Consider the following 533714-nt stretch of genomic DNA (forward strand, 5'->3'; position numbering starts at 1 on the left):
GAATGTAAATTGGTGCAGCCACTGTGGAAGACTGTATGGAGCTTCCTCAAAAAACTAAAAATAGAGCTACCATGTGACCCAGCAATTCCACTCCTGGGTGTATACCTGAAAAAAACAAAAACACTAATTTGAAAAGATACATGCACCCCAATGTTCATCGTAGCATTATTTACAATAGCCAAGGTATGGAAACAAGCCAAGTGTCCATCAGCAGATAAATGGATAAAGAAGACATGGTATATATATACAATGGTACACTACTCAGCCATAAGAAAGAATGAAATTTTGTCATTTGCAACAACATGGATGGACGTGGAGCGCCTTATGCTAAGTGAAATAAGTCAGAGAAAGACAAATACTGTATGATATCCACTTATATGTGGAATTTAAAAATTACAATAAACTAGTGAATAAAACAAAAAAGAAGGAGACTCACAGATATATCAATAGAAAACAAACTACTGGTGACCAGTGGGGAGACTGAAGTGGGGAGGGGCAATATAGGGGTAGGGAAAAAAAAGGAGTTATTATGGGATTGTATGAAATCATGTGTGTGAAACATTTGGAAACTGTAAAGCACTATAGAATTTAAACAATCTTTCATTCAATAAAAATTTTTAATAATAAATTTAAAAAAATTTTAAATGCCCTTCCAAGTCAGAATGAAGGAATATTTGTCAAGATCAAAAAACAAAACAAATTTTATTTAACAGTTTCTTAGCTTGGTTTATAACTTTTAAATAATTTAGACATATGGTATGTGGGCCTCCATTTGTACTCTGGCTCAAAGCCCCACCATATTAAAGGCAGGCCTACTTCCATGTGCTTAATTATAAACTTAATTAATTAAAAAAAATTTTAAAGCCTATCTCTCTCTCTCTCAGATGTGTATGTGCACATTCATAGGAAACAGTCTAGAAGAATATGCAGAAAAATGTTAATATGGTTATCTAGTATGGGGGTGGGATTTTGGGTGATTTAGTGTTTTTCTTCTAGCTTGTTAACTTTTTGACAATGAACGTGGAAGGAACACGTGTGTAATTTATTAAAGTAGGAAGGTGAACATTAATCAGGGCATGCCTACCCACCCCCTCAAAATAAATAACCTTGTTTCCTACTGGTTACGATCAAGGGCACCAACTGCGCATATGAAGCACACTCTAGCTCTGCTACTGCTACATATTTTTTTTGTGAAAAAGAACTGTTGGGGCATAAACAGGTTTTCTGGCCAGACGGCTGTAAAAATACCAAGACAGCTTTTATCAACCCTGGCACCAGACATCTTATAGGCCAAACTGATTTCAGTAAGTAGAGTGATAAAGGGCACACAGAAGGCTGGAAACAATTCTGCAGCATTGTTTCTCAAGCTCCAGGGTCATGACCCCACAGGGATTACAGAAATTGGAGCCAAGATGCTGGATGCCCCCATCCAGGGACTCCACCAGTCCCTGGGACCCAAAAGGCCATCCACAATGCCCCTTTCTCTTGATGATAACAAGAACTAATTGTGCTCAGTTGCTCACAAAACACTTTGCACACATCATCTGATATGACCCCTATAGCAATTCTGTCTGGTCTGTAGGCTATTTGCATTTTATAGTTGAGAAAATTGAGACCCAAAGAGGTTCAGATGCTCAGGTGTGGTCACAGCTAGGAAGTGGTGAAGCTGGGACTTAAATCTAGGTCTTCTAACCCTGAGTTTATCCTAGGCAGTCAATTCCCCATTTCACCATTTGTTCTGCCTACTCTCCCTCATCACTATCACTCTTTCCTTTTCCTAGCACCAACCCAAGAAATCCTGATGATAGGAACTTGGTTTTGTTTCTCCTTGACTTTATAAAAATCTATCACAGTCTTTCCTTCTTCCCTTCCCCTATCCGCACTTGTAGCCCAGAAACGTGGAAAGTTTGCAATAGAATGAAAATGCTGAGAATCACGACACTTTGGCATCATGGTCCAGCAGCACTAAATGTCATTAAGCTCCCAATGGAGAACAGAAAAGGTTGTATCAATGCTTATTACCAAGTGGTTTCTAAGACACTCTTATTTGTATTTCTATTAAACTTTTTTACTTTCAAAGCACTTCTACATGCATCTTCCCAATTGATCTTGTGACAACATCTCTGTCATATGGATCACTGACAGTTTACAGAGAGGCTAAGGACTTCCTCAAGTCCCATGGTAATAGAGTCTTCAAGAAGCATTTCTCTGTCTGTGAGCAGCTTTGTGTAATAATATCTGTGTGCCTATAGATGCTCATGTTCATTTGAGCCCTCAGTCTGGAAAAAGTTAGCAATGCATGGGTCAGCTCCTTAACAACATTAACATGATTTACCTCCCCCCACCCCTTTCTGGCAACACCACAAAAGATTCAAAAATGGCTGATACTTACCGTTCAGAGGACCACTTTCATAATAGCAGCTTTCTGCCTCACAGTACTTGGCGGGAGTCCCTCTTCATAAATCACAATGTTGGCACACGGCCAAGAGATGGTATGGTTGACTCACAGGTCACTGTGTTTATAAAAAGTCAGAATAATAAAAAGGAAGGCAGATCTGACATCACTGGCAAGAGAAAAATTTTAGTGTTGTGCAAAGTGAACTAATTACAGCTAGCTCTGAACAGTGTGGGAGGAGTGAAGACCTTGTTGGACAAATCCAATCCCAAAAAGGTCCACATAGAAAGTCCAATCACTCTACTAAGAGTTTTCAAATCTCCTCAAAATTGACATTAACTTGTTATTTATCCTAAAGTCAAAGGGAAAGACAGAATCTGCTCAAGCGAACTCTTTATTAACCACTTTATTAACCACGGTGAAAGAGAAGGCACTTTATAATAAAGTAATGAGAACACACACACAAATGCACACAAAACTGGTTTCTCAATTGGCTTTGCTGTGAGCTGCATATCCTGAGTAAAAAGCACCTCTTTGTCCACTAAGCTACTGCAATTTTAAAAAAAAAGAAAAAATTTCAAGATAAGCTCAGCTTTTATAGTCCACTTGGTGAAAACCTAATGCAGCTACAATTATTATTAGGCCTTGGTCTGTGAAAGACTCTCTAAGAGTTAAAAGCAAGCCAGCACTACCTTTAGCCCATAAAGGATTACTCTTTTATTAGTATAGTCTTGGGATTAGTGGAAATGTCTATCTAATGAATGCAGCTACTATATTTGAGCACATGCCTGAATAAGCTGCTTGTTGATTGAAACCTATCTATTTATAAGCACTTCTGCACGTTGTGAAAAATCCATCTGTATCACCACAGCATGGCACCCACCATTTGAATAAAGGCTCTTTGCCATTTCACTATAGAGCCTGCTGAATGAACGGGCAGAAAGGAAGTGTGTTGCACCCACTTAACAGGTTTTATTCCTCACTCTTGGCAAATAGAGTTACCTTATCTAAACGCCAACTTAGACGAATGTGAATGTTATACAAACAGAAAAAGGAAAAAAGAATACTTTTCATCAGACTCACCTAGGGTTTTAACCTAGTAGACTTACCATAATTTGGATAAATGGTCACAAATAGCCCAAACTTGGCCATACCTCTGCTTATGTCACAATCTTTGAATGTAGTCTGGAAAGTAGGTGAATTTACTACACATACTTGATACCATTTCTTCACATTTCTGCTTATGAAAGCACACTAATAGATGTCCAACAGAAACAAGTACAGCATGAAGAGAATAGCCTTGATACAACATTAAATAAGTCGGGGACTTCCCTCATGGTCCAGTGGTTAAGATTCTGCCTTCCAATGCAGGGAGTGCAGGTTCGATCCCTGGTCGGGGAGCTAAGATCCCACATGCCTCGGGGCCAAAAAACCAAAACATAAAACAGAAGCAATACTGTAACAAATTCAATAAAGACTTTAAAAATGATCCACAACACAAAAAGAAATCTAAAAATAAACACACCAAAATTAAATAAGTCAGTGCTTTCAATGTTTGGGGTTCTCATTACTGTACTGAGGCTCCATCTGAGGTAAGGCCAAGCTGTCCACCCCTACATGGGAACCTCAAAGTCCACTCTGGGATTCTGCAGTTCTGAACCTCACCACTCTACTCACGACCCCTCAATACACCCCCCATGGCGCTGCTTCCCAGACTCAGTATCAACTCTCCAAGCTTCCTGAGTTTTGGGTTTGGGTGTAGGGAAGTGATTTCTTATTCCATTTGGGTTTATTTTAACTCCTTTGCAGTTAGGGTCCCCATTTACTATGTTGCTTCTTTGGAAAAAGGCCAACAAAGAATTTATTAAAATAAAGATCAAATAATCCTAAATAATCTTAACAGACCACAGGCAATTGTTAACTGAGATCTCACAGAATTTCTCTCCTTGAAAAACTTTATAAACAATGAAAGGCAATCTTTCCAGGTATCCCATTGTTGGAAAGAGAAGACTGAAATCAGCTGACCATTGGAAGTTCTTTCTAGCCCCAACATAGCAAGTACAAAGAATGCAGGTTTCAGCAGTCTTCGAATTCCGGCTATTTCTCTTTCTTTAGTTTACTGGTGATGTCGCAAACCTACCTAGTACATAGTGAGTACTCAGTAAGTATTATTATTTATGCTGTGGGAACTAAATAAAGATTAAAGGATAACATCTTTATATTTTTCTAGTTGATAAGACAAAAAAGTAATTCTGAAAACCAATGTATTAATACTAAAAAACCAAAGTTGAAATCTATAAAAGATAAGGCATTTGGAAATAGCAAGTATATAAATCATAACATAGCAATACAAAGCATCAAAGACCCTATTGGAAATGATATACAGCTGTTTAAACAGATACTCTGTTACTGACTCTGCAGCTGGGTGAAAGTGCTATAAGAGATATTAAGAACTTGATAGGAGGTACTATTATCACAACACTCTCTACAGATGAAAAAATCAAGTACCAGAGCGTTAAGTATTAAGTGTTAGGAGGTGGTAGAGATGAGGTTTTGCTAAAACCCAAGTTTTTCCTACTTTACCATAGTACCTACCCCCGACATTTTCTTCAATTATGTTAAACATTCACTTAACATTCACTCTCCTAGTAAGACTATTAAACATAACTAACAGGTCTATATCTTTAAAAGAAGATATCTAATAGCTCTTTTGTGAGATCATCCCAAGAAAAAAGAGGTGTAGGGCAGCTTCCTGGAGACTTTGGTCCACTATAGCATTTGAAAATAGGACTGGAAGGTAATAATCCTTTTAGGACTTGGTTTGCGGCAGTTCACACTCACCAGTGCCTTTCTACTTTGAACCCAAAGGAAAACAAACTGAGAACTAAAAACTTCTAAAACCTGGAAATTCTTCTTCAATCTTCTACTCAATTCCTGAAATCTTTACCCTTTTCAGTATTTATCTGTTTTCTCTTGGGGTTCACAGCTAGGTACCGATAAAGAGGTTTTAATCTTAAAACCTCGTTCCCTCCATCCAACCATCCACCCACCCACCTATTCCCCAATGGCTTCCATAAAAGATTCAAGTGGACATTTAATGTTAATTCATGCTACTACATCATTTTACTGGTCTTTCTCATAGTTACTGCATCTCCTGTAAGAGAAACTGCTTTGAGACATACATCAGCTTTTTTTTTTTTAGGCTAGTATGATACTAGAAAAGAGAAGCAGGTGGTTAAGTAAAAGAAGCACTGCTAAGCATTCATAACCAAAATTCATAGATGAAAGTTTTTAAAAAGTTTTTTTTTAATGGTCAGAATACTTACATTTGTGGACTACATATTTTTAAATTTCCAAAGGCAGTAGAAACTCACAAAGCAGCAAGGGATAGAAATTATTCACATTTTATAAATAAGAACATGGAAAACAGCAAGGGTCAAATGACTTATGCATGGGACCCAATATTCAGCAACCCAAGCCAGGACTTCAAATTCCTTACTATGACTTTTGTAGTAAGATTATTAAGCTCAGCTGCTGCCTTCAATATTTGTTTCCATAGACATTACTAAGAAAACATTTTACTTTGGCATTTTTGTAATATGGCACCATTTATAGCTGTCTTCACTCATAATAACCTTATTAAATAACCATCTTTAGGGCTGGCAGTATACACAATGAGGGTCAGCCTGGTTACTAGTGGCTAATGGCTGAGTCAAAATTTGAGTTATGTCATTTTTTTCTTGCATTTTCCCTGATTTAGAAGTTAAACCATACCCACATTTCTAACTTAGCCAAGCCCGTATCTTTTGGACCCAAATACAAAATCTCAAGAAGCGTAAAGGTTTCCATCACCAAAAGTACTCTTTTATCACTTTTGGATAATACATCAGCCAATCTAATGATTCCACAAACTTGTAGCGTGTGATTTCTTTGTTTCCTGTTTAGACTTTTTCCAAAGAATGATCTAATTCATTTTAGGCTGTGACAGAATAAACCCTATGCTAAAAAGAAAGCAACATTTTTTTTGCTCTTTGTGCTGAAATACCTGAAGGATAATAAAAATAGTGAATTCAACTGTAATTAAGCCTAAAGAAAGAAGGAAGGAACATTTTATTTAATGTATTTCAGAAAGTTCAAACATTTGGAAAGATTACAAAAGCAAGAATGTTACCCATACAAGAGAAATTTATTAAAAAAATTAGTATCTTGTGGTTTAGATACACAGGTATAAGAGAAATTCCAGAAGGTGAAGCACCTTTTCCAGAAGCTGTTCCGAGGATGGTCAATACTGATTTCGAAATTGGTTGCTTAGGTCTTGAAGCTCTGTTACTAAGGTGTCCATTGCTGCTGTTTCATCAGCTAACTCCCTGGAAATTTCTCCACTTACCACATCTGTAAAAAGTTGCTGCAACATAAAGAACAAGGCAGAACTATCAAAACAATGAAAATCTCTTTAAAATAATATAGATAGAGTACAGAATTAAAATTCCCTTTGCTTAATAATACATTATAGTAGCAACAGTATTTGTTCTATTCGCCATCCTGAAATATACAAGCTGCAACAATTAAAGGATGAATCAAACAATATGCCTGAACTTGTAAATTCAAATCAGCTCTGCTCTTCAAAATGGTTGCCTTGAATATTGATTACACTATTCATTTCAATGTCATAAGATGGTTTTTGGATAAAGAGACATCATTCATCCAAACAAAAGAAATCTATTCTTTGTGTATACAAGCAGAACAAATGTATTTTATATTCAAGTTCATATAAATCATACTTTTATGCTAATTATTTGAAAATTAATATGTCTTAGGACTCAGAGGCCACAAAAATCATCAAAATTTGGTGACAGCAAAAAAGCCCAGCAAAATAAAAGTGCCCTCCTTCGGTAAAAGGAATTGCCTTGGGAGGCATATTGCAACATACTCCAATAATGCCACCATGGCTGAAACATTCTGGAATGCCTCTCTAGGGGCTGCCTGCTGAGCCGGTATAGGCACCCAAGAAAATCAGCTTCAGGATTTTATGACTGTGTGTGTGTGTGTGTGTGTGTGTGTGTGTGTGTGTGTGTGTGTTTTAATCAGAAATGTAATTTACTCAGCTTACCATAAATCTTTTTCATCACAACTGACTAGATGATTTGTTTACAAAAATCAAATTTACCATTACAATATAACTATTTACTACCACCACAGATGATAGCAATTGTTCTGACAGCTATTTTAAAAAGGGAATCCTGAAGATGTTCTGAGCGACGGCATCATCACTACAGTAAGCTTAGAGTTTCTCATAGTGATTTATGGAGCAAAGAACATTCACTTGAATGCAGAACTTCAAAAATGCTTTGCAAAGCTTTGCCACATTACTGTGTAGTCACACCTTGTACAGCATTTCACAACAGATTGACATACCAACCACTGCGATGTGATCAGTAGAGAAAACACCTTTGAGGAAAGTAACTTGGACTCACATAGCATGTTTGTTTTTACTAAGAATTACAGTACTTGCAAATCATCATATATCTGCACCACTGGGACTTCCCTGGTGGCGCAGTGGTTAAGAATCCACCTGACAATGCAGGGGACACAGGTTCGATCCCTGGTCTGGGAAGATCCCACATGCCGCGGAGCACTTAAGCCCATGAGCCACAACTACTGAGCCTGTGCTCTAGGGCCCGCAAGCCACAACTACTGAAGCCCGCGTGCCTAGAGCCCGTGTTCCACAATGAGAAGCCCGTGCACCACAACGAAGACTAGCCCCTGCTCGCCGCAACTAGAGAAAGCCCACACACAGCAACAAAGACCCAATGCAGCCAAAAATAAATTAATTAATTAAAAAATAGTGTGCATCACTTCCCTATAAAGTAAGGAGAAAGCAGAAAGAAACTGAGGCTTAGAAAGAATGAATAATTTGCTGAGGATCCCATGGAGTGTAAGTGGTAAATCTGTTCTGTCTCCAGGCTCTCCAGCGTTTTCACCAACTGCCCTCATGACCCCCTGCAGCAAATCTGTACAAGGACAGGGTGCTGAGGGCCGAGGAGTTACTGTGTCCTGGCCAAGCATGAACTTCATGAATTTAGGTGAATCTCTAGGTTCTACCTAGGAGTTTAATTCCATGAAGTCCCAGGCCTGGCAAGAAAAGACCAGAGATTCATGCAAACCAAGCCTGCTATTTAACACAGTTATCGTCATTCATTTTCACTTTTTTTAAAAAATTTATTTATTTATTTATTATTTTTGGCTGTGTTGGGTCTTCGTTTCCGTGCGAGGGCTTTCTCCAGTTGCGGTGAGCGGGGGCCACTCTTCATCGCGGTGCGCAGGCCTCTCACTGTCGCGGCCTCTCTTGTTGCGGAGCACAAGCTCCAGACGCGCAGGCTCAGTAGCTGTGGCTCACGGGCCTAGCTGCTCCGTGGCATGTGGGATCCTCCCAGACCAGGGCTCGAACCCATGTCCCCTGCATTGGCAGGCAGATTCTCAACCACTGAGCCACCAGGGAAGCCCCATTTTCACTTTTTAAAGTGTTCTGCAAAAGTGTTCTTTTGGAAGGCAATTCTGCTTAGCAAACCCAATTTGTTGAAAAAGTAGAAAAGGCATATGATTTACTACAAAATCAGAGACTCCCAAATATTATATGCAAAAAGGTGCTTTCAAAGGAGATGTTGGGAAGCAATTTTTCCCATTTTCGGATAATCCGGTTGCGATCTAATGAGAACAAAATCTAAATACAGATGATGTTCTGAGGTCTCATTTTCAATGTTTGGAGTTCCACAATATGAATGGATGGGTAGTACAGACAAGACTATTTAAGTCATACAAGTATAGGTTTATGTAAAATTAATACATTATAAGAAAAAGCTTTGCACAGAATACGGAAATCTGTAGAGTACATCCTGAAGAAATAAACAATCATGGGTAGGTTAGTGATCTCACCAAAACTAGGAAAATTAGCTCCCAATTTGGGAAGGAGAGTCACAGAAAAAGTCTGCTACCTTGACTTTCTTTGAGAGAGCTCTTGCAGTTTTCTGAGAGACTCATAATCGGAAGTTGTTTGAAGTTTCCTGTTGGGAGGAAATATAGTTTCCCCAGGTAGATTACAGAAACCTGGTTCCAGCATGCAGACTAATAAGGACAGAAAAGTGAGTTAATAATCTAAAGAGGCAAAAATGATGCTCTGATCTGAAAAGATCATCAATTAATAAAAAGCATAGTCTGGAAAGGTTATTACACGTGTCCAGAAGTGACCTTCACTTGCCATGGACTTACTCTCAGAAGTGAAGTAAAATTAGTTTGCAACCCAGGATTAAATAGTGAAGGCAAGGAAAGATTAGAAAAAAAAGTGCTAAAGTGTGTTAGAAGTTATATTCCTTTAAATTTTGTTCCTGAGGTGTACTCCAAACCTGGCTGCATGTTAGAATTACCTGGGAAATTTAACACAAATTTCCCAGGCTCTGTCCCAGACCCAATCTGTCACAGGTAGAGATGTGGAGTCCAATCTTCAAAAAACCTCCCTCCATAATTCTCGGGTGTCCCCATCCTAGCACTGGTTCATAGGTTGGTATTTGTAATCTGATAGCGTATGTTTTAGTTGTCAGGCTTGAGTCAACCTATCTACCTTAATATTTGTGTCAAATCCCTATATCACCTACTTAATATTCATCTCTAAATCAATTTTTTATTTAAATAAAAGTATTTTAAAGGAAACATTAGAACACTACTGTAAATAGAAAATAAGCAATACTATTCATGAAACTGTAGGTTTGATATGCTAGTTATACTTTTTCTAACATGCACTGAAATAAATACATATTAAAATAAAGTGTTTACCCAAGTGCTACTAGTAGTATATATGCCACACTTCGGGAAAAAGTGATAGTAAGTAGTAGAGCAGTGTTTTAATTTGACTTAAAGAAAGCATCAAGAGCTGGATTATAAATATTAATTTCAAAGACTCCTAAGTTACCCATGTGTAGGGTGATTTAGCCACTGGGTCAATGATCTCCTCACCAGTACAACTAATCACCTGGGGGCTGATGTCTAAAATATAACATGGGCCTAAAATTATCCTTCATGTAAAAGAAGACTTAAGAGCAGCTGGCTGATACCAAAGACCTTTTATTTTCTATGATAATTCTAATTAATTCATATTTCACTCTCACCTTTGCTTTAGATAACAAGCCCCGTAAATTGAGTCGAACTGAAGAAAGCACTTGTATAGCCTCCTGGGGACTGGATTTGCTTCTACTGCATTTTATAGCCACTGGAAGATAAATATGGGGAAAACATCCATTAAAAATTGATAATGATAATTTGTAAGTACAAAAACCAATTAGTTAATTAGGATTTTATAGTAACAGACTTCAGAAATATTTCTACGTGACAAGTTTTATTTTGGTGAAAGGAAAATAAGTTATATGCATAAATTTTCCTTTTATCCCTTAAGAAGGATAGCTTATTGCTAAAAGGAAAATTTTGAGGAAAATGAGGGATATTTGGTGAGTTACAGACTGTTGGGAATGGACCGTGAAAACACACACGCACGTGCACACACACAAGCACAGAGTAATGAAATTAGGCAGAGACAAGGTCTAATTGAACACAAGGTACCCACAGAGAACAAAAACATATGCAGCTCATCTTAATGTGGCTTCTCACGGTACTGAGTCCCTAATGGGGAATCACAATTGCGGATGACACCAGCCCAAAGAAGTGACATGCCAGATATTTACAGCTCAATTCTTACTGCATTTTCGTATTCAGAGTTTACATCACCATTCTGGAAGAAGTGACGCCAACAACCTAGGTGCCTGCATTTAGGGAATGTGACCACGACCAGGCTCTGGGGTCACTAAGCCATGCTTGGTATCCATTAGCAAGAAGTGGGGGAGAGGACAGTCACTCATTCCCGACACCTCTACCTCCAGCATTCTGGAGAGCCTATTTTCCTAAAACTTGAAATTATCAAGAGCGTGTAACCCTTCCTAGCACAGGGCCTGCCTATTAATGCTTTTTAAGAACAAGTGGTTAAAGCACAGTGGTTAAGAATCCACCTGCCAATGCAGGGGACACAGGTTCGAGCCCTGGTCCGGGAGGATACCACATGCCGCAGAGCAACTAAGCCTGTGCGCCACAACTACTGAGCCTGTGCTCTAGAGCCCACGTGCCACAACTACTGAAGCCTGCATGCCTAGAGCCCATGCTCTGCAGCAAGAGAAGCCACTGCAATGAGAAGCCTGCGCACCACAATGAAGTGTAGCTCCCGCTCAACACAACTAGAGAAAGCCCCTGCGCAGCAACGAAGACACAACACAGCCAAATAAATTAATTAAAAAAAAAAGAACAAGTGAAGAGCTTTGTAAAAATATAATGCCTCTATACCCTGAGAAAACCATAATTCATAAAGAGTCATGTATCACAATGCTCACTGCAGCTCTATTTACAATAGCCAGGACATGGAAGCAACCTAAGTGTCCATCGACAGATGAATGGATAAAGAAGATGTGGCACATATATACAATGGAATATTACTCAGCCATAAAAAGAAATGAAATTGAGTTATTTGTAGTGAGGTAGATGGACCTACAGTCTGTCATACAGAGTGAAGTCAGAAACAGAAAAACAAATACCATAGGCTAACACACATATATGGAATGTAAAAAAAGATGGTTCTGATGAACCTAGGAGCAGGACAGGAATAAAGATGCAGATGTAGAGAATGGATTTGAGGACACAGGGTGGGGAGGGGAAGCTGGGACGAGGTGAGAGAGTAGCATTGACATATACACACTACCAAATATAAAATAGATAGCTAGTGGGAAGCAGCCACATGGCACAGGGAGATCAGCTCGGTGCTTTGTGACCATTTAAAGGGGTGGGATAGTGAGAATGGGAAGGAGGCTCAAAAGGGAGGGGATATGAGGATATATGTATAGCTGATTCATTTTGTTATACAGGAGATACTAACACACCATTGTAAAGCGATTATACTCCAATAAAGATGTTAAAAAAATTTTTTTAAGTACACACACACACACACATATATATATATGAATGTGTATATATAAAAAAAGAAAAAAAAAGACAGTAAATGCCTAATGAGCAGAGGGGCAAAATAAAATGTTGCTGAATTAAGAAAGAAAAAAATAATAAAACATGCACAAAACGAGAAATTCTAAAAGAATAAAACTAACTTGGAATAAATAATATTTAATGTCTTGCTAATATATATATATATATATATAATGCCTCGTATTTCTCCACTGATTTGTTCTTGTTCCTCTAAATTATGCTCACTACAAACAGATCAATAAGCAGATCCTATTTTAAAACTACACTAAACAGTGCAACAACTGAGGTTTACTTAGTACCCTGTATCTCAGAACAGGGATGGAAAACAGATTTCTTTCTGTATGCAAACTCTCACCAATTGGTGGAGGCTGCTTGTGCCTGGCAAAATAGTTTTGCCATTCATTAACACCTTCCATGGCTGGTGAGAACTATGCTTGACATTCCTATTCTAAAATAATAATCAGACTTTGAAAGGATGCATGGTAATCAACAACGTTACACTCATTTTCAAAGGGTACAGTTAACATGGAGATAGTGAGGATTATGATGTCTGTGTCCCATAATAGAGGAAGGTTGTAACTGCTATTACTGAGGTACTTGGGCTATTTAGTACCTAGTAACATATCAAAAACAGCTGTGATTCTGTTTTCAATCCTTCATTGTCATTTTGAGAAAAACAAAAAAGCAAAAAGACAAACAGTGCTCCATTAGTCCCCTTCCTCAATCCCATTTCCAAAAGGCGTTAGAGATGGGGAGACAGGGCGGGGGGGGGGGGGGGGGGAGACAGACAGAGAGAGACACAGAGAGACACAGAGAGAGAGACAGAGAGAGAAAGAAATAACCTGCTGTTTCAAATCATTGGGAAATCCAAGACAGCTGTGCTTCCTGCAGGCAGACTGTAGTTAAAATGCGTAACTATTATTTTAGAAGTTCCTGGATGGCAAAGAAGGAACGAACTTTTGTCCACTCTTTCCCAGAAGACAGAACAGCAGAGACTGTAAATGAATACCCTCCAGACAGAACAATGGGTACACGATGACAACACTATTATAGAAGGGTCTCCAACACTACGTGGAGACCACAATGTCTTACACCAAGCTTTCTGAAGCACATGGCTACTCTTAAAAATAGCAACCCAGAAGGGAATAAATCATATGGAGATTTTTCTAAATGTTATATTTCCTTTTCCAGAATCGGGTGAGGTGGAGAACAGGGATGGGGAGAAAGATGAAAAAGAGAACAGAAATAACAGAGAAATTCAGCTCATTCTTCCATGAAGCACTGGTATACAAAAGCAACATAGAAAAGGTTAAGATTTATCTCCATAAATCTAAAATATCACGAGAAAAGAAAGCTGAGCATCCACTCAAGTATGCTTAAAATGTTGTAGGAGCACGAACACATAATTCACTAAGTCAAAGGGAAACTTAAAAGAACAGACACTTGTTTTTCTCTAAGTATTGCCTGGATGAAAAAACAAAAAAAAGGTACCAAAAATAGTTTGCAATCAACTTTAAGATGCAAAATGAAGATTTTTCCTAGAGTACTTCTTTAACCTGCATATTTATATTTGACAGGTTTAACACTATCACTTAGTGATTACAGAAAATATCTTGGCTTTGACTGTTATAGAGCCTGCTGTTCACCGAAATGTTTAGGGTTGGCAAGCTGAAGTAGCTCAGATAAATTCAGAGAAAATTGCACCGTTATAACTGCTTAGCATGGGTTTACCGAAATACAGTACCATATCCACAAAGGCCAAAGGGATAAAGAATGAGCTTCATCTAAGCCCACCCACCAGGAGGCCAGCACAAGCTACATAAATTCTAGCCACCCTAGACCATCCCTCCACTGGTCTATCGGCAATTATCTCAACCTTTTGGATATTTATATCCTTTTGTCAAAGATAAGTAGAATTATTAACTACTAAGCCCATTTCTAAATTGTTTGTTCTATGACTTCTTTCAAGGCAAAGTTAAACTTTATTCTTGTTCGTTTTTTTCTTTTTAGTTTTGAGTCCCTTATCATACAGCTCAGATCCTCTACCATAGAAGGAACAGGGTGGGGGTAAGGAGGTAAGGGATTAACATTTAAACCATGTGTAAGATACCGGTAAGTGTTTAAATATGTTTTTACTTATTTTTCATAACAACCATAGGTAGATATTATCCCCATTTTCCCCATGAGGGAGCTAAGAGTCAGAGAAGCTAAGTAATGGTGACCCCAAGTCACCTAGTTAGTATGTGGTAGAGCTGGTCCTGGAACTTGGGCCTCCCTGAGTCCAAAGTTCTGCCCTTTTTATTGTCCCTTGTTGGCTACCTATTTGCTGCAACTATTAGTTGCAGAAGTTAGAGCAGGACTTTAGGATAGGTTCACAGTCCTTGTGATTCAGTTCTTGACAGTGTGGCTTCATTATTTTATTTGAATTGCATTCCCAGGGCACCACATGCCTATATTCAAACATAAATATAAAAGTGCATTATTACCTTTAACTAGTATATTTTTCATTAATGCAAATAATTAAAGGTGGCATTTATCTGGAGTATCTTTCCCCAACTGGCCTACAATTTTATATGTAAGGTTTTCCCTCCCCTCAAATATCACCCACTAAATTTCCCAAAGTTATGGATTAGATTATATTTTTAATTTCCTTTGTATATGCCATAGCTCTTATGTATATTGCTATGCACTCCAGAAATCTATGTATTTTTATGAATATTTTCATTTATAAAAGAAGAACATGAGTCAGGAAAAGTTAATATTTTCTTACTACTACATCATCAATGCAGGAGAAGGTTACTTCTGTGTGAAGTGAAGATTAAATACAGTTGTAAAAGTATTTCCTATCTCTAAAGTTTCTATCATCTGTCACTTATTCAAACACTATTTAAGCCTCTAGCCTATTTCTTCTTATTGCTCCAGGGTGCCTACTACATAATAGTTGGTCTGTAAATATTTGCTGAATTAACTACAACAATTTTAATATAATGAAATAACCTGAAATTATTTGTAATGGAACTTTGCTTTTGACTAATACTTCTTCTTATCAGTAAAAATACATTAAAATATGCCATGGATATCAAACATCACATCAAATACCATGTGCGAGTCCTAAGGCTCTCTGAACCACTTCCTTAAATGATGTAATATCTTTCTCCCAACAACTGGACTGTGTGTCACACTTGTATGCCTTAGAGAGATACTGGAACGCCTGAGGAAAGAAAAAGAACAACTTTCAGAATAACAAGTAGAATTCACATTTCAAACTCAGCTTCCTGGAAGTCACATGGAACTAATTCCAACCGAAAAACCAGTCTCTCTTGTTATGTAGCACAGTTTCTATGATTCTCATCAAAGAAGGGGCATAGATGCACATCCAACAACAATGAGCAATTAAAAGAAATCAACAGGATGTGTCTGGATAGAGACACTTCCCTCCAAACAGAAAAATAAAAACGCTTGGTTTGGAAATCTATAAGAAGTATACACATTTCCCTAGCATTTGTAGCCATCAGCTTGAGAGACCAGTTTAGAGAATGAGGTGTGAACTTGGTGAAAACTACTGAATTACTGGTAGGTGTGTAAACTCACAGATGTTTAAAACACTCTCTTTCACAACCCCACCCTTGTGGATTCTTGAGGGAGAAGTCACAGATCAGAGAATTCAGAGTACCCTTAATTCTGCACATAAAGAGGGGACATAATTCAAGACAAAATGGAAGGACGGAAAGCAGGAGTGTGTGCATGCCTGCGTGTGAGTATGTGTTCTCTGGGCTGACAGGGCTTTGGTGGAAGCCAGCTGGGTGGACTGAGGGAGGAGAGAACGGCTAAGAATCCCACAGATTAGCTGTACTGTGGCGAATTCCAAACTTACACAAGAAGTACACTTGATTTGTTGTGGATGTTTTGAAAAGAGCACAAAATATTTAGTATTCCAACCTTGGAAACCTGGAGGTGCATCTACATTCTAAGATAAGAAGCTAAAGGCATACCTTGAATCTATCTGGTGTTCTACTGCACTTGTGAGAAAGGGGCAGGGTAACCTTTGTAAAATATTTTATGTTTAGACTTTACAAGCTCCTCTCTGATATTCTTATCTAGCCCCTTTTTCTTTCTCCTTTTCATAGTCTCCATCTCGGATTTAAACACTCCTTTGTCCTTGTACCGTCTACCTTAGTCTTCAGCAAGGAGCCTGCAGAAAGGGGTGCGGAGTAAATAACAAGAGCCAGCTGTTCGTTGCAGCTCTGGAGGGAGAGCAGGTTAAGACAGACCCTTTTGCAGGAAACAGAGAACAATTATTTAAGAAAAATTCATGGAAAGAAAAAAGATGAATACTTACAAATCTTAACGTGTCCACAATTCAGGGTGCTTACGTTAAGAACTCTGAATCACACCTGAAAACTTGAGTGTATTCATCTTACCTTTCAAATTATCACAGTCTTCCTCCAACCATCAAAAAAGCAGATCCACTACACCTATGTTCAAACAGAAGGCAAGAGCCCCGGAGGACTGAGGCAGGACTCACCTTTTCATTTTCATCAGGCTTGTCACTCTGCCCATTTCCACACACTTGGGCATACAGCCTCCAGATTTCTCCGTCGTTCGTCACTCTTGAAGTTACTCTGCCAAACAGCTCCTGCAGCTTTCCTCTGAGGCCAGATGCAACATCTCCACTACGATCAGCCGTCCCATCCATCACTGCCCTGACCAGAATTGTAAGGACCTTAAAAGATGAACAGGAGAAACTGGGAAGCTAGAAACAACCAAACAATAACTAAAAACAAAGAGCTACCCTCACCATCAACGATGATGACAGTGAAAAACCTTGTCAGGCCTGTAAGAATATCACCCGTCACTTTTGAAAAATAAAATACAAGACGAGCCATCCCGAACCACGGTCTGGAATCGCAGGCCGACTACCTCTCCCAGTGTCCCTTTTCAGGCTCCTTGGAGGGCTCTGCTTCCACAGGGCCCTAGGCTCTGTGCACCTTTCTTCACGCTCTGAGGGCTCTCTCTGAATGATCTGCTCCACACCTGTAGCTGCAAATACACTATGACCAAGCCTACCCGATACTGTCAGCGCAGCTCCAGCCCGACTCCTCTCTGGAGCCCCAGGGTTGTGCACCTCCGTATCTACCAGCCATGTCCCATCAACATCTCATGCTCCATCGATCCCAGAGGGAAACCTAGATCCCAGATCCCTCTTCCTCCTGCAGTCTCAGAGCCAGTGACCTGAGCACCAACCTAGAGTCTCTTCTCTCCTGGCTGGGCCACATGTAACCAATTTGATTCAACATTCCTAATGAGTCCTAAATCCAGCTTCTCCTCCTTTAGGTTGGGCCTCACTATTCCCACCTGGACTGCAGTGATAACACTCTAATTCTGCTAAAAGAGGTCCTGGCCCTTCCTAATTGTTGCATAATAAACTGCTAGTGCATTTGCCTTAGGTATGCAGGGCACCCACAAAGTAACTCTTGACCTTCCAACTACCCCAGGTCCGCTCAACCATTTGCAATTTCATGGCCATCTCATTTTCATTAGTCAGATGCCTTGAATGCTGATAGATGAATTAAGGTGAGCCCCACCGTGGGTTACACTGTTATGACAAGCTACATCTGTCACATCTATATTAGGCTATGTATCTCAAGGCTTCCTGGAAGCATAGAAAGTGCATCCTCCATCATCCACTCTTGTGACAGAAGACCAGCAAAGACACATGGATCCACCTAAAGAACCAGCTCGAGGAGACTGCCCTCAGACCTTGCTGCTACTCAGTGCAGCCCCTGGACTGACAGCATTGGCGTCACCCAGGAGCTTGCTGTAAATGAGGAATCCTGGATGGAGATGCCGCTCCATCTTAACCGAGATTTTGTATTTCTAACGAGCTCCCAGGTGATGCTGATGTTGATGGTCCACAGATCACACTCTGAGTGGCAAGGTTCCAAGAGACAAGGTGCCACATCTTTATTCTTCCTCTGAACTTCAGGGAGAGGACCACATTTCATCACCTTGTGTCCCCAGTATCTAACATCAAGCCTGGCACACAGCTCTGATGCAAGGAGTACTTATGCCTGAAAGAAAGACTGAATGAACACACCTCTTTCAGAAAGCTTTGCTAAGAGAAATGCAACCAGTGTGACACCTTGCTCTGTCTCCCCATAGAGCATTCTGATCTAGGCATGAGATGCATCCAAGGAATCAAGGCTCCTCTGGCCCATGAACACTGTTAGGAATGTGAACTCAGACTTATGGTCCTAATTATATACAGGGACAAAAGTGGACAGGAGAACACTCAATTGTGCTTCCTTCTTTTTTGATGGACAAGGTAAATTATCTCTGCCTATAAATTCACATTACAATCCAACATGTACAGTTTTAAATCTGAAAGTAATGAAATAGATATTACAATTCCACTCATGGTTTTAAATATGAAAGTCACAATGCAGGAGAAATGGTATGAATGTGCACTACCTGTTTCGAGTAATCATTCTGTAAACGTTTCAAGGATTAACATACTTCGAAAGAGATGGTCTATTGAAATAGTTACTAACATGGACAAATGAAGCATACTAAATTAGTAAAATTCTTTGTTTTTTTCTGGGATATCACAGTTGGCCCAACACCCTATCCCCTCATTTTAGCCACAATGAGTAGCCAAAGGGGAAGAAAAATCTTTTGGCCTTCTTGCCAGTAAAAATGGAGAGCTGCAGTACTGGTGTTTGAGAGGGGGAAAGTTGGTGAAGCGGGGTGTGTGTGTGTATTTGTGAGTGCATAGAGGGAACTGCAAAAGGGTAAGGAGGTAGATAGAGTGCCTCTGTGTTGGGGTTAGGGGGCAGATACCAAACACCTCTACCCAGTTCATATGCAGATACCATAAGTAGAGAGACCCTGAATATAAGGGGAGGCAATAACAAATTTGTTTTTATACTCTCTATTTGATGTACAATGGTTAAATAGCTGGATCTGGGCCTTAGAAGAGAGTTCTATATGGAAGAATACATAATAGAAGTCATTCATGGCCATGGCAGACATTGCCTAGAGAGACTGTGTTGGGTAAGCATCAGACCAAGGATAGAGTCTTAGGGAACACAACATTTAAAAGGAGGGTAGATGAACAGAGGTCTATGCACAAAGGAAGGGTGGCAGAAAGCGATGTCATGGAAACCAGGGAAGGAGAAAGTAACAAGGAGAGTACATCTACAGAAGATCAGGACTGGAAGATTCTGCTGGATTTGGCAGGTACACGGTTAGTGACTGTATGCAGAGCTAAAGCCAGAAAAAGGAGGGCGTGAGAGATCATGATTTTAGACAAGAGGCTCACAAAGAGAATCACATGAAAACCAAGACAAGTATTAACATCATAAAAAACGAAAAGCAAAAAATACCCCCCAATCATAGTATCCTGTAATACCTATTTTGAATATAATTTGCATAGGCATATAATATTAATAGAAAATATTCATGTAACCAAAATTTTTAATATAAATATATTGGGAAAATAAGAAAGGGAAGCAGTGGAAATGCTAATATAAAAGAATTAAGTCCTTATTTACTATAATAGGAAGTCAACTGATAATACCTAAAATTTGGTTAATAAAAAATAGGAGTGGGGAGCGGTGGAGCAGGAAATTGCTGTATTTTGTTATAAGCCTTATACTACGACTTAACTTGTAAAAACTATATGTTATGTGTTATTTTAATAACACAAAAATTTAATTTAAAAATAGAGAAAAAGAATAACTACAAAGATTGGCAAAGAGGAAACAAAAAACGACAGCACGCATGAATATTCATTTACAAACTTTAAAATTATGTCTTTGGTGTGTGTGGGCGGAGGGGGGAGGGGCAAAGACTATAAGGGGACCGTGAGGACTTTGGGATGCTGGTGATGTTGTGACTCACACTCGGCAGGGCGTGGGGCGGCGGGGTGGTTTACACAGGTGCGTGCCCTTCGTGAAAATTCATGTTTACTTATGACCTGTGTACTTTTCTATATTTTCACTCTATTTTAATAAAAGTTAATTAAAAAGGTATTTCCTGCAATTAAGAAAGCCCCATTAACTGAAGGAAAAAAATAAGAGTTATTAAAAATACATTAACAAGTGGAGCTAATATGTAATCTTCAAAAGTGGGTTTAGAGTGATAAAATTTTTTAAAAAACTATTAATGTTATAATTTACTGGTAAATATCACCATTTCCTTCCCTCTAACTGGTGAGAAAAATCACACTCTTGTTATCCAGACTGACTACCAAAATAGTAACTTTCAACATATATTTAACCCTTCTTTAGTAAACAGATATTTTTAACTTAAAAAAAGCAAAGGGTGTTGTAGTAGGATTTCTTTGATAAAATGAATCACCAAGGATTATGATTTTCTCCTGGGCAGTCTACAAAGTTTACCTGCATTATAGTCCTTTGCACCATCAAAGGTGAAAAAGATTTTTTTTTAACAGGTAAATGTTTTTATCTACTGTAAACTGGGTAAAAATATGATTATTGAACCCATCAGTAACTAGTTAAAACTATAAATTATTAAGTATATAATAAGAGGCTGAAGGGTAGAGTACTAAAGTTTAAGAATTTAGAGGTAAACGATTCTTGGGGAAACAGGATCCAAGATATGGCCACTTGGATGGGTTGCTCCTATGAAATAAGATGAGAGCAAAGAAGTTTAAGTCCAAAGTACTGGACGTGCCATCTACCTAAAACCAAGTGTTCAAGAACAGTAGATCTAGAGTGGAGAGGAAGATATACAGTCGGTTGCTGAAGTCCACCATGAATATGGGGGAATGGCTAGGAAGTTGGTAAACAGCGGTAACGAGGACAGGTCTTCTGTCTGCAACATCACAGAACTGTTGTATCAAGGAGTCAATATACAGGTAAAGAGCTTCAAAAACTGTAAAGCAATATAAACCTATAAACTACCACAATCATCACTGACCCTCAACTTCCTTACTCTGTCAAAAGGGGACAGCAAAGCCCTCATCGTCGCCCACTCATTATGTGCCCCTATACTTACTTGGATTAAAATGGAGCTAAAGAAGAACAAACTCTACCACCATGGTATCAGCCCTCAATACCTCCCACTACCCCTGCTCTGAGCACTCACAATGTGCTAAGCCCCATTCTAAGTATGCGACCAACATGATTTCATTTAGTTCTCACTGTAACCCTAGGAAGCAGGGACTTTATTATCTCCACTTTACAAAGAAATTGAAGCATGAGAGGCAAAATGAACTTCTCAAGGGCACAGAGCAAGTGAATGGTGGAGCTGGGTCTTGAACACAAGTGATCCTGGCCTCCTGAGTTTTGATGAGGATGAAGAGAAGACGATGATGATAGCAGGTAATATTCGTACATATACACCTTCCTATGAGCCGGAGGCTCTATGAACACAATCTTCCTAACAACCCTAGGGGAAAGGTGCTCTTGTTATTTGCATTCTGCAGATGAAGAAACTGGAGCACAGAGAAGGTAAGTAACTTGTCCAAGGTCACACACCTAGGGAAGGCAGAGGTGGATTTGAACCTGCAGCTCGCATCCTGGCTCTTGCTCTCAAGCATTTGCTGTATTAAATGATAAAGCACAGCTCCTTACTCCTCTGTTGTTCCTTCCTTTCTAATAATAAGTTCTTTTCATTGGAAAGATTTGCTCTTTTATGAAATATGTATGCCAATAACTTTGATTAGTTCACTATCATTTTTTTGCCAAATCTTGAATCAACCCAAACCAGACAGGTTTTTGTTGTTTTTTCTTTTTTAACTTAAAAATTTCCCCAAGACATTGGAGCTAATAAAAAATAAAAAGAGAAAATAAAATTTGCAAACACAAGCACTACTGTCATTAATTTCTAATTTCTTTACTGTATGTAAATTTTTAAATATAATACTATGTAAACTGTTTTATCTTCCTTTTTCACTGAACATTATGTCATAGAATTTTTTGATGTTTTCATATATTTTTTAGATAGATCACTTTAATAGATTCAAAGCCTCCCACTGGGTTGACAGAGCACAGTCTATTTAACAATTCCCCTGCAGTTAGATAGTTAGGCTGTTTCCATGTACTGCCATTGTCCTTATCATTATAAAGAACACTTCACTGCATATTTTTGTGCCTAAAGATTTTTTTCATACTGAAGCTTCTTTAGGTTAGAATTCCAGGAACAGAACTATGGAATCAAGGGAATGAACATTTTAAGACTCTAGAGATAAGCTGGATACTTTCAAAAAGGGCTAAATCAAATTAGATGTCCATCTGTAGTATATGAAAATGTGTCATTTCACTGCATATTACCAGCACTGGGCGCACGCGCGCGTGTGTGTGTGTGTAGGTGTTTTAATCTTTGATATTTTGTTCCACTAAAAGTATACGCAGCTATTATTCTGCATTTTACTTTATTATTAGTGAATTTAAATCTCTTTCCAAATTTTTGTTAAGTATATTTCCTTTTTAAGATATTTAAATTTTTTCTTAATTTGTACGGAACTCATTATTTTCCAATGTGAAAATGGTCTTATTGTTCATCTTCATATGGAGATTACATAGCCTACAAGCTGATGTACTAACACGTTGCTAGCCTCTTTTTCTGAATCCCAATTCTGTACACTGCTTAAAAAAAAGAGAAAGTTGATGAATCTGAGAAAGTAACAGCAAACACATGGGAAACCCTGGAGAGACAGAGACTGGCTGGGTCCTGGTTTGGTGGAGAAGAGCAGCCCAGGATGGAAACGTACAAGGGACCAAGGTTCACAGATGGGCTGAGAAAAGCTGTTTAGTTGTGCTTTTTTTTTCTTCCACACACTACTCTATATACCACTTGCCATCAACGTGGAGAGACTGAAACACAGCAGTGCCAGCCCAGTGCAAGCCAGGGACCAGGCAGGTACCGCCTGGGGGCAGAGGGCCTGGCCAGCCCCCCACCTGCTGAGGTTGGATGACTACTCAGGAAGATGGGACTGGAAGAAAGCAGTGCCTGGCAGAGATAAGAAAGGTTTCCTGAGGAGCCAGGCCACTTGGCGGTGGTGGCGGTGGTGGTGGTGGGAGGAGGCAGTGGCAAGGTGTTTCCAAAAGGTGAGCTCCCCTCGTGACCCAAACTCACCAGGAGGGGCACAGTTGGTCCTGGGCTTGCTTTAGACCCTCTCACCAAGTACGCATTACCAGTCAAGCAGCCAATACCCCCGGGGGAGTTGAGCCAATAGGGACAAAATTAAGACATCTGAAAAGTGCAACCGTAATGAAAGAAACAAATTGAACAGCCTATGTGAAAAAGAATTAAAGGGACATGTGGAGGAAAACTTGATTTCATAATACATATCCTCAGGAAGATGAGCGGGAAAAACCAAGGGAATGGTGAGATCCCCAGGGTAGCAGTATAAGCGGGGAAGAAAAATAGCGTGAGGACTGAGCCTGGAATTGCTCTCCCAGGGAAGGAAAGGCGAGAATGATTCTGCAGAGGAGATGAGGAAGCTGCATCTGGTAGCCTAAGAGTTGTGAAATTCTGGAAGCCAGCCGAAGAAAGCATTTGAAGAAGGAAGAGAGATCAACTGCGTTAAGTGTAACAGATAGGCTGAGAAACCTGAGGGCTGACAGCTGTCCCCTGGATGTGGCAATATAGACCCTGACAACAGCACGCTCAGTAGGCTGGCGGAGATGAGCCTAGAGGGTGTGGGTTCCAAAGAGGACAGGAAGAGGGGAAGTGGAGACTGTGCAGCAAGATGCTTCTCCCAAAGAGTCAGCCCTGAAGAGCAGCAGAGGAATGGGGTGGGGACTGGGCTGGGGGCGGGGGGAGTGCACATAAATTATTTGTGCACAGTTTGTAAAGCTTGAGAACTTTCAAAAAACAAGAGCAACGATAAATGCATTTGTAATATAACACAGCTATACAGGTAAACTTTAACCCATGGTGATTATAAGGGAAGGTCCACTTGCCTTTTTATTGGAAAACTAGTCCTAATACTCTACTCCAAAGATATTCTTTATTTCGTCTGTGGTTTTTTTCTTGGGGTTCTGGACGCCCTTGGGGATCTAATTGAGAGTTTTGAACCCTCTACCCAGAACAGGTACATAGCCACATACACAAATTTGTTTCATGATATTTCAGGTAATCTCACAATCTTCTGAAGCCTAAAAATAGATCCTTCTTAGAAATTCTAATTTGTCCACCATGGCATGGGATTCCGGTCTTCTCTCTCAATACTGCATACGACTAAGTAAGTGTATCTCTTTGAAAAGCTTTATTAGTTTTCTATCAACTCCTTCCCTATTCTTATTATCCCTTCTGTCCCTTCCAGATGTTCAAATCTCTGGTATTGTTTTAGGCAAGACCTTCATGTGATCAGTTGAGGTCTCTCTGGCCTTCTCTCGGGGGCACCTCTGTGCATGTCGCCTCTCCTTCTACCAAAGCTACCAATGAGGTGTGTGTTGGACACACTCCCTTACCTTTACCAACCTCACTCTTCTCAAAGCCACTGCTTTCTCCCTGAAAAGGAGCATGAAAGTTGTGGTGGGATGAATAGTGTCCCCCCCACAAATACATGTTGAAACAGAACCTCAGAATGTGATCTCGTTTGGAAATAGGGTCTTTGTAGAAATAATTAGTTAGGCTGAAGTCATATTAGATTAGTGTGGGCCCTAAATCCAATGACTAACGTTCTTCTAAGAAAAGGAGCCGACAAACAGAGGCATGAGGGAAGGAGGTGAAGTAGGTGAAGAGGGAGGCACAGGTTAGAATTATGCAGCCACAAGCCAAGGAATGCCAGGAACCAGAAGCTGGAAGAGGCAAGGAAAGATTCTTCACTGAGCCTTTAGAGGGAGCATGGCCCCACCAACACCTTGATTTCAGACTCCTAGCCTTCATTACTGAAGAGAATCAATTTCTGTTGTTTGAAGACACCAAGCATGTAGTAATTTGGTAGAATAGCCCCGGGTAACGAATCCAGCAGTCTTATGTAGAAAGACTAAGGCAACGTGGAGAAGAGTACGACGAACGCTTCCCAGGGCACTTAACTGGCTTCTACTAACCCTCTTCCAGTTTCAGTTCAGGAAGCACTAAATGACGCTGTCATGTCTCAGCCTGTCCCTCCTCAGGACAGTGGCGTCCAGCCCTCTGGTCAGAAGTCATCCTTTCCTCATGTGTAGAAGTTTTCAATTCAAATCTCTCCATCTTTTCTTTAGCAGAGTGTGGCTTTTGTGTCATGATTTAAAATGTTTTCTCCACCCCCAAGCTTATAAAAATATTTACCATACTTTCTTTCAAGTGCTTTTATGGTTTTACTTTTTCAATAATAGCGACAATACGATCACGATGCTGACGGCAGCTATACTCACAGCACTCATATGTGCCAGGCACTATTCTCTGCCCTTTACATATATTAACTTACTCTTCACAACAATCTTGTGAGGTACTAATATCATCCCTGTTTTACGAAACTGAGGAACAAAAGTGGTCAGTAATTTGCTCAGGTCATATAGCTAGTGACTGGCAGAGGTAGTAAGCAAAGACTGTCTAACCCCAGAATCTATGCTCTTACCTACAACATGATCCTGCTTCTCAAGCAATTTCAATTTAAATATTTATCCAGGGACCTCCCTGGCAGTCCAGTGGTTAAGACTCTGTGCTTCCACTGCAGGGGGCACAGGTTCAATCCCTGGTCGGGGAAGTAAAGATTCCACACGCCAGGTGGCACGGCCAAAAAAAAAAGTAATAATAAATGAATAAATAAATATCTTATCCATTTGAATTTATTTTGGTTTAAGGAGTGAAGCAGAGCCTTCATTTTGGGTCCCAAATGCTTGGCCAACTGTTTCAATACATATTGAATATTTTATTTTATCCCACAGATTTAAAATGCCATCCTTAACATGAACTAAATTCTCATACTTGAGTCTGTTTCTGAATCCTCTCTCCTGTCCCATTTCATTCCTGTAGCAGATGTTAACTCTTAATATAATAAGGATATTATTAGCTTTTTATCTTTTCTATTTGTTACAAATATTTCATCACATATTTTTTCCATGAAGTCATAAAAATTCCTCCACGTTTTTTTTTTTCTTGCTTCAAAGTTCAGGAAATATGGTAAATACCTACTTGTACTGCTAATTTTTCTAGGAGATGAAAATATACTTAGCATATATTTAGCCCATTTGGAATTCATTTGGTGTATCATAAAATAATCTAAGTATATTTTTTGAGCCTGCATGTTTAGAGGGATTTCATTTTAATCAGTATAAACAGCCCTGCAGTCCCTCACCTCCTAACTAAACCAATGCCACACCACCAACTTCATGTAATGACGTCTAAATCTCTAACCCACATCTCTAATCACTTCAGTGATAGAGCACAGAGCACTTTTGTTTCATTCTCTTTCCTCAGCCTATTTCTCACTTCCATCATGGTCCATGGACTGCATCAAGCAGAGTGTGACTGTGGGGGACCACCACTAGCCCCTGAAGAGAGCTGACTTTTTCTCACACGGAGGTGCAGTGATTCTAATCACCACAAAGAGAAAAGTATAACTATCCTCTTCCCCAACACTAACCTTGAGGTCCTTGGCCAAGTCTCCCCAAAATCTTGGCTGAAAGCACAAGGCGTTGGCCCTTTGAATCCTGGAGGTCTTCAAAGCAGGAAGGAATAGGATTGCCTCAGGTCCAGTTACAAACACTTCCAGGAGGGCTGGAGGCCAGGAATGAGGCCATTTCCCGCCTCCCCGGCTTGGCCAAGTCCCCCCTCCACTTGGAGCTCTCTAAAGAACCTGCTCTGTTTCCTGGTCTGATAACCCTGACCCTTGGCTTCCCCACACCTCAGTTATCAGAGAGACGTAGGCAGTTTAACATTGTCTTTTTCACTCCTTCACCAAAAAAAGAAAAAATTTCTTCACGTGTGGAAAAGGCATGCACAGGTTTTAGGTTAAATAGGTCAGACTTCAAGTCTTGGCTTGACTGCTCGTTAGCTGTGAAAGATCAACTTTATTAGTTCATCTTGCTGAGCCTCAGATACTTCAGCAGTAAAATGGAGATAGTATCTACTTCACAGAGACAGAATTTGTATACAATATATCCATTCCCTCTGCTCTTCTCTCTCAGGTAAGCCCAGCCACCACTTGCTCCAGGACTTCAATCTGGTTGGCAACCTGCCCCACTGCCCGTCAACACCACCTCCCTCCTTCCCCAAATAGAAACCCACACAAAGAACAACATCCATAGGAAAGAATACATATTGTATGACATTCAAGAGAAAGCGAAGCTGAACTGTGGTGACAGAAATCAGATAGTAGTTGCCTGGGTGAGGGGAAAGGGTGGTGGTTCAGTTGACTGGAAAGGGGTATAATAGAACTTTCTCTGGTGATGAAAATGTTCCATATCTTTTTTGGGAAGTAGTTACATAAGAATACTTAATGGTCAAAACACATCAAACTTACACTTAAGATCTGTGCATTTTATTATAAGTAAATTATACCCCAATTTGAAGAAAAAAAAACTTTGTTAGATATAGTTCAAATGCACATTAATATGATGGGGAAGTGTGCTTTTTAATATAAATCTTCCCATAGACTTCAAGGCTTGGTTCACCAAAAAACAGACATGCCTAAATGTGAATCTTATCTCTGGTTCCTACTAGATATATGACTGGTCAAGTTATATAACCTCTCTGGGTCTCATATTCATACACTGTAAAATGAGGACTATTTAGTACCCACCTCAAATACTGTATGCCCTATAAAAGATAATCCATGTTAAGTTCCAAGAACATAGTAAGCACTGGATATATGTTAATCCCCTTTCCTTCCTCTTCCATTTATAAACAGCAAATGGGGTGCAATAATGCAATACTTAAATTTTTCCCAAAATGACTGAAAGTTATCAAAGAAGAAGGGAGAAGAGGAGGAAGGGGAGGAGGAGGGGGGATGGGGGAAGAGCAGAAAAAGAAAAGGAAAGAAAAAAATGAACACATCAACATTAGAAATTATCCCAAGGAAAGAAGCATGAATATACACAAGGATCTGTCTACAAGGATATTCATGGCACTATTAACAATAGTAGAAAACTGGAAAATCAAACAGGGACTAATTACACAGAAACATGAAAATTAGTTTTATGATAGATTAATAAAAGTGTGTACAATCCAGACATGAATATAAATATCTATTATAGAACAGTGTTCTTGAGTTATACTAATCTATGCATTAGTCAAAATTAGGACATAGAGAGAAAAGGCAGTAAATGATAAAGGCAGTATATCCACCCATTCTCCTATTACAAATAGTGAGAAAAACAATTTGTAGTTAATTTATCATGTGTCTGTATTAAAATGAATATGAATTTACACACACACACAATAAAAAAATTAAAATGGCAGTAATCACATCTATAAAGAAGTAGAAAAAGAACAGATAAAAAGAGAATTTTAAAGCAAACTGAAATAGAATGAGGTCAGGTAGTGTGAAACATAAGAATATCAGAGTTTTTTTGAAAGGCACCTGTTGCCAAACTTGCAGAGTCAAATTCAGTAAAATTATTTTAGCCAAGATAAAAATATTCCAGACAATCTATCAACTGTCTCAGTCCACGCTGACTAGCAGTGAGAAAACATGATGGCAGACACAAATATGCCACGAAGCTAAATATGACTGAGACCATGCTAGCCATCAAGACCTTCTTCCTTCAGTGATGATTTAACCACTCTGGAGTGATTCTACCCACACCTGCCAGAGAGCAAACACCTCCATCAGTATTCTGTGACACTTCTGGAGAAAGCTATTAACAGGGCCTAGCATAAACTGACAAATTATCTCACTGTGGCTATTTCTCCATCTGAATACCCGAAAGTTCTCTATTATAAGGTGCTAAAGATGATCATTTGACCCGAGCAAGTCACTGGTTATCTAGTTCTTACGTTCTGAGTAATATTTCCCCAAATCCAAATATAAAAGTTAAGCTAACAGCCATACCATCTGACATCTTTATAGCACCTTATGTTTTTCTAGGTGCTCTGTTTATAAGCAGTATTTTGTCTAACAGGAATGATTCTTGGTGTTCCTGTGTGTGGCAGGGGTGCTGAGGGAAGAAGTCTTAAGAATACAGATGCCACCCTTGATTGTTTCTAAAAATACTCAACTTTTTTAAAAACTAATTTCAAACTCATCAAAATATTAGCGCTCAGATGAAGTACTATTGTATGAAAGGAGGTTTGGTTCATATTCTGAATTTGAGGAACAAAAGAATTACAGGAAAAAAGAAATCAAAATATTAGCTGGCCATGAATTTAAACTAAATCCTAATAATTTTCTCTAGGTAGGAAACGACTCAATTTTCACTTAAGTTAAAAATGACATAAGTTAAATACTCTGCTAGAACAGGTAGAGGATTAGAAAATTTTCAATGGGAATTAGAACACAGTTTTGCTACGGGTGAAAATTCTTATGATTAGATTTGCCGGAAGGAGTTTAAAACTGTGAATATGATCACTAAAATATGTTTGGAAACTCTATTTAAGATAAAAATTAAATGATAGCATCTTAATTTATGCTGGGAGAAGTTTTGGGGTGTTTTTAAAACTTTTTTTCCTTTTCTCAAAATACATCTCTATGCATTCAGAACAAGCTTTGTGAAAGGAAAAAAAAAAAGAATTTATTTCAAGTGTAAAATGGAATATACTACCAATGCAAATTATTTACATTCTCCCTGAGATTTTAGAACAGGCTTCACAAGGCTTTCTTAGTAAAGAAAGGTCTTTTAAAAAATTACAGTTGAGATAAACAAGAGACAAGCACTTTGCAATCTCTGCACCATCCTCAGTAGTTCAGCAACACACCGAGAACTGTTCAGAGCCTCATCAGTGCCCTTTGCCAAGGCGCTAAGTGCGGAAGAGAAAGAGCCATCACAATGGTGAACAGGACAAGTACTAGATGACCAGAGGACTGTGCAAACAGATTGGCTAGGGTTCCTATCCTCTCTAGGATGTAAAACTCTGCTATGCTTCCATGCACGTTTTAAGTGATCTTCACTCTATAAAATTCAAGTCCCTTCTTTCTATAATGGATGGTTAATGTACAACAATGCTCCTGTAAGTAGGCATATGGTTCTACTTGAAGCCACAGATCTTTAAGTGAACTGCCCAGAACCTGAGCTTTAAAGCAATTTAGTGAATTATATAGCTGGATTTGCAAGAACATGCAAACAGGTTGAGGGCTGGGGCTACGAAACCAGAAACCAGACAAGTAAATTTTGGAACAGCTGGAGTACATCTATAATAAGCCATAAGAGTAGTGAGGTATTATCATATATTACATGTTATTTGTTTTTTCATAATTCCAAATTCACCACTTTAAATAATATATATGTTGATTATTGCAAATAAAGTATTAAATTTTCAAGCCCCTGGACTTTGTAACCTACAAGCTCCTATACACCCTATCTTTAAACATTCTCTTCACCCACAATAAAACCCACAAGATCTTTTATATTTAATACTATTGGATGTCAAACATAGGGGCTTCAAGTCTCCCATAGTTTCTGAAAGGATATAGTATTTTTTGTACTGTTAAGAATCAACCAGTCCTGACTTCATCCCAGATGAAGACCATCTCATTAAACAGTGCAAAGAAAATGTTAGTCTTCATTTCTATATTGTTCAAACAATCTGAAAGTATGCAGTGAATGATTGTTCAATGAGTGGATAAATGAGTATGGGAGTTAATCCAGCTATTGCACTGAGATAACCAAAGTTATAAATAACACGAGCATCACTCTATTAGGTTTCTGCAAGCTGACTATACATATGTAAACCACATATCAGATTTTCATAACTGAGTCACAGTAATATTCAGTCTATGATTACACAAACATATTTGACATTGGAATGCCAGAATTAATATGTAACTAAGAATATTCAACTATACAAAAAAGCCCTCTTTTATATATTACTGTGTTTAACAAAATTTTCCTATGTAGAGTCAAGGAAACAATTTACATTATATAATGAAGTATTAATACCAAACACAAACTGAAATAACAAAATATGAATATCCTACCTGAGTATCTTTGTATTTGTCTCTTAAGTCCAAGAGCCGATGATAAGCATTAATGGCTTCTGAAAATTCCCCAATGTCAGTGCTAGTGAGAATATAGTTTTCCCAGATCTGCCAATGTTCATAGTTGCATTTGAGGGCTTCTTGTAAAGTTCTAAAAGCTTTCACTCTATTGAAGGTCAAGTTAAAAAAACAAAAACCAAAAAAACAATCATGAATAACCATAGCTAAATAAACTATAGCTACATGTATAAAATACTAATGTGGACTTTCTGTCAGTCCTTAATCATTCAAGTTAATAAACAGAATTAGAGGTTCAAACAACCTGAAACCACCTCAAATTTCCCTAACAGGAAATGACAAACAAAAACAAGTAGAAATGAAACAAGAATAGGGAGACATATATAAGGACGAAGTAGAAATTTTGAAATTGCAAGAGACATTAAAACAAACAAACCAGGCTTCCCTGGTGATGCAGTGGTTGAGAGTCTGCCTGCTGATGCAGGGGACGCAGGTTCGTGCCCCGGTCCGGGAAGATCCCACATGCCGCAGAGCGGCTAGGCCCGTGAGCCGTGGCCGCTGAGCCTGCACGTCCGGAGCCTGTGAGCCACAATGGGAGAGGCCACAACAGTGAGAGGCCCGTACCGCAAAAAACAAAACAAAACAAAAACAAACAAACAAAGCAAAAAACCTCAACATGTGACAAAAACTAGATTACACACAGTCAAAAAGAGTACTGATGAATTGAAAGATAACAGTGAGGAATTCAGATTAAAAAATAAAAGAGTAATAAAGAGGAAAGAATGAGAGGTAAGATTTAAGCACATATTCGATAGACATTCCAGAGTAAATAAATGCAGAAAATGGCAAGACACTACATTTGACAAGATAATAGCTGAGCATTTTCCAGAACTGAACAAAGATCTAAATTCTATGATCAAAAGTATACTTTGTGTACTGAGCATTATATTGGGTTGGCCAATAAATAAAGGTAAACCAACACCTAGACACTTTGTGTGAAACTGCAGAACATGAAGATAATCCTAAAACCTATAAAAGAATGACAGTTAGAGGACAGCAGATATTTCATTAGCAGCAGAAGATGGTAGAAGGCAATAAAATACTTTAAAGTGCAAAGTAAAAATAACTGTCAGCCTAAAATTTTATAATCAACTAAACTTACCACTCAAGAATAAATGCAAAGTAAAAAATTTTACATGTACAAAGACTAAGGAAGCTTACCACCTACTGACCCTAACTTAAAAGAACTATTAAAGGCATCTCCTCTTGCAAAAATAAAAGGGACTTCAAAGAGAAGAAAAGGGATACAAGAAATGATCAATGGTGAGAAGAGAAAATGAAGTATGTCAGTAAATTTAAATAATTATTGAGACCAAAAACAATTATGAGTTGTGTTTAAAAAAAAAAGTAAACTACAAGTATATAGACCATATTCTCTGCAACTAAATAAGAAATCGACAGTTAAAAAAATATATGCCTGCAAACTTAAAAATGCACTCCTAAAAAAAAAGGAACCTACAGTGGGGCGGGGGGGGGGGGCGTGGAGAGATTCATATTAGAAAGTACAAAATATTTAGAATTTAATGAAAGTATTATATACCACCATCTGCAAGATATATGTAAAGCAGTATTTAGAGAGAAATTTATATTTTTATATGTATTGATTATAATTATGAAAGATGGGAAATAAATGAGCTAAAACATCCAACTTAATTTTGTAAAAGAACACCAAATAATTCTAAGAAAGAAGAAAAGAAATTCTAAGAAAGAAGAAAATATGAAATAAAATATAAAGAATATAAATGATCAACAAAACCAAAAGCTGGCTTTTTGAAAAAGACTAATTAGACAAATGTCTAACTAAATTCCATTTAGAATTTAGAAAAATGGTATATATAAAATTAGTAATTTTTTAAAAAATCATAAGAGAACATTATGAACAAATTATGCAAAATGAGCTAAAAAATAGAAAGCCAAATAAATCAATAAAAATTAAAACCAGGCTAGGTGGTTTTACAGATAAGGTTTATCAAACCATCACAGAATCCTTGCCTTATCCAAGCTACTTCAAAAAATAGAAAAACACTATTAAAAACTTGATACTGACAAGGAAATCAACAGAACTTCATGTCACCTATTCTAAAAGTTAAACATCTCAGCTCTCAAAAAGATTCTTAATACTTTACTCTACTGGCTGAACAACACTATAGCTCCCTTATAGATCATAAATGCTTTACTGGACAACTATAGTAACCTCTTTCAAAGGTATGGTATCAAATCTCCCTCTCCCAGAGCCATTTTGAATTTGCTAACTTAAGACTACAAGGTCCACCTCCCTTTCCCTGCTGAGCCTCACAGGGTTTCATCAAGACCCCTCCTCTTTGCTGACTTCACAAGGCAAATTTTAGAGAGGATGGTGGGGGGTCTTCTGGCTGACTCAGGCCCTTGTTCTGAGAGTCACCCCCTAAAGCACTTAAAAAGAAGTGTAAATTCTTTTTAGTAACCTTCCCTGCTAGTCACTGAACACACAAATCATTTACTCATTCTCTAATATACCTATTGTACTAATCAAAATTTCTTTACAATTAAGTCCTTTTAGTCTTTTCATAACCACAATTCACTACAATTTAGTTTCTTATACCCTCTATTAAACAATTTACTGAAAGTTGTCATGGCACTGATTCATTTATCCCTTGACCCACCCTCCTTTACAGTTAAAAATGTAAGTGCCCTTGCTCTAATACTTCTTCAAATTCAGCCATAAATTGTTTCTATGTGATTTTTTTTTCCTTCTCTACTCTACTCCCTATGCCCACCTCATATGTGATAGCAACTGCCTTCAAAGGCAGTGGACTGAGATTCTGCAGGTCTCCCATCTACATAGCGGGTGGGGGTGAAGTTGTCCTACTGGAAAAGCACTCAACAAGCAGCAGTCCACACCAGGAGGATTATCCTTTTTGTATGTCCTCCTATCCTCTAATCACAACTTTTTGGCCTCAAAATTTTTGCAATGAAATCCTTTTTTTGGAAGTATGACTTCCTTCTAAGGAGCTTCAATTCCGGATTCATTTATCAAACCCACGATGGTAGTGATACTGCACTATGACAGTTATATAGGAAGATGGAAAAATTTCCCACGGGACTGGTAGGGACATGATGCCTAGGGGAATCAGATGAAACGGGGGAAAGAGCACTTTAGTGAAGAACCTGGTGACAGCAGAGGGAGAGATGAGATAGTTTAAAGGGTCACTTTAAGGCAGAGGTAGGATTCTTTTGAGAGGAGCATTAATAATTTGCCCCTGAAGTAACAATCTCCTGAGTCAAAACTGAGCTCTCTCTGGAGCAGCAGCAGCAAAGTAAGCAAAGAGTAAAGAGGCAAGAATAAAGGAGTGATTTACCTCTGACCTTACAACCCCACTTTGACACAAAAACCTATTCATGGAGCTGCAGGAAGACAAAAAAGTGTCAAAAAGAAGCTGAGGAACAATGTGCAAGAGCCACTAAGAGAGAAAGCAATTAGAATTCTTAGGATTAATGGGCTGGAGGACAACATAGAGTATCAAGAGCCTCACTACATACAAAATTATCAGTATTACTAGAAAAACCCACTGAGATCATTCTACAACTATGACACAGATTTCCCCTGCCCCTGCTTTAACTAAACCAAAAGGGTCTCTAGTGAGTTTTAACACAATCAGTTGCAATCAAGAACATAATATTATTTTCCAAAGAAAGCAGTAGAACAAACAGTTACTTTATTTATGTAGATTGTCATCCAAGAGCAGCGGAAGCATTTCATGATCTCGACGTAATGTGGATTTAATGATATCTTCAGAAATACTCGTGAATCCACAAAGAAAAATTAAATTTGAAAATAAGGCGAAATAAAGATGGAAATATATCTACCCTTTAATTCATTTATTTAAAACTGGGGCAACAGCCATCCTTGCCTCTTCCCTTTCCTTCGCTTTCTATAGCCAGTCAGTAAGCCCAGTTGGTTGTTCTCTTTATAAACTGGCATCTGCCCCTTCTTTTTCCAGTCTAGTTATCGCCTGCCTGGACTGTTACCACAGCTGTCTCCTAACTGGTTTCCCTGTCCCCAGTTCCCTCTCTATTCTGTCTCACACACTGTCACCAGATAAATCTTCCTAAAAAACTTCTTTCTTCATGAAATTACCCCACTGAAATCTCTGGCTTCCTACTGCCAACAGGATAGTCTCAACTAGTCAGTCAGATAATCAGAACACGCTGCCATTTGACCCCAAGTGACCTTTCCAACCTCATCTCCCACTACAGATCTCACTGGTCTCGAGCTGGACTATTTTACTTCCTGTATCCTAAAGTGTGGTGTTCATGCCCGTCACTCTGCATTTGGTCACACGGATTCAGAACGCTACACAAATTAATGACCATTTATTTCCAAATCCTGAAAGGCTTCCCTGTCTCCCCTCTACCAATTCTTCAAATTTTAGCTTGAATCCAACATTCTCTCAGAAGCATTTCTGAACCAGCATCACACACCTTCTCTCCTCTGAGATCCTCACAGGACTACATGAGTGGCAGAGAATATAACTGTTCTACAAATATCACCTACCATTATTATAGCCCTCTTTGTACTTCTCACATGAGATTTACCACATACTACTTATATTATTAATCAATTTTTAAAATAATATGGCATAATATTTTATTTTTTAAACCCACACTCCCTGAAGACATTGGTTCATACTTATATGTCTCAATAATGTCCAGTACACAGCAAGTAATCATTAAGAATCTATCAGTTGAGCTGACTGACTAAAGGCATGCTTGCTTTTACCATGCAATGAAATTTAGGATACAAAACTTCAGTATCAAATAAAGAGGTCAAAAAATATTTCTTAAAAAAAAAATATATATATATTTCTTATTTTATTACATACTAAATGTTTTCAAGAAATAAACTACACCTGGAATGCAAATGGCGATATTAAGTCATTCTAACTCAAAGATATGGGTAGGCAAGGGGAAAAAGACAAAGAGTAAGGCACAATGTTTCAGTGTTCAGTTGAAGAAAATCATTCATTTATTTTGGAAGCAAAGTTCTTCATCTTTTTCTGATGCACTTACTTTTGTTTTAATCGGATATAAGAAGTTGATAAATTGTTCCAAGCTTCAGCATTCTGAAATGATAGACAACAGTTACAGACTATTCTCATTTAGGTATAATTGCTGCAACCAAAAATATAACGTATTTTCCTAGCTCAAGATGTACTCTTTACAATGTTAATTTTCAATAAGGTATGTTTAAAAATGTATAGGAAAATTAAATAAATTAAACTTAACACTTATAATTTAGAACAAAAATAGTCAACAAGGGCTTACCTGGTAGCACAGTGGTTAGGAATCTGCCTACCAATGCAGGGGACATGGGTTCAAGCCCTGGTCTGGGAAGATCCCACATGCTGCAGAGCAACTAAGCCCATATGCCACAAACTGAGCTTGTGCTCTAGAGCCCGCGAGCCACAACTACTGAGCCCACGTGCCACGGCTACTGAAGCCCAAGCGTCTAGAGCCCGTGCTCCGCAATAAGAGAAGCCACCACAATGAGAAGTGCGTGCACCGCAATGAAGAGTAGCCCCCGCTCGCCACAATTAGAGAAAGCCCACGTGCAGCAACGAAGACCCAACGCAGCCATAAATAAATAAATAAATAATTTTTAAGTCACCAAAATGGTGTAACTATTATAGCACTAATTTGGAAGTTTGCTAAGATTTTATTTCCAAATTTATATTTACAAAATAGTTGGACAATTTACAACATAATTTACACAATATATAGATTAACTACAAATCTAAAGTAATGCAAAATATTGTTTTTCCTATCATAAAAGGCTTTGCTATTTTACCATCATCCTTCATCAGATGGAAGAGTAAAGGAGTATGTGTTCTCCAGTGTTAAGCCTAAGTATTTCATCAATCAAACATATTTCTCTACCTATTCCTCTATGCAATGACAAAAATAAATTAAAGCCTCTATATAAATGTTGATTCTAACAAGAATGATATAAATTATGCTTGTTCCTCTTTGTTCCACGTTTTATAAAACATAAAGTATATAGTTCTCAAGTTCCATACCTATGATATAAAAATTAATTGGCAATGGACCTCTCCTTACAGACAGAGCACTGTTAGTACCAGACTAGCCTTATCACCATAAAAAGTTACAAACTGGACGAAATTTAGGAAACAACTGTTTTTGAGAAGTTGGACAAAGGGTTACACAGGACTATGATCCCTGAGAGAAGGACAGTTGAGTTGTCTCAACAATCAACCTACACTTCTATCTAGAGGCACTTTGAGGGCTGCAGCACGGAAAGGTAGAAACCAAACAAAGCACAGCAAGTCTTAGTAAGAGCGGGAAAAGAGTTCAGAGTTCAGGGCTGAAAAGGCGGCTGAATTTGCAAGACAAAATAACACGGAAGAGAGATCTGTGCAGACAATAAGCTCCAGAAATCTCAATAAGCATCTCCTTGAGTCCTTGGCTGAATACTAAGCTATACGTGTGCAGGGCAAAACTTCTTAAGGCCAGGCAGGGAACAACTACCAGACAGCTGTGAGCTGAATGGAGATTCTAGAGGTCACACAGTTCTGGGAGTTATTCAAGTTCCAACCAACCAGAGAGGAGGATTCTTACTGATCACCTGTGGGATTAAGTTCAGCCCCCAAACGGTTATACCTCAAAAGAAGGTTGACAGCAACTCTGGAATACGGACAACTCCAGACCCACCTTAAGCTTAAAATCAAGCTGATTCACAGGTAAATTAACCAAATGCCAAAATAAAATTCTACCTTCCTCAAGGGGAAGACAACAAAACCCAGAAACTCAACAACATAGCATCCACAAGTGTAGGATATAATTTTTAAAAATTGGTAGACAGGCAAACAAGCAGGAAAATTCATCCATAACCAAATAAAAAATCAGTAAATAGAAACAGACACAGAAATTAAAGAGATGTTGGAATAAGCATACAAAAATTTCAAAGCAGTTGTTATAAATATAAAAAAAGATTTGAAGAGAACACGATAAGGTAACAACTGGGGAATCTCAGTAGAAACATGAAAACTATAGAAGAACCAAATAAAAATTCTTGAACTAAAAAAAAAAATACATTGTCTGAAATGATGTTTAGTTTTTATTTTAATTGAGATGTAACTGATATATAGCATTGTATTACTTTTAGGTGTACTACATAATGATTTGATATATGTGTATATATCGGTGGGATATATTGATTACCACAATAAGTTTAGTGAATATCCACCACCACACATAGTATAACAAGTTTAATGAATATGTTTAACAGCAGATTTGACATAAACATAAGAGCTAAACCAATAAAACTCTTAGAAGAAAAGATAAGGTAATCTTCATGATCTTAGATTTGGCAACAGATTCTTAAATATGACACCAAAAGCACAAGCAACAACAGAAGAAACAGACAGGCTGGACCTCATCAAAATTAAAAACTTTTGTACCTCAAAAGACACTATCAAGAAAGTGAAAAACAACTTGCAGAATAGGAGAAAATATTTGCAAATCATATATCTGATATCGGATTTGTATCTAGGATATATAAAGAATTCTTACAACTCAACAGTAAAAAGACCAATAACCCAAATAGGTAAAGGATATCAATAAACATTTCTCCAAAGATGATACACAAATGGCCAAAAAGCACATAAAAAGATGCTCAACATCATCAGCCATCAAGGAAATGCAAACTGAAACCACAACAAGATACCACCTACTAGGATGACTATAACCAAAAAGACAGACAATAATCAAAGACAAGTGCTGCCAAAGATGTTGAGAAATTAGAGCCCTCACACGTTGCCGGTGGGAATGTAAAACGGTGCTTTAGAAAACAGTCTGGCAGTTTCTCAAATTTTTGAATAGAGAACGGATGAATTGTGAAAACATTAATCTAAGTGAAGAAAGGCAGTCAAAAAGACCATGCATTGTATGATTCCACTGATATGAAATATTCAGAACAGACAAATCTACAGAGACAGAATGTCCATTAGTGGCTGCCTAGGGGTGGGGATGGGGGGTAGACGTGGAAGGTGTTTGGGAGAAATGAGGAGTGACTGCTAACAGGTACAAGGGATTTCTTTTCATGGTAATAAAAATGTTCTAAAATTGACTGTGGGGATGGCTGCACAATTCTGAATATAATTTTAAAAATCATTATATTGTAAACTTTAAATGGATGAACTAGATGGCATGCGAATTATTTACCATCTCAGTAAAGCTGTTAAATATTTATAGACTAAAAGAACTTTCTAATAGTGCAATCAACATAGGCAGCACATGCTGGTGAGCGACAAAATATATGACACTTTGCTGTATACTCAGCAAAGTATATTTTTAACTAAAAAACTGTTTTATCAAAACTATTTTCTAAACAAAACAATGAATAACTTAGCTATTACGAGAAGAAACTTATTTCTAGATTTATAACTAATATAACTTAGGGTGTGACCTTCTGCCAAAGGGATGCCTTCCTCCAACACAAAAGGAATTGGTGTTCTTCTTTTTTTTTTGACATAAAATAATACAAAGTTTGAATCTTTTTGCCGCCTTCTCTCTCTCTCACTCTCTTTTTTTTACTGTCATAAGAACACTTAACATGAGATCACCCTTTTTAAAAATTTTAGGTGTACCCATCTTGCATAACTGAAACTACAGACCCCTAGGAATTGCTGTTCTGAACTACAGTACAATTCAAATAGCTTAAAGAGTACCAAAGAGCTGTAATAAGGAAAGAAGACCAAACAAACTTACGTCGGGTTCTAGAGTCACACAGCGCTGAAATGCCCTTGCTGAACCTCCATAGTCTTCCAAGGCCAGATAGGCACAGCCCAGAGAAAACCACACCCCGAGCTGCAAAGACCAAAAGACAAAGTCATTCAAACACATAGACATATATAGAATTAACCTGAAAATCATTTAAGATATTATCAACAAACACACTACACTACTATAAAGAATGCAGAGCTATAATTTGGCTTACATTTTATATTAGTTTAAATGTAGGAAACTTAGCAATGGAGATGGCACTTTTCCATATAATTTTCAAAGCTAATACAACACTGAAAGCATTGCAATATCACTGCACGTCTTTTACCAAGAAAGACCATTCTTTGTGTTAACCAACTCCATGAAAGCAATGGAGAGCTGTGTTGACAAGCCCTGATATTATAACTGTGGGATTAATCTAACATTTTTACTGAGCATCTATGTAACTGTGTAAAAAGTATACAGAGCATCAGCAGGTTCACAACTGATGAATGTATTACAAACTTGAGAGGAAACATTTTTGCTTCCATCTTCAAGTTAGACCACAAGTACTTCTGCAGTTTAACCAAGAGCCAAATTGCCCTAGCATGTATCTGTTTAGGCATGCCCAAAATAATTTAGAAAAAGCAGGCTGAGAATCTGGATTACCAAAGAGTCATTCAAAGAGGAAAGCCTGACTTAAGTCAGTATGATTTGTAAACTTAGAGATGTAGAAAACAGGTAAATTAGGAAGTAGCTATTGAAATCACAAAAGAATTCTTTACATCACAGGGTTTCCTTAAAATTCAATAGCCTCTGTCAAAAGGAAGATAAGACTGATAAAAATTCAATGAAATTAGTCAGAAATGCAGCTATTACAACTTTGCTTTCCTTTTGGATATAGTTAGTAAGGCCAGCAGCAGAATGCAGCTTACTTTCTTACTTTTCTTTGACTTCCAGTACAAAGGCAGTAAGCCAGCAGACAGACTTGGTTGAACACTTTAGGGTGGGAAAGGAAATGAGGTGCTCTGTTATCTGTCCATAGCCTTCCACAGAGGCGAGTAGGAAGCTGTCCCTACATCCCTCCTCCCGCTGCCATTCCTACAAAACTTGTTCCATATGGCTAGTTGAGGCCTGAAATTTCTTTAAGCAGATATAGATTTTTAGCGGATATTAGAGATAAGGCTTAGAAAGCAAACATCCTTGGGCAATTTAACACTTTGCCTTGAATTCACAAGAGGCTATAAATAACTGCTACAAGGAGCCTTTAAGAGAAGAGATCTTTTTAGAGGTATAGGTAATGGCTAGAAACGGGGTGGCTGTGTGTTTGGGGGGGTGGGGGGGATACAGAGGTACTAGGTGGAAATAAAGTTAGAAGTTCACTTTTCTCAATCAAGGGACTCTAGCAACTTAAAAATTAGGTCATTACACTTTGCTTTTGTCTGGTTATTTACAGAATTAACTGCAAAGAGTTCCATACTCACTAAACGTGACTCATTTTGGGAGGGTCCGATGCTAACGTATAAAACAACATATAAAACAAGCTCTCTTACTTTTAATCTAGTTGAAAGTTTCAAAATCTGTGTATTATATTTCATCATTTATAAGGTGCACTTTTTTTTCCATTTAACGTCTCTACAATAGATGCATCTTAATAACCCATAGCTGATCAGTTTTATTGGCAGCATTCAATTTTCTATACAAGGTGGCACTTACATGTGCCTCTTACAATTGACAGCATCTTATACCCCAATAAATCATGGCAGCAAGTTTACTTGGAATGAGGTATACCTCATTCTGGGACTAAATCAAGAAAAATGAGAATTGCCCTCAAAGTTCTCAAAATGCATGTGCCCTGCTTGCTTCCTGCATCAGCAAAGGACAAACTCCCCACAAAACTATTTCACATGTGTTATAAAAAACATCAAGTGTAAATTTAAGATGTAAATAAAGAACTTTATTTTTCAATCCACCTGAAAAAACAAAGGTTACAAACATCTGAAATTAGCAATTATCTCACAGCTCTAACACAAGCTGGTGATGAGATTACTGTTGATCTTTAGGTTTTTAAAGCAAGTCAATATTTTGTAACCAATGTCCTAAAACAAAAATAAATTTGATAAAAACCAGGCAGATGACAATTTAATATATAGTATTATGATTCTCTTTTCGCTCTTGGTAATTTGTGTAATTGCTTTTTAATTTGCATCTGAAAGAAAATTCTAGAATCATTAACTGCTAGTAGGTTTTCATCTACTGATAACATATAATTATGATGGGAGATGACTTCTGTACACATCCTATTCTTTGAAATCATGAAATGGCTTTAAAAAAAAAAACAACTCTAGGGTCTTCTAACTGCTCTGGCTGACCCACTAAACCATCAAAACTGCATTCATACCCTGCATCTCAATTGAGGTCTTCGGAATTTGGCAGACTAAGGAGAATATTCAGTGCCTCTTACTCTTTTCATTTTAAACTATTACTTAATCTATATTATCCTCACTGGCATCTTGATTTAGGATGGTCATGCTCTGAAGAACAGAACATCATAAAAGAAAAAAAAATCAAAAGAAGCTTCAAAAAAAAAAGAAAACTCACATGATTCCCCAAATTAAAGTTGTATATGGTTGAGTACCAAAGGTCTCTATCTTCTAGTCCAATGCTATCAGATAGAAATATAATGCTAGCCTCATTACATTTGCTAGTAGCTATTTTAAAAAGTAAAAAGAAATGGGTGAAATAAATGTTAATAACATATTTTATTTAACTCTACATATCCAAAATAGTATCATTTCAACATGTTATCAATATACAAAATTATCGAGATATTTTATGTTCATTTTTTTCGTATGACATCTTTGAAACATGATGTGTGTCCTACACTTACAGCATATCAATTTGGACCAGCCACACTTCAAGTGCTCAACCGCCACATGTGGCTAGTGGCTACCGTACTGGGCAGCACACTTCTACACTATTTCTCCAAAACACTGAGACAGACCCTGGCATACCCGCATCCCTCCCTTTTTTCTCCATTGAAAAAACTAGCTCCTCTGGCTGACACCCTCCCTTAGGCTCCAACTCTTCATATACTATAGTCACTGCTGTCCTCTCCATACAACAGCAACCAGAATAATTAGCACTTAATGAGCACCTACAATGTTTGCCAAGCACTGATACTGCGAGCTTTCCACACATTAACCTCATCTATTCCTCACAACAGCCTTGTGAGGCAGTAAATATCACCCTCATTAAAGAGGTGACCATGGACCAGAGGCAGTCAGCAAAAGAGGAGATTCGAGGCCCAGTCAGTGTGACTCCAGAGCCCACATCATCTCCATGTTACCATGCCGCCCCCCGCTACACCGTCTGCCCAACACACAGCCATGATTTACGGCAGTGCCATCCTTGTCACCAGTAGAGAGGGCGGGGTGTTGGGGGGAAGGAAAGAGTCCAATTAACATGTGCTGGGAAAACCCAGGAGACCAAATTTTTAAGAACCAGGGCATCATCTAATTCCCCCCTCCAAAAGCTCTCTGGATTAGGCAAGTGGACAAAGATGAAGCAGAAGAATCGATGGCTGTTTGGTTGGAGGAAAGAGCTGAAAGGCAAATCTCTTACCAAGGGACTGGGCAAGGATGGAGAAAGATAATCATCTGACAGGGAAGCTCTGGTGGAGATTTCTGTGGAGCTTATTTCCAAGGCAAATTGTGAAGGCAGGCAATCTGTAGGCAGGGCAGTGATCTTTAGAAGCTGACAGTCTAGCTTTTTCCTCTGAGGGAGCCAGTACAGAAACACAAAAGCAGACCAACTATTTATCTTTAATATGATGATATATGCACTTGAAGAATGGTTTTAAATTATTTTAAAGATAATTATCAAAAAGCAGGAATGGTTGAAAACATGATCTCTCTTTGAATTTCCCTCAAAAGCCCCCTACAGAAACAGTGCAATAGAGGGAAAGATAAATGACTGGGATTCAAGAGGTTCTAAGGTACTGTATGACCTTGGCCATGTCACTTAACCTCTGAGTCTTAGTTCCCCAGTTGTTAAATAGGGGGGTGGGGGGGGTGGATTAAGCAAAAATTCCAAGGCTCCTTCAGACCTCAGATTCTGAAAACCTGGAGGTGACAGGGTTCAAAGGTACATTAATGCCATCTAGTGGCAGAACAAGTACACTGATGATGCAAATAGAATACTTAGAATCAGCAGGGTTGACAAACTAGGAGGAAATCAGTTCAATTACAGGCTTAGAAATCAATGAAAAGAGGCGGTGAGGAAAATGAGGCCTAGAAAAGAGATGATTTGCCTAAAGCCACACAATGGTTCCTGGTTTCTGGTGTGCAATACATGTGATGAAGAGAGTAACTCCAATACTTACTAAACCTTAATAATTAAAATAGAAATTGAACACTAAGTACCACCGGACAGTGGGCATGGATTACTTTTAAAAGTTAATTTTTACAAGGGTATTTAAAGCACATCTGCAATAGGTGTCATTTACTTATGTATTACAATTTTCTTTCTTAAATTATGAGCCTACTATTCAAATTTCCTTCCTCCTCAAGGCTTCTGCAGAATGAATGAATAATCAGTAGCTTCACTTTTTTTTTACTAATTTTCCTTACAGGATTGTTACCATATAATAAAGTGTAACACATTATAATTGAATCCTGAAGCCAAGCTACATTCTCCATTCTCTCCTTTCTATACCCCTGACTCATTCCCATGACCCCAAACACAGATAAGTTGTTGAATGCGGCTTCATTAAACAGGAAATGACCCAAGCCAAATCCAAGAGAGCTATCAATGTTGTCTGGTAATATCTTTTCCTAAAATGATGCTTGCTGCTCATAGTTTTTAAAAATGTGCACCACCAACTCTTTCGTAACCAAATTTCTCACTTACTATTAAATACTATGTTCTCCTCCCTGAGGAAACACAAGTCTTAACCTGCCAGCTTCTCCCTCTCTCTCAAAAGTTTCCTCTATGTCAGTGTCTTCTTTTAAACTACAAGAGCAACTGATTTTATACACACTTTTTTTCTTTTACTAGAAAGGGTATTGTTTAGTGTCCTCCTCTTATTCCCGTCCTAGACTTGGTTACCACTGGTTCTTCTATTTGCCTACTCTTTCCAGAGAATTCACATGTGAGGTAACATGGGTGTTTACACATCACCTGCATGAAACTCCCCTGTTAGATATACCTCCCTGTCTTTAGGCTACAGATAATGGGGTAACAATGATTTTCTACCACACTGCAATGGGCAGGACAGAAAACTCCACGACAACTGAGAACTTACTATGGGCCAGGAAATATGCTAGATACTTTATACATATTGGCTCTAATTTTCCCAACAGCAAATTGAGATAGGGATTATATCTCCACTTTACAAATGAGGAAACTGAAGCTCAGAAAGATGAAGTGATTTACCTTGGGATTACTAGGATTCAGAGTCAGGTCTATGGCCGCAGAGCTCTGCCCTCCCCTCTACCCCTTAGTCCCAGCTACAGCCCAGATGTTATCACAGTGCTCCTATTTCTTGGCAGTTATGCAAGTTAGACCTTAAGAGTTTCATTTTTTATTGCTTACCAATATGAGAAAGGAAGAACAAAAGAGAAAGAATCTCTTTTTTCTCTACATATTATTCGCATATGGTTATTCTCTTCTCCACTGGAATGTAAGCTCCAATCTCCTCGAACCTCCCCACCACAGTAACACAAGTGCACAATAGAAACTCTAACTCCATTTCAAATAAAAACATTTCTTCTTTCAAAAACTGAAATGAAAGAGAAAAAGTTGACCCCTACAAATCAAAGAAGAACAAAAGTTCTCAGGTTAATTAACAATTCTATCAGAGTACTACATCGTGGAAGTCTAGTCTTACAAATAGCACGGGCAGGGAAAGGTTGCCTTGATTCCTCTAAAACTCCCTGGTCTCGCAGAGAGTCACCCGCTGTCATGTGCTGGACTGTACCATTACATCAAAGTTACAACTTCACTTTGCTCCTGACAAAAGCCCCAATGGTTATGTATTAAAGAAAAACATTCAAACCCGACAGTCTTGTATTCAAGGCTTTCCATAACGTCTAACTTGACCTCAGCCAAATCTGCCATTCCTTCCTAAATAAGACAACATCCTCTAGAGGCAAAACAATGAACCGGTTAAGAGTAAGTGCTCTGAAATCAGAAAGCCCCACCCCGATCCCAGCGCCACGCCTCATAAGCTGTGGGATCTCGTGTAAATTAATTAACCCTCTATTTCCTCACCTGTGAAATGAGGGGATTAACAGTAAGTACCTTGGGGATTGGGCTGAGGATTAAAACTGTATGCAAAATGCTTAGAATAGTACCTGGCACCTAGTAAATACTCAGCGTTGGCTGCTAGAATTATTATTACAACTGAATTTAAGAATAAATAGTCAGGGCTTCCCTGGTGGCGCAGTGGTTGGGAGTCCGCCTGCCGATGCAGGGGACACGGGTTCGTGACCCGGTTCGGGAAGATCCCACATGCCGCGGAGCGGCTGGGCCCGTGAGCCATGGCTGCTGAGCCTGCGAGTCCGGAGCCTGTGCTCTGCAACGGGAGAGGCCACAACAGTGAGAGGCCCGCGTACCGCAGAACAAAAAAAAAAAGAATAAATAGTCAAAACCTACAGCTACCAAGAAACCTTTGCTTGCTACATGCTTGAATTTTGCATCTGCTAGTCTCCTTTCCCGAAACTATTTTCCTAATTTTTGCCTCCTATCTAAATCCCAACCACTCCTCTTAGTTCATGACATCTCCACCAGGCCTTACCTCCTTCTCATCACGCCATCACTAGGCACCCAAAGCATGGCGTCTATTTACTCTACCCCTTGGTCACAGGAAAAGTTACTTCTGCCTCTTCTCTCCATTTAGCCCATATAAACCACAGGAGAGCAAGAGGCCACATCTCAACACAATTCTTTCGTAACCCCTCCCCCAATACCTCACAGTGATTTTATAAAGAGTTCATTTACACTTATATTCTAGCTTACACTATAGAAGATGCTTAATAAACAGAAACTGCTATTATAATATTAATGCTCTCATCTTCTTTCCTCTTTCGTTGGAAACATTATTCTGTTTCCAGAGCTAATGCCTTCGTCTCTTCTCATTTCACTCTTTCCTAGAATGACATTCCCTAGGTTAGCAACCCATCTCTCTCTATAACATTCAATCTCTCCTTCACTCACTGGATTCAACCTCATAAAGGTCTCCAGTATCTTGAACAGTGTTACTTGACTCTTCTGCCCCTTGGTACAACACTCTACATTTTGACTCTCATTTCCTTGACATGCTCCTAAAAAGAACAGTCTATGGATGTTATGTCCATTTCCTCAGCGGCCACACACTCTTTTGCCTCCTGAAGCTGGTTTTAAAGGTCATTAGTGAGCTCCAAATCCAATAAACTCTTCTTAGCTCTCTTTAGACTTTATCACTACACGTGACATTTCTTACTGATACTTGTTCTTCCTTTAGTTTCCATGACTCCCTTCTTTGGGGTCCTTCTATCCCTCTGACCAAGACTCTGGTATATTTTGTTTGAATCATATTTCACTGGTGCTACTTCTTCTACCTTCCTCCAACCCCTGGAGATGCCCGAAGTTCAAGATTTTGCCTCGTGTTCTCTTCCAACACAGTTTTCTGTCAAGAGTTCATTCACTTGCATGGATTCACCTTACTTCCACAGAAAAGTCCCAATCTGCAAGCTCAGTTCTTGGCCTCACTCCTAGGCTTCAGGCTTGGACTGACTTTCAGTGGACTGTGAGCCCTCTCTACTCTGACACGGCAACATCTCTTCATATTCAACACTCAAAACACATCATCTTCCCCTACCAAAGATACTTTCCCTTCCTCCTGAATTCTCTGTATCTATCAATAGGGACATTTCCTTTTTAACCAAACAATTGAGAAAACTGGCATGTTCTCAGATCCCGAACTCTCCCTCAATGCTGCCAATCCAGTGAATAAGGCCCAGAAAATTTTCCTTTATAATGAGCTTCAACCTGTTCTATCTTTCCATCCTCACTGCTAAAGCCACTGATCACTCATCCATGACATTCATCCCTTATTTAAACTTCCTAGAATATCACTTTTGTCATATCACTCTTTTATTCAAAACCACAACAGACTTCCATATCTGTAGGGTTACTAATCCTGAAGAAAGGCACTTAAGGCCCTTCACAAACTAGTTCTGTCCATATCATTTCCCAGTGGAAACTCTCTGCTCTCTGCTGATAGGCTGACACAGCCCAGTTCATTCCCACATCCGTGTCTGGTTCACAGCAGGATCTTGATAATGCTTAGTGAGGCAACCACATAATGTACTGTTCAAACTGCAACATTTTTAAAAATGAAACAAGACATTAAAAAACCATTAAAATTATAGGACCTTAAAAAGACCTTATTTATTGACCAACAAACTACTGATTGTCAAATTGGTTTTACTACTAATATAACAGGGGACCTAAAGACAGTTCTATTCGAAAACCATTTTCAAAAGTAAAATTATTTATTGAATAAAATATATTAAAAATTTGTAAATTCTGATTATCTGAAATTTAAAAATAACAAAAGGAACATTAAGCAAGCTATATATTTGTGACATCTGCATATTTCTCTAATATATTACAGAATTAAAATCAATTTTTCTTAGCAGATATTCATATCCTCTAATCAGTTCCTTAGTCATATCTAATTCTAATACCATGTCATTGATATTTTCTGATAATTTTTTCAGTATCTTAGGACTTTTAATTTTTTCATAAAAGTGCCTACTGTCTACTTCAAAGTTGTTCTTTATTGTTAATTGTCAAATTTATTGTTAATACATTTAAAATTGTTAAAACTTTTGATTGACTCTTTGTAGGTCATAATAATTTTAGCTGAGAAAATATTCTTTCTAAATGTACTGAGGAAAAATTAAAAATAGAACCACCGTATGATCCAGCAATCTCACTGCTGAGTATATAGCTGAAGGAAATGAAATCACTCCTCGAAGAGATATCTGCACCCTCATGTTCACTGTAGCATTATTCACAATAGCTGAGACATGTAAACAAACTGTCAATAGATGAATGTATAAAGAAATTGTGTGAGTGTGTGCACACGCAGGGTGAAATATTATTCAGCCATGAAAAAGAAGGAAATCTTGCCTTTGGCAACAACATGGATGAACTTTGAGGGCATTTTGCTAAGTGAAATAAGTTAGACAGAGAAAGACAAATACCATATGCTCTCACGTGTATGTGGAATCTAAAAAAGCCAAACTCATAGAAATAGAAGAATGGTTTTTGCCAGGAGTTGGGGGTAGGGGAAAGTGGGAAGATGTTGGTCAAAGCATACAAACTTCCAGTTATAAGATAAATAAGTTCTGGGGATCTAACATACAGCCAGGTGACTATAGTTAACAATACTGTATTATATACTTGAAAATTGCTAAAAGAGTAGATCTTAAATATTATCATCACACACACACAAAGGTGACAGAGGTGAGGTGACAGAGGTGTTAACTAATGCTCCTGTGGTAATCATTTCACAATATATACATGTATCAAATCTTATCACGTTGTATACCTTACCCAATATGTCAATTATACAATATGTCGATTATATCTCAATAAAGCTGGGAAAAATTTTTTTTAATGTACTGAGATAACTAGGAAGCTCAGAGCAACCGCTGCTAAACAAAGGATATTCTGAATTCTAGTTTTGTTAATACTGAAGCTTATAAATATTTTTCTTTGGTCCTGTCTTTTGGCCTCCATTTAGAGTACCTTTCTTCAACAAATATTTTTAACAGGACAAAATTCATCAAATAATTCATCAAATTTATGATTCTTTGTACGTTTCATCAAACTTACAAATTTATAAATTATACGCCTTCTCAATTACATTCTATTCTAGAATAGAATATAAATTTATTCAGTTAAAATCAAAAGCTTTGGCAAATTATTATTGATATCTTAAGAACAATGGTACTTGGTTATTTTTTTAAGTCCTTATGTTTTTAGAGATACATACTAAAACATTTAAAAATGAAATTGGGTTTGTTTCAAAATAATATGGGATGGAGTGGGGAAATATAGATGAAACAGGCCCAGTCATGAGTTAGTAACTGTTGAAGCTGGTTCATAGGCACATGGGAGGGGACTCTTTATTCTGGTCTCTGCTAGTATATATTTTGTATAATTGAAAGTTTCATAACAAAAGGTTACAAAGAAAAGATTCCTCCTAGGTAGATGTTACAGGCTGAACTGTATCCCTCTCAAAATTCATATGTTGGGGATTCCCTGGTGGCACAGTGGTTGAGAGTCCGCCTGCCAATGCGGGGGGCACGGGTTCATGCCCCAGTCCGGGAGGATCCCACATGTTGCGGAGCAGCTGGGCCCGTGAGCCATGGCCGCTGAGCCTGCGCGTCCGGAGCCTGTGCTCCGCAACGGGAGAGGCCACAACAGTGAGAGGCCCGCGTACTGCAGAGAGGAAAAAAAAAAAAAAAAAAAATTCATATGTTGAAGCTCAACCCGCAGTGTGACTGTATTTGGAGATAGGGCCTTTAAGGAGATAATTAAGGTTAAATGAGGTCATAATGGTGAGGCCCTAATCCAACAGGACTGGTATCATTTGAAGAAGAAGAAAAGACACTGGAGCTCTCTCTACACATGAACAGAGAAAAGGCCATGTGAGGAGACAGTGAAAAGGTAGCCATCTAAAAGCAAGGAAAAGACCTCACCAGAAACCAACCCTGAAGGCACCTTGATCTTGGACTTCTAGCTTCCAGAACTGTGAAAAAATTAATTTCCACAGTGGTTTAAACCACCCAGTCTGTAGTATAATTAAACCACAGTGGTTTAAACCATCCAGTCTCTAGTATCAGTCAGCCCTTAGCAGACTAACACAGTAGGGATATTCAAAAGTACAATTATACATTATTAAATTAAATCCTGTACACGATTTAAACTCTAATTGTTCCTCTTCAAGATAAATTTCAATGTCTTCCTGTTTGAAAGTTTGCTTTCAATAATTACAATCTGGTAAAAGTTGTAAAAGCTGAAATTTTTTTGAACTCCGTTAATTGAATACATAAAAGATTTCCAATTGATTTTGAACACAATGCAGCCCAAACGAAAGACTCCTTAAAAAAAAAAAGTTCCTATCATTATAGGACACTTAAATTGATTTATTAAAAAATTCTTCAAAAAACTCAAACAGGGCTTCCCTAGTGGCACAGTGGTTAAGAATCTGCCTGCCAATGCAAGGGACACAGGTTCGAGCCCTGGCCCAGGAAGATCCCACATGCCACGGAGCAGCTGGGCCCGTGCGCCACAACTACTGAGCCTGAGCTCTAGAGCCTGAAGGCCACAACTACTGAGCCCACATGCCACAACTACTGAAGGCTGTACAACTAGAGCCCGTGCTCCGCAACAAGAAAAGCCATGACAATGAGAAGCCCGCGCACCGCAATGTAGAGTAGCCCCTGCTCACTGCAACTAGGGAAAGCCCGTGCACAGCAACAAAGACCCAACACAGCCATAAATAAATAAACAAATAAATAAATAAATTTATTTTAAAAAAAACTCAAACATTTTTATAGCGCATTAGGTGATGGGCAGCAACAAGAGAAAGTATATACTGCCACGCTAATTTTATTTTAATTCAACATCAGACATCACATCAGACATCACAAGAATTTTGTAATTTAATTACCCAAACAGTGTATATTAAAGTATGTGTAAATGACGACCGCTAGTTTTTATTTCCATTGGTAGAAGCTTGTTTGGACCATATTATGTCCACCACTACAACCCATTCCAAGTACATTTCTGTTCCACTGGTTTTCTTAATTCAAAAAGAGAATTACTTTTACCATGTTGTCACGCTCCATGAAAATTTGTATCCTTATTATCACCACTAAAAGAAATACTTTTATCTTTGATGTTTAACAATAGCATTCAGAATAATGTCATATGTTTCAACTTTAATAGAGTGAATTTCCAAAAATTTTATTTTGAATCCAATAATTAGGTGAAAACAATTAAAACCATTGTGAGAACCAAATTAATGAGTTTTCCATTTGAAGCATCTGATGCCACTGATATAAAACTGGCAGATTCAACTGTTAATGAACCACTTCTGCTAAGAGCTAGCACATTAACAGTTATGCTCTCACTTTTCACACACACACGAAAAACTCTGGTATCAACTAATTTTCTAAACTAATTTTGTACATTTTCATTTGCTCTAGATAAAAGTCCAGTCTCACAGAATGACATGAAAATACACCTCCTACAGCTGCATATTAAATTGTCATCTTTGGACATGCTTCCTATTAAAACAACAACAACAACAACTACTAACTTTTGACATAAACACTAATGTTTCTTCAGAAATCTTGGGTCTTTTGGTTTTCATGTGATTAGTGACATGATTACGGCCCCTGAGGTGGAATTTAATTATATCAGCTAAATCTTGGACAAGTTATATTAATACATTTATTTACTCTCTTGACAAGTGAAAATTAAGTTCTTAATTATTCCCTAAAAACACATTTTAAAAATTTGTTTGCTTTTTGGAGATGATTGCTGCCAAAAGGGTTTACTATAAACTATATAAAAAGTTACCAAGCAATATAATATAGAAATAGTGGTACATTTAGAACATACAGTAAGTGACCAAACCCCTGCGGCAAGGGAATTCAGCCTATTCTCCATGTGCTTTTATTTCTGGCAGGACTGCTTTGCCTCTACTCCCCATACATCTATCTAGCCTACAATTCCCCATATTTCCCACTAATTCTGCCAACTGGTAACCAGGCAACATCATGCATCTCACAGGCTGCAGCTTGGCACAAGTGTCTGATATATACCAAGGGGCTTATAGAGACATTGGCTCAAACATTTCTCCTACCACCACCCAAAACCTGAAGGAGGTGGCTGCCCTCAGCCACTCAGAGCAAACACAGTTGATGTTATCAGCAAGCATCCTACACACTGTCCTCTAAAGGGCAATGTTAGTTACGTTGCATCTGGAAAGCATTGGGGAAAAAAGACACAGGCTCCTACTGGCCACCTTTCAGATTTTATAGCACGTCGTAAAGTGGGAGATCCATCCACCACATGCATTAAACACAACACTAGATGAGGCTATGGCTGAAGACAGAAGTACAAAATGAATGTCTATGAAAACCCATTCCAACTTCTTTTAATGTAACTATTAATAATAGCACTTCATTTAAAAAGTAAAAATCTGGGGACTTCCCTAGTGGTCCAGTGGTTAAGACTCTGAGCTTCTAATGCAGGGGGCGTGGGTTCAATCCCTGGTCAGGGAAATAAGATCCCGCATGCCGTACAGTGTGGCCAAAAATTAAAAAAAAAAAAAAAAAGTAAAAATCTGGGACATACAATAAACTGGATGTGTTATCAGGATATTAGGCACAAATTAGGATAGCCACTTAGTAAACTCTCAAATCTTCACCTTTCTTCATGCTTTTCTCCTACCTGTGAAGCCAGTTCCCCTCCTGCACATCTACTCACTTTGCATGAATCAGTGAACATCTAAGCTAACTTCTGTCCCATCTCTGGGTCCATCAGTCCACAGCGACCCCTCACCTCCTCTCAACTCCTATAGCCCTTCTGCCTATACATGTATCTTTCCATATATATACTGCCAGTAATATCTTATAACCTTACAAAGATGACCAGTTAATTGAGGAGGAAAGTCAAGGAAAATTTTAAATTTTGAATGGGGGTAAGGGGGGAAATAGACAAAATAAAAGGAATAAAGTATCTGCACTGAGGGAGGGGTAAAAAATGATAGGAAGTGACATGTTCCTTTTTCAGGGCTACACATACTAGCTTGATATCTGAACAATTTCTTTGTTTTTATTTTTTGCATAAAAGTAGGGGACAATGAGAATAACTACCTAAGAGTAGACCTAAGGATTTATGTTTTAATTCTGGTCCTGAGTCTACAAAATCCTGCTTGGGAGGTTTGGTGACCACTTCCCCGACTTCAGCTTTTTTTTTTTTTAACCTCTTTATTGGAGTATCATTGCTTTACAATGGTGTGTCAGTTTCTGCTTTATAACAAAGTGAATCAGCTATACAAACACATATATCCCCATATCCCCTCCCTCTTGCATCTCCTCCCTCCCACCCTCCCTATCCCACCCCTCTAGGTGGTCACAAAGCACCGAGCTGATATCCCTGTGCAATGCGGCTGCTTCCCACTAGCTATCCGTTTTACATTTGGTAGTGTATATATATCCATGACACTTTCACACTTTGTCCCAGCTTACCCTTCTCCCTCCCGCCCCGTGTCCTCAAGTCCATTCTCTAGTAAGTCTGCGTCTTTATTCCTATCCTGCCCCTAGGTCCTTCATGACCTTTTTTTTTTTAATGGATTCCATATATATGTGTTAGCATATGGTATTTGATGTTCTCTTTCTGACTTCACTGTGTATGACAGACTCTAGGTCCATCCACCTCACTTCAAATAACTCAAATTTGGGCTTCCCTGGTGGCACAGTGGTTGAGGGTCCGCCTGCCGATGCAGGGGACGCGGGTTTGTGCCCCAGTCCGGGAAGATCCCACGTGCCGTGGAGCAGCTGGGCCCGTGAGCCATGGCCGCTGGGCCGGCGCGTCGGGAGCCTGTGCTCTGCAATAGGAGAGGCCACAACAGTGAGAGGCCTGCGTATCGCAAAAAAAGAAAAATAAAACAAAAAATAACTCAAATTCGTTTCTTTTTATGGCTGAGGAATATTCCATTGTATATATATGCCACATCTTCTTTATCCATTCATCTGTTGATGGACACTTAGGTCGCTTCCATGTCCTGGCTACTGTAAAGAGAGCTGCAATGAACATTGTGGTACATGACTCTTTTTGAATTATGGTTTTCTCAAGGGATATGCCCAGTAGTGGGATTGCTGGGTCGTATGGTAGTTCTATTTTTACTTTTTTAAGGAACCTCCACACTGTTCTCCATAGTGGCTGTATCAATTTACATTCCCACCAACAGTGCAAGAGGGTTCCCTTTTCTCCACACCCTCTCCAGCATTTATTGTTTGTAGATTTTTTGATGATGGCCATTCTGACTAGTGTGAGATGATATCTCATTGGAGTTTTTTTTTGTTTTTTTTTTTTTTGCGGTACGCAGGCCTCTCACTGTTGTGGCCTCTCCCGTTGCAGAGCACAGGCTCCGGACGTGCAGGCTCAGCGGCCATGGCTCACGGGCCCAGCCGCTCCGCGGCATGTGGGATCTTCCCGAACCGGGGCACGAACCTGTGTCCCCTGCATCGGCAGGTGGACTCTCAACCACTGTGCCACCAGGGAAGCCCTCATTATAGTTTTGATTTGCATTTCTCAATTGATTAATGAAGCTGAGCATTCTTTCATGTGTTTGTTGGCAATCTGTATATCTGCTTTGGAGAAATGTCAATTTAGGTCTTCTGCCCATTTTTGGATTGGGCTGTTTTTTTGATATTGAGCTGCATGAGCTGCTTGTAAATTTTGGAGATTAATCCTTTGTCAGTTGCTTCATTTGCAAATATTTTCTCCCATTCTGAGGGTTGTCTTTTCATCTTGTTTATGGTTTCCTTTGCTGTGCAAACCCTTTTAAGTTTCATTAGGTCCCATTTGTTTATTTTTGTTTTTATTTCCATTTCTCTAGAAGGTGGGTCATAAAGGATCTTGCTGTGATTTATGTTATAGAGTGTTCTGCCTGTATTTTCCTCTAAGAGTTTGATAGTGTCTGGCCTTCCATTTAGGTCTTTAATCCATTTTGAATTTATTTTTGTGTACGGTGTTAGGGAGTGTTCTAATTTCATTCTTTTACATGTAGCTGTCCAGTTTACACAGCACCAATTATTGAGGAGGCTGTTTTTTCTCCATTGTATATTGTTGCCTCCTTTATCAAAAACAAGGTGACCATGTGTGCGTGGGTCTAACTCTGGGCTTTCTATCCTGTTCCATTGATCTATACTTCTGTTTTTGTGCCAGTACCATACTGTCACGATTACTGTACCTTTGTAGTGTAGTCTGAAGTCCGGGAGCCTGATTCCTCCAGCTCCGTTTTTCTTTCTCAAGATTGCTTTGGCTATTCGGGGTCTTTTGTGTTTCCATATAAATTGTGAAATTTTTTGTTCTAGTTCTGTGAAAAAAGCCAGTGAGAGTTTGTAGGGATTGCAGTGAATCTGTAGATTGCTTTGGGTAGTAGAGTCATTTTCACAATGTTGATTCTTCCAATCCAAGAACATGGTATATCTCCATCTATTTGTATCATCTTTCTTTCATCCGTGTCTTATAGTTTTCTGCATACAGGTCTTTTGTCTCCTTAGGCAGGTTTATTCCTAGGTATTTTATTGTTTTTGTTGCAGTGGTAAATGGGAGTGTTTCCTTAATTTTTCTCTCAGATTTTTCATCATTAGTGTATAGGAATGCAAGAGATTTCTGTGCATTAATTTTATATCCTGCTACTTTATCAAATTCATTGATTAGCTCTAGTAGTTTTCTGGTAGCACCTTCAGGATTCTACCAGTATAGTATCATGTCATTGGCAAACAGTGACAGCTTTACTTCTTCTTTTCCGATTTGGATGCCTTTTATTTCTTTTTCTTCTCTGACTGCTGTGGCTAAAACTTCCAAAACTATGTTGAATAATAGTGGTGAGAGTGGACAACCTTGTCTTTTTCCTGATCTTAGAGGAAATGGTTTCAGTCTTTCACCATTGAGAACAATGTTGGCTGTGGATTCATCATATATGACCTTTATTATGTTGAGGTAAGTTCCCTCTATGCCTACTTTCTGGAGGTTTTTTTTTATCATAAATGTGTGTTGTATTTTGTCAAGTGTTTTCTGCATCTATTGAGATGACCATATGGTTTTTATTCTTCAATTTGTTAATATGGTGTATCACACTGATTGATTTGCATGTATTGAAGAATCCTTGCATTCCTGGGATAAACCCCACTTGATTATGGTGTATGATCCTTTTAATGTGCTGTTGGATTCTGGTTGCTAGTATTTGGTTGAGGATTTTTGCATCTATGTTCATCAGTGATATTGGCCTGTAGTTTTCTTTTTTTGTGACATCTTTGTCCGGTTTTGGTATCAGGGTGATGGGGGCCTTGTAGAATGAGTTTGGGAGTTTTCCTCCCTCTACTATATTTTGTAAGAGTTTGAGAAGGATAGGTGTTAGCTCTTCTCTAAATGTTTGATAGAATTCGCCTGTGAAGCCATCTGGTCCTGGGTTTTTGTTTGTTGGAAGATTTTTAATCACAGTCTCAATTTCAGTACTTGTGATAGGTCTGTTTGTATTTTCTATTTCTTCCTGGTTCAGTCTCAGAAGGTTGTGCTTTTCTAAGAATTTGTCCATTTCTTCCACGTTGTCCATTTTATTGGCATAGAGTTGCTTGTAGTAATCTCTCATGATCCTTTGTATTCCTGCAGTGTCAGTTGTTACGTCTCCGTTTTCATTTTTAATTCTGTTCATTTGTGTCTTCTCCCTTTTCTTCGTGATCATTCTGGCTAATGGTTTATCAATTTTGTTTATCTTCTCAAAGAACAAACCAAAAAAAAAAAAAAAAAAAAAAGAACAAACCAGCTTTTAGTTTTATTGATCTTTGCTATTGTTTCCTTCATTTGTTTTTCATTTATTTCTGATCTGATCTTTATGATTTCTTTCCTTCTGCTAACTTTTGGGGGCTTTTTTGTTCTTCTTTCTCTAATTGCTTTAGGTGTAAGCTTAGGTTATTTATTTGAGATGTTTCTTGTTTCTTGAGGGAGGCTTGCATTGCTATAAACTTCCCTCTTAGAACTGCTTTTGCTGTATCCCATAGGTTTTGGGTCGTTGTTTTCACTGTCATTTGTTTCTAGGTGTTTTGTGATTTCCTCTTTGATTTCTTCAGTGATCTCTTGGTTATTTAGTAGTGTATTGTTTAGCCTCCACGTGTTTGTGTGTTTTACAGATTTTTTCCTGTAACTGATATCTAGTCTCATAGCGTTGTCGTTGGAAAAGATACTTGATACATTTCAATTTTCTTAAATTTACCAAGGCTTGATTTGTGACCCAAGATATGATCTACCCTGGAGAATGTTCTATGAGCACTTGAGAAGAAAGTGTATGCTGTTGTTTTTGGATGGAATGTCCTATAAATATCAATGAAGTCCATCTTGTTTAATGTATCACTTAAAGCTTGTGTTTCCTTATTTACTGTCATTTTGGATGATCTGTCCATTGGTGAAAATGGGGTGTTAAAGTCCCCTACTATAACTGTGTTACTGTTGATTTCTCCTTTCATGGCTGTTAGCATTTGCTTATGTACTGAGTGCTCCTATGTTGGGTGCATCAATATTTACAATTGTTATATCTTCTTCTTGGATTGATCCCTTGATCATTATGTAGTGTCCTTCTTTGTCTCTTGTAATAGCCTTTGTTTTAAAGTCTATTTTGTCTGATATGAGAATTGCTACTCCAGCTTTCTTTTGATTTCCATTTGCATGGAATATCTTTTTCCATCCCCTCAGTTTGTCTGTATGTGTCCCTAGTTCTGCAGTGTGTCTCTTGTAGACAGCATATATAGGGATCTTGTTTTTGTATCCATTCAGCCGGTCTATGTCTTTTGGTTGGAGCATTTAATCTTTTTACGTTTAAGGTAATTATCAATATGTATGTTCCTATTACCATTCACTTCAGCTTCTAACAGCCCACAATCCCCAGAAGTCTACGGTTGATTTTGAATTTTAGTAGTTTCAAAAGTTACTTGGGAAAATGAAACAGGTAGGGGTAAACGAATGGTAGCTAGCAATCTCAACACAAATGCAAATGGTACACACATCTTCTGGTTCTCTAACAAATGCACCATAGATAAATGCATTTAGTTTTGTAGACTATCCCTGACATAAAACCAAACATTCCTATTTTTATAACAATTTGATTTCAGGAAGCCATTACAATGCACAAAAGCCATTCAAATATCTCTCTCATTTGCCTGAGTTTTGTTATTAAACCTAATTGTTTGGATATGTCGGAAAAGCAGGGATAGAAGTTTTAAAATTCTCTTTTTCTATTTTCCTTTCATTCCAGGACTTAGAGGAGACGATAGCATGTAGGAGCTCTCCTTCTTCAGAGACAATTCAAACTTGCATCAAGAGTTATAGTAAGTCTACAGCATTCAAGTTTGCATCCTGTAGTAGTTCTGTACAACTGGAGCATCATACGCCTGCATATTTTGGCACGGCTTACAGCCTGCCTGAATTCGATCCATATGACAAACCGCAAAATATCCTCACATAATAACTGTTTGCTCTGTGACGCTGCTTGGAGCAATTGTCATTTCTTTGTCTTGCTAAGTAATTAATTTGAAATCATATAATGAGACCATTGGGCCCTGTCAAGTCCTCCCTTGCGAATTCCCTTACTCCACCCCTTCTTTCCTATTGCCCCTCCCCCACAGACAACTGTCCTGCTAGACCACTGCTATAGTTCCTAAGCCTGCCTACATCTAGTGTCTCCCATGGCCACAGAGTTGCCAAAACAATATTCTTAAATCACCTCCATGCACACCACATTCCTTCAATTCAACAAAGCCAAACACAAATCAACCCTTTAATAGCCTCCTACCTGCCAAATAAAAAAAACAAAGGCCTCACCTTCAAGACCTTCCATAATCTGGCTCCAGTCTAGCTTTCCCACTGGGACTGTCCTATTCCCTTTCACTCTAAAAAACTAGCCTATTCACTAACACTCTGTACACACACACACACACACACACACACACACACACACACCCCTTCTCTTTGTGTTTCCAGGGCTGGGCTCAAACTGTTCACCTGCCTGGAATGCCCTCACCACTGCCTTTCCATTGGCCTGTTCAAGTATTATGTGTCCTTCAAAGCCCAATTCACCATCCTCTCTTCATCACTGTCTACAAAAGGCAGAAATAGTCTCTTTGGCCTCTATAAAACTAGTGTCTTAAAAATTACTCTCTGGGTTTTTCTTTGAGGCCTCATACTGTTGGCTAGCTTTGTCTATGTCCACTTCACTAGACTGTAGCAGAGGGTACAAACCAGGCTATCTGGTGATCTGCTGCTACTGCTTCCTCCTCTGGTTCCGTGCCATGTGTACAGCAGACAATTAATATGTATTTGATTGAATAACTGGTTGAAGATATTATTTGTTCACTCATTCAACAATTATTTATTAAAGACCCAATATGTGCTAGGCACTGTTACAAGCACTAGGAAAATGTGAATGAACCATACAGATAAAAATTTCTACCTTCATAGAACTTACACTGTAGTGGAGGAGAAAAAGATTTTTTTTTTTTAAGTAAGCTATATATAATATTAGAAGGTGCTAAGTACTATGGAGAAAAATAAAGTAGGGAAGGAAAATAAGGAATGTAAGGTAAGGGTGGAAAGTGGGGGTGTGATTTTAAATAGAATGATTATGGAAGGTCTCTCTGAGAAAGTGACATTTGATCCCAGAAGTGAATGAGGTCATGGAGCAAGGTATGCAGATATCTATCCAGAAGAAGAACATTCCAGGCAGAGGAACAGCAAGTGATAAAACCCAGAGACAGAAATGTGCCTGGAATGTTCAGGGAAGAACAAAGAGGCTAATGTGGGGTGAGCGAGGGGGAGAATGGAAGGAGGAAGGTAAAGAAGCAACAGAGGCTAGGCTTGGAAAAGCCTTGAGCCAGTCAGAGACCTGGCTATTATCACAGGTGATGGAGCAGAGGAATGACACATATGACTTGCATTTGGAAGGATCAACTTGGATGTTCATTGAGTATAGGCAGATTGTAACAAGACAGAGGCAGGAAGACCAGTAAGGAGGTAATATATTAAGTAGGTGAGAGGTGATGGGTATTTGACCAGAATGGTTGCAGGTAGCAAGCAGTTGTCCAATTCTGGATATATTTCAAAGGCAGATCTCCTAGGATTTACTGATAAATTAGATGTGGGATATGAGGGAAATAGAAATCAAGGATGACTCTAAGACCAAACAGGCTGCCACTTATAGGGATGGGGATGATCTTGGGGGCAAAAGCTTTTAGGAGGGGGAGAACAGTATTTCGGATATTAGAAATGTTTAGTCAGAGTAACGAATGGGGAGACTGAGAATGCAGTGAGATACGGAAGTCTACAATTAAGGGGAGAAGACAGGACTGAAAATAAACTTTTGGGAGTTGTCAGCATACAGATGGTATTTAAGCTATGGGACTAGATTAAATCAAGGGAGTGAGTGTAGACAGAGATATACAGCCCAACGACTAAGCCCTAGGAACCAGCAAAGAAGACTGAGAAGGAGTAGCCAGTGAGGCAGGAGGACAATGTTAAGGCTGGACGTTGAGACTGTGTGCTTGAGAAAACAATCCATGTGCGTGATTTAACTTAGACAATGGAGGCTAAGGGAGGGAATTTATTTTCCCCACTCCTTATGGCAGCTGTGGTTGGGTAAACTTTAAACAGATAAGCAAGGATATGATACAGTTTTCCATAAAAGTAAAATTTTAGTAACACAATACTGAGTTCTATTTTCTACCAAAAAAAAATGTCCAGTGATAATCAAGTTAGTGCAGGGTTTCTCAACCTTGGCACTACTGACATTTTAGCTGGGATAATTCTTTACTGTGGAGGGCTGTGCTGAGCATTATGGGATGTTTGGCAGCATCCCTGGTCTCTACCCACTAGATGTCAGTAGTGCACCCCTTCACCTCCCCACCATTGCCAAAGGACCCGGAGACAAAATCGTCCCCAGTTGAGAACTCTGAGGTAGAGCAAGTTGTCAACAACAACCAACTCTATGGTAAGCATTCTTGCTGCGAAATGCAACTGTCAGTTTCTGCTGATATTCTGTACTCCCACCTGCCCTACTCTCTTCTCCAGGCTTCTCACCAGCCCACAGATGAGAAAGATTCTCATTGTATTCACTACCCAGAGCGAGGAAAGTAAGCAATTAGCTCAACCTGTCATTAAAAAAAAAATGTGTTCTGATTTTTTTTCATTGTAAAAGATATGCCCCAAGTCTACCCAGTTCAAAAGTGACCCTTTCTGCACACCCTCATTCATTGCAGCACTACACAACAGACAAGAGGTAGGAGCAACCCAGTGTCCATCGACAGATGAATGGATAAAATAACTGGTATGTACATACAGTGAAATATCATTCAGTCTTAAAAGAAAGAAAATTCTGACACATGATACAACATGGATGAACCTTGAGGGCGTTATGCTAAGTGAAATACGCCAGTCACAAAAGGACAAATCCTGTATGATCCCACTCATATGAGGTACTTAGAGTAGCCAAATTCATAAGAGACAGAAAGTACAGTGGTTTTTAGGGACTAGGGTCATGGGGGGAGAACCGGGAGCTACTGTTTACTAGGTGCAGAGTTTCAGTTCTGCAGGATGAAAAGAGTTGTAGGGATGGGTGGTGGCAATGGCTACACAACAAAGTGAATGTACTTCACACTACTGGACTGTACACTTAGAAATGGTTAACATGGTAAATTTTATGTTACAGGCTTTTTATCACAATTTAAAAAAGAACAGACTGCTGGCTCTGGAGTGAGACTGTCTGGGTTCAAATACTGGCAAAGTGCCCAAAGAGGTACCTGGCTCATAGTAAGTACTCAGTAAATATTAGTGGGTGATATTAAATTAGTATTATAAGTAAAATTATACTAAGTCGGTGTGCATGTTTGTCAGGAGCATGGTTGACAGATATGTGTGACTTTGGTGATTGGGAAAGCAGTCATAAAGAAAGTTTGGTTAAAAAAAAATAACCATTTCTAGGAATAAAACCATTTAACTAACTGAATATCATTAAATACAAAATAGGTTGATCTCTTTCCCCTCAAAATTAGGTCCTGTCCTGTGGATTTATCTTGCACTTACTTATTTTAAAGATCCAGGTTCCTTTTGCATTATTTTTTCAAATCTTAAAAATTTTTTTAAACATTTAAAAATGCTTCTGTGCATGTAAATACAGACATTTTTTTTCCTAAAATGATCAACTACCCATTCTATATGTTACCCTTTATATATAAAGGTTTTTTTTTCATTATTGACATCAACAATTACTTGCAGAGTCCTTCACTGCCTGTAATTTTGACTCTCATTCACTTCCTTCCTAGTATATCTACTCAAAATGGAGCCTAACTTTAATAGCTGTATTTGTGTTAAGGACAGTTAACAGAGAGAAATAACAAAACGAAACAGAAAAGTGAATAAAAGAAGCACAAAAGGGCTTCCCTGGTGGCGCAGTGGTTGGGAGTCCGCCTGCTGATGTAGGGGACACAGGTTCGTACCCTGGTCCGGGAAGATCCCACGTGCTGCGGAGTGGCTGGACCCGTGAGCCATGGCCGCTGAGCCTGCGCATCCGGAGCCTGTGCTCCGCAACGGGAGAGGCCACGACAGTGAGAGGCCCGCATACCGCAAAAAAAAAAAAAGAAAGCGAGTAAGAGAAAAGCAACCTGTCCACTCTTAGTGACAAGCAAGAAGTATTCTAAAGGCTAGGTTCTTAGCTCACAGATGAGCTCCCCAGTCTTTATGAAAGAAAATGGGTATTCATTCAGTAAGTCAAAATCAAAGAAAGACAAGAACAGATGAGGCTTTATGAACTGTCTAACCTGCATGGGATTAATCTTCACCGAGCGTTCAAAGCACTCCACGCATTCTTTAAACTCTTTGCTTCGAAGATGGAGGAGGCCTTTGGAGCGCTGGGCGCGAGCACTGCGGTGCTGAGACAACTCCCAGGCCTGGTCGTAGTAAGAGTGCTCTCGAAGGACATCTCCAAGCAAGCAGTATAGACTTGGTGTTTCTTTTTTCTCCAGCTCTTGCCTGAGGATTTCTTCTGCCTAGAAATAACAACAGAAATAACTAAATTGCTGAATAGTGACAAATGCCTACTTTTTAGCACATATACAATCTTTTATGTCACATGATCCAAAATTTTATTTTCAAAGTTTGAGATGACCTGCTTATTTCATGCATCTAGCACACAGGCTGAAAAAGAGAGGAACAGTAGAAGATCAATATGGTACAAGTAACAGAGGAACAAGAAGTAAGAGGTGAACACGCTTTGCTGGCCTCTGGAATCCTCAAGGAAAGGCCCCGAGGAGAGGCTGACTTCATGATACTGGGGGGGATTCATTTAGCTCCCCTTTTCCCTGCTCCCTGTTCCAGTTGTCACCACTGTGACCGTTTGTTAGAGCAGAGCCTTCAATTCACCTCCACCCAATAGCAATGAAAAGTATGTTTTCCCTTTTTAAAAATGGTATGCTTCAGGAGCCTGGGATCGCTGAAAAATTTATAAAAGAAGGGAGAGGGTAAAATTTAATAGGCACTGCTAAGCACCTACCTCTTAACCGAACTACATCACACCTCACAGATAAAACCTGCTGGAATTCCCTGGTGGTCCAGTAGTTAGGACTCCGTGCTTCCACTGCAGAGGGCACGGTTCGATCCCCAGTTCGGGAACTAGGATCCTGCATGCCGTGCAGCGTGGCCAAAAAAACAAACAAACAAAAAAACCTTGCCAACATGAGACCTGCTTCCAGACAGTCCATTCACTGTAGAAATTAAAGACCATCCTCAGTACATGGCTTGGGTATTATTCTCATGTGTCCACAATTCGGATTCACCTTGTCACCCAAGCTAACTCTGTACTTGTGACATATACTATCTCACTTCCCCCACCCATGTCTGTTACCCACCCCCACCCCCATTTCTGATTAATTTCAACAGAGGGCAAGAAGCATGGTAGCAGCTCTACTTTCCATCCTCACATACAAATACTTCCACATAAACAGAAGTGGGGTCACCAAATATGCCAACACAGCCTTGGCCAAAGTGGATGTAGATATTCAGGAAGCCATCCTTTGGTAGCTAAAATGGTAGTTTAGACCCCCTAACTTGCATGGCTGGCAATCTTAAAGTCTGTATATCTTATTTTCTTTAGGTTCAACATATCTATAATTTAAGTCTTAAGCAGTCTAATTTTTGTGAAATCTTTTAAAAGATGGCTGTGCTTCTAAAAGTGTCTTTGGATGCTATGGCCTCTTTTGCATTTCTGATACAGTATGGGTTATGTAGGTCTTTTAGGCTAGTCTGAAAATGAAACCAGAATTTATAAAACAGGTTCTAAGAGAAAACAATTCCAAGTCCTAAACGGCCAAAATAAACATGAAATTTTCAAATATAATCCATGTAATTCCTTTATTCACGGATAATACAGCAGTTATTAATGTATCTAACTATAATTCCATATTCGATATATTTTCAGTAGGTACATTTCAATATACTTTGTATTTAATATATTTATTTTTATGTATATGCGTGTATGTATTCAACCAAATTGTGTATAACAAATTGTAGCCACAGCAGGATTTTTGCTGAAATGACCTTACAGTGTAGTTGAGGCATTTCTCTTGACATCATGTCACTAAAACTCGATACCCACACTCTCCCACTTCTGCTTTAAACGGCTAGAGTGGATTCTGTGGTCTGCAGTTAAACAATGACCATTACAGTAACTGGGTACAGAAGTTACTGCTGTCAATACACTCCTGAAAAAAGTGAAACTTTAGCTTTATAAGGAACCTCCATACTGTTCTCCATAGTGGCTGTATCAATTTACATTCCCACCAACAGTGCAAGAGGGTTCCCTTTTCTCCACACCCTCTCCAGCATTTATTGTTTGTAGATTTTTTGATGATGGCCATTCTGACCAGTGTGAGATGATATCTCATTGTAGTTTTGATTTGCATTTCTCTAATGATTAATGATGTTGAGCATCCTTTCATGTGTTTGTTGGCAATCTGTATATCTTCTTTGGAGAAATGTCTATTTAGGTCTTCTGCCCATTTTTGGATTGGGTTGTTTGTTTTTTTGATACTGATACCATATGACCCAGCAATCCCACTACTGGGCATATTCCCTGAGAAATCCATAATTCAAAAAGAGTCATGTACCACAATGTTCACTGCAGCTCTATTTACAATAGCCAGGACATGAAAGCAACCTAAGTGTCCATCGACAGATGAATGGATAAAGAAGATGTGGCACATAGATACAATGGAATATTACTCAGCCATAAAAAGAAACGAAATTGAGTTATTTGTAGTGAGGTGGATGGACCTAGAGTCTGTCATACAGAGTGAAGTAAGTCAGAAAGAGAAAAACAAATACCGTATGCTAACACATATATATGGAATCTAAAAAAAAAGGTCATGAAGAACCCAGGGGCAGGACGGGAATAAAGATGCAGACCTACTAGAGAATGGACTTGAGGACACGGGGAGGGAGGGGGAAGGGTAAGCTGGGACAAAGTGACAGAGTGGCATGGATATATATACACTACCAAACGTAAAATAGATAGCTAGTGGGAAGCAGCCCCATAGCACAGGGAGATCAGCTTGGTGCTTTGTGACCACCTAGAGGGGTGGGATAGGGAGGGTGGGAGGGAGGGAGACGCAAGAGGGAAGAGATATGGGGACATATGTATATGTATAACTGATTCACCTTGTTATAAAGCAGAAACTAACACACCATTGTAAAGCAATTATACTCCAATAAAGATGTTAAAAAAAAAAAAACGTGAAACTTTGTGATTGGTTATCTGACCTGGTTGGAGTTGAAGACAATGAGGATCCAGTGATCATGACAGGGTTTAACGTCACTAGTCCATGACATCCAGTGATGAAAGGATTACTTAAATTATCACCTGTGGTAACTTAGAATGAAGCACCGATCTAATGCAAGGCTTTTGCAGTTTGAGTGACAGGACTTTGTGAGAGAGCGCAAGACTGTGAGGTAGGTCAGCTGCTCCTAAGTTCACCGGACAGCTCAAAAAGAGAAAATGACACTCAGTGTTTTAAATCCTCAAGGCCAGAGAACCAGGGTATTTCTATAATTTCCTAAAAGAATTTGTTTTCCTTGTAGCTGCCAAGCTGGTACAGGCAAAAATCAGATGCAGGCATTGCTCTTGTAGGACTGCTGAATTACAATATAGGATGAATTTGGTTTCACTAGTTCTATGTGAAAGTTAGGGCATTTGATTGGGTTAATCAAATATGCTTTACTGATTCATTTTATTTCCTCTATTGCCTCTTAGCTACACATCATTTTATTAAATTTTCATGATTGCTCTAGGGCTACTCATGTGCATCTTCAATTGATCTAAGTTCATTTAGAGTTAATACTGTATCACCTCACCTTTCTCATGTCACAAGTGGCCTTCCTAAATTTCTGTTCCCCAGAAACAATGAAATAAACGACTGCTATTGTTTTAAGCCACTATGTTTTGATGTGGTTTGTTATATACCAATAATAACTGCAACAGTTGTTTAAAGCGAGAGGGTTACTCTAGTGCCAGTTACTTCATCGTGGCCAGGAGAAGAGGGCACTGATTATAAAAGAGCAAGACCCAAGAATTTAAATGGGGACATTTGGGACGATTCAGATAACAGAAAACCCCCAGATTCTATGGAGTTTCCTAAGCCAGCAGAGGCAACCCTCCCCTAACTGATAAGACTAGTGCTACCTTGCTTAAGGACACTGTAACAACTACACCTCAAGGAGTTACCTTGCAAGAGAATGCCAATTCTCTCCTATTACCTAACCCCTTCCACCCCTCATTGCCTCCAGACATGTAAATGGGTTTATACACAAAAAGAACTGCAAGATTTTGTTACTTTCTAGAGAGAAAACCTTGGGACCATGTGGAAAAAGATTCTAAGGGAGCTAGACCATAGACAAAGAGGATCATAATTTTAAATCAGCTTAATGTAGACACTCATCAGAAAATTTTGATTCACAGTTCTAACTCAAGCAGCTGGGGATGGTTCCAACTATTTGCTCAACTGCTTGACTAAAACCTAGACTCAAACATGGCCAAAACGAAGGCTGAGATGCCAAAAATTCCTTGGTGTAATACGGAAGAAAGAATCCAACTCAGAAGAAAAGGCTGTTGTTAATTTAGCATTTGCAACCTGTTACCCACCCTACCTGTGTCCCCCATTAAGGCCAAGGGGATACTCCTTTCACCTTGACTTTGAGAAATACATTGTACCTGGGAGTATCAGCATTGTGAAAAGTGCTATAGTAGATATCCTATGTAAGCTGGGGGTAAAGCCGAGAGGTCCTTCTGTTAAATGGGCTTTCTGATTTCAGTGGGGATGATCAGAAGCCAAGGTAGTAGAGACTTGCTGATAGCCCCTGGAAGCAAGACGAACATAGTTCTTTGTAACAGGCACATCCAGAGTGATAAGTAGAATGGTGTGACTAGCATGGATCATAGGTGATGGCCAACTGATCATAAAGATTTTTAACCAAATTAGATAAACAGCCAACTAAGTACAACTTGATCTACGTAAGACTTAAAAAAAAAAAATCTAGATTTGGAGACTAGATGTCTGACCTGAATCACCATGCTGACACACTGTCTCTCACCCAATTCCTATCCCTAAGTCATTTCACAGACTCAGAGCCTCTTATAAGCAAACAAATACATAAGCAAGCAACTCAGTACTGGTGAGAAAGGACCCTGTGATAACATAACAAGTGTATACCACAATTCTTCTTCCCTAAATAAGTAATTATAACCATTTACCAGGTAATTTTATCCTGGGGAAAAAGAAATACCTCCTCTTTTCAGGGTTGATTAGCTCTTAGTTACTGCTAATCCCTGGGGACCCAGAATAACACCATGTTGAGTTAGCGGGTTTATGGGAGATACTAAGCCTACCATGGGATGGACTAAGTCCCGAACCCACCCAGTGGTTACTTCCCTAGTTGAATACAGAGGTGAATTACATACATCCAGCAACAAGCAGAGTCCACAGTGAGTGCTACTGTGGGCCAATAAAGGGCCAAGTGAAAGCCTCTGAAGCTGCTTCTCCTCATTAAAAGAGAAAACCCAAAGCAACACCGCAATATCTATGTAAACCACAGACATGTGTGTCACTATCAAAAACTTGAGAGACACTGCAAAGTGTGTGTGTTTGTACGTGTGTGCATGGGCCGTTTAACCTACCCATTTAAATTGAGAACACAGACGGGTCCTGGAAAATGTCATAGATTATTATAAACTTAATGTAATGGTGCTCTAATTATAGCTACTGTTCCAGACATGATCTCTTTACTGCAGCAAATAATCACAGCCCCTGACATATGCTAAGCAGGTACTGATACAGCAAATACATTTTTCTCTACCCAATAACCAGGCAACATCAAATGCAGTGGGCTTTAACTAGCACAGAGAGAAGTAGACTTTCCCTGCCTTTCCTCAGAATTACATAGACTTATGGCATAATTCAGTCTGCAAGGACCCTGATTGTCTCACTATCCCATTAGACCTTACCAGTCTTGATGACATCATGCTAATAAAAAAGGTCAAGAAACTAAAATAAAAAATTATATGCCAATGTCAACCAAAACCCAATGGGAAATTACATACTCTTGTCACTGTAACTTGTTATTAGGAAAATTTTCATTTATAAAAATTCATTTTATACGTTCCTTAGAAGGAACTCATCTATTAAATAAAGCAAGATATGTAAAATAAATGTTTATGTGTTATTTTTGTTATTATTTCTAGTTATTTTTGTTCTTATATGCCCTAAGAATGCTTCAATATCTAAACCTCTTTTGAAGAAACTGTACGTTTCCCCCAAATCAGAAATTCTTCTTTACATATACAACACAATCTATAAAATACTCTGTGTCTGGGAATTCCCTGGTAGTCCAGTGGGTTTGATCCCTGGTCAGGAAACTAAGATCCAAAAAACTGGCCAAAAAAAGAAAAATTAACTAATTAATTGTATTAAAAAATACAATACTCTGGGCCTATTAGTAGTTTGTCACTTTCCAAATAAGTAAACTCCCAAGTAAAAGGACTAAACCACTGCATAGTCATATGTACCAGATCATGCTAGGTACTTGCTTAAGCTGGGAACTACGTTTCCTAAAATCCCTTTCCCTTCTGATTTCGTGTTAGAGTTGGTCAGAAGGGAAACTTGCTAAGGATTTGAAAGGCAGAAGTAAAGCAACAAACATTCTTTACTCTTGGAAGGTTGTCATGGTTAAATATGACATCAAACAAGAGGCAGAGATGTCCTGAAGATCCCAGCTTGACCATGCTCTATGTGTCCATCTTGTCTTTCCACTTGCTGGCCCTGCCAACCAATAGCAACCCCGGGCCCACCATAAGACACTTCACTTTGGACCCACAGAGCTTGTAGCTACAGAGATCCAACAGCTTTCCACAGACCTCTCCACAAGTTCCTTCTTCATCCTCCCATTGCAATGGCTGGAAGTACGTGGCTTCTCAGATTCCCCTGTAAGTTCTGACTGATGCACTTGTGCCAATGCTTCAAGTGGATCGTTAAATGGTTCTTTCCCTGATCCTCTTACTCGCTCTTTCACTCCTTCATTTTCCTTCCCACATGTGTGTAATATCTAATTCTTTTAGCGAACCTCTATTCCCCAAAATACTCAAAGTGGCTCTGCTTTCATAAACAAAACCTGAATGATAAAATCGTTTTTTTCATTTTTCCTTTTAAATGCCTTACGTGTCCTTCCATCTGACAGTATTTACAGATTAGTTTTTATTCAGCACATTATTAAATGCATTATCTCACTTAACCTCTGTAATAATTCTGAGAGGTAGATACTAATATGCCCATTTTTAAGACAAATACAAGTTTAGATTCCTTGATCAACTGGTAAGCCCAAAACCAAAAACTACTAAGTTGAAAAACAGGACCTTGATTTCAGGTTCAATACTTTTCCTATTTTCACATCAGCAAAAATGGTGGTATAAGGACCTCTAAAATTTCCCTGCACCACAAAAGCAACAAAGAAAACTGGAAAAAAGTGTTAGAATCAACTATTTCAGAACTCTGGAAATTAATCAAAGATTTGAAATAACCCAGGGAGTGTTTATTCAAGAAAATGATAAAACTCTTGGTAAGAACAGCAAGCTTTGTGTCATTTTAACATGTACCATTCCTATTCCCTCTTCTCCAGCTCTGCACTAGCCTTGAAAACCAACAGCATATTATCATGGGAAAATTATAAGCCCAGCAGCCACCAGAGGGAACAAAATGGGTTTGGAGCTCCTCTGAAGTTTCATTCCCAGAAAATTGTCTGGTGGTTCCCTGGAAGAGCCCACTTGCAAAGCTGTCTTTACTTAACCTAACTCTGAACTTGTCCAGTGACTACCCTTTGTCAAAAACAATTAGAGACAATTAATTAATTCTGCAGCTGCCTGAGGTAGTAACAGCTGGGGCAAACAACAGGCTATACAAAACACTTAAAGGAAAATAAGGGAATGAGATATACATAAGGGCTTTGAAAAACTCCACCATATTGGTGGGAATCTAAGTCCATGCATGTGTAGGGCTGTGCACATGTTCAGGAAAGACCTGAGAAGGCCCTATGCTCTCACCTCAGGCTGACCCTGAGGCTTTGCACAAGCAGTTAGTGAATGCTAAGGCAGAGTTGTCAACTGCCTGGCTAAGTGCTGAAAGCATACCCCAACACACACACACCTACAGCCCACCATCAAAGACTGGGAGGCTTCTTAATTTAGGCATTTAAGGAATTTTCTGTCCAATCATTAGCTGACCATTAAGCTAACCAATCTGAAACTACACAAAGAAACAAGAAAGTATGGCCCTTACATGGGAAAAAAAAGTAGAAACCATCCCTGAGGATGTCCATATGATGGACTTAAAAGGCACTTAAAATCTGCTATTTTAAATAATGCCTAGTACAAGGACTAAGAAACTCAAAAAGAAAAAAAAGTAAAAGAAATGACAACGGAATTAAAATGGTATACTAGAAGTAGAAAACATCCATTTAGCCAAAAAGAAGGCAGTAATGGGGAAATAAAAAAGACATATAGAAAACAAAATGACCGACATACATCCTACACTATCAGTAATTAAATTAAATGTAAAGGGATTAAATACTCCAATCAAAGGCAAGATTGGCAGAAAGGATTTTAAAATTATGATTCAACTAAATGCTGTCTACAAGGGACACACTTTAGATTCAGACACAAACAGATTGAAAATTTTTAAAAAATAAAAAGGAAGATAACACATCGTGGAAACAGTAACCAAAAGAAAGCTGGAGTAGCTACACTAATATAAGAAAAAATACACCTTAAGACAAAAATTGTTACTAGAAGAAAGGCATATTTTAATGATAAATATTCACTCCATCAAGAAGACAGAATAGTTACGAGTATATACTCACCTAACAACAGAGTCCCAAATTACATGAAGCAAAAACTGACAGATATGAAGGGAGAAATACAAATTCAACAATAATATTTGGAGACTTCAATATCCAACTTTTAATAATGAATAGAACAACTATACAGAAGACAGAAATAGAAGACTTGAACAATGCTATAAACCAACTAGACCCAACAGACACTTAAAGGACACTCTGTCCAACAACAGTGGAATACACATTCTTCTCAAGTGCACACAGAACATTCTCCAGAAGATATACAATATGTTAGGTCATAAAATGTCTCAATAAATCTGAAAGCGTAGAAGTCACACAAAGTATATTCTCCAACTACAACGGGATGAAATTAGAAATCAGTAACAAAGAAATTTGAGAAATTCACAAATATGTGGAAATTAAACAACACACTGTTAAATAAACAGTAAGTCAAAAAAGAAATCACAGGGAAATTGAAAACACTTTGAGATAAATGGAAACAAATATATAATATGCCAGAACTTATGGGATGCAGTGAAAGCAGTGCTTAGAGGAAAATTTACAGTTATAAATGCCTATATATCAAAAATAAATAATATCAATTCTGGAAGATGGGTCTGGAGGGCCAGAGTGGGGCAGCTTCCAGAAGAAGGTGAGAAACACTAGAGCAGTGACTCTGCTTAGTCTAAATTGGCCTCTTTTCTCCTCAAATTCCTATCCCACGTTTCTTTAGATAAGTCAATTCTTTCTCCTTGAGCACTTACACCTCTTCATCCTGCCGACAGACTTATCTCCCCCAAGGGCGATGCTTGCAGGCAATATATTTGCTCTCTTCAATTAGTCACACCCTCAGTCTTCCTCACTCTCTTCCAAATTGTTCTATTTTCTCTTCCCTCCTCCACTTATCCGCTCAATTTATATAATTTATTACCAAATAAAGAACTACAAAAGATGTGCCCAGTGAACATAAATAAAGCACAAGGGCTTGTAATATCACTTCTGCAGTGTCAAAATGTGGGTGGTCAGAAATCTTTACAGAATGTGAAAAGCTTTGGTATTTCCGTCTTCCCTACTGGAAAACACAGATGTATGTTCTTACACAATACAAGAAATTTGTCATCTTAACATCTATGAAGTAGGATAAAAATACATTCCCAAACATGCAAAGGCATACTTCAAGTGGCAAATGGCTGCAATGAACCTGGGGTGCCTACAGGAACCTGCAAACCCCAAAGACCATTCCCTTACCCACACATATATACATATCTTATTTTGTAATTCCACACAACTAATTACTATTCTTAATACAACATTACAGCAATGACTAGGCACAGTGAATCTCAGCATAAAATTAAGTCAGCCAAGACTTACACAGAACCTTATGAATTATGGCTGGAATAACACTCTCCTTACTCTACCAGGAAAACCTGCAGTGCTTAGAGCAAGGGTCACTCACTCAAATGCCCAGAGATTCTTGCCAATTATTGAGAATGAATAAAGTAGGCTGGCAATTGAACATACAAAGGAAGGAGCCACTCCTCAACTCCAGCCAGTTAGCACAATAATATGGGAATTTGCCCCAATGTTTCCACATCATTTGATTCTTTAAGACAAGAAATCTAGATTTTTAGATGAAATTGCCTGAAAATGCTTACTCTAATTTTTTTTCAAAACACTATGTAAGCCAAACAATATACCTCTTGCAACTTCAGATTTAGAAAATTAAACTCCCACCCTACAGTGGACATCAACTGCTCTTTTTCCTGCTCAGCATCTATTCTCTGATCTTCTGATTCCCCTTCCCTGAGGGGAAACCATTCCATGTGGTACAGGTAGGGCCTATCAGAGGCAAGGGCACATGCCTCAGGCAGTTCAGAACTTTTCTGTTACAGCCATGGAATTGACTGTATTTTTCCACTGGGATTACTAACCTTGAGCTTCCAGGGGCCATCTTGTCTGGCTCTTTGAGAGATAACATCATCTCAGCCCCTGGATACGGCTATCATGATGGGTCTAATAGAATTTTCAGTTGTGTGAACCTATAAATTCCTTTTTTTGCCTAAGCTAGTATATGTTGGTTCTCTTAAAACCAAAAGGGCCCTAACATGTCCCGAGAAAACTGTGTTGCATAATTCATTCTATAGACTTCGAACAATAAGAAGATCTGTGAGGGACTTCCCTGGTGGTGCAGTGGTTAAGAACCCACCTGCCAGTGCAAGGGACACGGGTTCCAGCACTGGTCTGGGAAGATCCCACATGCCGCGGCGCAACTAAGCCCGTGTGCCACGACTGTTGAGCCTGTGCTCTAGAGCCCGCAAGCCACAACTACTGAGCCTGCACACCACAACTACTGAAGCCCGCATGCCTAGAGCCTGTGCTCCGCAACAAGAGATGCCACCGCAATGAGAAGCCCGCGCACCGCAATGAAGAGTAGCCCCCGCTCGCTGCAACTAGAGAAAGCCCGCGCACAGCAATGAAGACCCAACTCAGCCAAATAAATAAATAAATAACAAATTTATATCCAAAAATTAAGATGAAGAATTAGATGTGAAATGTATCTAGCATTTTGTCAGGCACACAGTAAGCCCTAAACTAATGTTTGTGTTTTTTCTCAATCCCTCCACTGGTGCTTGAGGCTTCACTACTAGGAAGAAGGAAAGAAACTTGACACAGCTTCTAGAAACATTAAAATTTTCTATAAATAATCATATTAGTCCCTGTGTACAGTTTCTCCAAAGATAGAAGAATTGCTGTTGTCAACTGTTAAACAGGTGTTTATGTAACCCAGGTGTTCATGTAACAGGACTGGAGGAAGTAAGGACAAAGGGGAAAAGTACTGATGCTACAAGGTTAAAGCTGAATTTTTCCACTCAAGGCTGATTTCAACCAAACATCAGTTTTTTATGAAAATGTGTAGAGTCACAGGAGGAGGCCCTGTAGATCTCAGAGAAAGAATCTGTACAAGATACAAACTGAGTAGAATGTTGCTTTATAGAAGGATAGCAGTGGGAGAAATATTTCGCTGGCCAAACAGAACTCGGAATCTACACACTTCCATCTTAGCATCTGTCACACTACTAAAGCATTCTGCTCACAAATACCTGCACTATCAGACTATAAGCTCCTTGGAGGTAGCTTCTGTCCTCATTCGCATCTTTGGAATACCACTGCCCAGCGCACAGCAGGTACTCTATAAATGTTGGATGAATTCAACTGAAACTAACACTGAAATCACAAAGGGCTTCAGATTCTAAATAGAGACATAAAAGATTCTTCCTATTGAGAACAAAGGGAGAACATTTGGGGGACATGCTCTGGCTGACATCAACACTGAGCATGACTAAATTAGGAATGATCTAACAACAAGTTAGTCCTAGCAAACAGAGAGGTCATACAGCAGAATCTGAATTTCACAGGCCCTTCTCACGCAAGTGATCACACCTAAGAAGTGACTCTCCTTAGGACTAAAAATACCGAGGAGCAAAACTGACAGCCTGAGCTCCGTACCCTGGTGATGTACCTTTTGATCAAACAGTCCAGTGTTGAGAGGTAACTGAGAATTTTAGATATATGCAAGAAAAAAGTTAATACAGTGAAAACTATGCCATATTGGGACTCACTTACATTTATGAAGGTATATTTTTCTACAAGCTGTTATATGGGATATTCGGGTTTGAAGCAGGGACCCTACCCTAAGCACACTAGGATTCCAGGAAGCACCCTGTCAGAGACAAGGCCCTGCATTTGGGGTAAAGAATATGGGTGAAAGTTCAGTTCAGTATCTAATAAAAAGAAAAATAAAACATTTCAAGAAAATTATTCCTACTTGAGTCAGAAGGAATTATCAAAACAAACTGCCCTTCTTGGCTGCAATTTGGGCCTTGATTTTGTGAATGAGAGGAAGGAATTAAAAATTCTAATGTGCGATAAGAGTGGCCCTCATCTGACACTGCATCTGGTCAGTATGTAGGTAGGGGAATTGGTAGACCAACAACCACAGGAAGCTCTCCTGGCAAAAAAATGAAGGTGGGGAAATGAGCTCTAGACCCAGAGACGGTACTAATTATAACGAGTGCATTTGAGGACTACAGAAATGACAGAATTAGGCTTAACAAGTAGAGGTTTGCTCCAAGGGGACCAATAAATGGCAGGCTAAGAATTTAAAGTCATATTATGAATTAGATTTGGCCATCTGACAATAGCTTCAGGTTTTTAAAAGTGTGTGTGTGTGTGTGTGTGTGTGTGTGTGTGTGTGTGTGTGTGTGTTGTGCATACAGCTCAAACAACTTTGGGCATAGTCTAACTCAGTCTTTTCCTCTGAAGCACAGAGGAAAATGGATTCTAATTTTTACTACTGCAGAGACTGGTTCTCAAAAACAGGGAGCTGGACCACTGGAAAGGTGCTCTACTGCCCTTGACACAGTGAATGGGACGAGAGGGCAGAACTAAGAGAGCACCAAAGAACCTTGTACTCTTATGACTGTCACAGACAATCCTTCTAGCAGAAAGGCAGTTTATCCCTAGCCTACATTCTTGTTCTGTGAGAGGCAACTGAGAGGTGAAAAGTACAAAACACTTCATCTCACCCCAGTCGCTCACTCCCCTTTTCCGTGGGGTGATGCCTAGTCTTATTCACTCTCTGACTGAGCCAACTATTCACTAATTGCTCTTTACATTTATGTGTGTAACTGCACCACGCTCTGGCTCGATTTTTCAAAGGGTACCTGCCAACATAAATATTCCAGGTCCAAGATAAAACAGAATAATTAAAAACAGCCCTTGTTATCCAATTAGCTGATCATCTCCTATTTGTACACCAAGTTATATTTTCAGTTGTTTTGCCTATCTTCCTCATTCAAGTGAACACAACAGGTTTTAACTTACAAACTGACCATCAAATTTTAAGGGATTAACAACAACAAGGATGGGGGGCAGATGCTGGGGAAGCAGTGTGGGCTTTAGAGGAAAGGAAGGTCTGAGCTTGGATTCCAAAATCTGCCACTTACTAAGGCTAATCAGTAGAGTGGCAAAAACAATTCATACTTTGTAGGCTGTTACAAATATTAAATGACAGTGACAAAATAATTCTATAAAGAATGTAGTACATAAAAGGCTCTCAAAATTGCATTACATAATAACAGCATGCTCACAGTATCTTAGCATCTGCAGAGCAAAAATAAAAGTTCTCGAAGGCTCCTATTTCTATTCCTAAAATTAAAAGGTTGAAATGAGAGGGGTGAGATGTTATAATTTGTTTTTGGAGAGAAAATATATAGCAGGGGTTGGAGAGGTATCTTTCACCACATGTAAAGTCCATAAGGAGTGTCTACTTGGAGATTTGCTTCAATGCAGTCACTATTCTACGAACACCTACTAGTCATTCATTCAGCAAATATATTTAAGTTCTCCCTAGGCTCCAGGCCTGTGGTAAGTGTTGGCGAGACAGCTATAAATAATATAGACACAAGTCTGGCTTTTAAACAGCTTACAGCTTAGCAGGTGAGCTAAGCCAGCACATGAAGGATAAAAGCACTGTTGGGTGTTATAGGAGCACACAGGAAAATATCACCAAATCTTCAAGGGAGATTTCAGGGAAAGTTCACTGTAGGAAGCAATCACCAAAGAGACATCTGAAGAATAAGGAGTGAGCTGAAGGAGGACAAGTTCTAGACAGACAATAGCATGTGCAAAGGTTCTGAGGTCAAACAATGCTGAAAATTCAAGAATTACAAGTAGTTTAGTCCTACCAGAACTTTGGGCACAACCTGGATGAGTAAGTACAAAGGGGGACAAAGCAGAGATAAAAGAATAGGTAGTGACTTCCCTGGTGGTCCAGGGGTTAAGACTCGGTGCTCCCAATGCAGGAAGCCCAGGTTTGATCCCTGGTCAGGGAACTAGATCCCCCATGCCGCAACTAAGATCCCATGTGTGGCGACAAAGACCCCGCATGCCACAACTAAGAGCCGGCGCTGCCAAAATAAATAAATAAATATTAAAAAAAAAAAAAAGTAGGTAGACAATGCAGTTAGCAAGGTAAGCAGGAGTCAGATCATGAAGTAAAGACCATTCACACTAAAGAGCTCTGAGTTAATCCTGGAGACACAGGGAAGTTCCTGAAGAGTCAGAACAACATGATCAGATTTGCCTTTTAGGAAGCTTACTCCACTGCAGTGTGAGAAAAGAACATGTGGGAACTCTCTTAAATCATATAAAGAAACTACCTTAGAAGAAAAAACCCCAAAACCCCAACCAAATGTTAAAAAGAATCTCAGCTGTTTTAGAAATAAAAGATTTACTTGGCAATTTAAAGGAAAAAAATGTTAAAGCCCAAAGGCTACGATGATCTGCAACTGTAGCATAATGAAAGATAAGGCTCTGCATCTCAGGTAAGCCTTGTTTCCTAGAAACAAGAGAAAATAAGAGAGGTCCCAACCTGAATCTCTCCACTTCCTTCCCCCCTGCCCTCTCCAGGCAGCTTACGCCTGCTCAGTCTTTTGTCTTTTCACTTATGGACCCAATTTGAGCAACAAAATAAAACTTTTGTTATAGAAAAGCCTTGGGGAAACTGCAGTGTGCCAAATAGCTTTAAAAAATTAAATGCTAGCAGATGAGAACCAGTTCTGACCCCAAGGTCAAGCAAAACTAATCTTGGCTATTTTGCCAGTGGTCATTAAATAACGAGAATTTCTGTAGGTAGTTTCTAAATTAGAAAGTCTGAGATCTTACTAGTGGGGTGCAAACATGAGCACCAGAGCATAATAATTAGACTGAGATACTTTTCCGAATTTGCCCTTTAAAAATGAATTATGCCATTAAGCACTAAATGCAAGGATTAAAATTTCACAAACTTCTACTTAAATCAAAATGTGGTGACAACTACTGGCACACAACCAAACACTAAAAGAATCTTAGCTGTTTTAGAAATAAAACATTTGCTTCCAACTTGATGCAAACATTTTTAGGGTCTATGATTAAGCTGATCTGTAAATACAGCATAAGAAAAACAGGTAAGGGAAGTCTTTTATGTGGCAAATAAAAAGCTAATATCAAGATTTTGAAGGATGTTTGGCTGTAACTCACAAAAGACTTGAGACAAAGTAAATGACTATACATTCCTAAAAATTAAAATATGCACATTGTATAGAGTGATTAAAAACATAGGAATTTATCATTACTATAAGACATTTCTTACAAGGTTATGTGCAAATTTAAAAAATAATAATACCACAACTACTTTAGGAAACATAGTCAAATCCATTCCATAGTCCGTCCATCCAAAGGAATGGACTCATTATATATATATTTTTTAACAATAAGAGAAGGTCTCTACTTTCCATACTTTCTAAAAATAATTAAATAAATTCAATATTTCAAAATGTGCTTTGGGTATTTGTGATTCACCAACTTGCTTAATTATTTCAAAAATCACTATTTCAAAAACTTCCATATTTTTATATACAGTTATTATTTGTTCACTGACCGATGTGAAGAATGATGCAATGGGAACTACATCAATGGTATCCTGGGAGTCAAGATACCATTCATTCATCCATTCATTTCTTTGTTAAACAAATATCTGAGTACTACCTGTGTGCCAGACAATGGGCACTAAAAAAAAAAAAAAACTTAAGTCCCTGAAGAAACATAATACTATATTTCATCAAATGTGAGATGCCATCAATAGTAAGACTAACTCTTAACTAATAAAGAAAAACTGTGGGCTTCCCTGGTGGCGCACTGGTTGAGAGTCCGCCTGCCGATGCAGGGGACACGGGTTCGTGCCCCGGTCCGGGAAGATCCCACATGCCGCAGAGCGGCTGGGCCCGTGAGCCATGGCCGCTGAGCCTGCGCGTCCAGAGCCTGTGCTCCGCAATGGGAGAGGCCACAACAGTGAGAGGCCTGCGTACCGTAAAAAAAAAAAAAAGAAAAAACGCTTTCAATTAAATTATGACGCAATACCGTGGATGAATCACATCAGCCTCTCAGTGCTTTGATATTTTTTAAATCTATTCAGAAAAATTTGGCAATTTTTCCTGCCTTCAATACACTGCTTGACATTTTAAATGGCAACCATTTTTTCACAGATCTCAGTACAAAACACAGCTTCATTTACTTTGGGATGTCTTCCTTTCTTGGCTGCCATAAAGCATTCAGTGTTACTAAAGAAAAGAAAATGGAACTGTGATGATTTTGCCAATGGCACATGTTTACTTCACTAATGCTAAATTCGCATCTCTTGACCTTGTTTTGGTCCTTTACTGTGTGTTCAATAACTTTGTGTTTCAACGCCATATCATAATGGAATCTTTTTGAAGATATCTTAAATGGCAATTAAACCCAACATATGTAGAGCTGACACTGTGTACATAACTCAATTGAAATGATGATACTAAACATAGCTACAACTAAACTTGTACAAGCACAAGCAATTACAGCCTGGCCAAATGGCCACCTGACTGACAGCGACTGACAGATGCCATCAACTGACAGATATATTCCAAATTCAAAGACGTTAAAATGTGAAAAACATTATGTCTTAGAATCAGTAATAGCAGCAAACACTCACACAGCACTATGAGGAAAGCACCATTCTATGTAGTTTACATACATTATGCCACGAAAACTTGTAAGGTAGATAGATTATGTGCCTCTAGATGAGGAAACTGAGGCTTGGGGGCTAGGGGGTGTTTGAGTAACGTGCCCCAATATCACAAAGCTAGCACGTGCCAAGGTTAGCTTTTGAATCCAGGCAGTCTGGGCTATGCTTTTAACCATTACGTCATGTGGTCTCTTAAGTTATTAATCAATAACTAGCTTTGTGACCTAACCCGAATCGTTAGAGACTCCTTTCCTTACCTGGAAAAGGAGAAAAATGGAATGGATGATTATGGAGCCCTTTCCCAGGATGAAAATATTATAATTCTATAATCTTCTATAGTAAAATGTTATCACCATGGTAGTCTCTCCTTAACCCAATACAATTCAAAGACCTTCACTGACATTAGTGATTAGTGAAAGGAATGTAACTTTTACTATTAGTCTAAAATACACACACTTAGAAAGGTATTAAGAAACAGACACACATGTACCACCATTTCTCTTTTTCAGGTTGACGGCAAAAGGCTGACTGTAGACACAAATGATCCAATTTGTGGGTTTTACTCTGCCTGTGTACTACATTTATGATAGAAATTTAGCCATTTAAAATTTTAATCCAAAATTAACAAATGATTTCAATGTGTCCATTGAACATACATACACTGCATAGTCCTTTATTCTTTCTTTAAAAATTCTTTCCATTTATGAGGGAAAAAAACAATAGATTAATAACAGATGCAAATATGGCAACATTTTCTCTCTTGACCCAATTTAAGGGTGGAATTAAATGTGCATTACACACTTGACAACTCTTCTGCCCCAAGGCGGGGTGGGTTGTCACACTCTTTGGATTTTCTACAGGCCAAGCCAGCTGCCCTCCCTCCTAGGTAACCTTCCTTCAGACCCACAGCCTCTGATCATAAGGCAACACAATGGTGCTTAAAATAATTCCTAATAGTTCATTTTGAAGTTGTCTACAGAAGGAGAGTTAATAAAGGAAAGAGATCGCAAGGTGCAATGTGTTTAAAGCTTTCATTATTTATTCACAAACATCAAATACTGTATCAGTTTTGGGCCTTGCTTTTCTCTTTTATATACACATACACATGCAGACAAAATAATCTGCCCCAACGGAAATGAGAGAAAACATTAAAAAGATTTCTGGGGAAAAAAGTGAAAAAAGGAATATAAGTGAACTGTTGGCAAAAGTAGGCTTAAAAAACAAGTGAGAAGATGCTCAAAGATGAAAGGCCCTAGCCAGTACACAGAATTTTACTATTACATACCTTCCCATGCTGCCCAGCTCTTTCATAACAAATGACAACATCTTCCCACATTTCTAGCTTCTCAAATATCTGAAGGGCTGAACTGGTACATCCCAACTCGAAGAGTAAACTTGCAAGCTGGCGCTGGAAAATCAAGTTAAAATAATGAACAATCCTTTACACAAAGACAGATTCCTATTCCACTTGTAGGTATATCCAATCTGCCATTTTAAGCATCTGCTTACCGTATGAAATGCCTAATTTCTACAATTCAACCTCTACTAATTAGAAATCTGCAATCATTCAATACTCACCTTTACTTTAGCAAGCCTCTTTAGAGGGGGTAAGGAATTAAAAAACAATATAGGAACTGTTCAAAACACTCACTATATCAATTTTTTCCCAAGAATTCAGAACTTAAAAGGCAAAATCTGTATTTCTTCATTACCTAGAGATTCTATATAGGACAATCTCTGTTGTAAAGCTGATATCCAATAAATCAATTTTTAAAACTCTAGTTAGAATGGCCATTATCAGAAAGACAAGAGATAAGTGTTGCTGAGGGCATGGAGAAAAGGGAACTCTTGTGCACTGTTGGTGGGAATGTAAACTGGTGCAGCCACTACAGAAAACTGTATGGAGGTTCCTCAGGAAGCTGAAAATAGAACTACCATATGATCCAGTAATTCCACTTCTGGGCATATAGCTGAGGAAAATGAAAACACTAATTTATTTTAAGCACATCCTAAAAAACTTAGCTACTAATTTCCCAGTCCTTGGCAGATAAAAGGGTGCAAATTATGGTAAGGTGAGTGAAGGTTAAATATATTCAAAAATAAACATACTGTATAAGTGATCCAACCTGCAGGAATAGAAAAACAATATTAAAAAGGTTTAAAAAGTAGGTGAGACTCTTGAAGGTCTGGTTTCAAAATTCAATACATATTTAAGAGTTAAGAGGCTAATGGACATGGAACATGCAGGACTAACAAACTTAGAAAGTAAAATGAAATATGCCTGAAAATTATAAGCTAACATATTATCGAAATAAATAAAAGGGATGGTCCAATTCTTCTGTATCCTATGAAATACAAGAGAATTTGGCTATTTTAGAATATATGGTTGGACATTTTCAAAACCTAGCAAACATAGCATGTGGGAGCTGGAATAAATCTTAATGCTCATGTAGTAAGTAGTTTAATCTTTTCATTTAATAGATGAAGAAAGTTATGACATCTAAGCTGATATGATCTTTAGCTAGCAGTAAAGATGAATTCTCTTTTTATAATAAACTATGCTGTTACTTCTTGACCTTTAAAAATAATACATAAAGATATGGTTACTCCCTATTATGAAAGAAAAATGATTTAATTTCTTAATGAAAGAGGATGTTTATCTAACTGCCCAAATATCCTAAAATCCACAGCTTCCTAAGCAGATAAAATAAACACTTAGCCTACATCCTAAATTTATTTGAACAGTATTTAATTTTCCTAATGCTTCTGTTCAGAAACAGAGTAACAGCTACACCCTCAACAGACATGTTTTGTCATAATAACAGTCTGAGAGGTTTATACACCACAAATCACACAGTACAAAGCACTTAAATTTCACAGATCAGGGTCAAAAACATGCCAAAAAGTTCCAATTTTTAACACCTTCCTGATGAAGAAGCTACTCCTTTTGAGGTGATATAACAAAGCTTTTTTTGTGCCTATGTTTTATTGAGATGCCTTCAATAGATAAAATGAATCCCAATATGTAATAAACCCCCTCATTTACTCTGTGCTTAAGAATATAACCCACTCTCTAAGAAATCTTATGATGGAGATTCTGAGTCATTGAATTGTGGGTTGGCATTTATAGTTCTAAATCACTACCTATGTGCCTAATCCACAAGAGAGGACAGAAAGCTGGTTAAAATGACAATAGTTACTAAATCATCTAGAAATTTCTGGCTAGCATCATTTAACTCCACTTAGCCACTCTGCACCATAGCTTTCACATCTGTAAAATGGGGCTATTTCACAAAATTGTTGCAATAAAATAATGTGTGTGAAAGGCAGAACAAAATGTGTACCTCATAATAAATGTGCAGTAAAAGCTGGCTGCTATTATTTGTAATAATTACAACCCAATGGAGATACAGGAAAGGAGGTAAACTAGACTAAAAGTTGGGAAACTAGAGATGTAGTTCATGAGCAGCTATATGATCAACATTGGAAAAGTGTAGTTAATTGCACTGGGCCTCAATTTTCTTTTCTGTAGAATTAAGAAACTGGACCACATATCTTAAGTGGCCTTCAGTGCTTAAAATTTTACAAACTAGAGAACCGACGCCTCTTACACAGGAGAACCATGGTGTGGGAGCTAAACTAGGTATTCTCATATCATTAGAAAGAGGAGAGTAGTTAAGGGTATCTCACAATATCAAGTATTGAATAAATGCTTTCCTTTACCTTTTGTACACAACTTGCTTAAAAGGTTCATTCTTTAGCAGAAGGTCCTTAAAGGGCTTTTAAACATTGAAAATGAAGACTTCTGTGGTTCTAGTTAATCTAGTTTAAAATTTTTTTTAATGTTATAAAAGTCTAATATCACTTTACTCAAATAGCAGTTTGAAGTAACTGGCAATCCTCAGCTAGATACTTTTATTCTTTTCACTGAAATATTTGAAAACTCAAACATAAACATCTAATGCGTTTATCTTTCAAATGCGAAGTATTTTCCATACCCAATGACAACAACAAAAATACCTGAATGGCCCAATGAGGTGGCACTTGACAGCAATAGAAAATCTTCAGACGTTCCAATACAGACGTAGTCTTATCTTCAAATTGGTCTGCAAGAGCCTTAAAAGCACGTATCATAATCAGAATCTATATGTGCAATAACTTTTTAATATAAACAAGATTCTTATTGCAAGTTATACAAACAGACATATAAACAATAAAGAACACAAGTTACTTTGATAAGGTGATGGGACGTGTGAGTTTTTTCTTGAATTTCATTTTTTTTTTTTTTTTGGCTGCATTGGGTCTTCGTTGCTGCGCACGGGCTTTTCTCTAGTTGCGGTGAGCAGGGGCTACTCTTTGTTGCAGTGCACGGGCTTCTCATTGCGGTGGCTTCTCTAGTTGCAGAGCACGGGCTCTAGGAGTGAGGGCTTCAGTAGTTGCAGCATGCAAGCTCAGTAGTTGCGGCACTCGTGCCCTAGAGCATGTGGGCTTCAGTAGTTGTGGCACATGGACTCAGTAGTTGTGGCAAGCGGGCTTAGTTGCTCCACGGCATGTGGGATCTTCCCAAACCAGGGATCGAACCCTTGTCCTCTGCATTGGCAGGTAGATTCTTAACCACGGCGCCACCAGGGAAGTCCTTGAATTTCGTTAAATGTTTAAAAAAAACTTTAAATTAATCAACATCTATGTAAATTTGTACATTTAAAACTTACCAGGAAAATAGTTTATTTTTATTTATTTATTTTTTTTGGCGGTACGCAGGCTTCTCACTGTTGTGGCCTCTCCCGTTGTGGAGAACAGGCTCCGGACGCGCAAGCTCAGCGGCCATGGCTCATGGGCTCAGACACTCCGCGGCATGTGGGATCTTCCCGGACCGGGGTATGAACCCCTGTCCCCTGCATCGGCAGGCGGACTCTCAACCACTGCGCCACCAGGGAAGCCCAGGAAAATAGTTTTTTAAATTGAGGTTTCCTATAATAGTTCTTTCAAAGAACTAGCCTTATTAATCAACCTTTTTACTTTTTCTAAGAAAAACTGTTCTTCAGCATATCTACTTCACAGCCATACTGTCACTGTGACAACGGCACTTTCTAACATAAATCAGAGAAAAATTACATGAAGAACTTCATTTAGGAATTTTCTAACGAATAAAGTGAAATCAAAGCGTGTGTCTATTTGATCACAGAGGGTGAGTTCTCTTACTCTTCAGCAAGAGAGACATAGGGCAGGACATTCATTCATGTGAGACCACCCTTAAGCTGCAGTGGATAGCTTCAAGCTGCATGCACTGAGGAATCCCTCTGCTGGTCTGAAATACCTGCACTTTGTACTAAGTAACTGAACTCGAAGAGGCTATGTCAAGAAGCAGACCAACAAGACCAAGATGGCTGACTCTGAGAAAAGGTACCAGGGCCAAATGCAAAGCCAAAGGCTGGCACTAACTGGTAGTCACGTGATGAGTCATCATAAGACCCCACATATTCAGCATCAAAGTGAATGCAGACGCTCGGGAGTCCTAGGCAAATACACAGACAGTAGTTCCATTACCGTGATCACCTTCACCTGCCTCCTCATTCGCTATACAGTAAGCATATATGTTTTTTCTGTTTTATACGGAGACCTCTCAACTGTGAATTATCATGACCTTTTTTGCATAATGCAGTGCTCAAATTTTCTTTTTTTGGCAATTGACTAGTTTCCACAGGCCTATCTTATAAGGATTAGATGGCAACAATACGTCAACGTTAATTTTCTGATGTTAATGCACATATTGTAGTTATGTAGGAGAGCGTCCATGTATTTGAGGATGATGAAGCTCTATGTTTGCAACTTACTTTCCAAAACTTCAGGATACAAAAGACAGCTGGTCCTGTACTTAAAACTTTTCTGTAAGTTTGAAATTTTTTCAAGTTTTTATGAAATTAAAATTGAAAATTTCAAAAACAACAAAAAAAAGTAAGAGGTAGCAAGTTCAAACTTCCTCAGGAGAAAGAAAAGGACAAGAATCTAACAAATCCCACTATAAGTAAGAGGAGACCAGTTTCTGAGCAGGGGAACTGCTCCTCAACTGGGGGAGAAGGGAAGTTCTCTATATTATAATAGGTGGGAGATATATTTGTTAGTCTAAGAATACCCTGCAGAATGAGAAAACACTCATTACATCACTTCTTTGACAATCCAAGATGTTATTCAATCAAATCAGTCAGAACAAACTGAGTCATAACCAGACTCCTAAACCATCTTGATCAAAATATTTTTAAAGCTTTCTGGCCTTACTTCAGAGAAACTTAATAGCAAAAAGGTTGCATGCCCAAAGCTATTTAGTTGTAGGAGAGAGAGAAGAGAAGAAAAACCTCTGGCTGAATACATATGCTTACAATACATAAATAGAAGGTTCACTGAATTACTTCATTAAGGAGGGCAACTTTTCCCTTTTATCAAATTCTTTTTATTCCTTTGGAAAGAAAAAATAAATAACGCTTATTTAATAATTAAAAGCCAAAAGCAACATCCCAACATTTACTTTTAAAGTCTTAATTACATGCAAGAAGTCTTAATTACATGCAAGACATCTGATTTTCAAACAAAACTCACGCAGTTTGCTGCACTTACTGCATCTAGCTAAAACGTATTAATCAGTGCTCAGTAAATACTTCCTAATTTATTAATAAACAGATTTATTATGTATTTCAGATACTCTCAGATACTTTTAGATGATCTCAGAGTGTCTCTGGTACTCTCAGATACTCTCCAAAATGTCAGAGACCACCGGAGAGAGCAGAGAATGAACATTTATTTGAATCTGATACCATAAATAAGCCCCTGTACAAGTACAGCCATGCTTTATAGAACTCGAATAGGCCATGTGTATGATAAAGATTAAAAACAGAATTCTAACCTATTTTCACTCCTGCACAGAATATACTTCTTCCTACCTTAAATATGACATTCACCTACCAATAAAACCAAGAACATCAAATTAATTTGTCTATTTCCTCTACTGAATTCAAAGTACTCTCTTATTTGCTAACTCACTCCAAATACAGGAACTTATTTACAATGCATCTCTAGGTTTTTCAGAGCAGGATTATTTCTAGTGACTCATTCTGGAATAATCCCATTATAGTCAAATGAACTGAAGTCCTTTACAAGAAAAAGAGTACTGATAGGTGAAGTGGCCTGCCTGCTGTTCTAGGTCAACCTCCAACAAGCAAGTCATTTAAACACAAAGGCACTCATCTACGAAATGATTTTCTAAATGATCTTTTGCACTCCAAACACTCTGAGAATATGGCTTTATCAAAAGAGTATTTTGTTTAATTTCAAGCATCTGAGGAGGTTGCTAGTTTCAGGTACCATTAGCCGAACACAAGCATCAGGTTCATTCCTCAGGGGCAAACTGTACCAAAGCGGTCTGGAAGACAACGGCAGGACATTAAGTCCTAGGAGAATGGGACTGAATGAACAGCAAGCCCGAGCTCCTGCCGTGTATACGTGTGTGTGTGAACGTGGGCAGAAACAGTAGCTCAGAGACAAACTGGCACTTTGTAAGCTTTCACACACCCCCAGAAATTGAGGTAAATGACCTCTAAAGCAGTGTCCTACCCTTTCACTTGCCATTGTCTCTCTCCAGTTTCTAAATTTCATGTATTTCACACCTGAAAGTCATGGGCACTTGGTCATAAGTTAAAACTGGTATGAGAAGTTGCCTTTAAGGGAAAATGGTAACATCAGAAATGGAGAGAGAGAGAGAGAGAGAGAGAGAGAGAAATGAATATACCCTAGACCAATCATTAAGAGTTGAAAGCAAGCAGAGTGTACATAGGAGGGTGACAGAAGAAATGTGGATAAACGGGAAAGACGATGAGTAAAGAGTAAGGAAGAGTCTAGAGTTCAGTCAGGAGGTGGGGGGACAGCCAAGTCACAGAAAATCCAGGTATGATAACTGCTGGGAGACATCAAAGATGACCTCATGATGTATAAACTACCGTGATATGAAACTGTTTTCAAGTTTTAAGACTCCCTTTTAATGTCTTTTTCTCCCCAAACTCCATCGCAAAGCATTTATACTTTGAGTGTCCTTTGAGACAACGTGCTTGTGCATATAGATTCTCTAACCCCAAACAATAACGACTCTCCAGCCTTCCAGGAGCCACTGTACCAGAGGTCAGGAGATAACCTCTAAGGAATGGGGAATAAAAGATACCTCTAAGGAATGGGGAATAAAACCCTGGAAAACAATGATGGGTCCTCTCTTTTCAATGCTCTGTTTTCAGTAGCGAAAGAACTTCCCCTCCAAAAAACTAGGGAAGATCAAGACTACATTTTAAAATTAGCACATGGAGAATGACTTAGTATAGAAGGACAATTCTGAACAAGGCCTGGTATGATTTAGACTTTATTTATGTGCTCGTATCTAAAAGTATGGCACACATATCTTCAAAAGAACAGAGCTAGTCCCTAAGGACCTACACTTTCACTGAAGGCTATTCTTTCTTGCTTGCATGACATCGAAGTGTTTATCCACTTTCTGAAGAGCCAAGTAGAAATTAGCTGATAATCTAAAAGGTATGATTGATCATATGCCAAATTACCTTGCTTTTTTGTGCAATGTGAGTGTGTGTGTGTGTAGGAGGGTGGGATTTATTATAAAAATACGTACTTAATCAAATATATCCAACAGTTGGGTTGAACTGCTCTCTTTGACAGGAGTCTGCAGTCATTCCGCCATGATTCAGAGTGGTGAAGCTAACTGCCATCTCAAACTCCCAAGCCCAAGAAAACTTCTAATAGGAACAAGGGGAATGAGAATCAAAACCTATCAACAACCTACTAAGTATCAACACCACCATTAAACCTATTGTTAATTCAGTTTTACCTTGTGTATAGGGAATTGCAGGGAATCAGAGAGATTAAAAAAATGGCTTGCCCAGGCTTCCCTGGTGGCGCAGTGGTTAAGAATCCACCTGCCAATGCAGGGGACACGGGTTTGAGACCTTGTCCAGGAAGATCCCACATGCCACGGAGCAACAAAGCCCATGCACCACAACTACTGAGCCTGCACTCTAGAGCCCGTGAGCCACAACTACTGAAGCCCGTGCACCTAGAGCCCATGAGCCACAACTACTGAAGCCCGTGCACCTAGAGCCCGTGCTCCGCATCAAGAGAAGCCACCACAATGAGAAGCCCGCGCACTGCAACGAAGAGGAGCCCCTGCTCACCACAACTAGAAAAAGCCCGCACACAGCAGCAAAGACCCAACTCAGCCATTCATTCATTCATTCATTTATTTTTTTAAAAATGGCTTGCCCAAAGTTTAAAGCTATGAAATAGGTGAGCCTGTCTGATTCCAAACACTAAGTTGACAGCTTCATTAAAACCTTACCTCCTAAGTGGAAATTATCAGAGCTGTGAAAATAAAAAGCAGCTTCTCACTGGAAAAATACTGAGAACTCTAATTAACTGGGTTTTTCCCCACCTAATCACATAATATGGGAGTCAGCATGTGGCCTGGCCAAGAAGATCTTTAATCACTACTTCCTGTTCCAAAGACTTTTATGTGTTGCCTGGTAGGAGCTGGGTCTACTAAAGGGGGCTGGGAGAGCCTAGATGTCTTTTTTATGATTCCAGACAGAAGAGATGAACATAAAGAGGGAGGCTTCAAGGAAGCCCACACAAGGATCTTGGAACATTCCCCTTAGTCACACCTTAGCAGTTCTTAAACCATTTCGTTTCAGGACCTCTTTATATTTATTTTTTTAATTAATTTTTATTGGAGTATAGTTGCCTTACAATGTTGTAGGACCTCTTTAAACTCTTATAAATTATTGAGGGACTCCAAAGAGCTTTTGTTTGTGTGGGCTATCATCTATCAATATTTATCATATTAGAAATTAAAACTGAATAAAATTTAAATATCCATTCTAAAAGAAAATAATGAATCTATTACATTAACATACATAATATGTTTCATGAAAAATAACTATATCTCCCCCCCCCCCAAAAAAAAAAAGTCTTAAAAAGATTGACAATGTCTTGGGAATTCCCTGGCCGTCCAGTGGTTAGGACTCCGAGCTTCCACGGCTGGGAGCCCGCGTTCATTTCCTGGTCAGGGAATTAAGATCCTGCAAGCTGAGTGGCACAAAGAAAAAAGTAAAAAAAAAAAAAAAAACTGTCAATGTGTTACATTTTTGCAACTGTCTTTAATGTCTGGCTTAATAGATGACAGCTATTCTGTCATCTATTCTCATACCATCTTCTGTAGTCAATCTGTTTCAATATGATGTCTGGGTTGAAATTTATGAAGAAAATTTGGCCTCATACAGATAGGTAGTTGGAGAAGGGAGAAGTATGTTAACAGCTTTTTCAGTTAATTGTGCATATTATTCTTTGATACTACATCAAAATTCAAAATGTGGCGGCTTCTTAGAGTTACCTGCAATGTGGAATTTGAAATCCTATCAATGAATGTTTCCCCGTTACATTAAATACCCTGTTACAGTAAAATCCACTGGTCTAAAAAAAAACCAAAAAACTACTCACTGATGTATCTTGAACTTTGAATGGATCTTTTACCCATGCTTGATTTTTCACATCATGCATTAGTCATTTGGAAAATGTGCAGATTTACAAATGTTGACATATTTCATATAATATTAAAAATTGTATGCATTAATATCACCAATAATCTCACAAGAAAACTCTCAGCCCAGTACTTGAAGTATTGGAAAGCTGTCAAATTCATAACTGCATATAAAAGATTTCCAAAAGTCTCATTTTTTTTCTTAAAAGCTCAAAATTTCATCACTGGTAAGAAATACTGTCAATTATTTTCCTAGAAGTGATGAGCTCACTTCATTCATTTTTAAGAAAATTTCTGCCAAATACCCAAGTATGAATACGCATAGTCTGTCAATAGTTCTTCTTAGTAAAAACAGTGTTTCCTAGGAAAAGCAACTCGCTTAGCTTTTCTTGAGACAACCACTGTACTTCAGCACGCAGCACAAGTGTTTCGCAAGTACTTCCCAGTTCATCACGTAAAATATTAAAAAGCACTCTGTCAAGGGTGAAGACTTAATAAAATAATATTTACTGCTTTATCAAAGACATTCATAAACAAAACTGTCTTGGGACTTCCCTGGTGGTTCAGTGGTTAAGAATCCGCCTTCCAATGTAGGGAAACATGGGTCAATCCCTGGTTGGGGTACTGAGATCCCACATGCCATGGGGCAACTAAGCCCGCATGCCGCAACTATTGAACCCACGCACTCTAGAGCCAGCGTGCGACAACTAGAGAGCCCGCATGCCACAACTACTGAGCCCATGCACTCTGGAGCCGTGCACCACAGCTAGAGAGAAGCCCGCGTACCACAACAAAAGATCCTGAGTGCCACAACAAAGATACCACACGTTGCAACTAAGAGACCCAACACAACCAAAAAATAAATAAATTAAAAAAAAACAAAACTGTCTTTTCTTTTTTTTAAGCTACAAACTCGTGGTGGTGAAGCACAGGATGACTACCAGCACAGTATGGTGTCCTGACCTTGATTCCGGTTAAGGGGCCAACAGTGTGACCCCCCATTGCTTCTAGTGATTCAGTATCAACACAGTGACAAGATAAATAGTATCTCAATATTGTTGTGAAGACAGTTGTGACCTTGGACACTCTGAAAGGGCTGAAGAGCCTCGGGGCTCCACAATCACCCCCTGAGAACTGCTGCCTGAGAACTGGGAGATGCACAATCTCTTGTGCCTTCCCCAGACGCCGCCCACCTCCAACCTTCTCCCACAACTTCTCCAGGGGACCCTGCTTAGTATTTAAGGCAATACTTAGAAGTTCTCCTTTATTATCTTGTCTTAAAAGATTAGGAAATGAGAAAAGTCAGTCTGTTTACAGTCTGCAAGTATCATAAGAGTGCAAAGAATATTTATTAAAACTTAAATGAATGCTTTAAATTCCCAGTATTATCCTTCCTAAAAAAGTTAAAATAGTTAAGTCTAATAATAATTACACCTACTTTCCTGAGCACCCTCAGTCAGATGCAAAGCATCTGTTCCTCAGCCAGCTCAATTCCACCTGGCCCTCGTCTGCAGCCCTCAGTAACACTCACCTCTAAGGTTCCTTCTGGCACCCAGTCCCCTGCTAAATCACAACGCTGGCCTCCAGGCCTTGGTAAATGCCCTTTTAGTCTCTGTTCTGTTTGTACTTGGATGTAAGACAGGAAAGTATCTGGAGCTACAAAAGATTAACAACCTGCCTCTGTCAGGGGCAGTCTCTTCCAAACGCACCCATAATCACCACCCTCACCAGACCTTGAATTTCTGCAGGATGGGCTTAAGAGCCATATATATATATATATATATATATATATTTTTTTTTACGTTTGTCTGCGTTGGGTCTTTGTTGCTGCGTGCAGGCTTCCTCTAGTTGCGGCAAGCAGGAGCCACTCTTGGTTGCGGTGCACGGGCTTCTCATTGTGGTGGCTTCTCTTGTTGTGGAGCATGCGCTCTAAGCGTGCGGGCTTCAGTAGTTGTGGCTCATGGGCTCTAGAGCACAGGCTCAGTAGTTGTGGCACACGGGCTTACTTGCTCCACGGCATGTGGGATCTTCCCGGACCAGGGCTCGAACCCGTGTCCCCTGCATTGGCAGGTAGATTCTTAACCACTGCGCCACCGGGGAAGCCCCATGAAGAGCTATATTTTAACAAGCACCTTGGAAGTGGTTCATATGTTCAGGCAAGTTTGAGAAATGTTGTATAAGGCTCATAAGATGTACACAGGGTGCTGTCCCAGGAAACACCAATGTGTCAGTTCAATCAACACAATCTGACTCTGTCAAAGACCTTCAGTGTGCCCCTACTGGAATCTGACTGAAGTTAGCATTTAGTGCCTTTAGAAGTGTGCTTTAAGTGGGTGTACTTTATTCCATTCCACTAGTAAGTTTCTCTGCTGTTACTGAGTTTTCACTGTTCTGTAACTTTCTAGGTTTTCAAAATATTTTTTTAACTATTAACAATATTTTATGTTGTTTATCGCTTCTCCCTTCTCTTATCTCACTTGTTTATGAACTAATTGTTGCCTATATTGTTACTAATCTATTATCACGAAACTCACATCCTGGTTCAGCCCATCAGCCTCTGTCCAGGCATCCCCCTTTCTTGGCCTTAGAAGAAGCCAGTTTCACTCACCCAGGTGCACGTTCTTTTCCCACACGGGACTGCATCCTGATATTGTGTACAATCCATTTCCTCTCCTTTCACCTAAATTGTAGGCATTCAGATGCTGAGTTCTGCAACCAAACCTTCCTCACAAAAGCCTCTATTCATTTCTTCCTGCCTATGCTGGTTCAACCCCTTTCCCCCAGATGATGCCAAGTCTTCCACTGATATCTTCTTTCTCAGAGCTTCCTGAGAATAAAGCATGGTGAATAAAAGCATGGACTTCGGGGGCTTCCCTGCTGGTTCAGTGGTTAAGAATCTGCCCGCCAATGCAGGGGACACGGGTTCGAGCCCTGATCCAGGAAGATTCCACGTGCTATGGAACAACTAAGCCCATGCGCCACAACTACTAAGCATGCACTCTAGAGCCCACGAGCCACAACTACTGAGCCCAGGCACCACAACTATTGAAGCCCGCGTGCGTAGAGCCCGTGCACTGGAACAAGAGAAGCCACCGCAACGAGAAGCCCGTGCACCGCAACGAAAAGTAGCCCCCGCTCGCCACAATTAGAGAAAGCCCGCGCACAGCAACAAAGACCCAACTCAGTCCAAAATAAATAAAATAAATAAATTAAAAAAAAAAAAGCATGGATTTCGAAATCCAAGACAGACCTGGTGTGAATTCAATTAGACCTTGGGTAAGTCACTTATATTTTCTGTGCTTCAGTTTCTTCACCAGTAAAAATATAAATAGTGCCTACTTCCTAGGATTATTTAGAACCTGGCACATAAGTATCCAGTAAACGGTAGTAACTGTACACGGTTCTGAATAAACAGTAGTAACTATAATGACTCCAAAAAAAAAGCATAGCTACAGTCACAGGAGCAAGTTCTAGTATACTTTTCAATAACTTTCAAGCGCTACATGTGGTTATTAACGCAAGTGAAGTACAAAGCCAGAACAGAAGACATGATTTCATATCTCAGATATTTGAAAAACTCAATGGCAGGACTCAGCACACTAAACGTGAAGCATTGTAATTATCCCAATGTTTTTAGATTTTCTAAATCTAAAGCATTCTATTCTAGGTAGTAATGATTGCTTTCAGTGAGTTATGAAGGATTGGGCAGTTTTCTTTTCCTGTACCTCCTTTAAAGTCAGGATAATAGAAACAGTCAACATTTACTGAGGGTTTACTATGTGCCAGGTGCTATTTGGAGTGTTTCACAAATATTAAGTCATTTAACCCCTCAGTATCTGAATGAGGTGGGCATTACCACTCTCTCCATTCTCCAGATAAGGGAAGTGAAGCATAAGAGGTTAGGGTGCTTAGCCTTGGCCACAGTACGTGACATCTCTTCCTCTTGGATTGTGAGGTCTATGGACAATAAAATCTGGTGCTTTTCTGACAACAGACATTCTGACACTGAAGCAGGCAGAGAAAAGCAGAGATGAGAAAAGAGAGAAAGACCTGATGATCTCTTCGAGCCTTGAATCCAGCTAACTATGGGATCGGAATACCCCTAGACTTCCCAGTTACTATAACAGTCAACCAATTTCCTTTTTTACAGGCAGTTTGAATTGGGTTTCTGTCCCTTACAACTAAAAGTTTCCTACTGAGACCTGTCCTTGAATTGTACTAAAGTAGAAGTATAAAAAGTCTCAAAAAGCTCTAAACTTCAATCTGTCCATTACAAGCACCTTATATTTAGAAAAGGATATTTAAAGTATAAAAATCAAATGCAACTTCTCAAATTTTGAAGCCATACCCCCTCGTGGTGTAAGCCAAATATGGCCAAGGTCAGCTTGAATTACTACATCACGTGCTCCCCTCCACCTCCTGTAATCCATAATAACAGCCATATATTCCACTCACGCAAATAGCTGCACATCAAGGTCAATGCCAAGCCTGCCAAATATAATTCATGTGGATGTACTTTCATGAAGAAGATATGTGAAAATGTAATAGAGCAGGTGCATATTATGAGACACCAAAACTTCAGAGAGCAGTCTGCAATGCAGAACAAATGACCAGTTTGTAATACAGAGGAAAAGCTCTGTTTTATGGTATGTTGAGAAATACAGTGAACATATTTCGAGATAATTAAGTAGCTAATTCATGAACTCCGGTCTCTTATCATTTCTTTCTTTTTTTTAATATCTTTTTTTTGGGGGGGGCACATGGGCCTCTCACTGTTGTGGCCTCTCCCGTTGCAGAGCACAGGCTCCGGATGCACAGCCTCAGCGGTCATGGCTCACGGGCCTAGCCGCTCCGCAGCACATGGGGGTCTTCCTGGACCGGGGCATGAACCAGTGTCTCCTGCATCAGCAGGCGGACTCTCAACCACTGCGCCACCAGGAAAGCCCAATATCTTTATTGGAGTATACTCGCTTTACAATTCTTATCACTTCTTCTAATGACCTCAAAGGGTAGCGATTTATGCATGCAGTTTATCATTTTTTAGGAAACCCTAAAAGAAAAAACTGAAATTCCTTTACCTCTTCCCCCTTAAAAAAAATACAACCAACCAAACTGTGAATTACTACCCGCTGAGACCTCTACGTTACCCTCAGTGTGATCACAGTGATTGCTCTGTTCCTGTTAGCTTTGGCACTCGACTGAAGATTTGGACTGCAGGATATTACAAAGGCTGGTCTCTACTGCTCTCAGATTGCTAAATTGCCAGATGAAAATATAATCTTTAATTCAGCTAACTCTCAATTATTCCTGCTAATAAGTAGGTAATTAAAAATTAAACATAGAGAAGAAAAGGACTTACAAAAACAAACCCAAAACGTTTAAGAAAATGGTAATATGAACACAAATTTTGATAGCTACCTTAAAAGTGAATGGATTAAATGCTCCAACCAAAAGACACATGCTTGCTGAATGGATACAAAAATAAGACCCATATATATGCTGTCTACAAGAGACCCACTTCAGACCTAAGGACACATACAGACTGAAAGTGAGGGGATGGAAAAAGATATTCCATGCAAACGGAAATCAAAAGAAAGCTGGAGTGGCAATACTTATATCAGATAAAACAGACTTTAAAATAATGTTACAAGAGACAAGGAAGGACACTACATAATGATCAAGGGATCCATTCAAGAAGATATAACAATTATAAATATATATGCACCTAACAAAGCAGCACCTCAATACATAAGGAAACTGCTAACAGCAATAAAACAGGAAATGGACAGTGACACAATAACAGTGGGGGACTTTAACACCTCACTTACACCAATGCACAGATGACCCAAACAGAAAATTAAAACGGAAACAGAAGCTTTAAATGACACAATAGACCAGATAGATTTAATTGATATTTATAGGACATTCCATCCAAAAACAACAGATTACACTTTCTTCTCAAGTGCGCACGGAACATTCTCCAGGAGAGATCACATCTTGGGTCACAAATCAAGCCTCAGTACATTGAAGAAAACTGAAATCATATCAACCATCTTTTCTGAACACAACACTATGAGATTAGAAAACAATTACAGGGAAAGAAACGAAAAAAACACAAACACATGGAGGCTAAACAATATGTTACTGAATAACCAAGTGATCACTGAAGAAATCAAAGAGGAAATCAAAAATACCTAGAAACAAATGACAATGAAAACACGATCACCCAAAACCTATGGGATGCAGCAAAAGCAGTTCTAAAAGGGAAGTTTATAGCTATACAAGTCTACCTCAAGAAACAAGAAAAATCTCAAAAAAACAATCTAACGTTACACCTAAAGGAACTAGAGAAAGAAGAACAAACAAAACCCAAAGTTAGCAGAAGAAAAGAAATTATAAAGATCAGAGAAGAAGTAAATGAAATAGAATCAAGAAAACAATAGCAAAGATCAATAAAACTAAAAGCTGGTTCTTTGAGAAGACAAACAAAATTGATAAACCATTAGCCAGACTCATCAAGAGAAAGAGGGAGAGGACTCAAATCAATAAAATTACAAATGAAAAGGAGAAGTTACAACAGACACTGCAGAAATACAAAGCATCCTAAGAGATTACTACAAGCAACTCTATGCCAATAAAATGGACAACCTGGAAGAAATGGACAAATTCTTAGAAAGGTATAACCTCCCAAGACTGAACCAGGAAGAAATAGAAAATATGAACAGACCAATCACAAGTAATGAAATTGAAACTGTGATTAAAGATCTTCCAACAAATAAAAGTACAGGACCAGATGGCATCACAGGTGAATTCTATGAAACATTTACAGAAGAGCTAAGACCTATCCTTCTCAAACTCTTCCAAAAAATTGCAGAGGAAGGAACATTCCCAAACTCATTCTATGAGGCCACCATCACCCTGATACCAAAACCAGGCAAAGATACTACAAAAAAAATTACAGACTAATATTACTGATGATTATAAATCCAAAAATCCTCAACAAAATACTAGCAAACACTACATTAAAAGGATCATACAATATGATCAAGTGGGGTTTATCTCAAGGATGTAAGGATTCTTCAATATATGCAACTCAATGTGATACACCATATGAACATATTGAAGAATAAAAACTATATGATCATCTCAATAGATGCATAAAAAGCTTTTGACAAATTTCAACACCTATTTATGGTAAAAACCCTCCAGAAAATAGGCCTAGAGGGAACCAACCTCAACATAATAAAGGCCATATACAACAAACCCACAGCCAACATCATTCTCAATGGTGAAAGACTGAAAGCATTTCCTCTAAGATCAGGAAAAAGACAAGGATGTCCACTCTCGCCACTACTATTCAAGATAGTTTTGGAAGTCCTAGCCACAGCAATCAGAGAAGAAAAGGAAATAAAAGTAATACAAATTGTAAAAGAAGAAATAAAACTGTCACTGTCTGCAGATGCCATGATACTATACATAGAGAATCCTAAAGATGCCACCAGAAAACTACTAGAGCTAATCAATGAATATGATAAACTTGCAGAATACAAAATTAATGCACAGAAATCTCTTGCATTCCTATACACTAATGATTAAAAATCTGAAAGAGAAATTAAGGAAACTCTCCCATTTACCAATGCAACAAAAAGAATAAAATACCTAGGAATAAGGCTTCCCTGGTGGTGCAGTGGTTGAGAGTCCGCCTGCCGATGCAGGGGACACGGGTTCATGGCCCCGTCCAGGAAGATCCCACATGCTGCGGAGCGACTGGGCCCGTAAGCCATGGCCGCTGAGCCTGTGCATCTGGAGCCTGTGCTCCGCAACGGGAGAGGCCACAACAGTGAGAGGCCTGCGTACTGCAAAAACAAAAACAAAAACAAAAAACCTAGGAATAAACCTACCTAGGGAGACAAAACACCTGTGTGCAGAAAACTATAAGACACTGATAAAATACATTAAAGATGATACCAACAGATGGAGAGATATACCATGTTCTTGGACTGGAAGAATCAATATTGTGAAAATGAGTATACTACCCAAAGCAATCTACAGATTCAATGCAATCCCTATCAAATTACCAATGGCATTTTTTACAGAACGAGAACAAAAAATCTTAAAATTTGTATGGAGACACAAAAGACCCTGAATAGCCAAAGCAGTCTTGACGGAAAAAAACAGAGCAGGAGGAATCAGACTCCCTGACTACAGACTATATTACAAGGCTACAGTAATCAAGACAATATGGTACTGGCACAAAAAAAGAAACATAGATCAATGGAACAAGATAGAAAGCCCAGAGATAAACCCACACAAGTATGGTCAACTAATCTATGACAAAAGAGGCAAGAATACACAATGGAGAAAAGACAGCCTCTTCAATAAGCGGTGCTGGGAAAACTGGACAGCTACATGTAAAAGAATGCAATTAGAACACTCCCTAACACCTTACACAAAAATAAACTCAAAATGGATTAGAGACCTAAATGTAAGACTAGACACCATAAAACTCTCAGAGGAAAACATAGGAACAACACTCTTTGACATAAATCACAGCAAGATCTTTTTTAATCCACCTCCTACAGTAACGGAAATTTAAAAAAAATAAACAATGGGACCTAATGCAAATACAAAGCTTTTGCACATCAAAGGAAACGATAAACAGGACGAAAAGACAACCCTCAGAATGGGAGAAAATATTTGCAAACGAATCTACGGACAAAGGATTAATCTCCAAAATATATAAACAGCTCATGAAGCTCAATAATAAAGAAACAACAACCCAATCCAAAAATGGGCAGAAGACCTAAATAGACATTTCTCCAAAGAAGACATACAGATGGTCAAGAAGCACATGAAAAGCTTCTCAACATCACTAATTATTAGAGAAATGCAAATCAAAACTACAATGAGGTACCACCTCACACCAGTTGGAATGGGCATCATCAAAAAATCTAGAAACAACAAATGCTGGAGAGGGTGTGGAGAAAAGGAAACCCTCTTGCACTGTAGGTGGGAATATAAATTGATACAGCCACTATGGAGAACAGTATGGAGGTTCCTTAAAAAACTAAAAATAGAACTACCATATGAGCCAGCAATCCCACTACTGGGCGTATACCCTGAGAAAGCCATAATTCAAATAAGTCATGTACCACAATGTTCACTGCAGCTCTATTTACAATAGCCAGAACATGGAAGCAACCTAAGTGTCCATCAACAAATGAATGGATAAAGAAGATGTGGCACATATATACAATGGAATATTACTCAGCCATAAAAAGAAACAAAATTGAGTTATCTGTAGTGAGGTGGATGGACCTAGAGTCTGTCATACAGGGTGAAGTAAGTCAGAAAGAGAAAAACAAATACCATATGCTAACACATATATATGGAATCTAAAAAAAAAAATGGTTATGAAGAACCTAGGGGCAGGACAGGAATAAAGACGCTGACGAAGAGAATGGACTTGAGGACACGGGGAGGGGGAAAGGGTGCGCTGGGACAAAGTGAGAGAGTGTCATGGACTTATATATACTACCAAATGTAAAATAGATAGCTAGTGGGAAGCAGCTACATAGCACAGGGAGATCACCTCACTGTTTTGTGACTGCCTAAAGGGGTGGGATAGGGAGAGTGGGAAGGAGATGCAAGAGGGAAGAGATATGGGGATATATGTATATGTATAGCTGATTCACTTTGTTACAAAGCAGAAACTAACACACCATTGTAAAGCAATTATACTCCAATAAAGATGTTAAAAAAGAAAAAAAAACTGTTCTAAAAATACTCATTTAAAAATTGTGAAATGTCAATTAGCTCCCACAGTTAAGAAAGTCAAATGGCAGTATGAACAGTTTCCAGTGACAGAAAACTGCTGCAATCTCAAATTCCCAATTCAATGCAATGTCCTCCCAGAAATTCAAGGGTGAAGGAAAAGACTCTTGCCATACAAACATCTTCAGAGGCAAAACTAGCTCGACAGGGACAGATCTTCACAATTTAAATTAAAAGATTTAAAACATAACTGGGTAATTAAAATTCATCAGCAAAATTACTTAATAATGAACATAAAGTAACCTAACATTAACCCTCAATGACTGAACTGAGTTTATCTAACACTAATATGAACGTTATTAGACGATGACATTTGGTTTGCCCAAGTTTCTTTGGATTGAACATAAGTAAGACGGTTCCCTTGAATGTATGTGGTTTCAATTAATTTCCTTCAAATTTGGATATGTATAATACATTGCTTTCATCATACTAAAGGAAAGAAGAAAAAGATGTGATCTTATGATACAGAAGATATCGATTATTTGGACTTGGATCAGACATGGCATGGTGGGGTGGGGTAGAAGCAGAATCATGATAGATAGATAGGTATTTTGTACCCCACGGGTAAAAAGCAGGGTATAAATAAATACTGGAGAATATAATATTTTAATTCAAGCTACTTCTGAATTCTAAAATAACCAGTATTTCCATAAACATTATTTTGTTCATCATTACCACCATCATCATAGTCCTGAAGATACAATAATTAAAGAACTCTAGCCTAGAATAATTTCCATTAGATAGGGTGCTTTTTTTTTTTTTCTTTTTTCTTGCGGTACGTGGGCCTCTCACTGTTGTGGCCTCTCCCGTTGCAGAGCACAGGCTCCGGACTCGCAGGCTCAGTGGCCATGGCTCACGGGCCCAGCTGCTCCGCGGCATGTGGGATCTTCCCGGACGGGGGCACAAACTCGTGTTCCCTGCATCGGCAGGCGGACTCTCAACCACTGCGCTACCAGGGAAGCCCAGATACGGTGCTTTTAATGAACTGTCCTCAACTTGGAGTTCCTTCTTCCTCTGTGGATCTTATAATACTGATTTATTTACCATTAGGTGTGACACAACAGTCCCTTCTAAGTTTGGCACATCTCACTTAGACATCTCTTCCAAATCCGCCACCTTTAGGACCTGCCATTACATCCTTTTTTTTTTTTTTAACATCTTTACTGGAGTATAATTGCTTCACAATGGTGCTTTAGTTTCTGCTCTATAACAAACTGAATCAGCTATACACATACATATAACCCCATATCTCCTCCCTCTTGCATCTCCCTCCCAACCTCCCTATCCCACCCCTCTAGGTGGTCACAAAGCACTGAGCTGATCTCCCTGTGCTATGCAGCTGCTTCCCACTAGCTAGCTATCTTACATTCAGTAGTATATAAAAGTCCATGCCACTCACCCACTTTGTCCCAGCTCACCCTTCCCCCTCCCCGTGTCCTCAAGTCCATTCTCTAGTAAGTCTGCAACTTTATTCCTGTCCTGCCCCTTGGTTCTTCATAACCTTTTCTTTTTTTCATTTAGATTCCATTTATATGTGTTAGCATACGGTATTTGTTTTCTTCTTTCTGACTTACTTCACTCTGTATGACAGACTCTAGGTCCATCCACCAAACTCCAAATAACTCAATTTCCTTCCTTTTTGTGGCTGAGTAACATTCCATTGCATATATGTGCCACATCTTCTTTATCCATTCACCTGTTGATGGACACTTAGGCTGCTTCCATGTCCTGGCTACCATAAATACAGCTACAATGAACACTGTGGTACATGACACTTTTTGAATTATGGTTTTCTCAGGGTATATGCCCAGTAGTGGGATTGCTGGGTTGTACGGTAGTTCTATTTTTAGTTTTTTAAGAAATCTCCACACTGTTCTCCATATTAGCTGTATTTATTTACATACCCACCAACAGTGCAAGAGGGTTCCCTTTTCTCCACACCCTCTTCAGCATTGACTGTTTGTAAATTTTTTGATGATAGCCATTCTGACCAGTGTGAGATTATATCTCATTGTAGTTTTGATTTGCATTTCTCTAACGATTAGTGATGTTGAGCATTCTCCTTCATGTGTTTGTTGGCAATCTGTTTATATTCTTTGGAGAAATGTCTACGTACGTCTTCTGCCCATTTTTCAATTGGGTTGTTTGTTTTATTGATACTGACCTGCATGAGCAGCTTGTAAATTATAGAGATTAATCCTTTGTCAGTTGATTCGTTTGCAAATATTTTCTCCCATTCTGAGGGTTGTCTTTTCCTCTTGTTTATGGTTTCCTTTGCTGTGCAAAAGCTTTTAAGTTTAAGTCCCATTTGTTTATATTTCCATTTCTCTAAGAGGTGGGGTCAAAAAAGGATCTTGCTGTGATTTATATCATAGAGGGTTCTGCCTATGTTTTCCTCTAAGAGTTTTATAGTGTCTGCCCTTACATTTAGCTCTTTGATCCATTTGGAGTTTATTTTTGTGTATAGTGTTAAGGAGTGTCAAATTTCATTCTTTTACAGGTAGCTGTCCAGTGTTCCCAGCATCACTTATTGAAGAGGCTGTCTTTTCTCCATTGTATATTCTTGCCTGCTTTATCAAAAATAAGGCGGCCATATGTGCATGGGTTTATCTCTGGGATTTATATCCTGTTCAATTGATGTATACTTCTGTTTTTGTGCCAGTACCATACTGTCTTGATTACTGTAGCTTTGTAGTATAGTCTGAAGTCAGGGAGCCTGATTCCTCCAGCTCCATTTTTCTTTCTCAAGACTGCTTTGGCTATTCGGGGTCTTTTGTGTTTCCATACAAACTGTGCAATTTTTTTTCTAGTTCTGTGAAAAAAGCCAGTGGTATTTTTTGATAGGGATTGCACTGAATCTGTAGATTGCTTTGGGTAGTAGAGTCATTTTCATAATGTTGATTCTTCCAATCCAAGAACATGGTATACGTCTCCATCTGTTGGTATCATCTTTAATTTCTTTCATCCATGTCATACAGTTTTCTGCATGCAGGTCATTTGTCTCCTTGGGTAGGTTTATTCCTAGGTATTTTATTATTTTTGTTGCAATGGTAAATGGGAGTGTTTTCTTAATTTCTCTTTCAGATTTTTCATCATTAGTGTATAGGAATGCAAGAGACTTCTGTGCTTTAATTTTTTATCCTGCTACTTAACAAAATTCATTGATTAGCTCTAGTAGTTTTCTGGTAGTATCTTTAGGATTCTCTATGTATAGTATCACATCATAGGCAAACGGTGATAGCTTTACTTCTTCTTTTCCGACTTGGATTCCTTTTATTTCTTTTTCTTCTCTGATTGCTGTGGCTAAAACTTCCAACACTATGTTGAACAACAGTGGTGAGAGTGGGCACCCTAGTCTCTTCCTGATCTTAATAGAAATGGTTTCAGTTTTGCACCATTGAGGACGATGTTGGCTGTGGGTTTGTCATATATGGCCTTTATTGTGTTAAGTTCCCTCTAGGTCTACTTTCTGGAGGGTTTTTTATCATAAATGGGTGTTGAATTTTGTCGAAAGCTTTTTCTCCATCTATTGAGATGATCATATGGTTTTTATTCTTCAATTTGTTAGTATGATGTATCACATTGGTTGATTTGCATATACTGAAGAATCCTTGCGTTCCTGGGATAAACCCCAGTTGATCATGGTGTATGATCCTTTTAATGTGCTGTTGGATTCTGTTTGCTAGTATTTTGTTGAGGGTTTTTGCATCTATATTCATCAGCGATACTGGCCTGCAGTTTTCTTTCTTTGTGACATCTTTGTCCGGTTTTGGTATCAGGGTGATGGTGGCCTCATAGAATGACTTTGGGAGTGTTCCTCCCTCTGCTATATTTTGGAAGTGTTTGAGAACGATAGGTGTTAGATCTTCTCTAAATGTTTGACAGAATTCGCCTGTGAAGCCATCTGGTCCTGGGCTTTTGTTTGTTGGAAGATTTTTAATCACAGTCTCAATTTCAGTGCTTTTGATTGGTCCGTTTGTATTTTCTATTTCTTACTGGTTCTGTCTCAGAAGGTTGTGCTCTTCTAAGAATTTGTCCATTTCTTCCACGTTGTCCATGTTATTGGCATAGAGTTACTTGTAGTAATCTCTCATGATCCTTTGTATTTCTGCAGTATCAGTTGTTATGTCTCTGTTTTCATTTCTAATTCTGTTCATTTGTGTCTTCTCCCTTTGTTTCCTGATCATTCTGGCTAATGGTTTATCAATTTTTTTATCTTCTCAAAGAACCAACCAGCTTTTAGTTTTACTGATCTTTGCTATTGTTTCCTTCATTTCTTTTTCATTTATTTCTGATCTGATCTTTATAATTTCTTTCCTTCTGCTAACTTTGGGGTTTTTTTGTTCTTCCTTCTCTAATTGCTTTAAGTGTAAGCTTAAGTTGTTTATTTGAGATGTTTCTGGAGGTAGGCTTGCATTGCTACAAACTTCCCTCTTACAACTGCTTTTGCTGCATCCCATAGGTTTTTGTGGCATTGTGCTTTCATTGTCATTTGTTTCTAGGTATTTTTTGATTTCCCCTTTGTTTTCTTCAGTTTTCTCTTGGTTATTAAGTAGTGTATTGTGTACCCTCCATGTTCTTGTATTTTTTACAGACTTCTTCGTGTAATTGATATGTAGTCTCATAGCATTGTGGTCAAAAAAGATACCTGATACAATTTCAATTTTCTTAAATTTACCAGGGCTTGATTTGTGACCGAAGATATGATCTATCCTGGAGAATGTTCGATGACCACTTGAGAAGAAAGTGTATTCCTTTGTTTTTGGATGGAATGTGCTATAAATATCAATTAAGTCCATCTTGTTTAATGTATCATTTAAAGCTTGTGTTTCAGGGACTTCCCTGGTGGTCCAGTGGTTAAAACTCTGCTTCCAATGCAGGGGGTGCAGGTTTGATCTCTGACTAGGGAACTAAGATCCAACATGTACACAGCATGGCCAAAAAAATAAAAATTATAAAAAAATTAAAAATTTAAAAAATAAAGCTTGTGTTTCCTTATTTATTGTCATTTTGGATGAACTGTCCATTGGTGAAAGTGGGCTGTTAAAGTCCCCTACTATGATTGTGTTACTGTCGATTCCCCTTTTATGGCTGTTAGCATTTGCCTTACGTATTGAGGTGTTCCTCTGTTGGGTGCATAAATATTTACAATTCTTATATCTTCTTCTTGGATTGATCCCCTGATCATTATGTAGTGTCCTTCTTTGTGTCTTGTAGTAGTCTTTGTTTTAAAGTCTACTTTGTGTGATATGTGAATTGCAACTCCAGCTTTCTTTTGATTTCCATTGCATGGAATATCTCTTTCCATCCCCTCACTTTCAGTCTGTATGTGTCTGTAGGTCTGAGGTGGGTCTTTTGTAGACAGCATATATACAGGTCTTGTTGGGTTTTGGTTTTGTTTGTTTGTTTGTTTTGCGGTACACGGGCATCTCACTGTTGTGGCCTTTCCTGTTGCGGAGCACAGGCTCCAGACACGCAGGCTCAGCAGCCATGGCTCATGGGCTAGCCGCTCCACGGCATGTGGGATCTTCCCAAACTGGGGCACGAACCCGTATCTCCTGCATCGGCAGGCGGACCCTCAACCACTGCGCCACCAGGGAAGCCCCAGGTCTTGTTTTTGTATCCATTCTGCCAGTCTGTTTTTTGGTTGGAGCATTTAATCCATTTACATTTAAGGTAATTATCAATATGTATGTTCCTATTAACCATTTTCTTAATTGTTTTGGGTTTGTTATTGCAGGTCTTTTCCTTCTCTTGTGATTCCTGCCTAGAGAAGTTCCTTTAGCATTTGCTGTAAAGCTGGTTTGGTGGTGCTAATATCTCTTAGCTTTTGCTTGTCCGTAAATGTTTTAATTTCTCTGTCAAATCTCAATGAGATCCTTGCTGGGTAGAGTAATCTTGGTTGTAGGTTTTTCCCTTTCATCACTTTAAATATGTCTGGCCACTGCCTTCTGGCTTGCAGAGTTTCTGCTGAAAGACCTGCTGTTAACCTTATGGGGATTCCCTTGTATGTTATTTGTTGGTTTTCCCTTGCTGCTTTTAATATTTTTTGTTTGTATTTAATTTTTGATAGTTTGATTAATATGTGTCTTGGCGTGTTTCTCCTTGGATTTATCCTGTATGGGACTCTCTGCGCTTCCTGGACTTGATCAACTATTTTCTTTCCCATATTAGGAAAGCTTTCAACTATAATCTCTTCAAATATTTCCTCAGTCCCTTTCTTTTTCTCTTCTTCTGGGACCCCGATAATTTGAATGTTGGTATGTTTAATGTAGTCCCAGAGGTCTCTGAGACCATCCTCAATTCTTTTCATTCCTTTTTCTTTATTCTGCTCTATGGTAGTTATTTCCACTATTTATCCTCCAGGTCACATATCCATTCTTCTGCCTCTGTCATTCTGCTATTGATTCCTTCTAGAGAATTTTAAATTTCATTTATTGTGTTGTTCATCATTGTTTGTTTGTGCTTTAGTTCTTATTGTTCCGTGTTAAATGTTTCTTGTATTTTCTTCATTCTATTTCCAAGATTTTGAATCATCTTTACTATCATTGTTCTGAATTCTTTGTCAGGCAGACTGCCTATTTCCTCTTCATTTGTTTGGTCTGGTGGGTTTTTAACTTGCTCCTTCAACTGCTATGTGTTTCTCTGTCTTCTCATTTTGCTTAACTTACTGTGTTTGGGGTCTCCTTTTCGCAGGCTGCATGTTCGTAGTTCCCGTTGTTTTTGGTGTCTGCCCTCAGTGGCTAAGGTTGGTTCAGTGGGTTGTGTAGGCTTCCTGGTGGAGGGGACTTGTGCCTGTGTTCTGGTGGTTGAGGCTGGATCTTGTCTTTCTGGTGGGCAGGACTGTGTCAGGTGGTTTGTTTTGGGGTGTCTGTGACTTTATTATGATTTTAGGCAGCCTTTCTGCTAATGGGAGGGGCTGTGTTCCTGTCTTGCTAGTTGTTTGGTGTAGGGTGTCCAGCACTCTAGGTTGCTGGTCGTTGAGCTGAGTTGGGTCTTAGCGTTGAGATGGAGATATCTGGGAGAGCTTTCGCCGTTTGACATTACGTGGAGCCGGGAGGTCTCTGGTGGACCAATTTTCTGAACTCAGCTCTCCTACCTCAGAGGCACAGGCCTGACACTCGGCTGGAGCGCCATGACCCTGTCAGCCACATGGCTGCTAGTGTTGAAGGGTCTCCTGCAGAGGTGGTGGGTGGCTGTGGTTTACTTGCGGGGACAAGGACACTGACAGCAGAAGTACTGGGAAGTACTCCTTGGAGTGAGCCCTCCCGGAGTCTGCCATTAGCCCCACCAAAAAGCTGGTCTGCATTCTTCAATGTAACTGCCTGCTACTGTGTAAGTTAAAGTCCAGACCCTGTCATTAACTCGCCAGACAAACTGGGGCAAGTCACCTGACCTCATCATACCTGCATTTCTTCAACTTATCATGTGACAAGATTAAGCTTTTCCCTGAGAGTTCCTTCTAGCTTATTTTTCTTTCTGCTTTAACACTTTATCATTTTACCACTTTGTACAGCTGAGCAAGGGAACAGATTTCCACAGAAACTAAAAGAGAATTTTTTTAAAACATTGTTTTATGTATACATGTATTTTTAAAATCATTTTCATCTTATTCTTCAGGGATGCAATAACTTCAAGAATTAGTAATATCAAACTCTGAATCAGAGGAATTGGCAAAAGTTCAGATTATGAAGTAAATGGCTCAACAAGTGACAGAAAATTAGACAAATTTTGTCTAATTCATCTTGTTCCATGATCTGACTAATTTCCAAATTTTCTGGGTTGGGGAGTGAAAAGACTTTCTCTGATTTTTCCCACAGAGGCAGGAATAACAACTCCCTCATTCTGCTGTATAGGTAGAAAGGTATACCACTCTCTTCATCACACAGCATTTGCATGGCAAGATGAAGAGACCCCAGATATAGTAAGGCCAAGACGGGGCAAAGGGCCAAAGCATGGTGATTTGGCTCTTTCTTCAAATCCATTTTCCCCAAGCAAAGCACATCCTGTTTATTTGATATCTAAAAGCATCATCTGCACAATTCAGAGAGTCATGCAGGTTTCAAACTGGAAAGCTGGGAAAGGTACAGAACCTAAGGAATAACTTGGTACTATATTTCCAGCAGCATCAATAGAGTGCTCTAAGCCTAGTGAGGTGTCTATCAGAAATATTTTTAAACAAAGAAATTAATAAAGTATTCTTCAGTAGTTTAAAAAAAAAACACTTTGGAATAGAGACTATTCATTCCAGTTCACCAGTGAATATTTTTGCATTAGGCTGAATTTTGTTTCCTCATACAATCTATGTCTGTGAAACTGCATACCTTTTCCACTAACTCTTGTATTATCTCTTTACCACTCACCACAAACCTATGCTATAAGTACAATTATTACTACCCTATTATATAGGTAATGAAACTTAGGGATGTGATGCTGTGATATAATAAGAAATATATAAGCTCTGGTTCCCAGCACAGAGCTTCTAAAACTCTTGTAACTTCCTGAGTTGTAGGGTTAGAAGAGTGTCTTTTTTATCCATAGTAAGTCCCTTTCACCACACCTGAGCTTATGGCAATGAGGTGACTCTTGGAGGATGGGGGCCGGTTGTCAGAGGAACCAACCATGTGACTAGGGGGTTGAAACTTCCAGCCCCACCCCAAGGTCCGGGGAGGGAAAAAGGGCTGGGGATTGAGGTAATCACCAATGGTCACTGATTTAATCAATCATGCCCACATAATAGATACTCCATAAAACCCCCCAAAACAAATGGGTTCAGAGAGCACCCACGTTGGAAAACGCACCGACGTTCTGGGAGGGGGAGTGCACCCCAAACTCCACAAAGACAGAGAAGCTCCTTTGCTCAGGATCCTTGCCCTATATACCTCTTCATCTGGCCATTCATTTGAATCCTTTATAACATCCTTTATAATAAACCAGTAAATGTAATTAAGTGTTTCCCCTAGTTCTGTGAGCCAGTTCTAGCAAATTATCAAACCTGAGGTGAGGAGGAGGCATGAGGACCCCTGATTTATAGCCAGTCAGTCAGAAGTAGAAGACTTGAGATTGGAATCTGAAGTGGGAGGCAGTCTTTTGGAACTTAGCCCTTAACATATGGGGTCTGCACTAATTCCAGGGAGGGTCAGAATTGAATTAAATTGTAGGACACCCAGTTGATGTCCACAGGGAAATGATGAAATGCTTGGTGTGAAAGACCCACAAACTTGGCGTCAGAAATGTTGAGTAGCGGAACAGCTTTCCTTTAGAAAGGTTAAATACTACAGTCACAGAGCTAAGTGACAGAGTTGGGCTTTGGAGCCAAGCAAACTCTAAAACAACACTCTTCAATAATAAAATGTGTTAGAGGAAAATGATTTTATACTCACAACAAACATGTACGGTTATTGATAATAATAAAGAGCTGGAAGAATAACAAAAACTGCCACATTAATTCTTACCTGTGTCTGCCTCATTGCCCGTTCCACTCGGCGTGTGCTTCCTCTCTCAAGTTTTGTCCGGAGGATCAAAGCTGATGTCTGAATGGCCCAGAACTTGGGTTGTGAAAGCAAACACTGAGGGGAAGAAAGAAAGGAAAAAAAAGACCACAGAAGGAATGGATAAGCTGGATAATTCCACTCTGAATATAACAAAATGAATATATCAGGTACTGCTGAGTGCAGATGTGAAAATCACCTCAGCGAAAAATAATAAAAGACAACATGTGCTTTATATTTTTTATGAAGAATATTTTTTATGAAGAATGTGTTCATCTGAGCAGAGTCATTACTTAACCTAGTTGACCTGTTCTACTGAATAAATTCCTTAAGGAATGAATCAGAGTATTTCCATATAATCAAAAAGGTAAGCAGAATGTATCATACCATAAATTAATAAATCTTTTTATCTCACGAGTTATTTAAAAATGTGAGAAAATAAACTACATAAAATAAATGCCATCTTTCTCAAATTTGAAATAAATTTTTAAAAATCATCCAAACTCACAAACAAAAACAAATAATTAGAAATCTGGTAACTTTCACTTAAATATCCTAATCCACTGATGCAAATGCAAATCAAACTTTAAGAAAACCACTCTAAAATTTTTGAGAATGGTTTCTAGTCTTGGTTAGGGTAGGGAGTCTCTAATGTTAGTTAAAATGCTATCCTAGAGAGGGCATCTTAAGAAAGACTGGCTCATAAGAGAACTCTGAATATGCACACACTGAATCCTAGCCCCGGAGAAAGCTGTGACCGACCATTAGTTCCCAGAGTGCAGCAGAAACCACTGAATATGACCACAAATGTAGTGGGAAAAGTGAAAGTTTTGGGTGCGTGAAAACAGGAGCAAAATGTATTATGAGACAATAGGGACTGATTGGTATAATGAACACAACTTAAGCTCTTTGCTGATGACATGGAAACCAATGCTGTCCCTGAGTGATCATTCACAACAATAACTTTCAGTGAAGATTGCTTCGAAGAAAGGCAAAAGGTTTATTTGTCTGAAAGCTGACTACATCCTTGATTATCTGCTTATTTCTAAAAGTCAGGTATAAAAAACAGCCTAGTTAATTAGCGTCCAATTAATCATTCAAAACCTAGCTGTGCACTAGAAGGAGAAGCTTTTGGTATTTTAAAAGTAAATCAGATCTCTGAGAGCAGGATCTGGGCATCGGTGTTTTTTAAAACACTCCCCAGGTAATTTTAAGGCATAGCCAAATTTAAGAACTAGTAACCTAAGCTAATACAAGTATTTGTTTTTGGTCAAATTCCCTTGTAACTCCAAATTCTCATTAAAAGTTAGCAAGAAGTCCTTCAATGGAGTATATATAAACTATATCACCATCCCTGACCTGCAACGCCTTACTGTACCATGCCCAGCTCACTTCCATCATTTCTATTACCTGCCTGGCCCCTATAGGTATGTGAATTTTCAACTCCAAATCTTTGCCAACTTTCTTACAATAAAAAGGAGACTGAAGCACCAACAGGTTAGATCACTTGCTCAATGTCACACCTTCATTAGGAGCAAAAGCTGATTCTAATACTTGGTCTTGATCCCCAAAACAACATTTTTTTTTTTTTTGGAAATTGCACTGGGATGCATGAGCTTCAACCATTTTCATTTTGTAACTGAAATATAGTTGACATATAATATTATGTCAGTTTCAAGAGTACTACAGGGCTTCCCTGGTGGCGCAGTGGTTAAGAATCTGCCTGCCAATGCAGGGGACACGGGTTCGAGCCCTGGTCTGGGAAGACCCCACATGCCATGGAGCAACTAAGCCCGTGCGCCACAACTACTGAGCCTGCGCTCTAGAGCCTGCAAGCCACAACTACTGAGCCCACGCGCCTAGAGCCCGTGCTCCATAACAAGAGAAGCCACTGCAATGAGAAGCTCATGCACTGCAAGGAAGAGTAGCCCCTGCTCCCCGCATCTAGAGAAAGCCCATGCACAGCAGTGAAGACCCAATGCAGCCAAAAATTAAAAAATTATTTAAAAAAAGAGTACTACATAATGATTTGATATTTGCATACATTATAAAGTGATCACCACAATAAGTCCAGTAACCATCTTTTCCCATACAAAGTTATTACAATATTAGTGACCATATTCCTCATGTTGTATATTATCAATATATCCCCATGATTTATTTTATTCTATAACTGGATGTTTGTAACTCTTAATCCCCTTTACCTATTGCGCCCACCCCACCTCACTTTCTGGCAACCACCTGTTTCTTCTCTGAATCTGTGAGTCTGTTTTCATCTTGTTTTGTTTATTTGCTTGTTTTGTTTTTTAGATTCACCATATAAGTAAGATCATGCAATCTTTTTCTGACTTATTTCACTTAGCATAATACCCTCTAGATCCATCCATGTTGTCGCAAATGGCAAGATTTCACTTTTTTACAGCCGCAGAACACATTTACATTGTTTTCTTAACACTTTCTCCAAGGAAGTGGATGACAGTACCCAGGAAACACTGGTAGAGTAATGTAAGAAGAGGACTCAGTAAAGAACTTTAGGAAACTGCTCCATTAAAGGGAAGTGGAAGAAGAGGAGTAAACAAAGAATATGCAAATAAGGCCGAAGGGGAATCAGAAGAATAAATTCTTACTGAAATGTGTTCATTCATTAATTCACTAGAGCGCCTACCCTGTACAAGGCAGTGTGCACAAGGCCCCAGGGACAAAGTAGTGAGCAAGACAGACAAGGTCCCTGCCCTCAGAGAACTTACATTCTAATGCAATGACTATTAAGTAACCTAATTCTTCTATAACTAAGTTTGCAAATTAAAATATTTTTATCTCCTTGGAATACAGTTATATGGCACTATAAATATATACATGATGAAACAGAAGACATGAAATAAGTAAATCTGCACACTGATTCTACTACCTACAGTGGGTCGCCTGTTTTCTCTTCGTTTTATTAAAGGGACTGTCTCGGTAATCTCATGACAGGATGGAAGAGCACTGAGGAAATGGCTCTGTAGAACAGTGGGGATAATCTCCAAGTCAGCCAGAGCTTGATCAGAATCCCAGCTCCACCAAGTCAGGTGATTAGCTGGGTGACCTTGGGAAGCCACCTGACCTCTTAGGATCTCATTTTCCTCCTCTCTAAAATAGGAGTAGTAACTCCCATCTCTCACAAACTTGTGAGGATTAAATAAGCATGAACAGGTTAACACTTAACTAGCCTCTGAGAGTACCTGCTAAAAAGCACATGTGGTCCCCTCCGGGATTTCTCCTCCTGTAATGCTTTCTCTCACCCTCAGCAGGAATGCAGCATCCAGAGTGGGCACAGGTGATGGCCCTAACCATCAGGTACCCCCAAAATATGGCACCTGGGCATACTGAGCATTTTAAGCTGAAGGAACCTGAGAAAACAGCTGAAGCAGGAAGATCACTCCGACCTTCCCACTGCCCTTTTCTCCTGAAACAGGTCATAAAACTCTATGAGAGGTGCCTTCCCTATACCCAGAGGAAAGGTGCATCCTTATCTCTGAAGAAAAAGGGACCCTGAGAAGAATCCCAACAAGCAGGCCTTACTAAATTTCTCCCAGTTTACTACCCTTACCTTTGAACTATCATACTCCTCCACGACTGCCCGCACTTCATCAAACCTCGCACAAAAATACTCAGGTTGAACTGTTTCATCAGGTCTTCATTTCCTTATGAAGGCTCCTCTGTCACACAAAATCTCTATTAAGTAAATGTGTGCCCCTTTTTCCTGTTAATCTGTCTTTGTCAGTTTAATTTTCAGACCCAGTCTGGAACCCTAAGAGCGTGGAGGAAAACTCTTTCCTCCCCCACAGTCCCCAGCCACACGGTCACTTTACACCAATAACATCATGGCACATGGGCCAGCACAGGCCGTGGGCTTGTCAGTTAAAGCCTAGCTTTAAAAGGTTTGCATACCAAAGCGGGGAGATATTTTCCTCGGAAAACTATCAACTCAGACTGTTTTCTATGCTGGCATGAGAACAAGAGTTTGAGACTTTTATGTGAAGCTCAAGCAAAACATTCTCACTAAACGCTGAAAGTAAAACGCAATCTGAAAAACAGACATTTGAAAAGCTTTAAAGAAGGAACTGACTGGATAATGATATCACTGAAGAATGCATTTATCTTATATTTGTTTGGCTGGGAGATATACTGACTTGGGAAAGTCTTTCTAAAAGGAGGTAACTGCAGATAGGCTGTGTCTAATATATCTTACAAAACACTGCTGCCCACAAGGTAAAAATCAGTCAGAATATGAGACATTAGGTAAAGAAAAAGAAAATTAAACAGGATATATATGCTTTAATGCTCTATATAGTTGAAGAATGTTCATTTTATTGCTGAATAATATTTCACTGCAATATACAATTTATTTAACCATTATCCTGCTAATGGGCATTTAGGTAGTTTCCAATCTGGGGCTATTACAAATCTGCTATGAACATTCTAGATGTGCTATCAGAATGTGCCATCAGTTTAGGTGAACATGTACAAGTATTTCTGTTGGACATATACTTACGAGTGAAATTGCTAGGTCAGAGTATTTAGCTTTCAGGAATACACCCAATCTTCTAAAAGGTTTTCCACTTTACACTCTTATTAGAAACATTAGAGTCCTTGTTACTTCACAACCCTGCAACACTCAATATTGTCTATTTTTTACATTTTAACTATTCTGGTGGGTATTTAGTAGTATTCCGTTATGGTTAATTTTCACTTCTCTAACAAATTTGCATTTCTCTACTGGTTAATAAAGTTGTGCACCTTTTAATATGTTAATGACCATTTTAATGCCTCTCTTTTAAGTCCCTATTGAAGTCCTTTGCCTGCTGTTTTCTACTGGGTTGTCAAAATTTTTCTTGGGCTTCCCTGGTGGCACAGTGGTTAAGAATCCACTTGCCAATGCAGGGGACACGAGTTTGAGCCCTGGTCTGGGAAGATCCCACATGCCATGGAGCAACTAAGCCTTGTGCCACAACTACTGAGCCTGCGCTCTAGAGCCCGCGAGCCACAACTACTGAAAGCCAGGTACCACAACTACTGAAGCCCGCGCACCTAGAGCCCATGCTCCGCATCAAGAGAAGCTACCGCAATGAGAAGCCCGTGCACGGCAATGAAGAGTAGCCCCTGCTCACCGCAACTAGAAAAAGCCCACACGCAGCAACGAAGACCCAATGCTGCCAAAAATAAATAAATTAAATAAATAAATTAAAAACATTTTTTCTTGATAATGTAATATTCTTTATATTTTCTGAACACAAGCCCCCCTGTCTTTTTGTTGGAAGAGGGTAACATATTCTTCTTCTTATTTGACAAAAACACAACACATACTTGTTCTGGCAAGGCACTGGTCTAACTGCTTTACAAATATTAACAGTATCTTTTGAAATTTAAAGTGTTTAATATTACTAGTCATCCAGTTTATCGTTTTTGTTTTATGGTTAGAGCTTTATTGTCCTTTTTGATCGTCCTAAGGTCTCAAAGATGTTCTCCTGTATTTTTCCTCTAAAAACTTTACAGTTTTGCTTTCTACTTCGGCATATTCAATTTGGAATTGATTTTTTGTATATCTAGTATGATATAGGGGCTAAGGTAGCTTTTTTCCATATGGATATAAATCATCTACTAGCATGTATCGAAAAGCCTACCCTTTCCCCACTGCACTGCAACGCCAGATTTGACATAAGTCAGATGAATTGTGTATGTATGGCTCTGTTTTTGGACTCTCTATCTGTTCCACTAGTTAGTCTGTATTTCCTCATGTCAAAATGTCTTAATTCAGTGTTTCTCAAACTTTCAAGTGCATAAGAATAATCTAGAGAGATTGTTAAAACACAGACTCCTTGGCCCCAACCCCAGAGATTCTGATTGAACAGGGTGTGAAATGGAGCCGGAGAAATTCCATTTCTAACAAGCTCCCAGGTGATGCTGATGCTGCCAGTCCAAGAACCACAATAGGCTAAGCTCTGCCTTAATTGATATAGTTTTATAATAAGTCTTGGTATCTGCCAGTGGAAGTACTCCAATTCTGTTCTTCATGACTGACTTTGCTATTCTTAGCCTTTCATATTTCCATATGAATTTTAAAGTCAGCTTGAGTTCCACAAAACCAGAAAAAACAACAGCAACAGCAACAACAAAAATCAAGCGCTGGGATTTTCTTACAGATTGCATTGAAAATGTAGGTTAATTTGAGGAGACTTGAAATTTTAAAATATTGAGCCCCCCATGCACATAGCATATTCCTCTATTTAGGTCTTCATTAATTTCTCTTAATAATGTTTTGTAGATTTTAGCACAGAGGGCTTGTAAATCCTTTGATAGATTCACTCCTAGGAATTTGATGTTTTTTAACATTATTGCAGGTGCTATCTTTTTTCCCCTCTTTTTAATTTTTTTTAATTATGGTAAGATACATATAACATAAAATGTACCCTCTTGACCACTTTTAACTGTACAGTTTACTTATGCAACCAATCTATAGAATTCTTCTTATCCTGCAACTGAAACTCTGTACCCATTAAACAAAAATACCCCACTCCACCCCAAGGCAACAACCACCATGCTCCTTTCTGGTTTGTTTGCTTGCTTTTTGTTTTGGGGTTGTTTTTTTTTTTGCCAGGGTGGGGGGAGCGTGTTTTTTTGGGCATGTCGTGTAGAATTTTAGTTCCCCGACCAGGGATCGAATCCATGCCCACTGCAGTGGAAGTGCAGAGTCTTAACCATTGGACTACCAGGGAAGTCCCCACCATGCTTTTTCTTTCTATGAATTTGATTACTCTAGGTACCTCATATAAATAAGTGGAAACAGGCAGTTGCAAATGCTATCTTTTTTAAAGTTCATTTATTTGTACCTGGAGTCTATTAACTAAAGCAATTTGATGAAATGTTGGCTCACTAAACTGAGTACTGGCTAAAAATCCAGTAAAAACAGACACTTAAGAAAGAAATTTGGGAGAGTTTCAAGATGGCAGAAGAGTAAGACATGGAGATCACCTTCCTCCCCACAAATACATCAGAAATACATCTACATGTGGAACAACTCCTACAGAACACCTACTGAATGCTGGCAGACGAACTCAGACCTCCCAAAAGGCAAGAAACTCCCCACATACCTGGGTAGGGCAAAAGAAAAAAGAAAAAACAGAGACAAAAGAATAGGGGCCGGACCTGCACCAGTGGGAGGGAGCTGTGAAGGAGGAAAGGTTTCCACACACTAGGAAGGCCCTTCACTGGCGGAGACGGAGACGGGGGTGGTGGAGGGTAAAGATTCGGAGCCACAGAGGAGACCACAGCAACAGGGGTGCGGAAGGCAAAGCGTAGAGATTCCCGCACAAAGGATCGGTGCCAACCAGCACTCACCAGCCCCAGAGGCTTGTCTGCTCACCTGCTGGGGCGGGTGGGGGATGGGAGCTGAGGCTCCGGCTTCAGAGGTTGGATCCCAGGGAGAGGACTGGGGTTGGCTGCGTGATCACAGCCTGAAGGGGGCTAATGAGCCACAGCTAGCTGGAAGGAAGTCCGGGAAAAAGTCTGAAGCTGCCGAAGAGGCAAGAGACCATTGTTTTGGGGTGCATGAGAAGAAGGGATTCAGAGCACCACCTGAACGAGCTCCAGAGACGGGTGCGAGCTGTGGCTATCAGAGCAGACCCCAGAGACAGGCATGAAATGCTAAGGCTGCTACTGCGGGCACCAAGAAGCCTGTGCGCAAGCACAGGTCACTATCCACACCTCCCTTCCGGGGAGCCTGTGCAGCCCGCCACTGCCAGAGTCCCGTGATCCAGGGACAACTTCCCCGGGAGAACACACGGCGCGCCTCACGCTGTTGCAACGTCACTCTGGCCTCTGCCGCCGCAGGCTCGCCCGGCATTCCATACCCTCACTCCACCCAGCCTGAGTGAGCCAGAGCCCCCTAATCAGCTGATATGTTAACCCTGCCCTGTCTGAGCTGGGGAACACACGCCCCCAGGCGACCTACACGCAGAGGCGGGTCCAAATCCAAAGCTGAGCCCCGGGAGCTGTGCGAACAAAGAAGAGAAAGGGAAATCTCTCCCAGCAGCCACAGGAGCAGCAGATTAAATCTCAACAATCAACTTGATGTACCCTGCATCTGTGGAATACCGGAATAGACAACGAATCATCCCAAATTGAGGCAGTGGACTTTGGGAACAACGATATATAAATATTTTTCCTTTTTCTCTTTTTGTGCGTGTGTATGTGTATGCTATTGTGTGTGATTTTGTCTGTATAGCTTTGCTTTTACCATTTGTCCTGGGGTTCTGTCTGTCCGTTTTCTCTTAATTTTTTTTAGTATAGTTTTTAGTACTTGTTATCATTGGTGGCTTTGCTTTTTGGTTTGGTTGCTCTTTCTTTCTTTCTTTCTTTTTAAATTACCTTGTAAATTTTTTTAATTTTTATTATTTTTTATTTTAATGACCTTATTTTATTTATTTTTCATTCTTTCCTTCTTTCTTTTCTTCCTTTTATTTTGAGCCTTGTGGATGACAGGGTCCTGGTGCTCTGGTCGGGCATCAGGCCTGTGCCTCTGAGGTGGGAGAGCCAAGCTCAGGACACTGGTCCACCAGAGACCTCCCAGCTCCACATAATATCAAAGAGCAAAAATCTCCCAGAGATCTCCATCTCAACGCCAACACCCAGCTCCACTCAACGACCAGCAAGCTACAGTGCTGGACACCCTATGCCAAACAACTAGCAAGACAGGAACACAACCCCACCCACTAGCAGAAAGGCTGCCTAAAATCATAATAAAGTCACAGACACCCCAAAACACACCACCAGACGTGGTCCTGCCCTTCAGAAAGACAAGATCCAGCCTCAACCACCAGAACATAGGCACTAGTCCCCTCCACCAGGAAGCCTACACAACCCACTGAACCAACTTTAGCCACTGGCAGCAGACACCAAAAACAATGGGAACTACAACCTGCAGCCTGCAAAAACAACACCCCAAACACAGTAAGTTAAGCAAAATGAGAAGACAGAGAAACACATAGCAGATGAAGGAGCAAGGTAAAAACCCACCAGAGCAAACAAATGAAGAGGAAATAGGCAGTCTACCTGAAAAAGAATTCAGAAAATGATAGTAAAGATGATCCAAAATCTTGGAAATAGAATGGAGAAAATTCAAGAAACATTTAAAAAGGGCCTATAAGAATTAAAGCGCAAACAATGATGAACACCACAATAAATGAAATGAAAAATCTCTACAAGGAATCAATAGCAGAAAAACTGAGGCAGAAGAACAGATAAGTGACCTGGAAGATAAAATAGTGGAAATAACTACTGCAGAGCAGAATAAAGAAAAAAGAATGAAAAGAATTGAGGACAGGCTCAGAGAACTCTGAGATGACACTGAACACACCAATGTTCAAATTATAGGGGTCCAAGAAGAAGAAGAGAAAAAGAAAGGGACTGAGAAAATATCTGAAGAGATTATAGTTGAAAACTTCCCTAATATGGGAAAGGAAATAGTTGATCAAGTCCAGGAAGCGCAGAGAGTCCCATACAGGATAAATCCAAGGAGAAACATCCAAGGGACAAAATTAAACACACCAACATTCGAATTAAAGAGGTCGCAGAAGAAGAGGAGAAGAAAAAAGGGTCTGAGGAAATATTTGAAGAGATTATAGTCGAAAACTTCCCTAACATGGGAAAGGAAATAGTTAATCAAGTCCACGAAGTGCAGAGAGTCCCATACAGGATAAACCCAAAGAGGAACATGCCGAAACAAATATTAATCAAACTATCAAAAATTAAATACAAACAAAAAATATTAAAAGCAGCAAGGGAAAACCAACAAATAACATACAAGGGAATCCCCATAAGGTTAACAGCCGATCTTTCAGCAGAATCTCTGCAAGCCAGAAGGCAGTGGCAGGACATATTTAAAGTGATGAAAGGGAAAAACCTACAACCAAGATTACTCTACTCAGCAAGGATCTCATTCAGATTTGACGGAGAAATTAAAACCTTTACAGACAGGCAAAAACTAAGAGAATTCAGCACCACCAAACCAGCTTCACAACAAATGCTAAAGGAACTTCTCTAGGCAGAAAACACAAGAGAAGGAAAAGACCTACAATAACAAACCAAAAACAATTAAGAAAATGGTAATAGGAATATACATATCAAAAATTACCTTAAATGTAAATGGATTAAATGCTCCAACCAAAAGACATAGACCAGCTGAATGGATACAAAAACAAGACCCGTATATATGCTGTCTACAAGAGACCCACTTCAGACCTACGGACACATACAGATTGAAAGTGAGGGGATGGAAAAAGATATTCCATGCAAAGGGAAATCAAAAGAAAGCTGGAGTAGCAATTCTCATATAAGACAAAAAGACTTTAAAACAAAGACTATTACAGGAGACAAAGAAGGACGCTACATAATGATCAAGGGATCAATCCAAGATATAACAATTGTAAATATTTATGCACCCAACAGAGGAACACCTCAATACATAAGGCAAATGCTAACAGTCATAAAAGGGGAAATCGACAGTAACACAATCATAGTACAGTACTTTAACACTCCACTTTCATCAATGGACAGATCATGCAAAATGAAAATAAATAAGGAAACACAAGCTTTAAATGATACATGAAACAAGATGGACTTCACTGATATTTATAGGGCATTCCATCCAGAAAGAACAGAATACACTTTCTTCTCAAGTGCTCATGGAACGTTCTCCATGATAGATGATATCCTGGGTCACAAATCAATCCTTGGTAAATTTAAGAAAACTGAAATTGTATGAAGTATCTTTTCCGACCACAGCACTATGAGACTAGATATCCATTACAGGAAAAAATCTGTAAAAAATACAAACACATGGAGGCTAAACAATACACTACTTAATAACCAAGAGAACACTGAAGAAATCAAAGAGGAAATCAAAAAATACCTAGAAACAAATGACAATAAAAATACGATCACCCAAAACCTATGGAATGCAACAAAAGCAGTTCTAAGAGGGAAGTTTATAGCTATACAAGCCAACCTCAAGAAACAAGAAACATCTCAAATAAACAACCTAACCTCATACCTAAATCAATTAGAGAAAGAAAAACAAAAAAAAAAAACCCAAAGTTAACAGAAGGAAAGAAATCATAAAGATCAGATCAGAAATAAATTTAGAAGAAATGAAGGAAACAATAGCAAAGATCAATAAAACTAAAAGCTGGTTCTTTGAGAAGATAAACAAAATTGATAAACCATTAGCCAGACACATCAAGACAAAAAGGGAGAAGCCTCTCATCAATAGAATAAGAAATGAAAAAGGAGAAGTAATAACTGACACTGTAGAAATACAAAGGATCATGAGAGATTACTACAAGCAACTCTATGCCAATAAAATGGACAACCTGGAAGAAATGGACAAATGCTTAGAAAAGCACAACCTTCTGAGACCGAACCGAGAAGAAATAGAAAGTATAAACAGATCAATCACAAGCACTGAAATTGAGACTGTGATTAAAAACCTTCCAACAAACAAAAGCCCAGGACCAGATGGCTTCACAGGCAAATTTTATGAAACTTCTCAAACTCTTCCAAAATATAGCAGAGGGAGGATCACTCCCAAACCCATTCTACGAGGCCACCATCCCCCTGATACCAAAACCAAACAAAGATGTCACAAGAAACGAAAACTACAGGCCAATATCACTGATGAACACAGGTGCAAAAATCCTCAACAAAATACTAGCAAACAGAATCCAACAGCACATTAAAAGGATCATACACCATGATCAAGTGGGGTTTATCCCAGGAATACAAGGATTCTTCAATACATGCAAATCAATGAATGTGATATACCATATTAACAAATTGAAGAATAAAAACTATATGATCGTCTCAATAGATGCAGAAAAACCTTTAGACAAAATTCAACACCATTTATGATAAAAACCCTCCAGAAAATGGGCCTAGAGGGAACTTAACTCAACATAATAAAGGCCATATATGACAAACCCACATCCAACATCGTCCTCAATGGTGAAATCTGATACCATTTCCACTAACATCAGGAACAACACAAGGTTGCCCACTCTCACCGCTATTATTCAACATAGTGTTGGAACTTTTAACCACAGCAATCGCAGAAGAAAAAGAAATAAAAAGAATCCAAACCGGAAAAGAAGATGTAAAGCTGTCACTGCTTGCAGATGACATGATACTATACATAGAGAATCCTAAAGATGCTACCAGAAAACTACCAGAGCTAAGCAATGAATTTGGTAAAGCAGTGGGATACAAAATTAATGCACAGAAGTCTCTTGCATTCCTATACATTAAAGATGAAAAATCTGAAAGAGAAATTAAGGAAACACTCCCATTTACCATTGCAACAAAAATAATAAAATACCTAGGAATAAACCTACCTAGAGAGACAGAAGACCTGCATGCAGAAAACTGTAAGACATGAAAGAAAGAAATTAAAGATGATACCACCAGATGGAGAGATATACCATGTTCTTGGATTGGAAGAATCAACATTGTGAAAATGATTATACTACCCAAAGCAATCTACAGATTCAATGCAATCTCTATTAAAAAATACCAGTGGCATTTTTCACAGAACTAGAACAAAAAATTTCACAATTTGTATGGAAACACAAAAGACCCTGAATAGCCAAAGCAATCTTCTGAAAGAAAAACGGAGCTGGAGGAATCAGGCTCCCTGACTTCAGACTCTAGTACAAAGCTACAGTAATCAAGACAGTATGGTACTGGCACAAAAACAGTAATATAGATCAATGGAACAGGATACAAAGCCCACAGATAAACCCACGCACATATGGTCACCTTATTTTTGATAAAGGAGGGAAGAATATATAATGGAGAAAAGACAGCCTCTTCAATAAGTGGTGATGGGAAAACTGGACAGCTACATGTAAAAGAATGAAATTAGAACACTCCCTAACACCATACACAAAAGTAATCTCAAACTGGATTAAAGACCTAAGAGTAAGGCCAGACACTATCAAACTCTTAAAGGAAAACATAGGCAGAACACTCTATGACACAAATCACAGCAAGATCCTTTTTGACCCACCTCCTAGAGAAATGGGAATAAAAACAAAAATTAAAAAATGGGACCTAATGAAACTCCAAAGCTTTGGCACAGCAAAGGAAACCATAAAGAAGATGAAAAGACAACCCTCAGAATGGGAGAAAATATTTGCAAACGAATCAACTGACAAAGGATTAATCTCCAAAATTTACAAGCAGCTCATGCAGGTCAATATGAAACAACGAACAACCCAATCGAAAAATGGGCAGAAGACCTAAATAGACATTTCTCCAAAGAAGATATACAGATTGCCAACAAACACGTGACAGGATGCTCAACATCACTAATCATTAGAGAAATGCAAATCAAAACTATAATGCAGTATCACCTAACACCGGTCAGAATGGCCATCATCAAAATATCTACAAACAATAAATGCTGGAGAGGGTGTGGAGAAAAGGGAACCCTCTTGCACTGTTGGTGGGAATGTAAATTGATACAGCCACTATGGAGAACAGTATGGAGGTTCCTTAAAAAACTAAAAATAGAACTACCATATGACCCAGCAATCCCACTACTGGGCATGTACCCTGAGAAAACCATAATTCAAAAAGAATCATGTATCACAACGTTCACTGCAGCTCTATTAACAACATCAGGACATGGAAGCAATTTAAGTGTCCATCGACAGATGAACTGATAAAGAAGATGCGGCATATAGATACAATGGAATATTACTCAGCCATAAAAAGAAACGAAATTGAGTTATTTGTAGCGAGGTGGATGGACCTAGAGTCTGTCATACAGAGTGAAGTCAGAAAGAGAAAAATAAATACCGTATGCTAACACATATATATGGAATCTTAAAAAAAAAAAAAAGGTCACGAAGAACCTAGGGGCAGGATGGGAATAAAGATGCATACCTACTAGAGAATGGACTTGAGGACATGGGGAGGGAGGGGGAAGGGTAAGCTGGGACAAAGTGAGAGATTGGCATGGACATATATACAATACCAAACGTGAAATAGATAGCTAGTGGGAAGCAGCCGCATAGCACAGGGAGATCAGCTCAGTGCTTTGTGTCCACCTAGAGGGATGGGATAGGGAGGATGGGAGGGAGACACAAGAGGAAGGCGATATGGGGATGTATGTACATGTATAGGTGATTCACTTTGTTATAAAGCAGAAACTAACACACCACTGTAAAGCAATTATAGTCCAATAAAGATGTTAAAAAAAAAGAGAAAGAAAAAAATTTGGTGTGTTCAATTAGCAGCAATTTGAGAATTAGGACAATTGCTACAGAACACTGTGCCTATTGCAACCATATACTTGTATGTGAAATGGAATTTCCACCATTTTCACATACCAGGGCAGAGGCCAGAAACCCCCTAAAAGTAAGTGGTAACATTTGTGTGTCTCTTTTTAAGAAAAGTTCTCTCATATCTCAAATCTCATTAACCAGAACTGCTGAAAGGTTACTCACTGAGTCAGTAGGTTTCTACAAGTGTATAATTTTTCATACACACTTTAACATTTCTGTTGTTGTGAAAGTAGAAATGAACTCTTTTATTTATAGTTAGAATATTTTATAAGTTAAAGAATCAATCCCCTTCAGCAATTGTTGATAAGGAGTGTAACAAGATACCCTGAGAGCAAAAGGGAGACAGCTCTGCACGCCTCAGTAGGAGCTTCTCACTAAACTATATGCCACCTGAGCTGATGCTTGGGCTCAGGCCAGAAAGGGAGCTGTAATCTTCTGTTGATGACATCTGAGGAAATGCCAGTAACTACTTGAAAAAGTCAGTGAATACCACTTTAACTTCCATTAAAAAGTAAATTTTAATATTATGACACACTATACAGAAGGCATGATTTTACTTAGCTAACAACTTCCCACCATATGCAACATTGCCCTCATTTCCAGATAAGTAGCCAAGAAAATTATGTACCACCATCAAAGAGGATCTGGAGTGTTGTTTCTATTAAAAACAAATTTCCTTTCATTCTTATCATTATACATTTCAAATACTCTTCTTCCAGAGGTCACTAGGACCCTTTACATGACAGACAGCCAGTCTGCTCCTTTAAATATGAAGGAACTTTCACATAGTTGCTTCTTCTACACATAAATCAAGGCAACTCAGAGCTCTCCTGTGGATGCATAGTTGTTTGGCTACACTAAAGGCAAATCAAACAACGCCAACCCAGGTCAGGCTGACCTTATAAAAGTAAGGAACAAAGAAATATTATTAAAAAAACAAAACTATTCCCCCTTCTTAACGAACTGTTTAAAAGAGCATTCGTTGTTAAAATCAGTACCAAATAACTTTAAATTCCAAATGTAGTCTATAAATCATTCCCAGTAGAACAGCAGTCCAAATGCCCTGTCCTTGCTCTCTAGACCATTTAAAATCTGTCTCAAAGCTATTTTTCCCCAAGTCTTACTACTGCCTTAAACAAACCTTCCAACACAGCCAAATGAACCCAGTGCAGCTCACACATGGCCATCTCCTTGCCTTTGCTGGTGTTATCACTCCATCTAGATCCCATCTGTCTTTCAAGGCCCCTCTAATCCTCCCTTAGTGAACAAAGCCTTCTTTGACTGCTCTGTTCTAAATATTTTCTTCTTTTCTAAGCAGTTAGGGGATTTATTTATCTGTGCTATCAATTTGTAGTTTAAATTGCCTGGTACTGCTAATTACATTTTCATAAGTTTATCTGATCTTGGCTAAATTAAAAATTCCATGAAGGCAAGTCTTATGTTTTATACCTTTATTTCTTCCACAGTATCTAGCAGCATGCTTGGCAAATCCTGAGATTCTGGGTCTCCTGCTATTACAACGCGCTCAAAGTTCTTTTCTCCAGTCTGCAAATTTTCACATAGAAAGCAGACACCAGAAAGATCAAGCTGATGGTCATTTGGTTGCCTCAAGAAAGAAAGATCTCCTGCATTCTGGAGATGCCAGTTCATCAGTACCAGATGCACCTTTCACATGGTCATGAAAAGCAGACCTATTTAAAGCATACAAATTATTTTTGAACTGGATTTTTCATCCTTTAACACCACGTGAATTCATAATGTCAAAAGGCCTAACACCTGTAGCTTCAATGATGGCCAAAAGCCGAAGCACAAAGCCATGAGTCTGAGTAAGACTCCTCAATATCAAATGTATCAACATCTTAGCTATAAGCCCCATATATTTCTCCTATCTGGGGACTGGAAGCTCCACTAAGGAGCTTTTCTTTCTTAAGGTTTTTTCCTTCACCTTACATTAATGCTCTCCATTATCACCAGTCTAATAAACAGCAAGATTCACTTTAAAAGTAAAATATACACAATGATGTCAGTGTCGTTTATTCCTTAAAATCGTTTATCTAATAACATTTAAATGATTTTGCTCTTGCCCAAAATGCTTTTCAGATTTTTTTATTATTTGATATACAAAGAAGATTAAAAGTAACTAAAGTGCAAGTTATAAAGTATAATATAAGCACCTGTGAATCTGGGACTGGTTTTTTTGTTGTTGTTTTCACCATACCTTGCGGCACGTGGGAATCTTACTTCTCCAACAAGGGATCGAACCCGTGTCCCCTGCATTGGAAGTGTGGAGTCTCAACCACTGGACTGCCAGGGAAGTCCCTGGAACTGGTTTTTTAACCTATCATTACCTTTATAAAACTCATCCATGTTGTTACTTATAGCTATAGTTCATTTATTTTCACTTCACTGTCGTATAATATTTCATACTTGTGATATAAGACATCACAGTTTATTTATCCCTTCTCCTGTCAACAAACATTTAGGCTGTTTACAGTTTGTTTGCCATTACAAACACTGCTATTGTTAAACATTCTTATACACATCCACTGATGCACGTGCATGAGTTTCTTAGGTGTACTTCTAAGACTGGAATTTCTAGAACACCTGTTATACACAACTTCTTGGTGTTTTTGGACATCTCTCTGATGTGGATAAACATGGATTACATTATTTTTTAATTCTGCTTTTTAATTTCAAGTTATTTCTAGAAGTTACATTTTCTCTCCCAAATCATGAACATCTAATAACTAACATAAGTTGCTAGGTGATTATACCCTATATTTCTGTAAACGTTTCACACATAGCTGTTATACATTATGAATGAGAAAACTGCAATTCATCCTTTAATCTGTTGTTTGTTGACTCTCAACCACAGTGGCTTGCCTTCTCTTCTGTTCATTGATCTTTAATTATGAGCTCACCGCTCAATTTTTAATTTGGGTTTAGGAGATGTTTTCCTCTAGACAGACTGGTTTCTGCTGCCACAGCCAAGCAGCACCATGCATTCACGATCACTTCAGATTTGCTTGCTTCAGTCTTAGCTCAGTGGAAAGTTCTGAAAGTGCTATTACTTCAGGTAACTCCATCCCTCACGGCTGCCTGCCGAGGCCTTGGCTCCCTGCCTCTCATTGCTGGCCCTGACCCCAGCTGCTGACATCTCTGAGTGTCTATGCACATATGTACGTGTTTAAATCAGGTCTGAAGACTCCTTAGACACCTTTTCTACCTCTTGTGAGATTAGCAGTGTCTTAACACTGTGAAAGCCTCTGCTCTCTGGTCCAGGAGTCCCCCTTCTTCCTTTTATTTTAAGCCACGTCTTTAAATTTTGTAGCTCCTCCCTATTTCCTTTGCTGCTAAAGACAATATGGGGCAAGACAAGGTTGAAACCCAGTAAGAGACACAGGGAGACCGACCGAAGTTTAAAGGTAGCCTGAGTATGCTCCAGAGAGCCTGTGTATATCTTCAACCCCAAATAAGGATGGTTATCTAGCAATGAGGCAATAATGCACTTTGCTCATTTTCCATATAGTTTTGTGCCAGAGGTCTTTCAACTTTTTATTTTCAAATTTATTTTCTTCTTCAGAAAAGTTTTGAGAATAATACAAAGAATTCCCATACACCCTTCACCCAAGTGTTAACATTTTGCCACACAACCAATAGTCTGATCTGCAGGCCCAATACCGATTGTACTAAAGATGGCATTTACAGATTTAAAATAATTAAATTCTACTAATTAACTACTTTTATGTCCATTAACACAAGAAGTTACCTGAAAACATATATTAGTACCTCACTTTATTTTATTGTATACACAAGTTTCCTGCCCTGGGCACTCCTAAGCATTACATTCATCCTAACTATCTTTCTATTTGCTGTTTCTGTTGACTCTCAATCATGAGAGGGATAAAATTCAATTCAATAAACATTTTAATATCGACAACCTGTGTTGGATGCTAAGAGTCAAAGGGACCCCCAACTGGAGATCTATACAGTATATCCATCCACTCAATTTTAGGGTTTCTTTTGAACACAAGTTTCCAAAAATATTTGGGTAAAACTAGCTTGATTTTGCCTTGAAAAAGAAGTAAGCTTCATACTGAATGTGAACACTGAGCAATTTCCCATTGGGAATTTGTTCTTCTCCTTCTACATTCTTCCCATTTAACACTTTAGGTAGGTTGAGTATTTCTGGTGTACTTCATAAATTGATGATAAGGACTAATCTACATGGAAACCGAAATCTACTTTGACAAACTAATCCATCTTAAATATTACAGCTCTAAATAACATACATGCATTTTCCCTTTTAGTTATTCTTAGTGACTTTAATGAAGTATATGATAGGTACAATAAAATAAACCCATATTTAGTATAGTGTTTGATCTGTGTCGACAAATGTATACACCACAAACATCAAGATATACAAAATTTCTATCAGCCACAAAAATTCCCTGGTTTCCTTGCACCTCTTTGCAATCAACCTGTGATCTATTTTCTGTGATTATGATTTAGTTTTGCCTATTCTAGAACTCTAATGAAATGGAATCATACAATCTGGCTTCTTTAACTCAAAATCATATTTTTCAGATTTCATCCACATTGTTGCATGTATCAATACTTCCTTTTATTGCTGAGTATTATTTCTTTAGATGGATATACTGCAATTTATCATTTCCTTGTTGATGGACATTTGCACTGTTTCCAGTTTTAAGCTATTATGCGTTAAACAACTATGAACATTTGTGTAAGTCTTTGTGGAGCCACATACTTTCATTTCACATAGACAAATACCTAGAGGTGGGATTGATAATTAACTGTATGAGAAAATGCCAAACTGCGTTCCAAAGTGGTTGTGCCATTTTATGTCACATTACATTTACAATGTATGAGAATTCCAACTACTCTGTATGGTAATATACCTTTTAAGTGGTGTATAGTGGTATATTGTTGCGGTTTTAATTTGCATTTTCCCAATGACTAGTGATATTAACAATCTTTCATTCTCTTAATGGTCATTCATATAACCTAATGTCATCAGGTAGTTTATTTTGTTTGTTTTTTTGTATTTTGCCCATAGTTTGTAATTTTTATCTGCAGACAGATGGGTCCAAAGAGCTTACTTGGCCATCACAGAAGCAAAAGTATTCCAAATAAATTTTAGAATCATCTTGTCAATTTCTGCAAAAATAGAAAAGAGAAGGGGGTTCTCCTGGATCCCAGTTGCTACTGGATTTAAAGTATAGCTCAATTTTGGGAGAACTGTCAGCTCAATATTAAGCCTTCCAATCCATGAACATGGTAAGTCTCTCCATTTATTCAGATCTTCAATTTCTTAAAGCAATATTTGTCATTTTCAGTGTACGGGTCTTACACTTCAGTCAAATTCATCACTAAACATTTGCTGTTTTTATGCTATTGTAAGTAGTTTTAAAATTACTTTCCCAATTATTCACTGCTAGTATATATAAACATAACTGACTTTTTTATATTGACCTTGTATTCTCAGACCTTGCTTATTAGTTCCAGTAGCTTTCATGTCTATTCTTTATAGAGTTTCCCTATGTAACGAATTGTGCTATCTATGCAAAACGATAATCTTATATCTTCCTTTCCAATCTGCACTCCCTTTGTATCTTCTTAATGTTTTATTGCACTAGCTGGGATTTCTAGTTCAATGAAGAATAGAAGTGCCACTTTCCTGATCTTAGAGGAAAAACTAGTTTTTCATCAATAATGATTTTAACTCTGATTTTTCATAGATGCCCTTTATCAGGTTGATATTCTCTTCTATTCATAGTTTACTAAGTTTTTACAATGAAAGAGTGTTGAATTTTTTCAAATGCTAACATAAATAAATATAATGAGATAATCATTCAGCTTTTCTCCTTTACTACATTATAAGATGAATTGCAATGACTGTTTAATGTTAAACCAATTTTGCATTCCTGAGATAAACACTTATTTGGTCATAACTTACTATCCTTTTTATATACTGCTGTTTCATATATTTATTTTGCCCCAGATTTGTGGTTGTTTACAATGAGAGTTCAAATGCAGTACCAGTTACTCAAACATGGCTAGAAATAGACCCACAAATAAGCATTAACCTTAAGCCATGGTTAACTGTGAAGAAAGAAATCTAGCAGTTACCAAAGTAGATGATGGTAAGAAAAGAGCCATGTAAGATCCCACAAATCCTATTACTCATTATTCTTTCTCTGTCTATTCTTGAAGTAAGATATATACAAGTAACCTAGTTCAACTCCAATCAAAAAAAAATATTTTAAGCCTCTGTTTAATAACAGTTAACCCACAAACTGAAACAAAACATGCCCATCTCCTGCTCCTTTAAAAGTTACCAAGTTATGACCCAGATATAGCTGCAAGGCTCATGATCCGAATGCCTGTTAAATTAAAATGCATGAGTAACATCTGGGGAGACAAGTATTCAAACCAGAAAGAAAATCAAAATCCTGGGTTATCCTGCTTAATATAGACATGTCAACATGTAATGCAAAGTATCATGACTATCTCACAGTTATATTGCCTATCTTAAAAAATTAAAATTAAGAAATAAGTATGCCCTAGAAGAAAAAAAGGTATAATTTTTCTCTTCAAAAATGGTTAGCAAACTATTTTAATTCCATAGTTAAGTATTTATTAAGTAGCCTTAAAATTAACAGCAGAAAGAGAAAATACATACAATATAATGTGTAACTTTCAAAGGTCTTTTTCCATTTTTCATTTGCAGAGACCTTGGGGCTTCAGGCAGACAGTGAGAAGGCAGGCTGCCAGTACCAATTCACACTTAAGCAGAACTTTTGCCAATGAAAACTGAAACACCTGTATGAATTAACTAAATTGTTCCCATTTTCAACAATGAAAGGAAATTAAAGGCATTACTGAATGTCACTGACTTGGCTCATCTGAAAGGAAATAACGTAGACAACACAGCTAATTTTAAATTATCAAGCCGACACAACATAAATGACTCTCTAGAACAATGTGGGTTATTTTTACTATGACTCATTCAGTTTTCCTGAAATGTGAGGAAAGAATATCTCAGGAAGAGCATTACATAATAACAATATTAAAAAGGTAAAGTATTCTTCTTGGGAAAATCTTCTGCCATTGCTGAATTAAAACTTTTTCCCAACATATCTCACATATATTTCAACATGCTACACCAACCTGGAAACAGTGGCAAAAATTCTTCCAAAAAAGAGATTTCACCATTATTTTAGTAAACTTTAGGATAGCACATGAAAACTGAACAAAATTCAGGACCAATAAGCCATTCATTTGTTCAGTAAGTATAAATCAAATGTTCAATAACTGTCATTCCTGTCCCTCCAAGTGCTCACAATACTCTGGTAGGGGACTGAGATTTCTACAGGACTTGCTCTTCTATCAACAGAGGAAGACACCTCACAGCCTCAAGAGTTCACAACTCCAGACCCTGGCCACCACGCCACAGCCAGAGCATGGAAACGTATGCTCAGGAAGGAAGAGGATGCTGCTTCTTTCCTCTCTACTCCCTTCTCTTCCACATCTACAGCCAATTCCAAACCGGCCTTATCCACTTAGGAAGTCCTATTCCTTGAAAACAGTAGCACACTCCTACAAACCAGCAACCAGATAAGCTGACTCATTCCTGAATGCTATGGGGGCACCAGGCTCTATCTACCCACTCTGAAGTATTTTCACATACATTCTGTAATTTGATCCTCAAAACAAGTTTTCAGTGCCGAGGGAGGGACACATCACTCCTTCCCTCATTTCACTGAAGAGGAAGATGAAATAAGTGGTTATCCTAAGGATACACTAGGTAGTAGGCTGGGTGGTAGTACTACCTATATTATGGAACTAAGTGGAGCAATGCAGCACCTTGCTGCAGGACAGAAATAAATCCTGTTTCTGGTTCTAGTGTACTTCATTCATTCCTGCATTTTGCATACTTTTCTTGAGCAACAACTGTGAGTAAAGCATTGAAGCACTGCAGTAGGCCTTGTAGAAGACCCAGAGAAGAACAGAGACCAGTGCCTAAAACTGGAAGTTTATAGCCTTATGGGGAAGATAAGACGTACACATAAATAATTACAATACTGTAAGCCCAAATATGATCCTTGTTAAAAGAGAGTTCAGAAGCAGGGTAGCACTTAAAAGTGGTCCCTCTTGTCTCAAACACTCCTCTGGAGTTATATAGGATATAAATAAAGGATATTTATGTCCAGGACATACAGTTATATAGGATACAAATTTTAGTGAAATTCTTCATTGAAACCAGGGGCCACTTCTAATTCACCTTATTACCCACTTCAGAATCATGCACAAAGAAGGGATAAGAGGAAGGACTGAATGACAAAAGGAAGAGCTGATCTGGGTTTTTCTGGTGTATTCCGTATGCTTCCTTTGGGATAAGAAATGGAATGGGTGGTGCACAGCCCAAAGCACGCTTGGGGCTCCTCAAAGCCCTCCTCACTATAAGTTCCTTGCCTTACTTCTTACCAATTAAACATTTACTTGGCATTAACAAACTCATCTCTTTAGAAGAGTTAGGCCTGGCACTATAAAGCACTGTCACTGAACAGCTTTCCTCGAAAAAGAGATCAGTCCTCAGGTCAGTGCTCACTTGGAAGAGAGCTGGAGGAGGAGAGCAGAAAACTTATGTATTATAAAGCCCTGGGGGGAAAGTATGAAACCTGAGTTTACGACCTTCATTGCAAGTTAGGAGGGATGAGTCACCTACCATCACAGGTTACCAGAGTTAATTACTTCAGAAGTACCTCACTGTGTAGAGGAACAAGAACAGGAAAAGAAGAAAGAAAGAAAGAGAGAAAGAGAAAAGAATCAGAAAAGAAATAAGAAAAGGTTAAAGAAAAGAATACACCCCACCCACAAAAAACACTAAAAAAAAAGTTAACTGCTTGAATGTAAATAGAGAGTTTTAATGTCATTTCAGGATAACTGTGGATAATCTACATTCCACAATAATCTGTTTATGAAGCCAATCCCAAGAAGGCGTTACTGCTGACCACTGTCCCCATGAGAGGACAGCAGGAACACTTCCTATCATATGCTGCATCCTGTTTAGCTCAGTCATCAGAAGAAACACAAGCATCCTGGTCATCATTTATCATCTAGATACTAGGTGACTGTCCCCATCCAGCTCTGTACTTCCCTACACTGACTCAAGCTCCCCATCATTCCAGACCCTCCGTGTCCTTTCCTGTGCTTCACATCAGGAAGATCCATGTTCAACATCACCTTCCCATTGAGATCTTCCCCCACCTTCTTGTCTAAAACAGCCATCCCCGGGCTTCCCTGGTGGCGCAGTGGTTGAGAGTCCGCCTGCCGATGCAGGGGACACGGGTTCGTGCCCAGGTCCGGGAAGATCCCACAGGCTCTGCGCGTCCGGAGCCTGTGCTCCGCAACGGGAGAGGCCACAGCAGTGAGAGGCCCACGTACCACAAAAAAACAAATAAATAAATAAAATAAAACAGCCATCCCCAACCCATTCTTATTCCCTTATACTGTTTTATATTTACACTGAGCACTTCTATTAAATATCTATTTCTTTTTTTGTCTACTGTGTTATTTCCCTCACAAGAGTGTAAACTGATGTAAACTCCAAGAGGGAAAAGACTGTTTACTGCTGTATCTCCAATAACCAGCACAATGCCTGGTAGATATTAAGTATTCAATCGATATTAGCTGAATGAATAAATGGGAGGTACGTAACAATTTTTAAAATATATCTTTTAAAAACTGTTTAACACTTTACTTGTCAAATTCCCTATAGCATATGTAATGACTAATTAGGGACATTCTACATAGTTACCTAAACACTCATATGCTATAATGAAAAACAGCAGATTTCTAAGAATACTTAAGTGAGAAAATAAAACAGGCACCCAGAGGACTCAGAAGATTAACATCCAACCAGTTCCAAAACTGTATGTAGAAAATAGTAACTTGCAAAATTTATTTTACAGTACAAAGTAAGCTAGCTTTCCTTTCTACCAGATAAAAGTGCTTTATTTTTGCCTTATCTGAAAAATAACAAAGGAAGAAAACACCAGAATTCTAACTTGATCCCTAACTATGATAATAAAAATGTCTTTGAAAAAATGATGCATCTTAAGCAACTTGTGTTCATTAAAGACGTGTGTATCTTCTTCTTATCCATAAAGCTAAAAATATACTGACTGACCTCTTGCTCTCTGACTTTCCTCTTCTAGAAAAGCCTTCTTTGATCATGAATCCTCAAACATCGATTACTCTATCTTCCCTTTTCACTGACATTCTTCTCTAACTGTGGTCTTCATCTATCAACTTTATTTTCTTACACCCCATTCCCTCCTTAATTCTCTGTAGTGAGGTGACTACCCAGCTATTCCACTGAAACTGTCATAGAGATAAGCAACGCAAAACATCAAAGCCTCAGCCTTTCCTTCAGACTGCTCTCCACTGCTGAACGCTGACAAGTACCCCTGGCTCTTGACACTGCCTCCTGCCTCAGCCTCCAAAACCCATTCCCTCTGCTGGTTCTCCTCCTCGCTCGCTGAAGTCCTCTTTCTCATCACATCCGTGTCGCATCACCTTCAATCTGAGACGAAAGAGTTGCACACTATACTGGCTTTGGAGTAAAGGTTCAAACTCTTGCTCTGTCACTTCATTTATTCATTCAACAAGTATTTATTGAGCACCTATTATGTGTGAGATAATGGACTAGGCCCTGGGATCAAACAAAGAGCAAGAAATAATTGGTCACCGCCCCCAAATCTAAGCAAGTGCAAAGAAAAATGCTTATGTCTAAATCAGCAGCAAGATATATGCAGCTTGAAAACTAAAATGATGAGCTTTTTACCCCTCAATTTCCTTAGGTGGCAGTGTTTCATCATGAGCAATCTGAGGCAAGAATATACCAGAGGCAAAATAATTTACAAGGAAAAAAAGAAAGAAAAAAAGAAATGGAGAGGAAAGAGACATTACTCACGGATGTAAATGCCAGCAGCTCCTCTTCAGTTAACTTATGCACTGGGTTATTCTTTTGGAGATTTGTGCTTTATATTGAAAAAAAAGCAAATTAATTCCAGAATGCATGTCATAATGAATGAAATATAATTTTTAAAAGGCAAGTAAACTATATTTACATATTTGAAAGCACATATTTTAATATTACTGCATTGTATAGAAATGTAGAGATGAGTGTGCCAAAGATAAGTACAAAAAGTAATAAAATGCTGAGAAATGAAATGTGGTTGGTGTACAAAATATCAACACAATTTATTTTATAAGAAAAAAATGAAATCCAATCTGTGTCATTCCACAAAGAAAATGAAAAGAATATAGCAACAACTCCTATTTATCAAACTCATACAAAAAAAATTTAGTATCACCATGAGACAGGCAAAAATTAAGAAGTTGTCAAAGAGGCAGATGATTTGATTGGATAATTTTGGAAAACAATTTAGCATTATCTTGTAAAGTGAACATTCATATATCCTAATCTCAGTAATTCCAGCCTAGGTATAGAGCTGAGAGAAATTCTTCAACAGGTGTACCAGGAATCATACACACGAATATCCATAGTAATATTGTGTGTAATAGGAAAAATCTGTTAACAATCCAGATGTCCAAAAAAGAAACCAATAAACTGTAAAATATTCACCCAATGGAATGTTATACAGCAAAGTAAATTTCAGCTATGTATAACAACATGGATGAGTCACAGAAAGACACTAGTGAGAGAAAAAAGCAAATCACAGAAGACTACATATAGTAAGATAGCGCTTTTATAAAGCGTGAAAACAAACAAAATGAAGCAACTGAGTTAGAGGTATAAAAGATGTGAATAAATATATTTTTTGAAAAGGCAAGAAAAAGACAAAATTCAGGACAGTGATTACCTTTTAAAGAGAGGCAGGAAGATGAGATGGGAAAGAAGCACACAGACTGAGCAAGTGGTATTTGCAATCTTCTAGTTTTTAAATTGGGTGGTGGTTTCAGTTTACTATTATATTATATAACTTATATTTATATATTACATAAGTTATTTTGTATGCAAATATTACTTGTATTAAGAATGAAAAGAAAATACCACCTCACAAAATAGTACCACTTCCTCATAATTTTCCATACTGTTGGAGGATTTTATAATGAGCATAAAATGTTTACATAATAATTGTTAAATGAACATATTGTTGGTCAAAAAAAATAAATGAATGGAAGGAAGGAATTATAAAATCATTTTATGTTGTACACCTGAAATTAATACAATGTTATTTCTCAAATTTACCTCATCTGAAAACATACACACACACAATACACACATACATACTTAGACATTTCTAGTTTGACTGCACAAAGGAATTATGTATCAGTTGGCAAGATGATCCAAATAACCCCTAAGGTCCTTTTGGTTCTGATACTATGACTCTGATAAGTGAACAAAAACAAAAGTCATTCCAAAATAAGAACCTCAACCAAAATGGATGAAAATTCATCCCTCACATACAAAATTCCAATCTTAACTTCACTGCATAAAGTATATAGATAAAGTTGAAATGCTACAGGCTCATTACAAGTAATTATGATACAGTAACTGAATCAGGCCACCACTCTTCACTGTAACTTACTAACTTAGGCTTAGAATATATTACTCTGCATATCTGAAAATCAGACTATTAATTCAAAAGGAATTACCCTTCTCACTCCAGTTGTCTGAATTACTGAAGGATTGCTGTATTTTAAGGAATTTCTCCCACAGTTACTTTACATAAAAGCAATCAGGTACATTGATGTATGAGACACATGGCCTCCAGGTAAAATCAAATTCAAGCAGGAGGCCAGTGAAGCAACGGAGTTGAAGAAAAGGAGCATGAAGCTGGCCCCACAGTTTGGTCAATCCACCATCTATATGAATTCCCCCTATGTCTCCTTTCCAAAGAACCCAGTCCACCACAATGTCCAAATCACCTCTTCACAGGGGTTAGTGGCCACGGAGGTCACGCAGATATCAGATAGTATAATAAAATCACGACCCCCACATGCAAATCATCAATTCACGGATGTTCCAACCCACGGATTTATAAAGTGCATCAGATGCCCCAAGATTCAGAATATAATCAAGTAGCTTCTACCAAACAATGAAGATTTAAATTGCCCATGGAATCCATTCAGCGCTTTTAATTGTTCTATATATTGAGATTCTACCAAGATCATATTTGGGGGAAAAAAAGTATTTGAAGACAAGCATTTTCTTGGTTTTTCAGTCCTCTCTCAACTGTGAAGTCAAAGTCAATAAAGCTAAAGCACAACTGAGAGAAGCCTGGAATATATATATTGGGTTTGATTTAGTTTCCTGTTGAGTTGACAATTATGTTTGCCAAAATAATCTTTTAAGAAATAGCATAAAGGAAAACTCAGAATTTGGGTCCGTAAAACCTGGATTCAAGCCCTAAATGCTGTACTGTAATTCTGATTGAGTCATCTTGCCATTTGAACCCTGATTTCCCATCTGAAAAATGGAGAAAAACAACAACCTCTAGGACTGTTAGAACATTAATGAGGGATAGTGTGAAAGTACATGGTATAATTCTAGCACATAACATTGCTTGTAAATGATTGCTGTTTATATTATTTATATACTAAGTATCATGAATTGAATACATAATTCTTTGGCAGTAAGCATAAATTCTGTCACTGGAATGAATTAATGTGATAAGACAACTGATTTGGATTAGAAATAGAACTCTGCATGAGTGATTCTTTTTAATCAAACAAAAGGGGACTGTAGAACTGAATTTAACTTTTGTATAAATGAAAACCTACTGTTAGTGTAAAGGAGATAAAATGCTATGAGGTGAACACAGAAAGATAAGTTCTACTGAGCTAAAACACAAACTTTTTTATAAATGCTCCCTTTATTAAATTGCCTATTACTAATTTAACCAGTCTCAATATTATAACTTTGTGAAATATCCTATTTTGAACATTACTAAATCTCCAGATGAGAAACGGGATATTTATATACTCTAAAAGACCATGTTAATAGCAAAAGTTAAAAAAGAATAACTTTACATTGGAGAAGCCTGGCAGACCCCACTTTAATCATGTGATCAAACTTAACATGGCCAGTAGAGGAACAAATCAAAATTGTTTTCTACCTGCTGGATGCAGTAAGAACCACAAAACCTCCATTTTCTGATACCCCTGATAATGATACAAAATGTGAAACTAATCCTTTTTTTTTTAAATCAGACAAATTCAAACTGAGAGTAAGCCTACAGAATAACTGGCTTATAAATTTCAGGTGTCAAGATCATGAAAGTCAAGCAAAAATGAAGAACTATTCCAGATTGATAGAAACTAAAGGGACATGACAACTAAATGTAACACATATGTTCTAGACTGGATCCTGTGCTATAAAGGAGATTATTGGGACAACTAGCAAAACTTGAATGGGGTCTGAGTAGGAAGTAACAGTAAAGTATGAATGTTAAATTTCCTGATTTTGATAGCTGTATTAGGGCTATGCACAAAAGCTCCCTTGTTTGTTGAAAACACACTAAAGTATTCAGGGGTGATAGAATATCATGTCGGAAAATTATTCTCAAAAAAGTTATTTCCAATGCCTTGTCCTTGCAACTTTTTTCCATATTTGAAATTATTTCAAAATAGAAAAATAAAATAAAATGAAAAACTATTTCTACCACACATAAGGTTCTCTTGTATTAAAAAAAAATTCTAGGGACTTCCCTAGAGGTCTAGTGGTTAAGACTTCACCTTCCAATGCAGGGGGTGCGGGTTTGATCTCTGGTCGGGAAGCAAAGATCCCACATGCCTCAGGGCCAAAAAGACAAAACATAAAACAGAAGCAATATTGTAACAAATTTGATAAAGATTTTAAAAATGGTCCACATCAAAAAATCTTTAAAAAATAAAATAAAATAAAAAATAATTCCATACTCTGAACGTAAATATCCTCAAAGGTCAAAACAGTCACCTATCCTAAATACTTCATTAAGAGTCTATTCCTAGCCAAGGTTAACCAAAGAAATTTTGTTTATGAAGAAAAGAGAAGGATAAGTATACCAACTTACAGGAGATTCCTGAGATTCCTCATCTCTAACCCTTTAATTGGTTGCCCAACTATTCTTCATCTTCATAAGCCATGACAAGATTCTCTATTCATCCACAACTCTGGGGACCTGCTCGAACAAAGATTTCCCCAACACAAGAGAACCAATATGCTAGAAGTTCAAGGTAGCCAAGTACGTCATTAACTCACCAGATTCCAAGGATAACAGCAAGCTCTTCAGCACACAGGTCAGGCATCTGAGACTGTTCACAATCTGCTAACTTTATCTCATTTAGAACAGTATCATCATTGAGCTCAATATTCTGGTGGAATACAAAAGAAACTACTTAGAACAAAAAATTAATTCTGATTCATTCAACAGACTATACACAACAGATTGCTGGTGGGATAACATCTTTTTGTTCAAGATTTTACAATGTCTATATATGGTCAATAGGCTGCTTCTTGTGAAACACATATTTGGGGACAATTTACTGTGCAGAAATGGAGGACACGCATCTATACCTCAGGATGCACTGACAACATCAATAACAGGGAATGACTGCTATTGTTGATTCAGCCTAGTAGGCAAAAGCCCCTCTAACACATCAGGATTCAAAACCAGATCTTTCTACTCTGATTCTAAATTATAATCTAAAACATCAACTGCCAACTCTGTTTCTCAATAGGATTTAGAATAGGCAAAACAATTTGAGAAAGGAATAAAACCTGAAGACTTAGAGAACTTGGTAGAGTACTTGATTTCAGAATCACTACAAAGCCAAGACAGTGTTGTACTAGCATGAAGACAGACATATAGATGAAAGGAATAGAAAAAAGTCCAAAATTTTAGACCCATGTTGTATGGTCAATTGATTTTCAAAGGTGTCTAGGTGAGTCAAACAAAGGAAAGGTTTTTCAATAAATGATGTTAGAACAACTGTATATCCATTTGGGAAAAAATGACCCTCCGTCCTGATCTCACACCATACACAAAAATTAAATCAAAATTAATCAGAGACCTTACTGTAGAAGCTAACACTAAAAAACTTCTAGGAAAAAAAATCATAGGAGAAAAGCTTTGCCACTTTGGGGTAGGGAGACAGTCCTTAATTAGGACACAAAATACTCAAACCATCAAAGAAAAGCTTAATAAACTGGACTTCAGCAAATTAAAACTTCTGCTCTTTGAAAACATTGTTAAGAAAATGAAAAGCCAAGTTACAGGCTCAGAGAACATATTCATAAAAAAAATATCTGAAAAAAGGCTTGTATTCAGAATATGGAATTACAACTTAAGAAGAAGATAAACAACCCAACATAAAAATGGACAAAAGATTTGTACAGACACTTCACAAAAGAATGGGCAGTAAGCACATAAAAAGATCCTCAACAACAGTAGTCAAAAGGGAAATACCAATTAAAATCAGAATGAACTACTAGTACACACACATCAGAATAGATAACATTTAAAAGACTGACAATACTAATTGTTGACAAGGATCTGGAACAATTAGAACTTTCATACATTGCTGGTAGAAATGTAAAATGGTACAACCATAGAAAACAGTTTGCTAGTTTCTTATAATAAACATATTTACCATATGAGCTATCAGTTCCACTCCTATGTAGTTACCTATGAGAAACAAAAACATATGTCCACCCAAAAACATGTGTGTGTGTGTGTGTGTGTATATATATATATATATATATATGTATATAAATAAAAAAGTGTTCATAGCAGTTTTATCTGTAATAACCCTAAACTGGAAACAACCCAAATGTCTGTCAACAGGTAAACAGATTAAAAAGAAAAATTATGCTATATGCATTTAATGAAATTCTAATCAGAAATAAAAAGTACTGACACATGCAACTACATAGATATATCTCAACTGCTGAGCAAAAGAGGCCAGATACAAAAGAGTACATACTGTAGGATTCCAGTCACATGAAATTCTAGAAAAGGCAAACTACCTGTAGCCACAGAAAGCAGATCAATGACTGTTTAGGGCCAGAGAGGATGGGGAATTAACTGCAAAGGGGCAGGATGGAACTTTCTAGGGTAATGAAATGTATCTTGACTGTAATGGTTGTGTGTATATATTTTTCAAATCTCAGCAAACTGTACAATTAAAAATTTTCTGTGTATAAGTTATATCTCAATAAAATGGATTTTTTTTAAAATTAATCATCAAAAAATAGTAAAATCACGACGAGAAACCACTACACACAACTCACCAGAATAGCAAAAAAATTTTACCAAACACTGGCAAGGATGCAGAGCAGCTGGTGCTCTCATATACTGATGGTGGGAATGTGAAATAGTACAACCACTTTGGAAAACACTTTGGCAGTTTCTCAAGTTGAAAATACACTTACCACACAACCTAGCCCTTCCATTCCTCGGCGTTTACCCCTGAGAATTAAAAGCATACATTCACACAAAGACTTACACATGAATGTTCCAAGCAGCTTTATTCATAACAGCCAAAAACTAAAAATTGCTCAATTGTTTACCAAGAGGTGAATGGATAAACACACTGTGGCTTATCCATACAATGAAATAACTCAGCAATAAACAGGAGCTAACTATTGGTATCAAAATATAGATGAATCTCAAAACATTATGCTAAGTGAAAGAAACCAGACACAGAAGAGTCATACTATATGATTCCATTTGTTTGAGATTCTAGGAAAAAACAGCTCTAATCTATGACAGAAAGCAGACCAGTGGGAGGGAAAGTGATTGACTGCAAAGGAGTATGGATGGACTTCTTGGCCTAATGGAAATGGTTCTGTATTTTGATTACAGTGGTGATTACATGGGTCTACCTATTTGTCAAAACTCATCAAACTGGACACTTAAAATAAGTGCATTTTATTTTATGTAAATTATTCCTCAATAAACCTGATTTAAATTTTTTTCTAATTCAATAGAAGTAGTAGCTAAAACTAGGAAGACTTTAAACTGTAGGCCTAGCTCTATCTATAAGGTTTCGAGAAAAGAGAAAAGAGTACAACAACCTCCAACAACTGCTGACAGGAGAAACACACAACTTTAGGTGGCTACTCAGGCTCCACTGAAAAAATGTCTCCTCCTCCCTGACCCGCACAACCTCAAAAGGCAGAGCTGGCAGGTGCACAGCGCACCCTGGTGGCCAACCGTTTTCAATACAAGCCTTTCATATTTCTTTTTAGGAAGCTACTTATGTAATTCTAAATTTTCTAACAGCTACACTTTAAAAAGTAAAAAAAATAATAATAATAAGTGATTTAACCTAATACATCAAAAATATTATCCTTGTAACATGTATCAACAGAAAATAATTAATTAGATACTATACACTCTTTCATACAGAGCTTATGAAATCTAGTACATCTTTTACACTTACACTTCAGCACATCAAAGTTTGGACCAACCAATTTTCAAGTGATTAATAACCATATGTGGCTACCATATTGGACAGTGCAGCTCCAGAGTATCCAAATCTCTCACCTTTTCACATCCAGATAGGGTTGTATCAACCTGCTTTTAATATCCAATGTTTGTGGAGCACCTTTATAGATCTAATCTGATCCCTTAAAAAAAGTGTGATGTGGGGACTTCCCTGGTGGTCCAGTGGTTAAGAATCTGCCGTCCAATGCAGGGTTCAATCTCTGTCCGGGGAACTAAGATCCCACATGCCGCGGGGCAACTAAGCCCGCGTGCCACAACAAGAGAGAAGCCCGCGCACTGCAACCAAGAGCCCCCGTGCCGCAACTAAGACCCATCGCAGCCGAATAAATAAATAAATTTTTTTTTTTAAAAAGTGTGATGTGGGGAAAAACAAATGAGGAGGCTAAAAATACAATAACTTTCCCAGGTTCTCACCTCGGCTAGACAATAAAGATGTGACAGGGACCCCATTCTCCACCTCCCAGCGAGGACTCCTTCCCCTCCAGCCCCCACAGAAGACCTGAGACAGGTCAGCCTTAACAACACGGCATTATTTATTACTCTTCAGCTACAAACAGATGATCAAAATAGTTTCAATCTTCATTCAAGATACTCTGCGTTCCTATTCAGCTCTTTTCGAAATTAAAACTGGTTGGTTGCACTACCTACTTGCCTATGTGTTCTACAAGCCACAAATTTAAAATACTGTTCTGCTTTAGTCCCACTCCAACCTCATAACGTTCTACTGAATCAGAAATTTAGCTAGTCTTTCAGACCTCCTAGTCAAGTGATGTTTATGATACTGTTATTGCTCACCCATCATAAATTTGTTTCTTCTTTTAATGCTGTCCTTGCTGTGTAATAAACGTTATATCTAGATAATCAAACTAAAGCCTGAAACTGCAAGAGTGTGGACTTTTGGACAGACTTTGTTTTTGCACATAACCTTGCCCAATCCTGCAACAGAGGCCAGTCACATAAGGCACAGATCTGGATTGTCCTGTATTATCGCATTTTTCTTGTTCTGAATATCCTTGACATTACAGCTGACAAAAATGAAAACTGATATTGCAGATCTGTTTTCTGAAACCTTTAAAGCTAAAATCACATGCAAGAACGGACTTTGCAACTACTCATATTGACACCCTTTCAAACTGTATGAACGCTTTGGGTTGTGTAGAAGCAGCAAATCAATGGGTGCCATTTTATCTTTAGTTGAACACCATCCTGGTGTATTCATTTACACCATCTTATATGTGACACACTGCTGTTCAATGTGTAATTCTGTGATCTTTATTTCCCTTTGTATTCATTTTAAGCATCTTTATAAATTGCTGTATTGTGCTTAATGTAAAAAAAAAGAGAAAAAGAAATTAGCACGTAATTTATCTCCAATTCATGGGACACACCATATTCAGCATTTAATGTATATTTCTTTTCAATGATGCTGATCATGTATGTGTTTGTGTTTTCTGTGAATATACAATTTTAATTTATTCTCCCTCCTCACACCGTGCCCCCATGATTGAATAATAAAGAACAGAGACTGCGCCTTTGATTTGCACATTGGGGTTGCTCATAACTGTTGGCTTATTAAAGCCTGAAGTCCAATAGCTTCAGGCTATGTAATTCCCCATTAATAACAGATTAAAAGTCTAGCAAGGTCCAAAGGGAAACACTATGTTCCTCACTGGCAATAAAATTACTGTATTTCCTCAATTCTAAGATATACATCTTCACATTGTAACATTTCTAATCACGATGTATTTTATAATCACTATAATTGGTATAATAGTGTTCCTTTTTTCCTGAAGAGTTTGGTTATTAAACAGATGGTGTATTTTATAATCTAATGGTATCTGAATAAGAAAATATCATACGTAACTAATTAAACAAGCAAGTCTATCGTCTATCCATGAGTAAAAAGCTGTTTCTATCTAATCCATACCTACATCACATAATTTGTACTTTCCACCTTTAAGTGGTAATTAAGATCATAAAATTATCAGAATGTATTTTATTTCAAGTATGAAAGAATAAATTCTGTATTAAATTGTACATCATTTTTATACATTCCTCATAAGAGTCATCACATCCTATTTATAATCATAGGAGACAATTTTCAATACGAGAACTCCACACTAATAAACAAACAAACAACAATGGATTACTGAATTAAATGCTTAGATTGCGGAATTAAATCTCTTTTCATTGATGCTGTGCTATGGCCAAAAAAGCGGCTTATGATACTTAATCTAAGACTCACGGAGGGACTTGGGTTACATCAAATAGCTGAAGGAGGAGGGTCTGGTATATACAAGGAGGAAATGGAGGATGGAAGCAGGTTATCAACACAGTTCCCTGACCAGCATCAACACAGCAGTACAAATACTTGTTCAACTGTGGCTCTACCCACACCAGGAGATATAGGCTGTCCCCTGTGCAGTCTCATCCCTGAGTTTCTCCATCTTTCCCTTCCTTCCTTCCTTCCTTCTCCTCTTAGATCAGTAACTGTCCCCACCCTGAAGTTACCACAAAAGCAAACAGAGAAGCTGGAGCAAGCCCAGGAGGGACGTAAGATCGCATCAAAGGCCTTCCTCAGGACTCCTTACTGCTGCCACTCTTCCCCATCTCCCTAGTCCCTACCCTTGGCATTATTTTCAGTACACAACAGAATTTTCGTGTTCAATGCACCAAGTAAATTTGTTTGCAGGCTCTGGAATGAAAAGTAGCAAAACATGGGCTTCAGGGGCAGTAACATCAACCAAAGAACAAGCAAAAGTGTTGGTTTGGGGTCTCTGGGATAAGAAAATGTAAATGCTAATGGCCTCCATGGAAGCAGATGGAGAGGCCTATTGAGCAGGTAAACTGACTAAAAGCTACAAATTTAAGCTACAAGAGAATGTATTAGCCAAGTCAAGAAAACATACTAAGGCAGCAACCAGCCCAGTAATGACATAGTAACTAAGGACAGATCAGAAAACTGGTAAAAAGGAACTCTGATCATCTGTTTACATATTTAGAAGAAACCCAAGAAATTTCAAGGCTCTTAATATTTGAAAATATCAACAGAAGGCAAAAAATATGGTAGCCACTGGAAAAATTAGTCTCTACTCAGTCTGCCTTTTGGACTTTTTTCAAGGGCAGTAATACATAACTAACTGCACTACTAATTCATACTTACTGAAGTCTAGGAAAAAAACAACAATTTTATCTCTATTTAAGGGTAAAAATGGCTTTAAAAAATGGGTCCTGTTTTGTTTTGTTTTTTTTAAAACATCCAGCCACCTTGTAAAAGCTCAAGAAGGGTCAAAAGAAGCCTCTTCCCACCCCATCCAGTGTTTCTACAAAACTCACCTATGGAAACTGTTAGACTTGGATGCTAATTTAAATAACTTACAATCCTACTTACCTTGGTTAAATATTCCTGAGGAGTGGGTGCTGGAGTGAATTCATAATTTGAAAACACAGCTCCTTCCCTTCTTACATCTAGAATAAGTTGGGCCACATAATTTTCCTGGAACTGTGTCCTTTTTCCCAAAGCACCTGAAAAAATATATATTAAATTATATGTATCAACTTGTCAATCAGACATACAGTACAATCTTAAAGAGTAGTACTTTCAGAGCGCTTTAGAGCTTATGAGGTATTTTCTCCATTTCAAATAAAAGAAACCTGAGGCTCAAAGATGACTTTAAAATGACTTTTTATAAAATTATAAAGCCAGTAAGTTATAAGGCCAGAACTCAAACCCAGGATTTCTGCCACTAGTTTCCACATACTTACTTTTTCACTAAACTACCTCCCTTCTCAAAAAAGATAACTCACTAGGTGTCATAGGGAGAAGAAACACTATCCTCTCCATACAACAGATGAAAAAAGGGAAGTTCTGAAGTGCAGTCATTTGCTCAAGATCACAGGGTTTTCAGTATCAGACCCAGGGCTTAAAGCCAGGGTCTTCAGGTTCTAAATCCCGCAGTCTTTCTATTACACTATCTGGCTCCACGTAAGACCAATTTTTTTTCCATTTTGTATCTGAAATAACTTGCTGCAAAACAGCTTTAAGAGAAGCAAAAGCTCTGACATCTATTCTCTGGCAAGAGTCAGATTACAAAGACCCTTGATTACAAAGACCAGTCTAAGAAGTCTGGATTTTATCCTGTGATGAGTCTGGCTTTACTTTATACAACAACCATTTAAACATGTTATACTAAAAATAGCTATTGAGATGGTCTAACACAGCTTACTTTTTTATAGTAAGGCTAGAGCTGAAAAGAAAAAAGTAATAATCTGATTCTCATTTTATATTTGTGAGCACATTTGTATTTTTAAGTTCTTCAGCCTTAACTTGGAAAAAAATATGAAGAACTAGTTAGTAAATACACCAACAGCTAAAGCTGACTATACTGGGTACCATGATACTAGTTTTTTAAATAATCCAAAAAAAGAAGTCTCCTAGGACCGAAATATTTAAAAACAAAATCTCTGAAACTAACCTCACAACTTATATTACATATATCTCAAATACAAGACTAATCTAGACCAAGCCTACGCAGGACAAGCAGTTTCAATCATTTCAACATTCACAGATTGTTGTTTCAACATTCACAGAGCCCAGGTTCAACAGGTATAAATGGTGTGACCCACTGATGATGTCTGATTTTCATGAATGTCTTCAATATAGAATGCCAATTACATTGTGAGACTAGGGACAGGGCAATACATTAAGAGAAAATAATGTTTCTTATTTGGTATTCAGAAAAGAACACAGAGATCTTGGGAAAAATTCTGCAATTTATTTGTTCTTCCAACAAATGTTTATTGAGTGCCTACTGTATGCCAGACAGTGTTCTAAGGCCATGAAGAAACATCTAAACAAAACAGTCAAAAATTTCTGTTCTTAAGAAATACAAGAAAGGCAGGATGGAAGCCGCAGGTGGGTATTTACCAGAAAGGGCAAACTAAATTTGGGAATCAGGAGGGGCCTTGGGAAGCCCACATGCACAACCAAATACACAAAGTTCATTTGTGTACTGCCCAGCTGCCACATACTACTGACATGTCTAACTAGACATGGGCATCTGCAGGAATAAAGTATATGATTTCAACTTTGTTCTAAAACTATGAATTTTTTAAATAAAATCTATTTTTGTAAAGCAAACAAGAGGACACAGATAATAAAATACAACCATACAATACAGCCAAACTGCCAATTATATATTAGTTTATCATAAAAATAAATCAATTATCCACAAAACGTAAAAAAAAATCTTACCTGTCAAATCAATTTGTAATCTGCAGATTTCTTTAGCAATATTGAACTGATCTTTTGCTTTTTTATATTCATAATAATATAAAAATATATATGCACATTCCAGATGGAACTGAACAGCCAAATACCGACCTGAATCATCTACAAACAGATCCTCTAGTTTCATCACTGTAAGACAAAAGATGAAACATTAAAAAGTATGATGAAAATTAAAATATATTAATAAGTAAAACACTGAGTCCATAATATATGAAATATATATATTACACAGTTCCTGCTCTTAAAGAATTTCAAATCTGGAAGATGAGGGACACATTATAATAACAGTTTACAGTAAGCATTCTCTGAGCACTTACACGTTCCAAGCTTGAAGCTAAGGATATTATATACATTATCTCCTTTATTCCACACAATCCTAGGAGATATGATTCATAACCCTACTCTTTCTTATTTTAGAGTACTTGTCTTAATCGTACAATAAAAAAATATGACAACACAAGGTGATGACACAATATACCAAGTGAATCTGCAAAGTTAAACAATATGAAAATCTAATGAACAGATCAGCTTACAGACAGTTTTCCACATAAAGAATGCAGAATTTCTCCCTTAAAAGAAGAAACAGATATATATCCATATAGAGCTAAGACAATACGAGTATCAAATAGAAAATGAATAAGTATTGGCTTAGCAGTCATATTCTACTTTATTTCTCTTAAACACATGAGATGAAAAGATGGGAGAATAATAGCCTAATAACATGGTATCTGAAATAAGATGATTTTCAAAATTAATTATATATAATAAAGTGGCTAGTTGGCATACACCAAGGGAGTTTCCAACAGGTCACCTCATCCATCCCTCTACAATATCCCTGAAAAACTATCCTTCACAAATGTACCCGGAACAGGATCAGCATTGCACAAAACAGTTTACATGAATGAAAGTATAATGAATGAATAGAAAACACACTTAGAATGTCCAAAAATTGAGAATCAGTTTTCTATAATTCAAGCTGAGAGGGAAGTGATATTGATCGATGGCTACTCTGCTCAGCACTATGTATTTTACATGTTGTGTTAATTCTCACAATGATGTCTTTAGGGTTGACATTAACCCCACTGAACTCATTAGAAAACTGAGCTTACATCACTTACTGACTAGTCACCTCACCTGTTAAATGACAAAGCCAGAATTTGAATCCAAACTTGTTGGGAAAATGGGAGGAGGGAGTTGGCAGAGGAAGGACAAAGGTGTAGAGATGATGTTACAAAACCTAATCTACTTTCTCACCAAGTAATCTGACAGAAACCTACAGCTAAGAAGCAGACATCCTTTGTCTTACCATGAACTGAAAATAAAATGAGTCTGAAAAAGAAAGTGTTTTTCTATGTACTGTCAATCCTTTAAAGAGATTTTTAACTCAAATAAAGAGACTAAATCAAGATGTACATGTCTTAGGACTTCCTTGGTGGCACAGTGGTTAAGAATCCACCTACCAATGTAGGGGACACGGGTTCAAGCCCTGGTCTGGGAAGATCCCACATGCCGTGAAGCAACGAAGCCCATGTGCCACAACTACTGAGCCTGCGTTCTAGAGCCCGTGAGCCACAACTACTGAGCCCACATGCCACAACTACTGAAGCCCACGTGCCTAGAGCCCATGCTCTGCAACAAGAGAAGCCACCACAATGAGAAGCCCGCGCACTGCAACGAAGAGTAGCCCCCGCTCGCCACAACTAGAGAAAGCCTGCATGCAGCAACCAAGACCTAATGCAGCCATAAATAAATTAATTAATTTCTGTTTTTAAAAGATGTACATGTCTTACTTCAAAAGGCAGACAGGCATACAAACACGAACTCCTCACTGTGAAAATCCTTCAACAGATTTCCTCCATGCAAACCAAACTCAAGAAAAGGTGGATCTGATGATACTCCATGCTGTTAGTGCGTGCTTTTTCTTTTTAAACTTTCTCTTCTTTTGTCTGTCCATTATTCCTGAGTGTCTAGCCACTACTCTCAGAAATATAACCTTCTATGAGCTTAGCACAATTCACAAATGACACAATTTCGCCTAATTGTCAATGACAGTAATCTTCTCTAAAGGTTCTGGATGCAAACTGTATTAAGGAATGTTACCTAAGGTTTTTCAAAATCCTCTCTCAAATATCACAAAACGGCCATTTCTGCACTTAAGTAGGCTTGTTATGCTGTGATCACTCACAAAGGTCTAGGGAGGACCATCAAATTTAAACTGTCCTAATAACACATAGTCACATAAATGCCCAAAGCAAGATGTGTATATCTATCGTCCCTCCTACCTACCCACTTACCTACTTGTAGAAATATATGTGTGTGTGTGTATGTGTGTGTATACACACAAACACATATTAGTACAATTGGTTCTGATCTTGTACTTCTGCGCTTTTTCTGCATTTCTTACGTGTTCAGGGGTCAAAGACTGTTCAAAAAGTAGGATAGATACTAATTTTTTTAAGAATTAGTTTAATCTTTAATTCCACCAGCATGACCAATTACTCTCCCAATAAAATACCTTTAAGAAACTGGATTTAAAATTTTTAATATATTTTTGTGTTAATGATTGTGTTGGGAACAAAATGACTGCTGAGAACAAAATAAGGAATCATCAAAAGACAAAAACTAAATGAAAACTGCAACCTTAGGAATTAAGCACACAGTCTGCCATATTCTGCCCGGAAGCTACCTACCAAACCTTTAGGGACCTTAGGATTCCACTCTGATGGCTGCAAGGAGCACCAAAGACAAAAGATCAGGCCTGAACCTACCCAAAGTAGGCAATCTAGCCAGAGAGCTCCATTTAAAACTGAGCCCCAAAGAACTGTGTCTTCAAAGGAAGTTAAAAAGGACTAGGTCTGCCGCACAGAAGAGGTCAAAAAGGAAAATGGCAGTGGGCAAAGGGGAAAATATTTATCCCAAGAATTCATCACCATAAGCCAGCTTTCACACAGATTCGTAGACAATATTCAGTCAAAAAAAAAAAAAAAAACCCACAAAAACAAATAGGGCTTCCCTGGTGGCGCAGTGGTTGAGAGTCCACCTGCCGATGCAGGGGACAACAGGTTCGTGCCCCGGCCCGGGAAGATCCCAAATGCCGCGGAGCGGCTGGGCCCGTGAGCCATGGCCGCTGAGCCTGCGCGTCCGGAGCCTGTGCTCCACAATGGGAAAGACCACAACAGTGAGAGGCCCGCGTACCGCAAAAACAAAAACAAAAAAACCTTACCCCTCAAGCCAAGAATTTAGGTCCCCAGAGAAGGAGCACAAACAAAGAAAAATCCTCTTTTGCAGGAATGCAACTTCAACCAGGATTCAATGAATTCCCACAAATAAATTTCCAAGGAACACGAGCTCACAGAAAACAACAACAACCACCAAAAATCAGAACATTAGCAGAAACAGCAAAAGGCAGAAACACACCTTCAAAGCCTTCAGAGGCTGAAATTGTGAGATACCCATACATGAAATATTCAATAGGTTTCAAAAAATAAAAGGCTAGAAAATATGAACAAGGAAAAAGAAACTATAGAAATGTACCAGGCAAATCAGAAAAGAAACCAAAAATAGTTTAGAAAAAACACTTTAATTAAAATTAAAAATTAAATGGACAGACCAGAGAACTAGAAGATAGATCCAAATAAAATTATTCAGGAGGCAACATAGGGCAACAAAGAGACAGAAAATAAAAGAATTAAAGAACATTGAGGATGCAGATGAGAAGTTCTAATGTGTCTGAAGATCTAGAAGGAGAAAATAGATAATGAAGAAGAGATGATATTTGAAGAGACAATGGCTAAGCATTTCCAGAGATGTGGAAAGAAACTAAATCTCAGAATCAGGAAGCCCACTAAATCCCTAACAAGATAAAGAGAAATCCACACCTAGTCCTGTAACAGTCAAACTAAAGAATGCCAAATACAAAGACAAGATCTTAAGAACAGCAAAAGGAAAAATGCACACAAACGAAGAATAGTTGGACCAACGCCTGATTTCTCAATGCCAACAGTGGAATCAGAAGAAAACAGATTAATATCTTCATGGTACTGAGAGAAAATAACTATGAACCTAGAATCCTTTAGCCGACAATTCAAGGAGAGTGAAATAATGATATTTCCAAGTAAAAAGCAGCAGAGTTTATCACCAAGATATGTTTGCTAAAACTGAACTGCTAAATTACTTTAAATAACTTTTAGTATACAAAAACATAACTTTTTAAAATAAATTTATTTATTTTTGGCTGTGTTGGGTCTTCGTTGCTGCGCATGGGTTTTCTCTAGTTGCAGCAAGTGGGGGCTACTCTTCATTGCAGTGCACGGGCTTCTCATTGGGGTGGCTTCTCTTGTTGTGGAGCACGGGCTCTAGGTGCACGGGCTTCAGTAGTTGTGGCATGCGGGCTCAGTAGTTGTGGCTAATGGGCTCTAGAACGCAGGCTCAGTAATTGTGGTACACAGGCTTAGTTGCTCCGCGGCATGTGGGATCTTCCTGGACCAGGGCTTGAACCCATGTCCCCTGCATTGGCAGGTGGATTCTTAACCACTGCACCACTAGCGAAGTCCCCCAAAACATAACTTTTATTACCTCCATACCTCCCCTAGGTAGAGAAAAATGAGAAAACATTGTCCAAAGACAGACAGGAAAAAGCCAAGGGCCATAACCCAACACTGCAGTTTCAGACTTCAAAAAACAGTACATCTTTGGAGTGTGGAAAGGAAGAAGGCCAAGTCTCTTTATGAACAAGTGTGAAGGAGCGTTGAGAATTTTATCTATATTTAAAGCTTCTGATTTAGAGTAAAAGTTGAAAGCTGCTGGAAGTACTGTATCTGCTTCAGCAGAGATACTTTCCAATGTTAATTAAGCTACTGATGAAGACATAAAACTTAGAAGAGTAAAGAGCAATGAAAAGGTAGAGAATTGGTGTTTCCCCAAAAGCAACCCCATCATCCTAGTGACAACGTTCTCATGAGAAGCTGAATCTCATGGATATTAACTAGACAAGCACGTACAGGATTATTTAATTGCTTAAATATACAGCATAACCATCAACAAAACTGATCAAATATGCCCTAGCTAAAGCCATTTAACTGATTTCCATTGCTCTTAGGATAAAAACAAAATTCCTAAACATGCCCTATCATATCCTATACAGTCCTGGACCTCCACCTCCCACACTGTCCTCTCTCTGCTTCAACCACAATGACCTTAGACCATCTCGCTCATGCCACAGAGCCTTTACGGTTCACATAAGCCCTTCTTTCTGGCATCAAAGTTTGCCAAGTCAGACATTTATCGACTACCCTGTCATCCATTTATAAGATACTGCTTATCTTAGCCTATTATACATCTAAAATCCCTTATCTGCAATGATGAAATTTTTTAAAATCCCTGCAAACCTAAAGTGTTTTTGCAATTTGTTTTGGGGGAAAAGATCTGAACTGACCTCATTTGGCAGCAAAATTGGACATGAATGGACAGGTAGAACTAGTCCTCCAGAATATAACAAAGGGTAGGGAAAAGTAAGAGCGCAAATTATAATACATGAGGAATAGAAGCTTTTGCCACTTAGGGGAACCTGGAGCTCCTGTTTGCCTCAGCTAATTTTTAAAGTCTACCTTCGAGGATCCAAACACAGCAGAAGATTGGACATAGTCCAGAGGTCTCACATCTGTCAAAAGAAGACAGGTGAATAAACTATGAAACACCAACATACTAGAATATTAGACAGCTGTTAAAAGGAATGATCTTCAAAATACATTAAGGAGGGGCTTCCCTGGTGGCACAGTGGTTGAGAATCTGCCTGCTAATGCAGGGGACACGGGTTCGAGCCCTGGTCTGGGAGGATCCCACATGCCGCGGAGCAACTAGGCCCGTGAGCCACAACTACTGAGCCTGCGCATCTGGAGCTTGTGATCCACAACAAGAAAGGCCGTGACAGTGAGAGGCCCGCGCACCGCGATGAAGAGTGGCCCCCACTTGCCACAACTAGAGAAAGCCCTCACATAGAAACGAAGACCCAACACAGCAAAAATAAATTAATTAATTAATAACCTCCTACCCCCAACATCTAAAAAAAAAGATTAAAAGAACAGGATTTGGTTTTCAGCTTTAAAAAAAAAAAAAAATTAAGGAAATAAAGTCCCAAACAGCAATGTGTGTGTGTATACGTGTGTATATACATAAAATGTTTTATATATATATATATAAAATATTTTGTGTAACATGAAGGAAGGGAGAATACCAAAGAGCAAAAAGAAAACTAGAAGAATAAACCAAAAATTAATAAAACTAATAAAGGGAAAAAGAGAGAATAGGGTAGAAGGAAAACAGAGATAGATGAGAAACTTCTCTGAAGAGACCTTAACTTGACCTTGACTCTTCTCTGAAGAGTTCTGATTCTGGAATCATGTAATTATTTTATATATTCAAAAAAATCAAAAATAAAAACATCAATCCCTAAAAATTGAAAACAAATGGAAAAATATAACTCTAACTATATAACAAGTTGGTGACAAGGGAAAGAATTATTGCAAATGTCTTTAAAATGTTTTGCCTTAGAGCATAGTATACATCCTTAAGGTAACATATTCTAGGGGAAAGAGAGTTGCAAAGAAATCTTGAGCCTTATTCAGTGGTCTTATTGTTAGTAGGAATGCTGGCATTGTTTTGAAACTTTTTATATATACAACAAAGCAAGTAAGTAATTATGTTTATGATGTTAGGAACAAGATTTTCAGTTTAAGAGAAAAAGGATATAAATATGAAATCAAAGATATTGATACACTGCAAGGTTAAATTTTTTTATATCATATTATTTCTTTACTACTGTCATACTGTTGAAATTACTATAGTTTTAGAGTAACTTTTATATCTAAGGGAAAGTCTGCATCATTATTTTTCTCTTTAAAAATCCTCTTGACTATTCTTACATACTTTTTCTTCCAAATCAATTTGCATATTCTCTCTTCAAAATGTAATTGCACTTACTGTAATTGCACAATTAGCATCTTTACAATATTGATCATCCTATTCAAGAAAATAGTATATCTTTAACATTTTTAGTAAAGTTATACAATTGACTTCATTTTGCTTTTGAACATTTTAAGTAATTCCTAGGTTAAATCTTTTTTTCACCTTTTTATTGAAATATAATTGACATATAACATGATATTAATTTCAGGTATAAAACATAATGATTCAATATATGTATATACTGCAAAATGATCACCACAGTAAGTCTAGTTAACATCCATCACCACATACAGTTACAAGTTTTTTTTCTTGTGATAAGAACTTTTAAGACCTACTCTCTCAGCAACTTTCGATACAGAATTATTAACTATAGTCACTATGCTGTACATGCAAGGTTAAATTTTTCAACAGCTTTATTTAGATAATTCACATACGTACAGCCCAACAACCTGAAGTGTGAAACTCAATGGCTTTTAGTATATATTCCAAGAAATCTGCAACCATCACAACAGTCAACTCTAAAACATTTTTATCACCTCAAAAATAAATCCTGAACCCTTTAGCTATCACTCTCCTCCGCCCACCCCTCCCATAGCCCTAAATACAACGAATCTACTTTCTGACTCTAAATCTGCCTATTCTGGACATTTCATATAAATGAAATCATATACTATGTAGTCTTTCATAACTGGCTTCTATAACTTAGTATGATGTTTTCAAGGCTCACTTGTGTTGCAGTATGTATCAGCACTTCATTTCTGTTTATGGCTAAATAATACTACAATGGAATCCATTGTATGGATATACAGTATTTTGTTTATCCATATATCACTTGATGGACACTTCCATCTTTTAGTTATTACAAATAATGCTGCTATAAACATTCATATACAAGGTTTTGTATGGACCTAACGTTTTCATTTCTCGTGGGTATATACCTAGGAGTTGAACTGCTGGATCAGATGGTGATTCTGTACTTAACTGTTTAAGAAACTGCCAAACTGTCTTCCAAAATGGCTATATCCCATTTTACATTTCCACCAGCAGTGTTCCAATTTTTCCACGTCCTCAACAATACTTGTTATTATCTCACTTTTTTTATTATAGCCAGTCGTAGGAGTGTGAACTTACATCTCACCATGGTCTTGATTCTCACTGCCCTAATGGCTAATGATATCGAACTTTTTTTTTTTTTTTTTTCCTGCGGTACGCGGGCCTCTCACTGTTGTGGCCTCTCTCGTTGTGGAGCACAGGCTCCGGACACACAGGCTCAGCGGCCATGGCTCACGGGCCCAGCCGCTCCGCGGCACATGGGATCTTCCTGGCCCGGGGCACAAACCTGTGTCCCCTGCATCGGCAGGCAGACTCTCAACCACTGCGCCACCAGGGAAGCCCGATATCGAACATTCTTTCATGTACTTATGTCTTCTCTAGATAAACATCTGCTTAGATCCTTTGCCCATTTTTAATTGGGTCTTTTTTTTTTATAATTGGGTTGTCAGAGTTCTTTATATATTCCAGATACAAGTCCCTTATAATATATATGATTTGCAAATATATTCTCCATTCTATGGCTTGTCTTTTCACTTTCTTGATAGTGTCCTTTGAAACCCAAAAGTTTTTTAAATTTTGATGAAGTCCAACGTATCTATTTTTTCTTTTGTTGTTCATGCTTTTCGTGTCATATTTAAGAATCTGTTGCCAAATCTAAGGTCATAAAGATTTACCCCTATATTTTCTCCTAAGAGTCTTATAGTTTTAGCCCTTTCATTTAGGTCTCTAATCCACTTAAATTTAACTTTTGTAGACAGCATAAGGTAAGGGTCCAATTTCATTCTTTTGCATGTGGTTACCCACTTGTCCCAGTTGAAAAGACTACTTTTTCCCCATTGAAACATTTTATATGTAAAGTAAAACAAGTAATTACATTAATATTGTTAGAAACAAGATCTCCAGTTTAAGAAAAAGATATAAATACCATTATAAACACTTTGTAAGGTTAAATTTTAATTGGAGCTCTTTGGTCAGGGTCAGGGACTTAACAGGCATGTTTTCTGGGGCCTGGTCTGAATGGGGATTCAACCAGCGTGTTTGCCAAGAACAAAGTCTCAACAAGGGCCTCAGCTGGGTGCTTGCCCTAAGTTTGAGACATGACTTATGTGTTCCTAAAACCAGGACTGGTGACTTGACCAAAGACTCAGCCAGCATGTTTGCAAGGTCCAGGGCTCACCCGGAGAGTCTGCTGGGGCTGGGGATCAGTCAGAGACTAGAGCAATATGTTTGTGGGGCTGGGGTCTCAACTGGTGTGCTCAACAGGGCCAGGGACTTAACCAACATTCAACAGAGCCAGGTCAAGGATTAAGCTGTGTGTTCCCCAAGGTCAGAGCCAAGGGAGCAGCCTGCACAGTACAGGTATGGCTGGGAAGACTGTACAAGTACTCATATTGAGGTTAAAGGGAGCCTGGTTTTTCACTATCAAAGAAAAGAGTTAGAAATTTGGAAGAGAGAAGACTAAAATAAGCCCTGTGATATTGGATTGGAATTGGAGATTATGTAAATTCGTGGTTTTTAATACAAAGATAAATATAGAAATAGATACAGATGTGTACATGTACTTATATATACATATACACATACTTTCCAGCTATGTCTGTTGAAAGGCTTTAAAAGGAATCAGAGCTCCTTGGAGAAATTACTGATTCCAGGGCCAGAGCAAATAAGGCTAAAGCATCTTCTTATGTCAGAAAATAAAGAAGTGCCCAAAGATATGTTGAAAGGGCACAGAAGCCAATTTCAACAAGCTCCAACTGGCCAAATCTGGGACAATTTGAGCATCAAAACAATTATAGTAACAATTATAATCTACTGAATAAATTAGGAATCTGTGACCACATACCAGTATCAATATATAAATGCATAAATTCAAAGTTTAGTGAGGAATAGGAGACTTACATGGTCTCTAAGAACATCACCATAAAACAGCAATTAATTATAAAGAGTAACAGCCAAAAACTGGAAGCAATCCAAATTTCCATCAACAGATGAAAGGATAAGCAAACTGCGGTATTCCCATACAATGGAACACTACTCAAAAATTAAAACAAAATGACCTACCGGATGAATCAAAATAATTATGCTGAGTCAAAGAAGCCAGGCCACAAAAAAAAAAAAATAAGAGTACAGACTGTATGAATCAACTTTTATAAAATTCAACAAAATGCAAACTAATATATAGCTATAGAAAGCAGATCAGTGGTGGCCTGAAGAGGCTGAAGGAGAGATCAGGAAGGGTGAGAGGACAGGGCTCCCGAGAAGCACAAGGAAGCTTTTGGGAGCAAAGTATATGTTCATTATCTCAATTGTGGTGATGGTTTCATGGGTGTAAACATATGTCCAAACTTTACAAATTATACATTTTAAGTATGACAGGTGTACTGCATGTCAATTTTATCTCAATAAAGCTGTTTCAAAAATTAAAAATTATAAAGAGAAAATGGATAATTCTGTAGTGAAGAAGACTGACAAATACCACCTTAGTCGAGTGACCAAAGTTAGTATCACCAGTAATGGAACCAACTGAAATTGTGCACCATCTGATAGGATGCAATGACAGTAACACAGCATGATTTCTGTGACAGACCTAGACTGAAAGAGACTAAAGGGATATGACAACTAAATGTAACACTTGATTCTGGACTGGGTCATTGTGCTTTTTAGGACGTTTTAGGGACAACTGGCAAATCCTGAATGGCAGTAATTAAATATTTGTATTGTATCGATGATAATTTCCTAATACTGATTGTTGTATTGTGGTTGTATAGGAAAATTCCTTCATAGAAAAACACCCTAAACTATGGAGGAGTGATAGGCCATCAATTCAGCAACTTATTCTTAAATGGTTTCAGAGGGGAAAAAAAAGTTCTTTGTACTATACTTGCAACTTTTCTAGAGGTTTATGTTTCAAGAAAATTTTTTTAAGTCCAAAATATTAGCAACTAATAAAGAAAAATAATTAAGAACATATCTGGCCTTTCCTACATAAACCAAATTTTAAGGTTTTCACAGAGCCCTGGTTGATGAGGATGAGTTCTTTACAAAAGAATTCTAGATATGTACTTAAGATTAATAGAGACAGATTGCACTTTCAGAGCCAAATGTAGCCTGGGTTGCCTCAGTAACATGCCAACCAAATGGAAACTTCATAAGATCCTCAATAGTTGGATGGAGGGTATCCATCCTAAGTCATGAAAACCAGGGAGGCACACAGCCATAGGAAAGTGACAGCTAATTTCAATTCATTTCTTAAAAAAAACAAACAAAAATCCTCTTCTCCCTAACTTCCATACTTTCCAAGCTTGTTTCCTACATTGCCCTCTCTGATTCTTCTTCCATCCCACAATTCTAATCAATATCTACTGAAATATTATATATGCTTACAATTGTGCTATATCCTACAGCACAGTTTAAGCCCTACTCTCCGCAAAAAAGAAGATGGGGGAAGAAGCACTAGGAAGAGAAGACACATAATCATTATTCAGCACACAGTTAATTTGATTTGAAATTGGGCGGTACTGACCATAAATACCAAAGGGGGGCGGAATTCATAAAGCTGGGATAGTTGAACAAACCTTGTCAGAAGGGCTGGGCCTTAAAAGATGGGTAGAATTTGGCTATAACTCCACCTCTAGACTGTAAGGGTCACAGCAGTGTCTTGTTCACTGCTGTTTAAGTCTAGCACTTGTCATAGTTGGTGTTTAATAAATATCCTAGGAGTGAACAAATATTTTAAAACCCTTTGACGGCTGTCACCAACAAGATAGAAATCCAATTTCCTATCCATCTAGCTCCTGTCAACCTGTTTCAACCTCATAACCTGACACACAACTCCTAACATCGCTCCAACCATTCCAAACTACCGGAATCCCCAAATGCACAGAGATGTTTCAAGTCTATGTGCCTCTCTTTGTACATATTATATGTCATTTCCAACTTCACCTAATAAATTCTTACTCATTCTTCAAGAATCAGTTCAAGCATTTAGCCACTTTGTAAAGCCTTCTCTGGTCTCTCAAGTTTAGACTAATCATATCTTTTCATTCATTCCTTCCTCTTTCTTTTTTAATTGAAATATAGTTGATGTACAATATTTTGTCATTTTCAAGTGTACTACATAGGGATTTCACATTTGTATACATTATGAAATGATCACCACCGTAAGTCTAATAACCATCTGTCCCCATACAAAGTTATTACTGACCCATTTCTTATGCTGTATATTAAGTCTCCAAGGCTTATTTATTTTATAAATAGAGGTTTGTACCTCTTAATCCCCTTTACCTACTTTGCCCCTCCCACCTTTCTCCCCTCTGGCAACCACTGTATCTATGAGTTGGTTTTCATTGTTGTGTTTCTTTGTTTTGTGTTTTGGATCCCACATATAAGTAAGATCACACAATTTTTGTCTTTCTCTGACTTAACTTCACTTAGCATGATACCCTCAAGGTCCATCCATGTTGTCACAAATAGCAAGGTTTCTTTCTTTCTTTTTTTTTTTTTAATGGCTGCCATCCCCTCCTCTTTTCTTCTACTTGTGAAACAGGAGGGAAGGGGGCAGGGCACAACCACTGAAAGAATGAGGGCATAACATGAACTGATTAGAACCAAGGAGACCTTCAAGATGGAGGAAGGGTAAGACGTGGAGATCACCTTCCTCCACACAAATACATCAGAAATACATCTACATGTGGAACAGCTCCTACAGAACACCTACTGAATGCTGGCAGAAGACCTCAGACTTCCCAAAAGGCAAGAAACTCCCCACGTCCCTGGGTAGGGCAAAAGAAAAAAGAATAAACACAGACAAAAGGATAGGGATGGGACCTGCACCAGTGGGAGGGAGCTGTGAAGGAGGAACAGTTTCCACACACTAGGAAGCCCCTTTGCGGGCGGAGACTGTGGGTGGCGGAGTGGGGAAGCTTCGGAGCCACAGAGGAGAGCGCAGCAACAGGGGTGCACAGGGCAAAGCTGAGAGATTCCCGCACAGAGGATCGATGCCGACCAGCACTCACCAGCCCGAGAGGCTTGTCTGCTCACCCGCCAGGGCGGGCGGGGCTAGGAGCTGAGTCTCGGGCTTCAGAAGTCAGATCCCAGGGAGAGGACTGGGGTTGGCAGCATGAACACAGCCTGAAGGGTGCTAGTGCGCTAAAGCTAGCCAGAAGGGAGTCCGGAGAAAAGTCTGGACCTGCCTAAGAGGCAAGAGACTTTTTCCTGCCTCTTTGTTTCCTGGTGCGCGAGGAGAGGGGATTCAGGGCACCGCCTAAACAAGCTCCAGAGACAGGCGCGAGCTGCGTCTATCAACGCAGACCCCAGAGATGTGCATGAAACACAAAGGCTGCTGCTGCTGCCACCAAGAAGCCTGTGTGCGAGCACAGGTCACTATCCACACCTCCCCTCCCGGGAACCAGTGCAGCCCGCCACTGCCGGGGTCCCATGATCCAGGGACAACTTCCCCAGGAGAATGCACAGCACGCCTCGGTCTGTTGCAACATCATGCTGCCTCTGCTGTTGCAGGCTCAACCCGCATTCTGTACCCTGCCTCCCCCCGGCCTGAGTGAGCCAGAGCCCCCGAATCAGCTGCTCCTTTAACCCCGTCCTGCCTGAGCGGGGAACGGGTGCCTAAACATGACCTACAGGCAGAGGAAGGGCCAAATCTAAAGCTGAACCCCAGGAGCTGTGCGAAAAAATCAGAGAAACAGGTATCTATCCCAGCACCCTCAGGAGCAGTGGATTAAATCTCAACAATCAACTTGATGTACCCTGCATCTGTGGAATACCTGAATAGACAACAAACCATCCCAAATTGAGGCGGTGGACTTTGGGAACAACGATATATATATATTTTTCCTTTTTCTCTTTTTGTGAGTGTGTATGTGTACACTTCTGTGTGTGACTTTTTCTGTATAGCTTTGCTTTTACCATTTGCCCAGGGTTCTCTCTGTCTGTTTTGGTTTATTTTAGTATAGCTTTTAGCACTTGTTATCATTGGTTGATTTTTTTTTGGTTTGGTTGCTCTCTTCTTTCTTTTATTACTTTTTAATATTTTAATTTTTAATAATTATTTTTTATTTTAATAACTTTACTGTATTTATTTTTTTTCTTTCTTTTTTTCTCCCTTTTATTCTGAGCCATGTGGATGACAGGGTCTTAGTGCTCCGACCGGGTGTCAGGTCCATGCCTCTGAGGTGGGAGAGCCGAGTTCAGGACACTGGTCCACAAGAGACCTCCCAGCTCCATGTAATATCAAACGGCAAAAATCTCCCGGAGATTTCCATGTCAATGCCAACACCCAGCTCCACTCAACAACCAGCAAGCTACAGTGCTGGACACCCTATGCCAAACAACTAGCAACACAGAAACACAAGCCCAACCACTAGCAGAGAGGCTGCCTAAAATCATAATAAGGGCACAGACAACCCAAAACACACCAACGGACATGGTCCTGCCCACCAAAAAGACAAGATCCAGCCTCATCCACCAGAACACAGGCACAAGTCCCCTCCACCAGGAAGCCCTACACAACCCACTGAACCAATCTTAGCCACTGGGGACAAACACCAAAAACAACGGGAACTACAAACCCGCATCTTGTGAAAAGGACACCCCAAACGCAGTAAGTTAAGCAAAATGAGAAGACAGGGAAACACACAACAGATAAAGGAGCAAGGTAAAAACCCACCAGACCAAATAAATGAAGAGGAAATAGGCAGTCTACCTGAAAAAGAATTCAGAGTAATGATAGTAAAGATCATCTAAAATCTTGGAAACAGAATGAAGAAAATACAGAAACGTTTAACAATGACCTAGAAGAACTAAAGCGCAAACAAACAATGATGAACAGCACAATCAATGAAATTAAAAATTCTCTAGAAGGAATCAACAGCAGAATAACTGAGGCAGAAAAACGGGTAAGTGACCTGGAAGATAAAATAGTGGAAATAACAACTGCAGAGCAGAATAAAGAAAAAAAGAATGAAAAGAATTGAGGACAGTCTCAGAGACCTCTGGGACAACATTAAACACACCAACATTCGAATTATAGGGGTCCCAGAAGAAGAAGAGAAAAAGAAGGGACTGAGAAAATATTTGAAGAGATTATAGTTGAAAACTTCCCTAATATGGGAAAGGAAATAGTTGATCAACTCCAGGAAGCACAGAGAGTCCCATACAGGATTAATCCAAGGAGAAACACGCCAAGACACATATTAATCAAACTATCAAAAATTAAATAAAAACAAAAAATATTAAAAAGCAGCAAGGGAAAAACAGCACAAGGGAATCCCCATAAGGTTAATAGCTGATCTTTCAGCAGAAACTCTGCAAGCCAGAAGGGAGTGCCAGGACATATTTAAAGTGATGAAAGGGAAGAAACTACAACCAAGATTACTCTACCCAGCAAGGATCTCATTCAGATTCGACGGACAAAACTGAAACCTTTACAGACAAGCAAAAGCTAAGAGAATTCAGCACCACCAAACCAGCTTTACAACAAATGCTAAAGGAACTTCTCTAGGCAGGACACACAAGAGAAGGAAAAGACCTACGATAACAAACCCCAAACAATTAAGAATACAGTAATAGGAACATACATATCGAAAATTACCTTAAATGTAAATGGATTAAATGCACCAACCAAAAGGCACAGACTGGCTGAATGGATACAAAAACAAGACCGCATATATGCTGTCTACAAGAGACCAACATCAGACCTAGGGACACATACAGACTGAAAGTGAGGGGATGGAAAAAGATATTCCATGCAAATGGAAATCAAAAGAAAGCTGGAGTAGCAATTCTCATATCAGACAAAATACACTTTAAAATAAAGATTATTACAAGAGACAAAGAAGGACACCACATAATGATCAAGAGATCAATCCAAGAAGAAAATATAACAATTGTAAATATTTATGCACCCAACAGAGGAGACCCGCAACACATAAGGCAAATGCTAACAGCCATAAAAGGGGAAACTGACAGTAACACAATCATAGTAGGGGACTTTAACACCCCACTTTCACCAATGGACATATCATCCAAAATGAAAATAAATAAGGAAACACAAGCTTTCAATGATACATTAAACAAGATGGACTTCACTGATATTTATAAGACGTTCCAATCAAAAACAACAAAATACACTTTCTTCTCAAGTGCGCGTGGAACATTCTCCAGGGCAGATCATATCTTGGATCACAAATCAAGCCTTGGTATATTTAAGAAAACTGAAATCATATCAAGTATCTTTTCCGACCACAATACTATGAGACTAGATATGAATTACAGGAAAAAATCTGTAGAAACTACAAACACATGGAGGCTAAACAATACACTACTTAACAACCAAGAGATCACTGAAGAAATCAAAGAGGAAATCAAAAAATACCTAGAAACAATTTACAATGAAAACACAATGACCCAAAACCTATGGGATGCAGCAAAAGCAGTTCTAAGAGGCAAGTTTATAGCACTACAGTCCCACCTCAAGAAACAAGAAACACCTCAAATAAACAATCTAAGCTTACACCTACAGCAATTAGAGAAATAAGAACAAAAAACCCCAGAGTTAGCAGAAGGAATGAAATCAAAAGATCAGACCAGAAATAAATGAAAAAGAAATGAAGGAAACAATAGCAAAGATCAAAAAAATTAAAAGTTGCTTCTTTGAGAAGATAAACAAAATTGATAAAGCACTGGCCAGACTCATCAAGAAAAAAAGGGAGAAGACTCAAATAAGAAGAATTAGAAATGAAAAAGGAGAAGTAACAACTGACACTGCAGAAATACAAAGGATCATGAGAGATTGCTACAAGCAATTATATGCCAATAAAATGGACAACCTGGAAGAAATGGACAGGGCCTTAGAAAAGCACAACCTTCTGAGACTGAACAAGGAAGAAATAGAAAATATAAACAGACCAATCACAAGCACTGAAATTGAGACTGTGATTAAAAATCTTCCAACAAACATAAGCCCAGGACCAGATGGCTTCAAAGGTGAATTCTATCAAACATTTAGAGAAGAGCTAACACCTATCCTTCTCAAACTCTTCCAAAATATAGCAGAGGGAGGAACACTCCCAAACTCATTCTACGAGACCACCATCCCCCTGATGCCAAAACCAGACAAAGATGTCACAAAGAAAGAAAACTACAGGCCAATATCACTGATGACCACAGATGAAAAAATCCTTAACAAAATACTAGCAAACAGGGCTTCCACAGTGGCGCAGTGGTTCAGAGTCTGCCTACTGATGCAGGGGACACAGGTTCGTACCCTGGTAAGGAAGGATCCCACATGCCGCAGAGCGGCTGGGCCTGAGCCATGGCCACTGAGTCTGTGCATCTGGAGCCTGTGCTCCGCGGCGGGAGAGGCCGCAGCAGTGGGAGGCCCGCATACTGCAAAAAAATAATAATAATAATGATACTAGCAAACAGAATCCAGCAGCACATTAAAAGGATCATACAACATGATCAAGTGGGGCTTATCCCACGAATGCAAGGATTCTTCAATATATGCAAATCAATCAATGTGATACACCATATTAACAAACTGAAGGATAAAACCATATGATCATCTCAATAGACGCAGAAAAAGCTTTTGACAAAATTCAACACCCATTTATGATAAAAACTCTCCAGAAAGTACGCCTAGAGGGAACTTAACTCAACATAATAAAGGCCATTTATGACAAGCCCACAGCCAACATCATCCTCAACTGTGAAAAACTGAAACCATTTCCACTCAGATCAGGAACAAGACAAGGTTGCCCACTCTCACCACTATTATTCAACATTGTTTTGGAAGTTTTAGCCACAGCAATCAGAGAAGAAAAAGAAATAAAGTGAATCCAAATCGGAAAACAAGTAAAGCTGCCACTGTCTGCAGACAACATGATACTATACATAGAGAATCCTAAAGATGCTACCAGAAAACTACTAGAGCTAATCAATGAATTTGGTAAGTAGAGGGATACAAAATTAATGCACAGAAATCTCTTGCATTCCTATACACTAATGATGAAAAATCTGAAAGAGAAATTAAGGAAACACTCCCATTTACCACTGTAACAAGAAGAATAAAACACCTAGGAATAAACCTACCTAAGGAGACAAAAGACCTGTATGCAGAAAACTTTAACACAATGATGAAAGAAATTAAAGATGACACAAACAGATGGAGAGAAGTACCATGTTCTTGGATTGGAAGAATCAACATTGTGAAAATGAGTATACTACCCAAAGCAATTTAGATTCAATGCAATTCCTATCAAACTACCACTGGCATTTTCCACAGAACTAGAACAAAAAATTGCACAATTTTTATGGAAACACAAAAGACCCCGAATAGCCAAAGCAATCTCCTGAAAGAAAAAAGGAGCTGGAGGCATCAGGCTCCCTGACTTCAGACTACAGTACAAAGCTATGGTAATCAAGACAGTATGGTACTGGCACAAAAACAGAAATAAAGATCAATGCAACAGGATAGAAAGCCCAGAGATAAACCCATGTACATATGGCCACCTTATTTTTGATAAAGGAGGCAAGAATACACAATGGAGAAAAGACACCCTCTTCAATAAGTGGTGCTGGGAAAACTGGACAGCTACATGTAAAAGAATGAAATTAGAACACTCCCTAACACCACACACAAAAATAAACTCAAGATGGATTAAAGACCTAAATGTAAGGGCAGACACTATCAAACTCTTAAAGGCAAACATAGGCAGAACACTCTATGACATAAATCACAGCAAGATCCTTTTTGACCCACCTCCTAGAGAAATGGAAATAAAAACAAAAATAGACATATTGAAACTTAAAAGGTTTTGCACAGCAAAGGAAACTATAAACAAGACAAAAAGACAACCCTCAGAATGGGAGAAAATATTTGCAAATGAAGCAACTGACAAAGGATTAATCTCCAAAATTTACAAGCAGCTCATGCAGCTCAATATCAAAAGACAAACAACCCAATCGAAAAATGGGCAGAAGACCTACATAGACATTTCTCCAAAGAAGATATACAGATTGCCAACAAACCCGTGAAAGAATGCTCAACATCACTAATTATTAGAGAAATGCAAATCAAAACTACAATGAGATATCACCTCACACCAGTCAGAATGGCCACCATCAAAATACCTACAAACACTAAATGCTGGAGAAGGTGTGGAGAAAAGGGAACCCTTTGCACTGTTGGTGGGAATGTAAATTGATACAGCCACTATGGAGAACAGTGTGGAGGTTCCTTAAAAAACTACAAATAGAACTACCATATGACCCAGCAATCCCACTACTGGGCATATACCCTGAGAAAACCATAATTCAAAAAGAGTCATGTACCACAATATTCATTGCAGCTCTATTTACAATAGCCAGGACATGGAAGCAACCTAAGTGTCCATCAACAGATGAATGGATAAAGAAGATGTGGCACATATATACAATGGAATATTACTCAGCCATAAAAAGAAAGGAAATTGAGTTATATGTAGTGAGGTAGATGGACCTAGAGTCTGTCATACAGAGTGAAGTAAGTCAGAAAGAGAAAAACAAATACCGTTTGCTAACACATATATATGGAATCTAAAAAAAACAAAAAATGGTTATGAAGAGCCTAGGGGAAGGACGAGAATAAAGACACAGTCCTACTAGGGAATGGACTTGAGGACACAGGGAAGGAGGGGGAAGGGTAAGCTGAGAGAAAGTGAGAGAGTGGCATGGATATATGTACACTACCAAACGTAAGGTAGATAGCTAGTGGGAAGCAGCCGCATAGCACAGGGAGATCAGCTCTGTGCTTTGTGACCACCTAGAGGGGTGGGATAGGGAGGGTGGGAGGGAGGGAGACGCAAGAGGGAAGAGATATGGGGATATATGTATAGCTGATTCACTTTGTTATAAAGCAGAAACTAACACACCATTGTAAAGCAATTATACTCCAATAAAGATGTTAAAAAAAAAAACTGATTAGAACCAAATGGGCCCAAGATGGCGTACAAGTCAACTTCCACCAGACCTTGAGCCTCAGTATATGCTAACTGTAACACATCAGCAAGCTAAATGACACACCCACAGGCGCCATGACAGTTCCAAGACAGACCATAAGGATCAAAAAGTAGGCAGTGGCCCAATTCCTGGAAATCCCCACCCCTTCCCAAAATAGCTGGAATACTCCTTCCACTCTTTAGCCTATGAAATTACCCACCCCTATAAAAACTCACAACCCCATACCCTGGTACCACTCTCGCCTTCTGAGATGGCCCACACCCTGTCTGTGGAGTGTGTTTCCCTCTAAATAAATCCACTTCTTACCTATCACTTTGTCTCTCACTGAATTCTTTCTGCAATGAGACATCAAGAACCTGAGCTTCATTAAGTCCTGAAACCAAGTGTGTGATCTCAGTTGGAGGTATCACCTGTCCGTTTTGTCCCGGTTCGAGTGCCAGCCACCTGGGTTCGAGTTCCCAATCAGGGTTTTGGCTGGGTTCAATTCCCGGCTGCGTGGGTTCAAGTCCCAATCTGAGGTGCACGGTTTCACTTGCATTTTATTCCCTAACCCACTGAGTTCACTGATATCCCTAGCAACTACCACAGTGACTGGAACTCAGCAATCATTCCAAAAAATTTTTTTAATTAAATATCAAGTTGGGCAGGAAATAGAAAGTCAAAAATAAAACTGGGAATGATTAAAGATTTTCCTAATTTAAAAATGACATGATGAAATTGGTATTTTAAAAAAAAATCCAGCACTACTGTACAGGCAGAAGAAAGGAAGGCCAAGAAAGAGCCTACAAGTCAGGTGCAACCCTTCAGACACAAAGTGATGGTGATAACAGCCTTAAGGAACTGCAAGGCTGGTCACACAGAAAGAAGGATAGACCTACCCTGAAATTCTGTTGCTCAATAGGAGCACCGTCCAATGAAAGTTTCTGTAACGATGTAAATACTCCACAGCTGCACTGTCCAAAATGGTAGCCATTTACCACAGGTGGCTTCTGAGCACTTGAAATGGGGCTAGAGAAACCGAATTCTTTATTTCATTTCTTTTATTTTAATTAGCCACATGCGGCTAGTGCCTACTGTATTGGACAGCACGGCTCTAGGTAGCTAGCAAGTGAAAGACTAGCAGGTTTTTTTATTTACTAAAAGGAAGCACTTTGTAGCAATTACAGTTCCCAACAATGGAATGAGCTCCTTCTCAAGGTCATCTCAGAAAGCCCAATGAAAAAGGAGATAACATTTTTTTTTTTTTTTTTTTTTTGCAGTACGCAGGCCTCTCACTGTTGCGGCCTCTCCCATTGCAGAGCACAGGCTCTGGACGTGCAGGCTCAGCAGCCATGACTCACGGGCCCAGCTGCTCCGCGGCATGTGGGATCTTCCCGGACCGGGGCACGAACCCGTGTCCCCTGCATCGGCAGGAGGACTCTCAACCACTGTGCCACCAGGGAAGCCTGGAAATAACATTTTTGGACACAATCTTCCAACAGATCCCAGCATTAGGATGGGTGGGAAGCTGGCCTACAAAGAATCACATTATTTTACACCTAGTAAGGACTTAAAGACCATTTTTACGCAGAAGAAAACTCTTGGTTTGGAAGTCAGACGAGCTCCCTGAAGCACACAGCATGTCAGTGACAGAACAGAAACTGAAAGTCAGATCTTAAAACTCTAGGTTCTGTTAATTATCTTGATTGTGATAATTTCACAAGTATATACATATGTAAAATGTCACCAACTGTACACCTTAAATATGAGTCTTACTGCAGGTTAATTATACTTCAAAAACATTGCAAAAACAAAAGCACACAAATCCACTGCTACACCTTCCTATATCAAGTCTTCAGTTCTATCTCATAGAGTTGTTGCAAGGAATAAGGTAGTTAACATATTTAAAGACTTAGAACAGTACTTGGTGTGGAGTAAGAACTACTGAAATGTAAACTGCATTATTATTATTAGATGTTAGAATTCTGCCCTACTGACCAGTTTGGAGAAAAGTAATGGAAAGAAGAGTAAACAGATTTGGAGTCAGAAACTCCAGATCATAGTTCTGGTTCTTGGAGAACCTGAGTCTCAATTCTTTGTAAAATGAGTTAGCTGGACAAGATAATCTCTAAAGGGCCTTTCCAAACTAAAGATTTCAGACATGGACTAGGATAACAGTTGTAGGAATGGAAAAGAAGGATGGATATGGAACTCTTAGAGATGAACTGATAAGATTTAAGAACTGGCTAGATACGAGGAATGATGGAAAACAATGAGTCAACCGTGAACACAAAGTTTTAAGCTTTGGATAACTCAAGTTTAAATAGAAAGAGGAGCATATTGACCCAACAGACATATATTTACTATTTTAATAAATCAGTAGGTTCTCCATGGAAATGAATATTCATGACCTTCTGGATCAAAATGTCAACCAGCATACATTTAATATATTTAGCATATATTTAAAATGTATGCTAAAACCAAAATCTCTTCTCATGAGATTATTGAAAGCTATGTTAAAATGAAATCCCTATGGATTCATATGGATAATTATAACTGGATAATTATACTTAGTATATTTAAAGACATCCATCCCAAAGTATCAAATTTATCTTTAAAAATCGATACATTCATCAGTCATCAAGAAACTAATCTCTTGACGAACTCTTTCTATGTGGAAACAATCTAAGCCTTGAGTCACAGAGCTGCCTGTAAATGTTACAGTGGAATCTCGGACAAAGCATTTTAGCCTGTTTTCTCTTAGACATAAGCTCATCTTCAAATACCTAAACCTCAATATTACATCTCATGCACTATACGGAACACGTTTTCAGTATCAGATCCCACAATAAATGATTGTGTGCCCTTAAGCAGCCTTCAGAGAATCACGGTTTCATCAGTATGACATCCAAAAGAGGATCTCAGAGTGTGCTGAGGATCAGACTTTTCAAGATTCTAACTCACTCCTTTCAGAGATGTGATCAGTCCAGCAAAGTTATGCTGACATTCTGATGGGTTATATTCCACTACATTGTACTGATGCGACATTCCTGGACAAAAATATAAAGATCTCAGTTGCTTATGTTTCATAGACTGAAGCAAAAAAAAAAATCTTGCCAACTTTTTGATGATCCTTCAAGGGCAACATTTCAAATATAATATTCTTCTCTGGACACTGAACAATATTTCAGTTATAACTGACTGTTGGGTCAACATTTGGGTTAAATCCCAGAACATTTTTTTAAATAAAATTGTTTATGAAATGTTGCAGTTTAAGACTATGTGCACACTTAGACATAGCCAAAATGGACCAATTTACGAGAAGATAAAAAATGTCGTTGATTAGCCTAGAACAGCAACATAAAAAATTCTTAGTTGCAAGGCAAAGCAAATGATATGCTAAAATATACTGCAGGAAAGAACTGAGACCACTTGGGGAATGAGTCACTTAGAGTCATATCTTCCAGATATCTTAGTTAACCCTTTCTGTTGAGGACCTAGTTTTACGTCTTAGAATTCTCTCTAAGAAGAGAATGGTTCCTATCATTCATATGGTTCCTACCTTTGAAAATGGTACATAAAAAAGGTATTTTTTTTCTTTTCTTAATAATTAAGGGTCATCATTAAGAACATTAGTCACTGAGATGTGGTAAAGATGTAGACATAAATGCAGATTTATATATATTATATGGGATAAAGGGAAGAGATGGAGCTTTCCCTCTGGCAACTGCACCAAACTTGATTTCCTTTACAAAAAGAGAAATAAAAACTCCCAGTGACACCTTGTTTTTTTGTTCATTTACCGATTTTCCATAAAAGTATAATGAAGCATACGAAACTGTATAATATGCTACACAGTATAATGTAATAACCTTTTACAAAATTAAACAGTGGGCTGAATCCTGATGCCATCTTCTTCCAAACGCTTTCACTATCCTCAGGAAAAATCAACTTTTTTCCCCATTAATATCAGTAAAGTTCAACTCATCTCTGACTTTCAAAACTTTACCAGTTTTGTGAGCCCCCACTCCTCTGTCTCCCTTGCACTAAGTTTGTTTATGGAACGTATCTCACTTCATTTTAAAAATATGAAATGGCATGAATGCGGGAAGACTTAGTCTATACAGTTTTCATTTTACTAAAAATAGAAAGAGGACAATGACGTCTGCTAAACTGGGCATCAGGTCTTAATTTTCTCCAAGTCCAACTTCATATTTCATTTGCAAGAGAACTCCACACTTAGGCAACACTATAATGAGAAGATTCAAGATCCCATAGGGTATCTGGATAGGATCAATTTTCTCATAATTTCTATAACATTTCACTTTTTGAAAAACCTCTGTATAGAAATAAACTCAGATAAAAACTGCTATCAAGATGGAGGACAAATAGAGGGAGTTCTGCAACTTCTCCCCTGAAAAGTGAATGTAGAAAAGGCTCAATAAATGTTAGCTATCACTATTCAACAAATATGCATTAAATATTTATTATTTTCTAGGCATTAAGCAGAAACAAGAAAAAAATCAGCCCTCAAGGGCTTCCTTGGTGGCGAAGTGGTTGAGAGTCTGCCTGCCGATGCAGGGGACACGGGTTCGTGCCCCGGTCTGGGAAGATCCCTCATACCGCGGAGCGGCTGGGCCCGTGAGCCATGGCCGCCGAGCCTGCGCATCCGGAGCCTGTGCTTCACAACGGGAGAGGCCACAGCAGTGAGAGGCCCGCGTACCGCAAAAAGAAAAAAAAAAAAAAAACTTATTATAAAAAAAAATCAGCCCTCAGGTTGCTCACAACTTACAGAGGGTTGCTTACAGTCTTAACAAAAATATAGATGGTTCAGCAGCCTAAATTTGCTCATAAAAACCTTTTGTAATCCAAAAGCATTAAACCAAAGACTTTTACAGGAAAAAGAAATACTGTTTTTCAGCTCTGTTACTTCATTGCATCATTGTACATGTAGTGAAATGTCATTGTATAGAAAAGTAAACTGCTTACATTTAATAAAACAATCTGCTAACGTGTCAGGTTTAAATCTCATGGCAGAACAAATATTGTTTTATATATACAAAGTTTAAGCTCAGAATAACTTTTTTTACATGTACAAGTCTGATCTAACATACCCTTGCTTGTTCCACACTCTTACATAACCTAAAATCCTGAACAAATATAAACTAAGTCCAGGTATATAAATAACAATTATACTGACTGAATAATATTTACCTGACATTCTCATTTTGAATCACATATAGATGTTCATTTTATCTAAGATTAGCATATGTGTATGTATTTCTGTCTTAGAACAAAATTGAGAAACTAGTTTCTAGCTTAGTAGTATGTGTTACCGCACAAACTAATGTCCTCTCTAGTGCATTGTGACCTAGCCTGTTACTATACAGATGCACCTTTAAAGGAACCAGACTCCAGAAAGGTACAGCAGCATCTTGCAATTACATATGCCTACACCCACAAGAGCTGTCTTACGCCTTCACGAATGTGCCGCCTCAATCAAGTGCAGATCACTGCTTCTCCACGCAGAGTGATACTAACCACCACCCCCAACACACATACGCACCCACATACATAATGACTTCATACTCTTGTGATGTGAGAGGAATAAGGGCTCTGGAATCAGGCACACTTAATGTCAAATCCCTTCTCTGAAACTCAGAAGTTCATTTCTGAACTCAAGTTTATTTGTGTTCTGTATTCCTTCACTACAAGAGAATTTGTTTTTGTTTGGCAACTTTTGTTAGGAATAATTGTTCCAAAATCCCAGGGAAATCAAGGGTCAAGGTACCCAAGATTTTCCCCCTTCCTCAAAATGTTTTCCTAAAAGACATATGAGGCATCTGCAACAAAGGCATTTACAGGGGTGTGTGGTTTATGATCATTTACTTAATTTTATATTTATATCTAGGCACATTTCTATAGGTACATTATGTACTACAATAAAAAACAATAAAACAAAATGCAAAAATGCCTCTCTACCCACTGTCATCCTCAGTAAAATGTATTTTCTACAAAATGTTTAAAAAAAAGAAAACCTGAATCCTTTCTTCATGTACTCAGTAGGATATAGGATAAATAATTTCCTGTTCTGCATGCACTTTGGCACAATTTACTCCAGTTCAAATTAGTTAAAGATTTTTTTAAATAAAGGGAGTTTACATTTGTTTCTAATGAGGCTTCTTACATTAAAGAACCGAGAAGATATTTAAATACCTTTAGGCAGTTTGTGATAAAATCATGCTGAGCTACATAGAATAAATCACTCTTTTTAAGTAGGTAATATAAATAATAGTGATTGCCTTTTTAAAAATTCAAAGACAAAAAAGAAATCCTATAATCTGACATCCTAATAATTTGTGATACTCCACATCCAGAAAGAATGGAACACAAAAAGTTACCATCTGCTGTCAAACAACAGACGAAAAGAGGAATGTCTCAGCCAAGAAAACAGAATGGAGCTACATGCTTATAGCAAACAACATCCGCGACATACCTTGATCAATACAGTCTTCAGCAAGAGCAAAGAGCTGAGGTGAGCGTTCCTCAAGCAATTGCTGGTGAATATTCACACATCTCAAAGTCCACCATGGCAAGCTCTAGAAAAAGGAAACACCAATGTGTTTACGTTGAATTAAAAGGACCCTTAGGAAAAAAATTTCACATTAATTCAAATCAGTTTTTAGAATTTTTTTACATTTGTGAGATTAAATTTACCCTTCAATAAGCTGCTATGTCTTCAGTAATAATACCAAATCCACTGCCATGTCTTCCACAAGAATAACATCTCTCCTCCATTCTCTCAAAGCCTGTATTTGTAGCCAGTTGGGCTTCCTGATGTCATTTCGAACCTACCATTTCCTCCTTTAAAATGCCTACTGTAATCGTGCTGCTCTGCTGTGACACTCTACCAGCACCATAATCCAATACCAACAATCCTAGGAGGCCTCCCCCAAGAACCTCCTATGGGGTGATTTTTTTCCCTCATCTCAACTTCCAGCACATTGTTTGCACCTCTCTTTGCAGACACACTCCACCGTATTCGTGTATATCATCCTAGCTTTCAATGCTGTCTGCCATCTAGCCGACAAGATGAGGAATCATGTCTTACTCATCTCTGTATCCTCCCTGAAGCAACGTACGCTATGCAAACTACAAGGTAAGATATACCCTGGGTATATCTTCCCAAACTGGGAAGATCTCTTCCACACCCTCTTGCATGAAGCCTTCTCCCACTAGTAGGGCACACACTGGTCTCTCACTTCTCTAAACTTCCACACTGTGCTTAGAAGTTAGCACCACACTGCAGAGCTCTTGTTTTTCAAGTGTGTAGATACCTGGTCCACATATTTTGGAGGGTAGAAACTGCATTTTATACATCGTCTTGACTAATGCACAGGCTGAGGACACAGTAGCTTTTTCTCAGTTCTCTGATGCTTACTCTTACTTTTCAACACATCCTTATTAAACAACAACAACAAGCCAATACAGAAGCATACGCAGTGAAGATGAAAGTCTCTCTTCTGCTGCCTCAGCGTCATTCTCCTCCCCCAGAAAAATCCATGACAAAGGTTTATATTCTTCTAGATCTTCTGCTATGCATGTGTGTGTGTGTGTGTGTGTGTGTGTGTGCGCGCGCACGCATGCAAGTAGTAAGTATTAAATATTTTTGATAGGCTCATTAAATTACCAAGTATGATCATGCATTGAATCATCTAAAGTAATTACAACTATGTTACTCTAAATTATATTGCACAAAGGAGTGAAAAATTAATTTTCCTTTTTTTTTTAAAGCAATACCTACTAATAGGAGATCAAGCTTCATTACCAAAAGCATTTTCTTTTTTACTTGAACTTAATTTCTTCATTTGATTAAGGGGTAAAACTGCTTGCTCCCCTTCTAAACTACACACAAATGCTACAACAATCAAAAAATCACAAATGAATTTTGACCCTCTGACAAAATCTTTTCTAATTATTAATGCTGTTCCCTCAGCCCATCTAAGGAGAGGAAAGGTAGAATTATCTAATATAAAGTTTCACATCATTTTTAATTTAATTCCCTGAGGTGCTGTCTCATTTTCATTCTTTTCCTATCACTAGGCTGATGAAGTCAGACTATATTTCAGTTATCTGTCCCTTATCTGCTGTCAGCAATAAGTGAGTCAGGTCTGACAGCAGTCTTTCCTTTTCTAGACATGGGAATTTAGATAGATCCAGTCAAAGAGACTGCCCTTTTAAGAAAACATACAACATAAGATGCTCAACTCTTAAAATCAGATCTATAAACTAACTCTTAACCCAAAATCTTCAGATGGGAGAAGGGGGAGTGTGAAACAAAGAAAGAAAGCATAGCCTATTTTTCTACTAGAAAATATAAGTGCCTTTTTCTGTCAGGAATCACTTAATAGACAATTTGAGGCATTAATAAAAAAGAAAACTAGAAGCCTTGCTTTAGATAGTTCCTAGATCCTGTCTCCTGATTATCGCACTTATTACAGAATATTCTGATTGACAAGTCACACTAGTCAATAACCTCCTAGAAGGCAGGGAGCATGAGTGTACTCAAAAGAAACGCAATACATGTTTGCCAACTTAGTCCATTTTATAAACAAGAAAACTGATATTCAGAGAAATTCACTGGCCTAAGGCCACACAGTTGTTAAGTGGCTGAGCCAGACAAACTCTGGTCTGATTCCAAAGCCAAAATTCTTTTTACTCAACACTCACATATTACTAACACTAGTCTATCCACTTCACAGACTAGGGGGTGGGGGAAAATCATCTTCTTTTATAGTTCCACAAAAATAAAACCATAATAAACAACCTGATATGTTCCTTAAGATCCAGCCATTTCAAAATTAATTTAAAAGGTTAAGATTAACTTGGATAAGCATGTCATGCTTCTTTATCATTTTATCTTCATTTCTCAAAGAAATCATTTTTAACATCATCATTTACAGAATAATATATCAAAGACCCAAAGGAAAGAAAACTATAACATTTCAACTGAAAGGCAAGGTTTCAGCACAGAATGATCTTTGCATGGAGATGTACAAGAACATAGGGTTTTGAAACAGAAGTCAAAAGCTGTTTAGCATCTGCCAAGAGACTCAGGTAACTTATCTCTCCGATTCTACATCTGCAACCAGCAGTTCACATATTTACTTGTTCTCCTAAGCTGTTGATACTACATGTATCTTTTTACAAACGATGCTTAACGAAGGTACTTGCTGATTAAAGTTTTCCACCAAGAAAACTGTATCACTAACTCATTGACCATTAGTCTCACTAGAAAGAAAATAATGCCATTTAGCAACCTCATGCTTTGATGATACTTCCTTCAGGGCCAAGTACTAGTCAGTCTATAAGATCATTTAACTCATATCAACTTGGGAAAACATTTTTTTATTCAAGCTAACATCACTAAACAAAAAATCAAAGATAAGGTCTTATATCTGCTAGGATATGTTGAAACCCATCTATTAAAAACCCTTCTCTTGGGCTTCCCTAGTGGCGCAGTGGTTGAGAGTCCGCCTGCCAATGCAGGGGACACGGGTTCGTGCCCTGGTCTGGGAAGATCCCACATGCCGCGGAGCGGCTGGGCCCGTGAGCCATGGCCGCTGAGCCTGTGCTCCGCAATGGGAGAGGCCCGCGTACAGCAAAAAAAAAAACAAAAAAAAAAACCCTTCTGGTACAACTGATTCCAAATCATCTGTCCTCATGAGAGCTGCTGAAAGAGGCATGATTCCCTTCTTACCTCCTCTTTGTCACAACTTAAATGCGTAGGAAAGTAAGCCCTTATACAGTACAGACCAAGTCCACATTTTGCCCATAGAAATACTGTGTTTCTTAAACTTTTTCAGCCAACACTTGGAAATTGGGAGATCTCACATAAAATTTAGATTTACTATTTCTGGAAATACAAGGTCTGTATGCCCAAGTTGCAACAATCAGGACAGGAGTCAGGAAGCTACAGCCTATGGACCCAAACCAGCCCACCACCTGTTTTCCTATAGCCTAAAACCAAGACTTGTTCTTACATTTTTAAATCATTGCAAAAAAAAAAGAAAGAAAGAAAGAAAGAGAGAAAAATAATATTTTGTGACATGTGAAAAGCATATGAAATGTAAATTTCAATGTCCATAAATAAAGCTCTATTGGTACACAGTCACACCCATTCACATACATATCATCTACAGCTGCTTTCACACTACAAGGCAGATTGAATAGTTAGGTGCACAGAGTTGAGCAGTTGTGACGGAGCCTGCACACTGCACAGCTGACAACCTCCACTACACCTCAAGGACTTTCTTCGAATCTCTCATGTGGTTTTCGTCACCTCCTACTGCGTAATAGCTATCTGTATCAGTGCTTTTCTCACTAATTTATATGTGACCTAAAGAAACCATATAACAGGCATTCAACAAATGCTCTACTAAATCCAAGCCAAATATGAAACAAGGTAGGATGTGAGCCAAGAAACAGTAATCAAGAAACAGCTTCCCTGGTGGCACAATGGTTAAGACTCCACCTGCCAATGCACGGGACACAGGTTCGAGCCCTGGTCTGGGAAGATCCCACATGCCATGGAGCAACTAAGCCCATGCGCCACAACTACTGAGCCTGTGCTCTAGAGCTGCGAGCCACAACTACTGAGTCCGCGTGCCACAACTGCTGAAGGCCACACACCTAGAGCGCGTGCTCTGCAACAAGAGAAGCCACCATAATAAGAAGCCTGCCTGCCTCAACTAGAGAAAGCCCGTGTGCAAGCAACAAAGACCCAACGGAGCCAAAAATAAATAAATAAAATAAATAAATTTATTAAAAAAAAATTTCTAGGAGATTTAATAAAAAACAGTAAAAAGTGAAATTAATTTTTTAAAAAAGATCTACTGAAAGTGCTATACTTCTGGCTACTCATTATCCTTACATAAAATTCACAAAAAACTATGAAGGGTGTTTTTAAACCTATTTTTAAGATTCAGAGAATGAACATTTATACACATGCAAATATACACACAACACATATATACAACCCCATTAAAGAGGCTCAACATCTCATTTTATACTAGACGAATCTCATGAGAGGAGACAGTTTTTGCTTATTTTCATCAGATTTTAAAATTAAACACATGAGAAGACTTAGAAAACAAATATACCAAGACATTTTCAGCATCACAACTAAAGTTTTATGCTAATCGGCACAAAAGTCACACCTGGGTCTGAATCTCCTGGCTCCTTTTCTTCCCTTACCTGAATAGCTGTCAGCCTATGTCTTACATTCACTAGGGAAATTCGTGCTAATAACAGCAGTATAGGCTTCAAGGTCAGGCTGTAGATTGATTCACCGTCTAGAATGAGCAAACTCAGAATGAGTGCATCCAGTCCTTTGACCTGAAAAAAAAAAATTTTAAGATGATATAATTTAGCAACATATTAATCGTTATGTGTCTTACAAGAATACATATTTTCCAGGTAATCAGCTGTGAAACACAGGCACTGATCTATTACACAGCAGTTGGCACTGGACGGAGTCCTAACATTACAACTCCAGCCTGCCCTGACAGACAGCTGCCTGCTTGTACTTTAGAGAACAGGGCAATCAAGAAAATGCTACTATATTTTTCTTTAATTTGCTTTTCCCAAGTTGCACACTTTTTTTCAAAATAAATTTATTTTATTTATTTATTTATTTTTGGCTGCACTGGGTCTTCACTGCTGCGCATGGGCTTTCTCTCATTGTGGCAAGCAGGGGCTACTCTTCGTTGCGGTGCACGGGTGCCTTCTCTTGTGGCGGAGCACAGGCTCTAGGCGTGCGGGCTTCAGTAGTTGTGACACACGGGCTCTCGAGTGCAGGCTCAGTAGTTGTGGCGCTTGGGCTTAGTTGCTCCATGGCATGTGGGATCTTCCGGGACCAGGGCTCAAGCCCATGTCCCCTGCATTGGCAGGCAGATTCTTAACCACTGCACCACCAGGGAAGCCCAAGAAAATGCTACTATTGAAGAAGCGTCATGACTTTACAGATTTACTTATAACAAAATAGCTTCTCAATAAAAACCATCCCTATGTGAAAGTATTCATATTAAACACCTACATTTCATATATGCTTCACCAGCTGGCTAATGTCATTACAAACCATTGCTGCTCCATAATTACTATAAAGCCAAAAACAACAAGGTCTTACATATCAAATGCTGAGTAGGCATACAATCATGGACCAATGTGAACAGCGGCTGCCCAAAAGGGATGCCTCTGAAAAATCTACTTCTTACTGAACAGAGATTTTCTACAACAGACCAAGCACCTGTGTTTTTAAAATGTGGACTGAATCATTTTGACAGTCACCACAAAATCGATAGTAGGAATGCTCAATGTTAGGAACATGGGCTGTAAGTCACAGACACAGGATACGGTCCTTTTTCTGATTATTAATCTGTGGGCATAGGTAATTTTTTTTTTAACTGAAGCCTCTGTTTCATCAGTTATAAAATAAAATAACAGAACCTAAACCTCACAGGGTTCTTGTAAGGATTAAACAATCCAAGTGATCAGTGTCTGGCTCAATGCTTTGTTGAAACATTCAATAAAGGTAAGCAAGTAATAGCTGTGGGTTCATCCTCTGCCTAACTTTCATCATTGCTGAAAAGTGTACTAGAGGAATAAAGACAACGTGAATGACCACCGCCAAACCACAAATAAAGCTTACTGCTACCTACACTTAGGGTAGAAGAAATTTTTTTTTAAGTTCAATAATCAAGGAACTATTTAAGTACTGTAACTGCCTCAACTTCAGAAGAAAACAGATACAAAAAAGTTAAGTGCAGTCCAAAATCACACAGAAGTTATCAGCGTTTGAACAGACATTACAGCCCAAGTTTTCCAACTCCCAAACCAGTGTTCTTCCTACCACCTCATGCTGCCTTCCCCTCAGACCTCTCTACCTCTTCCTGCCCCTCAGCAAGCTCCAGGGCTATGCTAAGCATGAGGAAGTCCTCAAGGACAGGGCCAGGATCACTTCTAGACTTCTGACTAGGACAACTGCATGATGGTAGTGTGGGTCACTGAGACACAGACACCAGAAGAAGACCTGGTTTGGAGAAGAACCTCACCATGAGTTCAGTCTTGGACACAATGAGTCTGAGGTACCTTGTGAGACCTCCAAGTAGAGGTACCAAATACACAAGTGAATCTACTGCTTAAGAACTAGAGAGAAGGGCTTCCCTGGGGGTACAGTGGTTAAGAATCCGCCTGCCAGTGCAGAGGACACGGGTTCGAGCCCTGGTCCAGGAAGATCCCACATGCCATACAGCAACTAAGCCCGTGCGCCACAACTACTGAGCCTGCGCTCTAGACCCCGTGAGCCAGAACTACTGAGCCTGTATGCTGCAACTACTGAAGCCCGCGCACCTAGAGCTCATGCTCCGCAACAGGAGAAGCCACCGCAATGAGAAGCCCACACACCACAACAAAGAGCAGCCCCTGCTCACTGCAACTAGAGAAAGCCCACGCACGGCAACAAAGACCCAATGCAGCCAAAAATAAAATAATAAATAAATTTTTTAAAAAAAGAACTAGAAAGAAGACCCTGCCTAATGTGCCCAAGTTGGACCTGCAGCCTCATCAAATCATCTTGCCATTTAGATGGATTTAACAATCTTTATTTCCTAACACCCAAACCAAGCTGGTGAAGTACAAGACATGCCTTTAAGAAAAAGAATCCTTATTCTAATCACATTGAGATGAGAAAGATGTCTACCTGTTGTAGCACAAATTTAGATCATTTTCTTCTAAACGAAATCTTTAAAGATAACAAACAAGTAATTTAACCAGGCAACAAATAAAAAATTACACAAAGAGATACTCCATGATATACTACTTGGATCTCATTACCTCTGATACTCAAAGGTTTAGTTGGTTACCAAACCTCCTACTCTAAGTCCTCTGGAAATGTCATTAATAGGGTAAATAATAAATAAATAAAGGAGTGAATGCATGAATAAACAAATAAATAAACTTCTTTTCCTAGAGTTACCTTGCATCACCATCATTAAAAAATTAAATGCTTTCCCATCTTCCTGTGACATAACACTGATATTCCAACCGAATTCTAAATGTGCTTCCAGAGGTTTTGGGAAATGGCCGAGTTTTAAAGAGGATTGTGGGACTTCCCTGGTGGCACAGTGGTTAAGAATCCGCCTGCCAATTCAGGGGACACGGGTTCAGGCCCTGGTCCAGGAAGATACTACATGCTGTGGAGCAACTAAGCCCGTGAGCCACAACTACTGAGCCTGCATTCTAGAGCCCATGAGCCACAACTACTGAGCCCGCGTGCCACAACTACTGAAGCCCACGCACCTAGAGCCCGTGCTCCACAACAAACCACTGCAACAAGAAGCCCACACACCACAACAAAGAGTAGCCCCCGCTCACTGCAACTAGAGAAAGCCCATGTGCAGCAGTGGAGACCCAACGCAGCCAAAAATAAATTTTAAAAAAATTAATTAAAGACAAAAACAAAAAACAAAAAAACTGGTATGTACATACAATGGAATATCATTCAGTCTTAAAAGTAAGAAAATTCTGACATGATACAATACGAATAAATCTTGAGGATGAACAATACATACTACTATATGTAAAGCAGATAATCAATAAGGATGAGTGTATAGCACTGGGAACTCTACTCAGCACTCTGTAATAACCTATAAAAGAATCCAAAAAATAAATAAAGAGGATTGTTTATATTCTCGATTAAAACAGACAAAATGAAGGTTACAATTCCCTTAGGAACAGCTCCTCAGTCAAGAGAGCATATGACATACAAAAATACTTGTTTATCAGAATAGTGAAAAAAAAGTCAACATCTGAGATAAACTTAATATAAAACTAGATTACTAGGAGATCAACTTTTCTGTGTGAGAGGTGACCTACTCAGAAATGAACCTTCACTGCTATTCCCCTGAGGCTGGTTAGCACCAGAGGTCAAAAAACAGTGCTAAAAATGCCAAGGCCGTAATTTAGAGGCAGGGAAAATTAATCTGGCTTTGATGACTATACTCCATGACCGTAAAGTATATTCACAAATATTTGTCCTTCACAAGAACTATGAAACATAAATCAGCACAGGAAAATGACAACTAGAAAATACTGATGCGCCACTCCCCAGTTTAAAAACTTCAACTCCCTTTATCTTCCAAATTCTGAGATTGCTGGTATAGAGTATAAATTGAATAATCCTCTCAAAAACAACATGACATGACCAAGAAGAGCTGAACATGCATATACCCTAGGGCACAGCAACTCCACTCACAGATATATGTCCTCAGCAGAGCTTCCCAACTCGGTGCTGGGAAGCATTTCCACGTGTGGCAAAATATCAATCCCCTCAGCCCTCAGCGGTTGCCCGACTACAGCCTGAGGGTCAGTAAAAACAGCCTCTTCCATTTAGCACACTGCACCAAACACTATCCCTTTTTTTTTAAGCATGCTGTGCTTGGAAATTCTTGCAAGTGATTCCCAGAAGACGTGTTCCTAATAGCACTGTACATAATATATTGCAAAAAATGGAAACATCCCATGTGGCCATTGAGAGTAGAACAGATATATAAACTGTGGTATATTCCTACAACTGGAATACTATGCAGTAGTAAAAATGAATAATAGTATAATTTCAGAAATACACCACTGAGCAAAGCAAGTCACAGAACACACACAATTTGTTTCATTTATATAAAGTTCAAAAACTGGCAAAACTAAACAATATGTCCTCTGGGGATACATACATACATAGCTGCTAAAATCATGAAGAAAAGCAATGGAGGACTTCCCTGGTGGTGCAGTGGTTGGGAGTCCACCTGCCAATGCAGGGGACATGGGTTCAAGCCCTGGTCCGGGAAGATCCCACATGCTGCGGAGCAACTAAGCCCGTGCGCCGCAACTAATGAGCCTGCGCTCTAGAGCCCGTGAGCCACAACTACTGAAGCCCGCGTGCTCTGCAACAAGAGAAGCCACCGCAATGAGAAGCCCGCGCACTGCAACGAAGAGTAGCCCCCGCTCTCCGCAACTAGAGAAAGCACGCCTGGAGCAGTGAAGACCCAACGCACCCAAATAAATAAATAAAATTTAAAAAAAAAAAAAAGGCAATGGAATGTTAACACAAAATTCACGAAAGTGGTTCATGAGAAAGGGGGCCAGGGATACCACCAGGAAGCACACACAGGGGACCTTGTAACCCTGTATTTCCCAACCTTTTCCAAGTCAGAGCAAATGCAGAAGATGCTATTATTTGTAGTGCACATCAGGTAACTAGAGAAGGCTACTACACCAGACGAGACCAGTTCAAAAGCTCTCCCCAGCCCCGGCCCCACACAGCTACTGCAATGGCAAAGGGGCTCAACACCTGGGGAACAGCAGTCGGGAAGCTCTGTTCTACAATGCTGGTGATGTTCTCTCTCTCAAGCCGGGTGGTGGGAACAAAGGAGTTTTGTTATTTAAACTGTACACATTCTGTATGCTTTTTGGAATGTATGAGGCACTTTTTTTTTAAGATTTTTTTTTTAATGTGGACCATTTTTAAAGTCATTATTGAATTTGTTACAATATTGCTTCTGTTTATTGATTTTGGTATTTTGGCCACGAGGCATGTGGGATCTTAGCTCCCAGAGCAGGGATTGAACCCACACCCCCTGCATTAGAAGGCAAAGTCTTAACCACTGGACTGCCAGGGAAGTCCCATATGAGGCACTTCTAATAAAAAAATTAAAATCAAGGTCTTATTTAAAGTTTCCTATGATTTGGTCTGAGCCCCATCAAGGCTGACCTTTTACTGCTGCTCCAACAGGCTCAAAGCATCCGTTTCCCACAAACACCGCACTCTTCTCCCCTCTAAATTTCTGCTCGTGTGACTGCACCTAGAACATATTTCTTTCTCTTCTCTACCTGTCCATTTCCTCATCATCTTTCAGGTTCTAACTCAAGGTCCACTCTTGACGAAAAGGTCTTCTCAGACAAAATTCACTTTCCACACGTCTTCATTAATTTCAGTATTTCTTTTTTTTTTTTTTGATGTTGGGGGTAGGAGTTTATTAATTTATTTTATTTATTTTTGCTGTGTTGGGTCTTCGTTTCTGTGCGAGGTCTTTCTCTAGTTGTGGCAAGCGGGGGCCACTCTTCATCGTGGTGTGCAGGCCTCTCACTATCGCGGCCTCTCTTGTGGCAGAGCACAGGCTCCAGACACGCAGACTCAGTAGTTGTGGCTCATGGGCCTAGTTGCTCTGCGGCATGTGGGATCCTCCCAGACCAGGGCTCGAACCCGTGTCCCCTGCATTAGCAGGCAGAATCTCAACCACTGCACCACCAGGGAAGCCCTAATTTCAGTATTTCTTATAGGTTGAACCTCTCATGTAACCCATTTCTGTACTGTTTGAATTGTTACCTAACTTTACAGGTGCTTCTACTTTAGTACAGCAGAAAGAGTACTGAATTTGGACCCAGACAATGTGTGTTCCAATCCCCCAGCTATAAGGCCTCTGACAAGTTTCTTTCACCACTGTGAGCATCAGTCTTCTCATCTAGAGAATACGTCAAATTGATATAGCATACACGAATGAAGCACCACTCCAACCACACATTAGCGCTCGGTACGTATTTACGACTTTGTCTGGTGGGTTCCTAACCTGCACTATAGGGCAATAGAGGCCAGAAACTGTTTTATACACAGTAAGAGAGGGAATGAGACATTCCTTATAAGTAATTTCCTAGATAATTGAAGCATATCTCTTTAAGTGCCAAAATCTTGGGGATTTTATTTTAACCATTTTGGATGAAAACTTTTGTAAAGTATAGATTAAATTCCCTTCTTAGACATAAGATATGGAAGAGCTTTTAACCTTTCAATTATGATTTAGGGCCAGCATTATGAATCTCAATTACTCTATTGCAATATAACATAATGACTCAGTAAACTGATGTGTACGGAGGCTTCAGATTATGACTGCTTTTGTATTTCTCTTTCCAACCACCATCCAATTATTAACACTAATCTCTAACAACTCCATTCCCCTTTCATTTGTTACTTCTAATTCTGAGAAACCAGGTAACAGTAAATAGGTCCGTTTTGCTGTGCAAGTTTTGGATGCTAAGCGCAGCCTTCCAGGCTGAGTGGTCCAGAGTAATGCTCTAGTTCTGAGGTGGCTGGATAAATCAGTTACCACACTTCTTTCCAGAGCATGTCATATCCCCCAAGCCCTGCGTATATGTGCTCAAACAGTACTGAGGAATTCAAACTGCAAGCTCTACTGATGACCTACTGATGCAGGTCAATAATATTATCTCCATATATGGATAAGAAGAATCATTATCACCATGGAGCACCTCTGTGCCAGACACTGTAAGTATATACAAATAAGTATATCTGTGACATAAAGGAAATCACCCCTGGGAACTGTTAGTAAGGACAGCAGCAAAAGTTTCCTGCAACAAAATTAAACAGATCTCCACATTCTCTGCTTTGCCAGAAAAGATCTTTATGTAACTGTGGTAACACATGCAGCTGGGTGACTGGTGCAGCTGCCTGCACTTTAATAAAAAGAGCAGCTAACAGAGCTCCATAAAATGGGGAGCATCTGAAGAGGAGTTTGAGTCTGATAATGGAACTTCTGGAATTGAAAATCTGATCAATGAACAAGCATTCTTAGTAGGTTCTGTACAAGCAATAAAGTCATGTTTCTCTCCTACCTATTATTAACTCCAGTTTATAAAGAGCCATTCCTAAAGAATAAACAACACAATAATACCTATATACGACATTTCCAAGAAGCGTACCTCACTAAACTGCTGGAACAAAACAGACGGCAAAAAATCCTGAGGGTGTAAATCAACAAGAGGCCCCGTCCAGTTACTCTGAACAAAAAGTTGCAAACTGCTCACACCAAGTAGGAATATCAGCTGTTGTCTGCATATAAGAATAAAGAAATAAACATGAGCCACTATCACTATATAACCACAAACACACTATTTCATTTCAGTTTTATTAAGAAAAATGTAAGATATCAACATTTATTGAGATTATCTGAGAGTATTACAAAAAAAAATTTCTGAAACAATTTAGATCTGCAATGTCCAATATTATCACCATGAGCCACATACGGCTGCTTTAAATTTAAATTAATTACAATTAAATAAAATTTAAAATTCAGTTGCACTGTCCACGTTTCAAGTGCTCAATGGCCAAACGTGGTTACTGGCTACCGTACTGTACGGCGCTGATACAGAACATCTCCATCATCACAGGAAGTTCTCCTGAACAGCACTGGTTTAGGACCCTATCAGGCACTTAGAATTTTGTCTTGTGTTCTATTTAACAGCTCTGACACTGGATGGAAACTGATTTTATACAAAAGAAAGCTGACAACAAAAAGTTTTCAAATATTTTACTGATCCGGTACTACCAACTATTAGAACAACAACAAAAAAAAACCCTAGAAATTTCACCTGAACCCATTTCTTTTCAATCCTACTTTGGCTGAAGACAGGAGTGGGTAGGTAAACCTATACTGCAAAGGAGAGATTTTAAAAAAAAGTTTAAGCTTTGTGGGTCACACGTGTTTCTTTTTTTCCAACCCTTTAAAAATGTAAACATCATTCTTAGGCACTTTGGACTTGCTCCACCAGCAGTAATTTGCCAACCCCTAGATTAAGACACAAACAGGTGGGGATTCAACTCTAACGAATAGCAGCCAGAGAATCCTGTAGCTTCACACTGAAGGAAAAATAAAAGCAGTCACCCTCTTCTTCCCATATCCCCTACGCCCTACCTCAAAAGGAAGATTCTTTAAGGAAAAAAAAAAAAAAATCAAGCCTACAAGCCTGTGGTAGCTGGAGTGCTCTGGATGCAGCACAACTGACAGCAAAGAATGAGCAGAAAACAGGTGACAAAAGAGGCCGTTTGTAATTAGAAGTTAGGACACTTGAGGAAACAGGTGTGCAGCAAGATCTCAAAGCCTTAATATAACTGTCATAACTAAAAATCAAAATCCTTAAGGGGAATTGAGAATAGAGTTCAATTTCCAAATACCTCATAATGAGGTAACTGAAATGTCTCTTCTCAGCTCTGTGTGACAAGCCGAATTCTGGTCTACCAGTGTATGATGTATTTGTGTATATGTGTGTTTTCATGTGCACCACACAAAGCTAATGGCTATGACACCACACACACATCTGACAGCAAAATAATAATCAGGAACGACATCAGAGGAATGTAAACTACTAGTAAACCAGAAAAATAAAAATGAATGACACTAATTTTTTAAATAAAATGCCTGTAGTAGCACTCTTTTGTGAACTCCTTATAGATACAGATTATGTTTTATTCATCTTCACAACCTCAACACCTAGCCAGGAGTTGATTTGTTGAAGAACTAAATGAAGCCATTCCCTAGAAATAATGGTAAAACAAAACTGTGTTTTAAAGACAACTAAAGCTTGATGTGGTTGCCAGAGATGCTAGAGAAAAGGAAGGTATATTAACAAACTAACAACAGTAAAATATAAGCCACTGAAAAACTTAGGTTACACTGCTGTGTAACTACCCATTATATTTAATCCTATAAAATTACATAAACGTCAATGGAAGAAGATAAACCAAGGGTTCCATAATAAAAACATTAAAGATAACCTAAAACATAATAAAAGTAGTTATAATTATCACTCAGCAATCTACAAACAGCAAGATGGAGAGTGTACACTTTCAAGTTAAAAGAAAAGAAGGTCTGAAGTCTTGTCTATGGCTAAAACCTATGAGACTTAAGCATTTAGAAACTCAGTGGGTTAGCAGCTACCACCCAGTCATAAGTCAGTGTTATATATGAAACCTGTATATCCTACACGACTTTACCTTTTCATTCTCGATGGTCCTCTGGACAGAAACTCTTACATAGATTATTTGGTACATCATGAGTCCTGAGTAAACATAAAGCCAGGTTTTTCAACAACTGCAAAAATCAGTGCCTTACACTGTCAAGGCAATATTAAATGTATTCAGAATCTGTTTCCCTACGAAAATTTCAAATAAAACTCTACCTTCTGGTTTTGTCCAAATCTGTTGAGTAATCCAGGAATGTTACTATCTGCTTCTCTACGTAGCTGTCAATCTTTTCTTCAGTCATCGTTGCTGAATTTAAAATACTTTGAGTCAATGAATTTAAGAATATGGCCTCATAGTTCCCTTCTAGCAGCAATTGTAGGAAAGATCCACTCTCTGTAATAGAAAAAAATTAGTCCAATAATCCAAAGAACAACTACTTTCATACCGTATAAAGGTAACACTATTATCATTTCAGCATGCCAAAAAAAATATATATATATATACTTAGAATGCTTCCTATACATTAACCACAAAGTACTGAGCAAATGCCCATCACTTCTCCTAGAATTAGAAGTTCATTCATACCATGAGCAGCATGTCAGAAGTTAGACCCAGAAATAATATTCCTCATTAGCAAGTAACATCAAAAGGAATTCTGCTGGGAATTCAAAAGAATTCCTACTGACAACAGAAAAGTTTCCTTACAAAGTTTCCTTTCACTATCTGGCTCCTCCTACCCCCACTGTCCTCCCAGATGAAAAGCTGGTTCACTCATTGTTCCCCTAATATCCATATGCACATTCTGCCTCCACACTTTTACACTTGTGACTCCTCCTGGGGAACTTTTCCACTTGTCAGTCTTACTCTTTAAACAAGAATCAGGTCAAGTTTGACTTGTTCCATGAGACTTCCAGACCCAAACTTCAGAAACTACCTCTCTCCTGAAGCACCTATTGCATATACACACAAACACGGACCGCGCACACATACATACACACACAAATATATAGGACAGGACATATACTGTCCTACATTGTTATTTCTCTTTTGGGTCCAGCCTAAATCCCACAATCAGATGTGCCTATATCCCACTAGTAAATGTGCCTTTTAACTCTTTCTCTCTCCGGTAAATGTGCTTTACTTACAAGATTACATCTTTACTGCCTCATTTCAGCTGTTGTGCTTACCAGCTGTGTGACCTTGACTAAATTACTTAATCTGTACTTAAATGCCTCCATCTGCAAAACGGGAATAAAAGTAGTGTCTACCTTACAGGTCTATTCTAAGCATTAAATGACTGAAGAAATGTTACGGGATTAGAAAAACAATTGACATTATTATTATTGAACCCGGACGGTGAGAAATTTGGGGTAAAGACATGCACGGAGCCTTTGGACCGCGCCCACTATGTCAAGGATGCAGCAACCCAAAGCATTAAGAATCAGATAGATTCGGGTAGGAAAAAAATAAAACCAGAAGGGATGAGAACCCAGCCGCCGCCACCCCTTCTCCCCACAGTCCTCACGCTGGCCTCAGTCCCTCCTTGGTAGGTGCACCCCTCTCACCCGAACAGGCGACTCCCTCCTGCTTCCACTGCTGCAGCTCAGCCTCAGTGGGGAAGCCCCTCAGAAGGGCCAGCTCCGGGGTCCACATCACCCCAGATATCGGTGCAACCAAAACAGAGTCCTAAGACGGTCACACAGGAGTCAACAAAAGAAAGTGAAAGGAAGAGGGTCCAAAGACGTCGAAGAGTAGTGGCGACAGTTCCTGTAAGCACATCCACAGCCCTAGAATCCCATGTGCGGACACCGGCACAAGGACGCGACCATAACGGTAGCGCGGAGAACCCTGGGAAGAACACACAAACTCTCAGGGACCCGCTTCCGCCTAGGAGGCCAACCCGAGCCCTTGGTACTGAGCATGCCCAGTAGGAATGCCCCACCCCGAGCAGGGGAATGGGCGGTGCTTGGAGGGCGTGGCCGACCTCAGCCCTGCCCCCAGGGGTGCTGCCGAAGGAGTGGAGGGCGTGGAGTCATCTTGTACCGCCCACCGAGGAGGCAGGTTGAAATGCAGTTCAAAGTCGCGATTTTGCCCAGCTGCGGTTTACTTGGAAGGTCTAAGCCTTTGATTCCTAAACCTGTTTGGGTCAGAACCCTCCAGACTACCTGATGAAAGCCATAGTCCTTCCCGCAAAAGCACGTGGACCCTTACCACCAACACTGGGGTACCATTTCAGGGAGTTAAAGACCCTCTGAAGTGGAGTCTGTGAACCCCAGGTTAACAACCCCGTCAGCAGGGCTTCCCTGGCGCCACAGTGGTTAAGAATCCGCCTGCCAATGCAGGGGGCACGGGTTTGAGCCCTGGTCCGGAAAGATCCTACATGCCGCGGAGCAACGAAGCCCGCGCGCCTCAATTACTGAGCTCTAGAGCCCGCGAGCCACAACTACTGAGCCCACGTGCCAGACTACTGAAGCCTTTGCGCCTGGAGCCCGTGCTCCGCAACAAGAGAAGCAACCGCAGTGAGAAGCCTGCACACCTCAACAAAGAGTAGCCCCTGCTTACCACAACTAGAGAAATCCTACGTGCAGCAACGAAGACCCAACGCAGCCAAAAATAAATAAATTAAAATTAAAATTTAAAAATACTGTAAAAAAAAAAGAAGAACCCTGTCAGCAGAGGTCTTTATTCTTGAATGTATTCAAGTGTAAGAAAAGTATCTGGGTTTGATGCTGCCACTACATAAATCATAATTAGGTGGGACATCTGGCCCAGCCACTGGTGCAGAGAAACTTCTGGAGGCTAGACTGTGAGAAACCTCCCAGCCCTGCGTGCCTGCAGCCGGCCCAGAGCTGGCGCCTTAGTCACACATCTTTTAATCTTCATAGCCGCACTACTAGGCCAAAACGGAGCTCTGAGAGCCGGACTTGGTGGAACAGGACTCTGCCCCAGTCAGCTTGAAGCCTCCACCGTGAGTGCGCCTGCCGTACACGATCCAGGAGAAAGCTGCAGGGTGACACTGACCACACGGGATTCATGGAACAATCAAGTGCAGTTCTGGAAGAACCTTGCCCAGTACCGGTTCCAAGGTGAGAAGCGAAGAAATGCTTTTTTTTTTTTTTTTTTTACAACTTACACATACTTTATTTACTTGACTGAAAGCCTTATGGTATATAAAATGCTTTCTATAGTTGATCTCAGCTTTGTCCACACCTAAGTGAGTTGTGTCTGGGTTTTCTGTGCTCAAGACTGCTCAATTGCTGCTGCTGCCACTGTTGGTTTGTTTTCTTTCAGGATCAAGGTGGGTACTTTCATATAAAATCTTGTTTTTAATTCCTTCTCTGGCAAGTCTTTCCTGGATTCTTAGCTTTGCATAATTATACCTACAATGGAACCAGCATCCTAAAGTCACCAAGATAAACCCTCCTACTCGAACGTCACATGATCTTCTAATTCTACCTTCGCCTTCCCGGGCCCCCCGGGCTCCAGCGCAGCTGCCATGGGGACAGTCGGCACCTCCTACAAATTCTTAATTCACTTTCTTCCTCAGTACCCAGAGCCCCTCTAGGCTTTGGAAGGAAGAGGTGCTCGGCTTAGCTCAGCAGCTGCTAGCAGATGCCAACAGAAGCCAGACCTGGGCTGTGAGAAAAGAGCAGATGCCCTAGAATGTTTTCTCACTGAGAAGTAATGAAAAGGTATTTGTGCAGGGAACCATTTTTGATCGGTGCGATCATCTGTTTTTTCAAGCACAAAATCTAGCACTGTGGAACTATTTAACAGTTGTTAAAGATCAACAGTTGCAGAAACACATTAACCACTACACCAAGTTCCTCACTCGTGTGTAGAGAGCCCCATTGACCCACAGGGTGAACTTGGAGCTCTCACTACAATTCAAGTTTTGTTTTGTTTTTTTAATTGAAGCATAGTTGATTTACAATGTTAAGTTTTGCTGTATCAAGGTTTATTTTAAATGTGATTTGCGAGACAATGATAGTCATTAAATCTATTAATCTCCCTTGAAACAAAATAGAGTCCAGTAATAAAAATGGGAGAAAAAACATCTCAATTTAAAAAAAAAAATACTGAGACTTCCCTGGAGGTCCAGTGGTTAGGATTTCGCCTTTCAATGCCGGGAGTGCAGGTTTGATCCCTGGTCAGGAACCTAAGATCCCACATGCCTTGAGGCCAAAAAAAAAAAACCATAAAACAGAAGCAGTATTTTAACAAATGCAATACAGACTTTAAAAATGGTCCACATCAAAAAAATTTTTAAAATAAATAAAACTTTAAAAAAATAAAATAAATTAAAAAGAAAATACTGAGTGGAAACTGAGTTGGTAGGTGAGCTATGTCCACTTTAGGATCAGTGTAGAGTGCCTTGGCTGGAAGGTCTGTTGGGAACCCAGATGTCACTATTTATAAGTCCTTTTTCTTATGCTAGTCAGATTTCTCAGGGAGAGTCTTTAAATCTCCCACCTGGATAGTGTCTGGTTGCCAGAATTTCAAAGCCAAGTGGAGCAAGAAAGCCAGGAGTCTCAGCATTCAGGACCCAGTCTGTATATGGGACCCTCTACAGGGTCCATATACACCACTGCAGGGGTGGTGGAGGGAAAGCAGTGGATGCACGTTCCAAACGACTGACTCAGCTGTGCAGGAGTCCTCCTCATTTTAGCCCCTCCTTCTCCCACCCCATAATCTTCAGTCCCAGAGGCACCTAGTGCTCCCAGTTCCTGAGTCTTTTGGGGATTCTTCAGTGTAGATAAAAGGTGGCCTTAGCATTCTCTGTTGCATTTTTAGGATTGGGCTTTCTTTGGTCAGTGAAATCAGTTACCTAGCTTCCAACACTGTTAACTCCTCTCATCTTCTCTTTCCTTGAGAGTTATGTCTTAATTTTTTTTCTTTACCGTAGTTTTTTAAATTAATTTTTATTGGAGTATAGTTGCTTTACAATGTTGTGTTAGTGTCTGCTGTACAGCAAGGTGAATCAGTTATACATATACATATATCTAATCTTTTTAGGTCACCACAGAGCAGAGTTCCCTGTGCTATACAGTAGGTTCTCATTAGTTATCTATTTTACATATAGTAGTGTATATATGTCAATCCCAATCTCCCAATTCATTCCACCCCTCCCTTCCCCCCTTGGTAACCATAAGTTTGTTTTCTACATCTGTGACTCTATTTCTGCTTTGCAAATAAGTTCATCTGCACCATTTTTCTAGATTCCACATATAACTGATACTATACGATATTTGTCTTTCTCTTTCTGACTTATTTCACTCGGTGTGACAATGTCTAGGTCCATCCATGTCACTGCAAATGGCATTATTTCATTTCTTTTAATGGCTGATAATATTCCATTGTATATATGTACCACATCTTCTTTATGCATTCTTCTGTCGATGGACATTTAGGTTGCTTCCACGTCCTGACTATTGTAAGTAGTGCTGCAATGAACATCTGGGTGCATGCATCCTTTCGAATTATGGTTTTCTCCAGATATATGCAGAGTGGGATTGCTGGATCATATGGTAGCTCTATTTTTAGTTTTTTAAGGAACCTCCATACTGTTCTCCATAGTAGCTGTACCAATTTACATTCCCACCAACAGTGTAGGAAGGTTCCCTTTTCTCCACACCCTCTCCAGCATTTATTGTTTCTAGATTTTTTAATGATGGCCATTCTGACTGGTGTGAGATGATATCTCATTGTAGTTTTGATCTGCATTTCTCTAATAATTAGTGATGTTGAGCATCTTTTCATGTGTTTTTTGGCCATCTGTACATCTTCTTTGGAGAAATGTCTATTTAGATCTTCTGCCCATTTTTTGATTGTGTTGTTTGTTCTTTTGATATTGAGCTGCATGAGCTGTCTTTACCGTAGTTTTAATGGGTTTTGAAGGAGAGAAATTAGATGCAGACATTCAATATGCCATGTTTACACAGAACCTTAAATTGTGTTGTAAATGACACCTTTCTCCAAGTAGCTTCAGGTTTGATACATTTATGTGTTTTAACCAATTCTATCTCATATCTTTCAGGTAGTAAAGGGGAGGCAGGATCTTTTTACTAGCTCAAGACATTCTTCACTAGCATGGAGAAGTCAGGATTGTAACCAGCATTTCATGACCCTTCAATCCCTTTTCATATTCATTAACAACTCTCATGTTTAATAATGATAATAATTTTTTAATGTTTGCAAATTTTTTTGGAGTTTTTGTTTTATATTTATTTATTTATTTATTTTTGGCTGCACTGTGTCCTCGTTGCTGCGCACGGGCTTTCTCTAGTTACAGTGAGCGGAGGCTACTATTTGTTGCCATGCGTGGGCTTCTCATTGCAGTGGCTTCTCTTGTTGCGGAGCACGGGCTCTAGGCTCGCAGGCTCAGTAGTTGTGGCACACAGGCTTAGTTACTCCGTGGCATGTGGGATCTTCCTGGACCAAGGCTCAAACCTGCGTCCCCTGTATTGTCAGGCAGATTCTTAACCACTGCGCTACCAGGGAAGCCCTGAAAATGTTTATAGCAGCATTTTTAGTAATAGCCAAAAACTGGAAACAACACAAATGTCCATCCACAGGTAAATGAATAAACAAATTGTGGTATATTCATACAATTGAATACTGTTCCCCTATAAAAAAGAATGAACTATAGATACACCCAACATACACAAGTATCAAAATAATTACGCTGAGTGAAATAAGTCAGAAGAAAAAAGAGAACATCTTATATGATTCCATTTATATAAATGTAAACTAAACTCTAATGACAGAAAGCAGATGAGTGGTTGTTTGGGGTGGGGAGGCGGAGAGGAAAGCAGGGAGAGGTTACAAAGAGGAACAAGAACACTGAGGATTGATGGATGTGTTCACTATCTTGATTGTGCTGATGGTTCCATGGAAATGTACATATGGAAAAACATCACCCTGTACAGTTAAAGTATGTGCACTTTATTCTAGGTCAATTAGACCTCTATAACACTGTCTTTTTTTCTTTTTTTTTTTTTTTTTTTTTTTTTTTTTTTGCTGTACGCGGGCCTCTCACTGTTGCGGCCTCTCCCGTTGCGGAGCACAGGCTCCAGACGCGCAGGCTCAGCGGCCATGGCTCACGGGCCCAGCCGCTCCGCGGCATGTGGGATCTTCCCGGACCGGGGCACGAACCCGTGTCCCCTGCATCGGCAGGCGGACTCTCAACCACTGCGCCACCAGGGAAGCCGCTACAACTCCTTTTGATGTTGTTGAGGCAGCATCTTTACCTATGGTTACTTCAGCCCAGCAAGCTGAATTATATGTTCTTACATGGGCTTGTACTTTAGCCAAGGACAAAACTGCCAATATTTATACCAATAGTAGATATGCTTTTAGAGTACCTGTGATTTTGGAATGTTGTGGAAGCAGTGTGGCTTCCTAACTTCTAGTGGAAATAAAATTTTAAATGGCCCCTATGTTCAGGAATTATTTAATGTAATACTTTTACTTGCCTCTTTAGCTACTTTTAAGATACTGGGGCATTCTAAACTGGACTCTCTGGAAGCTAGGGGAAAATCATCCTGCCAATATTGCTGCAAGGAATGCTGCCCTTAAAGCAGCCAAATCTCTGTCATGGTTCGAAGAGATATTTCCCCAAATGATAATTTAGAAAAACTGGCTAGAGAGCTCAACAATTAGCCTCAAAAAAGGAAAAACAAGATTGGAAATTCAACAGTTGTTGGTTTGATAAAAAGAGAAAGCTCTGGTTTGGACCAAATAACAACCCAGTCCTACAGGAGACTCTAAAATTCCCATTCCTCACCACGCTGCATGCATTAAACCATTGGTCTACTGACAAAATAGTAGCCTGCATGAATCAATACTGGTGATTATTAACAAGGCCACAATATCAACAAGGCCACAAAAGCACCTACCTCACTTGTCCCACTTGTCCAAAGTACAACCCAGGGAAGCCTGTTGGTACTGCTCCCAGACATTTTAAACTGCCCAATGGACTGCTCGAGCTCTGGCAAATGGATTTGATACAACTTCCTGTGTCTAGTGAATATAAATGTGTTTTAGTCGTGGTCTGTATGTTTTCACACTGGACTGAAGCGTTCCCTTGCAGACAGGCTACTGCCTCTTCTATGGCTGAAGTCCTTTTGGAAAAGATTACCCCTACCTGGGAAACTCCTCCCAAATTTCGCAGTGATTGAGGAACCCATTTTACTGGCCATGTGCTTCAACCAGTCTATGCTGCTTCGCTGGTTTTACAGCACTTTCACTGTGCTCACCAAGCTCAAACCTCGGGTTTAGTCAAACGCACTTACAGCATTATTAAGACCCAGTAGGCAAAATTTGTAGAGGTCCTCCAAATACGCTGGGCAAAAGCATTGCCATTGGTCCTTCTAAATCTCAGACCCACCGCTTTTGAAACTCATGAACTCTCACCTACTGGGATAGTCACAGGATGCCCAATGCAACTGGCCTCTGCTTCTTTTGATCCACAATGGATAAAAGGAAAGGTAGTCCAATACTGCAAAGGGCTAATTGCTTCTATTAAAAATAACCTTGTTTTGGTAGAGCAATCTTTTCTCAGCAAACCCTCAGGAAACAAAGACCTTAAGCATCACATCTTGCAACCTAGAGATTTCATCTATTGGAAAGGAAACTTTCAGAAGAACTTTCTTCAACCACACAGGACAGGCCCCTACCAAGTATCGCTAACCAACCCTTGTGCCCCCAAATCCCAATCAACAGATCTTGGATTCACATGACACAGCTAAAGAAAGTGCCAAAACCTGACTGGACCTACATATCATCTGGTGACCTGAAGTAAAGATTTCCTGGATTTGAAGCAAACAACATCTGATGAGACAGCTTTCCCAAGATATCTGGACTAGGTCTGTTAGAATTTTGTTGCCAAACCTTTGATGATGATGTAATGCTTCAGATGATTTCCAACGTCTATGATCTTGATACCATACGGACTTCAGACAAAAAGTGCCTGAGAGTTCTCCCTCCTACCTGTCCTTGTTACTTGAATATGACCTTAATCAGTTTCCAATCTGTCGACTTTCCCTCTGACATGAGACATTACGCTCCGGAAAGGTCCTTCCTGACATAGAGGAACAAAAAGCCACTGAAACTAGAAAACTTGACTATTGATCAGGGATGCTTTCAGAGAAAGACCTTGATCAATAGAGGGAAATGTAAAAAATTAACGAACAGATGTTTCAATTAAACAGTTGGGAGACCAGAAGGGGGTACTTACACGTGGCTTGCCATGGTTGCAGGCCCCAAATTGCAATTCTCTGATGATCCTAGATAAACCCATCTTTGCTGAAGAAGTATCTGGCAGTCTATTTGTTTCAGGCCAACGATACATTTAAACTTCATATACTTTAAATAAAAATACATGTTTTTAAATCCTTTAGTTGATTAATGTAAAAAGAAGCAGGAAACCCTTGATTATTATAGTGAGCTGACTAGTAGCCCCAAAGACATCAAGTCTTAATCCTTGTTACCTTATTTGGAAAAAGAGTCTTTGCAGTTGTGGTTAAGGATTTAAAAATGAGGTGATAATCCTGGATAATCCCAATGGGTTCAAAGTGCCATCAGCAGTGTCCATATTAGAGACAGGCAGAGGGAGATTACACACACACACACACACACACACACACACACACACAAAGAAAGATATGTGAAGATGGGGGCAGAGGTTGGAGTACTGCATCTACAAGCCAACAAATGCTGGCAGTCACCAGAAGCTGGAAACGACAAGGAATGGATTCTCCCCTAGAGCCTTCAGAGGGAGAGTAGCCCTGCCAAGACCTTGATTTTGGACTTTTGGTCTTCAGAACTGTGAATGAATAAATTTCTGTTGCTTTAAGTCACAGAGTTTGTGGTAATTTGCTACAGCAGCCCTAGGAACTAATACAAGTATTAAAACATAATTAATGATTTTGTAGAAGTAAAGGCAAGATAAATACATTTTATGGAATATATAATGTTAATTATGTATGTCTTTATTTCATTACTTATCCAAACATTACTGGCCCTTCAACTGCCCAATAAATTATTTTAATTATTTTGATGACTAGCACGTATATAAAAAACTTAGTTTAACACACTTTTTGCTATGAAAATATATTTGTCAAAGTAGTATTATAGGTCATATTTCACATAATACTTTGTTAGCTTGATTAAGAACCTAAAAATGGCATGTGTATCTTCATTTCCATCTTGCCTCTCACCCTGTAAATGTTATAAGCAGACTTCTGTGTGATGTCCTTTTACAGTTTGGAACAAGAAAGGAGATTTCTACCTTCCAGTCTCCCTACCTGCCTCCTCAGTTCCAGTTTTCGATCTGAAGACACTTCTCTTATCCACATGATCAATGTAACATGTACTTTCATGCATTAAGAGGATAATCACTTCACAGACAAGAAAAGAATAGCCACTTCACATAAGAAAACAGACACACAGATCTGTGGAACAGAACTGAGAGACGAGAAATAAACCCACGTATATATGGACATTTAATTTATGACAGAGGAGCCAAGAAGATACAGCAGAGAGAAGACAGTCTCTTTGACAAATTGTGTTGGGAAAACTGGACAGCCACATGCAAAAGAATGAAACTAGACCACTATCTTACACCGTACACAAAAATTAACTCAAAATGGCTTAAAGATTTTAAGACCTGAAACCGTAAAATTCCTGGAAGAAAGCAAAGGTGGTAAACGCATTGACATTGGTCTTAGCAATGTTTGGTGGATCTGACTCCAAAAGCAAAAGAAACAAAAGCAAAAATAAATAAATGGGATTACATCAAACTATAAAGCTTCTGCATAGTGAAGGAAACCATCATCAAAATGAAAAGGCAACCTACTGAATGGGAAAAGATATTTACAAATCATACACTTGACAAAGGGTTAGTATCCAAAATATATAAAGAACTCATATGACTCAACAACAAAAAGGAACTTAATTAAAAAATGGGCAGAAGTTCTGAATATACATTTTTCCAAAGAAGACACACACACAGCCAACAGGCACATGAAAAGATGTTCAACGTCACTAATCGTCATACCTGTTAGAATGGCTATTATCAAAAAGACAAGAAACAACAAGTGTTGGAGAGGATGTAGAGAAAAGGAAACCCTTGTGCACTACTGGCTGGAATGTAAATTGGTGCAGCCACTGTGGAAAATGGTATGTAGATTCCTGAAAAATTTAAGAATAGAACTACCATGTGATTCAGCTATTTCACTTCTGGGTATTTATCTGAAGAACACTAAAACATTAAGTTGAAAAGACATATGCACCCCTATGCTCACTGCAGCATTTTTTACAATATCCTAGATATGGAAACAACTTAAGTGTCCATCAATGGGTGAATGGATAAAGACGTGGTATGTATATATAACAGAATACCACTCAGACATTAAAAAAAAAAAAAAGGAAATCTTGCCACTTGAGACAGCATGGATGGAACTTGAGGATATTATGCTAAGTCAAGTCTGACAGAGAAAGACAAATACCATATGATTTCACTCATATGTGGAATTTAAACAAACAAACAAAGAAAAACAAAGTCGTAGATACAGAGAACAGATTGGTGTTTACCAGAGGGTAAAGAGGTTAGGGACTGAGGGAAAGGGGTGAAGAGGTCAATTGTATGGTGACAGATGGTAACTAGACTTTGGAGGGTGGTCACTTTACAGAGTATACAGACATAAAATTAAATGTTGTACACCTGAAACTATATAATGTTATATACCAATTTTACCTCAACTGGAAAAAAAAAGAGGATAGCCACTTTAAAGTGATATCAGAGCCATAGACATCCTATCAAAATCAGTACACACATGGCATGGGGAGGACTTTTCCCTCTCAGGCATATAGGAGAAAAATTTCTGAAGTTTGGGAAGGGCATCAACTTCGGAGGAAAAGTAATAGAAATAGAAGAGAGTGGATTGAGAGAGAATTACCACTTTTGGGAGCAGTTAATAGTGGTTCTCAAATCAGGCTGTCCATCAGAACCACCTTGGGAGTTTTGTAATCGCCTGCTTGGAATCAACCCTCACTAATTAAATCAGAAGCTCTGGCAGATGGGGAGACTCCTATTCTCAGGATTTTTTAAAGGTCTCCAGGTGAGTCTAATAAGCCAGGGACGAGAACCATGAACTGGTAGGTACCATGGATACTGTGCTAGGCGTTCCCCTTAAGTTATGCCCTTGATACTTATAATAACACAGATAGTTATTATTGTTTACAATTACAGATGAAGAAAATGACTCTCAGAGAAGTCATGTGGCTTGTCTGTGGCCACACAACTAGTGATCTGAAGAACCAGGATGACTCCAACCTTCTTTCCTCTGTAGACCAACAAAATATCATTGACTTGGATTCAGAGTGTAAACTTGTCAATCAGCCAGAAAGTATCACAAATTCCCTTGTCTAGAGCTAAGAGATGTTCAGCCACTTTAGAAGAAAAGTGGGACATATGAAAGTCACTTTTTATGTTGAGAATAACATTCCCCAAAATTTAGGAAAAGACTGGCTATTCTGCCAGCCATTAAACCTATTCAATCAACTAATGAAAACCTACCTCACTGAATATACTTTTGTAAGCCATCCAATCAGTGTTAGACTCTTGCTTCTGAAAGTCAGCCTGTCAGGGATGGACTCAATCAAATAAACTTACCTCTGAGTGCCAACCAAGCAACAAGAGTGTCAACTAGGTAGTCATACTTCAGATGATGTCAATTCCTTATTGCTATGAAAGTCTGCCAGACTCTGATCTCCACACTGCCCCAAACCCATGCAAGACCAGCAATCTGCTCAGCTGTGAGAGACTGGGCCTGACCAGCATAACTTTCCCACTGATGATATATTTAAGATCCTTTAAAATCAAAATGGAGTAAATGTGATTCAGGCATTCAAAGTAGAGCCTGGTGGCCATTGTGAATGTGGTTTCAGACACATTCCTGCATCAACTGAGAATCTAAATTTTCTGAACTGTATCAAACTCAAGGACACCACTGGCCATTTTCAAAACAATATCAGCTAGCAGCTACCAGATGCAACCATAAGGCCTCAAGGTCTCCCCTTGTAAACATGCAACCATTTTGGACCCCAATCAATCCTTGCTTAACAAGCACCCTTCATGCCAGCTCTAATCCTCATTCTTAACAATTTACGCAACTTTTCAATTTTTGCCTATATAAGCCTCTCCCATTTTGTGGTCCAGTGGAACACTGTTCAAGTGTGTCCTGAATTTGTGTTTCCCAAGCTATAATCCTCAGTTTGGATTTTTCTATTTTTCTGTTTTTTCTATTCCTGTTACAGATTGTTTATTGATTATTTGCATTGACACCTCGCTATATGTTATGGGCAGAATTGTGTAGGCTCCCCAAATTCCTATGTTGAATTCCTATGCTAATTCCTTAGCCCCCCAATTAGGACCCCTCAAAATGTGATTGTAAAAAAAAAAGTGATTGTATTTGGAGATAGGGTCTTTAAAGAGGTAATTAAAGTAAAATAAGGTCATTAGGGTGGGCACTAATCCAAAGTGACTGGTGTCCTTCTTGTAAAGGAGAATGTGAGATACAGTTACCAAGCATATACGTTAACCAACTGTGCTGGCCTTGTTCTTGGTGTGTCACAGGTTTGCCTGTGACAAAGTCTAAACTTCTTCCTGGAAGAATTTCTACCTCTTATACAAAGCTATACCATAATCCTAACTCTTGAATTTTCTTTGGTAAATGGAAAAATTAAACAAAAAAATTTTAAAAATCTTTTAAAACTTAAAAAACAATGGCCATCATGGGAAGCTTTTGACATGTCATAAAGAATAAATACGTTTAAGAGGCATTCTAAAAAAAAATTAGGAGACAAAACACCAAATAGACAATATCAGTTTCTTTAAAATTGGAAAAGTGAGGCCTCAAAAAAAAAAAAAAATTCAAACTCCAAGACAGTACCCAATGGGACTTCCCTGGTGGTCCACTGGTTAAGAATCAGCCTTCCAATGTAGGGGACGCGGGTTTGATCCCTGATCAGGGAACTAAGATCCCACATGCCACGGGGTAACTAAGTCCGTGCGCGGCAGCTATAGAGCCCTAGAGCCCAGGCGTTGCTACTACTGAGCCCACGCGACACGGTTAGAGAGAAACCTGTGTGCTGCAACGAAAGATCCCACATGCCACAACTAAGACCCAACTCAGACTCTGGTTAGAAGAGCCAGATGTGAGGCCTCCGCATGTAGCCCCGTGAGCAAGAAACCCGACTAAGCACAAATGAAAAAAAAAAGCCATCTCAGAGCTGTGACTATTTTCACGCTACTGTTTTTCTCTGTGGAACACTGCCTGCAAAACAAAAAATAAGTAGGTGATTCTAATGTGCAGCACAGAAGGACAGCCAATGCAAGCCAGATTCTCCAACTCTGAAGGAACTCCAGCTGTCTGGCTGATAGGGTCTTGATGCTCCAGCTGGATGCCAGGCCTGAGCCACTGAGGTGGGAAAGCCAAGTTGAGGACCATGGACCACCAGAGACGTCCTGGCCCCACGTAATATCAATTGGCAAGAGCTCTCGCAGAGATCTCCGTCTCAACTCTAAGACCCAGCTCCACTCAACGACCAGCAAGCTACAGTGCTGGACACCCCATGCCAAACAACTAGCAAGACAGGAACACAACCCCACGCATCAGCAGAGAGGCTGCCTAAAATCATACTAAGTTCACAGACATCCCAAAACACACCACAGGACGCAGTCCTGCCCAGCAGAAAGACAAGATCCAGCTTCATCCACCAGAACACAGGCACCAGTCCCCTCCAACAGGAAGCCTACACAAGCCACTGAACCAATCTTATTCACTGGGGGCAGACACCAAAAACAACGGTAACTATGAACCTGAAGCCTGCGAAAAGGAAACCCCAAACACAGTAAGTTAAGCAAAATGAGAAGACAGAGAAATATGCAGCAGATGAAGGAGCAAGGTAAAAACCCACCAGACCAAACTAATGAAGGGGAAAGAGGCAGTCTACCTGAAAAAGAATTCAGAGTAATGATAGTAAAGATGATACAAAATCTTGGAAATAGAATGGAGAAAACACAAGAAACGTTTAACAAGGACCTAGGAGAACTAAAGAGCAAACAAACAATGATGAACAACACAAAAAATGAAATTAAAAATTCGCTAGAAGGGGGCTTCCCTGGTGGCGCAGTGGTTGAGTCCGCCTGCCAATGCAGAGGACACAGTTCGTGCCCCAGTCCGGGAAGATCCCACATGCCGCGGAGCGGCTGGGCCCGTGAGCCATGGCCGCTGAGCCTGCGCGTCCAGGGCCTGTGCTCCGCAATGGGAGAGGCCACAACAGTGAGAGGCCTGCGTACCACAAAAAAACAAAAAAAAAATTCGCTAGAAGAAATCAAGAGCAGAATAACTGAGGCAGAAGAATGGATAAGTGACCTGGAAGATAAAATAGTGGAAATAACGACCACAGAGCAGAATAAAGAAAAAAGAATGAAAAGAATGGAGGACGATCTCAGAGACCTCTGAGAAAACATTAAACACACCAACATTCAAATTATAGGGGTCCCAGAAAAAGAAGAGAAAAAGAAAGGGACTGAGAAAATATTTGAAGAGATTATAGTTGAAAACTTCCCTAATATGGGAAAGGAAATAGTCAACCAAGTCCAGGAAGCGCAGAGAGTCCCATACAGGATAAATCCAAGGAGAAACACACAAAGACACATATTAATCAAACTATCAAAAATTAAATACAAACAAAAAATATTAAAAGCACCAAAGGAAAAACAACAAATTACAAGGGAATCCCCATAAGGTTAACAGCTGATCTTCCAGCAGAAATTCTGCAAGGCAGAAAGGTGTGGCAGGACATATTTAAAGTGATGAAAGGGAAAAACCTACAACCAAGATTACTCTACCCAGCAACGATCTCACTGAGATTCAACAGACAAATTAAAACCTTTACAGACAAGCAAAAGCTAGGAGAAATCAGCACCACCAAACCAGCTTTACAACAAATGCTAAAGGAACTTCTCTAGGCAGGAAACACAAGAGAAGGAAAGACCTACAATAACAAATCCAAAACAATTGAGAAAATGGTAATAGGAAAATACATATCGATAATTACGTTAAATGTAAATGGATTAAATGCTCCCACCAAAAGACACAGACTGGCTGAATGGATACAAAAACAAGACCCATATATATGCTGTCTATAAGAGACCCACTTCAGACCTAGAGACACATACAGACTGAAAGTGAGGGGATGGAAAAAGATATCCTATGCAAATGGAAATCAAAAGAAAGCTGGAGGAGCAATTCTCATACAAGACAAAACAGACTTTAAAATAAAGACTATTACAAGAGACAAAGAAGGACACTATATAATGATCAAGGGATCAATCGAAGAAGATGTAACAATTTTAAATATTTATGCACCCAACAAAGGAGCACCTCAATACATAAGTCAAATGCTAACAGCCATAAAAGGGGAAACTGACAGTAATACAATAATAGTAGGGGACTTTAACACCCCACTTCCACCAATGGACAGATCAACCAACTGAAAATAAATAAGGAAACACAAGCTTTATTTATTTTTTAAAATAAATTTTATTTATTTATTTTTGGCTGTGTTGGGTCTTCATTGCTGCCTGTACTTTCTCTAGTTGCAGTGAGCAGGGCCCACTCTTCGTTGTGGTGTGCTGGCTTCTCCTTGTGGCGGCTTCTCTTGTTGTGCAGCATGGGCTCTAGGTGCTTGGGCTTCATTAGTTGTGGTTCGTGGGCTCCAGAGCACAGGCTCACTAGTTGTGGTGCATGGGCTTAGCTGCTCCATGGAATGTGAGATATTCCCAGATCAGGGCTCGAACCCATGTCCCCTGCATTGGCAGGTGGACTCTCAACCACTGCACCACCAGGGAAGCCCAGAAAACACAAGCTTTGAATGCCACATTAAACAAGACAGACTTAATTGATATTTATAGGACATTCCATCCAAAAACAACAGAATACACTTTCTTCTCAAGCACTCATAGAACATTCTCCAGTATAAATCATATCTTGTGTCACAAATTAAGCCTTGGTAAATTTAAGAAAATTGAAGTCACATCAAGTATCTTTTCCAACCACAATGCTATGAGGCTAGATATCAATTACAGGAAAAAATCTGTAAAAAATACAAACACATGGAGGCTAAACAATACACTACTAAATAACCAAGAGATCACTGAAGAAATCAAAGAGGAAATCACAAAACACCTAGAAACAAATGACAGTGAAAACAACGATGGCCCAAAACCTATGAGATGCAGCAAAAACAGTTCTAACAGGGAAGTTTACAGCAATACAATCCTACCTCAAGAAACAAGAAACATCTCAAATAAACAACCTAACCTTACACCTAAAGAAGTTACAGAAAGAAGAACAAAAAAACCCCTCAAAGTTAGCAGAAGGAAAGAAATCATAAAGATCAGATCAGAAATAAATGAAAAAGAAATGAAGAAAACAAAAGCAAAGATCAATAAAACTAAAAGCTGGTTGGTTCTTTGAGAAGATAAACAAAACTGATAAACCATTAACCAGACTCATCAAGAAAAAAAGGGAGAAGACTCAAATGAATAGAATTAGAAATGTAAAAGGAGAACTAACAACTGACACTGCAGAAATACAAAGGATCGTGAGAGATTACTACAAGCCACTATATGCCAATAAAATGGCCAACCTGGAAGAAATGGATGAATTCGTAGAAAAGCACAACCTTCCAAGACTAGACCAGGAAGAAAGAGAAAATATAAGCAGACCAATCACAAGCACTGAATTTAAACTGTGATTAAAAATCTTCTAATAAACAAAAGCCCAGGACCAGATGGCTTCACAGGCGAATTCAATCAAACATTTAGAGAAGAGCTAACACCTATCCTTCTCAAACTCTTCCAAAATATAGCAGAGGAAGGAACACTCCCAAACTCATTCTATGAGGCCACCATCACCTTGATACCAAAACCAGACAAAGATGTCACAAAAAAAGAAAATTACACGCCAATATCACTAATGAGCATAGATGGAAAAATCCTCAACCAAATACTAGCAAGCAGAATCCAGCAGCACATTAAAAGGATCATACACCATGATCAAGTGGGGTTTATTCCAGGAACAGAAGGATTCTTCAGTATACGCACATCAATCAATGTGATAAACCATATAAACAAACTGAAGGATAAAAACCATATGATCATCTCAATAGATGCAGAGAAAGCTTTCAACAAAATTCAATCCCATTTATGATAAAAACTCTCCAGAAAACAGGCATAGAGGGAACTAACCTCAACACAATAAAGGCCATGTATGACAAACCCACAGCCAACATCGTTCTCAGTGGTGAGAAACTGAAACCATTTCCATTAAGATCAGGAACAAGACAAGGGTGCCCACTCTCACCACTATTATTCAACATAGTTTTGGAAGTTTTAGCCACAGCAATCAGAGATGAAAAAGAAATTAAAGGAATCCAAATCGGAAGAGAAGAAGTAAAACTGTCACTGTTTGCAGATCATGATACCATACATAGAGAATCCTAAAGATGCTACCAGAAAACTACTAGAGCTAATCAATGAATTTGGTAAAGTAGCAGGATACAAAATTAATGCACAGAAATCTCTTGCATTCCCATACACTAATGATGAAAAATCTGAAAGAGAAATTAAGGAAGCACTACCATTTACCATTGCAACAAAAAGAATAAAATATCTAGGAATAAACCTACCTAAGGAGACAAAAGACCTGTATGCAGAGAACTATAAAACACTGATGAAAGAAATTAAAGATGATACAAGCAGATGGAGAGAGGTACCATGTTCTTGGATTGGAAGAATCTACATTGTGAAAATAACTCTACTACCCAAAGCAATCTACAGATTCAGTGCAATCCCTATCAAACTACCACTGGCATTTTTCACAGAACTGGAACAAAAAATTTCACAATTTTTGCATGGAAACATAAAAGACCCGAATAGGCAAAGCAATCTTCTGAAAGAAAAATGGAGCTGGAGGAATCAGGCTCCCTGACTTCAGACTATACTAGAAAGCTACAGTAATCAAGACAGTATGGTACTGGCACAAAAACAGAAATGTAGGTCAATGGAACAGGATAGAAAGCCCAGAGATAAACCCACGCACATATGGTCACCTTATTTTTGATAAAGAAGGGAAGAATATACAATGGAGAAAAGACAGCCTCTTCAATAAGTGGTGCTGGGAAAACTGGACAGCTACATGTAAAAGAATGAAATTAGAACTCTCCCTAACACCATACACACAAAAAATCTCAACATGGATGAAAGACCTAAATGTAAGGCCAGACACTATAAAACTCTTAGAGGAAAACATAGGCGGAACACTCTATGACATAAATCACAGCAAGATCCTTTTTGACCCACCTCCTAGAGAAATGGAAATAAAAACAAAAGTAAACAAATGGGACCTAATGAAACTTAAAAGCTTTTGCACAGCAAAGGTAACCATAAACAAGATGAAAAGACAACACTCAGAATGGGAGAAAATATTTGCAAACGAATCAACTGACAAAGGATTAATCTCCAAAATTTACAAGCAGCTCATGCAGGTCAATATGAAACAACGAACAACCCAATCGAAAAATGGACAGAAGACCTAAGTAGACATTTCTCCAAGGAAGATACACAGATTGCCAACAAACACATGAAAGAACGCTCAACATCACTAATCATTAGAGAAATGCAAATCAAAACTACAATGATATCACCTCACTCCAGTCAGAATGGCCATCATCAAAAAAATCTACAAACAATAAATGCTGGAGAGGGTGTGGAGAAAAGGGAACCCTCTTGCACTGTTGGTGGGAATGTAAATTGATACAGCCACTATGGAGAACAGTATGGAGGTTCCTCAAAACACTAAAAATAGAACTACCATATGACCCAGCCATCCCACTGCTGGGCATATACCCTGAGAAAACCATAATTCAAAGAGTCATGTACCACAATGTTAACTGCAGCTCTATTTACAATATCAGGACATGGAAGCAACCTAAGTGCCCATCGACAGATGAACTAACAAAGAAGATGTGGCACATATATACAATGGAATATTACTCAGCCATAAAAAGAAACGAAATTGAGTTATTTGTAGTGAGGGGGATGGACCTAGAGTCTGTCATACAGAGTAAAGTAAGTCAGAAAGAGAAAAACAAATACCGTATGTTAACACATATATATGGAATGTTAAAAAAAAAAAAAAGGTTCTGAAGAACCCAGAGGCAGGACAGGAATAAAGACACAGACATAGAGAATGCACTTGAGGACATAGGGAGGGGGAAGGGGAAGCTGAGACGAAGTTTGAGAGTGGCACGGACATATATATACTACGAAATGTAAAACAGATAGCTAGTGGGAAGCACCTGCATAGCACAGGAGATCAGCTGGGTGCTTTGTGACCACCTAGAGGGGTGGGACAGGGAGGGAGATGCAAGAGGGAGGGGATATGGGGATATATGTATACGTACAGCTGATTCACTTTGTTATACAACAGAAACTAACATAACAATGTAAAGCAATTATACTCCAATAAAGTTGTTAAAAAAAAAGACCTGACACAGCCAAAAGTAAATAATAAATATAATATTTTTAAAAAGAGACAGTCTCAAAGACTTTGTAACCTTCAGAATCCTATCCTCTTTGAGTTACTCTTGTTTTACTCAGCTTTACCTGACTTTTCAAATGAACTCTTTACCCACAGAATTTTCACAAAACTCACGCACATACTGTAGTAGATCAAATCAACTCTGTGAACGATAGGGAACTGAATGTACAGATTCTGGCAGAATAAATGTACAGACGCAGATAAACCACAAAGGTAATGCAGCTTAGGCTTTATGGCCCCTCTCAAGACTCTGGGAACGGACCTAACAATGTAGTGACCTGATCCTAAGATTGCATAAAATTTGCAATACATAATAGGAAAGTAGGTTAATGATGGTTTAGGGCTGGTGAGGGGACAAGGGGAGCAGACAGTGATAACTAAAAGATATGGGGTTTCTTCTTGAGATGATGGTGGTGATGGTTGCATATATCTATGAATATACTAAAACCCACTGAATTTTACACTTCAAATGGTTAAATTGTAATGGTATGTGAAATATATCTTAATACAACTTTTTAAAAAAATGATACTTTTGGGAATTTCCTGGTGGTCCAGTGGTTAGGACTCTGAACTTCCACTGTGGGGGGCATGGGTTCAATCTATGGTTGGGTAACTAAGATCCTGCAAGCTATGCGGTGTGGCCAAAAAATAGATACTTTCATGTCAATCACTTAGATCTATTGTACCTTTCACTGAGATATACTTCCCCTCTACTCAGGTGGCTTTGGAGTGGCTGTGGTAATCTGGGGGATCCAGGAAGTTGGGGATGTGTTTAATTTTGGATGGGTGAGATAGATTTATATAGTATGCTGTCATTTCTGTGGATATTGCTAACCACTTCAGTGTAGGAACTGGCTTCCAGGAATATTCCTACAGCCTCTGTACTGACCTACCATGAAACAAAATTGAAGGCTGGAGGTCTTAGAATAAAATGAATGAATGAGTCCTGTGGTGCTCAACACGAGAGGTAGGTGGGTAATAGAAGAGAAACAAGATTTGAAATGCCCACAACCAGAAGCTGTCGATGTAAAATTCTTCCAGTAATCAGAGTAATCTAAAATTGTGAGAAGATTCAATCCACATCAATGCTTGGCCAAAATGGAAATCCACTCCTATCAGGAATATACTTGATTTTTACACTGCGTATGGATATCATTATAAATCCATCATGTTCTTTTCTTTTGTGATGGGAATCACAGAGTACAAAATGTATGTGTTGGTGGGCCACAAACCTGTTGGAATACTACAAACAGTGTATACGTCCATGGAAGAAGTTGTATGTTTTATGCATCCTTAATATCAATAATAAAAACAAAGTTTGTTCAACCATGCAGGAAGAAATAATGAATTCTCTTTCTATTCAATCTTAGAAAATATTACAAAAACCGTGGTCCTATGAAGAGGTAATCAAAAGATTACAGGCAAGAAAAAACAAAACAAAACAGAAAGATTTTTTTAAAAAACTGCAGCCAAAATATATAAGGAAAAAGTAGTATAAAGATGTACCTGTCAATTAATTAATTAATTTTTTTCTGCATTTTATGTTTGTGGCATTTTAATTGATTAGGGTCTCTTTTCTCATTTTAAATAAATATCCTTTTGTGTAATACAAAAAGAAAATCTAAAAACAAAAACCAATCAAACAAAAAGACAAGTACATTGTAAAACTGCTAGGACAGAAAGACAGATTTGAAGTTAAATTAAAACTACTGTCAAGAGTCAAGTAAAGGACTATAATTAACTTCATCATCAACTTCAGGAAAACAGATAAAGGGACAAGATATTTGAGATAGGTTACAGTCCTGGACTATAGCTCTGTATTAATTAGTTCAATTAACTGTTAGACTCTTAGATGGAAAAAAAAAAGTTTCAGAATAGCAGGGTAAAAAAAAGATTTTGGGCTTTCCTGGCGGCACAGTGGTTAAGAATCTGCCTTCCAATGCAGGGGAAATGGGTTCAAGCCCTGGTCCAGGAAGATCCCACATGCCGCAGAAGAGCTAAGCCCGTGCGCCACAACTACTGAGCCTGCGCTCTAGAGCCCGCAAGCCACAACTACTGAGACCAAGTGCCACAGCTACTGAAGCCCGCGTGCGTAGAGCCCGTGCTCCGCAACAAGATAAGCCACCGCAATGAGAAGCCCGTGCACTGCAACAAAGAGTAACCCCCGCTCACCGCAACTAGAGAAAGTCTGTGCGCAGCAATGAAGGCCCGATGCAGCCAAAAATAAATAAATAAATAATAAATAAAAAGAAAAAAATTTTATAAAAAAAAGATTTCAATAAAGCCTCTAAGTAAAATTTGAAAATAAAAACACTACATAAAGTTCAGAAGCCTTTCTGTTAAGGTTGGATTAAACTTAAAACCTAAAGTTTCAAAATTATGAAATACAGATTTAAAAGACTTTAAGAAAGTTTCAGCCAATATTCTAGAGTAGACTCAAGGTGAGATAAAGGGAGCCTAATAACCTCTTTTATAAATGGGCTCAAGCATGAATTATTGAATTCAATCAGAAATAATACATGAAATTGCCAGGTTAAAAATATCCACTGTGTAGTTAGATATTTCCGGATAGTCTTAGAAAGTAAGCAAGTGAGAAACCCATACAACTTATGTCTCTCTCTATAAAACAACAAAATGAGCCTTTCTTCTTTAAGACTTGGGGGCCTACATATAAGGATAATGGTACAGATTACAAGCAGAAGGCCCATTGAAAGAAACATTGATCCACATTGCCTAAAAAATAAAAGGACAAGTTCCAAAATCGGCCCAATGGTGCCATTCCAAGAGATATTAGCACCCAAAAATATTCTGTCCTTCCTCTAAACTCCCAAGGAGAATTATCTATAATAATGGGACGATAATTCTTGTTGATATAGTGCCATTTTATCTACCTCATTCCTACTACTGTAGAACATAAAATCTTGCTGTGAACAATTTTAAAGTTGGCTGAAAAGCAAAAAGGAAAGCAAGTTCACTTTTCTTAAGAAAAAAAGAGAGGAACTTCTTGTGCCAGTGTGTGGGGGAAAAAAGATAAAACACAAATTTGAGGGTATACAGTAAACTGTAAAGAGGTTGAAGGGAAATGAACTTTATTTACATTGGTTTAATAGAAGCATTCAAGTAGTAAGAATCTCTAATGAGCCTATATCCTAACCTATGATTAGTGTTTTGGAATCATTAGTAGAAGAATACTTCTTTATTCTATGGGACACAACACCTACAATTTTAGGATTTACTTCCAGACAGAAGGTACTGCAGCTCTTATGCAGGATCAGATTATGGCTGAACTAGACATTAGAATACCTAGACTATGTATAATTCAGGAAATTATTAAAAATAATACCTCTGATCAGAGAATCTCTATAGGTAATATAGGATAAACACAGGAAGATTATGAGCACAGAAGAGTCCAGATTAACTATTCCTAGAAAATTATAAATCTTTCTTTTCGTACAAATATTGAAAATGTTAGTCTGTACTTTTGGAGTATTACCTCAATAACATGGTACATATTGAAGAACCATTGCCAGATAAAGTATATCCTTTAATTCAGTAGCCAATGCTTAGCCTTGCCTCACAGCAATTACAAGAGCCAACTGGTCAAAAAAACCTTATAGAGCTAGAGCTAGAGCTAACAAGGATAGCCACTTGTAGAAAAGGGGCACCAACAAGCTAAAGGAGCTCTAGCTGGTCCCTCTAAATAATGATAATGGCTCCAGAGAAATGGGAGGTACTCTGGGGTTAGGTATGCCAGTTTTGCAGACAACAAGGTGAAAAGAGGAAGAGATAAATCAAAGAACAAAACCTGTAGAAAGCCTAGGGAAAAACAAGAGCAAGGAACAGAAGGGGAGGGGGTGGCGAGGATGAGGGAGATCTGTGTCTACCCTTGTGACCCAGCCCTTGGAAAAGAGAGAGGCCAGGGAGGTGGAGATCAATCACTCTCCTAGGAACCCCCCTAGGCAGAGATACTTAACCAGAGGCTGTGTGCTGCCCAGTGACCCAGGGCAACCTGAAGCTGACATAGCTGGACTGGGCATTCCCTCCTTGGAGAAGCTCCAAGTGAATAAAACTAAAACACTATCAAAACGGTGGCCTGTTGCAATCTCTTCCTGCACTGGAAAACATAGCTGGTGCAACCTGAGGAGGGACACATGAATAAAGCAAAGAAAACCTGTCTTTTGGTGGAGCCCATGGGATCACTACAGGATCACATCCAGGGGCTGAGGGAAGAAGGCCAGAGGATGCCTCTACTGCCCAGGAAATGCATAAGTTCAGAGGGCTGTCAGCTCCTTTAGTTTGAAGAATCAGGAGACTAGAAGCTGAGAAAAAGGAGGATGGCTGCTGGAAACTGGACAGATTTTGAAGAGAAAAAGAGGAAAGAGCTTCCTTTCAACCTGGTGTGCCCCGTCCAACTCAAGCATGTGGCCCCTACATTCTTACCACCTTGCTGGGCTCTGGAGGGGATGGGAAGCAGAGAGCTTTTAGGCCTGTCCCAATTTAGCTTCAGACAGGTTTACACCAATACCAGAACCAATCCTAGTTAGAAAATATATATGATTCTTTCGTCTTTGTAGAGGGGAGTTCTGAAAAAGAGTAAAAAAGTAATTAAAATCACAAAGGAGAAGATCAATAGATGATTTCATGATAATTTAAAACTTCTATGAGGGACTTCCCTAGTGGTCCAGTGGTTAAGAGTCCACCTTCCAATGCAGGGGACGTAGGTTCAATCACTGGTCAGGGAACTAAGATCCCACATGCCACAGGGCAACTAAGCCCATGTACCAGAACTACTGAGCCCACGTGCCACAACTAGAGAGAAGCCCACGCACCACAACAAAGATCCCCCGCATGCCACAACTAAGACCCAATGCAGCCAAATTAAAACAAACAAAAAACTTCTATGAGAAAAATTAAAAGTTAAAAGGCCACCTGGAAAACATACAAATATGATAAAAATTAATATTCCACCACACAAGTAGCTCATTTACATGAAAACATCCTAAAACAATACAAAAAATGGGGAAAAGGTATAAACTGATTATTGACAAAGTAGAAATTCAAATGGCTAATAAATATTGATATAAACACTGTTAAAAAAAAAGCAGATCAAAGCATGTTTAATGATGATACATAAAAATTCCAGATTAAAAAGTTATAATCCCCAATGCTGGCCAGGGAATAGAAATATTAACTGAACCTGGAAGTGTGAAATCAATACAATCTCTCTGGAAAGCAATTAGTCATTAAATATCAAACCCTTTGACCTAATAATTCTAGGCTTTATCGTAAGGAAATAAAAGATATAGACCATGGTTATTAGAGCATTATTTATAGTTAGCAAAATAGAAATAGCTTAAATGTCCAACAGTAAGGGATTGGTTAACTACATTCATATCATGCAGCCATTAATTTTTTTTTAAATAAATGTATTTATTTATTTATTTTATTTTTGGCTGCATTGGGTCTTTGTTGCTGCACGCAGGCTTTCTCTAGTTGCAGTGAGCGAGCGGGGGCTACTCTTCCTCGTGGTGTGCGGGCTTCTCATTGAGGTGGCTCCTCTTGTTGCAGAGCACAGGCTCTAGGCGTGTGGGCTTCAATAGTTGTGGCACGCTGGCTCAGTAGTTGTGGCTCATGGGCTCTAGAGCACAGGTTCAGTAGTTGTGACACATGCTGCTCCACGGCATGTGGGATCTTCCTGGACCAGGGCTTAAACCCATGTCCTATTCATTGACAGGTGGGTTCTTAACCACTGCGCCACCAGGTAAGTCCCGCCATTAATTTTCTTTATGATAAAAAGTGCATAATATATTGTTAAAAAGGTGCTAAAATTGTTCATACAATATACCAATTATATAGAAAAGAGAAGTATAGAAAATAGACTATGAAGAAAGATATCAGAAAATTAAGTGTTTTAATTTCACATGTTGTATTTTTCAGTATTTTCCCAATTTTCCTTAGTGAGCTATTTATTATAGAGTATATATAACTATCATCAAAGAGAAATAAAAAAACAACTCAAAAAGCTCAGTATTACTGAAACCAAATGAACCTGAGGCCCTGTCATGTTCTGACCATCTTGTCTAAGACTGAAACACCAGTGCAGCAGCTTGGCCCAGGCTCCTCATTCCAGTCCTCTTGTACCCTGGCTGCCTGCTCCAGCTGAGCATCTAGCTCCAAGGTCTGCAACTGGGTCTGTTCCCATCTCTAGGCTGATCCAGCAGGCATGTCTGTTTCTTTCTTGGAATCTTTTGGTCTAACCAATCTCATGGACGTACCAGAGTATTAACTCTTAATTGTGGAAAAGTATGTAATATGGTGAAAAAAATGTAACTGTAGAAATTTGTCTACTAAATAATTAGCTTTGGTTTAAGGAATAAATGGCCAGTCAGCAATGCCTAGCTAGGGACCAACCCTCGTTTGAGTTATTTAGTACAGGGCCGATCAAGCCACAGTCCACAGACTGCGACCAGTTGGCAGTGGGCTAAGTACAGAAAGTGAGTAAGCAATGGGACAATGCTGCAATGTCTTCATTGTATTTTATAAAGTACTGGTCTCTAATGGAAAGAAGGGTAACCAAAAACCTTGGTCCTTCACCACAGTTTGACACACTAACTAGAATATTTCACCTCACCCATCTTACCCTAAGTAAACCAAATTATAGGACATCAAAGAAAAACTGTTGGGAATTCCCTAGAGGTCCAGTAGTTAGGACTCCTGCAGTCTCACTGCCTGCTGAGGGCCCGGGTTCGATCTCTGGTTGGGGAACTAAGATCGCACAAGCAGCAGGTGCAGCCACAAAAAAAAAAAAAAGAAAAAAAAGTTTACAGTACTTTCTACATTTGTCTGACTTCGGGGATACTGGTCTTAACACTAAAATGCTAACTAAGCAGTTTATTTTTGTACTTCTCTTTAAGATCACAACTTCATAGCTAATAGTTTTATGAACTGACCATTGGATTTACTGATTTCCTCACGTCCTCTTGGACCTAGGCTATCCCATGTCTGCTGGCATCTGCCCCAGCCTTCTCCAAGGCCTTCACACTCACCCTTCTCCCCTGGCTCCTCAGCCTATAAACATCCTGGAGTTATTCTCATACCAAAAAATACGTATTTCCCCAAGTTCTGTCACTTTTCCCTTCCTCTCCACCCTTTCATTGTCCTAGTTTATGACCACGACCTTGACTCTAGTGTAGGCTCTCTACTGACCTCCTTGCCACCCAACAGTTGGCAGAATGATCTTCCTGAAATACCATCTGACCAGGTTGCTCCGCTAATTAAAGCTACTGGACAGCCCTCCATCACCTACAGGATGTCAAAGCTCCTTAACACGACAACCAAGTTCTTCCATGACCCAATCCCTCCTATCTTCCTGACACCACAGCCCACATCGCACCCATTCAACTATCCCCACTTTGCCTCTTAAAGTCCAATAGTATCGAACATGGTACCATTAACTCAAGCTCTCCTTTTTGCTCTCTTGTATCTGGTATAATTTCTTTCTGCCTGGCTAACTTAATTATTCTCACCCTTCCAGACTCAGGATATCTTCCTTTTTTTTTGTTTTGGCTGCATTGGGTCCTTGTCGCTGCGCGTGGGCTTTCTCTAGTTGTGGCGAGCGGGGGCTACTCTTCATTGCAGTGCATGGGCTTCTCATGGCGGTGGCTTCTCTTGTTGTGGAGCACGGGCTCTAGGCGCACGGGCTTCAGTAGTTGTGGAACGCAGGCTCAGTAGTTGTGGTGCACAGGCTCTAGAATGCAAGCTCAGCATTTGTGGCGCACGGGCTTCGTTGCTCCGCGGCACGTGGGATCTTCCCAGACCAGGGATCAAACCCGTGTCCTCTGCATTGGCAGGCAGATTCTTAACCACTACGCCACGAGGGAAGTCCAGGATATCTTCCTTTAGGAAGCTCTTCCTGACCATATCACCTCAGTGCCCATCAACATTTTGCCTGAGGTAGGTGTCCCTCCTCTGTGCTCCCAATGTACCCTGTAAATAACAGTATCAGAGAACTTACCATTTTGCACTGACATGTTTTCATGTTTGTCATTCAATCCTCAAGTGCAGGAACCTGTACCTAGTACAAACTGAGTGCTCAAATGTTTGTTGTAGTCTAGATTCCAGGTGGAACCAAATTAGACTAAAGTCTCAAATTCAGACTTTAGGCCTTGGTTTTTAAAAAACATGAACTGGAACTTATAGTACTGATATTGTTACTTCGCTTTTATAAAGTTTTCTGAGGACTAATGGTGTGAAATGGGGAAAATGACCCTACCTTATTTTAATGATTAAAAATAAAATCCCAAATTGGAGGTAAACAATATACTTGGATAGAAGCTTTTATCATCTGTCCCTGACAGGACCCTGACAGACCGAAAAACAAAAGGCCTAGAGGATTGATGACCGTCCTTTTACTACTTATTGCTGCTAATTTTATACTGAGATACAAGATAGCAGGTCTGTGAGTAACATTTAATTGACTCTGCTTCCTCACAAACTGACTCGATTTTGTCATGCTTGTGTAACTCATCACCCACTAGACCTAATGCTATGTGTTTTGGAACCTTTGATTTCCTGGTCACACACTTTATTCACTTTAAGGAGCTCTGTACCTTGTTGAGAGAGTATCATGATCCCTAGTTCCCCTTTTCCTTCAGAGAGTAACTCACTGCTCAGGATACAGCTTCTCCCTCAGGTCAGCTCCAGATTCAGGGTTTCCAGTTTATTTTATATTAACACTATCAAGAATCACCTTAGCTCCTTTGTGATAACTGGTCTTGAAAAAAATAGCCTTCCCTTTCCCGTGAGTAGCTCTTGAAAGTGTCCAATTCTTTGTAGAAATAGCATTTCACACCATGGCAAACTGTTTTAGAAACAAGACATACCAATACACCTAAGTCTTTATTTATTTGGCTCTAGGAAGAATTTGCATGAAAATGAGCCTATATGGCAAGTACAGAATGTACTGTAACAGCACCAGAGAGGTACATCCTCTCTGCTCTACAGAGCCTCAATGTTTAACATATACATGTGACGTTAGTAATAAAACCAGATAGTCCAGGAAGAAAGGAGCCCTTTAGGAAAAACTCAGTTTAGAGTGACTTTTCAAAATTGACCATTCCTCTTCATATACTTAAATTCAAATAACAGATACATTCACAGGCCCAAATATTGGCATAGAATAAAATCATGTTCATTTATTTTTCTGCATCTTAGAATTTTAGAAAGCATAAAATTAAATACGTTGAATGTAATAAATTCATCCATACAAGTGCAAGTCTCCAGCTATAATGCATTTTATGGCAGATTTATCATTTAAAAAATGTACCAGTAAATCAAAAAAGAGGGAGTATGTCCATTTAACTTTTATTGAAGTGTATGTAGGAGGTCTTCAGAAATCATATATGAGCATGAAGATATGGCCAAACATAAAATCTATCAAATTCAGTGAAAAGTTGCTGACTTTAAATAGTAGTTGTAAGAATGACCAATATATATTCTTTGTTAACAACCCTTCACTCTACAGTAAAAAAAAAAAAAAAAAAAAATTCAGTAAACATTCTTTCCTAAGGTAGTTTCCCTTATATAATCAGTGATTTATCCATTTCTTTGTATACACAAATTTGTTGAACATACCAATCAGTGGTTCTCACAAGTGAAAAATAAAAGCACAAAAAAGTTTACACTCTTGTACAGGTAAATAAAAGATCACCTTGAATTAAACTGGATCTCCTTAAGGGTGTAGTATAATTTCAGTTTCATTACCTATTACATAATTAGTTTCTTACATACAAATATTGACATATTTGGCTTGTGCTTCAAAGCCTCTGCGTCTATGAAGTCCATATCAATGCAGCTCACAATTTGAAGTCACTGGGGAGTTCTTTACTGCTGCTGGGTTTGACCTGATCATGCATTAGAGTCTCCTCAGCACCCGCTGTGGCACTGCACATCTCCGAGGCATCATCGGCATCAGGGTCCAAGTCTTCAGGACAGGGAAGTTTCAGCAGCTCTTCTCGGAGCTGAGCAGTGTGACGCTACGCAGGGGAGAATGAGTGATGTTAGAACTGTAAACCCTGGGATACCAGCACAACGTCACTGGAGGGAAGAATTGAGTTCAAAACAAAACCCAAAGCATTAGGTCTACAAAAATCTATTAAGACCTTCCTTAAGCTAGCTGCTCTAACAGGCAGTGAACAAAGTTGGCACAAATCTCTAACCTCAAAGTAACTGATGCTGCTGGTAAGCCCTGAGTACTGAGTAGCACGCCCACAGACCCTACCAATGCCCCAACACCTGTAACAAAAACAGCATTACTAATGACTTAAGAGGACACCCGTCATTTGCCATATATAGTTTTAAATTAAAGAGAATAACATCTTAACTTGTAATACATGCTGCCTCTGACTAAAATTTTTGAGAGACAGTCCATAAATTAAAATAAAACCACCGCTATTTTAGTGAATAAAAACTAGGCCCTATGTAAAACGTTTGAAATCTTTCATACTCATTGCCTCATGTAATGCTTGGCTTACACCTTATAAATAATTTAATCATAAGAAGTTTTTAAAATGTAAGCAAATGAAAAAGAAGATCTAGAGAGAGTACATAACTTTGTATTACCCCATACTGCCATTTAGGGAAGGATATAGAGATGTTAACAGAGAGTGGCTGATTGTTTACAAACATTAAGTTTTAGTTTATAAATTTCTAGTGGGAGAGAAATGACCTCAAATCTCACACCAAGGGCTTAGGAAATTAGTTGTGTCAATAGCTGACTTTGAAAATTAACCAACATTTATAGAACAAGGAACTGTGCTCAACAGTAACAATGTAAAAGCAATGTGCAAAATAAGGAGGACACAGCTGGATAAAAAGAGCTGACTGTACTAGGCCATTTTATCTAAGGGACTTGAGCATCTGTGGATTTTGGTATTTGCAGGGGATCCTGGAACCAATCCCCTGTGGATATGGAGGACCAACTATATGATCTCTGATTTTACAGAGCCTAAACTTTGGTTAGAAGTAGAAGACATATAGGCAAGGTAAGACAACTACACATTTGCAGCCATTTTTAAGGTTTCAAAGTATATTTACATACTGGTAACTCGAAATTTTTCTAGCCCCAATTTCCCTTCCACCATGGACAACAGAAGAAAACACTAACTAGGGAAGAAGAAGAAAAAAAAAAGGACAATTATGAAGGCCCAGTTGAGGTGGGAATACTATGCCTTTATTGTGAAATTAAACTGAAGAGCTGCATACTTTTCTCAAGTAGCACTCAGCAGCAAAAGTATACCTGAGATGACATAAATTTGGACTGATTCAGGATAGAGATTTCCAAATCAGGGCATTACAGAAACAAAGAATAAGAATTTGAGATAAAAACAAGACACTGACTGAAATAACAAAGCAAAGGAAGCCTGGACTTTAGCCACCGAGGTTTTGTGTAAGGGAAAGATATATCTAAACAACTGAGCTATGGGAACTGAGGAGAATAATGGGGAGGAGAATCCCCATATGAAGGCGGCACTGATAGGACCTAGCACTGACCAGGTAGGTATACTAGATGAAGCGGGAGTTAAATAAAATCTGAAGATTTTTACACAGAGAAAAAGTTGTTTAAGATTAAGAAAATACAGAAGGTTATAAAATTTGATTGAAGGAAAGATAAGTTCTCTCTTTTAGATCTTCAATGAAGAGTGATGACAGGGCATCCAAGTAAAAATGCCAGTAATATGACTTTGAGAAAGCTAAGAACAGACAACAGTTTTGTAAAGTCACTTTTAAAGAGAAAATGGCCAATGTCAGGGGTATAGATACAATGATACAGAAAGAGAATAAAATAGTCCTAAGGGCCAAATAGTAAGGCTTCAGGTACACAATCATCCAGGAGAAGGGGAAAGAAAAAACAAGCTGAAAGAATTAAGAGTGTGAGAAGAGGAGCCAAGATAGCCCACAGATGAAAAGTACAGAGAAAAAAAGAACATTAGACCAGTGTTAGGACTGTTTTTATCAAGTAGGCAACAGTGTTACAAGAGATTATACTGAAACCATCTAATTTAAAAGTCAAGGCGAGTTTCCATGAAGTGAAATTTAAGCTGAAAACTAAATGGAAGTGAGCCAGTAGAGCAGGCAAAAGTAAGCATCTGTAAAGGCCTGGAGGGGAGAGAGATGCACGGAGGGGAGAGAGGTGCATAGAGAGCAGAGCCAGGGTCACTTTGAGAACTGGCTAGCGGGTCACTTCTGTAGAATGGAAATTCAACTGCAAAACGCTGATTGGTGAGAGGGTTATTTAAAAATGGAGGCAAAAGTGTTAACAGCTCTAGTTTTTGTAGTAAAAGGAGAGAATCATTTTTATAATAACAGGGGCAAAATAAAACTAGCTTAAGGGGATGCAAATGTTAAGGAGAAAAAAAAATTTCTTTTTAAAGGTTTTTATAATGGAAAATCTCAAACATATACAGAAGTAAGCAGAATATAAAATGAACTCCCATGAATCTATCACCGAGCTTCAATATTTATCAACTCAGAGCTAGTCTTCTTTCATCTATAATACCACCACTTTTCTCATTTTGTTTTGAAGCAAACCCCAGATATTGTATGGTTTTACATTCATAAATATTTCTGTATGTAACCTGAAAAATAGGGACATTAAAAAAATTCACCAATAAAAAAACCCTAATAAATCCTTATCATTATCATCTAATCATTTTAAGTGAAGATACTTTTAAAGTTAGAAGAAAAGGAGCCAGTAGAGACGACCATAATCAGTGGAGGATAAAAGGAACAGAGGTGAGTAAAGACAGGTATCTCCCAAGGCAGGGAAAAAAGGGTGGCCTTTGAAGGTATGATTCCCACATAAAAAAAAAAAAAAAAAAAAAAATCTCCAAAACCATCATGTACTACATTTCCATTCTGTGAACGCCCTAGTTGAAAACAACAGCTCACCGCCCCCAAAACACGATTGTATCACAGATGCTTCCACACCAATCAGCTGTTGGAGGCTCTGCAGCTACCATCTCCCTCATTACTCCAAGTAATAAAATTCTGGAAGGTAAGAGGCTCAGGGAAAAGCTAATGCAAACTGTCATGGAGAACATTTTGTTGCCATCATCGTCAAACAACTCTATGAAACTCTGTTGGCTCAGTCCCTATACTCATTTTTAATTTTAGGAACTGTCACTTCATTGTCAAAAGGAATGTATCTTTTCTATAGACTTCTGGGTAACCTCTGAACTTAATAAATTTAATGTTTCTTTCTAGCAGTCATCACGGTTCTGTCAGTGAATATACAACTCTTCTTTTAAAGCCACCGACAAGGCTCCTGTTAGGGAGGGTTACTCACCTTGAGAGCTGCTGCATGGTGAGACATGGTCCTGCCTACCCGCTTATCACTGCTGTGCTGCTGGATGTCTGCAATCCACTCCTCACACTGGGCCATGATCTCAGCTCTTTTCAAGTAAAAATGTTTATGTATAACCTTAAGAATAAACCAAGCAAGAGAACAACATGTGATCGGGTCAGAATTTAAAAGACAAAGTATGTGGCATTACAAAAACATGAAATTTAAAAGACATGGCATTTTTTTTCTCTCCACAAAACTCAATGTGGTGAACACTCTACATTATTAACAGGGAAGAATCAGGATTATGACATCAGATGACTTGTGTTGAAATACCCAGTTCTATAAGCAGAAAATAATGCCCAATCCCACTCCGACATTTCAGTAGTTAATCCTATCCAGAGAACATAAGACATCTATAAAACAATAGAGTCAGGAGGCAAATGTAAATAAATGAATAACCAGGAGAAAAAGTATTGACAACAGAAAAACTGTCAATTTCTATCTTTCAAAGAGAACTCAAAGAACATTTAGATAAGTAAAGAGATTCTCAATCACAGGCATTCACACAGATATCAGAACATAGCCCAAAATAGGCAATATTATTACTCTTTTAATTTTGTCTTCTGGTTAACTTATGAACAAGATTTTATTTTATGACGTTTAACTCCTTAAGATAAATGTGCTTTACATTTCAGATTTTTAAAATTCTTTCTTTGAAAAACTGAGTAAAATTTCTGTGTATGTAGTAGAAGTCTATTTTTGACAAATTTAAGCTACAAAATAGATCATTTTGGAATTATTATTCTGTATTCTGGGTGAGCTACTTACTACGTTGCCCAAAGAGCTTGTCTCCTCTAAAGAAAAGGCAATAATACCTACAAGGGAAAAATTAGGAAAAACTGGGAATGGACGTAAAACACCACCAATAAGTTATTGAGTTTGATGCATACAGGGATACAAAAATGAGTACGAAACCACCTGATATGAAGAACCATGATAACCACAGAATAAGATGGGAGATGAGTGCACAAGAAAAAGATACGTTTTGAAAAATACAAAACAACAATAAAAAACAAATCCCATGAAATTAAAAAAGTAGCAGGCCACAACTGATTGGGAAAATTAGAAAAGCATTCATGGACAAGGGGTACCCCTTTAATGTGAGCTACGTTCTAAAAGATGAGAAAGAATTATTGTTTCAAATTATACGTATTTCCTTTTTGTGAAAGTCATGTCCCCACTCTGAGTACCCTGTGTTAGCAGTTTATTCTTCCAGAAAACAAAACAAAACTTTAAGCATGAACCAGCAAATTACACTGACTGTGTATACTTACAAATTTCTTTCAATACATTTAAAAACTGACGTTTAACATATACAGAAAAGTGCCCAAATCATGTGTATAACTGAATGCATTTTCCCACAGTGAACACAAGAAAACAACCTCTACTTAGATAAGAAACAGAACATTACCAAGCATGCCGGAAGATCCCCTTGTGCTACTTCTTACCATTAACCCTCATCCAAAAGTATACACTATACTAACTTCTTTAAGTATGAGTTTAACTCAGTTTTGAACTTTTTATAAATAGAACCATATAGAAAGTACTCTTGTGCCTGGCTTCTTATGCTCTTTATTGTGTTTATGATATTTGTCCATCTTAATGTGTGAAGGAGTTCACTCATTTACACTGCTGTATTCCACTTTATGAAAATTCCATAATTTCTCTATTCATTCTGCTGATCAGACTGTTTCCAATTTTTGGCAATGTTATGAACATTCTCTACACCCAATATGTACACAACTGCTATTGAGCATATACCAAGGAATGGAATTGCTAGTCATAAAGCATATATTAAGCTTATTACCTGAAAGTATTGATGTGTTAGAAAGTATTGATATATCAGAGCTCCAGTTGTTCCACAACCTAACATTTGGTATCAAAAGCCTTTGAACTCTTAGAGATGCTGCAGGATAGTAGACAGGAGCCAGACAATGTAGAGTTTTGAAGGCTCTAGTAAGGACTCTGTGTTTTCATCTTCATTTAATGGGAAGTCAATGGAGTGAGATGATCTGATTATGCGTGGAGAACCATTGTAGAAGGACAAAGTGGAAGCAGCAAAATCAGAAAACTACTTCAACAATTCAAGCAATAGGTAATGGTAGCTTGATTTTTTTTGTTTGTTTGGTTTTTAAAAAATATTTATTTATTTGGTTGCACCAGGTCTTTTTTTTTTTTTTTAATAAATTTATTTATTTATTTTTGGCTGCGTTGGGTCTTCGTTGCTGTGCACAGGCTTTCTCTAGTTGTGGGGAGCAGGGGCTCCTCTTCGTTGCGGTACATGGGCTTCTCATTGCAGTGGCTCCTCTTGTTGCGGAGCATGGGCTCTAGATGCGTGGGCTTCAGTAGTCGTGGCATGCGGGCTCAGTAGTTGTGGCGCGCGGGCTCTAGAGCGCAGGCTCAGTAGTTGTGGCACACAGGCTTAGCTGCTCCACGACATGTGGGATCTTCCTGGACCAGGGATTGAACCCATGTCCCCTGTGTTGGCAGGCAGATTCTTAACCCATGTGCCATCAGGGAAGTCCCTGCGCTGGGTCTTAGTTGCGGCAGGTGGGCTCCTTAGTTGTGGCTTGCTGGCTCCTTAGTTGTAGCATGCATGTGGGATCTAGTTCTGTGATCAGGGATCAAACCTGGGCCCCCCGCATTGGCAGCGCAGAGTCTTAATCACTGCACCACCAGGGAAGTCCCAGTAATGGGAGCTTGAAATAGGCTGGCCAGGGTGAAGATTTAATTAGTTAATTAATTAATTGTAGTACAGTTGATTTACAGTGTTGTGTCCGTTTCTGGATACAGCAAAGTAATTCAGTTATACATATACATACATATTCTTTTCCATTATGATTTATTACAGAACATTGAATATAGTTCCCTGTACTATATGGTAGAACCTTGTTGTTTATCTGTTTTATATACAGTAGTTTGCTAATTCCAAACTTCTACTTTATCCCTCCCCAACCCCCTTTCCCCTTTGGTAACCATAAGTTTGCTTTCTGTGTCTGGCAAGTCTGTTTTGTAAATAACTTCATTTTAGATTTAAGTTCAATTAGATTCCACATATAAGTGATATCATATGGTATTTGTCTTTCTCTGTCTGACTTACTTCACTTAGTATGATAATCTCTAGGTCCATCCTTGTTGCTGCAAATGGCATTATTTCATTTTTTTTAATGGATGAGTAGTATTCCATTGCATATATACCACGCCTTTATCCATTCCTCTATCAATGGACATTCAGGTTGAACTTCCATGTCTTGGCTATTGTAAATAGTGTGGCTGTGAACATCAGGGTGCATGTATCATTTTATTAAAATTAATTAATTATTTATTTTTTGGCTGCGTTGGGTCTTCGTTGCTGTGTGCGGGGCTTTCTCTAGTTGTGGCAAGCGGGCGCTACTCTTCGTTGCGGTGCACGGGCTTCTCATTGTGGTGGCTTTTCTTGTTGCAGAGCATGGGCTCTAGGCTTGCGGGCTCTAGAGTGCAGGCTCAGTAGTTGTGGCGCACGGGCTTCGTTGCTCCACGGCATGTGGGAACTTCCCGGACCAGGGCTTGAACCCATGTCCACTGTATTGGCAGACGGATTCTTAACCACTGTGCCACCAGGGAAGCCCTGCATATAGCTTTTTGAATTAGAGTCTTCTCTGGATATATAGGAGTGGGACTGCTGGATCATATGGCAACTCTATTTTTAGTTTTTTAAGGAACCTCCACACTGTTTTCCATAGTGGGTGTACCAATTTACATTCCCACCAACAGTGTAGGAGGGTTCCCTTTTCTCCACACGCTCTCCAGCACTTGTTATTTGTAGATTTTAAAAAAATTTTACTTTATTTATTTATCTTTGGCTGTGCTGGGTCTTCGTTGCTGCGTGCGGGCTTTCTCTAGTTGCGGCGAGTGGGGGCTACTCTTCGTTGCGGTGCGTGGACTTCTCATTGCACTGGCTTCTCTCATTGTGAAGCATGGGCTCTAGGCGCGTGGGCTTCAGTAGTCGTGGCACACAGGCTCAGTAGTTGTGGCTTGTGGGCTCTAGGGTGCAGGCTCAGTAGTTGTGGCATACGAGCTTAGCTGCTCCGTGGCATGTGGGATCTTCCTGGACCAGGGATCGAACCCGTGTCCCCTGAATTGGCAGGCGGATTCTCAACCACTGCACCACCGGGGAAGCCCTGTAGATTTTTTGATGATGGCCACTCTGACTAGTGTGAGGTGGTACCTCACTGTAGTTTTTCTTTTTTTTAAATTAATTAATTAATTTATTTATTTATTTTTGGATGCGTTGGGTCTTTGTTGCTGCGTGCGGGCTTTCTCTAGTTGTGGCGAGCGGGGGCTACTCTTCATTGTGGTGCACAGGCTTCTCATTGCGGTGGCTTCTCTTGTTGCAGACCACAGGCTCTAGGTGCGCAGGCTTCAATAGTCATGGCACGCGAGCTCAGTAGTTGCGGCACACGGACTCTAGAGCGCAGGCTCGGTAGTTGTGGCCCACGGGCTTAGTTCCTCCGCGGCATGTGAGATCTTCCCGGACCAGGGCTTGAACCTGTGTTCCCTGCATTGGCAGGCAGATTCTTAACCACTGCTCCACCAGGGAAGCCCCCCTCGCTGTAGTTGTGATTTGCACGTCTCTAATAATTAGCAATGCTAAGCATCTTTTCATATGCTTATTGGCCATCTCTATGTCTTCTTTGGAGAAATGTCTCTTTAGGTCTTCTGCCCATTTTTTTGACTGGGTTGTTTTTTTGTTACTGAGCTGTAGGAGCTGTTTGTATATTTTGGAAATTAAGCCCTTTTTGGTCACAGTGAAAATATATTTTTCATCAAATTTTGATTATGCTTTGAATGGTGGAGCGAAATTTGTCAACAGATTGAATGTGGTATGTGAGTAAAAGAATGAAGCCACACGTGGTTAGGGTTTTGGGTTTAGACCATGGTGCTTTTACTGAGAGAAGAAAGGAAGGAAGAATCAAGGGTGCAGTTTTGCAGTGTTAAGTTTGAGGTGATTATTATACATTCTAGTAGACTTGCCAAGTAGTTTACATATCTGGATACGTTATTTGAGTCTCAAGGGCACTAAGAAATTAATTTATGATACAAACAGGAGGAATATAAGTTTATCAAGGGCAGGAACTGACTTTCACTTTTCCCTGAGTTCAGAGTACCTTAGTGCAGTACCTAGTAACAGCTGATATTCCACACGGCTGCCAAATGAATTACTTAATGTAAGTAGCCCAAACTTGAAAAGGGACAGAACATTATGCTTAAGAGTACAAAGAAATGCATGTTTGTATTTCCTGTAATATTAGGAAAAGTAATTACCCACAGCCTTGAATACCAGCCTTTGCAAAAGTAAAATACCCAACTATGTCATTCAAAGTGCAAAGTCATTTAGTAATAACAAAAGGAAGAAACGCTTTTACATTCCTTCAGAGTATATTCATCAATACTACTTAATGAGGAGAGTTTCGCGTATAGTGCTACATATAGTTCACACATAATATTTGCTTAACTGTATTAAAGATCAATTTTCTATCAGGTAAATACGCCAATTCTTCCTCTAAAGTGTTGTGTTTCTAGATGTGATGAAGTAATCTGATGTGATAAGTAAAAAATACAACCATATTTTAGGCAGACTAAGGAGAGATAACTAAGTACAGGAAAAGGGCCACACTTCAGGATGTGGTAAAAATGAAAGCACGTGACAGTATCAAGACTGGTTTCAGAAACTAAGTTCAACTTTTCCTAAAGAAAAGAAAATGTCTTTTTCTTCAATTTCACACACAGATATTAGTATAAGGGCAAAGTTTCTATTTGCAAGACAATTAGAAAGTATCTTAATCTCTAATAAAAAAGAATATTTTTATGAAGAATATTTTAGTAACATATTCTAGCATATACTAACATAATAACTAGCACAGTATGCTAGTAGAACAGTAGCCATGAAAAATAAAGAATTAATAAAACTGTCCAAAAATATAGTCAGATGCCTTTTAGGAAGTAAATGGTTTAAAAAATTCATCTGTACTATATTATTACTGATTTTTCATGACTAAAAACAAGAGTAAACTTTAGTATACCACAGATATAAAGGGAAGTATAATACCTAAACTATATTCTATTATGTCTTTAATAAAGTATTTCATTAATTTTATTAAACATACCTCTTTAAAACATGGTGAAGGGTTTCTGATTTGTTCTAGCATTGCCCACTTAACCGTTGCTTGTCGAATGTTTCCATCATATTCTCGAGAACTCTGTGTGCCACTGGGAGTGCCTCTAGACCGTTCATATCCTGGTTCATTAAAATAAGGCTCAGCTACTAATATAAGGGACTGAACAGACACCAACACCTGAGGACCAAAGAAATAAAGAATAGTTATGATAGGACATTTTTACTACCAGTAAACTAATACCTTGCTTTATCAACTAGGAGTGCCTTTTAATATGTGCTTCCACATAACTTTATCACCATAAAATTGATGTTAATAATTGACACTGAAATACTTTATTATTAGAGCAAAATTAAAATAGGTACAGTAGAATCTTATATAATATTTATATATATGTTTTATATTCTTGAATCCTTGAAAAAGAAAAATAGGTACGAAGATCCTATTTCCTGAAACTACTAAAAAAAACACTTGCTTATAAACATCCCATACCAATTTAGACATCATTTTGCTCGAACTGTCCTTACTCTTAAAGGGCATAAAGCTAACAATGTACTCCTAACAATACTCACTTGTAAGAAAAACTACACATGACGCAGTCTTTACTTTCATTCCAAGGAAAATTTACTTTCACGGTATCACAAAAATATTACCAGAAGCTTTCGATGGCAAGATGACATGGCTCTGAGACCAGCTCTGACCCCCTACTTACATACCAGAAGGTTTGTTTCTCTAGATATAACCAATATTGAGAGTTCACTCTTAGTATAGTACTGATTGCTAATATACTTACATAACTGGCTAATATGACATCTTTGGAGGCAGGAAAATATTAGCTATAATTTTCCCACTTCATAAATGAAAAACAATTAGCAGCAGTTGCATTTTCTTTAGGGAAGATGATTAAACAACATCAAGGATATGCACCTTAGAAGTCAAGGAATATATTTTCTTAAAAAATGGAAAACTTGAACCTGAAATATATGACCTATGAATACACAAAGTTAAATATGACCTGAAGTAACCATGTTACTGAGGCCAAGGTCAGCTATGGAAAAAAAAATTAACCTGTATAATTCCGAGGCAAAGATCTCATAATTTTTAAACTTACTGAAACTAAATATATCACTAAAGGAAAGTGATTTCCCTTGGCTATATACTTTCCCCCAACTCAAATCTGACACTTCTGAAATAATCTTCCAGGGCATATTTATTAGTTACTTTCCTTTTCCCTTTTAAATAATCTTCCTCTTATATGAGTAGGGTATATTCCCATTATCTACAAAGGCAGAGAAAGAAATTTTGTAACATAGGATTCAGTTACTTACTTAACCTCAACTCCTTTGAGACAAAATATAGTTTTATAAATCTCAAGCAGCTGGAGATTCAAACAATTTACAAACTACTTCAGATTCATAACACATCTGGTTTTTTAAAAGAGCTAAACTATATACAGGAAATGAAAAATAGATGTTTTGTATACAGAACAAAGAAAACTATATTTGAGAAATAAATTTGAGTTTAATATTGTCTGCTAAAAAAATTGAACTATAACATCTGCATTTGATAACAAATAAATTAGCAGAGATCGATATTTCTTGGAATTAAATTCAAAGAATAATTTATAACATGTGCTCTTTTCTCACTGGGTGACATTATTATTTACTTTTTATGGGCATCTTCTATTTACTTTTTAAACATGTACCTTTTAGGAAATATATAAGTGCCACTTTATTTTTCTTTGGTGAACTCAGCTATTTAGGAGTCAAAATATTCATTTTATGGAATTTCTGGAGCCTTGAATTATCTGACCTACTTACTCATTTTATTTCACAGCACACTTTATTGTAGCCCATAAAACACTCTCATGAAAAACCAGTAAATAAATCCTTGGGAAGAGGATTTCTCTTTTTTAAAAGGATTTGATTTTCAATATTCTAAATTAATAGGATTTATCTAACTCTGAGAAACACTATATTTTGAAGTCAGAGAGACCAAGGTAGGCAGAATAACTTTATCCCCTCAGAATCCATTTTTTGGTCATCTGTAAATAGAAATAATACCTATATAGGATGACTGTGAGAATTAAATAAGGGGTTGAGAGGTGTAAAACAATAGGGCTCATACGTCTAATTAATACACAATAGCTATTCTTTCGTGGAGTGAAAATGACAGCATACATCCAGAAGATAGCAAAATGCAAAACAAAATCACTTCTACTCTAAAAACAATAAATTTTAACTTATGTAATAGGGATATGCAAAAAAGCAGTCAGCATGAGTTCCATTTTGATCAACAAAACTTAATTAAAAGAGCTCCCTGGATCAAACCAAAAAACAAACCAAAAAAACCCAATATTTATCATAGCCACATCTGGCTAAAGTGTTTTCTTAGAATGAGTTGAAAATGAGTCGGTAATTAACAGAAAAATATCTATTACGTACCATAATATACTATATATAAGTTATACTTAATAATAAACAGAATATATTTGCATTCCATAGTGGAAGTTCACCGATTCTTAGTCAGTTCTTTGACATTTTCATAAAGTCAAGAGTCAAAAAAGCTTTTATTCATAGGCTGAATTTACAGTCCCTCTCCTCTTTAGCTTTATGTTAGCACCCACAAAACTGCAAGATGTTCTCATTATATTTTATTCAGAGGCTGACTAAATCAAGAACCATATAACAGCTTCCTTTCACTGTTCTGTGTCAAACAAAAATTTTAACCCTACCAGGGCATAACCAGTCAGCAATCTTGCCTCCTATGAATGCCTTTATTTTCAAATTATAACTTGTCAGAAGATTTAATTCTTTGACCTGGTCCGGTATGTTAAAAATTTTCATTATAGGTATTTCAAACACAGGAAAGTACAGAGTATACAATCCAAAATATTAATTTGCAACAAGAAACTATGTTATACAAACTAATAACTTGTTTAGGGTAATGGAAAGAAACAGTCTTAGTTAAAAATGCTTTTAGCCTTTCAAAATAGTAAGCATCCTCCTCTACGGAAAATTATGCTGCTATTGAGTAGAACTATAATCAGTGGCTGATTTCCAGAACTTTCCATCTTAAGAAAAATGGTAGTATTTATATATGATTATATTATAAATATATTTATAAATGGTTGATTATGTGACATTAAATATGTTTAACTCCTCTTGCACATGACATCTTTATTAACATCCAACTGGAACAAACTATTCATAACGCATTAATATGTATTTTAGGTAGATTACAGCAACATTAAAAACCAGTCACATATGGGAATTCCCTTTTGGCACAGTGATTAAGAATCCGTCTGCCAATGCAGGGGACACGGATGAGAGCCCTGGTTCAGGAAGATCCCACATGCCACGGAGCAACTAAGCCCGTGCGCCACAACTACTGAGCCTGCACTCTAGAGCCCACGAGCCACAACTACTGAGCCTGTGTGCCACGACTACTGAAGCCCGTGCACCTAGAGCCTGTGTTCCGCAACAAAAGAAGCCACCGCAATGAGAAGCCTGCACACTGCAACGAAGAGTAGCTCCCGCTCGCCACAACTAGTGAAAGCCTGTGCACAGCAACAAAGACCCCACGTAGCCAAGAATAAATAAAATTTAAAAAGTAAAGAAATTAAGTAATTTTTCCTAAGGCTCTGTAGTCTGCCTCTGAAGAACGAATCTAATAGACAACAAAGGGCAATGTGTTCCTAACTAGATGCATTTGTTTCTAGTATGATGTTTATAAAGCAGTATAACACACAAAAAACTACAGGCCAGTATTTCTTAGAAATATGGATACAAAAATCCTTAAGAAAAATACTAGCAAACTGGGACTTCCCTGGCGGTCCAGTGGTTAGGACTCGGCGCTTTCACTGCCTGGGCCAGGGTTCAATCCCTGGTTGGGGAACTAAGATCCTGCAAGCCGCTCAGCATGGCCTACATATATATATATATATATACACATATATATATACACACACACTAGCAAACAATCCAGCTACATACAAAAAGAATTACACACCATGACCAACTGAGCTTTATCCCAGGAAAGCAAAGTTGGTTTATATCAAAAAATTAATATATCATAATAATAGAATAAAAAATAAGAATAATACAATCATTTCAATAGATGCAGAAAAAGCATTTGACAAAATCCAACATCTGTTCATGTTAAAAATACTCAAGAAACTAGTAGAGGGGAATGTCCTCAACATGATGAAGGGAATTTATGAAAAATCCACAGCTATTATCACACTCAATGGGGGAAGACTGAAAGTTTTCCCCTAAGATCTGGACAAAACAAGGCGATTCACTCTTGCCACAGAAAAGATACAGCCTCTCTTGTTCTTGCTCAAGTCAATTTTGTCACAGATCTGGAAATCTATATTCAGTAAACTATCTAAAATGTAGAGAAAGTCATATAATAATGGTATTATTTGTAAAACTAAAATAATAAAAGTGAAATATTTAGTCAACAGTGGTTGAAATAGTTCAATTATACTATATGAACTCAAAAGATTATTACATAGCATTTACAAATTATAAAATTGTAAACAGGGAAGATGGATATGCTCTAATGTTAGGTGAACAAAGCAATATACAAATAATTATCTACTATGTTAATTATGACTATGCAAACTATGTATATGACAAAAAACCCTAAAGGGAAAATACAGAAAAGATCATACTTTATGTGTAGTAAGGTTTCAAAGTTGTAAAATTTAAACACTTCAGAATAAGTTTCTTTATTTCACAGGATTTTTGGTATATATTAGACATACAGATAATATAAAAGTTAAAAGCCAATCCAATTTTAAACTAAAAAACTTTGAAAACTGTAAATTTATTTTTAAAACTACATAAATCCAACAAAAATTTCAAAAATTGATTCCACTTCTCAGGTAAGTCTAATTTACTTCATGAAAAACAGGATATCTCTGAGTTTCCTTTCAGAGTAAAACTGATCATAAAAATAGTTTCTGTTGACAAGAGTAACATACATGTAGACAAATATTTTAAGGTTTTTGAACTAGAATTGACAATCATTTCTTTTTTAGTTTTTTAAATTGAAGTATAGTTGATTTACAAGGTTGTGTTAGTTTCTGGTGTACAGCAAAGCGAATACACATATTCTTTTCATATTCTTTTCCATTATAGGTTATTACAAGATACTGAATATAGATTCCTATGCTATACAGTAGGACCTTGTTGTTTATCTATTTTATATATAGTAGCCTATAGCTGCTAATCCCAAACTCCTAATTTATCCCTCCCCCTACACAGTCATTTCTCAAATGAAGAAGTATTATAGTTACTTGGGGGAACATTCTAGTAACTTCCTTAGTTACTTTGCATGAATCATATCATCTCTGTTTTTCTTGAGTCTCCATATTAGCACAAAGGAAAAACTTATATTACAGTACTATTTAATTCACGGGGCTGCTTCAAGGTCTTTTCAGAGAACCTAAAAAAGTCACATCCTAAAGAATGATTTTTCATATCTTTTACCTAATTCAATGTAAGAATGTAGGAAAAGAATCCTTTCAAGGTAGGTCAACTTTAACAGGCTTACCTGGGCATAATTTATGGTGGTCTTTCTTAAAATAAACGCTAAACTGCAAATGTGAGTTTAAACTATCATGCACCAACAGTGGTTTATTTCTGTTTCCTCAATGATCAAGCAACAAAGTTAATTCCTATTATTAATATGTCTGTCTCTTTGCTGGAATTCTGAACTATTAAGATAAAGCATCAGCAAAGAAAATTTGATGGGATACTATATAACATTTTATTTTATGTACTCAAATGGCTTGTGAAAATTAACTTAAAAAATTCAAGACTATGAAACATGTGTGCTAAGTGCTCTGCCAAATAAGAATGGCAAATCCCAAGTTTTATGAATTCCAGGACAGTACTTCTAAACCTCAGATGAGACCCATTATTTTTTTATTTTTATTTTAAAATTTATTTATTTTATTTTTGGCAGTGTTGGGTCTTCGTTGTTGCATGCGGGCTTTCTCTAGTTGCAGCAAGTTGGGGGCTATTCTTCATTGCGGTGGGAGGGCTTCTCATTGTGGTGGCTTGTCTTGTTGCAGAGCACGGGCTCTAGGAGCGCGGGCTCAGTAGTTGTGGCCCATGGGCTCTAGAGCACAGGCTCAGTAGTTGTGGCGTACAGGCTTAGTTGCTCCGCAGCACGTGGTATCTTCCCGGACCAGGGGTCGAACCCGTGTCACCTGCACTGGCAGGTGGATTCTTAACCACTGCGCCACCAGGGAAGCACTGAGTCCCATTATTAACTAGATTACAGAAGAACCGTATCATGTGTGAAGAGATATGTAACACTAGTAGTTATTAAATTCTACTCACCTGAGTTTGAGCCTTATAGTGACTGGGAGATGGAAGAGGCTAATCTGTCTTGCCTGATCTTGTTGCACCAGAGTGTACTTTAAGGCAAGTTAGGGATTTTTTAAAAGGGAATTTTGACAAAAAGAAAATTCTAATGTCCTAACTTAAGATTCTAAACTCAAAATGAGCTATAACTCCATTGTACTAACTGCTCAGCTATAAGCTATTTAGTATGTACTTCCTATCAATCTAGCTTTTTATTTTTTATGGTTTACTATGTTTATTCTTGGTCGCTAAAAAAAATGTTCTTAAACCAAGATGGTTCCTTATTTTCTAAGTGAAATTGTAAGAGAAATTTGTTTACTTGCAAAAAGCTTGAGGTCTGAGGATTCCACTTCTCTTCTGGTCTTCCATGCCATGTATTTAAGATGCTTAAACAAACCTGAGGAAGAAGGGAGAAAAGTATAAACAGGATTGAAAGGAGTGCTTTTTAAAAGTAATCTGCCTGAACTAGAAATAAAATTGAAATGTTATTATGTCAAAGTATCTCAGTTTTATGTACCCCCAGAAAACCCTAAGGGTTGGTCTGTTAAAACAAATTGGTATCTTCAAATGTGATCCAGATCTGTGTGGCATTACAATTTCTTCATAATGAAAAGTGAGTTAGCAGCTATTACACATTAATACAAATAACATATTTTTTAATGAAAAATAACTCTTTTCCAAACAACAAAAAAATTTTTGGTGAGGAAAAGTGGTATTGTTTTACATTTAAGAAAATCTCTTTCAAAATTCTGTAAATTTTGAAAATGGGTTATAGCTTAATAGAAGAGATCTTTTTTTTTTTTTTTTTTTTTTTCTGGTACGCAGGCCTCTCACTGTTGTGGCCTCTCGCGTTGCGGAGCACAGGCTCCGGACGCGCAGGCTCAGCGGCCATGGCTCACGGGCCCAGCCGCTCGGCGGCATGTGGGATCTTCCCAGACTGGGGCGTGAACCCGTGTCCCCTGCATCAGCAGGCAGACTCTCAACCACTGCGCCACCAGGGAAGCCCAGTAGAAGACATCTTGATTTCATACCTGCCTCTACATTCGATTTGTTGTTATATATTGCTTTGCTTGAAATGTATGAATAAAATCTGGCCTCACGCAAACATGAAGTGGAAAAGGGGAGGACCCTGCAGATTCCCTGAAGGGTCCTGAGGATCCCCAGAGTTCCTCAGAACAAATTTGAAGACGCATTAGTTATTTGTTCACTCAAAGAGCAAGAATGAACTCAAAGCATCTGCCAAACACAGGTCAACAGTCACTCCAGGAAAAAGAGAACCGGGGACATGTTATCTGTACTTGTAAACTAATAATTTCATGTAATGGGCAACAGATTTAGAAAATAAGTGGTCCTTAAAAAAGCAGAGAAGTCCATCTCCTTGCTATTCTTTTAATGCTCTGTGAAAACAATAATGCAAAATACATCAATTTGTTTAGTAGATAAATTCATTAATAATTTTAAAAGACTTGTATCTGAACAGTTTTGTGAATTATTGTTTGAAGCACTATCATACATACCATCCCACCTGGTTTTTAGAGCATCCCTGTGACTACCAATGGCAGGGATCTTCTCCCTAACTACAGATCTAGATCCCAAGGTTAAATGTTAGTCCCAATGTATAATAGAACAGACTATACAATTCAGGGTACTGGAATCTCAAACTCTAAACCTCTTCCCTATACCAGTAAGTCTTAAGGAAGTAATTTCTATTTTTTTAAAAATTAATTTATTTTTGGCTGCATTGGGTCTTCGTTGTTGCACGTGGGCTTTCTCTAGTTGCAGCGAGTGGGGGAGGGGCTACTCTTCGTTGTGGTGCGCAGGCTTCTCACTGCGGTGGCTTCTCTTGTTGCAGAGCACGGGCTCTAGTAGTTGTGGCATGTGGGCTCAGTAGTTGTGGCTTGTGGGATCTAGAGCGCAGGCTCAGTAGTTGTGGTGCACAGGCTTAGCTGCTCTGTGGCATGTGGGATCTTCCCAGACCAGGGCTTGAACCCAGGTCCCCTGCATTGGCAGGCGGATTCTTAACCACTATGCCACCAGGGAAGTCCAAGGAAGTAATTTCTTAAATAATCCTTAACATCTACACTTAAACTCTATTCAAGTTCCAGACTCTCTCTTGAATAAAGTCAACATTGCTACTTTGTCTAATTTGCCCAGTTATAAAAGACCTGTTCTTTGCTTTCCCCAACAAAGTAAGGTTTACCTCTGGTTAAGTATCCTACAATAAACCCAGAAAATGAATTCCAATTTTATGATTTGAGCTTATGGTGAAGACAAAATGATAACTTGTAAGCACAGATCGGAGGCAGGCTGCACTTTTTAAAAATAGGAAGACAAAACCAAGGGAAAACTTGGGCCATCTTTAATAAACCAGATCAACTTCAAGCATCTATTATTCTCACATCAGCAAAGAGTCTGCTTATGAAATCGAGAAATTTCTTCTGACCTTCTAGTAATTTTTAAACATTAAATACTCTCAGCATGGAATTTACTATTGAAATTTCATCAAACTGTCCAAAATTACTTTGAAAGGTGATGATTATTCTTTTAAATCGAATTTTTAAAGGTTTATTGCCATATGAAATGATTTTTATTATACCTCTTCGTTAACTATTTTTGTGGAGACAGGAACGCATCTTCCTACTTACAAGAAAATATAAAACATTTTAACACAAATTAAACTTTAAAAATAATGGTACACAATGGTACGTATCATAGAAAACATGGATAGTATCTTCAGGTAATTGTGAAAAGATAACTGGAATTGAAGATATAGAAAGTAAACAGGGGCTTCCCTGGTGGCGCAGTGGTTGAGAGTCCGCCTGCCGATGCAGGGGACGTGGGTTCGTGCCCCGGTCTGGGGAGATCCCACATGCCGCGGAGCAGCTGGGCCCGTGAGCCATGGCTGCTGAGCCTGCGCGTCCAGAGCCTGTGCTCCGCAAAGGGAGAGGCCACAACAGTGAGAGGCCCGCGTACCGCAAAAAAAAAACAAAGTAAAAAGAAAGTAAAGAAAGGTGAATGGCAAAGACAGGCATCTGGCTCTATTATCTTCTGAGTGGAGATAGCTCTCAATTGGCCAAGGAATGTGCTGAATAAGTTAGTCCCTCACAATAACCCCTTAAGACTATAAGTGCTTTGTAACACTGTTGTGTTTCTGCCATTTTTGGTTCCTTCTCTCTCATTCCTCAGGCTAATCTTTGCATACAGGGAAAAGAAGCACAAAGAAACTCATGTACTTTTGAAAAGATGATAACTAAAACAAAATTTCTGTTCAAATTACAAAGAAACTTTGGGTTACAATACTTTGGCATTAGAAACAAAAGACTGCAATTACATTACCTTGCCATCATTATAAAGGTTTGGATTGAATCGCACACTATGACCACCAGTCGTCTCTAGATTCACAAGAGGAGGTGAACTGGGATAATCTTGAGGAAAATAGACATCAAACTCAAAGCAGCCATTTGCATAAGGAGTGTCTGCTGGACCAGTTATCAGAACCTAGTATGCACATACAAACACAAAAGCCTGTGTTACTATTCCTAAATGCTACTATTTAGAAAAACAATTCAACATGAAATAAGAACAATCTTCTTACATCCTATATACATCTCTACCAAAATGTGTTAAAAATGAAGTTAAAAGTTAAAAACATACACAGGACTAGGAAACAGTTTTAAATTACAATTAAAGTGATTTGGTTTTGGTGAAAATGGGCTTTTAAAAGAGAGATGCCCAATTGGCAGCAGGAAAGCTTACCTTAACAGCAAATACCTTTTAAAATATTAAGTTACTTTTTTTCTAAGAGCTTTCCTTCATGATCTCTACATTACTGTCAACAATTTGAGATTCTAGGTATATTCATTATCATATCTCAAAGGTATGAGAGTAACTTTCTGCTTCAAATCTTCAAGTTAATGTTTTAAGAAATAGCTTACTTTTTAAAAAAATAAATTAACATTTAAAAAATAAATTTATTTTATTTATTTATTTTTGGCTGCGTTGGGTCTTCATTGCTGTGCACGGGCGCTCTCTAGTTGAGGCGAGCAGGGGCTACTCTTCGTTGCGGTGGCTTCTCTTGATGCAGACAGAGCATGGCTCTAGGCATGCGGGCTTTAGTAGTTGTGGCACATAGGCTCAGTAGCTGTGGCTCGCAGGCTCTAGAGCACAGGCTCAGTAGTTGTGGCACACAGGCTTAGATGCTCCACAGCATGTGGGATCTTCCCAGACCAGGGCTCGAACCTGTGTCCCCTGCATTGGCAGGTAGATTCTCAGCCACTGTGCCACCAAGGAAGTCCAAGAAATAGCTTACTTTTAAATATTTTCTTCTGGGATAATGAGACAAGTAGGTAAGAGGAATAAATGTTTTCACCTAACAACTTATGATAAAAAGGTTCTGAGAGAACAGTAGGTGTGATGTTTCCCTTAGGGTTACTGGTAGTCCAAAAAATAGCAGAGAACCCAACAGTGAGTGTCAGAATTATTAAATGAATTATGTTTGAGTCAATCAACAGATATTTAGTATACAAGACATGAGCAGCAAAGCCTCGGGTCCCGAACAGCTGTGCGTGGAGGCAAGTGGTACTAGAGTCCCATTCTGTGACAACTCTGATTTATATTTTGGGGCTCCAACTTGGGATCCTTTATGTGAGGTACAGCATAATGCTTAACAGTCACAAGTTTGAACTTGTGTGGTCTATTTAGCAATAAAATACTTCCCTAGACAATCATACAATAATCAGCTCCACTGTTTGTAACAAGGAAAAGTGTGATCAATAGGCAAGGTCTAAGAGATTTCTACTGAAAATTTATCCAAAAGAGCAAAACAAAAATGCAAACAAGCAAAAAACCTTTTTCAAATCAATGGGTCAATAGTTTTAGTTGTGTATCTAAAGAAGACACAATATTTAATCCATGAATTAAATGAAGTAAAGAAAGGTTCCTCCCACCCCAGGCATCAAATCTTTAAAAATTACTAGCTGCAGCGTCTCTTGGAATTTAAGGGCAGATCACCACAGTGTTAAAACATAAAGCTGCTGGTTTTATTTATTATTGTACTACCATTACTTAAATCATATGAGTCTGTAAACACATAAATTTCCTAGAAAAGAAAAAGAGAGAAAAAATTTTGAAGACTGATAGTATAAAACATGAGAGAAGTATTCTGGATTACAAGGAAGAAGTCCTGTAACTTTTTTTCAACTGGCCAGCATTAAATCCTTTGATAGTATGTTCTAAAACTATGACAGGCTACACACAGCCTTTGTTCAGGGAAGGTATCTTGGTATTTTCTTCTAAATCTTTATTTTGAATAGTACTCTCATCCACATACTCTGAACTAACATTAGAAAAGGACTCCCTTGGGCTTCCCTGGCGGCGCAGTGGTTGAGAGTCCGCCTGCCGATGCAGGGGACACGGGTTCGTGCCCCGGTCCAGGAAGATCCCACATGCCGCAGAGTAGCTGGGCCCGTGAGCCATGGCCACTGAGCCTGCGCTCCGCAACGGGAGAGGCCACAACAGTGAGAAGCCCGCGTACCGCAAAAAAAAAAAAAGGACTCCCTTCACTGATGTCCAAAATGGTCAACAGAATTTTTATTAAATTTATTTAAATTCATGTTATTTCTAGTGCTTTATATGAATACTTGAATAACTGGATTAGCCAGGGAAATAGGAAAAAAAGTTGTTTTTTCTACCTTCATGATGTCAAGTCGCTCCTCATCACAGCGCACAAAAACACTAGAGGACGATGAAAGAGGCAGTGAGGTTGACAGCGTCACAGCTTCCTGTGCAAGGCGGCGGGCTCTGGCAGCACTGTTAGCATCGTTTGCATTTTTCACCTGAGACATGTAGTGGTAGTTTACTTTAAAACCCAATTTCCCATCTTCATCTTCAGAAACCATCTCAAACGTATCTAAAAGAAAAGAAAAAAAAAAAACACTGAAAAAAAAAAAAAAGAACCAGAATGGAGGATAGCTGTCATAATAACAAAAAATTACAAATAAACAAATCACTAACCCTTCTTCCCCCACAAAATGGAGAGGACTGCAATGTGGAAGAAGAACAAACTATAAATGTTTACGTAATACCTACATATGTGTGTTAATGCTGCTAGAGCGATGGAATATGTCATGGAAGCAAAGGAAGAAATCAACTTAAATTTACAATTTGGCAGGCAGATTATATAACATCAAGCATTTAAATCACAATGCAAAGTAGTAGATCATTTATTCTTAAAATGAATGGTATATAATGTTTTTTGCCAAAATATTTCAGAACATGAAATGCCAAGAAGTATTTCATTATATTTCATTTTTAAAAAGAGAATAAGTCTTTATATATTTGCACTGATTTGGAATCAGAAAACAGAAATGACAGGCTGATGTTTATTTCTGTATTACTTTTGAAATTTAAGTTAATAGGATAAAAGAGGATTATTAGGGAAATCTTTGAAGTACTTTGGCAGAATATAAGTAATGGGTTAATTCTTAACCATTTATTCAGGCAGATTTGGAAGGACTTAAAGTTATGATTTACTTACAAGCTATATGTCCATACAAAATAGAAAGAAAAAAAGTGGATTTGAACTACATCTCTAATTCAGATTAACCCTACCCCACCAATGGATGAAAACAAAGATATTTAAATATCTTATAAAACTAAATTAAAACCACCTACTGATACAAGGGCAAATACAAAGAAACAATGGTAACTTTTGATCTTGTGTTCATACAATTCTAAATATACAGAAAAACATGAAAACTACATTATAATTATCATTAATGCAGTAAATTTTACCAAGAACTTACTAAGTGCTAGGTCCTAGGCTAGGCTCTTTCAGTTAAATAATAAACAGGAAAATATATCTGCCTTCAAGAAGTTTATAATCTAGAAAAAAGGGGAAGACCTATAAACAGTGTCATGGGTCTGTGCACTACAAATGTACTATGTCTCAACAAGACTTCTGAGTAGTTTCTATCAGTAAAGTTGTAAACCAGAGTTATTTCATCTGCTCAACTCTGCTGCCTTTCACATAATACAGGGATAAATTTCCTTTGAGTTTTATAAACAGCAATCCACCAGATACATACATGAGCTTATCCCCACGCCTGGAGGAAATATTTATATCATATATCTATAAGAAAACAGGGTCTTCTAATACCAAAATTTTATTAAAATATACAATCGAAGATAATGGCTAGTTGCTAAAAACCTACATACTGCTTGATTCAGCAATTCCTCTTCTATTAATTTGTCCTATGGAAATAATCCTGGATGTGTACAAATATTTATATGCAATAATGCCCACTGAGATGTTGCAGACGTTACTAAAAAACTGGAAACAACCTAAAGGTCTAGTTATTGGTTAAACAAATGAGAGTACTTTATATGAGAATATTAGGCAGTCAAGGACTTCCCTGGTGGTCCAGTCATTAAAAATCCGCCTGCCAATGCAGGGCACACGGGTTCAAGCCCTGGTCTGGGAAGATCCCACATGCCGAGGGGCAACTAAGCCTGTGCACCACAACTACTGAGCCCACGTTCTAGCCCCTGCTCACCACAACTAGAGACAGCCCGCATGGAGCAACAAAGACCCAGCACAGCCAAAAAAAATTTTTTTTTAATATATAAAGTACTTTAAAAAAATAATTAGGCTTATAAAAAATATTAGGCAGTCAATAAATATCAAGTTGTATAAGAATCGTGATATGAGAAAATATTTGATACATAAGTTAGAAAACGCAGTTTACTAAAAAACAACACAACAGAAAACCCGTTATTTTTTCTAAATTATTCTAAAAGTCAATGGATAGCAAAACTCAATTACATTTAAAGTCACGTCCAACTGGCAGAGTTTATGATTTTAAGTGATATGAGAGAAGCCTCCTGGCTGACTAACATTAATCAAAGGCTCTGGCCTATGACTCTGACAGTTATGACATAAATCTACATTTTTTTTTGGACTCCTACTTTGGTGTTCTTTTTAATATAGTCAATGTACTTTGGGCTGGTTCTCAAGAATGAAAAAGAGGGACATACAATAATAGTTAATAATGGTCATCAAAATTTGGAATTCTAGTGTTTATTCCTAAACCAGCACCTTATGAAGGGTGCTTATATGATCTTTTCATCAGTCCTTACTTGTCAAGAGTTTGGGAATGGGAAACGCTACATTTTCCAAAGGTATATCCCTTGGAATTCTAAAATGGTAAGAGTAACAGACTTGGTTCAAAGTCCCAGGTCTTGGCTTCCTTCAGGCAAGGATATGCAGACATGGAGGGGTAAAGAAAGAAAACCACTTTCTGCCTGTTTGTTAGACATTTGGCTTTGTTTTTTTCCTGGTTTCTACCGAATCATGATTTCCAAACATAACTATAAACACAGATATAAATTCAGAGATAGAAAGATGATAAAAATTTTTGCATGTGTGTATATATAAACATACATACACACATATATAGAGTATATGAATAATTCATGGTAAAAGCAAGTTTGAAATTCTTTAATTTTACCAGAACACATTTCAATAGCACTATTAAAAAATGTAAAATGAGAGCTGAAGAAATAAAGAGTACAATTTCAACTTACCAAACTGTAATTTCTTCATGACAGCCACATATTTTTCTTCAAGTGATTTCAATACTGATAAAGGTTTGGGTTTCATAGCCACCTTCTTTGAATATTCACCTAGTTTTTTTTCTGTTATTTAATATTTCAAGATAAATAACATAAGTATACATTTTCGAAGAGTAAAACAAAAAAACTATTAACTTCTAGAGTTCAGAATTTGAATTCTGAAAAATTACCAAACTCTTCATAATTATCTTCCTATTGTACCATTTTAAAATTAAAAGATTTCTTTCTATTTCATAAAAATAACTAATAGGGCTAAAAATCTTATCAATTTTAAAGCTTAAATTCTTAAAATGCTAATTAGATTTCATCTATTCAGGCAAAAACAGCAGAAATAAAGCAATAGATGATGAAGAATCATTTATTTCTTCCATTGCTAACATGTGAAAATGCCAATTTTAACTGAATTCTTACACACTATTAATGTACTGTTTTCTATCTAATACAATTGCATTTTTCAATTTTATAACTTTCAGTGGGAAGAGAAATTTATAATGCATGCTGTCAGCCTACCAACAGTCTTAGAAATCATACACAGTAGAGATAAATATTTTAAAATTAGAGACTGTACATAATTAGCTTGAAAACCTGACATAGAACAGAATCTTTAAGTAAATAACTTGCTGGAAAACCATTAACATAGAGGGAAGAGAAGGCGGTTTTCAGTAGTAAATGAAACATCTTTGTATCAAAAGAAAAGGAGCATAAAGAGAATAGTGCTGTACCTTGATTTGCTTGCCGCAAACTGGTAGTGGCTGCATAAACAATCTCAGCAGTCCTCTGAATGTCTGGCACCAAAAGAGTAAGTCCTTCTGGCTCTTGATCAGATGCATCTGGTTTTACTCCTGTTTTAACATTTTCCCTTTTAGATCTGAAAAGGTTTTTTTAATATGGAAAGAAATGCAAGGAAAATTAAGATTTTAGTTTTGAAAAATAAATACTTCCATAAATCAGTAACAATTTAAAAATCAACATGATAGTCTGCATTTCATTTGACATACACATGATATATACCAGGAGTGGTTTAAATTAGATTCATTTTGAAACCATAGGATAATGCCTAGCATAATAACCAAAGTTTCCGGTAGGTTGTCTCTTCATATGCAAAAACAGACAAGAGTTAAACACTGTAGAAATGTCATACTGTAAAAAGACCCCAATACCTGGTATGTCCTTCGATCCACACCTTTAAAAACATACTTACAGTAACTATGCACCTAGAAGTATATGCACTTCTATATCTAAAAGTAAAAGATCCTCTGCCTTCTAAGACTTGGGAATCAAAGATCCATAGGTGGTTTTTCAGTTTAATACTATTTGTATTTCACTTAGAGTATATTAATTTCCAAGGGGGGGGGAGAAAAGGAAAAATTCCAGAATAAAGTGCAGGTTCACTACTAGGTAACTTAATATAATGTGCTTCTATACACTGAATCTTTATTTAAACGTTAAGTTTTAGGGCATAATCATTTTAAAGATATTCTTCTGTATTCCCTATTCAGGGTCTAATACAGACTCAAATTAAATTTTCTAGGTGAATGCAGTAGCATTTTATTAACAAGGTTCACTAAAAACAGCAACTAAATATCAATTTCCTTTTTTCTATTTCAACTCTCAGCATGTTTTATTCACATCATCATTACACTACTTCTTAGATACTAAAAATCTACATCTTTGTTAATTCATTAAATAGATAATTTAAAACAAACTGAAATCACATATAAATAAAAGCGTTTAAAATGTTTATGCTAAGGTATGATCTAAACTACGCATCATTCATTTTTCTAGTTTGTACAGCTACTAACAAAAGGACATGGCTATTATATTAAAACAACATTTCACAAAGTGGGCATGGAGCCTTAGAGAACTATAAAAAGACTAACAGAAGATAGAAGAGTCTTTAACAAAATAATATCATGCAATCTATGTCCAAATAAACTGTTCTTTATCACAAAGACAAAAATCTGCTCAGAAGCAATTCAGTGCTTAACTTTAGGTAGATAGTAAGAGGTAAATTAAGAAGAGCCACTCAGATGGATAACAAGGGTAACCGGATTTAGTGTTATGCATGAGTCTTGAATTGGCTCCCACAGTGTGAAAATCTAGCATCCACAGATATTTTTATACCACCTCATACACCACCTCACCTGGCAAGAGGATTTAACTTAAGAACCATAATGTGTCACTGGGTTACTGCTTTTTCTCCTACCCTCTCTTCTTATCTTCCCTGATGTATATGTGGGAGTCACAGAGAACACATGGCCAACTCTCATTTGCTACTCAGGAACCACTTGGTAGATGTTTTGCTGTGTATCATATTAGGCATCAACCTCTGTGTGTGAACATGTATACGAACATATATGTTTGCATATGTAAGTAAGGAGAATATAGTGAATGAATGTTTTAAGACTGAAATAGACATTTTACTGCTAGAATCAAATAACATACTGCATCTTTTATAGATATGAAGTTAAGCTGAGACTACAGTTTAATAGTGAGTCTGACAATTTTTTAAATAAAGATATGATTCTGGTAGACAAGATCAAACAGATTCTCAAATTCTGCATTTACCAATGGCTGTTCACAAACTTTGTGAAACACTGAGAGTCAAGAAAAAACACTTAAGTTGATTGATAGTACCCCCTCTGAATTTATAAAGACTCTCTCTCTCCCCAGTTGCAAATGATTCTCTTCCTGGGGCTTAAAAAAATTCTTAATTAGAAGGGCCACTGAACAATAGGAAAACAACAGTAAGTAGTTTGAGAAAACAGAAGAGTTATGGTTACAGCTATAATAAAATAAAGATGGTTTCCTAAATCTATCATTAGTCAGTTGATCCATTATATTCTCAATAAAGATGTCACTTAAAGAAACATATCTTGCCAAGCAGAGAAGGAAGATTACAGGAGTGAAGCTCACTTTTCCAGAATTAGGGTATTTTCTCCTTGAAGAAACAAGAACCTCTGGCATGGAGAGTAAACTGCCTCAATGCAATTTAGAGCAAGTTACCCTCAGAAAACTACTGATTCTAAATTTCAAGCCCTATTCATGAATACCAATTTCCTAACTCCAGTTTTTAAAAGATGATTAGTAGGAGAAATCTCTATTATTAAAATACTGCAAATAGTTAGGATAAAAATTTTTGTTATTTTTGACCACAAAATTTTAAAAATGTTTAAGAATTGTGCAAAAAAATCCACAGAAATTTTAAAAACAGCATTTTTTACACCAAATGCGTAAAAGAAATAATCACATACATCTTGAAGATAATGGCTGAATCATAAAGCAGACATAATTAGACCTTTACAGCAGGTTCTAACGAGAATTTTTTATGTGGATAGTCTTTTTGAAAAAACATACAGCAGAAAAAGGAATAATCTTCAAAAGGTAAAAGTACTTCAAATATATGAAGAACACACACTACCTGCCTGATGATGACTACAACTAGTCATTGTCTGACATTAAACTACAGACAGCAGTCTCTTTTCTATAAAAGCTGCAGGTTACTGTCAACCCATATGTAGGCCCAGCTCATGAAAAAAGGCCATACCTTAGCTCACATCCTGAAGTCTGTGTGAAAAGCTATTTGAGTTCAAGGCACCTAGCTGGAAGTAGGTCTTTGAGACTGACAATGGATCCAACATGGTAAAAGCAATCAGCGACGGCCGCTACCATGGTATCCGCTGCTTTGTGCATACGTTGAATCTGGTTGTGATCACTGCCCTGAAGAAATACGAGGAATCAACTGAAGTTTCTACTATTGCACAGAATTATCTGCAAACATTTTCCACTATGCTGTGAATTCCAACGACACAGCTAATAAATTAAGCAAATTTTGGCTCTGTGACATATAATCTAAACTAGGATGTGAGCAGAATGGGCAAATCTTTCTTGTGAAAACAAAAAGAAAAAAGAAACCCATAACTCAACATTCAGTTATATTGAACTGCTTCTTCTAATTCTACCACCCACATTAAGTTGGATATTTGTATGACTACAAGATATCAGAATTATGCTCTCTTATAATCTATAAACTAAAAACAGCTTAATACAACTATTTTCTTGGTTGGACATTAGGAAAGACCACTTCAATCCCCTGCACTCCTAATACTAAAGTCAAAACTATCAAGCTGTTGAAATAAACATTTAAAAAGCAGAGCCACATTGAAGAAGTAATCAGGACACCATGTGCTGAAATGTCCAGATTCAGAAGTATTAAGAATTAGTGTCTTAGAGGAAGATTCTAAAACTACAAGAGAATGAAACTTCTATATTTACCTATAAAACAATGCACCATATCCACAGTTCTAAAGCTCTTTGCCAGGAATTATAGTTAAAAAAAAATTAAAAGTAAAAGTAAGCAGAAAGATTTTTAAAAATATTACTGTGGAGAATTATTTGCTTCTAATGTCTATAGAAAACACGAAAATAATTTTTGAAATGCACCACTAAATGGGATAAGACCTTTGTAAGATGAATGTTTTCCATGCTTATTTTAAAGCTTAGTTTTAAACTTTAGATTCCTTTTTGTTTTTACTTAAATTCTTTCCAAATGGAAGTACTGGTTTTAGTTCTCAATATGATTTAAATGAAAGTAGAAAATAAAATCTTCTTTGTCTTAAATGAAGCATAAATGAGCAATAGGAGAGAAGGGAATATTCAAAACAGAGGTATGAGAAGCCTTTGAAAATAAAACCTTGATTTTTAGATTAGATAAAAATATAATAGTTTTCCAGTCAGATTAAACATCACAGGACAAATACGGTACTGTGTGCTGCTGTGGAATGGAGTTGCCACAAGTAATATGCTTCACCAGGGGACAATCCAACTGGGGCTAAGAGATATTAAAACAAATGTTGGCACTGCTGTCTCCACCACCAAGTAAAAAAGGTTGACGAACCACTGAACTTGTTCAAGGTCATCACAAAAAGAAACTTAAAAAATATATATATACTGTTGCAACAAATGCTTCTTGTCTAAGAAATCAGGCTTTTTCACTTTGTAGCTTTGAGAAACAGAGGAAAAAGAAAAGATAGGAAATGTTTTTCCAATGAAAACAAATGTAGGAGGACTGGAACTGAAATTCTTTCTCAACTGAAGCCCTAAATGAACTAACTTAAAGGAGTTAAAACAAGAGAGTTTGATAGAAAATATGCCGTTTAAGAAGTAAATCAACTAATCTTATTGCTTAGTTGGATAAAATGGAATTGGGTATTTCCACAAGACAATTCAGTTATTTTAAAAACTGATGAACTTTGCACTGGAAGACACTTTGGGATAGCTAAGGGAAAGGGCAATCAAGGATGCTTACTTTAATAATGCTATTAAAGAGAAGTTCAATGTTGAGAACACCTTACACTCAACAGAGTCATTTGTGTCATGTCCTTATTAGCAATTAAGATTATGTGATTGGCGGCAAGTGCCTTTTTCAAACTTTTGGTGAAGCTATCAAATACTAAATATACAAAATATGATTATTTGTCTACTGGAGTCGAGCAGGAAGAGTCTGCACAAAAGATCAAGGACAAAATATCTGCCTTTGCTCCAACTCCAAGGAGGCTACGAAGTGCCACACTTACTCAAAAGTGAAACCAAACTACTATGGCTGTACTTTGACTTCATTTTGAGGTTGAAATGGCCAGCAGATGAATTTCACCAAGAATGGTACTTAAAATCTGAAGGGCTCACATTTTCACACTGTGATTATTTTGTGGGCAACAAAATGAATTTTCACACTAGGTAATTATATTTCAAGTGGAAACAATACACATATAAAGGTTTAAAGTATTACGCTACCGATGCCACAAATCCCTTTATTAATGGAGGTGACAGAGTTGCTTTCAAGTTCTTTCTTTTTTAAGAATCTAAAATAAAATGCTGATCGACAACTGGTCATAAACAGACAGGAGTTGTTTTTGCTATTTGTTATTTAAATATCGAGTTTTGCTAATAAACTCTTTAATTTCTTCTTGACAAGGGAGTTAAAGATATTACAAATATAGGACATACTAAGATAGTAACAAAATTCAGGAGATGGAAAACAATAGGGTGTTTAGCGGGGTGGGAAGAGGCTTCTCCAGCAACATAGAGAAAATAATTATATCTCCAACACACACCCTAGTCTATGCAAGTAGACACCAAATCAGCTTGAAAAGACAGTAAAGGAAAAATACATAATCAATAACTAAGAAATTTTCAGAGGAAATGTTTTTATTGATTCTTTTGAGCAAAAAAAAAAAAATCAAATGGGTAAAGCTGACTTAATCCTCATTTAAGTGATAATTACATGAAGTTGCTACCAGCTCATGTTCTACAGACCACAAAACACAGTTTACCTTACTTAGGTTACCTTAGTGATCTAGTAATTATTACTTAGGCACAACTCGAATGGCTATGCATATCTAACGAAATATGCTGCCTTTTAACATCTTATCATAGTGTTAAAAAAAATTCTTCAGGGGAGTGAAAAAAGATAAGCAAAAGAAAATATAAGAAAAATTCTGTAGAATCTGCATTCTTATATATACTTTTTTAATTATCAAAAGCAAAATTTTCAATTAAAAAATTTTACTTGTCAACATTAAAAATATTTATGTATCCTAAATTTCCAAAGCCAAATCAAAAATAAGTTCACACTTTGATTTCTAATTATTCACTGATGCATAAATCCAATTGTTCTTTGGAAGTTAAGTTCAATTTAGTAAATAAATATACTTGATTGGGACATTAGGAAATCTGACGTCTTATCATAGCTCTCTGCCACTAAGCACGAGACCTTGGAACAAATCACAGTACTTATGGGCCTTGTTTTCATCATTTATAAAAAGGGGGATATGAACTATCTGAACTCTTAAGAGCATTCCTTATAGTTCTAAAACCCTGCAGATATTATGGGACAGGTTACTTATCGTGAAGTGCCCAGAAAGATTTACAAACTAAATCTTACTTAGCAAAAGACTTCAAATTCAGCAATTAAGATTGCTTGAGATTTTGTCAGAAATAAGATAGTGGAAACCATCTTGAAACATAAAGCTCATCTAATGCAATCTGACAAGGAATAAATAATCATTTTATATGTTATGCTACTGAGGTAGAAGTATTAAGTCAATTTATAATTTTTAATGAGTTTATGTTTGTTAATCACTTAAATAATAGAATAAGCTGTACTTTGGTACTTGATCTAAGTGTTTTTCAGGAATCAGCTAAAGGTGAAGTCTAGCCATTACACAAGCATGTCACCTTAGTGATCAATGAACAATTTTGGTAAAAGGTAGCAATGGGGTATAAAAATAGAAGTATCTGGACTACGGGTCAATCAACTTGTCTTTTTTTTTTTTTTTTTTAATTATTTATTTGGCTGTGCTGGGTCTTAGCCGCAACATGCAGGATCTTTAGTCGCTGCATGTGGGATTTAGCTCCCTGACCAGGGATTGAACCCAGGCTCCCGGCCTTGGGAGCGTGGAGTCCTACCCACTGAACCACCAGGGAAGTCCCTTTCTTCATAAATGTTGTTTTTGATAATGAACACTACAGGCATCAGGAAAGTGGGGAGCTAAATCCCAGATTTATTACCTATTAGTAAGTTTTTAAATGTTAAATTCTAAGTAATAGTTTCATTCTTCGTAGAACAAGAATATTTTCTTGTCTACCACACAGAGCAGAAAAAACTAGTAATACACATCTAAGAACTTCTGAAACTCTATATCCTACACAAAAGTTAGGTTATAATATTATTCTTTGTATTTTTTACACAGCTATATGCTACTATATATTTATTATAACTTTTCCCACATTTAAAGCAGTTTGGCTTATTCTTCAGAAACAAGAAGGGAAATGAATAAAAACATAGAGGCTGGAACATAAATATTATACTAATCAAAATTATTTCAAACTGACAGAACAAAAGGAATTCAGAAAATACTTTTGTCTTTTATCTGCCTAAGTCATTAATCTGACAGTTAGAAAAATTCATTTTTACCAGATTTTTTTTTTTTTTTGCAGTAGGCGGGGCTCTCACTGTTGTGGCCTCTCCCGTTGCAGAGCACAGGCTCCGGACCCGCAGGCTCAGTGGCCATGGCTCATGGGCCTAGTCGCTCCGCGGCATGTGGGATCTTCCCAGACCGGGGCACAAACCCGTGTCCCCTGCATTGGCAGGCGGACTCTCAACCACTGTGCCACCAGGGAAGCCCCATTTTTACCAGATTTTGATCTCTCATAACTGGCATAAAATTAAGTAGTAGTGACCTTGGACTTATGTGCAGTAAACATCTAATCACAGGCTGTCTTCGGCATGTGTCTAACAAACACTGCTTACACCTTTATACATCCTTTACCTCCTACTTTTGTATCAGGGTGTCATTCTCACATGCGCTCTCCCTCGCCCCCTGCCCCAGCCTCTCTCCTTTGGCCCCTAGGGAACTATTTCTTCCACTGCTTGTAGATATAAAAATTAAAAGTATTAAACACAAAAATCATCAAATTATAAAACTAAAAAAAAAAAACAGAAAGTAAGGCTTTTTGGATAAAATAAATGAAAAACTGGTTTTTATCTGCATTCGGCAAGAAAGAAAAGTGTCAATATTGCTATACTGAGGGCACCTGAAAAACGGAACATTTATGGTAATAAAGTTTTCAAAAACTATGCAAGGGAGTGAATTCTACTTATCCTTTATAGACAAATGTTAAACTTTTTGTTCTTCGTGTCTATTACAGCAATAGACAGGCAAAAGAATTTTATTGTTTTGGAGGTCCTCTGATCTTTTTATTGCAGTGATTATTAAGGTGGCTTCTGAATAATTTCTCTGAAATAAAGTAAATAAGCTACTTAATATTAATGAGGCAAACGAAGTTAAATAGAAACAATATTTAAATCAACCATTTCCTATTTTTGTTCAAATTATTATAAAAAATTTCAACTGAACAAGAAAAAAGTACAAAATTTCCATATGATAGCATCACGAAATGTCCCAATTTTGTTTAAATTTTAAGTGATAGATGATGTTAGAAAATGGCCTAAGTAGAAAATTACATTTAACATTATAGGTACATTTAAGGTATGTTTTCAAAATGGTATAAAACCAGTGTACAAAACATGCTATTATATACTTAGAAAAAAATTAATTTCTGAAATAGTCCTCATAATTAATTATCTAAATGTTATCTGTTTCAGACAAAAGTTGGAAAGTGCTGAATGTAAAAATTCTCTATTTTGAAGCAATACACTTTTGCCTAGTCTTTAGTTAGGAATGTTTCCCTGACTTATCTTAATATAAATTTTTACTAATAATCAGCCAACAGCAATATTAATCAGTTTATTTATGTTGACCGTTAGACTCAAATTAACTCTAAGCAGTTACTGCCAATTGTGAATCTTGAGAGGACTTATTAGGAGAGGTGGTAGACATGAGTAAAAGAATATTAAAATATCATCATCTTTAGGAAGTTCTTAATGCAATTTGTACAGTAAATATTTAACAACTTTTTAAAGACAGACTAAATCACTCCTAGGTGCCACCTTACCATGTCAACAGGTTAGTCTTGCCAGGAAAGATGAACATAATAAACTAGAAGTACATACATTTATTCCTTGAATAGTGCTCTGGTTTACACTAATGCCAATCCCATCAGAATACTGTAATTATCTGTCACCAAACTAATCCTCATCCATAGGAGAGTGAGGATGAGAATCAAAATACCACTCTAAATTGTAGCCACATTAAAACAAAAGCAAGGCTAGTCTGGCTTCTGCTAACCTTCGTTTCTCCCAATTAAGCACAGATAAAAGGGGGAAGGAGAGTAAGACAGTCAATGGACATACATCATCCCATTTCTTCTCCTTTTTAATTTTGTTAGTTTATATTTGCAAAATGCCATTACTTTTAGAGGACTTGATGTATCCTATTAATAAAGTTTCCCAAAGCGTGAGAAAACATTAAGTAATAATTAGACATGGTATTAGTTAACTGAATTGAAGATTGAGAAAACTAGTCTCTTTCCAATGAAAAGAAAGGTCTCAGTAAGCCTTTGGTAATTTCTTAGCATTGTTAAATCTTCCTTATTAAAACACAAAACGGGTCTGGAGTCAGACACTAACTTTTTTTTTTTTTTAATATTTATTTATTTTTGGCTGCATCAGGTCTCAGTTGCAGCACGTGAGATCTTTGTTGAGGCACGCAGGATCTTTCATGGCAGCACTTGGGCTCTTCGTTGTGGTGTGTGGGCTTCTCTCTAGTTGTGGTGTGTGGGTTTTCTCTAGTTGTGGCGCAAAGGCTCCAGGACACATGGGCTCTGTAGTTGTGGCGCATGGGTTCCAGAGTGCTTGGGCTCTGTAGTTTGCAGCACGTGGGCTCTCTAGTTGAGGTGCACGAGCTCAGTAGTTGTGGCGCACAGGCCCAGTTGCCCTGCAGCATGTGGGATATTAGTCCTCTGACCAGGGATCAAACCTACGTCCCCTGCCTTGTAAGGTGGATTCTTTACCACTGGACCATCAAGGAAGTCCCAGACACTAATTTCTTAAATTTAGTTTATTCACTTTTAGACTTATCTTCTATTTATGGCAAATGATACTGGTCCGTCTGATATGTTAGTAATGTGAAGTTTCCTCTTTAAATAAAATGTTTGGTTAAAAAAGAAAATCTGATCTAAAGGAAGATTCTAGCAAAAGCATGGGTGGTATAAGGTTTGAAAGTTCCTCCTCATAAATGCTGAGGCTCTTCACTCTGACAAAGAATTTCTACCAAGAAAAATTTCCTTCAGTTTTCAACCATGAAAATGGTTTGGTTTATTTTGATCCGATTAATAAAAATCCCATAATCACATGATACTCTTTTAAGATGAACTCTAAAATAATATAGACAAAAGGCTCCAGAAAAATTAAATCTAAAGCCTACTTACTGTCATATAAGTTTTCCACATATACAATTTTGGCTGGATGACAGCTTTAAGGAAATAGAAGAATTGTATGAAAATGAATGTAGTCTCACCCTGTCATTCCTAAACCTTAATATAAAAGATTTTAGATTCTCTGCTAATGATTCTGAGCCTCTGTCAAGCCAATAGATGACTGTTTTCTGTCTTCAGTAAAATAACCTAGTAGGATTAGTACTGGAGAACTTCTGCGTAGGATTACAGACTTCAAATTCTGGTATGTTAACAAAGGAAACCATGCTCCGAAAACCATTTATTCGATAGCACTTACACTTTATTGAAGGAGATCCCCAGGGATAAATCCGCAGTCACTGATACTAACACATAGGCAGAATAATGTAGTTAATAAGTAATTTAAAGCCTGAGTTATATTATTTCTTTTTTAAAGTCAAACATCTGAAACATAGACAGTATTTCTACCTAGGAACTAACTTTCTTTTAAGTCCATAATTTTAGAGCAAGAATGCTAATAGACTCAAATCCTCAGTCCCCAGAATGGTAGGATGGGAGAGGACACAAACAGCTCAACTGTCAAGATAGAAAGGATGAAAATCTCTTCCATGGCAATTTAGTCTTGTTCTAACTCCCACCCTAACCATTCAGATACACTGCAAGACAATCTTTTTATAATGCAGATCTGATTAGATCTCTGTTGAAATCCTTTCAATGGCTCATCACATTTAAGAGTAGGTAACTATGAAGTTCTTCAAGCCCCTGCTTTCCTCTCTAGCCTCATTTCCCACCCCTATTTCTAACCCGAAGGACACCCAGGCACACCAAACTTCTTTATTCTCTACATTTTGCTGAATACTTGATGCTTTCTTTCACTCCTAACATTCTTTACACAGCCTGGTATATCAGGCCCCGGCTCCTCTTTATTTAGCCAATTCTTATGTATTCTTTGGGCTTCCAAATCTGGGTTGATCCTCCAGTAATGTTTTAAACTTCTAATATGCCATGTACTGTGTTATTAAAACTGCCTAGTTATTGTTTCCCCCATAATCTGTCAGTCCCTTAGAAAAAGACCTAATTTTCTTGTTATGCTCTCATGAACATTCAATAAACATCCGTTAAATGAACAAATCAGTGACGCTCTTGTGACCAGGCCAGATATCACCTATCTGAATATAAGCGCAAGTTTCTAAAACACAAATTAGATAAAAGCAAAGTAAATGATCTGCCTTTTCAGCTTCTTAATGATATTTTCCTATTTCCTCTTATAGAAGGTTTCAGGCTTGGAGGGGAGAGTCAGTTAACCTATATAATCTCTATCATTCTTTGAATTTTGAGATTAAAATTAGTTGGGTTTAAGCATTGTCCTCAAGATAGGATACTTTTTTTTTTTTTTTTTTTTTGCGGTACGCGGGCCTCTCACTGCTGTGGCCTCTCCCGTCGCGGAGCACAGGCTCCGGACGCGCAGGCTCAGCGGCCATGGCTCACGGGCCCAGCCGCTCCGCGGCATGTAGGATCCTCCTGGACCGGGGCACGAACCCGCATCCCCTGCATCGGCAGGTGGACTCTCAACCACTGTGCCACCAGGGAAGCCCAAGATAGGATACTCTTAATTGGATTATTCCAACCAGTAAAAGTAAACTTCCTCTTTAGATTTGGGCAAAACGTTTTAATTTTTTTCATCCAAAAAAGCTAAAAATTGTAAGTATAACATATACAGAAGAAATAATATCAATGTAAATCATTATATGTAACCACAATTATCATCCAGAGACCTGCAAATTACATAGAGAATCTATCTTTTCTTTATCTAATATGACAAAATTGTGCTATGTTAAATTTTCATTTGGAGGGAAAAAACTGCATGCCTTTTGTGTATTCCTGGCTTTTAGAAAGAAAAAAAAAAGTAACAAATGAGAAATAATAAGAAGAAAACAAGGCAATACAATAACATACATAAACATAATTAGTAAACCAGTACTTGCTTTCTTGCTTAAAAAAAAAAAAGAAAAACCTATACTAAATAGATGTACTCTATCTACCCTTACCTATTTTTCCCCTGAGCCCCCAGGTGCAGATGTGGCCAGGACATCCCAGGGAATCACCCACAGTCAACGCATCCCCCCCACCTGCCTTATTTCCTACTGAGAGAAAAAGAGACAAAAATAATGCAAAAATGTTCTGAGCTGGGGAACACCTACACATTATTTTTAAAGTCATAACTCCAAATCCTGATGAAGCACTAAAACACATCCTAAAAGTGATATGTAAACAGAATGTAATTTGCCTTGACCATCCTCTTCTCAGAGTATCCTGGGTTTTGTTTTTGTTTTTAAATACAGTTGGGGATCAGGTAGAGGGGAGGGGGGAGGGGGAAGCTTTGCATCTTGAAACAGTGTAAAAAATAAATTTAGACCAATTTCTGTGGGTATAAACTTTACAGGAAATTGGACTATACTGTTCACTTTATTAGAGTTCTAGTCTGATGAAAATATGAAAAGAAATACATTTAAGTTTTGACAGGCTGGAAAAGAGTAGATTTTCCCCTCTTTCTGTGAAGTGGAAAGTGAATTCTCAAGGTGCCAAACCTTGATAGGAAAGTAGGGATGTTACAACATGTATGTCTTTGCTGGCTTCTTTTTGTAACAGAGGCTGTATTCTACACATATATAAAAAAATAACAGATATCATGAGGAATCTTGATGAAGAGGCACATTCAAACCATAATACAAAACTCTCTTTAGTGCTTGTCAGTAAAATAGCTTTAAAATATACTGCACAGGGTCACTGTAAAGATAAAATAAAAAAATGAAATGATCTCTGTGAACAGTCATTATGATCTTTATGTGCATGTTTTTTTTTTCAATTTAAAAAAAATTAACTAATTTATTTTTGGCTGTGTTGGGTCTTCATTGCTGCGCGTGGGCTTTCTCTAGCTGCGGCGAGTGGGGGCTACTCTTCGTTGCAGTGCGCGGGCTCTCATTGTGGTGGCTTCTCTTGTTGCGGAGCACGGGCTCTAGGTGTGTGGGCTTCAGCAGTTGTGGCTCATGGGCTCTAGAGCGCAGGCTCAGTAGTTGTGGCGCATGGGCTTAGCTGCTCCGCGGCATGTGGGATCTTCCCGGACCAGGGCACGAACCTGTGTCCCCTGCATTAGCAGGCGGACTCCCAACCACTGCGCCACCAGGGAAGCTCCCTACATGCATGTTTTGCTGGTACAAAATTTAAAAGTTTGAAGTGTCATTTTTTCTTGGTGAAAGATTTTAAAGAATTTTTTTTCCCAGGTAACCAAGTAGAAAAATAAAGAGCTCCTGTTAACTGAAACTCAGTTATCCTCTATCCGCAATTAAATTTTTGTAGTGGTTCATTAATACATTTCATGCAGAAGTTTAATTTTTAAGAAATTATACTGCATGTTATGTGAACAGGATATACATTAAGAAAAGCAGCAAAAACGGCACTCTAGGTCTACAAATTCCATTCACTTAGCTCAGTTAGAAAATCAGACCTTTAGTCTGATGATACCACACTATTTTTGTACAATTATGTTAGCTACCTAGGTTACCAGTTAGAAAGATTTTTGCCATAATGAAGGATGGGACGAAAGATAATATTATTTACTTCTCTACAACATAAAAAAGTCTCACACTATCAAAGAAAATATACCTTTACATTTTCCCTCCCTGGTTAAAGAGTATGAACCTACAGCTTTTTATATCGCTACCAACTGGGTCTTCTTTAATCTCTTCTCTAATTCACGTTTCTTACTGCCTGGCAGTGACCCGCTAGTTTTTAAAGTGATATTGACAGTACAATAAAGCTAAAAGAGTCAGAATAATCTGAGGAGCTGATTTCTTCTGAAAAATGAAAGCTGACAAAAACTATTCCTCCAATGACCAATTCTCTGCCATCATTTGATGTATACTGAGTTTCTCAAAGTTTAGGCTACTAAAAAAATAAGTGAGAACAGGTAGGACAAATATATTGCAAAGACGGTAAAGAAGATTAACTGATTCAAAAGACCACTAACAAAGAAATAAGCTTCCTCTAGCCTAATTCTGAATGTTTATGCAAACATCAGAATTTATGCCATCTTTAAGTAAAACTGACAACCATTAAACAGATTCTGCTAAGAGAATGAAAAAGGTTACCAGGAAAAGGTTTTTAAAAAAGTTTTTGATAAGAGGACTCATCATCTGATTTCTAGCAAGGTATAAACTTAACCAAAGATTCACTTAAAACTTCAATTTTCCACAAAGATAAAATACTAACTTTACTATAACTTCAACAAATAAATACCAAATCCTCTACCTTCTAAAAAATATTATAGCATGAATTATAACATACATATCAAAATGAAACTAGTAATTCCTAAAGCCAACAGTTCTAATTCTATGAATCTACTCTGCAGAGATTTCTGCAAGTCCCAAAAGATGTATGTCAGAGGTTATTACAAATTAGAAATAGCCCAAATGTCCACTAATAGATGGTTAAGTAAAATACAGCATCTATATACAATGCATAATCAGAAATATTAAGAATAGTATCAGCAATATGTATTTACTGAGAGTGAAGGTGTCTTTCACCTCAATATTGAGTAAAACTAGCATCTATCTGTATAATAGGTACAATGTTATAGCATTTAAGAAAAACTCTATCTACAGCTATAAGATCGCATAGGGCAACGTCTGGTAAGCCACTGTTAATAAATGTTTCTGAGTGTAGGATTTGGTGGCTACTTTTTCTTTGTAGTTTTATTTACTGCTTGTGCATATGTTTGTTTAATTAGCATACATCATTTTTAAAAAACCAACAAAGCTATTTTAAAAAAGACAGTAAAAGCCAAGGTCAAAAGAAATGAACAAAGTATAGTACCTTAAACGGTTGGTGTAGGTATCAACACAGGTCTTCATTTTGGCTAATAATGTACCAACAGAAGTTTGACACTCTGACTGTTCTTCTTCCTCTTCACCATTCTCTGCAGAAAGAGGCAACAATAGGGGCACCATGCACGTACAAGAAGCAATGGCCCGGAGCAATTCTAGCAGAGCTCGATAGAGTGGCACATGTCTTGCCATGTCGAGAACTGTAAGAAGGAAGAAGGGGAAAGCATAAAATGAGCAGATGTGCAATATAAAAGTAAGTCCACAGCAATGTAGCTTCTACTTGGATCTTAAGATTAATTGCTTGGTTGGTAAGTGGACTAAAGTAGATGTTCATGAAGCACCAATGTACAAAGTGTAAGAGGCACTTTTAGGGAACAAAAGAAAATGAAAATGGCACAGGGTTGGGGAGACAGCAAGAAATGTAATTAAGTAACTATTTAGTTATATCACACATAAAAATGATTAAATAGTCCAGATAATACATTATGGCAGTAAATACATTTACTTATTTACTTTTTTAAAAAATTACTTATTATTTATTTTTGGCTGCATTGGGTCTTTGTTGCTGCATGCGGCTTTCTCTAGTTGCGGCGAGTGGGGGCCACTCTTCGTTGCGGTGAGCGGGCTTCTCATTGTGGTGGCTTCTCTTGTTGCGGGGCACAGGCTCTAGGTGCGTGGGCTTCAGTAGTTGCAGCATGAAGGCTCAGTAGTTGTGGCACACGGGCTCAGTAGTTGTGGCGCACGGGCTTCGTTGCTCCGCGGCATGTGGGATCTTCCCGGACCAGGGCTCGAACCTGTGTCCCCTGCATCGGCAGGCGGATTCTTAACCACAGCGCCACCAGGGAAGCCCTAATCTGTGATCTTATCCCAGTTATAAAAAGCAACAAACAATATTAATTAATCCTAAAAATTAATCTGACCTCTATAAAAAAAATACTGTTTTAGATAGTGTGTTCATTAAGAGGTAGAAGATTATTTCCCAAAGTTATTAAATAATGTATAGTTATAATACTTTCCTCAGAATTTGCTGTTTCTCCTTACATTCTTTTGAATGGAGTTCTATGAATGTAATTTATGCTCCGTATTACAATATTACCTCCAACTAATCCACACTTCACTGTTCAACATTCTATTCCCAGAAAAATAAAGCCAACTATAAGAAAGCATAGTTGTTTTTTTTTGTTTTTTTTTTTTTTGCAGTACGCGGGCCTCTCACTGTTGTGGCCTCTCCCGTTGCGGAGCACAGGCTCCAGACCCGCAGGCTCAGCGGCCATGGCTCACGGGCCCAGCCGCTCCACGGCATGTGGGATGCTCCCGGACGGGGCACGAATCCGTGTCCCCTGCATCGGCAGGCGGACTCTCAACCACTGCCTAACCAGGGAAGCCCAGAATGTTTTTTTATAATATAGTAAATAACATATATTCTTACATTAGAAAAGCAGTAATATAAATTACCTGCTAAATCACATCACGTTAAGTAATTCTAAACATTAAAGTGACAGAGGGTTATTATGTATACACAAAAACTGTCTTAGGGGTTTAATAACAGACACTTTGCCAGGATAACAATCAATGCGATTGAAAATGAGGCAATATTGTGTTCTTATTATAAGACAATAAACTTGGAGAATTAAATCTAAAATGTTCTGAGATATAAACTATTCGATCCAAAGAATATAAGAAATGATTTGACATAGGAAACAACTTGCATGAAGAACTTGCTCAAGACTGTATAATCAGTGAAGTGGAGCAAGCAGGATGCACACACAGGTCATCCAGTTCTGAAGTCCAGACACTTAACTACTAAAATATAATGGCACTCAATAGTCACAATTTCAGAAAAAAAACACTAACATGATTTACCAACAGAGAGGAAAAAAAAGTGTTTTAGGCATGGGAAAAAATTTAATATGGCCTGAAATTCCTCCTAACAGGTTCCTTAAAGCACACTAAAAAGTGCTAGGTGCCTTTAAGCTTTAATCTGTATAGTTCATAATCTTAAATATTTTCAACATACCTTACAGCACAGTCTCAAATTTAGCTTTCTACTACAACATTCAAATGGGAAAATAAGAAATTTCCCTCTTAATATAATTTAATTCTCTAGAATCTTTAAGTGGCACTTGTTATTAAAAAAAAAAATCAAAACTCTAAGAAATCCAAGCAAAATCACAAAATCATTTCCCGATGAATTATTTATAACTTTCAAAAATCAACTTATTGGGGCACAACTTACAATCAATAAAATGCACTAATTTTAAGTACATATTCAATGATATCTGACAATATACACTCCCGTGTAATCACTGCCAAAATGAAGATAACGTAACATTTTTACCATCCCAAACACCTTTGTAGTTAATCATCCTCCTCTGGCCAGCTTCAGGCAACCACTCCTATGCTGTCACCGTAGAAAGCAGATAAGCAACAGAGAAAACCAACAATGCCAAATCGGTTCTTTTTTTTTTTTTTAAACATTTAAAAAAACCCACTTACTTATTGATTGATTGATTGCCACGCAGTGCGGCTTGTGGGATTTTAGTTTCCTGACCAGGGATTGAACCCAAGCCCTCGGCAGTTAAAGCACAGAGTCCTAACCACTGGACCCAGGGAATTCCCCCAAATCAGTTCTTTAAAAATAAATAGCAAATCTCAATAGCCCCCTGTCAGTTAAAAAAAATTGAATTCTTACTTAAAATCCTTTTCATTAAAAAGCTCCATATGGCTTCACAGGTAAATGTTATCAAACACTTAAAAAACACATACTTTTTTTTTTTTTTTTTGGCCACACCACGTGACTTGTGGGATTTTCGCTCCATGACCAGGGATTGACACCCCCCCCCCACTAACCCGGCTGTGAAAGCACCTAGTCCTAACCACTGGACCACCAGGGAATTCCCTAAAAAACACATACTATTAATTGTATGTGGTCTACTTCAGAAAACAGAGGAAGTGGTAACAACTCATGTTATGAGGACAAAATTAACCAGATACCAAAATAAGACAAAGACATTACCAATAAAAAAAAGAAAGAAAAGAAAAAAGAAACTACAGATGAGTATCCCTCATGAACACAGAAACAAAGAAGTAAAATAAATCACAACCAAGTGGCTTTTATTCCAGGATTGCAAAGTCGACTTTACATTTGAAAAATCAATGTAATTCACCATATTAACAAACAAAATAAGAAAAGCCATTTGATCATCTTACCAGATCTAAACAAAGTATTTAATGAAATTCAAAATCCATTGATAAAACTCTAACCAAACCAGAAATAGAAGAAAACTGCCTCAAGCTGATAAAGGGAATCTTAAAAAAACCCAACATCAACCACCATATTTAATGGTGAAAAGACTGAACACCTTTCCCCCAAACTGACAACTTCTGCAAGATCTAAACAGTTCAATAAGAAAAAAAAAAAATCTTTTAAAGAAACAAACAAAACTCATATAAATTGGAAAGAAGAAATAAAATTGTCTGTCTTTAATGTTCATGGCATGATTATCTTTCTATACAGAAATCCTAAGGAATGTAGCACAACTACTGAGTTGCACAAGGTAGTAGGATATCAGGTGAATAAATAAAAATCAACTGTATTCTTATATACTAGTGTAACAAGAAAATAAAATTTCAAAAAAGTATAATTTACAATAGCATAAAAAATGAAATTGGGATAAATTTGACAATTTCAGAAGTATAAAAACACTGCTGAGGCTCATTAAAGGAAATTTAAACAACTAGATATACAATGCTCATAGAAGACCCAATATTGTTAATAAGTTAATTCTCTCCAAATTCATGTACAGACTGAATGCAATTCCAATCAAATTTCCAATGGGCTTTTAGTTGGGGGGTAGAAACTGACAAGATGACTCATATATATGGAAATGCAAAGGACCTAGAGAGTCAAAACAATTACAGCTGAATTTTGTTTGCCGTAAGATTACAAATTCTGCAATTAATGCATCTTAAGAGTTAAGTAAACTTCATAAATATTAACTGGTCAAATGCTTGCCTTTTTTGAAACTATCTAGTAGGACAAAGGAACAAGAAACAAACAAATTTACAATGATACTTTGACTAATAAAATCTGAGAGTAGAAATCCTCTAGGCAAAAACAAAACAAAAATACTTTGCAAATCATGCAAAGCCTAATTGTTTAGCTGAATACCTATGACTGACAAAAATACTTCCATGTAGAATTTCTATTCATTCTAGCCCACATAAAAGTTACAAGGGCTTGGGTATATAATCGCTGATGTCCCAACACCAGCCTTTTACTCTTCTCTCCAATTCTGGTAGAAATAGCTAATCTGTGTAAGTTCCAAATATTTTCATACTCTCATCTTTTATTACCAATCTGTCTGTTCATACTTCTAGCTATACATGCTAGATATAATGTTACTGATTACTATTTCTGGATGGTGGTCCATGAGGTAATTTATGTTAAAATTTATTTTTACTTTCTCCTTTGTGCTTTTAGGCATTGCTTAATACTTATAGCCTGCATAAAACGATGTCTTAAATTTGCTTTAAAATAACCTATTATGTGTATATATGTATGTGTTTGGAAAAAATGGGTTAGTGAGCATGTAACTGAAAAGCATGGCCGTATGTTTATCTGATGAAGCTGGTGACGGAACTCAAAGGGGTTCATTATGCTACATTCACTAGTTTTACATATTTTGAACTTTTACATAATAAAAAATTTCATTAAATTGTCATGGTCATTAAAGACAAAGTTGGAGGAATGTTACAAACTGAAGAAGGTGGAAAAGGTTACTAAATGATCCTAGATTAAATTTTGGACAAAAAGCAATTTTTTTCTTTGCTATAGAGGACATAATTGGGACAACAGATGAAATATGAATGGTATCTGTGGATTGGATGATTAGATAGGTGTATTCTATCAATGCTTTTTTTCTGATTTTGGTTACTGTAATGTGGTTATGTAGTAGGCTGCCTTTGTGTTTTAGCAAATAAACAGTGAAATACTTAGGGGTAATAGAGCTATCATATCTGCAACATATGTCTCACAATTGGTGCAGAAAAAATAATGTGTGCATGTATAAAATTTACATATGCTTACATGTATAGATAGACAAAAGAAAGGAAGGAAGTTGTTATCAAACTCCTAGAAAGGCATGGGGTGCGGGGGGTCTTCGCTGGTAAGACTCCGTGCTCCCGATGCAAGGAGCCCAGGTTCGATCCCTGGTCGGGAAACTAGATCCCACATGCATGCTGCAACTAAGAACCCTCATGCTGCAATTAAAGATCCCGCATGCCAAAATGAAGACTCCGCGTGCCACAACTAAGACCCGGTGCAGCCAAAATAAATAAATGAATAAAATAAATATTTTTTAAAAAAAGAAAGGTGTGGGGAAATAGCTACTCAACATTACTGGTATAATGTCTATGGAGCACAAGTTACAATCTGTCAAAACAACAAATTGGCATACCCTTTGAATCATCAATTCTAGTTAATTCTGAAAACTAATCCTACAGATAAAATTATCAAGGTCACCAAAATTAGTCACTGCAACATTGTTTATAACAGCAAAATAATCCATTTATGTTCATTAGATGGAGCTGTTTCGATTACTAAATATCAATTACGCAGTCATAAAAATGAAGATGTGCCTTATGCTGCATTGGAACAAATTCCAAAATACCTAAGGTGGGAACAGGAGGAACAAGGAATAGAAATGGGGTTGTATGGGGAATTCCCGGGCGGTCCAGTGGTTAGGAGATGGTGCTTTCACTGCCGGGGGCCCGTGTTCAACCTCTTTGATTGGGGAACTAAGACCCTACAAGCCTCATGGGTGTGGGGAAAAAAAAAAAAAAAGAAAGAAAGAAAGAAATGGGGTTGTATGGTATAGTGCCATTTCGGTAAATATAACAACAACGTAAAAGGTAAGGAAAGAGAATATGTATTCATATTTATTTGTTTTTTATAAATACATATATATACACACACACAATTAATGTTACAGGTAAAAGGCACATGATATAGTACATTTAGGTATGTGTTGAATTTTTACTTTCAAGGAATTAATGGATGCAAAATATCCCACTATAAGGATATAGAACAATTAATGAGAGGTTAAAAATTTTACTAGGCTTTTGAAACCTAATTTTTTTTTCGCACCAGCATGACAGCATGAAGAGTTCAGTGAACCTGCTCTGCCATGAAACAGATACAAATTTTTAAAAAAACATCACCACTCAAGGCCCTAGAAATAGTCCAAAGAGCACACAACAAACTGAGAAAACACTCATTTAAGAAAATCTACTAAACTCAGTAAGAAAAAAAAGAACCTAAAGTATTTGAACCAAGATCCTACTCTCTTCCTGCTCTCAGCTCAGCAAGAAAGCAAATTCACCACAGACTGGTAGAACCTGAGCTCCCTCTTCCCCTAGCTTGAGTTAGAAGATTATCTCCCCAGGAGGGGAAGATCTCAGCATTTCTCACCCTACCACCAGCTACTTGCTGCTGTGGCTAAGTTTCAGATAAGTAGAGCTAAGAGGCAGATGTTTCCTTTTGCCCAGACCCCACTTACGGGACAGGGGATCTGAATAGATAATTCTCCAAAAAAGATACACAAATGACCAGCAAACACATCATCATTAGTCATCAGGGAAATGCAAATCAAAACCACAATGAGATACCTGCCATCTCACATACACTAAGATGGCTGTAATTTAAAAGTCAAGGAGGGGCTTCCCTGGTTGGCACAGTGGTTGACAGTCCGCCTGCCGATGCAGGGGACACGGGTTTGTGCCCCGGTCCGGGAAGATCCCACGTGCCGCGGAGCGGCTGGGCCCGTGAGCCATGGCCGCTGAGCCTGCGCGTCCGGAGCCTGTGCTCCGCAACGGGAGAGGCCACAACAGTGAGAGGCCCGCGTACCGGGAAATAAATAAATAAATAAATAAAATAAAAGTCAAGGAATAACTTATTACCATGTGAACCAGCATTTCCACTCCTAGGTATACAGACAAAGTAAATGAAAGGAGGAACGAAAACAGATATTTGTACACTCATGTTCACTGTTATTCACAATAGCCAAAAGGTATAAACAACTCAAATGTCTATCAAATGATGAATAAGCAAAATGCAGTAGATATCCATACAGTGAAATATTATCCAGTCATAAAAAGGAAATCGAGTATTGATACATGAAACAATATCAATGGACCTTGACAACACTGTACTGAGATTAAAAATTTAAACCAAAGACTGCATATTACATGATCTGATTTATATGAAATGTTCACAGTGGGCACTCTCTATACATAGAGAGACAGTAGATTAGTGGTTGCTTAAGGCTGGAGGGGTGGTAAGGAGAAAGAGGGATGATAGTTAAGGTGTATATGGTGTTTTTTTTTTTTAAATTAATTAATTTTGTTTATTTTGGCTGTGCTGGGTCTTCGTTACCGTGCGTGGGCTTTCTCTAGTTGCGGCGAGCAGGGGCTACTCTTCGTTGAGGTGCGCAGGCTTCTCACTGCAGTGGCTTCTCTTGTTGTGGAGCACGGGCTCTAGTCGCATGGGCTTCAGTAGTTGTGGCGCACAGGCTTAGTTGCTCCGCAGCACGTGGGATCTTCCCAGACCAGGGCTCGAACCCACGTTCCCTGCATTGGTAGTAACCCCTGTGCCACCAGGGAAGCCCTGGTTTCATTTCTTTTCTTCTTTTCTTTCCTTTCTTCCTCCCTCCCTCCCTCTCTTCCTTCCTCTCTCTCTCTCTCTCTTTATGGCTGCATTGGGTCTTCGCTGCTGTGCACGGGCTTTCTCTAGTTACGGCGAGCGGGGGCTACTCTTCTTACTGTGGTGGTTTCTCTTGTTGCAGGGCACGGGCTCTAGGTGCGCGGGCTTCAGTAGTCGTGGCACACAGGCTCAGTAGTCGTGGCACACAGGCTCAGTAGTTGTGGCTCGTGGGCCCTAGAGCACAGGCTCAGTAGTTGTGGCACACGGGCTTAGCTGCTCCGCGGCATGTGGGATCTTCCTGGACCAGGGCTCGAAGCCATGCCCCCTGCACTGGCAGGCAGAATCTTAACCACTGTGCCATCAGGGAAGCCACCTCTGGTTTCTTTTTAAATTGACAAAAATGTTCTAAATTTGACTGTCATAACAGTTGCACATAACTGTGAACATGCCAAAAATCACTGAATGTGCCCTTTAAGTGGACAAATTGTATGGTAAGTGAATTATCTTTCAATAAAGCTGTTATTAATTTTTTTTAAGTACTTTTTCACATACCATTTGCTCCTTTTTCTTCTGGGATGTTTATTTTCTTCAATTGCTTAATAATATTACTTTGTATATGAGACAAAGAACACAATAAGCTTTCCAAACATTTCCCCCAATATGATGTTTTGATTTTCAAATATATGCAAACATAGATGTAAATGCATACTCATACAGCCTCTTCCAACTTGGGACCAGCAAAAGAATGAAGTCTTGGAAAAACTTTGTCTTTCACTCACGTTTTGAATGGCTTCCATTTCTCTATTTAAGTATTTGAAACATTAGAATTTCCATTACTATAAATGTAGCCAGTTATCCAAAGATTTCCATTTGTACTGCTTTATAAACTTATTTATCAAAGTATTGCACACAGTGTTTTATCTTCCCCAATCCCCTTCCATGCGGCAATGAAAAAAAGAACAGAGTACAAAAATCATCCCAATAAAAGCCCTAGCTAGTTATTTTGTGGATATTGACCAAGTGATTCTAAAATTTATATGGAAAGGCTGAATACCCAGAAGAGCCAACACAATAATGAAGAAGAAGAACAAAGTCAGAGGACTGATATGACCAGACTTCGAAGCTTACTACAAAGCTACAATAATCAAGATAATGTAGCACTGGCGAAAGAACAAATAGATCAATGGAACAAAAACAGTAACAAGAATCTGTACATGACGGTTTATAGCAGCTTTATTCATAACTGCCCCAAACTGGAAGCAATCAAGACGTTCTTCAAAAGGTGACTGGATAAACAAACTGTTGTATATCAATACAGTGGAATATTATTCTGCAATAAAAGGAAATGAGCTACCAAACCAAGAAAAGACATGGAGGAAACTTAAATGTATATTGCTTAGTAAAAGAAGCCAATCTGAAAAGGTTACACACTGTTATGATTCCAACTATATGACATTCTGGAAAAGGAAAAACTATGGAGCCAGGAAAAATATCAGTGGTCACCAGAGGTTTCACTGTGGGAAGAGAGAGGGTGGGATGAATAGAGCACAGGAAATTTCTCAGGGCAGTGAAACTATTCTGTACAATACTGTAATGGTGAAATGCACAACACCAGGCATTTGTCAAAACCCATAGAATGGTATAACACAAAGAGTGAACCCTAATGTAAATTATTGACTTTAGTTAAAAATAATATGTCATGTCACTATTTGTTTATCAATTGTACCATGTACCACACTAATACAAGATGTAACAGGACACTATGAGTGGAAGGGGGTGGTGATATGTACTACCTGCTCAATTTTCTGTAAACCCAAAACTGCTTGTAAACTAGTAGTCTATTGATTAATTTTTAAAAATATTAGTCTATTAATTAAAAACAATTAACTACCTAAAATTATAGTACTTTACCTAAAATTACATAAGAATACAGGTAATCCAAGACAGGTTGATTTTTCAAAAGCAATTAAATGGTTATGAAGTTATCAAGAACAACAAGAAAAACCACAAAATGAGAAGCTACCTCTCCATTATACGAATAAAGCCGAGGACAGCCTACCATGCTGATACTCAATACTGAAGAGAGGGGGAAAAGAATCTGACAAACATGAAGGGTTGATAATTTTTAAAACACTTTAAAATCTGGAAATAAATGGGCGTAGAGAAAATAAGACAGCTCTTCTAAAATAAATGAAACATGATACTTCTTTTTATGCTATTGTTATCTTATTCAATTAAGTTAGCAGTGAGAGGATTCCAACTGGGAATCTTAAATTATGGAAAGAGAAGATACTCTCTTCATATCAAGGAGGGATGCAAGCAAAAGCTGTGGAGGCAAGGTAATAGGCAGTGGACAATGAGATTGAAAATAGTAAAAACAGGGCAAGACAAAATTATGGGTCTGATTTACAAAGAACTTTAAATAAATTTCAGTACTATGTCATTTCTTATGATACACATTTTAAACTTAAAATAGGAAGTTTTTGTATATTTGCATTTTTCTTGACAACAGTCAGTTACATAAACAAGTGTGCTCATTTTAATGTCAAATTCCACCCAGATATTAATGCATTCGGCAATCTATGCTTATGCCAGGAAACTGGAAAATGATTATTCATATCTGATTTTACATTACTCGTGTTTTTCTTTTAAAGACTTACGTCTGAATACCCCTGCAGAAGGGAATCTGGAAAACTAAGGGAGAGCTAATTTTTGCTCTCTTTTTTAAGATATGCACTTTTAAACTAACATTTATGGGTCAGTGAACAAGAGGAGTCAGTAAATGTAACAAACTCTTAATGAAATACAAACGAGTACAAGATACACCAAGTGTTTCAATCCTGAATTCCTTAATCCTATGTTTGGCCATACAGAACTTCATCAGAAAACTTTAGGTGTTTTTCCACACAGCACACTTCATCATTAATACAGGATTAAACGTGACCAGCCTGACAAAGAAGAGCAGGGGCATGACACTGTTATGCAACTCCATGTCTGCAAGGGTGGCTTGCAGCAACTTCTTCACTCAGCAAATGCCAAGTGCATGTTCAATGTTACTGCTTACCACCAACCAAGTAAAGACACTATCCTTTGGATCCTCAGATGAACCTGTTTGCTGAATTATGCAAAGCTTGAAAACTACCTTGGAAGTATCATCAACAACTACAGATACAGGTGTGTGACACTACTGTATAATTATTTCAGTAAGAGAAATTTTCGAATTTGAAAGTAGTTACTAGTACTAGGTAAAAGAATAAAATTCTCATCTTCTGTATGTGAAACAACATTTCAATGGGGAAAAGGATATTCAAATGGCTGGAAAAAAACAGAATAGTTTAAAGGTTGATAAGAAATTTATAAGAAATAATCAAAAAGATTAATCATTTTTTCCATGAAACACATGATCCAGCATGTATAAAAGCTAAAAATAATTCTAAGAAAAAATGTAAAACATTTACTGCTTGGCTGACTACTGGCAGAAGCTCATCAATTCTTACCAAACAGTTACAGTGAAATTCACCACGGATTACTAATGGAAAAGACACACCCCTTCTGGAGAACTGAAAACATTTGCCATGTTCAATAAAGAAGTTTGTCCAGGTTTTTTGTTCACTTCCTTTTCTCTGAGTGTAAACAGAAGTTCTCCACAAAGAGAAAAGGTCCATTCGTCACTACTGTGGACTAAAGCAGGATAACTGGGAATACTTCATTCCTGATGCAATGTAGGGAAAGGAACACTTCTCTTTTAATTATTTTAGAACTTGGACATTTATAGAAAATATTTTATAAAAACTATAAATGGAGTATAAGCTTTAAAAATTGTGAATCATTATTTTGTATACCTGTAATTTATATAATATCATACATCAACTATACTTCAAAAAAATAATCTCAGATCTTTAGTAACTTCATTATTTTAGGCTAAAATATGTGGTGATTATACCTATTAGGTATAAACTGTAATTCACATTAAATACATCAGCTTAGTTAAATATACATAAAAGACTTTGAAAATGTATTTATAGCTACTAAATATACACCCAGGATATATAAATGGCAGTATCTGTGTGCCTTTTCATTATATTTTCTATTATTCTACCCAACTGTTAAAATGATAATAGATTATTTGAAGTTCTACTAAAATGCCTCTATTTTCTATCATGTTCCACCACCTTCAACAGAGTAAAACAGAACTGCAGGCTGAAAAATAATGCAACAAAAGCAAGTACAATAAATTTATTTCCTATTTCTCTGTATAGTTCAAAGATACCTTTCCCAAGGATTTGTTTCACAGTCAACTTTCTTCTTCTCTAGACCAAGAGATTTTTGGGGAAAATGGGTACTCCTGTCATCACTACAACAGAAGATGTAAAGAAGCAAGAAGAGAAAGAAGAAAATGAAGAATCTGTCTTGACCATGTTAGGCATTATTGGGATAGTACTTAACTTCTTGGTAGTAGTTATTGTGTATATCTATATCACAAGCTGATAGTCTCTTTCATGGGGTTGCATTCAGGAAAAAAGCCAGCTCTAACAAAAATGATTTCTAAGAATAACCTTTAAAAGAATATTTCCAGAAGATTATGACAAACATTCCAGGGCAAGTGCCTGGCCCTAAGGGCAGTAACCAGGGTAAGTGCCTTACTCTAGGCACTGCAGTGAATATATGGATAATAAAGATTTATTTCTGTATGCCAGAAAACACACAAGATCCAGTAATAGAAATAAGACACAAGAGCAACCATGCAATGGATTTTTTTCTAAAAGTACATATTGAATATATATCATTTTCATTCCAATTGCTTTTAAATTTATGTTTATTTTAAGCCTCTAATAATCTACCTAATATAGGAAAGGAAAATTTTTTCAGCATGGGAAAGAAAAGTAACAAAATCTACAGAAAAATAAAGTTTTATTCAGTATCAATAAATGCTGAATATTCTCAAAAGCATTGTCTTCCTCTGGATTTATACTTAATATCTCAAAAGAAATGCATGCTTTATAATAATTTTTTGGTAGTTGCGCATTTGTAACTATCAGATTACATAGAAAATAAATACTACATAGAAAAGGCGTCTTGTTTTTTTCTGATGTTCTTCAGCATGTGTTGACTTTATTTCTCTGATCAATTTCAGTAATACAAAACGAGAGGCCCACCTAAAGTATAAAAACCTCAACTCAATCTAATAAAGTAATACTTGTTTATGGAATGTTCATTTGAGTGGACTCAAAAACTAATGTGAAAATTAAATAATAAATTGCTCAAATATTTATTTTCAATTAAAGAATTTATTCATCCTACTTTGCCTAACTTGAAATATAAAGTCATCCTACATTTCACGGAAATATCACATGGAAATAAAGCAATCAGAGATCCTTAAATTATTTCTCTGTAAATTAAAAATCCTTTCAAGTAACTGAATACTAAAATTTAATCCATAACTATATGCAATCAACATCCCTACAACTAGCGTGGCTAGTATGCATATCTTAAAAGATAATCATGTAACAAATATATTCTGTCTGGTAAACTACCTTATTCAAAAGCCAGCTCCATTTTTCAAAGTACCAATCCAATAATTTGACTTTTACACTTATAAACCTTCCTAATGCTAAACTATTTTCTTCCCTAGCAGATCAATAGTTGCAGAAATTATACTTGAACAACATACAGTTTTTTTAAAAAAGGCTGAAATAAACACTGGGTACAGTAAAGTAAGAGAGAATTTTTTCATCTAGGATCTTAAATTCTCACTAAAATGTAACTCAACGAATAAACCAAAAACTCTTCCTTGATACTATACATTTAAAAACAAAACATGGCTCTGCAATAAAGATCTTTGCAAATGAGATTACTGAAAGGATATCTTAAGTGAGCATATATCATCAAGAATATTTGTACATTAATAAAATGTTAGTTCGAAGTTGTTTTACTGCAGAGCCATGAATTTAATATGTAATTAGTAATAACTCTATCACATACAAGTGCTGTAAGGAAAACATCAATGAATCTTACACAAATACTTCGATAAAAATAACTTCTGTATCTAAGGATTCATACACAATATTTCAATTTTTCCATTGTTTAATTTCTTGAATTTATACTTTTCAATCAAGCCTTAGCCAACCAACTGTTTTGGGGATTCATGTCAACCCTAGAATATGTTAAACTTTGGCTGAAGGTCGCAGTTAAGCCAGCCACTAGGGCAAAATAATGAAATAAACGGAAACCCTATCAAGAGGTCAAAGATTTTTGGCAGAATATCAAAGTATGAATGATTTTTTACACAAGTCAAGGCCAACTTGCTCTACTCAGCAAGAAGGATATTCTACTGGGGGCGTGATACACACACACACACACACACACACACACACAATCTTTTACATTTTCTCATGTAAGCCTAATTCAATGATTGTTTTAGCCAATTCCCTTTTTATGCTTTTAAAAAGTATTCTACTGGGAATTCCCTGCTGGTCCAGTGGTTAGGGCTCGGCGCTTTCACTGCCACGGCGCAGGTTCAACCCCTGGTCAGGGAACTAAGATCCCATAAGCCACACTGCACAGCCACACACAAAAAAAGTATTTCACAAATTTATCATATAAGCATCTAGTATGTGTAATATTTGACTATGTAATGGCAATATAACTAGCATAAACAAATTTGGAAACAAATATAACTCTTAATAGGCTTACAATTTAATTAATGGGAAATTATATATATATATATATGGCACAAGTCAAGCTGTTTATAGAAGAAATGAAGAGTTATAGTTCATTTGGCAGGTTGGTTAGGTGGAATTTTATTAAGAAGGTGTGTACTATAAACACACTACAATGTGAGAAGTGAAAATATAAACAATAGATACACTGGCAACTAACAGGAAGAGAAGGACCTCTACTTTGGGTAAACAAGGAAGGTATCTTAAAAGGTTCCAGATATTTTACCCTTACAAATCTATACAAATCAAATCAACTGGAGACCAGATAATTTTTAATTTAAGCAACCTCTCTCCCCCTTATAAAATTTATGCAACATAATCATTTAAGAGACAGAGTAATGTATTCCATACCAAAGACATTTCAAAATAGAATACCTTTGACAAACAGGAAAATTCTAGATAAAAGAAACTAATATTTATTGATGAGTACTTATGTGTGCCAGATACTCTGAGTGGCCACAAACATGCTCAAAATTTTGGTACTCTGTACTCTTTTACCAAGAATGAAACAGCAGACAGGATCTTGTTTTTGACTCATATGCAGAAATAAAATACATTAAATGCAGGCAAGTGTTTCATATTTTATTTGTACTACTCAGATAATTTTTAAGAAAACCGGGGCCATATTATACCACAGTTTGGAATTAAAAACCAAGTGACCTGCAACTTTACTTAGCAGAAGAATCTTGTAAAATCTTCACCCATTTCTTTTTTTTTTTTTAACTTTATGAGTTTTATTACATGATTTTCATGGTTGCCTTAGATTTTTTTTTTTTTTTTTACCCTTCCCCCTCCCCATAGCCTCAAGTCCATTCTCTAGTAAGTCTGTGTCTTTATTCCTGTTTCACCCCTAGGTTTTTCATGACATTTTCTTTTCTTAAATTCCATATATATGTGTTAGCATACGGTATTTGTCTCTCTCTTTCTGACTTACTTTACTCTGTATGACAGACTCTAGGTCTATCCACCTCATTACAACTAGCTCAATTTCGTTTCTTTTTATGGCTGAGTAATATTGCATTGTATATATGTGCCACATCCTCTTTATCCATTCATCCGATGATGGACACTTAGGTTGTTTCCATCTCTGGGCTATTGTAAATAGAGCTGCAATGAACATTTTGGTACGTGACTCTTTTTGAATTATGGTTTTCTCAGGGTATATGCCCAGTAGTGGGATTGCTGGGTCATATGATAGTTCTATTTGTAGTTTTTTAAGGAACCTCCATACTGTTCTCCACAGTGGCTGTATCAATTTACATTCCCACCAACAGTGTAAGAGGGTTCCCTTTTCTCCACACCCTCTCCAACATTTATTGTTTCTAGATTTTTTGATGATGGCCATTCTGACTGGTGTGAGATGATATCTCATTGTAGTTTTGATTTGCTTTTCTCTAATGATTAGTGATGTTGAGCATTCTTTCATGTGTTTGTTGGCAGTCTGTATATCTTCTTTGGAGAAATGTCTATTTAGGTCTTCTGCCCATTTTTGGATTGGGTTGTTTGTTTTTTTGTTATTAAGCTGCATGAGCTGCTTATAAATTTTGGAGATTAATCCTTTGTCAGTTGCTTCATTTGCAAATATTTTCTCCCATTCTGAGGGTTGTCTTTTGGTCTTGTTTATGGTTTCCTTTCCTGCGCAAAAGCTTTGAAGTTTCATTAGGTCCCATTTGCTTATTTTTGTATTTATTTCCATTTCTCTAGGAGGTGAGTCAAAAAGGACCTTGCTGTGATTTATGTCATAGAGTGTCCTGCCTATGTTTTCTTCTAAGAGTTTGATAGTTTCTGGCCTTACATTTAGGTCTTAATCCATTTTGAGCTTATTTTTGTGTATGGTGTTAGGGAGTGATCTAATCTCATACTTTTAAATGTACCTGTCCAGTTTTCCCAGCACCACTTATTGAAGAGGCTGTCCTTTCTCCACTGTACATTCCTGCCTCCTTTATCAAAGATAAGGTGATCATATGTGCGTGGGTTTATCTCTGGGCTTTCTATCCTGTTCCATTGATCTATATTTCTGTTTTTGTGCCAGTACCATACTGTCTTGTTACTGTAGCTTTGTAGTATAGTCTGAAGTTAGGAAGCTTGATTCCTCCAGCTCTGTTTTTCGTTCTCAAGATTGCTTTGGCTATTCGGGGCCTTTTGTGTTTCCAAACAAATTGTGCAATTTTTTGTTCTAGTTCTGTGAAAAATGCCAGTGGTAGTTTGATAGGGATTGCATTGAATCTGTAGATTGCGTTGGGTAGTAGAGTCATTTTCACAATGTTGATTCTTCCAATCCAAGAACATGGTATATCTCTCCATCTATTTGTATCATCTTTAATTTCTTTCATCAGTGTCTTATAATTTTCTGCATACAGGTCTTTTGTCTCCTTAGGTAGGTTTATTCCTAGATATTTTATTCTTTTTGTTGCAATGGTAAATGGGAGTGTTTTCTGGATTTCACTTTCAGATTTTTCATCATTAGTGTATAGGAATGCCAGAGATTTCTGTGCATTAATTTTGTATCCTGCTACTTTACCAAATTCATTGATTAGCTCTAGTAGTTTTCTGGTAGCATCTTTAGGATTCTCTATGTATAGTATCATGTCATCTGCAAAGAGTGACAGCTTTACTTCTTCTTTTCCAATTAGGATTCCTTTTATTTCCTTTTCTTCTCTGATTGCTGTGGCTAAAACTTCCAAAACTATGTTGAATAAGAGTGGTGAGAGGGGGCAACCTTGTCTTCTTCCTGATCTTAGTGGAAATGCTTTCAGTTTTTCACCACTGAAGACGATGTTGGCTGTGGGTTTGTCGTATATGGCCTTTATTATGTTGAGGAAAGTTCCCTCTATGCCTCCTTTCTGCAGGGTTTTTATCATAAATGGGTGTTGAATTTTGTCAAAAGCTTTCTCTGCATCTATTGAGATGATCATATGGTTTTTCTCCTTCAATTTGTTAATATGGTGTATCACGTTGATTGATTTGCGTATATTGAAGAATCCTTGCATTCCTGGAATAAACCCCACTTGATCATGGTGTATGATCCGTTTAATGTGCTGTTGGATTCTGTTTGCTAGTATTTTGTTGAGGATTTTTGCATCTATGTTCATCAGTGATATTGGCCTGTAGTTTTCTTTCTTTGTGACATCCTAGTCTGGTTTTGGTATCAGGGTGATGGTGGCCTCGTAGAATGAGTTTCAGTGTGTTCCTCCCTCTGCTATATTTTGGAAGAGTTTGAGAAGGATAGGTGATAGCTCTTCTCTAAATGTTTGATAGAATTTGCCTGTGAAGCCATCTGGTCCTGGGCTTTTGCTTGTTGGAAGATTTTTAATCACAGTTTCAATTTCAGTGCTTGTGATTGGTCTGTTCATATTTTCTATTTCTTCCTGATTCAGTCTTGGCAGGTTGTGCCTTTCTAAGAATTTGTCCATTTCTTCCAGGTTGTCCATTTTATTGGCATAGAGTTGCCTGTAGTAATCTCTCATGATCTTTTGTATTTCTGCAGTGTCAGTTGTTACTTCTCCTTTTTCATTTCTAATTCTATTGAGTCTTCTCCCTTTTTTTCTTGATGAGTCTGGCTAATGGTTTATCAATTTTGTTTATCCTTTCAAAGAACCAGCTTTTAGTTTTATTGATCTTTGCTATCGTTTCCTTCATTTCTTTTTCATTTATTTCTGATCTGATTTTTATGATTTCTTTCCTTCTGCTAACTTTAGGGGGTTTTTTGTTCTTCTTTCTCTAATTGCTTTAGGTGCAAGGTTAGGTTGTTTATTCGAGATGTTTCCTGTTTCTTAAGTTAGGATTGTATTGCTATAAACTTCCCTCTTAGAACTGCTTTTGCTGCATCCCATAGATTTTGAGTCGTCGTGTCTCCACTGTCATTTGTTTCTAGGTATTTTTTGATTTCCTCTTTGATTTCTTCAGTGATCACTTCGTTAGTAAGTAGTGTATTGTTTAGCCTCCATGTGTTTGTATTTTTTACAGATATTTTCCTGTAATTGATATCTAGTTTCATAGCGTTGTGGTTGGAAAAGATACTTGATACAATTTCAATTTTCTTAAATTTACCAAGGCTTGATTTGTGACCCAAGATATGATCTATCCTGGAGAATGTTCCATGAGCACTTGAGAAAAATGTGTATTCTGTTGTTTTTGGATGGAATGTCCTATAAATATCAATTAAGTCCATCTTGTTTAATGTATCATTTAAAGCTTGTGTTTCCTTATTTATTTTCATTTTGGATGATCTGTCCATTGGTGAAAGTGGGGTGTTAAAGTCCCCTACTATGAATGTGTTACTGTTGATTTCCCCTTTTATGGCTGTTAGTATTTGCCTTATGTATTGAGGTGCTCCTATGTTGGGTGCATAAATATTTACAATTGTTATATCTTCTTCTTGGATCGATCCCTTGATCATTATGTAGTGTCCTTCTTTGTCTCTTCTAATAGCCTTTATTTTAAAGTCTATTTTGTCTGATATGAATATTGCTACTCCAGCTTTCTTTTGGTTTCCATTTGCATGAAATACCTTTTTCCATCCCCTTACTTTCAGTCTGTATGTGTCTCTAGGTCTGAAGTGGGTCTCTTGTAGACAGCAAATATATGCATCTTGTTTTTCTATCCCTCAGCCAATCTGTGTCTTTTGGTGGAGGCATTTAATCCACTTACATTTAAGGTAATTATTGATATGTATGTTCCCATTCCCATTTTCTTGTTTTGGGTTTGTTATTGTAGGTCTTTTCCTTCTTTTGTGTTTCTTGCCTAGAGAAGTTCCTTTAGCAGTTGTTGTAGAGCTGGTTTGGTGGCGCTGAACTCTCTCAGCTTTTGCTTGTCTGTAAAGGTTTTAATTTCTCCATCAAATCTGAATGAGATCCTTGCTGGGTAGAGTAATCTTGGTTGCAGGTTTTTCTCCTTCAACACTTTCAATATGTCCTGCCACTCCCTTCCGGCTTGCAGAGTTTCTGCTGAAAGATCAGCTGTTAACCTTATGCGGATTCCCTTGTGTGTTATTTGTTGTTTTTCCCTTGCTGCTTTTAATATGCTTTCTTTGCATTTAATTTTTGACAGTTTGATTAATATGTGTCTTGGCGTATTTCTCCTTGGATTTATCCTGTATGGGACTCTCTGTGCTTCCTGGACTTGATTAACTATTTCCTTTCCCATATTAGGGAAGTTTTCAACTATAATCTCTTCAAATATTTTCTCAGTCCCTTTCTTTTTCTCTTCTTCTTCTGGAACCCCTATAATTCGAATGTTGGTGCGTTTAGTGTTGTCCCAGAGGTCTCTGAAACTGTCCTCAGTTCTTTTCATTCTTTTTTCTTTATTCTGCTCTGCATTAGTTATTTCCACTATTTTATCTTCCAGGTCACTTATCCGTTCTTCTGCCTCAGTTATTCTGCTATTGATCCCATCTAGAGTATTTTTCATTTCATTTATTGTGTTGTTCATCATTGCTTGTTTCATCTTTAGTTCTTCTAGGTCCTTGTTAACTGTTTCTTGCATTTTGTCTATTCTATTTCCAAGATTTTGGATCATCTTTACTATCATTATTCTGAATTTTTTTTCAGGTACACTGCCTATTTCCTCTTCATTTGTTAGGTCTGGTGGGTTTTTATCTTGCTCCTTCATCTGCTGTGTGTTTTTCTGTCTTTTCATTTTGCTTATCTTACTGTGTTTGGGGTCTCCTTTTTGCAGGCTGAAGGTTCGTAGCTCCTGTTGTTTTTAGAGTCTGTCCCCAGTGGCTAAGTTTGGTTCAGTGGGCTGTGTAGGCTTCCTGGTGGAGGGCCTGTGTTCTGGTGGATGAGGCTGGATCTTGTCTTTCTGGTGGGCAGGTCCACGTCTGGTGGTGTGTTTTGGGGTGTCTGTAGACTTATTATGATTTTGGGCAGCCTCTCTGCTAATGGGTGGGGTTGTGTTCCTGTCTTGCTAGTTGTTTGGCATAGGATGTCCAACATTGTAGCTTGCTGGTCGTTGAGTGAAGCTGGGTGCTGGCGTTGAGATGGAGATCTCTGGGAGGTTTTCGCCGTTTGATATTATGTGCAGCTGGGAGGCCTCTTGTGGACCAATGTCCTGAAGTTGGCTCTTCCACCTCAGAGGCACAGCACTAACTCCTGGCTGCAGCACCAAGAGCCTTTCATCCACACGGCTCCTTAATTTGGGATGATTTGTTGTCTATTCATGTATTCCACAGATGCAGGGTACGTCAAGTTGATTGTGGAGCTTTAATCCGCTGCTTCTGAGGCTGCTGGGAGAGATTTTCCTTTCTCTTCTTTGTTCTCACAGCTCCCAAGGGCTCAGCTTTGGATTTGAGCCCGCCTGTGCGTGTAGGTCGTCGGAAGGCGTCTGTTCTTTGCTCAGACAGGACGGGGTTAAAGGAGCCACTGATTCGGAGGCTCTGGCTCACTCAGGCCGGGGGTAGGGAGGGTCACAGAGTGCGGGGCGGGCCTGCGGCGGCAGAGAGCAGCGTGACGTTGCCAGCCTGAGGCGCGCCGTGCGTTCTCCCGGGGGAGTTGTCCCTGGATCCCGGGACCCTGGCAGTGGCAGGCTGCACAGGCTCCCCGGAAGGGGGGTGTGGATTGTGACCTATGTTCGCACACAGGCTTCTTGGTGTCGGCAGCAGCGGCCTTAGCGTCTCATGTCTGTCTCTGGGGTCCGCACTTTTAGCCGCGGCTCGCGCCCGTCTCTGGAGCTCCTTTAAGCAGCGCTCTTAATCCCCTCTCCTCGCGCACCAGGAAATAAAGAGGGAAGAAAAAGTCTCTTGCCTCTTCGGCAGGTCCAGACTTTTCCCCGGACTCCCTCCCGGCTAGCCGCAGTGCACTAACGCCCTGCAGGCTGTGTTCATGCCGCCAACCCCAGTCCTCTCCCGGCGCTCCGACTGAAGCCGGAGCCTCAGCTCCCATCCCCGCCCGCCCCGGCGGGAATCTTCACCCATTTCTGACAGACTCATTATTAAAACAGTGTAAAGAAATGGCAATAAAATACAATGTAACTCAAAAGTTTCAAATGAACTATTACCAAGAAAACCGTAAATAAGGATATGATGTTAAGAACTATGTGTTATGACAGCTCAAAAATTTCTACTTATTTGTTTCTCAGGCAATGTGTATCAACAAAACAAGCAAAGTAACTATTTTCGTAAATGATAAAGTAATATATTTTCTACTGATAAACCACTATATTTTCATGTAACAGTACTAATATAATTTGTAAGCCCTCTACAAACAACAGGTCCTCCTGAATTTGCTGCCCTGAGGCCTGAAAAGATAGCAACGGTTCCAACTGTACGTTTACTCTGAAGGATCTTTTTAGTAATAACTTTTGGATTTAAAGAATGTGGTCATATTTAAGACATTTGCCATAACAACAAAATTAACTTTATTCTCTCATAAAATTAAACTTAAATACTGAATTTTTGAGGAATATAACCTAAGATATATTCCAAAGATATATTGGATTTTAACCCAAAATCCATTTTCCTGAGGAAAATCAGGTGGTATAAGAAAGCTTGCAATAATGGCTTTTGTCCCATTATAGCTAGTTACAGAACTACCATACCAATATTATGAAAATGAGGAAATTTTAATACTAGTGTATACTATCACTTAGCTAAGACAACAAGCCAAATTAGTAGATACTTTATAATGTTCTCAATAAAAAAAAAGTTTTGTGCTTATTCTCCTTTCTTCCTTCCTTTAACATATCACATTTATTCATTTCTCTCTTCCATAGTGAAAAAATCCATTTATATCTTTTTTAAAATTTGAAAATATGTGAGCTTAGTAATGGCCACATCACAGCTAAACAGTAAAACATGGGCAACTGAATAAATTTCTCTGGATTTCATTTGCTGTTTCCTAATCTGACACTATGAAACACGCACTAAAAAAGGTAGAGATTTTATAACACTTTGATAAAGAGTTTCCAGCATGCTCTACTATATTAATGGCAAGTAATTTAGTGTGCTCAGTGGTGCTGTTTTCTGAAGACAGGAACATGTCATTTTCCAAAACAGGAATGAGAATGATAAGGGTGAGAGACTCTAAAGTAACATTTTACCTGCTAATTCTCACATTCATACAGTTTTACAAAGTATTTCTAGCAATGAAATGAGATCGCCATCTAGTGGCCAGTGGGGTAACTGAAGGCTTACTCAATAGCGTGTATGTAACTGACAGCAGCCTGGGGAAAAACGATCCTCGTTCACAACGCAGCTTTCAAAATAACATGGCTGTGACAAATGGAACTGAGAATGTTGGGAGAGAGAAATTAAAATGAGCACATCCTTCATATGAAGATCTTCCTATCTACCTAAGAAATCTCATGAAAATAATTACTTTCTTCCTTTTAAGATTTTTATCATTCCTTTTAAAAATGATACTGGAGATAAAAATAGCCTAATACAAACATATAAATCACTTATTTGTTTCAGTTACCTACCTTGAAGCTGTGGCTTCAAATTCACTGTTTTATACACAGAGTTACCTTAATGAGCATTGTTCGCCTCAAGTCTCACTCATTCACTACTTGTGCTGTGTGCACCCTTTGTTTCTATGAAAAAAAAAGGCTCCTAAAAAGCAATTAAGTGGTCAAAGCAACACCTCAAAGGCTAAGAGGGAACATAAAGTGCTATCTCTTGACGAGAAAATAAAAATCTTAGATCATTTAAAAAGTGGCATGTCGCCTGCCAAAGTGGACTGGTAAGGCTGATAAGAATAAACTGAACGTTCATAAAATAAAACGGAAAGAAGTCAAAATTTGTGGAAGTGTTAGTGCTGTCCTTACAATGGCAAAAATGGTTTCTCTGGTTCGTGATAAAGTGCCTGCAAAGACTGAAAAAGCATCAAGTTTGTGACTAGAGGACATGTCACAGAAGCATATCCCCGTTGAAGGCAAAACAATGTGTGAAAAAGCACTTGGCCTCTATGAGCACTACTGTGAGGGGGTTGAGGAGAGCTGAGGAGAGGAAGTTCAAGGCTAGTAAAGGATGGTTGGCTAGCTACGGAAAGTGCTACAGTCTTAAGAACTTAAAGAGCACAGGAGAATCGGCATTCCCAGAAGAGCTCAAGAAACTCACAGAAGAGAAAGGCTATCTTCTAGAGAAAGTCTTCAACTGTGATGAAACAGGCTTGTTCGGGAATAAGATGTCCAATCATACCTACATCCATAACAGTACCAAGCAGGCCGCGGGGGCTCTAGGCCTGGAAAGATAGCTTTACTGGTGCTGTGTGGCAACACAGCAGGTCACATGATCAAGCTAGGCCTCATCTATGAAGCAAACAATCCCCAGGCCCTTGAAAACAAACATTGCCTGCCCGTGTGTTGGCAATGCAACAAGAAAGCTTGAGTGACAGCCATCTTGTTGAAATGGTTCCACCAGTGCTTCATTCCTGAAGTGAAGAAATACCTCAAAGAGAAGGGGCTGCCAATAAGGTCCTCCTCACAATGCTCCCAGCCATCCCCAATGTCTCTGCTTTGCCAACAAGGACATGGAAGTGATGTTCCTGCCTCTTAACACTACCTCACTACCATAGCCACTTGACCAATGGATCATCAAGTGCATTATTGAGGTGACTTACACCCACTTCACCTTCAGGAGGATCCCTGCTGCCCTTGATACTAACCTTGACTTCGGCATCATGGATTTATGGAAGAGCTTCACAACTATAGATGAAACTGTCCTTATTGCAGAGGCTGCAGATGCCCTAAAGCCCAAGACCGTTAATGCATGTTGGAAGCCATTATGGAGTGGGGTAGTCAGTGATTACCCATTATTGATGCAGAAGTCAGGAATATCTTGAATGTTGCAAGTGAAGCTGGTGGAGAAGACTTCACTGATATGATGTGAGGACAACAAGAAACACACAGAAGGACACAGAGAAATCTTTCCCAACAAGGAACTCAAAGATCTACTGAAATCCTTGACAGACGATGATGATGACGATGCAGCAGAAGATCTAGAAGAGGCAGGGCTATCAATGAGGACACTTGAAAAATTTGCAGCCGTTTTTCAAAAGGTGGAATTGTTAAAGGATATGATCCTGAGTACATCCTCCAATGGAATGAAGCCTCCGTGTCACCCGAGGGATAACAACATAAGTACAACCACTGCAAGATTTGTTTGATGATGCAAAGAAAAGAAGAAACAGCTTACAACAATGTTTCTAACTAAAGCACCTGCAATTGTGAAGCCGTGATCTTCAATACTTCAAGACCCTCAGCTCTCAACCTCCACACATCAAGACATCATTATTATTGGACCTCCTCCAAAGTATCAGCATCTGCAATTAGAAGCTGGTTCTTCCAACACAGATGTCCTGTCAGCAAGTTCAAGTTAGCCCGATGTCTCACTGCTTACCTACATGCTACACATCTGTCGCCTCGCCATAGGCATAAGACAGCAACCATCATCACAGGACGGTTAACGAAAGAGAAGAACCAGGGTTTTGGTGAGTGTTAACAGTGTGTGTGAGAAAAAGAATAAATTTATATTTTCTCTACTTATAACTATATTTTCTATATGTACTTATATTTTAAACATTCTATGTATTTCTCTTTCATTAAATGAAAGCCGTCTGTATGTGCTGAAAGGAAGAAAATATTATGTTGTTGCTGGTGTGTACTATGTAGTTAGGTCTACGATGAGTGTCTCCGTACTGAACCTGTAGACTTTTTTCTTGTCATTATTCCTTAAACAATACAGCATAACAACTATTTATGTAACATTTACATTGTGTTAGGTATTATAAGTAATCTAGAGTTGATTTAGAGCATACGGGAGGATGTGCAGAGCGTATATGCAAACACTATGCCATTTGATATAAGGGACTTGAGCTCCTGTGGATTTTAGTTTTGGTGGAGGGTCCTGGAACCAATCTCCCAAGGGTTAACTATATTTTACTACAGCTCTCAAAAGAGCTTATTACATTAGGCTTGTGTTTTTGCATATCATCTGCTAGCAATGTAAGCAAACCATTGAATATAACATCTCACACGAAATTATTAGCACTGCTCTCACACTTAAAAACCAACTTGCTGGATATGCTATAAAATAGTCTGTATTCTGTAAAAATGTCAGTATCATGAAAGACAAAGAAAAGTTGGGAACTTTTCTGGATTAAAGGAGAACAAAGATATGACAATTACATGAAGTAATAGATTCTGTATTGGATGCTCTACCTTATCCCAACCCCTCAAATGGCCAAAAATAATATTCTACAGACCAATGACAAAACTGGAAAATGGACTTAACACTAATTTTATAAAATAAGAATTTTACTAAGTTCCGAGAAGACTGACTAGATAATTTGTTCAGATTTTAAAATGTCACTTTAAAAATCAGCGTTTTAACCAAAATTGATAATTTATATAAGTAGCATATTTACTAATATATTAAGTTACATTTTCTTGAAATACATCTATAACTCATATTTAGAATATTCTAAATGGGCATACTTAAATAATATACCTTGTTCTTTAAAAACTATGGATTGAATATATCCCAAGTTCCAAAAAATTTTTTCTGATAAATGAAAACATCATTTAAGAGGTGTTCTGCCAATTATCTGACCTATTTATCTTAACTAAGTTAATTATTTTATATTAATTTACCTTAACTTAAAATCTTATTTCAAAATAATTTTTGTAATGTGGTTACAAAACGTGGTTCAAATATAAATGTGGTTCAAATATAAATCTATCAATTAAAATTATACCACTATCAATTAAAATTAAAATTATACCACTGGACAAAGTACCAGATTCAAGCATATAAATCTCAACCTTGGGCAAAGAAATGTCTTTACTCTGGGAAAACAATCACAAAGGAAAGGCAAACGTTAAATTTCTAAAGTAGTTCCAAGATAGACTACCTTAAGTCTCTGCAATTCCATATATTTACCAGAATCAAGGCTTATTTACTAAAATACACAGTTAACAGAAAGTGCACCTACTTGAATAGACTATTTTAAACAGTAAAAGTAAGTAATACCAGATTTCCTTTTTGATTCTGAACCATAAAGATAAAAGCTCAGTGTTACACAAGGACTGAATTTCCGAACAAGACAAAATTAAAAATTTCTGAGAGGTCATATAGTTTGAAAGTAAAAGGATTAATAATATTTTAACAATGTGGAAGTAAAGAGAAACCTTATCTTACTCTGTTCAATTTTTCTAAACGATTTAATATTAAATTGCGGCACTGATCTGCAATACTTAAGTGTTTACAGCTCCAAATATTTTACTTAATCAAAAAATGTATTGTGCATTTGACATCTATTTTTTCAAAAAGACAAATCTGATGGATCAAACAGGTCAATCTAAAAAAAAAAAATCAATTACATAACACCTCAATATTTTTATGAAAAAGTTTGAGGTAGGCTGGGAAATGGTGTGTTTGGAAGCACAATAAACTTTTCCAAGTGGAGAATATGGGCAGTAATCCCTTTTCAAATACAAGTACATTTTCCATCCATCCAATTGCATTTGAACTGCTACCACAAATCAAAATAAACTACTTCAAGATTCATTTCCATTGCTTTCCTTACCTATTCTTCCTTAATAATATAATTAAATGTGTAAGTGTTTATTTTCTTGAGTAAGAACATGAATAAAAGCAGAGATAAGAAGCAGAGCAAATATTTTAAATTTTAAAATGAATAAATAAAATTAAAGGTCCTGGCTAAAAGGAAATGTTAACTGTTTGTTTTTCTTGGCAATACTTGTATGTCACTGAGTGTCTAAATAAAACATAAACTTTCTATTCTTATTTAGGAAAAGAATACATTTCTTGGAAGATAATTCCACAACCAAGAAAATAATAAACTAGTTTCAATCAATAATCAATTGTATATTGACAAAGTAAGTAACTATGGCACTTTTATTACTGAATTTGTAAAAACTAATACTCATTGTCAAGTATCTATGGACTTGAATAATTCATCTATCTGCCTTTCTTCAAATAACTACTGTCTGAAATTCTAATATTTGAGACAAACATTAAAACCACATAGAAATTCAATTAATCGTATTCAGATCAGAATATTGTCATGAAACTGCTAGCCTTTGCCCTATCATTTTCAGTTACAGGTTATTAAAAGAAAAAAATGTATTTTCACAGTTGAAAACAAAGGGATAATGAAAACTTTTATTTATGTTATAGATGACTACATAGTAACAAATTAGAGGCCCCCTAAAACAACTGTTTCTCAAATAATTTTAAGAAATAAATCCATCAAACTCACACCTATATATATTAGTGAAGGATAATTTCAAATATTCCAATTGAACCTTATTATTTAAACTGATAATGATAAAATAAGTAAACAAAAGTAATCATCCACTAAGATATTTCAAAGGACTAGTTACAGTGTGATTTACCTGAGTCATTTCGTAGATAAGATGACATGGCTGGGATGAGGCAGGACTGACTGAGAAGCTCTAGAAGAACAGATGGAAGGGCATTACTGTTCTGTCCTCTACTCTCGTGAGATGACTGAGCTTCTCCATTTACAGCACCACTTGCAGGATTTATATAACTTGCAAGAACCTAAAAATAAAAATTGTTGGATTTAAATTGCGTTCTAGCTTTGTAGTTTAAAAGCCCATATTTTATGTTAGTCAATCTGAATACCAAAGAGAATGTATTTTCAACTCAATCAATGCCTCATACTACATGTTTTAAAAATGACGTTTTTTCTTTAGATTTTCAAAAGAGGGTATGCTTCGCATGATGATGTAGTGTATGACCAGACATACAGAAGCAATCCACCTTAGAACATGAACTTAAAAGCTTAGTAGCAACTCTGAGATTATTTATTTCATTGAATGGATTCAGTTTATAGTTTGAGGGTGATGGAATCTTAGAATTTTATATAAGAATAAGCTTATCATCCTAGAACTGCAAAAATTATGTTCAAAGACTTCACCAGTGCTCTAAAAAAAAAAAACGGACAACTAATTTTAGTCAATTAGTTGATCCAGGAACAAAAGCTAATCTTTAAGAACGTACTCTTCTCATTTCTGTGGTACTGAAGACTTTATAAGCTAGTTCACCTTGCCCAGTTCTAGAAAACTTATAGAACAATGTGAGAAACAAAGATGTAAAAAACAGATTTTTTTAAAGAGTCCAGATATAGCACTTTAGATGAGAAGTTGACCAGAAGAAAGTAGACATGGCACATTCCAGTTATTTGATAATTTCATCTTTGTCACTTTCGTCTCAGTGAAGAAGCTAACTAAGAGGGAAGAATTTAGAGTTACAAGTAGGGAAGAGAAATCTCTGTCCAGTATCTTAAATGTACCGAGAGCAAGGAGTACAATGGGCTGTATAAAAGTAGCTTAGGATGAGATGGATAGTCAACAACAGTTAAAAATCAATACAACAACAAAAAATTTAACTATTATCACTGACAATATCAACTTTGCAAATATACCTGCAGGAGACAGGTAACATGTTCCTCTTCCAGCCTCTGTTTAGTTAAGGCTTGTTCCACATCCCATCCAGAAGCTGTAGAGCCTGTTCCAAAGCCAGTCCCCTTGGCCCAATAGAGCTGCTGTTCTTCTGTTGATGTAGGGTTGTGAGAGCTTGATACTGGTGGCTTATAACAAAAAATAAAAATGTATTACTCTTTGGTTTCATTTATCGTCAAAAATTTATCAGTAGAAATGTAAATGTTTAGCTGCTATGGAAAACAGTTTGGCACTCCTTAAAAAATTAGACAAAGAAAGACAATGTGACCCAGCAATTCCACTCCTAGGTATACATCCAAAGACATAAAAACTGATACTCAAACAAATACGTTACTCTTATGTTCATAGCAAGACCATTCACAATAGCCAAAGGGTCAGCCCAAAAGCCCACCAATGGCTGAATGGATAAACAAACTGGTTTATACATACAATGGAATATTATTCAGCCATAAGGAATAACGAAGTTCTGATACATGTTACCTGGATGAAACTCAAAAACATTATGCTAAGTCAAAGAAGACAGACACAAAGGTAACATGTTGTATGATTCCATTTATATGAAATATCCAAAGTAGGTAAATAAACAGAGACAGAATGCAAAGTATAGCTGTCAAGGGTTAGGGGAAGGGAAAAATGGGGAACAAATGCTTATATTTAAGAATAGATAAATGGGGACTTCCCTGGTGGCGCAGTGGTTAAGAATCCACCTGCCAATGCAGGGAACATGGGTTCGAGCCCTGGTCCAGGAAGATCCCACATGCCGTGGAGCAACTAAGCCCATGGGCCACAACTACTGAAGCCCACGCGCCTAGAGCCCGTGCTCCACAACAAGAGAAGCCACCGCAATGAGAAGCCCACGCACCGCAACGAAGAGTAGTCCCCACTCCTTGCAACTAGAGAAAGCCTGCCCGCAGCAACGAAGACCCAACGCAGACAAAAATAAAAATTAATTAATTATTTTTTAAAAAGGATAAATGAAACTTTAACAATGTTTCCCAGGAATAGATAGGTCAAAGCATTTTAGGGCCTAAAGAGTCAATAACTCAAAATTAAACAGAGAAAACAGTGAAAGGAATAGGGATATGAGCCAGATCTTTTAGGATGAATCTATAATGGTGTCATATGTTTTCAATTAAAGGAAACTTCAACTGAGTAATGTAGACTGGCTCACCACTGTTTTGCCATTGCTAAAGAAGCTAAGAAATCTAATAATCACCTGTCAGTTTACATAAAGCATGCTTATTTAATTTTAGAACTAAATTAAACTTTGAATACATTGAAGTTTTTGTCATAAAAACTCTTAAGAGTGATTACTCCTTTGTTATCTTGAAGTGTTTCTGAAGTATCAAACTAAGATTAAATCAGAAAACCATATATATTTGAAGATTTTATTCAAAGTTTGTCAAGATTTCCAGTTAAAGATAGATTTGTTTGGAGACTGGCTAATATCAGAATCACTGAAATTATTTTCCTAAATTAAGGGTTGAACAAGGACTACTTTTCCTAATAATTTATCTTCTTCCTTCTTATTTGGTGTCATTTCCTAAAACAGTCTCTGTTAGGTGATGCCTTGATATTTTTTCCATTGAGCTATTGTTCACTGTATTCCTTCTTTTTTATTTTTGCCACGGTCAAAAAAAAAAAAATGTTAATGAAAAGCCGTATTTTCTACTCTGTGAGAGGTAAACATGGACAGATGCTTCAGTTTATTAAAGTCTAACCAATAACTGAATTTCTAAAAAGTTTTATATATTTTATGAGCTGCCTTACACATCTTTTCCAGATTTATTTATAGATATTTTCTTTTTCTTTTGGCCGTGCCACCCAAAGGATGTGGGATATAGTTCCCCGACCAGGGAATGAACCCGTGCCCCCTGCGTTGGAAGCACAGAGTCTTAACCACTGGACCCCCAAAGGAAGTCCGACATTTTCTATTTTTGATACTATTCTAAAAGACATCTTTAAAAAGCTCATTTGGGACTTTATTGGTGGCGCAGTGGTTAAGAAACCACCTGCCAATGCAGGGGACACAGGTTCAGTCCCTGGTCCGGGAAGATCCCACATGTGGCGGAGCAACTAAGCCTGTGTGCCACAACTACTGAGCCTGCGCTCTAGAGCCCATGAGCCACAACTACTGAGCCTACGTGCCACAGCTACTGAAGCCCACGCACCTAGAGCCTGTGCTCCACAACAAGAGTAGCCACCGCGATGAGAAGCCCATGCACCAAAGGGAAGAGTAGCTCCCGCTCCCCTCAACTAAAGAAAGCCAACACGCAGCAACGAAGACCCAACACAGCCAAAAATAGATATAAATAAAATGACACCTTCTTTAAAAAAACAACAACAACAACTGAACCTACCTCTGTTTGATTGAGGCTAGAGTTTGGAACTCGTGGGGCATGGTGGCTCAGAGCAGAGAGACAGACAAGTATGAGGTGTAGTGCTCCAATTTCCAATGCCATCCTCCGCAGAAGCACACCATCGTCAGTCGTCAAAGGTGTAGTGCTAAACAAGCTACGAAGGACATGGAAAGGAAGGGTTGGGAGCACATTGGCTGATGGAGATTGCAGGATATGACCTAGATTAAAAGGAGAAGAGAACTCAAAATTAAAAATATTTAAAAACACAATAAGGAACAACACACAAGCTCACAAATTTATAATGGCAATGTAATATAAAATTATATCATTATACTTATTAGAAAGTAACCACAAAATATCAGAAATAGTGATATCTTAATCTTTAATAATAAAGTGTCTAGAAAAGCTCAGTAAGAAGACATCAGATACATAAACTCCAAAAGAAAGTTGAAATATACTCATATGATATTAGTTATAGACTGTCAAAATTATTATAATCTAGAATTTAAGCAAAAACTAACAACTAAAAAAGAAGCATTAAAAGTTTCTTACAAGAGTATGAAAGTAACTGCTTGCCTTGGAAGTAGTTTCAACCATGAATGCAAGAGTGTAACAATTTTGTTTTGTTTGCAATAAAGTTTTGTACTATGTTCTAGCTAGGGAGGAGCCTTAAATGTAAAAAAACAAAACAAACAAACACCCACTCCTAAATGAATGGGAGATGAGACTACTGTAAAAAGGTATGTCTGAATTATGCTTTTTAATAAACATTCATTGTATATTCACTAGAAATAGTTTGAAATGACCTAAAGACAATTCTTTTTCCTTTTCAGTTTAGTGTTACACCTAGTATCTCATAATAGAGTCCTAAAATACTGTGGTTCTTATCCCTCTAGGTACTTAAAAAATCAGATAAAGCAATTAGAAATTCCTGATCTATTAAAGTATATACAATTTATATATGAAACCAAACAAGCAGGACTTATTTAGTATATAGACACTGTAATTTAATAACAATTATTACAAAAACATTTAAAATTATGTCAACATTTTTGAAGAATTCCATCAATATGAAAATACAAAAGAAAAAGTCCATGCAATTAATATTCAACAGCTTCAGAGTTATAGGATTCACGAATAAATTCATATAATTTTATTGGATTATATATACTTTGTTGTACAGGGTTTAAAAGTGTATACTTTCTAAATGGCATGTGAAAGATATCACCTCTAATCAAAACCACATGAGTTTAAAGTAAGATTAAAAAATACTAATTATCAAATGTAATGGTAATTGAAGAATTAGAGGTAAACCAAATGAAAATGTACTTGCTAGGCTACCCTATGATTTTTCTTTGTTTCTTCTATCAACACAACTGCCAGCCCAATGGAAATAATCACCATAACTTTCTATTATTATTCTCTATTATTATATTATGAAATAGATTATCATATAGTATATTGTTATAATATTTTCTTCATTCTGTTCTCTCTTTTTTTTTTTGCGGTACGGGCCCAGCCCCTCCGCGGCATGTGGGATCTTCCCGGACCGGGGCACGAACCCGTGTCCCCTGCATTGGCAGGCAGGCTCTCAACCACTGTGCCACCAGGGAAGCCCCATTCTGTTCTCTTTAATCTAAACATTGCTACCAGATTCACTGAAGAATTCTTTAAAAAGATTCTCATCATATCACTACTTCACTTAACATATTTTAATAAATTTTAATTACTATTCGGAATAAAATCTTAAGTTCTTAAGAAGACTTTCCATGATCTGTTATCAATAACAACTTTTTAAATGAGTTCTCAGTCCTGCTTTATGCAAATTTCATCAGCCAACTTATCCCCTCTCATATAATATGAGCATATAAACACTGCTCAAATCATTCCTTCTTTCTGAAATAACCATTCTCAACCTACATTGACAATTTCCTTCAAGGCCCCACTAAAAACTACAATGCTGTTTTATTCACATTGCTGGGTAGTAAGGAAATGAGCTCACACTTGTAAGCCTCCATAATACTGTACTTCTCTCAAGGCTTTTATAACTTGCTAAGTCTATTATGTGTATATACATTCCTCATTGCTATTACTGGAAAACATTAGCTACTTGATGGCAGGATCTAAATACCTGCTTCATCTTTAAATGCCTCCAACGATGCCCAGCAGTTTTTTAAGCACTCAATATATAACTTTTGAATGAATAAAGAAGTGAAAATGAAGCTTCTTTAGGATTTATTATATCTATTATTGGAACTAAGTTGCCAATAAGAAATTATCTAGTAGCTAAACTATGAAATAAATAAATGATGAATAATAGGTAATGATCTGAGTAATTTTACACAACCTACCTACATTAAATTTCATTAATAACACTAAACACTTACTTCCTTCTCCATCATCTGTCACTCCCAAAACCAAGCGAAGAAGGCACTGGGCATGTTTTCTTTCTTTTAGTAGCACTTCAGCATAGCCCGGAAGACGAAGAAATAATCCAAAAGCAGCCAAAGAATGGGCAGGTATGGGAGACATGGTCTGTACTGCTGACTTGATAGGTGGAGGTTCAGCAGCAATGGTTTCTGGTGCTTCATAAACTAATTCCCCTGATTGTTCAATAGTCACCCATTCAAACTGATCACTATCCTTTGGTTTCTCCTGAGTGGTAGATGTTACAACTGGAGCACTCACCTAAAGAAAAAACAATTTTGTTTGGCTATTTGTATGTTTCAACATCAGATTCAAACTAAAGACTTGAATTCAAATGATCTCCTTAAAATATAAGAATATAAAAATCAATAAAGGATGTATAACTGATCACTTTGGTGTACACCTGAAACTAACACATTGTTAATCAACTATACTCCAATATAAAATAAATTTTTTTAAAAAAATCAGTAAAAGGACATGTTTTTTAAAATGAGTTACATGATACCATGAGTATGGTGGTGTCTGCCAAGTACCTCTACTCTAAAAATTACTATTTTCTCCTTTGGAATTAGTTAAGTATCTGTAGACAGGTTCTTTGAGACTATATAAATACCCTGTTTTGCACTAAACTTTGATCATTAGAGTTAGCATTTTTATGCTGTGTGAAATAATAATTATTACAGTGGTTGCCAAATGGTGATTTTCTAATTCTACCATTCCTGCTACATTAGTTGGCACTGAACTGTACACAAAAACATTTCCTTCTTCTCCACCTATTTATTCATTCATTTATTTATATCCATATGGATTCTAATTTTACTCTATAAGTTATAATCTGTTACTATCATTTTATCTGATGCCCAAGGAGAATCAGATTTGGTCAGTGGAACCCCCTTAAAGCAGGCTTCTGTATCTAGGCTCATCTTGTACATTCTCTGCCCCAATCCTAGAATTTTTCCAAGGGGCACTGATTTTAGTGGAAACAGTATTTTAAGAAGAAGATATGGAATATAGGTATGTACACACTGCTGGGGGTAGTCTGATTCCATGCCCTATAAGCAAACAAGTCTAGGAAAAAATATATAGAAACATGTATATCTGTGACTACATATATAGACAAAATTTCTAGCCTGTACTCTTCCATATGCCATGGTCATGAAAAACAAAGGTAACAGAATTGTTACAGGTTACAGGAGACTAAAGAGACAACTGAATGCAATATATGATCCTGAACTGAATCTCTGACGATTACCTCCCTCAAATCATGCAAAAGAAATTGAATTTTTTTCCTTTTGCCCTTGAGAACATTAGTGGGACAACTGGCAAAATGTGAATAAGATCTGTCCAGTGACTTATTTTACTGTTAACCACAGGTAACATTTTCTTATTTCTTTGCACGTCTGGTAATTTTTCTATTATACACCGTACACTGTTGATGAGATGTTGTAGTAACTCTTAGTTCTATAATCACACTCTGCAATGTGTTCAGTTTTATTTTAGAAAATAGTTAAATTACTGATAGGTCACCTTGAGGCCTTCTGTAAATTTATTAGGAGAGTCTATTTTGGTTTTGCTCTTATTTCTCAAGTGAATCCCTGATTACCGGGATGCCATCTATACTCTTAATGTGTGACTCATTTGCAATTCCAATACAAAAGCCAAGATTTTTACCTCTAACTTGGAAGGAACAGAACTGCAAATTGTCTCCTCCATGCTGGATAGATGCTGAAATCTCTGGACAGCTCTTTCACCCTTCTAGTTTTCCCTCAAGAATCCTATGTATCCATAATTCAGGGGCCAGCTATTGTTGTACAGAAATTCATGTGCAGAATTCCTGGAGCTCCCCCATCTGTGGCTCCCTCCTTTCTGAATTCCTCCCCTTTTAATGTCCAGCCAGGATGGAAGAACCAAACTCCTCTGCAGCTTTTGCATGAGTTCTACCATCCTACCCCACAGAGACTGAGGAGTACTCTCAGGAGAAAAGTCACGTAGACACTAATCTCACCCAATGTGGTTCCATTCTTTTTGTGTTTAAATCCTCTTCAATATGTGCCTACTTTTAGTTGCTCTCCAGAGCCTTTCAACATTTTTTTTTTAAATAGTCTGTCCAGAGTTTATATATACAGGAGAGTTAATCCTATACCTGTTATTCTGTTTTACCAGTTCACCTTTTAAGGAAAGAGTAGTAATGGTTGAGGGAAATGTACAAAATTTTCTTCACTGGGTATACAATTCTAGGATGGCAGATTTTTTTTCTTTTTACATTTCAAAGATGTAATTCCCTGGCTCCCAAGGTTTCTGATGAAAGGTTAGTTGTCAGTATTATTGTTACTGTTCTGAAAAGAAATGAGTTGACTGCTTTTTTGGCTGGTTTTAAGCTCTTCTCGTTTTTGTTTTAAGCAGTTTATCATAATGTTCTTAGACATGAATATCCTGCTTGGGGTTTACAGAGCTTCTTGAATTTTGGATTTAGGTTTTATATCAGTTCTGGAAATTTTCTTCCTTTCTGTACTGTTTCTGTCCCTGTTTCAATCCACTCTTTTTCTGCAACCATAAATTCACATCAGAATTTTTCACTTCTAGCTACAAGTCCATATAGCTCTTATGTTCTTTTCATTCCTTATACATTCCATGCTTCAGTTTGGATGATTTCTTTTGACGCATCTTCTATGTCACTAATTTTGTAATCTTTAGTGTTTAATCTGTAGAAAAATCCATCTAACAGTTTTCTTAATATGAAGTACTAGAAATTCCCAACCCATTCTACAAGATGGTATTACCCTGATACCAAAATGAGACAAAAACATCCTAAGAAAGTACAGACCAAAATCTGTATTCATTTCCTATATGGTAAGCTGTAACACATCACCACAAACTTACTTAAAACAACGCAAATTTATTATACTAAAGATCTAGAGGTCAGAAATCCAAAAAGAGTCTTATGGAGCTAGAATCAAAGCTTTTGATCCTAAATATCAAGTGTTCCTTCTGGAGACTCTCAGGGAGTGTGGGTTCCTTGTGTTTTCCAGCTTCTAGAGGCTATTCACATTCCTTGGCTTTTGGCCGCTTCATTTGAACCTCTGCTTCCACAGTCACATCTCCTCTTTTGACTTTGCTACCATTGTCACACAACTTTCTCTATTCTTGGCTTCTGTTTAGATGGCTGAGGGGATCCATGAATAATATGACTGATCTCTTCAAATAGCACTCTGTGTGACTGAATGCACTAGCATCTTGATTTTTCTGAGGCACCAGCAAAGGTTGAACAGCCACATCTTTGGCTTTTTCTCCAGAGCATGCTTTTCTGACAGCAAATCTCTAATTTTAGCATCTTTTGCAATCTGGATAGACTGAGAATTTCTCAAATTGTCAAGTGATAGTTGCTTGTTGCTCAACAGTTCTTTCCTCTCACATTTTACTATTAGCACCAAGAAGAAAACAGGTAACTTCACACTCGGGTTGGAAATTCAACTAAATATCCAAGTTCATCACTTACAAGTACTGCCTTCCACATTCAGGACATAAATATGCTAGGATTTCTACCAATAAAAGACAGGGATACCCTTTCCTCCAGTTTCCAATAACATGTTCCTCATTTCTTTCTAAGCTGCACCATTAGTACTTTTAACATCCATATTTCTACCAACAGTCTGCTTAAGCCAATTTAGGTATTCTCTATGATACACAGGTTCTCTCTACCGTGATCCTCACTTTCATCTGGGCCCTCACTGGCAAAGGCTTTCCATCCATAGTTCTACTAGTCATCTGTTCAAGGCAATCTAGACCTCTTTTTATCATGCTCCTCAAAATTCTTCCACACTCTGACAACTACCCAATTTTAAAGCCACTTCCACCTTTTAGGTATTTATTACAGCAGCACCCAATTTCCACTCAATATAATATAATAAAGCATACTGAATACTGAATTAGGGAAGTCATTTTCATTGAACAACAATAATCTTGAGAATGTCGAAGTTTTTTCCATTTCAAACTTTTGGCTGTATCATTACATTTTCTAGGAAGAAATAAAATTTTAGTCATATTTTTCTGTGACAGTCATCTTATATCATGGTTATATTATCTTAAAATAAAAATAGCATAAGCTCTTTGAATAGCAGGTTAAGTAATAACCATTTACTGAATAGGTATTATTGTGGATTGAACTGTATCCTCCCAAAGATATGCTCAGGTCTTAACCCCCAATACCTGTGAATGTGACCTTATTTGGAAATAGGGTCTTTGCAGATGTAAGCAATTAAGAGATGAGGTCATAATGGCTTAGGGTGGACCCTAAATCCAATGACAGTGTTGTTATAAGGAAAGGGAGATACAGAGACACACAGATACACAAAAGGAAGATGGCCAAGTGAAAAGGCAGGCAGAAACTGGAGTGATGCAGCTACAGACCAATGGATGCCATTAACTGCCAGCAATAACCAGAAGCTAAGAAGAGGCAAGGACAGATAATCCCCTAGAGCCATCAGTGAGCATGGCTCTGGTGACACCTTGATTTCAGACTTACAGCCTCCTGAGCTGTAAGAAAATTAAATTTCTGTTGTTTTAAGCCACCCAGTTTGTGATACTTTGTCACAGCGGCCCTAAGAAACTAATGCAAGCATACACACACACACACACACACACACACACACACACACACAAGTAGATAAAATTAGAGAGAATAATTCCCCTACCTCAATCAACAGAAATAAAGAGCTTGGTATTTACAACTCTCCACGCATCACACTCCCCCCTCATTAATAACAGAACATCAAAAGTACACACCTCAGTGAAAGTAACATCAATGAACAGGGGAAGAGGTTAAATTAATGTTTTAAAAACTACTTAAATGGAAATGGCACTTAAAAAGGAATAAAAGTTAAGCCAAAAGACATAGTGTATTTGGGTAGAAGTATACACTACTATTTCACTCTCCCATTTCCAGTAATATCCATAATTAATATCACACCTTAGGAAGCACAGGAACAAAAATGTTACAGTGTGATGACCATGAAATCAAAGTAATGCTACAGTGTGATGCCCCTGGCAAATCTGCCTGGTCTTCAACATTTCTTTACCAAATTAATTCTTACAAAGCTCCATATATAGGCTGAGCTTTGAAAGGTTTATACACTACTCAAAGACTTTAAGGGAAACGGTACTTCCAAATGTTAACTTAAACACAAACCAGAAAACAGATGGTCTTTCCCATGGAATGATATAATTAATTAGGAATCTTATCTTACCTGTTGAATTACTTCTGGATATAGCATGGGTAGTCTTTCTGCAATAAGAGCCAGTCCACCCATTCCTGCAAAAACTTGTAATGGTGACTGAATGGGACAGGTTTCAAGTAAGGATTCATCCAGTATCCCATCCATACATTCATCACTTGGAGTGAGAGCCTCATCATCGGGACAACTACCAAGTAAATCACCATGATCTAGAAGAATAATCGCAAATAACAGCTAAGAGAGGATCTATTTTTATAATACTTTTTCATTTACAAAGCAAATATTGTTGTCATCTCTCTACTAAACAAAAGAGCATAATTATCTTAAGTTATTCAGATACAGCTATTTTAGGCTAGATGCTACAAACACGTTTAGATAACTTCTGATGTTGCTTCCTACAGTCTTACTACTCGAAGTATATGGTCCATGGACTAGTAAGCATCAGTATCAGCCTGAGAGCTTCTGAAATGTAGACTCTCAGGTCCCATCCTAGACTGTGTAGGAATCTGCATTTTTATAATGTTCTAGGTAATTTTACAAGCATACTGAAGTTTGAGAAGTATTGTCCTTTAGGGCAAATAAGTAAAACATCAGAGACTCCAGAAAATATTAATGTATGTGCATGTTATGCTCTAAAGTATCCAATTAGGAAAAACTGAATAATGACAAAGACTTTTCTTACTGAAAACTGAAAATTATACCATATTGGTTAACTTCGAATCACTCACAGAGGAAAACCAAAAGTTTATGTTCACACATAACCAGACCCTACGAACATTAAAACAGACAAATGATCCTGCTGAAAATCTGGGCAAAGAAAATTACTACAATTTATTAAAGAGTACAAAAGGCTAATAAATGAATCTTTCATCATGAGAAAGACTGACAATAAATGACACCATATCCACACTATGAAAATCATTGCTTAAATACCATTTATAGTAGTGAAAAATCAGAAACAATCAGATTCCTTCAACAATTGTGAAACAGATAAATTATTATATCCATATTAAAAATAGGCAATAAAATGCACATTTATAAATATTTAATTGAATATATAAAAATAAAAAGGTAAGAAAATGTATGATCCCACTTTTGTTTAAGGTAAAAAATGTTTATGAGCACAAAATATCACTCAATATAAATTATCAGTAAATTGGAAATTCTAAATTGGGGTTCTCACTTTGATTATAAAATTATGAACAATTCACATGGCTCATGCAGAAATAATATTTTTAAAAATCAGGGAATTCCTTGGTGGTCCAGTGGTTAGGACTCCATGCTTTCACTGCTGAGGGCCCAGGATCGATCCCAGGTCAGGGAACTAAGATCCTGCAAGCCACACAGTGTGGCCAAAGGAAAAAAAAAATTAAAGCAGAAATTAAAGCATATGGGCCCATAAAATAAGTGATGCTACACAAGGAATTAACATTAATTTCCAATGGAAATAATGGCAATTTTCTATATTTACAGATAACTCAGTCATAAAGAAAGAAAAGGATCTCAAGTTGATGTAACAAAAATGTACATTAAGTCATCAGCTATAGAAATCCCTGCCTGCTCAGATTACAGACTACAATTTTAAAGAAATATCATATACATACCTTTCTCAGGGTGCAGTCTTTTAAAAGAATCTGTTTTTGACAGACTTGGGTCTGTGATGACTCTAGAACCCAATTTAACTGTCAGATCTATTGAACGGTAACCTTGAGGAAGTTTTCGGTCATATAGCAGAGTTAAAAGTTGGGCAAGCGTCATTTCAGCTGGCAACGGCTGGCCTAAAAATGATATAACTAAGTTAAACCTGGAATCCAAGAGGGAGACATTTACTTGATTCAATTCACTCAATTATTTACTGCTTTTACTAAGTTAAATTACAGGTAAGAGTTTGATTCTGACACCAATTTCAAAGCAATTTAAAAACTGCCCACAGAAAGTTTACAAAAACTCAAATTTACTTCTGACATATGTGAACAAAAATATCTATACAAAGTTTTAATCAGTTGCTAACCAAATCCCACCAACATCTTCTGAGAGCCACAGTGAAAAGAAAAAAAAGAAACATTCCCATAAATCTGGGATTGGCAAAACTTTTCCATAAAAGGCCAGAAAAAGAATATTTTAAGCTATGGAGGCCATACGGTCTCTGCTGCAACCTACTAACTCTACTGTAGCATGAAGACAGCTATGGACAATACATAACTGAATGGGCATGGCTGTATTCCTATAAAAATGTTTTTACAAAAAGAAGCATCCGGTCCACCTGCGACAGTTTACTGACCTCTGCTTTAAATCAACAATGTAAAGCTAAGAAGTAAAATCCAGTCAAAGTTAGTTGGCAATTTGATTATAATGACACAGCACAAAAATGCAGATAAAATGGCTATCACCTTGACCAACGGAAAGTATAGTGGTCAAAGAATATGTTTAGGTAGAGAGGAAGCTTAACTGTCAGGGCTACATCTAAGAATTCCACAGCTAGAACTAATTCTTTAAAATTAGCCTCACACTGCATCCTACATAACTTGTTATGAACACACAAAAACATTAATTTTACTGATCATTTTATGGCACATAGATAAGAAAATTTAGGAAGCAAGTAAAGTGTAAAAATGCAACATTATAGTGTTAAAAGGGGTACGAAATAGGTTACTCCCTTTTTGTTCTCACTTCTTTTGGAGGGAACTATATGGACAAAGTCTCACTAAATTATTTATCTCATCAGTAGCACCTGATTTCACATCTGATTTGTACACCTGTAAGATTACTAAAATTTCTTATATGTGTTATCACTGTGAACACTACCAGCTAAGAGTTTGTGGAACAGGTGAAACACAGGGACAGTGATTATTTTGTTGGCAGCCTCTGCTCCTGAGGAAGCACTTCCTGTTTTATCGGGCATTGTCCTCCCTCTCCTGGATGGTGGGCGAGGTGGTGTAGATGACACAGCACGTTTAGATTGGGATTTCAGCCCTAAAAGAAAAAAAATCACCAAGATTTTATATAGCCAACACACTCATGAAGTAAAAATGTTATTTCTACAATATATTACTAAAGCGCCACATTCCTAACGCCATAAGATAGAAATATTTCTTCTCATTAAATATCTATTCTCTTGATTCTACCTGTCATGTATTATACTCCATGAATAACTGGCTGCATGTGTAACTATTTTCCAAGAAAGTATAAATTAACTCCTATACTCTCTGAGATACATATAGATGACCATCCATGTACTAGAATGTAATTTTGTGCAAATATGTACAGAAAATCTTGTGTTCTTAAGTTTTCTCTGAGATAGGATGGATTAAACCAATACATAGGTCTGCTATTTGAGGAGTAAGGTAATCTAGGCTGAGCTTTCTCTTCTGAACTAAGAATTTTGTTAAAGAAAATATCCTCCAAAATTATCACTTATCATGGTCATTTTTTCTTCGTCCTGCATCTAACAGTAAAAACTCATTTTTCAACCAATTTTCTTTTGATGATTTTTATTTTCTAATTTTATGTAATAAGCACAATATCATAAGTAAAACTAGTGAATACTTTTTCATTTTTTAAAAAAAAGGAGGTTACAGGGACTTCCCTGGTGGTCCTGTGGTTGAGAATCCTCTTTCCAATGCAGGGGATGCAGGTTCAATCCCTGGTCGGGGAAGTAAGATCCCACATGCCACGGGGCAACTAAGCCCGCGTGCTACAACTAGAGAGAAGCCCACGCATCGCAACTAAGACCCGATGCAGCAATCACTCAATCAATAGGAGGTTACAGAAAAATTCCTTAACACTTAGTGAACTTTTAAGAGTATAATTCCCAGTAGGCTGTCAAACTGAAACAAAATATCTATTTACACATGCTGAGTATCTGATTAAAATATACTAAGCTCAAAATAAGTTTAATAATTCCAGTGCCAAAAAGTAATGGATTTCTGGTGCAATAATTGTGTATTTAATATTAAAACATCATTATGCCAGTTTTTTGCATTAATACTTTTTATTACATGAAGTTCCTATAAATATAAATTGTTACATTTTACAGAAACCCAAACAAAATCAAGATCATAAAAAAAAAAAAAGCAAGCAAGCATACCTGAGGCAACAACAACACTGTAATTGTCCTGAAATCCATTTTCTGCCTTAACTTTTTCCTTCTCTTCATGGTTTTTCTTTTCTTTGTCATCTTTTTGTTCATTAATTAGTTTAGCAGTGATACTTGGTGTATCTGTAAGAAATTTTTATGTAAAATACATTGCTTTTCAAAATGGTTAAGAAGGGAAGCAATAAATATCTTGGGGACGTTTACACAAGATTATTATTATCACTAATACAAAGGCAATGTAAATGGTCCGGAAGGAATGTTGTTAAGGAAAATCTGACATTCAGTTCTCATTATCAACGAAAGGGACTCATCACTCTCCTTAGGCCAGGATACTTAAATTCCAATCTCTAGGAAATATTATGTATTACAATAGTACTACCTCTAGAGGCAGTTTTGAAAACCATTATCAAGAGCATTTGCTTTACTGTAGGCATAGTTCAATCTGTTTGCCACGTAACATCAATTTCAGTCCTCACAACATGCAAACCAAGGAAGAATATTATTTTCAAAATAGGGTAAACAGCCTTATTAGCAAGGTTACTCATACAACCTGCAAAGGGCAATATGGAATTCAAGCTCAGGACTCCTCCTAATGCATTACATTAGACGTGTATTTTTTTCTACAAATAGGAGTATAAAGGAACAAATGTAAGTAACAGAGGTTTCTGGTTTTGTTGTTTTTATTTGGTTAAGAATCTTAGATAAAGTGATATATTTTACAAGTACTTTAAGAATGAATACTAAAGACTTTCATAGATAGTTACTACTCTGAAATCATATTTTCTTTCATGCTTTTGAATATAGCATGCTATTATAAATCATGAAATAAATGATGACCATACAGTGATCTTATTTAACCATTAAGAAGCTCAAAAAGCTGGATGAACGGTTCTGACATTAAGAATGTTTTTCACTAAATGGATATGACCGATACAGGCTCTCTTTTTACTTTTCTAACTTAACACAGTTATAATCCAGTGCTTTATTATAATGTTAAGGTGAAATGATCAAGTGATAAAACAGCATCTTTTGTATTATTTCCTATTTTGTAGCTTTCTTTGAATATCTGAAAATATCCCTGTGATCTCAATTTCTAGAACCTCTTCTAAACTACAGATTGCCTTTAGACCATTTCTATTTTTGTGAAATTAAAAAAAATTAAACACTGTTAATACAGCAGCTCCCCCTTATCCATGGTTTCATTTTCTGTGGTTTCAGTTACTTGCAGTCTGAGGATATTAAATGAAAAATTCCAGAAATAAATAACTCATAGGTTTTAAATTGCTTGCTGTTCTGACTATAATGACGAAATCTCACTGGATCCATCCCACTTGGAATTCCCAACCATGTCATCGTGTGCTCTGACATTCAGTCATGGATGTCAGTCGTCATGGCTGGATAACCCAGGATCACCCAAAGCAGATGATCCCTCTTCTGTTCCTCCTTTGGATGTATTGTTAGAAAGTCAAAAGTAACCTAAGCCTATGTTCCCAATGCCTATGTCATTCACCTCACTTCATCTCATCACGCAGGCATTTTATCATCTCTCATCATCACAAGAAGGACGGTGAGACAGTACAGTAAGATTATTTTGAAAGAGAGAGACCACATTACCTAACTTTTATTACAGCATATTAGGTAATTGTTCTATTTTATTATTAGTTATTCTTGTTGATCTTTTACTGTGGGCACAGTAAGAGATTAGCATATATATCATATTTATCATAGATATGTATGGATGAGAAAAAACATAGTATATACAGGGTTCGCTACTGTCTGTGGTTTCAAGCATCAACTGGGGGTCATGGAATGTATCCCCTGCAGATAAAGGGGGACTACTGTAATAGATACATAATGCAACAATACATTTTACTTTCTCAGAAAAACAAGCAAGTAACCCCAAATGGCAAAAAGAGTTACACAAGTCAGGGGGAAATATTTAAGTAATAAAAAATTCACACAATCATAGTTCATTAGGTGGTAAGAATTTATATTCTTTATTTTTATATTACTTTGTTATCTAAGACTCCTAACTAAATAAAAATAAAACAAGAATATATATAGTGTTATCTCAATAAATGCCATTCAAACACTAAAAGGTATCACTGAAAATGCTTTTGCTCAATTTACTGCTTAAAATTGTTCTGGTTTGGATTTCCACCTGTGGCCAAAATGAAATAACAAAGACCAGATTACTGTCCTACCTGAAATAACTAAAAATTAGGAAAATATATGAAATAAAGTTTTCAGATACTGGGCATCAGGAAGGCAGGACAGTGATTCCTGGGTGAGTGGAAACAAATGAAGTAAGTACTATGATTGCACCAGCTTATTTCCCGCAATTTCCCAGACCACAGCTCAGCACAACCCAGGCATCACTTAAGGTGAGGATACAGAGATGGGAGTCCAGGAAGACAAAGGCAGGTTTGGCTGCAGTTCACAGGGCACAGTGCCAACGAGGAGAGATCTGCACAGAGAGTGAGCCCCAGTGATCTATAGAGGGTCTCCTCTAATCTGGAATGCATACTGACAAGCGTTACATACAAGGAAACCACCTAAAGGGCAAGGAAAATACTTTAAAAAAGTAGCAAGGGGGGACTCCCCTGGTGGTCCACTGGTAAAGACTCCACCTTGCGGGCTTCCGTGGTGGCGCAGTGGTTAAGAATCCGCCTGCCAATGCGGGAGACGCGGGTTCGAGCCTTGGTCTGGGAGGATCCCAAATGCCGCGGAGCAACTGAGCCCATGTGCCATAACTGCTGAGGCTGTGCTCTGCAGCCCGCAAACCACAACTACTGAAGCCAGCGTGCCTAGAGCCCGTGGTCTGCAACAAGAGAAGGCACCACAATGAGAAGCCCGCGCACTGCAACGAGGAGTGGCCCCCACTTACCGCAACTAGAGAAAGCCCGTGTGCAGCAGCGAATACCCAACGCAGCCAAATATAAATAAATAAATAAATAAAAATTAAAAAAAAAAAAACAAAAAAAAACAACCTTGCAAGGCAGGGAACGCTGGTTCAATCTCTGGTCGGGGAATTAAGATCCCACATGCCGTGGGGCAACTAAGCCCGGGCACCACAACTACTGAGCTCCCGCGCCACAGAGTCCACGCACCCTGAAGCTCGCAAGCCACAACTAGAGAGAAAACCTGCACAGCACAACTAGAGAGAAGCCCGCACGCCACAACGAAGAGCCCGTGTGCTGCAAAGAAAGATCCTGCACGCCGCAACTAAGACCCAACACAGCCAATAAATAAATAAATAAAATAAATCAGTATTAAAAAAAGAAAAGTAGCAAGGGGATGAATCCCAGGTTCTAAAATGACGGCTGGAATACTTAGTATTCCCAATGCCTAGTGAATTTCTAACAGAATTATCAGAAGAGTATAACCTCACCAGTGGGGCCAAATTAACCCCAGACCTCTGTTTTCAAATGTGCTACTGTGCTTCTATTCCAATACAGTACCTCCTTAAAAGTAAGTCCAGTAAAATTAAAACACTAGTTCCTTAGTCTCACCAGACACATTCTATATGCTTAAAAGCTACTGCACTAGATAGTATAGGGTTATAAAATATTTCCATCATCACAGTAAGTTCTGCTCTAAATTAACAGCTGCTCTGGTCCCACCTAATAAAGCTTATTAAAAGCTGGTCCTAAAAGTAATGTTCTGTTTTTAAGTAACATAACTACATCTCAGAAAGAAATAAAAAATATTTATTAGAATACAAAAATATCCACCACCCAGAAAAGTAAAAATCACATTGTCTAGCAACCAACGAAATTTTCTAGGCAAATTAAAAAAGCAGGGGCTTCCCTGGTGGCGGAGTGGTTGAGAGTCCGCCTGCTGATGCAGGGGATGCGGGTTCGTGCCCCAGTCCGGGAGGATCCCACATGCCGCGGAGCGGCTGGGCGCGTGAGCCATGGCCGCTGAGCCTGCGCGTCTGGGGCCTGTGCTCTGCAACGGGAGAGGCCACAACAGTGAGAGGACCGCGTACCGCAAAAAAAACAAAAACAAAAACAAAGCAGTAACACACATTCCACAATGAAAAAAAAATCTACATAAACAGATCAATATATTCAAGACACTAGGGACTTCCCTGGCAGTCCACTGGTTAAGGCTCCGTGCTTCCACTCCACAGGGCACGGGATCAATCCCTGGTCAGGAAACTAAGATCCCGCGGGCCGAGCGATGCGACCAAAACAAACAAACAGACAAAAAACAAAACATCAAGACACTAGAAGAAAGCTTGTACACTTTAAATAAAGAGAAGGACATATATAGAAAAGAACCAGATATAACTTCCAGCAAATTAGATAGTGAAGTCAATTTGAAGATAGAACAATATAAATTATCAAAAATTTTAGAGCGGAAGAGCGGAAGATGGCGGAAGAGTAAGACGCAGAGATCACCTTCCTCCCCACAAATACACCAGGAATACATCTACACGTGGAACAACTCCTACAGAACACCTACTGAACGCTGGCAGAAGACCTCAGACCTCCCAAAAGGCAAGAAACTCCCCCACGTACATGGGTAGGGCAAAAGAATAAACAGAGACAAAAGAATAGGGACGGGACCTGCACCAGTGGGAGGGAGCTGTGAAGGAGGAAAGGTTTCTACACACTAGGAAGCCCCTTCGCGGGCGGAGACTGCGGCTGGCGGAGGGGGAAAGCTTCGGAGACGCGGAGGAGAGCACAGCCAGCAGCAGGAGTGCAGAAGGCAAAGCGGAGAGATTCCCACACAGAGGATCGGTGCCGAGCGGCACTCACCAGCCCGAGAGGATTGTCTGCTCACCCGCCTGGGCGGGCGGGGATGGGAGCTGAGGCTCGGTTTTCGGTCGGAGCGTCGGAGCGCAGGCAGAGGACTGGGGTTGGCGGCGTGAACACAGCCAGCAGGGGGTTAGTGCACCACGGCTAGCCGGCTGGGAAAAGTCTGGACCTGCCGAAGAGGCAAGAGACTTTTTCTTGCCTCTTTGTTTCCTGGCGCACGAGGAGAGGGGATTTAAAAGCGCTGCTTAAAGGAGCTCCAGAGACGGGCGTGAGCCGCGGCTAAAAGCACGGACCCCAGAGGCGGGCATGAGACGCTAAGGCTGTTGCTGCCGCCACCAAGAAGCCTGTGTGTGAGCACAGGTCACTATCCACACCTCCCTTCCAGGCAGGCTGTGCAACCCGCCACTGCCAGGGTCCCAGAATTCAAGGACACCTTCCCCGGGAGAACGCACGGCGCGCCTCGGGCTGGTGCAATGTTACGCCGCTGCAGGCTCGCCCCGCCCTCCGTGCCCCTCCCTCCCCCTGGCCTGAGTGAGCCAGAGCCCCCGAAGCAGCTGCTCTTTTAACCCCGTCCTGTTCGAGCGAAGAACAGACACCCTCCGGCGACCTACACGCAGAGGCAGGGCCATATCCAAAACTGAGCCCCGGGAGCTGTGCGAACAAAGAAGAGAAAGGGAAATCTCTCCCAGCAGCCTCAGGAGCAGCGGATTAAAGCTCCACAATCAACTCGATATACCCTGCATCTGTGGAATACATGAATAGACAACGAATCATCCCAAATTAAGGAGGCGGACTGAGAGCAAGATTTATGATTTTTTCCCCTTTTCCTCTTTTTGTGTATGTGCATGCTTCTGTGTGAGATTTTGTCTGTATAGCTTTGCTTCCACCATTTGTCCGAGGGTTCTATCCGTGCGTTTTTTTCTTAAAAAAATTTTTTTCTTAATAATTATTCTTTATTTTAATAACTTTATTTTATCTTACTTTATTTTATTTTATCTTTTCTTTCCCTCCCTCCCTCCCTCCTTTCCTTCCTTCCTTCCTTTCTTTCTCTCCCTTTTATTCTCAGACGTGCGGATTAAAGGCTCTTGGTGCTGCAGCCAGGAGTCAGTGCTGTGCCTCTGAGGTGGGAGAGCCGACTTCAAGACACTGCTCCACAAAAGACCTCCCAGCTCCACATAATATTAAACAGTGAAAATCTCCCAGAGATCTCCATCTCAACACCAGCACCGAGCTTCACTCAACAACCAGCAAACTACAGTGCTGGACACCCTATGCCAAAGAACTACCAAGACAGGAACACAACCCCACCCATTAGCAGAGAGGCTGCCTAAAATCATAGTAAATCCACAGACACCCCAAAACACACCACCAGACGTGGACCTGCCCACCAGAAAGACAAGATCCAGCCTCATCCACCAGAGCACAGGCACCAGTCCCCTCCACCAGGAAGTCTACACAACCCACTGAACCAACCTTAGCCTCTGGGGACAGACACCAAAAACAACGGGAACTACGAACCTGCAGGCTGCAAAAAGGAGACCCCAAACACAGTAGGATAAGCAAAATGAGAAGACAGAAAAACACACAGCAGATGAAGGAGCAAGATAAAAACCCACCAGACCTAACAAATGAGGAGGAAATAGGCAGTCTACCTGAAAAAGAATTCAGAATAATGATAGTAAAGATGATCCAAAATCTTGGAAATAGACAAAATGCAAGAAACACTTAACAAGGACATAGAAGAACTAAAGATGAAACAAGCAATGATGAACAACACAATAAATGAAATGAAAAATACTCTAGATGGGATCAATAGCAGAATAACTGAGGCAGAAGAACGGATAAGTGACCTGGAAGATAAAATAGTGGAAATAATTACTGCAGAGCAGAACAAAGAAAAAAGAATGAAAAGAACTGAGGACAGTCTCAGAGACCTCTGGGACAACATTAAACGCACCAACATTCAAATTACAGGGGATCCAGAAGAAGAAGAGAAAAAGAAAGGGACTGAGAAAATATTTGAAGAGATTATAGTTGAAAACTTCCGTAATATGGGAAAGGAAATAGTTAATTAAGTCCAGGAAGCACAAAGAGTCCCATACAGGATAAATCCAAGGAGAAATATGCCAAGACATATTAGGCAAAATGTCAAAAATTAAATACAAAGAGAACAAACTAAAAGCAGCAAGGGAAAAACAACAAACAACACACAAGGGAATCCCCATAAGGTTAACAGCTAATCTTTCAGCAGAAATTTTGCAAGCCAGAAGGGACTGGCAGGACATATAAAGTGATGAAGGAGAAAAACCTACAACCAAGATTACTGTACCCAGCAATGATCTCATTCAGATTTGATGGAGAAATTAAAACCTTTACAGACAAGCAAAAGCTGAGAGAAGTTCAGCACCACCAAACCAGCTTGACAACAAATCCTAAAGGAATTTCTCTAGGCAAGAAACACAAGAGAAGGAAAAGACCTACAATAACGAACCCAAAACAATTAAGAAAATGGGAATAAGAACATACATATCGATAATTACCTTAAATGTAAATGACTAAATGCTCCCACCAAAAGACACAGATTGGCTGAATGGATACAAAAACAAGACCGATATATATGCTTGTCTACAAGTGGGTCTACAAGACCCACTTCAGACCTAGAGACACATACAGACTGAAAGTAAGGGGATGGAAAAAGGTATTTCATGCAAATGGAAACCAAAAGAAAGCTGGAGTAGCAATATTCATATCAGACAAAATAGACTTTAAAATAAAGACTACTAGAAGAGACAAAGAAGGACACTACATAATGATCATGGGATTGATCCAAGAAGAAGTTATAACAATTGTAAATATTTATGCCCCCAACATAGGAGCACCTCAATACATAAGGCAAATACTAACAGCCATAAAAGGGGAAATCGACAGGAACACATTCATGGTAGGGGACTTTAACACCCCATTTTCACCAATGGACAGATCATCCAAAATGAAAATAAATAAGGAAACACAAGCTTTAAATGATACATTAAACAAGATGGACTTAATTTGTATTTATAGGACATTCCATCCAAAAACAACAGATTACAAATTTTTCTCAAGTGCTCATGGAACACTCTCCAGGATAGATCATATCTTGGGTCACAAATCAAGCCTCGGTAAATTTTTAAATATTGAAATTGTATCAAGTATCTTTTCCGACCACAATGCTATGAGACTAGATATCAATTACAGGAAAAGATCTGTAAAAAATACAAACACATGGAGGCTAAACAATACATTACTTAATAACGAAGTGATCACTGAAGAAATCAAAGAGGAAATAAAAAAATACCTAGAAACAAATGACAATGGAGACACGACGACCCAAAACTTATGGGATTCAGCAAAAGCAGTTCTAAGAGGGAAGTTTATAGCAATACAACCCTACCTTGAGAAACAGGAAACATCTCGAATAAACAACCTAACCTTGCACCTAAAGCAATTAGAGAAAGAAGAACAAAAAAAACCCCAAAGTTAGCAGAAGGAAAGAAATCATAAAAATCAGATCAGAAATAAATGAAAAAGAAATGAAGGAAATGATAGCAAAGATCAATAAAACTAAAAGCTGGTTCTTTGAGAAGATAAACAAAGTTGATAAACCATTAGCCAGACTCATCAAGAAAAAAAGGGAGAAGACTCAAATCAATAGAATTAGAAATGAAAAAGGAGAAGTAACAACTGACACTGCAGAAATACAAAAGTTCATGAGAGATTACTACAAGCAACTCTATGCCAATAAAATGGACAACCTGGAAGAAATGGACAAATTCTTAGAAAGGCACAACCTGCCAAGACTGAATCAGGAAGAAATAGAAAATATGAACAGACCAATCACAAGCACAGAAATTGAAACTGTGATTAAAAATCTTCCAACAAACAAAAGCCCAGGATCAGATGGCTTCAGAGGCGAATTCTATCAAACATTTAGAGAAGAACTAACATCTATCAGTCTCAAACTCTTCCAAAACATAGCAGAGGGAGGAACACTCCCAAACTCATTCTACGAGGCCACCATCACCCTGGTATCACCCTGACAGCGAAATCAGACTAGGATGTCACAAAGAAAGAAAACTACAGGCCAATATCACTGATGAACATAGATGCAAAAATCCTCAACAAAATACTAGCAAACAGAATCCAACAGCACATTAAAAGGATCATACACCATGATCAAGTGGGGTTTATTCCAGGAACAGAAGGATTCTTCAATATACGCAAATCAATCAGTGTGATACACCATATTAACAAATTGAAGGAGAAAAACCATATGATCAGCTCAATAGATGCAGAGAAAGCTTTTGACAAAATTCAACACCCATTTATGATAAAAACCCTGCAGAAAGGAGGCATAGAGGGAACTTTCCTCAACATAATAAAGGCCATATACGACAAACCCACAGCCAACATCGTCTTCAGTGGTGAAAAACTGAAAGCATTTCCACTAAGATCAGGAAGAAGACAAGGCTGCCCACTCTCACCACTCTTATTCAACATAGTTTTGGAAGTTTTAGCCACAGCAATCAGAGAAGAAAAGGAAATAAAAGGAATCCTAATTGGAAAAGAAGAAGTAAAGCTGTCACTCTTTGCAGATGACATGATACTATACATAGAGAATCCTAAAGATGCTACCAGAAAACTACTAGAGCTAATCAATGTATTTGGTAAAGTAGCAGGATACAAAATTAATGCACAGAAATCTCTGGCATTCCTATACACTAATGATGAAAAATCTGAGAGTGAAATCCAGAAAACACTCCCATTTATCACTGCAACAAAAAGAATAAAATATCTAGGAATAAACCTACCTAAGGAGACAAAAGACCTGTATGCAGAAAATTATAAGACACTGATGAAAGAAATTAAAGATGATACAAATAGATGGAGAGATATACCATGTTCTTGGACTGGAAGAATCAACATTGTGAAAATGACTCTACTACCCAAAGCAATCTACAGATTCAATGCAATCCCTATCAAACTACCGCTGGCATTTTCCACAGAACTAGAACAAAAAATTGCACAATTTGTCTGGAAACACAGAAGACCCCGAATAGCCAAAGCAATCTTGAGAACGGAAAACGGAGCTGGAGGAATCAGGCTCCCTGACTTCAGACTATACTACAAAGCTAGAGTAATCAAGACAGTATGGTACTGGCACCAAAAAAAGAAAAATATATCAATGGAACAGGACAGAAAGCCCAGAGATAAACCCACGCACATATGATCACCTTATCTTTGATAAAGGAGGCAGGAATGTACAGTGGAGAAAGGACAGCCTCTTCAATAAGTGGTGCTGGGAAAACTGGACAGGTACATGTAAAAGTATGAGATTAGATCACTCCCTAACACCATACACAAAAATAAGCTCAAAATGGATTAAAGACCTAAATGTAAGGCCAGAAACTATCAAACTCTTAGAGGAAAACACAGGCAGAATACTGTATGACATAAATCACAGCAAGATCCTTTTTGACCCACCTCCTAGAGAAATGGAAATAAAAACAAAAATAAACAAATGGGACCTAATGAAACTTCAAAGCTTTTGCACAGCAAAGGAAACCATAAAGAAGACCAAAAGACAACCCTCAGAATGGGAGAAAATATTTGCAAGTGAAGCAACTGACAAAGGATTCATCTCCAAAATTTATAAGCAGCTCATGCAGCTCAATAACAAAAAGCAAACAACCCAATCCAAAAATGGGCAGAATACCTAAATAGACATTTCTCCAAAGAAGATATACAGATTGCCAACAAACACATGAAAGAATACTCAACATCATTAATCATTAGAGAAATGCAAATCAAAACTACAATGAGATATCATCTCACACCAGTCAGAATGGCCATCATCAAAAAATCTAGAAGCAATAAATGCTGAGGAGGGTGTGGAGAAAAGGGAACACTCTTGCACTGCTGGTGGGAATGTGAATTGGTACAGCCACTATGGAGTACAGTATGGAGGTTCCTTAAAAAACTACAAATAGAACTACCATATGACCCAGCAATCCCACTACTGGGCATATACCCTGAGAAAACCATAATTCAAAAAGAGTCACGTACCAAAATGTTCATTGCAGCTCTATTTACAATAGCCAGGAGATGGAAACAACCTAAGTGTCCATCATCGGATGAATGGATAAAGAGGATGTGGCACATATATACAATGCAATATTACTCAGCCATAAAAAGAAACGAAATTGAGCTGTTTGGAATGAGGTGGATGGACCTAGAGGCTGTCATACAGAGTGAAATAAGTCAGAAAGAGAAAGACAAATACTGTACGCTAACACATATATATTGAATCTAAGAAAAAAAATGTCATGAAGAACCTAGGGGTAAGACAGGAATAAAGACACAGACCTACTAGAGAATGGACTTGAGGATATGGGCAGGGGGAAGGGTAAGCTGTGACAAAGCGAGAGAGTGGCATGGACATATATACACTACCAAATGTAAAATAGATAGCTAGTGGGAAGCAGCCGCATAGCACAGGGAGATCAGCTCGGTGCTTTGTGACCACCTAGAGGGGTGGGATAGGGAAGGTGGGAGGGAGGGAGACGCAAGAGGGAAGAGATATGGGAACATATGTATATGTATAACTGATTCACTTTGTTATAAAGCAGAAACTAACACACCATTGTAAAGCACTTATACTCCAATAAAGTTGTAAAGAAAAATAATTTTTTTTTAAATACAGGGGGAAAATGGGGGGGAAAAGGAACAGAGCTTCAGTGAGTTGTGAAACAACTTCAAGAGGCCTAATAAATGTGTAACTGGAATCACCAAAAGAGAGGAGAGTGACAGGGAGACAGAATATATTTGAGAAACTAATAGCCAAAAAATTTCCAAATTTGATGAAATTTATACACCCACACAGATTCATGTCCAAAAACTCAAATCATAAGAAACATGAAGATAACTACAAGGTATATTATTTGATGATAATAATAATCAAATTGCTTAAAAACAGTAATAGAATTTAAAAAAAAGACACATAACCTTTATTATTTGAAAGCAGTATAGTTGAAAGCTATAGGCAGTGGGTAAAACTATGGCTTGAATAATTTTGGATTACTTGTTTTCATACATGTTAATAAAATACACATGCGCATGTTAATATATCCTAAGATATGGCTAAATATCACAAATACACCTTAAAGTACCAAAGCATTGCTAAACAAAGGTTAAACTCAGCACTTAGAAGTTTCGGATATTTGCTCAGGATAACTTTGTTGGACTTTTTACTAGGATGTACTATTCTTCCACAGCAATAAGTTTTATTTGTTAATTTTTAGTTAATAAAGGGAACTATTTTGTTAAGTATCCTAAATGACAGACCATGACATTTTAGAAAATAGTATTCATTTAAAGATAAATAAAAATGTTAAATTTCCAATTATTTTGTACTATGTCTATACTTTTCCATTATCAAGTTAATGTATGAAATCTCAAAAATTGAATTTTAGTACTCTTCCCCACTTCCTTCCTTCAATTAATTAATTTTAAAGTTTTTCTTCATCATGTAGAAGGCACAGTTTCAGAAAATTGAAATTTAGAAAAAAGTTTGCAAAGTCAAATTTTCACAAAGGTTTAGCTGTAACAGGTAAGGTGGACATTTTCAAATAAGAAAAAACTGTTACACATTTATAATATATTCTAACATTTTACTGTATAACATGTAAAAATGTAGGAAAGTATTATAATTTTATGCAGACATTTCTGTTAGATGCAGTGTCTAAAACTGGTAAAGAACCTTTTCTACATTATTTTCTCAAAGTGATCATATCTGTTCATGTGGTTTAACTTACCATCTATGTACGTATGTATGGTAACAACTCCCAAATCACTTCAACTCAGTGTTTTATTCTAAGTTTAGATTTCTATTTCCAACTAACAAATAGCGCCAGTTTTTTTTCTGGATACTCCTAACTTCTTTCAGTTATCAGTGTTGCTTAAAGACTTAGGTACCCCCTCTAATGTATACAGATAGAAACACAGTGACTTATATTTAAATTAAAATGCAAACATTTAAAATTTTCAGTTTATTTTTTATTCTGACAACATACAAAAGATCATAAATACTCTGAGTGGTAGAATATATGTCCTGCTCACTTTTACATCCCTAGAAGAAATTACTGTGTTTACACATAGCAGATGCTCAATGAATTCATCACTGATTAGGATTTCTGAGAGGCAATAAACCCAAACTAACCACAGTCAATTTGTATTCTACCTCAAAAAAATGCTTTAACTTTAATAATTTATATCCTGTTTAAAGGTATCATTGGAGAGCTCTTGATAAACAGGGGAAACGTGCTCTCTGCCTTCTTCACTGTTATAAACAATAAGGTCACCAGCTGATTCTACCTACTGACCAGTCATTTCTCCCCTAGATTTAGTAAATGTTTATTACTTAGAATTCTGTCATGCAACCTAATACACTGTAATTCATCTACTATAAAACAGCCCAGGGTTTCCCTGGTGGCGCAGTGGTTGAGAGTCCGCCTGTCGATGCAGGGGACACGGGTTCGTGCCCCGGTCAGGGAAGATCCCACATGCCGCGGAGCAGCTGGGCCCGTGAGCCATGGCCGCTGAGCCTGCGCGTCCGGAGCCTGTGCTCCGCAACGGGAGAGGCCACAACAGTGAGAGGCCCACGTACCACAAAAAAAAAACACAAAACACAGCCTGATGGTTTATCATGAGAAAATTCCATCAATGGCTTCCCACAGCTTGTCTACATTTCCAACTGCCCATTCTGTCATTACTACACATAACAAACATCACAGCAAAAGAATTACAGGTGCTGGAATGTATTGTACATTTTGTCCACTGCATCATGCTTCTAAATGTGAAGCTACCTTGACCTTTTCTAGTCATTAAATGGTTGGTGAGTGAGTGAATGCAATAAAATTATAAAAATAATAAAATTCCTATATACATCTAACATAAAGTTAAAGAAACACAATTATTTAAATGTGACTTGCCTGACACCCTGTCAAGAACTTCCGATAATGTTGTTGAGACTGGCAAATGAAGTGTACGGAACTTGTGGCCTGCTCCATACATTGGATGCTGGATGACATGGCTAGTAGCATTAATTCTACCCTTGTACAGCTGGAAATAAATTTAAAAGAAATTAAGAAGGTTTTTTTTGAAATGTATATCATTATATAACAATTTCAGAAGCATAAGAAAACAAACAATTCAGTAATGCATACAAAAATGTAAAGAGTTTATTTTACATATTTCTTCAAATGTGGCATGTCTGCCATGCGATTTGTTCATCATACTTTGCACTGGCTCTATTGTACCTAATAATCTGTCAATACCCCCCCCAAATCAAATTATACTATTCATGGCAAGTTACAACTAGGTTATTTTGGACAGAGAGGGTTAGCTGAGATTTTTAAGTCCTATCCTTAAGTATAAAGGTTGTGCTAGTTTCACTTTGCTAGCACAACCTCTGATTTCTAATTTCATTTCATTTCATTAGAAATTAGAACAGAGATAACTGAAAGCTCTGACATGAAAACATAAAATATTTTTACACACAGCTCATCATAAAGATTTAATTTAATTGTTAAATACTCACTGGGCAGGGAGACTGAAGAAACATTGTCACTTTCTCATCCTCTAACATCAGTTGCAAAAATAATCTACGTACAAACCCTGAAATATTCCCTGATGTTGGAAGGTTCCCTCTTTGAGGAGATGTCTGAAATAGTTCACAGAGAACCTGGCAAAGTGAGAGATTTAAAAAGTTAAATGAGGTATTTACTTGCAGCTTTGTATTTTAAAGAACAAAGAGGAAATTTAAAATGTGGATTAATAAGTGTATTTGAATTCATCAAATCAGCAATTAAAGATTATACGGAAGTAGACAAAAAGTTAAAAGTGAAATACAAATTTCTGTGGATGAGAGAAGTTACTACTACAGGGTTTTCACATAATAAATACCCAGCAAAACCAACTTAATTTTAACTTTAGTCAATATCAATGTGGTTACAGTACAACAAAAATTTTGAAAAAATATATTAAAAATATAAAACAAAGCCTTAACAAAAAGCTAAGTGATGATTATTAGGCCAGAAGACAACGGAACACAAAGTTTCATACTACCCACAGGCACAAACCAAATTGTGAAATGTCCATATTCAAGGACTTGGTTAAAATTGGTAATTTAAGCATTTCTTTCAAATTAGACACATTAAGTAGATACAGTTTCCCAATAATTAATTACTTTATGCAACAAAGTACCTTCCTCTTCTTAAAGTTAAATCATTCAGTATTTTTTGAAAATTATGATAGCTCATCCTTCTAGATTCTAAAATTATGATAGCTCATCCTTCATTAATAGTTTAACCTGAATAAGCACTATCAAATAAGGGGGTAAAAATAGAAGCTGGTTCCTATTTATTGGTGTCTACCATGTCTCAGACAGGCTCTATGCTAGATACTTCATATACATTATCATATTTAATCCTCTCAAAAGAAGAAAACCTTTTGACAGGCAGGTATTACTATCTCCATTTTACAGTTTAAACAACTTGCTGAAGATCACAACAGACAGAAAGCAGCAGAAACTGGCAAAAAGCAACTAGAATTATGCTCCAGATAACTCCAGCTTTCAAGATTTTTGGCTCTGTGGACTTAATACAATAAGATCATCTTTCATACCTTTAATGTGATTTGTCAGGAGTCTCCTATCTGAAACTTATTCTAATGTCTGCTTCACTAGAAGCAAATCAACAGCTCTAACAATCCGGTTACTATAAAATGCAATGCCTCAATGCTGTGAGGCACTTGATGGCCACCTTCAAGCGGTCAATCCTGTTCCAATAGCTGAAGCGTTGTTTTTTTGTTTTTAATATTTTTATTTATGTATTTATTTGGCTGTGCCGGGTCTTAGTTGTGGCATGCGAACTCTTAGTTGCAGCATGTGGGATCTAGTTCCCTGGCCAGGGATCGAACCCAGGCCCCCTGCATTGGGAGCACGGAGTCTTAGCCACTGGACCACCAGGGAAGTCCCTGAAGCGTTGTTCTTTGATTAGGGGCAGTTTTTTAAAAGGAGGAATGTATGATCTTTAGCTAGAATCTCCATGAATTTGTCCATCATTCATCAGAAAGAATAACTGATTTATGTAACAGTTGAGGAGGGAGGAGATATCAGTACTTAATTTTAATTATGGTTTAAATTCCAATCCTTAAATGCAACTAACCCCAAACCTCACCATCACCTGGCCTTACTACCTGACCCTTTCTGAGCTAATTTCAAGAGTGCCACGTGACAGCACGTTACAATAATAAAAGACACTGGAACATAAGCCAGTTTTTCTACTCTTACCTGGGCCATCAGCTTTTGATTATTAGGGTGACATGAAATGCACTGCAGAAAGAATGCAACAGTTGCATTCTCAATTGCTGTCCTCTGTTGAGTAGTCAATCCTGTTGTAGCAGCTGAAGAAAGAGAAGCTGGTCTTGCACTGGTCTGTTGTGCGCCTAAATTATGTCCTCCAGAAATGCACCCAGAGTGACACAATAAAAACAGAAGCGCTGTCCATAGCGGATTGACTTCAGACCCACCAAGCCAGTCTTTCATAATATGGCTATTGCCAACTTCTGTCAAAAACCTAAGAATAGGAGCAACCAGGTCTGCTGTGATAGGCATCTTATTACATTGTTGTGGAACGTGATGCCGCCTGAGTTTGTCCTGGGAAATATCTATTGATTGAGCAATGCTTTCAGAATAAGAAATGTGGCTAAAACAGAAACTAGCCAGACTCCTCACAAGAAGAGAAGGCAAACCTGAGTCCAGTAATTGTTTGATAGCTTCTGGAGATTGAGAAGAGGAAGCAAGGGTTGCCAAATGTGATTCAGTTAGTGCAAGAGGTGCTTGTGCGTTTTTAGAGTCATCTGTTAAAGATGAACTAAGATCTTGCTTTTTGCTATCATCTGTCATGGACAGTCCATGGTGACACTGCATTGGAGGAGGGGTAATTCCCATCCAGCCCATAAGCAAAGAAAAATAACTTGGGTGTATGTGGCACATCGAGCAAAGTAGACTGTCAACAGCTTTCTTCAAAACCATGTTGCAGGAAAGAGACATGGACCAATTAAAAAGTAACCTAGGGAATAAAAGATACCATGTTAACAATATATACATATATTTAGTATGACCTCTTTGTCAATTATTTCTACTAGAAATCACTTTCATGAAAATTATATAGTTTGACGTTCAATATAACGACACTGTAATGTTTCAGGAAGACTGTGATAAACATCATTAAGTACTTCAGTAGATAGGAAGTTAGATGTGTAAAATGAGTATAGAAAACCAAGAGATCTATATCAAAATGGTTCTACCATTCTCTGTGTGACCTCAAAACAATGACATAAAGAAACAATTAAAAAAATTATACCTAAGAAATGTCTAGACTGAATTTGACATTATTAATGGCTTTAATTCATATCTGCAAAATGAAAACTGTTAGCAAGTTTCACTAATAAGTCATGGATTATGCCAACTGATAGGACCAAATATGAAAATGACAAACTAGAGCACAAAAAGCCAACCTTTTAAGAGTCATGGAACTCTTCAGAAATAAATTATTATATTTTGCTATAGACTTAGCAGTTATTAGGCAGTCAGCTCAACAAAGCCTTAACTGAGTATGGTGAAGAAATGTGGGTTAAGTGGAAACTACTTGTCAAAAGAGCAATCATAACAGCCATCTAGAAAGAAGTAAAAACAACCAATTGTAAAAACTGTCTAAAGTTGTCTCTCAAAATTTCTAGCTACACTTTCCCTCCAAAGTTGCATATTAAAGATAAAAGTATCTGGCAGGTAAATTTGCAGATGAGAATAAACATTATGACCTGCAGGAGAATATATTAAACATTCCAATTTTAGGTGGGAAAAGCAGCAATGACACTAATGTAGCTTCTTAAAACTTGAAGATAAATTAATTAAATTTGTGTAGCATCTCATTTCGAACTTATACTGATTATACTTAACTAGTACTTTTTGAAGTATTATTTTTATATAAATAAAAATGTAAAATGCTGTTTCATCAAGTAAAAATCTAAAGTGATCTAGTACTGGGGGAAAAGAGAATTTCACAAATCATACTTACTCAAAGAGCTCTCGGTCTAGCAGTGCTGGTAAATCATACTCTACCAGCAGCTCATAACTGTGCCACAGAATTGCTGCTACACAGTGCAAGTGAGAAGGAGATGGCATCAAAAGACCATACTCTATTGTTGAAGAGTTAGGACACATGTAGCTCATCCTGCCACTTCTTTTCATAGCAGCCACTCTTGCAGAATCACTGACCCATTTTAACAAGGCCTGAATTCTTAAAAGAAGAAGATGAATTTGAATAACCAATTATACTCCAGCTGACATTTAATACAGATAAATACCACCACTGCATGTAAGCAATGTATTTATAGGAATAATATACTGATTTTTCTCAATAGTTTTAATATATCAATAAAATAGGAGGGAAAAGGAATTATACAATCAATAAGGTCATAGTAACTCTAATTTTCCAAAACCCTACCAACCTTAAGCAATGAAAATGTTTGAGATAACTCAAGTCTAATTCAGCAAATAATCATTGATTCTTACCTCATTTATGACAGAATATATAAATATCTAGAATTACAGGATACACAGCTTAAAAAAACTCACTCTGTCCTCTAAATTTTCACTCACCTTGTAACAAATCCACATACCACAGAGCAGTGATCTGGGGCCAGTTCTTCATTGTGCAGAATTTCATGCAATACAGCATGAAATGTTTCACAACTCTGGCCCCCAAGCATTAAATACTAGTAGTAGCCACCCACCCTCTTTCACTCTGACAACAGAATAGCCCCAACATATGTTCTTTTTCAAGTGCCACTCTACACTCAATCCCCTAGAGCTGGAGACCACAAAATGAAAGCAAAAGGCTTTTTAAAGCAGTAATGCTTCGGAGTTTGTATTTTGGGGGGGGTGGGAGGTGAGACTTATTGTCAAGTTCTTAAAACACTGTATTTATCTTTGTTTTTGTTTACTTTTAAATGTCTAGTTTAGAGCACAAGATTCTCTGCTTCAGGGTAAAAGAAATGGGAATTGGAACGCATATAATACTACTTAATCCCTCTCTCTACCTTGAAGGACTGAAGGGTAAGATGCTTTAAATTTCATATGACAGGACATAAGGACAAGTCATAGAAAAAGGGAGATGAGGCAATTACAGAAGAGTAACATTTTCTAGAAAAAAAGCAGCCAACAATCTTGTCATTAATGTTAGTTCTGAAACATTCTGAAATATTTACATTTGCATTAATGCTAAGAAAATAATTTTAAATGCAATTTTCTTCTTATGATAAAAATTTTTTTTAAATAATCACAAGAGATTTAAAGAAACCTATTCTAGAAAAATATTTAGCACATATTTTTAATGTATTTTTAAATCCTATTAACAATTATGAATTGACATAAATTCGTATTTACTTTGTCAAAAATACTCCAGTATATTTTTAAATATAATACAGGTATCACATAGTTTATATAAAGCAAAAAGTTTAATGGAAAGGAAGTCAGCCTATTTAATATTTTAAAGTTATCCTGCTGAAACTAATTATACTTTGTTCAATATGTTCTTTAAATATTTTTAATCCAGAGAGCCTGAAAGCAATGAGCCTAAACTAAATGAAAGCTATTACATTACCAGAGATTAAGTAGCAATTTTTCCGAGATGCCTTCACTGTCTGGTACTCTAATTCATACCCTTAAGTCTGACCTTCATAAACCTTCCCTTATGAGTGACACTGCTCTGTCTTCTCAGTCCTGAGGGCACAAGCTGGACTCAATAAACTTTACCTCTCTAGTATTAGCACAATGTCAAGCATATAGCAACTACTTGGTAAATAGCTATAAAATGAGTAAGCACCCACAAAAAATAATCTGTTAATAATTTACGAAGTAAGACATTTAATAACATACCAAATGATTTCATTTTAAACACAAACTAATAACAATATTAAAGAATATTAATTGGATATAAAATATTCAATATACTTCAAAGGATATTAACTCAGGAAACAATCTCTAGTATGAAGATAATTTATATTATTTATAGAATCACACACTCTATAAATATGTTCTCCAGATACAGATGATATACATAAAACCAGAGAATGCCAAAGTATCATTCAAAAATTTATCAACTAAAACATTTTTCAAAATTACTTGGAGTCCCTATCAATTTGGAGGTAAAAGACATCAAGGAAGATCTACACTAGTAAAACTCATCTAAAATTACCTATAACGAAAGATCACTAAACATTTAGGTGAAACATTCAGATATTATTTACTTGGTATGACAGTGTTTCATTTTGTGGTAGGAAGCAGGAGAAAGAGGGTAAGGAGTATATGAAAAGTTGTCTGTGAATAATATAATCAATAGCAATAAGTAATCAATAAAAACAAACATTATTACTATTAACAAAATACTCCAAGTACCTAATATGGACACAATATTCCTATATTTCTACATGTTTAGTAATACCTAAGCTTAACTTTTACGAAAAGATCTAAAAAGAAAGCATTCCAGGACTTGCCAGTGGTGCACTAGTTAAGAATCCACCTGCCAATGCAGGGGACACGGGTTTGAGCCCTAGTCTGGGAAGATCCCACATGCTGCGGAGCAGCTAAGCCTATGCACCACAACTACTGAGCCTGTGCTCTAGAGCCCGCGAGCCACAACTACTCAGCCCGCGTGCCACAACTACTGAAGCCCGTGCTCTGCAATGAGAAGCCACCACAATGAGAAGCCCATGCAACACAATGAAGAACAGCCCCCACTCGCTGCAACTAGAGAAAGCCCACGAGCAGCAATGAAGACCCAACGCAGCCAAAAGTAAATAAACTAATTAATTTAAAAAAAGAAAAATAAAGCATTCCAAGTAACATTCACTACATGTGATTGTGTGTATGTGTGTCCTCATATGAAAACTGAGATCACCACATACCTACCTGTCTTTTGTTCCAGGATCCTGAGTTGTCCCAAGCTGGTAAAGAATATCTATCGTAGAGTCAGAAGAGAGTCCATTCAGTCTTCCAAAAAGTAAAGGGCTATTCAAATCTTGCAACAAAGAATCAAAAGGAAAAATTTGCTAAATAAGCAAATGGGATGAGAAGATTTGCTCAATCTAATCTTAAATTATTCATTAAAAATAACTTCTGTAAATTTCAACAACAAAAACAAAACTCCAAAAATAAGCCATAATGGAAGTTAATTTCAGAAACAGAATTAATCACAAATATCACATAGTTCAACTGTCATTATTTTGCAGATATGTAAAAATTAAAATATCAAAATTGTCACCTGTAGGATCACTGCCTGATGCTGCACAATTTCTCAGAAGAATGTCTATAAGCTTCAGGCCAATTCTAGTGGACTGCAGTCCTATCTTTACAAGCACAACCTCAATGTTGGGTGAATGCATTCCACAGTATGGAGACATCAGTAAGGCAGCACAAGTCTGTAGCAGATTAGCAGTAGGTGCAGCTGCACTTGCCATCATTCCTTCCAGATCACTTATGTGAGTAAGGCAATGATGTAATAACCGTAACCATCCAATACTGCAATACACAACACAAAATGGCCTATATGGGTAAATTTAAGTAGCTTAAATTACTTCAGGGGTAAAACAAAACTTCTCAAAGATCAGCATGTTGTGGATGGACCTAAAGATTGCCATACTGAGTGAAGTAAGTCTGACACGGAAAGACAAATATCATACAATATCGCTTATATGTGGAGTCTAAAAAAAAGGGGTACAAATGAACTTATTCACAAAACATAAGTAGAGTCATGGATGTAGAAAACAAACTTATGGTTCCCAGGGGGTAAGCTGGGGGAGGGATAAATTGGGAGATTGGGATTGACATATATACACTACTATATATAAAATAGATAACTAATAAGAACCTGCTGTATAGCAACGGAACTCTGCTCAATACTCTGTAATGACCTACACGGGAAAAGAATCTAAATAAAAAACAAGGAGAGGATATGTATTAAAAAAAAAAATTCCTTGTGACTTATAAAGCAGAAAAAAAAGAAAGAAAAAAACGAAAAGATCAGCATGTTGTATTTCGTAAGTAGCACCAATCTACGCTAAAAAATACTTTTAGAATACTGTAACATCAATAAAGAATTAAACACACTGTAAGTTTCCCCTATAACATAAAAAATACTTAAGTGCTAGTAGCATTTAGGAATCATGAACTTCCTTTTTATTTAATTAGTCAGGAAATGTTTTTGTATATACATATATTTATATGCATGAATATAAACTGCAAAGGATCATAGAATTGCAAAACTGTAAAGTCTTGGCAGCTCAAAAATAAAAAAGAAATCCTAAATTTTTTTGTCAGGTAAAACTTATATTAAGACAATCTATAAAATTTTCAACCATCAAACGTTACCAGAAGAATGTAAATTAAAGGATATATTCAGGTCCTTCTTTGTTTGGTCAGTTTGTATGGTTCAAATCTAACCCTCTGCAGACTGGCAACTTAGGAATGACCATATAGGGCTAGGTGCCTATCTATATGATCAATTTGTATGCTTCAGATGTATTCTTGGGGATAGGCATTTGGAAATGCTTACATAAGACTACAATCCAAAGAACTGGAACCCACACCCACATATACCACATTGTGGATCATCCCAAGGATTAAACACACATAAATCTCAATTTTAACCAGCCTCAAGGTTTTGCTTCTATAGAATTATTCTTTATGACACTTAATAAAATTATGATATTATTTAGATACCTATGGAACAAAGAATTTCCTAAACTCTTAAAAAAAAAAAAAAAAACACAGTATAAACAATTTTATGAAAAGCACAGAAAGTTTTTTTTAAGAATGAGAAACCACATACCTTGTTTTGGATACCTGATCTTCAGATGGAAGAAAAGGATTATTAACTGTTGCTGAAGAAGTGGTACCAAAAGCAGTGAGGCCCAGTAATTTAATTTGTGAAAGGCCTAATGTGCTGGCATCTCGTGGACGATGAAGTCTAAGGCAGACAGCAGAAGCTACTTCAGCTTTTACAAGCTGAATTTTTATGTAGGTGAGACCACTTGTGACAACAGGAGTGGATAATGGTAGCATATTTACCCCATCTGCACTTACTTCAACAGACACTGAGGATGGGCAGGCTACAGGAAGAGAAAATTGAACAATTACTAAAGGAAAAGTAAACCAGAGTTCATATTTTAGTGGCAATCCCAGTAAAACAGCTTTCAGTTATATTCATTATGAACTCATAAAAAGAAAATGTATACACCAAGTCATACTTTGTCACTGACTTTCACCATAATTGATTTTACAGCTATTATATGAAATTCACAGTATAATAAAAATTGTATTTAAAAAATTCTAACATTAACCTAAAAAAGAGTAACTGAAGATATGCAATCCACATGTACTTAATTCGCTCCAAGAAAAGAAAAATAGGCAATTACTTACTCTATTATTTCTACTTTACTCAGAATTATCACCAACAATATGGTGATTAATATGCTATGGTTTACTGTTGTAAATTGGGAGGAATGTAACTTAAAAAATACTTTTTCACAAACTCATTATTTCACTACTACCATATTGCTATGATTTTAAACACAGTTGAATTTAGAAATTGCTTTTGCCTCTAATCTGTTTTTGCCTTTCAAAATTTAAACAAACATCCAGAATACTTAAAAATAAAACCATTTCCTGCTAAAATTTAAGGAGGCCCAATGAAGTAATAACTGGCAGCTGTTATGGGAAAATTTCTTTCTCACAAACATGGAAGCCCATATAATAAATTTATCTATCAACTAAAACAACCTTTGAACTTTGACTTTAATTTCAACTGTAAAATTAGGAAGTAACTTTTATTATATGCCAATTACACCCCTGGTTTACACTGAGAACTAGACAAGTCACATCAATTTTTAAATTTAATCTTACCTTTTGAGATAAGTATTATCCACATTATTTAATCTCTTTGAATCTGTCAATACAAACTGACAAAGAGATTAAATAATTCAAACCCCCAAATGAACAAAGGACACATTTTATATTCAAGCCCATGTTTGATTCTAAAGGCTATGCTATTTCCACTGAAACACACTATATCTTCAGTTTCTGCTCCAATCCAAAACCAAAATTATTAATCACACTTGTATTGGAGAACACCTAACCTACTGATTTTTCATAATGTACAGAGTTCTCCATTGTAACATCCTTCCTGTCCCAACTCCTATGTGCAAATTCTAGCTACACTCCAAAGCCACCATTCCACATGAACCACTTTCTCCTTCTGAATAAAAGGAGCTTCCTCCTCATCTTAGATTATCCCCCTAAGTCTTACACTGACTTATATTTTGCCATGTAATATAGTTATTTTTGACCTGCTAAAACACTGTGCATTAGTCTATTTTTCTTCTGCCATTTTATTCATTTCATTATATCTATTTTTATCTAACATGTGGATTCCACAACTGTATTAGAGTATAATAATCTAATCTTGCAAATAAGTGGAAAAATTGATTCTTCCAAATATGCCAGGTGTCTACAAAATTCCCTATAGTTCTTCATTAAATTACTGAGTGACATATGATAGCAATGAGAATCAATCAATGAAGATAAATGACTGTGACAACTTCAACAATTCTGTACAAATGATTATATTTATATTGAAAGAATTTGGGGAGCCTCATAAACTTAAAATAGTACTTCATATTCCTTCATGAATACTTAAAGGAGTTCCTGCTCCTTTTAATGTACAACTTGTTTTCTAAAAATTCTTTTCAATTATTTAACGTTGCAAAGTCACAACAAAATGTATTCAATGAAAATGCATCAAATGAATGATACTCAAAATATTAAAAATCTAAAGATCATAAATATTCAAAATATCACACTCAAAGTATTAAGGCAGATGTAATTACCTTACAATGGGAAGGGGAATCTATGCTAATTTCACATTACAGAGCTAGGACTGAGGACTACCTAGAAAAACTAAGACTGCTGTCTACAGCTGTATAAACTAACTCATTTTATCTTAATGCTATATAGATAGCTTCATAAATTTGAGGGAAGAGGAAAGGCAAAATAACATATAACTAGAATATATTTGTTTAAATTTCATCACACACTCTATTTGTTTCAGGGGAATAGCCATGTCAATTCATTTGATGGGAAATGATTTGGTGGTAGTGTTAAATATTATATTAAAACTGTTCAAAATTAAGCAATCTGGAAATTGTATCTAAGTTAATCACTGTTTGCTAAGTATTTTTCTCATTTTTTAAATGCTTCTAAATTATAGTTTATTTTCATGATGGATCTTTACAAAAAATATTACTCACTTGCAAGAGATGCAAGGTGAGGTTGGATATGTATCTCTTTAAGAAGCACTGCTGCAGGAAGGTGAATGGTAAGGTCGCACCAAGCCTCCTCTGGCAGAAAGATGTAGGACCAAGCAGCAGAGCGAGCTCTTCTATGGGGTGGTGTGGCCTGCAAAAGCACCTCAGCTGGTTGGGCAGTAGGACTGCTAGATGTGATTGTACCTACAGAAGTATTTTAAATAAAATAAAAACTTGCAAAAGAAACCCAATAAGGCATCAAGAACTATTCAAACCATAATAATTACACTAGAAAAATTAGCTAAAAACATGAACATTTAATACTATGAATGTACTTAATACATTTAGCATAATTTGTTACAGTATTCACAAAACCTCAGGACATCCAGTCAACTGGCAAGGCGACAAATTCACTGTTAACTGCTGCCTAATTTCTATGCACTAACATGTCAAATGAAAACTAAACTAGCAACAACAAATCTAGCACAGTAATTCTCAAATGATTTAAGTAAAAAACAATGTCCAATACAGGCTTCAGCTTGAAAATAATCACCTTTATTCTAAATTGTCAATATTCATGAGTTAGAAATATGAAAAGAAAAATATAAAAAGAAACTATGTAGAATGGGAAAAAAGAATAACTATATAAATCTGAAACTTCTTATAAAAAAAAGTACCACTCCAAATAAGAAGGAATAAGTCCTTTAAAACTAACATTTACAATGAAAACTGACATAAGAATCTACTACTTAGTTTCATAAATTGTGTTCTATTTAAACTCAGAAATAAAAACAAATTTTACTACTAAAGAACAATTAAAAACTTCCTTCTAATCAGTAGAATGTTTGGAAAACTACTACCTTTAAAATCAATGGCTTGTAATTGAAATGGTGATACTGTAACACAATCAACTTACTTTGACAACTATTTTTGCTTCATACCAGCCAATTAACTACTACTTAAATTCATACCCATAAGATGAAATAACTCTTTTCTTACCCAGGGGTGCAAAGTTATGGATCCCTTCTGCATTGTCAGGCTCAGAAGCTAGTATTCGTGTTTTCAAAGTGCTGTCAACAGCTTTATTCGGACCAGAGTCAAGAAATTTCATAATAGTTGACACCATACTTCTTGCAGTGTTTACAATAGCCCTTGTACTAGTAACCATATTGTTGCAAATGAGCTGAACACCACCTAAATTTAAAGAGAATACTATATGAAAATTATCTTAACACAGATGATTTGACATTGAGTCAACTTTCACAGAAGACTACAAAAATAAGAACATAATTTACTATCAAATGGTTACACTTAAATGACAGTTTTGTAACTTTGTCTTACCCATATCGTGGAATGCTTTCAAGGCATCACTAGTATCCAGTACTCTCAAAATGAACCACAATAATGGTTCAGATAACTGGCAAGTAGCGAGAGAGCCCTAAAAAAAAACCATACATTTATACTGTGATTTTTAAAAGGTGATTATTAATTTCCTGTGAATTAGGACAACTAAATTTCTTATTGAATGTAATATTCTTTTACAGTTAGTTATTATAAAATGGCAACCTTAACCTAAATCACTAAATACAAAATGTCTGCCAAAATATTTAGGAAATCTTAACCTGAATCAAAAAGGAAGTGAACAGTCTCCTCTCTGAACTCAGCATTTTTTGCATCTGTGTTTACCTACTATTATCATTTTCTACCTTAAATTAATGTGCATCGATTTTGTTTTCGAGTAGACACTACTTTCATTTAAAAATGTATCCTTCTCAAATATCTTTGTATCTTCCAATGGGGAAATATATATACACATGCAATGTATATTTATGAAAATGATAATTATATACTGACAAATAGAAGATTCCTTAAGAAACTGTTTTAAAATCTGCTTTTGAAAAAAATGGTAAATGGACTAGAAATTAAAACAACCACACTGGCTCCTAAAATCTCATTTTTTAAAAAGGAAATTTAAAAAGTAGTAACATTCTAACCTATTTCTCTTTTAAAATTACCCTAACCCCTTTTAACTGAAAGGAAACTAAATATGTAACTTAAGCTTGAAAAAAAATACTCATATTAAATTTTCATATGTAACATCTATGAAGAACATGTTGGTTTTCAACTATGCTATGGTTAGGGAAAAGGAAAGAACTACTTCTTAAGACAATGGAAAGAAAATCTAAAATTTTAAAGTATGTTAAACATTTTATTCTTACATCACTGTAGTCATCTTTGACAGTTTCAAGGAAACTTTCCTCTCCAACTTATACTAGTAATCTATAGTTCTCACCTGCTGACTCCGTTCATTTTCCAACATATAACTAGAATACTCTTGTCTCTGTCTTACAAATAATTCTCTGCTCCCATTGCTAGTAACTACTTAAATTACTGCAGTTGTTGCTGGATTGAACTTACCTGTCTGCCCATATATCCACAGGCCATGTAGGTTAAAATTGGCTGCAGCATCATGTGAACTGTAGAAGCTTTTTTACTAAGTGTTGTCAGTATGGTAAATAATCCATCCCCAACTGATATGGCATCTAACCCACCATGAAAGTTTTCGTGTTTGGTGAGATGTAATCCACTTGCCCCTAGTTTAAATAAAAAGATGACACATTTTTAAAAAGCATATCCTTAAAAACCATAATAATTAAAATAGAGCCTTAAAAGCCATTTTACCCCCAAACCACTGAAGGATGGGTACATAAAAGCTATGTGTGTGTGTGTATACATATACACATATCTAGAAATTAAAATATCTCTCATAACATTCAGTAGAGGATGTTTTTTGGTATCTTTTATAGGAGATACCTCTGTTGTTGGTAACAATAAAGTTGCTCTATTACATGACTGAGGAACATCATTATACATACCAAAAAGAAAAGGGGAGAAAAATAAGTGATACTATTATGTAACTAAACTTCAAAACTTTTAATCAAAAAGATATGGTTGTTTCCCTTACATGAAAAAAGAAATACTAATAAGCAAAAATATATCAGGAATGGATTTTGTCACAATTTACAGAAGTTTAATTAGTTAAAAAAATTAACATAATATATTAGCTTTCAAATAGGTAGAAAAGTAAAGCAACAATATATAAATTTTACATTGATATATGTGTCATAAAACTGTTAAACTTGAACAGAGTTTTATACTTCACTTCTTAAAAAACTGTGAATAAATAAATCTTACTCATTCCCTAATACAAAATTTGATGTGAAATTCTTCATCTTTAAAATGTTAGCGATACGTGACTATAAATTATGGTACCTAACTTACAAGACTGATTTTTTTTTTCTTAATTCACTACAAGTTATTTTGTTAGTATTTTCCAATTTTTAAAAAATTCACACTTAAAAATTTTCAACTGATTGAAGCCACTCTATAAAAGTTTTCACTAATAAAAATCAGTCATGCTAAGAAGTTTACAAAAAAGTAACTCTGCATTATAAAGTAAAAAGAAAATGAATTCATACATTGCTAAAGGAAAGAGATATAGTACTAGAAACAAGTATAAGATTAATATTCTTAATATTAATACGTACCAATTATCATCGCCATGGCACTGCTATTACACAGGCCCAGAGCCGACAAAATCTGGCTCATTATCTGTTGGTTGGCTAACACTAAGTCAGCGACATATGCAGGTGATCCTTGAATACTACTACTGCTTCCATTACCATCTTTGCCTCCTGAAACTTTTTCTTCATCTGAAACACTGTCTGTCGTATTGGTGGTCACAGACACTCTTGCACTGTATTCCCTATTGCCCGAAAGAGGCAGCTGTACTAAAATGTTAACCAGTTTTAACAAATCAAACATGAGTTGATCTCTTGTCATTTCACCACAAACTGCTTTTGCATCACCTGGACGAATGAGGTTGGCAAAGAGTCCCCCAAAGCATGCTCGAGCACCCACTGAGCTATCTGATCCACTTCGAGACATTACTTTGTCTGAGCAAGTGATATAGTGGTGCACTAAAAAAGTGACAGACTCTATCACAGCAGAAATAGTACTAACTGAAACGACTTCAAAATTCTGCTCCAAAGTGAATTCTAAGAGCTTTACTTGGGCATCAAGAGGTCCTTGGCCTGTCTGGAAGGCACCCCTGCAGAAAAAGAGAGAGGATTAAAAATTAATCCATTTTAAATTGTTTTGAAAGAAGTAACCACCAGAATACAAGAAAGCTAAACAATAATTAAACTGCTGGTATTCACTGTTTCATTTTGTAGCAAAGAGTTTCCAGCTCTTCCTGAGTCCTTCTTGTTCTTGCCTCCATTTTATCATATAAAATAAAAAATAAATTCCCTTCCAAATAGAAAACTGAAGCACAAGTAAATCAAAGAGATGATTTTGAAGCTACAGACTAAAATAATTATGTATCACAAGGCACTCATCATAATGAATGAGCTCTGGTTTGTTACAACCTCAAATGTTGTTAGTTTAAATATTTCTTACTGATTTTGATTTTCAAAAATTAAGATTCAATCAAGTAATTCTTACGCATCAAAATTGAATGCTCTCAAGTTCTACTTATGCCTAAGAAATAGAAAGCTGGAAAGATCATTGGCCCCCAACTTAACAATTAAAAAAGCCAAATTAACTCTAAAGTCATAACTTTTCTTGAACCCATCAGAGAGCTAAGGTCAAAAGAGTACCAAAAAGCCTGAAATCCATGAAAAGATAGGCACCTCCTCCAAGAAGACAGAATATGATCATTGGCTTTCCTGTCACAGAATCTGGGAAGTCGAGATGCTGGCAATATACATATGGTTAAGAAGAATTCAGCTAAAATACTTTACAAGTTGTTAAACCCCAGGTATGTAAGGGTGGTAACACTGAACCCTTGGAGTTCATACCCATTCACAGGCACCCTCCCTCACCAACCCCCACACATATCTTGCCCTGTGCATCTATTCCATCTGGCTGTTCCTGAGCTATACTTTATATACACTGGTAAAATAAGTAAAGTGTTTTTCCTGAGTTCTGTGAATCTTTCTAGCAAATTACTGAACCTGAGGGGGGGATTGTGAGAACCCCTGAATTTGTAGTCAAATGATACAAAAATGTGGGTAACCTGGAGATGTTGGACTTGTAAGTGCCCTCTGAAGTAAGGGCAGTCTTGTGGGACTGAGCAGTTAAAACTGTAAATCTGAGGCTAACTTTGGATAGTGGCAGAATAGAACTGAATTGTAGGACACAGGTTGATGTCAGATAATCAGGGAAATGGTGTTAAAAAAGACACCATGTATTTGGTGCTAGTGAAAAAACCCCTCAAATACCAATAGCTGTTTCCTACCACTGGAGAGAAGGAAATGTTCTCCTCAGAAATGGCCAAAGATACAAGCCAGAGTTTGGCTGACAAAAAGAAGGAAAAATTTATTGAGAAAGCTCCTTCCCCTGAGGTTCAGTCACAGAGGGCCTGCCAAAGACTGAGGCTGGACACAATATCGGAAAACACCTGCCATCACTAGGAGTCTAGTGAACATTAAGAAACAAGCAAAAGCAGTTGACTGCTAGAGATGGAGCCATGGAGAAAGAGTCCCTCTGTGGTACAAATGTATAAGGAACAACAAAAGCTAAGCATGGAACAATAAAACTGGAAACCACCCCCTTTACCCTGACTCACATCGAAACAGAAGCTAACTAGATCATTTTGAAGCTGACAAAACACAAAAGGTAACCATAGCAACAATAAAACCAAAGCCAGGTCAAATCTTGAAAAGAGTGATTCAAATCCTCACACTAATCACCCAGTAGAAGAGGCTTGTCCATTTCCGGGCATAAATACTATTTACTTCAGTGTCTAAAAGATATGTGATTATCCAAAGCAAAAATTGTAGGGATGTATTATGTTTACAGCATATGTAAAAGTAAACATATGATACCTACATCACAAAAGATGAGAGAAAGAAACTGTAAATTTACTGCTGTAAAGTTCTTACATTATATGTGAGCTAAGGTATAATAATATATGAAAGCAGGACGTGATGAAATAAAGACGTATATTGCAAAGCTAGGGAAAACACTATAATCAAAATTTCTTTGTTATAAATAATAATACTAGAAACAAAATGAAATCATTATAAAAATTACTTAATCCAAAAGTAAGCAAGAAAAAAATTTTTAAGCGAAGAATAGATTAAATAAACAAAACTGGCAAAGTGATAAATTTTAGTCCACTCAATCAATAACCACATTAAATGTAAAGTGGTCTAACAGATCAATTAAGAGACACATATTGTCAAACGCTTATACAAGAAAAACTGAAAGAAGGAAATAATAACTATTAGAGCAAAATTTAATGAAATTGGAAATAAAAAAATAAAGAATATCAACAAAGCTTTAAGTTGGTTCTTTGAAAATATCAATAATATTATAAACCTCTAGCAAGAATGACCAAGATAAATAGATTAAAATTACCAATATCAGAAATGACAGAATGAATCAAACTACATACTATAAACATTAAAAGCATAATTTAAAAAATTACAAATAATGAATTCAACAACACAGATGAAATGAACAAATTCCTTCAAGACACAAACTGCCAAAGTTCACTCAAGAAGAAAGAAAACCTAAAAGAATAATCTTTTACCTATAAAATAAGTAGACGGTGCTTTGTGACCGCCTGGAGGGGTGGGTGGGATAAGGAGGGTGGGAGGGAGGGAGACGCAAGAGGAAAGAGATATGGGAACATATGTATATGTATAACTGATTCACTTTGTTATAAAGCAGAAACTAACACACCATTGTAAAGCAATTATACGCCAATAAAGATGTTAAAAAATATATATATATATATAATTGCCTCAAAGTGAAAAAAAAAGAGAGTATTTGTTTACTTTTGATTACTTATAATAAAGGAACTCTTTATGCATCACGAAAAAAAATAAGTAGAAACTTTTTTCTATTAATACAAAGAAAACTCCAGACCCTGGTTGCCTCAATGGCAATTACTATCAAATATTTAAATAAGTAATAATCCAATTTACACAACCTCTTCCAGAAAAGAGAAAAGGAAACACTCATTTTAGGAGTCCAGGATTATCCTGACATAAAAACCAAAGGCATTATTTTTAAAAATGCAAATATCTCTCATAAGCATAGATTTTGAAATCTTCAACAAAGCATTTGCGCCACCAGGGAAGCAACAAAGCATTAACTACTTAAACAAGCAAGATATAAAAAGGATAATACATCATGACCGAGTGAGTATATATCCTGGGAATGTATACTGATCAACACTTAAAAAAAAAAAAAATCAATGTAATTTATCATACCTACAGATTTTAGAAGAAACAATATATGATCATTTCAGTAGGTGCAGAAAAAGCAAAAAGACATACATACTATTCACTAACCACATGACTGTACAAAGAAAAATCACAAATATATATATAACTACATATAACTATATTTTTGTATCTATGCCTATATGAATAACTATATCTGTATCTATAAATATACCTACAACTCCTCCCAAATTGATCTACAGATTCACGCTTATTCAGTCACAATGGAGCAGAAGTGTTTTTTTTGGTTTGATTTGTTTTTGTTTTTGTGGGGGTGGTGGGGGATCAATAAGCTGATCCTAAAACTTACATGTAAAAGCAAAGAAAGCAGAATAGCCAAAACAACTCTAAAACAACAAGAACAAAGTTGGAAAATCCACACTACCAGACCTCAAGAAATAATATAAAAACACCAAACTAGTGTGGTATCGGAAAAGAATAGACAAAAACATCAATTCTATAGAGTCCAGAAATAGAGCAAAACAAATATGGTCAATTGATTTTTGGAAAAGGCAGAAAGAGAATTCAATTTAAAAAGGATGTGTTTTTCAACAAATGGTATAATAACAATTTGACATCATCCACAGGCAAAAAAAAGAAAAAAAAGAACTTAGACCCAAATGCAAAATTTAACTCAATATAACCTACGTGTAAAACCTAAAACAATAAAATTTCTAGAAGAAAGCATAGAGAATCATCTCTATGACCTTGGGTTAAGCAAGGATATTGTTATGAAACAAAAATAATAATAAATAAAAGAAAAAGCTAACAAAATTTCATCAAAATTAAAAGCTGCTTTTTCAAAGATATTGTTAAGAAAATGAAAATATAATCCACAGACCAAGAGAATATATCTGCAAAACACTTATGTGATATAAATGAGTGCCCTCTTCATATGAAGTCTGGGTACTTCTTCTCAACCTATAGTATTAATTGAACTAAAAAGCTGCAGGCTAATTTATATGGATGCCAGACACTTTCTTAAAAACATACAAAGAAAACAAAAGCTAAGAATATATTTGGGCCAATGTTATGGACCCAATTAAAGAAAATGTGCTAGAAAATGTATGAGGTGTGTACAGGGTGGAAAGGTGTGGAAGAGGAGCTGGAAAAAAAAATTCTAATTAGTTTTTGAGGCACATAAACCTATAAATACCTTTACTTATAAAAAAGGATATAAAATAGATTTTTTTTAAAAAGACAGCATGTTATAAACTAAAACAAGATTGATGTTTCTGTAGGAAATGTTAGAGTAAATGTATTGAATTTTCACATGAAACCTCTTACTGCTAGACCCTACATAGACAGAACTATACTAAAGTCTACATCTAATGAGTGTATTTAGAGGTCTCACATACAGTTTAAAAAAAAGCCTAGTTAAAAGAAAAATGAACTCCATGGTAACTGGTTTTTGCTTCTTAGTTGGTTTTATTTATATCACACAAAAACCTCAAGTTCACATTTTCCAAATACACAGATGCATATCATAACAGCATGTTTTTAGTTTTGTGAATCCACTCCTTCCCACACCTGTGCTTCACTGTGTATACACTACAAACAAGTTGAACTACAACCACATTAGTGTTTTAAAATAGTTATAAAGGAGGAAGAAAACAAATGAGGATAGTACTATAAAATTTTCTGCAGCTGTGAAAACATACGCCATATAAATTTTTTGCGTTAATTTTTATACTGGTTTCAGGCATTTTGCTACTGATCTATGAAAAATAACTATTATTATGAATAAATTATTAATTTTATAACTATTATAAATCATACCTTTTTCTGATTTCTAATATTTTCGAACTAATTTTTAAAGAGTGATATAATCTACAAGTGATTTTAATCATTTTCTAACATACATTAATTTTTAAAAAGTTCACTGGCACGTCCACAATGAAATTAAATAATAAATATAGCAAACAGCACCTTTAATTTCTTCCTGATATTAATGGGAAGTTTTAAAATAATCAAACATACTAGAGTTTGGTTTGTTCATCATGTTGTTTTTTGTAACTTTAAGACGATACTGTTTATATTTCATTAAAAGTTTTATCAGAAAATAATGTTGGATTTTATGAAATGCCTTAAACTATGACAAAAATGACTCATTAATATGATATATGATATCGAAGCATTCACGCATTTTAAGAATCAACCCATCACGGTCACAGTTTATTCTTTTTAACCTATTGCCTGACTTTGGTAATCAATTTATTTAGGATTTCTGTATGAGATTAGTATTTAATTTTCTTTTTTAAGATATCTTTTTTGGGTTTTATCAAATATAGGTTTCAAATAAAATTACTGGTAGCTTTAATTCTCTACCTGTATTCTAGAATAATTTAAACAGCTTCAAGTAGATTTCACCTAGAAGGTTTATACTTCCTAATCTATGAACCCGTTATTCCTTTCACAATAGAAGGAGTTCAGGATCTGGGAGAGCCATAATGAAAAGAAGTGAAAACAACTGGAAAACATACCAATAAACCTTTCCCTCTTAATTCCTAATATCGTCCTGCTTATCTGTTCCCAGATAAACTCCCAACAAATGCTAAGGGAAAATTAATTTGGAGGATTACCTATTGCTTCTATATCAGGAATATATGTAACACCTTGACATTTACCTTTCTGTTGAAAGTATATGAATTAGCTTGAGCAAAAATTCACTGAATAGCTGAGGACATGTTGAAGAAAGATGCACTTGTAATCGGGTAAGAAATTCTTGCATAGCTTGCGTAGCTGTTGGACCAACCTGAAGAGAAATGAAATTCTGTTGACAACTGCTTACTGATCCCATCTACAGAATTATTCATTTAAAAAGTATCATCTGTATGCCTTCTTTGGAGAAATGTCTATTTAGGTCTTCCACCCATTTTTGGATTGGGTTGTCTGTTTTTGTGATATTGAGCTGCATGAGCTGCTTGTATATTTTGGAGATTAATCTTTTGTCAACCTAAATGTCCATCAACAGATGAATGGATAAAGAAGATGTGGCACCTATATACAATGGAATATTACTCAGCCATAAAAAGGAACGAAACTGAGTTGTTTGTAGTGAGGTGGATGGACCTAGAATCTGTCATACAGAGTAAAGTAAGTCAGAGAGAAAAACAAATACCGCATGCTAACGCACATATAAGGAATTTTAAAAAGCGGTTCTGGGGCTTCCCTGGTGGCACAGTGGTTGAGAGTCCGCCTGCCGATGTGGGGGACATGGGTTCGTGCCCCGGACCGGGAAGATCCCACATGCCGCGGAGCGGCTGGGCCCGTGAGCCATGGCTGCTGAGCCTGTGCTCCGCGACGGGAGAGGCCAAAACAGTGAGAGGCCCGCGTACCGCAAAAAAAAAAAAAAAAAAGCAGTTCTGATGAACCTAGTGGCAGGGCAGGAATAAAGACGCAGACATAGAGAACAGAGTTGAGGGCACGGCGGGGGAAGGGGAAGCTGGGATGAAGTGAGAGAGTAGCACTGACATATATACACTACCAAATGTAAAAAGGATGGCTAGTGGGAAGCTGCTGCATAGCACAAGGAGATCAACTCAATGCTTTGTGGTGACCTAGAGGGATGGGATAGGGAGGGAGGATAGGCTCAAGAGGGAGGGGATATGGGGATATAAGTATACATATAGCTGATTCACTTTGTTGTATAGCAGAAACTAACACAACATTGTATAAAGATGTGGGAAAAAAATTATCTTTCCCTGGAGAGGAAAAAAAAAAAAGCATCAAACGTTAAGTCAAGAGCCATACGGGTGAAACTTTTCATTTGAAGAACAAAAATATTAACAGTGATAGCAGGAAACCAATTAAGCTTTTAGATCTTGATATACTTATTTTAAATCGAAAATTATAGCTTCTATTGTCAATATTTTTTTTGTTATGGTTTAGAATAACTTATGTTACTTTTATTTAATTCAATACAGAAAAAGATTCACCTGAATTACACAAGAATATCTTTATAATGCTTTCAAAAGCACAAAGAACTTATGTACTGATTTTCACAATCTTCTTAATTATCCCATTTCAAAACAAAAGAACTCGGACTCACGTTAAGTGATTCACAAAAGATCATGCTTCTAATGACTAGCAGAGCAAATACTAAAGTGAATTGGGGAAAAAACCCTACAAAAAACCCCTTAAAGCTAAAAACGAACCTGTATCTATTTGTAAAAAAAATGCTTTCCCAAACTTCTATCTCTTCAATGAAAAAAAAATGATAGCGAGAACCACACCAAGTACCCTGAAGTATGTTTTGGAATGTTATGATCATAAAACCCTAGAGGAGTTTTGGGAAAAACAAAATGCAATGTAATTCTCCAAACCATTTTAAAGTTAACAATTTCTAACACTGAGTATAAAAATCATAACATTCATAACCAAACTACAAAACCAAAATATCTGAGGAAAGCTTGACCTTCAGTAACTTTTACTTTGCCTTTAAAAAAAAAAAGAGAGGAAAAAACACTACTTTATATAGCGGCATGTTCCCTGACACCTAGGCTCTACCACTAACTAGTTGTATAATTGTGGGCAATGCAGATAATGCATGTTTACTCATGTGTAAAATAAAGAAGCTGGAATTAGTGATTTCAGGAATCTTCACATTCCAAATTCATGCAATCTTTATGTGTAATAATCACTTGATAACATGCCTCTACCCCCATCAAAACTCTGGCCCAATCTAATTACAAGTAGTTTGTTCCTTCTCATTTTTTTCCTTGTCTGGTTTATTTTATGATGATCTACAAAAATCAAGTCTATTCAGTATGAGAGTACTGACTAAATGTATCCAACAGAACTTAAGCTCCAAGAAAGGCAGAGACTCGGACAGGGTAACTACTTAAATCCCTAGCACCTAGAACAGCACCTTGACCTAGCACATAGATAAGCACATAGCTAAGAAATAAAAGATGATAACCTTGCAAGATAATCTTGAATAACGTCCATTGGAAAGATGCTATGAACACTAAATATATTTTATGTGAAAAGAAATATAATGAAGGAAAGATATTTTTTAAAGCAGTACAATATAACAAAAGCTAAACTGATATAAAAGAAATCTGTGGTTAGACTAAAAATGTTTATAAGCTCTGATATATCTTTTCTTTCTGAATTAACAAAAGCAATATTTTTTTTCATTTCAGTTTTGAGATATAATTGACATACAGGACTGCATAAGTTTAAAGTATACAGCATAATGATTTGACTTAATACATCATGAAACGATTACCACAGTAAGTTTAGAGAACAGCCATCGTCTCATATAGATACAAGATAAAAGAAAAAATTTTTTTTTCTTTATGATGAGAAGTCTCAAGATTTACTCTCTCAACAAGTTTTTGCCTTCTGGCTACCTTCATCCAATTCCCCCAACCCCTGCCTCTGGTAATCACGAATCTGATCTCTTTTTCTATGAGTTTGTTTGTGTTTTTTTGTTTTGTTTTGTTTTGTTGGCGGTATGTGGGCCTCTCACTGTTGTGGCCTCTCCTGTTACAGGCTCTGGACGCGCAGGCTCAGCGGCCATGGCATGTGGGATCCTCCCAGACCGGGGCACGAACCTGTGTCCACTGCATCGGCAGGCGGACTCTCAACCACTGCGCCACGAGGGAAGCCCTGTTTGTTTTTGAAGTAAAATTCACCTACAATGCTATATTTGTTCTTGGTGTACAACACAGTGATTTGATATTTCTATACATTTCAAAATGCTCACCACAATAAGACTAGTTACCATCTGTCATCAAAAAGATATTGCATTATTATTGACTATACGCCCCACACAGTACATTTTATACTGGTGATTCATTTATTTTGTACCTGGAAATGTGTACCTCTCAATTTCCCTCACCCTCCTTCCCCCACCCCCATTCCCCATCCCCCATTCTGGCAACCAGCTGTTTGTTCCCTGTATCTAGGACTCAATTTCAGTTTTCTTATGTTCCTTCATTTGCTTCGTTTTCTAGATTCCACATATAAGAGAACTCATATGGCATCTGTCTTCCTCTGTTTTATTTCACGTATCGTAATACCCTTTAGGTCCATTGATGTCATCTTTTTGTTTTTTGTTAAATAAAATACTTAATAGTATAAAAGAATTAAGTTAGGTGACCTGCCAATCTTGATAATAGAGGTCATTTAACATAACACTTTTTTTTTTTGCGGTACATGGGCCTCTCACTGTTGTGGCCTCTCCCATTGCGGAGCACAGGCTCCGGACGCGCAGGCTCAGCAGCCATGGCTCACGGGCCCAGCCGCTCCGCGGCATGTGGGATCCTCCCAGACCGGGACACAAACCTGTGTCCTGCATCGGCAGGCGGACTCTCAACCACTGCGCCACTAGGGAAGCCCATAACACATGATTTAAAAAAAATTTTAAATTCCCCAATTTTTTAAATGCTTCCCTAACATTAAGGTAAATATCTGTTTAGAATGTTTCTCAAATTATATAAAATTAACACCAAAAATATATCGCTACATAAAAAAATCCAGTAAAATTCCAAGAGAAAACTTACTACCTGCTATAATTCAGTTTCAGCATAGCTATTATTATATGTAATTCAAAACATTTTATTACATTGATACATAAAAGGCCATCATTTAACGCTTTAGCAATGAAAATTTTATGTATTTAGCTGCACTTAAAATTTCCTTTACAAATAAGTTTACTGTATAATCTGGGCCTATCACTGGCTTTCAGAAGTCACATTACCTGTGGACTGTGTTGATTTGTTCCATGTGGACTGGTGCCAGAAAGAAATTTCACTAAAACATGAATCAGGTTTGGATCTGAAACCAGCAGATGGGCAGTACTCTCCTGAGTTCCAATGGCAGTACTGGAACCAGCTATAAAACATTAAAAAAAGAAAAAAAGTCCCCAACAAAAGGACCCCGAAACAATGGAAATGCAGTATTTAAAACATCTTTTAATTTCAAAGGAAACTCACATATTCCTGGGAGTTACTAAAAGGATCTGAATCTCTACTGCACTGACTGAGCCTCATTCTCTATTTTCATCTGCCATAGATCTCCTGCCTCTCTCCTAGTTTGGCTGTGAAAAATACCTAGTTTAATGTGCATCTTATTCAGTATACAGTCAAGTGGAAAAGAAATAACTAAATGCTTACTGTCCTGTTGATGAGCCTATTCTTAGTAATTATTTCCGCCTTCCAGAAATAAAGATCTATTTTTCAGGTAAATTTTAACACAGCCTTCTAAGATAAACTGAAGCAAAACCTATTCATTTTTGCATGTCAGCTACATAAAGGTTGTATACTGTTAACTGATACACAGACAATGCACAAGTTTTCTGAAGTGAATAAAATATCCTTGAGTCAAATCTATCTTCAGTATCACACAGGGATGTTTTCAATCCCATATTTGGAAAATATTATATTCCAAACGAAAAATGAAGTAGCATTTTGATTCTCAGCAATGATTTTAATTAATACCTTTATCAATGTGACGCTGCTTTCTAGTCAATGAAATTAAGCCCAAAGAGAATGGGGATGAAATCCACCCACCTGCTGTCATAACCTACAGATGGAATGAAGATTTCAATTCACAAATGGCTACTCCTTGCTCTCTAATATGAACTTGGATACCTACTTCCCAACAACCTAAGAATGTCAGATAAAATCTAGACCTAAATGTAAAAAGTAAAACCAGTAAGCAGTACAGAAGATAATGTATGAGAGTATCTTTGTGACTTTGAGATACAGAAAGCCACAGAAAGCACTAAAAGTTTCTTTCTTAAAAGGTTCAGAAATTAATTTTACTATCTTAAATGGGAAATAAAGGAGTGGGGTGAAGAAAGTAGGAAACTAATAGGACTTTAGAATCTGAGAAGAAGCGATTAGGTTCAGTGAATGTAGGTTTTAGATGTGAAAAGCATACACCGAGGAACCTAGTCATATACGTTCATGAATATTATAATGAATAAATCATTTTTAACTGCTAAGTTACTTTAAAAAGAATAAATAACCAACACAAGACATAGACTAACATAAATACTTGACTTTGTACTCTAAGAGTAATCAATTTTTAAAAACTAGTAAAAGTTTTTAGAAGGTAAAAATATAATTTGATCTTGTAACTGTAGATAGATGAGAGTATATAATCAAAGTAAAGAAGCACAAAGGGCAAGATACATTAAGAACAACAACAAAAAGAACAAATTCAGAAGAGACATATTCAAATAAGGAATTTAATCATTTTCACAACTATATCACTTCTTGAAAAAATCTTTTTTAAGAATCTCATAGCAAGAATAATAAAGTATATGTCAGAGATTTAAAAGAATAAATATTTGGACTTACGATTAAGCTGCATGTTTGTCATGAGTGTTAGACTATGAAGAACAAGGCACCATGTCCGGAGCAAAGTATTGGGATACCACGCTAACACCGTGAGAAAGCTAGTTATTGATGCTACGTGGAAAAGAGAAAGGGGAAATTTTAACTCAGAAAAAGCAAATGTTTACTGAGAATTAAAACAAAAAAAATAAATTTTAAAACATGACATTATTTTTTTAAATCAATTCACTACCTCGTGTCCTCAAAACATATAAATAAAAGTTCCCCATTAAACATAACTAAAGCATTAGAGAGTCAATAACATTTTATATCTAAGGTTAAAGCTCATCCCATGACAAATAAAATAACATGTCATCACTATACATTTGTTGTCCTTTCCAAACTACAGGCATTTCTACTGTAACACAATTTGTGTTTTACTAAAAATCCTCACATTCTGCAAAGCCAAAAACTGAAAATAATAGGGCATATTGGAAAGACAGGGATGGCGTTGACCGTTCAAAACCAATGTAACTTCACAAAAAAAGCACAAACTAAAACAATAACTAAGTCACCTGCAAGGCCTAAATAAGAAGCACATGTGGCAGGTGGAGAAGCCAAAAAAGTAATTAAAAATAAACAAACATAATACAGTGCCCAGTTTTTGCCCTTAAAACACTGTGTAGAATGGCTGATTCCAGATTTCAGGCAGGAGATATAGTTTGGAACACCTATGATATTAAAATCTAACAAAGATATAGTTGTGTATTTCACAAAAAACAAAACCAAAAGAATCTAATGAAGCATCATCTTACTGACCACAAACAGCATAATTTCAGCATCAATAAACATAATGATTGTAACAGAAACGTAAGAAATATTCTAAAATCACGAACTTATACAGATATTTACTAAGGAAACTAAGTGGTCATTATTATAGACTACTTGTGAACCAATTAATTTTTAAATTTAATTTTAAAATACAGAAAATTTCCAGCATTTTTCCTGGCTCTATATAAAAACTGTATCACCAAAGGGTGACATGATAGCACATGAAAGGAAGTTTCTCTTTATGGAAGTATTTCAGTTAATAAAAAAGGAATAACAAAATTAGACTATCTTCATTTCAAAACTTCCTGTGAACTGCTACTAATTCTAGGCATTAATCATTAGTGTCTATTAACAACATAAAAAAAAGACAACCTATGAAACTGCCTTAAAAAAAAAACCTCTGGGCTTCCCTGGTGGCACAGTGGTTGAGAGTCCACCTGCCAATGCAGGGGACACGGGTTCGTGCCCCGGTCTGGGAAGATCCCACATGCCGCGGAGCGGCTGGGCCCGTGAGCCATGGCCGCTGAGCCTGCGCATCCGGGGCCTGTGCTCCGCAACGGGAGAGGCCACAGCAGTGAGGGGCCCGCGTACCACAAAAATAAAAAAAACTCAAATCAGATTAAGCTCCATGTCTAATTACCAATTTATAGAAAGTAGAGAGGACATCATAGAGATACAATCACTAAAAATTGGGACCTAGGGAATCTTGAAAGACAAACAACAAACAACCAAACTTTGTAAGGGGATTTAAAAAAAAAAAAAGACAGATTAGAGGAATTAAGAAACATAATTAATTAAAATGTGTAGACTCCATATGAAACCTATTTCAAATATACAAAAAAAATTCTGTAATAGTTTAGACAATTGGAAATTTGAATACTCACAAAATACCTGATGATAGTAAGAAATAATTACTTTTTTTACCCTTCTATTCACTCTTCTTTATGCTTAATGTTTCTCACAATAAAAAAGTTTTAAAAACTGATGGGAGTAAAATTTATAATAACAATCATTAATACAGTGAAACAGAAGGAAACCTAATAATTAAAGTAGGGCCAGCTCTTGCTGAGAGAATGCAGATGTTAAGTAGGACCGTAAGCCAGTGTGGCTGTCACTAAGGCTGACAGACAGGCCATGTGAAGGCCATGCATGATGCACATCTCTAGAGAGAAAGCATCAGGAATAAATGATTTTTACTGTTCTTTAAATAGATTCCTATAGCCCGAGCTGAAAGCTAGTTCTATTCCTGTTGAAGGATATTATTCAAGTCCCACTATTCCCACATTTCCTGCATTTGCCGAGAAAAAAAATGAAAGAACACAATTTCTACAAAAAATTGACATCCTTCTCCAATTTACCAATTCCCTAGAGGTATTTCACATTTTTAAAAAAGACCAGTTGCAAAAGAACAGCCTATGAACAAGACAATACTTTAAGGAACTACAATGTAAAGATAAACAGAACATTGTAGATTTTATGTCTGTGTTATACACAGACATAATACAGACCACAGAATAAGTTTTCTGTTCTCTTTCCTGCAAATTAAGTCAGTATTTTAAATATGTTTTTTTCACTACAACATTACAACCCTAATGACAAAGATTAGGTGTTAACCTAATCAATACCTTTTTAGATTGTTTATGCTACGTTAATAACTTTCCTTCTAATAAATCTTACCTTGATTTAATGAAATGACAGGTATTCGATTAGCATTATATAAAAAAATGTCTGCTCCATTTTCTTTGTTTCCAGACGAACTAGAATTCAGACTCAATGTGAGCCACAACTGGAGAAGTGATTCCAACTGAAAAAGAATGTAAATTGACAGAAAGAAAATGTACCTATTAGGAAATACCATTTAAGCAAAAATCTCATGTATGAATCCTTATGATTATGAGTAAATGATTTTTCTATTAAATACTTCTTCTGGGGACTTCCCTGGTGGTCCAGTGGTGAAGAACCCACCTTACAATGCAGGGGACACGTGTTCGATCCCTGGTCAGGGAACTAAGATCCCACATGCCATGGGGCAACTAAGCCCACGCGCCACAACTACTGAGCTTGCGTGCCTCAACTAGAGAGCCTGCATGCTGCAAACTACAGAGCCCACATGTTCTGGAACCCGCTCGTCACAACTACAGAGCCCATGCACCATGGAGCCTGCGTGTCACAACTAGAGAGAGAAAACCCTTACGCCACAACTAGAGAGAAGCCCGTGCGCTGCAATGAAGAGCCCGCATGCCACAACAAAAGACCCTGCATGCCTCAGCTAAGATCCTGCGTGCCACAACTAAGACCCAACACAGCCAAAAATAAATTAAATAAATAAATAATAAAAATAAATGTTAAAAAATAATACTTCTTCTGGTTACTTTCAATTCAGTTCACAAGCAAACACATCTTAAAATTCTAGATCAAATGAAATTTAACTGAATTAAAATTTATAATTTACCTAATATAAATGTTTTACTAAATTAAAAGACGTGATTCAAGTCTTTAAATGCAGGTGTGTGTGTAATACGTAGTTGGAACAAAAGCAGTAAAGCTTAAAATCATAAAAGTTATAAATAACCTATCACTGAGGAGCTGGGTTAATCAAAGTATCTCCAACATTTTTTCATCAGAGTATGACAAAGAAATCATCCCTGTTTGGTTGAGACTGATCTGCCCGTTTATTTTCATCTTTTCTAGGCTGGCAATGATGTCTAAAAATACACAATTTCTCCTGAAGTCATACCTGAACGTGATGGACTTGAAGCATGGAAAAAAGTTTGTTGAAACAAACATTTAACATTGGGACAGATGATAACTGTATAATGAGCTGGCTGGATTGGTTCGCCGCTTGTAAACCCCCTAGAAGCGAATCGTCTGTTCCAGTGGGAGACTGTGATACTGAAAATTAAACACAGTTATGATTTTATACACAAAGTATCAGGAGAAATGTTAACTAGTTATTAATATGTACAGGTAAGTCAAGGTATATTTTTTTAAAAATTAAAATTGCATTCTTTAAAACGGTTCAGCATTGTATTATTTGAAAACCTGTTTTTACAACATTACTTGAAAGTTCAAAAGATAATCACCACAAAGAGAAGCTCCCAAATTCACAGGACTTGTCCACAAAGGGAGAAGAGCCTTACTCTCTATAAATTTTTATTTTCAATTTTTTCCTAATTAATAAGAGGGAGGAGAAAAGGGAAAGAAAAAAGAACACTGCCTATTTCTTGAGAAGGTAGTTTTAGAATAACCTAGACTCTAATCCATTGATTCTCAACCTTGATAGCACATTAAAATTGCCTGGGAAGTGTTCAAAAATTCTGATGCCAGGATACACACACCAAACTAACTGAGTATATATTCATGGGGAGCAGAGAAATAAAGGGATGTTAAGAGAGTTTTTCATATATTTAGAAAGTTTTATATTAAAAGGAGAACACAGTTCTGCACAGGAAAATAATCAAAAGATAGAATATATCGAGAAACAGAACACTAGACGAATCTTCTCTTTTTCTCCTTTTTTATATACTTCCTAAGGCAAGAAATACAGAATGCAAACCAAAAGAATTCAATTTAACATAGGAAGATCTAAAAATCCAAATTTCTCTATTGAAATGGGTTGGGAACTTTACTTCATAGGAGGAGGACATGATGTGCTTCCTAGGTTCTAACTAGTATCTCTACACCTTTACTCACCACCATTACCCACCATGTTTTTATTTTTCTTGGCCTAAGAAAAATAAAAATATCACCATCACCTCAGCACAGCTCCCATCTTAAGATAGACAGGCTGCTATCTAACTATACTCACCTGACAGAAGGGGATCTACCGAACAACATCAACAGTCAGCAAACCATGTCCTAAAAGCCAAATCTGACAGGCCACCAGATTCTGTAACACGGTTTCTTTAATAGCCGTGCCTATTCATTTAGGTATATATTGTCTACAGCTGCTTTCCTGCTACAAAGTCAGAGTAGACCTGCAACACACCCTGTATAGCCCCAGAAAGCCTAAAATATTTACTATCCAGTCATTTACTATAAAAAGTTTTTCTTCTTTTGCTGTAAATAATTAGGTAGTAAATCCTCTCAATTCTGTAGTTCAATCAGGCCCATTTGGCTATCTTCATTATCTAAGTCTTCCATCTTGGTCTTAAAGGAAGATAAAGATGTTACTATTAAGAAACCCACTTTATCATAAATTTGGATATAATGCAACGAACTCCCAGGCAGCTAGCTATGCAGGCTCCCCCAGGAATTTCATTAACTGCACACCACCACCACAACAAAAACATGACTTGGGTTTTTGGACTGAACTTATGAACACTACATGGAGGTAATTTGTTCCCCCTCTGCTCTCCTGATTCATTAATCCTTTGTCTTATTTCTCAACTTCCTCCTAACTTAGCACGGGAGAATTTAAAAATCCATCCTTACTGAGTGCACCTGAAAATAATCAGGAGATGAACTGTTCATGGTAATTCTCTAAGAATGGTGACTTTTACTCACAGGTAGGAGATGTATTTGTTAATGCCTGTAAAATGGAATCTGCTTCTAGGGTTGACATCATTTTCAACATAAGTTCTGCTTGTTGTTCAAGTCCAACTTCTAGACGAGCATCTAGGGCTACAGAAAGCAATTAAAAGAAAAAACAAAACCTATTTGATAATTATTATTCACGTCCTACTTCCTACAATAAAATGTTGACATCTGAACCCAAAACAGGGTGAGGAGTGTATCTTCACATCAGAACAACCTGGCATGGGGTATCAGAGTTACAGCAGGTAACAACATCTGTGCAAAGGAGGCTATAGATGGGAGAGTAGATATATAAAGAGAGGTAGATCAAGTAAGTGAAGTAATGATAATGGAAGCAAATAAATTAAGAATAATGAGAATCAGGTACCTCACTATCAGAGAAAAGAGAAATATGGAAAAGGAAAAAACTAATATGAAGCTTATGGAGTCGATTACTGTTAGATTAACTGATATATCAATGCGGACTCACGGCATTCTAGATGGATAGACAGACAAATATCGAAATAAATATAAACACAAATGTGTGTACACACTCCCTAGATCTTTCCATCAAGAGAGAGTGTGGAACAGCCAAAAATTAACAGCAAGTCTATCTAGCAGTCAAATCTTGAATTCTTAATCACATTTCTCCACTAAAAGGTTTTGAAATACCATTTTCCTTCATGAAGTGGCTAATTCCCAGTCTGGGGAAGGGAAAGTAAATGATGAGCCTGGGGCATTTTGTTATGCCAGAAAACAGGGAAGTGTTCAAAGAAATATGAGGACATTTCAAAAAGACAGAGACCAGATTAAAGGAGATACCATGGTCAAATCAGGGACATTTCGAACATCAAAATAAATAATGACAACACTGCGAATGTACTTAATGCCACAGAATTGTACACTTAAAAATGGCTAAAATGGGGCTTCCCTGGTGGTGCAGTGGTTGAGGGTCCACCTGCCAATGCAGGGGACACGGGTTTGTGCCCCGGTCCGGGAGGATCCCACATGCCGCACAGCGGCTGGGCCCATGAGCCACAGGCGCTGAGCCTGCGCGCCTGGAGCCTCTCCTCTGCAACGGGAGAGGCCACAACAGTGAGAGGCCCGCGTACCGCAAAAAAAAAAAAAAAAAGGCTAAAATGGAAAATTTTATGATCTCTTGAATTTACCTCAATAAAAACATGAAAATAATGATAACAAATTATAACCCACTGAATAAAATAGGAAACCACTGGTCTATTCGAAACTAAGTGAATAAAATAATAACTTTTTAAAGAAAGAATAGATTCCAAGTATTATTCTGCCACTCCAACCCATCCAAATTTTCTTACAAAAGGGAAAAGAATAACTTTTCACTGGAAAATATTGGTAGACATCTCCTTTATCAAGTAATTAAACTTAAAACCACCAGCAGTGGTCCAAATTAAAATCATGAGCCACCTAATAGGATGCAGTAAGAAAACTTGAGCAGTACACTTTCTTGATATTTATGCCAAAAACACATGACCACAATCTAATTGTGAGGAAATAGCATACAAACCCAAACTGAGGGACATTCTACTGAGTAACTGGCCTATAATCATCAAAAGCACCAAGGTCATGAAAGTTACCTCTGACAAAGTGTGGCAGACTGAATAAGACTAAAGAGATATGATAATTACGGTTGATGCTTGAACAACACAGTTTGAGCCACATGAGTCCACTTATACATGGACTTTTTTCAACAAATATGTATGCACCATCCATAGTTGGTTGAATGCATGGATGCAAAACCTTGGAGACGGAGGGCCAACTGTAAAGTTACACACAGAGTTCCAACTGTGTGGGAGTGGGCCCCCCACCCCCACCAATTTTGTACTGGATCATTTTGCATAAAGGGCATAATTTAGACATAACTGCTGAAACCTGAATGGGGTCTTAAAGTTACTAATGTTAATTTCCTGATTTTGATGGAATGTGCTTCCTGATGTGTTTATGTAGAAGAAATGTTCTGCTTTGTAAAACAAACAAAATAAAACAAAAAAACATCAGATTACCAACTTACTCCCAAATGGGTCAGGATAACAAATGTTCTCTGTATTAACTTGCAACTTTTCAGTAAATGTATGATTGTTTCAAAATTTAAGAAAAGATTTTATTTTTTAAAAAAAGTTATATACTCTGTGACTAGAAGAGTGCAAAAATAATACTCAACATGATTTCTTTCTGTTTACAGATAAAATATAAATTTATTATTAACAATAAAAATAAAAGGAAGCACAATTAATTAAAACCACCAGCAAACCCACACAACTCACAAATATATTTTGCAAAGTGTTATTCTGAGAAACAAAAACTAGACCATAAATAGCAGCTCTTCTAAACTGACTGACACACAGCTCTGAATGACAGTCACTCTCACGGCACCCCTGCAATAATAAACCCTCTCAGCAAACACTCAGGATCAAATTCTCAGGAGACAAAGAATACATAAATTGAGGACTTGTTTTAAGAATAGCTTATGCCTTAAAATATGAACACACACTTACCCTGAGACACTGAAACACTAACTGTCTGTGATCCATTCTTCTCTGTATTTGCTGGTGGCTTTGCTACAGGAATTCCAAGACCTCCTATGTATGGGTTGTAATTGTAGGTGCCATAATCAGCACCCCAATAGTCATACCATGTACTGCTTATTGGCTTAAAAGAATAGGAAAAAACTGTGGTTTATTTTTGCCTCTTCACGAAGAGTGACATATTATTTACATTACCTAAAGTCAAACAGGGCTACAAAATAAACGTTCTCCTTACCCTTTAAATTTCTAAAACATAATCTTAATGATTAAAGGAATGGTTCATAATATTCTCTCCATTTTATCCCAAAATCTAAAAAAACCTTATTTGTTAGACTCTGAGAGGTAATTAGCATCTTTAATAAAATCTCTTACACACAAAATGAACCAAAATAAAGTATTAGGGAGGTATCTCCTTTAGAAAAAGTCGCAGCTAACAAAGAAGTAGATTCTGCAATGAACCCAACTTGGATAAGCTTAAATGCTGCTTGAAATGTCAAGAGTCCATAACCATACCTCCCATGCTTATTAGTGGTTCTTATTATCATATAAGATAATGTTAGTGGCTATATTAATAAAACGATGTAAGTCCTCCGTATACTATTCCACTAGTCCTATAAAAAATCTACTATAGTACCTAGAGGAATTTAATTTTGAGTAAGCTAAATAATGAGTTATATTAGGTGTATACTTTTGTCTTTTAAGTAATTAATAAACCAGAAGTATATGATGAAAGGTTTTAATTGCAAAGAATACTCTACTATATCGTACCTTAAAAACTTTGGCTGCAAGAGGATCCTTTTCCAAATCAATATCTAAAGGATCAATGTCAACTTCCATTAGATCCTGAAGTAGCTCAAGATCAATTTCTTTATCTTTTTCCAAAGAGGAAAGAGGAGGTGCACCTTCAAATAATTGAAAGTGATTTTTCTTTGGTGGAGTACATAACATAAAATTTAACCAATATATTGCTTTTAATTACAGAAAAAGTTAATTTACTTATACATAATACATATTTCTACTGATACAAAAATCTCTAAATTTTTATACTTGACAATTAAGCGTAAGTATGCAAAAATATCACCCTATAACACACAATTAAGAACACTAGTGCAATAATATGTGACTTCCTAGGGGAAAAGACCGTATGATTAATCCTTGTTGAATCAAGTTACATAAACTTTGTTGTTAAAAATAATCATTAACCATTTCTAGAATGAACAATGTTATTCATTTTATTGCCTCCAATATGTAATTCATTATATTACATCCAGTAGTTAAGGAAATAATACCAGGTATTAAAGTGAAAAGCAAAGATTTCAGTTTTAAGGCTGCTATTCACCTTATTTTTCTATCATGAATTGGAAATGATTTTGCTCTCAGATGACTCCAAATTTTTAACTAGCCTTTTATGCCTTACAACTCTTATCTTCCTTCCCTTCCCACCCTCTATTATTCAACATATATTTATAGAATGCCAAGAAAATACTAGCCTGTATTAGGGTCTGAGTATATAAAGATTAATAAAACAAATGTCCACCCTCCAACAAATTAACAGAGGTTCAGAGGTGAGGGTACACTACAGAAATTAAACCAACTACAACGTAATAGGTGCTATCAGAGACAATCTAGAATGTAGGCCGCACTGTAGGCAGCACCGACGGCAGTCTCAAGCATTGCTGGTGGTAATGGAAAAAGCTTCTTGGAGGAGAGCATGCTTTATGGGAATCTTAGATAAGAAGTTCACCATGCAAACTAGAGAAGAAAGTCTACTCCAGATAAAGGGACTATCAGACAGAAAGGATAAAATCATGAAAGAATCTAAGATTAAGGAATGAAACAGATGAAATGACCACAGCATTGCAAAACAGTCTTCAAAAGTAAGGAATACATCACAAAGGATTGCACACGCTAAGATACAAATTATAGTTTTTGAAAAGGCAGAAAACAAAGAAAGAAAAAAGAAAAAGAGAACAAGAGCCTTGCCATCTTTACCACTGTGTATCTTTAACTGTTTTCTAGGCTGTAATTCTTTCAACATAGCCAAATAAGACCATATCAAGATAACACAGACCCTGTGAAAGGATACCATTTTATTTTAATATGCATTCAGAGAATCAAAGCAAAATATACTTATCAGGAAAATAACTGATATGGTTACTAAGGCCAAAGACCTAATATAAAACTTAATTTTATACTTCATTAATATTCTTAATTTTGAAACATGTTTCATTTTTTTAAAAAAGAGCTACGGATATTTTAAGTAAAAAATTTAAAGAATGTACCTGTTATATCATGTGTCAAAGGTTCATCTATAGTTTCCAGCAACTGAGCTGAAGACTGCTGCAGGGCATCATCAGAGTCACCAGCTGTTGCACCTACATCATCACTCACTGTTCCTTCCTCCATGGCTTCTGCAGCTACTGGAGCCAGCAACTCTCCTGCAGGTAAGAAGAGCATCCTAACTGCTTTAGTAATTAGTAAACAGACATCCAAAACATAGTTTTTCATCCAGTATTGAGAACAGCATGTGTACTCTACCAACCACAAAAGATTCTGAGGCAAATGAGTCCACACCTACCCAAGGAAATGCTAGGGCTCACTGCATTACCCTCAAATGCTAACTAATAGCAAACACAAAATGTGCAATATGAACAAGGAGTTATTATAATCACTTTACACACATTAACTCACTTATTCATCAAAATAACTTCATAAGAAAGATACTTTTATTATCCTTATTTTACAGATAAAAAACTGAGGAGCAGGGAGTACCTTCCTCAAGTGCACATAAAGAATTAGGAAGCAGCCCACTGCTGGTATTAACAAGGAAGTTGACTAGCTCCAATATCCCTGTACTCTGTAACCTAACTCCTCCATAAAAACTTGCATTTATTACAAGTGTCAACATAATTAAACGCAAAAGTAATTCTAAATGGCTGCTACTGCCATACATGAAAGAGACATTTTACACTTTTGAGGAGCTCACAGTTTCCTTTAAAGATTAGTCAAGCAGCAACAAGCTAATTTTGACATACCTTATTAAAAATAAATCCTAACAAACCTGCTAAAATATCCTGTAGCATACAAGTTAAGGAATATTGAGCCCAAGCACCACCCCAAGATATATCTCCTCTATTGAAGTCAGTTCCAACCAAAAGTAATAGCAGTCTTTCCAGTTGGGGTTCATTCACAATCTCACACAGATGTATAGTTGGCCTCGTGGCATTCGCAATGCGTGCAAGAACCTGTAATACATTTTATAAAATCATACACTTAAATAGCAATTAAATATGTTTTTTCCAAAAATAAAGCATTGAAGTAACTGCTTTCAATGAGATATGCTTTTGATGTCAAAATAATTATTTGATGTAAATGCAAAAGAAATGTAATTTCATGGATCAAATATTAAAATCCAGGTAAAAACCTGAGTTAAATAGTTTAAAATAATTTCTATAAGCAATGAATATGCTACAGGAAAGCTTTCAGGGCATTAATACACCCTTCATTGCTATAATCTGACACTCGTTTGTAGATTTCCTATCCTGATAATAATAATTTCCTATCCTAATAGACAAAAGGTAGGCTGTAGATAGACATACCCACATTACTTACATTTCAAATCTACATTAATCTAGTTTTAACTAGGTTAAAAATATACATTAGGGGCTTCCCAGGTGGCGCAGTGGTTGGGGGTCCACCTGCCGATGCAGGGGACACAGGTTCATGCCCCGGTCCGGGAAGATCCCACATGCCGTGGAGCGGCTGGGCCTGTCAGCCATGGCCGCTGAGCCTGCGCGTCCAGAGCCTGTGCTCCGCAACCAGAGAGGCCACAACAGTGAGGGGCCCGCGTACCACAAAAAATATATATATATACACATTAGGTCTCCTAAGAAATAAGTGCCAAAATATTTTTAAAACCTTTCAAGGCACATTAAAAAAAAAACTAAACTGCATAAAAGGAAAACCAGTGAAAGCACTTTTATTTCTCTTAAAAATCAATTAAAAACTGCATTTTTTCTTATTTCTTTCTCTTACTAAGTCTGTATAATTATAAATTATGCCTATTCGTTTACTTACCTTACAAACAAATAATAAGAGATCTGCATGGCATGTAAAATCCATGGAGAGGAGAAAAAGGACAAGTTTCTGGACTACTGAAATACAACGTTCATGGGCCAGGGTAAATGGAAGTGGTTCTATCTCTGGGCTTTCCTTTGTTGTTGTAACTTCTGTGTCTAAGTTAGAACGAGACCACTCTGCTGTCCGACGTAATCGAATTAAATCCTTAAAGTGCTGTACACAGAAATTTACAATATTTAAACCACTGTTTATTGAATGAAAATTCTTTCAGTAAAAGTTTATTTATGAAATGAAAATATTCACTCAGAAAACTTACAACTTCTAAAGAACAAAATTTTTAGGCAAACCATAAGCTTCAAAAAGTAAGATTATTAAAAACTATACTGACCAATATACCTCATGTCCTATTTTAAAATAAGGTATCAGATACATAACAGAATATCAGAAAGGTGAAATTCTATAGAAAGGCTACATCAGGTCAAATCTAACATTTTAAATAAATATTACCAAAACATCCTAAATATAATCATAAAAGGTGAATGGTAAAGAAACCTATATATACTAAGTACAGAGTATTAATTCATTTCAAACTCTGATGGAGTAACTGTAATTTCATATTTACAGAAACACAATATGTAAACTTGGTTGCTACATATAAATGTTATCCCCCAAATTTAAAAAATATATCATTATTTTTAAAAATTTTACGTATAAAGGACACATTAGGAAAACCATATATTTCCTGAGTCCTTTTATCTTCAATTTACTGGAACACAATTCACTTTAGAAGAAATACACTAGAAAAATACTTTAAGCCCACATTAATCATATATTTACTTGAGTTAAAAGCTACCTTTCCCAAAAAAGGTACATAGAATAGATTTTTGTTGATAAGGAGAATAACAAAGTTTCCTGATCATTACTAAAAATACTTAACTATTCAAGTAACTTAAAATACTAAAAGGGAGAGTGACTTTTCTAAGATAATTACATTAAAAAGTAAAGATCATACCTTTGAGGTCGCCTGCTTTAATTTGGCTTGCTCTACCAGAAGTTTATATGATGATCCTTTGTTGCTTTGTATTTTTTCTTTTTCCATCTGTTCCACCAAAGCCTTCTGTTTTGCTTTTAGTAAGTTAAGTTGCTTAAAAAAAAAAAAAAAGTTTATCTTATAGTTAACAGTGTTAAAAACAACAAAGTAAATTATTATACTCCTCAGAATCCATACATCAAACTAATGGAATAAGTAATTCTCTGAAAAATCTAGTTTAAACTATGTTGCTGATTTTTTAAAAATCACTTCCAAATTCCAAATAAAAGATCTCCCCCCCTGTTGTAATTAAGAAGTAATCAATTTCTTACCCATGGGAGAAGGGAAATAACTGGAATACTTTTTTATGTAAGCCACTAATGAGATTGACTGATGGAGTATTTTTTAAACAGAGGAAAAGAATTATTTTTAAATACATGGGGAAAATTCTTTTATTGTACAATATTCTTAGCTTGGCTTTTATGGGAATCTTCAAAAGTAGAACATTTTTTGGTATGTCTATGTTTTTTATTAATTAAAAAGTTTATTGCAGTAACTGTAAATTCACATGCAGTTGTTAAAAAATAATGCAGAGACCTCTTGTACACTTTACCCAATTTGTTGGTTCAGGTATCCACCACTACAGTTAATACTGTACACCATCACCATCACAAGGTTTCCTCATGTTGTCCTCTTATGCTGCCCGCCCTCCTCCCTCCTATCCTATCTGTCCCATCCCTACGCCTGGCAACAACTAGTAGGTTGAAATGAACAAACAGACCAACAAGGAGAAAAAAATTTCTGCCTAGAAAGACCTTGAAAATCTGCTGAATGACAAAACCACTCTGCCGTATATCCATTATGCAGAACATTACTCTAAACAGAAAGTCACTAGAACGTTATAGCCATAATTATAAATGCACAATTTAGTTAAGAACTTAATCTACCTTTTCAAGGAATAGTTCCTAAATTTCTACTGTTGCTACATATTTTTGTTATCAGCAAGAAAAAGAACATTATATTATAAAGAAATATCCATTTGGCTGTTATCTCCATATATGAAGAAAAATATATCATAAATTAAAACCAGCATGCACGTGTATTAAATAATCAATACATGGTATGTGAATGTGAGAAGAACAAATCAGTATTTTCAGAAAATTGTTCCAAAAGTTCTACAATTAACATATACAACAACTGCAATCAAGAAAAAATATAATCTTTATTTTGAAACAACCATAATCTTAATCAACAATTTATACTGCTGTACAAAGACATTTTTTCCCTAACTATCTGAGAATAAGTTGGCAACCTGATGACCAATCACCCCTGAATACTTTAATGTGTATTTCCTAGAAACAAGACCCTTCTCCTACAAACCATAATACAACCACTAAAATCAAAGAAGTAACATCCATGCACTACTAACAACTAACTATTCCTCAGACCCCATTTTTTTTTGCGGTACGCGGGCCTCTCACTGCTGCAGCCTCTCCTGTTGCAGAGCACAGGCTCCGGATGCGCAGGCCCAGCAGCCATGGCTCACGGGCCCAGCTGCTCCGTGGCACGCGGGATCCTCCCGGACCAGGGCACGAACCCGCATCCCCTGCATCGGCAGACGGACTCTCAACCACTGTGCCACCAGGGAAGCCCCAGACCCCACTTTTAAGTTTTGCTAACTGTCCCAAAAATGTCCTTTATAATAAAGCATAAAATAGTAAAATACTGCTAAGAAAAATCCACTGGATCATTCTCTAGGTTTGTTTTCCATCTTCATATCCTAAAGTAAATACAGCAAATATAATCATTAAGTGCTCGATAAATTTTAGCTGAATTTGAAATTTCAGGTGATGATTAGTACCACCTAAAATTAGTTAGGAGTCTCAAATGGAAAAAGGAGTTGAGGGAAAAGCTTCACATCATTTTTCTTGCAAAAGGCCAATAGTTGCTCATAGCTGAAAAATTCAGTAGTAAAACTAAATAATTTATTGCTGAGTTCATATTTTTTAAAAAGCCCAAAAGCTTTCGCAAACTTTCAGATCTTAAAGGCGTTCTTATAAAATCTCATTTCATCTTAAATCAATTATACAAATATTTTTAGATGACACACTAGGCTCTATACCGGGTATCAAAGATACAGTATATATTCCTGTATATACTGTAAGACAAAGAGGAAGACACGTTTTAAAATAAAGAACTGGCTCATAAGAATCTGACATCAGCTATAAACTCAGGTTAATAAAAGAATCCCAACAAAAAAGTATGATAAATATAATGAAAGGAAAAATATAGGGTACATGGGGAACATATTTTATGGGATAATAACTGAGAAACCAGGGAAAACGTCTTTGAGGAAGTGAATGTAAACTAACATGTGAAAAATAAGTTAGATTATCCAAGCAAAACAGTAAATTCAGTAGTTGGTGGGAAGGAGGGGAGGGATGGGGGATAAGCACATATTAAAATCCTGGATGAAAAAACTGGTGTAGGTGGTCCAGGAACCCACATTCAATATGGCTAGACCAAAATTCAAACCTGAAAGTTAGATGGGCAGATGACAGAGATACTAAAGCTATGTTAAGGAGTTTGACCGTCCTCCAAAGTTCAACTGGAAACCACTAATAATTTAGAGAAGGAGTGATATGATTAGGTTTGTATCTAAAAGAACTCTGTACGGGCAGCATGAAAAACGGATTGGACTGAGAAAGAATCAAGGCAGATAGGCCTTCTGACTAGGCAAATGACGGCTGCACTTAGAATGGTAGTAATAGACATGTGAAGAGGTAGACAGTTTTTTTGTTTTTTGATGTGTACCATTTTTAAAGTCTTTATTGAATTTGTTACAATACTGCTTCTGTTTTTTTATGTTTTGGTTTTTTGGCCGTGAGGCATGTGGGATCTCAGCTCCCAGGGATTAAACCCACACCCCCTGCATTGGAAGGCGAAGTCTTAACCACTGGACCGCCAGGGATGTCCCTACAGTTTAAAGGACATTACCAAAAATCTGTAAACTACATATTGTTGCCATCTTACAAATAAGGAACTCAGACTCAAACGTGTCAAATAATTTCCCTAAATTAACTAGTTCATTAAATATCATACCTAAGGTCTGATGGCAGGTCTATCTCATGCAATGTCTCAAACATTAAAACAAACCAACCAAACAAAAAAAAAATACTGAAAATTACCTGTTTATGATGAACTAGCTGCTTTCTTATTTTTCTGGAATATAATCTATCAAGGCTACTGCTGCCTTTGGAAGACCTATTTATGTTCTGGGTGTGCAGATTATTATTAATAAAACTCCACTGGTTACCTACAGGGCAAGGAAAAGTTGTATTAATAATCCTGTTAAATGTGATTTTAAAGTACTATTCACACCCAGAAAACATAAAATGATAAATGTGTCAATAAGGACAGAGCAATTTTTTTAAAAATTAAGGAAACCATCGTAAAGAAATTGCTAAGAACATCTGACCTTAGAAAAGTTAACCTAGATCCTAAATGACTTTAAGACCACAGTTCTCTCTGCCTCCAATCCTTTCATTAACAGCCAACTTTCTCCACAACTGTTTAAAATTGATCTCTGTACAACACAACTTTGATAATGTCGCTCAACTTTAGCAACAACAAAATGCTCACTATTGCCTATTTTGAACTCACATGCTTTTTGTACAGGGACCCAAAAAAAGGGATGCTCAATAATCTGATTTAATGACTGCAAAAATAAAGTTGGATAGTTTAAAAAACATGCTGTGTAGCTCTACTTATTCTCATTTTGGAATGTGTCCAGATTATTCCTTGTCACTCTGCTCAGTTCAGGCTTAATCCCATACTTTAACCATCCTCAATGATTTTTTCATGTCTACTTAACCTAATGACATCTTTTTCTGTTTTCTATTATCCTTTTGTCAAGTCAATTCAAATTCTTCAAGCCCTAAAAAAATGTCTTCTACTAATGTATTTCCATAATACATGAATACTGTAAATAAAAACTAACTCCTCCCATACCATCTGTTACATTCCAACTTTACAGGTAGTTGTATTTAATTGTGTCTTAATTCTACATCCTATAACTGAGACATATAGCATTTGTTAAAAATATTCCCTGTACATGAAAAGAATTCCCCACCCTATTCTCAAACATAATGTGTACCATAAACAACTGATTCATTGGGCTGGCCAAAAAGTTCATTCAGGATTTTCTGTAACATCTTATACCTATAAAACATCTCAAGTGATCTTTTTTTAATATTATAATCCTAACAATGTATAAAATTCTAAGTTTTAAGGCACTTACTATCTGTATTTACATATTAGATGTAGCTACTTCATAAAGTCTTGTTAACTTGGAAGAGGAGAAGAAAATTTGTCTTGCACTTTGTCTTTCATTTAAAAAATTTTCTATGCTTTAAGCTTATGGAGAAAGATTACAACTCACAAAAATCTGAGAATTTCTATATCTAAGCATAAAAGTCATTTGTAGTTAATTAGTAGAAACATTTTATAATAGTAAATGGAATGATATACTAAACTAAATACAATAACTCTTCACAGATTTCCTTTTTATAAACTTCACCTATATGTATGTTATTCCTAGTAAAGTTAATATTTTACATAAATTACATACAGCTGGAATCTCCAGGCCAATGCCAGTTCTGGAAAAACTGGGTAGTCACTCAAAATCCCCACCAACAGATTATTATAAACTTCTGATACCTGTCATAAACCTCTCCCTGTCTTTACCATTCAAAGGTTTCTTTGCAGCTGCTGCTTCGTCTTCTACAGTTGCCACATAATCCAGCAACCTGGACACCAGCATAACAACCCAACTGATCATGGGAATATCTAGTACTCCTGAATAGAAATGTGAGGAGAAAAAATAATCAGGGGACTCTAAGAATCCTAATGAAATCTGATAAAATAATTATAAAATTAAGACATTTTATAAATCCAAAACACACCATATAATTATGAACACTAATATTTATTTATAGTAAGCCTCAAAACTGAAACCTATGGCCAAAAATGAAGTAACACATCAAATCAAATGGAAGACATGACAAATGCTTCTTGGTACAAAAATAGATTCATAAGTGTAGCTTGAATCTAACAGATAATAACTTATAAACTAGAAAACAAGGTATAACAGGCTATTCTTAAGACTTACAGGTGACTGAAATTTAAAAAGTCTCTCAAGTTACAATTCATACAGTTTTAAACTATGCTCTAAAGTTTTTATTCCAATAACAATTTTCTTGCTCCAATGAAGCTCATTATCCATGATGAGAACAGCAATGCTGCCTTAAAGCTTAAACACAAGAGTTTGATTTTATCTATGATAGTATAAAAACAACATACCCACAACAATTCCCAAGTTCAAAACTCACATAAAGAAAAGGTAACATATTTTTAAAAAGCAGTAACCACATGGCAGTCAATCACACGAAGGCTGATCATTCTAAAAAGTCTACATCATAAAAATATTAAAGTGTGCAGCAAAATGAATAGTAAAATAAATATTTCAGACTACTCATTTTATAAAAGCAGTATTTACAGGAATCTTACGTTTTTACTAAAGATCACTAATTTAAATAATACCTTCTGTCCTCCTATGCATGGGTAACTGCGGCTGAAGAGGTGACAGTAAATTATCCAACAGATTAAGTAAGCTTTCTAATACTCCACTATTACTAAGTGATCTCTGACCAATGCAGGAAAGTAACATGAAGACCCTAAAAAAAAAAAAAAAAAGGTACAAATAAAATAGCCAATATGAATCACTTTAAGTGTTCATCTTAAAATTAATTCACTTTGTAATCTAAGACAGTAACGATAGAATATCTGGTTATTAGTAAGATTTATATCTGGAAGTATAATGTTAAAATTAGCTCTTTTTCAGCTACTGCTTATATTTTCTAATTTTATCTACAAGAAATCAACAAAAGAGAACTGTATAATACATTCAAAAATATAAATTTGATACATAAAATAACATGATCTGATAGGAAATATTTGTAAACACAGATCTATAAACTCCACAGATTCAGTTAGGAAACTAAAGAATATAGTCCAGTTACATCATGTAGAATCTTCTTCAAAATGCCCTTCACTGGGCATTCCTCAAACTGTGAAAAGACAGGCTTTAGTTCATTGCTCCACACTCAGTATCCACATACATAAGATTTCCAAATCAGAACACTGCGGGAAGCATAAGTCACTAATAACAAATTACTCCAATATTTTCTGACCTACCTATCCTGTGGAAAGATGAGAAGTTGCTCTGAATTGTACAGTTCCTGAAGAACATTAGAAAGAAACTGGCCCCACCATCTTTCACCACCACAGAGTTGAACCAGTAGAAGACCAGTATGTAACCGTATCTTTGGGGTTCCACTGATGCACAGGTGTTTAAAAAGCTCTTCACAGGCCTGGGCATGGAATGTACTCTGCAAAACTGCAGGAACAGAGTGTCCTATTACAAGAAAGAAAACAGTAAAATTTCCTATTTAAGAGCATGCTGTAGTATCAACATCAGCATCCCTAGACAGGCTTTCCTCTTTACCAGCATATTTTTGGTCTATTTATTTTCCTATTCATTTATTTACTCCTTATATGTAGAATTTTAACTGTCAAATACTTGGAGAAAAGAAGAATTAGCAATTATATCAATTATGTTTCTTTTTTGGTGGAGTTCAGTGTATCAGATGGCTGTGTGTGCGTGTGCGCACATTACATCATATATAATAATCAAAAATAGCTCCTGGTTAGAAAATGACAGTTCTGTATTAGATTAGCAACTTATTAACAGTTTTCACTGTTGCACTTTCAAACATTATTTATTATTTTGCTAGTAACACAATGATGTGACACATCAATAGCAGAAACTCAAGAAAAAAATCATCAAAAATCTATTTAAGAGATAGCCTCTCCACCAGAGGACAGACAGCAGAAGCAAGAAGAACTACAATCCTACAGCCTGTGGAACAAAAACCACATTCACAGAAAGATAGACAAAATGAAAAGGCAGAGGGCTACATCCCAGATGAAGGAACAAGATAAAACCCCAGAAAAACAACTAAATGAAAATAGGCAACCTTCCAGAAAAAGAATTCAGAATAATGATAGTGAAGATGATCCAGGACCTCGGAAAAAGAATGGAGGCAAAGATCGAAACGATGCAAGAAATGTTTAACAAAGTCCTAGAAGAATTAAAGAACAAACAAACAGAGATGAACAATACAATAAGTGATTCCTACACTAGAAGGAATCAACAGCAGAATAACTAAGGCAGAAGAATGGATAAGTGACCTGGAAGACAGAATGGTGGAATTCACTGCTGCGGAACAGAATAAAGAAAAGAGAATGAAAAGAAATGAAGACAGCCTAAGAGACCTCTGGGACAACATTAAATGCAACAACATTCGCATTATAGGGGTCCCAGAAGGAGAAGAGAGAGAGAAAGGACCCGAAAAAATATTTGAAGAGACTGTAATTGAAAACTTCCCTAACATGGGATAGGAAATAGCCACCCAAGTCCAGGAAGCGCAGCGAGTCCCATACAGGACAAACCCAAGGAGAAACACGCCGAGACACACAGTAATCAAATTGGCAAAAATTAAAGACAAAGAAAAATTATTAAAAGCAGCAAGGGAAAAACGACAAATAACACACAAGGGAACTCCCATAACGTTAACAGCTGATTTCTCAGCAAAAACTCTACAAGCCAGAAGGGAGTGGCATGATATACTTGAAGTGATGAAAGGGAAGAACCTACAACCAAGATTACTCTACCCAGCAAGGATCTCATTCAGATCCCATGGAGAAATCAAAAGCTTTACAGACAAGCAAAAGCTAAGAAAATTGAGCACCATAAAACCAGCTCTACAAAAAATACTAAAGGAACTTCTCTACATGGGAAACACAAGAGAAGAAAAGGACCTACAAAAAACAAACCCAAAACAATTAATAAAATGGTCACAGGAACATACATATCGATAATTACCTTAAACGTGAATGGATTAAATGTTCCAACCAAAAGACACAGGCTTGCTGAATGGATATAAAAACAAGACCCTCTGGGAGGATCCCACATGCCATGGAGCGGCTGGGCCCGGGAGCCATGGCCGCTGAGTGTGCGTGTCCGGAGCCTGTGCTCCGCAGTGGGAGAGGCCGCAGCAGTGAGAGGCCTGTGCACCGAAGAAAAAAAGCAAAAACAAAAACAAGACCCACATATATGCTGTCTACGAGAGACCCACTTCAGACCTAAGGACACATTCAGACTGAAAGTGAGGGGATGGAAAAAGATATTCCATGCAAATGGAAATCAAAAGCAATCTGCAGGGCTTCCCTGGTGGCGCAGTGGTTCAGAGTCCGCCTGCCGATGCAGGGGACGCGGGTTCGTGCCCCGGTCCGGGAAGATCCCACAGGCCGTGGAGTGGCTGGGCCCGTGAGCCATGGCCGCTGAGCCTGTGCATCCGGAGCCTGTGCTCCGCAACGGGGGAGGCCACAACAGTGAGAGGCCCGCGTATGGCAAAAAAAAAGAAAGCTGCGGTAGCAATATTCATTATCAGATAAAATGGACTTTAAAATAAAGAATGTTACAAGAGACAAGGAAGGACACTACATAATGATCAAGGGATCAATCCAAGAAGAAGATATAACAATTATAAATATATGTGCACCCAACATAGGAGCACCTCAATATATAAGGCAACTGCTAACATCTATAAAAGAGGAAATCGACAGTAACACAATAACAGTGGGGGACTTTAACACCTCACTTACACCAATGGACAGATCATCCAAAATGAAAATAAATAAGGAAACAGAAGCTTTAAATGACACAACAGACCAGATAGATTTAATTGATATTTATAGGACATTCAATCCAAAAACAGCAGATCACACTTTCTTCTCAAGTGCGCATGGAACATTCCTCAGGATAGATCACATCGTGGGTCACAAATCAAGCCTCAGTAAATTTTAGAAAATTGAAATCATATCAAGCATCTTTTCTGACCACAATGCTATGAGATTACAAATGAATTACAAGGAGAAAAACATAAAAAACACAAACACATGGACGCTAAACAATACGTTACTAAATAACCAAGAGATCACTGAAGAAATCAAACAGGAAATCAAAAAATACCTAGAGACAAATGACAAAGAAAACACGACGTTCCAAAACCTATGGGATGCAGCAAAAGCAGTTCTAAAGAGGGAAGTTTACAGCTGTACAGGCCTACCTCAAGAAACAAGAAAAATCTCAAATAAACAATCTAACCTTACACCTAAAGGAAGCAGAGAAAGAACAAACAAAACCCAAAATTAGCAGAAGGAAAGAAATCATAAAGATCAGAGCAGAAATAAATGAAATAGAAACAAAGAAAATAATAGCAAAGATCAATAAACTAAAAGCTGGTTCTTTGAGGAGATAAACAAAATTGATAAACCATTAGCCAGACTCATCAAGAAAAAGAGGGAGAGGACTCAAATCAATAAAATTACAAATGAAAAAGGAGAAGTTACAACAGACACCACAGAAATACAAAGCATACTAAGAGACTACTACAAGCAACTGCATGCCAATAAAATGGACAACCTGGAAGAAATGGACAAATTCTTAGAGAAGTATAACCTCCCAGACTGAATCAGGAAGAAATAGAAAATATGAACAGACCAATCACAAGTAATGAAATTGAAACTGTGATTAAAAATCTTCCAACAAACAAAAGTCCATGACCAGATGGCTTCACAGGTGAATTCTATCAAGCATTTAGAGAAGAGCTAACACCCATCCTTCTCAAGCTCTTCCAAAAATTGCAGAGGAAGGAACACTCCCAAACTCTTTCTATGAGGCCACCATCATCCTGATAGCAAAACCAGACAAAGATACTACAAAAAAAAGAGAAAATTACAGACCAATATCACTGATGAATATAGATGAAAAACTCCTCAGCAAAATACTAGCAACAGAATCAAACAACACATTAAAAGGATCATACACCATGATCAAGTGGGTTTTTAACCCAGGGATGCAAGGATTCTTCAATATACACAAATCAATTAATGTGATTCACCATATTAACGTATTGAAGAATAAAAACCATAGGATCATCTGAATAGATGCAGAAAAATTTTTGACAAAACTCAACACCCATATATAACAAAAACTCTCCAGAAAATGGGCATAGAGGGAACCTACCTCAACATAATAAAGGCCATATACGACAAACCCACAGCAAACATCATTCTCAATGGTGAAAAACTGAAAGCATTTCCTCTAAGATCAGGAACAAAACAAGGATGTCCACTCTCGCCACTATTATTCAACAGTTTTGGAAGTCCTAGCCACAACAATCAGAGAAGAAAAAGAAATAAAAGGAATACAAATTGGAAAAGAAGACTTTAAACTGTCACTGTTTGCAGATGACATGATACTATACATAGAGAATCCTAAAGATGCCACCAGAAAACTACTAGAGCTAATCAATGAATTTGGTAAAGTTGCAGGATACAAAATTAATGCACAGAAATCTCTTGCATTCCTATACACTAATGATGAAAAATCTGAAAGAGAAATTAAGGAAACACTCCCATCTACCACTGCAACAAAAAGAATAAAATACCTAGGAATAAACCTACTTAGGGAGACAAAAGACCTCTATGCCGAAAACTGTAAGACACTGATGAAAGAAATTAAAGATGATACCAACAGATGGAGAGATATACCATGTTCTTGGATTGGAAGAAGCAATATTGTGAAAATGACTATACTACCCAAAGCAATCTACAGATTCAATGCAATCCCGATCAAATTACCAATGGCATTTTTTACGGAACTAGAACAAAAAATCTTAAAATTTGTAGGGAGACACAAAAGACCCCGAATAGCCAAAGCAGTCTTGAGGGAAAAAACCAGAGCTTGACGAATCAGACTCCCTGACTTCAGACTATACTATCAAGCTACAGTAATCAAGATAATATAGTACTGTCACAAAAACAGAAACACAGATCAATGGAACAAGATAGAAAGTCCAGAGGTAAACCCACGCACCTATGGTCAACTAATCTATGACAGAGGAGGCAAGGATACACAATGAGAAAAGACAGTCTCTTCAATAAGTGGTGCTGGGAAAACTGGACAGCTACATGTAAAAGAATGAAATTAGAACACTCCCTAACACCATACACAAAAATAAACTCATAATGGATGAAAGACCTAAATGTAAGACCGGACACTACGAAACTCTTAGAGGAAAACACAGGAAGAACACTCTTTGACATAAATCACAGCAAGATCTTTTTTGATTCACCTCCTAGAGTAATGGAAATAAAAACAAAAATAAACAAATGGGACCTAATGAAATTTCAAAGCTTTTGCACAGCAAAGTAAACCATAAACAAAGACAACCCTCAGAATGGGAGAAAATATTTGCAAACGAATCAACGGACAAAGGATTAATCTCCAAAATATATAAACAGCTCATGCAGCTCAATATTATAAAAACAAACAACCCAATCAAAAAATGGGCAGAAGGGCTTCCCTGGTGGCGCAGTGGTTGAGAGTCTGCCTGCCGATGCATGGGACACAGGTTCGTGCCCCGGTCCGGGAAGATCCTACATGCCGCGGAGCAGCTGGGCCCGTAAGCCATGGCCGCTGAGCCTGCGCGTCCGGAGCCTGTGCTCCGCAACGGGAGAGGCCACAACAGTGAGAGGCCCGCGTACCACAAAAAAAAAAAAAAAGGGCAGAAGACCTAAATAGACATTTCTCCAAAGAAGACATACAGATGGCCAAGAAGCACATGAAAAGCTGCTCAACATTACTAATTATTAGAGAAATGCAAATCAAAACTACAATGAGGTATCACCTCACACTAGTTAGAATGGGCATCATCAGAAAATCTACAAACAACAAATGCTGGAGAGGGTGTGGAGAAAAGGGAACCCTCTTGCACTGTTGGTGGGAATGTAAATTGATACAGCCACTATGGAAAACAGTATGGAGGTTCCTTAAAAAGCTAAAAATAGAATTACCATATGATCCAGCAATCCCACTACTGGGCATATACCCAGAGAAAACCATAATTCAAAAAGACACATGCAAAAAAAAAAAAAAAAAAAAAAAAAGACACATGCACCCCAATGTTCACTGTAGCACTATTTACAATAGCCCGGTCATGGAAGCAACCTAAATGCCCATCGACAGACGAATGGATAAAGAAGATGTGGTACGTATATACAATGGAATATTCCTCAGCCATAAAAAGGAACGAAACTGGGTCATTTGTAGAGACGTGGATGGATCTAGAGACTGTCATACAGAGTGAAGTAAGTCAGAAAGAGAAAAACAAATATCGTATGTTAACGCATATATGTGGAACCTAGAAAAATCGTACAGATGAACCGGTTTGCAGGGGAGAAATAGAGACACAGATGTAGAGAACAAATGTATGGACACCAAGTGGGGAAAGCGGCTGGGGGGGGTGGGATGAATTGGGAGATTGGGACTGGCATGTGTACACTGATGTGTATAAAATGGATGACTAATAAGAACCTGCTGTATAAAAAAAATAAAGTAAAATTCAAAAAATTTTAAAAATAATCTATTTAAGAAAAACAAAAATAAGGGGAAAAAATGAATTAACCTAAAAACACATTACATAAATACATCAGAAAGGATACCAAAATAAACAGAACCCAGGAAATATGAATACAACAAAACATGCAACAAAATCACATCAAATATATTTCCGGCCTTTTTAAATACTTAAGTCAAATACAAACCATTGGAAGAGTGAAGAAGGCTGAGCAAAGTGTCCAATAAATATCTGATGATAGTACGTAACTGCTCTGTGGAAGACGTCTGAATTAAATCTTTTGGGTCTGAAGTTTCATTCAACATCCTCCTACTTGCTCCAAGAGCTACTCTGAGCCTCTGCACTGCATTATGAGCCAAATTTAGTTGAAGCTGTAGCTGAATACAGTCCTGATAGGCAGAAAAGACTCTGCTGTCCTCCTCGACGGCCTTGTCTGGCTTTCTCAAAAAGTACTGTGCATTGTTAGCACTGTTGAGAGGAGGAAGATCAATACTTTGCAAAAGAGTTTCTAGTCGATGACAAGCCAAGTTATACCTGTAAGTAAAAAATAAACGAACAAAATAATTCCTGCAATGTTCTCTTTGACATACACGTACGAATACACACTAAAATTAAATCTCTAAAACAAGTTAACACACAACCATTAAAAAGAATTAATCAATGTCAATTCATCAATTGGTAAGTACTAAAAAAAATAGAACCAATTATTTAATCACAATATATTAATGCATTAAACATTATTGTAACATGCTAGTGTCCTACTGCCTTTTTCTCTTTTCTATACACTTATGAAAAGTCATTTCTTGACAAGTATGTGGGAGACATTATAGAAAATATAGGGTTTCAATAAGACTAAAATATATTGCAATTTTCTACTAACCTGCACTGTATATCCTCCTGTAGAGCAACCATCATTGTTAAATGCTGGTCAATTTCTGGTTGGTTTGCAGATTCTCCCTCTCCCCTCAGAGGATCATGCATTAATTTCAGTTCACTCTCCCAAGGCAAGATATAGGTATGACCATAGTAAAATCCTAATGGGATTTTAGCTCTGGCATTTGTACTTCCATAGCGTCCAATGACAGTGATCTGAAATGAAAACTTATAAATATACATAACCACCCATCTACCACAATAGAAATCTGAGTCATGTATTTTAAAAGATAATTATATTATAAATTATAAAAAGATACTTTTGTTTTTATTTTTTAATTGAAGTATAGTTGAATTACAATGTTGTGTTAATTTCTGCTGTACAGCAAAGTGATTCAGTTATACATAATTTTTCCATTATGGTTTACCACAGGATATTGAATATGGTTCCCTGTGCTATAATGATACTTTTAAATTATATGTCTGAATATTTTCCATAACTTATCAGAAACATGGAAGGCATATCAATTCATTTTCTTGAAGTTCTTTACCTTCATGAATCTACACACTGGAGGTGGTATCAAATCATGAAGAATTAGTGAATGGGTGCTTATATCTGTTGCCACTACCAATCGCCTCCCATCAACCTCTTCTCCTAATGTCCAAATGTCAATTGACAAGGAGGCCAAGTCTCCACAAGTAGGAATCAATACGTCTGTCAACAGTATTGGTCTACCAAAATCCAAGGTCACAAATCTCCTTGCTCCTATGAGAGATAGAGAGCAACAGCTGACACAAAATACCATGTATCAATTAACCAAAAGACACACTCTGGAACATTCATCTTAAAATATGAAATCAACTCACTAAACTATAAACAAGAAGAAATGTTAATAATTCTCATTCAAAAACTGTCTAAAACCTCAATTTATATTAGTTTGAACCCCAAGATTTAAGTAAAAAATATACAAGAATAAGTTTGTTACTGTGAAGGCAATCAACTGTACATATAAGCTTATTTTAAAACTTTAGAGCAAAAAAAGGTAAATCAGCAAAAATATAGATTAATTCAATGAAGTACCTATCGGTTCTTCTCTCAGTCATTTGGTCTTTTAATTTTACAACTAAATGTATTTATTACTGATACCAAATTTTATTATTTGATTTTGGTTTTCTTAAGCCTTATTTAACATCTTTTGGAGTTGCATCTTACATTGGGGTTAAGATGTAAAGGGCAAGCGTAAGGCTGAAATCACATGTAGTCATTACTACCACACTAAAAAATCTCTGAGGAAGGTCCTCCAATGGAGACAGATAAAACTTACTTACAAACAATGCTTCCCTCCCATACTGACACATCACTGTCTCTTCAGCTCAGTACCAAATGAAGAAGAAGGCTTACTCTTAAGGGCCACACTAAAGAGACAGTATGTCTTTTATGTGTAAGCTCATATATTAACAAAAGAATGATCTGAGAGAAACAGAGGAGCAGATTTGCATCTCTCAACTCACACACATTTCAGGAATAAGCTCAATTAGTGAAACAGCAGGCATTAATAAAATCCTACTTATTTTTCTTCTTTATTGTGTTAGGGGCAGATAGCAACCTTACCAGTTACATTTTACAGTGAAGGAACCCAAGTAAATTTAACTTGTAGGACTAGTGCCATCTCCATAGAGCCATTTTAAGGAAAACAAGGCAGTATTTTCCTAAACAGAAAGACTACTGAACAAAAAACATAATTCTCCCCCCTTTAGGGGGCTTACGTGCCACAGTCGAGTCCACAGATAGAAAACCAAATCATAGTGTAAACAACTGCTCACATTTCATAAAGACTGGACAACAACGAATTTCAGTCTATATGCCATGAACACTAATTACTGTTACCAATGAATGATTAGTTGGGCAGAAAACAGCATGTACCACTTTAATTTTTAAAACTCTCTCTTCCAAAGAGGAAACAACCCACTGCAATAAAGCAAATATGGTTCAACTCTTCATATGATGAAAAGTGATACAGTATGCACTATATTCATGTTAATTCCTCCTATAAAACACACCTAAGGACTTCGTTAAATTCTGCTGCTATTCAAGCCCAGAAATAACATTTGGTAGGATAATAAGGCAAATATTGCCTACAGTGTATTAGTAAACATGCTCTAATTAAAAGCAACTATCCTGATCACAGGTCTGTAGCATATAAGCATGGTACAAGCCTAAGTAAAATGTGAACTATCCAGAGACCATGAAATGTTAGTAATCCTACTCAGTTATTTTAATTAGCAGTAATTTTGTCAGCTATTCTCAAAAAATGGTTCCAACATTAGAATGCTAGTCTTAATGAATACTTCTTTAAGCATAATTTTTAGTGTAATGGTAATTGAGCAGCTACAATAAAGACAGATATTTATATCAACCATAGTTGACGAGATTCTCTTTTTTTTTTAATTAATTAATTTTTGACTGCATTAGGTCTTCGCTGCTGCGTGTGGGCTTTTCTCTAGCTGCGGTGAGCAGGGGCTACCCTTCGTTGCGGTGCGCAGGCTTCTCATTGCAGTGGCTTCTCTTGTTGCAGAGCACAGGCTCTAAGCACGCGGGCTTCAACAGTTGTGGCTCGTGGGCTCTAGAGCGCAGGCTCGGTAGTTGCGATTCACAGGCTTAGCTGCTCCATGGCATGTGGGATCTTCCCAGACCAGGGCTTGAACCCGTGTCTCCTGCATTGGCAGGCGGATTCTCAACCACTGCACCAGCAGGGAAGCCCCAGGTGAGATTCTTATACAGAAGAAATCCACTGTTTGGATACAATTAATGAAACCACTCAGCAGCACTCTTCCATTCAACTTGGTAAGCACACAGCTTGAGCCTTATGTAATGCTTATTCTTGGTAAAAAGCACTTTCCCAAGAGCAGATGTGATTTATTTGCGCAGGAAAATCAAACTACAAAATATTAAGTCTTCAAAGAGCCAGCAGACAAGGCAAAAAGAATATTTTAAGCAAATCAAAGATTACCTGAATGCATCCGTTCTATAATAATGGACTGGTGAGGGGGAGGCTGAAGAAAATGTGAAGCATGAGAAATTGCAAGGGCTAGACCAGAGCCAAGTGGATTCTAGAAAAGAAAAAAGTATAACTCTATATTGATATCACTCTTGCTCTATAAAAACTAATAACCATAATATAAAGTTAACAAGTCCCATTTCTGTAACATTAAATAAAATAATCTAATTTGATATAACAAGTTAACGTAATAAAACTTTGCTTTCTAAAGTTAGCGTATACATCAAAATACTTTTAAATGTCTAAGCGAACACCTATTTAAAATATAGTAATTTACCATTCTGGACTTGTTGGAATTTTTGTTATGTGCAGCAAGATTGACTGCTGGGGGATCAATAACTGAGCCTGGGAAAAGCTGTGCAAGTTCGGCATTAATCACAACGGAAACTGCTTCATTGGGTGGGGTGAGTGGTGGAGTCATAAAAAGTGGTGTTGTTTTTGGAGTGGGTGGAATAACATCAGATGGATGGATGAAGAATCCAGGGGCTGCCACTGGGTTGGAAGGCACAGAGTTGTGAACAGGACCTACTGCTGATGCTGCTGATGCTGCTGCAGCTGCTGCAGCTGTTGTCTGATGTAACTTGGCTTCCAGCTTCGCTTTCTGTAAAAGAAGTAAAAGCAACAAATATAGACTAATCCTGCCTATCTAAATTGTGGGGAATACTACGTGGGTATATATTGTGAAAATAAACATGATTAACTGTATCCTAGTTCAATAAAAAGGAAATTAAGTAAAAAATGGACTCAACATGGAGTACTTCTATGCTATATATGTGTGTGTGTGTGAGTGTGTGTGTGTGTGTGTATAATACACACACACACACACACACACACACACACACACATACTTCCTTAAATATTTGATATAAACTTTCCTGAGTATTTGGGAAATAGGAATTTCTCAAAGGCGGAAAGGAACCAGAACAATTAAATGTAAATAAGGAAAGAAAGTTCTCCTCAAAACAAAATATTAACAGGAAATGGATTCTCATGCTGCCTAACCCGATACAATTTGTCACCTGGAATTGTATGAAGTTTCCAAAACATCTGCTATTATTAGTAAATTTTAATTCACGTTAAGTTAATTGGTCTTTAAGATGTTGTTTTAGGTTTTTCAATCCATTAAAATAGTAACTTTTAACTCTTATGTTTGACCAAGAGTGTTTATAAACAGAGTAAGGAATGGAACTTACTTAAAGACTGCAAAGAAAATATCAATTATATACCCCCAGATATGTATCAAAGAAAATGCATTTATATAAGTTTTAAAAATTTAAGTATATCACAAAGATGTTACCTCAATTTTTGTAGAAAATGATTAGCTCAGATCGGTCAACCTTTACAAAAATAATGGTCATTTTTACAGTTTTTCAGCTTTTGAAGTTTAGAGACAGCATGAACAAAGAGCCAAATAGTCTCCAACCTGTTGCTGAAGCTTCAAAAGCTGCTGCTGTTTCTCTTGCAGCACCTGTAGCTGTTGCTCGGCTGAAGCCATTGCATGAGAGAGAGACTGCAAAGCTACCTGGGCTGCTGAACTCAGGGCTGTCGAAGCTTCCCCAACTGTCCCAGATGATAGTCCACCTACTGCAGGAGTAACCCCGAAGGAACTCACTGGCATAAGACAAGGGGGGAAAAGAAACAGGATGAAGAAAAGGTTCACAGAGAAACATATACAAAGTATATACTACTTTCACACTAAAACTACAGTTAATTTTCCTTTAAAAAATAAGACTCTTTAGAGGAAATCTTAATGGTAAAAGTATATCAATAATAATAGTATTCAAGTATAAGGGATCCAGGAATGACTTTTGATCAAAGAAAAATTAGTATGCTTTTGAGTTTAAAAATATTGTCAGCATGGAAGAAATTTCATTTAACATGGCTGAACTCTTATGCAATTTGAGCATAAGAAATAGGCTGAGTTTCCTTTACTAAGTTTCTTACAGCAACACCACCTTCTTCTCCCTCCCCTAAAAAGCTCAAACAACTTTCAATTACAAGAACATCATTTAAGAAGACTGACAACACCTATTTCCTCATTTAAAGCATAGCCTGGAAAAGAGAATCTTGCCCACAAAGAATATGCAAAGCAACGTTTCCTACCATATGCTCCTCAGAACACTAAGAAGAGGAGAAGCATGTCAGATGCACAGTCAAATAAGTCTGGCACATACTGCTTACCCATGAACATTACCATCATTACAGGTCTATGAAATCGCACGAAGTTAAAATTTTTTTACTCCTCTTTTCAATGTTATTCAAATATACAGCATAAAAGAACTTTTTTCCCATGATATATTTACCAGTATCTGTGTAAAACATTTTGGAAAAAGCTGAAATAAAAACTTAATTTCATAAACTCACACGATTAATCTTCGACAAAGGAGACAAGAACATACAATGGAGAAAAGACAGTCTCTTCAGCAAGTGGTGCTGGGAAAGCTGGACAGCCCCATGTAAATCAATGAAGTTAGAACACACCCTCACACCATACACAAAAATAAACTCAAAATGGCTGAAAGACTTAAATATAAGACATGACACCATAAAACTCCCAGAAGAGATCACAGGCAAAACATTCTCTGACATAAATCGTACCAATGTCTCCCAAGGCAATAGAAATAAAAGCAAAGATAAACAAATGGGACCTAATCAAACTTATAGGCTTTTGCACAGCAAAGGAAACCATAAACAAAACAAAAAGACAACCTATAAGAAAATATTTGCAAACGATGTGATAAACAAGGGCTTAATTTCCAAAATATACAAACAGCTCATACAATTCAATAACAAAAAAAAAACAACCCAATCAAAAAACGGGCAGAAGACCTAAATAGACATTTCTCCAAAGAAGACATACAGATGGCCAATAGGCACAAGAAAATATGTTCAACATCACTAATAATTAGAGAAATGCAAAACAAAACTACAATGAGGTACCACCTCACACTGGTCAGAATGGCCATCATTAAAAAGTCTACAAATAACAAATGCTGGAGAGGGTGTGGAGAAAAGGGAACCCTCCTACTCCTACACTGTTGGTGGGAATGTGAACTGGTGCAGCCACTATGGAAAACAGTATGTAGGTTCCTTAAAAAACTAAAAATAGAATTGCCATATGATTCAGCAATCCCACTCCTGGACATACATCCAGAGAAAACTCTAATTTGAAAAGATACGTGCACCCCAATGTTCATGGCTGCGCTATTTACAATAGCCAAGACATGGAAGCAACCTAAATGTCCATCAACAGATGAATGGATAAAGAAGATGTGGTACATATATACAATGGAATACTACTCATCCATGAAAAAGAATGAAATAATGCCATATGCAGCAACATGGATGGACCTGGAGATTATTATACTAAGTGAAGTAAGAGAAAGGCTTACTTATATTAAGGAAAGATAACTGCTACAATAATAACAAATGTTTAGTATGTATTACCTACTACCTTACACTGTTTTAGTTAATTACTACATTCAACAAATGAACCCTGAAGGGCAGGTACTATGATTCTGGTCTTTAGTTGATTAAGTAAAGAATGGCTCAGAGAAGTTACCCTGTAGAGTTACCTAATGGTAGAACTAGGGTTAGAACCAAGGGCTGTGTGAAATCAAACCTAACATGAGGCATAGTGCTAAGCATGGAACTTACATCAACTCATTTAATCTTTGCAATGGCACATGAGTAGGTAATATGTTATCCCATTTTACAGATAATGTATCTAAAATTGAGGGAACTATATGGCAGAAACTAACACAACATTTTAAATCAACTATACTCCAATAAAAATAAAAATAAATAAAATAAAATTGAGGGAAGTAATCTGCTCATAAATACCTGAAAAGGGGAGGAAAAAGGTAATCTGACAGCCTATCTTAACATCTAACAATGACTATATTATGCCAGAATTCAAATAAACTATTTTTAAAAACTAAGCTATAATCACAAGATTGAAATAACAACAAAACTGTGCATAGCCTCTTAACAATTAAAACTCTCCTCAACTTAAAAAAAAAACATGATCATTACAGTGTAGCCATCATACACCTCATTTAACTTGCACAAATTCTACTATATAAGCTTGGGCAAAGAAAGAGCAATCATAACTCATATAAGTTGTGTGCTGCAAAATGAAATCCATTTGCTCCATCAAGTGTTCCACCAAAGCAGCAGCAGTTCATTCCAACTCTAGAGGGAAAATTATTAGACTTACTAAGGCATTTATGTTGTACTTGTACTTTGGGGTAATTTAAGTGGTTTTTCAATATTAACCATGTGTATTTTAGCCCTTTACTGATTTTAAAAATCTAATGCCCAAATAATATTTAAAGGAAAATGAGCTAAGTCACAAGAAACACATAAGAGACATAAACAACCCAAGAAATATAAGTCATCCTGCTACTATAAAACTAATTTTTAAATCTTTTGCACAGAGTTTTCAATATCATTTCCTATTTTTATACTAAGAGCCTCTAAAACTAGATATAAAAAAAAAGAGGTGAGAACAAGAAAAAGATGACTACTATCACCATTTCTATTCAGTATAAATGCAGGAAGTCCTAGGAAGCATGATAGAGCAAGAAAAAGAAATAAAAGATATAACAACTAGAAAAACAACAAAGTAAAAATCTCTTTATTAACAGATGATATAATTGTGTATATTTAAACTCCCTAAAAAAAAATCCCTAAGAATGTACAATCTACAAGAATTAATAAGTTAATATAGCAGTATCACCAGGTATGAGATTAATATACACAGATCAATTATACTTCTATAGATCAGCAAGAAAAACCTGGAAATAAAATTAAGAAAAATAGCACTTATAAAAGCATAAAAAATCAAATAGCTAGGTACAAATCTAAAAAGGATGTGCAAAACTTCTAGTGCACCAAGAACTATAAGACATCACCAAGATAAATGGAATACCTAATTTAGCATAAATATATACTAAAGAATATTACCATGTTAATGGACTGGAAGTCTTAATGTTAAGATGTCAATCCTCCCAAACTGACTTATATTCAAACCCCATATTAAAATACAATAAGTTTTTTGAGTATAAATTATCAATTCAATTCTAAAATTTAAATGGAATTACGGAGATCTAATGTACAGCACATTGATTATAGATCATAATACTGCATTATATACTTGAAAGTTACAAAGAGAGTAGATCTTAAATGTTCTCACCACAAAAAAGAAATAGTAATTCTGTGACGCGATGAAGGTATTAGCTAATGCTATGGAGGTAATCATTTTACAATATATAAATTTTTCAAAACAACACACTGTACACCTTAAACTTGCTCACTGTTGTATGTCATTTATATTTCAATAAAGCTGGAAAAAATGGAAATATAAAAGACCCAGAATCTTTATGAAAGAGCACCTTTAAGAAAAAGAATGTTGGTGGATTACACTCCTAGATATACACTCAAGAGAACTGAAAACATACATCACAATGAACACTTAACACAAAAATGTTCACAGCAGTATTTTTCTTAATAGCCAAAAAGAGGAAACAACCCAAATGTCCATTAACTGCTGAGTAGATAAACGAAATGTGGTACATCCAAAAAAATTTTTAAGTGGTAAATATAAAATGGAATATTATTCAGCTACAAAAATGATGTACTTAGACATGCTAAATGGACAAACCTTGAAAATATTAAACCAAGTGGAAGAACCCAGACAAAAAGGTCATATACTATATGATTCCACATTTATGGGAAATGTCCAGGGTAGGCAAATCCATAGACTCAAAACAGATTAGTGATTGCTAGAAGATGGGGGAGAGGGGAATTGGGAGTGACTGTTAATGGTTACAGGGTTTCTTTCTGGAGTGATTAAAACGCTCTGGAATTAGTGGTAATGACTGCACAACACTATGAAAACTTCATATATAAATTTTCTAAATCTACCAAAAAAGAAAAAAAGTTGGTAGATTTGTACTAGCAGATTTTAAGACTTAACATAAAGTTACAGTAATTAAGACAATGAGGTACTGGCATAAGGCTAGATAAACTGACCAAAGGAACAGAAATGACCCACACAGACAGCAAACACATAATTCTGAAGAGAGGTGACACTGCAGTAGAGTGAAGGAAAGATAGCTTTTCCCCCACAAATGATTACACATCAGAAGAGAGAAAGACTAAACTAAGATGAATTAGAAGAAAATACCCATAGTAAAAGAAGAGATTTAAAAGTTGAAATTATGTCAGTTATAGTGATGAAGTGTAACATACATGAAACTGGAGATGCAAGAAGAAAGAAGATAAAAAACAGGGCAGAAGCAGTGTTTCAACAGTTAATGGCTGAGATCTTTCTAAAGCTGATGGAAGATACGAAGTAAGCATTCAAGAAGCTCTGTGAATCCCAACCAGGATAATTACAACTGAAACCACATGTAGGAAATCAGAGAAAAATGCTGGAAACAGAGAGAAAGGAGGTGAAGGGGAGAAATCAAGGAGGGCGGGGGAAGAGTATGAATCTCAAAAACACCGTGAAAACTGACAATGAAATTAAAAAAGGAATAATAAGACTGACAAGTGATGTCTAACAAAAACAGTGTAAAGTAAAATGAAAGATTACCTTTAAATAAATAGAAGAAATAATAGCTGGCTTACAATTCTATAACATGTGAAATACTCTTCAAGAATGAAGATGGGGGCTTCCCTGGCGGCGCAGTGGTTAAGAATCCACCTGCCAATGCAGGGGACATGGGTTCAAGCCCTGGTCCAGAAAGATCCCACATGCTGCGGGGCAACTAAGCCCATGCGCCACAACTACTGAGCCTGCACTCTAGACCCCACGAGCCACAACTACTGAGCCCACGTGCCACAACTACTGAAGCCCGCGTGCCTAGAGCCCATGCTCCACAACAAGAGAAGCCACCGCAATAAGAAGCCCGCACACCACAACAAAGAGTAGCCCCCGCTTGCCGCAACTAGAGAAGGCCCGTGCACAGCAATGAAGACCCAACACAGCCAAAATTAAAATAAATAAAATAAATTTATTAAAAAAAAAGAATGAAGATGACATATCTTGATCCAAACAAGCCAAATGTAGAAAGTTATTATTATGATGTTCAGAAAAATTTAATTAAGTACTGAAAATTAGATGATACTATGACATTGATTATACTAATTTATTAGATTATGATAAAGTGCATCATAATAAACGATAGTTAATTTAGAAAATTATAATAAAAATGGATCAGTTATTAAAGAGGACATCCGCATTGTTTAAGATACTATGTATGCAGGGCTTCCCTGGTGGCGCAGTGGTTGAGAGTCCGCCTGCCGATGCAGGGGACACGGGTTCGTGCCCCAGTCCAGGAAGATCCCACATGCCACGGAGCGGCTAGGCCCGTGAGCCATGGCCACTGAGCCTGTGCGTCCGGAGCCTGTGCTCCGCAACGAGAGAGGCCACAACAGTGAGAGGCCTGTGTACTGCCAAAAAAAAATAAAAATAAAAAACAAATAATAATAATAAATAAACAGATACTATGTATGGATAATGGCTGTCATTTATCTAATTTTTCAAGAAATATTTGAAATTTTCCTACAGAAAACTAAGTTAATTCATCATCAGTAGACAAGAACCAAAAAAGTGATCTTACAGAGTTTTCAGACATAAAGAAAAATCAAACCACAGAAAAGCTCAAAAGCAAAGAAACAGAGAAATGAAAATGGAGTTATGAAATAAATCCAAATGAATACTGAATATAAAAACTATAATAATAACCATGGAATTAAAATACATATAAAATTAAGGTATAAAGCCACATTGCCATATAAATTAGAAAGGTGATAAATAATGTTCAATATATTTGCACTGTATGGTAAAAAGAAAAGCAACTGGATTTCTGGATGTCAAGGATATGTGTATATTATGCTCTCTGGGATGATTGCTAAAAATATTATAATAAAAAGTAGAAAAATAGCTCAATAAAAATACAATCACCAATAAAATGGAAACAAAGGAGAAAAAGAAACATCTAACAGGCAAGATGAGAAATCTAATAGAATATATGAAAAACATGGTAGATTTGAATCCAAATATATTACTAAGTACATTAAATGTAAATAAACTAAATACTCCAATTGAAAGAAGGGGAGGAAAAAAGCAACTAAATTCTGCTTATAAAAGACATGACTAAAATGAAAGGAGACACTGAAAAGTTGAAAGTAAAAAGAAGGAAAAATATATACCATACAAATAGTAACTAAAAGAAAGCTGATAGAGAAATATCAAACAAAGTAATTTTAGGAAAATCAATCTTAGAGAGAGAGAGATAATACCTAACGATAAAAGATTCAATTCACAAGAAAGGTACAACCATTCTAAATTTATATGGTAGCTTCAAAATGTATAAAATAAAAACTGTTGAAACTAAAATAGACAAATCCACAGGTATAATGAAAGGAATTTAACATGCTGATCTTATTAACTAAAAACAAAAACAAACAAGATGAAATAATCAAAGACAGAGAATTTGAAGACCACAATTAATCCAAGTGGATATACAGAGCACACTTCACCAAGTGCAGAGTAAACATTATTGTCAAGCATTATTGCTGATCCTCTGCAATTCCCAATAAACTTTGCAGACTGACAAAGTATTTCTTTTGACCCCACAGCATTTTAAATAGAAATGAATAAGATGATAACTAGAAAATCTTAATATGCTTGTAAATTAAGGAGTGCATTTTTTAACGTTACTTACTAAAGTTGAATATATGAAAACCCTATAAAGCAGCAAATCAACTTCTACAGTCATAGCTAAGAGAATAGTGTATCCACTAGTACTAACAGCACTACAATATAACAACCCAAATGTCACTCAAGAGTACACAAATCAATAGTGGGTACATAAATTTTGTTTTATTCAGAGAGTAGAATCGTAAACAGCGATGAAAATGAACCAACTATCTATATATGCAATGATTAGGTGAATTTAACAACGATAACATGGAACAGAAGGCTGACCAACAAATACATAAATGCAATTCTATACTACACAGACCCTACTCAATCAGTGTTTAGGAACACGTAGCTAAGAGGTTATACAAAGAAACAAATAAAAACCAAGAAATGATTACTCTAAAAGTTAGGACAATGTTTACCTTTTGGAGAGAGTGAGGGAAAAATAAATGGAAAGGGGGCATGAAGAAATCTTCTTTTAGAGTACTGGAAATGTTATTTCTTGACTTGGTGGTCACATGGGCAGTTTGTGTTGTGATAAATTGCTTCACTATACAATTGTTTTCTGCACCTTTCTGTATGCGCATTATATTTCACAATTAACATGTTTCAAAAGAAAAGGAGACAGGAAGCTGAGAGACTACAGTCATCTTCTAGCACCTTATGATCACTAGTCAGGACTTTGCCCTAACATTTAATAAGTATCCCTCTGCTGGTTGTGGTTTCAATCTGGGTGGAATACAGAGGTGAATGCTTATAAAAGCATAGACTACCTTTGGAAAGACAAGAAACGGGTCCTATTGTATGTTTTACAGGAGTAGAAAGGGGTAGGAATGTGAGGAAATACTTTTCTTTTTCAAACCAGATCTTTTATGTTTTAAATTTTATAACTTCTGAAAGTATTATTCAAACACATTAATTTTCTTAAAATAAAAAATTAATTTCATGACAGTTCCAAAAAAAAAGTCTGATTTAGAACCAAAGAGTTTTCTGGAAGTTTAATTTCTTGTTATCGCATGTTTCCATACCACTGTAAATATATAAGTTTCTACAAAATGACTGCAATAGTCCAAGAAAACAAACACAAATGAATTTTGACCCTTCTGGCATCTCCATATGAAAGAAATATAAAATTTTATTTTTAAATTAAAACTCTCAGCTACATAAGCCATGAATTTCACTTAGTGGTTACTTCTACAATTGGAAGATATAAGATGATTCTGAATAAAAAGGCACTCAAAGGACTGTTAATTTCCCTTTAAAACACTTTGCCATTCTGGACCCAAGTGCAAGATTAAATTTTTCAAGACTTCTCAAGCAAACTATTTTTACTTTCTGTTAGACAGTTGAAGAAACAAAAAGACACCTACTTACAAAAAACAATCAACAGCAGAATTCATTCAAGACAATATTCAAAAACACTTCTGGGACTGTAATATAAATGTAAAACCATATACCAATATTTTTAATTATAAAAACTTCAATTATTTGTGCCCAGATAGAACTAACTGTAAATAAACACTGATCCTACAATGTGAAGAAAAAACAAAGAAAGTAAGATATACAGAATAAACAGAAGTTCTTCTCACTGATTATTCATTTAAAACATCAACACCACCATATATTCAACACACACAAATACTGGTTCATATATCCAAAGTTGTTTTAAACTAGCTGAAAAAACAGTATTTCGTCTTCACTCATCTCAACCTTCTCAAAGACATTACCAAATATACCTTTAACTTTAAACGCAAGAAATTACATCATGATGCCAAACTGACCATCAAGACTGATTGCTGAAGGTGGGTAATGAAAATATAGTCTATTGTACTCGTCCCTCTACTTTCGTTATGTTTGATATTTTCCAAATTAAAATGTTTCTAAAAATGCACATACATAAAACAAAAAGATTTAACATAGGGTTCTAGAGGGTAGGAAAAAACCCATGAATAGACTTAGAAAAGAATATGAAACCACTTATGATTTTTCCCCAAAATGTGCCTCCTACCAATAAGTTTCTACTAAACATGACAGCAAAGGAATTTACATATACTATAAACTGATATGTAAATACTGATATATCACTTTATTACAACATAAAATATGTAATAAAAGAATGTATATAATAAGAGAAGGTATATACCAGTAAACGTACTTGCATCATCCCTTTCTATTCTGGTTCCATCACTAGTTGACACACAAGTAAAGTGCAGAGGTTCAACTTCTAGAAGTCCAGTGAGAGATGTGAAACTACCTTCAGCAGCTGTGCAACTACTGACCTTTCCATTTCCTAATACAAAAAAGAGACAAGTTTTATAAAACGTGAATTAACCTTAAAAAGGCAATAGTCATATTGAGAATTATAGCTACTACTTCGATTTTAATTAGAAAGATGTATAAATGCATAAACATAGGGTTTACACAGGGCTTCAACAATGGACGTGGTATTAAGAAAACACACAAATAGATACTAGTCTCCTTACTACAAAAGCAGAGTTGCAGAGAAGCAACCTAGTGGCCATTCACATTAACAAGAAACTATAACAAGTGATTTAGATTTTAAATGAGGAATAGAAGACAAAAGAAAAACAATTAATAAATAAATAAAATAGATTTTAAATGAGGGGAAAAAATAACCAGCTACTTAGATTAGCTATTACTCAATCTGTTTAAGTATGCAAAATATCAGAATACATTCTATGATGTCAACAGTACAAATGACACTTATTAAAAACTAAAAGAATATTCTAAAATATTAGCAAGGCTTATCTATAAATTTTATATTTTGAATATAATATCAATATTCTAGAATGAGATATGCTACCTTATAATCATAAAAAGTTTAAGTTGGCACATGTAGTAGTAAGAAAGAAAAATCAAATGGTCACAACTATGCGAATCATAAAACCACAGTAAGAAGACTGGACAGAAGAACACAAAAGAATTAAGAGTAGTGTATATCGTACAAGGGGAGGAAGAGGGAAGGGTTATTTTTAGTACTTTTCAAATGTTCTAATCAGAGCACTACTTTTAAACAGAATTCTTTAACACACAAAGTAGAACAGAAAGAGAAGATGGAAAGAATGGAGAGAGATGAAAAATATCATCAAATATCTGAAGGAATAAATTAAACGCAAGACTAAACTGTCAAAACCTTGTTCTCCAACGTCCCATTGGCACCCAGCATAGGACCTGACACGTGTGTTAAAAAAATATTTATTGAGCACTTATTCAATAGAAGACATGGGAGATACAAGAAAAGGGACAGGCCCTAGTTGTCATGAAATGCATATTCTGTTCAAGGTTACCAGGTATCAATTAATTATACAACTGAACCGAAAAAAAATTCCTATGCTTTACTTAAGAGAAGTTCAAAGGATAAATAAATCAAGGGGAAATCAGTCTATGCCAGGGGTAATAAAATACTTCCATGATGAGGTGATGAGACATATGGGAAGAATAAAAGATTTTTATGTCTTTATTCCACTGGGACGGGAATCCAGGCAGAAGAAATGACATGAGTGAAATCCCTTCAGTAGGAAGAAACATGACACATTAGAGAAACTGAAAGAAAAATGTGCCTAGAGGAACATTCCTCAACCCTAAAACCCCTCTACACATCTTTAAAATAATTAAAAGAACTTGAAAATTGAGTTTTCATTTATGTTGGCTCTGTGTGTGTGTGTGTGTGTGTGTGTGTGTGTGTGTCTATATAGAAATATTTATCAAGGTAGAAATTTTAAGATGAGAATATTTTAAACATTAATTAGTATAACAGTAATAAACTCATTAGGTATAAAACTAAATAGCATCTTTTGATGAAAAATGACTGTTATGACCAAGAAAACAAGGAATAATGGTCGTGCCAAGAAGGGCCGCAGCCACATGCAGCCTATTCGCTGCACCAACTGTGCCCGACGCGTGCCCGAGGATAAGGCCATTAAGAAGCTCGTCATTCGGAACATCGTAGAGGCCGCAGCCATCCGGGACATTTCCAAAGCGAGTGTTTTCGATGCCTATGTGCTTCCCAAGCTGTATGTGAAACTGCATTACTGCGTGAGTTGTGCCATTCACAGCAAGGCAGTCAGGAATCGTTCTCAGGAAGCCGGGAAGGACCGAACACCTCCACCTGGATTTAGACCTGCTGGTGCTGCCCCACGACCTCCACCGAAGCCCATGTAAGAAGCTAAGTTCTTAAAGACTAAAGAAATACTGTCCCCTGGAAAGACAATAAAATGGAAATTATACTTTAAGAAAAAAACAAAAATAATGAGAAGACTGGTGATGTTTTACATTCTTGCAAATCTCTTTAAAATTTGGCTTATCAGAAGGTAGTTGGATTTGCCTATCTGCCTCTGCATTCAATGTATTACAATAGGATGCTCTGGCAGAAATACATGAAGAAACGCCGACCCAATACAAATATGTGATTGGAGAAGAACGGAATATTTTAATAAAGTATTAAATATTCAAAAACTTGAAAAGTGGTAGTTTAGGATTAGTTGCAATACGGTATCTGAAATCTTAAAAAAAGAGCTTCTCAAACTCTATCTTAAAAAATCTTAAAAAAAGAACTTCTCAAACCCATGCTTGATGTTGAATCACCATGCATCAATCATAGGGAAAATACTGGTCCACTGCTATATACAGATCTTCCAAATGTTAACAAATTTCATCATATAATATCAGAAAATGACACTCACTAATATCATCGTAGCCCATCAGAAAAGTCATTAAAGCTCACTTCAGAGGAAACAAGTTTTCCAAAATTCTAATTTCTGCTTAAAAGTCTACTTCTAAAATTGGCAACAAATACTATCAACTGGATGGATACTGACAGGCATTTTTTATTCATTTTTGAGAAAATACCTGCCAAATAATCAAATCTGAATAAACGTATTTTATCAGTCATTCTTGCAAATAAAAATGGTATACCATGAAATAAGCAACTAGTTCAGCTTATAACTCTAACAACTACACAAGTGCACCTCCTTGAAACAACCATGGTTCTTCAGCATGCAGCAGAAGTGTTTCATGCACACTTCCCATTTCATCACAGAATAGTTAAAAGATGCATACTCGTGGGTTCAAACTTTAATAAAATTAACAATTTTTACTGTTTCATCAAAGGTATTTCTAAGTGAAACTGCCATACTTTTTACTCTAAGTGCATGGGGAAGAACATCATGCTTTTGCACAATCATTATGAATGTCAATGCAATGAAAAAAGGCAAGTAACACTGTTTTATCATGAAAACATTTAACCCGTGGACTCCCTGAAAGGATCTCAGGAACCCTGAGGGGACCTATGGACCACACTTTGAGAATCACTGGGCCACAGAAAGAAAACTAACAGGGCAGATCACACAAGATGTTCTATGCTATATTAGAGACTCTGGACTGCACAATTATGGAAAGAAATGAAAAGTATTTTAAGAAGAGACAGAGAATGATCAGATCAGGTTTGCATTCAAAAATGATTGCATTCATTCCATTGTGGAGAATGTATAGAAGTGAGCCAAGAACAGATGCAGAATGACCAGTTAGAAAGCTATTACCGTAGTCCAGGTTCAAAACGACTGTGGCTTAGATCGTAATACTGCGATCGTGGGAAGTAAGAGAATGGGCAGATTTGAAATATATGTTGGTGGAAAAATAGAATCTGATGACAGCCTCATTGTGGAGGAAGAGAAAGAGAGGATAACATTCAGATTTCAGTTTTGTGCCATGGATGCCATTAACTGAAAAAAGGAATGCTGGATGGTGAGAAGTAAAATGAAGAGACGTTCATATGGAGACGTAGATCACGACTTCTAAGTCCCTTCTTCTGGGACTATGATACTCTATAATATAGAGTATGGCTGCTCTTGCTTATTTAACCCCCAGGCTTGGCCTGAGCTTTACCGTCCTCTCCTTACGTTCTCTCTATAAGGAATTTCATTCTATCCTAAGGAGTTCAGAAGGCATCTACAGGTCTAGTTCTAACCCCTCCTCTGAGTTCTGTTCATAATTTGACAAGTCACTTAGATAGAGACACGCTGGCAGTAAGGTAGTCAGGAGCCTAAGTCATCAAACAGAGGAGATAACACCAGTATCTAAGGCAGAATAAGTCATTAAAAAGCAAGTAACAGACCAGAAGTATAGTATGACCTCTTTCATTAAAAATGCTCATAAACACGTGTAGCAAATAAGTCTAAATAGCTAAGCATCCTGTTAACAATGGTAATCTAAAAGGATGAAGAGGTTAGAGTTGAGACATTTTATGTTTTATTTATATTTCTATATTTGATTTTTCTCTTTTGCTTTTTTCACAACTCATAATTTACAAACCTGAGACTAACTCCCAAAATTTACTTACAATTAATGTGGTACTTATCATAATATGTTTACAAATAAATTTTTTAACATTTTGGTTTACTAGCAACACTTGCAGTAAGTTCGGTAAGATGGAAGAAAACAAAAAACAAAGCGATCATTGCTCTATCTGACAAAACTAGAAAAACACCAAATTCTAGCACCTGAAAAGATTATACAAATAGTGTTATACATTCAATCCTAAAAACATCTTTAGAAATGCATACAAGAATACACGTAACATGGTGTACCAAGTTCACCTCAGGACAGTGTGATAGAAGATGCAGAAAATTATTTTTTCTTTCTGCATCTTTGCTTATTAAAATAAGTATAAATTAATTTTATTTTCATATTTTGTAATATGAAATAACATGTTCTTTGAGTTTATGAACAACAAAGGCACACCACATAAAACTGAAAGGACTACAACAAATAACCAAATTTTAATCTCTTATCAGCATTAACGTCATACTGACGTGCAATGAAACACACACACACACACAAACCAAATTTGCAACCCTTTCAAAAATAACTTCAATATTTTTTGAGGGGGGAGTTAAGAAACAAAGGCAAATAGTTTAATGACTCACAGATACTAAAGTTAAGTTCTAAAAACTTTTAGTTCTCAAAGATAGAATGTAGTGACTACAATCCATTAAAAAATCAATGGTAACTTAAACCCAAGATATAAAATTCAGAAATTCCTTTAATAAAAGACTTTACTACCTGAAAGGACATCTGATAAATCAATTTCATCGGACTGGACACCAATGCTGCTGTTGTATACATTTTTACAAGAAGAGCCACTCATCTCCAAATCAAAGAGGACTGGATCGAATGGTGAACTATATAATCCATATCTGAAAAATAAATAATGTCCTAACAATTTTCCTGTCAGCCATCTAATTAACAAATTATCTATTTACTTAGTTTTCAAAGCAGTTTTTACACAGGGCAGAAGGAGACACTATTAACTCCTTAAATTCACTGAATCTCAACTGTGTTCCCTGAAAACCTATACTCCAAAAGATACAGTCCAGAGACTCAATAAATATGATTTCAATTAACCTGATAACTAATGAACCAAGACAACCTTCATCTGCAGTCTGAATCAAGAAAGAGCTATCAAGCACCCCTCCCTTGCCTCAATCATTACATTGACTCAGCAGAAGGTACAAAGGCTTTGAGTAACGTCTCATTGAAATCAAGATTTCTATTCTATAAAGATTACAAAAATCCTTGCTTTAAATAAGATACTTCAAATAATGAAGATTAGGCAAGAACTCAAATCTAACCTTTAGCTATTTCTTATTTCATTATGTTTAAGTTTTAGAAAATCAAACAGCAGATAAAGAATACTAGTTAAGGGCAATAAGTGATTTACATAATTTTGCTTACAAAGTTTTAACAACAAAGAAACAAATTACCTTAAGTGCTTCTACCATTAGCAAGATACACCACTTTTAAGTATTTTAATATAATTAGCCCTCTGAATAACTATCTCCAGGACTTCCAAAGTTGTTAAAGGGAATTATTTTCGGAGAAAATAAAGGGAAGAAAAACTTAAGCAAATATATATAATAACAATTATGAGCAAAGGTGGTATCATATCCAGAAAGGCCCATGATTAGTCATTTCATAGATTAAAATACCTTGTCTGAAGCAAAGCCTCCATTGGTGTTAGCCTGTCCTGTAACTGTCTGGACACAGCAGTAAGCAGAGATGCACACGCGGTACTGCACCCAGCCAAATCTTCATCTTTAACATAATTCAGTAAGACAAAATACCAGTAGACCGAACCTGAAAACAACAACAACAAATCAGTTGTTTAAATCACTGTTTCTCTTCCTCATTTTTCTCTAACAAAGAGAACTTCAGATTTCATATTTATCAGTATGTCCCCTTTTCCTAGAAGGATTTTCTGGAAATAAAATCTGTAAGGGCAAATTACAAAGAAGGACTAACTCCTTGGAGGACTCTAAGAGGACACTGACAAAGAACTGCAATCATATTTTTTGAGAAGTGTATAAGATCAACCTAGTCGTTTAGGTTTTCAGTAACGTGAGATGACTCTGAGGGACATTTTATAATAGCTAGAAAAGCGGAGATGTCAGGTCCTTCAAGCCATCTTTCCTAAAATACTATTTCTCTGTACTAAAAATTTCAAAACCAGTTGATAGCAGTGAGCTACAAATAATATACTTTAGCAAGTGAATGAAGTATAGTTATTCCATACTGCCAGTTAGATACAGACCAAAGGTGATATTAAAAGGTGACCATGATGATGTATTTTAAGACTCTAACTTGAGGTATCTAACTAAATACATCCCATAATTTAAGCACCCTACCACTAACACTATCCTCAAGAAACTGTTTTAAACACCAGAGACTATTAAAGTGCACAACCAAGTCCAAAACATTCTACTCTATAAAACAAACAGTTCATAGTTTTAGTCAATATATGTTCAAGGTAAATATAAACAGACTCTTTGTCTAAATTAAGGTATTGAAAAAATAACCATTTATCCTAACTTTGAGCAAACTTTTTTCTGGTATACCACCAAGATCAAATCCTTGTGGAATATGTTTATCTCATTGAGATAACTTGTTGAATGGTTATTTATAAAATAAAAGACTGTGAGAAATGCCCACAAAAAACTAACACTAGGTAAAGGACAAATCTGTAGCCCTTCATAGTAAATTCCTACCTGATAACTACATTCATTTTTGAATGGCATTTCCACAGTCTTTAGGTGCTGTAAAAAAAAAAAAAAACAACCACTGGCTCCTTTTAGGGAATCAGAGTTTGCCACAGACCCTACCATTCTCACACAATATGTGTATGAACCATTCTTCTTATTTATGTCATCTCTCTGGCACTTACCGACATTTTAGTTTGTGAACAACCAAGCAACTCAATTATTTTAATGAAGTACAGAAAATGTATGAATTGAGATGACCTGGTTATTTACTTAAATCTCCCATTAACTTTTTCCTAAAAATATTATCGAACAGAGAGTATCTGCCTACCCCATCACAATTTAAAACCCCTTAAAAAACAGATAAGCTACAGAAAAAAAGAAAACTAATTGAGAATAAAAAGAAAGTTACTACACAACCCCAAGCATACTGTGAGATATTTCCTAAGGCTACAGCTATTTGTGATTGAACTAATTTCACATACCACCAGTTGCTGCTGCAGGTAAGAACGACATATTATCAAGTAAGGCCTTCAACAGAACAGATCCAAATCCTGGTTGACATGGGTCACATTTGCCATTACTGAAAACAATTTTAAAAGAAAAAATTTAAATACATTACTCAAGGTCTAAATCCAACTCTAAACATGGTGTAGTACTTTTAAAATCTTTAAAATGTGTTCATACAAATTGAAAGAAAATCTGCCTTAAAGCCCTATAGACATGCAGAAAGATAGTAGGGATTGATTTATACTAAGGGTCTTTGTAACTGTTTTCTTACACATTAAACCACTCTTTTTTTTTTTTTTTTTTTTTTTTACCAAAAAGGGCTAACAAGCAGGTATAGTCAATATAGACTATTAGCTTTTAAACACTTCCTAGATAGTTTCAGGGTTTAGAGAAAATGATCTGCATAACACTACAAATATATGTAACTGGGAACAAGGCCTCGGGTGAACAATCCAAAGACAATCAGGGACAGCAGGAGTGAAAGTGGGGGAAGGGATCCCCTTACCAAACTCCCCGAAGTCTTCCTAATAGGCAAAGAAGCCTAGTAGAATTCTTTTATTACTCGATTTATTTAACATGACATTTCGCCCAAAAAAAACCAAATTTTTTCTTAGAATCTCAATAATCCTCATCAACTTTTGAAAATCCTCTTAAGTTATACATATATTCAACAGGGACCAAACAACACTATAGACAAGGTATCACCTGCCAAACTGCAGGTGCACCTACAACGTATATTTTCAAATTAAAAAAAAACCAGGGACTTCCCTGGTGGTGCAGTGGTTGAGAGTCCGCCTGCCGATGCAGGGGACATGGGTTCGTGCCCCGGTCCGGGAAGATCCCACATGCCGCGGAGCGGCTGGGCCCGTGAGCCATGACCGCTGAGCCTGCGTGTCTGGAGCCTATGCTCCGCAACGGGAGAGGCCACAACAGTGAGAGGCCCGCGTACAGCAAAAACAAAGAAAACAAACCAACCTGATACACAAGGCTAGAAATCGTGCACACTTATGGGCTATGCTGCGTCCTGCCTCAAAGAAGCAAACATGTACAATGTCTAAAAGACATTTCCGTGTTTTTGAAAGCAGGCTCTCATTTCCTTCCTTTGAGCTGCAAAACAATAGCAGATGTTTAGGCTCATCTTGAACTTCCAATCATAACATCCAAAGGGCAATCCGTGGTAAATAAAATCTTATTAACCTTCCAGGTCCATTTGAATGTACTCCAGCTAACCAACAAAGAATATCTAACACAAGGCTCTGGGCATGTTCTGTGATTTGGCCATCATCTGCTTTTCTACACAAAGTGTTAAGAAGTTTCTCATGAAATTCTGAAAACTGTAACATGGCACATCGTTGCACTCTACAAAAAAGAATATATAAACACATTAACAACCAAAATAGAAAAGTTAAAACTAAAGCTATTTCAACCTGGTTGGACATATAATGTTTCATTTGAAATCATTACTATCACAATTTAAAAAAAGAACTTTTGAAAATTCCCAAGCACTATAAAGACACCAGGGATGAACCAATGAAGTGGAAAGACAGTATATACCATCCCTGAGATAAGTTCTTAAGAGAAATGAAAAGCAAATAAAAATTTTCAAGTAAAAGTTAGGATTTAAAAATTTTGTGTATTTTGGTATATTTATTGGAATTCTTCCTTTGTACTCCTATTACTTTAAGAATAGTAAAAGAAAATGAGGTTACCTTTCCTTAGAAATTGAAGTTTTCTTAAATCTTCGGATGGTGACTGAGACTTCCTGAAGTAAGTCACAGCCCCGGAGGTTTTCGGATTTACGGGTGCTACTTGCATTTTCATTCTTAACATTAGAAGATTTTTCCTAAACATACAAAAATAAATAACTGAATGAACAAACAAATGAAACAAAAAAATTATTTACTATTAAAGTCTATAAATAAAAGAATATAACTGAATTATGGCTATCAAAACATAAATCTCAAATTAAAATGACAGCTTTCACCCTCATATTCAGTAAATGACTAATTTAGCCCAGAATTATAACAGGGAAAGAAAGAAAGACATAGTCACTGTTTAAAGGTAATAACCCAATGAATTAAGATTATAAAGCCAAAGTCTTGAGTCTAAGTCCCAGCTACAGCTCTACAAGATATGTGAGCTCCCCAATCTCTAAGGTTCACTCACTTTCAACATGAAAAAATGGAGGTAATAACACCTGCTCTGCCTGCCTCAGAGTTATTTTGAGGATTAAATCAGATAAAGTACACAGAAGTCCTTGAAAAATTGGAAGACCTATACAAATATAAGATGATTAGTGTTACTGGTACTGCTACTGTTGCTTATGAATAATGATGATAGAGAAACAAAATCTCCAGAGTTCGGGAAAGTCCAAGATCAAACAAGTATGAGGAAACTGCATGATATATAGCTAGTTGTAGAAAATGAACCATGAAAATTAAGATACATCTCTAAAATCACTTCTCAACTTCTGTTCCTGCAGTCTCTCAAATGTTTACAAAACAAACAAACAAACAAAAAAAAGTAGTGCATTATCAGTAGAGGGCAGAGAAACAAACTCTCACACCCAAGGAACTAAGAATAATTATACAGGGAAGTACCTGCTAACAATTATTCCCTACTGAATGTACTTTATATAAGCTAGGTAGTCGGCTTAAAGTTAATTCAAATATTTTCTCCTTGATTATATTTTTTTAACTTGCTGCAGAGAAAAAATACAAACAAACAAAAGTGTCTACTGATAAATCAATTATGGGCCATACTACTTCTAACAGTGTGTCAAATCTCAACCACCATGTTTAAAACAGCACGTTACAGTTCAAAATGATACTGTTTCATACCTTGCCTGCTGCAACTTTTGCCAAGAGTGAAGCAAGTGAATAACCCTTGTTACTCTGGTGTTTTAGGGATGGAAGTCTTACTACCGGACGTATACCACCATTACAGATCTCATCTGTTCCTCTTTCATTCACTGCCTTGACATGGATTAAAAATGAACGATATTTTCCTCCTGCCATACCTAGAGGAGTGGTACAGAAGGGAATAAATTATTCAATCGCCAAAAAATCAAATTGTTTTTTGTCTTCCCAGAGCAAGTTAAATTAACTCCACAAAAAGAAAAATACACTTGGCCAGAATTTTCGAATTATACTGTTTGCATACAATATGGCTAAATAACCTTTGGTAGCAAAAGAACAAAAAGCACAGGAGTTATATGAACAGCCTAAGATAGAAAGTTTTGACACCTCACATGTTTTACCCCAATCAAAGAAGTTATTCATTTTAATAACAGAAATTTTGTGAACTACAGAAAAACACAATGAAAATACTGTCATTAAAGCACCGCCCAAAGATAATGATGTATCATATGTGTATCCATCCAGTCCTTTAATGCACGCATGCACACACATACATATGTGAATGCATACATACACATAAGCATTATAGTATTACAGCTGAAAAAGCACAGGCTTTGGAGCCACTACCTGGCTTTGATAATGGTTCTGCCATTTTATTAGGCATGTGACAAATTAACCTCTCCATGGTTCAGTTTCTTCAAAAGTAAATGAGAATAATAATAGTACCTACCTCAAAGGTAACTGAAATACTTATAACTGCATGGCACAAAGGAAGTACTCGATAAATATTGGTTGTTATTATCACTAGCTTCAATTTTATATGGTTTTAACTAAGTTGAGATCATACTATACAATCTATATGTAAAATTTATTGCAAAAATACCCTCAAACTAATATACCCATGAACAAACCATAAGCTGGTTGTTGCCTAAGCAGGTATGAAATCCTTCTGTAATTACAAAAGCTACTTTTATTGTTTTCCACTGATCTGTCTGCCTACTGTGCTAGCGCCACACTGTTACATTCTTCTTACTGCTGCATTATTCTAGGTTCTAGAATCTAATAAGACCCTCCGCCTCAATCTTCTTTTTCTAAATGTCTCTGGCCAATATCATCCTTTTATTCATCCACAAAAATTTAGCAATCATTTTCTCCAGTTCAAAGTTTTAGGAATTTGATGGGAAGAAGAGTCATTTCTATTAAATTCTGGGAAAATTAACACTTTTACATTATTGAGTCTTTTGAAATACATGTTACATAATTTTATCGCCAATTTTGTCAAAGCCGACATTTTAATTTTCATATAAAATTTTCAGTTTCACACTCTCATTCAACAAAATTAACTTATACTCTCAGCAATATGAGAGAAGAGATGTTATTAGTTTTGCTCACCACTGTAACCCAGGATGTGGCCTAAAAGTTAAAAAAGTTAAAGAGTCTCATAAAGTTAATGAATGAATGAATAAGATGTAGTCAAGGGAGTACATTCAAACTTGTGTATATACTATGTCTGCAGCTAAAGGTAAGCGTGTGAATAGGGACAAACATTATGAAGGGAATGTACACAAATTAAAATAGTTGTTACTTAGGTGGTCAGATATTTTCTTGGTTTAGGGAAGGATCTCCACACCTTACCCACCTCCAATTCTACTTTAACAATCAAGGTAAGTGTCTCATTTGTTGGCTTTTTTTATTCACCCCTGAGATACAAAGGTGAAATAAATGTCCTACTACTGCAATATCTAATATCTTACAGATATAAGATATAAAATATACATTAATTATAATTTGTGCTTAAGACACTCAGATCATTACATCTGATACTTTCAAAACTCCTCTATAAAAATCCCATAAGCGAAGATATTGTAACAATATACAACACTCTGAAGACACAGGACTTTAAATTGATGGAAAAGGCAAACATGCCAGAACATGATGTCTGGTTATTTGAAGAATTCTGTATGTCATGCTAAGTCATCCTACATTCATCTTCTTTATGCTTTTTTAAAAAGCACTGAGACCTTCAAGACACAGAAAGTAGGATCTGAAGTTTCACATAACAATAATCACTTATGAGAGGAAATTACCTCAGCTACCAGGAAACTGATGGAATCACTAATGAAAAGTCCCCCAAAAAACAATACCTTACTTTTCTGAAATCAGTTTTTTCTAATCTACTTTTACAATTGTGGGATTATTTATTCTGCTTTTGTAAAATATGTTACTTCACCTTTAACAAGTTTGGGGCTTGTTAACGTCAACATCCCAGCATGCCCTGACAGATCAAGGCCACTAGCAAGCCATACTGGCCCACACAGAATGTCTTCTTTATGATCTTCTAAAAACGGACATAATCTAAGACCTAAAAAGAAAAATACACATTTTCCTTTTAAGTTAGCTTATAATTTAAAATGTAATATTTAATAAGCAAATATCCATCCCATTTACATGTAACAGCACCACACAAAATTCCATATTTGAATGTGTTCAAATAAGAGTTCACTATCATGCTAAGGAACTATAATCAATTATCTGATATATTATGTTGCTTTTCCACTCCCATATTATTTACATTCACCTTGATTAAAAAAAAAATTACAGAACCATGACATGATTTCAAATCTCAAGATATTAAAAAACAAGAATGCAAGTATTAGTGCAGCTGTGTTCACAAAGATGCGCTGAAAGTTAAAGCATACTGCCAAAGCAGAATTATAGGTTATTTTTAACTGTGTTCTTAAAACCATGTTTTTGCAAGCCATAAGGAAATCTTTGCCCAACATGATGCATTTGGATCACTACTCCTTTTACTGTCATGGACAACAGCTCTGTAATTTAACTCACACTGTGATTCCTCTACATCCATGTGCTGCATTTCTTCATTCAAATCAACCAGGGACGGTTTCCCATTTTGTTCCACTTCAATGTTAAGAGCTGGAGACAAAGGAAAGGTGATCTGCCTATCTACTGCTGTTTCTAGAGGATAAAAATATTAGTAAACTTAATTTTGCTTAATATCAATGATTTATGTGCCTAAAATTCTAAAATTCTCTGTTAAACTGGGAACTGCAGTGATTTTTATCACAGATGCTAAAATGGTTGTTAGGAGAAGAAGAAAATTAGATTCAATTGTTTCATACACTCTTCTCTCTTTTAATGGTGGATATTCACCTGAAGAAATAATCTGCTGGCAACTAAACTAAGAATTCTTACCCTAGGCTACACAGTACTGCACCTGCAGACTTTTGAAAATACCAACACCTAAGTCCTATCCCAATTACATCAGAGTCTGTCATGATTCAAAATAATACACACACACACACACACACACACACACACACAAATACACACATATATATACAAACGCACATATATACACAAACACATACATACATATTTGTGAAATAGGAAATTTTTCAGGTTTCAATGTTTTTACCCCTGATGTGAAGTAGCCATTTTACTCTTAAATTATCCCCAGTTTTTTAAATTATCCCATTAAGAAGAAAACACTGAGAAATAACATCTAGTTTCCAATATGCCAAATATGTACAATCTATTTTAATAACTCAATACATCAGATTCGGAACTTGTAAGAAAGATAAATAAAGATGAATATATTTCTGGCATTACCTTCTGGGTTTTACTAATAACCTTAAAAGAATATGTGACTCCATAACAAAGCTCTTTTCCCAATCAAGTCTCCTCTTAGGAAGAGAAATGCATAAGTCTAGTAATGCTAAAAGTGAAACTAACTCACACAGGAACTAACTGCATTTCCCAAGAACCATAATTAAATTACTCAAGTTTATGCAAGTCTGAACAACAATGAGTTACTGAAAAGCTCTTAAATGTTCTCTGGATTAACTTTTCTAAATAGAACCACAAAAAGTAAAGAAGGAAAATACCACAGGGGTGGGGGGGCAAGGAGGGACGTCAAACCTAGACAGCCAAGTTGAAAATTCGTTTTTTTAAGAAACCAACTACAAGATAAAATCTTCAAATGTAAAATTTGATCCATTCTTACCATTGACTTTCCCTAAGCCTGGAGCTTTATTTTTCAGCAGTGTCACTTGTATCTGTGGAATATTGGTGATGTTTGAGTTCAAAACAAATTTGAAGTCCACATGTCCAACCATACAAGCTTTAGGTAGAACCAATTCAAAAACGTGTTCATCCCAGCTGTTGCTGTCAAGTAAGGGAGAAAATAATAAATAATGCAAAAATCTTTCTTCAGCCGTAACCATCTTACCACTAATATCACCTTTCATACTCTGATTTGCAGCCTCCAACAAAACTTAGTGCTTCTCAATCAGATCAGGAGAGAAGATAAGCAGTTCTATTGAGAAAGATTAAACTTAGGGCAATGAATAATCTTACCTCAGGAATCTCTACCTGCCTTCGGAACTGTACATTCCAAAAAGCCCTTGTTCCTCTAAGTGTGAGCTACTGTGCATCAGAATTATGTGCAGATTCATGGGGCCCACCCTGAATCTAAGAGAGGGGTCACAGGAATCTGTATTTTAAAATAAGAACTTTTTGTATTTCTTATACATGTCCATTCTCTGATTTTAAATTCTACATATATGCTGTAAAGTAAAACTCCACTAAATTCCAGATTCATATCCAAATGCCTACCAGGTATCTCAAACTTATCATAAATAAACCCAAATTACTTGATAACTAACTTCAATATCAGTAAAAAGAAATTCCATTTCTCAATTAGCTCAATCCAAAACATTAGAGTCATCCTTAGCTATTCTCACTCACACCAGATGCTCAGTATATTAGCATACACTATTCCTTCTACCTCCAAACTGTATGTGACCACTCCTCACTTCCTCCATCAACTATCATCATGGTCCAAGTTACCATCAACACCACCATAATTACCTGAAGTACCACAACAGCAATCAAGTTAGAATCCTTGCTTCTATCACTTCCCCCCAATACACACACCACAACCACTCATAATCTACTACCAACACAGCAGTCTTAATGTATCCTTCTAATATATAAATTATATCGCATCACTCCTACATTCAAAACCATCTAACATCTTCCCATCTCACTCAACATAAAAGTCTCACTATGGCCTATAAAGATGGTCATGATCTGGCTACCAACTATTTCCTTTGATCTCACCTCCTACCACTCTCCTCCATGTTCACTGCACTCCAATAGTAGTGTCCTTGCTCTTCCTAAAATTCATAAAATTCCTAAAATTCAGGGTCTCTGTACTTGCTATTGTCTCCAAATTAATGTCTTCATGGAGGCCTTTCTGAGGGCCCTTATATAAAAAATATCACACATATCTTCTCTCCTTCTCTCACGCTCACACACATGTACACACCCAACAACTATTCTATCACCATACTGTTTTAACATGCTTCAGAGCTTTTATGACTATATATGACATAGTAGATATCTGCTACTGTCTGTCTATCCCCACCAGAATGTAAATTCCATGAAAGCCATATTATTAGTGCCTTCAAAAGTACCTGCACAATTGGGAGATTGGGATTGACAAATACCCACTGCTATATATAAAATAGATAACTAATAAGAACCTACTGCATAGCACAGGGAACTCTACTCAGTACTCTGTAATGGTCTATATGGGAAAAGAATCTAAACAAAGAGTGGATATATGTATATGTATAACTGATTTACGTTGCTGTATACCTGAAACTAACACAACATTGTAAATCAACTATACGCCAATAAAAATTTTTAAAAAACAGAAAAAAGGAAAACTCATATTAAAAAAAAAAAGTACCTACACAAAACAAACATTTAAGTATTTAGTCACACAATCCACAAATTTATTTAACAAACTAACTGCAATGATGGATTACTCTTAGCGTTTTAGCCTACAACTAAGAATACAGGAATTTCTAAAATCAAGGTGACAAATGAAAGGAACAAAGCTGTTAATATGCAAAAGTTAAGAGAAAGAGTAACATATATAATAATTCTATGTTGTCTCTAACAAATATATAAGATGAGCTTGGAAGAATGTTTTACCTGTCAGTCTGTAGTTTCCAAGTTCTAGTATGCTGAGCAGCATCTCCATGATGTTGCTGATGCAAATGCTGAGGATGCCTCCTTTGCTGCTGTTCTTGTTGAACTTCTACCCAGCATGGAGGAACAGTAGCTGAAAACCGTGGAGTCAAAGTCTCAAAGCGGGTTAGCTCCACTAGAGACGTCAAGATGTCAAGGGTAAATGGCTGGTCCACCAATAAATCAACTCCTTAACAATAGTGAATGTAGAATTTGAAATAGGTTTTAAAAAAAGAAGTTTTAATCCATGTTTTCTGTCTAGTCAATTACAACATTCACCAAATGGCCTCAAAGTTAATAATGTAGGCTCAGATACCTATATACAACTAAAGCAACCAGCACTGACTACATAACTAGCATTAAGAAAAATCCATCTTGAATATTTTAAATTATAGAAAGGGTACTTATTGGAGAAACCTAAACTCAACCTGTTAGAAGAGCCCTGACTGAGCTTTAACGAGCACCAGGTTAACAAGGGCAACAGAAGTAGTGGTGCTGAAATGCAAGCCTGACTTACATCAGATCAATAATTAACTTTTACACTTTGTTATTTACAAAACAAAATGCTAAACAACTGCAAGCACATAATATCTGCCCCTTTTTACTCTATTAAAAAGTAATTTTTAAGAAGTCAAAGCTATACTGACAGCAAACAAATGCTTACAAACCAAAAGCTTAAACAGCATTTTTTCCACTTCTGGGGTAGTTAAGAATACCTTGTATACATACCAGTATTATAAAAGTAACAACTTGCTTCAGAGAGATTAGTTTGCGTTTACAAATGTATGTATTCACATCTGTGAAATGCCTAACGTAGGACAAAGCTGAAAAACTGTTGTTCTTATTCCAATTAACAAAAATAACTTTTTAAAAAGACTAAAATATGAAATCTGATAAGTTTAGAATAGTTTCACAAAGAAAGTTTACACTGCATTCTATAAAATTATTACAAGTGTACTTCAAATTACATTTTTCCTCAAAGCTTAGAGCTTTTAAAAATCTGACTGAAACTGTATTAAATGTTGTTTGTAAACATTAACAGCATATCAATGCTCCTTCTTTATTTCTTTATAATCTAATTCATCTTTACTAAATAGTATTTTTATGGAATTTATATGAAAACTCTTATTACACCAATACCCTATAAAATATGAAAACATTCAATATGTTAGCTTTTTAAACCAACTTGTGTAGTTAATCAAGACAATCAAGTCTAATTATACATAGCAAGAGACATGAGTCACTTTATCTCAACCAGAGGATAATCTTGCCTCCCCAGGGCCATTTGGATGAGGATAATTGTGTGTGCTACAGGAATCAAGTAGGTAGAAGGCAGAGATACTCCTAATACAGCACAGGACGGTCCTCCCACAACAAAGAATTACCTAGTCTGAAACGTCAGTAGTGCTGAGAATGAGAAACCCTGCCTTACGGTAGTAAAGACTGCTATATATTATACAAGTAATCACTAAAATTAAGATATATTATACTAGTAATCACTAAAAGTTTCCCTTTGGTGCAAAGAAGAATGATCAAATGCACAAATGTAAGTATTCATGAAGAACAAATACCAACTTCATGTATTATTTGTTTGGAATACATTTGAGTTTAAACACATTTTTTCTTTAAAGATTCATTAAATTTCTTTTAAATGCTAGGTTTGGGGAATAAAATGTGGTAAGTGCTAAGAATAAAACATAACAGCACAATGGAAGTACAAAAGGACTGTGGTATAGGGAAAGGATAAGGAAAGAGAGCTTAGTGTAACATATGAAGAGCATGAAACTGAATACACTTAAGAAATCATGAAAAGTTTCCTATAACTGGAGGTTGAGAAAAAGACTAGTTATTAGCCCACAGAGCAAGTAAAGATTTTTAAGCAGGAGTAACAATGCTAACATTACTTCTTTTGAAAAACAAGTTTTGGAGGACGGTAGAGAAGATGGGTAGGAGAAAAGGCAAAAACAACAAACAAAACCAAACCTATCTAAAGGTTCACAATGGGGCAATGAGAGTCTGAATATATCACCCCTGGGAAAGAATATTTTTTCAGCATTTTTATTCCAGTAGTAATGTTAGTAATATTAGCCATTCCACTCACTTTACACTTACTTAATGAACTCTTCTCTTTTTCATATGCTTTGTTGCTCCCTAACTAGACCGAAAGCTCCTTAACGACCAAAATAACGTTTTTACCTCTTAGGTGACTTCACCAAAACTGATCAACCTACCACAGGTTGAGAACCATTTCTTATTCTAATGTTTACAACATTTTCCAACTACTGAAAAAATAGTGATAAACAATAGACAAAAACAAGCCTGGCAAGAGAATGTCAACAAGGAAATGAACTCTCTCAAAGTAACCAAGAATTGACTATAAATGAAATAATGTTTAAGATAATATAAGAAAGATCCAGAAAACTTTGAACATCACAAGAATTTGCATTTTTAAGAATCATTTTAAAAAGTTAATACCATACCTGAAATGCCAGGACTTGAAGGATTTGATAAAGGTTTGGAACCTTCTGAAGACGGTTCTATTCCTTTAGAAAGAGATCCATCCACTAGTATGTCAGCTTCATCAATATCATCACAGGTTCCTCCAATTTGGAGAAAATGAAGCTCACCACCTACAGTGTAGTAAAATTCCATTAACGTAGGTACATGAAAAGTAGGTAAACAGACAAGTGTCTACTACTTAGTTAAAAAACTTAATTTATTTTAATTTCACTCAAAAGGCAAAAAAAGAGGGCTACCAAAGTGACATATCTCTAAGAATTCAGAAATCAAACTGTCAAGGAAAATTAAATGATGAAAATGGCAAATACATAAACATATGTAAAAATAGTTATTTATCTAGTACTTACATGTGTAAGACACTATTTTAAATGCTTAATTCATTTAGTCTTCACAAATAACCTTAAAGTAGGGAGTATAATTGTGGCCACTTTACAGATGAGGAAACTGATGCACTAGCTATATTGGAATCCACAGCCCAATCTCTTAATCACAGCAGTAACAAAACTGAACAAAGATTCTTAATTTTTTGAAGCATTCACAATAAAATGAAATCAAATCGAATTTCTATTTTTCATTATTTCTATCACAGAAAAGAAAATGGAAAACGAGCTTAGCAAATATTTAAGAACAAAAAAAAAGCAAGAATATTTGGAGATTCGCTTCCAGAATAATAAGGAAGACAAAAATCTTATTCCTGAAAAGCATCTATAAAGTTGGACAAAACTGTAATTTAAACAGAGTGGGTCAAACGGTGAAAACCAGCAGACATGCTACTACTGCCACAGGGACTCTGATTTGGAAAGCTTGTCCGCTTAAAGTGGCTCAGTGGCGAAAAGAAGGCCCATCTACTCTACTATCTGAAGTCAGAATCCTGTGTAGGACAAGCAAAACACTAGAAATAACGAGAGATTAAGAAAGAATTACAAGAAGTGAGAGAAACATAGGGGGCTTGGTAAACATTCCACACATCCCACATTGATCAGAGGTTGCAAATATGTGCAGCAAAGACCAGATGGGGTCCAAGCCATCAATACATTCTCAGTCAACCAAGTCCCCATGCCTACGTAGAAAACACCTGAAAGGGCACAAGAGAAAATAAAAATAAAGAAAATAACAGCCAGGGCACACCTGAACACAACCTTACCAGTAAAGGTGTTTCGTCACAGCCAATTATCAAAATCATTGGCTGAATACTAAACTATGTGGACAGAGAGCCAACAAATAAGATACAAGTCTTAAAAATAAAAATCAGAGGGTTTCCCTGGTGGCGCAGTGGTTAAGAATCCACCTGCCAATGCAGGGGACACAGATTCGAGCCCTGGTGCGGGAAGATCCCACATGCCACGGAGCAACTAAGCCTGTGCGCCACAACTACTGAGCCTGCGCTCTAGAGCCCGTGAGCCACAACTACTGAAGCCCGCGCACCTAGAGCCTGTGCTCTGCAACAAGAGAAGCCACTGCAATGAGAAGCCCACGCACCACAACAAAGGGTAGTCCCCGTTCGCCGCAACTAGAGAAAGCCCGCCCGCAGCAACAAAGACCCAATGCAGCCAAAAATAATTAAGTAAAATAAATACATTTTTAAAAATAAATAAAAACCAGAGGGGGTAAAAAATGAAAGAAACATCAGTGGCTGCTCACTGCAAACAAAACAGATTTAGGCCAGGTGGGTTACCAAATAACCAATGCAACAACCACCTCCAAAGGGGGGTAAATCATAGTCCAGAGTTTCTACAACATTATTTAAAATGTCTAGTATTAAATTAAAAATTATAAAACATGTGAAGAGTGACACATGCTCAAGAAAAACAAAATCAATGAGAAATATCCCTGAGCACCCATATTTAGATTTAGCAGACAAATACTTCAAAGAAGCTATTGTAAATATTTTATAGAATAAAAGGAAACCAGGTATAGAGAATTAGAAGAACCAACGGTGAAAATGACTCAACAAATAAAGAATCTCAACAAAAAAACAGAAATTATTTTAAAAGAACAAAAGGGAAATCCTAGAGTTGAAAAATATCTAAAATGAAAAAGTTCACTAGAGACTCAATGCAGATTTGAGATGACAGGAGAAGGAATCAGTGAAATAAAAACAGATCAATAGTTGTGTGTTATATATGAAAGTTGTTAAGAGTAAATCCTAAGAGTTCTCATCAAAAAATAATAATAATAGGGAATTCCCTTGTGGTCCAGTGGTTAGGGCTCCACACTTCCACTGCATGGGGCACAGGTTCGATCCCTGGTGGGGGAAGTAAGATCCCACATGCCGTACGGTGTGGCCAAAAAAAAAAAAAATTAACTTATAACATTAATTGTAGATTTTTATCAAAAGACTCAAAGTTTCTCCATAAGAGTCTTATGCTATTTGAATATACTCATAAGACAGAGTCAAATCCATTTGATTCACAGTCTACAGTGCTTTTCAAAACTCTACTTTAGGGACTGTCATACATACATTTTAAAACATCAACTTTTCTGTCCTCTTTATTGTTATTAATCTCATCTTTTCAAATGCATCTTGATCAGTCAACCCTTAAAGAACTGGGGGATAATTTTTAAAGTGGTTAACTTCTCAGGCTTTCTCTTGTCCTTCAATTCATCTAAATAAATTCCATCACATGAGATCACTTCCTAGAAATTTTCATCGTCCAAACTCCATGAAAACATTAATCTATTTCATAGCTTAAATACTATTTCTCCTCTGAATCGCCAAAAGCTATCTCATCAAATAAATCAAATCATTAAACTCTGATTGCGTTTGTGGAAACTACTAGTATCCTATGAATATGTGCCCTGGGACCAGGTAACTCAGGTTCCAAACCCAGCTCCACTTCCAGATGGCCTACAGCAAATTATATTGTTTTCATTTTTTAAATCTTTCAGATTAAAATATTCCAAAAAATTCAATGTATGGGTGTTCTGCTTTTATTACATTGTGGCAGTTTAATGTAGTTTAAGCACTTTGATGACAGACTGCCCAGGTCTGAACGCTGACTCTGTCATTTATTAGCTCTGTGACTTAGGCAAGTTACTTAACCTCTTTCCCTCGGTTTCCTTATCTGTAAAATGGAGACAATAACAGTACATAACTCATAAAGTTGGTGTGATGACTAAACAAATTAACAGAGGTAAAACTCTCACAGAAATGAACTGGCATATACATGATTAATAAGCTCAAATTATCCTTGACACCACATAGTATTTTAATGGTTTTTCTGAAAGTTCTATTATTCTAAAATTATTCTACACTGCTCATTTTTTAAAATAATCTAGTTGGATTTTGATGTTATTTGAAGATTTTTTTTCCCCTTGTTATTTCACTAGATGTGTTTCAAAGAAGGCAACCCACACCACTACGTCCACCATTATCCTTCCTAGCCAAACTCTTAAAATCTTTTTAAAGAGAGGAAAAATTCAGGTTAATTCCTACCAGAACCACAAATAAGATGCATAACTCTTCCCAAACCCAATTCCTCTGCCAAGCATTGGTTATAGTTACTTAGGCTTCAAATATTTCCTGGCCCTAAATTCCTACTAAACAATCAATAGGACTATTCATTTTGCCTGATATTGTCAGTAATTCCTTAGTAACACTATCTGTTACTCTGTATGGAGCCTCAAATGTTGCAAAACCGATTCACTATCAGCAAAAGGTTAAGAGTAAATAAGACAAGAAAACTTTATTTGGCAAAACTAATAATTATTTACTAAATACTTTTATTTCAGAAGGAAATAAGGACATGTATTTGTGCCAGAAACTTTACATACATTATTTCATTTAATTCTACCAAGCCTGGAAATAGGCTGCCTTGTCCTAGTTTATAAATAAAGAAACAAAGGTTTACTGAGTTTAAAGTAACTTGTCCAAAGCCACAAATTTGAGCAGATGCAGAGTCAGGACTCACAGAAACAACAGCAGGTTATTTTCTTGAGGTTAAAGCAGAGAAGATACTTTCTGAGAGACTTATTAACTTATTTAAATTAGAATCCTTACCTAGGGCAGTAGAAAAAAGTTTTAAAAACAGTTAAAACAGTAGAAAGATTTATGACTTCATTATTAAAAAAATAAATTTCCATCTATATGGATCTAAAATTCATGCTAAGTATGCACATAAATGAATGCCATATACATTGACTTTATAAGATGTGTAGAAGAACCAAACCAATCAATAGCTTACCTTTGGTGCATGCACACAGCCTGTCTGTGCCCGAGCAGTAAATGACAGAAACAAATGTGTCTTGTTCCTCAGTGCCCTCCTTTTTAGGAGGTTCCACTTTGGCCAAAATTTCAAAGTTTGAAAGATCTAATATTTTTACATATCCTCCCTGAGTGGTTATTACCAGGTGTCCAAGAGTAGAAATATCAGACTTTTTCTCTCTCTCAATGCCATTCTTTGAGGTTAACTGCATTTCCTCAGCAGGTTCCTCATAGTCATCCTCTCGATTATCCAGTATATCTGGTGGAAGCAAAATGAGCGAGGTAATTGTGTCCTGGGGATCTTTGATATGTTGGATTTTTATTGGCTCCTCTTCTAAAGTCACTATCCGAGTGGCATAATTCATTTTATAAAGTATTAAATATCCACCACTAACATTCCTCTGCTCAGGTTGAATTATCAAAGGAGTCTGTACATCTGCTGGTGATTCGTGTTGGATTATACTAATATTTGCACCATTCACTACAGCAAGATTTGATTCCAGCTCACCTTTCCGTCTATTACATAGTGCAGAGTTTAACTTATTTAAATTATTCAAGGCCTCTACTTGATTTATTGCACTCAAGGATTCAACAGGGCATGTCCGCAGTCCTACTAATAAATGAATTCCATCAGCACAAGGAGTTATTGAGTCTATACAAAGATTCTCCTCCTCCGCAAACTTTGGCAGCCTCAAACACTGAACCAAAGTCCCAGGCTTGGGAAACACAGAGTTCCACTTCTCAGAATCTGGAGAGGTAAGGTTGGCTGCTGCATCTGCAAATTGCTGAATGTAAGTCACAGGAGGATCCTGCAACAACAACTGCTCCTGACTATCCAGCTCCATTTCAATAATCTGTGGAACTGTAAAACCATCATCATGCAAACTTTTACTCATTATATTGTTCATCTGTGAAAAGATTTTTCCTGCTTTCTCATCCGATTCCTTGATGCTATAAAGAAGCAAAATGGGTAAAGTCCTTCTTACCAGAGGAAAATTTAATTCTGAATTAGTGCAGGATTCATTGTCAGTTGACCCTTGTTCTGATATACTTTCACCCTGAGTTCTGCTTAAACCATCCAGTGACCTGTGAGAATTACTACTAATGGGTGAGGTAGCAGGAGATTTATATGTTAATAAACCTCCAGCTAATAAACATGGAAAGGGAATGTTGTGTTGTTCCTGGTGCTTTTCCTTTGTCTTTTCACTCTTAGAGCTGGTTAAGCAAGGATTTGCCCCAAGTTCTTCAAGATCCTTAACAGTATCTTCAAGAACATTTGCAACAATCTCCCACTGAAGTTTTTCTGGCTGCTGGAGGATGCTGAGTGCTGTTATATCAAGGCTCACGTCCATGGCTTCCTTCTGTGATGCATGCCCTTTGAAAAGGAACAATATTCATTACAAATGGCCTTGTGAATATAAATCAAAATCTGTAGTATAACATTTTCATTAATTTTCTTTTTTTTTTGACTCATCCAGTTGCTGCATTTTAATTACACTAGTGGAAGAATTTAAGACCTTTTAAAGGAAATTTAATCAAACCTGAGATGAATCTACTCAGAAAAACCACAGAGGTATTAAAGAGTTTCAAAAATCATTTTTAATTCAGAATACATTCTCCTGGCAATCTGTGAGCAAAATCCTTCTTTAAAAAAAAAAAAAAAAAGAGGAAAAAAGGGTTAAAGAATGAAGACATTATTAGTATCAAAAGATTTCTGTCCTTCAACTCTAAACCAAAAATATACTCAATACTATGCATATGTCATTTATGCACTTTGAAGAATATCCATGAAACATTACTGTAATCTCAGTTCATCAACTCTCTCCCACCCCACCATGCTAATTATCAGCTGACTGTCATAGCATGCAATTTATTTCTAACCTCAGCTCAGAAAAAATAATAACTAGAAAAAAAAGTTCCCAAAATTAGTCATTTTAAGTGAAATATAAGTGTCTTCACTATTATCCTCTCATTTATAGTTCATTTCAAGTCAACTACATTATATTACCCTTACTGACCTTTTGTCTACCGTGTGATCTTCAAGCTGTCCCCTTACAAATAGTATAAAGGTCATTCCTCAGTCTCAATGCTCCAAAAATACCATCTCTCTCAACACAAAACCCTGAGGTAGGTGTCAGTCAACCTCTAAACCAGGTATAATCTCTTGATACTGAATGCAAAGTTTCAACCAATCTGTTTTTTTCCTCAATAGCACAAACTATCAGGCAACAACATTATTAGCAATAATAATGTAAAGGTCACTCTACGTAACTTGTGGAAATACCAAAAAAACTGGAATTGGTTTTACAATTTTAGATTAAGAAGAGCATAGAAGAGTAAGGAAATAAGTATAAAATAACTCAAGATGATTGCATGAAGTTTGAAAGTTACCCAAGTACAGGAATGAGCAACAGAGATTCATGGAACATCCAACACTTGAGATATACTGAAAGCTCTGTTTACACCATTTTTGTTAACGATTTCATAAGCAATATCTTCAAAATGCTCACGGACAGCTTTATCTAGACTTTCCCATTTTCTCAGCATAAACTTCTCATTTCACACAATGTCACTATTATCATCTAAAACTAAATCCATTTCTAGCAAAGCAGAAAAAACTTTAGTTATAAACTTAACAATTTAATTGTACTGATGAAGCTGTTTAACCACTCATCGGACCATATTCACGTGCAGCCTTTCTATTGCCATGCAATATTTATATATATTTACTTTACGAATTTACTCATTTAGATATGAGGCTGAAAGCTGAAACATTATTTTGAGTGAGATTTTTATAACATGCAATACACTGTAATAAATCTTGAGGATGCTAACTATCTATTGGACTAAACTGAAACTTACTTAACTGATTTTTTTTTTCAGTTATGGTAGGAAATTGCCAAGAAAAAGCTATTATGTACATATTAAAACAAAGTAAATTGACCATAAGTTACATATATTAACACACATTTAAGACAATATTCAAAAGACATGTGAGATGAGATTATCCATTAAAAAAGAAAATATAACAAGTGGCATTACTACTCTGTTTCTTCCCAACTATTTAATCGATGTCTAGGAAACAGCGTATGCAGTACATTCTCCTCAGAAGACTGACAAAGCACGACCACTGTCAAATACTGCAGTAAGGAAAACTGTCATCTTTACTTGTCTCAGAATTTCTCAAACCTGTTGGACCACAAAATAAATTTTTACAGAACATACCTACAAATATCCTGCAGTATGATATTCTTCAGATAATCATATTGGGAAACCCTTCTCTATTCTGCTTACTTAGGTACTGTCAACCCACAGTTCTGCCAGACAAACTTCCAGAGGTTTACATTAGGCATTTTCCTAAAACCATCAAATTTCAGTTTGAACTGTTCTTCAAACTCTTGCCAAAAATTCTTCTCCTTCTACACAAGAAGGTATGTACCCTTAATTCTGATATATGAACCAAAGGGCAAACTTTTCTCTCTGACATCATCTACTTACAAAAGTCATAACCTTCAACTAAAATACAGATAAAAGTCTCTTAGTCTCCACTCACATTTTTGAAGTTAAGAAATATATTCTACAATTTTTCAGACCATATCATTCAATTTGACAGGAAGAACTTGGAGTTAGTAAATTTAAGTTTGGAAATAGCATCTATGACTTATTTTAGATACTTCAGGAATAAAATACATCTCCCATTAATATCACAAGCTCCAAAATTCACTAACAGTCTCTCAATATAAAAGAATTAGCTTAGAAGATACATATTTTACTATAAATCAATGAACTACTTACAAATCCTCAAATGAGGCAATTAAAAATTCTGAACTGGAAGAATTTTTTTCTCTTACCATGGTTACCTCTTAATACTACATGAGGACACCACTCCCAACCCTGAATGAGGTATCATAAAAAGAGTCAACAAAAATATACGGTAAGTGGGAAGTGAAGTAAACAGGACTACAGAATCTAAAGGAAGTGTGAAAGATCAAACAGGCGTAGATGAAAAAGATAAAGGTAGAAAGGGGATAAGGAAATAGATCAATATATAAGTACTATAATTACAAAAATACCTACTGAGATCCCTCGACCCAGAGGAAAGAGCTAGGCCACAGCATACAAAGGAAAGGATAACAGCTAGAATCAAAAAATTTAAGAGCAGAAAAAGGAACATTTAGTTCAAATACTTCACTTGACAAAGGAAAAACTGAAGCCCAGAGAGTTTAAGTGACTTGACAAGACCAAAGACTTATTTTGCAAGAGTTCAAACTCTAACCAGATCTCCAGATAACCAATGTATTATTCTTCATCAGATTTTTCAAAATGCAATAGTAACCCTTTCTTTTGCAAAGGGGTAACAAAGTGCAAAAAGAGCACTCTTCATCAGACTAAATTTTTTAAATGTAATCAATTATTTTTCCTAGAGCTAATTACACATTTGTATATTATTTGGGGCCATTTCCTACATTTTTCTTGATTGTTTTCATTGCTAAGAACTACCTTAGAAGACAAATGAGGGTTAACCCAAAAATCAGTGTGGTATTCTGTTTGGTGGCTTTAAAAAGATTTTACAACAAATTGGAATTGAGAGCACCTGCTACTCTATACTAACTTTAGACACATAACTTTTAACAACTGAACTATACAAAACCAAGTCTCCCCTAAAGAGATTTAATAAGTCATATATGTCCTTATTTCATGACATTTGACATTAGAAAATACTCAGAATTTAATAATGGCCACTTCTTTAAAATAGTGGCTACTTCCCAGGTAATCTGTTTACGTATTTTTATCTTAATCAATTCCCAAAATTTTAAGTAACAGATGTTAATATCACTATTTTATATATTAGGAAGTGCAATCAGACTATAATAAGTGACAGAGTTGGGCTTCCCTGGTGGCGCAGTGGTTAAGAATCCGTCTGCCGAGGGAGGGGACACGGGTTCGTGCCCTGGTCCAGGAAGATCCCACATGGCGTGGAGCAACTAAGCCTGTGCGCCACAACTACTGAGCCTGCGCTCTAGAGCCCACAAGACACAACTACTGAAGCCCACGCGCCTAGAGCCCGTGCTCCGCAACAAGAGAAGCCACCTCAATGAGAAGCCCACGCACCGCAACTAGAGAAAGCCCATGCACAGCAACGAAGACCCAACACAGCCAAAAAAAAAAAGTGACAGGGTTAGGATTCGAATTCTGAGATGCCTTGCCTATAATATAACTACATTAAAATATGAAGCATACTCTTTTGCCTTAATATGTCATAAGTTAATGAACAAGGCAGCATTTATTTGATGCCTTAATGTCTATGATTTTATACTTTAAAATTTATTCTCTATTCACCTGTGTTTTGGGGAGAATAAATCATTAATTAATAATTATTAATTTAAATGTTACTTTTATTTAACAATACAATACACTATACAAATAAGCTGAACACATTTGGAAGAGTTTAACGTCCCTGAAATACGTGACAAAGATTTAATAAGATTCATTTTAATTCCTTTGGCTCAAATAGGTACTATTTAAATTTTAAGTATGAAACTCTATGAACACACTACTAATTCAAGATCTCTGATACATAATATTTGAGATTTCTTTGTGTATTAATGAAAATTTAGAGTTTGCACTAAGAAATACAGAATTAAGTGGTATTTAGCTTTACCTAAAAACTATATAAATGCAAGGATATAAAAAATAGATTATCTAATATTTTTTACATACCTGTCACAGAATCTGATCTGGAGTGCTCTTCACTGTCTGAATCCTCCAGTAAATCATCACTTAAAAGATAAATTAAAAATTAATTTCCATTTCAAAAAAAGTATACATAACATGAGACAGCAAAGAAAAAAGGACAATGTTACAACCATTGTTTTGCATCTCAAACAAGCATCGCACAACTAGCTTAAATGATATATAAGTAGTTTGAGACCCTAACTGATTAACAATGCTAATAATGAATCATCTTAAATCATTAAATAAATGTTTGCCTGAAATACAGTGTGGTAATCTCTAAAAATTTACAACAGAATCTATGGGAATTCAACAAATGAATAGGTACGACTAGGGATAGTCTGGGTAAATAAAATGAAAAAAGAGAAAAACAGCTAATAAAATCAAGCACAAGCTTCCAGTAGTAAAATTTTAGTAACTATTCTATTACTGAATTCAGAAAAGTTACCCTAAAACCAAATAGAATAGCTGTATAAATATGTGTGTATGTAAGTGTTTTCACACAGATATGCATTTCATTTGTGTTTTGCTTTTGGTTTTTTTTCCTTGTTTGGGAGGGGCTGTTAAGACCACCTTGATAAGCAGGAAAACTACTAAAACTCATAACTTAGGAGTCAAGACAACAAGACTCTTTTTCCTGTTCACTCAGGTGGCCAAGAAATTGCCAGCCTCTCTCTTTGCATCTAACGTTATCCTCAGTCTCCATTGTTAGCAAACAGAAAAAAAGATATAATTACAGACCACTCTAGCACAACATTAGGCAGTGTATGAACTAACAATCAGCACATTTACAGCAGTTCTAAAATTTTGATAACCTAAACTACAAAAATTAAAAGATGCATTTCACAAGAAGGAAAGGTAATTCTCCCTTTTTGAAACAATATATTGCACCTTCCATCTGAAATACCTAGGCATTTATAATGTTATTTTATTATGAAACGTAACCTGGAACTGTCCCTTAGAAATGCTTAAAGTAATGTCTGAAATTGGGGTGGGAAGATACTTGCTTAGATATTTTTGACATAATTTCTGTGTTTCAGTCTTTTCAACTGGTAATAATTAACCATAAACAAATTTTGTGCTATAATTTAAAAATAACAAAAAAGAATGTGAAAAAGATGAGCTGCTAATTAGCCTCAAGCCATTCAAATATTAACTGGCTAGTTTCAGAAAAAATAATAAAGATATTTGGAAAAATAAATCCTAAGAGGAAAAATGAATGATTGGGAATTATCCAGAATGAAGAAGTCCAAACCAAGAAGAAACTATAGGTTTTGAGGGCTTTTGCATTAAGAAAAATAGCCAAATATTACCCAGTTACAGAGACAAAAGATAAAATCTAGTAGTAGTATATTTTAAAGAAGGAATTCAGCTGTCTTGGAAGTTACAGAGAATGTTACAAAGGGTTGCCAGATAATTGCCTTAATTAGCCCACAAAAAGACAAGCTTTATTGTGAAATTCTTCAAAATAAAATAATATTTTAAAAAAACATTATTTCTTGACAGAAAAATGCTCATACTACTAAGTGATAAAATCGTATGAGTAAAACCACTAAACTGTACACTTAAAGGGTGAATCTTCTGATGGGTAATGATGCATCAATAAATTTTTTTTTTTAATCACATGGGTTTAAAAAAAACTATACACACCTAAACGTTAACATGACTGGATGGTATGATAATGGGGACTCTACTTTTCTTCAATTTACTTCCATATATTTTCTAATATTTCTACAATAAACATGCATTACAGTTGACCACTGAACAACACAGGGGTTAGGTGCACCAACACTCCATCCATTAAGTGGAAAATCTGTGTATAACTTATACTAATTGCCCTTCTGTATCCGTGGTTCTGCATCTGCAGATTCAGCCAACCACAGATCGTGCAGTATTCACTGTTAAAAAAAATACACACATAATTGGATTCACGCAGTTAACCCATGTTGTTCAAGGGTCAAATGTACTTATATAATAGACACTAGATTTACTGAAGTCTTTTACATGATATAAAACCTTTTCCAAAATAATAAACATGCAAAAATATATATATGGTAAGTTTAAAATGCTTAGTTAAGATTATATATGCTAATACTACAGATGTACCTTAGTTTTGATATATAACTAAGATATACAATACTATAAGCAATTTCAAAGTTAAACTCAGGAAATTTTTGCAAATTTGGAAGACATAACATACAAATGAGGCATCCAGACAAGAATGTTAATTCATTAAAATTAAATGTGTCCCAAATATTCTTCCTTAAATAAATTCAGAACAAAGACAAATGTTGCCTTCTAAGTAGAAATAGACAAAAAACAATTGCCAAGCAAGCTATACTGCTAATTACTTTAAACTTCTTGGTTAAGCTTTAATTTCTTCAGTTAATGTATTATTCTTCAAGCTAATGAAGCACAGCATATTTTAAGAAAAAATATACTATATATACTATATCTCGTGCCACAGAGGCAGAGGTAGTCTGGCTCATTATATCTACCACCAATTCAACAGGAATCCTGCTACCTCTGGAGGAAAGGAAGGGGAGAGAAAGGGCTTGAAGCTCCACCTCTTCAGCTTCCTCCTACCACCCCGACACACAGTAATCTTTGTATATGACTCATTTCACACTACCTTGGGAGAAAAGGGTCATTCTACCCTAGAAAGATTTTAAGTCTCTTAAAAAAAGCAGGCAGAGCGATTTATATCTCAACCCTAGCACACGAGCTCAGATAATACCTGTCCGCAAGAAATACTGGACAAGTGTTTACCTAAAATGTACATTTTACCAAGGTGTGTATATGTGTGTGATCTTAAAACTACATCTTGACTCAATTTTTAATCCTCAAATTACAAAACTGAGTCAAAAGTTCTAGTTAAAGTCAGTATTCAGGACACACCAGTTTCATTATCTTCTATGAATAATTTTCCACTAATTTCGAAGTAAATCAAAGAGATCACGCATGCTTACTTTTCAGTCTTACTGGCAAATATGGTCAAACTCAAAACAATGGGCCAACTGCTTTCCCATCAAGCTCTCACAGGGACTTAAAATAACTGAGAGCACCATGAAGCTTTAATTCAGTCTGTTCCAGAACTCAGACCACATTCATTTACCTACTAATAATTTCACATACTAATTAGCAAGAGGGACTAGACAGAGGTAAACTTCCCATTTTATATGTTGTGAATTCTCCATTAATTTAAATAATGAAATCATTTCCATTAGTAAAGTTTTATATTACTTCTTTTTTTTTTTTTTTTTTTGCGGTACGCGGGCCTCTCACTGTTGTGGCCTCTCCCATTGCGGAGCACAGGCTCCGGATGCGCAGGCTCAACGGCCATGGCTCACAGGCCCAGCCGCTCTGCGGCATCTTCCTGGACCGGGGCACAAACCCGTGTCCCCTGCATTGGCAGGTGGACTCTCAACCACTGTGCCACCAGGGAAGCCCCTATATTACTTCTTAATGAAAGTGCATGCCACCAAATAAGCAGACTGTGAAATAAAAATGATAAATCACTGTGGTGTAACAGCAATCACACATCAGTAACACAAGAAGCCCTGCAAGTGAAATGATAGATCTCAGTATACCAGGACACCTGATCAGTTACACAGGTTCCATTTCACATGGCTACTGTCAGAATCTTAAAAAGTGGTAGCTGCTATTGCTGAAAACAAGCTGAGTGGCTTATGGACCCCTTCATTCTGCCTACATTGGGAGTATCGCAAATGTTACTCTATAATCCTACCCAGTTCAGAGTTACAACTGCAGAGTTCCTTTGGAGACAAGTAGGTAAGATGGTATTTTAATTTGACTCTCTTTCCCCCACATAGGTCAAATACAGCCACAGAAATCATCAATCTCCAGAAAAGCTGAATAGAATAGAATCCAGCACAACAATTCTACCAGAATCTTTCCTTAGCATTAATTATTGTACCTCAACTCACTGCTGACTACTGATACATTTATTGTTTTAAATAATTAGACCACCTTGCCTAGCCATGGGTTATTTCACTATTCATTACCACTTCTATATTTTAGCTGCTAATGAAAAAAGGGGAAATGAACCAAATGATTCAACTGCTCTATGAAAAGATTTAGAAGGCGGCAAAATTACAAATCTAATCCAAGGATTGCATTTCATTATTTAGACTTTACTTTTCAATGGTGTGATTATTCCCAATTGGCATAGACTGAGATAGAAAATAAAGTATATTTTATAGACTATGTTGTTTGTGAATGACAATTTCTTTCAAGAATCAATTCTTTCAGATTTCTAACCAAACACTGAGTCTCTAATCTCTTGAGACTAACAATGTTTTCTGCCTCTTTAATTAGAATTAAGAGAATATACAATTTAGGAAAAGAAAACACTTAACTTCTATAAATATTATCAAAACAAATTTACATACCTATCTCCTTCCAATTTTGGTATATCTGAGCAACTAGAGGAGTCTTCCAGCCATGCCAAAGTTGGTCTCCTAGATTCAACTGCTGAGCTTGGTTCTCCTGAGAGAATAAGCTGTTGTACAATTGCTGGATCATATGCATTAATTTCAAACTTTAAGTGCACCTAAACAAATAAATGAAAAGCCTAAATTTACAACGGATTTTTTCTCAATTACTAATATGTTTCTTCAAAATTAAAACATACCTTCATAAGTTTGGAAACATCCCATATACAGATCCTTCCTCGTTTCGTTGCAGCAGCTAAAAAGTGAGGGCAGCTCCCGGACCCAAAGCAAGATATTCTGTCAGTTCCATCCGTGCAAGGGAACTGCGCGGGACTTGTTGCAAGAGTGACTGACAATGGCACATTCTGTGTGTGCTCACCTTTCACAAACGGGCAGTTTGGGGAATGTCTCTCGTGTTCAGACCTTTACACAAATTAAGGAAGGGAAAGTTTACTGAACAACTAAGCTGTTAAGTCTGTACACTAAAAGAGAACTCCACGATATTTCTTCTTTAAAAAGAAAACAATTAATTGAACTTAAAGTATTCTTTAATTAAAGACTTAAATAGCAAATTGTTTCATTTTACTGAGATCACGCTAACATGTTAAACTACTCACTTTAACAGCAATTGTTCACTTTAACTGATTACAAACAAAGCCAGTCTCAGATGAAACAGATAAATGATACAGTAAAATTTATATCATATTAATATACTGATAAAACTGTTTAATCTCCTTATATTTCTTCACACTGGTTTCCCACAGCTTTAAATAAATAAATACTTTGTTTCAGTTTAAAATTTTCTATGTATTCTACAGCATGGTGACAAAAGATAACATTACCATATTGTATATTTGAAATTTGTGAAGAGGATGTATCTTGAATTAAATATTCTTAACACACAAACACAAACTGGTAACTATTAGAGGTGATGGATATGTTAATTAACTTGATTATGGTGATCTTTTCACAATATGTATATATACTAAAACACCAGATTGTACACCTTAAATGTATGTAATTTTTACATGTCAAAGGTATCTCAATAAAGCTGTTTTTAAAATAAATAAATAAATAATCCGTACGTAGATACAGACCCACCTATCTATATAAGTGGCCACAGCTGTAAAGAGCATACAATAAAACTCTATAAATGCCATTCATACTGCAAAAAGCTTTTTTAGTAAAGACCTGAAGGCAGAAAGATCTCTAGAGTATGGATAAAATAACATATATTAAAAACACAGAGATATACCCTTCACATTCACTATCAGACTCCATCAGACAAATAACTTTAAAGAAACTTGGATAATGTCTATAGATTGTACATTATTTCCTTCACATAAATACTTACTGAGCAAAATGAAATGGTAAATTAGTTTACTAGAAAACCCTAACATGTGTAATAAGAATAAAATACTAGGACCTCAGATCAAGATTGGTATACTGACTTAAAGAATTTTCTCAAATATTTAAAGCAGGATCAACTTAACACTTAAAAATTATCTGCCCAACTTTGTGACTACTTTATTTCTTTTTGGTTATTCTTTTATTTTTTTAAACTTTCACTAGCTGTAATTACAAGGCATTATTTGAAATGTGAGAATGCTGCCATCAAAAAAAAGAGGCTTTTTTTAAAACCCATTTTTATACTTCCATGTCAAAGAAAGGAAAGCTATACTCTGTAAAATATTCCACGGGGTATACATATTTCTTTTTACACTGCACCTACAACTTACCTATAACCATATATAAATCCTGGACACTTTACAATACACAAGGTGTCTTACATTAATGCTTTTACATGGCATCTGCAGGCACATGATATCTGAACTGGCTTCCTTCACAGCCAAACCTTAGGGTATTTTTCCTCTTTCCATCTTTCTCTCTTAACCTGAGTTTTAACTTTTTAATTAAAATTTTATTTACGCAACATATGACTATCTGAAATACAGCAAAAGACCCACTTCGGTTATAATATCCAACCCCAGTAATCTCCTATCCCACCTCCAGGTAACCACTATTACGAATTTAATATACTTCTAAAATATTTTTATAATTTTATACACATACATGTACATTCAGGAAATATGGGTTTTTTCATTTTAAATAAACAATATTATTATATGAATCATTCTACAACAGCTTTTTGGTTTTTTGCTCTTTTTATAAATTTATTTATTTATTTATTTATTTAATTTTTGGCTGCATTGGGTTTTTGCTGCTGTGCGCGGGCTTTCCCCAGTTGTGGCGAGCGGGGGCTGCTCTTTGTTAAGGTGCGCAGCTTCTCACTGCGGTGGCTTCTCTTGTTGCGGAGCACGGGCTCCAGGCGCGCAGGCTTCAGTAGTTGTGGCACATGGACTCAGTAGTTGTGGCGCCCGGGCTTAGCTGCTCTGCGGCATGTGGGATCTTCCCGGACCAGGGCTTGAACCCGTGTCCCCTGCATTGGCAGGCGGATCCTTAACCACTTCGCCACCAGGTAGTCCCTACAACAGCTTTCTTGATACAATAACATATCTAAAATGTACTGGTGATTAACAGAGAGCTAACTGTTCATTCCTTTAACTGTTGGATCATAGTCAATTACATGAATATATTTTACTTAGGTAGTCCCCTCCTGAGAGGCATGTAAGATTTTCCAGTTTTTCACTACCATGACCATTTTGCACCTCCTTGCATATAAGAGCAATTAATTCTCTAGTGTAAATTAGAAGTGGAACTGCTAGATAATAAGGGGCCCATTTTATTTTATTTTTTTAAAGTTCAATCTCCCTCCAAAGTGGCTCTATCGACTCCCACCATCAAAATATGAGTCCCATCGTCCCCTAAAAATGAAAAATCTTCATTCTATTCCTCCTTTCAGATTCAGAAGGTACACAGGCTCAGTTCCCCAGCCCCCATCAATCCCATTCCCTCTATCCATTTGGAGCACTGGCCCTAGGCCCTCAGAGACTCTACCAACTGCTTAAGAGTTTGAGGAATCCTGAATCCCGGGGCAAAGAAAAGGTAGAACCCTTGATTTCCTGACCATATCAAGAAAAGACGGGTTTTAAACAGCCCAAGTTGGAAATCTGAATCAACTTTCCCACAGAAAAATATTTATGAATAAAGATACATTCTATAATGTTATGGTATAATTTTTCAGGTGTGGGTTAAATAACTTTCTGAGGATCAGCCTAAGAAACTAAAATATACGTGTTAAAATGGTTGCTATATATATAAAGATGGCTTCATGGGGAAAAGACTAAATTCCAAACAGAACCTTAACCTAAATTGGAAATTGCTCATACTCAACTCTCAGTCAGCAGGCGCAATTTCAATTTTTCATATTTTCAGTATTTCCCACTGCAACCTGGAATCCACATGCACACTCTAATAGGCTTTAGCAAGTTCATACCAGCTGATTAACATTCAGAGATCTCGAACTAATTATAGTACAAAATAAGTGGTATATCTTAAAACCAAATCCTGGCTCCATGACTTACTAGCCAAATGCTCTTCACCAAATTTTATTTTTTTTATTTTAAAATGGTATAATAATTCTTATCTCATAGAGTGACTATGGATTAAACTGGAGAATATTCTCAATTCCCTCCTATAAAATGGAGATGATAATAATACCTAACTCATAAAGCTAATGTGAGAATTAAATGAGTTAAAAATATATAAAGTGTGTAGGATGGTACCTGGTAAACCATATTATACAAATATTTGCTATTATTACCATTTTATTTATTTATTTTTGGCTGCGTTGGGTCTTCATTGCTGCGTGCAGGCTTTCTCTAGTTGCGGCGAGCAGGGGCTACTCTTCGTTGCACTGCGCAGGCTTCTCACTGTGGTGGCTTCTCTTGTTGCAGAGCACAGGCTCTAGGCGTGGAGGCTTCAGTAGTTGTGGCATGTGGGCTCAGTAGTTGTGGCTCATGGGCTCTAGAGCACAGGCTCAGTAGTTGTGGAGCACAGGCTTCGTTGCTCCACGGCATGTGGGATCTTCCCGGACCAGGGCTTGAACCCACGTCCCCTGCACTGGCAGGCAGATTCTTAACCACTGTGCCACCAGGGAAGTCCCACTATTTCTATCAATAGGGCCTCAGAGTAGTTATTTCTAAAAATGAGGTTCCAATACATGATCTCTATTGTTTAACCAAGTTCTAAACTTTCATGCACTAGAATTCAAAACCACCACAGACTCCCTAGAATTACTTCAAAATTAGAAATGCAAATCATAAAGGCCCTCCTCCGTGGATTCTCTATTGATGACCTGCCCTCAAAAGAACAAGGCTAGACTGCTGAATTTAATCATGCTTTTTAAACTTATATTATCATAGCCTTCTAGTTTTCAGTCAGAGTCTAGTTCCATTCTTTGGCACTTGTCGCATGTACACATCTTGGAAAGTTACACATTAGAGATCCTGTATGCCAAGTGATATGACAGAGCATAGACAGCATTACCTCATTCTCTTAGGACAGAGGCAAAAATATAGATGACAAAAGGCAAGAATATTAATATACAGATATCAGAAAAATAACATTTAGAAGCACATTTATAGAACTTAGCCTATTACATTCAGAAATATCAAGACTCACCAAGGTTCATCAGTAGGTTCCCAACAGACGAGACATACACTACAAGTAAAACACATGGCTCTATCATCTCCAGATGAGGCAGGCTGCAAATTTATAAAGAAGACAGAAAAGGTTTATCAATATTAAAATTGCTTAATAAAAACTCTTCTAAATAAGTTCATAGTTTTAGGTAAAATTCCATATTGAGGAAAAGAAAATTAGCCTATACTATTAGGCCTCAACAATATACTTTTAATCCCCAAATGTTTATAAATTTGCTGCCTTATTTGAAAAATTATGTTTCATCAGCAAATGACCACTAAATCAAATATGGAGACACACACATCCTCAATCTCTGATCTAGCATCTTCTAATTGTATTACTAAAGTATTTTAAATATAGTTAAGTATATGAAGGAAATTGTCTAACAGGTTTATTATTAAAAACTGAATTCTATACTACTACATAGGAAAGGGCAAGTAAAAAGGAAAAGCAAACTAGTGAACGTAATTAAGGTAACATTCTTTAAGTAAGACACGTATGACAAAATGACATTTATATATATATAAAATCTAAATCTGAACTGAAATATACCTCTAAAAACTAATATTAATATTTTTGAATACTTACTCTACTTAGCACTTAGTATGTCTACAGGTGTAAATATATTTTTTAGAAGACTGAGAATAATCAGCACCTAATACAGGTAGAAGATTCTAGAAAACCTATGATTTGATCTTTGCAAAAATGGAATACAGGGACTTCCCTGGTGGTCCAGTGGTTAAGACTCCGTGCTTCCAATGCAGGGGGCATGGGTTCAATCCCTGGTAAGGGAACTAAGATCCCACAAGCCACATGGTGCGGCCAAAAGGGAAAAAAAAAAAAAAAAGGAATACAATGAACAAGAGCTCAACAGAAAAAATATCAAGGTATCACCTAACAGACTGTTTTAGGAAATGACACCAAATAAGAAAAAGATAAATTATTAGGAAAAATAGTCCTTATTCAATCCTTAACTTAGGAAAACATATTCAGTGATTTTAATATTAGCCAGTCCCCAGATAAATCTATCTTTAACTGGAAATTTGACAAACTCTGAATAAAATCTTCAAATATATATGGTTTTCTGATTTAATCCTAGTTTAAGATACTTCAAGAACACTTCAGGATAACAAAGGAATAATCACTCTTAAGATTCTTTATGACAGTAACTTCAATGTATTCAAAGTTTAATTTAGTTCTAAAATTAAATATGCATGTTTTATGTAAACTGACATGTAATTATTAGATTTCTCAGCTTCTTTAGCAATGGCAAAACAGTGGTAGGCCAGTCTATATTATTCAGCTGAAGTTTCCTTTAACTGGTTTATTATGCCTATCTAAACTCATTTTTCTTAACTTCCTCTACTTTAGCTCCACAGAGCTTTCTATAATGTCCCATTCTCATGTCTTATTGTCACACTCATCCTTAGCTGTACACCCTCCTCTTTTCCTACATAAAACCATGACTATTTTCCCTGATTAATTCTTTCTCTTTCTAAATAATTTCTTAATCAATTCTTCAATACATATGTATTCAAGTCACACTGTACTACCCACAATGCTGCTTCCATAGTTATCTAACATATGGGTAATTTTTAATCCCAATAAAATTAAAATTTCAAGAGTAACTGCAATGTATTGCTGTTATTGCATTACCCTAACATGTACTACTCTGTTATGAATACGTAAGTCAAAACTGAAAATAAACACACACCCAGAGAGAACACTTCTCAAGACACAAATCTGGAGAATACTGCCTGCTTGTTGATTAACTGTATACATAAACGTATTATGTATATCATACTTATATATAATCTGAAATAAAATAGTTATACAGCATTCTCAGTTATTGGTTACTTTTTTTCTTTTAATGTTTTCCCCTTTCATACACAGTATGTGACATAGGAAACAGCCAGTCAGTATTAAGATCAAAGGTGTAAGAACAAAACTCACATTACATACATACACACAAGCACAGAGCCTGGGTGCATAAAATAGTATAATGACTGAAAAAGTATTAAAATGTTGACAATTTTACTAAAGGCTACAAAGTCATACTGCAAAGAAATTTTTGACAGCCTTATTTACCTGATGATAAAATCCAGCTTGAGCCATGGGATCTGGCTGTGCCCATCTATAGCCTACATGAGGCCATGAGGTAAACGTCTCCCGTCTGTTAGCTTCACTATACATCAATGATCTAAAAGTAAACAAACTTTATGTAACCGAAGTTAGGCATCAAATTACAGTGACACTACTATCTACCACTGAAGAAAAAAGTTTACTGGATTATCAACACAAACTGGGAATGTCTAATTACCAATTCAAATTTGTATTTTAAATTAAAAATGATCAGTTTTAGGAACTTCCCTTGAACAGAGTAGGGTAAAAAGAAACATGATAAGATAGCTACAACTGATAAACAATTCCCGGGGAGATTAAATTAACCAATGTTGCATAATTAGCAATCAGAGAGCAGAAAATCTGAAAATGTAGAGGCAGAGAACCCTACACTTTCATCATGTGACAAGTTTTGCAAAAATGGATAAAACTACAACCAAAGGAATGGTAGTTTTATCTCAACCATATTGAGAAAGTATATTCTAGTTTAATTTTTTTTTTTTTAAGTAGAAAGCAATTTATATGTTCTTTCTCCAGAGAAATCCTTTTCCAGGAAACTTGTACTCTCCAGGGAATTGTCAAAAAAAAAGAAATCTTCACATATGTTTTCATTAAAATACATTAGCTCACTAAGAGTGAACCTGTAACAATACTAGAGTATCTTTTTAAAGGAGACTACCAAAATTAGAAAAAGTCCAAACAGCTTCAAATAAGAAAGGACTGATAAGCAGAGCTTCCTCTTCCTAACACAGAAGGGCAACTGATTTTTAAAAAGAGAGAGAAAGTGGTAAAGGTCATCACAAAGAGACCAGAAAAATACTTTTCTTTAAATTCTTCCCTTAAATTAGTACATGGTTTCCTATAATATTGCTAGAGAGCTTTAGGTTTAACTCATAGTTGTGTTCTGATTTGAAAAAAAAGAAAAACAGGCACTTTGCTGGTGGTGCAGTGGTTAAGAATCTACCTGCCAATGCAGGGGACACAGGTTCAATCCCTGGTCCGGGAAGATCCCACATATCGTGGAGAAACTAAGCCCATGCGCCACAACTATTGGGCCTGCACTCTAGAGCCCACGAGCCACAACTACTGAGCCTGTGCACCCCAACTACTGAAGCCCATGCACCCTAGAGCCCGTGCACAGCAACTACTGAGCCCATGCGCCGCAACTACTGAAGCCCACGCACTCTAGGGCCTGTGTGCCACAACTACTGAGCCCGCGTGCTACAACTACTGAAGCCCACAAACCTAGAGCCTGTGCACTGCAAAAAGAGAAACCACCACAATGAGAAGCCCATGCAACGAAGAGTAGTCCCCGCTCACTGCAACTAGAGAAAGCCCTCACGCAGCAACAAAGATCCAACACAGCCAAAAGTAAATAAAATTTAAAAAAAATAAAAATTAAAAAAAAAATTGTTGAGTTAGAAAAGTTTTATCATCTACAGGCTATAGATGTCTTCAAAGATCTGTGTCAGTCTCAAAACAGAAACCTATCCATTTGGTTATATTACCAAACAAAACAGCAATAGCATCCAGTAGACCCTTACTCAAACCTCCAACAGAGTTCATCAAGGTTTTCATAAGGTTCCTAGATTCATAGTTAATGAAATAAACACCACAGGCTATATCAAAATTAATACTTAGAGACATTTTAACACCTCCAGAAACACTGAAAATCCCATCTAATGAATGCATTTTCTAAAATAAACCATTTATGACAGCTTGCACTGAGTTCTTCAGATACTCTCCTACTGATTGCAAAGAAAATAGCTCTGAAATTATAATCTCAAGATAGGCATGGCTCTCAGATAGGAAACATTTATTCTAAATACATACTTTTCCTTTTTCTCCCCCTCTCCGGACATATTCCAAAGAACATTTTAATGATAGCCACAGCACATATCATCTGACAGTTATTAAAAATGAAAGTCTCCACATTTTGCCCAAAAGTTAGAGATAGCAATATTACTATGGAATACAAAAATTCTTCCCAAATGTTAACAACCAAGAGAAGTTATTTACATAATAATAAAATCACTTAACAAAAAAAGGGCAACTGATTAAGCAGTTTCAGTTTACAAAAGGATAAACTAATAAATATCGCAAACTAATATAAGAGCTATACAGGAATTCCCTGGCTGCCCGGTGGTTGAGACTCCGTGCTTTTGCTGCCGGAGGCCCGGATTCAATCCCTGGTCAGAGAACTGGGATCCCACAAGCCGCACAGTGCAGCTGGCGGGAGGGCGGGGGAGGCGGGAGCAATACTTAAGATAACAGAAGTTAAAGGTTAACTCATTCAGTAATATTTTTGCTACATCAGCATGTACTCTTTATAAATGTACTTCAGAAAACAGCATAGGCAGTTACAATTCACATTCAATGAAGAAGTGAAAATGTAAAATGCTACATGGAAAGGGAAATGTGAACTTATCAAAACTGCTGAATTTAATATTTCAGTAAAGCATTTCTAAACTTCAGTACTGACAAATTTTATTTCAAAAACAAATCATTTAAGTTTTTCAATGAATGCATTACTGACTTTTTAGCTAGTTTTATACAAAGCAGAACTCCAATAAATCTCTAGTGAAGAAAATAATGATTGAGGTATGGTTTTTTATAATACTGTTTAAATCCAGGGCAGGCAGCATAAAAATCTTAATTCAAAATTGCCCTAGAAAAACAAAAACAGGGCTTCCCTGGTGGCACAGTGGTTGAGAGTCCGCCTGCCGATGCAGGGGACACGGGTTCGTGCCCCTGTCTGGGAAGATCCCACATGCCGCGGAGAGGCTAGGGCCGTGAGCCATGGCCACTGAGCCTGCGCGTCCGGAGCCTGTGCTCCGCAACGGGAGAGGGCACAACAGTGAGAGGCCCGTGTACGGCAAAAAAAAAAAGAAAGAAAGAAAAAAACAAACAAACAAAAAAACCACAAAATTGCTCTAACTGCTTTTTTTTTTTTTTTTCTTGCAGTACGCGGGCCTCTCACTGTTGGCGCCTCTCCCGTTGCGGAGCACAGGCTCCGGACGCGCAGGCTCAGCGGCCATGGCTCAGCGGCCATGGCTCACGGGCCCAGCCGCTCCGCGGCATGTGGGATCTTCCCGGACCGGGGCACGAACCCGTGTCCCCTACATCGGCAGGCGGACTCTCAACCACTGCACAACCAGGGAAGCCCATCCCTAACTGCTTTTTTAACTCTGTTCATTTTTTAAGTAGGAAATAATATATGGCTCTTTTATTCAGATTCTGGCAGAGTCTTTTAACTTACCAAAATTTATGCCAAAGGTCACAAAATTTCATCAAGGCAAAATAATTCATATATATTGAATAATTATAATATTTTTAAGTTGACTCAAATATTTACTAAGCAAGTACAAAGATGGAATTTTAAAAACATAGTTTCATAATCCCTTTAAATACTTTCCAGGCACCAAAAGAAATTGTTTAACAAGTCAAGGAGTAGTTTACTTCACTTCAGTATTTTAAGAGAAATAAAAATCTGAGTGGTTTTCAAAAATATTTTGAAATTTTTTAAATCATAATCAAATTTTACAGTTATTCTTTGTTAATCAAAAAACTTATCAATTCAATCTCACTGTCACATCTTTTTATAAGCAAGGTCATACCTGTCCACAGAACGACCTGGCCCCACCCCAAGTTCTGGACGTGCACTAGGTAAGAGGTAAGACAATCTGTCCATCACTGAGGACGCCACAGGTAAGGCAGCAATATTTTGATTTATTTTCTTAAGTTCATTCACAATGGCACTGGCAATGGACTTCAACACATGATGAGGAAGATGAAATGTAACTGTGGCCCACTGAAAGAAAACAGGAGTGTAAGCAAAGGAAAACATACTCAATAGTTTTCACCAAAACCATGATTTATACATTATAAGATAAAGAACTATTTACAGTCTCAAGTGAGTTTACTCCATTAATTTATCATTTAAAGTAAGAACCTGCAACTACATAAAAAATGAAACTAACCATCTTGAAAAAGAAAGTTTAGAACCAAATGGTAGCACATCTTCTTACATATCTCATCCACAATTAAGGAGAACTAAAATCATCTGTAGTGAGAAGCTGCTGCATAGCACAAGGAGATCAGCTCAATGTTTTCTGATGACCTAGAGGGGTGGGATAGGGAGGGTGGGAGGGAACTCAAGAGGGAGGGGATATGGGGATATGTGTATACATACAGCTGATTCACTTTGTTGTACAGCAGAAACTAACACAACAGTGTAAAGCAATTATACTCCAATAAAGATGTAAAAATAAATAAAGTAAAATTTTAAATAAATAAAATCATCTGTCATTTTTCACATTCCTCCAGCACATACACAATGTTAAGCATAGACTAGGCACTTAAGTATCTCCACTCATAAATATATAGCTGTACAATTCATCGCTACTGGGTTATACGAAGATTTACTTCAGATGTTGTTATTTTTTGTTGTCAGCATAATTCAGCAAAGTATCTAAAGCATAGACCTTATTGTCACACAGACTTGGATTCTAAGCTCAGCTTCTCCATCAACCATGAGACCCTAGTCAAATTAACTTCAATTTCCTGCTTCTGTGAAATGGGAAAAAACAAATACCTATTCACATAATGTTTTTACAAGAATTCAAGTGAGGATTGGTACAGTGTCTAACAGAGTAAGCCTTCAATAAATGTTAACTACAATTATTTAATATTAAAATAATTACTTAAGAAGTTAGACTGAAAAAAATGCTAAGTATTAATCTCCAAGAGAAATAAGTCTATAAAGTAATTTCATCTTTATATCCTGTTCCTGCTTGCCTATGAATGGTTTCCATTCTGTCTAATACACTCTAGGCAGCCTACTAAATTACTACTTATCTATATTACTGGAAAAACTTGTGGCCAGAAACATGACTTCCATTACCTAAGAAACAGAGAGAGAAGCTCTTACTTTGTTTCTAGACCTAATCTGCTCATAGACCCAGAGCCTCTTGGTTGAAAGGGAGGCCAAATCCCCTTGAGAAAGGATCCTACAACAATGCCCCAACTCTACACTGTAAATCATACTCCAAGCCTTCCCCAAAGGCACCTGTGGACATTCACTGTAGTCACTGTGCACTAGGGAAGAGAAAATATTGTGATCTTTCAGGCATCACAAGATAGTAACACTGAACTGACCTAAAACATCACTGTGGTCCACTAGTGAAAGTGGGGACATGATGGTGAAGTGATTGATGGAATTTTGGCCCAAAGCTGTCTCAATGAGCTCTGTGGATCCCCGGACCTACCTTGTAGCTATTTCTCTACTTCCCAAATGTACAACTGGAAGAGAAATAGAATAGGCAACTAGAAAAATTCCTACACTGTTTCTCTGATCCTCTTGGAGTACTACTAAAGTAAGAAAGGCCAAGTGGAAGCCCCTAGAACTTTCATTTTTTCTACAAAGCTACTAAACAAAAGCAATGCCACATCCTGAGGAAATTTCTGAGATTAATGTCACTATACTAGACCTGAAAGATACAGGGGTAATCAAATTATCTCATCTCCATTTAACTGACCTATTTGGCCCAAGCAAACGTAAATGGATCTTGAAGAATGACTGTGGACTGTAAAATCAGGTGATGACTTCAACTGTAGCTACTGTTCCAGATGAGATATTTTTACTGAAGCAAATCAACAAATCCCTTGATATTTTTTGTAGGCAGCTACAATTCTGTCAAATACTTTTTTGTCTATACTAATTTTTAGGGCCATCCAAAAGTAGACTGCTTCTATCTGGCAGAAACAATAAATCTGCACAGTCTTACCCTAGGACTCATGCTCTTTACCATAATCTAGTCTGTAGAGATCCTGATCAGCCTAACATCCTGCAGATCACCACCTTGGTCTACTACATTAGTAACATCACACTAACTGGTCCAGATGAGGGGGAAGTAGCAAGGAACTTAAATGCCTTAGTAAGACACATGCAAGCCAGAGAGAATCAATAATCCCCAGAAAAACTCAGGGTCCTAAAATCTCTTTGAAGTTTCTAAAGGTCCAGTAGCCTGGGCATGTCAGGATATTTCCTCCAAGGTGAAAGATAAGTTACTATAACTTGTAAAGGCAAACAATGAAAAGAGGCACAATGCTCGGTGGGCCTAAGTGGATTTTGGACCCCAGCGTTCAGCATATTTGAGTATGCTGCTCTAACTCAATTACCAAATAATACATAAGGCACAAGAAGCTCTGTAGCATGTCCAGGCTGAATTGCAAGATGCTCTACCACTTGTAACTTGCGAGCATATTCAATGACACTAGAAGTGTCTGCCGCAAGTAAAGATCCTATCAGGAGTCTCTGGGACAATCACGTAGCAGAACGCTAGGGCAAAGCCATGCCCGCTCCTGTAAATAACTCTTCTCCTTTTGAGAAACAGCTCCTGGCTTCTTAGTAGTCCCTGACAGAAATACCTACCCATGAGACAAATGTCTATGCAATCAGAGTTGTTCACCACAAACTAGGTGCTATCTGACACACCAAACCATAATACTGGGTATGAGGGCTAGCCTTCATTAAGTGGTTTATAAGAAATCAGTCTTGAGAAATCCACAAGGCAATTCAATTTTGGACCAGTTGAGTAATCGAGTAGCTCACATTTCCACAATATCTACTCTTTATGACTCCTTTCTCATTCCACATTGATGGCTTCAGAGGGAACTCCTTATGATGAGATAACTGAGGAAGAAAACCTTTAGCTGTGACATACAGATGGTTCTGCACATTATGTTGGTACCATCCCTAAGTGGATGGCTGCAGCATCACAGTCCCAATCAGGACAGTGGTGAAGGTGAAATCTTCTCAGTGGTCAGAACTTCAACCAGTTCATTTGGCTGTTCTCTGTCTGGACTGAGAGTTGGCCAGAAGTCAAGGTCCTCAATGATTAATGAACAGTAGGTAATGTTTTGGCTAGATGTTCAGGAATTCCAAAGGATCAGGATTGGAAGACTGTTAACAAGGAAGTCAACGGTTAAAGTCTTTGGAAGGACCTCTCAAAAATAAACAGAGTGTGAAAATATTTGTGAAATACGTGAATGCTCATCAAAAGGCATCCACTCTAGAGGAAATGGGCAAATTATACACACTATACGAATGTCACTCACCCTCTGGCCATAGCCACTCCAGTGCTTGCTCAATGGACCTGTATGCAAAGTGCCATGGCAACGGAGACAGAGGGTATGTACAGACCCAACATTAACTTCCTCTCAACAGGACTGAGCAGGCTAACGGCAGGTTAACCTGCCAGTGGCAAATACCAAAGCTGAGGCACCAATATGACACCATTTTCCAGAAGAAACAGCCAACTATCTGATTGCAGGTTGATTATATTGGATTCCTTCAGTCACAGGCTGGGTAGCAATTTGTCTTCACTGTAATAGACACGTGTTCTGGATGTGCATTTGCATGTTCTGCCCACAATGCTCTGCCATAATATTATACCACTACTGTGGACTAACAGAAGGGCTTACGTACCAACAAAGTATTCCATACAACTTTGCTTTTTGCTTCTGACCAAGAAAGCACTTCAAAGGAAAAAAACAAAAAAGGCAGCAACGGGCGCTTGCCCATGAGACTGACTGGTCTTACCAGGGTATCATACAGAAGGAGCTGACCTGACAGAAAGGTGTGATGCCTTACCAAAGACTCATCTTCAGTACTAACTGAGAGAGACATCTGAAAGTCTGGAGTTCTACCTTACAGGATTATGTGTATGCTTTCAATCGGCAAAAAACACATGACACAGCTTCTCCTAGCAGGGTTGCTATTATACGTAATAATCCATTCACAGACTTTTTTTTTTTAAGCTTTAGGCTCTAGAGGTCTTGTGTCAAGGAAGGAATGTTCCACCAAGGGTACAATGGTTCCATTGAATTAGGTATTGATACTGCTACCCAGCAATTTTGGGTTCCTCTTGTCACTGAATCATCAGGCAAAGAAGGTGGTTATTCTACTGGCTGGTATGATGAAAACTGACAAACACAGGGAAATTGGATTGATGCTAAATAACAGGAGCAAGGAGAACTTAATTACAATCCAGGAGATTCTCTAGGGTGCCTCTAAGCTCTTCCACATCTAATAGTAACAGTGAATGGACAATTACAACTTAACACAGTACCACAGAAGATTTGGGTCCTGCAAGAGTGAAGCCTTGAGTCACCTGACCATGTAAAGACACCTGACCAGTTGAGGTGCTGGCTGAGGACAAAGGGAATACGGAATAGGTAGGAGAAGAAAGAGGCTGTAAATATCAAATATATCCTCTTGATATTACAGACCATTATAGAACTGAGGGATACAGCAACTATATATATTTTCTTCCCTTATTACATAAATGATAGATGGATATATATTTAGATAGATACAGACACAGAGAGATACATTATTTTACGTAAGAATTTTTGTTGTAGTTAATTTAGTCTTTAGGTAGCACGGTTCTGTTACCTAAACGCTTGAAACTATAAATTTTAGGAGTAGTTAGTATCACCTAGGGATGGATAAAATATCTGTTGGAACTTTGTGTCTGTTCTGGGGACGGGGAGAGAATATCTTCATTTGTAAAAAGGAACAGTACGTCTTGTTAAGTAAAAGCGTAATATTTTTGTTGTATGAAAGTTCAAACACATATAGATGGTATGTATGGAGATGCAGAGTGGCCAAAGGAGTGGCATGTGCCAGTTATTAAACTACTGTCTCTCGGGTCCAAACCTACCCTTTTCTTTCTTCTCCATCATGTTTGGGCTGGGATTCTGTAAACTATTATTTCTTCTTTGCCAACCAGTTTCCTGGCTGTTAAGTTCTGACACAAGGAACACAGGATGGAACCTGGAAAGCGTGATGCGTGGAGAAAGACCTGCTCCTGCTATTACTCGTCATTACCATCGGTATTGTTTTAGCGAAGGACCTGGTGGCAGCACTTGATTCTTCTGGTCTTTAGAGGTTTTTTGTTCTGTTTTCTTAGCATTCCCAGGACCAGTTTCACAGAGCCCCCTCAGAGACACTAACATTAGCCTAGTAGCATCTGTCTTCAGAAATCTGAGGCTCAGTTCATCAAGTTCCAATCTCCAAGCTCCTGAGGTACCTACTGGATAACAGCTCCTCCTCAGAAGTCTGAGACCCAGACCCATGGGGCCTATTCTCTAAGTTTTTAAGTATCTAGGTTCTAAAAATCCTAACCTCTTGTTCCTTCAGACTGAGGTGAGTGCTGATTCCCATAGTTACCATCTGTGTATTACCTCAGGGTTTCCTTTTTGCTTTTTCAGTTCTCATACACATATTACGTCAATTCCTTACAATAAATTCTCTCTGTTGAAATACACAGTATGATTTCTGTTTTACTAAATAAAAATGTCCCATCAGTGGAATAAGGGTTCATAAAATCATGGTAAATCTATAAAAATAAACTTCAATGTAAATATTAGGAAGAATACAGATGATCTATGAGGACTGATACGAAAAGATACTCAAGATACATCCTTCAATGAAAAAAAGCATGGTATATGCTATAATCTGAATGTTTGTGTCCCCCCAAAATTCACCTGTTGAAATTCTAACCCCCAAAGGGGAGGGTTATTAGTAAGTAGGGCATTTGGGAGGTACTTAAGTCATGAGGGTGGAGTCCTCTTTATAAAAGAGGTTCCAGAGAGATCCCTTGCCTTTTCCACCATGTAAGGACACAGTGAGAAGGTACCAGCTATGACCCAGGAAGAAGGACTTCACCAGAAGAAATATCACTCAGTCGGTGGTATTCCGTTATAGCAGCCCAAACAGACTAAGACAGTACATCACAATATTTTAGTATAATTTCAACTGTACTCGAGAAAAAAAGATATTTATAGATGCAAAAGTTATTTTTAGGAAAATAGCTTTTACCTTCTACCTTTTATACCTTCAGTATAAAAATTGTATATGTACTACATTTACAACTTAGGAAAGATGTTAAAAGAAAAACACAGAAAAATTAATGAAATATATCCAAGGATTTAATTCAAAGCACCATCTCCCACATACATCCTTAGTCATCAGTGTGGGGAGGACAGAGAAAGGCAAAAGTATAGAGGTGTTCTTTCTATTACAACCCCAAACAAAGTAATTTTTTTTTAACTTCTTACCTTAGCAACTTTGTGGTTTGCTGCAGTCTCATGAGATGTATTTTTCAAACCATCTTTGAGCTGCGTGATGAACAAATCATACCCCTCCGTACTAGAAATATCTACCTTTTCTAAACATGCAGATAAGAGCTGTTGTGCCTAAATAAAAGAGATGATCACAAAAAATTAACCACAACCAAAAATGTTAAATTCAGATTCTTATACAAATATTTTAATTCTGATAGGTACTATACTAAAGCTTCCTACTTTTACGTTTTTTAAACAAACTTAGTTAAATCAAATAATGACTTGAAGGGCTGTTACAAAATTAAATGAGATAAAGCAACGTATTCAGTGTAGTACCACATAGTAAAGTTTTAGTACATAAAAGCTTTTATAAACCAAAGCAAGATAGAAAAAACTGGCTAAGCTGAAACCATGAACAAAAGTAAAAGAGATAAAAATGTAAAGACATAAATGTAAAGTCCTCCAATGAGCTTTAAATACTAAAACTATGCAAAACCATAAGAGGGGTCACTCACTCAGTCAGCAGGTAATAAAAAAAAGCCCTTTGCATTGTTACCCACATATTCAATATGAACTACGTTAACAGAAATATTTGGGCAATATATGGAAAAGAACACATCCACACTAATCCAACCAAACCCAGGACCCCATTCTTTAGGCAAGACAGTAACAAACTAGTGTGATGCAGGAAAGGATGCCTGGGATGGTGGAAGGACTACAAACAATATTACGTGAACAAGAGAGCTGTAATTATTTATGTAGAAAGAAAGAAAACCAGCAACAGATATTATGAGCTGGCAAGGTGGAGGAGGTGGCAGAAGCTGGCTAAATATCTAGCATTTAGGTCAGAGTAGTAGGAAAAATATTGACTTGACGGTCCATTTCATATAAATGTTCAACTATTTTATTGTAATTCTGTAGTTCCTTTTAAAACCCAACAGTTTGATACCATCCTTCACTGTAGGCTATGATGTATATCCTTTACTAAGATATCACATGGTCTAAGTTCCTTAAAGTAGGAGAGGAAAAAATGTTCAGTACAAGTAGAACTAATTAATTCTCTGTCCAAAGATTTTAGACATGCCCCCAGATCCAGATATTCTGATGACAAAAAGATGGCTACTCTGTTTTCAGAACTCAAACCTTTAGCAACATGCTTTCAATATTAACATATACTAGATGACTGTGATATGACACTAAATATGAAATCTAAGTAGATATACATTGGTACTTTTTTTTACAAAAAGCCTTCCAAAGAGGGAATGAAACATTTAAGCTGCACTTAAAATTCACACATTAACACATCTCATGTCCTAAAAATGGGAAATATGCTATATTGATTTTTATCAATCATATCAGTCTGCCAAATGCAAAACATTTAATAATCAACAACTTGGGATGAAGACAAATAATATCTCACTTTATTAGCGTGTACAGCATTATAATCTTTTATATTCTGAGATGATTTAAAATCTGATAAATTGGAAAAATGTACTTTCGAATTACATGATATGAACATCAACTCACACAAAAGGATTTAAGTTAGGGTAGACTTACAAATTAAGTAATGAATATGTAACACAGAAAAATACATATAGCTAAAATTTTAAACTGGAATTGTTAAGAAACATGATACATAGCAAAGATTACTGGTTGTCCATTACTATTTATTCCTTCTTTTTTTAATATTAAAGAAAAAAGAACCACCTCAGCTTAATGTGGCCATGTGACTGAATTCTAGCCAATGGAGTAAATATGAAAAGGGCATATATGAAAGAGTTTGTAAAAGAGAACAAGAAAAATGATGGAGGGGAAGAGAGGGAAGGAGAGGATGAGGGAAGTAGGTGAAAGGAAAAGGAGAGAAAGAGGGTGGGTAATACTAGTGTGCTCCCCTGGCCTTTTGCCCATCTTTTCCTTAAGACAGAAGTAATGAGACTTGAAGCAGCTGTCTTGGACTCAGGAAATGGAAGCTAAGTGTTGAGGTAAACAAAGCTGTCCCTATAACTTAGCCCAGTACTGTTACTGGAAAGAAACTATCCTGTTTAAGCCACTGTATTCTGGGGCCTCTGTTACAGTGGTATAACCTGTACAGTTCATACTTCTTTGTTTTTATAGGGATACATATATAATATTCTCAAAGGACAACCTAATTTCATTTAACAGCTAGTAAGTCTGAAACTACATTAAGTAGAAAAGCATATTGATACTTATTTCAACTTACCTCTGTGACAGGTAATTCAAGCTGAACCACATCATCCTGCTTTGAAACCGGAGTTTGCAGAGCAGTGTCTAACAACAAGATTCCATTAAGGTCCTTTCTACACCCTACTGCATAATCATCCACAAAAATAACTTTATCCACAGCAGAAATATACTGACATTTCACCTGTCCACCTGGTTTAGCTGTTAAAAGAACAAAAATTCAACACTTAAGATTTTAAGGCCAACAGTTCATTTAAAATAAATGTTTACATGGCAACTAAATATAATAATCTTTGACTGAAAAAAATGCTCTAAAGGACATTAGAACTGATAAATTGGAATATGTACTGTAGCTTAAAGTAACAATATGAAATTATCAGAACTTGAAAACTATATTACTGTTATAAGAGAATATCATTATTCCTAGAAATACACATGGAAATAGTAAAGGGTAAAGGAACATGATATACGCAACCTATTCACAAGAGAGCAAAAGTAATATGTATGTATGTGTGAGGGGATGATAAGAAAATGTGGTAAAATATTTAAAATTAAAATTAGTGAAACTGGGGGTTTCCCTGGTGTCACAGTGGTTAAGAATCTGCCTGCCAATGCAGGGCACACGGGTTGGAGCCCTGGTCGGGGAAGATCCCACATGCCGCGGGGCAACTAAGCCCGTGCACCACAACTACTGAGCCTGTGCTCTAGAGCCCGTGAGCCACAACTACAGAAGCCCGTGTGCCTATAGCCTGTTCTCCGCAACAAGAGAAGCCACCGCAATGAGAAACCCGTGCACCGCAATGAAGAGTGACCCCCACTCGCGCAACTAGAGAAAGCCGGCACGCAGCAACGAAGACCCAACGTGGCCAAAAATAAATTTAAAAAAATAAAATATATAAATTTAAAAAAATTAGTGGAACTGGGTAAAAGCTGTAGAGAAGTTCTTTGTACTACACTACTTCAAAATAAAGTGTTTGGAAAAAATTTTTAAATATTCAATACTGTACAACATTGTAAATCAACTATACTTCAATTAAAATAAATACTCAATATTTTCTTTACATCTTTTTTCCAAAAGTCATTAAGCATAAAGTCAATGTGGACAGTTTCTAGGTAACTACCTCAAAAGTTCTTTAGGGCTTTTATATCTGAGATAAAATTATGGAGAATGGTTATAACCTAAGCTAAGAGAACTAGTAAAGTCTCTAGTTCAACTACCACTGAAAAAACAGTCAACTATCACTGACAATCAATGTCCCCTGAAGTTTCCGCTAAATCAATTTCAGAAGAGTATTTTAACAGAAATAAAATTTCTCAGAATAAATTAGAGTAGAATTTCAAGAAGTATTACAAAAGACAGTAAAACACAGAAGCTTTAAATACCAAAAAATATTGGAAAAGATAACATCAATTTCTACATTTTAATTTACAAGAGATTTATAAGGAGACTAATGTTAAGTATTCTCCCATGAATACAGAGTCTCTGTAAAAAAGACTTGAAAGAATGATCAACTATGAAATTTTATTGCACTAATGAAGAAACTTCTCTGGGAGCAAGCAATCCTGCCGCCAGTATACCTTATTCTAAACCCCCACCACGATGCTACAGAACATTCCTGATAGTAGTACAATTATTGCCTAGTGATACAAAAGCAGAAAAGAGGAGATAAATCAGGGTCCTACTCATCAACCTATAGGACAACTATAAAACATGTTATAATCAATTAATATTAGGATTGGCTTTCTTAATCCCAGATTATTACAGCTCTCTCAAGCTCCTGGAGATATTATGTAACTGATTAGGAGCTAATTCATTATCTACATAAAACCAAGAAAAATTCATGGAATTTCTATAGCTCATTCCCAGATCTTTTGGTTTGAAATATATGTTAGCATATAGGAAAATAATCTCTGTAATACAATAAAACAGGAATATTTACCTAGCTTCTGATCTCTAGGTAAAATCACAAGAAATCATACACATTATAGGAACTGAGAGTAAAATTATGTGAGAACTTGTAAAGATAGTTTCAAAACTCATTAACTATAATTTTTTAAAATAGACTATCCTTCTTTACAGCAGTTTTAGGTTCACAGCAAAACTGAGCAGAAGGCAGAGATTTCCCATATGTGCCATGCCCCCCACACATAACTATAAAATTTTTAAAACCAAAACTACGAATTCTGTTTTATTGTTTTAGGGATAGGTAATTAGGTAAGGAACTGTAAAAACCATTATTTTGTGAACACTTTCCCAGAGAGGTATAAAATGTGAGAATCTACGCAAAGCTTTTCAACTGGGTTTCCATGCAACCCTAGAATTCCATATAATGTCACTAGAAATTCCTCAATAGATCTTGACAAAAAAAAGTCAACACTTTTTTGGAACTTCTTATACTATACAATATTAGCCCTCAAAGTAATGCACAGTGACCAAGCAGCCTTATTGGCAACTTCTTCAGAGGTCTTCCAGGCCCACAGAGCAGCATGTAATAGAACCGTGTTTATTCAGATGAGTCCATTCCCGATTTTTTGATCTAAGTTACAGAAGGCCATTTGTAAGCAGTGACTTGCTGTACTACACACCAGAAAGACAGTAAACTTATTATCAGCCATACTACCCCAAAGGCTCTCTGAGTTTGTGTGACCTCATCTTCACTAATTACATTAGCAAAGACCCTATTTCTAAATAAGGTCACAATCTGAGGTCCCATGTGCACATGAATTATACAAGCCACCACACAAATTCTTTCTCTGAATCTTTTACTCAGCCTGAGAACTTTATTTCGAGAAAAAGAGCTTTGCTAATGTAGGCTGATAGTATGCTCAAGATTTAATTTACATCTGGCCCTAAACAAGTTTTAGATTTCTGTGAAGAAAAGATATCCTGCAATGAACAAAGAATATTTTATGGAACTTTTCACCTTCTAACACGTTTGGGCATGTCTTTTCTTACTTAATAAGAAATAAGACCAAAGACACAAATTCTCTAACTTGGGATAAAAATGAAATCCATGTGTGCTTAAGCCTGACCCAAAACTGAGTATTTGTACAGCAAAAAAACAAGCACAGGTTTCACAATGAGAGGTAACAATAGACATTTATTTTTAGTTATAAGAATAACAATTTTAAGTGCATAAAGGTTCATAAAAGAGATGAAACCAAGAAACCTATGTTCGAGCCAGGATGTGTCACTCAGTAAGAAAACATCTTTTCAGAGGTTTGTATGAAATTGTCTCTTAAGTTATACATTTATTCATATTGCTTTGTTCCATGCTTTTAGTAGTATTACTATGCAACACTGTTGATAAATTTTAATGCTGCAAATAACATTAACAAAAAACTTACAGGACTTCTCTGGTGGTGCAGTGGTTAAGAATCCACCTGCCAATGCAGGGGACATGGGTTCGAGCCCTGGTTCAGGAAGATCCCACAGGCCGTGGAGGAACTAAGCCCATGCACCACAACTACTGAGCCCACGTGCCACAACTACTGAAGCCCACACGCCTAGAGCCCATGCTCCACAACAAGAGAAGCCACCACAATGAGAAGCCCGCGCACCACAACAAAGAGTAGCCCCTACTCGCCCCAACTAGAGAAAGCCTGCATGCAGCAACAAAGACCCAATTCAGCCAAAAATAAATAAATAAATTTATAAAAAATAAAAAACTTATAACCTGTACTTAAACTAAACCTCCCAAGTTTACCTTTAAAAAACTTAAGTCCCATTTTGGCATAAGTTAGTTATTTAATAGAAATTTATTTTGTTTGCCTTATGAGTTTAAAATGTCTGAAAATAAATTTCTCAAAGAAAGATAAGTCATGCTTAACTAATGTTTAAATTTTCAAGAAAAGTTGGCTAAAAAGTCATTTTTGGTTTTTAAATACAGGGGAAAAACTTTTACAACTACCCTCTACGACATGTTACACCTTGTTAGAATTTTCTATAGAAGATACTTGTAAAATGACTGTGAACCCTACATGGATAAAGTTTAAAAAGAAATTCAAGCAGAAAATTTTAATAGAAGAAACACTCAAATTTCCTCCAACTATACCAGAGATCAACAAGCTTCTTATAAAAAGGTCAGATAGTAACTATTTAAGGCCTCACAATACATATGGTCTTTCTCACAATTACTCAACTCTGCCACTGTAGTGCAAAGGCAACATGTAAATAAACGGGTATGTATGTGTTCCAGTAGCATTTTATTTGCAAAATCAGGAAACAGGTTGAGAGCTACCAAGGTGGCAGGCCATAGTTTGCAGACTCCTGACTGACACTAATGACTTGCATTAGTACAGATTTTCTTTTGGGGCAGGGGAAATTTCACAAAAATAGTAGGTTAAAATTCACAGCCAGACACAATAAGCTGCTGAAACCTAACACAGAAAAATCTTGAAAGCAACCAGAGGATATGTTACGTACAAGCAAGTAATAATTACAATAAAAGCACATTTACCATTAAAAACCATGGGGTTTGTTAGGAATTGAACCATTTTTAAAATACTGAAAAAAGAAATTCTATATTCAACAAAATATCCATCAGGAATGAAGGTGAAATAAAGACATGCTCAGATGAGGGAACACTAAAGAGAAATTCTGCCAGCAAACCTGCTCAAAAAGAATCACAAAAGGAAGTTCATCAAAGAGAAGGGAAACTATTCAGAAATAAACTTAGAGTATCAAGAATGAGGGAAGAGGGCTTCCCTGGTGGCACAGTGGTTGAGAATCTGCCTGCCAATGCAGGGAACACGGGTTCGAGCCCTGGTCTGGGAAGATCCCATATACCGCGGAGCAACTAGGCCCGTTAGCCACAACTACTGAGCCTGCGCGTCTGGAGCCTGTGCTCCACAAGAGAGGCCGCAATAGTGAGAGGCCCGTGCACCGCGATGAAGAGTGGCCCCCGCTTGCCACAACTAGAGAAAGCCCTCGCACAGAAACGAAGACCCAACACAGCCAAAAATAAAATAAAATAAATAACTAAATAAATATTTTTAAAAAAAAGAATGAGGGAAGAGCAACAGAAATGGTAAATATCTGGGTAAATGTAAGTGATGATTCTTCACCTCAGTTCTTTAAAATATATTTGACAACTGAAAGCAAAAATTACTACAATGCCTGGGGGTCTTCAATGTCACATATATGTAATAAATAAGTCAACCATAACTTAAAAGAGAGAAGGGTACAATAGGGCGGTATGGTTTCTATATGCCACTTAAAGTGGTAAAATAGGGCTTCCCTGGTGGCGCAGTGGTTAAGAATCCGCCTGCCAATGCAGGGGACATAGGTTTGAGCCCTGGTTCGGGAAGATCCCACATGTCGTGAAGCAACTAAGCCTGTGCACCACAATTACTGAGTCTGTGCTCTACAGCCCGAGAGCCACAACTACTGAGCCCTCGTGCCACAACTACTGAAGTCCATGTGCCTACAGCCCATGCTCCACAATAAGGGAATCCACCACAATGAGAAACCCATGCACTGCAATGAAGAGTAGCCCCTGCTCGCTGCAACTAAAGAAAGCCCACGCAACAACGAAGACCCAACGCAGCCATGAGTAAATAAAGTTCCCTAAATAAATAAATAAATAAAGTGGTAAAATACGGACTCTAAATAGACTGAGAAAAGTATGTATATTGCAATCCTTCAAGTAACTACAAAAGCACATACAAATAATTAGGCAAAAGCAATAGATAAGTTTAAAAAAATATCAAGCCAAAAAAAGCAGAAAGAAAAAATAAAGGAAAAAAGAGGAAACAAATAATCAACTGGAGTATCTAAATCAAAATATCAACAACTACATTAAACATAAATGGCCTAAGTATGCCAATGAAAAGATAAACTGAATTTAAACACACACACACAAGCCAATTCTATGATGTCTACAAGAAACTTTTACCATTCTAAAAGGGGTAAAAGGATGGAAAAAAGATGTATCATGCAAATGTTATCATAGAAAGATGGAATAGTTATATTTAGATCAGCCAATGATCATAACAAAGAAAATCACCAGGAATAAATGAGGACATTACATGATAAAAGGGTCAGTTCATGAAGAACAAAAAGCAATCCTAAATATATATACACGTAGGAGAACTTCAAAATATTCAGCAAAAATTAACAGAACTGAAGGGAGAAATAGGCATCCATAATTACAGTGGAAGACTTCAACTTTCAGTAGTTAACAGAACTAGTAGATAGAAAACAGTACCATCAAAAAAAAAAAAAAAAAAAAACAGTACCATCAACCCATGACATTTTTAAAATATTCCATCTATCAACAGTAGAATGCACATTCATTTCAGGTGCACACTGAATATTAATCAAAACATATCATATCCTGGATCATAAAACAGAGCTTAATATACAAGAAGTGAAGTTAAAAGTATGTTCTCTGAGAGCCCAGAAATAAACCCATACACCTCCGGGTCAATTAATCTTCAACAAAGGATGTAAGAATGTACAATGGGAAAAAGACAGTCTCTTCAGCAAGTGGTATTGGGAAAGTTGGATGGCCACATGTAAATCAATGAAGTTAGAACACACCCTCACACCACACACAAAAATAAACTCAAAATGGCTTAAAGACAAATATAAGACATGACACCATAAAACTCCTAGAAAAGATCATAGGGAAAACATTCTCTGAAATAAATCATACCAATGTTTTCTTAGGTCAGTCTCCCAAGGCAACAGAAATAAAATAAAAGTGAAAATAAACAAACGGGACCTAATCAAACTTATAGGCTTTTGCACAGCAAAGGAAACCATAAACAAAACAAAAAGACAACCTATGAACTAGGAGAAAATATTAGCAAATGATGTGACAAACAAGGGCTTAATCTCCAAAATATACAAGTAGCTTATACAACCCAATCGAAAAATGGGCAGAAGACCTTAATAGACATTTCTCCAAAGAAGAAATACAGATGGCCAATAAGCACATAAAAAGATGCTCAACATCACTAATTATTAGAGAAATGCAAATCAAAACTACAATGAGGTACCACCTCACACTGGTCATAATGGCCATCATTAAAAAGTCTACAAATAACAAATGCTGGAGAGGGTGTGGAGAAAAGGGAACCCTCCTACAGTGTTGGTGGGAATGTAAGTTGGTGCAGCCACTAGGGAAAACAGTATGGAGGTTCCTCAAAAGACTAAAAACATAATTACCATATGATTCAGCAATCCTACTCCTGGACATATATCCAGACAAAAATTATTCAAAAAGATACATGCACCCCTATGTTCACAGCAGCACTATTCACAATAGCCAAAACATGAAAACAACCTAAATGTCCAGCAAAAGATGAATAGATAAAGAAGATGTGGTACATATATACAATCAAATACTACTCAGCAAATAAAAAGAACAAAATAATGTCATTTGCAGCAACAGGGATGCAACTAGAGATTATCATACTAAGTGAAGTAAGTCAGAAAGAGAAAGACAAAATACCATATGATATCACTTATATGTGAAATCTAAAATATGACACAAATGAACCTAGGTACAAAACAGAAACAGACTCACGGACACAGAAAACAGACTTGTGGTTGCCAAGGGGGAGGGGATTGGGGGAGGGATGGGGTCAGCAGATGTTAGCTATTGTATACAGAATGGATAAATAACAAGGTCCTACTGTACAGCATGGTAAACTATATTCAATATCCTATGATAAACCATAATGGAAAAGAATATTTAAAAAAAGAATGTATATATGTATAACCGAATCACTTCAGTGTACAGCAGAAATTAACACAATGTTGTAAAACAACTATACTTCAATAAAACAAACAAATAAACAAACAAAAGGTATGTTCTCTGACCATAATGGATTTAAGTAGAAATCAGTAACAGAAATATAATGGGAAACCTCTAAATACTTGTAAATTAAACAACATACTTCTAAATAATCTTTAGGTCGATGAAGAAGTCTAAACATTTTTAAAAGAATGAAAATGAGGGAGTTCAGTTCCCCATGGTCTAGTGGTTGGGATTCGGCGCTTTCACTGCCGTGGCCTGGGTTCAATCCCTGTTGGGGAACTGATATCCCACAAGCTGCAGCACAGCCAAAAAAAAAAAAAAAAAAAAAGAATGAAAATGAAAATATAATATCAAAACATCATATGAAGCTAAAACAGGGACTTCCCTGGTGGTCCAGTGGTTAAGAATCCGTCTTCCAATGCAGGGGACATGGGTTCAATCCCTGGTCGGGGAACTAAGATCCCACATGCCACAGGGCAACTAAGCCCTCATGCCACAACTACTGAGCATGCAGGCCACAACTAGAGAGCCTGCGTGCCACAACTAGAGAGAAGCCCATGCACCACAAGGAGGAGCTCACATGCTGCAACTGAGACCCGATACAGCCAAAAATTAAATAAATAAATAAATAATTTTTAAAAACAAAAAGAAGCTAAAACAGTGATTAGAGTAAAATTTATAGGAATTGAACGCTTATACTGGGGTGGGGAAGAAGGCCTTAAATCAATAACCTAAGCTTCCTACTTAAGAAAACCAGAAAAAGAGCAAAACAAGCAAAAGAAAAGAAACAATAAAGATAATAGCAGAAATCAGTGGAAGTGAAAATAGAAAAACAACACATAAAATCAATATAAGCAAAAACGAGTTCTTTGAAAAGATCAATGAAATTTATAAAGCTGTAGCAAGACTGGCAAAGAAAAAAAAAGAAGACATAAATTACCAATAATATCAGGAATGAAAGAGGAGCTAGACGACAGATTCTGTAGACATCGAAAGATAAATAATACTATGAACATCTCTATGCACATAAATTTGACAACTTAGGTCATCAAAATAAATAAATTTGACACTACAAATGTTAAGAAGATAACTGAGGAATAATACGGGTAGATCTATACACATAAATTTTGAAACATTAGTGAGATTCCTTAAAAACCACAAACTACCAAATTATCCAAAATGAAACAGATAATCTAAATTAAGGAAAGTGAATTCACAGTTTAAAACTTTTCAAAGAAATCTCCAGGCTTACCTGATTTCTCTGGAGAACTTAAAAAGTAACACCAATTCTACACAATCTCTTTCAGGAAACAGAAGAAGAGGGAACACTTCCAAACTCATTTTATGAGGCCAGATTTAACCTGATATCAAAACTAGAAAAAGACAGTACAAAAAGAGAAACTGCATACCATTATTCCTCACGCAGATTGATGCAAAAATCCTCAACAAAATAAAAGCAAATGGAGTTTAGCAATATATAAAAATGACAATACACCAGGACCAAGTAGGGTTATCCCAGGGATGCAAAACTGGTTCAATATTCAAAAATCAATCAATGTAAGCTATCATGATAATTGCTTAAAGAAGAAAAACCACATAATCAACTCAGCAGATGCATTTGGCAAAATACATCTTTTCATGATTTAAAAAAAAAAAAAAAAGCCCTCAGCAAATTAAAAGGTAATTTCCCCAATCTGATAAAGGACGACTACAGGAAGTCTACCACTATCAAACACTTAATGGTAAAAGACTGAATACTTTCCCCCTAAGATCACGAACAGGACAAGGATATTACACTCTCACCACTCCTATGCAATATCATGATGGAAGATCTAGCCACTGCAATAAGAAACGGGGAACCAGACAGATTAGAAAGGAAGAAATCAAACTGTCCCTATTCACAGATAACATGATTACCTATGTAGAAAATCCCAAAGAATCTAAAAAACAAACAAAAACTCCTAGAGCTAACGAGTTGAGCAAGGTTTCACTGAACAAAGTCAATACACAAAAATCAAACAACTGTATTTCTATATACTAGCAATGATCAATCTGAAACCAAAATTTACCCCCCAAATTAACAGTCTACAAGAGCTCTAAAAACATAAAATAAAATACTTAGATATATATCTAACAAAAGGTATACAGAATATGTATGGTGAAAAGTACAAATGACCAGTGAAAGAAATCAAAGAAGAGCTAAATAAAACCATGGTCACGGAATGGAAGAGTCAACATAGCAAAGATGTCCTCTATAAATTCAATGCAATTTCAATCAAAATCCCAGCAGGAGTTTTGAGATATAGATAAACTGAGTCCAAAATAATTTGAAAAGGCAAAGGAACTGGAATAGCCAAAACAATTTTGATAAAGAATAAAGCTGGACAAATCACATTATATGACTTTAAGACCTGCTATAAAACCTATATTACCACAAGAATGTGTGCTACTGGAAAATGTATAGACACATTAGATCTATGGAACAGAACAGAATCCAGAGACAGAACTGCATAAACATAACCATCTGATTTTTTAAATGATTTTTTAAATTGTGGTAAATTATACATTACATAAAACTTACCATTTTAACCATTTCTAAGTGTAAAGTTCAGTGGCATTAAGTACATTCATGTTTTGCAACCATCACCACCATCCATCCACAGAACTCTTTCCATCTTGCAATACTGAAACTCTATAACCATTGACACTAACTCCCCACCTCCATCCCTATAGAACCTGGCAACCACTATTCTACTTTCTTCTGTCTCTATGAAATTGACTAAGTACCTCATGTAAGTGGCATCATACAGAATTTGTTCTTTTGTGACTGGCTTATTTCACTGAGCATAACATCTTCAAGGTTCATCCATGATGTAGCATGTGTTAGAATTTCCTCCCTTTTTAAGGCTAATATTTCATTGTATACATACACCATATTTTGTTTATCCATTCATCCACTGATAGAGACTTGGGTGGCATCTACTTCTTGTCTAGCTGGGAATAATGCCACTGTGAATATGGCATACAAATGTTTCTTCAACATCCTGCTTTCAATTCTTTATACCCAATACTCAAACGCAGAATTTCAAGTTCATACAGTAATTTTTAATTATTTGAGAAACTGTATTACTCAAATGTGGAATTGCAGGTTCATATGGTAATTTTTAATTATTTGAGAAACTGCATACTGTTATCCACAATGGCTGCACCATTTTATATTCCCACCAGTATGGCAAAAAAGGTTCCAATCTCTATATATCCTTGCCAACACTTACTCTTTCTTTTTTCTTTTTTGATAATAGCCATCCTAATGGGTGTGAAGTGATACCTCATTGTGGGTTTGATTTGCATTTCCCTAATGATTAATGATGCTGAGCATCCTTTCATGTGCTTGCTGGTCATTTGTTTATCTTCTTTGGAGAAATGTCTATTTAAGTCCTTTGCTCATTCTTTAACCAGGCTATTTGTTTTTTGCTGTTGTTGAGTTGCTTCTCTGTAACTGTCTAAATATATCTGCCTATATCTCTGGATATCTGATTGGCAAATATTTTCTCCCCTTCTGTGTTCTGCCGTCTTACTCTCTTGATAGTATCCTTCAATGTGCAAAAGTTTTTCATTTTGATGAAGTCCAATTTGTCTATTTATTCTCTGGGTGTCTGTGCCTTTGGTATCATATCCAAGAAATCACTGTCATATCCAACATCTTGAAGCTTTTCTGCTTTGTTTTCTTCTAAGAACTTAAGAGTTATAGCTCTTACACTTAAGTCTTTGATCCATTTTGAGTTAATTTTTGTATATGGTGTTTTGTATATGTTTGACTATGGTGTATATGATTGTATAATGGTCAAACTTCATTCTTTTGCATGTGGATATCCAGTTTTCTCAGCACTATTTCTTTTTTTTTTTTTTTTAAACATCTTTATTGGGGTATAATTGCTTTACAATGGTGTGTTAGTTTCTGCTTTATAACAAAGTGAATCAGTTATACATATACATATGTTCCCATATGTCTTCCCTCTTGCGTCTCCCTCCCTCCCACTCTCCCTATCCCACCCCTCCAGGCTGTCACAAAGCACCGAGCTAATATCCCTGTGCCTTGCGCCTTCTCAGCACTATTTCTTAAAGAGATCGTCCTTTCCCCCTTTGGATGGTCTTGGCCTCCTTGTCAAAAATCATTTGACCACATATGTAAGGGGTTACTTCTGTGCTCATTAGTCCATCAGTCTTTATGTCTGTCTATGCCAGAACCACATTGTTTTGATTACTGTAGCACTGTAGTAATAAATTTTGAAATCAGCAAGTGTGAGTCCTCCAACATTTTTCTTTTTTTTTTTTTTTCAAGAATGCATTGACTATTTGGGGTCCCTTGAGATTCCATACAAATTTTAGGATGGATTTTTCTATTTCTACAAAAAAAAGTCATTGGGATTTTGATAAGGATTGCAATCTGTAAACAGCTTTGGGTAGTACTGACTTCTTAACAATATAGAGACAATACCAAATGCTGGCAAGGATGCAGAGCAAGTGGAACTCATAAATTTCTAATGGAAATGCATAATGGTACAGCCACACTAGTTTGACAGCTTCTTATAAAGTTAAACATACACTTACCAAATGGCCTTGCAATCCCACTTCTATGTGTTTACCCTAGAGACATAAAACCTTTATTCACATAAAAACTTGTATTCAGGTGTTTATAACAGCTCTATTCATAATTATCAAAAGCATGTCCTCCCAAGACTGACTGACTAAATAAATGGTGATACATTCAAATAATGGAATACTATTTAGCAACAAAGAGGAATGAACTATGGATACATGCAACAACTTGATGATTCTCACAGGCATTATGCTATGTGCAACAAGTCAGTATCAAAAAGTTACATACTTCCCTGGTGGCGCAGTGGTTGAGAGTCTGCCTGCCAATGCAGGGGACACGGGTTCGTGCCCCAGTCTGGGCCCGTGAGCCATGGCCGCTGAGCCTGTACGTCCGGAGCCTGCGCTCCGCAACGGGAGAGGCCACAACAGTGAGAGGCCCGCGTACAGCAAAAAAAAAAAAAAAAAAAGTTACATACTGGGTTTCCCTGGTGGTGCAGTGGTTAAGAATCCGCCTGCCAATGCAGGGGTCACGGGTTCGAGCCCTGGTCCGGGAAGATCCCACATGCCGCGGAGCAACTAAGCCCGTGCGCCACGACTACTGAGCCTGCGCTCTAGAGCCCACGAGCCACAACTACTGAGCCCGCGTGCCACAACTACTGAAGACCGTGCTCCACAAGAGAAGCCACTGTGGTGAGAAGCCCGCACACCACAACAAAGAGTAGCCCCCGCTCGCTGCAACTAGAGAAAGCCCACGCGCAGCAACAAAGACCAAACACAGCCATAAATTAATTAATTAATTAATTAAAGTTGCATGCTGTAGGGTTCCATTTCCATACATTCTAGAAAAGACAAAACTAACAATACAGAGAACAGATCAGTGATTACCAAAGGCTGGGGCTGTGGGGGGGAGGCTAACTACAAACGGACACCAAAGTGGATACCACAGGGAACTTTTCAGGTATTGAAACTGCCCTGTACCCTGATTGTGGTGATGGTTACATGAATCTATGCATATATTACTAGTATACACACATAAAAGGCCATTTACTATAATCATTAATCAAAATTTATTTTTAAATTATATAAAAGAATAAAGACATAGGAAAATATTTACAATACAGTTTTAACAAAGTAAAGGGGGGAAACAGTTCATAACATATCTTACCGTCCAAGTTCTATAAAAATATATTAAATAATAGAAAAAGGCAAAAAGAACCTGTTACACACCAAAATGCTAAGACGGGCCATCTCCAGGTAATGAAACCATAGGTAACTGCACCTTCCCTTAGTCTATCTGATGTCCTATAATAAGGTAAATCACTTTTAAAATGGAAATTTTCTAAGGAAGAAAATTGCAGGGTTTTTTTAATTAGTTATCAATTTTAATACCCATATTAAGAAATAGTCAACTCTAAAAATACACCATCCATGTGCATCCCTATAAAACTTCGAAAAATACTATCAGAAATACATTATCTTTGCAAACTGACACAACACACTGTAAAAGTCCATGTCCACTGAGATATCATCAGACTTCAATGCTTAAAATAGTCTACCATAACATACAAACATACAAATATCATTCAAGGTCAATAAAGAGCGTGCAAAATTAATGTTAGGTTCTTATAAAGCCCTTAAAATTTATTTAAAGTTACCAAAATAAAATCATTTAACAAAAGTTGTTAGTATAGTGTATTATTCAAAGCCAAAATGAGTATTCCTATAAAAGAGAACTTGGTGCAAAGCAAAGGAAGTTTGGGAAAGTTCAGTGGCTAGGCCATGAAGAAAAAGTAACAAATGGATAAAATATAAAGCAGGGATAGTATTATTTAGGCAGATCTACCTAAACATGGAAGAGGTTCTCCGAAATATACAGAATTACTGGAATTAAGAGTTCCAAGTTCCAATTCTCCCTATTCACTTTATCCAAAACTACCACCAGACCACTTATTTTTACAATAATCTTAAGTATCTGACATCAGTTGAGAAAGTTTTGAGAACATAATCACCACTGAAAATTTTCCATGGATGGGACTCAATCTTTAAGGACCTACTTCCTGTAAGAAATTGTGGGGCCCTTTTCATATACATTACTCAATTTGACACAGTTAAATCTCTTAACCAGTCTGGGATATACAGGTTACATGCTTCCTTCAGGATTTTGACCTGGCTATAATTAAGTAAAATTTGGGGACTAACTTCCCTATCTGATATTGCACAGGAGAACCCCTAACCATCTGTAAATAAATTCCTGTTGCTACACAGGAAGTTGCCCATGTGAGAAGCAACTCAGCTACAAATCAATATAATTCTACAATTTGGAACATGTGACCTTGTGAATTTCTATTTGGAGCTCATATCTGAAACTGCTATTTTCTGTTTAACATAGATGGCACGCATCATCATTCCTCACATAGCCTACATTTTAAGTCAGTTCAAGTCAAATTCCATCCAAATATGATGAAAATCCACCCAGCTGTTTTTGCATACTACAATCACAGGCCAACAAAAACTTCCCCTGGAGCCTTGCTGCTCTCTCACATCACTGGGATCTTTGCTCAAGTGCCATCACAGAGAGACCCCACCCCACCCCACCAGACCACCACACAGCACAAATTTATCCACCATCATCTCACATCAGTTTTGATATCTTATGGCATTTATCACCACTTGATATAGGGTATGTGGGGGGGTGTGGTGTGGTGTGTAATACACCTCTTTCCACTAAACCATGAGCTCTAGGAAAGCAAGGACTTTGTTAACTGCTATATCACCAGTGCTTGACACACAGTAAATGTTTTGTTTTGTTTTTTTAATTTAATTATTTATTTATTTGTCTGTGTTGGGTCTTCGTTGCAGTGTGCAGGCTTCTCTTTGAGGTGGCTTCTCTTGTTGTGGAGAGCAGGCTCTAGGCATGTGGGCTTCAGTAGTTGTGGCATGCGGGCTCAGCAGCTGTGGCTCGCGGGCTCTAGAGCGCAGGCTCAGTAGTTGTCGACTTCCCTGGTGGTTCAGTGGGTAAGACTCCATGCTCCCAATGCAGGGGGCCGGGGTTCGATCCTTGGTGGGGGAACTAGATCCCGCATGTATGCTGCAACTAAGAGTTCACATGGCACAACCAAAAGCCCACATGCCACAACAAAGATCCCATGTGCCACAACTAAGACCCGGCACAGCCTAAATAAATAAATCATTAATTAATTAAAATATTCTTTAAAAACTAAGCTATAATGTGATAAAATGAAACATTCTAACAGTTAGCTTTTTTCTTAAGACTACATGAAACAAAGACATTTGAGGCATGGAACAGTTGATCTGGTAGATAATCCTAGCCATTTCTGCCCTCTGTAGCCACTATTTCCCCTGCCCTCCTTCTGCCCTCAGTATGAGGTCACTGTCCTTGCTATAGCGGCATTTTGGTGAAAAAGAATCAGAGCACTTAACTGGTTCCAAAAAATCAAACAAAACTGAATTACATGAGAAAAGGACAAAATAGAAAGCAACAGGAATTTGGCCCTTGGTATATTCCTGCTGCTTACAAGCATATTTCATTATATATACACTAAATACAATTTAAGATACAGTGGGGGGACTTCCCTGGTGGCGCAGTGGTTAAGAATCCCCCTGCCAATGCAGGGGACACGGGTTCGAGCCCTGCTCCAGGAGGATCCCACATGCCACGGAGCAACTAGGCCCGTTCGCCACAATGACTGAACCTGCGCTCTAGAGCCCGCGAGCCGCAACTACTGAGCCCATGTGCCACAACTACTGAAGCCCGCGCGCCTAGAGCCTGTGCTCCGCAACAAGAGGCCACTGCAATGAGAGACCCACGCACCACAATGAAGAGTGGCCCCCGCTCGCCGCAACTAGAGAAAGCCCGCGTGCAGCAACGAAGACCCAATGCAACCAAAAATAAATAAATAAAAATTAAATTAAATTAAAATATTTTTAAAAAAAGATACAGTGGAGTAGGTTTTATTAGCAGACTAACTTGGGAGGTTTTCTTACCAAAAAAAAAAAAATTATGGCTAAATACAATACTATTCAATTCAAATAAAATTTGTCTCTCATTCATCCCAGGCATATGAAATAAACTTGCTCATTTAAGATTCTAGGTGAAGTTTGAACCTCTAAACCTGGCTGCCCATTAGAATCATCAGGCATGATCTAAAAATTAAAGAAAAAAAAAAAATTTTTTTTAAGTATGCTTGGGCTCCATTCCAGGCCACTTAAGTGAGAATACTGGGACCCAAGCAGAATAGTTTTTTAAAAGCTCTCCTGATGATTCTAATGAGCAAGTGGGGCTGAGAACCACCGCCCTGTGCTATCTCCCCAGTCTTACTTGTCTCTCTCCAACTACATAAATCAATGTAAAAGCACAGAAACAAATCATAAAGATTTAAATTCCTGGTGCCCACGATAAATCACAACACATTTCTACCTGCCCTACTCTAACATTTCAATCATTTCCTCTAAAAAGTAAGAATATTTATTTCCTCTAAAATACATCCTTGATTTAACATACTCAAGTAGAGCACAATTGCTTGTTTTTAGGAGCACTGCCCTTGTCACAAACTGTTTTATATAGCAAATAACTTATTCTTTTTGTCATTTGTACCTCCATTTTCTCCTCTCTATACCAAAGGAGTTTGGCTTAACTATTTTGTATCCCTCACATTTGAAGTACAATTTACAAAAAATTTCTACACTCATTATCATATCACATAATGAAGTAGTCTGGGCAAGAATTATTAGCCCATTTTAGAGATGGTAACCCAGAGAAGTGTCTTGCCAAATGCACCCACCTCTGCATGAGGCTATGATCAGTACAATGCACATATCAGAGAGGTACCTCCCACGACCTCCCCACTATTTTTACATACTCCATTACAGAAATCTATTATTGTTTATATTCTATCTATAGTTATAGAGAACATTCCTAAGGATAGATTTCCAAATGTTCAACAACTTAAGTACGGTTACAACTACAGATTTCCAGTTAAACAAGGATATAATGCACACACATTTACCTCTGCTCCCTCCCATGCTCCCACAGAAAAACAGGAAAGACATACTAAAGAGGGCATTAAACAAGCCCACAAAGACCAAGTGAGAAGATGATAACAACACAATTTTTGAAGTCGGAGGGCAGGTAGAAGAGTATTAACTGACTTGTTCCCCCCCATAAAAATTTCAAGGTTAAGCCAGCAAGGAGGAAAGCTCAAATTACGTGTTGTAGTATTTTTCAAATTACACAAACAATAATAAGTCTAAAATAAAAATTACTTAAAAGTAGCAGCTTTTTGCAATATTTTCTCAATTAACTAATACTAAAAACATACCTATCATAATAGGGCCCTACATTTTTTACCTTAAACTGGGAGTTCTTCAACTGAAAAATATGGGAGCCATAGCCCAGGAGGGCCAAGTCCAAGATCCTCAGGCTATCCCATCACTCCCTTCCTCATGCTTTGCACTCTGATACCAAACTGCTTATAACAAATATTACCTGCTTCATGCCTCTGCTCTTGCTCATGCTGTTCCCTCTGCCTGGCTAACTCCATTTCTTTCAAGTCTCAACTGAGGTGTCACTGCTTTTAGAAAGCTTTCCAAATTTGGGAGGAGAGTGGACTTACAATTCATCTTATTATCCCCATGTGGCAAACACCTGTTGAAATGAACTATATAATTTAAAACACCAGTACAAAAAGTAACATTTACTGAGTGCTTATGGTGGGCCAAGCAATGTCTACATGCATTAGTTTACTTAATATCTTTCCAAAAACCAAATGGGTTAGGTACTAATTATGAAGTGCAGAGAGAGGTTAAGCATCTTGCCTAAGACACAGCTAGGAAGTGATAAATCATAGACTGGAACTCAGTCTGGCTCCAGAGCCAATATCCTTAACCACTAGACTAGGCTTCGTCTATAAATGCCAATGCCTTCCAAGTCTGTATTCCCAAATCTTCAAGCTTCAACCCTGAATTTCCAAATGTCTTCTGGACATCTCTACATGGATGTCCTTCAAGAACCTCAAAAGTAACACAACTGAAATCACTATGTCCCTCTTGCTCCTCAGCATTCGCCAACAAAAGCTACTCACCACACCTTCTTGTACTTCTTGTACTTCAGGTTAATTCATTCATCCAGTTACCCAAAGTAGAAAGCTAAGTATGAGTAATTTTCACCTTGTCAATCCCTCTCATCCCCACGTTCACCAAATTATGTTGTTTCTACCTCTCAAACTAACTTAGATGCAGCTCTCATCACTTCTCACAACTGGGTATTAGCTTGGAATCTTTCTTTCTGAAAAACAAATACCGTATGCTAACACATATATATGGAATCTAAGAAAAATAAGAAAAAAAAAGGCATGAAGAACCTAGGGGCAAGATGGGAATAAAGACACAGACCTAATAGAGAATGGACTTGAGGATATGGGGAGGGGAAAGGGTAAGCTGGGAGGAAATGAGAGAGTGGCATGGACATATATACACTACCAAATGTAAAATAGATAGCTAGTGGGAAGCAGCCACAGAGCACAGGGAGATCAGCTTGGTGCTTTGTGACCACCTAGAGGGGGGGGATAGGGAGGGTGGGAGGGAGGGAGACGCAAGAGGGAAGAGATATGGGGACATATGTATATGTATAACTGATTCACTTTGTTATAAAGCAGAAACTAACACACCATTGTAAAGGAATTATACTCCAATAAAGATGTTAAAAATAAATAAATGAATAAATAAAAAACAACTGTGATTCTGTGATAACCTACAATGGCTCCCTACCATTGATATCAACTCCAAACTTTTTAGCAAAACATATTACGTTCTTGTCTTTGCCAATCTCTCAGCTTCAACTCTAACCATCCAACCCCAACTCGTCTTCCCCCCAAAACTTCCCTGAATTTACCATGCATTTATTTATTTATTTAATTTCTTCGGCTGCGTTGGGTCTTTGTTGTTTCACGCGGCCTTTCTCTAGTTGCTGCGAGCGAGGCTACTCTTTTTTTTTTTGCAGTACGCGGACCTCTCACTGTTGTGGCCTCTCCCGTTGTGGAGCACAGGCTCCAGACGCGCAGGCTCAGCGGCCATGGCTCACGGGCCCAGCCACTCCGCGGCATGTGGGATCCTCCCGGACCAGGGCACGAACCCGTGTCCCCTGCATCGGCAGGTGGACTCTCAACCACTGCGCCACCAGGGACGCCCCGGGGCTACTCTTCATTGCAGTGTGCAGGCTTCTCACTGCAGTGGCTTCTCTTGTTGTGGAGCACGGGCTCTAGGCACGCAGGCTTCAGCAGTTGTGGCATGTGGGCTCACTAGTTGTGGCTCGCAGCCTCTAGAGCACAGGTTCAGTAGCTGTGGTGCATGAGCTGAGTTGCTCCACGGCATGTGGGATCTTCCCGGACCAGGGCTCAAACCTGTGTCCCCTTCATTGGCAGGCTGATTCTTAACCACTGCACCACCAGGCAAGTTCCTACCATGCTTTTAAAGACCAATATGTCTCTGCATAAGCCAAGTACCTTGGCCTAAGATGATCATCCCTCCCACTATGTCATCTTCCCAACCCAATCATAAAGGCAACATCCTTTGAGAAGCCTTCTCTATTCTGCTCAGGTTGAAGAAACTCCCTCCTCTATGCATTCAAAGGTCAAAATGTTGCCTTAATTATTTTGTGCCCCCATGACTAGCACATGTTCAATAAACGTGTAAATGAATACCAATCAACCAGCTCTTCACATCACTGTGCTCTTTTAACAATTTCAAGTCCAAAATCAATTAACTTACATAATTTTTTTTTACTCTCCTGTAATACAAAATTACTGCTCTTATGTCTATTCGATTTCAGTGGTCACATTTCCACATACGTGGCAAACTGGAAGAAAAAAACACTGCAATTTCAACAGAGTATCTATAGTAAAAACATCTACTACACTCAGCAAACTTTCAAACAGCCACTGCTACCACAAGAACAACTTACAGAGCACATACTATATACCAGGCACTATTCTATATGTTTAACATATGTTGACTCATTTTAATTCTCACAACCACTTTATGAGGTAGATAGTATTATTATGTTCATCTTCCTGATGAACTTCAAGATCGAAAAGAACCAAGACTAAAGCTCAAGCTATTTGGTTCCAGAGGCTGATCTCTTATACTGCCTCTCATTAATAAGTCTAACTACTGAAACAAAGACTAGGTAAATTCTTTCCTAGAGCCAAGCCATCTTTGAACATTGAATAGTTAGGAAAATGTGGGAGGTAAATGTAAAAATTTGGGTAGATATAGAGGATCTTGAAAACACAGCAAAATATTTTTTAAGAATATTAATTCACTCTAATTAATTACAGAAAAATGTTTTGCTAATAAAACACCAAATCTTTGACATAAGATAGGTCATTCTGTAGCATTACTAAAGTCAGTCAACTGAAACAGTGCCGAAGTACGTAGTCACAGCCCACAAAGATACTTGCCAAATTAAGTTTTTATAAGGAACTCAGATGTATCCAGAAGACAACTATCTTGAAAGGCTACTGAAACCCCAACTCTATACCATGTTTATAACTGAGACTAGGAAGGCTTCATGCACCAAAATTAGTCAGGACATAGTAAGTGATCTGTATCATTTACAATTTCCAAAACTGAGATCTACAGGAAGATGTTGCATTTTACCCAAATTGATGCATACCCAATTCAGAAGTAGTAAGAAAAATATTTTCCACCTCTAAAGAGATGATAAATATGAGTGTCATCCATAAAATTCATTTCATGAGGACTATGCAAGCTAACCTAATTAGTTTTCTACATTCCAAGACTTCTTCGAACAGGTATCTCTGAGTTCTAAGTCTGAACAAGAAGCCATCATACCAGACAATCAATCAATCGATTAAAATTCACCCATTCTGAACTTCACTACAACTGGAGTAGAGTACAATGATCTTTTTTCTCATTTATGACCACTGTACAAACTTCTCAAGTCAAATCAAAGTCAGTGTCTTAGGGACTTCCCTGGTGGTCCAGTGGTAAAGATTCCGCCTTACAATGCAGGGGATGCGGGTTCGATCCCTAGTCAGGGAACTAAGATTCCACATGCTACGGGGCAACTAAGCCCACGCGCCACAACTACTGAGCTCACGCACCTCAACTAGAGCCTGAATGGCGCAAACTACAGAGCCCACGTGCTCTGCACCCCGCGCGCCACAACTACAGAGCCCATGCACCCTGGAGCCTGCGCACCACAACTAGAGAGAAGCCTGCACACCACAACGAAGAGCCCAAGCGCTGCCATGAAAGGTCCCGCATGCCACAACTAAGACCCGGGACAGCCAAAAACTAAATGTCTCAGAAAAGGAAAAGGGGAGATATCCGTTAAAAAACTATATAAAACTAGAATGATTGTCTAAAAACACTGAGCAACTCTGGAGTTTCCTCTTCTTCACTATGACAGAGATCTGTAACCCACTTCAGAAACTGAAGAAACGTAACTTACCCTTACACATATACTACAATACTCATTGATTAATACCCATCTATATCTTCATTTACTTATGTACATATATTGCATGAACAATCTACTGGGTTGGCCAAAAAGTTCATTTGGGTTTTTTCTGTGGAAAAAACCCAAATGAACTTTTTGGCCAAATGTGTGTGTGTGTGTGTGTGTGTGTGTGTGTGTGTGTGTGTGTGTGTATACACACACAGAACTAGTAATACAACAGTCTTGACTTCATTCTGACATTTAGCCACACCAACACAATGAAAGATATTTATCCAAATATAGATAATATTTGTTACCAACATTTTTATTTCCATCTACATTTTAATGAAATCTATCCTCTGTAATATAAACACTAAGTCAGTGAACAATTTTTAAAGTAACAGTGAGGGGCACGGCAATACTAAGCACCCTGTGGCTTAAGAGAATTAGTATTCACTGTGTATCTGCTTATACATATGCCTAGCAGTGTTAGGCACTTTAAAAATGTTTACCTCTTAAATCTTCACAACCATCCTATTAAATATTAATCATAACTTACAAATGAGGAGGAAGCTGGAGTTCAGGAAGTTTAGGAAATGAGCTAAAATTCAAAATTCAGGACTACATAAAGCCCATTCTCTCTCCACATGTCCTCAGAAAAGCTTGCTTAAAAAATATGTATATATACACAAAAAGAAAAAAAAAGTATATATATAAATTATATATATATTACACATATATATAATGTACTACACATTTAGTGGAGAAGGGGCTCTATTTCAGGAAGCAAGAGAAAACACCACCACCAGTAATTAAATAAATAAGAAAATACTAAACAAATTAACAATACCTTACTCTTACACTGAAGCAAAAACTAGATGGATTCTACAAGATGGTGAAAAGCGGTAAATTACAAAAAAAAATCCTAAGAAGTTCAAATGTGGTGTTAAGTTCAAAAAACTTAACAGAATATCAAAATGGTTTAAGTAAGAAAAAGAGATTTACAAATAAATAAAAAACATGTTTTGAACAGTAAACACACTATTCTAAGCACTTTACGTGTAACAGTCCTCACAATTAATACAGTTATCACCCCCTTTTTGCAAATGGAGAAACTGGAAAAGAAATGCTAAGTAATTCAAAGTTACACAGTTCAGGGAGGAAAAAAAAAACAAAACAGAAACTAGGATCTTAACTCAAAACTTTGCTCCTTCCTATTATGCTCAATGGCATTAACAAACAATAACTAAAGAGAGGGACATATCTAGTAATATAAACAATATGGTCAAGTGGTGTACGCAGAGCTATTTTGACTTTTAAAACCCAAAGTCCACAAATAAGCACATGAAAACATGTTCAACATCATATGTCATTAGGGAATTACAAATTAAAACAATGAGATATTCCACACATATTAGAATGGCAACAATCCAAAACACTAACAACGTCAAATGCTGATGAGGGATGTGAAGCAACAGGAACTCTCATTCATTGCTGCTGGGAATGCAAAATGGTACAGCCACTTTAGAAGACAATTTGGCAGTTTCTTACAAAACTAAACATATTCCTGGGACTTCCCTGTTGGTCCAGTGGCTATGACTCCGCACTTCCAATACAGAGGGCACAGGTTCAGTCCCCGGTCAGAAAACTAAGATCTCACATGCCACACGGTACGGCCCAAAATTTTTTTAACAGAAGAAAGAAAACAAACTAAACGTACTCCTGCCATAAGATCCAGCAGTCATGCTCCTTGGTATTTACCCAAATGAACTGAAAACTTATGTCCACACAAAAACCTAGACACAGGTATTTATAGCAGCTTTATTCATAACTGCTACAACCTGGAAGCAACCAAGATGTCCTTCAGTAGGTGAATGGATAAATAAACTGTGGTCCATCCAGACAATGGAATATATTATTCCATGCTAAAAAGAAATAAGCTATCAAGCCACAGAAAGACATGAAAGAAACTTAAATGCATATTATTCAGGGAACAAAGCCATACTGAAAAGGTTACATACTGTATGCTTCCAACCATATGACATTCTAGAAAAGGCAAAACTATGGAGACAGTGAAATGATCAGTAGTTGCCAGGGAGCAGAAGGGAGACAGGGTGAACAGGCAGAGTAAGAGGATTTCAATGAAACTATGTTCTACAATATGTCATATACAGTCAGAACCCATAGAATGTACAGTACCAAGGGTGAACACTAACATAAACTATGGACTTTGGGTGATAATGATGTGTTAATGCAGGTTCATTGATTGTAACAAACATACCAACGTGTGTCAGATATTCATGGGGGGGGTGGTAAATAGAGGAACTCTGTACTTTCTGCTCAATTTTACTGTGAAACTAAAACAGCTCTTAAAAAAAGTCCATTTAAGAAAGAAAGAAAAAACAAAAATCACCAAAGCCAAAGAAAGTGTGTTTACTTAGCAGTTAATATGTAAAGAAGCATCCATTTAACATACTCATTAGTATACATATACCAAATCAAAAATATTTATTAATATATTGTACTAGGCATGCTGGGGAGGGGATATAAACAAGTGGACAAGGCTCCTTGCGACAAGGAGTTTGAAATATAGTTAAACAGACATCATATACTCACAAAAAAACTAAATAAAATGGAATTTAAATAGTTCAAGACAGAAAACATACCACAAAGAGTTAAGTTGCCAAATTACTGAAATAAGAATTAATAGAACAATATGTGCTTAGGGGTTCAGTGGATCACTTCAGGCTAAAAGAATCAGGAAGTCAAAGGTATGCTCTAGGTCTCGAAAAATGGGTAAGATTTGTCTAATTTTCTGGAGGGAATTGGTGAATTCCAAGAAAGAGTAAAACTACTGGAGTTGGGAAAGAAAATTAAATGAACCAGTTTCACAAAACAAAATAGGGAGACAAGACTGGAAAGACTGCTAGAGGCCAGATCATGGAGGTTACTGAATGCCAGGCCAAAGAATGAGCACAGAGACTCAGAAATCTTAACTCTAAAACACTAACAGGGGGCAAATACTTGCCTAACCTAAGTATATACTGATGACTCTTAATCTAAAGAAAATGCATTTATAAACATTTTTTGTGAGATACAGATAATTTAAACATATACAGTAGTCAACAACGGTGGTTTAAAATTCACCATCTTGGCCATCCAAGTGAATACCTATACATACAAGTCCTGCTCCCATTTTTCGATTTCCAATCAACACCAACAGACTACCCATAACCCCATAAACTGAACCTATCCATAAGACTACTCTATCACCCAATAAAACTCTCTATCCCCTTAAACCACTTACATCACGACTCTTTATCCCCTTTAACAAAGATGTCTTTCCTCTGGGGTAGAAAAGAAGGTGGCTCACTGCCCATGAACTGGAAAGAGGGGTCATGTTAGGGCCATCATCACTACTGGCACCTTCTGCCCATTCTATTTATAGGACTGTCACCCTCTATTCATCATTAAAGCCAAACCTACTAAGTACCTACATATTCCAGGCAAAACATAAAATGCAGCATTCCTTCCCCAATCATCTGAAGAAATGACACACACAGGACCCTATACAACCTCTGGTAATTATTATTAATAAACTGCACTTCTCACATATGAAAACACTTCAGAATTTGTCCATTGTTACTTTCAAACTTTTTTTGTAATCCTTTTGTTTTATTTGCCATAAACTCTTCTACATAATTTTAATCACATACTACTCAATTCTCAATGCATGGCTGTCCACCATTGTATCCAATCCCATACTTTCTAATTAAATGTTCCAACATACCTCAACTAAGGTATCCCAAATCAGTGCTATAGTTTATATATCTACCTTTACACTTACATTATGTATCTAAAGCCCTCCCCTTAAGTAATCTACCATTAGAGTGACTGTTTTCTTCCCTTTCATGAACAGGCACATTCATATTTGTCCAATTTCCCCAAATCATTTATAACTAACTCTGGCACATATAATCTTTCTGAAGCACGGCCTCCAGATATAAAATCACCCTGTGAGAGTCCTCTTTCTACTGAAAACATTTAAGACTTTTGTTAATATGGCTTTTTATAGAAATTCAAGTATATATGTTACCACTTATTCAAAATTTAAAGTCATGAAAGACAGTAATAGATACCGTTTAAAGATAAAGGTATATAATAAAAAACATAAAGACACATATAAGAATGATAAAACCAAATTAAGGATAATGCTCATGGGGGAGGGAGAGTTGAAGGAATGCAAACCAGGAGGGACACACAAGACTTCAACTCTATTTGTGATGTTTTATTTTTTTTAACCAAGTCGAGAATACATGGTTGTCTGCCACAATTGTTCTTTATACCTTTTCATATGTGAAATATATTTAAGTGAGTTTAAGAGGAAAGAAATCCAACTATTAATGAGAAGCACCCTCTCATACAGAGTGACAAGCTGTTATGTCCAAGTTGCAGTAAATGCTCATTGCTACATCTGGGACACCACTCCTGTACTTTACCCAAGCCAAGAAAAGAAAAATTTCAAGACTACAATACAAACTTTCCCTTAGACATATTTTAGATGTGTTACAGGTTTATTTTCTATAGCTATACACAGCCCATTTCTTTCACAATGCTCACAAAAACAAAAATTAAATCCTTTAACTTTGTATACCTAGATTCCCATTTACTCTTAAGTGTCTCAGACAGTAAATCAGAATAACGACCTTTCCTTATTTGTCTCTGTTAAAATATAAGTGAATGGGTAAGACCACTTCACTACTTCCACTTGGCTAAATATGGACAGTCATACACATTACATCTCTGTGCATAAGTCTAACTCACTTGTATACTAACTTTTCAATATCAATTTGTAACATCTAAATTAAGCCACTCATTCTATCGCAAATGAAATGTCTCAGCCAAACGTAACCTAGCCAGGGCAATTCCAAAACACTCCACCCCAGCCCACCGAGCGTTCATCTCATGCATACTCAAAGTCCCATCCCTGGACCAACGTTTACACCAGCCAGAACTGCTCTCCTCCAATGGTGAGCCTCACACGCGCCTCCGTATCCCAACTTTCAGCTCGCAGTGGTAAAACCAGCTGAGAGGGCCGAAAGTTTCACCTAGTTCGGAACCCAAAGGAAATCTGTAACTCATACACCGCAGGTGCCGAGTTTCTCGTCCCTGGTCAGTAGAAGGTGGAAGCCCCGACCTAGGGAACAAGAGCTAGTCTTCCATGGCGTCCTCCCGAGTCCTAAAGTCGTCGACGGAACAGTTCAGGCACCTGGCCCGCCTACTTCCCTCCCCGCCCCCACTCCAGACCCACCCCACCCCCAACCCGGGCGCGAAGCCTGCTGTACATCCCAGCACCTGCAGGTCCCAGGAACAGACACGGATCCACTTCTCTCCACAAGAGGGTAGGGCTTGGATGTCGCCTCGGACGCTCGCCTCTGGCCACCGGCCTCTCACGTCGGGACCAACACTGCGACCCTGTCGCTTTCTGATCTAAGAGAAGGCAGTACCGACACCCTCTCCAGGACCTAGCAGGGGGCCTGGGCTTCTCCGGTACTGAGCTTCTAGGCCTCCTCACCTCTCTCAGAGAACCAACACACACCGGACGCTCAAAGCCCGAAAGGCAACTCCCACCACTCCCCGCCTCGCCCGTCTTTTCTTCCCAGCTGCCGCCGCTGAAAAAGCCAAGTCCTAAGGTCCTCCTCAATCAGCTTCCGGGCCTCCCTTCACAGCCAGGCCTGAGCCCCCAGCCCTGCCCTCCGCCACCCGCTCCAGTCACGCCGCTTCCCTCCTCCGGAGGCCGAGCCCCGGGGCTGGGCGGCTTCCTTCCCCAGCATCCCGGGGCCCGGCTCCTCCCGCGGCCGGCCCGGCCCCCGCCCGGCGTGCGGCACACTCACCGCTGAGCGCCGAGGCCTGCAGGGTGGCCCCCGAGGTGCCGTCGATGACTTTGATGGTCCCGCGACTGGTGACGGCCAGGATGGCGTTGAGCGCCGGGTGATAAGAGAGGCTGTGCAGCCCTTCGGCGTCGCAGCGCATGCAGCCGTCCCGCAGCACCAGCCACTCGGAGACCCCTGCCGCTCCCGCCCCCGCCGCCGAGGAGCAGCCCGGGCCCGAGGCCGCCGCAGCCGCAGCCGCCATCTTCCGGCCTGCGCTCAGCACAATCACACTGGAAGCGGCTCAGTGACAGTCCCGGGAGGTGCAGCACCACCCCCAGTCACCATCCGGGGCCGGGGGGCAAGCCGAGCGCGTTAGCCGGAAGTGAGGTCAGGCGCCGGCACGCACGCGGGACGTCGGCCGCGCGCCCGTAGGGGCCAAGCTCAGAGGGAGGCTGGCGAGGGAGGCTGGCGAAGGAGGGGGAGAGGGAGATAGAGAGGCGGGACCCGGGGCGGGAGGGGGAGGCGGGCGGGAGGAGCATGCGCGGGAGGGCTAGCGCGTGCCACGCGCCTCTGGTCTGGCCAGCTACGCGTCCGCAACGTCCCAGTTTTTTTCGAGCCCGGGGAGTGGCCGCAGCCTGCGCCCCGCCCAGCTCCCCTGCTCCGGGCCGCGGCGGGGTGGATGGATGGAGAGTGGGGGGTTGGGACGTGTATTTCCGCTAGGCGAGGACCCCGGCCGGTGCGACCTGGCCGAGACGCCTTGAGGCCCGTTGCTACGGTTCCAGCTGCGCCCGGACCGTTCCCAGCAGCGCGGTGCAGCGGTTTGGCTATGGCGCAAAGGAGACCTCAGGTCTGGGCCTCGGCTTAGCAGTCTGAAAAACGTCTAGTCTGGATTTGGAGAAACCGAGCGACTTCCCCAAGCCCACGCGTATTACATCGCCCCCCGTCCCATCCCCAAATCTTTCTGTTGAACAGAAGTGCCAGATACGAGGTGCTGGAAGCGTATAGTTACGCTTAGTTTCTTTATCCACATTCCAAACGCAAAACTTGTTAATCGGTGTGTATGGGTGTTGTGGGACTGAAGTTAAGTAAATTTACAAATCCCCCTCTGGAGCATAACAATGCTTTTTTTTTAACTTTTTATTTCAAAATAATTATTATACACAGTTAGTTGCAAATATAGTACAGACTTATGTGGTCTGTCACCCCAAAACCCGTAACCTCTATCTAACTGTGAGAAAAACATTGGACAAACCCAAACTGAAGGTCATTCTATAAAATACCTGACCAATACTCCTGAAAGATAGAGCGGTCCTACTTACCCAGAGTCCCCTAACAGTTACATAATTGTAGTTCAATATCAAAAGCAGCGATTTGACATACGATGTGTGTATAATTCTATGTCATTTTATCACGTGTAGATTCATGCAGCACAATCAAGGACTATTCTGTGTATTGGGGGAACATTGTATTATCCCGGAAAGCCTAATTTCCTCTTCCTTAAAACCTAATCAAAGTTCTACTGAGAGGCTTAAGAATCATTTGTTAAATGTGTAGAATAGGATGTGACATATAGTAGGTGCTCAATAAAAGTTATGAATGTTAATTACCTTCCCACATTCCTGCAGGCATCCTTCAGGAAATCTTCATGAATTATCCCAACTACATCTTAAACCTGTTTATTCATATGCAAAGTTGTATTTATATAATCTATATATTCATTCCATTTTAGAATGGCAAATATGCCATTTTTATCCGATGTTGGGAGGTAACATATAATAAACTGGGAAAAATACCCAAGTATTAAAGTCTAAATGAATATCTGATATTGAGTCACTGTGGCTTCATTTATCTGTGAACTTGGGCAAGTCACTTATACATTCTGAAAATGTTCCATCAAGAGTCAAATGGAGATGATCAAATTATTTCCCCTACTTTTACGAGTCTTTGTGAAAGTACTTGTAAACTGTAAAAATGGAAACACTGGGAGGTTAAATGGCTTGCCCAAGGTCTCACAGCTTGTGAGGAGTATAATAGCATACTAGAGTTTGAACTCGGACAGTTTGACTCCAAAACCCATACTCCAAACTTAAGCCTCCTGCTCAAAACTTCAGTGTCTTGAGCTAAATAAAGGAGTGCAAATGATCAAATCTAAATGTAACTGGAGGTATCCTTCCAAAACAGTTTTTTAAATCAGAGGACTGAAGCTGAAACTATAAAAACTGCCATTTCAAAGATTTTCTCTCTCAAGACCCATTAGGGCCAAACTTTTCCATTAATCTGAAAGGTTCCCCTGAATAGGCCTTTAATACAAATCAAGTCCCCCATCTTGTTGGTAGGGAAAACAAACTAGTAACCTGAACACTAAATTTAAACTTAGTGTACTTTAATGTGCTATATTGAAAAGAATAAAAGGCATAGTTTTTTCTGTTAGACTGTGTTACATTTTTTCATTGGAACAAAAAAATATAATTCTTTCTGTGAATTTAGATTTCTTTCACCTGTAAATTAGCTTTCTCCAAAGCTCATTACCCAGAAGATGTCCCGAAATACAACACTTTCATAATCAAAAATTTTTGAGAAAGAACTCCCTCTGTATTTCTCCTCTTGGGAGATTTATCATACATACTAGCATATCAATACTGTTTAACCTCCTTTTATCAACATTTCACAAACGCATATAACCATAGAACCCTGAAAAACCAGTGTTGCAAAGAGCAATCTTTAGTGAAAATTGCTGCTTGTTTTTGTGAGTATGTATTTTTGTTTGAGCACTGGATGAGACCTCCAGACTGCAGTGAAGTGTTTCAGGACCCAGGGTAAGATTCTTGGAACTGATCATGGAAATGAAATTAGGCAAGACTGGGTGAAGTTTAGCATCAGCTGTGTTGTTAAGGTCTTTCTGCTCGCGGAGTTGAGAGCAAATACTCCTGACATTGAAAATGTACTGATTTTCATGGCTATTCTATTTTGAAGCGGTGGCCTTTTGAGGGCCTTCAGCCCAACCATTGGGCACAGGTGGTGATCACCTAAAGGAAGTAGAAATTCTCACAATCATTCTGGAAAGAGAAATCTGCTGGAATCAGACATGTGGACTCAAAAAACAGGACTTATTGATACAGAAAAAGCATTTTGATAAAAATCCAACATCCTATTTGTAGTGAGGTGGATGAACCTAGAGACTGTCATACAGAGTGAAGTAAGTCAGAAAGAGAAAAACAAATACCGTATGCTAACACATATATATGGAATCTAAAAAACAAAATGGTTCTGAAGAACCTAGGGGCAGGACAGGAATAAAAACGCAGACATAGAGAATGGACTTGAAGACAGGGAGGGGGAAGGGTAAGCTGACATGAAGTGAGAGAGTGGCATGGACATATATACACTACCAAATGTAAAATAGATAGCTAGTGGGAAGCAGCTGCATAGCACAGGGAGATCAGCTCGGTGCTTTGTGTCCACCTAGAGGGGTGGGATAGCGAGGGTGGGAGGGAGACACAAGAGGGAAGAGATGTGGGGATATATGTATATGTATAGCTGATTCACTTTGTTATACAGCAGAAACTAACACCATTGTAAAGCAATTAGACTCCAATAAATATGTTTTAAAAAATCCAACATCCATTACAAGGAAAAAAAAACCACCATATTTAACAGTAAAATAATGACTGCTTTCCCTCTAAAATCAGGGACAAGTCAAGAACATCCACTCTCATCAGTCCTTTTTAACACAGTACTGGAAGTTCTGGAACTTAATGGAAGTCACTGCAACAAGGCAAAAAAAAAGAAATAAAAGGCATAGACAGAGAGAGAGAGCAGAGTTTCTCACCCCCTCCTGCCCCTCTCTTTCCCTTGTGCAGTCACTGGTGATGGGGAACCAGCCTGTAGTAGGAGGAATAGAGGTGAGGTCTAAAAGAGACAAGCTTCCCCAGAACTACAAGATGTTGATTGGCAGAGGAGTAAGCAGGGGCTCTAGCTGAGTGGAGGCCTGTCTGGAGCCACATAGGAACAGAGAGGTTAAACTGATTCTGGAGCTTACAGAGCAAACACTATCCCTGAAGATTCCCTGGTAAGTACTAGAGGGAGTCTGAATGGATGCCTGAGGTCATGCCATAGGAGCTACAATTGGGGCACATTTATAACATACTCCAGTAAAACCCACAATACACACACACACTTAACCTATATACAAAATTGCATAAAACAAATGCTTGATATAGTAAGGGAATCTGAATTTAGGGAAGAAAAAGAAACTTTGATGACAATAAAGAAATCTTTAAACTAAAAAAAGAAAAAAAAGGTGGAAATCAACAGCCTAATGCCCAATTAACTTCTCTGCTGAAGTTTACGGGGAGATTTGCCTTGTCCCAAAGCAGAATACAATGAAGTTCTAATGATTTCTAATGGAAAGGCTGATCTCCTAGAAATTCTTTCTATCTGGCCTGATATTGACAGCCAGTATATGTATCACTAAAATTCACTCTAAGGACAAAAAGCACAATGAGATACCACTTCACATTCATTAGGATGGCTACTATAAAAAACAAAACAAAACAAAAGAGAACAAAAACCAAAAAAACACAGAAAAAAAGTGTTGGCAAGGATGTGTAGAAATTGAAACTTGTGCACTATTGGTGGGAATGTAAAATGGTACAGCTGCTGTGGAAAATGGTATGGCTGTTCATCCAAAAATTACAAATAGAATTACAATTTGATTCAGCAATTCCACTTTTGGGTACATACTGAAAAGAACTGAAAGCAGGATCTCAAAGACATTTGTACATCCATGTTCATAGCAGTATTATTCCCAATAGCTAAAGTGCAGTAGGAACCCAAGTTTCCATCAATGACAGATGACTGATGACTGTATAAGCAAAATGTGAGATATATATATCTATATATGGATATTATTCAGACTTAGAAAGCAAGGAAATTCTGAGTCATGCCACTACACAGATGAAACTTAAGGCCATGATGCTCAGTGAAATAAGGCAATCACATAAAGACAAACACTTTATGATTCCACTTACATGAGGTACTTAGTTAAATTCTTAGAGACAGATAGTGGAATGGTGGTTGCAGAGGCTAAAGGGAGGAGGGAATGCGGAGCTGTTTAATGGGTACAGAGTTTTAGTCATGCTAGATGAAGAGCTCTGTGGATTGATGGTGGTGATGGTAGCACAATAATGTGAATGTACTTAATGCTGCTGAACTGTGAACTTAAAAGTGATTAAGATGGTACCACTACACACCTGTTAGAATGGCTAAACAATTTTAAACTGACAATAACAAGTGCTGATAAGGATGTGGAGCAACAGGAACTCTCATTCATTGCTAGTAAGAATACAAAATGGGGGCTTCCCTGGTGGTGCAGTGGTTGAGAGTCCGCCTGCTGATGCAGGGGACACGGGTTCGTGCCCCGGTCCGGGAATATCCCACATGCCACGGAGCGGCTAGGCCCATGAGCCATGGCCGCTGGGCCTGCGTGTCCGGAGCCTGTGCTCCGCAATGTTAGAGGCCACAACAGTGAGAGGCCCGCATACCGCAAAAAAAAAAAAAAAAAAAAAAAATACAAAATGGTAAAACCACTTTGAAACACAGTTTGTTAGTTTTCTATAAAGCTAAACACAGTTTAACCATATGAGCCAGCAATCACACTCCTAGGTATTTCCCCAACTTAGTTGAAAACTTATGTCTACACAAAACCTGTACACAAATATTTATAGTAGCTTTATTCATAATCACCAAAACTTGGAAGCCACTAAGATGCCCTTCAATAGATGCATGGATAAGCAATCTGTGGTACATCTGTACAGTGGATTGTCATTCAGTGATAAAAAGGAATATACGATCAAGCTATGAAAGACCTGGAGGAACCATAAGTGCATAAGGCTAAGTGAAAGAAGGCAAACTGAAAAGGCTACCTACTGTATGATTCCAACCATACAACATTATTGAAGAGGAAGAAGTGTGGAGACAGTAAAAAGATCAGTGGTTGCCAGTGGTTAATAGGAAGGGAGGAGCAATGAATAGGTGGAGGATGGGATTTTTAGGGCAGTGAAATAATTTTGTGTGCTTCTATAATGACAGATACACGACATTATGCATTTGTCAAACCCCGCAGAACTGTACAACACAAAGAGGGAACTTTAATGTAAACTATGGGCTTTGGTTAATAATTATGTAGCAGTGTTTGTTTATTTACTATAACAAATATGCCATATTGATGCAAGATGTTAATAATAGGAGAACTGAGTACAGGGGAGCAGTTATATGGGAATTCTCTGTACTGTCTGCTCAGTTTTTCTGTAAATCTAAAACTGTTCTAGAAAACTAAAGTTTATTAATTTTTAAAAATGGTCAAAATGGTAAGTTTTATGTTATATGTATTGTATCACAATTTTTCTAATAAAAAAATTTACTGTCAGGAGAAAACAGAAGCACAGTCCACATTTGTTTCTCATCACTGGGCAGGGATTAGAGTCTCCTCAGTTATTCCAGATTCAGTTTCGTTTCACATCAGTGGTATCCTAGTGTCCTGGAAAGAGGCCAGAGCTAGGGCTGTTACAGGATGTGTATATTTGGGATGTGAATATCATGATTTCTAGGAGGGAAATGCAGTCACAGGGAACAAGAGCACGCTAGCTCCAAATATTGGGTTAGTGCCAAAGATCAGTCTTCATGAAGTTAATATGTATCTAGAGGGTACTGTTTTTTTAAAAATTACTCTCTGTAGTAATTTGCATAAGCTTAGTAGATTGGTGTGAGGTTTTCTGTACTTCAAAAATTGGAGGTAATCATCTTTAAATGTGCCAGTGTTTCTTGCTTTCCTTCTTCTACGTGTTTTTACTGTTTTTCTCACTTCTGCTATCCTCATAGTTTTCTTGCCCTTCCTATGAAAAATGTGATACAGTGTAAAGATGAGAAATCAAACAAATTATCTCACATACATGATGCAGTGTTTGGGAGACATACTGATATGTGCAATTTACTTTGAAATGCATTAAAAAAGATAGATTGGGGATGGATGAATAGAGGAATAGATTGAAGTGGATAGATATGGGATAAAGCAAGGATAGTAAAATGTTAATGGTGGAATCTTTTTTACTATGTTTACTATGAAAGTTCTATCAACTCTCCTGTATGTTTGAAACTTTTCATAATAAAATGTTTTTTAAAATACTTACCAGAATGAAAAAATAAAATTAAACACTTGTAATCCCCCTCCAAAAGAATTCTTTTCCAGTGGAGCTTTATCATTAGTGACTAAGAGCAAGCTGCTAAAGCTTCCTAACTCAGTCACCTCCTGTGTGAAATTATAAAGCTGGACAAAACCAGCAGTTCCCAAAAGCCATTTTATGTGTTGGCAGCACCAGAGTCATTCTGGAGCCCCACCCTAAGCCTATAAAATTAGACTCTCATGAAATCCATATTTTTTAGACAAGTGTCTCATGGGGTTTTAGTATCAACCAGGTTTAGAAACCTTTGGACCACAGAGTCTTTTCCCATTCTGAAGTGGGTACCTGTTTATACTAAACCCTTACTAGGAACACATGTTCTTAAATTTTTTAAGGCCCAGGGATCTTATTAAAATATAGATTCTGGGGGTGGGGATCTTAGATTCTGCATTTAACAAGTTCCGGCTCTGAGGCCAATGCCGGTGATGCCTAGACCATATTTTGAGAATCAAAGAGCTAGAAGATCAGAAACAAGAGACAGGGGAACCCCCTATTTTTTCATAGGTTCAATTCTTCTTTTTGGCCAAACCACACTCACAGGAAGTGAAGCATGTTGAACACCTTCCATTTTCTGAATTTGATATAGAATAATCATATGGAAAAGCCTAGTGCCTTTTTGGTGTGAGCAGTCATTATTTCTGGAGAAAAGCTCAATGTGGCATTTAACTGAAAGTTTTGGATACCTGATCCGCTTACCTTTGACACTTTCAGGCAACGATACAAAAGTTCACCAGGCTGTTCTAAATTAAGGATAGACATCTTCAGGAGCCATAGATATAATAAGGGTAAGCATAGGATTGCAGCCTGAGATTAAAGGAAAAGTCATGGACTGAAAAAACAAACCAAAAAATAGTGGGAACTCACTGGAAGTTGACTAAAGTACCTGGAAATTTCATTTGCTTTCCTCCTTGCTTTCATACGCTACCTGACTTACCTTTCTAATAATATTTTGTGAACAATTATTGAGAATTTATTATGGTCCAGTCACTGTGTTAGGTATTTATTAAGCACTTACTACAACCTCGCCACTAGTGTTAAAGATGAAAGAAACAACAGAACAAAGAAACAGGTGTCGGAATTCCCTGGCAGTCCAGTGGTTAGGACTTGGCGCTTTCACTGCTCGGCCCGGGTTCAGTCTCTGGTCAGGCAGCTAAGATCCTGCAAGCCACAGAGCATGGCTGCTCCTTGGGGATTACAACTAAGTGAGCTAACAGACATTAATCAAATCATCATCAAAAAAATATGTGATTACAAATGTGATGTGTATGAAGGAAAAACTTACAGTGCTATGAAAAAGTGACTAGAGCGTGAAATCAGGCTTTTCAACAAACATGGAAGTCAAGCTGACATCTAACACCTGAAAAGGAAATACCAGTTGAAGAGGAAAGTATTTAGGAGTATTTTGGAAAAGAGAATCTTCTGGGCTGTATGAAGGCCCTGGGGCATTTGGCTTTTTCCCACCAGCGTAGCTGGAGCTGAGTAAGCCGTGGGAAGAATGGCACAGATGAAGTTCAAGAGGAAGGCAGGGGCCAGCTTATGTCGGAGCTGGTAGGTGTGGGCCACAGTAAGGATTTGGGGCTTTACATTAAGTGCAAAGGAAAGCCATTTAACAGTGGAGTGACAGGATCTGATTTACCTTTAAAGAGACCACTCTGACTGCTATGTAAAGAGTAAATTGAAAGGTAACAGCAGGGGGTATTCCCTGGTGTTCCAGTGGTTAGGACTCCACGCTTGCACTTTCTCTGCCAAGAGCCTGGGGTTCAATCCCTGGTCCAGGAACTAAGATCCCACAAGCCAGGCTCAACCAGGAAGCGGCACTCACCTTGGGTAAGGCACAAGGGTAAAGCACTGACCTTGGATGTGAAATTTAAAGAACTGCCAAAACACTCAGTGATCCAGATTAGTCATACTTTAAAAGCAATATTTAAAAAAATAAAATCTACCAACTATGGCCTACAGTCCAGCTCCCTGTTTTTGTAAATAAGTTTCTCTTGGAGCCAGGGCTGAGATCAGCTTAAGAAAATACAACAGGATTGTGCAAGTGCAGATCCTGTCTTTACTAAAAATTTTGATGCTTTTCCACCATTTTTTTGCATTTATTTTGATTTTTAAAAATACTTCATTAAAATATGATTTATCATTGAGGTTTTTGGCACCCCCATAAGTTTTGCACCTCAGGTGAGCGCCTCACTTGCCTCACCCTACAAGAGTAGAAATAGGAAGACCAATGAGGAGATCATTCACCTATTCATTCAGATTTCACATTAAAAGTCCAAATTGATGGTTTTGCTTAAAAGAATCAGATCTATCTACCCTGAACCTGCTCTCCCATATGGCAACAGTTCCAACTCAGTAGGTCTACTGTGGGACAAGGAAGTTCCCCCAGAGGCCTGAGGGGCTCCTGTGATTGAGAATTACTACTCAGAGGGACAAAGTGAGGGACACCTGGGAAGACCAGAACTAGCACAAGATCCTCTGACCCAATCTGTCCTCTCATTACACTGTTTCCTTTGAGCATTAATATCAAATTAATAAAACTGTACCTTTCAAGATAAACAACAAGGATTTACTGTATAGCACAAGGAATTATATTCAGTATCTTGTAGTAACCTACAATGGAAAATAATTGGAAAAAGAATATATATATATATATATATATATATATCTGAACCCCATGATGTGACATGCTACTGGGAAGGACATCACTTTGAAGTTTCTTGCTAAAAATGCACACCTTCAATCTAATCATGAGAAAAGTATCAGGCAGATCCAAACTAAGGGACGTTCTACAAAAGAACTGTACTCTTCACAATTTTAGTACTCTCCAAAAGTTTCAAGGTCATGAGGACAAGGAAAGACTGAGGAACTGTCACAGGCTGGAGGAGATTTAAGGAGACACGATGACAAGATGCAATGTGGGATCCTGGATTGGGTCCTGGAACAGAAAATAGATACTGATGGAAAAGCTGATGAAATCCAAATAAAGTCTGTCATTTAGTTAATAGTATTGTACTGATGTTAATATCCTGGTTTTTATAAATGTACTATGGTTATGCAAGATGTTAACATTAGGGAAAACTGGGTGATAGGTACTCAGGAACTCTCTGTATTATTTTTGCAACTTTAGCGTGTCTAAATTACTTCAAAATAAAAAGTTAACACACACACACACACACACACACACCTTAAAGTTTGCTTTAGATTGATTGAGGCCCTCTGGGATGGACTGAGAGGCAAAGAGAGAGCCAAACTGCTTTGCTCAAGAAATTCACAGGACTTTGGGGAGTGACACTAGAGGAGAGGGGAGAATGTCAAAAAGGAGACAAGTCCCCAACTACAAGGCTCTTTGTGGAGAGGCAGTCATGAAGAGGGAGTGGCTGAGGGACTTTTAAGAAGGGCATCCAACCTGAGGCTCTTTGTTGGGCCATAATGGGCTACCACGTACCCCTTGAGTAAAAGCGTGCTCCGTGAAGGCTTGTGGTTGTACTTTGGGAACTGAATGAATCAGGAGGAGGCACAGCTGTAACACAGGACAACAAAGGGACAACACTGTGTGGGAGGTCAAATGGCAGAGAAAAAAAAAGTCAGCAGAAGCAAGAACTCAAAGACAGAGTCAAATAAGAAATATGTGGGGACCATAAGAATTTCCAGAGGTTTTGAAGGAATACTGGGTTCCCGGGATATTGTCCTTCTGGACTATTTTACTTAAAGCTTACTTTATTTTACACTTTGTCTTTAAAAATTCATTTCCTCTCCCTCTCCCTCTTCCTTACCCATCCCACCTTCCCCATCTCCTTCTGTCTTCTGTTTGCCTGGCTTTTCCTCCTCTTCCGCTAACAGTTAACCACCATTGTTAGTTTTGTACGTATCATTCTAGAAATTTTAAATATTTATTTATTATCGAATATGAGTATATGTTGTCCTTCTTTTTACTGTTATACAATTAGAAGCATACTATACGTAGTTATCTGCACCTTGCTTCTTTTGCTTCAGGATGTTTCTAGAAAATCTTTCCATATCAGTTCATAAACAGCTTCTTCATTCTTCTATACAACTAACAGTAAGCCACTGATTCTATGCATCATAATGTTTTTAACCAGACCCTCTTGCTAGATATTATGGTGATTCTAGTGAAATTGCTAGGTGAAATGTACATGTATTATTTATCTTGATAGATACTGCTAAACTGTCCCACAAAAGGGAATTTTACTTAACTAATTTTACTTAATTTTAAAGGACCAGTTGATCATAGTAAATTGGAGTCTTAAGGGACAAACATGCAAGTAAAACCTGGTTTTCACAAGGTCCTAATGAAAGTCCTAGAGGATCTACCATAGGGTGGCCCAAACCTAAGCACATTAGGGCTACCTTCCTCTGCAGAGCTGTCTCAGTGCTTCTGGGCCTTCCTCATCATTTCTAGTCCATGTTCTTCATTAAATAATGAAAATACCAGCAATTCCACATCTAGGAATATCTTATGGATATGCCTGCAGACTTGTGAAGTGGCATGTGTATAAGACTACTTCTCAAAGCATTATTTGTAATAGCAAAAGAAGCAAGCAATCAATGCATCCATCAGTGGGGGACTGGTTAAATAATGGTTAAAAATCATACAATGGAACACTAGGCATCTGTAAATAAGAATGGAGAGGCTCTTTTTGTGGTGATACAGCATAATCTCCAAGATCTATTGGGAAGTGAAAAATATACAGTGCAGACCAAGGCGTGTAAAGGCCACCACTGTGGGAGGGACAAATACTATACACATATATGCTTGTATTTGCATTAAATATCTCTGGAAGCATACATACGATTGTTTACTTATAAGGAGAATAACTGAGTAGCTGAGGGACAGCCTTGTGAACCTTTCAAATGTTGAACCATATGGATGCAATACCTATTCACAAAATAAAATTAAACTGTCAAATAATCTTTTTTAATTTATTTTATTAAATAAATAAATATTAAATAAAATTTTATTTATTTATTTATTTTTGGCTGTGTTGGGTCTTTGTTGCTGTGTGCGGGCTTTCTCTAGTTGTGGTGAGCGGGAGCTACTCTTTGTTGCAGTGCACAGGCTTCTCATTGCGGTGGCTTCTCTTGTGGCAAAGCATGGGCTCTAGGTGCACGGGCTTCAGGAGTTGTGGCACGTGGGCTCAGTAGTTGTGGCTCACGGGCTCTAGAGCGCAGGCTCAGTACTTGTTGCACATGGGCTTAGTTGCTCTGCTACATGTGGGTTCTTCCCGGACCAGGGCTCGAACCTGTGTCCCCTGCATTGGCAGGCGGATTCTTAACCACTGTGCCACTAGGGAAGTCCCTCAAATAATTATTTTGAAAGGAGAAAAGATTGACCAATAAGTCCATAGTGATTGTAAACACCATAGAGAAACGTTTGATCTTGCATTCAGCACCCCTGCACAGCACCTGGCCTCTAGCTGACACCCTGAGTGGTCCTTCCTGTTTCTGCTCAGTGTACTTCCTTGCACCTTTCAGTCGATGTGTCATTTTAGTGGATAATGTGGATTGGTTCACTCAGCCTGCATTGTACCCTTCTCCAGGGTACCTCCCCGGACTGGAGAGGCTAGAACACTGAAATCTATGGTCTGGCTCCTTTGCAGGTACAGCTCTGGATGTGAATTAGCTTCCACCAATTCAACACATTCGAGTGAGATTTGGAAGGCAAAAGTGAGGTAGACGCTATTTTCCTGTTCCTCTTGCTTATTTTCTTACTTCAGGTGAGGTCATGGGAAAGTGGGGTTTTATTTTTTTACGGTAGCACCTTCAGTGTTCCTTCTACCGCTTCCTGGGGTTTAAGGTGCAGTTACTGTGGCAATAGGAGCCATGTTGGATTCCTGAACCCTGGAATGTATACATGATGTTGGGGTCTTGTACTTGATCATTCAAAGTAGTGGCCTCAGAAGGCAGTTGCCTGGTGAGTCAGTTTGGTATTGTTCTAGGACTCATTACTGAAGTCCCAGCCTAGAACCTGCTCCTTCAGCCCTTTCAAAGATTTCCTAAGCACATAAATCTGCATAATAAATCCCTTCATGCTTAAAATACTTCCAATGGTTTCTGTTTCCTGCACTGAACCCTAGCTGGTAAAATCAATAAGATTTCAGAGAATAATAATATACTGAAATGTTCTGCCCAGACCTTCACGTTCCAATCCAGGTTTTCTAATTACCCCCACTCCAGGGTCCTTCACTGTGATTCCAACCTTGACCCCATGCTGATAAGATATACAGAGCTCAAAATCAGTAGCCATCTGACTTTGCTACTTATCCTGATCTGACATTTGTTCCAAGTTTCTCATCCTTTGGCATAATCTCCCCTCTGGAGCTGAGTTTCTGCACTTGTGACTCAGTTTCTGATTTTTGCCTAACACCCTGGAAGCTGAGTTCCTAAATAGATGGTTAGAACACTGTCTGGATCCCTGATCCCTGCAAGCACTTCAGGCTGGAGGCCAACTCGAAGAGACAGGACTCACCAGCATGGCTGTACAGGTAGTTAAAATACTGAAACAGCCACTCTCCTGGATACCCCAGTGCTTCCTCACACTTCCCCTCCCACCTGGGGGCCACATCGACCCTCCCTACAATGCATCCACTAAAGATCAATGCTCTATCCAGCAGAGTCCTCAAGGCATGGGTTCCAGAGCCATGGTCAGGCTCAATTCTGATTGGTCCTTGACTGTTCCCTATTGGTGGTCAAACACTTGAAGATCATTTCTGTATGCAGGTCTGTAGTGTCTTTGCTGATTGGGTTACCTCTTTACCTCTATTATTTATTTGCAGCTAGGAAACTTGCCTCCTATTTATTCCATGAATCTTTACTGTTCCATCTCTTGGTTTTAGATTCTAGTTTCCACTGATGTCCAAGACTTTTATATTATCCATTATATCTTCTGACAGATCTCTTAACTAGCTCATGCCTTACTGTAGAAAAGACTCCTGGGACTATGGATCCCTTTTAAAAGCCTCAATCTTTACCTGCTTTTAGTCCCAGCTTCCTGAATCAATCCTATTCTAAACTATATTTACAAGAAAAAATTAACATTCTAAGAAACAGTATTTTTAAAACACTTTAAACATTAAAATATGCTTAAATTCTTTAGGCTAAACAAAATTTTATCTCATGACCATTATTAAAAAATAAAATCTGTGGTTATTATTTAGATCTCTTTATATAGTGACAATAATTGTGTCCACACACTTAAATTGAGTTAATCTATGTTATTGGAAAATACTGTTAAAATCAAGACAGTCTGACAAAATTAGTCAAACTCACACTCGATTTGGCAAATTTTATGTTGCAAAATACATATTAGGTTTTTCCATATTATTTAGATTATTTCACCAAACAGGGAACCAATGATTGCACCATACAGAGAACCAATGATTGCTCCAAGTTATAGAATTCATAATACACTTACCTTTTAAAGGAGGATACTTGTGCTTCTCTTGTAAGGAATCTAAGAAGGAAGTTGGAAGGTAAGTTCAAAAGGAAGAACATTTAAAGTAGAAGAAATTCAAATGGGTGCATATCACTTATTTTTTTCAGAAAGGAGAACCAAGGAAATGTCCTAAATCAGAAAACAAGAAATCCTTGTGAAAATCTATTGACGTATGCCAGCAAAACAAGGGCAAAAATCAAGAACAATGAAGACATGGGATACAAGAAGACAGCAACCAGCCAAAGTCCAGCGAAGAACAATGCCAAAATGTGGCAGAGCTGGAAACAACCTGTCTCCATAGGATGTAAATCAGTGGGCCCCAAGGAGCATGTATTCAGAAATGAGAACAGAATGCCTTTCATGCTGTAGATGGATAAAGGAGGTACATAGTTCCCCTTTCAGTAGGGAAAAAGAAAGGCAATTAGAATTTGTAGGAAAAACAGAAAAATTCACAAGAAAGCCACAGTCCAGATATGAAGCAAACTAAAACGTGGCTTGATTTTGAACAGTTGACTGGATTTAAGGAAAGGGACATTCTCTTAGGTGGCAGAGGGGTCAAAAAGTGGACTCATGAGGGAGGAAATGTCCTGGCATAGCACCTGCCGCTGCACTAATATTTACATAGTGATAATAAAGCAAATGTTGCTTACTGCCGTTCAAAGTTTAGAATCAGTTATAGACAAAACACTGCATATTTATTTATAGCTACAGAACAGAGTGTAGTTGTCATTAACCTTGCTGCCATAAAATTAAAATACAGAAAGCAAAAGTGAAGCTGACAGAGGTTGGGTGGAAGAACAGGAGGAGAAAAGGAAAGGAGGGTGTGATAATGGCTTCATCTTACAGGGGAGACAAAGCTATTATAAAAAAATGCTGATGAGGGACTTCCCTGGTGGTCCAGTGGCTAAGACTCCGTGCTCCCAATGCATGGGGCCCAGGTTCGATCCCTGACTGGGGAACTAGATCCCACATGCCGCAACTAAGAAGTTCGCATGCCTCAACTAAAGATCCAGCGTGCCACAACTAAGAGATCCTGCCTGCCACAACTAAGACCTGACACCTGATATATATAAGCTGATGGGGACTTCCCTGGTGGTGCTGTGGTTAAGAATCCACCTGCCAATGCAGGGGACACGGGTTCGAGCCCTGGTCTGGGAAGATCCCACATGCCGCTTAACATCTAAGCCCGTGCGCCACAACTACCAAGCCCTGGCTCTAGAGCCCATGAGCCACATCTACTGAGCCCACACGCTGCAACTACTGAAGCCTACACGCTCTAGGGCCCGCATGCTGCAACTACTGATCCCGCGTGCTGCAATTACTGAAGCCTGCGCTCCTACAGCCTGTGCTCCGCAACAAGGGAAGCCACAGCGTTGAGAAGCCCGTGCACCGCAACAAAGAGTAGCCCCCACTCACCATGACCAGTGAAAGCCAGCGCAGCAACGAAGACCCAACGCAGACAAAAAAAAAAAAGCTGATGAACAGGAAATAGGAGTTTATCTTAAGTTATAAAGACTTCCAATAGAATAAAGTTATATTAAAGATAATATAGCTACTAAAAATGGAGAGAAGGGAGAGCAGCTTAAGTAAAGTCCCTACCTTTCAAAGGTAGGAATAAATGTCTACAACTGATACATCAAGAAGTATTAACATAGGAATATTATTCAGAGTTATAAAGATGACTACCTGGAAAACAAAACGAGTTGCCCCAGAGAAGGAGAACTGGGATGAATGGAGAAGGAATGGCAGGGGGGCTGTGGCATTTCATTTTAAGTCCCCTGGACTGACTAATTTTTCTTTACTAAATAGCGTTAGAGATTTGCACAGCGTGTGAACGCTTGCAGGGCTGAATTCTTATCCATGTTTTTAATATCATTTGAACTTTTTTTAAAAATGAGATTTCCTAATAAATATCTTCATTACATTTAAGATTCTTTCATAATACTAGAAGCTACACAAATTGGTTCTCTTTCAATCTCTAATGAATATTGGCTTTCCTACAATTTCCTACAACCTAGTTTATGTATAATCGTGTATAAAAATCTCTCCTTTGCTATTTTATGAGACAAGGGTGGGATATTTATGAAGCAGGTGTAATGAAATTCTGATCTAGTTTTAGTGCCTACAAAAATGAAGGGAAAACCATAAAAATACTCATAGAATAGATTCAGTAAACAAATACATATCAAGTACATATTACCTACCAGGCACAAGGCTAGCTCATAATATCCTATATCAAGACAGGGCTAGAAGCATTATTCCATCCCTAGTAGCACTTTATCTGAAATTTTAGAAAACATGTTCATTTAGTGCAGGATTTCTCAACCTTGGCACAATTGACACATTGGACCACGTAATTCTTTGCTGTTGAAGGTCTGTCCTGTGCCTTATAGGATATTTAGCGGCATCCCTGGTTTCTACCACTAGATGCCAGTAATATGCCCTCCCCTTTCCCCAACTCCCAGCAGTGACAACCAAAACTGTCCCCAGACTTTGTACCTGGTTGAGAATCATTGGGTGTGATCATATTTTCAAAGATCTAAAATTTATTTTAGAGATACTGTTACTGTGCCAACATTGCTTATTTCTTTTGTGATGAATTTGTCTTGCATACCGATGAACGTTCGATTTGAGAAATATAAGGCACAGTGGCCTCCGATTCTTAGATGAGATAAATGGAATCTTTTAGCACTGCAGTTGAGCGGCATTTTCAACTAACTTATGAATAGCAGAACAAATATGATTCGCTATTTTTAGCTTAGGGAGTCTATCTTAAACCATACATGGCTGGTAAAAATGTGAAATCTAAGCTTTTAGGATTTCTCTTGAGTTAACCAGATGGTATGCTTATGATCTGCCTACAAAATCTTTCCATTCTTTTCAAATAAAAAGCTATTTTTCACTTTCCACTTTAAGATCATATGCTTTTAGATTCTTTCCAAGTGAGAAAAAAAAGTCCAGGCTACATTAGACACTAAAGTAAACCATCACAAGTCCTGAGATTCCTGGGACTTCTAAATTTAAGGAAAATGTCACCTACCTTCACGTTCTTTACCCTCACCTTCTTATATCTTCATGTAACCTAAGCTTCTAATCTATCCTTACAGTAACAGCAAACACATGTACACTCCTTATTTGCCAGGCCTCATTCTAAGCTCCTTCAAATTTATTTAAATTGTTTTCCACTTTATTGAGGTATAACTGATATACAAAAACCTGCACATATTTATACAATTTGATAAGTTTGCACATATGCATACAACTGTGAAACCATCAGCGTAATCAAGGCAATAAACATATCTATCAAAATAAAATGTTTTATTTTGACTTAAGTTCAGACAGAAAAATTACAAGAACAGTACAACGAGCTCCTGAATATCTTTCACTCAGATTCACCAGTTGTTAGCACTTTACTACATTTGCTTCTCCCTCCCCCCTCCATGTGTGTGTGTGTCTATAGTATGTAATTTTTTTCTGAACCATTTAAGAATAAGTTACATTATGCCATTTTTACCTCTAAATACCTCGGTGTAGTGTTTTTCCTAAAATCAAAGAAATTGACATTATTATGATACTATTATCTGATCTACATACATTCAGATTTCACCATCTGTCCTAAAAATGTCCTTTAAATCAGAGGAAAATCCAAGATGAATTTGCACATTCAATTGTCATGGCTCTTTATCATCCTTTAGTCTGGCACAGTTTCTCAGTCTTTCTTTGCAGTAAATCACATTGACATTTTTGACGAGTACAGGCCACTCATGTTGTAGACTGTTCCTCACTTTGGATTTGTGTGATAGTTCATGATTAGATTCAGGCTATGCAATATGGCAAGAATACCACAGAAGTGATGGTGAGTTCTTTTCAGTGCTTCAAAAGACATATGATATTGGTTTTTCCAAATATTCGTGATACTGTCTTTGACATTGGTTAAGGTGTTATCGGCCAGGTTTCTCCACCATCAAATTAATAGTTCACCCTTTGTAGTTAATAGGTATCTTGAAGAGAGATACTTTGAGACTATGTAAATATTCTGTTATCCTCAAACTTTCACCCACTAGTTTTAGCACCTGTAATTTTACCATTATGGTTGCCAAATAATGATTTTCTAATTTTTAATTTCTTCTACATGGCTTTCCTATTTTAAAAATGAACTTTTTTTTCCTATCTGTCTACCTATGTATCTACCTATCTGTCTGTCTATCTAGTTCTATCATTGTGGTCCTGCTCTTTATTCAATAGGTTATATTCCTTTGCTTTCATTTTTTATCTTGATGTTCAAATTGTTACAGATTTGGTCAATAGAGCTCCTTCTAACAGGCTTCTGTAATTGACATAGCTCAAAAAGATGTTCGAGGCTCATCTTGTATTTTCTCTGTCCCAGTCCTGGAATCAAGCATTTCTTCAAGAAGTCTTGGTTCTTTTTAATGGAGAATGGGATTTCAAAGCCAGCATCTGGATGCTGTGTGCTTGCTGCTACTAGGCTCAATGAACAGACAAATGGGAAATAGATGTATTTATAGGCATTTATACCTACATATTTGTGTGTATATACATACATGCATACATATACATATAAAGGAATACATCATCTTACTGCGCTTCACAGACACTGCATTTTTTACAAATTGAAAGTCTGTGGCAACCCTGCATCAAGCAAGTCTATCACCGCAGCATTTTTTCAACAGTATTTGTTCATGTCTCTGTGTCACATTTTGGTAATTCTCACAATATTTCAAACTTTTTCATTATTATTATATTTGTTATGGTGTTCTTTGATGTTAGAGTTGCAAAAAGACTACGATTCGCTGAAGACTCAAATGATTGTTAACATTTTTTAGCAATAAAGTTTTTTTTTGTTTGGCCGTGTTGTGTGGCATGCGGGATCCCCACCAGGGATTGAACCCATGCCCGCTGCAGTGGAAGCATGGAGTCTTAACCACTGGACCACCAGGGAAGTCCCAGCAGTAAACTATGTATATTGTTTTTTAGACATAATGCTATTGCACACTTAATACACTACAGTATAGTGTAAACATAACTTTTATATGCACTGGGAAACCAAAAATTTTGCGTGACTCTCATTATTGCAATATTTCCTTTATTGTGGTGGTCTGGAACCGAACCCACAGTTATCTCCAATGTATTTCTGTATTAACATTTACTCATCATTACAATCCTATGAAATATCTACCACTTTTACTATTATTTTCATTTTACAATTGAAGAAACTGAGGCACAGAAGACGTTAAATAACTTGCTAAAGGTCTCCCAGCCAAATGATAAGGCTGAGATCGGAACCTGGGCAGTCTGGCTGCAGGCTTACCCTATTAGCATGACTATTTTTTTTTTAACAACTTTATTGGAATATAATTGCTTTACAATGGTGTGTTAGTTTCTGCTTTATAACAAAGTGAATCAGCTATACATATACATATATCCTCACATCTCCTCCCTCTTGCATCTGCCTCCCAGCCTCCCTATCCCACCCCTCTAGATGGTCACAAAGCACCGAGCTGATCTCCCCGTGCTATGTGCTGCTTCCCACTAGCTATCTATTTTACATTTGGTAGTGTATATATGTCCATATATGCCACTCTCTCACTTCGTCCCAGCTTACCCTTCCCCCGCCCCGTGTCCTCAAGTCCATTCTCTACGTCTGCGTCTTTATTCCTGTCCTTAGCATGACTATTTAAAGATAAAAGTATTTCCAGGGTTGAGAAGGAAGTTTATCCAATATGATCTAAAATTTTTTATTGAGTTCTTTGACTTTAATGTCATATCCCGTTTTCTACTTGGGGAAGAGGTAGGGAATGTACTGCTCACCTGGGAATCAAATCCAAGCGAGACGACACACAATTCCTTCTTCACTCAGAAAACTAAAGGTCTGCAACTGCACCAAACTTGCTATGCCTCGTTCTCTCTTTCCTAAGGCTGAGTCTTGCCCTTTGAGGATTTTCAGGCCGTGGTGGAAATAGGCTTCTGGTGAGCCTGCCCATCTATCCAGTGTATGTGATCAGACTTCACCTCAGGCTAAGCTGAGGCTCCATTTCCTGCTACTTATTCACACTTCAAAGTATGCATGCAAAGCAAGAAAATTAGTGTGTTTTTTAAAGTGGAGGATGAATAGGACTGTGGATTTTTTGATAAGGTCAAAGGATATTTATTACTTTAAAAGTAATCAAGAAATACCTCATGGTGGGATATTGGAAAGTTTTTAATACCTATCCAGAGAGCTCTTCTTGCCTAGCTCATGACTCTGTTGCTCTGAAGGAAGCAAAAATTTTAACAATGACTTGTAAGCCAAATTTAATTCTGACCAGGAGGGTAGACTTTGCCATGACACCAGTGTGAATTTATCCCTGGAAGATTTTGTAAGAGCAAAAAGAAGAAGGTTGAATATAAATTAGACATATACCTTATGTCTAATTTTGTGAGTGGTATCATGAAAATTTTTAAAATTCATCATGTGACACCAAGGCCAGTGATTCTTGAAGGAAATACAAAGGGATAGGGAACCTAAATGATATTCTAACAATATAAGCGCCAGTGATTCCACTGAGTAAGAAGGGGAGGTGTTCAAAGCAACCAAAGTGCCATGAATGGAGCTCTCAGATGAACACAGACAAACCCAAAAGATCACGGATGAATAGAAAACGTAAGAACTCTAAGGATAGTGTGGTAGGGTAGCCACACCACAAATTACCTCTGTATAGACTTATACATACATACGTGGAAACTTGATGCACTGCAGGTTAGTGGGGATATGTTGAATTATTTACTAACTGTTGCTTGGACAATTGATTATCTATATGGAAAATAATACAATCCGTTCCTATTTCACACCATAAACAAAATAACATAAACAATAATACAATCCGTTTCTATTTCACACCATGAATAAAAATAATTAACAGGAAGATTAAAGCCCTAAATATGAAAAACAAAAATTTTAAACAAGGGAATGCTGAGGATAGGGAGAATATCCTTATGACTGTACGATAGAAAAGGTTGTTTTTTTTTTTAAACAAAATTAAAGCATACGTGCAAGAAAATGACATTTGATTATGTTAAAGTTTAAAAATTCTGTACATTCAAAACTTCCATAAACAAAGTGAAAAAACAAGCTGCAGATTGGAACACTATATTTGCAAATGCAAATGAATGACAAGGAATTAGTTTCTTGAGTAAAGAACTCCTACAAATCAATACAAGAAAGACAACTCAGTACCGTAAAATACTACTACTACTACTAATAATGATGATGACATAGGGTATTAACATACACAAGAGTCCTTTACAGAAAAGGAAAGTTGAAGAGCCAAGAAATATATGAAAAGATGCTCCACTTCATTGGTAATCAGTGATGAAAACCATAATGGGGTACAATTAGATTGGCAAGTTAAGAATTCTGAGAATGTTAAACACTGGGGAAGATGTGAAGCAAAAGGGGAGTTCTGGTAAAAGAGTATGTTGCTGTATCCACTTTGGACAGCAATTTGGAAGTTCATATTGAGGTAGAAGATGCACATGCCCTAGGACCTCCTAATTCTACTCCTAGGTAAAATTTCCTTCAGAGAAATGTTACTTGTGTGCACAAGGCACTAAGAGAAAGAATGTTCATAGCTACATTGTATGTAATACCAAATATTTGGCAACAACCTAAATCCCCCATCCACTGGAGAGTGGGTAAATAACATGTGGTATATTCAGTCAAGTAAATTCTCTACAGTGGTGGAAATGTATAAATTTACAGCTATCTGTATCCCCACAGATGAAGCAGAATGCAAAAGAATACATAAAGATTCCACTGACATAAAATTTTTAAACAAAGAAATCCTATATATATTGCTTAAGGACACAAACGTGTGCGTGCATGCTTGCACATGCGCGCGCACACACACACACACAAATGTAAATTATAATAAAATACATGGAAACGAAAATCACCAAATTTAGGAGTTGGCATTTTTGTTGGGGTTGGGGGGATACAGAGGAAGGAAAAAGTGATTATGGAGTACAAACTATTAGTAACGCTTTATTTCTTAAGCTCTTTATTTTTTTTTAACACAGGTGCTGGTTACATTAATCTGCATACTTTTTATGAGTCTGAAATGTTTCATAGTATATTTAAAAGATAAATAACTTTGGTCTTATTTTCCTGACTGTAAGCTCATCATGATACGAACATAGTTCCGCATCATGGTAGAGAGGTAGTACCCCTTTTCCAATCAAGCCTTTATGTTCTAGAATTTGGGCTCTTCTCCATTGGTGTGTATGAGTAGGAAGAGGGGAGGGTCTGTTGTGGCTCCTTCGTATTTCAGTGGCTCAGGGAAAATAATTTCTTCTAGGCCTTTGTTGGGAAGGAATTAATCTGGTGCTGAGAATGGAATAGGGATGTGGGAGATACTGGTACTGGGATGGAAAAAGTAGTCTGATTAGAGGAAAAAGGAGGGGTCCTGGGGACTGGGAAGGTGATTGGGTTTGGGGGATCTTCTTAAGATGTTTAGACAAGTCTCTCTTATGTGACCATGTCCAGGGTGGTCAAGGCTGGTGTAATTGCAGGGGCCTTGAGAGCAAAGCATAAGTCCCTGTGCTGTGCCAGCCTGGTCAGTGGGGAGATGGCAGTGAGGGAATCTTGGTGATCCTCACAGAGCAACAGTCTACTAGATAGAGTGCCATCCCCAGCAATAGCATTCTTTAGAAGGAGCAATGCAATGGAAACAATGAACCACACCCCATCCTTGGCATCAGGTAAGGCCAAGGGTTCTTTTAGGAGCCAATGAAGGGGTTAGGAAACCCCATTTCCCACACATATTGGAAGTTCTTTAGCCAGCCCTGAGGAAGCTCAGGTTAGATTTAATTTACTTTAGAAAAACAGAGAAGTGTGATGTTTCTTGTACCTGAATGATTACACAGTAATGTCAGAAAACAGAATAAGCAAAGGCTAGAGACTATTAGGAACAGGTCCAAATCCAAAGAAGAGAGTACATTGTTAGCAGATAATTGGAAGCAAACAGAGCTAGGAGTCTCTTTTTCCCATCTTCTCAAGGGAAAAAAATAACCTCCAAATCAATGGGCCAGACCAAAGGTAAAACAAGGAAACTTAGGTTCTCAAATAAGTGTATAAGAAGTATTAGCTGAACCTATAAGCTGGGTTCTCAGTGTGACGCAGCTTCCAAGAAAATAAACCCCACAGCAGACTGCACTGACAGACTTAAATGGTCAGACCACCGGAGGGAGAAAAATCCCACTGGATGCCAGTTAGGCCACAGCCAGATTTGAGGAACAGCCAAAAAGTACTCAGAAGTGAGTGAAATTGAGCTTTCAGATAACCATATTCTATGTCAAGCTGTTTACATGTATGCCAACCCGCCTACAGAAAACCTTGTATTCCCTATGCTTTAAAAAGGTAAGTATAACTCTATTTTATCTTATATAGGTTTCTGAAAATCAATGAGCACTAAAGTATACTTAGAAAAGATTACAAAGAAGTTACTTATATAGAATGTCCATGTTTTAAGAGTATGTATAAGGAACAAAAGAAAGTGTATTAGTGTTCTCCAGAGAAACAGAACCAATAGGAAGTGTGTGTGTGTTGTGTATGTGTGTGTATAATATTTTGCTCTTATAAAAACGATCCCAGAGAGGTTCCTAGTCCCGTCTGCCATGTGAGGATACAATGTGAAGTCTGAACATAAAGAAACAATAGCTGCCAGAGACAAACACTTTAAAAAGCATATCTATGATCCCAAGAAGCCCAGAAGTCTAGGGATATTTACTATAACAGCAAAAAGCTGAATACATCTCAGTGACCTCTGAGAAAGGGCTAAATTATATTGTAAGTTCTACTTAACAGTAGCAATAATAAAATCCCTCTACAAATATTTTTGTTTCTTTTAAAATGTGAGGCCTAAACTCTCACTGACACATACATTTAGACATATATATAGATGCAAAGAGATTATTATAAGGAAGTAGCTCACAAGATCATAAAGGCTGACAAGTCCCAAGACATGCAGGGTAAGCAGGTAAGCTGAAGACCCAGAAGAGTCAAAGGTGCAGCTCCAGTCCAAAGGCCAGAAGGCTCAACCCAGAAAGAGTTGAGTCCGAGGCCGGGAAAAAACAGATGTCCCAGCTGGAGGCAGTCAGCCAGGAGGAATTCTCTCTTACTGGGGGCAGGGAGAGGAGGGTAGGCCTTTTTGTCCTATTCAGGCTTTCAACTAATTGACTGAGGTCCACCCACCTTAGGAGGGCAATCTATTTTACTCTGTCTATATTTAAACATTAATCTCATCCAAAAAACATTCTCACAGAATGTTAATATCTGGGCTCCACGTGGCCCAGTCAAGTTTACATATAATATTAACCACCACAAAATGGAATACATAAAAATGTTATCAATTTATTAGATAATAATAGTTTCACTTGAATTGGCCTTATATTTTACCTCAAATGGCATATTATATTTCCATATTTTATTTTAAAAAATTTTATTGAGTTATAATTACCACACAATATCACATGTATTTCCATTGCTTCTTTTTCATGTTTTTAGTTTCAATCACTTTTAGTTCCTGTCAAATTAATTTATAAATCTTAATAAAACATTCTATTCTGGAAAACCTAAATAAAAATAAAACCTTTTAGTAAGGACAAATTTCTAAAAATATTTTCATATTCTAAATGTTTGCTCTGATTTCAAAATCTCTAATGAAGAAAATATACAAGGCTTGATAAGATTTCCAAATTACCTTTGTAGTTCTAGCACTACAGGCTGTCACTGAAACCAAAATATAATTCCAATTATCATTATCACAATTCTAAGCTCTTCATATATTATTTAACTTTCTCAGAAAAATTTTACCTTTTTTGCTATCACAAATTTATGATAGTAAATATATAGTTTACTGGGAAAATACTTAAAAGTGATTCATTTATTTACATCTTTATTACATCATTTGGAGATATTTGAATTGTGTCTTTGGGCCAAGTTAAAACATCTGGAAATCTTTCTAAAACTTTGGCTAAATTTCCAGATTTTTCCCCTAGCATTCCATAGTACTGGCTGTTCAAAACCCAGTAAAATTTCTATATAGTTTTTATTGGAATCATTTCACTTGAATGCCTGTAATAAATTTTGATATCTTCCCCCAGATGTTACTTTTAGCTCCACAGCATCTAAATCATATTTTGCCTTTTAAGTAAATTAAGACACTTTTATGTGTAACAATTGAAGCTGTGCAATAACGACTGAAGTTTTTCTTTCCTGTTTTTGTCAGATACGTTTTACAAGACCATAAATCTAAACTGCAATAAGTCTGTATTAATGTTTTGTTAAACGTTTCATGCCAAAAGTCTTTTGATTATACTTAACATTAACAACATAGTAGATGGTGTTAACAATTTGAATGGTATTTAAAAATATTTTTTGTTTGATCAGTTGAAACTCTTAGGTGAAATTCTCAGAAGTCATTATTTCAAATTCTTTATTGTTGAAAATGATTTATGATTATCCTTTTCTTTTCTCACTGATGATTGCAAATCTTTGTTTGAACCATGAGCTTTAAGTGAACATGATGGCTTTTTGGATGAAATATTAGTTTAGCACTTTCAACACTACAATTTTGAACAGTGTTTGTATTCGACATTCATGTCACTTGCAATGTCATGTTTTCATTTCAGAAATGAAAATCATTTGTTTTATTTTATATTAATTCTTACACAATATCAAAAGACATTTCAGGACGTTTTAAGAAATGTTCCAAGCTATAGTTCATTATCATGTTCTTCCACAGTTTTAGAATATGAATACTTAAAGCATTTAAAAGGAATGTTAAGAAGCTTAACACCACTTTGCTAACACTCATTCTGGGTGTTTTTTTCTCTCTCCAATTTACAACTTTTAACTCAAACACAATACCTTTACAGAAAGGTGTACATGTTACAATAGCTTGATAAATTTTCATAAACTGAACATGCCCATATGATTAGCACCCAGATAAAGAAACAGAACATACCAACATCCCAGAAGCCCTAATACCCATACCTTCTCTGTTATTTCCTTCCCACTCAAGAGTAACCACTAGCCTGTTTTTGTACATTACATAAATAGAATCATAAAGTACGTATTTTTTTGTGTGGTTTCTGTTGCTCAACATTAGGTTTTTAAGATCATCCGTAATCTTACATGTAGTTATACATCTTTCAATCTTATTGTAGTCTATTGTGTGACAACACCATAATTTGTCCATTTGGGTTGTTTCCAGGTTTGGATATTAATAATGGCACTGCTATGAACACTCACTGCTCTGACCAATACAATAGCTACTAGCCAAATGTAGCTCTTTAAGTTTGAATAAAATTAAATTGAAAATCACTTCCTCAGTTGCACTAACCACATTTCAAGTGCTCAATAGTTATGTGGCTAGTAGCTACTGTATGGACAGCACAGAATAGAGCACTCGCATCACTGCAGCAAGTTCCATTGCACAGTGAATTCACGTGTTGGTGAACATATGAAACTGCTGGGTCAAAAGCTATGCATATGTTCAACACTGACAGCAGATACTGTCAAATAGTTTTGGGGTGTTCATTATTTTGTTATATATTCTTCTATTTTAAAATATTAAACCACTGTATTTACTTTTCACCTAAGAATTACAATGCACTAAAACAGTAAAACCAAATAAAAAATTAAACTATTTAGGAGCAGTAACAACTGTTAGAACATGGAATGATTCGTAGGTAATGCACAAGGCAGTGACATTATTTACTATTATTTACTATAATTTACACAGGCCAAGCTAACAGATGTTGCAAATGTTTCTCAGATGTCATTACAACAAAAGGTCTGTTATCAATGGCTGTCACAGAAGAACTAATGAACTTATCTTAGAATTTCAACAATCTATTTATTTTAGTGCTATGACAGTTACAGTAATACTATTTACCACTGGTACAAATTTCAGTACTTTAACTGAGACAGCTATGCTGGTGTCTATCAGCTAAATATCAGATCTGCTCATAATCCCAACCAATTAACACTGCATATTATCAATCTTTTAAAGTTTTGGCAAACGGAGGGCCAATGTTGTTGTCTAAACTGTATTTAACCATGAATTTGTGCACCTGTACATACATATGTTGGTCTTTATCATTTCTCCTCTCTTGAGGTGCTCATTTATATTCCTTGTCCATTTTATCAATTTATACTTTTACTATTATATATTATATACTATATGATTGCCCATGTATATCCTTTGCCCATTTAAAATTACTAATTTGTAAATGTTCTTTTTATAGTAAGGAAATTAGCCTTTTGTCTACATGTCTTACAAATATTTCCCTCCAATTTGTAGTTCATCTTTTTCCTATAGAATTGTTTTAAATGATATGTAATCAAGTTTCTTAATCTCTTCTTTTTTGGCTTTTGTATTTTATGTCATGCTTTGAGAGCCTTATCTTCTCAGAGTATATGAAAAATTCCTGTTTTTTTCTGACTTTGTTTTTAAAATATTTGATATATCTGTAATTTACTTTGGCATAAGAAGTACAGATCTAGCCTTGTATTTTTCTAAGTGGCCTATAATGTTTTTGTTAGACACTGCTAGTTACCTACCTGGCATCCATTCTTCCTTACTAACACAATATGACTTTGTTTAGGGCAGCAACTGTGCCCAGCTTAAAATACTTTCCCAGACTCTCTTGCAGCAAGGGGTGGCCAAGTGATTCAGATCTGTCCTGAGATATAAGGGGAAGTCACTGAATGTGGCTTCCAGACAGATTTTTAAATAAAGGCAATTTTGACTGACATGCTCCATTTGACCTTCACCTTTCTTCCTGCTTGGAATCTAGATGTAATACCTAGAGGTGAAGCAGCTATCTTGAGACAAGGATGAAAGCCGCTCACCAAAAATGGCAGAGTAAAAAGATAAAAGGAGCCTGAGTCCTTGATGACATTAAGCTGCCATATTAGTCCTGTATTATACACCCTTGGATTACTTATGAGAAAAATAAACTCCTATTTACTGAAGCCATTGATCATAGGGTTGTTTCTTGCAAACAAATACATTCTTATTGATGCAATATCTCACTTACTTAATAATCCATCTTTTTATACCAATTTGGCACACTACCTCTAACTTCTAACATACTAACTTCCTATATATAATTGAGTACGTTTCTGGAAACCCTCTTGTTTCATTGATGTAAATGACTTCAGCTTAATAGCTGCTATTTACTAAATACTAGGCTGATTCTATATGCTTTATATTAACTAGATCGCTTAAACCTCACAACAGCCCTTTGAACCTTAATTATTTAATATTATTGTGTAGTACTTGTAAGCCTAGAGCTAATAGTGGATTTTTTTTGTGTGTGTGTGTGGTACGCGGGCCTCTCACTGCTGCGGCGCCTCCCGCTGCGGAGCACAGGCTCCGGACACGCAGGCTCAGCGGCCACGGCTCACGGGCCCAGCCGCTCCGCGGCATGTGGGATCTTCCTGGACCGGGGCACGAACCCGTGTCCCCTGCATCGGCAGGCGGACTCTCAACCACTGCGCCGCCAGGGAAGCCCAATAGTGGATTTTTAAAAGTGGAATGGAAAAGGTCAAAAAGTAAAGAGAAAGAAAGGGTGTTTCAATAATCTATATGATGGATTAGAGCAGAAGGCAACTTTCTATGTTGCTCTCTTAACTGTCAACACTGTTGTTCCACATTGTAATGGAAAGAGCACTAGACTTAGGGTTTGAAGACATAAGCTCTTATTCCAACTCTGCCGGTCAACAGTGTTACTTTAGACAAGCCTTCCTTAGGCTTTAGTTTCCTCATCTGTATAGTGACGTAGGATTACACTCATTAGTGATCTCTAGAGTTTTGCCTAACTTTAACAATCTATGAAAGACTATAATTAAGCTATTGGTTTTGAAATTCACTGGATCCGAATTTGATTTCGGGATTCAATGACCAGGTTCATGTATTCATTCAACAAAAGTACTGAGGATACACTGATGAACGTGTCAGAAAATGTCCCTGCCCCAATGGAGCTTACATTACAGTGGACGAATGAAAAAAATAAAAACAAAACCAAGACACCAAGAGTAGTAGTACTACAAATGAAATAAGCCATGATGTAATAGAGATAAACTGAGGCACATGGTTGGACAGTTACAAGATTCAGGGAAGATTTCTCTGAAGAAATGGTTATGAAGTTTGTATGACATGAAGATGGCTATGGCATAATAATACATGAAAAAGTAAAATGCAAAGTGGCAATTTAACTACGTTAAAACAATTATAACAATGTAAGGATGCACTGTAACACACATACAGAAAAGTACATGAAACATACAGCTTAATACATCATTAAAAACCACCCATTAACGTCCCTCAAGAGTCTTTCCAAATACAACTCTTCTCCCTCCCAATTAGGGATAAGCATTAAGACTTTTTGGTGGTCACTTTCTTGCACAAGACTATTCATTTTCATTGCATAAGATTCCACCATATAATTGTACCATTTTATGTTGATGGATATGCTATGTCCAATTTTTCATGTTACTCTGCACATGTCTTTTGTAGCATATGTACATGCATTTCTGTTGGGATATATCAAGAGTAGAATTGCAGACCTTGGCCTTAGTTTTAAAAGCACATGTTTCAGATACCGTATTTCTAATCAAAAGCTCTGACAAAGAAAACATGGCTTAGAATGTCAGGTATGGTATGGTACCAATATACCTGCTCGATTTCACAAACAACTGAACTTCAGCCAAACGAGTTTTCATTTCCTTCTACTCACCTGCTATTCCCTCTATCTGTAACAGTCTTCCCTCCCTTCTCTGCTTAGTTAGCTTTTACTTATCCCTAAGGATTTCAGCTTAAGCATCATTGCCTCAGCAAGGCTTTTCTTGTCTAATTCCTGTTATACACTCTCTTGCCACCACAGGCCTTTCTCCATTTGTTGCAACTGTTTTACACTTTGTTAAACTAATTGTCTATCTTTCAAAAAATACTGGCTCATCAGGGTGCATGTGTGGTCTTTGTTGCACATCATTGTATTCCTGCACCTAGTGTAGTACCTGGCACATAGAAAAGGGTCAATTAATAGCTGATGAATATCTACTATCTCTTCACATTCAAGTTACCCAATTCAAATGCTGTTTCTTCTGAACGTTTCATTCTTGGGGCCATCACCAGTACCATCCTTGGAAAATAAATTTGTATTAGGCTAAAGAGTTTCCTAAGTCCCATTTAGCAAAGAAGATGGAGTATGAGGGACTTAGTACCTAGGCCCATCATCATCAAGAATATTTTCACTGTTTTCTATGGAGACACTAAATTATCAGAGTGTAATTCAGCATAAGGATTACAAAACATATGGGTTGTTTCATTATCAAATGGTGCACACAATTTAAGTGATATTTAAATAGCAACTGATTAATTCCACAAAAGAATCACTATAAAACCAAGAAAAATGTAGAATTTCAATCATTTATCTTCATCAGTGAGCACTTATTTGTGAATAGCACCAATCTACTTTTATATTAGCTTTTTCTCTTTATTACCAGATGACAAATTTCTCCCATAACCAGTCATTCTGTGTAATTTCATTTGATCCTGTATAAGTACTTTGGTAAGATATTTTTGCTTGTTTGATTTTTAATAAAAACAGCTCAGTGGCAACTATTATAGAAAAACTAAGGTTTCTACTCCTGATAAATCTAATTTACTTATATTCCAAGTGTTAACAAAATTATTACAGGTAGGAAAGCTTACTTTCCCTACCCCATAGGCATTAATAACCTTCATATACTCTAATTACAAGTAAATTCAAAATATTTCATTAAAATTTTTTTCATATTAATATCTAACTTAAATCTCAGTGACAGCATTAGTATATCATCGAACTTTTCAGAAGGGATGTATCAGGAATTTTTTCCAAGCACTTGCAAATTTCAAATTAAGTATCTTCAAAGTAAAAACTTGTGGATATCTTGCTGAAAATTAGAAAAGTTGAAACCATGGTTACTACTAATACAAAATGTAAAATAGGAAATTATTTTACTAATGCCATCTTAATCATCCTGACATTCTTTCCTTAAATTAATCTCCAAACTGCAACCTCAGCATATCAAAAGAATTTCAAATGAGCAACCTAACCCTAAGCTGCAATAATATATGCTTTGCACCAGGGAATAAGTATTCTCTTAACCATTTCTCTTCAGACCACTATACCCCATAAGACACAGTAGGGTCTAAAATTGTTATAAAGAAAATGTACAGGAAGAAAGTTTGTTATAAATAAAATGTATTCACAAGCAGACTTTCTTCAGAAAATATAATGATTTCTAGTGCAAAGATATAAGAATGTCTAGTCTTTACTAATGTCAAAAATCATATTTTGGAATTTATTTGAAAAGTGACAACAGATTCTCAAACACACAAAGTACTGTCAGGAGATTAAACAAATGAGGAATAGAGTACTTGTAATTCAGTTTCTAAAGGGAAATTAAAATGTACTACTAGGTACAGGGTTCAGTTAAAGAAACCTTTTATGAAAGATAATAAAACACTTATATTGTTTATGTGACTAAAATTTCAGAGAAGAGAATACCTGAGGGTGATTTTTGGCTCTATTAAGACTTATTTCAGACTGCCATGAATTGTATTAACACAAGCCTAAATCCTGTAATAGGGCCTTTTAAACACTCTGAGACACCCTATGGTTGGTTCCCCATGATGTGTGTTGTTCTCCTCTGCTGCAAAGAAAACAAGAAAACCAATTTGTTCAATTACCAAAAAAAACTGTATGGAAGTAAGACATTTTAACAAAACTTAACAAACGTGTCACAATTTCCTGAAGCCTAACACTAGCTAAAATATGCACTACTGAAAATGTAAAAGATAAATAAATAACAATCATTTTAAAATACTGTTCTGTTGAATATGAAAAATATTGTTTTTATTGTTTGTAGAAGCATTCTTTTATTCAATGTTTTATTACATCAGAATTTTTTAAATGAACTAAATTTTAAACAATATTTGAACAAAAATATCTACCTCACATTTTAAGTCAATGCAAATTTTCACTAATTTAGAATATTAATATATTAATATTGGGGGAATTTTTGGAAATAGATATATATAAAACTGTCTTATAGACCTTAGAAATTAGCAGGTTTAGTAATGGTTCATAAAACTTTACAAATCTCCCTAAACTGTATTTTAATTCAAAGAAAATTATATATAGACTTTGATTTATATTCAAAATTTCAGTTATTTTATAATCAATTTAAAACAGAAGTAAATGTCTCATAATTCTTTTCTTTTTTTTTTTTTGAGGATTAACATTCATCAGGACTACTACAACTGAAAACACTTAAAACATGTATATGCACACACAGACACCTAGAAGAGGCTATCTGGGTAATTGTTTTAAAAATACTAATGAACTAATAATTAGGTTGGAAATCATGATTTAAAATCAATATGACATAAAATATTATTATATATAAATTCAAGGAGAGGACATTGTAGTCAGCTTACCATTATTAGCTGTACCAGTACTGTATCTTGCACACATTTACAAGTCATGTTTTCAAACTAACAATCTGTTTTAACTGCTTTGCTCATTAGCACATGAAGACATTGGCTGAGCTTAAAACATTATAAATTGTATTTATATATATCCTAAATTGGACAGGTCCCAAGATTAAATGCTGTTATTTTTAGAACACAAATATCTCATTTTATCTTACATCATCAGGAATAAACGTGATTCATATAAGTGAACTTTTTATTCACATCTTAAAGAAATGATAGCTTAAAAATTTTTTAAACCATCTTTTTGATGGAGTTGGTCCTAAAATGCCTTGACTTATTGCTTAGTAAAATTTTACTGCCGGGTGTGGACCCCTAAGCTTTCTGAGGAAGATTTCAGGGTCAACACTATGACCATCAAATATAATAATCTACTATAACAAAGTACTGATCTCAGAAACTCCTGAAGTATGACAAATGTTCATTTTACAGTTGCTGCTTCTGTAGCTGTAGATCCTTCCTCACTATTCCATATTATTTTAGGTTCTAGAGGTTCTATCCTGTTGCTTCTAATCTGCTTTCCTAAACTTATTTAAATAACCAGCATTATGTAATTTTTCCACATTATTCTGGCCCAAAGGTAGCTCCATAGTTTTCCTTAAAATAAGCTTTTTTTTTTCCTTTTTCAGGTGGGGGAGGGGAGAAGGGAAATAGAAGAGAGATGGGCTTGATATTTTGCTAATCTGTAGGCTTACTTCAGAGTTGCTGGATATTTCCTGACAGATCAGGTTGCTAAAGGAATACATACCAAGAGGTGGCCACATTACCATATTGAAGACAGCAGTTAACTCTTCCAGCTGAGACCAGAAAGGATAATATAATAATATGCTAATGGTTATTAGGCATTTGCTATTTTATCGATATAAATTATTTTATCTACTGTACAAACTAAGATTAAACGTACATCTACAGTCTATGAAATTATTTGCCAAAAAAAGTTTAGTTAAAATTTAATACTTCCCTTTGTAAATATTATTGTATTCTTGTTAAAGAGTACCTGATACTTGTTAAAATATCAAGTAATACAGGACAAGGTGTTATAAAAACAAAACACACAGCTGGGAAGCATTTTATTTTCTTCTACTTCATATAACATTGTTCAGGACCACAAGACTCTAATGGTCTCTTTCCAGCAACTTTTATGACTTCGGAGTACCACTTAAAAATATTTACTGATGCTATAAATATTACTGTTTTTCTACATATTGACAATTTTAATGAATGCCATATCCATCATACCTCTTGCTTTTTTGGTCAGAAAGATAAACAGAAACTTTAAATCAAATGTTTAGACATTCAAAAGTGGTTTTTAAAAGCACACCCAAACCAACCAAATCTACACCAGCAACTGTTATTAGTTTCAATTGTTATTATTAAGAATTCTTAACAAGGACATACTGACTGAAGCATGTATGAGATTTTTTTAATTATATATAATTTAAAAGCAAAATTAAATTTATAAATAAAAAGATTAATGGCCAAATTAAATAAAGTTTAAGCATCAGATTTAAATATCTTAATTTTTAGGTTATTCAGAAATACATTTTGTGAATAATAAGAATTACTTCATAAATATATATATAAATATAAATATATATCTACAGGATCTGCAATGCAGGAGAAAACCCTTTAAAGAAAAAAATTGCACTTTTGGATTATCAGGATGCTGTCATATTTACCCTTCAAGTGAAATATAATTACCATTCCAGGTGCTTTTGGCACAAGTTTTTAGGAGAATATTGACACAATCTTAAAAACACAATACTTTTATATTTTATTCACTGGAATATGATGAATCAAACAGAATTCAGAATTCTGACCAAAAATATTCAGGTAACTGCAATTGCTTAATTAAATACAAAAAAAATATTGTTTTAAAAAGACCTTAGATTGCCTTTACATCTGGAACATGTAAAATTTTACCAGCAATACGTTTTTTTCAATCCCCTCAAGCAAGAATTCCCAGCCTACACAGAAAGGTAACATTGTCTTTTTCTACTCATATATGACTTAGATCACACCCCAGTATATAAGGACAAAAAATAAATGTATAATAAAAAGATTGGATAAATCAGGAGAGGCTTTTTGGTCTTGAATTCTTCACCCACTAACAATGAAGCAGCACTGTAGGCAGCCCAAAACACACCAAAGAGCTTTAAAAAAACAAACAAAAAAGACAAAAGGCAGCATATTAGCAAGTTAATTAACATTTTGGGTATCATAAAAATAACATTTACAGTATTTTTTAAAACAACCCTAACAACCAATTGTAGAAGCAGTAACACTTATTGAGAATGTTTAAAACTTGTTAGGAATATTCATCCTTGCTCTGCTCCCTGACTTCTGCAAATGAAGTCTTTTGTTATCAAACTTGTCTAATCATAGGAATCACCTTGGGTGCCTATTAAAAAACAGAATCCTGGGATTCATTCTAGTTCTCCTGAATCAGAATCTTTAAAGGAAAGAAGGGTCTAATTATCAGACTTTTTAACAAGTGTCCCTGGTGACTTAAGATACGGCAACTTTCGGAAAAACTATTATAGGGATAGGCAGCTGAAAGATATTTGTTTCCTGAAAGAAAACTAATTGATCTTCACAAAACAGAAATTTTTCCTTTTTTTCCCCCAAGAAGTAGAAAAACATATTAAGTGAAAATTTTACACAACATTTATTAAGTATCAAATCATTTTCCCAGGACAAGGTAGAAGTATAGTGTTACATGGAAAGGAGGAAAACCGTAACATTTTGGTTTTCTTTTTTTTTTAATGTTTGAAAATTTTTCATAATAAAAAAATTTTTTTTGCTGTTTTTAAAAATTGAAGTATAGTTGATATCCTAATGTATAGCACAGGGAACTATATTCAATATCCCATGGTAAACCATAATGGAAGAGAGTTTTCTGATTATGCACGTGCTTAATTTTAAATTATTTCAACTAGAAATTTATATAATACTTATCAATATAGTCACTGAAGGCATTTTACAGAATAAAATGAAAGGAAGAACTATAACGGTAGAAATCAGGGAAACTATGACAGAAACAGACCTGGCACAGACCAGGGTTTCTCAACCATGCACTAATCAAATTTTTGAGCTGGAAAATAGTTGTGGGAAATTGCCCTGTGCACTGTAGGATGTTTAGCAGTATCCCTGGCTTCTAGTCACTATATACTAGTGCCATCCCAGCCCTCCCCATTTGTGATACCCAAAAATGTCTCCAGACATTGCCAAATGTCCTAGGGGGGCAAAATCGCCATCAGTTGAGAACCACTGGTACAGAGGTAAAAAATAAATACTGGCAGACTGACTGAAAATGTATTTGAGATGGTCCCATTTTATATTGTGCTTTTTAAACTAAAAACATACAAAAAAACCTGCAAGATATTTTAAACCTACAAAAAAGTATAGGGAAATAAATGAAGTAAAATTATAATCAAATTGCATTTGCATGGCATGATTAAATTTTTTTGTAAATAAATGGTTAAAGATTGGTAAGAGTTACAGAGATTTAATGTTAAAAAAATTAGTGCTTGTAGATTAAACTGTATTCTAATGCTAGAGTTAAGTGATGAGAGTTTTGCAACATTATTTCTCAGCAAACTTTGGACTAAAACAAGAAACATGTAAAACAGATTGCTACACACAGAAGATTAAGTGATTAGGGAAAGAAATGTGGGGAAGAAAATCTAAAGTTTAAAAAGAATTGTATCCTAAACTTCTAATGATATAAAAAAGATTCTTCCGCTTTATAATAAAACATTCACATGTTGCATAAAGAACATTAAGACCAATTTTCAGTTGAACTCAATGACTAAAAATAACCAGAGGACAGTTTTAGCAATTTGGGCAGTAGTCTCAGAAGCATTCAAACATGCTTTAACCCAAGTAAAACAACACACAAGCAGTGATCCTGAATGATTCAGTAAAGTGGTATGTTCACTAAGGCTAGATAATTAAATGCCAGCATGGGGCTAGCTCTTGTACTGTAAGACTTTTAAACTAAGTGCTAATAATGACAATTAAAAAAAATTTAGGATTAGAAGAAAGAAAGCTCTTCTCCTTGGTCTCTAAAGTGTTCAAACAGTTCAAACATACAGAGATGTTCTCAAAATATTCGTTTAACATTTATAATAATAACAGCTACCACTTTGCCTACTCTGTCAAGCACTATACTAGACATTATTTATACTTTAAAATCCATAACAAACCCTAAAAAGTAGTTAAGACTCCCAATTTGCATAGGAGGGTACTAAAAGATATCTCCCCAAGGCAAACAGCAAGTAAGTGGCAGAACCAGAATCTGAATTCAGAACTGACTGGTTCCAAAATCCAACTCTTCTCAATACCCAAGGCTTATATAATGTCAGTATTAGCCTGTAGTTACTCAATTCTAAAAGGAATAATTTTATATTGGGATTAGTAATAAACTTTAAGTAAAACCAAAACTCATAAAAGTTACTCTACTTAAAAATTTAAGTCGAAGTTCTATTTTTCATAAAGAAAGAAGATTATATTCACTGTGTAATATACATACATGTGTTAGAGTGGTCATTTATTTCCAAAAGTTGTTCAAAATTAATAAATGCCAAAATTTAAGTTCAATCACTACTCATTAATATTTAATATTATCAGTAAATGTTTAAAGTGGGTACATATGTTAATATAAGCTTAACACAGCACAAAGAAGTCCTGATCTCTGCAACACAGAAAAGCCAATTTATTAGAACCATATATATATTTGATAAAGAACTTACTATTCAAATATGAGTGACAATTATTAAATAAATGTCCAGTCCCAGTGGAATATTATTTTATTTATTTTTAGTGAGGTTTTTTTTTTATTGGAGTATAATTGCTTTACAATGTTGTGTTAGTTTCTGCTGTACAATGAAGTGAATCAGCTATATGTATACCTATATCCCCTCCCTCTTGGACTTCCCTCCCACCCCCCTTCCCAATCCCACCCATCTAGGTCATCACAGAGCATCAAGTTGAGCTTCCTGTGCTTTATAGAATGTTCCCGCTATCTATTTTATGCATGGTAGTGTACATATGTCAATCCTAATCCCCCAATTCGTCCCACCATCCCCTTCCACACCTGTATCCACATGTCCATTTTCTACATCTACGTCTCTATTCCTGCCCTGCAAATAGGTTCATCTGTACCATTTTACTAGATTCCACATATATGCGTTAATATACGATATTTTTTTCCTCTTTCTGGCTTACTCCACTCTGTATGACAGACTCTAGGTCCATCCAGATCTCTACAAATGACCCAATTTCGTTCCTTTTTTATGGCTGAGTAATATTCCATTGTACATATGTACCACATCTTTATCCATTCATCTGTCGTTGGACATTTAGGTTGTTTCCATGTTCTGGCTACTGTAAATAGTGCTGCAATGAACATTGGGGTACAGGTGTCCTTTTGAGCCAGTGGAATTTTAAATAAATACCTCCCACAAAATCTAAGTCAGATGAACTAGAAGAAAATTTTAACATTAAATTAAAAAATTCTCTGAGTGTAATACCCCAAGGTCTGATTTGCTCTTTGTTCTTTATTCTGCCCTAGACATACATTATAATTTATGGCAATTAAAAGGGGAAAATAAAAGAAATACAACTGGTATAATTAGTGAGTAAGGTCACTGTTCCAAAACACTACGAACTGTTTGATAAACAGTTATAGATTACAAGATTCTTAGCCAGAGAACTAGTACAGTCAGCTCTTATTACCTATGGGTTCTGCATCCACGGATTCAACCAACTGTGGATCGAAAATATTTGGGGGGAAGAAAAAATTCCAGAAAGTTCCAGAAAGCCAAACTTGACTTTGCTGCACTACAGACAACTATTTATATAGCATTTACATTGTATTAGGTATTGTAAGTAATCTAGAGATGATTTAAAGCAGATGGAAGGATATGCACAGGTTACATGTAAATACTACACCATTTTGTATAGGGAACTTAAGCATCTGCAGATTTTCTTGTCTGCGGGGGGCCCTAGAACGAGTTTCCCGTGGATACGGAGTGACAACTGTATACTTTTTTTTTTTTACTGGGAAACAGTAAACTACTTTTTATAACACACTACTTACTTTTATAAGTGTAGACACCACTTCAAATGATCCAACCACCAAAAGTATAGGGGCTATTACAATGAGAGGAAGTAATGAATATCCTATAACTCCAAGAACTTGGCCATATGCAACCTGTGAATTTTCAAAATGTTAAATAAATATCACAGAAATCAAGATACTTATTTTAACCACTATTAAACATCATATATACTTTGCTGTACTTACATAAAGGTGAGAATTAAGAAAAAAGTATCATACCCATTGTATTTCATATTATCATATAGTCTCATATTCGTGGACAAGGTCAACAACCCACCGTGATTTCAATTATCAATTCTGATAATACCCAAATCTACATTTCCTGCCCTCTCTCTTTTGAGCTTCAGACTTATATATCCAATTACCTTGAGTATATCTCTTAGTCACTATTTCCCTTGTTGTAGGAGGATTATTTAAAGGAACCACAACCATCTTATTTTGATGAAAAATTCAAGTCTAGAGAAGCTAGATGTGACAAATGCAGACTAGAAGGGAAGGGAGAGAAGGTAGGAGGACTGAAGAGAGAAATATTTTTTAGTGGCTACCGTGTGCCACACTCCGTGATAGAGCTTCACATATCGTGAAGATCAAAGGCACTAACAACCCTATGTGGTATTACTGTCCCCATTATGAAGAAAGTGATTCCAGAGAGACAAAGAGCTTTGTTCAGGAAAGCAAAGCTAGTTGGTAAGAGTTCAAATTAAGATCTAGGTCTTTTAACTTCTCTATCAACAGTAATAATTACCAAAACATTTAGTGATACCTTTTTTCACATAAAAATTATATGAGGTTTTGTCTAGAATGTAAGAAATAATATGCAAACAAATGTCGCTGTTAGAATTATTTTAAATTTTCATAAGCAGAGTGATAAAATTACATAGATAAATGTTATTCTACATTTATTCAAGAGTTTTAAGTTAAGATGATGGATTGAGTGCATATATCTAATACCATTCCTGAAACTCCATTAAAAGGGAAGGAAAAAAGGAAACTCCTTTTTATAAGAAGCATAAACAGGAGATTAGAAGACAGGACAAGAGCAACTTAATTTTGGAAACTGGAAAGCAGAAGAACAAGAGCTTGGTGGAGACCTTTCCACCAAGTATGAGAAAAAGGCTCAAGAGTTCTGCATTTAGCATTCAGTGTTCATAGAGTAAGCCTGATATGAGTCAGCACCCACATGATATAGTAACTCCGCCTGGCATCCCTTGTGATTTACCCTCTTCACAGAGAGTTGAATTCCAGAGTGCTGGAATTCCTAGGTTTATAGTAATTCATAAAGTCTAATTTAATGGAGCAGTGATTCTCAAGGTGTGACCCATGGACCTCTGGGGGTCCCAGAGACTCTTAAAGACTGGAACGTCAAAACTATTTTTTGTAATAGGGGACTTCCCTGGCGGTCCAGTGGTTAAGACTCCACGCTTCCACTGCATGGGGCACAGGTTCAATCCCTGGTCGGGGAACTAAGATCCCACATGCCGCAAGGCACGGAAAAAAAATAAAATAAATAAAACTTAAAAAAAAAAACCCAGGGCTTCCCTGGTGGCGCAGTGGTTGAGAGTCCGCCTGCCAATGCAGGGGACATGGGTTCGTGCCCCGGTCTCGGAAGATCCCACATGCCGTGGAGCGGCTGGGCCCGTGAGCCATGGCCACTGAGCCTGCACGTCCGGAGCCCGTGCTCCGCAACGGGAGAGGCCACAACAGTGAGAGGCCCGCGTACCGCAAAAAAAAAAAAAAAAAAAAAACCCACAAAACTATTTTTTATAATAGTAATAAAATATTATTTGCCTTTTTAATTGGGTTGATATTGGTACTAATAGAACAAAAGCAACGGGTAAAACATGCTGCTTTAGCACAAATAAGGTGGCATGAAACATACTAGTAGTTACTGTGTTCTTTACTACCCCACACTCACAGGAAAAGAAGAAAAAAAGCCAGTTTCACTTAAGAATGTCCTTAATGAAGCAGTTAAAATGATTAATTTTATTAAGCCTCAACCTTTGAATATGTCTTTTTAATATTCTGTGTAACAAAATGAGAAGTACACAGAAAGCATTTCTTCTGTATCTTGATTCAATAGTTATCCCAAGGAAGAGCATTTGTACAACTGTGTGAGTGAAGAGTTGAATTAGATGCTTTATCCATAGAATACCACTTTTACTTGAAAGAACAACTGAAAGACAAACTATGATTATTCAGAGTTAGGTACTGACAGGCAACATGAATGAAAATGAATGAAGTGAGCCTATTATTTCAAGGAAAACTGACAGTATTTCTTCCAAATTACAAAATTTCTCTCAAGCAAAAAGTAGAATTTTGGAAAACTTGTATCCAACACTCTTATCTTGATAGTTTTCCAATACAGATTTTTCTGATGAAATAGGTGGTGATACTAATGAATGTGACTTTCTGACATTGTATAATAAAAATGAGTCAACATTTGGAAGATCTACAAAGCTCAGGGAACTAATGTTTTCTTAGTAGATCATGCATGGGTAAAAAGATCCATCCAAAGTGAATTTCAATGATACAGCGTATAAAAAGTTCACTGATATGGCTTGAGATTCCTCACTACAACAAACCTTTAAGAAAATATTACTTGTTGAGTGTTGATGTAGTATCAGAGTAGAATAATCATAATCATCCAAAACATGTATTAAAATACTCTTCCTTTTAAAATTATATACCTGTGTGAGGCCTTATTTTTTACTTTAACCAAAATATAGCGTAACAATTGAATGCAGAAAGCAGATATTAGAATACAATTTCCACTAACCCAGACATTAAAGCTACTTGCAAATATGTAAAACAATACCTTTTTCTCACTTTGTTTTGAAAAATAGTTTTCATTAAAATGTATTTTTTATGTTAAAATGTATTTGATTTACTTTTAGTTTTAAATGAATAAATATATATTTAAAATTTTTATTTTAATTTCTAACATGGTAAATATCAATAAATACAACCTACAGAAAGAAATCTCTTTGGGGACCTGAGATCAAAAAGTTTGAGAACTGCTGTAACAGAGAATAAATTGCATGCTTCCCTAAAAAGCTATACATTATTTATGAGTGAAATTGGATTTTCTTTCCTCTTTATTTCTCATAACATTTATACTAATATTTACATCACCTTAAAAGAAGTAGCATAACTTAAAAGCAATTCTGGGACAAAAAGCAGTTACAATGAACATAGCTACTGATACTACCTGCAGTATCAAAAATAAAGCTTACCATAAAAAACAAAGGCTATTTTCAAAATTAACCACTTACTTCTCCACCAAGAACTCTGGCCAGTAAGAAAATTGTTAATGAACCAAATATCCAAATGGTTATAATCCATGAGACCACCTTAAGAGAAAAAAAATTCACGCAGTTAATATCTGTGTACCAAATAAGCTGATAATTTCCCACGAACTCAATCCTCTACCATATATTTTGGTATACCCAACTTCAGGTCATAGAGAGTTTGGGTTCCCAGGTAAAACTTAATAAGAATATAAATGTGTAATGTAATTTTACATCCAAACTGAAAATTTAGCAATGATAAATTGCCTAAGGAAACCTTAGTATTTTATGATCTATAATAAAAGAACTGCAAAGAAAGACCAAACTGTTGACTCCCAACCCCTGCTTCATAGCATTTTGGAAGGTAAATTCATCTGTGAAACAAGTTACCAGTCTTCTCAAGAGGTCTCTAAAATTTACATTAATTACACATTTATCCAAGTAGTAGAATGTGGACGATACTTCACACAATTTTAACTCCTGAGACTTGACATAGTAATGATGCATGCATATATTTCCAAGTTCTGTCTGCTTGGGGGGGTCTAGAAATAATGACACCCAGTAGCAACATAAGCACACTTATTGCCCAGATCCTGGTTTCTAAATATTCCCCAAAAGGCACTAGGACTCCCTAGAAAAATGACTGATTCTGGGCTGGGACAGGGACAATAAAAGGTGAGCCCAGAACACTCTGTGGAGTCAGAAAGAAAGGAAGTACTCAAAGAAGATGGGGATATGTCAAAAGGATACAGGAGCTAACCTGAAGGCGCTCCCAATGGCTAAAACTGCAACAATCTGAGCAATAAAATAAATGACAGTACTGTATTATAGTCCAGAAAATAAAATAAATATCCATGAGTCCATACTGACAAAAATAAATGATTAAGTAATGACAAAGAAACATTCTATGGAGATAAGAATCTTCTGTTTTTAGCCTTAGAACACTTTGTTCAAATGAAAGATTATATAAAATAGATAAAATTCATATAGAGATGTTCTACATGAAGGGTTGGTGGTGGGTAGGAGACCAGACCCCCATTCAACTTCTTCAATGGTCCTTATACTTGCAACAGAATACTTGATATGAACTACTGATCCAAGGTAAATATTAATAGGACCAGTATTATATAACGTTAAGGGTCTTGCTATGGAGAGAACACTCTGGATTATCTGGTGAGCACTAAATGTAATCACAACTGTCCTTTAAAAAAGGAGGCAGAGGGATATTTGACTACAGTAGAGAAGGCAATGTGACAAATGGAAACAGATTGCAGTGATGCAGCCAGAAGTCAAGGAATGTTGGCAGCCTCCAGACATGGGAAGAGGCAAGCAACAGACTGTCCTGGAGCCTCCAGAAGAACCAGCCCTGCTGACATTTTGATTTTAGCCCTTTAAGACTCAATTTGGGTTTCTGACTTTCAGAACTGTCAAAGAATAAATCTGCATTGTTTTAAGCCACTAAACTTGTGGAAATATGTTATAGTACAAAAGGAAACTAATTCATTTCCAAATCACTCTGTGGTAAAGAGTTATTTTTTACTCCCCTAAAGCCTTAAACTAGGGATGAGGGAATGATATGCATGTGCCGTATTTTGATGATAGAGATAAAGCCTCTGAGAATAGGACAAAGTATTATATAAAAACAAAAACGGATGGAATTCTTGTCATCATTTATTAAGAAGCTTACTTTAAAAAACAGAACTAAAAATGAATAAAAGATAAGAACATGAGTATTGTGTTTCAAACTCTTTATCCTTTGGAGAAATCAGAAAGGGTATGGGCAGCTGGGAGCAGTCCCAACCATTTTACCCACTTGCCATACAAATACTAATACTTTTTATGAGAATGATGATGTAGAAGAGTTTGGAAATCATTAATCCAAGGCACTCCCCACTTATTTAATTAAGAACAGCTTGTAGGGATAAACAAGTGAGAAATAATGGGTAAAGCTAAAGCATTTCTCAAACATGAAGTACTACAGTTAATATTTGGCTATTTTCAATTTTAAAACTCTTAAACTATTTAGAATTTGTGAAAAGTAAGATATACTTACCCTAAACTGTCCATATAATGATATCATGGAAAAGAAAAGAACAACAGCCAGAGGACCCCAAAAGTCAGGATTGTCTCTCACCACTTGCCTATTAAAACCAAGTGATGGCATTGGCATCAAAACACATCGAATTTTGTAGTAAATATCCTTTAGGTCGATATCCAATTCTTCCCTATAATTTTAAAATAAGAATTCTTAAAAAGCACACACTTCTGAATACTGAGACAGTTGCAGCAGAATTTAAGAAAAGTTTAAATATAACATTACAGTCACCACAGATCAACAAAACATTTGCATCTGAAGTACCACATTTCACTGGTTCCATGATGAACATTTTTATCATTTCAACATCTCTAAAGTTGGGATGCATCTCACAATAGCTGGTGTCTTACAACTGCTGTCAGTCTGGAGTGAAGCCAAGTGCTTCCAAGATCTGCCTTTCCTTTTGCCAGTCTCCTGGAGGCACTATCAACTTGGGACTTTAAATAAAATTCTCTGCTTGAGACTTTTTGGGACCGTACTGATAAATCAGGCTGCAATCCTATATTCTCACAGACACTTTTTCTTCCAACACCCCACCCAGTGCCAAACAGACAAGCAAACTTCCTTGTTGTCTCTCTTTGTATGGTAGGTTATTTCTCATTTATCCTTACACTAAGGAGATAAGATAGCCCCTTTGATGTCCTAGCTTTATGCTGTCTTAGGTACTTTTTCTGTTTTATCAATAAACGTGAAATAACTGCATCTTATAATCCATACCATCTTAGATTTGATGAAATTCGGTATATTAACAGTTAAGAAACAGGATGTTTTAGCACTTGATCTACCAATAATTACTACAGAGAATAACTTGGTAATACCTCGATTTTACAAAGCTATAGGTTCTTCTTTCCAAAATTGTTAAATTCTTCACCTTTTTTCCCCAAATGATACATAATCACTTAAAAATTTTCAAGTACTATGAAGAAAGTGAAAGTATCCCTATAGTCCTCCCAGTGGTAGCTCTAGAATTTCTACATAGGAGAGAGTTTGGAGGGGTAATCTTTTTGGAAATCTTAAACTGAACTTCCACAGCACGCACCCAAGCACCTTGCTTTTTTACTTACATTGTATGTTCACTTCAGATATCTATAGACCTAGGTAAGTCCTAACAGTTTGGAGTATATTTGTGTGTGATATAGGATTATGATTCTTTTAACTTTTGCCATTCAGTAGGTTAAAAATATTCTCTCATTATTTCAGTTTTACTAGTTACAGTTGACCTTGAACAACGTGGGGGTTATGGGTACCACCCTCAAAGATCCACATATAATTTTGACTCCCCCAAAACTTAACTAAAAGCCTACTGTTGACCAGAAGCCTTCCCAATCACATAAACAGTTGATTAACATATATTTTATATGTTACATGTACATCTACATATACTTTCTGCATTCATGACATACCTTTTTCTTAATTTTTTCGATACTTCTAGGCTACATGGTTCGTCTGCGAGTTTTTTCACATTGTTGCAAATTCAAAAAAAATTCCCAATGTATGTATTAAAAATAATCTATGTACAAGTAGACCTACACAGTTCAAACCTGTGTTGTTCAAGGGTCAACTATAATAGTAAAACTGAAAATAGCTAAAACTTTTGACCAAAAAGGTTAAGATTTTCTATACCTGTCTTAAATAATATGAAAAAATACAATCATCCCACAGACTAGCTCTAAAAAGCAAAAAATATATATTATTTTTACATACAAGAGTGGCTTGTTATCTTCAGGGTCATCATCTTCAACTTCCAAAAGCCAGCCATATCCTCTTTGTCTCAGAAATGTAGTAGCTGTAGACTCTTTGATAAAATCTCCACCAAGGTTTAACTTGACATCTGGGGATGCTATTGAACCACTGAGATCTAAAGAGAAAAGAGGACAAAACTATAAACCAAGGTAAAATGTGTGAATCCTAACCAACACGAGCATATATCCAACTAAATAATTATCACTTGAAGATCTCTACATATGAACATCTGCTACTGTATACAATCTTTGTATTTTATAGTTGACAGTGATAAAAACAAGACAGCAGGCCCAAAATGGAGTCACTTATGCTAAGTCTCATGTCACCAAACCAAGACTTAATTACAGTTTTGGCCTCTCCCAGAAACAGAACCTTAAACTAGTGAATCAGGAATCACCTGGTCAGCACTAGTGAAGTAATGTGCCTGACAGACCCCTGCAATCTCCTAAAGGAAAGTGACCTTGCCATAACTAATCCACTTTTAGCTAGTATAACTTCCTTGTCCCACTTCCTTCTGCCTAAAGTCTTTCATTTTGTACAGCTCCTCAGAGCTCCTTTCTACCTGCAGATTGGAATGCTGCCCATTTCATGTATCACTGAATAAGCCAACAAAATCTTTAAAAGTTACTCAGTTGAATTTTTTTTCAGTAATGATATCTAAAAACCACTTTTTATTTTTACAACAAGAAAACGAAAACAAGAGAGGTGAATTCACATGAAAGGTTTCACATCTAACTAGCTAGCCTTGTACCAGAACCTAGACTTATAACTGTAACTTTAAAATTTAAATGGAAGATATATACAAAATATATTACAGGATATCACTTTGTTTTTTTTGTTTGTTTGGTTGGGTTTGGTTTGGTTTTGGCTGCACTGCGAGGCTTGCGGGATCTTAGTTCCCCGACCAGGGACTGAACCCAGGCCCGGCAGCAAAAGCACGGAGTCCTAACCACTGGATCCCCAGGAACTCTCAACAGGATATCATTTTGGAGTCCCTTCATTATTATGTATATTATGTGCTTCAGAACAAAGTGATGTATAAATTCTCTTTAAAGGCATTACATATTTATATATACAAACCATTAGACATAATTATTTGCTAAAGGAAAACCGCAGATAACTTCCCTTACTTTTTCATATATTTATTCATACATTATTTCTTTTAAAACTAAATATCTATGCTAAGTGCCTCATATATTAATGCTTAGTTTTGGATAAATCTGACTAGTAAGAGTTTCCTACTATTTCAGCTAACTTTTTTCTTTATACAATTACATCATTTATCTTTAGTTTTGGCAAAATAAAGGTTGTTGGGTTTTTTTTTTTTTTTTGGTTGTTGGGTTTTTTTAGGTCAATTCTAAAAAGCAGTGAAGGGCTTCCCTGGTGGTGCAGTGGTTAAGAATCTGCCTGCCAATGCAGGTGACACGGGTTCGAGTCCTGGTCCAGGAAGATCCCACATGCTGCGGAGCAACTAAGCCCGTGCGTCACAACTACTGAGCCTGTGCTCTAGAGCCCGTGCACCACAACTACTGAGCCCGCATGCCACAACTACTGAAGCCCGCATGCCTAGAGCCCATGCTCTGCAACAAGAGAAGGCACCGCAATAAGAAGCCTGCACACCACAACAAAGAGTAGCCCCCGCTTGCCGCAACTAGAGAAAGCCCGCGTGCAGCAACGAAGACCCAACGCAACCAAAAATAAATAAATAAATTTACATAGATAAAAAAAAAAGCAGTGAAGAGACTCTGTTATCCACATTACAAAATAAATTCCACTCACAGTCTGTACCAGTGCCTTACAGGTTACAGATAATCACAGTAGTACATATGTCAAAATTTCTGGTCGAAAAAAAATTGGGAATAGTAAAGGACTTGCTTGAGGTCATACAGGAATTAATAAAAAAACACATTTGTAGGACCAGACAACATGCACTAGTAAACAACCATCAATGTTGTTAACTAGGAGTCAAAAGACTGGAGTGATACTTTAGAAAACAATTTCGGCAACAGCAAACCAGAACACTCAACACAGACTCTCCTTTCCTGGAGATCCTATACAGTAGAAGGAAGCTTAATTTGCACATTACCCTAAATTCTAGGTTAGCTTTTGAGAACTGCCATTAAAAAATTTTGGCTTAAGCTTCAATCAGTGAGTGGATCAATTATGAGTCACATAATGATCTGGTTCTGACAACTCCTGCAATTAATTATAATAAAGTTTGCATTCTGAAGCTAAGTCCTAGCTAAGCTACTAATTAATACAGCAAATCACTAATGCCTTCTGGTCTCCAGCTTCCTATTCAAAGTTCTTTCCAGGTTTAACATTACATGATTCTAAAAAGCTTTTATAGTTTAGTTTATTCAGCTAGAGATAAAATGCAAGTACTTTTGAATTCACTGTCCTTCCCTACTTAAAGCTTAAAAATAGTCCCTATAGATGCTAATTGCCATAGAATCTTCTGATTAAAATATTCTCTCAAAATTACTTTCTGCTTGTCTTACTCTAAGTTGAAAATGAAAGAGTTGAAACTTAACTAAAATTCTACTTCCAACAGGTACAAAGAGTGCCTTTCTTGATTTAAAAAGAGGAAAACTTAGATCAGGAAGTCATTAGTATAGCAGTGACATTAAAGGTTTTGGAATTATAAGGCAGGAAAGGACCTTAACAACTGTTTCCTGGCCTCTAGAAAAGACTGCAGTTAAAGTCCTTAATCTAAACCAAAAAAGGATATATAAATTATAGTGCTAAGGAGTGCTGTGAGAAAGAATTGTATATGTTTAGGAGTTTTTCATAGCAGGGATGTAGAACCTCGAAAAGACACCTTTAGCTTATAATTTTGTAGTGTTTTCCATTCTATGCAAAGAAGGAAGATATCATGGACATATGTAGGAGAATGCTAGAAACAGCAGTCTGACAAATCATCCAGTTCCCCCAAGACACAATTACATGTGTTAAAAATAAAGCAACTGGGCTTCCCTGGTGGCGCAGTGGTTGAGAGTCCGCCTGCCCATGCAGGGGACGCGGGTTCGTGCCCCGGTCCGGGAGGATCCCACGTGCTGCGGAACGGCTGCGCCCGTGAGCCATGGCCGCTGGGCCTGTGCGTCCGGAGCCTGTGCTCCGCAAAGGGAGAGGCCGCAGCAGTGAGAGGCCCGCGTACCGCAAAAAAAATTAAAAAAATAAAGCAACAGAAGGGCTTCCCTGGTGAGCCATGGCCGCTGAGCCTGCGCGTCCGGAACTTGTGCTCCACAACGGGAGAGGCCACAACAGTGAGAGGCCCGCATACAGCCAAAAAAAAAAAAAAAAACAGAAAAGTAAAAAAACTCAGTAGTTAGCCTAACATGTGATCATGCTAACAGGTAAAAAATAATGTCGGAAAACAATGAGAAATATTAAAAAAAAAAAAAAAAAGGGGGGGGGGGTGGTCACTCCAGGAGCACAGCTGTCTTACATTAAACCACGGTAAGAACCAGCTAGCTTGATCGTCAACTCTAGGACAGGTGTCCAGAATTATAAAACACTAATCTTAAATTAATCCTTTCTTATTACGCTATAATATTCTTGTCATTTTCTAAGTAAAAAATAACATAAAGATAATAATAAATGTAAATGGTTTTAAGAGGAAATAATCTTTGAAAGAAATCTTAAAAATGTTTCCACTACCGTTTGGGTTCAGAGTGAGGAAAGAATATCAGTAAGTTTCAAGCTTTATTAAAAGCCACCTCGAAAAACTGCAGAACAACACTTAACAGTAATTTTCCCTCCCTTTCAACTCAAGTGTATTACTGGGTGAGGGATCTTTTCTCTGAATCTTCTCCTCAGCCTGAGAACTTCACTTTGAAGAATTCAGTCAGTGTAGTATGAGAGTATACTCAAGGTGAGATTTACTGATCTGCCCCTACAAAAGTTCTAGATTTCTATGAAAGAAGAGTAATCTACAACGAACATGAACATTTTGTTGGTACTTGCCAACTTCTTACATAACATGAATAAGCGTTTTCTTACTTAACAAGCAACCAAGAGCAAGGACAAAAATAATTCCATTTTATCTGAATGAAAATGAAATGAAATCCATGTGTGCTTAAATCTAAACCAGAATTGACTATTGTGCAACAAAATAAAACAAGCACATGTTTCATACTAAAGGGACAAATTCCACTGTTCCATTTTAGTTATAAAAACATTTTAATGCTTATATAGGCCAATGAAAGAGCTCAAGAAACCAACACAAGTATATAATGATTTTATAATTGCTAGATCTATATTGGAGCTGATTGTTACTCCATGAGAAAATATTTTAAAGCCTTGTATAAAATTGTGTCCTAGGTTATATATATATATATATATATATATATATATATATATATATACTTTTTAATTTTTTATTTATTTTTGGCTGTGCTGGGTCTTCATTGCTGCGCGCGGAAGCGCCTTCTCTAGTTGCGGTGCACAGGCTTCTCATTGCGGTGGCTTCTCTTGTTGCAGAGCACGGGCTCTAGGCACACGGGCTCAGCAGTTGTGGCTCACGGGCTTAGTTGCTCCGCGGCATGTGGGATCTTCCCAGATCAGGGCTCAAACCTGTGTCCCAGGCATTGGCAGGCGGATTCTTAACCACTGCACCACCAGGGAAGCCCCTAGGTTATATTTTTATTCATATCATTTTGGTTTACGATTTCAGTAGCTTTACTATTCAATATTGCCAGTTAATTTTCATATTGCACATAATATTAATTAAAATCAATTACATCTCCTGAGCCTACCTTTAGAAAAATCAAATCCCATTTTGGCATAAATCAGTTATCTAACAGAAATTTCTTTTATTTGCCTTATGAGTCTTTTAAGTTTTATTTTGAAATAATTATAGATTCACAGGAAGTTGCAGAGAGGTTATATGCACCCTTCACCCTGTTTCCCCCAATGGTACCATACCATCATATGTACTATCAAAACCAGGACACTGACACTGATACAGTTGATAGACCTTATTCAGATTTTACCAGTTTTAAGTGCACTTATTTGTGTGTATGTGTGTATAGTTCTATGCAATTTTACATTTATGGATTTGTGTAATGCCTTACAAGTTTAAAATTTATGAAAAGAAATCGATTAACTTTTTTAAAAGATAAATCTTGCTTAACTACCTTGTTTTCTTCCCAAGAAAGGTTGACTAAAAAGTCATTTTCAATTTTCAAACACAGAAGAAAAGCTATTCTTGCACCCATTATATATCATATATTGTACTTCTTGAGCACATTGTACAGAAGATACTTGTGATAATATCTATCTGGATATAATTTTTTAAAAATCAAGTAGGAAACTTTTAAAGAGGAAAAACTAAAGATTCCTCTATCAACACTACTAAATTATATTAGAAGTGACATCTTTCCTGGGGAGGGAGAATGTCACACAAAGTAGGCTAAATGGACACCTTAACAGAGTAACAGAAAATTATTGTTTACTCAATAAAGCCTATTAACACAAAAATTATTGCATTATTATATCTACAAATTACTGATCACAATAAAGTATTATGAGTTGTATATACTATAATTTTTATATAGGAGTGTCTTAGTCTGTTTAGGCTTCTATATTACAAAATACCATAGACTGGGTGGCTTATAAACAATAGAAATTTGTTTCTCACAGTTCTGGAGGTTGGAAGTCTAAAGTCAGGGTGTCAGCATGGTCAGGAAAGGGCTCTCTTCTGGCTAGCTGACTTCTCCTTGTGCCCTCACACGGCAGAAACGGGTAGGGAGATCTGTGAAATCTTTTTTATAAGAGCACTAATCCCATTTATGAGGGCCCCATCCTCATGACCTAAGTACCTCCCAAAGGCTCCACTTCCCCACTGGGCATTAGGATTTCAACATATGAATTTTGGGGGACACAAACATTCAGACCATAAAAAGAGGTAAAAACACTGAGGAAGGCTGAGCTCAAAAAGCAATATATTGAGCCCAGTCCTCTTCTGTAGACTTATACAATCAAGTGTCAGTTTAACGTTGTAGTTATTTCAAAGGCATTTAAAACTCAATATTCCAAAACTGAATTCTTGATAGTTAAGGTCTTCCTCCAGTTTCTTATTTCAGTGAATAGTACCACTAATCCCATCCAGCGCTGTAAACCAGAAGTTTAATTATCCTTGACAATTTCCTTCATTCACATGCTCCCCACACCATTCAACCACAACTAAATTCTATCGCTTTTACCCCTAAATATTTTTTGAACCTGCCCACTTTTCTCCATTTCTACCACCTGCACCATGCTCGTGCAAACTAACATCTCCTGTCTGTATGACTATAATGGTCTACTAACTCCTCTCCCTAGTCATTCTCTTTCCAATCCATTCTCACCTATAGGCAGAAGAATATTTTTAAGATGCAAATCTTTCACTCTCCCGTTTAAAATCCTTCAGTGGCCTCCCACTACTTTTTCAACTCAAATCTAACAATCTCTACATGCCCTATCTACTTCTCCAGAACAATTTTCTGCCTCCCTACCCACCGTGACCCTATGTTCTAGCCATATTAAGCCTCTCAGTTCTTTGAATGAACCAGCATCCCTTGTACCTCAGGGACTTTGTACCAGGCTGTCTCCCCTAACTTCAGATAATTAAATGCCACCCATTCTTCAGTTCCTAGATATACTTTGTTTTTAATATATAAATTTATTTATTTTATTTATTATTTTTGGCTGTGCTGGGTCTTTGTTGCTGCGTGTGGGCTTTCTCTGGTTACGGCGAGCAGGGGCTACTCTTCCTTGTGGTGCAAGGGCTTCTCACTGCGGTGGCTTCTCTTGTTGCTGAGCACGGGCTCTAGGCAAGCAGGCTTCAGTAGTTGTGACATGCGGGCTCAGTAGTTGTGGTGCACAGGCTTAGCTGCTCTGCGGCATGTGGGATCTTCCTGGACAAGGGCTCGAACCCGTGCCCCTTGCATTGGCAGGCGGACTCTCAACCACTGCACCACCAGTGAAGTCCCCTGATATACCTATTTAAAGAAATTTTCCATGATCTTCCTGACTAGATTAGGTTCCTTTCATAGTCCCCTGGACTTTTCCTTCAAAACATTTATCACTGTTTATAATAATGTATTTGTATGATTATTTGGATAATGTCTGTAAGTTTGCTGATGGGAGGAACTAAGGTGTGTTTGTTGTAGTTTTGTTTTGAACACGTATCTCCAGTACCTATAACAGTGCCTGACCCATAGTAGGCAACCAACAAATGTGTGCTGGTTGGATGAATTAATTAATATAAGGGCAAATAGCTCCACAGAGCTTATATCAAGAAGAGACATTAGAGGTTTTTAATAAAGTAAATATACAAAATCAGATTTGCATTGTGTAAACATAATCTTAGCTGCACTGTGGAGGACTGATTTAAGTGGGGGAGAGATTTGAGGAGGGAGTATGGTCAGCAAAAAGTATAGATGAGAAATGGAAAGGACTTGAACTAAGGCAATGTCAGTAGAAAGGGAAGGACAGATTAATTATATAGCTATTCTGGAACTATTCTGAAATAATCTGATGACCAACTGAATATGAGAAAGTGAGAGAGAGACTAGAGACAAGTTTCTGGCCTTTGGCAAAAGGAACTATATCACAAAAAGTCATTTTCACTTTAGTACCTTTCTCACTTTCAACATTGGTTAATTAATCCACCAATAAATATTTAAGGATTACTTATTTCTATAATGCCCTGAGAGTGATATAAAGAAGTGAGATACTTCAAGGAGTTCAAAATCCAACTGACAGTATATCCAAGCAATGGAATTTTATTCAGCCAGAAAAGGAATGAGTTACTGATTCCTGCTGTAACATGAATGAACCTTGAAAGCATTACGCTGAGTGAAAGAAACCAGACACAGAAGGTCACATATTGTATTACCCCATTTACATGAAATATCCAGAATAAGCAAATCGATAGAGACAGAAAGTAGATTAGTGGTTGCCAGGGACTGGAAGGCAGGGAGGGAATAGAGAGTGACTGAAAATGGGTACAGGGTTTCTTTTTGGAGTGCTGAATATGATACAAAACCCTACTAGTACTGTAAAACACACTCTTCTGTAGGTAAACGACAATGCCTATTGCCAACAGATCATAGGTGCCATAGGAATAAAGAGACCTAAGCTATCAAAGAGGTGGTCAGGAAGGCTATGTGGAAGTAGAACTGGAATCTGGCCATGAGAGATAAGTGGATGAGCAGAGAAGGAGTAAGAAATCATTCCAAAGATGGGAGAAAATATCTGCAAATGATGCGACTAACAAGGCCTTAATCTCCAAAATATACAAACAGCTCATGAGGCTCACTATCAAAAAAACAAACAACCCAACTGAAAAATGGGCAGAAGACCTTAATAGACACTTTTCCAAAGAAGACATACAGATGGCCAGTAGGCACATGAAAAGATGCTCAACATCACTAATTATTACAGAAATGCAAATCAAAACTACAGTGAGGTACCACCTCACACCAGTCAGAATGGCCATCATTAAAAAGTCTACAAATAACAAATGCTGGAGAGAGTGTGGAGACAAGGGAACCCTCCTACACTGCTGGTGGGTATGTAAGTTGGTGCAGCCACTATGGAACAGTGTGGAGGTTCCTCAGAAAACTAAAAATAGAATTACCATATGATCCAGCAATCCCACTCCTGGGTATATATCCGCACAAAACTATAATTCAAAAAGATACATGCTGGGACTCCCCTGGCAGTCCAGTGGTTAAGACTTTGCCTTGCAATGCAGAGGGTGCAGGTTCAATCCCTGGTCAAGGAGCTAAGATCCCACATGCCTTGGGGCCAAAAAAACAAAACATAAAATCGAAACAATATTGTAACAAATTCAATAAAGACTTTAAAAATAGTCCACATTAAAAAATCTTAAAAAAAAAAAAAGATACATGCACCCCTATGTTCATAGAAGCACTATTCACAACAGCCAAAACATGGAAACAACCTAAATGTCCATGGATAGATGAATGGATAAAGAAGATGAGGTACATATATACAATGGAATACTACTCAGCCATAAAAAAGAATGAAATCATGCCATTTGTAGCAACATGGATACAACTAGAGATTATCATACTAAGTGGAGTAAGTCAGAAAGAGAAAGACAAATACCATATGATATCACTTATATGTAGAATCTAAAATATGGCACAAATGAACCTATCTACAAAACAGACTCACAGACACAGAGAACAGACTGGTTGCCAAGGGGGAGAGGGGTGAGGGAGAAAAGGACTGGGAGTTTGGGATTAGCAGATGTAAACTATTATATATAGTATGGATAAACAACAATATCCCACTAGCACAGGGAACTGTATTCAATAACCTGTAATAAACCATAATGGAAAAGAATATTAAAAAGAAGAATGTCTACATGTGTATAACTGAGTCACTTGGCTGTACAGCAGAGACTAGCACAACATTATAAATCAACTATTCTTCAATAAAAAAGAAATAAAATTTAAAAAAATAATAAAGAAATCATTCCAAGGAAAAGAAAGGGCAGAGACAAAGGCATGGAAGCCCAAGGCTTATAAAAGGCACAGAGTTCAAAGGTTGTGGAAGACAGGTTGGGGACAAAGTGTTAAGAGAATAAATATCAGGCAAAAACACCCTAATATTTTTAAACTTGTCTTTATAGGTAAGTGTTTCTTTATGCATGTTCTGTGGAATCTGGATCCTATGAGATGCCCTCCACAAAAAGCTTTTGATATTCACTAAGTTTGGAAAACCCTGCATACTACAACCTCCATTTGGAGTTTCAGAACTAATATCGGCATATTAAAGGCTCTGGGAATTCTGCATTAAGGAAACTGGTTTAACTTAGCTTAACACATTATTTACCCAATTTTTGTCATGGAACCTTTCCCCTTTGGGAAACACTCCTGAAGGTCCTTCTGTAGATGATAGGAAGCAAGTCAAGTTCCAGCAGAATGGTAGGAATTGCTGGATGCTGAGGAAACAGGAAATAAGAGATAGTTTAGCTGGGAAAGTAAGGAAAAAGGGAAGTAGTAGATTTAATTAAAAATTCTGTCAATTAGGAGGGGACCTGTGAGTGATGATAGTGATGGAAGAAACAGAGGAGAAATAAAAAATGCTAGAGAGAAAAACAAAGAAAGGTTCCAAAAGAGGCAAGAAGATATGCAAATAAAAGCACTAGTAGAGGCTTATCCTTGGAAAGGAAGAAAGGTTTCTTTAAGATTTGGAGGAAAGATGAATGTTTTGATATACATAAAATGATCTTTAGAGGGAGAAAAATATGAGGACGGGAAAATGGCTATTGGGTGGCTTAGATCATCTTTCTTGGTTAGTTGTCTCTGTTCACGCCCTTTCCAACTACTTGTTGGACTTCTGTTGAATTAGTGTTGGCTTCAGTTCTAGCAGCACAACACCTTTATCTTAATCAAAAAGTATCATGTAGTCATCGAACATTTATTAACTTCCTGCTATATACCAGGCTCTGTGCTAGGCAGCGGGTATGATACTGGTAGACAGTAAAACACAGCTTCTAACCCCAAGGGGCTCATGGTCTAAATCAGCATTGTTTTAGGTCTGTGAAGATTGAGAAGTATAAAATACAGGGACCGCTTCGACCAATTATTGCATTTGCATAATTTATAAGTGAATGCTCTTCCCTTTTTTCAACCTGAAGAACTCCTTTTCCTTCAAAATGTACCTCATCTGTCTCTGAAGACTTCCTTGATCCCTTCCTGCAGTTAACCACTTCCACCTTTGAACCTTTTTTTTCAATTAATTAATTAATTTATTTATTTTTGGCTGCACTGGGTCTTCGTTGCTGTACGCGGGCTTTCTCTAGTTGTGGCAAGCGGGGGCTACTCTTCACTGTGGTGCACGGGCCTCTCATTGCAGTGGCTTCTCTTGTTGCGGAGCACGGGCTCTAGGTGCGTGGGCTTCAGTAGTTGTGGCACGTGGGCTCAGCAGTTGTGGCTCATGGGCTCTAGAGAGCAGGCTCAGTAGCTGTGGCACACGAGCTTAGTTGCTCCACAGCTTGTGGGATCTTCCCGGACCAGGGCTCAAACCCATGTCCCCTGCGTTGGCAGGCGGATTCTTAACCACTGAGCCACTGGGGAAGTTCCTGAACCTCCTTTTTATAGCATTTATTATGTATGATGAATTTTTTAAAATTCCATTCTTATTAAGCCATTTCTTGGTTAGGGACTTCCTCATATACAGCCCCTTGCATATGGACATACTCCATCCTACATATACAAAACATTACCTATCTTTCAAATTTTGGCAAAATATGACCAATATTAAACTGTCCCTGATCTTCTAGCTATAAAAAATTTCCTCCTCTTTTTGTTGATCTTTCATAATATTCTAAATCAGTGCCTCTCAAGCTTTAATGTGCTTATGAATCACTTAAGGATGATCTTGTCAAAATGTAAATTATGATTAAGGCAGATTCTGCATTACTAGAGCCCAGTAATGCCCAATGCTGCTGGTCTGTGGAAATAAAGCAGGCAAGGAACTACTTATTTGTGTGATACAAAATAAAGTCAAAGTACTGTCTTAAAGACTTCTATATTATACTTAATGGTATCATTACTTTTTTTTTTTTTTTTGGCTGCGTTTGGTCTTCATTTCTATGTGCGGGCTTTCTCTAGTTGTGGTAAGTAGGGACTACTATTCGTTGTGGTGCGTGGGCTTCTCATTGCGGTGGTACATTCTTGCATTTATACACATGCATTTCATTACTGCTTTTGGATGTAGTTTTACACCACAGAACTGAATATAAAGTCTGGATTTCATTATTCATTTAGTTATTAATTTACTAGCTTATTCACATCGTCTACGTTCTTTTTTTTTTTTAGTCTACGTTCTTTTAACTTGTACTTATGGACCTTGCTTTTATACACATTACCTTAAGTAATTTTCACAATATTCTTATAAGTGTGATTTTCATTTTATAGATGAAAATGTGAGTTTATAGAAGCTATGTAATTTGGCCAATATCACATAGCTTCTGTAAGAGTCAGAACTTTAACTGAAGTCTTCTGGCTCTAAACCAGTAACTTTTTAGTTATACCATCCAAAATGTGCTAGGTTTTATAGTCCCAAGTATCAATGTCATAGGAGATAAAAGAAAGCAGAAATCATTTATTCCTTCAACAAACAATTACTTTGTGATGTTAATATTCTGGGTTCTGTGCTAAGTGCTGGGATATAGAAAAGATTAGGGACATTTCTGTTTCTGAGGAACAGTTAAGCAAAGTTTCAGCAAAAAAGGAGTATTTGAATTCAGCCTTAAGTTTCATCTTGGGGGCTTCCCTGGTGGCACAGTGGTTGAGAGTCCGCCTGCCAATGCAGGGGACACGGGTTCATGCCCCGGTCCGGGAGGATCCCACATGCCGCGGAGCAGCTGGGCCCGTGAGCCATGGCCGCTGAGCCTGCGCGTCCAGAGCCTGTGCTCCGCAACGGGAGAGGGCCACAACAGTGAGAGGCCCGCATACCGCAAAAAAAAAAAAAAAAAAAAAGTTTCATCTTGGGGTAAGAAGGAGAAAAGCATTCTAAGCATGAGGACCTTGATACACATAGGTATGGAGACAAACACCAAGGCACATTTTAAAACAAAGGACATGTACAAATTAGTAACGATAAGTATCACTGAGAAAGAGACTTGGACAGAATCTAGAAGCAAGGTATACAATAAAACCTCTACAAGCTAAAAACATCCATGGTTAGATAAACACCATAAGAGGGGAAAAGCAAGAATTTACGTGACACGCTTAGGAACTAGAGAAGAAACTTGGTGTTGCAGAGTCAAATGTTTATGTTAGAGAACAGTAAAAAAATAACCGTGGCACCAATTAATAATGAAACCCAAAGCAGTAGCAACACTGCTAACAAATACTGAGCACTTAACTCTTCTAGGTGTACTAAGCGCTTTCCATTTGCAAAATGTTTGAGCACCTGGGTATTATTATTCTCATTTTATGTATACGAAAACTGAGGTTAAGAGAGATTAAGTAACTTGCCCAACATCACAAAGATAGTAATTGGTAAAGACAGGATGCAAATCCAGGACTCTATACTTCAGTTTACAAAAATATATGTAAGACGCATCATGGTTTAGTATAAAGAAATCTTAGGAAACAGAACGCTAGCTCTTAATTCCAGATCCTTCATGTGGAGGTTACTGAACTTCTCTAAGCCTCAGGTTCACTAGACGTAGAGTCTGTCATACAGAGTGAAGTAAGTCAGAAAGAGAAAGACAAATACCATATGCTAACACATATATATGGAATTTAAGAAAAAAAATGTCATGAACAACCTAGGGGTAAGACAGGAATAAAGACACAGACCTACTGGAGAACGGACTTGAGGATATGGGGAGGGGGAAGGGTGAGCTGTGACAAAGCAAGAGAGAGGCATGGACATATATACACTACCAAACGTAAGGTAGATAGCTAGTGGGAAGCAGCCACATAGCACAGGGATATCAGCTCCGTGCTTTGTGACTGCCTGGAGGGGTGGGATAGGGAGGGTGGAAGGGAGGGAGACGCAAGAGGGAAGAGATACGGGAACATATGTATATGTATAACTGATTCACTTTGCTATAAAGCAGAAACTAACACACCATTGTAAAGCAATTATACCCCAATAAAGATGTTAAAAAAAAACACACAGGAATAATAAAGCTCAGCAGGATTCTTAGAAAGATCAAACAAGCTGTTTGCTTAAAATACTGTAAATTTAAACTGTATAATGTTATAATCTTGAGGGTATTATTATACAAATATCTATCCTTGTCTGTATATCCCTGGATATACAGGGAGTCTATACAATCTTGGAGGCTATACGGAGAAGTCTGAATAAATGTTATGGATTTTACTTATTCCAGGTTTCTTGGTTTAATATATGGAGTCAATGGATTAGCTTGTTATATTATTGTCAGATTTCTTAGGCATATTTAAGAAAGGTAATTCCTGGAGGAAGTGGGGGTATTAGAACTATAAACACAGATATATAAGTCTGAACAAACATCAGGTTGTGATACTCAATTTTTTGTGTATACAGACAATTTTTTCTTAAAGTCTGGAAAACTACAGTTGGTTATTCCTCCCCAAGCACTAGGCTACCAAATGTAGATGAAACAAACTAAAATATTTTGGGTTGCTATATTTCACCAAATTTCCATATTACATTTAAATGTATCATCTATGTTCTCTATGATAAAAATTGTAATTTGCATTTTAATATAACCAAAACTACAGTACTATTTTTGTTTTTAAACAACGCCATTCAAAAACCAATACGAGGAAAGCAAAACAGAAAAAGGGAAAGCAAGCTATATTAACTGATGCATTACAAAACTCGATTTCTCAGGAAACACACTAGGTCCTTCTCTAGAATGAAATTTCTATAGTTAAGTATAACTTATTTTTCCATATCCAGCACTTAAGTCTGGTCACTGGAAAATTACTGGTATACTGGTATACAAAGTCTAACAAAAGTAGCAGAGAAAGATTTCAGTTACAAAGAGTCTGGTAAAGTGCAGAGAAAAGGAGGAAAACAAATTCTCCCGTGCTGTAGAAAAATCTCTCCAGCACAAATGGTTCCTCAAAACAGTACATAAGGAAATCTGGAAAGCAACTGAAACTTCTTGTAATCCAGCTGGGTGTTCCCAAACATATCTGGGTCTACTTCTCTGAATATTGAGGTCAAACACCATAAAATAGGAGGAAAACTGTAACGTTGGCAAGATACCAGGTTCCATAAAACCCACAAACTCCTCGAGGGAAGTTAGTATTTGCAGCGCCTAATTTAATTTCAGCAAAAAGTTATGTGCTGATAAATAACAAAGCAACAAGCTCTCGTTCCTCGTTCTCATTCTTTGACGCCTAGCCCGGCCAATCTAACCATCCCTTTCTGAGCAATGCCAAGTCACTTTAGAAATAAAATCTTGGGGTCCCGTGGGTGCCCTCGAGGTGGGTAAGTTCGCCAGAAAAACCTGCCACCAGACGGTGTAGCGAAAACCAGAAACTGACCGAGTCACTTGGAAAGTTCCCCACACCTCACCCTCGGCCACTCGGGCCTCTCGGAAGGCCCGGCGGGAGCAAAGGGCTCGAGTCCCCCATGGGTCAGCTTCTTGCCCGTCCCCACCAGGCCACAACCGCCTCGGCCCCAGAAAGACACTGCCGCGTCCGCCCGGCGTCCCCCAGGTCGACGTACCCTCCCGGGGCTCAGTCTCACCTTCCGCGTCTGCTGAGGAGACAAAGGTGAAGTCCCCGTTAGTGGGGGAATACGCAGGGGGAGGGCCCGGCGGCTGCATCTCGCGGCCCCACCGAGCCCGCGGCGGAGGAGGAGGCTGTGGCTGGGCCCAGGCCCCAAGGCGGCCGCGGCGCCGACCAGCACGCGCGCCCGACGGCGCGATCCGCGAGCCGAGATAATGTAGGCTGGGAACGAGGCCGGAGACGAGCGCAGCTGGCCTGGGGGCTGCCCCTGAGGGTCCCCCACCAAAGTCCTCTCGGTGGCTGCCGCCCAGAAACCACAACGCCGGTGCCCTGACAGGACCATAACAGTGACAGCGTCGCTGCGATTGGCTCTTTGTAATGTGCTCGCCCATTGGCTCCCGGAGGAAGGTTCTGATTGGCTCTCCCTGTTGTTGATTCCGGAAGTTTACCCAGGACAGGAAGTTCACTTGTAATTCGTGGAAAGCTCGAGCTTCCCGCTGGTTTTTGTTTCCGTTAAGTCTATTCTCTTCTGGCTTTTCTTTATTTCCTCTGCTTTTGTTAACTGGGCGGGTTAAAGAATTTTAGAACCGGGAATGTTTTTAGAGGTCAGCATTGGTCCGCACCGGTCCAAGATCCCAAGATTCCGTTTACCTTAGTCATTAATTGTATAGTATCTTGGCTTAAATTATATATCATCTCGGGGACTCAGTTTCCTCATCTGGGAAATGAAGGGGGCTGGATTGGACTAATAAAAAAGAAGATAAACTGTAAATTGCCACCCAAAGACTAGGGCTGTAGTCAAGCCACATTCCTTTATGAGGGAGGTAATTGAGGCCAGAAAAGGTGAAGAAGGAACAGAAGTACCTAAATCTTCTGAATTCTAGTCCAATGCCCTTTTCTTTCTTTCTTTCTTTTTATAAACTTATTTATTTATTTATGTCTGTGTTTGGTCTTCGTTGCTGAGTGCGGGCTTTCTCTAGTTGCAGCGAGCCGGGACTGCTCTTCGTTGTGGTGCGGGGACTTCTCATTGGGTGGCTTCTCTTGTTGCGGAGCACGGGCTCTAGGCACGCAGCCTCAGTAGTTGCGGCACATGGGCTCAGTAGTTGTGGCTCCGGGCTTCGTTTCTCCGCGGCATGTGGGATCTTCCTGGACCAGGGTTCGAACCCGTGTCCCCTGCATTGGCAGGAGAATTCTTAACCACTGCGTCACCAGGGAAGTCCCCAATGCTGTTTTCACTACAAGGTCCTGTCTGCTGATACACTTACAAATCCATCTAATTTTTGAAGTTTTTAAATAGATATACTTAATTTTAATATCCAAGCTACATTAATGTGACTTCCAATTTGGAGAGGGAGAGTTTGAGGGTATATTATGAGGACAGCCTTGGGGAAATAAATGATAGATCAGCGGTAGAGCAATGGGAAGGCATGGCCATTAATGTGTAAAAGGGAATATTGAAAAAATTCTCACAGGAGGTAACAGTTAACTTGGTACTTAAAAGATGAGTAAAAATTTTCAGCCAAAGAGGTGTGGGGGGCTGACAGCCTGGGTCATAAAATTCCAAAGATCATTTAATGGACTTGGGAAACTGGAAGTCATTTAGTTTACTTGGACCTTAGTTTACGTGGGAGAGAATGGCTACAGATGAGACTGCATGAATAGGTAAAGAAGAAATCATGAACAATCTTGCATGCTATTCGAAGGATTAAAAAATATTTTTATGGAAGTGTTGGGGGAACCATTAAAGGAATTAGAGCAAAGGAGTGACAGATATTCTTGTTACAATAATTACTTAAACTGTCCACAGTAGTGGATGTTTTGGTTTGGGAAGCAGAGACTGGTATTATTTTTTTTTACATAAATTTATTTATTTTTGGCTGCGTTGGGTCTTCGTTGCTGCGTGTGGGCTTTCTCTAGTTGCGGCGAGTGGGGGCTACTCTTTGTTGCGGTGTGCAGGCTTCTCATTGGGGTGGCTTCCCTTGTTGCAGAGCACGGGCTCTAGGCGCCTGCGCTTCAGTAACTGTGGCGCACGGGCTTAGTTGCTCTGCAGCATGTGGGATCTTCCTGGACCAGGGCTCGAACCTGCATTGGCAGGCGGATTCTTAACCACTGCGCCACCAGGGAAGTCCAAAACTGAATACAATTTAAATGTCCATGAGAATGAGTAAATAAATTTTGGGATAGCCATTTAATGAAATGATACACTGAGAATCATCTTTTAGAGTTATTTCATGATATGGGGGAAAACAATCTCAAAATTCTTTATGAAGTGAAAAAAATCTGTTTTTTCACTTTCACTTTGATCTGCTCGTGATCTCAATTTGCATATGCTCCCAATATTATATAGATACAGAAATATAAAAAATATAACTGAAAGTATAACATCTCAAAGTGTCACAAGTGATTATTATCGTGGGTGGCTTCTGTGCTTTTCTATATTAAGCTTTTCTATGTTTTCCAAATTTTCTGAAATTAATATGTATTACTTTTTTAATTAAAATATTTTATAAAGTTAAAAGCAGTTTAATTAGTTTCAAATGGTATAGAAATATATCCCATTCAGCGCTTGCTGTATTTTCTTCATTGAGTCAAGAGGTAATTATCTCATTAATTACATACAAAAATGCTTTTGCAGAATCAGCTTTTTAAAAACTAGAAAATGGTATGTTCACTTTTCAAACATAAATAGCTTAATCCAGGACCATCCTCAATAAAATGTGGTGGATGAATTATTTTAGATACTAACCAGCAAGCCCTGATCATTTTTTCTCTCAAGACCTTTCTCAGTCAATAGTCCTGAGTCCATTGACCCAGATATCTAGAGCATCCGTGGTTGGGAGAGGGATGACCCTACTCCCTAGTTTCCGGAGGCTTTCCTGTAGTATTCAGGAAGTCTGAAATTCCCAATCTTCTGTGAGGAGATGGGAGAAGCAGAGAGACAGACAGTGTGTAAGGCAGGGGTGGAAAACATGCATTCAAAGGCTGAGATGTAAACTGCTGACTTGGAGGAAGAGGAGGAAGGAGCCATATCTTAGCAGTCTCCTGGCAGCGGGCAACCAGATGGGATCCACACTGGGAAACAGAAATTACACACCACCCAAGCCAAGTGTAACACTCAGGATGAGTATACCAGCGACAAGTTCCATCATAGGAACTGAGCTGAGGAGAGGATTCTGATCCCCCTTATTGCTGTTAGAGGCAGAACTTAGACTACATCCTAGGAAGGAGAGAGGGAAAAGAAAAAGTCAACAGGAGTTTTAAGTTGGAATATGACTAAACTATAGATCTGGATAGACTGAGGGCTCACTGAACTGGAGAAACTAACCTCAAAATGAGTAGATTAGAATTCTCCCATCAACTTAAACGGAGGTTGTATCAGACAGCAGCTTGATTTATAGAGAAATAAAGTTTGCGTCTTTTCACACCTGAGTTTATAACTGTGAAATTCATACACGAAATCAAAGGCAGTAGAATCATCATAGACTCACTCCAAAATATTTCCATTGTAAAAATGGACTGATTGGTTTGTGCTTTACCTAAAGGAATTATTATATGACTAATGGTGGAATATTAGTTAAACCTTGGCCTAACTGTCTTCTGTATACTCTTGCTTAAATTTTTAAATCACCTGTGGTGGAGAAGTAATCACAAATTTTTTATAGGACACTAATCAAATTTACTTACCCAGATTCCTACTTGTCAGCCCCTTACCACTCTTATTCAGAGAATCTTAAATTTGATAGAGATCAGAACTAATTCAACTTCCCACATAAAGCAAATACTAACCTCCTAAAGAATTCATGCCAGTTAGCTGCTAAGACAATAGTCAATGTGAAAAGGTACAACAGAGCCCATTTCAGTGGGTTTAAGCAGAAAAGAACTTTATCGAGGATGTCAGGTAACTCACAGAATCTTCAGGAGGGTCCAGAGAACCAGGATTGGGAGGCTGTGCAAGCAAGAGCAGGTGATTTCAGGGCTGGATCGCTCACTTGGCAACCCTACTGTCTCTGCCATTGGACACAGGCTCTGCAGGACACCAGAGCTGGAGCAACTGTGCTACCGCTTCCACAAGCTGGATATCTCTTCGCTATTTCACCAGGATGGCTTTCACATTGGCACCATGTTGGCTCCAAGTGCAGTCTCATATTGGTTTCCAATTGGCCGAACCCTGGGGGTAAGTATGCACTAACTTCAAGGGACGCTGTGAAAAAGGGTTTTTGGCTTTTGCTTTGGGAATGTGGGTTTCATAATTTGGGAAATTCCCCAATTATTGGAAGGGTGTTTTAAAATTCAAGGAGAGCAAAAAGCATGACCAGTTACCCTAAAGCAGTGCATTTTATCTTTGGGAGTCTTTGGCATTTTGAATGAAATATTGATTCCTTGTAAATAACATTTATTTGTCATAAGCATCTGAAACCTGCTCCTTCTTCCCTATGCCACGCCCCTGCAGACATCTGAACACAGCTATCAAAACTCCTTAAAGTTTTTTTTCTTCTTGACAAATATCTCCAGCTATTTCAAATGTTAATTTTAGGATAGGATTTCAGGCACCTTGAAAATCAACAATCTGTCCTCCCACATTCAGTTTCTCTTACTAAAGCCTCTCTTATATTAGTGTATCTGAATTATTAGACAGGCCAATTGTAAGGAGTGAGGATGGGGAATTATATAGAGTTTTTAAAAATATATTTTATTTTTTAACCTCAAGAAGGTTTGGCCCTCCTTTATTAAGGCATACTAGGAAGTTGCCAAAAATGAATTGGCCCAATAGCTTCCCCTGCCACTGACTTTTTGGGCAGAAGACTAGCAAAATTCTAGAACAATTATTAGAGTTAGGAGTTACAGGCCCCCAGGGAGAAAAGTATTGTGACTTTTCCCCTCCCTCCCCATTAAATTGAGAGTGAAAAGCATGAGTATCTATAAATGTTTAAAGTCACCAAATAGCACTCAGGTGGTACTTTCAGATACAGTAGCTCAGATGATGTTCAAACAATCCTGGAGCAAGCTGGGGATTGTTTTACTGCTAATAGGCTTAAGCCACCACTTTACTGCTAAGAAGCTTAAGTGACTTGTTTTAGAAACAAGATGAAACCCACACTTGAAACCCACACTTGAACTCAGGTCTTTTGGCTCCAGAGCCCTAGGCATTTCCACTTTGCCACACTCCCAGGAGAGTAAAGGGTGGGAAGAGACTAGGAGGAAAAGCAAAAGGCAAGGGACATAGCTCTTGGAACTTCTTCAAGATGCCAAGATTTCTAGTACGTTATCCATTCTAAATTCATTGAAAACAACTGACTGCAAATCCATTTGCAAAGGAAAGTGATGGGGCCACATGGAGGATGTGCATGAATGAATGTGGATATAATTTTGCTCCTTTTACCATGATATTCTACAGCATTAGTCTCCTGTGGCTGCTGTAACAAAATACCATACACTGGATGGCTTAAAACAACAGAAATTTATTCTCTCACACTCTGGAGGCCAGATGTCCAAAATCAGCATCACTGGGCTGAAATCAAGTTGTAAGCAGGACCATGCTCCCTCTGGAGGCTCAAGAGGAGAATCCATCCTTTGCCTCTTCTAGCTTCAGGTGGCTTGCCCCTGTTCCTTGACTCACAGCCACTCCAATCTCTGCCTCCATGGTCACATTGTCTTCTCCTTTTCTATCTCTTTCAAATCTCCTTCTGCCTCTCTTTTATGTGGACACTTTTGACTGCATTTAGTGCTTACCCAGATAATCCAGGATTATCTCCCCATCTCAAGACCCTTAGTTTAATCACGTCTATAAAGATACAACATTTACAGTTTCCAGGGATTAAGACTTGATATATTTGGGTGGAAACTACAACCACATTTCTACACTTCCCCTTTCTATCCTGTTTTACATCATTTGTTACTACAAAAGTAATAGGTGTTCGTTATAGAAAATCAGAATATATGGATAAACAAAAGAAAAAAATTTGAAATTACTCCCCAAAGATAAGTAGTATTTATATTGTTGGTGCCTATCTTTACAGTTTTTTCTTTGTGAACACACATTTACATATAGGTTTCACTAAAATTTCAGAAATCCAGCTGATGGCACAGCCCTTGATCTCACTTCAGAGACGCCCACCTCACAAGTTGGGAAACACTGTTGTTACTCCCATAGAAAACCCAGAATGTAGAAATTTATTTAGGGTAAAACTTAGGTATCCCTCTATGTCAGGTAAGTTAATGTCGGAATGCTCTTTTTGAAATAAGAAGTTTTGTAACATAAAAATTTCGTGATTGTGCAAAGATGGGGAAAATGTATGCAAGAATGTCATTCTCAGGAGAAGTCCTGGGAGATTTCTCCATTCTGGGAGCCGAGTGTGAACTGGCTTCCTGGAGTTTGTGACCACAAGCTCTGAATGTGTGTGTGCATGTGGGAGCCTGTGGCTCTTCATAGTTGGAGGATGCCCTGAGCACTATCAGTTGGGTGGGCTGATAGTGGTGGTCCATTTGTTCTGTGCTCACCTTGCCGAGGACCCTGGTGA

At 37.3% G+C, this 533714-nt stretch overlaps 3 protein-coding genes and 3 pseudogenes across 17 annotated transcripts; 2 read left to right on the forward strand and 4 right to left on the reverse strand.

Moving 5' to 3' along the window:
* Nucleotides 1–6562: 6562 nt before the first annotated feature.
* TTC27 (tetratricopeptide repeat domain 27) lies at nt 6563–192085 on the reverse strand. 2 transcript variants are annotated; one of them, XM_022574121.3, is made up of 20 exons: nt 191769–192085; nt 190419–190596; nt 188163–188292; nt 180594–180734; nt 175834–175936; nt 149292–149456; nt 147429–147562; nt 140788–140900; nt 136492–136558; nt 111076–111189; nt 85225–85320; nt 82490–82612; nt 63995–64222; nt 40341–40439; nt 36624–36676; nt 31497–31662; nt 16989–17186; nt 15563–15674; nt 10555–10655; nt 6563–6800 (listed from the first exon to the last, which is right to left on the reverse strand). In XM_022574121.3, the coding sequence occupies exons 1-20, from the start codon at nt 191854–191856 to the stop codon at nt 6678–6680; spliced, it is 2532 nt and encodes an 843-aa protein (XP_022429829.2). In that variant the 5' UTR covers nt 191857–192085; the 3' UTR covers nt 6563–6677. The 2 variants fall into 2 exon arrangements, with proteins under 2 accessions (XP_022429829.2, XP_089778525.1); XM_089922399.1 differs by lacking the exon at nt 191769–192085 and adding an exon at nt 190234–190298 and having other exon boundaries at nt 190419–190506.
* An 815-nt stretch (nt 192086–192900) lies between these two features.
* Nucleotides 192901–200561, reverse strand: LOC149747781 (cytochrome c oxidase assembly protein COX20, mitochondrial pseudogene; annotated as a pseudogene).
* Nucleotides 200562–220224: 19663 nt separating this feature from the next.
* Nucleotides 220225–465722, reverse strand: BIRC6 (baculoviral IAP repeat containing 6). 14 transcript variants are annotated; one of them, XM_089922371.1, is made up of 74 exons: nt 465467–465722; nt 437743–437924; nt 435516–435653; nt 429008–429201; nt 425358–425469; nt 423249–423331; nt 418865–419087; nt 418623–418783; nt 414199–414257; nt 408458–409852; nt 404234–404383; nt 401718–401889; nt 399718–399878; nt 398538–398669; nt 397924–398055; nt 395676–395854; nt 394545–394678; nt 394033–394194; nt 393811–393942; nt 392811–392908; nt 391279–391426; nt 390353–390486; nt 385416–385562; nt 375980–376167; nt 374834–375157; nt 374509–374608; nt 372049–372263; nt 371505–371725; nt 370812–371158; nt 364275–364494; nt 363621–363754; nt 362739–362876; nt 361208–361335; nt 358002–358133; nt 356987–357202; nt 355971–356154; nt 355192–355347; nt 353678–353811; nt 352880–353033; nt 350343–350459; nt 348574–348728; nt 347514–347640; nt 345030–345140; nt 343424–343557; nt 339342–339469; nt 332965–333527; nt 331835–332010; nt 330758–330854; nt 330416–330610; nt 329420–329620; nt 326944–327223; nt 325378–325634; nt 325026–325134; nt 322132–322353; nt 320343–321123; nt 318591–318734; nt 317983–318112; nt 304182–304313; nt 302900–303067; nt 301699–301872; nt 300107–300303; nt 294824–295124; nt 292437–292654; nt 290040–290204; nt 288985–289153; nt 261197–261407; nt 246172–246317; nt 245402–245512; nt 242509–242726; nt 240155–240316; nt 237138–237215; nt 230430–230618; nt 224224–224358; nt 220225–220912 (listed from the first exon to the last, which is right to left on the reverse strand). In XM_089922371.1, exons 1-74 carry the CDS (start codon nt 465705–465707, stop codon nt 220733–220735), a joined length of 14541 nt encoding a protein of 4846 aa, XP_089778497.1. In that variant the 5' UTR covers nt 465708–465722; the 3' UTR covers nt 220225–220732. The 14 variants fall into 14 exon arrangements, 12 of the variants coding, with proteins under 12 accessions (XP_089778497.1, XP_022429831.2, XP_089778495.1 ...); XM_022574123.3 differs by having other exon boundaries at nt 362766–362876; nt 371505–371713; nt 385428–385562; nt 398538–398627; nt 401718–401943; XM_089922369.1 differs by having other exon boundaries at nt 362766–362876; nt 371505–371713; nt 398538–398627; nt 401718–401943.
* Nucleotides 386982–387522, forward strand: LOC111174901 (small ribosomal subunit protein eS26 pseudogene; annotated as a pseudogene).
* Nucleotides 463519–473479, forward strand: LOC149747782 (uncharacterized; annotated as a pseudogene).
* Nucleotides 473480–495242: 21763 nt separating this feature from the next.
* YIPF4 (Yip1 domain family member 4) lies at nt 495243–527515 on the reverse strand. Its single transcript, XM_022574125.3, has 6 exons — nt 527216–527515; nt 511952–512105; nt 510206–510377; nt 508138–508215; nt 504845–504958; nt 495243–500894 (listed from the first exon to the last, which is right to left on the reverse strand). The coding sequence occupies exons 1-6, from the start codon at nt 527292–527294 to the stop codon at nt 500757–500759; spliced, it is 735 nt and encodes a 244-aa protein (XP_022429833.1). The 5' UTR covers nt 527295–527515; the 3' UTR covers nt 495243–500756.
* Between the last annotated feature and the right edge of the window lie 6199 nt (nt 527516–533714).

Source organism: Delphinapterus leucas, chromosome 13 (genome assembly GCF_059928025.1).
Source record: "Delphinapterus leucas isolate spDelLeu-1000000601 "Yukka" chromosome 13, BTC_Dleu_Yukka2, whole genome shotgun sequence".
Taxonomy (NCBI): Eukaryota; Metazoa; Chordata; class Mammalia; order Artiodactyla; family Monodontidae; genus Delphinapterus; species Delphinapterus leucas.

What these genes read in the sequence shown, in the direction of transcription:
- TTC27 (XM_022574121.3), bottom strand. Translation starts at nt 191,856, where the DNA reads ATGTGGACCCCGGAGCTGGCCCTTCTGAGGGGCTTCCCCACTGAGGCT. An exon ending in GTGTGACTCTAGAACCCGAC is followed by an intron (nt 36,677 to 40,340) that starts GTAAGTTTGTTT and finishes CTATCATTTCAG; the next exon opens with AATGCTGAAGCTTGGAACAA. An exon ending in AGCCTTAGGACTCGCACATG is followed by an intron (nt 10,656 to 15,562) that starts GTATTTGATGTG and finishes TTTATCTTCCAG; the next exon opens with TGGCTATAAAATGCAGTAGA.
- BIRC6 (XM_089922370.1), bottom strand. Translation starts at nt 465,707, where the DNA reads ATGGCGGCTGCGGCTGCGGCGGCCTCGGGCCCGGGCTGCTCCTCGGCG. An exon ending in CCAGGTCGTTCTGTGGACAG is followed by an intron (nt 425,470 to 429,007) that starts GTATGACCTTGC and finishes GTTTACTTTTAG; the next exon opens with ATCATTGATGTATAGTGAAG. An exon ending in AACAAATACATCTCCTACCT is followed by an intron (nt 348,729 to 350,342) that starts GTGAGTAAAAGT and finishes TTTAATTTTCAG; the next exon opens with TATCACAGTCTCCCACTGGA.
- YIPF4 (XM_022574125.3), bottom strand. Translation starts at nt 527,294, where the DNA reads ATGCAGCCGCCGGGCCCTCCCCCTGCGTATTCCCCCACTAACGGGGAC. An exon ending in GAAGATAACAAGCCACTCTT is followed by an intron (nt 510,378 to 511,951) that starts GTATGTAAAAAT and finishes TTAAAATTATAG; the next exon opens with GGAAGAATTGGATATCGACC. An exon ending in CCAGAGTTCTTGGTGGAGAA is followed by an intron (nt 504,959 to 508,137) that starts GTAAGTGGTTAA and finishes GAAAATTCACAG; the next exon opens with GTTGCATATGGCCAAGTTCT.